The sequence below is a fragment of the Brachyhypopomus gauderio genome, chromosome 8 (assembly GCF_052324685.1).
Source record: "Brachyhypopomus gauderio isolate BG-103 chromosome 8, BGAUD_0.2, whole genome shotgun sequence".
Lineage (NCBI taxonomy): Eukaryota > Metazoa > Chordata > Actinopteri > Gymnotiformes > Hypopomidae > Brachyhypopomus > Brachyhypopomus gauderio.
Genome location: NC_135218.1, coordinates 16,626,751 through 17,115,978, shown reverse-complemented (window position 1 = coordinate 17,115,978; position 489,228 = coordinate 16,626,751). Strand labels below are relative to the sequence as shown.

General features: G+C 43.5%; 19 protein-coding genes and 2 long non-coding RNA genes across 86 annotated transcripts in view; 13 read left to right on the top strand and 8 right to left on the bottom strand.

Moving 5' to 3' along the window:
• The first annotated feature begins 2,458 nt into the window (after window positions 1-2,458).
• pde6d (phosphodiesterase 6D, cGMP-specific, rod, delta) lies at window positions 2,459-7,511 on the top strand. Of its 2 annotated transcripts, none has more exons than XM_077015034.1 (5): window positions 2,459-2,703; window positions 5,140-5,228; window positions 6,128-6,253; window positions 6,481-6,586; window positions 6,767-7,511. In XM_077015034.1, exons 1-5 carry the CDS (start codon window positions 2,654-2,656, stop codon window positions 6,846-6,848), a joined length of 453 nt encoding a protein of 150 aa, XP_076871149.1. In that variant the 5' UTR covers window positions 2,459-2,653; the 3' UTR covers window positions 6,849-7,511. The 2 variants fall into 2 exon arrangements, with proteins under 2 accessions (XP_076871149.1, XP_076871150.1); XM_077015035.1 differs by lacking the exon at window positions 2,459-2,703 and adding an exon at window positions 2,725-3,644.
• Window positions 7,512-7,723: 212 nt separating this feature from the next.
• phb2b (prohibitin 2b) lies at window positions 7,724-12,921 on the top strand. Its single transcript, XM_077015033.1, has 10 exons — window positions 7,724-7,870; window positions 8,750-8,879; window positions 9,351-9,435; window positions 9,539-9,618; window positions 10,158-10,342; window positions 10,642-10,771; window positions 10,862-10,965; window positions 11,054-11,131; window positions 11,336-11,412; window positions 12,467-12,921. Exons 1-10 carry the CDS (start codon window positions 7,850-7,852, stop codon window positions 12,486-12,488), a joined length of 912 nt encoding a protein of 303 aa, XP_076871148.1. The 5' UTR covers window positions 7,724-7,849; the 3' UTR covers window positions 12,489-12,921.
• A 17,166-nt stretch (window positions 12,922-30,087) lies between these two features.
• On the top strand, window positions 30,088-34,946 carry LOC143521741 (uncharacterized). Its single transcript, XR_013132823.1, has 4 exons — window positions 30,088-31,481; window positions 32,567-32,650; window positions 33,181-33,313; window positions 34,780-34,946. It is a non-coding gene; the product is annotated as an uncharacterized LOC143521741 (long non-coding RNA).
• A 742-nt stretch (window positions 34,947-35,688) lies between these two features.
• Window positions 35,689-41,808, bottom strand: LOC143521740 (uncharacterized). Of its 3 annotated transcripts, XR_013132821.1 has the most exons (4): window positions 40,208-41,808; window positions 38,217-38,867; window positions 37,458-37,493; window positions 35,698-37,288 (listed from the first exon to the last, which is right to left on the bottom strand). It is a non-coding gene; the product is annotated as an uncharacterized LOC143521740 (long non-coding RNA). The 3 variants fall into 3 exon arrangements; XR_013132822.1 differs by having other exon boundaries at window positions 35,689-37,288; window positions 37,458-38,867; window positions 41,309-41,808; XR_013132820.1 differs by having other exon boundaries at window positions 35,690-37,288; window positions 37,458-38,867.
• A 1,505-nt stretch (window positions 41,809-43,313) lies between these two features.
• On the top strand, window positions 43,314-46,920 carry ptmaa (prothymosin alpha a). Its single transcript, XM_077015008.1, has 5 exons — window positions 43,314-43,477; window positions 45,696-45,767; window positions 45,944-46,028; window positions 46,161-46,234; window positions 46,319-46,920. The coding sequence occupies exons 1-5, from the start codon at window positions 43,433-43,435 to the stop codon at window positions 46,355-46,357; spliced, it is 315 nt and encodes a 104-aa protein (XP_076871123.1). The 5' UTR covers window positions 43,314-43,432; the 3' UTR covers window positions 46,358-46,920.
• An 11,121-nt stretch (window positions 46,921-58,041) lies between these two features.
• Window positions 58,042-150,456, top strand: dlg1a (discs large MAGUK scaffold protein 1a). 22 transcript variants are annotated; one of them, XM_077015012.1, is made up of 27 exons: window positions 58,042-58,431; window positions 58,740-58,766; window positions 58,917-59,048; window positions 64,824-64,993; window positions 91,269-91,436; window positions 94,491-94,598; window positions 113,787-113,885; window positions 114,407-114,460; window positions 117,168-117,218; window positions 117,834-117,958; window positions 118,182-118,351; window positions 118,593-118,729; window positions 118,890-119,034; window positions 120,698-120,824; window positions 123,360-123,516; window positions 123,640-123,742; window positions 130,835-130,949; window positions 134,589-134,765; window positions 139,911-139,977; window positions 142,245-142,341; window positions 145,212-145,253; window positions 146,079-146,129; window positions 146,227-146,328; window positions 146,473-146,645; window positions 146,779-146,888; window positions 147,084-147,175; window positions 148,735-150,456. In XM_077015012.1, the coding sequence occupies exons 2-27, from the start codon at window positions 58,748-58,750 to the stop codon at window positions 148,839-148,841; spliced, it is 2,898 nt and encodes a 965-aa protein (XP_076871127.1). In that variant the 5' UTR covers window positions 58,042-58,431; window positions 58,740-58,747; the 3' UTR covers window positions 148,842-150,456. The 22 variants fall into 22 exon arrangements, with proteins under 22 accessions (XP_076871127.1, XP_076871125.1, XP_076871126.1 ...); XM_077015010.1 differs by having other exon boundaries at window positions 58,721-58,766; XM_077015011.1 differs by having other exon boundaries at window positions 58,593-58,766.
• A 153-nt stretch (window positions 150,457-150,609) lies between these two features.
• meltf (melanotransferrin) lies at window positions 150,610-158,236 on the top strand. Of its 2 annotated transcripts, none has more exons than XM_077015032.1 (17): window positions 150,610-151,627; window positions 151,801-151,899; window positions 152,096-152,247; window positions 152,409-152,508; window positions 152,757-152,942; window positions 153,104-153,254; window positions 153,368-153,435; window positions 153,532-153,716; window positions 153,927-154,092; window positions 154,483-154,634; window positions 154,749-154,845; window positions 154,975-155,169; window positions 155,332-155,485; window positions 155,610-155,677; window positions 155,775-155,962; window positions 156,068-156,263; window positions 156,467-158,236. In XM_077015032.1, exons 2-17 carry the CDS (start codon window positions 151,851-151,853, stop codon window positions 156,532-156,534), a joined length of 2,175 nt encoding a protein of 724 aa, XP_076871147.1. In that variant the 5' UTR covers window positions 150,610-151,627; window positions 151,801-151,850; the 3' UTR covers window positions 156,535-158,236. The 2 variants fall into 2 exon arrangements, with proteins under 2 accessions (XP_076871147.1, XP_076871146.1); XM_077015031.1 differs by having other exon boundaries at window positions 150,610-151,631.
• Window positions 158,237-159,378: 1,142 nt separating this feature from the next.
• On the top strand, window positions 159,379-165,001 carry lrrc40 (leucine rich repeat containing 40). 3 transcript variants are annotated; one of them, XM_077015005.1, is made up of 15 exons: window positions 159,379-159,626; window positions 159,921-160,102; window positions 160,215-160,288; window positions 160,369-160,498; window positions 160,884-161,004; window positions 161,084-161,226; window positions 161,576-161,748; window positions 162,037-162,127; window positions 162,233-162,278; window positions 162,384-162,492; window positions 162,844-162,951; window positions 163,066-163,176; window positions 163,291-163,368; window positions 163,718-163,903; window positions 164,747-165,001. In XM_077015005.1, the coding sequence occupies exons 1-15, from the start codon at window positions 159,482-159,484 to the stop codon at window positions 164,850-164,852; spliced, it is 1,803 nt and encodes a 600-aa protein (XP_076871120.1). In that variant the 5' UTR covers window positions 159,379-159,481; the 3' UTR covers window positions 164,853-165,001. The 3 variants fall into 3 exon arrangements, with proteins under 3 accessions (XP_076871120.1, XP_076871122.1, XP_076871121.1); XM_077015007.1 differs by lacking the exon at window positions 164,747-165,001 and adding an exon at window positions 163,521-163,568 and having other exon boundaries at window positions 159,380-159,626; window positions 163,718-163,856; XM_077015006.1 differs by lacking the exon at window positions 164,747-165,001 and adding an exon at window positions 163,518-163,568 and having other exon boundaries at window positions 159,380-159,626; window positions 163,718-163,856.
• Window positions 165,002-165,325: 324 nt separating this feature from the next.
• lrrc7 (leucine rich repeat containing 7) lies at window positions 165,326-252,444 on the bottom strand. Of its 4 annotated transcripts, XM_077015004.1 has the most exons (29): window positions 252,169-252,444; window positions 250,898-250,998; window positions 236,478-236,757; window positions 200,494-200,696; window positions 198,892-199,009; window positions 198,605-198,683; window positions 198,041-198,130; window positions 197,428-197,484; window positions 192,634-192,697; window positions 188,734-188,808; window positions 187,988-188,132; window positions 187,784-187,856; window positions 186,910-186,927; window positions 184,812-184,941; window positions 183,018-183,133; window positions 181,941-182,010; window positions 181,626-181,725; window positions 181,365-181,513; window positions 180,909-181,097; window positions 180,565-180,690; window positions 178,209-178,295; window positions 176,335-176,446; window positions 175,665-175,845; window positions 172,870-174,583; window positions 172,341-172,490; window positions 171,470-171,595; window positions 170,012-170,251; window positions 169,821-169,913; window positions 165,326-168,866 (listed from the first exon to the last, which is right to left on the bottom strand). In XM_077015004.1, exons 4-29 carry the CDS (start codon window positions 200,680-200,682, stop codon window positions 168,675-168,677), a joined length of 4,683 nt encoding a protein of 1,560 aa, XP_076871119.1. In that variant the 5' UTR covers window positions 200,683-200,696; window positions 236,478-236,757; window positions 250,898-250,998; window positions 252,169-252,444; the 3' UTR covers window positions 165,326-168,674. The 4 variants fall into 4 exon arrangements, with proteins under 4 accessions (XP_076871119.1, XP_076871118.1, XP_076871116.1 ...); XM_077015003.1 differs by lacking the exon at window positions 250,898-250,998; XM_077015002.1 differs by lacking the exons at window positions 236,478-236,757; window positions 250,898-250,998; window positions 252,169-252,444 and adding an exon at window positions 211,742-211,784 and having other exon boundaries at window positions 165,328-167,647; window positions 168,792-168,866; window positions 181,383-181,513.
• A 5,932-nt stretch (window positions 252,445-258,376) lies between these two features.
• Window positions 258,377-289,976, top strand: shroom2a (shroom family member 2a). Of its 11 annotated transcripts, none has more exons than XM_077014991.1 (12): window positions 258,377-258,512; window positions 259,003-259,613; window positions 268,204-268,352; window positions 277,712-277,813; window positions 278,469-278,588; window positions 278,700-281,211; window positions 281,528-281,607; window positions 285,499-286,050; window positions 286,713-287,282; window positions 287,860-288,046; window positions 288,319-288,591; window positions 288,729-289,976. In XM_077014991.1, exons 2-12 carry the CDS (start codon window positions 259,401-259,403, stop codon window positions 288,999-289,001), a joined length of 5,031 nt encoding a protein of 1,676 aa, XP_076871106.1. In that variant the 5' UTR covers window positions 258,377-258,512; window positions 259,003-259,400; the 3' UTR covers window positions 289,002-289,976. The 11 variants fall into 11 exon arrangements, with proteins under 11 accessions (XP_076871106.1, XP_076871102.1, XP_076871108.1 ...); XM_077014987.1 differs by having other exon boundaries at window positions 278,466-278,588; XM_077014988.1 differs by lacking the exon at window positions 258,377-258,512 and adding an exon at window positions 258,558-258,757 and having other exon boundaries at window positions 278,466-278,588.
• Window positions 289,977-290,089: 113 nt separating this feature from the next.
• cldn34a (claudin 34a) lies at window positions 290,090-293,623 on the top strand. Of its 2 annotated transcripts, none has more exons than XM_077014999.1 (2): window positions 290,090-291,196; window positions 292,001-293,623. In XM_077014999.1, the coding sequence occupies exon 2, from the start codon at window positions 292,068-292,070 to the stop codon at window positions 292,812-292,814; it is 747 nt and encodes a 248-aa protein (XP_076871114.1). In that variant the 5' UTR covers window positions 290,090-291,196; window positions 292,001-292,067; the 3' UTR covers window positions 292,815-293,623. The 2 variants fall into 2 exon arrangements, with proteins under 2 accessions (XP_076871114.1, XP_076871115.1); XM_077015000.1 differs by having other exon boundaries at window positions 290,090-291,382.
• Window positions 293,624-297,594: 3,971 nt separating this feature from the next.
• cldn33b (claudin 33b) lies at window positions 297,595-298,914 on the bottom strand. Its single transcript, XM_077013637.1, has one exon. The coding sequence runs from the start codon at window positions 298,659-298,661 to the stop codon at window positions 297,993-297,995; it is 669 nt and encodes a 222-aa protein (XP_076869752.1). The 5' UTR covers window positions 298,662-298,914; the 3' UTR covers window positions 297,595-297,992.
• A 4,395-nt stretch (window positions 298,915-303,309) lies between these two features.
• On the top strand, window positions 303,310-338,239 carry wwc3 (WWC family member 3). Of its 4 annotated transcripts, none has more exons than XM_077014985.1 (23): window positions 303,310-303,809; window positions 319,214-319,323; window positions 319,692-319,895; window positions 320,696-320,772; window positions 321,578-321,657; window positions 327,319-327,448; window positions 327,834-327,980; window positions 328,091-328,164; window positions 329,481-329,729; window positions 330,224-330,313; window positions 331,724-332,241; window positions 332,344-332,464; window positions 332,684-332,767; window positions 332,862-332,948; window positions 333,857-334,052; window positions 334,224-334,427; window positions 334,530-334,630; window positions 335,314-335,455; window positions 335,611-335,760; window positions 335,876-335,968; window positions 336,140-336,370; window positions 336,994-337,121; window positions 337,356-338,239. In XM_077014985.1, the coding sequence occupies exons 1-23, from the start codon at window positions 303,667-303,669 to the stop codon at window positions 337,420-337,422; spliced, it is 3,426 nt and encodes a 1,141-aa protein (XP_076871100.1). In that variant the 5' UTR covers window positions 303,310-303,666; the 3' UTR covers window positions 337,423-338,239. The 4 variants fall into 4 exon arrangements, with proteins under 4 accessions (XP_076871100.1, XP_076871098.1, XP_076871099.1 ...); XM_077014983.1 differs by having other exon boundaries at window positions 303,312-303,809; window positions 336,137-336,370; XM_077014984.1 differs by having other exon boundaries at window positions 303,313-303,809; window positions 332,687-332,767; window positions 336,137-336,370.
• An 11,290-nt stretch (window positions 338,240-349,529) lies between these two features.
• Window positions 349,530-356,739, bottom strand: lurap1 (leucine rich adaptor protein 1). The gene is made up of 2 exons (XM_077014982.1): window positions 355,852-356,739; window positions 349,530-350,421 (listed from the first exon to the last, which is right to left on the bottom strand). Exons 1-2 carry the CDS (start codon window positions 356,053-356,055, stop codon window positions 349,699-349,701), a joined length of 927 nt encoding a protein of 308 aa, XP_076871097.1. The 5' UTR covers window positions 356,056-356,739; the 3' UTR covers window positions 349,530-349,698.
• A 5,230-nt stretch (window positions 356,740-361,969) lies between these two features.
• LOC143521729 (caspase-8-like) lies at window positions 361,970-363,937 on the top strand. Of its 2 annotated transcripts, none has more exons than XM_077014980.1 (4): window positions 361,970-362,023; window positions 362,699-362,804; window positions 363,066-363,540; window positions 363,620-363,937. In XM_077014980.1, the coding sequence occupies exons 1-4, from the start codon at window positions 361,985-361,987 to the stop codon at window positions 363,774-363,776; spliced, it is 777 nt and encodes a 258-aa protein (XP_076871095.1). In that variant the 5' UTR covers window positions 361,970-361,984; the 3' UTR covers window positions 363,777-363,937. The 2 variants fall into 2 exon arrangements, with proteins under 2 accessions (XP_076871095.1, XP_076871096.1); XM_077014981.1 differs by lacking the exon at window positions 361,970-362,023 and adding an exon at window positions 362,126-362,437.
• Window positions 363,938-365,235: 1,298 nt separating this feature from the next.
• On the top strand, window positions 365,236-369,908 carry ttc22 (tetratricopeptide repeat domain 22). Its single transcript, XM_077014974.1, has 7 exons — window positions 365,236-366,128; window positions 366,230-366,285; window positions 366,465-366,580; window positions 366,891-367,009; window positions 367,500-367,661; window positions 368,341-368,493; window positions 368,673-369,908. Exons 1-7 carry the CDS (start codon window positions 365,565-365,567, stop codon window positions 369,198-369,200), a joined length of 1,698 nt encoding a protein of 565 aa, XP_076871089.1. The 5' UTR covers window positions 365,236-365,564; the 3' UTR covers window positions 369,201-369,908.
• Window positions 369,909-370,064: 156 nt separating this feature from the next.
• On the bottom strand, window positions 370,065-373,151 carry ttc4 (tetratricopeptide repeat domain 4). The gene is made up of 10 exons (XM_077014979.1): window positions 372,924-373,151; window positions 372,725-372,842; window positions 372,463-372,624; window positions 372,041-372,118; window positions 371,756-371,880; window positions 371,374-371,460; window positions 371,051-371,295; window positions 370,868-370,952; window positions 370,646-370,728; window positions 370,065-370,540 (listed from the first exon to the last, which is right to left on the bottom strand). Exons 1-10 carry the CDS (start codon window positions 373,032-373,034, stop codon window positions 370,438-370,440), a joined length of 1,197 nt encoding a protein of 398 aa, XP_076871094.1. The 5' UTR covers window positions 373,035-373,151; the 3' UTR covers window positions 370,065-370,437.
• Window positions 373,152-373,292: 141 nt separating this feature from the next.
• On the bottom strand, window positions 373,293-377,408 carry pars2 (prolyl-tRNA synthetase 2, mitochondrial). Of its 3 annotated transcripts, none has more exons than XM_077014978.1 (3): window positions 377,102-377,408; window positions 375,721-376,298; window positions 373,293-374,406 (listed from the first exon to the last, which is right to left on the bottom strand). In XM_077014978.1, the coding sequence occupies exons 2-3, from the start codon at window positions 376,270-376,272 to the stop codon at window positions 373,525-373,527; spliced, it is 1,434 nt and encodes a 477-aa protein (XP_076871093.1). In that variant the 5' UTR covers window positions 376,273-376,298; window positions 377,102-377,408; the 3' UTR covers window positions 373,293-373,524. The 3 variants fall into 3 exon arrangements, with proteins under 3 accessions (XP_076871093.1, XP_076871092.1, XP_076871090.1); XM_077014977.1 differs by lacking the exon at window positions 377,102-377,408 and adding an exon at window positions 376,613-376,785; XM_077014975.1 differs by lacking the exon at window positions 377,102-377,408 and adding an exon at window positions 376,462-376,784 and having other exon boundaries at window positions 373,294-374,406.
• Window positions 376,821-382,625, top strand: dnai4 (dynein axonemal intermediate chain 4). Of its 2 annotated transcripts, XM_077014972.1 has the most exons (17): window positions 376,821-376,957; window positions 377,107-377,272; window positions 377,363-377,544; window positions 377,693-377,805; window positions 378,014-378,170; window positions 378,436-378,575; window positions 378,829-379,008; window positions 379,157-379,342; window positions 379,577-379,731; window positions 379,883-379,969; window positions 380,098-380,249; window positions 380,846-381,003; window positions 381,282-381,400; window positions 381,504-381,602; window positions 381,835-382,061; window positions 382,138-382,291; window positions 382,368-382,625. In XM_077014972.1, the coding sequence occupies exons 1-17, from the start codon at window positions 376,908-376,910 to the stop codon at window positions 382,416-382,418; spliced, it is 2,376 nt and encodes a 791-aa protein (XP_076871087.1). In that variant the 5' UTR covers window positions 376,821-376,907; the 3' UTR covers window positions 382,419-382,625. The 2 variants fall into 2 exon arrangements, with proteins under 2 accessions (XP_076871087.1, XP_076871088.1); XM_077014973.1 differs by lacking the exons at window positions 382,138-382,291; window positions 382,368-382,625 and having other exon boundaries at window positions 381,875-382,037.
• A 4,008-nt stretch (window positions 382,626-386,633) lies between these two features.
• On the bottom strand, window positions 386,634-437,752 carry sgip1a (SH3GL interacting endocytic adaptor 1a). Of its 13 annotated transcripts, none has more exons than XM_077014958.1 (25): window positions 437,595-437,745; window positions 425,194-425,644; window positions 406,215-406,278; window positions 405,437-405,461; window positions 404,948-405,010; window positions 404,699-404,753; window positions 404,293-404,474; window positions 400,314-400,325; window positions 399,769-399,793; window positions 399,509-399,593; window positions 399,063-399,148; window positions 398,285-398,371; window positions 397,266-397,340; window positions 396,277-397,017; window positions 395,683-395,801; window positions 395,209-395,362; window positions 394,148-394,207; window positions 392,344-392,403; window positions 391,341-391,452; window positions 390,945-391,100; window positions 390,285-390,417; window positions 389,772-389,974; window positions 389,481-389,545; window positions 389,181-389,345; window positions 386,634-389,090 (listed from the first exon to the last, which is right to left on the bottom strand). In XM_077014958.1, the coding sequence occupies exons 2-25, from the start codon at window positions 425,201-425,203 to the stop codon at window positions 389,068-389,070; spliced, it is 2,760 nt and encodes a 919-aa protein (XP_076871073.1). In that variant the 5' UTR covers window positions 425,204-425,644; window positions 437,595-437,745; the 3' UTR covers window positions 386,634-389,067. The 13 variants fall into 13 exon arrangements, with proteins under 13 accessions (XP_076871073.1, XP_076871078.1, XP_076871075.1 ...); XM_077014963.1 differs by having other exon boundaries at window positions 395,236-395,362; XM_077014960.1 differs by having other exon boundaries at window positions 425,194-425,238.
• A 6,499-nt stretch (window positions 437,753-444,251) lies between these two features.
• pde4ba (phosphodiesterase 4B, cAMP-specific a) overlaps window positions 444,252-489,228 on the bottom strand; it is a 122,698-nt gene continuing 77,721 nt past the window's right edge. For 4 of the 6 annotated variants that reach the window (XM_077014952.1, XM_077014953.1, XM_077014955.1 and 1 more), the window contains 14 exons: window positions 479,010-479,204; window positions 478,072-478,108; window positions 477,863-477,933; window positions 476,184-476,233; window positions 458,041-458,153; window positions 451,000-451,093; window positions 448,941-449,116; window positions 448,732-448,830; window positions 448,461-448,625; window positions 448,249-448,348; window positions 447,980-448,134; window positions 447,733-447,855; window positions 447,221-447,403; window positions 444,252-447,060 (listed from right to left, as the gene is read on the bottom strand). In XM_077014952.1, the coding sequence (XP_076871067.1) occupies window positions 446,695-447,060; window positions 447,221-447,403; window positions 447,733-447,855; window positions 447,980-448,134; window positions 448,249-448,348; window positions 448,461-448,625; window positions 448,732-448,830; window positions 448,941-449,116; window positions 451,000-451,093; window positions 458,041-458,153; window positions 476,184-476,233; window positions 477,863-477,933; window positions 478,072-478,108; window positions 479,010-479,204 (1,927 nt within the window). In that variant the 3' untranslated portion in view covers window positions 444,252-446,694. Of the gene's footprint in view, window positions 447,061-447,220; window positions 447,404-447,732; window positions 447,856-447,979; window positions 448,135-448,248; window positions 448,349-448,460; window positions 448,626-448,731; window positions 448,831-448,940; window positions 449,117-450,999; window positions 451,094-451,803; window positions 452,248-458,040; window positions 458,154-476,183; window positions 476,234-477,862; window positions 477,934-478,071; window positions 478,109-479,009; window positions 479,205-482,104; window positions 482,194-489,228 lie in introns of those variants that run through there. The other 2 variants (XM_077014957.1, XM_077014956.1) reach the window with 2 other exon arrangements.

The following is a 489,228-nucleotide window of genomic DNA, read 5'->3' as shown; positions in this document are numbered from 1 at the left end:
AATTTTCGTAACTACTTACTTTCAGTTCCTTAATTAATGTATTAGCTAAGCAACAAGTAATAGAGAATTATCATCATAGTTTTCATTAATTACTCTTCACTTCACTGTTAGTTCACATATAAGTAATGAATATGTTGTCTTTATCTATTTTTGTAACTACTCACTTAATCAGTCCTTCATTAATGCTTATGTACTTGTCACTCCAGCGTGTCTTTGTGTGCATGTGCGCTGGTTTGGGTATTATTGTTGAGATATGTAAGTGTGTGTCCTGTACATGTCCTTCATCAGTTGTTGTTCGACCTTTGTCATGAGTGTTGTGTTGTTCATTTTCATCACTGCTTTAAACGCTGCTCCCATCTCGGTATCCTGCCTGCTCGCAACGTCACAGTAAGTAACTTCAGAATAAGTAATCACGTATTTACTTAACAGTGGTGAGTATCCTGCAACGTTCTTAGCGCTAAGTAACCTCGTATGAAACGTACGAGGTTACGAAGTACTTAGCGCTAAGAACGTTTCGGGAAACCCACCCCAGTACGGTTTCCTTAACACTAAGTACTCCTCATTGTAATGACCTGTAATTACAATGAGGAAGTGTTATAGTGTGCAGTGTATAATAGTAAAGTGTAGCCTGTATGTAAGGATGCGTTTAAAGCAGTGACGAAAACTAACAACACAACACTCATGACAATGTCAACAATAATACATAACGTGTGCAACGAGACTAGAGATAGGTGAGAGAACTTACAAAGGCGATTGTCTAGACATCGCTAGACATTTAAACAGGGGCGTACCCAAACCAGCGCACATGCACACAAAGACTACTTATTAATGAAGGACTGATTAAGTGAGTAGTTACAAAAATAGATGAAGACAACTTATTAATTACTTATATGTGAACTAACAGTGAAGTGAAGAGTAATTAATGAAAAATATGATGATAATTCTCTATTACTTGTTGCTTAGCTAATACAATAATTAAGGAATCGAAAGTAAGTAGTTACGAAAATTGATGAAGACTACTTATTAATTACTTACATGTGACCTAACATAGTAGTTTATTATAGTGAAGAGTAATTAAGGTAAAACTATGACGACAATTCTCCATTATCTATTGCTTAGTTAATAAGTACTTAAACATTAATTAAGGAACCGTATTGTAAAGTGTTACCATTATTTTAGTAATTATACAGTTTTTCTAAGTTCTAAAATACATGAAAAAATCACTTTCAGTGTCGCTTGTGATATTATTGCAGTAATTATATTTGTTGTTATAGTCTTAAATATTTTAAATACATTTACTAAAGATAATCTAATACTGGAATACTGAACACTCAAGACCATGACATTTCCAACTATAATGTTAAACACTTTACATATTCATACATTCAATTTGACACCCTGGAGTCTTAATGTACGTTTTAAAGCCTGGTTGTTCAGTGATCATTTTGTAACCTCACAGCATATCTGCTCTCAGATATGGAAACTATGGAACTACTGAAGATTTGGTGTACCTTCAATGTTAAAACTGACTAATACAATGTGACGATATTTGTCCATGATGGACATTTCAGAGCCTAATAAAGTAGTTTCTGCTTATCTTGTACTATTGCTCCCTCTTGTGGACAGGCTGTGTTTTTACAACTCTATTGTTCTAATAGAACAGTCAGGTTACTGTCAGGTAAAATGCTTGTAGGAGCGCCATATAAATGTATATGATGAAATACTAAAACAATATGCAATTAAATGAAGGCAAAGAAAGTAATAAAAAGCTACCGTTGTGTACCAGTTTTCGATTGCCTTTGAATATAAACCATGAATAGGTGACTTTTCTGCAAAGCTTAAGGAGTGTCTGAACCAGTTTAGCTGTTATTTTATTCAAGAGCACAAAAGTAGCTACTTGATTTTTCTCAGATATAAATGATAAAAATAACTGAACTCTGATCAGTCATATACAGATTTTTAATACCTTCAGTTTTTTCTTGAGTTTTGTTCAAATAAATTTATAAAGTTATTGTAAAATTATAAAGTGAACTAGAAATTGTTCATTGCCTGTGCAACGAACGAGACTGACAACTGGATCAGGTCAGAGGATGCAGTGCTGGGTTTAGAGCATTACAATTAATAATACCATTAGTAATGCGGTTCCATTTAGTAGGCATGATTGCTTGATCTTAATTTGACTACAGACTTTTAGATACTTTTTTATCTACAAATAAGTAGATTTGTTTTAGTCTAGAAACAAAATGAAAAACATTGGGGGAAAGTGTTTTGTCCCAACTAATCTTCCGTAGTTTGCATCAAGCGGACCTTTCCAGTTGCCACCGGTGACGCGTCCCTTGTCAACTAAGCCCCGCCCTTGTAGTCCTGCCTCTCCACTGTTATTGGTTCATTCTTATCTGGCCTCCAGAGGATAGCAAGGTGTTCGGTCGAATTAGCTGTCAATCAACGACGAAAATCTATTTACAGTATCTTGAAAAGGAGGCTCAAGTGTATCTCTCCAGATTAGCGAATCGTTGTTGTTAAAGTGCGCTATCCAAGTAGCCAGGCAGTCCGCGTTTAATTCTTTGTGGGAGAAAATCGTCAAAGTCTGAACATTTTAGTCGTATTTTGGGGGTGCACTTTTCATCCACTGACGCAAAGTACTTTGGAAACGATGTCTTCGGTCGAAGACAGGGCGAAGGAGATCCTGAGAGGTTTTAAACTGTATCCTTCAAATACCCTGAAACACAGGCTAGCGGCGCTAGCCACACCGACCGCGCTAGACACACAGGGAGCCCGACGCTCGGCTCATTAAAGCGGGCACGACTGCAGCCAGCGTTCGGTCAGAATGGATGAATTAATTTTTATGTACTTAGTTGGGCCCCGTAACGTTAGCTGAACGTTAGGTGTAGACGTACAGCTAGCTACATGGGCTAACTAAGCCAGCTAAGCTAGCTACGCCGTTAATTAGGCAGCACCGACCGTGGAGATATAACGGCTTCACGGCTCTGTCGTTCATGTAGTGGTGGCTGCACACTAACGTTATTTACGATATTTTGTTCCTTTTGTGCGATATACACACAACTTTCTGTGTGTCTATTGTGTGTATGTTGCAAAAAGATGTGTGATTACTTATGGATTATTTAGCAAGTCGTGTTGCAACGTATGAAGCTGCTGGATGCTTGTAGGGACCTGGTTCAGGGAGTGTTGGTCATGTGAAATCACCTCACACCAACTTTTTGCCTGCCTGCTGCTTTGACCTACTTGACCTAATTTCACTGTCGTGAAAGGTTTATGCACTGATTAAGAACATGTTCATCTGCACTGACGGTCCTGGTGTAGTTTTGTCACTTTTTGTCATTTCCTTGTGTATGTACTATATTTATTTGACCTCATTTCAGAAGATGAATGTGTATCTTAAGAGGCTGGTAGCCTAATTCTTAAGTCCTTAAATTACAGGCACAGGGCTTTTGTTGCCTTATACTCCTCTCATCCCTGAGTCCCAACTCTCATCCCAACTCTGAACATTTTACTTATCTTTTTATACTATGAGTTTTTTATCCAAATATATGCAGCATACCATTCAATAATAAAATAAGCTTGAATTCAGGTTCAGGTATCAACCAGTCTAGGAAGAATGATTGCCAGTTAATAATAAAGAATATGTAAGTATTTTTATTATAATTGACATATTTTCTAATAAATTTACACAGTTTGTGAACATTATAACAAATCTATCCTTTGTTAGTTTATCATCTTTTTTTGTGTACATTTGCTGTCTTGCAGTCCTTTTTAAAGCTAACAATCTAAATGTGTCAGTTATTACAGTAATGCTGTAGAAAAACATGTGGTTCACAATTACTAAATGATGTCTGTCTGTGTGGCATATCATGATCCTATTGTATTGTGCATCTGTGAATCTCCACCCATGAGTCCCAGGAGTGGATGCGGTATACAAAGTAACGTCCCCTTAGAGTGGCACCAAAGCACACGTACTCAAATGAGAATTATAATTACGCAAACAAATCTTTAGTGTTCACTCGTTTACACATGTTTCATCATGTAGAGTGCTTGTTGGGTCTATTTGATTTGCATTAAATGCTTTTTGGCATTGTGCTGTGATGGTACTAGATGAGTGTACTAAGCTTAGAAATGTTTGGAAAGAGCTGAATGCTCAACAGTCTGTAGAACCAGCAGCTGTTGTAAGCTGAACATTTGAATGGTGTCTTCGAGTGTTGTCTCAGGTTTAATGTTGCACTGATGTCTTGTTTTTCCCCCACATCATTTAGAGAAGACTGTAAATGGTGTCTACTTGAAACAGTGGGTACCTTTTTTTTTTTTTTTTTTAATATATGCCTCCTCCATCTGTGTGGGGAAGCCTTGAGACTAATTAGGGTGACCCTGTTATTGTTTGTGAGTAAAAGGGTCTCTCCCCTGTGACTCACTGCATAACCAGTGTGCTCAGTAAGTGTGATCTCCAACACCTGTCTCCATTATTCTACTGCTATGGCCAACTAGATCAGCAACAATGAGTTCTTCAGTGTTTTGTGCTATAACTTGATTTTAAATGAAATCTTGTTAAGTATGATTGGTAATTGAGACATAGTTTGAGGGTCTTTTTTGATGTCATTGTGCACATTTTTGTCTGACACCTAGTTCTTGTTAATTAATTAAAATGCGTTTAGAGGACTTTGGATGCATCATGTAAAGACTCATCTAGTCCCTAGATATAGATCCATTAATGGTTGGTTACCAAGGTGAGGGTTTGTGTTGTAGACTGCTGATTACACTTTTCGCCCGCTGTCCCAGCTGGTCTGAAGATGAAGAGGTCAGATGTCACTCACTTGAAGCACCGTAGATTGCCACAAGCCGTTGTTCAGGAGTCTTTAACTTCAATAAAGCTTTAAATAGTGTAGAACCATGCTGTTGCCTGGGCTGGTATAATTGTACGAATAACTAGATTAGAGATAGAAGTGAATAATTTAAATTAGAGGGATAGGATTGTCCTGCTAATAAAAGCTCTGAAAGGGCACTTGTAACCCAATACCTTATGTTTTCAAATCTAAACTTCAACAGAGAATATTGAGTTGGCTAATATTTGCTTTGAATATGGAGGACCTTTCCCTTGTTTAGACTTCATATGCCTTAACGTGTCTTCAGAAACTGGATGAACCTGAGGGATGCAGAGACAGGGAAGGTTCTCTGGCAGGGTACTGAAGATCTGTCTGTCCCTGGTGTAGAACATGAAGGTATGAAAGTTCTTTGCACTTAAAAATATGTTAACTTGCCTGAAACCTGCTTCGATTCTGTTCTAGGACTTGGAGTTCATGGGAGGGTTAGAGGGTTATCTGAGGGTGAATGGAGAGATGCTTCAGCTGCAGACTGAGTGGCTTTTCCATGCTGCTGATCTACCAGTGTATTGTTCTTTATTAGATTTTTCACTTATGTATGCCCTACATTAGTATATCTACTACTGTTTTTGCCTCTGAATTTAATTACAGGACCATAATGGTTCTGTCCATTGTAATTTGGTGTATTAAAAGGCAGAGTAGATCCATGTGGTACATTTAACAAGTACTGGCGAAGCAGGTCTACATTTAGATATTATAGCCAATCAGTTAGCATGCAGAGTTTATATTAGCATTTTAAGTTATCTGGTTGGGATATTATTTGGGATGGGACCTGTAAAATGGATCATGTAGGAGATGGGTGATGAGTTCAGATGCAAGGTAGATGTTACGTTAATATTGTGAGTGGTGAGGCTTGTGCATGTGCTATAAGCATTACAGTGCATTTGTACCTCTCACTTCTTATTTTATTCTTAATCTGGTCTTTGTTTGACTTTACCCACAATTTTGGAAACCATTTATTTTATTTCAGCAGTCAATCTTTAATCTTTTCTAATCTCTTTAATTTTTCATATTTCTTAAAATGAACTTTCCTTCATTCCAACATTATATTTTAATAAATTGTATATAAGACTTTCTGAGGTGATTGATCTCAGGATGTAATAATAAGTTTTATTATTCTTCTGTATCTTATGTGAAGCAATTTGAATTACCTCTATGTATAACAAGTGCTAAACAAATAAACTTCCTTTGCCTTTAATAAGTGTATGAAATATTTTTGATCTTTTTGGCACTTGTAGCTCGGGTTCCCAAGAAGATCCTAAAATGTAAAGCAGTCTCCAGAGAGCTCAACTTTTCCTCATCGGAAAAACTGGAAAAGTTCCGTCTGGAGCAAAAGGTTCTCTTCAAAGGCCAGTGTCTAGAAGGTTGGGCGGAACTTTTATTACTACTGTACCTTCTGATGTTCAATCTTGTGTTTGACCTATAAGCCAGTGTGACGAAGCTGTCATTTCTGAAGTGTTTGTTATTTAAACATAAGGTTAGTGTTAGTGTTTTGTGATTGCATAGCTTTTATATTTATGCTAATATGTACTGAATTTGTTATTGTTTGAAGCATATGGTCTTACATGTCCCTTCCTTGGTCCCTTATCAGAGTGGTTCTTTGAATTTGGCTTTGTGATACCCAATTCTACAAACACATGGCAGTCTTTGATAGAGGCAGCACCAGAATCACAGATGATGCCTGCCAATGTGTTAACGTAAGATTTATAAATTGATGAATATACTGATCAATACTGTTTTATATACTGATGAATATTAATATTTTTAGAAGTATATTTCCTGTTTTAAACTGTTTTATAGCATTTCATTACGCATCTGTTTCCAAGGACTTTACAACCTTAATAAACCATCTGTTTTCTCCCTCCTCCCCTTTGTAGTGGAAATGTGGTTATAGAGACAAAGTTCTATGATGACGATCTTCATGTCAGCACCTCCCGAGTACGGCTATTCTATGTCTGAGGTGGGGAAACGTCCCCTTTAAATAAAGTCATCCAGAAGGACGCACACATTCCTGTGAGCTTTTACGGCCAGAGGAGACTCTGCATAATACTGTTGTCATGGTGCTATGACAATGGTACGAGAGGGAACAATTTGAGCAAACCAAATTTCAGGTCAAATGTTGACACCAGTTATAATGGCATATAAAGACTTGTATATAACAGCAGTGATGCTCATTGCTACCCGTCCATGTACATTTTCATTTGTAACTTTTATCTAGATTTATCCTGCATTGTATACTGCTTCCTTGTCTTCTGTTTCTAAACATTTTCTTCCAGGCTTTGAAGTTAGCTGAACTTGTGTTTTTTATTATTATTATTATTATTATTATTTAGGAAGAACTGTAAAATAGACAGTGTTTAAATACATTATGTATTTATGGATTAAAATAATGATATCCTAGAGCCATGCCCCCTTTTCTTGTGTGTGTGTGCTGTTTCCCAGTCATTCTGTAAAGGGAGCACTAAAAAAACAAGTTTCTTTCTCTGTTCTTTATTGATCTGATCTTAAGCAAGGTCCTGTTCTCAACACTGCTCTAATTCAGTGCTGTCGCCTTGATTTCTATGCAGAACTAACTGGAATTTGTCCTTCCAGCTGGAGAAAATAAAAGTATTTGAAATGCGAGCTAGTTATTTACTTGTAGTGACATTACTAATGTGTAGCTTCGCCTGCTGGGTTGGTCATGTGACCTTCAGGTATCTGGCACATGGGTTTGTCTTAATGTAGTTTAAATGAGAGTTTAAATACTAATTTGAAGGTGAGCAAAATGAAGGAAAACGAAATGTTTTAACATGATTACACTTTATACCAGATATCGATATTGATGTAAAACAAGTGTTAAGGTCAGTGGAATGGCTGGGAAAACAATGACCGCAACATAATGGCAAAGAAACTACAAATCCCAAATCTCCGGTGCTAGAACGGAAGTTGACCGTGACGACCTTGGGTGTTCGTCGGTAAGCATGGCGAATAAAGATCCAAACGTGAGTACCGTCAGTATTACACATTCTGCTATTGCGTCTACCTAGAAAATACGTTGAAGTTCATATATGGCATGTTCATGTAACGGGGTCACAACGTGCTTTAATCTATAAGCATCAACACCTGCGCAGCGCACCCCGGTTAAAGTGTAGCAGATACACATCTAGCTTGGGTAGCAAGTTAAGCTACACCGGGAAATTGTTATTTAAGAGCAAAAATTCTGCATTTCAGATGGTGCTTATCGACACTATAATTTATAGTTAGAGATGCACAACACTGGTAAGGTCAAGCCTGCTTTTGAAACCTACAGAACTCTGGCTAGCTAGCTACGCTAACCAGCTACGTATCTTGCTGTCTGAAGATACCAGACAAATGTAAAAAAAAAAACTGCATCACACAAAAATATTCATGGGGAGACCATTATTTTGAATGCAGTTTGTATAACGGAGTATATACATATATATATTTATCTCCGTTGGAGCAACCATATCTAGCGTCCCTTAGCTATGTAATTGAGAATTTGCTGGCGTTAGGTCAAATGCATGTTGTAGTTTTTGTAGCATAATTCTAATAGATTATGAATTGGATATTTTTTCAGTGCTTCTGAGTGCCTTAGACATTCTCGTATGTTAGTGTTGGATTTAATCAAATAGCTAATTATATTATTTTACTAAAGTAGCTATCTTAGTACAATAATCTGTCCACGGGCATTCAAATTCGTTATAGAATACAGCAGGTGGCGCTGTTTCCTCACTGTGTTTAGAGACCTTTCCGAGGTAGATTGACCCCACGATAACAACTGTTACAGCTGGCACAAACGAAAGGTCTCAGAGTTAATCCATGTAAAGTGGAATGCAGTAATTATACTATTTCATTTGCAGGGGTTCCTTCAGCACCTGAGGGACATTGTTAACCGCCTGTCCTCTGGCTCCAGAGGAGTAGGGATTGGGCTTAAGTTACTTATTGGTGCCGGTGCTCTTGCCTATGGAGTCAAAGAGGCCACATACACGGGTATTTCTGTCTCTGGACTTTCTGTACATCCATTATTTAGATTTTCAGAACCCTACTCATTTTATTGTTTTGTGATGTTTTGACTGTTCAAATGTAAGACAAAGCAATGCGAGTCTGTATCGTAGAACAGGCTGTAATGATTTTGTGGTTTGAAATGCAGATCGTATATCCTTTTTTGCCTCATACTTCAATGAAGTTTTGTGGGCAGACGTAGTTGCATCATCTTGCAAAATCTGTATAGCAGTATTGGCGTGAGCATGAATGATTCTGTTCTGGATCAGTGTTCTGTTGGGTTTCGGTTCAAAGTTAGGTCAGCTCCAGGGATTTTGAAAATGCCTTGGGCATGACAAATTAATGAGACATGGTGTGCGTGTTACGTTTTCAAACTTGTATGTGTATTTGAGTCATGCATGGTGTTAATTCAACAAAACGTGATTATTGTGGGGAACATTAACCGTGCTGTTTCTGCAGTGGAAGGGGGTCAGCGAGCAATCGTCTTTAACAGAATTGGTGGAATGCAGATGGACACGGTGTTGGCTGAGGGGCTTCACTTTAGGTAAAGCTTTTAAATAGTGTTAATATACATTTAGGCTTCACTTTATGAATGTTTTATTAATCTTACTGCTCCCATGTCAGTAATCAAATCTTTATGTTTTAAGGATACCATGGTTTCAGTACCCCATTATATACGATATCAGAGCAAAACCACGGAAGATTTCCTCTTTGACTGGAAGTAAAGGTAAATGTTCTTTATTGTGAAGACATTGCTGATATAACTTTGAGTTGGTCTGATTAGGGTTACTTCAAGTACCATCTTCCAAGCGTGCTTACAAATATTGCTGCTTTTATAATGAACTCTAATGTTCAACATGCATATTCATTATATTTCATATGTGAACCTAAATGGTGTGAAACACATCAGGCGTGGCCTACCATATAATATGCACATATTAATCTCTGATGAAGATTACTATACGTTGCTACTTGAGATAATTGATGAAACTTCTTAAGTCTCCATAGTATACCAAATGATTGTCTCTTATTTTTGCTCTAAGCATTTTTCCTATCATCTGATAATTGAAAAAGTTCCCACACTGACTTGCCCTCTCTAGTGTGTTGTGCTCTGAGGCAGTCTGTTGAATTAATAACCCGAATACTCCCACTGCTAAATTTATAGTCATCATTCCAAATATAGCTAAGTCAGGACCGTACCTGCAGGATTCCAAGAATAAGTCCTTATAATGTTCTAATGTTGACACTCTGTTGTTTGTGGACCAGACCTTCAGATGGTGAACATCGCACTACGGGTTTTGTCACGTCCCATGGCATCCAACCTTCCATTCATGTACCAGCAGCTGGGGACGGACTACGATGAGCGTGTGCTGCCCTCCATCGTTAACGAGGTTCTGAAGAGTGTGGTGGCCAAGTTCAACGCCTCGCAGCTCATCACGCAACGAGCCCAGGTACACGCCCACTGAGCCCAGGTACACGCCCAACGGCCCATCTGCCTGTTGTGTAGTCGCCGGTGCTTTCATCTGGAAAAACTCACATTTGTGCCAGGAAAAATTTGGCTGTGTGTAGAGAACTGTATGTAGATTTTGATTTGAATTCATCTGCAGTGGTGCTTGATACTGTTTTTTAGCCGTTTGATGCTGTTTTTCTAACAAAATTGTACAGATGAGCCATCTGAGTTGCTATATTGTGTTGATTGTCTCCATAGAAGACTCTTACTTTGTATGTCTGTGTGTGTGCGTGATGCCAGGTTTCTTTATTGATCCGCCGGGACCTCTTTGAGCGAGCTAAGGACTTCAACATTATCCTTGATGATGTGGCTATTACAGAGCTGAGCTTCAGTAAAGAGTACACAGCAGCTGTGGAGGCCAAACAAGTTGGTACGTTATAGACTGATATCTACAGCTGCCTTGAATAGTTCTCTGATCAGGATTTTGTACGGCCTACATATTGACAGCCATGTTCTCCAGCCCAGCAGGAGGCGCAGAGAGCTCAGTTCTTTGTGGAGAAAGCCAAACAAGACCAAAAACAGAAGATCATCCAAGCAGAAGGAGAGGCCCAAGCAGCTAAAATGGTATGAATGACACATATACCATTTTATATACATATAAACCATGGAACATGTATTAATAATGTGCCATGGTACTATTTCTGTTTTACAGTTAGGCGAGGCAGTTACGAAGAATCCTGGTTATCTGAAACTTCGCAGGATCCGGGCAGCTCAGAACATTGCCAAAACGGTACCTCACGAATCTTCAGTGATCATTTTGGCTGGCATCCGTACTCGTGTTTCTTGAAGTTTCGTGTTTTATTTAGTTTTAAGCTTGTTTTGTCTCCCCCTCCTTCTTATACAAACTTTAGGATTTCCTTCTCTGTAAATGTTATTTGCACTGTTTGGCCAAGGCTTTGTGATCGTGTCATTTGAATGTCCTTTTCTGTTGCAGGTTGCCACCTCCCAGAACAGAGTGTATCTGAATGCAGATAGTCTAGTCCTGAACCTCCAAGATGAGTCTTTTAACAGGTATGTTTTCAGTTCTGGTTTGGTGTTATTTACCAAGTGAAATAACCCCATCTCAAACAAGTACGGGTATTGGGTAGTAATCGACATTGTCTTTTTGATATTTGATATGGCATTTTCATTTTGCTTGTAATACATAATGCAGATGTTCCTGGGATCTGCTACAGCCTTTCTCCCATTTTGGGGGTCACATCCTGTAGTGCTGTGATTACCACGGGAACCAGCGTTGCCTTCTCCTTGCACATCTTCTCTCGCTCTTCTCTCTGACTTGGGGAATGATGCATCACAACAGCACTATTCTGTCCATCACCATGTCCGGTTGCTTAGTCATTATCATTTTGTTGGTCTGTATCTGGACGTCCCACAGGATCTTGGCGTGGCCATTCACCTCCAGCCACCTCCAGGAGTATATCCTACTTTGACCTATAACCTCAAGCCAGTACTCGGCACAGATGTTTCTGTAAACTATGCCAACCACTTGGTTATGGTGTTCCATGTGTCTAATGATCTTGTGTTCAGAGCTTGTCCTTGATGCCATGATGGTGCCTCTGTGCTGTCTTTGAGTTCAGCCTTTTCTAGCCATTGATCAGCCAATTCCACTATTTCCCAGTAGTTCATACCAGGTGTTTATTCTCTCATGATAGTTTCTGCTCCAGCTCATTCCCGTCCTCCCTGGTATCTGCTGTCTGAAGTTCTCATTAAGCACTCCATCACTTGGGGCCATGTTCCTGATGTACTCCTGGATCCTGGTAGCTTGATCCAGGATATTGGCTCCAACGCTCAGTAGTCCTCGAACCCTCCCCCCACCTCCCTTTACGCTTAGTGTGCAGTCAGAGTGCTGGATTTGGGATCAAACCCTCCAAGCATTGTGAGGAGTCTCCCTGTCTTGATGTCAGAGGCTTCCATCTCCTCCTTTGGTCAGTTTATTATGCCAGTGGGGTATCTGATGACTGGTAGAACGTGTGTTTGTGTGTGTGTGTACGCAAGCTTTAATTGTGGTATGCCTTGTGGACATTTAGAAGGTGGCATTAATGTTTGTGTTCTATTTTTCCATCAGATTGTCACTGGGGAAAAAGTAATTTTCTCAGAGAGGACTTTCAACCCGGAGCTGTCTGTAAGAATTGGAACAATTTTTAAGGTGCCAAGGAAGTCTCTGAATGGAAGTGGAAGTGACTCTAATTCTTCACATATGTTTGTCAGTCTAAATCTATATGATTTTTTGTTGTCATGACCACTGTTAAGGCTCATGTTAGTTATGTAATCTGTTGCTGTACATGAACACACAGTGTATGTGACAGAAATCACAATTTAGTTTGCCTGCTAATTTTCTGTTGTGAAAAATTACATCTTTAGTGCTGTAATTCATAAGATGAAGGCTGGACAAAAATGTAAAAAATAAAAGACCGTCCGTTCTCTGACGAATAGTGAGTGTCTGCTGAATATCGGAGATCTGGTGGCATATTTGACATAATTGTGAAGGGACAGCAGAATAAAAGTCTTTTTTTAATTTCACCCACTTCTCAAAGGTGTGCCTTTCTAACTATTAAGTCTTCATCAGAGGCTTGACATGATCCAATGCTGGAACTTTATGTATATGTTGGCAATGGAGGATGGAAACAGGCGGCATCAATGCACCAAGGCATCAAGGCAGGTTAATCAATAAAACCTAAAATATACTATTAACCTCCTGTGATGTTCAAATTGAAGGGGAACCTGATGTTTGAATCTTTTTGAAGTCTGAGCTGTATGTCTGGGTGAAGCTTTGCCTTCCCTTGGGACAGCAAGTCCTGGCCGAGAACCTGCTGGTCTGCTGGCCTGAACATGTAGCGGCACTGGGAAAAGCATGTGAGGTGTATGCAGATCCTGATTGGTGAAACTGACATTGCCATGACTACACACACAAAAAAAACATTGGCAAAAGCAAAATAAGATGGCTTTAAAAAATATTAAAGGAATTAGTTTCTTCTAGTTTCCCCTTCTCTTAATGGTTGTCTTTAGAACATCTATAGGTTCTCAAGGTTCACATATTCCACCTCCTCCTGTTTAGCTGCTGGAGTTGTTACAACGCTGCTACATACATGTGTCCTTTCCCTTAACTGCAGGAACCAAAGATATCTCATCTTAAACCAGCACTAACTGTGTATGTCTCGTGTTTAGCCTGCAACATCTGTATGTATTGCTTGACTTACACCATAAAAATACTATATTTGTATCTAACCTTTTAAACAGCTAAGAATCTATATCCTACTTAAACCTGCTACATTTCAGTGTCTCTCTCCTCTCAAGCATTCTAAATTTGAGTGTACATCTCATTATGTTTCCTTGAACCCTCACCTGTTGGCTCCCTTTCAGTCACAATTAAGCTGTTAACTCACTGAGCGGATTTTGGCTCGTTTGTGTTCAGAGCATCAGTGATTGTGTATTATGTTTGTGTTCAGAGCATCAGTGGTTATGTATTACATTTGGGTTCAGAGTATCAGTGGTTGTGTATTATGTTTGTGTTCAGAGCATCAGTGGTTATGTATTACGTTTGGGTTCAGAGCATCAGTGGTTGTGTTATGTTTGGGTTCAGAGCATCAGTAGTTGTGTATTGTGTTTGTCTTAAGAGTATCCTACTCTTTTTCCTGTTGTTTTAGGATCTCCCTAAGGCTTCTATACACACCACAGATCATTTTAGTATATTTATAAATATACCATATACCACCTTCAAGGGGTGGAATGAGAACACGTTAAAAATAATGTATTCCTGTTTTTGTTTCCCTGCCGTGTTCTGTGAGCGTAACAGTTACGCACGAGTCAACATTTTATTTGTTGGCAGAGTGCATTTGGACATGATTCCCACAACAGAAGTAAACATACCTAAGGTAAGCAGATAAAAGCAGCAAAGTTGCTAACTGTCTGCACTTTTTAATGGATCATAAAGGGTTCCATTAAGGCTCTATAACTGATCTGTATTGTCTCCATTATAATTGTCATGCTAAGCGTGTTGCGCGTGTAATGATGGAGACGCAACTGAACATCACTTGTGCGAGCCGAGCCTTGCCTTTCGTGCCACTAGGTGGCGCCAAACACTAGTCGTATCAGTGTCGGACGTCACTTGAAACACAATTGTAGGCGGGGTTTCAGATTTATGGACTGTAGCAAATTCAAGTGCTGTTCGCGAGCTGGATCCAAAGCCGCGCCGCACGCTTGTGTTCAACGTGAAAGGACAGCATGTGTTTGCTGCCTCGGGTTTCTAAGGCATGTATTCATGCGTGATGGGCTCCTCACAATGCATGTGCAATGAAAAGCTCTTCTGAGGCAAGGAGGCTACAGAGCCCGTGTTCAGGAGCAGGCACACTCAAGTCCTTGGCCTTAAAATAAGTACGCAGAGTTGCAGTTCTAATGTATCATAGGTGTCGTTTGATGTTTACGAGAGGGTTAATTGTCGCTGTTTGAACACTGAATTACAATAATGAAGACAAAAACTGAATTACTGTTATGACTGTTGTCCTTCACCTGAACACACGAGGGGAATGAGGTGGTTGTTGGCCGTGTTAAGGTGCCAGTCCTGGCGGTGTCCTCCCGCTCACGAGCTCACTATAAAAATAAAAATAAAAAACACCCAAGGCGAGCTCAGCTGGTGTGTTTCCATGGAAACTCTGACCTCATGCTGCGACAGGCAATCTGGGTTAGTTGTCATGGCAATCCATTGTGACATCAGATCTGAGCTCTAGTTGCTATAGCAACACACCTACCGGTTCAGGAGCTATTTCTGTGTGACGCTTTTAGCCAACAGGCAGAAAAGCTACAATGTCAAATGTGTATTTGTGGCTGTGGCTTTGATTGTTACTGCCCTTTACTAAGCTAGCTCGTGTAGTTTCTGTTTTCCTATGTCGTATTTTACAATAGCCTTGTGCCATTACAGTTTGGACCTCCCGAGTACAGCAGCTCACTTTGAGAGGCTATTATCTTTGAACATGTTTAATGTTTGTAAGCTTGGCTGTTCAGTTTCAGTTATTGCTGATGGTTTAACCTGACACTGGTTAACCTGACAATAACTGCTAGATGGAGCCACTGGAAGCCTTCCATTAATGTTAGCCTTTTCCTTTCCGTCTTTTCACTCTGCTTTTTATTTCTATTTACAATTTTCCCATGTCGTAAAACAGATGGCTTTGACATCAGCTGTGTTTATCACTGTGTGTGATTTTCTGTGTGTGTGTGCGTGCCTGCGTGCAAGAGAAAAACAAGTCAATTTCAGCAGCAGAGTGTATTCTGAAGTGTCCCTTTATGCCCTTCTTGTGTCCTCGGAGTTCTCCAAGGAGACTGAACACTGCATGCAGTTCATCTAAAGCTGGCATGGTGTGAGCCATAGGATGGTCAAAGGCACAGCCTTTAATATAGTCCTAGTTTACCGACTGACTAACCACCACAGAAATTCAGATTACTGTCATTTATGCAGTAATTTCCTTTACCTGGTTTTCTTTGTAAGCAAAGATAGTTAATAGAAAGCCTGAAGACCATAAACCCAGGGACAAGGTTTAATGGTGTGTGTGTGTGTGTGTGTGTCTAGGGGGAGAGGGCGAGAGAAAGAGAGACAGACAGACAGACCACATCGCTCGGTGACAAGATCACGTGTATAGTATGTGCCAGCATGGTTTCTCTGGCTCATTAAAGGTGTGTGTGTGTGTGTGTGTGTGTGTGTGTGTGTGTGTGTGTGTGTGTGTGTGTGTGTGTGTGTGTGTGTGTGTGTGTGTCAGAGGGCTGGATGATGGGGCCTGCATGGTGGAGGGGCATAGTGCAGGCCCCTCCCCTCTCTCCTCCCTAGCACAGTGATAAAGGAGGCCCCTGCATTTCCTCCTTCCTGCTTGTCCTCCCTCCCTCCTCCGTCATCCTGCACATTTCTCTTCCACTTTCTCCCCCTTTATCGTCACCCTCTCATCCTCTTCTTCCTCTCTCCTTCCCTGTTTGCCTCCTTCCTCATTTACCCTGTGTGTGTGTGTGTGTGTGTGTGTTTGTGTGTGTGTGTGTGTGTGTGTGTGTGTGTGTGTGTGTCACCATCAAAAACCACATTGGGACATGCAGAAGCTGGATGTGTAAACAGGCCTAGCCTGATTCAGTAGTTATCCTGGCCTCGGTAACACATAGTGCAGTGATCTGGTGCATCCGTCTTTCTTTGCCCTTTCTCACTCAGAGTAGCTGCTAAAACAGTTGCTCTGTGTCAGGGTTTGCATGCTGTAATTTGTGCATGTGTGAGTGTATGTGTGTGTAGAAATGTGTCAGCATGCAGTTTTGAGTGGTCTTCATCATTCTTTTAGGTAAATGAATTAACCTCCCTGACCCCTGCACGCCTCTCTCTGGTCATTAAATGGGATTGGGGAATTGTGTTCTAGTTCGGAGTGCATTGCTTGTGGCATACTCACAACAGACCTCACACACATTGCTTGTTTTCAGCTGGATTTTTGTCTGTCTACTTAATAGTACATAGAAAGGCTGTTGTGCAGATCCCTGCAGTAATTTCTGAACAGAAAAGACACTGATTGTGTTGTTCCTAATCAGAATACACTGTATGATGAATGAATGCTAGGAATTTTAAGGACCAGAATATTCTAACACCTTTTTGATTGCCCTGAGATGTTGAGGAGAGACTGATTTCCCTCCTGCAAATCCTTGTTTTTCTCATTTTGCTGCCTTTTCCTATACATGAGCTAATGCAATGTGAAGTGTTTTATGGGATTGGATGATTCACCAGAAAGAACCATGCAAGAAAAAATTTGAAGATAGTGGGAAAACGGAATTGAATAAGCTATGTATAAAACGAAGGCATGTATACACTATAATTTTATTAAGCCCCATATCTCCTAAAAAGCTCAAGTGTGCTTTGAGAATCTCACCTTCACACAGCAGCTGTTTGTGTGCGTATGTGTAGGAGAGCTTTCTGTTGCATGGTCTGGCTTCCTAGGGCTAGGATGAGGAAATGAGTCTTGAGTAATGTCAGCCCATGTGCTCTTCACTGGAAGTCCCTCACACTTTGACAACCACAGTCTAAGCCTGTGGGCCCTGCAGGAAGTGTTCAGTCTGACCTGTCTGCTGATGCCTGATCCAAACAGATAGGTGATGATGGTGATCCAGGCTCCTGTGCTCTCAGACTACTTATGTGTGTGACGTTCTGGCTCATTCGTGGACAAGCGCAACATTATGCACCAGCTCTACGCTCGCATCATAGTGAAGAGCTTACGTTGTCTCCACATCCCAGTCTCGACCTCTGGCTGTTAAATGATAGCCCGGCAACCGAGCCGCAGCATGGATGGGGGTGACTAAGTCGTGGGCTGCTTGCGGAGTCTCTGCTAAGGAACGGCTGAGGCTGGGTTCACCACAGCTCCGTCTCCCCAGAGACACGCCTGGCCGAGTGGTCATTAATCATGCTGTCTGTAGGCGGTGTCTTACTCGCTCACTACTGACCCGCCTATATACACTGCTATCAGCTCTCTCACACTCTCTCACAATTTTACACACACACACACACACACACACACACACACACACACACACACACACACACACACACACACACACACACACACACACACACACACACACACACACACACTGTCTGTCTGCCTGCCTCTCTCTCTTTAGCTTTCTCTCTCTCTCTCTCTCTCTCTCTCTAGCTTTGTTTATCACTGTCTGTCTAACTATCATTTTCTCTTCCTGTTTATGACCTCTATCAGTACTGATGCCTTTACCTTTCCAAATGACTTCATGTCAGTTGCCAAGTTATCGGTACACTTCTGTCACATGTTTGTATGTTAAGCTTACCATAATCTGCATGTGTTATAAGCCCCATATGGTGAGCTTATACATCACTGGAAAACTGTATGTTTCTGTAACACATGTCTATGTACCATGTTTCCACATTTCATGTTTCATCTCCAGATCTTAATGAACTCAAAACTAAATAAATCTCTTATTTAACAGTACAGCTTTAATCAGTACAAAACAAATCATGGTTGCTTTTATTCTGCTGATAAAATGTCTATTCTCAGAGAGCTATTTTCTTCTCTATTAGGGCTAAGACTTTTGCTGTACTGATTTTTAAAAGAAGAGAATGGGAATATCAACTTGAGAACTGGACCAGGTATGTGTGTCTTCACCCTCATGTTTACAAACCATGACCAGGTATGTGTGTATTCACCCTCATGTTTACAAACCATGACCAGGTATGTGTGTATTCACTTTCACGTTTACAAACCGTGACCAGGTATGTGTGTATTCACTTTCACGTTTACAAACCATGAACAGGTATGTGTGTATTCACTTTCACGTTTACAAACCATGACCAGGTGTGTGTGTGTATTCGCTCTCATGTTTACAATCCAAAACCCTTGCACAGGATATGCCGTGAGGGTGAACATTAACTAGTACCCATCTTTCCCCTGTGTGTCTTCTTTTAACCACGATGGTTAGTCATGTAGAGTTCATGTTGTGACGAGGTAACTGAAGCGGACTTCAGGGTTCAAATGTTTCAGTGTCTCTCACTTGGCTGGTTGGAACAGGCCTTCATGAGAAACAGCCATAGAATCTGGTGAATGTTCAACTATGGACAGCTACCAATGTTCCTACAAAAGCACCATCATCACTTTCTTTGTCTGGGCTGAGTGTGTGTGTTATATGTCATTTGTCTCCAGAATGCTCAGTGAAGGTACCCGTCATATTAGGAGCCGAACTAACTCCATAACCTCATCTTTGAGTTGAGATGTGAATTACTGGAGGTGAAAAGGATGTAATTCATGGTATTTGTTTCTAGCATTAACTCTTATACTGAACATTAGATTCATATAACACCTTCTTCAATACACTGACTTGCTTTATAACACATTCAAGACACACCAAAAGAATAAAAAGATACATATGCAGTTAACATATTCATGCCCATGAATCACACATCACACATGAAGGTTAAGGGGGTGATCTGTACCGGAGTGCCATGCCTTCGGTCTGGTGGCCAGAACACGTTTAGTACACCCAAGGCTAGGGTTCAAGACGGCGTGTGGTTGGACCTCTCATCCTTTGCTCCACCCCTTTCTCTGGTGTACACCACTCACATCGCAGAAAGCTAGAAATAGGAAAGGTGCACAGTGCATCTTTTGTGTCATCAAACATGAATATGTATTCCTCCCCCCCCCTTCCCCCCTTTCCCCGTAGACTCCTGTCTATCAAACATCCACATTTCCCAGGATTCTCTTTCAAGTCTCTCTTTGTCTCATTATCTGGTATCCTCATTTATATGATGTTGTGTCTGTGTTGCCAGGGCCAGCAGAAGCGTTGAAAAACATATTATCATCCTGTCAAACCGTACAGGAGCTTTGAACATGCCGAGTGCTTTCACCGGTGTCAGTGTGAGTAAGAGAAAGTGAACTGTAGAGTTTAATTTGAAATGGATACCAGTTTGCCCTCATACCTTGGTACTGAGTCACTGTGCAAATAGAGGGGTAGATTTTAGCTTAAGCAGAATATTCATCATCAACTCCAGCTTCAGGTGTGTAGAGAGTATTTTTTCCCTCAGCACTAGGTTAAACTGCTTTGTGGGGCTGTTCAGAGGTCTGGAAAAAGTCAAACAGCAAATACAGAATCTGTAGTCAGAACCAAAGCCCTTAGAAAGCTAATAGGGCAATATGAGTTACATATTGTAATATGCATTTCCAGTGTTATAATACTGACATTCTACTGTAATAAAAAAATATATAGTTAGCAAAATATGCACAACACAACAATTCCCTTTCTTGTTTTTAAAATCTCTTGAAGGGTGTTTAGTCGCCTGGGGTTTAATCATAGCTTGTAATGATAATGATAGCTGTTGAGCCTCTGGCCATATGTATAAAATGAAGCTGAAAGAAGTGTCTTGTTGATTAACTACTGTTCATCTGAATAGGGTTTGTTGTGTTGAAATGACTGGTTGGTGTGCTCTGTTGTCTAACATAGTATGGTGCATACAAAAGCATGTTTTCAATTTCAGTGCTGTTTTTGGAGGCACTTAAGCCTTTGGTGTGTTACATGACCATTCATGAGATCCTGACTGGTACAGCTGTTTAAAAACAAACTTGATTTCAGAGGACACACTGAAATCACTGATCAAAAGGTTTAATTTAGTGGATTCTATTTGTCGATGTTTATACTCATCATTGAAGGTAGCTCTTCAAAGCCTGAGAGAAGGCTACCCTTGCTCTGTGTCCAGCTGCTCTGAAGGGCTCTAATCCTGATTTAATACTGTGTTTACAAAAAGGAAGAACATGTTGTAATTTTTTAGCTCAAAATGACGGGTTTTGACATTTAATGATGGCAGCTGTTAAATGACTTGTTCTTGTGGGTCCACACTTATCTGATTGAGGACAAGACAGTTAATATTTAACAACAATAAGTGGGCGAGGGACTGTTATGGTGGTATATTTTTTATGTCAGCTATATCTCTAAAATGTTACATTTGTAAAATTTTAAGGCACCGATAGTTTAACTCACTGAAAACTGGATATCAAATTACTTTCTTTTTTATCTCTAGTTGTTGGGGAGACGGAAGTTGGTGGTGAGGGTTGTTCTCCAGTTGAACGTAATTTGACACCTGTTATCCTTCTCAGAAGTGCATTGCTTCCACCACCACAAAACGAAGTGGTGTGTGCTGTTAGAAGCTGTTTGTTGGTCTAATATTAGTTGCAACTACCTCTACAGTTCAGTTGTGGGCCAGTGCACCCCTCTGAACAAACATATATAAAGAGACAAGGAAATATGTAGAGTCATTACAGAACGCAGGTCAAGCCGGATTGGTGCTGTTCTTGATGGCATTAAAATGAGAAGGGCTGAGATGGATGATACACAGCTGTTTCTATCTCTGCAAATGTACATTGTAGATTGAGAGAGACATTACTTAGGAGAGATTGATTAGCTTTGTGCCAATACTCTGTGTCCTTGTGAAGGGTTTCCTGTGTGGCTCTTAGATATATGTGTCACGCTACGGTCCCCGAACCCTTCCTTTGGGGCGTGTGTTAACGTTGTCTGCGTCTATTCGTCTGCGTCTGTGTACCTCCGTGGGTGCGGGTGCGTCTTGTCATTATCCGTCTCACCTGTGGCTCGTCTCGTCATCACGTGGGGTTGATGTGGTCTGTCTATTTAATGTGCGTTCGCGCAGTGTCTTGTGCTCGTCGTTGTCTAATGTTTGAGTCTACACGTTACGTGTGTAAGTGTCTGTTTAGCGTGCGCTATTGCGCAATAACCTGTATGCATTAAAACGTGTCGTTGTGCCTGTGAAGCTGGATTTGTGTCTCGTCCTTCGCCTCGCACCCAACGTCACAGAACGACGAGCCGTCAGAGACACAACAAGCCATGCCAGGCTACACCACCCGGCCAAAGAAGGGCAAGAAGCCCAGCAAGCGCCGCCATGCCTCTGCTCCTGCCCAACACCGCGCCGCCACCGTTACTCCCGAACTTATGGAGCAGGACCCTTTATGCAGCATCATGCTGCTCCGGGCTCGGGAGGCCAGCACTGGGGAACTGGCGGAGTATTTCCGCCAGACCGCGGTGCGGATGTGGAGGGAGCGACACCCCTCTCCCACCAGAGACCTCTCGCCCCTGAGGGTCGGCTCCCTCGAACTCTGCTCCACAGAGAAGACCCCTGAGAGCGAGTTCGAGGGGGAGGAATCGGAGGGCGAGGAGGAAGAGGAGGATCAGGCTCCCTCGGTTTGTTCCGCCTCCACCGTGGACTACGGCGAGGAGGAGGATTACCCTCCCTCCGTGTGCTACGCCCCCACAGTGGATTATGGTGGGGGAGAGGGGAACGAGGAGGACTACCCACCGTCCGAGTGCTCCGCTCCTGCCGTGGGCTACGGCGAGGAGGAGGAGGAGGACGACGACGACGATTACCCTCCGTTCGAATGCAACGCACCGGCCGTGGGCTACGGTGAGGAAGAGGAGGAGGAAGACTATGATTACCCTCCGTCAGAACGCTCCTTCCCCGCTGTGGGCTACGATGAGGAGGTGGAGGAGTTCGAGTCGGAGGAGGAAGGCAGTCCGCCTCCCTCTGAGTGTTCCGCTGGGACTGTGAAGGGGAGGTGGACACCAGAGATGGTCCCATCCTCCGATCGTTACGGTGGAGAGAGGATGGACTGCTCCCGGGGTGGCAGCCCGGAGCAGTCCATGGAGTGGGACCAAGGAGAAGAGGAGGAGGAGATGGAGACCGCAGGGGATCTCCCAGGCGGTCCGCTCGGGGCGTCTACCGGCCGCGCTGCACCCGGCGCCTACGCCGGTCGCGCTGCACCCGGCACGTCCGCCGGTCGCGCTGCACCCGGCACGTCCGCCGGTCGCGCTGCACCCGGCACGTCCGCCGGTCGCGCTGCACCCCGCGGAGGGTCTGCTGCGAGGACCGGAGGAGGACCGTCCGCTGCAGCACCGGCAGCTCCCGATCTCTCTCCCCTTATCGCTCTACTCCTGGCGCGTAGTCTGGCGCCTGTTTCATGTTTGTGTATGCCAGTGTTCGTAAGTCTTCCCATTTGTGTGCCTAACCCGTTTTTCCCTTTCGTGCCACTATGTGTAAGTGTACCTGTGTGTGTGTTTGTGAATGTCCCGTTAAATGTGTCTAACGTGTTTTCCCCCGTCTTCCCAGGGAGGGTGTTCTAGACTGTGCGTGGCGGACTCTCCGCCGAGGGCGGTCATCCCCCAGACGCAGGACTGGGCGCTTCAGATCCGCCCATCGACGTGGGTTCGGGGCACTCAGTCCTGTTGGCACCCCGGGACGGGTAGTGCCCTTGGTGGGGGCGTCTGTCACGCTACGGTCCCCGAACCCTTCCTTTGGGGCGTGTGTTAACGTTGTCTGCGTCTATTCGTCTGCGTCTGTGTACCTCCGTGGGTGCGGGTGCGTCTTGTCATTATCCGTCTCACCTGTGGCTCGTCTCGTCATCACGTGGGGTTGATGTGGTCTGTCTATTTAATGTGCGTTCGCGCAGTGTCTTGTGCTCGTCGTTGTCTAATGTTTGAGTCTACACGTTACGTGTGTAAGTGTCTGTTTAGCGTGCGCTATTGCGCAATAACCTGTATGCATTAAAACGTGTCGTTGTGCCTGTGAAGCTGGATTTGTGTCTCGTCCTTCGCCTCGCACCCAACGTCACAATATGTTCCAGGATCTCCAATTTATTTGTCTGTGTAGGTCATAAACTTTGGTGTACCTCAAAAGTCCTCGACCCAGTAAGATACAAAAAATATATGTTTATAGTACTTTTTATTCATACTTGTGTCAAGTGTTTTGTCCACATTAGTCAAATTAATCTTATGGTGTCGGTAGGAGTTCCAATACAGGGTGTAAGATTTATGTTCCTATAGAGTGTGCAGATATGGGAAAATATAACTAGTGTTGGGTTAATGCCTCTGTTTCTGATATTTTGTTTTATTTTCATTTCAGCTGGTTTATTGGATTATCACTTACTGTGTCAGTAAGACAGGTATGACCATATGAGATCTTACCTGATTGATATGAGATCCAAATGAGACCTTACCTGATTGATATGAGATCTAAACGAGATCATGCCTGATCCATTTTAAGATCTTACCTGATCCACAGGAGATTGCACCCAATTCTAGAGCAGAATATTTTGGCTGTGCAGCCACCACCTGTGGGCATCTCTATCCTTGACATTTATCCTGTCTGCCTTCCCATCTATGATCCTATACATTTTACATCATATTAGAATCATTAGATTTTTTTAGGTGGGCTGGAGATGCTTCTCCTAAATGAGAAAGTGAAACCAAGATTAACAGACGAGTGGACTTCTTCCTGTTTTTTACGTACGCTCCCTCAAAAGGACGTAAAAACATGGGGCACGGCCACTTACTGTAGCGCAGTGCAGTGAAGTGAGATGGAAATGAAAGCATTACAGTTACAGGCCTTTTGAGGATGTGAGAGAGCTTTCCACAGCCAACAGCCCACTTCCTCTGCATGTTCCATTTGCAGGCAGTCTCATCAATGTGATGAATCTACTCGCCCCGTGTAGCAAAGATTAAATAGCAGCGGTTATGACAGCCAGTAAGTCTGCCATGCTTCAACCCCCCTCTGAGTACTCCTAGAGAACTGAATATTCATACTAAATTTGCCCAGTTTTGTGCATTTAAATAGCAAATTTAGGAATGCTGTAAAAATAAAATGCCAAATGTTGTGTGTGTGTGTGTGTATGTTAGGCTTTTCTGCTTTTGTCCCCTTTTTTGCATGTAAACAATCTTCACGTCTGAAAAAGTTGTTTTCAGGCCAAGTTTGGGTTCAGTTAGGCTTAGCTGCTGGATTAATTCAGTGACTACTGTTGTGTCTCCACCACATAACACTGGATATGATACGAGTCAGATCTACTCAGGTTCTGAGCAGCAGTTTCCACCTGCAAGTCTCCCCCACCTGAATAAGGTCAGAATAAGATAATAAAATGATCATTTGTGCAAGATAATGAAAAAGCATCTTTAGGTTGAAGTTTGGTCATGCAAAAAGAAAATGATCAAAATTACTAATCTGAAATGAATGAGGGAGAATTTCAGATGGTGGTGTCTGGAAATAACCATAAGGCAAAATCCCTGAGAAAAACATGTCATGATTCAGACTGAACAACTACCACAGTATTAAAAGTTCATAGTTGTGTTTATTATTCCTAACGGTTCCGACTGCTTACTGAGCAAGAATACATGTCATATAAGGGAAACAGGTACTTTTCAGTAAATAAATTAAATAGGTGTGGTTTATGTTTACTTTTAAAATATGTAAACAGTGCCAGCTCTATGCCAGTGTGCTTCATACAGCCCCAATACTAGACATGTGTTGTGGGCACAACAAATGTCCCCTTTACACAAAGTGGTGTTCTTCCTGGTCTCTCCCATAAACATAACTATGCTCAAAATATCAAAATATATTTACAGTTTCAATATTTTCATTTGCACTTTGTGATTTATAATGCACAACACGAAACGTGTTTCTAATCCTTCCTGTTAAATTATTAATTTTTGATCTATTACGATAATAGCACAATGGTTTAGCTCGCTGTTTATCTCTAACCTGCTGATAATAAAATGCTAATGGACAGTGCTGCCAAATTACTCATAAAAATATGTTTACCAACGGAAAGACAATAGCTGGTATTACTTGTTTTACTTGGGAAATGTTACAGTAATTTCTCAGGAACACTGTGTACAATACAGTATATTCCTTTGAGAAAGTATGCCAACCTCAGGCAGTATTAGTCAACTCAGCAAAAAGAGGCAGAGGTGACTGGACCACTAGTGCATTTCATTCTACAACACCTCTCATGGTCCCTGACCTTGTGTTTTTGATTTGTAACACCTGAGGGCTCTGTAAAATATATACTGTCATTTGGGCCATCTCCTCCTATTGCAGTCCAGATTCACAGTTTTTTTTTCCCCGCTCTGTTTATAATTCAATTGCTTCGACACCAAGGGGCTTTTGTCAACAAAGGTCTATTAAGAATGAGACATTTTGTAGCTGAGTGAGATCATGTGCACCTGTAACAGTTAAACTTTTATATCCACACCCAAAACGTCCAGTGAACTCCCTCATAGTCGTCCCTGACACCGCAGACGCTTGAGCCCTTCCAGGCTGGGAGAAGGAAACAGGCAGCGTCGTCACTACACAGCAGCCATAGCTCCTGGGTCATGTTTGTGCAGCATATTTAACTTCACACCTCTTTCCCTCCCTCGTAAATTCCTGGCGATGAGGAGCTGTAATTGGGCCATGGTAGGACAGCTCCACTGGCCCTCCTCCTCCTCTTCCTCCTCCTCTCACACGCAGCCATCTGACTGGCAGTCCTCTGCTTCCTGAAACTGCTTCTTGCACTTTCCTCCTTTCCTCTACCAAGTCCATGTATGGTAAGAGACTGACACAGGAGAAAAGGAGGAGGTGCAGCTGAGAACAGTCAAGGCCCCAGTGGTAAAATTAACTCGAGCACAACTATTTACTGAGGAGCAGCATATTAAATACAGGAGAGAAATATGAACATTTGAAGAAAATAATAATACTCTTGTTTAAGTTGTATAATGTACTAATAAATCTATTATATTGCCCCATATGACTTGAGCTAACTCGTAGCATGTGCAGTGTCCTCTTGAGGATCCCATTAAATAACTAGTAAGTAAAATGTAGACCATGTAGCCTATGTGTATTGTCATGCGAGTCTAATAATGTAAATCAGAGAACCTTTCTCCAGGTTTTGGCAATGTTTGTGTTGCTTTCCTCTACAAAACTCCAAGATGACAGGACTGAGAGAGTTAATATTTTTGGTATGGGTTAGTTCAACTCCTACTTGGCATGTCTTGGCTGGTATGAGACTCCAGCGAGAATTCTCTGAAAACCCACCACCATGTCAGAAGGCCTAGTGCTCTACAGCTTGTTTCTGTGCTTAGACATGATCATCAGCGTTTAAGAAAAAACTACATTTGTGAACATGCACACACGAACCTCTAATTTTCACAGGAAAATTAGCATTAGTATTCCTTCATTGGGGAAACCTGCTTGATTAGACGTGTGTTATCCACGTTCTTTTACTGCGTTACATTAACGATGGGTTAACGCTGCCATTTTGTAATCTTTACTGGAATTTACTGATAATTACGAGGATAGAGTTAGGCCATTAACACCAGTGAAAACATTGGGATCGCTCTGTATCCATTTGAATTAAAACCCACAAATCTAAAGAACACAGCAGTTAAAAGAAAATGCAGACATCATAAACCACATTTCACTGATATCTATGACTTTTAAACTCCAGTTCCGATGTTACTTGTAGATTGTATGAGGCCTGTACTGGCGTCTTGTCTGCTGTCGTTGCTGTCTAATAACCGCATTAGTGTACTTTGGGGGTTTATTTTATGAGCCGAGTAAACTGAAACACGACACCAAGGTGAAATTTAAAAAATAAAAAACGGAGCCGCAAGAAGTCAGCGGGAACTGCATAAATGAGCACGCCATTATTCCGCGGCCGTCCGGATCCATGTCTGGAGTTTGCTCCATCTCTTCGTTTTCCCCTGGCAACCGGCACTTGCGCAGTGTCAGGTTTCTCCGTCCTTGCCTCCTACACAGTCCGCCATTTCGCATTATCCCCGGACGACAGTTTTCGCTCACTGTGTCATGGTGGAACAACAATATGATGGTGTCAGTCTTCTGCGTGTAGCTGCACTGCCGGGCAGTTCACGAAGCCAAAAGGCGGCCTTAGTGAATGTTTTTTAGAGTACAAAACTGTATTGATGGGTGGGATTATTAACTTTATTACAAATAATCTTGTTTAATGTTTGGTCAGTTTTCTTTAATTATGACTGATTTCATTGGAAGCATACATTTACACGGAGCTTTTTAAACATTAAGCCCACCTCTCCCATTTTCGTGCCATTGGTCCGCTTCTGTCTTCAATGTGCGCAGGTGTCTTGCAGTTGTGCGCCGGCTAAGACCGGTGCTCTGTAAGGACATGTGTTTAACAGACTTTTACGGTATCCTTTCAAGTTATAATAAATACAAGACGTGTATATGATGGGTATAATTCAGTGAAATTCTGCAATAGCCCAATTAAACCCGAGAATGATTGGGTATCTGCCTATTCTTGCAGTGTGCTTTACCTTAGGGTATCATCAGAAATAGGTTACTCCTCACTGCAGTCTACTGCTGCAGTAAGAAACACCATTCCTCTAACAAAACAATTAGGTTATGGGCGGCAACCTTGAAGTCATCTTGATGAAATCTCATTAATCCTCCATTAACAGCAACAATGCATATGCAACAAAACTGCATGTTTCCTGTTACAACGTTTGTAAAGGGGAACAATGTAAGCTCATCCTCATTAACGATATACTAATCACACATTATCGCCATGAAGCACATTGAAACCTTCCTATAAAGTCACTGAAAATGCTGGAAGTTGTTAAGTGGGTAAGTATTAACAGCAAAGATACATTAAATCTTTGTGATGATCCCTGTATCCCTGTAGTATTCTACTTCAGTGGTATCTTTGACTCTAACCTACTGTGCTGGCTAAGATATATTATATGGATTTATGACCAAGCAAGTCACTTTGTAAGTCACTCTGAATAAGAATGTGTGCTAAATCCTGTAAGTGTAAATGAAATCACATGTTCTTTCTGGGGTTTTGCAGGCACAGTGTTAGAAAGGCCTTTCTACCCTTCTCATTTTGTCTCAACAGGCAGGATTTAGAAATACTTGAAAAAGTACATGACTTGTTATTTATAAGCACTATCAAAAGCGAGGTAGAGATTAATTTACTACATAAAATCTAAAAGTGATTCACAGGTGTGGGTGCCTCATTATAGGAATTTCTTAGTATAAACGTGACCGTTGCTAAGTGTTTCAGAGTAGCTAGTCTGGGTGTGGTGACATGTTGCTCTAAAAAGTGATTGCATAATGAGAGCTAAAATATCTAATGCTGGAGGAGGTTCAGATGGAGGTTCTGGCCAGAGAACAATATCTTATGCAGTTTTACTAATGCTCCACTAGATGGCAGCAACCTACAACAAGCAATCTCTGTTGTAGCATCGTGTACCTCATCAGTCATTACCGTGACCTTACACGGTCATTTCAGAAGTACAGACTAATTTTATTTTTGCAGACTAGCTCATTGCAACAATCATTGCAAGCCTTTTTTGTTCAGGATTTTAAGTCTACATCCATAAGCATCATATTTATAACAGAACCCAGGAAATACCTTGTACCCTAGTTTGAGGTCTTTACTATTACACCATATGACAAAAATGCTGGTTTCTGTCTTGATGTTCAAAACATGCTAGGTGCACTATATAAGCACTCTCTCTCTCTCTCTCTCTCTCTCTCTCTCTCTCTCTCTCTCTCTCTCTCTCTCTCTCTCTCTCTCTCTCTCTCTCTCTCTCTGTCTCGATGTTCAAAACATGCTAGGTGCACTATATAAGCACCTAAGAGTAAAGCTGCATTTTAGTTACATTTTTAATGCCATTTCATATGTTTGAATGAATAATCAAAATGAGGCCATGAAAATTGCACAGCCCTGTGTAGCCAGTTAATAATGTATGACGTTAAGGGTTCCATACATTAATAAAAAAATCCATATAACATCACATACATTAGATGTTCTCTTCTCTTTTTATTATTTTTTTATATTTTTTACAACATGGGTCTTAAAATGTGCTATCAGCTGGTCTGTTTTACCCATGAAACTCTTCTGAAAAGGTACAGAACAGTAAAGGTTTTATTTTGTTTGCAAATATTCATATAAGCAGTTTGCATGTGTAAAGAATGAACCGCTTTACCAAGTTGTAATGACAGTAGTTTTTAGATGCTTGAGTACCTTAAAATATAGAGCTGTCAGCAGCCAGCCAGCAGATTGGCATGGGTACCCCCCTCCTGGAGTCTTTCTTTGCTCTAACACACTTGATATGACTGATAAAGCCTGATCATTAGTTCACTTGAGTGCATTAGAGCAGGAAACACATTAAAGTCTTTAGTGCAGCAGTCCTCCAGGACTGGAATCACCCAGCCCTCTCTTCCAGAAACATGTTCGACAGGGCATTCTGTCACTAAAGCAATCATGGATTCAGCTCAGTGTCATCAAAATGTTACACGTGAAGCCAGATACCAGTCCTGCCCACGTGTCTGTCCTTGAGTTAAAGCTAACATGTTTCCTCAGTGTTATTCACTAAAAATATCTAAACTAGTAATAGGCCAACTGCCTGATGTGCACTGTTCAATCTGCTCCCTGCACTAGCCCACTGAGATGAGTCCTTGTCAGCATGCTGACAGTGTAGTAATGAGCATTACTTATCCTGCCAGTAGAGGACGTTATAGCTCTGATGATAGGAGGATCTGCTCTTGGCTGCTGTCCTGGTGTCCTCTTTGACCTCCGTGTCCCTGAGTATAGTCCTCTCATCAGTACCTCACTACTGACAGTGTACATGCCCTTTTCCCTGAAGTACCACACACTGTATCAGACATCAAACACAACAGGACACTATAAATGGAGCTCAGGTATTGTATGGCCTCAGGTTCTTATGTTGTAGGTAAAGGTCATTGAACTGGCCTAGCTTTGGATACTTCTATCGATGTCATTTCCTGCCCTGTGTGTGTGAGGTGAGCAGATCAGAGCAGGGCTGTCTGTGCCTACGTGCTCTGAAATGGACAGTTATGTCTGTGATGGACAGTGTATCCAATCATCTCAGAGTCAGAATCAGTCCACAGCTTACAGAGAGAGGGACAGAGAGAGAGAGAATTTCAGTCTGCTGTCAAAATTCACCTCTGTTTACGCATACGGTATCACTGTTCTTATGCTGTGTATCTTCTGTGAAATCTGAAATCAGTTCTGTTTCTCAGCACTAGGAGATCCTGCAGAGACTTGGTTACTTATTCAAGCCTGAGGGGCCAGTCTCTCCTTTTTGCATGTTCTTGTAGGCAGACGAGGCGTTATTTACTCTCAGCAGCTGTTATTGTTCCCTTATCCTCATGTATGCCAGCATGTCTCGGATTGTCTGAAGTGCAGACATACACGTTAGGACAAGACACGGCCAGGCTGAAAACATTCCTAACATTAGCAGTGGCTCATGGCGTGCTCTCAGGACATACCTCCAGAGAACGCCTTAGACACACTTGTAACTCACCAGGGTGTGTTCTTAGTCTGTTTTGCTACTATACCTGTTTTCTACTTTCTAAATTATTTTAAGCATATATACACATTAGACACCAGCTGCAATGCTCTTTAAATGTTATGATCATAAAGCATGTAGTACTTGAACACTGTAGTGTTTAGTCAAAATAATACAGTAAGACATATTGATTAAAACAGTAGTTTTCCCTTAATTGAATGTCGCTGAATCTATGGAGTGTTATAAGCTCACTAGGCTCTGAAGCAGAAAAGGACAGCCTCAGCACGGCATGCCAACTTGCTGTTTATTTTATTCTTTTTATAAACCTGCCAAGGTTAAAGTCCTCATTGCGTCTGTGTGCTGTTTGAGGGAAGGCTGCAGTCATTATATCACAGCTGTTCCGGGGGGACCTGGTGTGTAGTGAAAGGCAAACCTCTCTCTTTAACTAAGAGGTATGAACATTTCCATTCAAGCAAAATGCTGAGCTGGTGAGCCTGCATCATCGTTTGTTTACGTTTAGCTGATGAGTTGTTGAGGCGTAAGAGATTCATTGCTTCCACTATGGCTAATTTTAGTATCATTACCACCCAATGCTGTGCTTATTACTTACAAGCACTGTTAACACTACTTTAACCTCTCATTTTAGTCACTGAGTGTTTACACTAAGATCTAATGGAGCACTATCATAACTACATATTTCATATTTTGTATGTGCACAATGCACAAACCTTTCAGTGTTGGCTCATCTTACATTTCAAACTGGCTGGTAATAGTCTAGTTGGACGGAGTGGACAGTACATATCAGGTTCTGATATGGAAAATGTTCCATTATAATACATTAGCTAAGCGCTCAATTCTATTTTTTTCCTGAGCAGATCATAGAAGTAACTCTGAGTACATTATAGAATCTTTCAGGCTCCTTGTGTATCAGTATGAATGAACAATCAACATGGCTTCTTCACCTTGACTGGTCGACTCATGGTAACGTTTGAGTCTCCATAGTCTCCTGATACGTTAATTATGTGATGCAGTGGCTGATTGACTCACTGAAGAAGGTTCATGTCAGTCAAATATGGATCACTGACTTGAGCAGCTTGCAAATTAATTGAAAAAACAGCACTGGGCACTGATCACACTCCACAGCTAGTCTAAAACAGGTAGTCTAAATGCAGGGATCAAATAATTATTTTCACTGTTGCTGAAGTGCTCTGTCCACAAATCACAAATGACATTTGCATGTATAGTCTCTAAAATTAAGTTTGAATTAAACTCACTCAATCAACCACAACTGAAGAGTGCTGAAAATAAAACTGGGTATTAGTTCTACATTCTACATAGTTCTACAAATTCTACATATTTGATCTGCTATTCTAGAGTAACTGTAAGCCAGCACAGGGTAGGGCCTTCAACCATCTGTCTTTCATGAATCTGAAGAGGAGAATCACCAGGATCCACGTTTATGAAGCACATGTTTTAATCTACAGCTGTGTGGCATCTAGATAAATATAATGAATCTTCAATGTTTTGCTCTCTGAAGCATAAAGGTGACCCACAGAGCTCAGAGCAGCAGATGTTTGAACAACCCAGCGCTTTCTAAGAACCTACTGAAGATCACTAAAGGGCAAGTGGCAGATATACTTATGCAGCTGTAGATACACACACACACACACACACAGCTTTTCTGCTGCACTTTCTCAAACCTACGTCGAAATACCTTGTACCTTTAATTTGACATCAATATGAATTAATATGCATGCTTAAGACAGACTTATTATGCTTCCTGTTATTATACTTTATACTATTTAAAGTATAATATATTTAGGCCCTTATCATCTGTATATTTATACTTTTTTGGAGGTGGCAAAATGTATCTATACATCATTGCATGCAAACAATGGAAAACGTCTCTGCCTGCAAACTGCCTTTTATAGAATGAGTGAAAATAGACTCTTACATGGTGTTTTCATGGCCCTGCACAGTGTGTTTTCATTTGTGTTGATAGAAGAGCAAAAATATATTTAGCTTCCCTCTGTCTTTTCTTTCTCTCACCCTCTGTCTCTCCCTCACCCTCTCTCTCTCTCTCTCTCTCTCTCTCTCTCTCTCTCTCTCTCGCTCTCTCTCTCTCGCTCTCTCTCTCTCGCTCTCTCGTAGTTCTTGGGTCAGATCCACAAAGAGCAACTCAGTTTCCCTTCAGCTGAGCCAACACTGTGGCAAAGGAACAATGTTCCAGTCATGTAGCAGTGAAGAGGAAGTAGGACAAACAAAGCACCTTTATCTGTGCCCGGTGAGAGCCACGCCCACCGACACGGCGGCCTGCCGCTCGCCGCCCTGCCGCTCGCCGCCCTGGCTTACATCAGCCCTGCGTGATGCTGGACCTCGAGGCATGACCTCGAGGTGGAGGGAAGGGCTTTCAGAACCACACCACTCCTCATCACCTGAATTCATTTCCAGCAGGTTCACTGGGCTCCCACGGCTCTGACTCTGAGTGACGCATGCATGAATAACAAAAATTGTGGCATGTCACATTTGGTCTAGTCTTTATCCGGATGACCTTTGAATATTAGACAAGTGCATGTTTTCTTCTCTGGTGGTTACATAAATATTAAATAAATGTTACATGCATAAACTAAGGACATTGTCCATTTACATTGCACATCACTACTTCATTACAAGAAACAATATGTACCATATTTTTGTCAATTGTGATTTTAACCCCAATCAAAATGTGTCCTCCGCATTTACCCATCTGTGCAGTTAGAACACACACACAAACACACACACACCAGTGATTACTAGGGGGCTGTGGTGCACACGTGCCCAGAGCAGTGGGCAGCCGTAGCCCGGCATGTTGGGGGGGGGGGGGGGGGGGGGGGGGGGGGCAGTTGGGGTTAGGTGTCTGCTCAAGGGCACCTCAGTCATGACCTCAGGCCTGAGAATCGAACCCACAACCCTCCGGTCACAAGACTGGTAACCACCAGACCAGACAATATGCCTTTGCCCACTTATTATATTGTCTACTATATTGGACGTTTGTGAGTGTTTAGTCAGACTATAGCTCTTGTATGGCTGGTATAGTGTTTGCCATTCAAAAACCAACAGTGTTCCTGCAATCCAAAACTTACTTTTGAAGGACTAGTGGAAATTGTAGATAGATTGATTATACACTGACTATACACTGATTATACACTGACTACACACCGGCTATATACTGACGTTACTTTGAGTATACAGTGGCTTTACACTACTATACACTGGAAACACAATGGCTTAACACTGACTATACACTGACTGTACTCTGTAACTATACCCTGGCTATACACTGACTGTGCTCTCAGTATACACTGACTACACACTGTAACTGTAGACCTGCAAGCTGTTCCAACTACATATAGTAGCCTCACCTGCACTTTACAGTACAGTACACAGCACAGTATACTTTACAGTAGTTCCCTATATGCAGTACATCCAAAAGACACTACTGAGTTGTAACTGCTCCAGATATTTACAAGGCAACTGCTGCTTAAATAAGAAATCCTGTTAATTACACTACATGTTCATCCGACAAATATCTGCTGCATTTATACTATTATATGTAATCTTGGGATATTCATGATTATGGTGTAACCAGGAACACCCAGTACAATAACAGCATAAACACAAGCCATTGGGTGTGAGACTTAGTTGGGTCATATTTGGTGGCCATTATACAATTTACCTTCAATCCCTGTTAACTGCTGTGATTTGCTCCAGCTCTGCGGTGAGACGGCGAGTGAACCACGACCTCCCACCCACGTGTCTGAACATGCCGCTCAGAGGCACGCAGCACGGCCTAGCTGAGATGTCACATGACTACTGGCATCGACACTGAGGATGAGGGGCTCACATGAGTGGTCTTCATCACTGCTTCTGCCCTGTCCTTTGCGGGGAGCGGGGGGGGGGGGGGGGGCGGCTGTTGGTTGGTGAGCTCACTTTTAAATGTAGCCCTGGGCTTTGCTGGGGAGCAGGAGTGTCTGATGTGGACAAGCAGTAATCTGACCCATGGTTCTCCAGCCAAGTCAGGGGGAGCCACAGCCCTGAACTCCACCTATTAGGGCAGATCTTAGAACAGATTTTCAGCATAATAAACTGTTTGCAGTGGGTGAGCGGATTACATGAACACATTTTAGAAAGAACTGAAGAAGGGGTGTTTTGTCTTTGAACTTTTATGAAAAGCCTGATGCCATATGCTAGACATGGATTTTCCATCTTTTCTAACTGGTGGGGCAAATCAATCGTCTATATTAAACCAGATTCAAACTGGTTTACCCACCCAACTGACCATTGGCAGTAAAAAAATATATCCCAACACAGTTCCCAATAGCCAAAAATAGCATTAGGAAAACCGCTGCTCCACACAAACACTATTGTGATGCAAGTGTTGATGTTGGTTGCCATGGCAGCAGCCAGCATCATTTCCCTCCTGAATAGCAGTTCTGCCCCTGTACCATCACACCCCTGTGCTTCATTACACCAGCATTAGTGCTTGAAATGGGATAGCATGATGTAATATTTGCTGGTAATGTCTCACATAAACCAAATGTTCACTCTGACAAGCTACTGTGTTAGATTGCTGTAACCACCAGAGAATAAATAGGTCAGTAATTGATTTGTAATATTAAAACTACATCCATTATCAGGCCTTTATGGACTGTAAGTGTATATTGCTTTGCAATGGACTTCAAAGCCTTGTGACTGTTATTTGACTATTTTGCCTGCTGGTGGGTCAGGCTGACAGGCCCCTGAGACCTGCAGCTTGTTTCCATCACGCTCAGAGTTTCCCTGAGCGTGAAGAGCGTTTAGGAGTGCCAGGGCGTGGTGGTGAGGGATGGGTTGCCATGTCCTGTCAGTTTGCTGCATCTAGAGGGAGGGAATGGTTATTGAGGATTTTTTTTCTTGCTATAATCACACCTGGACTGAAAAGAGCGGCTTTGTTTATTGTGAAAATTGCTTTATGAACATAATGTACATGATATAAATGAAATGGAATTCCTCCTTCATGCATGGCTGAGCATGCAGAGTAATGTGTGGGAACACACACAGAACTCTCTTCTCTCACTAGTGTCACTTAGCTTGGCCGTGGGGTGAGCTGAAGGGAAGGGTGTCCATAAGCTCCCCGGCCGAGGAGTGAGAGAGAACACACGGCCACACGAGGCCTGCATCCTCACCATCACCATGACATCACTACTGCTGAGTTACCAAGGAGACGTGAGACAGTTGGACCCACATAGGCATAAAATTGTCCCTTACGGGGAGACACGGGGAGACAGCTGAAATGTGACTGGCACTAAAATGACAAACATTTCTATTTGATTATACAATACAATCAGGCCTTTATTTTTTACAGCAATCATTTAGGTTGACTTTCCCCATATCATGATAACACAAACACTCCCATAATGGTATAGAGAGGGAATCAGTGTGTTGGTGGTACCCTCAGAGAAAACAACATATGTAATGTTAACATAAAACATTTTCTAGTTTATTATACACCACAAATAAAGGAATTAATTTAATACGTTAACAGCAGAACATTGGTATGAATTGAAACTGTGTGTCTGACACTGTGAGTATTGTACTCGCTGTAATGAGCATTTATCCATCACATTCATTAAAACAGTACGCTGATTCATCTACTCTTGTATGCCTTGACTGCTACTGTTTCACATGTGAAGTTATGTGGGGAGGCAGTGACGTGCCTGTAGACTTGTGAATTTTCTTGCATCCATCCATGCAAAAAACCAGGAAGAGCCCTTTGGTTATGGAAGATAAAAAGGCCAAATGTTTTAGTCACTAGCCATAATTACAGCGCAATTGTCTGCAATTTCCATCTCAGATTGCCACTTAGTGAAAAATGCCCCCTTTTTTGTCAGTTGCTTTTGATCGGGATGCATATACAAATGCAACCTGACAGTGATTTGGAACTGTTGTCAGCATCTTTTCCACTGGCTGAGCCAAAATCTCAACGCAGTGAAGCTACTAACGGATCATGCTCAATGCTCCACTTATGACTTACTCCAAAGGGGGCATGTTGGGAAGGCCCTATCAGCCCTAGACTCAATAACACAAAACAAAACCAGCACTACCCTTCAAAGAGTACCACATGCATGCAGATGTATCTTTCTAATAAATGTCGATGGGGAGCCACACAGTGTCAGGTCCTGGGTGTGTGCTTGCAAACCGCTTATGTCAAGATATTTCCAATGCCTTCCGCCATGTGGAGCTGGATTAAAGCATAAAAGGCATTGTGAAAAACTTACATACAGACTTACATACATTACATCTTTTTCTCTTTCTCCCTATCCCTCCTTTTTCTATTTGTCTGATTTTCTCTCACATTGTGTGTGTGTGTGGGTGTGTGTGTGCTTGCATTTTGGATTGTTGCCATCTACCTCTGGAAGTCTTGATAGGACCAGCCGAAAACGGACCTAGGAAGCAAAGAGCCACAGCCATTAGAGACTTGAGAAAGAACAGTATGGAGAGAAATTAGAGTGTATAAACCATGTGCATGTATACTGGGTGATGTAGCTGAAGGTATGTATTAAGAAGAGAGAATTATATAGATTTTATAGATAGTTTTATAGAAGTTTTATTAATGTCACTCATAAAAAGGAAGTTCCAGAATAGGCTTATTCTTGGTCAAATTAAAGTGAACTGCACTGTACTGCTCTGGCTTGAGTCACATCATTTTAAATAGTGAAACCAATCATCTCCATATGCGACATTCCATCAGTCATCTCCGGTGTATGCAACAATTCCCTCAGTCCTCTCCACACAAGCTTTGTGTATGTGTAGCATGCTGCCAATCACACGTGCTTATGAGACCAAAAATATTGTGTATGAGGAGGAAGTTAAATATAATACTTCCTCCTATAATAAGTAGTTATTGGGCACCAATATTACATATCCGCATAACAGAATGATAGTTGTTGGAAATGTGAACTTTAAAACAGAGATGCCCAATTCAAACTACTGCTACATGGAAATATCATATAGAGGAATAAATAAAATAAAATAAAATGTAAGAAAAATTTTACATGATGATAACATAATGTGCAAATTTATAGCAACTCATTCATACATTTCTCTTACTAATCTACTTAGATCCAATGCCAATGACAACCAAACAACTGTAATGAGAATTGACTTACCCAATTATACCAGAACAGTCAGAAAGGGCAGGGATCTCTATGCAGTTGTAATGATATAGTCCTACCACACTTCATGACAGCTTGCTGTGAACAGTCCTCTTACCTGTCACCCCTGAATGTGAGCTTGATACTGCGAGGGCAGCAGCTTTGTACGGCACCTAAAATGCTCAGTGCTCATCAGCGCCATCTAGGTACATACTCAGGAAAATCTGGTTGGTTCTTATATTGCTTAGGAGGAGGCGAGAACATTAAAATCTGCTGTTTATTTGCCAAATTGGCTTATTTTGAGAAATCAGAGAGGGATACAAAGGTGATGCATACATTTTCTATTATACTTATTTGAATGTACTGTGTGTTTACTTTGACAAAAGACTGTGATCATGGGAGCCATTGGGTAATGTAAATTCTGCCATTTCTGGTCATATCATATGTGCCAATGTTGTTTGAGAAACACCGATTTGAAAATCAACATGATGCAGTTGCTAGGCTGACAAGGGTAAAGCCTGTGAACCAATGACCTGTGGCCATTCTTCTTCCCCTGTAACACTTTGCGCAGGAAGTATGCACATCTCAGTCATCGGCTTCAATTCTGTTCTTTCAGTTTCACCTTTGAGCACACTGGGGAACCTTGGGTCTGTCTCCCGATCCAGCCTGCAACATAAGAGGTAAATAACAAGTAAATACGCAAATATGAAGTTAAGCAAAACTGAGAGGTTTCACAGCAGCTGACAGTACCCCTGCTCTATACACACTTGGTGAGTGCCTGGGGCAAGCTTCTAGCCTGCTCAATTATAAGTAAAGCACACACAACCTTGCCTCAGGACCAAGGGGTCATAGGGTCAAGCCCCTGCAATCTTTGTCACAATTGATTTTCTCCCATTGAACGTCACGCTTGGGAAATGTGTGTCTAACATCTCCCCACATCATGGATCACCCTGAGGAGAGGGTGGGGTGAAGTGTGACTCCTTCCTGTGTACCTTTTCCCTAACACCACTCCTCCACTCTAGAGTACCAGCTTGGTGGGGGGAGGGGGAGGTAACAAACGGGTGTGGGGGGGGGGGGAAAGCTCTCATGCAGTAATAATGGACATGCATCATGCGCCAGGCTATTCCTGGACTGATGTGTATTGTCAGCGTTTGTTTCTCTGAGGGAGGGGGAGCAGGAGACAGTGGTCACCCAGGCCCAGGGTGAAGAGGATGGCCTCTCTGCTGCTCTGCTGCCTCTGGGAAAGCTGTGGGTGCAGCTGCAGGAAAACAGAGGGCTATATTTAAATAAAAATGAAAAATGAGATGGGGGGGGGGGTGGAGTTTTGGCATTGCTACTACTACAGTGGAAGAGAAGGGGGGATAGGAGAAGAAAAGAGGGCCTGCTCTGCCTTGCCTGAAAAGGGCAGGGTTAAGGTTGTCTGAGGGAAACTAAGAATGCTTAATACAGAGACCAAAGAAATGTAAGATCAAAACCTTCATAACACTGGCATTTAACGCTGGCTCTCTGGGACCTGAAACACTAAAAATAACCACACTGCAAAATCTTCTATGCACTGCTTCTAAATATAATATTACTAAGTGGATTGGGTTTTTTTGTTTCTGTTTCTAAACCAGAAACAGATTTACATGTGGTGACTAAGATGTGTGATATAGGTTTAATACTTTGTACAAGACATTTTAAGAGCAACTTAAGTATCAGCTGTAGATTTACAGGATATATAGTATGGATATATATGAATGCCATAACATGGGTTGTTTTACCAAAATGTTTATTCAGTTTCACTATGCCTAAGCAGACAGCTTGTGCGCTGTTCGATATGTACATAAGTGCTTTATTGACATGGTGCATAATCTAAAAAATTGTACTGCATTGTCATTTCAAAATGTCATTAAAAAACATGTTACTATCAGTCTCCCATGAGTACCACATTTCACCAGACAAACAATAATAAATTATTATCTCACTAAATGTTTTCAAATAGTATATGTAGACTGGTTACTCACCCAGGCAGTCATTGTTCAGATACTGTATTTGATGTGAATAGCTAGTATTTTTATAAACACAGGGTCCCCTAGATCCCTCCCCTGAGGGCCTTTCAGAGTGCTCAGTGGTAATGAGATTGTCTTTGAGGTAGAGGGGGGGTGGGTTACTAAGTCGTAGCTTAGGAGAAGGGGGGCAACTGAACTGTGGGGGCCTACGTCTAGTTATGATCATGTGACATACAATACCAGACAGCAGCAAGACAGGGGGATTTCCAGTGAGGCTATTATTGTAGTTGACAAGAAAATAGTACTTATCGTAGGAATCAGAGATCCCAGATACTGCCCTCTCATGGCTTGTCTACAGACTAGCCTCTTTTTTTTTGGAGGGGGGGGGGGGGGGGGGTGTTAAACGGTTTCAGTTTAACAGTATAACTTAATTTGTTTCTCTTAGTCTTACCTTTCATATTATCTATTATAGATCAATTAATAAAGTAATGCTTCCGATTTTCAGTTTTGCCCAAGTCATAAGCAGGAGATGAAAAAGGTTTTAACTGTAAAATGTGCACACATATTTCCTTATTACGTTAACATCTAAAATTAATGTGCTAACCTGAGATAATGTTCCAATCTTAGAACAAAAACACATTGGTACATGGAGATAACTTTATAGTATTTAATAAAAGATATGCAGGACCTTTAGGTTGGCATTTGAGAACACTGCCTCTTCTAACTTATTCTCTTTCTCGGTGTTGTTATTCCGAAAATGCTAATATTTCTCCACCAGGGGGAGAACTAAATCAGGCAAGTGTGCATATAACAATCATATGAAATTACTCCGTCAACATGATGTCGACATAATAGTACGTCTCCTATTTAATGTATTAACTGATTCAATTATATTAACTAATGCAATTAAAACAATGACTATAAAAGTAAAAACAATTTCATAATCTAAACTCACTCTCACGCGCACGCACGTACACACACGTACTTACATATACATTAGCTACCCAGCTATGGGGACTAGTTTGACATGGATATACATCATTACCAGTTACATAAATAAATTTTATACTGCACTTTATAGACATCTGCATACTGAACGTACAAAGCCCCACGTACCGGACGAGCTTTAACTTAACATTTCTTTAAAATGAAAACATCCATATAGGTACTCAAATAAAGTGTTCCCTTCCACAGTAAAGTCGTTCAAACCATCGGAAGTAAACCTTGTAAAATGAGCTCTGTAGACAACCCAAGCCGTTTCATACATAAGATTCGATAATTTATGGTCAGTTTTGTAGACTACCGAATTTCAACGTGACACCTATACTGTATACGGGGTGGTCCCCGTAACAAGATCAATCTCTTCCTCACTGTTGTAACTGTTGATCCGTATTAAACGCAGCCTACTAAATTAATATTAAATGTTACTAGCCTCTGTATTCATGTATCCAACTCAGAATACACAGACCCCACGAATAGGCTATTTAGGAGTATCGTTAAAAAACTTCAGTCAACGAACGTAACACGTAATACTATTATGATACTCTATTCTTTACAGTGCAAACGTGGTTCCGAATGAACAAATCCCGCTCAATAGGAAACGCTTTCTTGGTCCGCCATACCAACTACAGATCACACACATTCCAGAGAGCGACACCCATCCCAGGTTTTCCAAGAGCCTTCGTCGAGGTGTTTCATTTGATGGACGTCCGTGAAATCCAATCAGCTCTCGCAAAGCGTCAAGACTGCGTTCGTTCCTCTCCATCATCCAATTGGGAGACTTCAAGACGCCATACGGCATTTTTATTTGGCCATCTTGGTGAGGAACTTTTTTCCCCTTTTCAAATTTTATTGTCAATATATTTCGTGAATTTCTCCTATACATTTGACATCAAAAGATGATGTCCACATAACTCCAAAAATGCACTCAAACTACTTTGTTTGAGCGACATATTCTATCTCTTTTATCAAAATTCATAGAGTCGTCCATATTGGTTGTTGCACCAATTATTCAAAATCAAGGAAAAAAAACTTCAATAAGCTTAATCTTCTGAGTGGTTATTCATTATTCAAACATTTTGATACAAAACCAATAAAACTGGTTATAGGTTAATTTTTCGACGTGTTCGTTCTCCTTTTTACAGTATTTTTCATTACTGTCTTGCACGTTTCAGGGTTAAATCTGACCTTTACAATGACTTAGGATCAGCTTCGTCCCACCCATATCTAATATTAGCCAAGGAAAGAAAAGCGACAAAACCGTTCTGAGATCGGAGGAAAATGGCATTTTCTACAAAGCATTCACTATGCACTAGCGTTTTCTCGCAAGGCCAATATTTTTTGGTGAGACGCTTTGGTAAAGGGGAGGGGCCCGAAACTGTCGCTCAAATTCGAGAAGGTTTACCCAGAGGAGTTTTTACTAAGTACCGCAATGTTCTCCTTTGATCTTTGAATACGTGACCTTATTTATTAGACAGCAAGTTTATCTCACCTTGTAAGATAGGATTGTTTATGTAAGACCTCAGGAAACGGACGTATAGTCTCCGAGTTTTGATTACGTTCTCATTACAAGAGAACATTCCCTAAAAAGTTCCATGTAATCACATTTTCATATATAGGTTTAGCTACTCTCTATACCCTACATATAACAACACGTGCAAATCAGATGTAATAACACCGAAATGTGACCCGCAGATGTTATAGGCTGCTGAACCTATGAGTAAAAGAAAGGTATAATTAAAGACCAGCTTTAACTGTTTTGTCAGCTGGTTATTAATAAGAATAAGACGGGACATCTTGATAGTCCAGAGTATTACCTTATCAAAAACGTGTAGTCTAGATCTAGACAGCCTAGTTTTTTTTTTGTTTGTTTGTTTGTTTGGTGGGGGTCTCACATTAGTCGTCAATCAGGAGACTAGTCAAAATAGTGCAGCGACAGTTACTAGTCACATAAATGACTCAGAAAGGTTGGTTTGCAAGCGGTTTCCCTCAGTGTAGAAATACTGTCCATTGTTCGAGACTGGCGAATTAGACATAGACTACAGATTTTTCGCTATATCGACCAATCATTTAAAACTGCCCGCCTTTAGACTCCGCCCATTCCTCTATATTAAGGACTCCGCCGTCGAGTGAGTTTGCCACAGGCACTAACTAACCCTTTATCTTTATTATAAGCCTTTTGGACCCCTCTTCACATTATTTTGTTCCGTGACCGCATCACATTTTTACGTTTAGGCAGAAATGGCTGACACAAAAGTCGATACCAGCTCGGAAATCTCCGCAAAGGTAGGGAATTTATTATCTAGTGTAAAAACTCGAAAAACGCGGTTTATGGAATTTTGAAAGAATGGACCACATATTCTTATGGAATAAGGATTTCTGTGTGGAAATTGTACAATTGTCGTATGGGAACAGCGTTCGTTGGGCTGCATCTTTTTTGTCGTTGACGTGGACGCATAATGTTTCTGTGAAGACTTTTCTGGATGGAAAAATGTAACATGCACTCTAAAGTTGGGTTTGCTTCAGAAACATTAGTAGCCAGAGCTTGCATTGTCCTGAGCGTAACAGTCTGCGCGGGTTCTTTGTTAGAAACGTTTCGGTTCCCTTTTGAAAAAAGTACATTGAGCTGCAGACATAATATCTTAACATCTCCAACTTCTTTTTGAACAAGTTATTGGGTTTTTTTTTTTCACCAGTGTAATCGCTGATAGGAGAGCCTATTGCATTTAGGAGACGCGGCGATTTGTCAATCCACAAGCCATTGCCTCCCTTATTCCGATATGACAAGTTCGCTTCTGCGCTGGAGGAACCTTGATGTCTCCTTCTACACGCTTCTTGATGAATGATGCCACAGACTAGACTGTGGTCCGTTGGTCAGATTATTCCGTTTGTATCATGTGCCAGTAATTCCGTGATTATTTAGATTCATTTCAGAGATTGAGATATATTAGATATTTGTCGTAGTTCTTTATTTCTGTCAAATATGGTAATCTGGTTCTAATGAGGCACGTCGGCTGTTTGGCGGGGATTTTATCTCGAAGCGGCATAAATGACGCATTTATTGTGGAAGTTGTGGCAAGTTCAGATAATGGTGAACCCATTTTGATAGCGAGTAAAGGAGCGACCTATTACTGTTATTGATGAGTACCTTGTCTTATTTTGGCTGCCGGGTACACTGTCGGGTCGTTTTCAGATGTTAAATCAGGGACACGGCGATTACGATTTCGTTTTTCCGCGTTTGTTCGTCTGCAGGTGCAAATGGGGAGCCTCTCGACACCTCGCACTGACGAAGTTATCCCGCAAAATTTGGCTAGGCAACCAGTGTAGCCTAAACGGTTCACTCCGCAACGCTGTTTGCGGGTTATGTGAGTTTACAATAATATGTAATAAATGGCCAACGCAGAATGCGAGCACGGAACAGAAGTTACATTGCATCAGTGTGAGCGTCTTTTCCAGCCTTCCCCTGCTGTATAAAAGTTTTCTCTGGTAACAAAAAGCGAAAATCTAATAACTGGGGACAGAACACCATCTATGACCATTTGTCCTTTGTTAGGCTATTGCAAAGCACCGCTCTATAGCCTACCTTGACGAGGATATATCCCGTTAATCAAGTAAAAAATGTGTAGATTATTTCTGTTTCAACTGTCGCTAACCGGCCATGCTGTTCGTCAATTTTATAGCCTATCCACGGCGGACCATCTTTTTCCTTTTTTTAGAGCGAACGCAGGGAATATATCCTAGCCGGGATTATTCATCTGAGTCAGTGACGCTTAGTGTTGGTCTGAGACTACAAAGCACTGACATGTAATGTAATGGTGTAAGGAGACGTTGCTGGCGTGCTGTACTAATAAACGGCTTAAAGACTAAGGGTTACGACCTAAATGCATTAATTCAAGCGATTTGCCGCACTAGAACATACTCTGGGGTACGACATAGGCCTGTTCTGAAGGTTAAAACTGTTTTTTATTTTGGTGGCAAAAATAATGTGATTTTTACAACCGTCTGAACAAATTAAGTTCAAGGACGTAAGTAGCGCCACAATAACTGTTTAAAATAGATTTGTTAAAATAATCTCCATATGGTAAAGAAGAAAAACCTCTACGTGCATGTCGCTATTGTTCCATCTCGGGTTAATCTATCGAGCCTCTTTCTGGTGGTGTTCGTTCCAGCGTTCTTATTGGCTGCGTTAAAATAATCTGTGTATGCAGGCTGGGAGTTGTAGTTTTTCCACGGGCGTGTCTTCGACGAAACCTATGGTGTAGATTATTTACTGAACTACACAGCTCTTTGGCGCTAACACCACCGACGTATCAGATTACAACACTTCAGTAAGGTATTTTAAACAAGGCGGAGATGGAAAAGGTCAACGTCCAATGAGCTTTAAGAATTGAAGTTGAGCCTTTTTGTGTGAAACAAAAAGTAGTGTAAGACCTACTATGGGGTTTCTAACAAACATTTGAGCCCCCATAAGACAAAAGTTCAATAAATCTATTTTATTTCCCAGGACCTTAAAGAAAAGAAGGTGGTTGAGGACGAAGCAGAAAATGGGAAAACTGCTCCAGCCAATGGAAATGCAGTAAGATTTCGTTTTTTGTCTTGTTTTTATTGGATATTCACCAGACCATGAGATCAGAACTTCAAATGCAACCCCTCGTAAACTTGCGCTATCAGTACACATTAAATGAGTTGGGCTCATCTTTCAGAATGTTGTCAAAAAGTACATTATGAAATTATAATACTAATATTTTTCAGGATAATGAGGAAAATGGAGATCCAGAAAATGAAGTAGAAGAAGAAGAGGATGATGTTGGTGAGGAAGAGGATGAAGAAGACGAAGGTAACTCGCCCTGTCAATAAATTAACAAAATCAAAGTGCCTCTGCTGTGGTTACTCTGTAAGAGCTTCATTGTGAGTTAAGCAACACAGTAAGACAATAACCTTGCCTGACTTAAAACTCACACCATTGCAGGTGATGAAGATGATGAGGAAGATGACGCTGAGGGGGGCACAGGGAAACGAGCAGCTGAAGATGACGACGAGGAAGTAAGTGCCCTTTTGTCAGGAACATTTTTACACCAAGTTCATATTGCAGATTTTGTGCTGTGAGGTCTAATCCTTTGTTTTTAGGAGGACGTTGAAACCAAGAAGCAGAAGACAGATGATTAAGAGGGCAGTCTGCTGAACGTCCTGTCAACCCTCCTCTCCTAAACTCATCCACTGGGGGAAGATAATGTGGTCATCATCAAGTAGAGTTCGGCATCTGTGTACACACACATAACTGCAAATTTTGTAGAAACAACCAAGACTTCAAAGCTCTACCTTCTTACAAAATACTTTAAAAGGAGAATTTGTTTGTATTTTTATTTACATTTTATATTTTTGTACATATTGTTAGGAGGTCAGCCATTTTTGACAGTGATCTCTGGTTACCAAACGGTGCTTTGAAGTTGAAGCCTCTCTATGAAATAGATTTTACTTGTGGTTTGACCATGTCATGTTATCTCAACTGAAATTGTAAAAAAAAAAAAAAAAAAGCCGTTTAAATCAAAGCATTCCAGTACTTTGTGTATGTACATCAGTTGTACCATACGTAGTTGGTTTGTATGAGACGGCAAGGCTTAAGGAAAGAATTCTTTTCTTACTTGTCTATTAAATTGCTATCTATTGTGGCCTGTTTGATGTATGTGTGAAATTGTTGTGCGACAATAAACCGAAATTTTATTTTGTGAGTTCCTAATTTTTTTTTTCCAATTTTTTCTTTAACTTTTAGATGAGCTTTTAATGTTGGAGGTGTAGAGAATATACTCATGAACAAACATCATTTTCAGATATGCAGTTCACATATTTCAGTATGTCAGAGGGAAATGTACATCAATGTAAATTATTCATGCCTTAAGACCTCAAGATCCAGTATAAATTATATTGCATTAAATAAATCTGACTGTGTGAATTATTCCATTTTAATGTACACTTTATTTCCTTAGAAAATATGGACTCCGTTGTTTGGTCAATTATACAGATATATATATATATATATATATATATATGTTGTCTTGCCCTTACTCTTGATAATAGTAATATCCTGGGTTATGCCTGAAGGGGGCGCTATACTTCTCTTGTGATTCCCAGTCTTGTCTATGAGCAATGTCCTAATAACACTTCATACACTTTCATTTTCCCCATTAAATACTATTAAGTATTTCAACATACAAAGTTCTTATTTTGGATCCGCTGTCATGTATACCAAAAGATATTCTGAGAGCTTGTTGAATATAATTACTGAAAAATAGTGATTGTTTAAAAGTAATAAGCAATTCAAGTTATAAAATATGTATGACTTCCACAATATCCATCTTTGCTTCAAGATTGCACTAAAGATATACCAGCACAAGCAAATACATAAAAATGCTACTACAAATACTGGCAGGAAATATTTGAAGATCCAAAAAGGTATATTTGATATCAGTACTGTCTGTTTTCAGTTTTCCAAATTATACTTGTAATATTGTTACTAAATAATACACTCGGCATGCATTTATTCTGAATTGTGAAAGAGATCAGCACCTCATCACCTTTTCAGTTTCACACACTGCTCATTGACCGAGGACATCAGGACCCTTTCTTCTGTTCAACCCTCTCTACTTATTCCACTGACATTCCCCACACACAGCCCCACTAGAAAGATGGCTTGATTTGTAATTCTTTTCTTAAAAAATGCTGGTAATGTAGAGAGAGACAAAAGCTGGCAGTAAAAACCCAGGTGTAAGTAGTAGCTTGTATTACTGTGCTGTGGTGTAGCCATAGTCTCTGAATGTGCTTGAAGATGTTATTGAATGTTCACCATTGTAGATAAGTTCCAGTTACCTTCAAGAGTTCAGAGGAAGTCTTCTCACCCACGTATTTCTTGATATGTGATAGTCAGATTTGCAAGTGTTACTAATCATGTAACAGCTAGACTATAAATGTTGGCATTCCCTGAGAAATTAAGTCAATACTGGGAGTGCTGTGATTTCATAATAAACAAACCTGTCTGATTCTGAGTTGACATCCAGCAAACATTCTAAGTCTTAATGACTTTATTTTGCATTTCTTTTGTTTGTTGCATGACTGCAAGATATTTTTTCCTAATCAGAGGTGTCAAAAGCAATTATGTAGCTGGAAAACTGAGCTTGGTACAGAGGGTATGTGTTTACAAAGCTTAGAGCTTGATTAACAGTTAAACCTCAGTAATCTTACTTAAGGGCTCTTAAAATCTAGTTATTATTACTACTGCAGTCATAATACCAAAGCAGTGATTTTGCACTATATCTTATTGTTATTTAAATTAACTGGAGGTTGGATACAGTGATAGTCAAACACATTTTCTTAAAATATTAAACCATCAATGCACAAATATGTTTAAGTGATTGCATTTGTGTGTGTTGTTGGTTGTGTGTGTGTGTGTGTGTGTGTGTGTGTGTGTATATGTGCATGTGTGTCACATTGATTTTGCATGCCGTGCAGTGCTGAGACAGCTCTGTAGGGCAAGGAAATCAATAGTGCTCAGATTGACTGAATAAATTTGGCCATTTGTACTCAGTGGGTAAGAGCTGACCTCTAACCAGGCAGATGTCACAAAGCTGCAGGAATGTGAACTAAATGGGTTAATGGTGGAAAACATGAAAGATCTTGGTAAATCCAAATAAATCTTGGATATAAGCTTTCTGCTTAAGATTTATAAAAGAAATTAATTCATATTAATTGTAAACAGCACTTCATAAGATTTAGGACAGTCTATGTCCATCATATCTAGGTCTTTTTTTAGCTGCAGGAATTGCAATTACTTGTGTTACAGGTATTTCTGAAATTACTTAGGGCTAAAAAATATATATGCAACAAATATATTAATAAAAAAACGTTTTAATATTTTTGTCACAATGTGCAGAAAGAAATAATTGCATCAGTGGATAATTAGAAAATATATTCATATATTATACATTTATTATAATATAACAGCCTTTCAGAACATTGTGCACATTTTTCCAAAAGATAAAATGTATCAAATATATATCAGATAATATTATGTATTCATGGTCACCAACACCAGCTGTAGTACAGAGAAACACATCACTACCTAAAATGTGTCCTTGGTCACTAATAAACACATTGGTCAGTGGCTGCTGGATTGTTTCTCTTCAGTTCAGGTGTGATTTCATGTGAAGCACTGAAGTGTTTGCAGTGGCACGTAATACATTCAGAGGAAGCTATCGGTCTTATCTGATGCTTTGTGTTATGATTGGCTATGGGCTGACATCTTGAACTAGTCATCAAAGTGTTAGACTGTTCCATCTACCTCAATGTGCCTGTTGCCATGAACTTTATTCATGGAGGTAACAATATTTTAAGAAAATAAAAGGACAATTATATATATTTTTTTGATGGACAGAAAACAGACAGAAATTATACTGATGCATTTTTAATAATGAACTCTTTATTTTTTATTCTCAGATACACTTGAAACTATTTTTGGACTACAATCATGTAGTACAATACTGCAGAAAATATAAATGATATGTAAACATGTCAATGACAATGGCAGAAATCAAATGGCAATGCATTATATTAAAATTGCAAACACTTTTAATGTGTCACCATAAATAATTTTTATGTAAAGTTAGAAAGAACAACAGTCTAGAATGGGCTTGTGGATCTGCTGAACCACAAACTCAGGATGCTATTATGGAACGTTTTAAATGAAACTCACAATTCCACTACAGTAATAATATTTAGACAGAACTCACATCATTTCCTCCTGGGTTTAAAGGTATCGTAGTTTCCAAGGTCTCTGTGCTTGAGCAGTAAAGGACAGTCTGAAGTCTGTATGTCCAGTAGAGCTCAGGTCTGGAATGTGCTCAGTCACTGCACAAAACATGTCTTACGTCCTACACTTCTGCTCACACAGTTTGACATTTTTAATCCAAACGCCAGGCACTTGTGCATCGAGTGAACCATTTTTTAATAGTAGTCTTGCACCAGTTTGCACATGTTACAAGCGCAATACATTTTAGCCACTCCTTTTTACTGTTACTCAAGGAGCCAAATATATTTGGTATTGAAAAAATGTCAGTTATATAAGTGAAAGCCCTTCCCTGTTTCTCCAAGTGTACAGCACTGCTTTTAGGAATGTGGTCTGCTAGCTCTGGTGCAGTAGACTGAGACTGTGCTGAGGATTGGCTCTCTGTCCTTTGCCAAGTTACACAATCCTCCCCTCTTGAGGGCGTAGGTGAGACCTCCTTCTCTAGCACTTTTGCCACCTGGTGGTAAGTCAAGGAACCTGCGCCAAACTCACACTGAGCATTATGTCCACAGTACAAAGGAGGCTTTTATAGCATTAGATGTAGGTGAAGTTTGCAATCTAAAATACCTTGCTGATATCTGGAATTTTTTCTATTTACTTAGATCAGTACAAAAGGATCATGGCGCCCTTTTATGCTCGAGAATATTGGTGCCAATAAAGGCTGATGCTTTTTCTTATTTACATTCAGCTATATGTCCGCATAAGCTGATCATTTAAAAAATACACTGTGTGTGCAAACATGTGAAATATATGACATCGCAAATATTGTAAAAAAGATGCATATGGTGTGTAAACATGATTTATATTAATATATATTTCAATTCCAATATGATGATTTATTAAAGAGCTTTTAAGTGATAATTTCTCTAAATATACTTTTTACTAAGCCAAAAAAAAAAAAACATTCATTTAGATTTTTTGAGAAACACTATAGAGACAATAGAACCAGTTCTTGGTGTAAAGTCATACTGTCTTAGACACACAAAAAACCCAAAGGCTTACCATCATGTGTACACTGACATCATCAATACAGAACCTACAGGTCTACAGATCTCCATCACTATCTGGGTTTCATACTGCACACTGTCAGCAACATACTGATCCTGTTTCCACAAATCTAGTCAGTAAAGTATAAACCCTTTTGGGCACAAGCTAACAGACATCTACAAATAACATGTTTAATAAAATAATAAAAGGCATCTATCCATCCATCCATTTGCAACTGCTTATCTGGGTCCGGGGTGCAGGGGCAGTAACCTAAGCAACGAGGCCCAGGTAATAAAGGATATTCTGATACAGTCAGTGTCTGTCTGTGACTGGTTCGTGTTCATCTTATTTAAGGTAACTATGCTTTTAATTCACTTTTATTTCAAAAATTGTTTAAACATATTGGACAGTTTAAAAATACATAAATGTACAATAGTTTTCAGAAGTCACAATTTTTTGCAGTTTGAAGTTACGTAATCAGAAAACCACTTTGATTCTCTCCTCTTCAGTCTCTTCTGGCTGCATTTGATATTTCTCCAGCGCACTCGCCATTGTGTGTTTCCACAGGCTTCACTTGTGAGAGCTGTTCCCACGTGCAGTCAGACTGTTTAGACAGTATAGAGACATTGGTACATGGGGATAGAATATGTTATAGGTAAAAGCAGAGAATAAGAAGCAAACAAACAAAAAGACTCAGCTGTCTGACCTGTAGGGGGCGCTAGGCCTGCATCCCAGCAGAAAAATCACACCAGGAGTGTCTACAGATACTGGCTACAGAATGGAGTGACCATCAGTCATCTCCACTACATGGATGGCATCAAGCTGTATGGCAGAAGTGAATGAGACATCGACCAGCTAAGCCGTCTCACCGGGATTTACAGCAATGACATCTGAATGTCATTCAGACTGGATACGTGTGGTCGGATGATTACAGGGAGGGGGAAGGTAGTTTGGACTGAGGGGATTATTGTACCAGAAGGAAACATAACAGATGTTGAGGGCAGCCACTTCTTAATCTCACAGGCTGGAGGGAATTATGAAGAGGCCACAAGGAAAGCAGCTACAGCCAAATACCTACAGAGAGTGATGTAGGTCCTGGGAATACAGCGGAATGGGAGGAACAACACCTACACTCTACCATCAGGTTACCCGGGACCTGCTGGCATAATACGCTGGCCAAAGGAGGAGATAGAAACCACCGACATCAAGACAAGGAAACTGCTCACAATGCACAGAGGGTTTGATCCCAAGTACCAATGGCTGGAAAAGAAGCAGTGGACAGAAGCACTAATCATGGGAAGAACAATAGAGGCTGGGATCTACCACACAGGCAGGATCCAGATGGAGGCTGTGCAAAGATGCCCCAGAGTTGGTCTACCATATAATAGTGGGATACAAGATGCTAGCAAGAAGAGCTTTTAAGGAACACCATAACCAAGGGGTTGCCATAATGTACAGAAATATCTGTGCCAAGTACACTCTGGAAATCCCAAAATGGTGGTGGAGAACGATCGAGTTAGGATTCTGTGGGACTTCCCGATAGAGACTGACAACATGGTAATGGCTAAGGAACCAGACATAACAGTAACAATCACCAGAAGAGGGCATAGTGACAGATGTAGCAGTCCCAAGTGATACCAACGTCAGAACAACATTTATTCCTGTAGTCTTAGGTTATCAAGTCAAGTCAACAATTCAGAGTTAATCCAGAGTTGTTGTTTATGCTACCAACAGAGGGCAGTGAGTCAGGATAATGATCCATCTAGCTCCATGGATGTTGGACAGGTTGCACCCTTCATTAGAAGGAAATCAATAAGACTGGTCTCAATTTCTGTACTGGCAAATATGTTCTACAAATAGCAACTCAACTGTTTCAATTCAGATGATTACTATAACAGTGAGCACCTGTAATTACAAGACAACCTTGGCTGTCACTTTTTTTAACCCTTTGCTGTAAATTCTTACTCATTAGCTCTTACTCATGAATTTTTCTCAGTTGTAGTATTAATGGTGAGAAGGATCGGTCCACATTTTCCTTTCAAGGAGCTTATGTAGTATGTATACTTCACCACTGAGGGTCAGTGTTCACTAAGCAGATGATTGGTTAACCAGAAATGATAACAATGAGAGTCATGCTAGTTTCATCACATCATTATTAGATGAGCCTGTGCTTGACAATAAGCAAGCGTTGCCCCTCCAGAAAATGTGCTATACAGTCTTAGTTGACCTTCCACAAATTAAACTTTACACAAGTCCTAAATGAAACGAGGTCTCATGTGTCCAGTTTCCTCTTTTAATTAAATACCCCTGAGGTCATTTGCTAAGTGTAAAAGTGGCAGACATCCAAAGGAAAGATCAAATCAGATCCATGGCAGTGACAAAGAAAGATGTTCTCTACAGAAAACACCAAAACGTCTCCAATATTACAAAATGATAAACATAAATAAACACGTACTCACTACTGTTCTGATTGCCTCTCTCTGCTTAGGCCGTGTGCCAAGGCTCTGCACTATAGTTGGGGATTACTGCAGTTTCATCAGCTCTGAATATAAGAATATCTTTACATATATATATAGAATATCTATATATACTAAATTATAGTCTGACTGTCTCTAAGCATACTGTAGTTACTCACCTGGAAACTTATGACATTCATAGAAAAGAAAGTCAAGCGGGAATTGAATAAAAAGAGATGATCTAATAATATAACACTTAAAAATGACATAAAGACTAGTTGAATGAGGACAAAAGGGCCTTTACCTTTAGAGAATATAGAAATGCAGTTACATAAATTATTTGCTTAAGATTTTGGACAATTCTTCCAGAAGAAGAATTTTTTTATCAAGAAGGAAGACCTGTCTCTCCTTCACCCTCTTCAACCAGACCTTCTAAAAAACCAAAAAGATAAAAGGGGACATCAATGATGGTAATAACATGTGCCACTAGAATAAGCACTGGTGTCCTGTGTGCTACTCTAAGGTTAGTGGCAGTGTTGACTAGCTAGCACAGGCAGCATGAGGCTTTCACATGATCAAAGGTCGACAGCAGAGTCTGCCAGGCTGAGGAAACCTTGCAAGCACCTGAGTAGGGATGAGAACTGGGTATTGTTATTCTCTATTTATATTTCACTCTGTACTTGTAAATATCTGAAATAAAAGAGCAGTGTAATCAAAATTGGTGCATTAAAGATATCAGTCCAACAATGTGAATGAACCTAATCTTTTGGGATATGAAACACGGATTACTTACAAGGTGAGATGTTCAGTTAGATCAGTGAGGAAAGCCAGACTCCATAAGTGTGTATTAGCATTGGAGGATTTCTTTTACAGTTCTAGAGTGCTTAAATGCTCAGAATAACTACACAAAATTGAAATTCGTCCAGTTTCATTCCTGTCATTTGAAGTCAAGGCATGCTTCTGAACATGACAGAGGATTCTATGGTTTTCTGTGATTCTATGGTTTGAATAATACTTATAATACGTCATTATATCCCATTGCTTATCTGAATGCAATTGATGGGTCTTTTCTCCCTTGACAAACATCTCAGTGTCTCAATGTTGCCCCCTGAAGGCCCTCCCTGGTGACAGCTGCTATTGTGCAGTACTGCTTCAAAGAAGCACAAAGGCTATAGGAATATATTCAATAAGTCCATACTGTCTATCAGTGATCTGTGACAGGCCTAATTAACACCCGTCAATTAATGGCTGCAAAAAAATCAAATTCTTTATTATCAGTAATACAAAGGATTAGCATCACTGACTATATGACAGTTGTGCATTTTGACATGGACATTTTATCCTCTGCTTAATTTCATTATATTAACATCATGCACATCATTAAAATAACCACTGTTTGGTCATCTGCATGTTTTATATGTGCAGACGTATTTATGTTATACAACATACATAGTCATTTTGGATCACTAATTAGTGCTTTGAGTGATTGCCAAGAGATGTGTGATCCAACCATAACATCGTTCTGCTCATGTCACCACCTCTATATTCAAATCGCTTTTCTTGCCTCAGGATGTGCCAGGTCTGCAGGACGCACAGTGTAGTTATTACTCACACTTCAAGATGCTGAATAAGCACTCGTGTGTTGTAGCGCAGTAGATTGGTTTCCCCTCAGATCTGTTTTCATTGCAGATTGCATGACAGGTGCTGCTTTTTTCAAATCACTCTTTGAGTCAATGCCATTACTCTAAACAGTGCATGGTGTTCACAGATATTGCATTCGAGTTTTTTTTCCCACAGACGTATTTCCCTCTGAAATGTGCTTTCAGAAAACATTTATGGAAATGCCAGTCAGGCAAGGGCTTTATCCTGCACAACCAAACATACCATGCCACTGATATGAAACATCAGTTAAAACAACAAAAGTATGCCTTGTATAAATCTGACACAAATGTGGTGCACATGCAGACTGCTGAATTATGTCAGGGAGGCGTCAGACTGTTTACTCTGAACAGACGTAGATTTTGTTGGTCGGTGACCTACAAATCCACCCACATCTCTCCCACAGTGGGCTCTAATGAGTGGAATGCTAAAAGAACTTCTGTGCTAGATATGAAATGCTGCATTTTTTATGACATGCCACTGTTATGATAATAGAATACATTGTTCTCTATGATAAAGTACATTCGCATAATTTGGATGCAATTCATTTAAACATGGAATTCCATGGAAGACATGCTTAACCTGGGGTGTTCAACATGCGGCCCACGCCAGACACCGCCTGGCAATAATCTCAATCCGGCCGCCAAAGAAAATATCCCAATGACACCATTCAATGGGACAATTTATTGAAAATGTGAAACAGTGCCACCTAGTGATTGCTTTCAAACATTTGATTTGTTCTCCCATCTACTGTTTTCTGTAGATGGGACATAAACCCGAAACACACCTGCTATAAACATGTTCATCCACATTATTTCAGAGATAGCATGTCTGTCTTAAGCAAATTCAAATATTACGTAATTGGTTACTTGACTAAGTAACCCCCGCCCCCTCAAAAAATGTGAAAGTGTTGAACATAAAATATTTCAACTAAGAAATAAAGAGCCCACCCTACTGTATCTCAGCATAAATGAGAGGCTTTCAGAGTAAACACCCTTTCATTTGACTCTAATTCCAAAGGTCAGAGCCTCTTTGCAAATGAGCAACAATTTCTAGCACTGTCTGATCCAGATGTCTAGACTGAGAACAGAATGTTTTTTTATAGTGAAACAATTTTTTTCAAAACATACACTATCCTGAAGGAAATAAATAATTTAAACCCCTGGTTCAAACCTGAGCATACAAATGTGGCAAAGAGTGAGAACTCTACTTACTACTTTACTGCTTGATATTTCTTGAAACAAAAACAGACTCGACACTCCCATGTATTCTTTAAAGCAATACTACTTAAATTAAAACATACATTTCCCAAGTCTATGTTTACACGATACCAATAGTTTATGAACTTTTTTTCTGATTTAAGACATAGCCATGATGCAGAAACTCACCTCCACCAGGCACAGTTAGTAATGCAAGAACAAAAAAACGTGACAAAGATAGAGCAATTTGATTAAACAAAAGTTGGGTGACAGTTCTCTAAGGCACAAACTAGATTTAAACTAATGGTCATACTTCTGCAAGTATTCATAGTTGCATTACAAGTTATGACTCCACCACTTTATATGAGGTCTTAAGGGACCTGCATTGACTAAATACATTCATGAATTTGCTTTACTTTTATTGACCTTTCTGAGTATCGTCCAAGTGTTTCAGTTTCCCAGGACCTTTAATAAGGGTCCATTATAAAGTTTTAGACTGAATTATGGTCTGAGAGGCTCTTAGGATAGGTTAAACAAACACGATAGGATAGCATTACTACAGAAATTGGACCAGGAACAAATTTTCCCTTGAAGTGTTCTAGTTTGCTAGCACGATCACCTCTGTCATTAGTCCTCTTTGCCTTTGCTGCAAATGGAAAGCCTGTTGAACAACTGCTTTGTCTTTTAGGTGCTGCAGGAAAAAGAGACCACTGTGCTCTGAGCTGAGGCCAGCTTCACTCCACCCAGTTCTGGCATGACAGTGGAATCATGTGACAGGCATTCATCCTATCACAAGATTATTACAACTGACAATGACATTTCAGAGACCAGCATCACCAACAGGGCCAAACAGGACTGACATTGTTCCTGACAGTGTTAACTTATGTCAAACTGTCATACTTTTAAATAAAGTCATTTAACTTGGAACGGTCATTTATTAAGAATATATTATACTTTGTAAAGTGGCTTTAGTGCTAGATCAATAAAATGAAATGACAGAAAATACACAGCAGCCTCAAAAAATAACTTCTCATTTTAAACCAATCTCCTATTCAAAGCTAGCCAGTATCTGTCCTTCACAAGTAGCACATCGCCCATAGTATTGGATGGGTCAAAACTGCAATGATCTTCAGATGGTCCGTTCTTGCCTCTATCGTTTATTATTTTAATAAGATGCAGAAAAACAAGCTTGATTGGTAGAAGGAATGCACAGGCAAAACAGGCTCGGTCGCTTATGATTTAACATACTCGGTCAAATGTACTTTGTATAAATCTGGGTTTTGCAGGGTGCCATTGTACTGTAGCAAGACTCCTAAGTTTAACTATTGAACTGTGTAGCTTCATCAGACTAGCCTACAGGCAAAAGTTAAAAAAAATTTAAGTTAAACTATAGCCCATTGCTGTTTTACTGGGAAATATCCGATAAATGAAAATTGATCAAATTCAAAGAGATTTATTTATACCCTCGATCAAAGCAAAAATAAACAAATCATTTGACAAAGTCAGAATCTATCCTGTCTCGTCTCTGCTCTACGCAGTACAAAAAGTGTATGACATGCGATTTAACCTTCCCTATGAAAATCATCACTAAACAGCAGATTTCTTCTGTGTTATACAAATATATAAAATGTACCGAGGAGCCTCTCGCGGACTGCCTACGTGTACATAGCTCCACATGCAAAGAATGAACAAAAACACGAGTCAGACCACACCTGGCTTCGCCGAGTCTTAACCCGAACCGTCCTGCACCTACATGGAGGCTCTATTGAACGGACGGGGAAGGCGGCGGATCATGTGATTTGTTTCCCGATCAAGGTCGCCATTTTGGAGGAAAGTTAGGATTTTCGGAAACACTGGTAGAAAGTAGAGGGGGCAGGATCAAAGAAGTTTTGTTTGGGAACGTATACGGATCAAGGAAGCGGCATAACACTGGATTCTGGCATATGGGACCCACCCAGAGTGCACCGTGTTGATTGCCTGCAACTTTGCATACCATTCGGAGAAGACTGGTTTATTACTGCTGCCTGTGCTGCTTCTGCAAGAATAGTTTGGGCATATTCTTTCCCATATTGTCTCTGTCGTTGTGCACGCTGGCTGTAACAGGTCTGTCCCATTCATTCATCTCCGCGAGCTAAAGTCAAAAGTTTTTGTTCAGGGTTGATTACGGAGTTGTGACAGGAGGTCGCCCTGCTTAATAGAATTGGTAGCAGAGTTGCAAGGATTTTTTTAGTTTAACCTTTACCCTCTTATTGCATCTTGACCAGTTTGCTCCATTCAGGGAGCATCGTGCCAGTTGCCGCGCATACAACGTATTAATCTGGTGAACGGAGGATAAAAACGAATAATAATACTTTCAAATGATTCAAACAACTCCCTACCATCTTTTTGCCAGTGTATGATTTAATCCCCAGGATTCATCATGCCAGTAAGGAAGAAAGGTGAGATTACAATTGTAGTTTACAACTTTAGATTTTATGTTGTATTCAACCGCTTTGCATTTTCATATGCAAAAACAATTATTTATATATATATATTATATATATAATCGTCGTTTATTTTGCTTCCATTAACTTAAATAAACTTTTCAGACACTCAGAGAGCGCTGCGGCTCCTGGAGGAATACAGGGCTAAATTGAGCCAGACTGATGATCCTCACCTCCGACACTCCGTTGAGAGAGTTATCGGCGTGTTTCAGAGCTCCCTCTTTCAAGCCCTAATAGGTAAGAGTCTGCAAGTGGAGCAAATCTAATGGTGTTCTGATTGTTTTTGGCATCGTGCGCTGAGCAGCACGTTTCGGCTGTGTGAGATGGTGGAACAGGTTTTGACCTTACCAGGACGTGACCCACACAGTCAGCAGGCTGCTCCAACAACGTCATGCAGCGCTCCACACCTGCGGAAGGTATTTGCATTCAGCGATTCAGACGTGGAGCTCTTACCGAGTCTGGGGCTGTGATTGGAGCTCGGAAATCACAACCGCACAGCTCCTTAATTCGTCCAGGTGGTAATGCATCATTTTTTTTTAGCTGAAATAGAGAATGATGAAATTTGTCTTGAGGCCGGGCAACCTAAGCAAAGTGGAAATTCATTTACATAGTTTAATGTGTTCGTGGTAATAGCTTTATACTGTTGAATTCAACAGGTCAAGGTTGAATCAAGATCAAGGTTTCAAGCCCGTTTCTGACTGTTTTACGCCATAACTGGTGTTAAATAGAAGGAAGCTTACTGCGAATAAAACTCACCCTCATGAACAATTGGTCATTTTTTGGTCATACTATATAAGCCGATACTATATCAGGAAGGAATTATTTAATTATTTCTTAATTTACGAAGGACACTTTTTGCATGTTTAGTCTGTTTGCGCCGGGGGAGGGGGGGTGGTTGTAGATTTTATATCTAATTATAGTGTACAGCAGTACAGCATCCACACCTCTGGAATGCATCCTATGGTTGTCATTTAAGTTTACTGTAGGCTATATCTGATTAGGTTGACCCTGGTTCTTGGTCTGTCGTCGATTGGCTTGTGTGAGATGCTTTATCTGAGCCCTGATTGGAGCACAGTCACTGTAGTCTGTACACGAGGGCTGCACAGTGCCTTGCTTGTTAATTGCTATTGCCATATTAACCTCTGCCTTGAATTCATCTAGATGTGTTGAACCAGGCACACATAGGGCGAGGTTGGAAAAATGAGGTGGCCGTCCAAAAAAAAAAAAAGATTAATGTGCATTTGGTCAAATTCTCCCAAGTTAACAAAAAGGGAAAACGCTGGTTGTACCAGCCAGTGTGGGAAGGCTGTATGGGAATAAGCAGTCTACCAAATGGCTAGTTTTTGGCTAGTCATCTGTTCTTCATCCCATTCATGTAGCACTGATGAAAGTGTTTCACCCTAAACCTGCAGAGATGTGTGTGTGATAGCCCCCCCACCCCTAATCCAGATTAATCCGTCTCTCGACATGATCACTTGCAGGGTAATCTTCTATGTAGTGATTTCCTGATCCTCAGCCCACCACACAGGAGTCAGTAACTATTTATGAATAAAATTGTTATGGAGGCCTGAGAGCTTATGGGAACTTCTATTGATACATCAGTACTGGTAATGTAATGAACCACAAATTGTCTCTCCAGGGCAACTGCTTACACTGACCTTGTTATTAATCATATATTTATTATGTGCTTGTACTGTATTAGACTGCAGAGGGGGCATGAATGTACTGTAGCTTTAATCCTGATATTATATGTGCCACTAAATACACATGAGCCCTCCTCTTTAGGGAATGAAAGAGTGTTTCATACTATGGTCTACTGTGGACTATACCTAGGATCCAACCTAAGACTGGGGTGTGTGTGTGTGCAGTACTGTGCAAAAGGTTTAGACAGGTGTGGAAAAATGCTGAAAAATAAGAATGATTTAAAAATAGAGGTGGTGGTTTATTTTTGCCAATTAGCAAAATGCTAAGTGAATTAAACAAGGGAAATATAAATTAAATCAATATTTTCTGTGACCACCCTAAGCCTTCAAAACAGCATAATGTCTTCTGGAAGCACTTGCACAAAGTCAGGGATTTTGTAAAATTATAGTCTTGTGTGTGATTAACCAATTATAACAAACAGTTGATAATGATCATCGTGTTCATATGTAGTCTGAAACACAGTCTTTAACTGAAGCAGTAACTGCCACATCAGAGGCATTAAACTGGGACTCAAAGGTGAGGTTGTGGAAGCTTCATGTCACAAGTCATAGTTGTACTACATCCGTGAGTCTCTTCCAGGCAAAGACTTTAAGCAGACTGGTAGTGTACAAGATCTTTTGAAGAAGCACCAGTAGCGTTGAGGACTGTAGACGCCACGGTCAGCCAAGGGCAGCAGATGAAATCAGAACATGTGCAGCAGTACATCAGCTCAGAGCTGGCAGTAACCAGTGGGACTCGGTTACACTCCTCTACTGTTCAGGGAAGTCAGGTCAGAAGTACTCTTCATGGAAGAATTGCAGACAAAAAGCCAATACTTCAACGTAGTAAAAAAGCTAAGTGACTCAACTGACCATGCAAGACAACACAGGAAATAAGGGGCAGGAAAAGGGAAGCGGGTACTTGGAGGTGAGTCAGAATTTGAAATGTTCGGCTGGAACGGGAGGCGGTTTGTTGCAGTAATGAGTGTCTACAGGCAGCAGTGAAGCATGATGGAGGCTTCTTGCAAGTTTCAGCCAGTGGAGTTATTGGGCATTTTGTCAGGACGAATGGTGTCCTCTGTGCAGGGAAATACAGGCAGTTACTTATCCCTCATGAAATGCCATCAGGGAAGTGTCTGACTAGTTCCAAATTTACTCTGCAGAAAGACAACAACTCCAAACATACAGCCAATGTCATTAAGAACTCCTGTCACAAATCTTCAGCGTAAAGAGGAACAAGGAGTTCTGGGGGTGGTGATGAGACCCCCACACACAGCCCTGTTCTCAACATCACTGAATGTGTATGGGATTGCATGAAGGGACAAGCAAGTGGAGCAAGACTGCGCCACAGAAGATCTGTGATTAGTTCTCCAAGATGTTTAGAACAACCTATATGTCAAAACGAAATCATAGTCAACCTAAAAGTGTTGATGCTGTTTTGAATTGATCAATCAATTTATTTGATTCAGATTTCTCTTTTGTTCATTCACTTTGTATTTTGTTAATTGACACTTCTATTTTTGAAGACTTTCTTACTTTGCAGCATTGCGCACCCTTACCTGTGTATGTATTTACACGTTTTCCTGGTGTTAAAGACTATAAGAGTATCTGATAGGCATCAGTAGAACAATGCTGATTTCGGCATTGAGGTTCTTCTCTGGCTCCACTGAAGCTTGGTCAGAGACATGTTTAAATAAGATATTTTGTCGATTTGTAAAAACGTGACATGCATAGAAACCGTAGATATTAACAACCCAAAGAATTGGGTGTTTTTATGTACACGTGTTACATTGTTATGCTAATTCTACAGTTCGATTTCTTTTCTATGTGCACGGCACAGTTGCTGCATCATCTTGGGGCTCACAGGGGGTTTTTCCCAGCACCCCCAGGACTGAGGTGCCCCATTCCAGACACGAACTTGAGCAGATTGTGCCATTAATCATAGTCTTGGGTGGTTAGTTATGAGTAGAAATAAGTGATGCTGACATTTCATCCTAAATGAACATGGAAAGGAAAAACTAGCCAGAGTATTTCACTGGCAACAAAAATCTATCAGGTCAGTGCATTTCTACCAAACACTAGTGGATACGGCTCTGTTCACTTCCTTGATGATTCTATCGTTTCTTGTGACATTTTGAACAGTACACAGGTGCACCAGAATCTCCTCACTGGTTGTGTGTGAGTGATCTTGAAGTCCTTGGTCTCTTCATGGGGCTGCATTAGTATCTGAGACAACATAACAGGATGTCTTTCCTTGATAAGTAGACACAAGGTGTGTGCATTTGTATGTGTATATATCTGTGGGGTTGTGGGTATTTGTGTGTATGTGTGTGGATGTTTGTGTGTGAGGGGGTGGATGTGTGTGTGTCCTGGATGTGGAGTTAGTAAGCGGAGCTGTCTGGGGTTTTGAAGGCATAATGGCAGGTTGACGGGTACATGTACAGGCACATCAGGTGGACTTTACAGAGTTCTCCATTAAGCAAGAAAATAACTGGGCTTCAGGATTTGGCTGAAGCAGTGACACAAACAAAGATATTATACTTGCAAAAACATTTTAATATCATGTTTTATCTGAAACCTGCCTGAATATATTTGTGTTTTCTTTCATTCTTTCACAACACTAATACTTACTCTATTTGTGTATTGAGGTGTAAGGTTAGATTTTCAGTCAGCTGTACAACTGTACAGCAGGCTGCAGAATCACAGAGTCCCCACCTATGCTGATTACCATAGTACTGTTAACCCTGGCTACATGTCAGGGTCTTTCCTTACTCGGTTCTAGTGAGTATTTGACCTCAAGGGTGCCTTCCCGTCTGACAGGGTAATGGCAGCTGACAGACCGTAACCTTATCTGCGCATTCTAATCTCAGCTCTGTGAAGAAGATCTCCCTCCTGCTGTGTTTTCAGGAGTTTGTCGTTGTTATGCTTTCAGCAGGGTTTAATGACTCTCTCCAGACCTGGCCTAGCTACTCTCTGTAAGCTTATTTCATGCTTAAGAGCATTCACTCCAGAATCATTTAATGTTATGTTAGAAGCGTTTATAGCAAGACAGAATGAAATAGCCTTGAAAATGTGGTCATGTGAGTTTGATGTGAATGGTTCTCAATGGCTGTGATCGTATAGATTTAGTAAGACCTAGAAACAACAATTTTAAAAGCTGTACAATTCCTTTATTTTTATGAACACTAAATAACATGTTAAGTAACATTTTACTCCTTTAATAGATGTGTGTTTTTGAATTTGAATGGTAAATGTGCCTAAAATATTATATGTTTGGTCATCACAGGCCTGTGATTATTATTTTACTCCAGAATAAGGATGGTGTTCAGATTAGGGTTGTCTTGATTCCTGAATTTTGAGTTCGATACCAGCGTAGTAATCTTGATACCAAAATGATACTTTGGCATATAAAATTCCCACAAAATATTAAAAAAATTATATATATATACACATTTCAACACATTGCAGCAGTTTTACTGGTATGTCTGTAATTTAACATGTTTCTGACTGTGTCTAATAACAGAACCTTAGAAGCGATTGATCAGCACTCTCCATTAAAGAGATTGAAATTATATGCTTCATCTGAAGTACATTAGAAGTTTGTCTTTGCAACTTGTAGGCAGCTGAATTGCGTTTTCTGTCTTAAGTCTTGTGTGTAATATGTGATTCAGCATTACAGGATGAGAGTGCACCCCTGTGGTTCTTATAAATAGCAGTAGTTTCAAAGATCCTGCTCTTAGTGATTAATTTTCTGACAGTTTATATGGGGGCAATTGCTTACACAGGAGTGCAGGTTTGTGTGTAACTAAATAAAGTGGACATGAAAGCCCAGGATGTGGTCCTGCTGTGCTCTACATGAGCCTACAGCTCCTCAGTCGTCAGAAAAACCAGTTCCCATGTTGGTGGCAGGATTCTCTTGAGTTGCCAGTGGATAAAACTCTGAAGCCAACGGAGAATGAAAGATGACCCTCCAGTTTGTTGAGGCAGCAGTGGACCTTTAGCGGTCGGTTTCCAGGCTGTAAGCCTCATCGTGGCCATCCTCGTGGTCTTTAGTGAGGGCATTTTCTAACAGCTTGTCATGCGGGAGCCTGTTGTCCCCCAGATCCGGACAGAGCCTTTACTGAAGTGGCCTCTATCAGACAGAACAAAAGCCGAACATGAACAAAGCAGCGGTTGACACAGATGAGCACTAGGGGGCACTTTCTCAAATTGTTCTAATGAAGGGGGTTTTCACATGTTCAAGTTTTTTTTTTTGTCATATCGTAATCTTTAGACCAGTTTCATTGTGTTTTTGATACATACCCCTTTTGATCTGATCTTGTTCTTTCAGATATCCAGGAATTCTATGAAGTGACCTTACAGGACAAGCAGTCCGAGTGTACAGAACTGACAAACCAATCCGAGTCTTCTCCTGATGATAACCAATCAGATGCTCCCAGCGCTCCCGGTCCCACAGCTGTAGCAGATACTGGAGTCAGCATCCTTCCTCCTTCTAGTGAGGTAAGATTAAGAAACAGCAAGTGCTTCATTGTTGTTTTGTGTAAATTCACTCCTGTATGTTCTGTCTTGCTGCAGTTATGTTCACTGGTGAGATTTCTGAAAGCGCTGGTTGTTACTGTACTTTATGGCTTAATTGCTGTTGTGTCATTACTGCGTTACACACAAACAGTTGTCACTAACACACCAAAGCTGATTGAATAAAAAAGACAAAGAGTGTAATTGCGGACATTGCTTGGAGTGTGTACTGTCTGCTCTGATGTAAGGAGCGGCACTTAAGACCTCCCTAACAGAGCAACTTGTTAAGATATTATAAATTCTCATTTTCATTTTGAGCGTATAACTCTGCAGATACAGCTTATAGATGTTTCACTCAGTTGCAATGAGGTTGCAGTGCTTTTGAAACGCCCCCAATTAATTACCATTGTGTCTGTGGTGTCCTTGGTCATCTGTAGGTGCAGAGTGTGCTCTGAGGGTTGTGTATCCGCCTCCTTGCCACAGCAGGTCCAATGCCATTAAGCCCAGCTTTGGGGAACGTCTCCCACACATTCCTCTATTCAAATGAGCATGTGACAGCAGGGTGTGAAGTTGATTTCCTGGCAATGTGACTGTCTCTACAAAGCAATCCAATTATTGTATTTATAGAAAATGCAGCAGTGCATTAATTCTTAGCAGGACACCGCGCATATTGCAATTAATGGCCTGTTTCCAGCCATGCTTCTCTTATACCACCCTGCAGGGGGGTGTCCAAGCAATGACTGTGTCTTAGCAAAACACCAACAGATTTGACTTTGTCAACAGCATATGTTAGAAAAACAAAACCTTAGACAATGGTAAAAAGAGAGAGAAAAATGTTGATGTGTATGAGAGGGGTTGAGTTTGTTGCACAATCTGCTTTGTGGAGTGTGCATCTAACATGCAAACACACCAGTGCTCTCACTGCCCCTTGTGTGTGTAAACCTGTGAAGAATAAACTCCCTGAGTAGCTCTCTAGTCACCATGTAGCCCCCTTTTCTACAGTCAAGTTGTATGGAGCGTAAATGTAGTTTAGTGGGAGGGCAGGGTCATTGAGCCACTGGTTGGGAAGTGGTAGTTGAGCCACTGGTTGAATGGTTTCTATGAAACTGTACATGAGTTTTAGCCCAGACTCCAGACTTTTTCCTTCCTGATCTAGAATCTTGAAAGCAGCTCAGGACAGCAGTATGCAGAAAATTATCTATTTAAAAAAAGGCATAGGGGTGGGGTGGGAGGTTGGCAGTTGGATTACATATCCATAATTCAACTTGTATCATTATAATTATATAAATGTAGCTCACAGAATCCATCAATGTAGCTCACAGTAATATTATCTGCAAAGATTCAGAATTCTTAATAAACTGAAGATAGGATGACCCGTGTTCGATGAAAGGAGTCCATTGATGGGTACAGCGTACATGTCACAGTCAATAAGTACACACTCTTTTACACTCTTAACAGAGGGAGGCTTGTCTCCTTTCCTGGACATGAAGGTATTCTTTCTTGCTGCATAAGTCAGAATGCTAGATTATCTTATCATTTTAATTAGTTTTTATGTGGCATGCCCAGGATGAGATGTGTTTTAGATCTAGATCAGTTCTCAGAATTGACCCAATTATGCATACTTTCGAGGCCCAGTACTGTTGTATTTTACGGCCTTGTCATATACAATGGGTATAACCCCCTATTATTACTTTGGACACTGACGGCTATCTCAGGTCTGACTTATTTTTAACATAGAATGTAGTATACTTAATGCAATATTCTAAACTGAATAACTTGAGATCTGTTATAAACTGATATTTTTTCTAGCTTGATCCCAAATCCATTCCTACATGGAAACATGATCTGTTTTCTAGCTTAGAAACTAAGCACCAAGCCTTAAGAGTGATTTGGGCTGACATACAGGCTTCTAATTGCTTAGTCAAGAATAAATAACACTTTGTAAAGGATAGGTTATTTTATTATTGTGAAAATAACAAATATCTACCAACATCGTTCAGATAGATTTGTATCCAACAAGAAAGTGACATCATCTGCATAAAATCTACATTTTTTGCTGTTTGTTTCCTATTATTACCCCTTTATTAAAGTGTTTACATATTAAAGCTTATGCTCGGGTGCAGTGGTGATTGAAAACACAGTGGTGATAGACTATCCCTGTCTGGCACCTGTTTCTAGAGGAAAGTATTTTGATCTATGGCCATTAGTGATTCCCGTGGCTACAGGAGAGACATGAAGTATATGAATCCAGCCTGTAAACCCATCACCGAACTCATATTTCTGTAGTACATAAAGTAAACAAGACCATTCCAACCAGTCAGAGGCCTTTCCATCACCCACATCTTCAGACTGGAGTAACCGGTGTTTCTTACTGTGAGATGTTGTTGATATTGAAATATCTTTCGATGTTGTGACAGGATCTTCACTTAATAAAGGGTTTTTATAAAAGATAGAAGTGTGTCTAATCTTGTAGCCAGTGTTTTAGGCAGCCGTTTCAGTTCATGGATTCTAACAGTGCTATATGTCACAATCTTAAGATTTTTAAAAATTTATCTATCTGTGAGAGATCATCTGCCTTTTTGAGAGACACTGGCAATGCACATGAGTAGTTTAGCATTTCTAAAAGGATGTGAAGAGCTATGAATTCTTCTTTCTTCATCTGTGGCATTCCTAAATCTCTCTGGAACTGTTCAAAAAGATAGATTGGCAAAAAAAGAGTGAATCACACTTGTAGCCTCCTGTGATTGATGGGATTTATACAAATTAAGATACTGTGACTGTGTTGTTCACTGGCATTATCAGAGGACATATTGCCATGTGGTTTTGACTGAAGTATTACAGCGTGTGCTAGTTTTAACCAGCCGAGGAAGCTATTTGTTTGGTTTATCAACATGTTCATATAGTTTTTGTTTTGACAGCAGCATGTTAATTTTTGAATACAGTGTAAACAGGTTTTTTATTAAGAATGAAATATTTTATATGCTTTAGATTCTTCTACGAGGAAATATGTATGTATGTACCACCCCCACCCCATCCCACTCCACCAATGATAACGTATTTCTGATCGCCCTAGTTTCTTGTTAAGTTCGAGCTATATATGAAAGCACCCAAGACCCAGCGCAGGCTGCACGTGGCACCCTGTATTGTGTAGCGAGGGTGCAGCAGGGACTAAAATGACATTGTCGCGCGCGCTCCGTTCTGGCGCTAGTGTTAACCCTGCACGCGCATCAGGACATGGCGAACTTGGAGTACGGACCTCGTCCGTCTCAGCATCACCATGGACACCAACACCGACCGTGAAAACGTGATCATGCAGACTTTGTGCTATATAGCATGTCTCTACGTGTAGTATTTTTATTAATTTTTTTAATCATCTCAGAAGTTTATATCGCGCGTAGTGTGTCAACACCGCGGTACTTGTATTTAACGGAAGGGATAAAATGACTCGCAGGTGATGCTGAATTTGTGGCTCAGTTCTGAAGAATGGACTGTTTATGCATCGTCACCACTAAGGTAAGGTAAGATCGGAACCGCGGGGGCGAAGTTTTCCTTCCTCTCTTCTATCCTCATCTCTTTTATATGACTTTTAAAAAAGCTGTACGATTAAAAAAATGAATGTTACCGAAATCTACTTTATTGGACTTATGTAATGTGCTTGCAAAATCGTTGTTTCAAGCTAGTTTGAAGTTGGTGTGAGATGCACATTCCTGGGCAACAAGATACCAAATCAGATACCAAATAATTAGTAACAAATTTATACTAGGTAAACATAAAGGCATAAACACGTTGCATTGTGGCAGTGTATATGAGTGTTTTGGAAAACAAGGGAGTTGGACCGCTCTCCTGCTCCCATCCTGATGTATTTGGGTTGATGGCACATTTCTTCAGAAATGGCAGCACCACTGTCTGGTCAGGGAGACAGACGGTCAGGGAGACAGACGGGCAGGGAGGAAGGATGCACTTCAGAAAGAACAGCTGTGGTGCACAAACAAAACGTGAACTGCTGTTGGTAAAATTCTCATCATTATTAGTGAGTTCAGTTACTTTTTTAGCAGGGTGGGGGCTGGGGGGTATACTTTTAACATTACAGGACTGACCCTTTATTTGAGCAGGTGCCAAATAAATTATCTACTGTTCGAGATAAGTGCTTTACTACTTAAATTCTTCATATATTTATCCTTCTTGGAAATGACAGCAGACTATCACTATAATAGACTATCATACAATTAGTTATTTGTTCAGAGTAATACTTGTAAAACACAACTAACCCTAATGCTAACCCTAACCCAGTTATTGGTTCCATCCTTTACATGAATATGTAGAAGGTGTGTAATCCAGTGACATTAAACATGCTGGTGAGACTTCTCCAAAATCCCGCTGAAGTGTTCTGAATTGTAGGGGACGTCATTGAGAGGGAGGGTGGCCTGAATAGATTGACCTGGAGAGTGGACAAACGTGAGTTGCTTGAATCTGCTTGTTGCTCGTACCCAAAATATGCAAAACCCCTGATTTTTATATAATATGCACAATGCTTTAATGGCTGTCTGCTCCTTGGTGAATGAGTCATTCTTGCACACAAGGGCAAAAGAGCAGTGTGTCACGGGGGCGTGGGCACGGTCCAGGTGGACCCAGCTGATTCACTCCCTCCAGCTGCTCCCACCAGACTCCTTACCCTCCTGTCACTACACGCTGTGACGTGTTTCTTCAGCTTCATTGCCTGATGCTTTTCTTCTGCCCTGTCCTGTGTTGTTTTACCATTTAAAATGTCTGTGTTACCACCTCCGATGATTAAGGACATCTAGATGATCCATCATTTGCTTGGTTAATCCCAGCGATTCAGAAAGGCAGAGCAGTACGGGTCTCACGCGTACTGGCTACCCCAGCAGGAAGTACGCATTTTTCTTTCTTCTCACTGTTTTATAGACGTGTACATTGTCTGCTGTGGTACTTAACACAACCCCCTGCATTACTTTATCCAGGGCTTTGTCCTTTACATGGGTATCTCTGTGAAATATAACATGCAGGCTTATTTAAAATGCTGAATAACCTTTACATACACTTTGACAAAGAGCTTTTAGTAAGGATGGAACTGTGTTCATTAAAACATGATGAGGTGGTGAGAGAATGAATTGAATATTGGGGTGTGGTGGGTTGTTAAGATGTCCATCCAGGTTCCCAGTTGCCACCCAGTAGCCTAACAGGTGGCTGACATATCCCAGCATTCTCTTTGTTGCACGTTTTAATTGTTGTTTACTGCAGTATGCAGTATATTAATAATCTGGGTGACCTTTTTATTCTAATGTTTATTATGTATGATTATGGTTGTGGTCAGTCCCCTGGTTTGAGTGTAAATAGGGATCTGCATTCATGCTCTTGTACAATGTAGCTGTATGTGCTATTATGGACAGAGGGGTTGTCTTTTACATACAGTGTATGTGTGATGTTTGTGAACAACGGGGTTGTCTTTTTGTGGTCAGAAAATGTTAAATGATGCGCCTTATTGAATTTTATTCACACATCTTTACGCACTATTTATTAACTAACATCTTTCTACTACAGGTTTCTACTGACCTCTAGAAGATTTTCCTAACCTCATCTTCCATTGCTCTGAAGAGAGTAGTTTCCAACAAAACCTACCTTTTAAGCTCTAAGTGGGTTAACATTTATCCTTTAATTTTCTTTGGAAACAGACCTATTTTGGAGAGGCAGAAAGAGACTTTTTCCAGTTTTTGCCTTAATTGCTTTCATTTGTTAGAGACTTGGTCATTGTGTGAAGTCCTTCTACAGCAGGTGTGATGCCAGGCTTGATGAATGTGGTGTGGAACAGAACGTATTGTGCTCTTAAAACATACTTGACCTGAAAAGCTGTTGTACATTAGGGCTGAAGATCAGTTTCCTACTCCCATAGTACCTAGTGTCAGTATAACCTTTACATTACAGAGCCCAGTGCTTTACCTACACCTGTAAACTAGGATGCCTAGATCCTCATTTTTCAAAGGGCTTGTTGTGGTGCTGCAGTCATGCACTTGTGCCTTAAACGTATAGCGGTTATATGGTGATGCATTAATGTGTGATTGTGAAAACAGCAAAACACACTTCAGAAGCTTAAGCATTTACAGGCAAACTTACCTGAACCTAGAGGAGTGAAACAAAAGTGTTTGGATGAAGTGGATTGGAACGGGAGGGCGCTCTGGTGAAGCGAAGTGGAACGGGAGGGTGCTTTGATGAAGCGGAGTGGAACGGGAGGGCGCTTTGATGAAGCGGAGTGGAACGGGAGGGCGCTTAGATGAAGCGGAGTGGAACGGGAGGGCGCTTTGATGAAGCGGAGTGGAACAGGAGGTGCGCTTTGATGAAGCGGAGTGGAACGGGAGGTGCGCTTTGATGAAGCGGAGTGGAACAGGAGGTGCGCTTTGATGAAGCGGAGTGGAACGGGAGGTGCGCTTTGATGAAGCGGAGTGGAACGGGAGGGTGCTTTGATGAAGCGGAGTGGAACGGGAGGGCGCTTTGATGAAGCGGAGTGGAACGGGAGGGCGCTTTGATGAAGCGGAGTGGAACGGGAGGGCGCTTAGATGAAGCGGAGTGGAACGGGAGGGTGCCTCGATGAAGCGGAGTGGAACGGGAGGGCGCTCTGGTGAAGCGGAGTGGAACGGGAGGGTGCCTCGATGAAGCGGAGTGGAACGGGAGGGCGCTCTGGTGAAGCGGAGTGGAACGGGAGGGCGCCTCGATGAAGCGGAGTGGAACGGGAGGGCGCCTCGATGAAGCGGAGTAGAACGGGAGGGCGCCTCGATGAAGCGGAGTAGAACGGGAGGGCGCCTTGATGAAGCGGAGTGGAACGGGAGGGCACTCTGGTGAAGCGGAGGGGAACGGGAGGGTGCTTTGATGAAACGGAGTGGAACGGGAGGCCGCTTCAGTGAAGCGGAGTGGAACGGGAGGGCGCTCTGATGCAGCGGAGAGGAATGGGAGGGCGCTTTGGTGAAGCGAAGTGGAAGGAGTGGGCTGGCCCTTTGGCGAGGAAAACTCTTGACAAGGATCCGTCATGTCTCTCGGAAGATGGCACACAGGTCGTTTCCTGCTGAATCTGGGTATTCTCGAGAGCCAGTGCTCGGTTCAGGTCTGTTCCCAGGACGCACCACCCATCTCTGTCCTCTGAGCTTAACCGAGGGTGCTGGTAGTGGAATGTGGAGCATCAGGTGACGTTCTTTGTACCTCGGCGGAACGGAGCACAGATTCTGGTAGCTGCTGGAATCTTCATTATACTGTTTGTTGAATGATGTTATGTTATCTCTGTTAGAATGTGTGTGTGTGTGTGTGTGTGTGTGAGCTGTGAAGATTAAAGCACGTGTGAATCGGCAGGGTCTTTGCCAGTGTGCTGATCTCAGACTCCCTCTTCATAATGAGTCACAGGCTTCCTGTGTTCTTCTGTACACATATGTAGCCCTACACACACGCAAGCACGCACACACACACACACACACACACACACACACACACACACTAAATTTCTTCACTTGAAAACATGCACAGTGTGTTGACATGGGTGGGAAAGGACCAAGGTGAAGGGTGGGAGGCGTGTAGGGAGGAAGGGGTGTAGGGGCCGAAGCGTGTAGGGAGGGGGTGGTGTAGGGAGGGAGGGGTGTAGGGGCCGAGGCGTGTAGGGAGGGAGGGGTGTAGGGAGGAAGGGGTGTAGGGGCCGAGGGGTGTAGGGGCCGAGGAGTGTAGGGAGGAAGGGGTGTAGGGGCCGAGGGGTGTAGGGGCCGAGGGGTGTAGGGAGGGGGTGGTGTAGGGAGGGAGGGGTGTAGGGGCCGACGGGTGTAGGGAGGGAAGGGTGTAGAGGCTGAGGGGTGTAGGGGCCGAAGTGTGTAGGGAGGGAGGGGTGTAGGGGCCGAGGCGTGTAGGGAGGGAGGGGTGTAGGGGCCGAGGGGTGTAGGGAGGAAGGGGTGTAGGGGCCGAGGGGAGTAGGGGCCGAGGGGTGTAGGGAGGGAGGGAGGGAGGGAGGGTTGTAGGGGTCGAGGGGTGTAGGGAGGGAAGGGTGTAGAGGCTGAGAGGTGTAGGGGCCGAAGTGTGTAGGGAGGGGGTGGTGTAGGGAGGGAGGGGTGTAGGGGCCGAGGCGTGTAGGGAGGGAGGGGTGTAGGGGTCGAGGGGTGTAGGGAGGGAGGCGTGTAGGGGCCGAGGCGTGTAGGGGGCTCCACGTGCCTCCTGCTCTCCTCTTCTTTCTCTCTTTATCCTTTGTGAGTAATAGTGGCCACACAAAAAGTTTAAATGATGTAGGAGCCAGAAATGAGCGTTTCTGTCTTCCTTATCCAGGACTGCGGGGAGCGGTAAGTTGATGCTTATGCTTAGTACCACACAAGACCTGTGCTCTCCTAGTTCATTTATGCTTAGTACCACACAAGGCCTGTGGTGTCCTAGTTCAGTGTTCAGCTGCACAAAAGGTTCTAACAATCCAGTTAGTCTGAACATGTATGAAATGAAAGTGAATTGCACTTATCATTAGACCCCCAGCTCTAGACGCATGTCAAATTATATATGACATTTACCTTAAAAAAAAAACGTTGTGTTTTTGAATGGCCATCACACATCAGCATTGCTTTATGGGTAGCCTTGCTGTTTTTAGAGGATGTTGCATTATCATGATCATCTGGCCGAGGCTTCTCTGGTTCATCTAACGAGACTAACGAGATGCCCACCTGAGCTTGATTACCTGAGCTTGATTACCTGGCAGGACAGGTGTTGGGCCAACAGGCGTGTGATCGTGATGTTGCTGGTGGCCACTGCTCTCCGTCTATTTTCAGTCAGACGACTGTGCCTGGCACAGTGCTTGTCTGGAACATGAAGCCTGAAAGTCAACCACGGCGTAGAGGACCATGTGCTTGGCACCGTGACTCCTTTGCCAATAGCAATCAGCCTCATACGTTTCTCAGTGGGCGATGCTGTTCCACAGAAGCAGCTGTCGTTTAATTTCCGCACCTCCCCTCCCCCTTCCTCCGCTGAGCCGTGCACAGAAGGGGCTCTCCAGCGTCCGAGGGAGCGGGGCGCTGGTGTCTGCTGCTCTCTTAGTGCCTCTTGTCAGGGTGGAATCAGAGGGTCGTCTCCTCTGCTCTGGCGCAGGATAATGTAGAGTCCTGTAGTCCTGTAGTGACTCCTGTAGTGTAGTGTTTACAGGCATAGCGGCTTCAGTCACGAGTCACAGTGAATCCTAACGTGAGGCTTATTTAGGACTGGTGTTCCAAACAAAGTGACAAGTCTCACTGTTGTTTCCAGTGCTTCGAAGTAGATACACATGAAATATTGCATGATTTTACAGAATGTTAGCAGACTTTGAAAACTCCAAACTGATTTTGGGATATATATCTAAAACAAACAACTGTAAGAAAAGGATTAAAATATCCAAATTTCACTAGGTCTGCGATTTTTTAATTTTTTTATTTTTTCTCACATCTCACATCCATGTATTGGCCAACAGCTTCTGCTGCCTGGGTGTAACCCTGGTGTCACTAGCACATTTCTCAGCAGCACAGAGCAGGACATAAATGTCTTGTTCTGCACTAATAGGATATGTCCAAGTGAGCCTCAGACCTGGGTCTCCAGGAGGAGGAGAAGAGAGGAGAGAACTTCACCCATCTGCTGCCTACAGGTTTACACACTGTCAGACAGCAGCAGATGATCTGGACTTGGTGGTGTATTTAAACCACATGGCTGCTTGCCTTGTCAGGGTTCATGTCAGGGCCAGTAGCTCAAGGTGGTTGTCCAGTGCATGCTGGGACAACATTCCGCTCTGGTCAGGCCCGTGTGCCGTGTCGTGTCCCCCCCCCACCAAAGCTCTGTTTTCAATGGCTTTCAGAAGTGTAGCCAGTGCAAACTGAGTGGGGCCAGTTGTCAACATTTCTCTTGTGCATGGACCCAGATGCCAGAAGTTCCCCTCCTTCCTCATGTTGTCATCCGATATAGTCGAGTGAGTGCAGGTCCAGCCGAGGCAGAAAGTATAGTCCGGTCTTAGCTTTGGGTTCTGGGCAGACGCAGTGCTTGTACAGTGATAAAGCTAAAAAAAATAAATAAAATCCTCTTGTGGCAAATGCATGTGGTGTCTTAGGAGGTGTGTTCAAAACTGGCTGCACAGTGACTAAAAAGCACTTTCAGCAGCAAATGTCTAAGCAACCTGCAATTTAGTCACAGCCCAGCATTATTCTGGGGCTGCAATTTGCCAAGTGTTAACATATTTTTAACAGGGATGTTGCATTATTTATTTTTTTGTGTAGATTCTTATAAAACGAATTACAGTGGAAAGAACAAGTCATCATCCCACATCCTTGGTAACCAAATCCTAGCAACGATCAACAGATGTAGCAAATCTGTTGTGTAGGAAACATTCTTTCATCCAGTCCTGGCAGAAATATTTAAGTAAAAATATCCTAAATGTTACAGCACTCATAATAATTTATATATTTTGTAAAGGTCAGTTTGACATTTGTAATAAGTGAACCTCAGTCCATTCTTTCTGTGTTGCATTCTTTCTGTCTATCAGTCCTGTTTGCATTCATGCATGTCACATTTTTATTTGTGCAGATGAAATCTTCTGTCTCTTTTAGATGTTTATATCTATCTGCAGACTGAGTGATCTTTTACTATGCAGTGGATCAATCTGGATTGATAAGATTGATGCACCACTATTACGTGGTAGTATAGGAATTTAGAATAAGACCATGCATAAATGGTACCGAGGTTTGTCCCAATGTAACTTGCATCACGTTTGTTTCATCTGAATGCTTGCTAAGCTCTTACCTTTTGTCAAGAAGTTCCAGCTCTCAGGACTTGTGCAGTGATATCTGGCTTTGTTATCAGTTGCACTGGGCACTTGAGGGGAGCTGGTAGAACGGGTTGTGTGTGGACTGTGTGTGAGGCAGCATGTGAGCTAGAACCTTGTGGTTATTTAAGCTTTAACCAACACAGCTACTGATTCACTCTTGGTTCTCTCAAGAGTGACTTTTTCCAGTTTAAACAGGGGAAAATGGAGAGTTTTTATAAATACGTATCTTGCTCAGCATGTAAGTGCCCTGGTTGGAAGACGTCTTCAGTAGGACATTTCTATTGCCCTGATGAGGACACATTGTCTTATTTGGCGCCTCAATTGATTTCTGATGCACCTGATGTTTCAGGTGTTGGTAGATGGTGGTTCTCTATCTGGTTAGGACCTAAAGTTCAAAGGGTGTGTCATCGCCTCTATGGGTCAATTGGTTGGAGCTATTTGATTGATTGTTCTTCAGAAGGACTGCCAAAAGACTATTGTGTCTTGAGCCTTCAATGGACTCTTAATAGTTAAAAGTATTAACTCTGTATATACACAAAATATGTCACATGTCTTGGCAGTTTTGGCACACCTGGTGCTGATGGTGTACCAACCTCTTCAACCTTAAATGACCTTCTGAGCAGGGTCACAAAGTGTCGTTAAGTAAATGAGAGATTTTGTTATGAGAAATGGCCCCCTGGCCCTAAGGGACGGTCTGAATATGTCCAGCTGTGGTGACTCATGCAGAATGAGTGCAGTTCCGAACCCTCTTTATTACAGGGTTCTCCACTCTAATAGACTTGATTCTAGAGTCAGTGCTGCTGGACTGTGTGTGTGTGTGTGTGTGTGTGTGTGTGTGTGTGTGTGTGTGTGTGAGCACACACTCAGGGGCTCCCTGATGAGAGTTAGTGCCACAGACGGGCTGCATGGCGTCAGCATCTCACTCTCTCTGCGTGTGTCTGAGTGGGTGGCAGAGAGGAGGATGGAGGTGATGTGATGACTTATGAACATTTGATTGACTAATGCCTCATTCTCAAGTGCCACATACCAGCCAGGAGTTCATACGTCATCACCTGTACCACACACCAAGCTTCAGTCTTCATTACACATTGCTTACAATTGCCTTCCTGGTGGTCACTTTTATTAATCTTATAGAATGCAAAACTCATAAGAAATATGTATTTTGCCCCACAGCCTGAATCCAGTTTTTTCCTGAATATCTCCTTAACGTTTGGTTCGGGCTCCTTTGAGTTTGCCCTTCAACATCCTCTTTTTGCTTTATGCTCTTTTCTGCACCATTACTCTCTTTTCAAAGCAGAACCTCAAAAATGTAATTTAATACTGCCATCTGCTGTATTGAGTGGAACTAGGAGGTAATTTGACTGTTACCTGTGACGGAGAATGGAGACTTCTGTTCAGCTTAAGGTCTTTGTTTGGTAGACCTCAGGACATGCCCTGCAGAACTGCTTATTAATGGGGGCGTGTTCTCTCCTGCATCTCTTTGGTATGAAACAGACTAGCTGCATCCGTTTTGAAGCTTCTGACAGTGTAGTACTAATAGTCATTGGTGCATATTTAATATCTGATATTAAAGGAGCCAGTATCAATTAAGTAAAATACATTTTCCCCAACTTATAGTTCAGTTTGTGTTCAGATGTGAATCTCTGAAGTTTTAGTGTGTTTTTTTATTTTGACCACTGGGGGGAGTTCCTCCTCTCTCCTCAGCAAGCTCCTCTAGGACCCTTGCTATGCATTGTGGGAAAAGTGGGTGGCCTCTGTTAAACTCTGCTGGTGGTGCTGTCGCCATGGGTAACGGGGCTATCCCGGAGAAGGTGCCTATGATGAAGCGCACGAGTTCATCCGTGCGGAGAGGCGGAGTCTGTGCGGGGAGACACACACACACACACACACACACCGCTGTACGGCCAAGGCAAGAGTGTTTCCTGCTTTGAAATAGGCTGGGCGATCTTCAGGGTACACTGTAGGTCACAGTGAGGAAGGCTTCGTTTTGACAGCTCTTAACCCTTAGTACAGGCATACTGAAGTGCAGATTTTGTCCATTGGGTTTAAGGCATAATACTTTAAGCCATTAAGGCTGAATGTTGTGGACAAAAAAATGTATTACATTTGTATTATTGATGTAACTCTTTTTTTGCATTCCTTTTTGTGAAGTATGACTTATTTAACAAATGATGTGCTATTTAAATACCTGTGAGCACCTATCAACAATGTTGAAAGTTACGCAGAATGCCTGCAGTACACTGTACACCTTTGCTGTACTTTCTTCCCACATACTGCAGCCATCTACAGTACCTTCAGAGCACTGCAAATAAACAATATTGCTATTCTGATGCGTTGCTCTGCGGCAGCCTTTGTATCATTGAGTGAGTGAGGGTTTGAGTGCCTGTCCACCAGGTCACCGAGAGGCTCCGAGCATCAATGCCCTCTAAACGTTTACAGGAAGTAAAATGTTTTAGATCGTTTTCAAACAAATCTTCCCCATAGAGTTTCATGCTGCTCTGAAGTCTTGTTTTGGTGAGCAGATGGTCTACCCTTGAGGAAAATAACCAGACCACTGAATTGGTACTAATGACCGTCAATGTTTCACTGTACATTTTAAAATGATTCTGCCATTTCCTGAGTGACATAAATAATTGTTTCATTGAGGAAAAAATGTGACATTATGACTCGGTACATATATATACCTTACTACTTCCTCTCTCTCTGGGTTTGTTTGATGCGAATATTTTTGAGCAAGTAAATATGGACATTTTCTGCACGTCGCTTCCTGTCCTAGCTGTCTATTTAAAGGCGATAGGATGGTTGTGTAACTTGTGCATGCTTTCTAGCCCCCCCCCCATCCCTGGCTGCCAGCCAGCCCATGCAAGGTGTTTTCTGATTGGATGCAACCAAAGCAGTAAGGTAGAGGGTAACAGCTTTGCTCTGTGGATCAGACCGCATTCTCTTGGGTAGGCCTACACATTATGATTGGTATAACTAACTGAATGCAAAGGCACAAACATTTCTAATTATGGTACATAGTGTTTAAATAAAACATGGGCAAAATGCAGTAAGAATGTTTACATTTCACTTTCCCTGGCCTGGTAAAAGAAAAAAGCTTGTGTGCTACCCTGTCATGCCCTGTCATGGAGTCGTTTTATCTGGGAATCATAATGCCCAGTCAGACTGCACACTACTGTTCTGTGTGTTGTGGAAGGCAGAGTAGGATTCAGTACACATTCACGCATGCTAACTCCTACTGGAATATATTTTCATAACTCATCATGCAAACATAATGAATGGTTAAGGTCAGGTGTACGTTCAATGAATAGTACTTCATTTCTCCAAAATCTTGTGATGTGGTTTTTCATTGTTATCAATTCTTCATGATATGTGGTTGCAGTGATTCATAGAGTAGGTGCTTTGGGGGTCGGTTTTGTCTTCATGGCGCCCATAACGGAGTGTGTGATGTCGAGAGGGGCCACTGAGTATATCCAGACCTTTTATGTTAAGTTTATTAGAAACTGTGGTGTTCCAAGGTGCGTACAGAGATGAGCTGAGTGACGTAAGCTACAGGAGGTTATGTACATTCTGGATCCTCCAGGTTTAATTCTCAGCCTGGCTGATCTTAAACACCACAATGAATGGCATCATGTTGGCCTTGCATTACCTGCAGAGCCTGAGCTGAAGCTTTTCTGTTACATTCATAAAGCTGCCTGTCCTTGTCAAATGTTCCTCTTTGCGGACCTGCCTTGTGAATGTGTAGAACTTCAGAGGAACATCTTGTGCTATCAGGAAAAATCCAATTATGAAACGAGCAGAATCGAGTGGAGAACAAGGTGCGTTGGGACGAGAGTGTCTGCTGGCGGGGAGGGCGCTCGTGCTCTTCCTCGCGCTCTTCCTCCCGCTCGCCACACGTAGCAGAACCGCAGATGCCATCACCAACGTTCAGCAATTTACCATCTAGATAGATTAGGCGCCGAGTCCCTCAGCCGCTCAGGAGATGGTGCGATTAGCATCGGGCCACACCTGCACGGGGACGCTTACCGAGTCGCACGCTCCGAAACGAATCGCTGAGCACACAGCTGCGCAGGACTGCGGCTTTGCCTTTAAAGCAGCAAGGTGAGGGTTACCGCTGCTGTTTCCCAAAGTACCTTGTGTCCTCCCTTCAAACTTGTGTGGAATTAGCACAGCATGGTGCTATGTGCAGCTGTTACACACACACGTAACATACTCACATAATTTAAATGGTACAACAAATGAAGAAGAGTGTCTGCTGTTGGAGGAGATTGGGTATTACAATGGAGCTCAAACCAGCTTTGTGTTCCTCTTCTGTGGCAGAGAAACCTATGTGGAAATTTGCCAAAGATGGGACTCGTCTAACATTTCAAGATTTGTTTGACGGCTCTGTGACTAAGGTGGTTGTGCGTAGTATGGCCACTCTCTCACTGCTGGGATGTGTACTATTAGAAGTTAAGCTTCAGTTGTAAAAGCACATTAAATGCATTACATCTTCCAGGCCTGTGTGTGTAAAGGGAAGCCAAAGTTCTGTTTGCTCTTGTGAGATCCTTTAGCCGCAGTTGTGTATTAGACTTGCTTTGTTGGTGGCTGGGTGCTGTGAGCAGGTGAGGTAGGAGAAGCCAAAGTGTCCCGTAGGAAAGTCGTCTTGGTTGCTTTCAGCACCTGATGTCAGAAGACAAACAGCACAGTGCACATACACAAACCTCCACTCTACATCTGTGTGGTAGACTGGCGCTTGCTTGCTTTTTGCTGTGATGGGCTTATATATGACCATAACCTAAAGGTTATCTTCAACAGTACACCGAAAGAGCTCCCTGCTGCATGCACTGCTGACAGTAGTTCATTACAAGGTCTTCTAGATCAGGTATGTCCCTGGATAAATTATTCTTCCTGCCTCCCTGAGATGTCTGTGGACGATATGGATGAGTGGTTCACGGTGAATGTCTGACCTGCTTAAACTGCTGACGCTACGCAAAAGCACACGCTGGAAACGTGCCTGCTTCGTCTCGCTCCGTCCACTTCAGTCCTCAATCTGTTGCAGAGCTTCTGGTGAATTTCCTGACTTTGCAGATTCGTGAAAGGCACAGAATCGAACTGTCATTCCTGTATATTTATGAGACGACGCCGTCACCGTTCGCTTTTGGCTCTCGGAGGTTTTACGTGCTGCTTCTGCTGCGTCTGACGCAGCGCTCCCTCGGCGGGGCGGTTCATCTGTCTGTCTGAGGTCATGTCAAAGCGCTGGAAACCCCAGTCAGATTCAGCATCCTCCTCCCTGCACATGTGTGTGTGACTGAAGCTATAACTCCTGTCCCCTCCCTGTTCCTCGCCTCAGAATGCTCCAGGGTTGCCCCGTGTGTTCCCACGCAGTGTTCCCGCTCCTGATAACATTACACTTCTCTCCATTGGACTGTGTGTAATGAGCCCCCCCCCTCCCCCTCCCCACTGCAGTGGCTCGCCCCTCCCCCCTCCTCCACTCACTTCTCCTCTACCCTCTCTCTCCCTCCCTCTCTCTCTCTCTCTCTCCTCTTTTTTCATTTTGGTCTCTCTCCCTCTCTGCCTCTTTATCTTGCTGTGCCTTGTTTGTGTAGTCTCTTGGCTAGGCGAGTGCCCTAGCATTCACTCTGTCTCTGTCTCTGTCTCTCTGTCTCTCTCTCTCTCTCTCTCTCTCTCTCTCTCTCTCTCTCTCTCTCTCTCTCTCTCCCTCCCTCTTCCTCCTCCTCCTCCTCTCCGGCGACACTAAGCCATGTCCAAAGCAGCTCTTAGGCAGGTGAAAGGGCGGTAGCACTGAGCTGACGGATCGCGTGCATGCTCTGCTGGAGTGGAGGTTCCCCGACTTGAGACCATCGCTGTCCACCGCTGCCCTCTAACCCCACCCACTCACAAGCCCTCCCCCTCCCACCCACCCCACCCCCACCCCACCCTCCGGTCCGTCGTCATCCCACCCAGTGCAGGACGCCTCGCGGGCAGCATGGCGGCTGTGGAGCTGCCCGCCGAGTTCATCTCTCTGGGAGCACACTGACCCGAGGCCAGCTGCAGACCAGGGGACGGGGCATTAAGTCGCCAGGCTCCCGTCACTCAGCTGGACGAACGCTGCGTGCCGGTGCCCCTGTTACCACCCCCCACCCCTCCCCCTCCCCCCAGCAACGTGGCCGGCACCGTGCACGGAGCAGCTTAGCGATGAGGGTGCATGTCAAGACCAAGCGGCAAGCAGTGTTGGAGGACGAACTTGTCCCGGATCTCCATCGCTGATGGATCGAAGAGTTAAGGCACAGAGAGCATGTCTCCCAGGATCAGAAACTTGGATTGCATTACCCCAATGTTGTGCCACTGTAAAGTAGCATGCACCAACAGCACCATCTCGCTCATGTTTGGATGCAAGGTAGGAAAAAGACCAGCATCCTTTCTTCCCCTGTCAGACATGCGTTTGTGACTAGTTCTGTTCTGTCAGTCAGACATGACAGTTGTGTCTTGGTAAGGATCATAATGTCGATTGAAAGAATAATCCTTTCAGTGGATACGAGATATGCATATGATTCAGATTAGCTGTGAATATCAGTAGTGTTTATTATTTAGTGCAGTTACAAGCACAAGCTCTGCTGCTCAGCACTTCCCCTGCAGGTTTGCGTGATCCTTCTGGCAAAATGTGAAGTGTCTGATTGCTGATGCTGACGGATGTGTGAGCTTGTGACCCCCAGCACATTCCAGCAGCTCGTCCGGAGAGGCTGGACATCACTGGGCACCTTTGGGAAGCCCAGCCAACACTCCTGGTTTCATTTTCACCTAGGAGTCTTAACAGTGTACGGGTCTTCCTAAAGATGCAGGGCCTCTTTGCTGGAGTTTTCCAGGCTTACTGAAAAGAGAAAAAAAGGAATGGCATGTTCCTTTAGTTACATAACTGTCTGGTCCCTCGGCGACCCAGTTACTCCTAGTGCACGTGATATGCCTTTGCAGAAAATTCACTCATCCCAATCGGGGTCCTCATTCCCGTTGGGATCCTCAGGCATCGGGGGCCTTGTGTTCTTCTCTAGCATCTGGGAATTAAAGCAACACCCTGACTGTGTCGTCAAACTCGTGCTCTTTGCACGTATGGGGGCTAAAGGATTTTCCTGTTACCATGGACGCACCCGTCTGCACTTTTGAGTGTTATGAAACTGGCGGTTCAGTGTCTGCCCTACTTTTTTCTTCTTTGTTTTTTATAGACCGTTATGCTTCTAAATGATTGAAACGCCAAAAAGTCACATTTTAAATACTCTCTGGACACCCAGAACAGAAATGCCCCTTCATCTTAAATTATAGCCTGTGAAAGAAAATGGCGCCCTAAGTGTTTGCCGGCATCATATTAATGTATCGGTAACACTCTGTCCCGAGTAAATTGGTTTGTGATGTGATGTAAGCACATTGACTAACAGATAAAATCAATGTTGCACCGTGTTCATTTGTGCAGTAATATCTCAGTGATTGCCGTTTAAGTCAGAATCATATTTCAAAATTGTATTTTAAATGGAATAAACGTTTCTTGCTGCAGAAGACGTAGCTGTGTCTGTGATAGTGGAACAGCTTCACTGAGCTGCAGAAGACATTGTAGCTGTGTCTGTGATAGTGGAACAGCTTCATTGAGCTGCAGAAGACATTGTAGCTGTGTCTGTGATAATGGAACAGCTTAATTGAGCTGCAGGAGACGTTGTAGCTGTGTCTGTGATACTGGAACAGCTTCATTGAGCTGCAGGAGACGTTGTAGCTGTGTCTGTGATAATGGAACAGCTTAATTGAGCTGCAGGAGACATTGTAGCTGTGTCTGTGATAATGGAACAGCTTAATTGAGCTGCAGGAGACGTTGTAGCTGTGTCTGTGATAGTGGAACAGCTTCATTGAGCTGCAGGAGACGTTGTAGCTGTGTCTGTGATAATGGAACAGCTTAATTGAGTTGCAGGAGACATTGTAGCTGTGTCTGTGATGGTGGAACAGCTTCACTGAGTAGCGGTTGATCGGGGCTTCTTGAGTATAACAACTTAAAATAGCTCATAGTCAACGTTTGTAACCTTCCTGGTCTCTGAGCAGAGTATAACGCAGTGTATAAGTAAGAGTGTATCGCAGTGAATGAAGACGGTGTGAGGGTGAGCACCTGAAGGCTCTCTAAATAATATGGCACGCCAGGAGCCGAGGCTGCTTGCCTGTCCTGCTAAGCGACAGTAGAAGTTGATCTCTCTCCTGACGCCCGAGTCTGTAAAGTCTAATGGGTTCCTGAGGTTCTGCGAGCTGCACATTCAGCACGACACGTTCTCTCATAATCCAGCTGGGCCTGTTCCCTTTTCTGTCTTTCAGCAGGACACTGTTGTTTGCAGGGTGACACACCACAGTATCATACACAGATCTTTGATGGTTTTACGTCCATTCAGAACATTCTTCCTGGTCCTGCAAAAACGAAGCTAAGCAAATTAACATAACAGAAAGCTCGATTTGCATATACTAGCAGAACCTGTGAACCTAAAGTATAGAGGATTTATTAGGATTTTGAAGGCCTTCATACCTGCTCAATTGGATGGCACTGATGTCCAGTGAGAAGCTACAAATTAGTTTGAGTACTAAAAGCTGTCAGCAAAGTGCAGTGATGACAAATGACAGGGAAAAATAATTTGAATAATGTTTGGGCTGATGAGCAGTGAATTGTAACCCCCTCCTCCATTTTAGACATTTCATGGACTTATTGTCAGTGTTTGTGCTGTAATTACTTTAAAGGTCTTGAGAATATCTGAAATATTCTGCTTTTATTATTTGGCTTTATTCAGGCCCCCCTGAATAAACGCATGATTCACCAGACAACTATATTCATAAATATCACACTGGCACAGTCAGTCAGATTTTAGATTTTAGATTTTAAGTGGTTATGATTGGTAGGATTTGTAATGGATATCATTGGTAGGATTTCAAGCGATGTGATTTGTGTTGTTCCATGATGTGTTTAAGCCCTTACCACCAGCCCAGTATTTTAACCATACCTGCCCCTTTCTACCACCACACGCTACATTTCCAGTGTACACTATGTATCGGCTGTTTGTGGTCCCCAGGGCACGGTGCAGTAGACGTGCAGTAAACACTCACCTCGCCAACGCACCCGTGTTGTCTGCTCTAGGTTTTAGCGTAGACACAGGTGTGCTGCTTGGTAGACCTGCTTTCTGCGGTGTACTGTTTTCCACTGTCATTTGACTATTTCCTTTTAGTCCCTGTTAGGAAGCACTCCACTATGTCCTCGTGAGTATTAGCTATGCTTTCGTTCGGCTGTTCGCTGCTTGCCTGTGGAGCTGTTTATTGCTTCAGCTAAGCCAGCCCTGTCTTTTCACCACCTCCAAAACCCCACCTCACGTGTGGCATCAGCATCATGTGGTCATGGCGTGGCCATGTTTCTGATGTTGACGGGATAAACATATTTCCAGTTTGTTTTCTCAGACTGAAACAAATTGCGAAAAGCATTTAATGACGCACCTGTTTCAGGCACATTTCACCTTATGCTGACTGTGAAAGGGTGAATGGGTAGCCTTTCTGTGCTCACGTTGTTCTGTTCGGGGGATACATCCAATCAGACTCACAACATTTCACTCTGTTAAATTCTACCGTGGTTGCATAACTGCCGATGGATTACACTTGTTAAGATTCTGTTGATGTCAAGTTTAGAGTTGTGTAGAGGGATAATCAAAGGCTGAGAAATGAGTAGAAATTGAATTCTTTTACTAGGCATGATTCTGCATTGGTATATACCTCGAGGCACACAAACTAGGAGTGAATGCGCAAACACTGTCTCTCAGGTTATCTGGCTAGATTATCTGCATATGGTGTAACTCAATGTAGTCAATATATTGATGAACATTTTAAACAACGAAAACCACAAGCAGCAATTCAAGTTTTAATAGTAATTGCTGAAAAGATTGTTGATATGTTAAAGTTAAGATATTAGACTAGAAAAGTTGATGATGAGTTTGCTTTTCTTCTGGAACATTCCAACTTAAGAAGGTCATAAAGAGAAACACGTCCGTACAAACGAACTTTCCTGTTAAGTGATTTCTTACATTTCCAGAAAACATCTGTGGTACTGCTGCATAGTATATAAAAATAATACATTATTATTGTAGCACTGCATGTTGCAATTATAATTTGCAGATCAATATCTTTAATGAACCTTTAATGTGATATATTAGGTAGCTCTGCATTATTGTGAGGAAAATCTGGCTAATTGCTGCATCATGTGAGTGCGGGAATCCATCGAACCATCACCGAGCACTGATGTGGAGTTTCTACGATTGACAAGTTTGTTTCTTGCACAAAACGCACAAATCTGATATGTTGGAGGGCAGATTTGCATATTGCAATCTTTTTCAAATTAGATTTTGTGAACGGCAGTGTTGCGATAATAGAAAAACAGTCCATATATTATTCAGCCCTAGTTCTTGTGATGTTGCCTATATCATCATCACTGCTATGGTAATATACTATTTTGTCTAGTCATTTTATATCAAGAAAGTAATCTCCATTGGATATCCTGATTATTTACCATCGCTGAAATTATGCATCATGGCACTTCATTCCAATTTCTTACATTACATTAGAAACACTTTTCTGAGTGTTAAGGATGGTCTACCCTTTAATTTTGTTAAGAGTAGGTTAAATCTTTCTTTAATGGAGGCAAAGTGTTCTCACTTCTTTTCTGAATTACACCAGCCACATTACATAAAGTGTTTTAGAATTGATCCACCGAAGTCTCTGCCGCCTCCAGTGTTGGTCAGCTGATGGGAGATTCCCATGGAGATGTGGAAGCCAGCCACAAACAACGCCATGCGGGTAGAGGGTGTCGGATCACGGGTGAAAGACGAAGCTTTCGTCAGATGATCACTACACGATGCTCTGTCTTTACGGAGGCCTTGAGATCCCCCTGAGAGCTACTGCTGGCACTAGAGTGTGGAGGGGTGGTCCTGGTGTTGTGCTGGAGATGCAGCACTGCGTGCAGCTGTCTGTTGCCCTTTTGCTGTGCACAAAGGTGAAATTGCCCCCACCCTCCCTCATAGTGGATTTAACAACATGTCCTTTGGGGGTTTAATTTTAGGTTTTCTTCAGGGGCAGGAGGGAGGCGGGGAGGCCATATTTCCTGGATCGACAAGAGGTGGAAACTATTTTAAATCTGCACACTGATGGCACTTGGACTATTAAGATGTCAGTCTCAGGATTCCTCCCTGTCTGAGGCCGGTCACAAAGCTGCTTTAATAATCCTTCTTCTCTCTTTGGTCTCACTGTGTGTTCTGTTGACCGGACAAAGGTCAACATCAGAGGCAGACATGCCATTACACGTGGGACTGTCACTTAATTTTGGTTGTGGTGTGTGTGGGTGTGGGTGTGTGTGTGTGTTATAAAAAATATATACATAAGTACAGCATCTCAAGGTTGAGTTGTCCTTTGTCATCTCATTAGATGACACTAATGGCTAGATGACTGCGCGGTATACCTCCCCCGTACAAAGTTCAGTTACAGTGATCTCATCTTACTCAGTCATGCTTCTGTCCTAATTATGCCGATTATGGGTTTATTATGCAGACCATGCAGTTCTTGGATTTTGTTGTGCTATATGTGGATAGAGGCTATAGTTTTGGCTTTTCACTCCACCTGACAAAGGAGTGCTTTTCAAGGTGGGTTGTATCTGATTGACTGTAGTGGGACTGGTAGTTTGCTCTCAGCCTTGGTAAGCAGACAAGACCTCACAGCTTTATAGAAACTACAGCTGCAAACACAGCAAACCTCAGGGAGAAGACAGGGAGAAATGGGCTCTGGCCGAGCAGGGGACCTGCCACCATACATCTTATGAATTCATGTGGAAGCTTTCATACTGGTTTAGGGTCACAGCGCCGCACATCACCATTAGGAGAGGAAGTGTGTTCCGTGAGCCGGGAGTTGAAAGTACCATGGGTGGTCGGTTGCACTCCAGTTGGATCGAGAGGCTCAGGGTGAGAAGACTGACCCACCTCTGCAGCTCATTATCGGAGCAAGCTGGCCTCACAGGGGGAGTGTCTGGGGCTTTGGGCTGGACGCACCTGTACACCCAGCAGTGTAATGACCTCACCAGCAGGGCCTGGTTATCGCCAGTTTGCTCGCTGTACCAGATCTGTGGTGCTGCCATTTGTACGCACCTACGAGTTGTACCACCGCTGAATCGCCTGAGACATTCACAGGAGTGGACAGTCTCCGTCATTCAGTGGCGTGCACACATAGACATCAGGTGGTGCTAAAGCACCACCAACTCTGCCCTTTATCAACGAAAGTGCCCTTTTGAAACTTCGGGGGTTTTTTATTTATTTATTTTATTTATTTATTTTTTTTTATTATTATTATTATCATTTTACTGAGGTCGGTTTGAAATGATCTTTTGAAAACCTGAGCGATTAAAAACAATGCCCTGAAATGAGCCACCACCTCACACACACCCGACCTCTCTCTTCCTTTAACACCAGATGCGCTGCAGCAGCAGTTCAGTTCAGTGAGTGGATGGAAGCGTCTTCAGCACAGCACGCACGGTCACAGATAGACTTCTTCTCCCGTGCCCCACCAGCCAGGTCACATACACATCAAGTCAAATCGTACCGTTTGCCCTCTAATCCCAACATGAAATAATTTTCTTGTGCTGTGAAATGTCTCATACAGCACCAAACTACTCAGCATTTTTAGCCGACTGGTCACCTGATAAACTAGTCGCTCTAGCCCAAATCAATGATAGATAACGTGAGGACGACCACATACAAATAATTAAGGTAGAGTTTGCAAATCTATGTGTTAAGCTGAACGTCTTCTGTTGTATAGGTTTTGCTAGGCAACATAAATTAACACATTCATTTGTGAAAGAAGAAACGGGAAGTTCCCCATTACCTGTGAAAAATGTTGTCATGTAATGACAACACTCAGTAGCCTATAACTCCTCCTACTTTTTGGTCTTTTTATTGTCTTAATTGTAGGCCTACATTGATTTACTAATTGCAAAATATATGCAACAAGGCCTGCAGACAGTGGAGGGTAAGCAGAAGTTAACTGAAGGACTTAACAATGACTGTATATAGTTAATATTGGATATGGATTTTATCAGTTGGCTGCGTGACTTTTCTCCATTGAAAACTCACGTTTAGAGAATGTTACAAATAAAATGTCAAATTTCATACAACATGTGCTTGTAATTTTTTTATAATTAAGTGTTCCACGTGCGCTAAAAAGTGCCCTCCCATCACCCCCCCCCCCCCCCCCCCCCCCCCCGCCCGAGCACTTGCCCCCCTAAATGTCTGTGCACGCCACTGCCGTCATTAGAACTGCACCTGGGGTGGAGAACGTCCCCGCTGTCCACGTACTGATCGTTTTAGTGTAGTGCTTTGCAACACCGTGCTGAGGAAACTGAAAGTGTGCGTCTTTGAAATAAATACCACATCTATACTGCGTAGATGCATTTCAGCATTCAGATACACAGTGAATGATTCACAAGCCCAAAGCACTGCAGAACTGTAGATGCTGAATGTGATGCTGTTAAATATCATTTACATCATGATGGGAGATGATGTGAGATGGCACACAGGTAACAAAATGTCAATTGGAGCTCCTAGTGGGGAAAAAATAAGACCATGCAAACACTTTCAGGAGAGGAAATTTGCATTTAGCTGCAAGCTTAACCTATATCAACCTATATCAAGTTTTGATAATGTTCCACTTGCAATTTGGTAGACCGGCTTGCAGCAAGGCTGGGTTGATGATGGGCCTTGCTTTGGGCACATGCTTCGGGCCCTGGGGAGACGCGGGCAGCAGAGCCGGAGGGGGTGGCATGCCCAGGGAGCTGCGAGCAGTGGCATGAGACGCTCCAGCATGGCACGGAAATGAATCTGCTCTGCATGTGGGTCTGGAGTGACTGCAAGCTACTGTCAGCCTCGTGCGTGGACGGCTCTTTTCCGACTTGGACCTAGCTAACTTTATAGGTCTGGCCCACTTTGCTCCTGTGTTCTGGAGGAGCCACATTCCCTTCCGTGGCCTTGATATGATGGGAATACCTCCGCAGCACATTTTAGAAGTTTTGGGGTTGCCCTGTTCACGTAGAGGTGGGGAGAGATGGATGTGTATGGATATACGAAGACGCTGAATAATATAGGTCACCTCCTAGACTCTTGAGACTCCGTGCTACATGGGGCTGGGTTCATTACTGCAGTGTTTCCCATCTTAGCAGTCCCGCACGGTCATCAGTCAGGGAGTTTCTCCGGGGCCGCTGCCTTTGAACGGCCTCCTTTGGGAGGACCAAGCCTTCCCAGCATGCCTTGGCTCTGATTTATGCCACCAAGATACCAGGGTAGCACTGCAAAAATAGGTCTGGGGAGAAGATTCAAAATATGTTCAGAGTTTCTGAGTCTGGGAGGGTTGAAAAATGTGGGGTGTATTTCTGAACAGATTAATGTGGACATTCTCTTCAGTGACTCCAGCTGACAGCTGGTGAATGATTATTTTTTGGATGTATGGTAATACATATTGTTTAGAGGATGAGAAAAAAAAAGGAACAAATATGTTAGCCTATTTTTGGTGCTTTCTGGTCGTAATTTGTTGTCGGCATCCTAATGAGCTCATGGGCCTGCGGGCTGGAGCGAGTGTTGGTTGTATGTTATAGAGCGTTTAGTGGCGTGCTGTGTATACACCTGGGCTCCGTGAACAGACGAGATCAGGTCAGGATGGAGACGCAGCACGGAGGAGAGCGTTCTGTTTGATCTCTTGACATTCATCAGTGTGTTTTGCAAAGCTCACTCTGTGAGACTTTGATATTGCTCATTGCCTTCCTGTGAGATGAATATTAGTGTTGTGTAGTGTTTGTAACTCTCAGGTGTGTGTTAGACAGCTGGTTCCTTTTTTTCTAAATATTATTTCATTTTGAATGCATTCATAGAGCACTTTTAATAACTGATTTATGTCTGAAAGATGAACTAATGGAATGCTTGCTAAAGTTTTTTTTGGGGTCATACAACTCTTATACTCTTACATTTTTTAGTTAACATAGTTTGCTTGTTTTGTAGGGTTGGCCCAGAAACCACCATCGACATGCTGCTGACAGACTGATTAAATAGCCAATTAGCTAACCTGCTGAGAGGCAAAATGAAAGCTGTAAATGACACCTGGCAATCTGCAAACACAAATATGATTGTTGAAACGATGAGAAACGCGATTAACTTTTAATTGCAAAGCCATTTATCAGTCAGGCTAATTGGTGCAATAGTCCATCCACCATGTATTTCACTGTTATCGTGGTCCAGTGAACAGAATTATGGGAATGTCTTTCTCGAGAAGGGCACAGATGGTACTGTCTTCAAAATTGGCTGAGAGGGTGGTGGTCTCAGGCTACTGCGTGCTCATACTACACCGTGCGTCTTCTTGAACAAAGGCACAATATTTCCTTCTTTCCCCTTTCAGAAATACAGATACCAGGATGAGGACCCCACATCGCCCGCGGAGATCACCTCCGCCCGCCTCCCCGCGGACCTGCAGCCGCCCGAGCTGGTGCAGGTTGCAGAGAAGAACATCTCCCAGATCGAGAACGTGCACGGCTTCGTCTCCCATTCCCACATCTCGCCCATGAAGGTACGGCCCCTGCACGGCCTCCTCTGACTCGGGTCCGTTTCCTGCTGGCATGCCGTCTGGTTCAGTGTGTCATCCCAAACATGCGTACACAGTGAACACGTGTAGACGATGTGTGACTTTGTGGTGCAGTGCCCACGCATGTTCCTGCAGTTGCTTTTCACATCTGTAGACTGTATTATGAAGAGCATGTCAACCATCGCTCTCCTATGCTAAATTCTCATTATAATATGGACTCTTTTTGTCAAGGTTACATGTGGCATGACGCCAATGATTTGGCCCATGACAAAGGTATTGCCACACACGCAAGAGACCATACTACCTCCGAAACGTAGCTCACTCAGATACTACCAGAAAAGGCTGATCTGTAGGAGGAGTGCTTCAGCATATACTGTGGTCTTATTCTCATCCACCTCACAGATTGGACTCCAGCCAAGTGGACTGTGGCTATTCTGTGTGTAGCGGCGAGATGCATGTCTGTGATTGTGCTCACGTTAACACCCACATGCTGTGGGAATGCCTGATTACTGAAGTCCACAGTGAGATATATTATAGGAGAGGGTTTCAGCTGCTTGCAGGAGTGTCCCGCCGGACAGTGTCCCGCCGGATGAGGTGGACAGTTCCACGCTGGACAGTGTCCTACAGGGCAGTTCCGAGGTGGACAGTTCTGTGCTGTACAGATCACTGTAGTCTCCTTCATTCCTGCAAAGCTGTGCTCGTCACACCTGGGCTGAGCAGCACAGAGCAGCACCGATGCCTTCTTGCCCCCTCGTCCTCACACACTCACACGCTCATACACTCGCTCACACACTCGCTCCCTCACACACTCACACACTCGCTCCCTCACACACTCACTCACACGCTCCCTCTCTCACACGCTCCCTCTCTCACATGCTCCCTCGATCACACACTCACTCACACGCTCGCTCCCTCACACACTCACTCACACGCTCGCTCCCTCACACGCTCACTCACACGCTCGCTCCCTCGCACACTCACTTACATGCTCGCTCCCTCACACACTCACTCACACGCTCCCTCTCTCACACGCTCCCTCTCTCACATGCTCCCTCGATCACACACTCACTCACACGCTCGCTCCCTCACACACTCACTCACACGCTCGCTCCCTCGCACACTCACTCACACGCTCGCTCCCTCACACACTCACTTACATGCTCGCTCCCTCACACACTCACTCACACGCTCGCTCCCTCGCACACTCACTCACACGCTCGCTCCCTCACACACTCACTTACATGCTCGCTCCCTCACACGCTCACTCACTCACTCACTCACTCACTCACTCACTCACTCACTCACACATTTCTTCACTCATTCACACTCCTTCACTTGCTCACAAACTCACCTGCTTGTGTGGTGAGTGGTGGTGACCCAGCCTGCGCTATAGCTGGGTGGGTCTCCCTGCCTGCTGGCCCCAGCCACGCCTCCCTGTCTCTCCATTTCCCTTCTAATTCTTAGACAAGAGAACATGAGACTATAATGCATATTCCATATGCCATCATTCCTTTTCCTCTTTGGTTCTATGGTGGGAAAAGCTGTAGTGTTTAATATAGTTTAATATAGTGCTGCAGAGTGATTTGTTGCAAAGTCAAGCTGAAGAGGACATGATGGGTCTGACTTTTCCCTTAGAAAAGATTCTAGATGTCTGACCCCACCTTGTGGCTGATAGTAGTGAAACAACTTCTCACAAATACCATGCAACATAATGCATGTTTGAATTGGTTTTACATTAATCATATGTGTTTCAGTGTGTGCTGCCTAATCTAAAAACCAGTGTGAGATGTTGCATTTACTTTTGTGTAAAAGTGCTTTTCAGCTGCTGTTTTCGCTTCATCATTACCCTGCCATTTAATGCGTTGCATTAAGTGGGTTTAGCGGCGATGATCATTTAGCCAGTGGTCTGCTGTGTGCGCTGTTAAGCCTCAGCCTGAATGGAGATTGCACAGTCGTGCATGTTGTAGTCTACTGTACACAATGCACCACAACCCCCTCCACTCCCCTCGGCAAGCGGCTATTTAAAGAACACACTCTGTTTGCAGGCCAGTTACCAGATGGGCCCATTCAGGGTGTAATCTTTCAATTCTGCAACACAACCAGCATTATATTATCTTCTGGAGCAAAAGTACTTTTATATTGTGACAATGTAGATGTATTTAAACAGGCATGATTTGGAATGTAATTTCTAAGCGTTGTGAGCGTCTAAGTCCTAGCGGTTCGCCCCTGGCCGGGTTTCTGCGTCCACTCTCAGCATGCATTTGGCTGGAGTCCTCAGGACAGATGGAGATGACATCTTGTGCCGCTCCGGGCTGCCCGACTGAGCTCACCCGTGACTGGCCTGTGTACCTGCAGAGGCTTGAGAATGGCACGGTTGACATTCAGACCCACACAACTCCACTCAGACCCATTTAGACCCACACAACTCCGTTCAGCCCCACTCAACCCAAACATACTTTCACTCAGACCCCACTCAGGCACTCTGGATCCACACCTATTTTAGCTCAGCAAGATCACTGAGCCACCCACAGGGTCACCTTTCAAGCTCGCTTTGTAAACTAAACCAGATGTTGAAAAGTAACATCTAGCATGGTTGTCATCTTCAGCGTCGGATAAGAATATGCACACCCTGGACCCAGTGTGTCATAGCCGTGTAGTTTGGCATCAACCAATCATTGTCCTCCTCTTTCCTCCATGCGTTATGTTTTGTGGCCCTGTGGCTCACCCATCCTGTGGATTGAAGGCTGTGCTTCATATGTTTTCCATTCCATTCGTAATCTCCCCGCATATTTAATATTTCCGTCCCGCTCTGATGGCTTCATGGTGATCATCCTGTGCTCCAGCCATCCGTGAGCGTGCAGCTCGGTCTAGACTGTGCTGCAGCTATGGAGGTTTTGTCAGGCATCCTTCACAAAGCCGTCCCCTTTCAGGACGCCTGATAACTGTGTGTTCCTGTCGACCGCCGTGGCCACCGTCTCGGGTCCTGTGTGTTTCTCAGTCTGCTTGTGCTGTCCGTCACCCTGCGTGGTCCCTCTGTAGGTAGAGTCTCTGGAGTGCGTTTTTGATGGCACGCCTGCGGTAGGAGGAGAGGACCTGCCGGCCCCTGCCTTGTCCACGCTGTTTTCACGCGGCGATTCCCTCCTACAGGTAACCGTGCAGGGCTCCGCTCTACATCTATGGCCTCATTTGCATCTGTCTTCTCATTGGAGGGGTCCGTGTGGCACCCGCTTTAGATCCCAGAGGATCTCTGTACTCTTGTGGAGTGATGGATCACCTGCTCCTGAAAAGCAAAAGGGAAGAAAGCGTGTTACTTAGCACAAGATATGTGTGGTGCAATATTCTCTTCAGCCACTAGATGGCAAAGCTGTCGCAGGGCATGCTGACTATGAGTAGAGCTCCTTCTGTCTTGTGCAGTTGGGTGCGATGGTTCTGTTGGGTTCAGACGCTCCTGTGCTGGTGTACTCGTGCCCTTGGTTTACTCGTTTAATTCATAATGTACCACTTTGGGCTTTAATTCCTAGTCACCTAGGTCTGTTTCCAGGTAAGCCATGCCAACAAAGCCAAAGACATGGATTGCTAAAATAACCTGCTTTGTGGATCCATATTTTAACTGGATTTGCTACAAAGAAAACATTCGAAATTTGAGCTGTGGAACTGGACTTGCATGACAAAATTACCAAGCTGCATTTGCACACACAAGTGCGATTGTGGTATGCCTTCGGATATATTAATTCACACTGGTGAACATTGGTGTAGCATCATCAGAGGCTAATTCTGAATTATTTAATCAAAATTATTGAAATTTTTGTACTGTGAGAATACTGTGATTCATTTAAGCACTTGGGATTGATGAGGATTTTATATCGTGCGATAAGAAAGTGATTTGTTAGGTGGCTCATTTGCATTTTGCACCCACTGCAGTATCAGCAGTGCAGTGGTCAACATCGCGATAATGATTAATAAACGATATATTGTGCTGCTCTGAGTGACCACTCACTTGCACATGGTCTCAGTTTATCGTGCTTTGGCGTTTTCAGGGTCGGTGCTGAATTCCCTTTCACACTGAATGTGTTTTGACAGACTGGGGTTTTTTTGGGTTTGTTCTGGTGTTTATGTAACAGTACACTTTCTCAGTGGCTTGGGTCTCAGGCTGTTAGTTTTAAAGCCAGACGTCTCGTCACCCCCTGTTAAATCAAGGAGAGTCACTTTGCTTAGAGGTGAGGATTTATTTTATTTAACATGCTGGTATCATCAAGGCAAATTACATTCACTCACTTACCCAATGTTCTGGCTAGCTCTCCACATTATTAGGATATTAATTATGATCGGGCTTCTTAATCACAAGTCTGAGTGTTCCCTCAGAATATAGAGCAGCTTTCCTACCACCGTTAGAACATCAAGGCTACTTGCAACACAGACCTTCTATCGTTAGTCATTTCTGTGAAGTTTAGGTTGATTTCATATGTTTTTAGGGTTTGTCCGGCCACCCCATGTCTCATATTACAGTACACTTTTGGTTTTATTTTTAACCAAATATCACCAAGGTCAATGTTATTATGCAGGCATTCCATCATTAGTTCATTAGCTGAAAAATGAAATTGACAGTAGGCTACATGAAGATAATCAAATATGCAAGGAACATTTTCTGCTGTTTTTTTTTAGTTTGACAGTCTCTTTCATGCGGTGCGATCTTTTCTGCTCGTCATAAGTGATACAGGCGTATGTTTGGAGATGATGTGACAAGGGTACTAAGTGCATTAGCTCTGTTCAGCCACACTAAGTAATGGGACCTAAGAAGAGCCATTTCTGCTGCCCCCTGCCCTAAATTCAACAAGATAATCTCCTGTGCTGGGTTCGGTACAGTCCTGTGTCAACATATGACACTGCAATAGGTTCTGATGCATGGTGCTGTTGTCTTTCTGGAGTGTGTGCTTAGACACTTACACTTCTCTCCAAGTGTGTGCTGTTTTCATCTACTCTCTCTTCTCGGTCCTGGTGAAGTGGTCCGGCAGCGATTGGTTGTGCTCTCTCAGAGGTGAGCGGCCCATTTCATGGGCCTGAGGCCTCAGGCCTTCTGCTCAGACATTACAGCAACACACTCTTCCCTTAGCAGAGATGCCAGAACCTCTGTCTCTGGTTGAGATGCTGGTTACCAGTGCTAAGCGTCTCTCGGCACCTTCAGAGGAGTGATGTTCACCTTCCAGCACTGTGGCCTCACATGCTCACGACGAAAGGGCATGTGGTCAAACCTGAGCAAACTGGTTCCATTAGCATAAAATGAGCTGATTCATGGTGGTGGCTTCATTAGTGTTGCAGACCGTTTACTACACGGTAGCCTCTATTACTCTACATGCCTTCAAGTATTTTCTGGGGCATTTTATGTCTAACAGTAACACCTCCACTGAATCAAATGAAACGGTATACTTTAGACTTGGACATTTTTCCAGTGGCATTGTAGCTACAAGAGTAACTCTTTGCTCTTACTCTCAAACACAAACCAGCAAAACAAAGGTAACGATGCACTTCCAATTGTATATGAGGTGTGTGTGACTGTCAGGTACTTTATTACCGCTGAAATGTGACGTAATAAGTCATGACGTCTTATGGGTGCTGATTTCCGGTCTTGCTGTGAGCTTTTGACAGCATAATGGCAGTCATGTGACCCTGCGAGCTGCGTGGCCACAGACTGACCGTGCTGCCCTAACTCGTCGTGCCTCTGCTCCCTGCCCCATCCATCATGTCCTCTGCTGGTGTGTCCCTCTCTCCTGGTTATTTTGCCAGCAGAAAGCAGGAGCAGAGGACTGTAATGGGGGGGTGTCCTCCCAGAGGGGAGCAAGATGATGGTGTGATCCAGAGTCCCCAGCACTTCCGTGCAGGAGTCCCACTTCTCCTACAAGCCCTCTCACTGGATCCGGTCAAGGGTGGACGTTGGGTGAAAGGCTCACTCCAACCACCCTCTCCCTGGATGCTGAACGCTCTCTGCTTACCACACCACAGCTCACAGCTCCTTGAGGCGGAAAGCCCAGAGGGAGGCTCGTCCGGGACTCTCGTCCCCATCCTGAATGCTACTCTTGCGTACCAGTGCTGCTGGCTGATGTGCTCTCCTCCGTTTGGTACGCCAAGAAAATGGCCCGGTGCCTGCTGAGGGCGTCCTGGAGGAGTGGGAGGACCCGGGAGCTGCAGCTGCTGGTGGGTAGCCGGCGCTGGAATCGGGAGGCAGCTCGCAGGAAGGCATGCTGGCAAGCACCGCCTGCTCTATGTCAGCTAGCTTTGAGCTCTGCATGTAAATCAGCTCATCGGATGTGAGAGAGGGCACATATTCCGCTTACGCCCTCTACAGTGCTGAGGAACGTGGAACAACTTCTGGGCTGCTTCTTAGATTTGTGTGTGTGTGTGTGTGTGTGGGGGGGGGGGATTTCTTGCTCATTATCAGCACCTACCTGTTCCTCTGTGGTGTTGGTCATGGTTTAGAGACTGCTGCATTGTTTAGATTGGTTGTGGGGCTCTGACACATGTTTACAGAGGCTGGGGTATGACAAATTCCCCCTCAAAGCTCAAAAATGAATGTTATAGCCATGATGTGTCAGATGATGATGTGTATCTGATGTGTATCTGCAAACCCAGATAAACAGACTTTTCTGTTTAGTCTTGAACTCCTTTTTTGTTTGATTGTGACGTGCAGCTTGTAACTAGCCTTAGGTTGACGGTGCGCTTCTGTTGCTCTTGTGGAATGCAAATGCCCTTTAATTAATACATCCTTGCTTCATGTCACCCAGTTCTTCTCAGTGTCAAAGCACAATCATCAGTATTGTAGAACAAAGCATTTTGGACCCTTCCTCAAGCTCTTGTGGCTAGTTGTTTTATTGCTGTGCATGCTCAAGATGGATAAAACACGACGGTTGAAACTGGCTTCGTTCTTAGTTACTCCTTTCAGCAATTATTTACCTATTTTTGATAGAATGTATTGCAAAGTTTCTTTTGTTGATTATGGAGCTGGTGAAACCACAAAGTAATCCTGTGTGGTGAGAAATACGGCCTCTGCCCAGTCCTTCGTAACGTAGCGCCAAGCCCGGAAAGACGGGCAGTCAGAAATCTGTCTGTGAAATAAACGCCCATATCTCTCCTTGTTTACCTGCAGAATTCATTTGGTCCAGGGGGCTGAGAGCTTAAGCCCGTAGCAGGGCCTTGCTGAAGCACTCTGTCCTTGTATTGCGCTATCGATCGATGGCTTCAGGAGAGGGAGATGAAGAGAAGTTCGGGCACCACGAGGCGGTAAACGGAGGAGGCGGCCGCTGGCCCACAAGGCCTTTTGTAAGTGGGCCTTTTAGTCTTTCCGCTGCTGGTGTGTGTGTGTGTGCGGAGGAAAGAGATTAAAGTAAGATTGGCTGTGGTATTCGACAGGAATGATCCAGTGTAGTGGTGTTCTGATAACAGAGTGGAGCACGTCTCACTGGTCGGGTTAGTTCAGATTACTGGTGAAAAATTGTGATCGGTAGTGAGGATGTCTGCCTTCTCCCTGTGCTTATTTGGTTTGCTAGAGGAAAATGAGTGGCTTGTGTTTGTAACATGATTTCCAAAGTGGAAAGGCTTCTTAAAAGGTGCACATACCCCATGTGCAGGAGTGAATGCATAAACACATAAAAAGATGTGTGGTTCATATATAGGCATTATAAAAAGAAGCATGTTTGCGTATCAATATTTTTGGAATTTTTTGTTGGACGCAGTAAACAGCTGCTATGTAACCTACCACTCTTAAAGGAAAATGGTCAACACTCCACCACATTTAGATTATATCAAAGCTGCTTTTATATGAGGGGAAAAGCCCCTCTTCTTATTGGAGAGCAATGACCTATAGACATAAACTGACAGACAGCAACTGAACCATTTAAAAATCTACATTTGAGCTGGCATAGGACATTTACCAAAACCATTGCAGGCATCTAGACGGCGAGTTGTCTGCTGTAGCTTGCTTGTCTGGTCAGTGTTTTTCCTGCAAACCATTAATAGACACTTGGTCACGGTCATTTCCATTTCTTAATGCTGCTAGAGGTTCCATGCTAAGCTAGTATTGGGTGTTCCTCTCAGACGCTAGCCAGCACTTAGCTACCATAACTATTTGAGGGCTGCAAAAAGAAGCAAGCCAAGCAACGCAGTGAGATGGTTAGTCGAGACTGTGTTAAAGCTTTATGGTTGTAACTTAAGCTGACGACAGATTGGAGGATTGGCATTCTGCATTAAAGGTGAGCACAGAGAAACATCATCTGTGCTCCTTGGAGAACCAGACCAAAAGCATTATGCTTATATCTACTTAAATCAGTATAATGCAGTTTAGTGCAACATGCTCAGGTAGTGCTAGTACCTAATAATAATAGTTGTTGGTATAGCACTGTGTTTAGCAACTCTGCTTCATATTATACCGATAAGACTCCTAACCCTACATTCACTTACCACTGTAACTTGACTTAAATTGCAAATCACTCTGGAAAAGAGCATCTGTCTGCCAAATGCAGCATATATAAGTTCTTAATTTTATAGGGCAATTTATGGAAATGCAATTGTATAATAGGAAAAAACTACTTTTAATCCCATGTTAAATAAGCAGTGATGTGCTCATATCGTGTGAAGAGTCTTGAGACTTTGGAGTGGTTATTCAACACCTGCCCGTGTGTGTTTACAGCATCTAGGTCACGTGGGAACAGGGAACAGCACCAAATCAGTGACCCAGGCCACTGGATCTGCACCAGCATGTTCATGAAATATTAATGCCTGGGGTTTTGGTTGTGTTTTGTTTTAATTGGTGCTGAATTATTGAGACATCCCAAAATGTATTGGGACCAATTTGAAATGGGAAGTTATCATGTAGAGAGATTAATGTAGACTGCTTTAGCATCTGAATGTGGATATTGGGCATGACCTCCTGGTTGGTTTCACTAACAGGGCAGCCATAGTGATGCATACTGCCACCTACAACTGGGCAATGTGGTTGAAAGTTCCTGTCATGATGATCAGATGATCAGTGTATGCTGGATTTAGAGTTGAACATAAATTTTGTAACATACAACTCCCCTTTAATATGATGTATAATTAATTCTGATTTAGGAATTATACTTGACCATATTGCATACCACAGAAATCTCTTCGTGTACAAGGTTCTTGACTGCTTTTAGCATATCACCCAACATTAGCTTAGCATGTCAAACATGCTTCACATATTAGCACCTATGATTTCCTTTAAAGCTTTGATTTTAGGGTTTTTTCTAAAGAACCATATACCGACACCAATATTTATTGTATATCAAATCCAAAATAATAGGCTCTGTAACCATATAGCAAACCCAGATAATTTATGTGCTCTATTTCAAACTAAGCTAACCGCTACCTGGTGCAACGGTTTGTGCTGCTTTGTTTCTTGAGCACAATTCAGTGGCGGGCAAGGCGGTGCACATGCTCCGTGGGGCTGCCCGCTTTATTTGATGTGAAAGCTGTTGCCATGGTTTTGGTCCTGGGGGAACAGAAGCACAAGCTGTGACAATGTCTGTTACCTCATTTGACACCTGTGGCACCTCGGATAGTTTCTGCTGCTGCACGGGCTTCTCAGGCGGGCTGAGGAGCAGAGGCTCGCCCCGCTGCACGCTTGCAGGCGTTGTGTGCACGTTAACATGGGCATGTGGTTATTTTTGAATTTGCTTTCCCTTTTTTTTTTTTCTTTCCTTTCCCTGCCCGCGAAGACACAGCCTGTTGTCTCCCCCTCACTGAATCATGCGTGCGCGGTAGATGGAGAGAGAGAGAGAGAGAGTCCGCAGTGTGAACACGGATCCGGATCACGAGGAGCGGCCGGGCAGCATGGGCTCATGTGCTGAGCGAGGAGCGCTCATCCTGCTTTTGGATTTTGCCCCCCTGGCTGGATCTTCCTCGCCCGTGGTCCTGACATCCCTTTGTCTCTCGCTCGGGATTCGTGAGTATGTTCATTAGCACCGGAGTTTTGGTGAATGTGCATTGTTCACACCTTTTTTAAACAAGGACGCTGTTTGCTTCAACTGCCAGGAGAGGGGGGGGGAATCTGTGGCTTTCCAGTGACGAGACTGGGTGGTTCTGCTGAGCTGCTGTGCAACTGTCCACCTACTCCCAGAGGAGCCATGTCTAGGAGGAGAGACCATATCCCTAGTCTTCTTTATTCTACATAGCACCGCCCTGAATGCAACCATTCATATTTAATGTGCCCAGCAAGGCTTTCTGTTGCTATTAAGAATGTGCTGTGATTGATAACCTGTTCATGGCCAGTCCAGTAGCCCTAGTCCATTTAGATTAAGAATCCCTAGGGGAGTCTATGGGCTTTCGCCTGCAACACTTGCCTGATAATTGAACCCATTTCCTGCCTCTCCAAGCTCTTAGAGTTCCCCTCATGCAGAGAGAGCTCCCCGTCCCAGCATTGATCCTCACTCAGGTCTCCAGTAGTCTGGAGCCGGACCCCAGGCTGGCGTGGACGTCTCGCGGGCAGCGCAGGCTCCTCCGTCCTTCTTTTTTCCCACTCTGCCTCTGGTTAGCATGAGGCTGCTGTTCGCTTGACCCCTCGCTAGTCCAGCCGTGCCAGGTTTGCTGACTGCAGGCGGATGGGCTTTGGACTCGTGTTCTCCGGCTCGCTTTTGTGTTGTGCATCTGTGAAACTCAGGAGAGGATGCTGTAACTTTACCCAGGTGGGGCCCCCCCTCCTCCTCTTCCTCCTCCTCCTCCTCCGTTGCCTCTCTGTCACCTCGCACCGCGTTTCCACACCGGCCCGTCTCTGCCCCGTAGCCGTCGGAGTGCCGCTCCAGCCCTGAAGGACGCCGGGCGGCCACCATGAACTACATCTTTGGCAACAGCACGCTGTACCCGCGGGGCGGCCGGGCCAACGCGGCCGCGGGTCACGGGGCCCCCGGGCCCAAGCAGAGGCAGTGGGCCAAACGCAGCTCCAGCGAGGACCTGCCCGCCTCCTCCTCACGCTGGCAACAGCTGCTCACCTTCTTTACACGCCGCAATGCCTTCAGCGACTGCATCACAGCGGGAGCCGGCCAGGTAAACTCCACCATGCCTCCCGCCTGCCGCGGGCTGCCCGTACGCCCAAAGTGTGTAGGTTCTCCGTATTGTTACCACTTCAGGTTCAGAGCACTTTCTTGATGAAAGTTTGCTTTAGAGTAGATTTGACTTTTATATGCATTTATATGACTTCGATTTACATTCTTTCCTTTTAAACTCTGCAGTACTGTCACAGTTACCATACATTTAGCAATCCGACATGCAATAAGGTATGTGCCCTGTGATGACTGTCAACGTTGTCATATTGCTGACAGATGTTCTTGTCAGATCTGTGACATCGTTCTGCTAGTGCGTGAGCCTTGCTTTGTTTGGATTTGATCATGTCTGCTGGTTTTGGTAATCTGATACATTTATCTGAGTAATCTGATACTTTAAGTTGGTTTCTAACTGTCTGACTTTATATACATAACTCTGCTTCTGTGAACTAAGTTGTTTCCCATTGCCCGGGTTTGCAGAAGTTTTGTTACCATTGCCATCAGCCACATTTACTTTCTCTCCTCATAACCGTTTGTCATTATGCCATTTATCTCCGTGTCATCCGTGACTCCACTCCAACGGGTGTGTTGAAAGTGCTGTTCATGTCTTCACTGGGAATCAATAACTGGGAAGTGTTGTATAGGCGCTCAGGCAGTCAGCTGTATGAAACACGCAGCAACATCATCCTGACAGGGTGACGCCCCATACCTGCGGCAGTGGGCCGGCTGGGAGGTGCCAGACACTCCTCCCCCATGACCTTGTTGAGCGATGGGTGGACAGGAAAGGGCAGTGAACAGGTCAGATCCTGGAGGGCCATGCTTGGTCTCTCATTGTGCCCATTAGCGTCTGACGCCGGCTAATAGGGTCAGGCCCTGAAACGCAAGCCAGAAGAATGGAGGTTGCAACAAAGGGGTTTCTATCCTGCCTTTCTCCTGCCACCCCCGACTCTGTTACCACGGCGCTGTGGCTTCATCTCTTTTTCATGAACACTTTTCAAGCAGCAGAAGTGGCAAGTGGCACCAAGGACATTCAGTGTCGCTCTGATGCGCACGAGAAGGAGCTCCAACCGGTGGTGCTGGGGTTCAAGTCCTGGTCTTTCTTTGTGCTGCTGATGACTTATGCCGTGTAGTGTTCTGAAATTAGTATCTATTCTTTATTAAGTCTGTTAATAGTCTGCGGATTGGTGGGGTGATGGTTCATGTCTGGCTCAGGTGGTGAGGTGGTGGTGTAGGCCTGTATAGATAGAGGTGTGTCATGCAATGCAACTGAATTAAACCATTTACATGAACAACAACTCTGTGTATTTCAGATGAGAATAAGATCCTAACTGCTTGGTCAACTGGTGGGCAGTGCGCAGGTACTGCTAATCTATCTAATCTATAGGAGTAGCAAACTTGCTCTTTCTGAAGTGTTCAGACTTCTTCTAAATCTACAGTAAAGGACATCTTTTGACATCTTCCATTGCATTTAACAAATAATATAAGCCTATAATTTAACGTTATGTCAGTACATGATTTGAAATTCTTCGTTCTTGGCATCCGTGACAGTCGCTAGTCATGCTAAGAATTTAAAACGGAGCGCATGTCTTTCTGCTGTTGTGGGTGGTGCTCTTCCTCTTGCCTGGTTGTTTGAAGGTGGAGGCATTCAGCAGTGCGTTCTCTCCTCTAATGTGACTCCATCTGTGTGTGGAGCCTATGGCCCGTTTGCAGCGAGATCTCGTTATTCGAAGAATGCACTTTCTGACTTCAGGCTTGAGACGGGAATTATTTATGAGCTTTGGAGATAAAGCGTGTCTTTAAATGCAAACGAAATGTTTCCTCAAATATTCTAGGAGGAACGAATGAGACACAGGAGGGAGAAGGATTTCTGGGTCAAAAACCTGACTGATGTGACATATCTTGCTGCAGTTCATGAATGGAAGACTGTTTGTTCATTGCCTGGTTAATATTCTAAATGAAGGTGCAGGCTATTGTGTTGATGCTCTACTGGTGTAGAGGTCTGTACTGGTGCAGGTTATTGTGTTGTTTTTCTTAACACCCCGGTAATACGCTAATACGTCTTATTACTCTTCCCAGATTACTGGCGCTCTCTAATATTTCAGTTAAAGCTTGAGCTCGACCCCATAAATTAGTAATCTGATGTTCTAGCTTGATGTAATCTGTGAATTTATATTGATGATCTTTCATAAACTTCCTTAGCAGCCTGTTGCGTTCTCCGTCCTCATGCTAGATGCTCTGGAGGCTCTGGACCACATTAGCAGCCCCTGTTCTATGTGCTCATGCAGATCTATTTCTGGCAGAGGCATGGCCGCAGTGCCACTACTCAGCTCTTCCAACCAAGCCCTCCCCAAAGAGCTGGTGTGCAGCTTCAAGATGCTGCTCTGTGTGTGTGTGCGTGTGCGTGTGCGCGTGTGCGTGTGTGTGCGTGTGTGTGTGTGTGCGTGTGTGGTGAATGCTGTACTAAGACAGGGATGTGCAAGCGGGTTTTCCATTGGCTCCATCCATAGTGAAGTCTTTTGTTTTTCTTCTTATCTTTTGAAAAAGGCGTTTCATGTCTGAATGCAGGGATGTTTCCTTAAAGCCCAGGTTGTGATTTCACTGCTTGCTAATAAAGCGGTGCTGCAGTTCGGCTGTTGGGCAGGACTCTCGTCCTGAGGACGCACATAACCTTCTGTGTTGTGCAGAAGGCAGGACTTGCTGCGGCTTCGGCTGTTGCCATGGTGTTTCCATGGCGATGGGCAAGCAGGGAAATGTCACGTGGTGCGACTAGTTATTTATTTTTTTTCTCCTTATCTGTTAAATGTAGCGTTGTGAGTAGCACAGTGCACTCCACACCCTTGCTGTTGGCTGAGCGGATCACATGGGTCATTGTCCGGCCCACCATCTCCGCCGCAGCCAATCGGCTGTTGCCTATAACCCAGCTCATTAACCTCATCGGTTCAAGACACAAGAGAGATGTGCTTGCAGGGTTGTGGTGGATTAGAATGATCAGAAAGCTTCTGCTGATACGGGCGTAGTGGTTCGGTAATGCTCTGTCCCCATCTCGGCTGGCTGGGGGCGTCGGAGGAGAGGGCTGTGTAGGCTGGAGCTTCACTCTGCTATGAATCACAGCAGCAGGCGCAAGCACGGCCCCTGCAGACAACACGCGCGCGCGCGTCTCTCCCCACACACATCTCAGCACCAACACTCTGGAGCAACTACCGTTCTCGCTTTAAGAACTGCACGCCCACTCACGGCTGGTTTGCGAGTTGGTATGAGGTGTACGTTGCTAGTACTGAGTTAGAGTCGTTTCAGATACACAGATTACCATCTGTTGGTGGGAAAGATTGTATTCCCCGATGCTGAACTCATAATTCCACAGAGAATCGTGAAGTGAGATTGGGGAGAAATACAACCAGGCTATTTAGATACAGACCATCATAGACTAATTGTTAGGGAAACCGATGCTGTATCTTCTGACACTTCGTCATATATTTGAGAAAATGGTGCTGATGCAGTTTCACAGTGCAATGGAATAACTGACACCATGAAGTTCAGAACATGACAAATGGTGCTAAAATCCCAGTGTATTCTTTGTTTCTAAATCCTACTAGCATTGCTTCTTTCCTCACATATTCCCCTGGAACTGCTTGACGTATCAGCAAAACAATTTGCTTTAGCAACCCAAAGTTAACTGACCCCACTGTCGGTTGCACTGATCAGTTCCTCATCACATTCTGGTGAAACTGAGCAAGTTTGCAGTTCCAAGTGAGACGCCGTAGGCCGCAGGGTACGGTTACCATCTCTTATTGTCTGGACTGTATTAGAGTCCCATGAATGCCATTGTCTCAAAGCTTTTGAGATAAACTGGAAACGCTTCAGTTCCTTTAAATGGTGATTATAACAAGATCCAATTGATTTTCCAGTGTGTTGTAGTGGCTCAACACCATTGATTTGTTATACGAGATTATAAAGCAGTAAAACATCGGATAACGATCTTTAAAGATGGTTTGCCTACATTTTACATTAAAACATTACGTTCCCTATGAATCTAATAAGTACACCGCATGTTTAGAGGTTCCGTCTCTCTCTTGTACTGGTTATTGTAAGGCCTGCTGGTTCCCATTTGGTCTTTCTATGATCTGCATGTGTGACTGAAGGGGGGCAGGGACAAAGGGGCAAACGGCCTGTGGTTGTATGTGGTTGGTCAGGGTTTTGTGCTGGCTTTCATGTCTTCGGTCGTTAGGTGCACGTGTAAATTAGAGAGCACAATTTCCACGTGTTGGAAATTGGCAGTGCTAATTAATTGGCTAATTCAGGGAGAAATTTTAGACAGTAATTTAAGCCGTTAACCTGACTGTAGCCTCTGGCCAAACTTCACTATACCAACAGGAAGGTCAATTGGTCTTTCAAATCCAAGAAAAGTATTAGGTTTATTTTGCATTTGTTGAAACTTGATGTTTGGTGCATGGCTGTATTTGCTATATTTATTTGTTTTTCAAATTGGTTTCTTTCTAATATTTGAATAAAGTTTATTTACAGCTAAATAAAATGCTACAAGAAATTATGCAGTGCCTTTCTTCTTTTCTGCACCTGGTTATGCATGTGGAGCCCCCTGCTGTACAATAGAGGTATTTTTTCTATCCCTCCGTTGGCCTGGAAAATAATCTGTTGCAAATCAGTGCTAGTAACAAGCAGCAGAAAAGGAGTCCTGAGTGGAGAACATGATGCTGTTTTATTTTGGCTGAGACATCATAAACTGGTCTGTTGTTTGATTATTTATGGAATTATGGGTTGATGAAGATGATATGGGTTGTAGGTCTTCGTGCTTTTCAATTCCTGGTCCTGTTGCTGTATAATAACGACTTGCATCCTTCTGTAAGTGTCAAGAGTTTGGTGGTAGTCTGAAGGACAGTTTGTGTTCACCAAGAGAGCGGAGTGTGAAGTGGCACAACTGTGTTAAAGGCTGCAGTCATGGCAAATCTCCCAGTTCATATCCACACGGCAGTCCTAAGCACATAGAAACACATTGTTTTACCTGGACAAGGTGGGAGCCAGAATGTCGTTCCATATTCTCAAGAGAAAGGACTGGATGCAGATCCTTAACTTGCATAAATCCTGAAAATCTGAAATTCTGCTGCATTTGCTGAATGCCACCTACTGCAGTTCGGACTGTAGAATAACTGAACCGTGGGCACCAGCCCCCTCATCCCTGCAGGGCTTGCTGGATATGTTGCCATGGATTTTGAGAAGGCACCGTGTGGTGGAGGTCAACGTCTAGCCTCAGACCACTGCCTTCCAGACCAGCTGTGGTTGATATCAGGTGGGAGGGGTCCACGTGCTCGCTGCCTTTAGTAGCATTTGTGAGCAGGGCTCTGCGACACACACCGCGATTTCCTGCTGCCACCCAGCACTTCAAGACCCCCTGCTAATGCCGCGGGAGAGAAACACAAAAGCAGCCCTGAGTGTGAAGTGGAGCGATGCAGACCCCCTCCGTAGGCGCTGGGGGTGGAGCCGTAGTGCCCCGCATGACCACCGGACGCCCAGGCTGAAATCAAGAGTGGAGCATCGATTATTCATGCCTGTAAAGGAGGGGGAAAAAAGAAAAGGAAAAAAAAAAGGAGAGACTGCGAGCTGTCATGTGCGATGCCCATCGGAGCTCATTTATTGGTGAGCAAGCGCAGGGGGGATGAGAGCGAGTGAGGCGGAGGGAGAGAGAGAGCGAACGAGTGAGAGAGAGAGGAAGAGACAGACACAGTCCGAGAGGCTTGGCAGAAGAGTGGGAGCTGGAAGCGGAGGACCGGACCGGTTTTACTGCCACAGTGCAGCCGTTCTCCTGGAGGACTAGCACCGCTCGCAAGGCTCTTCCTGCTCGCACCCCCCCCAACCCCCCCATTCCCCGTACCGGTGTGAACCAGCTGCCTTCCTTTAGCTCCCCTGGCCTTCGAGAATGAGCGCCAACTACCCCAACCACGAGTACCGCTACATGGTTCCCGAGGACCGTGCGACGGCCGCGCTCGGATTGGCCGGCTACGCTCAGCCTGGGACCCAGCCGCGCGTGCAGTCCGTGCACGCCACCCTGGGGCGACCGCAGAGGCTCTCCCTGCACCTCCAGCTTGAGCAACCTCCACACCTCCAACAGCTTCAGCACCACCTGCAACAGCAGCAACTGTACTACCACCACCAGCCTCAGCTGCAGCAGTACCACCACCATCTCCCACAGAACCTCCCACCTCATCCGCCCAAGCCTGCCCCACTGGAACATCCTCGACAGGCTCCGATGGGCACCCACGATGCTTCCAGCTCCCGCACGCTTCCTGCTTCGGTCAGGAACAGAGGCAGAATCCAAAGCCAACGAGACAGAAAGAGCCCCACGAGAAACAAGTCTAAAACCAGATCGCCTGCCAGCGACTGGTGGCATGAGACCTCATGGGGCACTCTTTCACTCGAGAAGGTATGTGTCTGCACTGTTGATGGGCTTGGATTTCTTAGCATTGTTTAAAAAAGATTTTCATCACTGGAGTGATGTCTTCCGATTTACGGAAACAAGTCTTTAGGTTTATCTGTAATGCACTTCTGTGGCAAGATTAGTCCAACAGTGTGTTTGTGTGTGTCTTGTGTGTCTTTGATTGTGTATGATTAAGTAATCATGTTAAAGTGCAATGCTTTAAACAGGCAATTTTCAGTGTAGTTCATATTTGAATATTCAGTATTTGTCCATATACTGTGCTGTTAATTTTGAATGGGTGTGAGAACTTCATTAATAAACATTAGTAGCCAGTGTATTGAATTAGAGATTACATGCTTCCATTTACCTATAAAGGAAGGGTGTTTGGCCCAAATATAAACATGATTTAGGGTCAGGTTTTCCTTTATTCTCTCTTGTAACAAATACATTGCTTCAATTCACAAGGAAACTCTTATCAACAATACATAACATTTTTTATTAGTGAGTAATTGAACTGTTCATCTGTTAATAGAGCCGGCTACTTCATTATAGCGAGTAATTAAACCGGAGTGGTTTTGATGGAAGTTGTTTTTCCTTTCAGACACTGGTTAGAGCCAGTGGCTGGAACAGGAGCAGGGCCTCTAATCAATGCCAATCACTGGTGCTAATTTTACCACTGGACACACAGGCCATGTACGTACTGAACATTGGTGTTATAAAAACAATCTTCTGTACTTTACAGTGATCAGATTGGCCACTCTCACAGGCCGTCCATCGAGATATAGGGTGGATTGGTGACTTTTGGCCGATGAGGGCTAACATCTTAATAATGCAGTAACGCATTACAGTGGTGTTATATGGCATGATCTATGGTTCTTTCAGACCTGGTGTTTGTCCCAAACACGGAGCAGTGTTTAGGTCGGTGTTTGTGTAGTTTGGGCTGCAGAGTGCGGCTGTGCTGTAGGTGGACTTTGTGGCTCAGCCAGGCGGGCCCCGTGTGCCTGAGCACCAGACTGCTGTGGTTGGGGAGTGGAGGTGTCTCCTCTGGTTGCTCCTCTCCACCCAGTGGGAGGTGCTGTGCATGTGTCATCCTCTCGTGCTCCACCACGACCACAGGGCACCCTTAGAACACACCGAGCTACACGGATAATGAGCATCATGAGAGGCATCGGTTCTGTTTCTACGGAAACCCAGCTGAGATCAGAGCCTCGCTACAAACAAACAGCCATTTTAGAAAACAAAAATGAGCTACCAAATTAACATCAGAAAACATCAGACAGATATTCGTATTATCTCACCCTGATGTGAGCTTATAATGCTTCCCTAATGTTTGTAAATTGAGGATATCATAAATCTTCGTAGTGAGGCTGGCTAATATTACATCATCAAAATGGTTATGCTTTCACTTCTGTGTAAGTAGGATTGGTGTAAAGCAGTGGTTCTCAAACTTTTTCTATCATTCCCCACCTCAGAAGAAGGGGAAATTCCATGCCCCACCTGTCCCATATTACCCAATATGGGGGGTGGTGATCGTGATTTGTTGACCGGGGGGGCCGGTACAAATTCATTAAAAGGCCGAATCTAGCCCTGGTTCACACTGTTCCGCAGACATTTTAAACATCTGCGGCTTATGCAAAACGAACAGGCATTAAAACGACAGGCTTAAAAAGGTTCATTTCTTCCAATTGCTTGCGCCCCACACTTTGAGAAACGCTGGTGTAAAGAGACATCAGTACCTTCCCACCTGTATATATTTGTAAGTGTAATTTCACCCACACATACACACACCAGCACACGGATTGTGTGACATGCTTTGCTCTTAGCAAAATCATCTGTATGGACTTTAAGTCCAAATTGCTCTCTCTGGTATTGTCTGGTCAGAGCAAACAAACCGTTACGTCCGTACTGTCTTCTGAAGTAAGCGTCCAGTATAGGAAGTCTGTTAAATTCAGCCAATTGTCGTTTCACTTTATTGCTCTGCCTTTGTGCTTGAATTCACTCCGCATTTTCACAGCTACAGGCAGTACACCACAGAATACATCAAACCTTATCCTGAACGGTTATGCTGGACTAGGTATTTGGACCACAATAAATAGGCAAAATATTTAGCCAACATGCTACTGGCCAAATTAAGAATATTCCTTAGGGCTATTATGGTGTGAGGTGCATATTATGATAAAATACATATTTAATATATTATAATGGAAGTAACCATTACCATTTAGGATTGTATAGTTGTAAATATTGAATATATCATATATGAACGATTGGTTTAAGGACTGTTTGTACATTTGTGTTCCATGGATGAGAGAAACTATGAATCAGAGGGACATAAATTAAGAACAGGGTGTGTGTATCAGCTTCTGTTTACGCTGGCTGGCGAGGACCACAGAGTTACACCACTGCTCCAGAATCAGTGTAGTCTGTCAGGTTATGAGCTGATCCTGTTACTTCATTGGACCAGGGAACTTGATCTGTGTGGTGAACGCTTTGATACCTTTGAGTTACTTTTCCTTTCACATAGCAGTTTCAACTAAAGGAATGGACCTCTGAATTAGAGCCTGTAATCAATGTTAATGACTGATCCTAATTTTAAAGGTTCTGATCATCAGACCTCTGGTAGTCTGTGGAATTCATTGTGGATGGAATTCAAGTTAAAAAAATTCTGAATGTTATGTATATAGGAACTCTCTTTGTACATTGTCACTTGTACAAATGCGGAATTGATCAACACTATTAGTAGAAACAGACATATTGGGTGTACAGTTTGTTTAAAATAACAAAAACACCTTTTTTGGTATGGAGGTATGGAGCTTATGCTTCTGAACATAAAAGTATGTTTGTCGTCTCCTCTGTGGAACATGTCAGTGAAGCAGGACACCGGTGTGAAGCATGCCACTGAAAGCAGGACCCCAGTGTGAAACATGCCACTGAAAGCAGGACCCCGGTATGAAACATGCCACTGAAAGCAGGACCCCAGTGTGAAACATGCCACTGAAAGCAGGACCCCGGTGTGAAACATGCCACTGAAGCAGGACACTGGTGTGAAGCATGCCACTGAAAGCAGGACCCCAGTGTGAAACATGCCACTGAAGCAGGACTCCGGTGTGAAACATGCCACTGAAGCAGGACCCCAGTGTGAAACATGCCACTGAAGCAGGACCCCAGTGTGAAACATGCCACTGAAGCAGGACCCCAGTGTGAAACATGCCACTGAAGCAGGACCCCAGTGTGAAACATGCCACTGAAGCAGGACTCCGGTGTGAAACATGCCACTGAAGCAGGACCCCAGTGTGAAACATGCCACTGAAGCAGGACCCCAGTGTGAAACATGCCACTGAAGCAGGACCCCAGTGTGAAACATGCCACTGAAGCAGGACTCCGGTGTGAAACATGCCACTGAAGCAGTCGTGTTGTTTTTCCACTCCCAAAAAGCCTAACATGAGCAAAACCCGACTGTGTTATTCAACACTTGTTTGTCCTGTTATTATGACCCCTCGCAATGGTAGGACTGTATGCAAGAAGGCCTGGTGGTTCCCTTATGTTTTTTAAAATGATGTTTTTCTTTGCCACAGTAAGATACTTTGAAGACATCAAAGGCCTCACTTTGACTTATTTAGCAGGAAAGCAATGCTGCATTTTGAAACTCTAATATCCTGCTAGTACAATATTCTGTATTTCAGCACTGCCTTATGCCCAACATGATACTACATCACATCTGTAATTAGATCAGCTATCTGGCCATACAGTTATTCCAACTTGTAAGACCTTATAAAGAACTGAATATAACTCGCATCTAACTCGCCTGGACTCATTTGAATGTTGTGGGTATATTTTTTGCCCCACACTTGAGCATGTACAAGGGAAAGAAAGTTAGTATTGAAGATATTATAATCCATTTGCTAGCTTTCAAGCTAACGAGTAAATAACAGTTTTATGCTAATACATTCTCAGTGAATATATTAAAATTCATAATTGTCACATCCTTCCTGTCTTTCTGTCTGGCCTTGCCTGAATACACCTGACTCTCTTCTCACTATTCTCACGTGTACCTCTGAGCGAGACTGGTGCTTCCTGAGTGTGTGTGTTATCAGTCTTCAGCTTCTTCAGCGGGTTAGTGTTCCTTTTTTGGCTTTTGTCATTGCTGCCTTCCGAGAATCAATCAGCCACTTTCGGCAACATTGAGAACCGTCGTGTGATTTGTGGCACTCGACTCTCCATTTCAGCAGCTTGACGTGATGCCTTGACACGCGACACACTTCACACTCACCTGAGACACGCTCCCTGATAGCAACCCCGCTCAGTCTACGACCAGCATGGTCCTAGCATTTCATGTTGGGAAATGATCTGCAGTGAAATCAATTTTGTTTTGTGCTTTGTGCAGATTTATTTGAATGTTTCTTACCTGCCTTTCTCTCTGTGTGTCTGTTATATAAGAAATCTGTTTAGCTTGATAATGGCTTGACGGTGGTACAGTAGAAATGCACCACTGGTGAATTTCACCACAACTTAATTGAAGTTTCTGTTCAAGTGTCGATTGAATAACAAAATTGATTCCCTATTTGGGCTGACTTAATTTGCTTGATAGTAATTTAGTCTTAAACATTTCTCATTGCCCTTTCACAGGTTTGTGTCTGTCCTTTTGTGCTGATAAATGTCTTTCCATGACCATTCGGATTTTTCTTTACTTTTAATCGTGGTTTGAGTCTTATTTAACCAAACACCCCTCCCCTCCCCCTCTCTGCTAGCTGTGTTTTATCCTAAAGGTTTGATTGCTGGGATTCTGTAGCTGCTCTCATGATCGCCAATGCAGCTGAGTGTCATCAGGCCTGAACTTTGACCTCCACTGTTATTGTTTAGCAGGCAGATGCTGTTACGCCCCCTGCTCCCATAATCCCTGTGATCCCCATCTCGCCAGTCCCAGCTGAGACCACTGTCATCCCTGCACCCACCTCACAGGTCTTTCTTTTTTTTTTCTCCTCTCTCTCTTTCTTTCACTCTCCTCCTATCCTCATGCATTCTCTCCTCCCACTTTCGTGATTCTCTTCTCGACTCGAGAGATTATGGAGAGGCTGTGGCGTTACCGACGTGCACCAGCTCCTCCACAGACGCTGTGTTAGTCAAGCGAGCCACAGCTTGTTCGCAGAGCCGTTTAGCTTGGGCTGGCTTGTGCATTTACGCTTCGGGATTGCACTTTACCCAGAATGCTGTGCTGCTCATGAACACATTCTGTGCTGTTAATCTCTTGCTTATGCCAGTGTGAGACACTAGCCACATGCCTAGAGTACGTGGTCATCTTTTGCGTTTGCTTCTGCTTGTGTAGATGCTGCTTACTGTCTTTTTGTTCTTTTCTTCAAGCCATGAGATGCTTGTTTCATTACATTATGGTGAAGGAAGTGAGTGGTGTGTGCAGAGAGCATGTATGCTTGTGCATTCTTACGTCACTTCCGTCTGCTAACTAAAACGTGTGTCTTTTCCAGGCAAGCCCCGCCCCGGTGTTGGTGAACACGGACAGCCTGGACAACCCTCCCTATGTGAGTCCATGCAGGAATACGGCTTCTCTGCTGCGGCCCAGTGTTGTGTGGCTGTGTTGATGTATCTCTGTGGCAGCAGCGGGGAGCCAGTGAGATGCGGGTGTGAATAAGGAGGTTCTTTATTCTCTAAACGAGCACAGCAGTGAGCTTGGCCAGAAACCTCCATCAAACAGACACAAGGGCATGCTGGTGGCAGAAAAGGCCGGTGGCACAGTGACACGGGGGCTTGACTCGGTTGTCTTCTGGAGCGCTGTACTAGAGGAGAGTACCTGCACGCTTTAAATGCGGCAGATAACATACAAGGCACAGGTGCTTGTGTTTAGTAATCAGATGATTGGGAGGGGGCAGGTGGTGTGTGTTTGTGTGTGTGTGTGGGCATGCATCTCCTGCTGAGTGCCCTGCATGCAGTGATAACTTTAATATCCTCTAGCCTCATCTAAGGGTGGTTTAGGGAAGACTGTTGATTATACAGGATATTTGCTCACATGAGCTATACATGGCTGTAGAGTTCATATTCATTAAGGTTTTTTAGGCTATTTTAGATTTAGGTAATTTCTATCTATCAGGTACTTCTTCCCTGTCACACAACAGCTGCCAACCACCGAGTGCAAGGAAGCATGTTTTTTGAGCTGTAGCTCATGTAGTGTCAGAAGGCAGTGTGATACACTCAGATAGCACTGACCACCAGTGATTGGCCAATGTCAGCGTAATTGACAGGCGAGAGAGCGCGCGTGTGCCCCTCCTCCCTTCCAGAGAGCTCAGCCAGTTTGGATCTATTAGGTTCCCAGTCACAGATGGCTGTGGCATCATCGGGGATTGAACTCCCAATATCTATATGAGAGGGTGAAGACTTTTCTGTTTCGCCAGCTCGGAGGTGTTTCTTTCTTGGTGCTCATCTTCCCGTCTCACTCTGCCTCCTAATCCCCGTCCTCCTCCGAGCCAGACGACCTGCTGCGTTCACTGCTGTCACCCGTCGTCAAAAGAGCCGCTCCATCGTCTGAGGCATCCACAGTTAACCGTATTGAGTGACACTGCTGTCGGTGCCTTTTAACACAGAAAGGTTTTCTTGATTTTCCGATTAATTTAAAGTAAACTTCATTGATTCGATGGACGGTCTTCTTGCCATGACCTTTTGAGGAATTTCCTGAGGATACCACCCTTCCTTCTTGCCAACCGTCAAAGGGCAATTAGGCAACTTCCATTATGTAAATTTGTGACAGAGACACATTGAGCAGGATCACAACAAATTAGTCTTTCTCTCTAAATATAACACTTGTATAATTTCTGTATGAATATTCTATACATATAATTATTCTGAATCCCGAAGTACAAATACACCGAACAGTGTGTGTAATACTTTAGACATGCGGAAGTGTGTTTAAAACGCCACTAACCAGTTCCTGGTTCTGAGGACCTTCACTGCTCCCTGTAGCAAGCCTGTGGGACGTGCTTTAAGGCCAAGCTGTGGTATCGATAGCTGCTAACGTGTGAGCTCCTTGTCGTCCTCTCTGATATTCCCGCCACACCCCGGTGCGCCGGCTGGTGTTGTGGATGACTGCTGCTTCCCGCAGTGCCAGCACCTCACCTCCCGATCTGGGATCCGAGCTGCGTGTTCTCAGATCTTCACAACATGACATGTCATCATACTTGGGGGAGAGTGAGTGTATTGCTAGAGCCATCCTCGATCTGCCATCTTGGCATAACCTCCGTGTTCTGATGCTTTGGCGAAGCACCCTCCTGTTCCTATAGCGTGAAATATTATTCCTCCGTGTACTCTGGCCCTAGAGTGCTGAACTTTATGTACTTTTGCTAGTGTGATGCTAAAAGCACTAGGTTTTGAGAACAGTATTTTTTGCAGAATTATATTTGGATGGTTGTGCTAATAGGATCTTGGTTGTAGTGATGCGATGGATATTAAAGCTAGTATTACACACTGACCTTTCTCTGCCCTTTCACTGTGTTGCAGGTGTTTTCTGAGGTGTAGAAAGAAATAAGGCACTGCTGAGATATATGGGATAATGTAAAAATAACATGGAGTTTAGCTTCAGCCAGCCTGTTTATTCAGCAGTGTTTTAAAAGGGCTCAGCTCGTAGTACGTTATTTATTTCAAATGTTGGGCAGCTTTGTCCATGTCACATAGACCCAAGAAACCCCAGCCATAACATTAAGGAAATGCTTTACCCTATCTCTTCTGGTAATATATTGCCAGGTGGCTTGTAATGTACTGTGAGGAGCTTCCTCTTTGCTAGCATGAGGATATCCTCAATAGCTCTGAAGAGAAGCCCCACTGGGAGAGGCTCGTTGAGGCATTGTGTCGTCGCAGGCAGACCTGCGAGTCATGCTTCTGTGAGGAAGATGTAGAGTTGAGTTCTCCTGGGTTGGGACGAGGTCTGCATCTCTCTGGAGCCCTGGTTGGGGGGGGGGGGGGGGGGGGGGTGTTAGAATGATGTGGTATGAAGATAATTAATTTTCTCACCAAGATAAATGACAGCTGTGTGTGGCCATCAGCATGATGGGACTAAAGTTGAAATTTATGTGTGCCAACGACATACTGAATAAGCCTCCCTGTGACCTTTTCTAGTATACAGCTCTACCAGCTGCTTGTCCATTTCTGTCCATAGAAGCGGTAGAGGAGGAAATATTGCCATGTGGCTGTAAAGGTTATTCAGGTATTTCCACATAAACTCTACATATTTGTGTTTTGCAGGTGAATGGAACAGAAGCTGATTATGAATATGAAGAAATTGCACTAGAACGAGTGAGTTTGCTCCCATCAGTGTCTGTTTTATTGTAATGCTTTACTGCTGGTATGCTCGACCCTTAAGAACAATAAGTATAAATATTTTCATTATGTGTAGCATACAATGTTCAAAATCATCTGTTCACAGGATAGCGAGTATAGCAAAACCAGTTTGATCCCCATCTGTGTTCTCTAGTGCTGTCTGGGGCTGCTTTTGTAAAGGTCTCTGACACCACACACACACGAGGTTGAATGCTAACGCTCCAATGCTGGGCTAGCGCTAGCATTCCTTTAGCTTTCAAGAACATATTCAGCTGCACTTTTCCATGTGTGACATATTTAATTCCTATTCAAAGTCACAGTAGCAATTATTAGCACATTATTAGCACAATGCTGTCAGCTTACCATTGCAGCAAATGATCAGTTAAACAGCAGGAAGGCTGGCAGGCCGGCAGGCCAGGTGACCTTGTGCAACCGCAGAGGGTTTTACATCAGCAGTGCATCCCAGTCAGGCTAATGTTTGAACTGGAACATTGATCTGCCTGTGTAATCTGTACTGTTTGGGCTCTGTGCCTTCTGATCATGTTCATGTGCTGTCTCTCTGTCTAAACCACAACACGCACACACACCCAGGGAAATTCCGGTCTGGGTTTCAGCATCGCAGGTGGTACGGACAACCCACACATTGGTGAAGACCCAAGCATCTTCATCACGAAGATCATTCCAGGCGGGGCAGCTGCTCAAGATGGCAGACTCAGGTGGAGCACCGTATTGAATATTCCTGTCTAAAGCTTTTTGCCCTGCCCACCCTACTTCTCCAGTCTCAGCTGCACCACACCCCCCATGCCGCCTCCTCTCCACTCCCTGCTCTGTGCTCCACCCACACCCCCTCCACTTCCAGGGAATACTCATATGCAGTAGTTTGAGCCCGTGAGGGGTGTGACCAAACGTGCAAACGTGACCCGTCTGGGTTGTGTGCAGAGTGAATGACTGCATTCTACGCGTGAACGACGTGAGCGCTCGAGACGTCACTCACAGTAAGGCGGTGGAGGCGCTGAAAGAGGCCGGCTGCGTCGTCAGATTGTACATTCGACGGAAAAAGACCAGCGGCGAGAAGGTAGTCGACATGAAGCTCGTCAAAGGTCCGAAAGGTAAGGCCTGCCTTTGCTTTCACTAGAATTAATGGAGTGGGCCTCCAGGATAAATGAGGAAAGTTATAGTTTTATTATAATATTATGACAATAAATTAACTATGCTAATTCATTGTGCATATAATTAAAATGATATAGTCATAATGTAACTATTGAAGGTCGTCTTTTGGCAGCAGTCACCCTGTAATAACACAACTGTTCTGAACATTTCTCTAAGGCTTGTCTGTCACTTGCTCCTCAGGGCTGGGTTTCAGTATTGCTGGAGGGGTGGAGAACCAGCACATTCCTGGCGACAACAGCATCTACGTCACCAAGATCATTGAAGGAGGCGCTGCCCACAAAGATGGAAGGCTCCAGATAGGGGATAAACTTATCGCTGTAAGTGTGCTAAGATACCCACAGTCCCCATGCAGTCCTACATCATTTTTTTTATATCACATTTTGTGTGTGTGTGTGTGTGTGTGTGTGTGTGTGTGTGTGTGTGTGTGTGTGTGTGTGTGTGTGTGTGTGTGTGTGTGTGTGTGTGTGTTGACTGCAGGTGAACTCTGCTTGCCTTGAAGAGGTGACTCATGAAGACGCCGTGGCTGCTTTGAAGAACACGACTGATGTGGTCTACCTGAAAGTGGCGAAGCCCACCAGCGTCTTCATGAGTGACAGCTACGCTCCCCCCGACATCACCAACTGTGAGGGCGCTCACACACACCTTCCTACTCCTGAGACCGCGTGTGCAGATCAGACTGCGCTTCCTCCTCCATCACATTGCAGTGGGCTGTTGATATAAAACCAAACTGCCAAAAGATAAAATCACCCCAGCAAACAGAGCTGCAGTGTGCGGCTTGTCCTGCCGTCAGATGGCCGAGCTGCTAGCGGAGGTGTGAATTCTCCCGATTGATCACTCCCAGACTGCCGCCTTATCGGTGAAACAACAGAGTGATGAAGTGATGCAGCAAGCTTCCCACCACACAAGTCACACATGACTCATCTCCAAAGCTACTGATACTCGAGTACACTCTCGTCACTTAGCCACTCACGCACACACTCGCTGCTGCCGTGCCATCATGCCACAGTCCTTTAAAGACTCCTGTTATCTTTGAAGACGATGCTGTGGGCTGCTCAGGACATTTACTGCGTTTTATCCTGTATAATTAAGGCCTCATCTCTCACCTTAACCATAGTTTGCCTCTTATTGTGAGGAGAAATAATCCCACCCAGTATTAATAAAGTGCAAAAATGAAATGTCATAACCCCCCCCAACAGTTTCATGAACTCATCCAAGAGGCTAATCCCATCTGAATGAGTGGGATACAGAACTTTGTTCTGTGGGGGAGGCTGCAGCTCTGGAATATCCCAGAATTGATTGGCATTGTCCCAAAAGTGCTGAGTGAAGCAGAACCAGGAGGTCCAGAGTATTACCAAGGGCCCACACAGGGACCCAAGGAAGCTGCCATTAATGCTTAAAGGCCTGAAGGGTAGAATAAAATTTAATCTGCAAAAACGCCACACACCCAACCTCCAACTACCACCATCTTTAAACTGTTAATCCACCATAACTAAATAGGGAGTTCGCTTGTGTTGTCTGAGGTTTGGACTCTACCGCTCGGCTGTGCTCTTCTTCCTCGCTGTCTTACTCAATGCTCTAAAGAGGGCGTTCATTCCTCTCGAGAGCGAGCAGCACTTTTTTTTTTTTTTTTTCTCGGAAAGCTGTTTTTACGAGAGCTGTGCTATTTGTTTAAGTGAGCCCTGTCACATGATACTACTCCCTCACACCCATCGGCCAGGCTCGCAGGGTTAGTGCAACGCCTCCACAGGGGTGGAACCCTTTTACTGCTGGGACTTAGCGTAATGGGTTCTCCAAGGCACGGTGTGCACCCTGGTCCTGTGCATGGGGGATGTCATGGTTTTGCAGAGGGAACATGGTGATAAATGAGCATACCCTTTGGATGAAGGTCATTTTCTTTTAAGCAGATTACTTTTCCACTCATGCCACACTATAAAACATGTCTTATTAACATTCACTTGTTGCTCACATAGTGGGGAAGAGGAATTCGTCGCCATAGTATTTGTCCTTTGTTTTACTGCATCTGAACACTGACTAAATATATTCCAACATGTGAACATCTGTGTGATGTATTACAAATGTACATTGTGTGGTATTTAGAAGGGGGCACATGTGTAGAATGTGTATCTGAGTAAATAGGTGAATACCCCATATGTTTCTAGACGCATGTCATCTACGGTTCTCTGAGAGATATGAGGGTCTAACTGTGTGACCTCTGTAAATACTGTTAGTAAGTGGATTTCATGCTAAGCTAAAGAGATCATTGGTTGCTTTGTCTCGTCTTTCAGCGTACTCTCAGAACATGGAGAATCATATCAGCAGCCCGAATTATCTGAGCCAGTCCGTGACCCCTACCACGCCATGCCGCTATGCCACGCACTCCAAAGGCATGCTGGGAGACGAGGAGTTCACAAGGTGCCCGTCTTTTCTCTTCATAGGAGCTGAGCTACTCCCCTTTTGTTCTGAAGCCTTTAGTATTAGTATTAACAGCATTAACTTATGCCTGTCCCCTTTGTGCCTTATCTGTGGTTTCATTAAAATGACTCAAGTTGGAGGTGTCTCATAAAACCACCCTCTCTCCCTAACGCTTCAGCTGTGACAGGCGCTGCCTAACTCCCCCCCCCCATCCCCCATCCCCCACGTTCTCTGTCCATCCATATCTTATTCTCTATCTCTCTTTAACTGCTTGTCCTTTGCCAGGACTACTTAAGCAGCTTTTGTAAAGCTGATGTAAATGACCTGTGATTGTAACGAAGCTGAATCGAGTTACGTATTCACAGCTTCTGACTGATTTGGCTTCTTGGCTGTAGCTTTTCATTTGCACGCTGAAGCTTGTTTCTTTCTCATAGCCTCTGATGGATGGATGGTGAATTATGGGGATATTATTGGTGAATTATAGGGAGTGTTCACAGTGCATATTTGTTTTACACTTTTTATTTTTAAAGACATAGATAATGAGGAAGTATATAATAAGAAAGTCATTAAGAATTGATGAGCTTTTGAGCCAGGTAGCTTTAATTACAAACATGCGAGTCTCTATTCCAAAGTGTCTCAAGGTTACAAAGTGAGATCTTTCCAATCATTTGGATCTAGACAGGACAGTTTATTTTACAATGCAGTTGTCCCTGTATTTCTGTCACCTCTCAGGTGGGCTGTTCTATGCTTTGCCACCTTTTGGTCTCATTAGATTGTCAAAGGACAGCAAAACGTCTGAGACCACCCAGGAACAGAAAAGTTGATTAGGAATTCCAATATTCCAATAGATAACCGCAGACGTTACTGAAGCCTGAAACCTGAATGCATATTGAGTTTCCAACATGCCCCCATTTGTGGCTATAGATAAACATCTATCTCTTTTTTTTATTAGAAGATATATGTTTCTTAGATGCCTGACTTCCTTCACAAACAGATCATTTTCAATCACCTCAGAGGTGTGTGGTTATGTAGTCAGTGCAGCAGGAAGAGCACTTCCTGCATATACACCTCCAACAGATGACCAAGACACAGATAACAACCTGGATTACCTGACCCAAGAGTGCACAGTCCAGGATGTTGTAGCCAAAGCTTTGATCAAGTACGAGAGGTCAAAGGTGTGGGAGTTGCCCCTGGAGGCAGTCAGACTTGCCCCTGCTGTTAGCTGATACTGCTCTGTCATGTACTGGACTTGTACACTATATTACAAACACGTATGCACAAATGTAGCATATTGCACTTGGTTAATATAGTCCAAAATATTCCTTTTTGTAGTATCTCTTCTCCTGCAGAGTGGAATTCTTATATGGCACTAAGCAGAAAAGCTGGCACTGACTAGGTGAAGGGTTCACGTTACATTATGGACTTGAGGGCTTTTCTGTGCCTTCAGCACCAGACATGGAGTTGAACGCTCCACAAAGCACACGACACATGTTTTTCAGCTGACAGAAACCTGAGTCATCAGTCTAGATTGTAGTCTCTTGACATTAGATCCTTCTTGTTACCGTATTTGTACTGGTTTGTTTGTGTGACTGTGTGTCGGGGAGTTTGCTTGCTTGCTTCCTTGTTTACCTGTTTGTTGCCAGTCTGCTGGGCTGTATCGAGTGGCGTCCCAAGGGAGGAGCCAGGGTAGGACAGCGGTCTAGACAGGCTGAGCTGCTGTCTGCCCCAGGGTTAAGGGGTGCCCGCCGTTATGTGTGCTACCATACTTATTCCACTATATTACACAGAGTGTGGTGCCTTCTGGAAGAGTGTTATCATCAAATACATCACAGCCATTACAAAACACCACCTTGCTGAGCTGAGCTGACCCCTGAGATGCTCTAGGAATATCCTAACCTAACTTTGAAAATCTGATTATCTCTAAACATCTCTAAAGTGGTTATGAAGCCTGAACTTAAACACTTTTCACTGAGTATATGGTAAGCTGAGATCAGTTTAGCTGTGACAAAATGTTCCACAGGAACATGTTGTTGTACCGCCATCTAGAGGCAATACAAAGGCAGTATCACATCCTTAATTCTTTTTCTTATACCGCTGTAAATGTCTGTGGCACTCAACTCAAATATATCTTTTATTTAGATGCATTCTTTATATATATATATATATATATATATATATATATATATATATATATATATATATATATATATATATATATATATATATATATATAATATAACACTATTGGCAGAAGTCAGATAGATGTCCACCAGAGGGAGACATATCCTCCCATCTGACTGTATCCTTTCCAAATACAGCTTCAAGAAGCCGTAACACAATAGCACCTTTTACTGCAACCAATGAATAAATCAACAAGCTCTATACATTTCTGCTGACTACTTAGCACACTCTACTTTCAAAAAGCTTGCACTACACTTTAAAGTGTGCCCTGCTTTCAAAGTTCAGAGGTCTTCTCTTCCTCGCTGCTGCCGTCCCTGAGGGTCTGAAGGTCCTGTCTGTTGTGGGGCTTTGCAGGGAACCTCGGAGGGTGGTTCTGCAGCGCGGCTCCACTGGCCTGGGCTTCAACATCGTGGGCGGGGAGGACGGAGAGGGCATCTTCATCTCCTTCATTCTGGCCGGAGGCCCCGCCGACCTGTGTGGGGAGCTGAAGAAGGGCGATCGCATCGTCTCGGTAAGAGTCGCGCTCCAGTCGGCCTGACCCGGGAGAGCCGGGCTGCGCCGCACGCTGCTGTCCTGGGTACGGTCAGTTTTAAAAACGTGTGTGTGTGTGTGTGTGTCCGTGCTTGTGCTGCAGGTGAACGGCGTAGACCTGCGTAGCGCCACACACGAGCAAGCGGCCGCCGCGCTGAAGAACGCAGGCCAGACGGTCACCATCGTGGTTCAGTACAGACCAGAGGGTGAGTCCCGTCTGTCTCGCTGCGGGTCTGAGCTGGTCAGGGCCGCCCTCACACTCTTCTCTGTGACCGGACCCTTCCTGCTTCCTGCCAGCGTATCATCAGCGCCATTACTCGCACGACTCGCATTACTCTTACCATTTAAGAGGATTTCCATCATTATTGCTTCAGAGTCTGCTGTCTAAGATGTCTGAGGTTTACCAGTAAGGAGAGAGCATTTATCAAATCCCAGTCCCTCCCACAGCTGGGTTCTCCTCCTGCTTGTTCCATGTCTCAGTAGAAGATAAGAAGGCGTAGTAGAGCTTCTAAACACACTGCTGCACGCTGCTCAGGCTTTGAACAGTAGAAAGCTGTTTCATGCCTGAGGACTTGTGATAATGGAAAGTTAGGGTGAGATGGGCTTGGCCCTTGGCCACTCTGCTGTTCAGCCAGGGATTTATGGTGAGCATTAGCTGGAGCCACCTGCCTAGTGCCCAGGAGACGGACCTTGTGACCTGTACTGTGCGGCTGTGGAACGGCATGCTGGATGGTTGAATTGTGGCCGTGTGGTCAGTGAGGCCCTGGCGCCTGAGTGCCGTGTGGCCTGGCTGTCGTGACTTGGATCAGCGCTGGACCCCTGGGAGGCGCTGTAGCTCAGCAGTAATGGAGGGCATGAGGTCCAGCCTGGCCCGTGTGACAGTGAGAGTGTCACGGGCCACCGTGCTCCTGCAGAGATTTTGGCTGGACACGGTCAGTATGAGTCTAATTAAAGTCCCCAACCAGGCCTGTGCACATGGTTCTTTCACACCTGCAGTTCTGGTTTGTGTGTGTGCTTGTGTGTGTGTGTGTGTGTGTGCACATTGGGGGCGAGTTTGTTCTTTCACACCTCCAACAGGCGTGAGCATGCGCGCATGTGCACAAGCGCGCGTGTGTGTGTATGTGTGTGTGTTTGTTTTGGGGGTGGCCGTATGCGAGTTGGACATGGCAGGCTGAAAGCTGCTGTCTTAGCATGGCTCCTGTGCCTGGCTTCCTGAGCCGCTCACGCGTGCCTCCTCGTGCTCACGCGTGCCTCCTCGTGCTCACGCGTGCCTCCTCGTGCTCACGCTCTGCCTGTCAGGCCGGTCCGTCTCCCCCCCCCCCCCCCCCCCCCCCCTCTGCCTGTCCAAGCCACCTAGTGGTCAGGGTAGGGACAGATCCCCCCCCCCAGCGCTCTGCTCTTCATCCCAGTTTACACAGGCCCCTGGGGGGGGCATGTAATCGCTGCTGTTTTATCATCAGTATGGCAGTGTGAGGCACTGAGGAGGAGGAGGAGGAGGAGGAGGAGGAGGGAGCCTCGTACACGTACGTCTTCGTTTTCTTCGAACGTCTGTATTTTCTGCTCCTCCACTGCTGGCTTAGTTCTGCTGTATGATAGATGAGTGCAGTTTTCCTTCTCTTCAGGGTTTTTCATGGTGAAGTCTTGTTTTCGTTTGTTGCCTCTGTTGATTGTCTTCCGTACAGTGTTCAGTCTTCAGGCTCTTCAGTTCAGTCATAATTGCACGTTTCCCGTCATTTTCAGCTAATGGTGCGCGGAGCATTTTAAATTGCTCGACACGCTTGCTGCCCAGATGGTTTGCGTTGGCATATTTGTTTGTTACTGCTACTGATATCTGTTGTTTCATCCAGAATTGAAAAATCTATTTTATAACTGATGAATTGGCTTGACGCCTTTGTGCGTTGCTGAGGTGTTATTTGCATCCAAATTCTTTTTATTGAAAACACTTCAGGTTAGTTTTTTCCTTTGGTGAATGGCGTCTCGTGTGCGCGGCATTACTCTGACCTCTCGTTTACCCCCGTCTTTTGTGACACCCGTGGACCCTTACCAAGCGGCTGGAGGCATGCTGGATAGTGCTCATTGAACCTCTCCAGGTCGATCATTCAGGTGTGACTGGTGGAACTGGAGAGGATGCACTCAGGTGTGGGCCAGTCCATCACTGTCATGAACGTCCACCACTATCATGAATTCCCTCTGCTGCTGTTAGCTGGGCTTGGACCCTGGACCTCTGCACCCCTGGGTCTCTAGATGCCTGTGTCCCTGGATGCCTGGACCCCTAGACCCCTGTGTCCCTGGATGCCTGGACCCCTGGGCCCCTAGTCCCCTGTGTCCCTGGATGCCTGGACCCCTAGACCCCTGTGTCCCTGGATGCCTGGACCCCTGGGCCCCTAGACCCCTGTGTCCCTGGATGCCTGGGCCCCTAGACCCCTGTGTCCCTGGATGCCTGGACCCCTGGGCCCCTAGACCCCTGTGTCCCTGGATGCCTGGACCCCTGGGCCCCTAGTCCCCTGTGTCCCTGGATGCCTGGACCCCTAGACCCCTGTGTCCCTGGATGCCTGGACCCCTGGGCCCCTAGACCCCTGTGTCCCTGGATGCCTGGACCCCTAGACCCCTGTGTCCCTGGATGCCTGGACCCCTGGGCCCCTAGACCCCTGTGTCCCTGGATGCCTGGACCCCTAGACCCCTGTGTCCCTGGATGCCTGGACCCCTGGGCCCCTAGACCCCTGTGTCCCTGGATGCCTGGGCCCCTAGTCCCCTGTGTCCCTGGATGCCTGGACCCCTAGACCCCTGTGTCCCTGGATGCCTGGACCCCTAGACCCCTGTGTCCCTGGATGCCTGGACCCCTGGACCCCTAGACCCCTGTGTCCCTGGATGCCTGGACCCCTGGGCCCCTAGACCCCTGTGTCCCTGGATGCCTGGACCCCTAGACCCCTGTGTCCCTGGATGCCTGGGCCCCTAGACCCCTGTGTCCCTGGATGCCTGGACCCCTAGACCCCTGTGTCCCTGGATGCCTGGACCCCTGGGACGCCTGTGTTCCTGGATGCCTGAATGCCTGGATGCCTGACTAATGGAGCAGGAATGAGTGCAGATCATCCCGTCCCCACTGCCTCAGAGATTAGCAGTCAGGAATGAATCCAGAACTCACTGCAGAAATGATTCAACATCGCTCAAAGAGAGGAGAAGGAAATAGTTAAGATAAAAAATCCTTTCAAAACGGTTTCATTATTTTTATTTGTTTGTTTGTTTCTTTGTTTGTTGATTACTTGGATCCCAACACCTGAAAGACTTCTAGCCTTGTTGGTCATGTTGGTCTTGAGAAGAGTGCATGCTGTTAAGGGAAATCCCAGCCCCATAGCCACTGTGCTTTGATCGCTTACGCCAAATGACATGAGTGATCTCTGACATCACACTAATGTCCATGTGATGTGATTGGCTGTGGGAAGGATCTGTTTGTTTCTCTCCAGTGGCCCTCAGCAGTCTCTTGTGTGTAGAGCCATACAAACTGTGCCGGTTCACTTGGCATGGGACTTGAATGAGGGATTTTGGGATTGTCTTTGTGTACACACTGATATACCCGTTTTGACTGAAATACCCGTTTTGAAAGAGCAGATTGCCTCAGATGTGTATTTTCTCGGGCTAAAGCACTTTTTATACTTCCAGAGAGTTGGGGTCTGTCAGCATAGGGCTTTATATCTCATGGGTGCAGGCATTGAGATTTGGGGACGATTTCTCCTGGCAGCATTCCTGTCAGGTAAGCTATGTAAAAATATGTGATCAGGACATGCTGCGGTACATGTGGGGGGGGGGGGGGGGGGGGGGGGGGATTCGATCACACTGTCACATTGGGTGTAAATTCCTTCCTGACGCTGTATGAAGATGAATAAAGCATTAGTCAGTTGATTTAGTGCAGTGTAGCAGTGCTTTAGCATAGCATTACTTTGGCATGGTGACTGTGGTGAGGTGTTGAAGGAGATTACCCACGCAAAGTCCCGCTGCCCTCTCCTTCAGAATCGCGCGTCTTCCTAAGAACACGGCTGATGGGGTTTGATGTCATGAGGCACATCCTTCCGTGGTCTCAAAGTTGGTGCATACTGCAAAGTGCTGCTGAACAGAACTGGGCAATTGAAGCCATTTGTGTGGTTAAAAAAAAAAAAAAGATTTTGAAAGAATTCCAGTCATCTTATATTTGCTCCAGTTATCTCCCTAGTGCACACAGAGTTCCCAGTATGAGCTACACCTACTGGGAGCTGTAGGCCACCAGTCCCTTTTCCATCAATTCTGTGTTCTCAGAATTTAATGGATTTGATGGTAACTTGGCTTGCTGCTGACGAGTTGTGCTGTCTATGTTTGTACTGTCTAAAAATGGTCCTGCATTCATACAAAAGCAGATGTGTGTTCATATATAAATGCATAATTTGTATATTAACTTGATGCAGTCATTGCAGAAACAGTATTTGTGAGTGCATTTACAGTATAAAATAATCTATTTTAATACCTAGCCCTCATTCCTGATAAAGGCTCAGAAAGGTTGACCCAATGATCAGGCAACTGACTTCAGACTTCAGAGAAGCCAGGCATGATGGATCTCAGTGTATGGTGGACCGACTGTAACGTGTGTCAGCCTGTTACATAGAGCTATAGTGCCTGCTCTACCTGCTCTGGAACAAAGAAGATCTTTCATTGTAAGAATTTTTATTATTGTATGTCCTCGTCTAAGACATGCAGAGCCAGTGTCCCCTCTCTGGGCTGCATGCTGAGAGGAGGCCGTCTACTGTCCCCTTGAGTGTGTGTGTGTGTGTGTGTGTGTGTGTGTGTGTGTGTGTGTGTGTGTGTGTGTGTGTGTGTGTGTGTGTGTGTGTGTGTGTGTGTGTGTGTGCGCGTGCGCGTGTGTGTGTGAGCTGTCAGATTTGGTTAGCACTACCAAAGGGAGGAGACGATCCTTCTTGCATTTCTGACCACAGGTTCCTGTTACAGCAGCAACCAAACTGTTATGAACATAACGACGCACATGGTGCTTGTTGATTGTTAAATTGATTGAAGTGGAGTCTGACCATTTCATTTGGGTTGATGGATATTTCTTCTTCTCTGGTGGCTCTGGTGGGGCATGTGTCAGGGGCCTTGGCTGTCCTTGCTAAAGCGTTAGCTGCCTGTTCTTCTGCTTGGGGACAACAGCTCTGTAGTGCTTTCAGCTGGGCATCGCTGGGTTTGTTTAGAGAGTTCTGCTCTCTGCCTCTCTCTTCTCCTGTGCTTCTGGCCAGCTCAGGAAGTGAGGGGATGAGAGGGGAGGAGTCCAGTTATGTCTGCACCTCCTCTGGTCTTTTGGGGCTTTTTTTCCCCACCAAATCCCATAAAAGTGTGTGCAAGATTAATTTGTGATCCCTCTGTGCCATTTATCATCGTTAGTTCGAATCATTTTATGTTGCAGTTTACATTGTTTCCCAATCCATACTGCAATCTCTGAACATTTTTTTCTGATCGGACAGGTCTTTGTTCGCACTGTGTCCATATCTCTAGAGAGGTTCCGCATGGCGTGTAGTCTGTAGTTTGCCTTTGTGACATTCAGTGGTTAGTAGCAAACTGGTCAAGTGCAGTCATGTTACACCCTCATTAGTGTATGGTAGAAGGGCTCTGGTGCTGTTTGTTAGCTTGAAGCTGCTACTGCTTCCCAGTGCATGGAAAGGTCCTTTCTCACAAATGCACTGAAGATGACGACTTCTCAAAGTTTGCTTTGCGCTTTAAGACGCTGAGTCATTCGCTTGATATTTAGGTGTGTGTGTGCGTTCCCTTTGAGCTCCCTGAATGCTCTTGCCAAACTGATGAGGAGGATTATAGACATTTCCAGCCCCCTTGTTTGTGAGTTTAGTTTATCTGCTTCTACAGACCTTCTACAGATCGGGTTCTACTGCTTGTCTGTCAGTTGCATAGTTTCTCTTATTATCTTATTAAATATTTCATGCTGCTTTTTTAGTATCTGCACCGTTATGTCACAAAAACCAATTTAAACAAAGAGACCGCTCTTGGATACATGTTTACGCACACACGTGCACACACACACACACACACACACACACACATGTATGCACAAATGCACACACACACAGGTGGGAGGGGGATGAGTGCTGTGTAGTTCATTAGCATCTGTTGTGGTGCCACGTTGGAGGCTCCTAGAGGGGAGCTTTACACAGGAGTGTCTAGGCATGCGCTCTCCTCTCTCTCTCTCTCTCTCTCTCTCTCTCTCTCTCTCTCTCTCTCTCTCTCTCTCTCTCTCTCTCTCTCTCTCTCTCTCTCTCTCTCTCTCTCTCTCTCTCGCTTGCTCGCATGCATGAACACACCCTCCCTCCAGCACAGAGCTGAGTGGGGAGTGAGTAGGGAGCTGTCCTTCAGCACCGCGAACGTTTCCCTCTCACGTGGCGAGAGCAGCCGCACAAACACAGAGAGCGCAGCCTCCACAACTCACCTCCTCCCCGTTCGTTCGCCCGGCTCTGTGTACGAGGGACCGTGTAAGTATTTACCACTAGCTGGATTAAATGGGACTTACTGGATGGCTGTGGAGGGTAATCCGGTTCTGCTTTAAGTTTGCTTTCTGCTGTGTTCTGTATTGTATTTGAACTGTGTTTACTGGGTTGCCTGGACAGGATTTTCATGTATTTGTTTGGTGGGATGATGGAGCAGTGCCTAATCAGGCTTGCGTTCTTTATTCTGAGGAGCTTTTACAGCTCGGTAGGACAGTTTGTGGGTGCTCTCTGCGCTCGGTGTGGAGGAGTTTTTCTGTAAAGTATCTCCAGAGGAAATACAGTACTTTTAATATTCAGTATGTATCTACAGCAGACAGAGTGCAGAAAGAGCATTAGCAAAAAAATAAAAAATAACCCAGAAGTTGAATAATTCATTGAGACCATTTTCAGTGTTGCTGTCCAGAGACTGTTGTTTTGTTTTGTTTAGTTTTGTTGCCTGGGAATCCTGGAAAGGCTAAATGCAGTAGACTGTGCCCAATCTATTATAAATGACTCCTGAAACATGTCAGCAAATATCTATCCCCCTGTGTGTGTGTGTGTGTGTGTGTGTGTGTGTGTGTGTGTGTGTGTGTGTGTGTGAGTGCGCGCACATTTGTGTCGGTCAGCTCAATGAGGAGTAAAGTGGACACTTAAGCTTCAACAGGGATCTGAATCACCTTTGACCCCTCTCCCCCTCTCCCCACTACCTGCAGCCTCCTGGTAGCTGAGCCCTGCTTTGCGTGTTAATCGATGCTGACCTCATCACGGCAGGACAGTGATCTCACACCAGTTGTTTCCTCTCTGCAGATTACAGTCGCTTTGAGGCCAAAATCCATGATCTCCGGGAGCAGATGATGAGTGGTAGTCTCAGTTCAGGCTCCGGCTCGTTGCGTACAAGCCAGAAGAGGACTCTCTATGTCAGGTGAGACTTCCCTCCGATGTCTGCTAATTACGGTTGGCCTTTTGTGATTTCTTCCTGAAGCCCAGACATGTAAATGGCACCCAGTCCCTGTTCTGTCTTCACCTGCACTACAGTGCTGGTCACTTTTTAGCAGCTCCACAACTGGGCAGGGAACCTTCATGGGTTTGGAACATTATTTTTGTTTTCTCTCTCTCTCAGTATTGAGAATGCGATTGCTTGTGATTGGTTGTGAATGTGATTGGTTGTGAATGTGATTGGTTGTGATTGGTTGTGATTGGTGATTGGTTTTGATTAGTGATTGGTTGTGAATGTGATGGGTGATTGGTTGTGAATGTGATGGGTGATTGGTTGTGAATGTGATTGGTTATGAATGCGATTGGTTATGAATGTGATGGGTGATCGGTTGTGAATGTGGTGGGTGATTGGTTGTGAATGCGATTGGTTGTGAATGTGATTGGTGATTGGTTGTGAATGTGATTGGTGATTGGTTGTGAATGTGATTGGTGATTGGTTGTGAATGTGATTGGTTGTAAATGTGATGGGTGATCGGTTGTGAATGTAATGGGTGATTGGTTGTGAATGCGATTGGTTGTGAATGTGATTGGTGATTGGTTGTGAATGTGATGGGTGATCGGTTGTGAATGTGATTGGTTGTGAATGTGATTGGTGATTGGTTGTGAATGTGATTGGTTGTAAATGTGATGGGTGATCGGTTGTGAATGTAATGGGTGATTGGTTGTGAATGCGATTGGTTGTGAATGTGATTGGTGATTGGTTGTGAATGTGATTGGTGATTGGTTGTGAATGTGATTGGTTGTAAATGTGATGGGTGATCGGTTGTGAATGTAATGGGTGATTGGTTGTGAATGTGATTGGTGATTGGTTCTGAATGTGATGGGTGATCGGTTGTGAATGTGATTGGTTGTGAATGTGATTGGTGATTGGTTGTGAATGTGATTGGTTGTAAATGTGATGGGTGATCGGTTGTGAATGTAATGGGTGATTGGTTGTGAATGCGATTGGTTGTGAATGTGATGGGTGATTGGTTGTGAATGTGATTGGTTGTGAATGTGATTGGTTGTGAATGTGATTGGTTGTGAATGTGATGGGTGATTGGTTGTGAATGTGATGGATGATTGGTTGTGAATGTGATGGGTGATTGGTTGTGAATGTGATGGGTGATTGGTTGTGAATGCGATTGGTTGTGAATGTGATGGGTGATTGGTTGTGAATGTGATTGGTTGTAAATGTGATGGGTGATCGGTTGTGAATGTAATGGGTGATTGGTTGTGAATGTGATTGGTTGTGAATGTGATGGGTGATCGGTTGTGAATGTGATTGGTTGTGAATGTGATGGATGATTGGTTGTGAATGTGATTGGTTGTAAATGTGATGGGTGATCGGTTGTGAATGGAATGGGTGATTGGTTGTGAATGCGATTGGTTGTGAATGTGATGGGTGATTGGCTTTGAGCAGGTGCAGGTCCAGACCAGTGACTGCTGTGGCTGCTGGCCCCACCGGGCGAGTTGTTCAGGGAAGGTTTATGTACAGGTCTCAGAGAAGACCTGAGCCAGCCCCACTCTACATCTCTCTACACACAGGGTGTAATTCTTCCTTCTGCATGTAGGCTGGTCTATTCTCTAGTATCTGGCTATCATTTCTTGCGAGGTGTTCAGGGCTCTGTGTTATGAGTCATGTTTCAGGGCTCTTTATTGAGAGGGAAGAAGAAAGGATGATCTATATGTTTCTCTCTCTACCTCTTTTCTACCGACTCTGTGTGTGTGTGTGTGTGTGTGTGTGTGTGTGTGTGTGTGTGTGTGTGTGTGTGTGTGTGTGTGTGTGTGTGTGTGTGTGTGTGTCCCCTAATGTTCCCTGACTGGACTTTGAAGTTAGGGTTTGTAACAGGCTTCGTGTTGTGTAGAGCGTATGTGACCCAGTGGGGGTCTCTGAAACACCTGACCTCTGTGTAGAGGGGACAGCCTGTGCCACTGTGTTTGGAGGCACTCATTTGTTTGGCATTAAAACCTTCTCCTTTGCAGAGCAAAGGAATCTTTTAATTGAAGTATCATATCATAATGAAATCACATATTGAATAGTACACAGTAAACTACAAGAGTAGTTTACATAATTGTTTTAACAGTAAATATAAAATCTTGGTCAAACCCTTTGTAACAGCTTTGGTTTCCTAAAGAGCGGGAAATGGAAGACATATGGCCTCATTGGTCCTAGTGTAAGGATACAGTAAGGAATGACGCTGATTTGGCTCTGGTACATGTGTGTGCTCAGAACTGAAGAGCTGTGCTTATTTGTTGCCAGATTCGTATTTGTTCAGCGAGGATGTGTAATGTGCGTTGCCAGTTCACTGGACGCTCTTCCCAAAATATCCTGCCTACAAGCTGGAGCACACCAGCTCCCCCTGGGTTCTCTTGTCTTGTTTTTTTTTTCACATTGGATTACATCAATAGTGGATATTGCAGAGAGATCGGACTTATCAACAGTCTCTGTACAAATGGTTTCTAGTACTCTGATTTACAGGGATGTCAGCACGTAGGGCACTGGTCTTCCTCCACAGAGAGAGCTGCATCCACGCTGCCAAACCGTGACTCCCTGCAGCAGTCCTTAAATGGAGGATCCAGTGTGAGGTCTTCCAAAACTATATTTGTCCAGTGAAGGGAAAAGGAAGCTCTTTAAATAACCCATGTGTTCACCCTACTACACAGATATTGACGGATTGTTTCAGGAAAAATAGAGCAATGGCATGACTGTGTAGGATTTGTCATGATGACGACTGCAGTGTGTGCTTGTTCCCGAGTTAATATTGTTTGGGTTGGTTCCTGATTAATTCATAGTAGATATTTGAATACTTTGATGAATAACTAAATAATAAGTTCAGAGGTTAATGAAGGGGCTAGCGTGTCTGTTATGTCACAGGAGTGCTGCACTGGTGAGAGCTCCGGGCAAACTATTGAGCTTTTTGGGGTTTTATTATTTTAATTTGATATGTTTATAAGCAATTCAGTGTTCAACTGTCTCTGACGATATATGAACGTGACAAATAAAACTGAGACATGCTGAATTCTGTGCCGCTACCTGTCAAAAGCAAGCGAAGTATTCTGCTTGGTCCCAGTCTTCTCATCTGGAAGCTCATGGCTTAAGTGTAGCGCTGTGTTATTGAGGAGAGCAGGAATGGGCCCTCCAGAGCAGTTTGGGAGGTTAGTCATTTCAGCTGCATTTCCCTTGCTGAAAATCACACGTGTGTGCACACGCAAGCGTCGAAGCAGTGGCCTACTTTGCATTCCAGCAAACCTTGACGGACATATTAGAGTGAGAAACATTTGGGAGAGCAAACATTTGCAAAATTACTCTACTCATCATGCGGTAAATGCTGTTTTGATATGATTTGTTACTATAGGTAGTGCGGTTTGTTAGGCTACTGCTGTGAAATAATCCTCTTACACCCACAGTATATGGCTGTTAATCAGTAGCATATTTATGATTTGAATAAAGTCTGCAGTCTTCCTAGTGTATTATAAACCGGTAGTACAGACCAGCTGACTCGGGTGTACTGCCCTCGGACTGACCGCACTCTGTCTCTCTGAATCTAAGTGTGGTTGACCACGATGGACTCCTGTGTTCCAGAGCGCTGTTCGACTATGACAGGACGAAGGATTCTGGCCTGCCCAGCCAAGGGCTGAATTTCGGCTTCGGCGACATCCTGCATGTTCTCAATGCCTCCGATGACGAGTGGTGGCAGGCGCGACAGGTGACCCAGGACAGCGAGGCGGAGGAGGTCGGCGTCATCCCCAGCAAGAGGAGGTACCACGGCCCCGCCCACACACACACGGCACCGCCCGCACACACACGCGGCACCGCCCGCACACACACGCGACACCGCCCGCACACACACGCGACACCGCCCACACACACACGCGACACCGCCCACACACACACGGCACCGCCCACGCACACACGGCACCGCCCGCACACACACGCGGCACCGCCCGCACACACACGCGGCACCGCCCGCACACACACGCGACACCGCCCGCACACACGGCACCGCCCACGCACACACGGCACCGCCCACGCACACACGGCACCGCCCACGCACACACGCGGCACCGCCCACGCACACACACGCGGCACCGCCCACGCACACACGGCACCGCCCGCACACACGGCACCGCCCGCACACACACGGCACCGCCCACGCACACACACGCGGCACCGCCCACGCACACACGGCACCGCCCACGCACACACGGCACCGCCCGCGCACACACGGCACCGCCCGCGCACACACGGCACCGCCCACGCACACACGGCACCGCCCGCACACACACGCGGCACCGCCCACGCACACGCGGCACCGCCCACGCACACACGGCACCGCCCGCACACACACGCGGCACCGCCCGCACACACACGCGGCACCGCCCGCACACACACGCGACACCGCCCGCACACACACGCGACACCGCCCGCCCGCACACGCGACACCGCCCACACACACACGGCACCGCCCACGCACACACGGCACCGCCCGCACACACACGCGGCACCGCCCGCACACACACGCGGCACCGCCCGCACACACACGCGACACCGCCCGCACACACGGCACCGCCCACGCACACACGGCACCGCCCACGCACACACGGCACCGCCCACGCACACACGCGGCACCGCCCACGCATACACACGCGGCACCGCCCACGCACACACGGCACCGCCCGCACACACGGCACCGCCCGCACACACACGGCACCGCCCACGCACACACACACGGCACCGCCCACGCACACACGGCATCGCCCACGCACACACGGCACCGCCCGCACACACACGGCACCGCCCACGCACACACGGCACCGCCCGCACACACACGCGGCACCGCCCACGCACACACGGCACCGCCCGCACACACACGCGGCACCGCCCGCACACACACGGCACCACTCGCGCACACACACGGCACCACTCGCGCACACACACGCGGCACCGCCCACGCACACACGGCACCGCCCGCACACACGGCACCGCCCGCGCACACACGGCACCGCCCACGCACACACGGCACCGCCCGCACACACGGCACCGCCCGCACACACACGGCACCGCCCACGCACGGCACCGCCCACGCACACACACGCGGCACCGCCCGCACACACGGCACCGCCCGCACACACACGGCACCGCCCACGCACGGCACCGCCCACGCACACACACGCGGCACCGCCCATGCACACACGGCACCGCCCGCACACACACACGGCACCGCCCGCACACACACGCGGCACCGCCCGCACACACACGCGGCACCGCCCGCACACACGCGGCACCGCCCGCACACACACGCGACACCGCCCGCACACACACGCCACCACTCGCGCACACACACGCGGCACCGCCCGCACACACACGCGGCACCGCCCGCACACACACGCCACCACTCGCGCACACACACGCGGCACCGCCCGCACACACACGCGGCACCGCCCGCACACACACGCGGCACCGCCCGCACACACACGGCACCACTCGCGCACACACACGCGGCACCGCCCACGCACACACGGCACCGCCCGCGCACACACGGCACCGCCCGCGCACACACGGCACCGCCCACGCACACACGGCACCGCCCACGCACGGCACCGCCCACGCACACACACGCGGCACCGCCCGCACACACGGCACCGCCCGCACACACACGGCACCGCCCACGCACGGCACCGCCCACGCACACACACGCGGCACCGCCCATGCACACACGGCACCGCCCACGCACACACGGCACCGCCCGCACACACACGCGGCACCGCCCGCACACACACGCGGCACCGCCCGCACACACGCGGCACCGCCCGCACACACGCGGCACCGCCCGCACACACACGCGACACCGCCCGCACACACACGCCACCACTCGCGCACACACACGCGGCACCGCCCGCACACACACGCGGCACCGCCCGCACACACACGCCACCACTCGCGCACACACACGCGGCACCGCCCGCACACACACGCGACACCGCCCGCACACACGCGGCACCGCCCACGCACACACGCGACACCGTCTGCACACACACTGCATCGCCCGCACACACATACGGCGCTGCCCACACACACACAGCGCCGCAGTATAATGTGACTGATGTGTTGTGTCGCTCCATTTTAAGCGGAGTCTCCAGACGTCCTGGCTTGGAAGGCTGGCAGTATAATGACCTGCTTGTTAAATATACTGCACCCGGCAGTATAATGGGAACACCCGGAAATGCATTGGTGTGTCCATACTGAGAGAGGGATCTGCTGCCTTTTGGATGCAGAGTAGCTTCTGAGCCATTAGACTCGCGTGTTCTAAGGGAATAACTGGAGATGAGAAATTGCCTCATCTGTTTAGATGAGGCTCAGCGGTATTGTTGAACTGAGGGCAGAGAAGCCATGTGGGGTTCACACAGAGAGAAAATGGAACATCAGTGAGATTACTGATCTGTTTCTAAAGTCAGAGATGTGCACGTGATAACTACGCATCTCGAAGGCTTTGCAGGCCTTTTCTACATCCGTAGCAGGCGATGGCGTCTCTTTCCCCACTGTGAACTGGGACTTGGGCTGCGTCAGCTGTTTGGAGGGGGAAGATGTAATCAAAGCCGTTGATGCCTTGAGCTCCTGTTGTATGGCGAGTGGCAGCTGATGACTGTGATCAGCCAAGTACAGCTCAAAGCCGTGACTGACACAGCCATAACTGACACAGGTGTGACTGACACAGCCATAACTGACACATACAGGTGTGACTGACACAGCCATGACTGACACATACAGGTGTGACTGACACAGCGGCAACTGACACATACAACCGTGACTGATACAGCTGCAACTGACACATACAACCGCAACTGACACAGCCGCAACTGACACATATAGCTGTGACTGACACAGCCGCAACTGACACATACAACTTTGACTGACACACAGCCGCAACTGACACAGCCGCAACTGACACATACAGCCACGACTGACACACACAGCCGCAACTGACACATACAACTGTGACTGACACACAGCCGCAACTGACACATACAGTCACGACTGACACACACAGCCGCAACTGACACACACAGCCACAACTGACACATACACCTTTGACTGACACATACACCTGTGACTGACACTGCCACAACTGACACATACAGCCGCAACTGACACATACAGCCACGACTGACACACACAGCCGCAACTGACACATACAGCCACGACTGACACATACAACTGTGACTGACACACAGCCGCAACTGACACACACAGCCGCAACTGACACACACAGCCACAACTGACACACACAGCCGCAACTGACACATACACCTTTGACTGACACATACACCTGTGACTGACACATACACCTGTGACTGACACTGCCACAACTGACACATACAGCCGCAACTGACACACTCATGACTGACGTTTACAGCTGGGACTGATGTGTTGTGTCGCTCCATTTTAAGCGGAGTCTCCAGACGTCCTGGCTTGAAAGGCTGGCAGTATAATGACCTGCTTGTTAAATATGTAATTGGGAGCAGAACTGTGAGCCATGTTTCTCTCTTCCCCCTCTAGCAAAAGTTGCTTTTAATAAACAGAGATTTGTGGATCTTTTCAGTTGCCAGTGATGATTCAGTCATGTCACTTGACTGAACATCAGTGAAGGCAAACACTAGTATACACATGTACACACACACGCACACGCATGTTGGACCTGCAAGCCGTGGACAAGTGGCATTTAGGTGGAGCAATGAAGGAGGTGATGGAGTTAGGGAGGTATGGTCCAGTAATCTAAAAACTGTTTACTCTCCCTACTTTATTACAGAGAGATTTGCCAGAGAGTCTTTAGACATTATTGCATCATAAACTCTCTCAGCCTTTTTATATTTAAAATGTTCATCATCACACCACCCATGTCTCCCTGCTCCACTGGGCCTGACGAGGAGTGTCTAATAACCCCAGTTCTCTTGGCACATACACCCACACTGAACACTGAGCTCATGTTAGCTACACACTGAACACTGAGCTCATGTTAGCTACACACTGAACACTGAGCTACAATATGTGTTTTTGTTTTTTTCTAAGCAAAGAGTGCCTGTTCTTTTGTTCCCTCAGAAATTCTTCATTTAAGTCTCGGCACAGTCTGTATACAAGCAAAATTAAACGGAGCTTCCTTGTGAGCCAGTAAAACTCTACACTCTAATTAAAGCATCTTTCTCCAGCATGTGTGATCAGGTGAAACTCGAGGCTTTGCTCTCCCAACACTCTGCCGTCTCCCTTGAGACGGTGCGGATTGAGAAGCGATAATTGACTTCTCACCCATCTCATCAGGGAAGCCTGTGAAAATAGTGCTGTCTACACGCATGTGCAGACCCTCGAAAAAGTGAAACCAGTCGAGGTTGCACGAGTCATTTTTTTGTATCAGATGTGAGATAATGTCAGAATCTTTAATCACATGCCTGATATTTTCATATTTTAACAGAACTTTTTAGTTGAACAGAGCCTTTTTTATTCTGTTATTTTGTACTGTCATGTGAAGGATATTTGAGTAACTTGATATTTACTAGCAATTGATTATTCAATTTTAAAATAATGTTGGATTAAGGACGACGTCCGTAATTTTATAACAGAGTGAGAGTAGTGCAATAAAGAAAGCTGGGTGGTTACAGTGGGGTTCGCACCCCCCTGGGGAACACTAGGGTTTTTCTTTGAAAATATCTTTAGTTGTAACTGCTTTGGGATCGGTTAGTCCACGCCATTGTTCTGACTGAGGCTGAGCACCTTCTCCTGGGAGGGTCTGTTTCAGCACGGCTGATCCTGATCCAGGGTCCTGGTGCTCCACATGAACCTGGTGTCCCTTTCGTTTGGACACCGTTACCCACAAGGCACCTGTAACCCTTTTTGCCCTTCCTTGTCCGTCAGGGTGGAGAGAAAAGAGAGGGCCAGATTAAAGACGGTCAAATTCAACTCCAAATCCAGAGACAAAGGGGTAAGTGTGCGCTCCATGGTTACATGTCCCCTTACATTCAGGAGATGTTTACTAATGTGTAGAGCAAACTGAATATTGACAATATAATGCAATCTGCACTCAAGTCATATTAGAATGACTATTTGCCCTAAACAGATTATTTGGGCTGTTATGTTCAGGCCATTAACAGATTAGAAAATAAACTAATCAGCAGGCCCTGTGCTGGAGCACTGATGGCAATATATTTAGTGTGTTAACATCACGTTCACACCTGAAATTTTGGAACTACATGAAGCGTCTCTCATGTTAATATATTCAAACACTAAAGCTGCTTTGGCACCAGAGTGTTGACGGCTGATTTACTTTGTGCCACAGAGAGCGTGCATGCTGAAGAGAGTGAGGATACGTTTGCTAAGAGTCTTATATTTCAAAGCTTTCGAAAGACAAAGTTTTTGACATTCTGGTTTATGCACGTTCATTACGTTCTAGCCATATATGCAGAGTTTACTATATCGTACTAATCCCTTCTGCTGACATAGCTGTTTGTGAGAAGCAGGTTAACTGTGTGTTTCAGGGCTGTAGTATTCCTTATCGTAACATTTAGTCCAGAGCCTTTTTCAGCTGTATATCATAAATACAGCACCAAGGGAAAAGGGGTAAACTATTCAGGAGAGAGAACAAAATAAACCAAAATGGGTCCACTTGCCATTGAAGTCAGACTGCTCTCTTCCTGGATGTGGACTCCTCCCCTTTACCCATCTCGTGTGTATTAACCTGGATGTGGACTCCTCCCCTTTACCCATCTCGTGTGTATTAACCTGGATGTGAACTCCTCCCCTTTACCCATCTCGTGTGTATTAACCTGGATGTGAACTCCTCCCCTTTACCCATCTCGTGTGTATTAACCTGGATGTGAACTCCTCCCCTTTACCCATCTCGTGTGTATTAACCTGGATGTGAACTCCTCCCCTTTACCCATCTCGTGTGTATTAACCTGGATGTGAACTCCTCCCCTTTACCCATCTCGTGTGTATTAACCTGGATGTGAACTCCTCCCCTTTACCCATCTCGTGTGTATTAACCTGGATGTGAACTCCTCCCCTTTACCCATCTCGTGTGTATTAACCTGGATGTGGACTCCTCCCCTTTACCCATCTCGTGTGTATTAACCTGGATGTGGACTCCTCCCCTTTACCCATCTCGTGTGTATTAACCTGGATGTGGACTCCTCCCCTTTACCCATCTCGTGTGTATTAACCTGGATGTGGACTCCTCCCCTTTACCCATCTCGTGTGTATTAACCTGGATGTGGACTCCTCCCCTTTACCCATCTCGTGTGTATTAACCTGGATGTGAACTCCTTCCCTTTACCCATCTCGTGTGTATTAACCTGGATGTGGACTCCTCCCCTTTACCCATCTCGTGTGTATTAACCTGGATGTGAACTCCTCCCCTTTACCCATTTCGTGTGTATTAACCTGGATGTGAACTCCTCCCATCTTGTGTGTATTAACCTGGATGTGGACTCCTCCCCTTTACCCATCTCGTGTGTATTAACCTGGATGTGGACTCCTCCCTTTTACCCATCTCGTGTGTATTAACCTGGATGTGGACTCCTCCCCTTTACCCATCTCGTGTGTAATTAACCTGGATGTGGACTCCTCCCTTTTACCCATCTCGTGTGTATTAACCTGGATGTGGACTCCTCCCCTTTACCCATCTCGTGTGTATTAACCTGGATGTGGACTCCTCCCCTTTACCCATCTCGTGTGTATTAACCTGGATGTGAACTCCTCCCCTTTACCCATCTCGTGTGTATTAACCTGGATGTGGACTCCTCCCCTTTACCCATCTCGTGTGTATTAACCTGCTTTCTAACTGCTGCACACAGCTTTCTGTCCTGTTTTATCTGCTTTCATCCCTCATATATGGTTTTGGGTCAAAACCATCTATCACTTTAATGTACGAGTTACTTAATCAACATCTCTGTAATTTATCTTCTACTGACTCTGCTGCCATACAAGTGCATCATGCTGGATCTACTGGTTTGATTGGATCCTACTGATTTGATGTGATTCTTTGTGTTCCTCAGACTATTTAAGAAGCACATTACTGATTGGCAGCAGAGTTGTGTGTGTGGGTTTGGTTGGTTAGTTAGGTTTCGTTTGTTCACACCCGTATTAGACACCACCTTTCCATTTCTCTTGTGTTCTCCGTCCCTCCCTCCATCCCTCCCTCCATCCCTCCCTTCATCCCTCCCTCTGTCCCCTCTCCCTCTCCCTCCGCAGTCACTCAGTGATAAGCCTAAAAAGAACCTCTTTTCACGAAAATTCCCTTTCTACAAGAACAAGGATCAGAGTGAACAGGAAACGAGTGATGTGGACCGTAAGTATGGCAGTGGATACTGGCCGAACTGGGTGAACTGGGCGTACTGGGCGAATGGAACAAGGCACTGGACAGTGCTGGCCAGGGCAGCCTCTCCGATTGGCTCAGCCTGAATCCACTGGACAAAACCCCTCACAATGCAATGACCCTGAAACAAGTGCGAGACCAATGAACTTGTGTAACTGCTGCCATGATTTTAGGAGCCTCTATAGCCAGAGCCAGGATGATGTGTTTATTCTGGAGACATAATACAGTATTGGGGAAATGGCCTGCATTTCTGACTATTTGATAAAAGCCCTGTACTTTAAAGGTCTGTTGCATTATGGGTGGGTATGTTGCCGGTCGGTGAGGCCACATACATTATTCCAGTACCATAACCGTTGTTTTTGTGGTTTTCTCTCGTTTGCGTGCTCTCTGACGACTGCTCCACAGGACCTGAGTGACGACAAAGGCTTGAGTAAGTCCTCCTAGGCCCCGGCGCTTCTCCTAGGCTCCTGCGCACCTCCTCCAAGGCTCTCCCAACTTCTCCTTCCGCCCTTAGCTTAGATTTCCCTTTTCCTTTTTCTCCCCTTTGCTCATTGCTAGATGTAAGGTGTTAAGGGGGAAAGGAGGGCTGATCTAGCATTCCCCCGAAATGGGCAAAGATCTTTCTTTTCTCCAGTGGCTGGGTCAATGTTGGATATGGGCTTTACTTGCAATTCCTGTAAACTGTGTGACTAATGACATGACTATCGGTTAACCACTAAGCAGTAGATGGGCTGAACCAAAAATGTGCGTTCTACAATGTGGACTTTAATAAGCCTGTTAAGATCTGTGGTCCAGCAACAGGGTTAAAATACGGAGATTATTTTTTTCCTTTTTTTCCCCCCAACACAATTACTATTAATCTCTTGGAAGAACTTTAAAGAAATGCCTCTGGGATTTTCATATGATGCCTGGTATTTCAACACATTACATTGGGCAGCAAAACAAGAAGTACTAAAGTTAGCCAAACTATTAATTCATAAATTAATTCATTAATTGCTCATCTGCACCACACCTCACAGTTTCAGTAGTTGTAACCAAAAGCTCAATATCACATAAAATGTCTGTGAAACTAGCCCAACCTACTTTATACCTGCCCTCTGGTTAGTTACACGGTCTGTGTAAATGGTTAGGGAGCAGAACTGATCTACCGGTCCCGTGGCCCAGGAGCAGGCTGGCTGAAGGAACTCCAGTCTGCCATGACTGCCGTGCTGTAGTCAGCACTTACGGGGCATTGCTGACACTTCAGAACCCCAGGCACACGTCCGGGAGAGTACTTATAAGCAGAGGTGTCAATTCCAGGTTCAGAAAGTAAAAGTCCTCACCAGGATTTAGCTCAGGCTTCCTGGATTGTGTTTATTCCACTAATTTTACCTGGATTGCACTAATTAAGAAAATCTAGCAAGCTTGAGCAAAATCCTGGTGAGGACATTTACATTCTGAACCTGGAATTGACACCTCTGCTTATAAGACTAACGTCCGGGAGAGTCCTTAGAGACTAACGTCCAGGAGTGTCCTTAATAGACTAACATCCGTGAGAGTCTTTACGAGACTAACGTCCGGGAGTGTCCTTATGAGACTAATGTCTGGGAGTCTTTACGAGACTAACGTCCAGAAAAGTCCTTAGTAGACTAAAGTCTGGGAGAGTCTTTACTATACTAACATCCAGGAGAGTCCTTTCGAGACTAACATCCATGAGATTTCTTACGAGACTAACGTCTGGGAGAGTCCTTATGAGACTTACGTCTGGGAGTCTTTACGAGACTAACGTCCGGAAAAGTCCTTAGTAGACTAAAGTCTGGGAGAGTCTTTACTATACTAACATCCGGGAGAGTCCTTACGAGACTAACATCCGGCAGAGTCCTTACGAGACTAACATCCGGGAGAGTCCTTACGAGACTAACGTCTGGGAGAGCCTTTATGAGACTAATGTCTGGGAGAGTCCTTACGAGACTAACGTCTGGGAGAACCTTTACGAGACTAACGTCTGGGAGAACCTTTAAGAGACTAACGTCTGGGAGAACCTTTACGAGACTAACATCTGGGAGAACCTTTACGAGACTAATGTCTGGGAGAACCTTTACGAGACTAATGTCTGGGAGAGTCTTTACGAGACTAATCTCCGGGAGAGTCCTTATGAGACTAACGTCTGGGAGAGTCTTTACAAGACTAACATAGATGGTTCCGCTGCTCTCATCTTTACATGATGTATGTGCTTCTGCAGCTCTGACCTCCACTTGCCATTTAAAGGCTTCTGAGGAAGGCAGGTTTAAGGACAGGGACACGGTCCATGGTCCAACAAAATCCAGCAAACAGCAAAGAAATATCTCTGACATCCAATGACAAATCGAATGTGTTGTTCTGTAAAACACCCTTTATTATGCTTTTTGTGTTATGAATGTGCGTGTCATGTTTGTAGTCGCACTGATCCATCTCTGTGGTAGAGCTGTGCCTCTCTGTCCATGAATGTGCAGTGTTTTGTGCCTCTGTTCAGACCCCCCAAAGGACTTAGAATGGGGCTGCTGTCAAAAGGCATACAATTAATAATGTCTTATGTCTGGGTGAGACCTGTTTTTTTCCCACAGCAGGGCATTTGCAAAGCATATTTCACCCTTCCATAATGCATCCAGCTTTCAGTATGCTCACACGATTTTTGGTGATGTGAACATTCACACCCAAATATCTCAAGTGGAAAGTCCTTCACATGTCCCGTAGGTCTCAACACTGCCATCTGCTGGTGACTGACATGACTGTGTTGTGTGTTATGACATACCTGCCCTCTGTCTTCTGGGGTGGCTGTGCAGCGTTATGTTGGTGGTGCTTATGTTCCCCTTTTTTGATTTCAGAGCATGTAACCTCTAATGCCAGTGATAGTGAAAGTAGCTACCGTAAGTGTATCCCCTTTCATTTCTTCTCCTCTTTCCATGTCTGTGTTTTTGTGGGTCCTGTCACCGTCAGCTTTAGGTTCATTTGCTCTGTTTTGTTCCCACCGGCTCCCTTGAGCAAAAGCTCTCTCTCTCTCTCTCTCTCTCTCTCTCTCTCTCTCTCTCTCCTCTCTCTCTCTCTCTCTCTCTCTCTCTCTCTCTCTCTCTCTCTCTCTCTCTCTCTCTCTCTCTCTCTCTCTCTCTCTCTCTCTCTCTCTCTCTCCCTCCCTCCCTCCCTCCCTCCCTCCCTCCCTCTCACAGTGAGACCTTTGATACTAGGTCCATTGGTTATTGGTTGTTCTGTTTGGCACAGTTTTACTGTGATACACTGCAGAAATTTCACATGTTGAAAGAGACTGTTATAAATGACTTTGTTCAGTTCGCCAGGTTGTTTGCACGTTAAGGCTGGTTTTATGATTTCTCTACAGCATTACCTAATCAGCAGAGTGATAAGTGTGCATACACCTGAACATTTAGTCCAACATGACACTTACGTAAAGTAAAATAACATAAAGGAAGAGATCTTTCCTTGTAATGCTTTTTGTGCTTTATTGTTAGAATATATGAAATTGTAGATTTTTTTACATGCAGCTGTTATATCCCTATATATATATATTACATCTTGTCATCTTGTAGACAATTTGGCTTTCAGAGCAAACACACTACTATACTGAGACTACTGGCTCAGTTACTTCTCCTTTGATGTGTGATGGTTGATTCAGATCTTACCTAGGTGTATCCACTGACTTGCCTGTGTACCAAATGGTCCTGTCCTCTCTGCTCTGTCAGGTGGCCAGGAAGAGTACGTTCTGTCCTATGAGGCAGTCACCCAGCAGGAAGGTAGGTCATTCGTGTATGGCATGTTTGAACAAGGGTTTGGGTACCTGCGTGGGTTTTATTGCAAAGAGCCCTAAGTTGTGGTCCTGTGTTTGCCCAGTGAGTTATACTCGCCCTGTGATCATTCTTGGCCCGATGAAGGACAGGATCAATGATGACCTGATATCAGAGTTTCCGGATAAGTTTGGGTCATGCGTCCCCCGTGAGTGTCATGTTACTGGGACCTCATTAACTCTCCAACACTACATATAAAAGTTGGAGCTCAGATTTGAATTGTAATGCATTATATTCAAAATCTGCTAGGATTTGAATTTTTTGTCTTAATCTTAATCCCAATCTCTCTCAGACACAACTAGACAAAAGCGAGATTATGAAGTAGATGGCAGAGATTACCATTTTGTCAACTCCCGGGATCAAATGGAGAAAGATATCCAGGACCACAAGTTCATAGAGGCGGGCCAGTACAACAACCATCTCTACGGGACGAGCGTACAGTCAGTTCGAGAAGTTGCGGAAAAGGTGCGCCTCAAAACCTCTTAGCTGCACAGACTGCAGTGAGACGTGGTTGCACATGCAGCTCTGTTGCTTTTCCTTGAAGCTCTGCGTTGGGCTGCAGGATGGACGTGGTGCTCAGTTTTCCCTTCGTTCTCAGGGCAAGCACTGCATCCTGGACGTGTCCGGCAACGCCATCAAACGGCTCCAGCTAGCACAGCTCTTCCCTATTGCCATATTTGTCAAACCAAAATCCATGGAAAATATTTTGTAAGTCAACATTGTGTTCACTGTAGTCTTCTGATGCAATTTTTAAACAGTGGTTAATTTACTGTAAAGTGAATTTCTTTCCCTAAATGTGTATCACACTATATCATTAAGAGTAATGTATTACTGGGATTGTAATACCTATCAAGTGTCATGTTGTGTCAACCTATTCATGTTGTTTCTACTGTTCTTTACCAGAGAGATGAATAAGAGACTATCGGAGGAACAGGCCAAGAAGACCTTTGACAGAGCCGTGAGGCTAGAACAGGAGTTTACAGAGCACTTCACCTGTGAGTGTAAAGATCCAGAATTACTACAGGTTCAGAGCATAACATAAATGGAAGGTCACAGTGGATTCCGTGACTATTCATTCAAAATATAAAAATTAGATTATAAAATTAGATTCAGTTATACTTCATTCATACACAAATTTTATTTTCAAATTCTAGGGGTCACAAGGTTGTAAGGTAGGGACTGAGACTTCCTGCAGAAAAATAGCAAATCTTGGTACAAGGGGAAAAAAACTACTAAAACAAACTACTGCACTCGGGGTGTGTTCAGACCCGACAACTTAGGTTTGATGACCCCTGGTGTGATTGCTCTGTTGGTGTGGTTCGTTAGAGCAAGTGAGAACACTGACCTTCAAATCCTATTGTGCACCAAATAAGTGAAGTGAGACCCCCTGAGGATGGAATTCTCATTCCCGCTTCCAAACGAACTCTGAAGCATTTTGTTTGAAGTATTAACACAGCAGTATTAACTCAGAAGTTGCTATTCCACTGCATTAGTACAGGTTCAACTTCTTACTCTTGGCACCAGTACGTTTTGCATTGCGGATGTAATACAACAGGAGTAAAATATCTGCAGTAAAGTAAACCATGACCTCACTGAACCTTCCTCGCTCGGTGAAATATAATCTTGAACAAAAAGGTTCTGGCAATGATTTGGCAAATACACAAAGCACACTTGCACTAGCTGATGCTTTCAGTGTTTTGCTCTCACCTTTTCAGTATATTTTATTAACGTGAAACCATGGATAGAAGTCATGAAAAAAATAATCTTACCAGGTACATTCCACAGTTTTTCCCAAGGGAAAACCTAATAAAGGCAAGTTGGGTTGAGAGTCGAGAGTTGAACTGAACAGTGGCTGAAAAGCCACAAAGGGACCAAACACAGGACTTGGTGTCAAAATGTGGAGGAATTCCTGCTACTGTTTTGACTGCTTTGTGCATTTTAATGGCTCTCTGGTTTCAGCTAGTACATTGTTTCATATGATTGTAAATACATCAGGACTGAACTGCAATGATGCTTCACTTTCTGATTTGGTCCAGACTAAAGAAACCAAGCTACAAATATAAATAAAATATGACCTACGATTCTCTGACATTTTCAGAAACAGCTGGAGAATATTTTTTTACATTAGCTCATATTTAAAGTCTTCAGAGAAACGTTGATGATGCTAGAGGACCCAGTTTATCGCGATAATGTTGCGCTCTGGGCAATAAAACGCTACAATTAAAAGTCTTCTAGGAGCATAGATGTATTACTATTTCAATGAAGTACATGTCTTAACAGTATTAAATGGAAAAATATGTGCAAATCTTTTTTTATATATTACTGAATAACTATAAATTCAATCGTTTATGAAATACATTTATTAATTAACGTTAAGCCTCAAATTCCTTCAATAAAAATGTGAATTTGGACTGATGGTCACCTTATGACCAATTAAATAGACAACAGATTACTTGATTAGTTAAAAATGAAATAACCTATAAATAAAGCCCCTTTAAGGGTTAATTCAAGGGTCACTTGATTTACTTACTGTCTCCATGTTTCTAACTCCTAGCCATTGTACAAGGGGATACATTGGAAGAGATCTACAACCAGGTTAAACACATCATTGAGGAGCAGTCTGGACCATACATCTGGGTGCCTGCCAAAGACAAACTGTGAGATGGGGCAGTTCAAGAAACCTGTTTTTTTTCTTGCATTTGTTCTGGTTTTGTTTGCTTTTCTTTCTTTTTTTTTGTTTTTGGGTTTTATTCTACCAACCAGGCCTGCTGTGAGTTGGTATTCTGACCCTAGTGCAGGACAGACGCTAGCATCACAAGACGTGTGTGGAACTGGCCAGTGACCACCACTTTCAGCTAGCATGGTCCCATGAAGACTCTCGTCTGGAGCTCCACATTTCTGACTTCCAGGGGGAAGGGCTATGCCTAACCAGCACCTCATTGGAGAGATTATATAGTACAGATTCCTTAATGTTTAAGGGGGGTAACTTTTGGAAGGAACAATAAGGATTTTATTGCATATACATCTGGGTTTCTTTTTCTTTGTTTTTCGTATTAACGGAAGCATTCGTGTGTATGTTTACCTGGAGAGTACACGGAGCAACTCTTTGCACGTTTTAGCATTAAAGCATGTATTGGACAGTTCTTTTCTAGTTAACATATGTTGTACTTGAGTTTTTCTTAGACATGTATTTGCGCTGCATTAACCATAGCCACAAAAATTGCTTTTCTCACATATACTACCCAAAATCTTATAAGAGAATTAACTTATGCAACTACCCCCGTGTTCCACAACTGCACAAAAAGAGTGTTTTTCTGACGTCCTAGCACAAACCACGATGCTGTCTCAAGAGTCCAAGGATGTTTGGACACGGCTGTTTTGCTGAAGTGAATAAGTTAGAAACAAGGTACGAAGTGGAATGGAAATAGGTTCCGGCTTTCTATAGAAAAGCCAGATAAGTGTATTTTAGGACAGGAGACTGCAAATATGAAAGAATGAACTGTACACTGAGATTTTAACAAATATTTAATCCTCAGTATACTGCCTATTTTCTTATAATAAAACTCTATATTGAGCTTTATGTAAACTATACAACTATGGAAATAATTTCTTTATATTGTTAAACATATATTAAAATATATGAATCTATATAAATACAAATGAAAATATATTTTCCTTTACTTTCACCACAACCTCCCAACTTTGATTTCTTCCTTTTCTTTTTTGCATAATGTAACTAATATGAATTTCACGGCCCTCATCAAACACACGCCAGGGCACAGTGACGGGCCGTCATCTGTGCTCACAGCCGTTTGATCAGAGCACCTACCGGCAGCCTGTTCTGCTTTGCTCTCTTCCACATGAATTTAGTCGTGTGTTTCATGTGATGTGCATGGTTTTAAAAGCAATAGTATTTATAATATGTACTAAATAAGTACAAGGGAAGTAAAGGGTGAATTTGTGTTTCAGCTGGAGTTGTGAAAGTGTGAGCCATGGAAAGTCAGGGTCGAGTGGACGTGGTGGTTATGCTAATAGCTGATGAGAGGCTCGCTGTGGCACTCTCAAACATGAGCCTTTAATTCTCCACTGGAGGGCGCTCTCACAAAATCCACCTCTTATTCTCATTCTCGGAGATGATTGTTTTCTAAGAGACTGCCTCTCTACCATTTGACGCTTTCTAACTCGTTTTTGACTGGACTTTGTAAATAACCTGCCAACCTGATTCATTCCACTTGTCAAAAGAGGAGAACTGCTAATAAAAACAAATCTCACGCTGTTTCTATGAACGCATCGTTCTTTATGTTCTGACTGGCACAGGCTATGTCCTTGGCGCATGATTTGCTGACAGACATCATCTAGTCATTTTTAACACTAAACATTAAAATATGCAGTAGTACATAAATAAAGCATGCTCATAAGGAATACTGCATAATGACAAAAGCTCAATTTGCCCAGTTAAACTTGTAGGTGCAGTTAGACTTCTGACTCTTTTCTCAGCTGGTTCGCAGGAAAGAGTGCAGGAATCTGGGTGAGTGGTCCCCCTGACCTCCTCACACTCATCATGTACAAATCCCAGCAACATTACTGTGCCTGATAACCTTGTAGTTACTCCCACAACTGTACCACTACAGCGTCAGTCTTGGGGCAGAGTTGACTGTTGTTAGACACCGATTATCTGCTTTAGTTACCTTTAGTTTAGATACTGATTAGTCCTGTAGTTGTAAACGCACCTTTGATTAAGTATGGCTACTGGAGGGGCTGGTACATAACTGGACACTCAATACACCTATAAGACAACTGGATAGGTGGACGACTTGGTGACCAGTGAGTGTAGGTACAACAGGTGTTTCAGAGGTGTGTCCTGTTTCACAGTTGTATATTTAAAAATAATAATAATGCTGCTTTTGTAAAAATACAGGTGGGAACTGTCCTGGGCATTTATACCAAGCACACGTCCTTCCTGCTATAAATCCATGTGCAATATGTTTGTTTTGTGTACTGAGAACTCCCTGCATGTTTGTAAAAAGGAACTTTTCTACAGTTCACTCACATGACCACATCATATTTGTGTAAACTACATAAATTTAGTTCACCCTGCTGTCAGCTGCAGTTCTTAACCATCTACAGGCATACTTAAAAAAAGTTTAGGTGTAGTGCAAAAGTTGAATAAAATTATAATACCAATTGTATATTGCACATAGATAGATAGATTTTTAAATCAAATGCGTGGGGATTGCAGAGCTGTCTACTGTTTTAGTATCAGGTTGACACGTGGTGACTTCAGGTAGACTTCTTCATTTGTCCGTCCTCGCGGTGGAGACACTCTACACCTGGAGATTCTTCTACACCATCCCTTCTTGTTCACCTCAAGGTGGAGTTTGCTGTGCCGAATGAAAGCCTCTTCTGTGTAACTCCTGGGCCCCCGCCCGCTCCTCGGACGCGTCAGCGTAGGTGTGAGCTAAATGAGGTTACTGTATACCTTTAGGAATTTGCAGAATTGGGTAGAAGTATTTGTATAACTAAAAATCTCGACAACGCTTAAAAAAAACTATCATTACATTAACTATTCACTTCTGGTTTGGGCGAATTACCTTGTACTTTGTACTTTGATACTGGGTAGAAAGGTGACGGTTACGAGAGTGAATACATCTCACCTTCCCGCTGTGAACCATGGTGCCGTTGGTCTTAGTGGGCGCGCTGCTTGTCCTAACATCGAGAGGTAAGGGACACACAAAGACAAGTCTATGGACTAAGGAGCATAATGTTACATACTTCAATTATTCTATTTTCACTCGCCCGTGTTTAGTAAAAAAATAAATGAACGAATGAAACCGTATTTAATGCAGCAATGTAATCATAATTGTTGGTTTGCGGTTGTCCATAAACTGATGTAAAAATCCGAACATTTTATATAGCGTCTGGACAAAGTACCGTAAAATGGTGCGCAATCTCACAAGAGATGACCAAGTGTAAGGCCATGGCAGAGGCTTTTTCCAACGCAGCGATTCGTCCAACACTTAGATGCGTCTCTGCTACTTCTCTGACGGAATGCGCTCAAAAACTAATGGTATGTAAAGAAACCAGTTCATTAAACAATAATCTTTTAAAAGCATATGAATTAATGCTTCAATAATTAATGATTGAATTGATTTTGATTGTGCTTAGCTATCGTACTCTTAAATGGATTTTTATTTTAAAATGCTATTCATAGTCTACCCTGTGTATTAGAACAAGGAAGCTGATGCATTTGCCGCCGATGCCAAAGACATCTATGAGATTGGAAAACAAGCTACGTTCAAAATAGCTGCTGCAGAGACTAATTTTGATGGTATGACCCTTCCATCTTTACAGTTTTACATCAGCGTTCTGGCTGATGCATTGGCCTACTCCATCTGTAGTCTACATTTATAAGGCTGCCAGTAAGGATTAACTGAGGAAAAGTTTTGTTGAGATCTTAAGATTTTTCCATTGCATGACTGCTTGCTGCAAACCATATAAAGGTTATATGGTTGCCTTTAAATAGTTTGTGTATATTTAGATACAAGTTCACGTGGCGTTGAACTCCTTGCTTTGTAGGGGAAGGAACGACCTATTATGCAGTTGCCGTGGTGAAGAGGACAAATTCTGCTATTAATATTAACAGCCTGAAGGGAAAGAAGTCCTGCCACACGGGCCTGGATCGCACAGCTGGCTGGAACATGCCCGTGGGGTACTTGGTGGACAGTGGAAGGATGTCTGTCCTGGGCTGCAGCATAACACAAGGTGGACCCAGCTAGTGCCACATCCCCCCAGTGTCATTTGATGTTCTGTGTTATGACTATATGTTGGTTAGCAAAGGGTCCTCATCAGCTAGAAAATATCAAAGGGACATGGGGGAAAGTGGACGGGGGAGGAACCGTGCGTTTGTTTGTGCGGGTGTCTAGGTGTCGCAGACTTCTTCAGTGCAAGCTGTGTTCCGGGAGCGATGGGAGAGGCCCAGTCTCTCTGCCAGCTCTGTGGAGGTGATGAGTCTGGAGGCCATAAGTGTGAGATGAGCAGTCAGGAGAAATACTACTCATATAATGGAGCCTTCAGGTGTTCCTCTTTGGTCCACGGTCTGCACATTCCAAAAAATGAAAAAAGAAAGTGTTTGATGTACATAGTATATGTGCAATCATCTGAATATTGGATGTATTTATTCTCCACAGGTGCCTGGTTGAGGATACAGGAGATGTAGCTTTTGTTAAACACACCACAGTTGGTGACAACACTGATGGTAAGCATTGTGCTGTAGGGAAACTCTTCAATAACGCAACCTGATTGGAAGAACATCTCGTACTCATATTGACCTGACGGGAAAATGGAATTGCAGGTAAAGGGGAGTCCTGGGCCCAGGGCCTCCTCTCTAAGGACTATCAGCTGCTGTGTCCGGATGGGACCCGCAGTGCTGTCTCAAATTACACACACTGCCATGTGGCTAGGGTTCCATCAAGAGGTATTGTGGTCCGTAATGACATCAACAGCTCTGTGGTGTACTTCATGCTTAAAGAGGGACTGGTAAGAACTTCCGACACTGTGCTTTCTCACACGTAATGCATGCACATAAGGCCACATGGTACACGTGGTATAGCCCTATATAGCCCTCTAATCTAGTGTAGTTGCGTTTCCCCTTGGCTGCCACTGATAATGATTAACTTATGACAAATAACTGCATAGTCAAATAAACATTTATATACATTAAATGAGCTGTTTTATCTTTCCCCACAGCAAAAGTCTCACTTTCCAATTTTCTCCTCAATGGCTTTTAATGGTACCAACCTACTGTTTAGTGACAGTTCAGCAGGATTTGTCCTTGCTCAAAATGAAGACTACATCAGGTGGATGGGTTGGAAATACTATAACATTTTAAAAACTATGGACTGCTCACCCACAGGTTAAACCCCCTCCTTTTAATTGTATTAAAATCAACCTGCAGTAAAACAGGCAAATTATGCTATAAATGGTGAATCTATTTGGACACAGAAAATGGTATTTGATATGTAACAGTACAGATTATTCCTAATTACTTTATTCATGTATGCATTTTAGCATTTATATGAACACTTTTAAAAAGTAATTCCAGTGTGTTTAGTTATTATAATTTTTATTTATGCATTCATGTAGAAAGTATAAACAAATCTGTTCTGTACCCTCCTGTGTGTGTTGTGTGTGTGTGTGTGTGTGTGTGTGTGTGTGTGTGTGTGTGTGTGTGTGTGTGTGTGTTGTGTGTGCGTGCACGCGCGCATCCACATGTATCTGTGTGTGTGCATGCGTGTATTTGTAGATGTTCCTGAGTTTCTCCGCTGGTGTGTGCTGTCTTATGGCGAACAAAGTAAATGCGTAAACATGGCTGAGGCCTTTAAAAGTAAAGAACTCATTCCCTCCATTCAGTGTGTTCATGGAACATCTGTGGAGGACTGCATGCAGAAAATCCAGGTGGGCCATTCAAGAACATTAGTTTAGATGTTGTCAAACGTCCTCTGTGGAAAACATTACACCTTGTTTGACTCAGGTATGCCTATGCAATTGGCCTATAATGCATTTTTGCAGAATAAGGAAGCTGATGTCATCACCCTTGATGGAGGCTACATCTACAAAGCAGGGAAGGAATTTGGCATGATACCTGCTGCTGGAGAAAGTTACACAGGTTAGTCCCAGATTCAAGATGTCTCTATATTATATTCAAAAAGTATTACATTGCTGCATGATTTTGGGAGACTGTATCTAATGTGATTCTACAAAAGCACCTAACAGACCAGACTGTGTCTTGTTTTAGAGGATGGCGATGGCAGCGTCTATTATGCCGTGGCCGTGGTGAAGAAGGGCACTGAAGGTCTCAAGAGATTTGATGATCTTAGGGGGCGAACCTCCTGCCACACCGGTTACGGCAGGACTGCCGGCTGGAACATTCCTATCAGCCTGCTCATTGAGAAAGGTCTCATCAGGCCACAACAGTGTCAAATAACCCAAGGTTGGTGAACACTGCCCTTCATTGTACCAGAACTGCTGCATTTCATTTCAAGGTCTCTGTTACTACTACTTGTGTATTTTTCTTGTGCTATTTATCAAACATATCGACTGCTACTGACAACACTTTTAGATAGCAAATAATTGTCTCGTTTTTTCACACTAGCTGCTGGAGACTTCTTCAAAGCCAGCTGTGTACCTGGTGCCAATGAACCTGGTTTTCCCAGCAATCTTTGTGCTCAGTGTGCTGGAGATTCCAGTGGCCAAAATAAGTGTGTTAAAGGCCAGGACCTGTTCGATGGTTACAACGGAGCTTTCCGGTATTTGTTTACCTGAATGATCATTTATGTTGTACAGTATTATTTGTGGAGTTCTGGGCATTAGGATATTGTTAATTGTTTGGCTAGAAGTATCTTAGAAAGATCTCACACCTTCTACTTTCAGGTGTTTGGTTGAAGGGGCTGGTGAGGTTGCCTTTGTGAAACATTCCACAGTATTCCAGAATACAGATGGTGAATCACACTCAGCAATTCCTTTAGTTGATCTAATGGCAGGAATAAATGAAAAAATAACAAAGTCGTCAACAATTTAAAGTGTTTTAATTTTCAGGAAATGGCACAGATTCTTGGTCCATTAGTTTGAATTCAAGAGACTTCCAGCTGCTGTGTTCTCAAGATAATCGTGCTGAAGTCACTCAGTACAAACAGTGCAACCTTGCCCGTGTCCCCTCCCATGCCGTGATGGTACGGCCCGACACCAGACCTCACATCATCTTCGGACTGTTAGACAAAGCTCAGGTGGGCATTATTTACCCTTAAAATATAATAATTTAAGAATATGATAACGAAGGTGGACATTTTGCTTTAGTATGCCACTTATATCTTTGATTTTCCTCTCTTCAGATGTCCTTCGGAGTCAACTCTGACTCTGACTTCAAGATGTTTGATTCCAGCAAGTATGAAGGATCAGACCTAATTTTCAAAGACTCTACAGTGGGATTTATTGGTGTGGGGGAGAAAAAGACCTATGAGGACTGGCTCGGCCAACGTTACACAGACGCCCTGATCGCCATGGAGTGTACTCTCCCCTCCTCTGCAGGTATCATGTATCATCTCTAAATGTGACAGATAATTTCTCCCACTGACAGCATCCTTCCATTATTTCAGCAGTGGGGGTTTTGCACGTGTGCATGTGTGTGGGTTAAGTAGTGATTCGGAAGGATTCTGAGTCAGAGGGAGTGATTCTCTCCCTTCTTCTCTCACTATGTATGTATGGTGGGTGTTTGGTCTCTCTTGTTACAGGCTTGTGTTCGACTTCACTACTGCTGGTGGGGAGTTTGGCTGCACTTGCATCTGTTCTGGCTGTGTAGCAGGTCTGCCAGCCAGGCACGGCTCTCAGACATTTCTGAAGTGGAAAATTGATTTTCTCATGCTACAAATCACATATACATCAGAATTTAGCAAATCATTATCCTCAGGATAACTCATCTCAACTTGTTTGAAGATTATTAGATTAGCCTTGCACAGTCATTGCTTAAATACACAGAATCTCATTTTATTATGTTTCATCTAGCATTTGAAGCAGAGTGATTTCTTAAGGGCTTTTGTTGGTTTATTTTTTAAGCCAAATGTTTTTTTCTGATGAATTGGGGTTGGTTTATTTGATAGTAATAATATGTCGGTGCCAAGCACATAAATTACTAAAATGGTGAGAGACAAACCTACTGAACTGAAAGTGCTTCAGTTAAAGAGGACTCATTTTTAGGGTTGAGGTTTCACATAAATCACACTTATAGCCTTTCATACATACTCAAAACATTTTATCTTCATGCCATAGAGAGATTTTTAATTTTTTGGGTTTAAGTGCATTTTGTCTGTTTTTGCTAAGATAGTTGCAAAGTGATTATTATTTAATTAATGTGATGTTAATTGTCCATTTTCACTGTAGCTGCAGCACCATTGTTTTTTAAGAGTACAAATACTTGTTAATAATTATTGCAGTGATCTGATTAGTGAGGGCAACCGCCATATCAGCACATATGCATTACCTGTTAAAGGGTTCAGTGTTTTTGTGAGTTCCTTATTGAAGAAATATTGCAAGGAATATTTATTTTCTAATACATCCGAGCTCACCAATTTCACTGAGTGTAAGTCAATGAGTAGGGCATGCACTGGTGTTTCACGCACTGGTGTTGAGTAGTCTGTTTTCCAAAGATGGTGAAATAGCAAGAATATTTTACCTCTAGTCATTTCAGGGTCATGTTTTCAGAGCAACAACAACATATTTTGTCCACTTTTGTCTTTTTCAACAACATCTCTGTCCACTTAGCAGGAATTTGCAACCTACTGTACCAACTGTAGTATCAGACCCAATTTAATTTCCATTCGATTTCAACTTTTGTACATGCATTGACTTAATGTTGCTTTCACTTCTGTTTCAGATCACCATAATGTATGCATTTCACTCATTTGATTTCTGTTTCAATGTGGCTCCAGATTTATTTGTATATGATGTCCAGATACCATTTCAGTGTATATGTACTGACACATTGATGTGTTTTACTGTGCTTTATTGTTATACAGCAATTTCTTTAATGAAATTATTGAGATGTAACTAATATTTAGTTGCCAGGCCAGTGTGTCTGCTGAAGTATTATTACATATGGTCCCGGTGAGGGTTCATTGCTATTTTTTTCAATAAATGCACCTCTTTATAACCAGGATTCCAATATCACATTGTGTTTTTAAGTTTCAGCCTGCCCAATGTGTTTAAACTTTGTTTCAACTTGAGACCAGGACTAAAGTAAATAGAAATAAAACACCAATATCTGTGTAATACACTGCACACAACATATACATTTCTTAAATTTTGAAAATGCAGAAACTGGAAACATCTGTCTAATACCTGAGCTGTTGCTGTAGGAGGTCTTATCAGTCCCCGGTTACACAACACTGCTTATCTAATAATCTTTTTGCTGTACAAAAGGCCCAATGGAGATGTAAGATTAAGGGGAAAAGTGACGTTGTGGTTTATATTCAGGGCCAGAGTGGGACACTTTTTCAGCCCGGGAGTTTCATGACCAAATCCGGCCCAAAATTATTTTCCCCTCCCAATCGGCCCAAACTAGAGATTGACATGAGCCGGCCCATCGGGAATCCTCCTGAATCTCCCGATTAGCCACTCCGGCTCTGTTTATATTTATTATTTATATATGATTTATTCAAACTATTATGGCTCCTCTGTTAAGTGATTTGTAACTGGTTGGGAGTATTAACGCTGAACAGTAGGCCGCATAGTGAATGTCTGTTCAGGTTGTGCATGAATGACAATGTAACAGTGACATTGCCTGTTTTTACTGAAACCCCCAGTCGTTTTGAAAATCACCCTGGCCTTAAGTGGTGCTCTGGCCAACACATCAAGTTCAATTAAGTGTAAAAGTCAAACTAGCGCCTCTAACGTCACTTCGGGTAAATGCCTTCCTCAACGCAGGCTGAAGTAGCACTTCTTCAGAACACATCAATGTTCAGAGTCGTTCTAAACATGTCTGATGAAGTGTAAAAGAGATCAGAGTATCTGTTAAAACAATTTTCAACAATATGGATACACTATAGATTTTGGATATTAAAGGATTTTATCCTGCACTGGTCTGTGAATGTGCAATAAATATCAAAGGTTATGTACAAACACCTTTCTGATCTACTCATTTCAACTGACTGTAAAAACTGTTTTTTCAAAAAAAAAATCCTTATTCTTTGGCATATAACTTTTAAAAACTGTAATGCAAATAGTTACTTTCCCTGGTAACGAGATGCTTTTATTATAGAGTAATTCAGTTACTAACTCAGTTACTTTTTTTGAACAAGTAGTGAGTAACTATAACTAATTACTTTCTTAAAGTAACGTTCCCAACACTGGAAACCACTCATACAAAACAGTTTGATTTTAGGTCTAAGGAGATAGAATCAAATGATTGCCTTTTTCCAAATCCAATACAGCAACACCATCTGCTGGGCTTTCTGGACACTCGACAATTAAGTGCTCTAATTATGTTTATTAAGCATAAGAGCAAGCAAACGGTACGTAAGGAAGGAAGCACAAGTTTTCTATATTTATTGTTGTTATTTGTAAGTTGTTCTTAATTTCTGGGTTTTTTTACAGTTACGCCGTTAGACTTTTATTGTAAAGAAACCCACGTGCATATTAACGTTATTGTTGTTGCAACCTTCACATACTATTTTATCTCAACCGTCTTAATGCTGTTAAAGTCTACAGGTGTCTAGGTTTTAACCCTATAAATCGAAGCCTTCGCCACTTTCATGTCTCGTTTCAAAAGAGGAGCAAAAGTAGACTCAAGAGCAGGGTTTAGGCAGGAGAAAGAGGAATGTCCTGTGCCGTACGGATTGCTAAAGTCCGCCAGAAAGAGCGGGCAGCTCAATCTGTCTGGGCGCGGTCTGACTGAAGGTACACAAACCAGAGACCCGCCGTGTTTCATAGCTTCTCACCTGCGCCTGCAACCTTTACATTTTCAGCCAGATCATGTACGCTAACACGTTTAATTGAACAAATGTAGTGGAAATTAGCATTAGTGGAGTAACGTTAGCTTACCTAGCTCGCTAGTTCTACAGTGGACGGACCGTGTTTGACGAGCTTTAGTGTCTGTAGTGTTGGTTATATTGTCAACACTGTAGATCAGCTATAAAATGAGTCAGTAACACCAACACATATAATCCCGTGTGTCTCATCGTGTCTAACTAGTTCCAGAGAGCGTATGGAGGCTGAACATAGACACACCAAAGGAAGGCCAGCAAGACGTGTCCTTCACAGGAACAGACAGGTGGTGGGAGCAGACAGACTTGACCAAGCTTCTGCTCTCCTCCAACAAGCTCCAGACCCTCTCTGAAGATGTTAAACTTCTACCTGCATTGGTGGTTTTAGATGTAAGCTGCTCCAGAATCTGTTTTCAGGGGACATGTTCAAGTGACTTCGTTGTTAAATAAGCAAATAATAAATAAATAAAATAAAGAGCATTGTGTCAACTGCCACTTCCAGATTCATGACAACCAACTCCGAACACTACCAGCATCAATTGGTGACCTGCAACAACTGGAGAGGCTCATCCTGAGGTAGATTCATCAAGTTGAGTTTCTGTCCCATCTACACAATCTTAAATGTTACTTTGTAACTGTCATTTATTTTTTCCCAGTCATAATAAGCTGACAGAATTGCCTCAGGAGATTTGGAAGCTGACAAACCTACGATGTCTCCATCTGCAGCAAAATCTGCTCGAACAACTGCCAGAAGATTTGGGGCAACTTTGTCACTTGGAGGACCTTGTGAGTATTTTAATAAAACGCCCTCCTGAACTTTGAATCTTCACTTCAAATAGGCTCAATAATGCAGATTTGTGAAATAATTTGTAGCTTGTCTCATATAGACTGTTACAAGCCTGCTTGTGTCACAAAGCTTTGCGCTTATATAAAGCACAGATAAACATACATACAGAAACTGAGTTCAAGTTAATATAGGCAGAATGTATTCAAAATATACTTGCAAAATATTATTTTGAGTTAGGATATTTGCTGCCATTTTGGGTTTCATTATAATGGCATAACCCAAGTTATTCAAGTGTCTTTATTGTTGCTTTAGAAATACATCATAACTTTCATTACTCATGGATTGATGTATCCATTTAATGTACAATATTTTTTTAATTCACAGGATCTCTCCAACAACAAATTAACAGCTATACCAGACAGCCTGGCAAACCTCAACCTCGTGAAACTCGATCTGTCCGTCAACAGTTTGAAGAGCCTACCGCCCGCAATCAGCCAGATGAAGAGTATGTGTCAGCACAGCTGTGCCCAGTTTCTCTAATACTGTTTGGGAAAAAATATTTGCTAAACCCTTTCCTCCTATAGACTTGAGAATGCTGGACTGCTCTCGCAATCACTTGGAGACAGTGCCACGTGTCCTGGCCCAGATGGCTTCTCTCGAGCAGCTGTACTTGAGGCACAACAAGCTCCGCTTCCTCCCGGAGCTGCCTTCCTGCAAGACGCTCAAGGTGTTTATGGATCAGCAGCATGAAACGTTTTTTTTTTTTTTTATTAGGCTGAGTCATGGGTAATGGTAGGCAGTCAGCACATTTAACATGGGTTCAATTTTCCTTCAGAGAAATGTTGCCAATATTAAGGCAATCTTTCTTCTTGTGCTTTACGGCACCAAAGGCCTTGAGACATACACAATATTTTCTTTAAAGCTTTTTGTGGAAAATACATGGTCTGACAAATTTACATGGTCTGACATGTTAACAATACGGATTCCATGTATAGATTGGCAGTAAACCAGCTTAAGTAATCAAGCTTGAATTATAACAGAAAACACTGAAATTGTTTGGGTTTTTGTCTTGTTAGGAGTTACATTGTGGTAATAATCAGATTGAGGTCTTGGAGGTGGAACATCTTAAACACTTAAGTTCTCTGAGTGTCCTGGAGCTCAGAGATAACAAGGTGAAGATTCTTCCTGGAGAAATAACCCTACTGCAAGCCCTGGAGCGACTGGATCTTACTAACAATGACCTCACCAGGTGCTGGGCGTGTGCTTTCTCATGTTTAACTTTGACAGCCCTTCAGTGTTTTCCATCCTCATTCAAATGTGTTTAGCAGCAAAACAGTAATGTTGTTTTGTCTAAGAATCTGTCACCTTACACAATCTGTAGTGTCGCCATACTTTTCTGTGTAGTGTGTTTTCGGAGCATCCCAGTCAAATGGAGTTAGAATGCTGATTAATGCCAATCCAGTAGTGGATGGTGACTTTGATACTATCTTTCTTCGATTGAGCCGCAAAACTATTTTCTGCCCCTTGTGTGAAACAGTGTGCCATGTGGTCTTGGCACCCTGCCTAAGCTGAAGTCTCTGGCTCTGGAGGGCAACCCTCTGAGGACGATTCGCCGAGAACTACTCACTGTGAGTGCTCAGGATATTTAAGCACTGGTAGAACTCAGCATTCTTTGACCTTTATACAGTGGTTCTTTTTGTAAAATACTAATATACTCTTTCACCATATCACAGAAAGGCACAAGTGAGCTCTTAAAGTTTCTTCAAAGTCGGATACAAGGTATACAAGGACTTTACGGTTCCTGTACATTTCACATTATAGACACAAAGAATAATGGATGAATGCACTGCTGTCAGTTTCATTTTCTCACGTGTAATGTTACAGAGCAGCCGGATGGTGAGCCCACAGAGCAGCCCAACACAGCGATGACTCTCCCTAGCCAGGCCAAGATTAACATGCATGCTGTCAAAACTCTGAAGACGTTAGACTACAGGTATATGTCTCACTGCCTCAAAGTGTTTACAGAATATACCATTTATCTTGAATATAAATACATAGAAAACATTCTGCACTTTGACAACTATAGCTACAGTTACAGATGCACTTATATAATGCTACTTTGCTACTATAGCTGCAAGCATAAGGGTCGACTTGTAAGGCCTTTCATAGACAAAAAGTAGGATTTATATTTTAGTCAGGTGATGGCCAAAGAGATAATATTCAATTCTTTTTTTTTTTTCTTAAGCATTTTTTTTACGTAATTCTGTCATGTTGTGTAGTATATGCAGTCAAGGCTTTTGTAATGGGCCATGGGGCTTTTGTTTTATCCACTTCCTTTTCATAGTGAGAAACAAGAGGCTTGTATACCCGATGAGGTGTTTGATGCAGTCAGTGACAGCGTTGTTGCCAGTGTGAACTTCAGCAAGAATCAGCTGTCTGCTGTCCCACTCAGGTATGGATCCTGGGGGGGGGTGTTTGTGGCCCACGAGTTATTTTGGTATATTCCACAAAATATTAGCAACAATAGTTGCAAACTTTTAATAATCCGGTTATCTAATTTGTCCAGGATTGTGGAGCTGAAAGACACTCTATCAGATATCAACCTTGGATTTAATAAGCTGTCTGTGATTCCATTAGAGTTTTCCAAACTTCAACAGCTAGTACATGTAGACTTCAGGTAAATACTATGATCATGTCTGCCTGCAATCTCTGAAACAGGATATAATGCTAACAGAACAGCAATCAATAGAGAGGAGAATGCACTAATGTCCAATAAATTGGAATTCCCCAGAAATAATCTGTTAACATCACTGCCAATGGAAATGAAAGCTCTTGGCAAGTTACGGAGTGTCATCTTGTCTTTCAATAGGTAAGTCTGAAAATCACTGAGCCCACTCTTGCATTAATGTGGTGTTAAATACCCCTCCACTAAACTGGTGATTTCCTAGTTTCAAACGGAACCACTTGATATCAATAGGTAACGCCACAATTTCATCTACTTTTGTGATTCCATGCTAGCAGAACTAAAGACCTTTTTATCAAGAGTAAGAAATAAAACCACTATTGCAGGTCAGCATTTCAACATAGAATCAAATTCATCCTTATTTTTTTATATTCATTCCATTATATTTATTGCACTTCTTTGCAAGTTTTTTATTTTATTTATAAGATTGTTATAAATTCTAACATGATTTATTGCTATTTATAATCTTCATTAGACTAAAGTCTTTCCCGGAGGTGCTATACTGCATCTTTACCCTGGAGACAATTTTAATCAGTAACAACCAAATAGGAGGCATTGATCCAGTCCGTCTTCAGAGGCTGGATAAACTTTCCACTCTGGACCTACAGAACAATGACATTATGCAGGTGCCTCCAGAACTGGGAAACTGCACCAGCCTGAGGTACGCACAGCAAACACTGAAGGCATACAACTCCACAATGCATGGTGTGATATAGCAAAGTCTTGGGTTTCAGTAGATGTTTGGTCTTATTAATAAAAAAACAAAAACAGCTGAATGTGTTGTAGGTACATATGCAGGGGGCACTGTCGCTCCCTTTAGTGGCCTGCAGGCTTGTTGACTTGCAGGTGGCTGTAAAACATTGACACATTGCTAAAATGCAATGCATTATGGGGACTGACATGGCCCAGTTTCCTTCCAGTGAATCACAACTGCAGAGGTGTGGTGAGAGGGGCCTTTTTTTCGCCAGTCACATGTAAGCTGCACAACTACAGCGGTGCTTCATATCCAGACATCATTGAGGAACATGAGATGGCTCATGGATGTATGGAAAGGGTGTTATTTTATCTACAGTGTAGCATGCAGTGTAAGCAAAGGTTTTGCCTCCTTTTTCTCACACCCTTCCTAGACCATACTGGAGTGATATTGAGAGAGCGTTTTTAGCTTTTCCCCTGGACTAAAGTCACAATAGGTTATTTGAAATTGAGTAGGCCGCTGTTGACGAAAGCACATTTGTGGCCCTGATGATAATTAACTGACTGTGGCATCTCGCCGTCTGGAGCCGTGCTGGAAATGCCACTTGTTCATGAGTGGGTCATTTCCAAATGTACTAAAGAAACACAAGCAGCCCTTGTAATGTTGAGTGTCTATTGCTCAACAACACCAGATGATCGCTAATGGCATGTAATGAGCTTTTCATGCTACTGAAGCATAACGGAGCATGCTAGTTTCTTCAAGTCTTGTAGTCTTGCACGATATGGATCTTTGTTTCTTACCCCTTGGCAGGGATCTGATGCTTGATGGAAACCCTTTCCGCAATCCCAGAGCTGCAGTTGTAGCTAAAGGAACAGATGCTCTTCTGGAATATCTACGAAGTCGTATTCCTACATGAATTTAGCCCTTTTAGAGGCTTAGCTACCACTGCCACAAAACGAAGACACCATGAAACTACTTCTGCAGAAGACTGGTATCCCTTTTTTCTGCATACCTGGCCTCGTGGCCTTAATTGGTATATTTATAATAAAAAAAATTGCACTGATCCAGCTGATCAGTTGTTCTCTCATTCATTACCGACTTTGTACTTGTTGACCAAGCAGACAATAAATGAGGTGACAGGATTGGTGCTGCCTTTCATTTTCAGTCTGGAAGAAGCTACAGCATAAAGACCAAATGCATGAGTGACCAGGCGCTGCGTGTTTTTGCGCTGCGTGTATAATTTGAAGATTACATTTATTTGCAGTCAAGTGCCAACTTTTGTTCACTTTCAGGTTGTGGATTTGAGACTCCAACCTCCTGGTTGGTAATCCACATTTTAGTTGTATGCTAATAGCGCTTAAAAAGGATCAAGAAATTACAAGTAGTAACAATAGTGACTTTTATTTGTACAATAAAGACTTTCATACATTATTCAAAACACCTCTTAGATACTGAAAAAATCTGTACTCCCAAAGCCGAAAATGGCTCCGTTATTTGCTGCACAGGGTTGAAATTTTTTAGGTTTTGTTTTTTATTATTAAAATGTATCTTAAATATGTACAGATAGTATCTGCAAAATGCATTCTAGACACAGAATATATATTTCATCAATTACATTGTTTTAATTCAGAAAAAATAGGAAGGAGTAAACTTGCGTGTGCAAATAAACTGTATGATAAATTGTCACTAAATCTGATTAACTAAACAGAATAATTGTATTATTTTATATATAATTACTTTTTGCACAAAAATGAAACTGCATTCAAGTCCAGTAATTCTTCATACTGCAGAAAGCTTTAAATACATTCACAATCTATAGGAATAAATTATTTAAATGTTTTCATTCACAATTATGTACATCAATACTGCAATTAGACTGAATAGTACCATATATTAGCTTTTATATTCAATAGGATTTTAAACACATACAAAAATGACCATTTGTATATCCATATACATATATGTTTGACACAAATTCACAATTACTGTAGAAATAATTTTAAGTTGGATTCTAGAGTGTTTGCTCATGTTCTAAATACTCTTCAATATGTTTTTGTATCTTTTATAAAATCACAATTTGAGCAAAGCTAAGTATGTCAATATATTAGAAATAATTACTGAAAACATTTAGTAAAAATAATCATTATCAAATGCTCTGTCACAATAGAGTATTTTATCAATTAATTGTCATCCAAACGTAAGATTCTTATATAAGTACATTGAATTTTGAAGGAATATGTGTTTGGGGGTTGGGGGCCTCTTAGCATTTAGTTTGACTCAAAACCGTCCCTTTTTGATGCTACATTTGTGTACAATATTTTAGACATGCCCAGGGCATAGAGGCAATGTATCTGTTGTGGTATACTATGATACCGATCATCACAATGTTGGGGTTTTATTATTTCTAGATGGAGCTTCCACTGAAATTTAAGAAACAAAAACACAAACATAAAAACTTCAAGTGAAGGAAGCAACTGAAAGTTCAATAAAAACCACAATGTCCCCTAATATCCTTCCTAATAAGACCATTTCAAAATGTGAAAACATGCACTGAACATTAAAGCTTTTTGTGGATATTGATTATGTAATGATGAAAAATCCTTTCAATATCAATTAGTGATTAAAGACCTTAAAGCAGCAGAACATCAAAAAAGCCTTGAAATAAGTGGTATGCATGTAAATCACTTTGTGTAACATAATATCTTCAGAGTACAGACGAAAAGTCTTGTAAATGAATTGGTTTATGCAAAAAAAAGTTTCTTTCCTACAGGTGGATATCTACTGCGTGAGGTTAAAATAATATTAGTACTAACATCAACAACAACAATAAAAATGTGAAAATGCTCATGTTTTCAACATGGCATATGAACTGAAAGGGCTTCCAACCTGTTTAAAATGAAAGCTAGGAAATCTCTGCAATACTCTCATCTGCACTGGCCAACAGAGGGCGTCAGAGAAGAGTCAGACAGCAAGAACAATATTGCATTTGGATCCTTCTCTACCATCTGATTTGTGCAAAACTCATCTAAGAGCCACACACAGTCTAATACCACCCCCAATGTGGTAGTAGGTGACTACTTAATAAAATATCTCAGAACTTCATTAACGTGAAGGGTTAGTGCGATAAAGTAGCATGTATCTTTCTAAATGTTACAAAAAAAAAAAACTCAGAAAACTTTCATTCACATTCTTCTCTCTAATCACTTTTGACTAGTAAATGTTTATATTTACACAAGGCATTTACAGAGTTGAGGCAGTGATGAATAAATGTTCTTAAAAGCCGATGTGCTTTCATGCTCCAAGATTGAAATGAAAAGCTGCTTGGAAAAATAGGTACAAAATAATAGGCGATATAAATAAGCAGAAAAACGCACCCACCTACAGCCACAGGCTGAGAGATAGAAAGGAATTTCAACCACATCAGTGTAAGATTTCAACATGTATACGTGAAAGCCATATGTAACATTATTAGATATGTTATCTATTGTACATTTGGCACTATTACTTGCCATTGGTCCTGCAATTGGCAACTTTTTCCTAGATAAAAACATGATGTACAAGTTCGTGTTCCTTTTGAGCAAGAAGTCAGCGTTATAAAAATATTTACATTGTGCTCTCCCTTATAATGACCAAGTCCACAGCTTTCGGGAAACTCTTCAGAAGAGACACTGCCGTTTCGTGTTCGATGTGTACAAAACTATGTCCGTTTGCCTGCAATGCAAGAATGAAGCAGAGGATAAACAGAGTGGCGTGAGGAAAGCAAGCCAGGACAGGGGGCAACCGGGCGGCACTGGAGGGCTGGGATCGGGCCTAGCTCAGAGAGGGCGAGAGACACGCACTGTCAGGGAAGGAGAGAGAGAGCCCGAGAGAATGCGCACACAGGCAGAAGAGGTCATGCTGCAAAGGAGAGAAGGTGGAGAGAAGGTGGAGAGAAGCTGGTCTTTGGAGAGATCTGTTCCTCAGCTAACTTGGATCTGTGGAGAGAGAGAGAGTATAGAGGCACCTGCTTTTGGCAGGCTACGATATGGTGGGAGAAGGTCCTAGTGGCACACACTGATAGCGACACTGATAACCAAAGACGACCCAATAACGTCAGGGACATTTGGAGCCCCGTGCTGTTATTTAGGCAGACAAAGCCCAATTTGCTGATGTAAGTTAGCAAAGTCAGGCATTTGTTTGGTAATGATATATGACAAATGTGAGACATTAAAACTCATACTTAGTATTACCTGACCACATCTGTCTATGCAATGAATAGTTAATAATAATTCATCTTATGTACCTTTTACCTATTTTATCTCTGTCCTGGGGCAGCTGAATCCCATGGGATTCAAAGCTCTGGAAATAAGTTGGCCAAAGTAAAATGACTTCAGGTGGCCCCTGAATAATACTAACATACTAAAAAAGTTCCATCTCTGTTCATTGGAATTTTAGACTAGCAAAAGACCAGATTCAGTCTCTCACAAGCAGAGTTAGAAAGACAGGAAAAGTTCAAGAACTAGTGTTTCGTTTTTTACCATTTATACTGTATAATAATTTCTCATGCCATTAAAGCACTATATTTAAAAAAATCCAATATGACCATTTAAAATAACAAAGGTACTTAGACTAGGAAAGGTAACGCAACCACACTAAAATACCACTGCTAAAATAATGGCCCAGATGCAGGCTGTCCACTGAGATCTGACAGGTCAGTAAGGCGTGTCAAAGTTGGACAGACATAAAAAAAAGACCATGCTCACATGGTTCGCACGCACACACAATGACACATGCAAAGCCTTCGGCTGGCGGTGCGGTGGAGGACGCTCTGTCGCACACTCGCTGGACAACACGTGGTGATGGAGAGGAGTGTTACCTTCAGAATTTTGTCCCCTGGTCGAAGGACATTGGAGGTCGGTCCATCAGGCTGTACCCTAGTAACAAAGATACCCTATAAGTCAAAAGTGATATGAGGTTAGGAATCACACGGTGGTGATGGTTTAGAATCTTTGCCTTTCAATCAATTTCAATCTTTCATTAATTTTTTTTTTTTTTTCATGTTTTAAATCTGATGGCATTACACAAATTAATAAGGCCTTTAGGCATAAAAAATGTTGATATATTTATCTTTAATGTCTATATGGATATGTGATAATCTTGCAAGAGTTGAAAAACATGCTTTAGAATTATTGACTACTATGTTAGTATGTACAAGGCAGAGATTATAAATCATACAGTTAAGTACCAGATGTGTGACCCAACAGACCCAGCATCATGTCAGACCACATTACTGGTACCATATACTGGGAGTCCACCAAACTCTACATCTCGTCACTCCTTCAGGCACCACAAGGATCCAGCTTCTCAGGACATCCCAGAATTCTCCATACAACCCAGGCGATTAACTTAGAACTAAAGTGTAATAGGTCGTGGGCAAAAACTAAGTTCCATTAACTAAGTAATAGTACAATATTTACATATAGAATATATTATTTACATACAGCTAACAGGTTCAAAACCAAAATATCAGAAAATGATTAAGACTGTAATAAATAAAACAACTGATGTTATCAAACTACTGCAGTCATGTATTAGGAATGTGTAGCAAAAAAAAAAAAACAATAACACAGATTTTAACTGTGTATGGGAGATGCAGTTTTATGCTAAATATCACTGACTGTTGTCAAGCCATGAAAAGGTTAACAGAGCCAGCTGGTGGGCAATGGTGTGCATTGCAGTAGCTCATGTTTCCATGGAAACTCAGTCAAGAGCTACAATCCCCCATACAAAAGTGTAATCTCAGTGTTAGTTGTATCAGCATCGAATATGAAGTATAAAACATGGATGGAAGACAACTGTGGTAAAATGAATGATTTCTGGACATTGAACTGCGGTGACGTCTTACCATGTCGGAGGGCTTGAAGGGATTTCCCTGCCCACCGATTCCCCCTGAGATACTGAAACCCAATCCTGGATTTTTCTCAATCCGAACACAGAACTACAAGGAAGACAGCATGTTGTGAAACGCTGGAACGCCACTAAAAGCATGATGCCATGTATCCAAATTACATGGGGGGGGGGGGGGGGGGGGTGCACCTGCTCCTGAAAGCCGTCCATGCTCTTCTGACCCTTGGTCTGGATGAAGCACCGTGCGCTCTGCGGCCGGGGGCTGGTGGTGTTGGTGATGGGTACGGGCAGGGGCGACTGGTACTGCTGGATGGACACCTTGTTCATGGCTCCCTCGTACGGCTGGTCCCGGACAACTCGGTGGGCGGGGACGCCCGAGCTGGAGCTCACCATCATGCCCTGTGATTGGTGCGGGTGCGATATGGTGGCCTGTGGAGGAGCAGCAGGTGGTGTGGGTTGGGTGCAAGAGGCTTCGGCGGTGTGGATTGGTTGACGAGGTGTAAGTGGGCGTGGCATATGTCAGACACCGCCATCGCCCTGTCCCTATACAGTAATGGCCCTGCAGACACACCTGAGTCCTGACTGATGGCATTTAGACATACGCAGACAGATTCCGGTTGCTAAGGAGACCAAGGAAGAATGCAGCAGAGTCGAAATGGATTACAGCAACAGCTAGTAATTAACCCTGACGTTGCAAACATTAACATGGCAATCATGGCTGGACTAGGAGGCATGAACAAGAAAAGGCAGGATTAGTTGAACAGGAAACGCCAAACGAAAACAAGTCTATTACTGTCCCCAAGACAGACATGTGGGAATGAAAGCAAGAATAAAAACAATAGCATAAAAAAATGGAAGATGGGTCGTGTCATGTCTGCTTCTAAACAGCAGTGTATATAAACAGCGTATTTCTAGGATGAGACTTGTGTGTCTTGCCAAGTTGCTTACTGCATTCACCTGCACATCAACACACAAACCTGCAGTGGAGCCTCCACTCACACCACTGCAGTAAAAGAACATTGTAAGCAGGTCAGACCTCATTTTAAGCCTTTTTTAAAACAAAAAACCCACAAACAGTCAGTATAGGTTAACACAGTTTCCATAATTCAATCACATAGAGCTAATTTAGTACTATTATCTTTTATTCATTATGGCACAGCACAGAAGCAAATGACTGGAGCCTTTTAAATACATTTTAAAGTTCACTCTGTCTGCGTATGTTATATCCTGGCTGCCATTTATTTGTTAGTAATTCTGCTTCTTTATTACCAGTCAGGAATGAGGCGTTTAGTCACCGTGCCTCAGCTCAGCTCCCCATTCCCAGAACCCTTCTATCTCTAAATCAACTTTATCAGCTGGGACACAGCAGGAATGTGAACAGACTGGGGTACCTTTAAGGCTGTCAGCATCTCTGCTGTGAGACTACTGTAACAAACAGTATACTATTAGAAATATATAATCGTGTACTGTTAAGTGTAACCGATAAATGTAGTCAAATAAATAAATACACAGTGTACCCTGTATCCAATTTGAAATAAATATTGGCAAAACATAGTCAGAAAAAAACGAATAAATGAATGAACACAAGAATTATGATCAATTTTACACTGCTATACAATGCATGTTTCCAGACGCTGAGGCGTGTACCTTCTTGATGATGTTCGCGTTCTCTGGAGGTACGTCTCTCCGTCCCAGTGAATAGGGAGTCCACTGGGGATTTGGAGAGACCATCTCTTGACCGTTATCTAAAATATTGCTCTGTTGTGAAGGGGTCTGTAAAGAGAGGGGTCAGTAAAACGGCTTGCCAGTCAGCATGCAAGTGTGTCCTTTTTGAAATTCAGTGTTTGCATGACTAGACTTTGATATTATAACTGTCATTATAGACATAACCATTGTTTCTAAAAACTATAACCATTTTTTTTACTTCATTTCATTTTCCCAATTAGGCCAAAGCAGGTGGTTTTTTTTATTTATGTTTGAATACATGTGGTTTTCTGCTATCCAAAGTAAAGGTTTGCCTTTGACAATGACATTTTGAGCACTTGTATGACCCACTAGCCAGTTAGCTATGAACCAACTTGGCCATTCTTCATCCCTTGCTAGCACACTTGAGGCCCCTCAGAGAGTGGCAACACATTAGGGCCAAGGCCCACGAAGCAAACACCAAGCCTGCAGACATGCGACACAGACAGCTGCACATGTTCACACAGCACTGAGAGACAGAGCCTAGCGTCGGGAACATAACGCGTGAAGACTTCGATCTGTGTTCAACAGTGATATATGAGGAATGGCCTACCTGTCACCATTTCAACGGTGACCTAGTCCCAATTATTTGATCAAAATTGTCTTAACAAAAGGTTACTGGAGATATCGCTAATAAATGATGTTCCTGTGGTTTATGTATTTTTTTAAGCAGAAGCTGTCTTAAATTATATTCTCAAAAGTGTGTCTATCACACAGTGTAATTGGCTCATGGCGCACTGAAACTGGAGTTCATGGTACTTTTTTATATACTCACATTTGGTAGAGGTAGCCACTGAGTTGTTTGGTTTTCATGCTTTGTGTTATTGTAAAAGTTTATTGTCATGCTTCTGCTGGCATGCGGTGCAGCATAGCCTCCAGAGTAGAGCATGCCGAAGTTTACTGTGTTGTGCTTAAGGACGGCGCTCTGATTGGAGGGAAACAACCACATGACGTGAGTGAATGGGTGGAGCCACACAGAACATCAGAGGATGTGGCTGTTTTGCGGGGTTGGGGTTGGGGTAGGGGGTGGGTTGGGGATGGGGTTGGGGGCATGGGGAGGGAGTACATTGGACTGCACCACATACACTGCGCTGCTGCAACAGAGTGAAGCTTGACTTACAGAACAACAACAAAACAGTACATCGTTACTGCAGACACAGCAAAACACAGTGGTTACATTCATATAGTAATAACAGTAACAACACTGACTAAGATTAGCGGACAACAAAGTACACTAGTAGATTGAACGTACATAGGAATATCATGTGAAAAGTGCAGTGATTTGTTATTGCTAATTTACTCACCCTATCTAGCCTTTTTGCCTCTATGTGCCTTAGGAGCTGTTGTCTCCAGTCCACTGGCATTTTGGAGCTTGGGTCCTCTGGTTTCTGGGGGACGGGTCTTAACTTCATATCAGTGTCAGGGCTCTTCTCAGTGCATGTACTAAGATTATAATCTGAAGGCAATTTCTCGAGCAGGGCAGCCATGGTGGGTCGGGCAGACACAGGTCGAGCCTGTGATGCCCCATATGTCTCTGTGCTGTAGCTCCGGGCAGATAGGGGGCGACGTTGTGTCAGACTCTTGGTGGGATAACCCATAATGGGTTTTTTACTTTCTTGATAAGATGAGTATTCGTCTTCATACCTACCATTTCTCTTGTGGAACTGGGCGTCGGCCATTGTGGAGAGACTGTTCTGGTGTTCCAGCATGCCTTTGATCTGTTGGGGTCTGTTGTAGAGGTCTGCCATTTGGTGTTCCTGGGCTTCGGCAACCCTCCGGAACAGTGCCATTTCCGTAGAACTCACCAGAGAGTCTGCACGGCGCAGGAAACCCGGGCGGGACCGCTGGGGCTGGGCGGAAAACTGTGAAGGGACCGCATCATCAGTCATTGATGTCTGAGAGTAGGAAAACATTTGCTCCATTGGTTGATAGCCACGGTAGCCTCGAGGGCTCACAAGCTCCTTTGGCAGTGTCTTTCCCGGTTGGTTCACATATTCGGGGGTGTTGGGGAAAGGTGGGGGGACTCTCCGTTCTGGTTTCACAACATCCATGGCTCCTTGAGGGTTGAAGCTTTGGTCAAACTGGTAAACTTTCTTCGGTATAGCAGGCTTCTGCTGCTGACAATTTTTGTTCATGCCGAAGCCATCAAGATCATCATCCAGCATGGGTGCAGACATGCTTCTGGACATGCTCTGCTCCAGATGTCCAGGGAGGTCTGCTCTGTCCACACTACCCTGATTCTCTATACTAGAGCCATAGCTGTCCATGGGAATGCTGTACACCTTGTAGGACCCTATATCAATTTCATCTATGCTCTGGGATTTCTTAAATTTGGACTTGACCTCTTTCATCATTGGTGAAAGTCTCTCTGAGCTCTTGCTCATTACCATAGTGGTGCCCTTATTTGGTTCTTTAAGACCCTGAACATGTGTGTAGATGTTGGGCTGACCTTGCCCTGTCCCTGAGTCTCTGGAGTCCCGGTATCCCCAGGCTCCTGTGGAGGGAAAAGTGCCAGGTAGTTCACCTATCTCCTGCTCAAAGTCTTTGCGGTCAGGGTTGGGGCTGTTTGCTGGGGTGAGTTCAAGTTTGGAGGGGAAAGCAGTGCGATCCTCGAAAGGGCTAGGAGTCCTCGTCCAGTTCTGCCAGGGGTTAGGGGGAGGGGGAGGAGGCACTTCAGTGTCAGGAGTGTTGCGGAAAGGGTGCTGAGTCTGATCCAGCTCTAACGGCACTCCCATAATGCGGTCCTGTCTCATAAGAGGACGTCGCCCATGTGTGGTTGAGGCACTACGGGGTTTTGTGCCTAGCATGGGGTTCCCACTACTGCCGCTGGGGGTATCAAGAGGAGCCTCTTCCGCTACAAACCCTGTGTTGTCATAGTGAGGGGCGTCATTCCAGCTGTCAAAGGTGTCACTGAGTGGCCTTCTCTCACCTCGCTGCTGCAGGGTGCTAGAAGGGGGTGTCTCTCTCTGACTGAGCAGGGGCTTGGTCTCAATGGGCTTTGGGAATGACTGTGCCAGCCTGAACAGGAAAGAAGCAGAAAGAAAAAAGTAGAGAAATATAACTGCAGCAAGGACTCAAACCGAAATAGAGCCAAGCTGTGTGAGATTTTCATAGGCGAGTATAATCCAGTTAATCTCAATGTTAATACGATGCTGTTTTTCTTGCTGCCCAGGGTACAGAGAGCACCCAAGAGGCAGAACAAATTTTATTTTTACATGATAATGACGAAAGGTGAAATGTTTTATCTTGTCCTTTTTGCTCCTTGCCTTTCGTATACATACCTGTGGTCAATTTTTTCTACCAGGCTCCATGGGATATCATACTGCATTTCGTTGCAGGATTAGGGCAAAAAAAAACATCTAGTTGCATCTTAATGAGGATATCAACAGTGAGGTTTTACTGCTGACATAGGCACTGTGTGAAAGCTTTGGTAATAGGAGTTCTGCACAGCAATTTTTAGACATGCATGTTTAAGAGAGATAAAAGCCACCTTGAATACTCTTCTGGCTACTACACTGCGGTGTTGTGCATTAGGTGTCCACTTGATGTTAACCAGTGTTAATACTGCATGACATTTGCACATCTTTCACCTAATACAGGAAATCAATTACAAACCATATGAAGTGAAGGGAAAAGGTTATATGTTTCTTAAAGGCAGAGTATACAAGATATCAAGTCACATGATGTTTGGGTTAGATGTAGCTGATATCTGTAATTCAAAGAGCACTGTCTGCAAATGCCTCTCATTGATGGTCTTGAATTTGTTATTTGTCAAAAATACAAAGTCAAAAAATTTGTTTAGAAATGTGTAGTAACTGTCAGCTGTTTCCTCGTGTTTTGTTAAGTGTGTTTTTGTGCTTGTGTAATATAAAACAGCTCAATGTTGTGACTTACACTTTTACTGATGAACTCCTAAATAAGCTATTACCTTGACTTTGACCACGTTTGAGTTTGTCTTTTCTGTAGAGACATTTTCAATGGTTCGGCATCACCTTTAGGCCACCAATAGCTGAGCATCCTTAAGCAGGTCTGTCTGTGAAATGCACAGATGTGGTACGGGTCGATATAAATGGACAGCAGTGAAATTTGTCTTGCCAACCTGTTAGTCCAGTGAGTCTGTGCTGGACCCTCCTTGGCAGCGTTCTGCAGGGAGCTGACGTTGCCAGGGGGGTTGGAGGACCCTGAGGATCCCTGCGAGGGTGAGTAGTCAGAGTAGGTGGCGGAGGAGCCACTGTTGTTCAAACAGTGCATTTTGTCTGGGTCTGAGTCATCAGTGGATTCTAAAGGGCCCAAAACAGCAAGAGGAACCGTCTATCAGTGTTATGCACTCATGGCAGCACTTTCTCCTGCTTTGGATTTAATGTGTTTACTGTACTAGGTGCAAGAGGAGTATGCAAAGAATAACGGCCTCTGTTCTCAATAGGAATGACAACAGTGAACCTATAAACCACTTCACCATGGCCAAAACCACAATTACTCAGTTTCACCCACCATTTAATTATGCTAAACCACTCCCCAGGGCCATTATGTAATACATGGGCACTGCAGAATTGATTTTTGCTGTGTCAAAGGGGGACATGCATATTTTGCAGCAAAAAAGCATTAAGGCCTCTAATAACAGAATCAGTGAATATAGAGTGTTAGAAGAAGCCCTGAGGTGAGTGGCAGAATTAAAATGCTGCAATTCAAGATTCAGTAGACTACCTTAGTAATTTAAAGACAGAAAACCCCAATTGCTCCTGTAGGTGTCGATGCGATCTCGATTGTACCTTTTTTGTCCTTCCCCAGTAGCACCACCTTTGGCTTGTACATGGGGGGTTCCACCAGAGTCGGCCTCATATCAGATATCCGGATGTCATTAGGAGAGCCTCCCATGGAATCCTGGGGAAATACACAAACACCTTAAAACTATTCCCAAACATCTGGCCACATAAAATGTCTGATGCAGAACTGGGTGTTTAGGGTTATAGAAGGAGTTACTATAAAAGTAACGTTACTTGATAACATTTCATAACATCTCAGGTCTGCTCAGATTGTGCCTACACATTTTCTCATCTGCAATTATTATTATCCAATAATTCAGAAAACATGTATAAAAGAGAAAAATGAAAGTTACTTGAAGTACTTCTCAAAACATTCAGTCTAAATATGATAATTAAGAGACAAAAGTCTTTCCATCAACAAAGTTAGTTGTATGTTTAGTTACAAAGTTGCTGGTTAATAACACAGCTCTGACTGAGAGGCCCCATACATTTGCACATCAAAGAGGGAGCATAATGTTTCCTTTTTAGAGTGATTTTTTTTACTGCAGCTGTCCTGGCGATGTGCACTGCAGTCTGAGACTTTGTAGTCATTTAACTGATATAAACACGGGTATATATAATACATCAAAATCATTAATTTAACTACTTACACCTTATGTGAACTGTATGCATCAGCCCTGTTTCCAAAGTAAAACTCACATTTTTACTTCCTGATGCACACATACACTAGCTCACTAGAAAACATTTTGATCCATGGAAGCAAATAATTAATTAATTAAACTATTAGGACCATCTTTGTCTTTATCTGTTTTTATTGATATGGCATTCATTTCTCAAATGGCATATTTGTCAACCAAAGTGAGGGTTTATTGATTAATTTCAGCGACCATTGACCTTCGGTCAGTAAATGTGTCCTTTAAAAACCCTTTTTAAAGAGATCCTTGATGAATATTAATACATCACTTATAACAACTTGAAAATCATGACATGATAAGAGATCTTCTCGAAGAGTCTGGTTAACAGTAGGGTGGCAGACAGCTCCCCAGTCAAAATATCTATTGAGGATAATTTATCATTGCCTTTTTAATAACTATCACACCTCTCACACTGAAGATTTGAAAACAAACTTGACTTCTCTCCCGCCTCAAACCTGACATCACTGATTGTCTAAGTCTCACTCTTTGTGTGCTTAATACACAGACTCCTCCACTCTGTGTTGTTTGTCTCATGCACTGAGGTCAAACCCCTGGTAGATCTGCAGGTCTGCCCATGTCTCATGTCCCTCTGCGAGCTTTGCGTCCGGCCTCCCAGAGCGCCTGCAACACCAGCGGCTGTGCAGCCAGAGCAGGGCGGAGCTCCCACCGCAGGGTCGCCCCACCCGCTCCACACACAGCTCCCCGCACCCCTGTCGTCCTGTGCTCATTTTGGACCTTTGCTTACCATCTCTCTGTCACAACACCCCTGTCTGTCCACGTCCACCTCTCTCCCTCCCAGCAGGCCAGAACTATGGCAGTGCTTTAAAATATCTCCTCAGAGACTGGGTGTTAATGAACACAGGGATATTAGCTGGCTGCTGACAACTCAGCCGTGAACCAAACGCCGTAAGGAAGTATATGTTGCTCACAACATCACAATGGCTGCTGAAAGGGGAGCCAATTCAGTTCACCTCTGATACAATATGAACGACTAAAAGCTTTGTACACAATTTCATATTAATGCACGTATTTCTACAGAAATTCAGATGTGTTTTTCCTACATCCTTCCCATAAAGGGGGTGACCGAGGTCAGTTTCTGTCAGTTCCATCTCATTTGCTTTGCAGGCAATTGAAATGAGTCAGCCCTTTAGTGATTGTCCACTGTCTGGTTTCTCAGCCACTTACTATGAGGCAGAAACAGGAAGAGGAAGTAACGGCCAGGCTCGTATTCTCTGGCTGTTGCGGCTTGGGAACGACGCGATGTAAAGAAATCTAAGCAAAACAAACAAACATACATACATACAAACAAACAAAATGGAGGATTTCATGGTCTAGAAAGAAAAGAATGCGTAAGAGGCATGGGATTATGGCATCAGTACTCCCAAGGTCCCATTGATGTTTAGCATTGTGCAGTTACACAGACTCTCGGAGACTGTGGGCGGTAGCAGTGTTGAGGCCATACCAAGCTGTAATGGACACGGTACACCACACAACTGTGAACTACTCTACACACACAGCTAGTGCAAAAAGCATAGAAAAAGCCTAGCATAAATGAATGGGAATGAGCTGCTGTCTTCTCACACTTCCCCGTTATGATGATGAGGCTTGTACAAGAGTTTCCACATGTACCGGAACGCTTTCAAAGTTGAGACGAATCAAAGCAGAGAATGACATCAATCGCCTTTTTATTAGCTGACCAATGAGAAGAAAAGGCTTTCCAGATAGAAGGTTTCCAGATAGAAAGGTTTCATTAGTAAGCAGGTATTAGGAGCTTCATAAATGGCCTGTCGCATCATAGGTATTAATGCATGCATCCTCTGCTTCGGCATAATTAAATGTTGAGGAAAATATCTGCTACTTAGAGCCAACTAGGCAGCTAGCTTATTTAATCACAGAGCCAAGCAGGACTTGGTGGTTCACTGTTATAGCTAATGTGCATATTTTATGAGCTGCTTTAGTCGTATCAACATGAAAAGAATTCAAGGCTGTTTCTCCTCTGAAAATATCCTATGTGTGAACACAGACTTAGCTCGCCGAAGCCCCTGTAAACCACAACTGCTCTGATGTGGAATTAATCTATACAAACCCTTTTAGACCAAACTTTGATTTCTAAAGCCTGTTTTATATACTAGACGCCAAGCAGTTGCTCCTCAGGAGGAATGAGAAGCTTTGCCTACTCCGTTGTGAGTTCTACATATGAGGGGTTTCAATTCTCCGGTTCCCCAAGTTAATGCAAACAAAGCAATGAAAGGTTGTTTTACAAGTTTTGATTATTGGTTCTACTAACCAGAGCTTAAACCCAAAGAAGCGACGTGCTTCAAAAAACAATGCAGAAGAAACTCAGATTGATCGTTTGATTTGACTATTTCATCAGTTTAAATTGTAGCTCATTCATAATACAGCAGTTTCCTCCTCTGCACATTTGGAACACTCTCTGAAGCAGCACTATAAAGCCGTCTTCAACACACTCAAGGACACCACCAATCATCTAACCATGCAAACCAACTGCTCAGTTTGCTGGCACCCGTCCCTTAGATCCCCAATGAGAAAACTGTCACCCACAATGCAGCGCCAAAGCCGAATCCCAGCAAGAGGACTCCAATCCCAGCTGCACTTTTAATGGGTACCACTCAGTAGCCTCCGAGTTGAATGCACTTGACATTTCACACTGACCTTTCCCTCTGTCAGTGATCTCAGCTGTGGGCTGAGCAATACTCTGGGCAGAATCAAAGAGTCAAATCTGCAGATATGACTTCTTCAGCTGGAAGGTGAACACTACAGCTCCACAGGAACTGACTTGAAGGGTCCTATATATTTTTCTCTTGCAGTTTACCTTAAAAATAACTCATCTACAAATAATGCTCTCCAACTAACCCCACTTTAGGAAACACACTAAATGATAAACCAATTTCTAAGCAATAAATGTCCAAGAATGATCTGATTCTGTTACCCTGAATCTTCAGGCCAACTCTGTTCTGCTGTCTTCGGCAGATGGGTAGAACTAATGAGTTTATTATTTTCCTGTGTTCTAAACAAGGCAGCAGGACTGGCCTGGCCACTGGGGGAGGCTGGCCTTTAACGAGATGAAACACTCCCACTGATGTGTGCTTCAGTGATCCCTCCAGCCCTCATTCCAGTGTACTATCATTCCGGTATACTATCATTCCACTGTACTATAATTCAGGTGTACTATCATTCCGGTGTACTATCATTCCAGTTTACAGTCATTCAGGTGTACTATCATTCCGGTATACTATCATTCCAGTGTACTATCATTCCACTGTACTATCATTCAGGTGTACTATCATTCCGGTGTACTATCATTCCAGTGTACTATCATTCCAGTTTACTATCATTCCACTGTACTATCATTCCGGTGTACTATCATTCCGGTGTACTATCTTGATTAACAGCTCCACACATTGTTGTGTTTTGCCATAGATGTTCTGCAGGCTTTACAGGACAGTAACCAAATGGACACGTTAATTGTACAAAAAGCCACAGAAACGTAAAACATAAAAACCCAGAACACCAGCTGTACCTCCGAGCTCTCTGTTAGGTCCTCCTTGTCCTTCCTCTTCGGGATGTCAATGGCAGAGTTCAACATGACACTCTGCTCTGGCATTGGAGGCTTGGAGAAGTCTTTAACCACCTCTCTGTCAGTTACCTAGTCAACACATACACCACCACATGCCATTTATTTAACTATTAACATTTGAAGATCTGAGCTGGACGCATACTGTGGTGGGCTGGATAGAAGATACTGTGACTGGGTGTACACTGTAGTGGGCTGGATAGATACTGTGGCTGGGTGTCTGTTGTGGCTGGGTGTACACTGTAGTGGGCTGGATAGATACTGTGGCTGGGTGTATGTGGATATGTTACCTCCTTGGGTGCAATGGGCCACGGAGGCTCATATTTGTCTTTGCTGTGCATCTCCATGTTGGCGCCTGAGGAGCATTTCTCTGTGCTGAGAGGGTGAGTGGTTTTGCCCACCATGTTCTGCACTGACTTTACCATGTTCTTTAGGTCCTCTGGGTATGGGGTGGGATATCGCTTCAGATTAATTTCAACCTATAAAAAAGGGAGGGGGGAGGGACAAGGTGGGGAGGGGGGGCAGGCAGGTTTACATTTGAAATATTTTAAGAAAGTGCTGAACAGCTGGGAGCTGAGATGATGCACTGCTCTGGTTATGGGCAAAGATACCGTATTATTCTGCTGAAGCAAGTTAGTTCTAAAAAAAATATAGTGCTCATTGTCAAACAATATTTGATGTTCAAGGACTGAAACTCTGTGTGTCTGTGTGTGTGTGAAAGAGTTTGCACGTGAGCACTAACACACATAAGAGGCTTGGGGGACCTTGACTTTTGCAGCATTCTCCTCCTCATCCTCCTCCTTCTTCTCCTCAAAGTCGAAGGCCACAGTCATCCTCTGCTGCCTCTGTTCCTCCCAGAGGGCCAGGTTGAAGCTGTCGCTGTCTGACTGGTAATCTACAGCATACACACACCACAGGCAGGGTAAGCCTACTTAGAAAGGAAGCAACTACTTCGCGGACATACGTGAACGTGTCAGGCGGGTGGAAAGAGCTCGACTGGTCTTCACCCTCGTCGTGTCGCGGCTGCTGTGGGAACATGTAGTTGGTGAGAACCCTCTGCTTGGTCTCAGGGTGAGCCTCCGTCTGGAGGGGGATGAGGGCCTTGGACTGTAGCAAAGAGATGAAGAAAGGGCATCAGACCGACAAGACAGCCACAACAGTATTAGGACAGAACTCGCATCGGCCAACTCGCCACATAAACACTGTAATATACATTACAATTCCACATGCAGTTCAACGTGCAGTTATTATGACCCATCTCACATATGTATGTACACACATTTGTGTGAAAAAGATAAACAAGTGTGCTTAAAAATTGTCACCTGATTGTCAGATAACCAAAGTGCAGCAAGATCTTTTAGTTTGGTGAAAGTGTAGGGAAGATTCTTCAGCCTAACAGAGTAGAAGTACAGGCCAGAAGAACACAACAGAGGTGAGAAGATAACCATGACACCACAACACAGGTCATCATTAGAAATATAGAAAACAGCTTTGGAATCCATTAATCCAGAGTAGTGAAGAGGTGTGCCGACTGGGGAACCGGGGGTACTCCTGGGGCTGGGGGACTGGGGGTAGTCCTGGGGCTGGGGGACTGGGGATAGTCCTGGGGCTGGGGGACTGGGGGTAGTCCTGGGGCTGGGGGACTGGGGGTTGTCCTGGGGCTGGGGGACTGGGGGTAGTCCTGGGGCTGGGGGACTGGGGGTACTCCTGGGGCTGGGGGACTGGGGATAGTCCTGGGGCTGGGGGACTGGGGGTAGTCCTGGGGCTGGGGGACTGGGGGTACTCCTGGGGCTGGGGGACTGGGGGTAGTCCTGGGGTTGGGGGACTGGGGGTAGTCCTGGGGCTGGGGGACTGGGGGTACTCCTGGGGTTGGGGGACTGGGGGCACTCCTGGGGCTGGGGGACTAGGGGTAGTCCTGGGGCTGGGGGGGACTGGAGGTACTCCTGTCTGTTAAGGCAGGCCCTAACTCAGGGCCTTTAAGTGATGTCTGTATTTGAAGACCTTGGGTCAAAGTTGAACATGGCCAGAATACCTAAATAGGTCACCCAGCTCCTCACAAAGAGATCACTGTATTAGCCTGCAGGCAGACACCTCTTCACTTCACTCTGCCCTATCTTGAAGTGCCATTAGGAAAATCACTAATAAAATCTACCATGTGTGATGCACATAAAACATTGTATAAACAGCCAAAAATTTTCGTTACATTTTATTTCAAGTATGGGCATGTATGGACAGTATATTAAGTATTTTATTTCATTTTGTTCTTGGGCTTGGATTTTCCTAATGGCATTCTGCTGTGTGGAAAATTACCACTATGGACAGTAAATGTCACAACACAGCGCATGAAACTAATACAACTTGAAGAAAATGGTAAGGAACAGTGGCACATCAGGAATTACCTATTGTCACTCAGATTGAGAACACGTAACTTTGTCATCTGTCCAATTTCATCAGGCAGAAACTCAAGTTTGTTGGAGCGCAGGGACATAACAGTGACATTCTTGCAGTTTCCAATCTGCAGCATAAGAGATATGATACCTCAGAAAATATGCAATTTGGTCAAAGCATCTCATCTCCACTTTCTCTATTCCCTGTGCCTCTTTGCTCTCTCTCTCTCGCTCTCTCTCTCTCTCTCTCTCTCTCTCTTGCTCTCTCTCTCCTATTCCCATTCTCACTCCTTTTCTCCTTGTTTCATTTCTCTCTCTGCATGTCTTCTTTCGCATTCATATGCCCTTTCTCACGCCAGGAATGGCACTGTAATCTGTCAGTACCTCCAGGCTAGAGGGGGTTAGTGCAGGGCAGAGGGGAAGAATCATCACGGTGCTTCTGCAGGATTTCGCCGTGTTGCAATCCAGCTCAGTGCCTAATACTGGTGCACTGCCGAATTGTAGGGGGAGAGTAGAAACCATGGCAACCGGGAATACATCCAACAGAATGGAGACAGAAGCTTCTCAACAGCTCCGGCGCTCTGACTGAAGAGCTGGCAGAGGTCTGAAAGGTGTGGACGATCTGGGGACGAGCCAGTCACAGGCTCGGGCAGTGTGCCTCGAGATAACACACAGACACTCCAGCGTGTCTCAGGAGCACCGTGACTGCTTCCTGTTATGTCAGGTGCAACCTTTTCATAAACATGATCTTAAAATATTTACATTTATGTCAGCATTTATAAGATGCTCTTATCCAGAGTGACTTACAAAAGTGCTTTGTCATCCACACAGAGCATGTATCCAAGACAGTACAGTAGGTTAGAGTTCAAGATACAGAACTAGAATACTGTTGAAATACAGAAATCAATGCTGATGCCTAGAAGTGCAAAATAAACACAAGCTCTATATCAGACAATGATAACCACAATAATAAACAAGACCAGACAATAAATGCTAGAGTTTCAGTTACTCGACATAGGTGCAGGATCAATGGTAATTTATATTCTTCTCATTATTATTAATATTCCACAAATAGATAAGCCTTCAGTCAGCATTTGAAAACTGCAAGAGATTCTGCTGTCAGGACAGCCAGTGGAAGTTTGTTACACCATCTGGGAGTCAGACCAGAGAATGGTCTCAATGCATGTCTTCATGAGCCTCAAAGCCAAGCTGTGCTAAAAGTTCAAAGTACTCGAGGTACAGATCGGGCTTTGACATTTGCCATCATGAAGGGAGGGTCTGGTCCATTTAAAGCCCAGTTAAAATGCAATGAACAGTGGTTCTATCAAGATGTTTAAACCCTAACTAATTAGGACTGTTAATGACATGGTGTCTTTTCATCTCGATTCAGGTAATAGTACTCTGTTCATGTGTAGTCTGTAAAAATAAATGAGAGTGAAAGTGCAGGCAGAGGGTTATTACCGTACATCTATGGCCTTTACAGGAGGAGTCTTTAAATATTGTGTTATCATTGCTATGGCATGGTTCTTTGAACAACAAAGACTGGCCGAACATAAATAAACCACTTATATATATATATATATAAGACTCTCCTTTTTCTTTTTATATATATATAAAACTCTTTCATGTTTAGGATTTTAAGATGCTTTCATTTTAAGGGCCAGGACTGATCACTCTTGTGATAAAGGTTCAGTAGCAGGGATTCTGTGTCTGAGAGGACTATGCAGGAAAAAGCTTTGATCTTCCTCCTGTGCACCTCTCAGAGCAAGCGGAACACCCCACCACCCCCCCACCCCTGACGCTCACCTCTCTGGGTAACTCAGTCAGGAAGTTCTCATCAGCGGCGAAGGTTCGGAGACTGGTCAGGTAGCCAATGGTCGGGGGCAGGGACTCCAGTTCATTACAGCTACAGTCAAACTCCTCTAAAAGTGATAAACTAGAAAATAAAGTTAGAGAAAATTGTTGAGGTGATCATAATCATTTCACCTATTTAAAGAGCAAGCATGTTACTTTAGTGTAATGTTAAATCATGTACCTATGTAGACAATAATTCTATCATACTGAATTAGGGCAGTGTTTTGTAATTTTTAGAACCTGATATGACAAAAGGTCAGTATCTTAGTATTGACTGCACTAAATGTTATATATTACATTTTATATAAAACTAATATACATTTTATTGTTTTTTAATGCAAAATGGTTTTAAATTGTTACATGTTCCTAATTCAACACCCTTCAACTTTTCAAGGGTTTCCAGTGTTTCTTCAGGTTTAACTTAGTAAAAGACTTATAAAAGACATATTTCAACAGACAGATGATATTAACACAAAGAAAATCAGGTGAGAACACAATATATTAAAGCTTGATACAATCAAGTAGTGCACAACTTTATCCATGAAATCATCCGATAAAGAGGCAGTAAAGTGATAATGGACAATATGGAGGATATTTGAAGTAATGGCAACCATTGATAATGTCTACTTAACAAATATTGGAGAGTATCTAAAGACCTGGATACAGCTGGTTGAGTTTGCCCTGGAGCGATGGATTGATATTGGCTTTGAGAGAGAAATCTCAATGAATCTCAATGAATGTCAATGATCTCTCAAGCCTGAAAAGAATGAAAAGGCAAAGATGCAGATTTATACTGAGCAAATAGGTTCTGCGTTTTGACACCCAAATTTGTGGAGTTCTTGGAGCTGCTAATAAATCTAATTAAATAAAATTAAAACTAATTTAATTTAAGTCTAATTTTAAAATCTGGTAATTCAGAGTAGTATATACACTTTGCATTGAATTTAACTTTTATTTACCTAACATGTCACACCTTTCCAGTGGATCCAGGCCATAAGACACATTTGTTAAATGGTGATTTTTTTTATGAGGTAGTCTGTCTACAATTAGTCTTTGATGCTATTACAGACAAAAACAGACTTATGTAGAACACGTCTATATTTAATACACACGATAGAAAAACACAACATATAAAGGTAAACCTTCAGCAATACATTGACACAACCTAACTCTAAGATGTCTTGAAAAGGTCAACCTGTAATATTCATTTCAGACTTATGATTTGTTATACCTTTTCTCTTTATTGCTCTCATATTCCTATTGTCATAAATTTGCAAATGTAAAAAAAATCTTCTCAACCACAAAACCTACTCTGCTTCACAGCCCAAAAGAGTGCCACTTCCTATCTCCCTTCAGTACGCTGTACTCACTCTTTGCATTTAGCCACAGAAACATCCTCCAGACGTATCTGAGCTGCCCCGTGTGTTGCTCTACACACTCTGCCTGTTGTCTCACTGGCCCATTCTATGACTTTCATGAAGCTAAATCTTTGGCTTTGTTAATTGGCTTCTCTTTAAAAGCACATTGCTTTTATAGGCCTATTTTGTTTTCCAACCAAACCTAAAATTTATCACTGAAATTTATTTTATTACATTCTGCTCCACTGCACAGCATACTGAGCCAAATGCTATGTATTCTTAAATTGTTTTGCCTTTACACCATAGCAATACATTTTTAAAAACCTAATTAATAAACTAAACACATAATTTGCATTTGCCTTCGCTAATAACATTCTAAAATCGTTAACAAAATGTCAAGATCAACAAAATGAAAGAAAAATTAAGCAGATCTCTCTCTTTATTCTCTTTTACTCCTATTCCACACTAGTGATTTTTTTTTCCTCCCAAAGGTCAATGTGTGTTTATCATGTTAACTAGAGTCATTAGCACGGCATTTGTATAGAACCTTGTCCCAGCTGGCCTTCCATATGCAAAGCTTCCACTGAGACTCTTTCAGTCGCACATACAAGAGATGTAGAAGTGTGTCCCTGCCTAAACACACATGCTGTGGTGGACGTGTGGGGAATACAGACGCTCACTGGTCTACTTACCCTAATTTGGCGCGGGGACTGAGATGCCCATTTTAGATGCATGTTTGATAAACACAACACACAGAGCCGACCAATGACAAACCAAGAAGAAAGGTGCATGGAGAACAATATCCCGGGAATGTGGCAGTGGAGGCGGTTCAGATGAATGTGAAGATCCCACAGAGGGAGGGACTTCTGACACAACACGTCCAGAGGCAGACGGTGCACAGATCCAAACCCTGAATTTCCCATCTGGCTTTTGCTTACAACCCATAGCTCCAAAATATAAGAGACCGAGGTGAAACATTTCCTCTTTGCAACACTTTTGGTCTTGTTTAGTTAGCTCCGAATTAAAAGAATATTCATGCTTTTAACTTATTGCCATAAATTCTTAAAGGTATGAACGCACCTTTGGTCGAGGTTAACAACTTTCATCTGTAATTTAGCTTTATTGGAAGGGTGTTAAATATTTCTTTGATTTAAATCCCACATCTGTTCAGGTTCAGAGAGCACTATTCCCATCATGAGTGTGAAGATTGATAGGGGAGAAGATCTCATGTAGTGGATTTGATGGTCAGTGGAGCTACAGAATCATTGAATGGTTCTGTGAAAAATTCACTCAGAACTAATGTTAATCACTGTTACTTTTAAATCCTAGAAAAGCCATACAGCATAAATAAAGAGAAACAGGCCATGTATGGCTAGAGGAGTACAGGCCTGTGTCTAATAAAACAAGCCGGTTTCACAACTGCATGACCGGAAAACAGCAGCAGAGGGGAGTTCAGGGATGATAGTCTGAAGGGTGTCTACAATAACGGTGCACACGTCTGCTTTCTGCCTTCATTCACTTCGTTTTAAAGCCCTGAACGAGTCTGTTTACTAAGCAGCTACTCACCTTCCAATCGTGTTAGGCAGTGAGGTTAGCTGGTTGTCATCAACTTTTAACGTTGTCAATTTTTTCAACATTCCTACAAAAGAGCAGAATCATTCATAAAAAAAACAACAACATGTCAACACAGACAGAAATTTGGAGTCCCGCAGAGACACTTTGTCTGATGATCCTGTAGTTTGATTGCAGCTGTGAGTCAGTGAGCATCACCTATTGTCTCGGGTAGCTGCTGCAGCATGTTGGACGAGAGCAGGAGGTCCTCGAGGGACTCGCACCCCGAGATGTCGGCATCGAGACTCTCGATCCTGTTCTTGGCCAGGTCCAAGTACCTCAGCTGCCTCAGTTTCCCTATAGACTTCAGCAGGAGACCAAGAAGGTGCTGAATGCTCTGGGGTAGTGGTAGTGACTGTGGCTGCAGTGGTAGTGACTGTGGTTGTAGTGATAGTGACTGTGGTTGTAGTGGTAGTGGCTGTGGCTATGGTGGCAGTGACTTAGTTGTAGTGGTAGTGACTGTGGCTGCAGTGGTAGTGACTGTGGTTGTGGTAGTGACTGTGGTTGTAGTGGTAGTGACTGTGGTTGTGGTAGTGACTGTGGTTGTAGTGGTAGTGGCTGTGGTGGCAGTGACTTGGTTGTAGTGGTAGTGACTGTGGCTGCAGTGGTAGCCATGGCCTGGTGGTTAGGGAACTGGTCTTGTGACCGAAGGGTCCCGGGTTCGATTCCCAGACCTGAGGCCATGACTGAGGTGCCCCTGAGCAAGGCCCTTAACCCTCAATTGCTCACTTGTATAAAAAAATGAGATAAAAATGTAAGTCGCTCTGGATAAGGGCATCTGCCAAATGCCATAAATGTAAATGTAAATGGCAGTGACTGTGGTGGCAGTGACTATGACTGCAGTGGCAGTGACTGTGGCTGTAGTGGCAGTGACTAAGTATGGTGGTGCGGTGCAGTGTGTTTACCCCTGGTATTGTCTGTAATGAATTGTTGTCCAACCACATCTCCTTCAGGTTATGGATCTGCTCTAGCACTTCTGGCTAAAATACCAAAGACATTTGGATGTAATATAAGCATAAGTATACATCTGTTTATCTTTGCTATACACTGTACGCTCTAAACTCTATATAAATACATTAAAAAACAATAATATAGCTTTTTGAATAATTATTAGAACTTCCAAACAGTGTGGTTCGCCATCTGTAGCTATCCTGCAGGCAAAATTCAGTCAGCTGCCTTGCCCCAGGGAAGAGTCTTGATGATAATGGACATTCCCTCTCCCACATGCCATGTCATTAGTGAAGTGGTCTCCTCATGCCATGTGGAGCACTGTGTGATACCTTCCTTCTCTCAGACCAAAAAACCTTCACATCATACAAATCAACATTCATATGTATCTCTGAAGGCTAAAGTCCTTCAGTGTATAATTGGTTTTATATTGTAAAGATCTTTCACAATGTTCCAATGTGGGTTATTTGAAGAGACTTGTTTTTGTTTGCTGATATGAATTTTTTAATTGAACAGATTGGATTAATGAACATACTCCAAAAACAGCAACACAGATGCTCAGCAGAGTACAACAAGCCAGCACAGCAAATCATCTCAACACATTTCTGGAGCTCTGTTCATTCTCCATTATTTTTCAGCACCGAGATGTTTTATTTGATGTGTAATTTTTATTTGTTCACTTCTATTGAGACGGACAATTGTGAAACAAACATAATTAGTCTGTGGTCCCAAACAACTTAAAATAAGTGCCAGAAAGATGCTCTTTATGGGGAATAGAACACACATCTTGAATCCTCATTTCATGTGAAATATTTTCCATATTTAACTCACCATTTTGTTTTTTACTAAATTCAACTATATATTTGTACACTCACTGGCCACTTTATTAGGTACACCTGTCCAACTGCTCATTAACGCAAATGTCTTATCAGCCAATCACATGGCAGCAACTCAAAGCATTTAGGCATGTAGACATGGCCAAGACGATCAGCTGCAGTTCAAACCGAGCATCAGAATGGGAAAGAAAGATGATTTAAGTGACTTTGAATGTGGCATGGTTGTTGTTGCCAGACGGGCTGGTCTCAGCATTTCAGAAACTGCTGATCTACTGGGATTTTCATGCACAACCATCTCTAGGATTTACAGGGAATGGTCCAAAAAAGAGAAAATATCCAGTGAGCAGCAGTTCTGTGGGTGCAAATGCCTTGTTGACATGGACGTAGTTTTGATTTCATAAGTGGGGGGGGACACAACCTGGGGTGGCGAATGAAAATTGTTGAGCGGGGGGGGGGGGGGGGGGGGGGGTGAGCTTGGAGCTGCATGATCCTAGTGCTAGATTTGTCGCTATTTGGATATTGGTTTTTTAACCGTTAAAAAGTGGGGGGGACATGACTTCGTCGCTACTTAAATATTTGGTTTTAACTGTAAAAACTGGGGGGGACCAAAACCGGCTTTTGAAAAAGTGGGGGGGACATGTCCCCCCCGTCCCCCCCCAAAACTACGTCCGTGCTTGTTGAGGTCAGAGGACCAGAGGTCAGAGGAGAACGGCTAGACTGGTTCAAGCTTATAGAACGGCAACAGTAACTCAAATAACCAGTCATTACAACCGAGGGATGCAGAAGAACATCTCTGAACTCACAACACGTGGAACTTGAGGCGGAGTAGCAGAAGACCACACCAGGTGCCACTCCTGTCAGCTAAGAACAGGAAACTGAGGCTACACTTTGGACAGGCTCACCTGCGTTCAGAGATGCTCCTCTGCATGCCTCGATTGTAAAGACTGATTATTTGAGTTACTGTATATAGATTACAGCTTTTAAAAAATCATCACAATAGGCTTAATCAAACATTACTATGCTTCTGAATCGCAAAAGTCAGTATTAATTTAGCACTGATTACTTGTGACTGCTAGCTATTATGTCTATTGTCTATTATGATTTCCTTTAAAAAAGCATTTGTTTATTCCTTTGATTTTCATAATTGAATAACGTTTTTAAAATAAGGGATTGTAAATCAGGTTAAAATGTTTCCAAATCAGGAGGAACCCTCCTCCGTGTGTAATGGATGCCCGTGTTATCTCCTGAAGGGCGATGCTGCTCCCCACCTCTCTCTCCCTCCGAACTTCGGCATCTGTGCCCCCAGAATTCCCACAGCAAGGGCCTCAATTAAGGAACTTTCTGCAGTGCAGCCCTGCAAATGCAGTCAACATCTGCTCTGATCACAGCATGCCTCTGGCGCTGCTGCCCGCGTGGAGTGCTCAGCAGGCCCAGACTCACCAGCGCCCGGCTGCACGTGGGAGGCTTGTTAGAAGGACACGTGAACCCGCCAAGCAGCCCACAAATTTTCCAAGAACAAAAGAATCGAGCAGCTTACATGGGCTGTGAGGCTGCGGCTCTGAGATTTAGTGTGTATACATATACTACTAATGAATGTATGTTTAACTGACCAGATCATCTCAAGGAGCGTATCTCCTATTCTAAAGCTCTAACCCTGTATCCAATGGCAATGTTCTAAATGTATCACCATATCACCGCACCTCAATTCTAGACTGCCCTTTCTGAGCATCTGAGGGCTCCACAGACCCTGAATTTAGAAAATTACTGAATTTAGAATTATTATTTTTATTGTAATTATTATTATTATAATTATTATTGTTTATACACTGCCTTGTTGCTTTCTGTCTGCTTCTGGTTATTAGTTCCTAGGAGTAGTGAAACGGATGAGTTAATAATGACACATTCGCCAGATATGATTAAAAAGACTTGAATCGCTCTTCCTGAAATGGGACACACAGATCGAAAGTCCAGACAGTAGAAGCGTAATGTGGTGATGGGTGCTCTCTTGTTCCTCAAGGACTTCAAACAGTAAAGCATGCTTATTGCAATGCCAAACCATCTGTTCCCTTTGGGGGCACTGAAGCGATCCTGTCATTGTTTCTTCACCCAAGGACAAAGTACCCCTGGATATTGCAAACCTGTATATGATTCTAATAAAAAGTTAATAAATCCAAAAAAAAAAAAAAAACCCATTCTACTAAAGACGTTGGAGACATGTTTGGCTTATTTGCTCAGGATTGAGTTACAATGTGAGCTGACCGAGTACCATACAGTCCACCAGCTTCTCCTATAGAGGCATTAAAATTAGAAATTGTTTTTAAAGGCATCTTAAATATTAGCCTTTACTCCAATAACTCAACACATTTTTCTGGACTACATTTCATTATTTTAAGTTTTGAAACACCAAATCCCATATTATCTAATCCTGAACAGTGTACAATGTATATGTCCTAATCAGTAATCCATATTTTCTGTGCTGTCACTGTCCCTCAACTATTTGAGATCACTGATGAATGCTGGTAATTACAACAGGTGGTGCCAGGTTCAACTCACATATGGGGGAAGTCATTATCTTAAGAAAACCCATACAACTCCTTACTCGCTGCCTTTCCCCTTCATGCATTAGTCATTTGCCAGCCTGTGTGCTGGGTCATTGATCTGAACCCCGACTAAATGACGGAGATGCTGGGTAGGCAGTGTGTGAGGGCACGGAGGCTGAGTCAGGGGGAGCACTGGGTGGTTCCTGTGCCATTGTTTACTTCTAGCTGGAGCGAGCCGATTAAAAGCAGCTCGGTGGCAAAAGCGTCCTGTCGTTTCAAATGTGACGCGTTTGAACCGGTTCATAAATAATACACTGGAGCATGACGCATCCAATACAGCACGGCACCGGGGAATTAATGAGAGACTCCGGATGAGCAGTGCTCTCCCCCGCCCATAGAACCTTTCTGGGTCAAACCCTGCTGGGTGAGATGACAGCTGTCCAAGTCATGGCTGTCTTCAAAGAGAGATCTCTTTTCTTACCAGTTCAGTGAATTCGTTGCTTCCCAAATCTAATCTCTCCAGCTGCGACAGCCTGTGAATTGACCTGCAGCGGGAGAAGAGAGGACAGTACACAGAGATGAGGGCAAAGACTAGTCACCATTTGCAGAGAGTGCAGTCTGATGCCAGTCATATCAGTGCATCTGCAATGGCAGACATACTCACATCCCTGCCTGGTGCTGGAGGAGTGAAAATATAGTCAAATTCTATTGAAGGCTCCACTTTACCTCCTGCTATCTACTTTATAGAGAAATCGTTGGTCAAGTCCTGCCTCCTAACATTAACCCCAACTTCTCACACTTCTATTACAGATGGTATCTAATACTGCTCTAATCATTCAGGTACTCTGTTCATTAAGTACTTACACGTGCATCATTGCAACCACTTTGCATTCTACCTCCACAACCACATAATCAAAGAACGTGTGAATAAACTACAAACAAGATGGCTGTGCAGACAGCATGGAGGGATGAAAAGGTTGCGCGCACAGCTGTCGGTTTAAGTTACCATACACTTTTAAATTGCTTGTATTTATGTGGTAACACTTAGAAAATGTAATCTGATGTTGATAGTCATGATGAAAAAAAGACTAAGTGTAACAGACAACACAGTGTTTTACATTGCCACAGCTTTACTGAATACATAGTTAATAAAGGTCACTGTATGGAAAAAGAATGTGAACCTCCAGGAAAGTGACTGACTGGAGGCATTCCAATCAATTGGAGTATTGGTTTGACCTTACCTGGCTTATAAACACAACCCTGCCTTTCCTTGTTATACTGATGATACACAGCTGTACCTATCAGCCAAACCAGTGAACAAATAAATAACTTACAGGATCAAAGGGTGTTTAAACTACATAAGGAACTGGCTGCTAAGAAATTTCCTTTTACTGAACTCAGATAAAAGTAGAAGGTAAGAACTGGGTCAAATGCCTGCCAGACTGGAACTGTCATACTTTATGTTCAATCTTGATGGCTTTTTGCTTGTTCCTACTGTAGGTATATTAAGAAAACCCGTTGGTGCATCATTTGACGCTGATCTCCCATTTGTTACATTACTTGAATAGTCTGGTTTTATCTAAGAAATATACAGATGCTAAATACTGCAGCAAAAACAGTTCATGCATGTATTACCTCTAAGTTAGACTACTGCAGTGCCTTGCTGTCTGAGGTGTGTAAACAAGGTCAAGATACTCCACAAAACAGCAGCTGGAGTCTTTACTAGAACCAAAAAATACAGTCATACTGTTCTACTGAAACTGCTCTGGGTGCAAATTAGGTTTTGTGTTGACTGCATAATATTATGTACTTTATATTAACCTATAAAGTTCAATATGACCATACATTTAACTTCCTAATTGACCTTATTGTTTATTATGAAGCACTGTGAACGCTGCACTCACATTGTGAATGCTCCTTAGTAATGCCTATAGAATTCTGCTAGAATGCTTATTTCTCTCTGCTGAGCTGCACATCTGTGTCTGTGGTCCTGATGGTATGCTGGTGCAGCAGCCTCTTCGGCACACACAGATGTTATGATGCAGGATGCAGACTGCAGACTGCATGTTACAGAATCCACAAACGAGAGATCAAGGATTCCATGGCGACAGCTAAAGTCATTCTGTACAATGAATAATTGTGTTATTTCATTGTGAGTTTGCCATAGGATGCACAAAAAATAAAGGGGTAATTAGTAGGAATTTCTCCTATAAATCATTACTGCCTATTTCTTAGTTTTCTTATGAACACCTTGATGCTCCACACCAATACAGCAACAATGGTTTCTGGGCTGACAATTCAAAATTTGAGCTTCTAGATGTATGCAGCATTACATTTGGAGACAAAAGATGAAACACTGGATACTACCTAACATCTACCTAACATCAAAGCATCATCCCAACTGTGAAGGAGATGGAGGGAATAATGATGTGGGTTTGCTCTACTGCCGCAGGGCCCAAATTGCTTGCAAACATTGAGAAACCAATTACTTCCAAGCTGTATGAGATAATTTTACAGCAGAATGTCAGGAAATCTGTCTATGATCTAAACCTCAAACTTGTTAGGTTTTGGAGTATGACAGTAATCCAAAACACAGCAGTAAATCAACAATGGAGTGACTCAGAATGGCCAGGTCAGAGTCTAGACAGCCATTCCACTGAAATGTTGCATTACAGATGCAGACCATTCAAGCAAGAAATGCCAAACTTGTATATAAACAATAAAATTATTTGAAAGGACAAGGAACAAGAAGCTGTTGTGCAGCCCTGATCAGTAGCATGTTGTGAGGAAACCGGATGCTGAGCAGAGAGCATCTTTTCAACGTGTATCTACTAGCTTTTATTACTGACTCTACGGTGTCAATGAGATGAACATCAGAAGTCAGACAATGACTGACAAAGAACATAGACAACACGCACACTTAAATACTGTTGATAACAATATGCGGACGTAACAACGATAACAAGACAAGAGACAGGTGATACTAATAACACAGACAAACATACACATGCATGTAAGCACATGTAGACAAGAATGAACGTATGCATGAACACCAACAAGCCCAAGGGAGGAGTCAGGGCTGGACTGGGACAGAACTCCCCACCGAGGGGCCCTTTCTTCAGCAGTCTAACCCTAGACCTGCAACAAATGGTGGGACTAGAGGACAGAACTGCGGCAACAAGGACACTGCCAGGAGCAGCCTCCCCCAGGGAGAGTCCACCAATGGACCAGCCTACTACAGCCTCCCCCAGGGAGAGTCCACCAATGGACCAGCCTACTACAGCCTCCCCCAGGGAGAGTCCACCAATGGACCAGCCTACTACAGCCTCCCCCAGGGAGAGTCCACCAATGGACCAGCCTACTACAGCCTCCCCCAGGGAGAGTCCACCAATGGACCAGCCTACTACAGCCTCCCCCAGGGAGAGTCCACCAATGGACCAGCCTACTACAGCCTCCCCCAGGGAGAGTCCACCAATGGACCAGCCTACTACAGCCTTCCCTAGGGAGAGTCCACCAAAGAGCTTGTACCAATCCTGGTACCCTCTCACGCACTGAGAGTAACTTGTCTACCGGATGGTGAACCCCACCCCTGCCAGAACTTGAGTGCCCCAGGGATATCTGGGTTACTGAGGAGTAGAACCCTTCGCTGGCTGGCTGGTCTCCCCTCTGACCATAGGAACAGAGAAGTCCCGCTGGAAACCAGACAGCCGGTCCTCCTCGCCAAATCATACCGCCTTGCCCAAAGCGTTAACTCTCATGTTGCAGGGGTTAGCAGGAGGGAGGAGATGGCACCTCTTACCCTTTCTGCCATGCTGACCCCTGGGCATCCCGGTTGGTCCATCGTTCTGTAACGGTGCGAGGAAACAGGATTCCGAGCAGAGGGAGCGACTTTCCAACATGTAACTTTTATTAATGACACCACGAGACATACAGGACTGAAGTCAGACAAAAGAACGTAGACTACACGCACACTTAAATCCACGAATTTAACATAGAACAATAATGAGACAAGAAACAGGTGATACAAATAACACAGACGAAAACACTTTCATGTAGAGACACATGAACGTATTCATGAACATCAATGAGCCCATGGGAGGAGTTGGGGCAGTCCATGACAACAGGAAGCAGCACTGGTTACTGAATGTAAGGGTTCTCATACCTTATCCATCAGTGACCTTGATTACACAATCTGGCACTGTAAAATGTTGAATTTTATGTTTTATTTATCATTACATCAACATACCATTTCAAGCAGAAATTTGAATTTAATTTGTGTGTTTAAAACTTTTTATAGCAAAGAGTTGTACTATAAAAAGAGTTGTTATCCAGGCCATTTGAAACAGGTAGCATGTATAATCCACTGTGTGCAATGTGTTTTCCCGCTGTAATGAACCATAATATGGAACACATTATAGCATCTGGTGCTTTTGACTAATTCTGCACACCTGTACTCTCATTTTCATCGATAAAAGGCAGAATGAACCCTATGAACCTTTGTGTCATAACTCCGGGGGAAAAAAAGCATTTGGTCGAAATTAGATGCTTGTGAGGTGAGGGCAGATATAGACAGTCTGCACTGCATGGGGCTTTAAAGGGCAAACATTCCTTTCTTTCATTTTGGCCTCAATTGTTCCTTGTACTGACAGATAAAGCACACTGATGTCTCCCCCTCCATTAAAAAGCAAGTAGGGGGAGCGTGGTGTGGGATAATCAGAAAGGTCAGGTTTATGTGTGCTCCTCATTGCTGGATGATTGGTCCTGTGCTATACATCCTCGTGTAATAAATCAGTACACGCTCATCTCACTGTTGCTTTAGAAGCTGATCATCTGTAACACAAGTGCAATGGCTGAGCAGGACTGTGAAGACTGGATGGCTGACTAAAGTGAGTGAAATGTCATGGACCAGTTATGTAAATGTAAAACTGTTTGAACCACATTACAGTTAACAGTACCTCTGTCTCATGCCTCTACGTCCTGCCTCTACCTGCCTGATGCCTCTAAAAAACTTAATTCGACAATGTACCATTACTCATATTTGTTACCGCTTCAAACCATTACCCAGATCTGTCACTGCTTCAAAGGCAATATTATAATTCCATTCAATCAGACCCTCCTATGACCATAGGCACAAAGGAATGGGACCAAATCTTTAATACTCTCATACAGTTTATGTAACTATTGTAATGTTAGCAGAGCAAAAAGGCGTATTTGCATACTAACTCATAAAACACTCATCACACCCATCTCAGGAGCCCACACTCAGGTCACTCACTTTGGCATGGTTTTCAGATGGTTCTCTCGAAGTTCCAAGATGCGTAATTTGGACAATCTGAAAGGCAGTGTGTCATAATCAATTCACCACAGCCATAATCCAGAGAGACTTTCTTTCATAGCCATAATCCAGACAGCTTTCAGGTATGATAAAACCTAAAGCTAAGATCCTAACAGTTTTTGAACAGCTTTTGAATTTACTAAAATAACAGGTTTTACTCCCCTTCTCTCTAGAGTGAACTAGCATTTCATTACCAAAGATGAGATGCCCTGTCTCTGTGCATCAGAGCAAGAAGCTCTAGAAGTCAGCATTTGTCTCTGTTATTGTGCTCAATACATAAAGAACAGACAGCTCACATCTAAAAAACTCAGTGTGCTCACACTCAGTGTAAAAGTGAAAGGAAGCTTGTTAAACAGCACTGTTGTAAAAATAGGATGCAACTTGACAAAAAAGTTTAAGTTCACTGAACTTCAAACAGTAAGTGAACTAAACTCATAATTCGAGGTTCAATGAACACAACATTTTAAGGCAGTCAGGTTACAAAAAAAAATTTTTTAAGTAAAGACAGCAATATTTTTTTAACAGTGCAGAAATCTTTGGATTCAGCCCTTACCTCCCAAAGTTGGCGGGCAGGTACTCGAGGAAGGCATCGTTTAAGAAGAGCTGGGTTAGGTTGAGAAGCTGGGTGAACCCTTCTGGGAGTCTGAATGAAAGAATAGGAGGTCATTGCTTCCTAAAGTCCAGGGCTAGATCACTCAATAAGCATTAAGTACCTTAGAGTCACAGAGAGGTTGGGGGACCGTGCTCTAACCCTATTACCCTCCCCCCACCTGCTGCCCTGTGCTAGTCGCAGAGCCAAGATGGCTCCTCGAAAGATTACAGTCTGACGGTACAGGAACGGAGAGAGAGAGAGTGCCATGCATCATGAATGCATTCTGCTTTTAATCTCCTGCTGAAAATTAAGTTAGTGTAAGTCAAGGTTTAAGTGCATTTCTGTTGTGATAAGCATTTTGAAGTCAGATGATTTTAGCTGTAAAAAAAAAAGGCAAGCAAAAAGGCAAATATTTTAAACCCTTCTGCAATGGCTTGTGTTGTGCATTCATGAAATAGCAGGATCAGACAAGGTGTACAAAATCAGAAATCTGTCCTGTATATTAGCTGTGGTTCATGTACTTACTTGGTTATAGGATTTACACTGGCCTCTACAACTGATAAACATTTACAGCACTTGATATTGTCAGGAAACTCTTGAATGCCTGAAGGAATGAGGAAAGAATTTATAAATCAGCTTGCATCCTACAGTACAAATAATCAAAATACCATTTATACGGCACTGGCATAAGATGTGTTAACGATTCTAAACTAGAAATACATTTTTGCCCTAAGACAATGCATTTAAGTTTACTACTGAGCAACTTGCATTATCAACAGAAGAACCTGTAGACCACAAAGTGCAAAACGTACCATTTTTACTTATATCTAACTCCTTCAGATTTACAAGGCTAGCGATAGTGGTTGGCAAGTTGGAGAGGTCATTATCAGGAATGCTCAGCTTCCGGAGGGCCTGACAGTTGAAAAGTTGCTGAAACAGACATTCAGATATATAGACATAGATGAGAGAGAAAGAGAGAGAGAGAGAGAGAGAGAGAGAAGAGAGAAAAAGAAGTGTACTGATCAATACAGCATAGAGGTGTATGTTAGGTGTGCTGATCATTTAAAATATATCCACCTTAAACCATGAATGTATTGAAATTGTAGGATAACAGTACATAAGTATCGAATAACATCTAATGATCTAAACATCATCAGTATGGGTATTACAACTTTATCACTTGGACACAAGCAGATGCACAGAACAGCTATCCTGGCATACCACAGTAAAAAAAGAAAAAAATCATATCACTGTTATGACTCTCCCATCACAAATAAACATTATCTTAAACTGGTATTTAGAAGACCTCAAAATTTAAAGAGAAAGGACCAACACAACTATCCATTATTAGGCTCAAATAATGGTCTAAGAGCCGAGGAAAATTGGCGAAGGTTAGGTTTAATGGGCAGAAGAAGAAAAAAGTATCTAAAAAACTCAATTCAATAGCCTCTAAAGATCATACACCAGGAGCCCTTGCGCCCACCGTGAATGACTCTTATGTAACTCACAATGATCCATACGGACATAAAACCCCCAGAAACCCTTTTTCTTTTCAAAGTCTTGTTTTCCAAGTTTTCCAACCTTGGAGTATTTTCCAAGGTTTCGTTTACATTTATTTTTTAAATTAAATTTTTAGCATTTAGCAGACATGATAAATGCACTATGAATTTAGTGAATTTATTAGGTAAAAAAAATAACTCTGTACTTAAGATAAACAGATAAACATGTACAATTTAAATGTAACAGCGAATTATAATGTTTCAGTACTTTGCTTAAAATGTATCCATTGGGAGCTGTCCAGGGTGCTGATGTACGATACATCCAATGCTAACAACCTTAGTGCACAGTGTAACTTATATTTTACTTGTTCATGGCTATGAGCTAAAGATATGCACCTAAAGGAAATGTCCGCAATTCTCCCATACAGCCCCAAAAAGCCTTTTTATTAGTGGGCTCACTGCAATGCTAGAAGTTACAATTTAGTAAATGACTAATGTCAGCCACTAGAGATGAATAGGTCACTGTTGCAATTTTCTGAGCATAAATAACGTCATCATGTAATAGGCTGAATGAGGATAAATACACCCAGGGCAGGGACTGTTCTGAGGTTGCATGGGATGGATGGACCAAGCTACACTGACACAGCTGTTGCTGCAAAAACATGGAGATTGCATTTATGATATGACAACATTACCATAATTGCTGTGGCAAAAAAACAGAACAAGACTCTCTAGCCCAGAATCATGCATGTCTGCTCTGTAGCACGCATGGGTGATAGAGGTTCTATAAAGGTTCCACTATCATGTACCCCCCAAATGCCTATTGTTCTCCAAAATGTACAGAATGTTTGAGTTTGAACTGAAGAGCAGTTCCCCGAATGCATGAAGAATCTTAAACGAAGAAATGCCTTGTACCTTAGGCAGTTCCTCAATCTGGTTGGCATCCAGGTAGAGCTCCTCTAGGGTGCGTTCAAAGCTGAAGATCTCCTTGGGGACCTGCTGCAGGCTACAGTGCGAGTAATCCAGCACCGAGATGACCTCCTCTTCCCCACGGAAGCATCGGCAAGGCACCAGGCGGCCAATCAGCTTCCTCTTGGTCGTCATCTCCAGACACTGCACTGTAGGCCAGAGTCATGGGACAGCTTAGCAACATACACACACCGCCATCAGTCTAGCCTCTCATATACTCCCCCCCCATCTCACACACACATACACACACACACACACACACACAAGAACTCGGCCACCAGGCTAGCCTCCTGCTTATACACACTGCTGACATTTTAACCCATGTATACATAAAAACACACAACCACAGCAACCAGTCTAGCTTCATACATGCATATACTGCTATTGCTATGTACACACACACACACACACACACACACACACACATACTCAAATGCATGGCCATCAGACTAAGCTCATACATACACTTATTGTTACTACTACTAATATATATACTGTATATATATATATATATATATATATATATATATATATATATATATATATATATATATATATATATATATATATATATATATATACACACACACACACACACACACACACACACACACGGCTACCAATCTTTCATTAACATTCATTAACATTAACATGTCATTAACATTCTCGCAAACGCAGTTACATAATTATAATTAACGTCCAGCCCCTCCCTCCTCCCTGGTCCTGCCCAATTTCTCCCTCTGTCTGTCACGCCCCTGTCTTTAGTGCCCGCACCTGAGTCTCGTTACCTCCCCTGTTTCAGTGTATATAATCCCCGTGGTGTTTCACTCCCGTGTCGGTCATTGTTTGTCTGAGTCCTGCCTTGCTTTGTCCTGCTCTGCCTCGTTCGCCCCATCTTTCCTTACTGCATTTTGTTCTTGTTCTATGTCTGTTTAGATTTTGTTCAGTATCTCCCTGCATCTGTTTGTATGCAAGTTCTCCTTGTTTCAGTGTTCGCCTGTTGTTACTAGTTCCCTCATGTCTGTCCTTGTTCTAAGTTACGTTTCTAGTCTTCGTGGTTGCTACAGGTTGTTCTCTGTTTAGCACAGGTTTGTGTATGTATGTTAGATTCCCCTGTCGTCTATAGTCATTAGTTGTTTATTCTTGGTTGCCCATTTCGTTAGTCGTTCATGGTTTTATGTTTGTCCAGCTAGCACCTTTAGTCGTTGCTCCTTTCATGTTATTTATCTTCACGTGATGTTCGTAAGGTCCTTTGGATTAGTATGTTCGTATGTGTATTCTCGTTTCTTGGTTGTCTTGTTTGCCCCGTTATCTGTATCTCCCCTTTAGTATTTGACTTAGTCCCGTTCTGCCTTTTTATGTGGTATTGTCGTGTTTGTTTACTGGTATTAAAATAAATATTCTAATCTCTGCGATTGCGCCACCCCTGCTGTCCCGAAACGTTACATAATGTTGTCTTTCTTCATGATGACCTGAGAAAAAAAAGAAAAAAAAAAGAAAAAACAAAGGAAAAGAAACATAATGGGGAAACATGGCAATACCGCAGCTTTCAGAACACATAACACTGAGTCTGAATGTTTCAAATGGATAACCAGTATGTGAATGAGACTACACACACAGACTGTACTGGAATATGTTCTATGCATGTTCCCTTGTATTATTTTGTGAACACTTCTTAATAACGGAATTGTAGGGGCACAAAAGCTTTCTGAATGTCCCACATCGCACTCCATAAGACATGAGGGTCAGCAAAAGCCAGTCAAGCTGAACAAATGGTAGCTTTCATAACCATCTGTGACAAAGTTAAACACAATTAACAGACTAGACTTGCAGTGTCAAGTTCCCACCACAAAACGGCAACTCAAACTGCCAGGGCTCTGTAGTCACTTAAAAAAAAATTAAATAAACGACTAAAAAACAGAAATCTTGATTACTCCAATTTTTACAATGATAATCAATTATGCTTCAGGAGACAGCATTGTAATTCCAATCAAGTGAATAAAAAAGCCATGTTATATAAATATTCACCTTCCCTACAGTTCAACAAAAGGCAATACATCATTTTATCTTAAGAGTCTATAATAAAGAGAAGGAATTCATAAACCTTGGAAATTTATCTGAAAGGTTGTTCTCTGATGGCTCATAAGACAATTCTAATGTCCATTGACTCAGATTGTAAATTTCTCTGCCAGTCGAGACACTCAATCGCTGTGTCTTCAGGGACATGTTGGTTCACAGAAATCCCACCTCAGATGAGAGGAGCTACAGCTCCCAACCACACCAACGTAATCAATCATGGATGGTCATCTGGGCAGTGGGCATACGTGATGACCAAGAAGGTCCTAGAAGCCAAACAAAGGGCTATGATAAATTGATACAGCGCCGACTACTATTTAATTCAATCTACAGCACGGATGAATGTTAATAATAATAATAATAATAATAATAATCTTTATTTGTATAGCACCTTTCATACATACATGTAACTCAAAGTGCTTTACAGTATAAATAAAAGAAACATTAAAAGGAGATAAGACAAAGACAAAAAGACAAAAAGAAAATGTTAAAAGAAATTAAAGATAAAAATATTAAGATAACATAAAAAGTAAAAAGTGAAGTAAGATAATAAAAAGTAAAGTAAATAAGATAAAACTATTAAGACAGAGTTTCTTAACTAAAAGCGGATCTAAACAGGAATGTTTTGAGACTGCTCTTAAAACTATGCAAGGATGAAATGCCTCTGAGCTCTTCAGGAAGAGAATTCCAGAGCTTTGGGCCATAGTGGCTAAAAGCACATATATGTTCATATATGAATATATTATTTACGTGAATATGTATATACATATATGAATATGCTGTACTGACAAGCATGAGCGAGAATCAAGGGGAGCACTGTGCTGATTTCCAGGGAAGGAGGGTAGCTGCAACAGACCGCACTGCAGAAGGAGTCGGGGAATAGCTGCATGACTGCAAAGTGAGTTCTTGCTGATACAGACTGCTTTTGCCTTTTGCAAATGCAAATGTGAGACTACAATAATCAAAGCTTCTCCTTCTACTTCAACTCAAACAAAGCCCTTTGAACAAAAGAAAGCACAATTAGCACCGTGGCCGGATAACAGAAGAGCAACACACAACTCATCTGAGATTTCAGATGAAAGTGACAAGCACTGCCAAACTATATCTGGACATATTAAACTATACAAGACGTCACTAAAAGTCAAAAGAACAAATGGAATGTGAAGTTCATTACTTTTTAACATTTTAAACTGATCTGGTACGTCACACTAAGACATAATTAGCAAAAAAAAACTGCTATTTGATGTGAATATGCTATGGGATACTTTAGCAACAGTTATTTCAACTTTGATCTGTGTTATACCTTCCTACACAATGTCTGATTTAGAGAACCATCAGAAAAGTCCATAAAGTGTTTTTCTGCAAGGTAAGAATGACTCATATGGAAATGTCTCTGCTGGTCAGGATGTGCAACGCCACACTGCCTTCTGGAAGATATCGCCTTACTTTACAGGGTCACTGAATAAACCCCCTGCATACGTCTGTAGCCTTCATCTTCTTCAGAGTCTGTACGCAGACATCCTTACACTCAGAAATGTGTCAGCAACCAAACTAAATAGACACAACATGTCAGGCAGGAAAGACATAAAAATGCAAAACCACTTTTAAATAAATCAGGTTTCATTCTGCACACCAAGCATCATTTTATTACATATTTAAAGACACATGCAAGATCACCCATGATCAGACAAAGTCATCCTATCATGAAAGCAAACAAAAAGAACTAAGATAAGATGAGAAAAATGGATTTATCTGTTCCTCTTCAGTGTTCTGTTGCTAGATGTACTGATATAACTCCAGGGAGTGACACTGAAGAACACTGCAGGGGTCCCAGAGCCAGGACAAGAGTGTTCATTCAAACACAGGTACCATATATCATACAACTCAGGAATCATTAACCCATTACAAAAAAAGAGCAAATACATATAGCATATGTATACTACTACTAATAACAATACCTGGTATAAACCACTTTAAAAACGTTTGAAAAAAAAATTGATTGATACATATATAACTAGAAATCAAATCTTGACCCTGCAAGAATCAAGCTCAAAGTATAAGGTTTTATTATGTTTTACAGTGTAGTCTCTTACTCTCTATTAGATAGTGAGTCTTGTTAATTCGTAGTATTGAAGCTGGCAACTCTTATTTTAGCCTTTCCTTGAATCAATAATGTATCCTCCTATTTCAAAATAACTCTTCAACAATTAAACTGAACAACAGAGGATTCTAATATAATTAACTAATTGTTCAAAATTGATCTTAAAATAGCACTGAAACATCTCGCTGATCAACTACAGCATTGCAACAAGACACGACAACAATTCCCTATTCAAACAGAAACAAACTAACCAAAACGATGATTCGAAAAGTGTGTGAGGCTAAAGGGCACAAGGTTACTGGAGGCCCAAGAGCACCAGCTAGCATCCTGCCTTCCGCCTCGGAGAAGGTTCTGGAACTTCAGGACAACACACTTCCTATAAGATGCCTCAGGAATTAAACAGCAGTTCAGTGTTTTTATCTGTATGCTGCAGATCAGGTTTATTTTACTTTCCATCAATCTTGTTTTCTGCCTTAACACAACAAAAACATGCAACGTTCTTACCTAAATATCCCCAGATGAAAGATGATGATGGAGCATTCCTTTCTAACCCCTTATCCCTACGCAATCCTGTTAACCTATAATGATAAATATCAAGCAACATCACATCACCAATTATCTCAGAATACTGTGTATCTCAGAAGTGTAGCTGATTAGATGCACGTCTCTACACGTCTCGTGTGTTAATAGAGCCTTGGGATTGCTTCTTAAAGTGTCACATTTTTAGCTTACACTGCCCGAGACTGATTCTTGATTTTCTTGTTTCCTGACTGATTGATTAGGCCTTCTCTTTCATTTCTATAATAGGCTAGAGAGTGGTTGCATGACACTTTCTGTTGTTAACTCACTGCCCTAGATACCAATATTCGTCTAATTGTTATGTATATTATTCATCAAGAGAAAACGTTTTGTTGATTGCTATGTTAGACCAATAAATCGCAGTAATTATTTAACTGTTTCATCTGTTTTCCCAATCCAATTAGGTACACGCATGTCACAACTTAGTCGATGATTTCATTTTATTAATTTATCCTCCATTGTAGATTGGAGTGTTTGGTGAGAACTGCATATATTTATAACCAAGCATCTGAGTAGCCGTAGACATCCTGACAACAGAAGCAGTCAGTCTACTTCACTAAACCAGCTAGGCCCTATCAAACACTTTGCAGTGTGACTGTGGCATGCTGGGTAGGTATTCATCCCCTTCAATTACAGCCATATGTGGTCGTTAGTACAATGCACACCTATGCAATGCAATGTTCTGTTTTATAAGAGTGATATTCTGCCCACATTATCTTATGCTATATTTGTGGCCTAGGGTCTGTCCTGGAGATCTGGCCTTAAACGCTGGAGGTTTTGGCCTCCCTCTGAACTGCTCATTAAAACCTATAGCCTGCATAATTGAGTTCGAGATAATTCAACACAACCGAGACAGGACTCTTCTACAAAAGCGGTGAAAATTCGGGTCTTTCAACCACGCACACAACACACATGCGGCACTTATTTTTCTATTCACGAAACTGGCAGCGTCACACGAACACACCGCGCAACGATCGCTACACGCTGCATCTCCGCCTGACGTGTCCAGTCCCGTAAGAGGAGACTGCAGTAGAATGAACGGCGGAGCGCGAGCTCAGTGCAGCGACCAGCCAGCTCTGCTCAGGGTGCTATGGAAACTCTATGACGCAAGAGCTGCTTCTGCAAAGGCGAGAGGACACATTCACAACTTCCCAGCTCCACTCCAGAGAAATGGCACCATTTTTTATATTTATTTATTTGCTTTTGAAAAGATCTGCATAGGGACATCTCTGTTAATTCATGACACTTAAGAGGGAGGATGATTCAAATGTGTGAAAGAAAGACTGTGTTATTGGGATCTATAAGAAACTGAACAGTTGTGCGATTAAACATTAGAAACATTAGAAACGTTAGTTTTTGTAATAAAGCTTCCATCCTCCGGGCCCCAGTAGGAAAGTTCATTGTGTCATTTTTTAACAAAGACGTTTTATTTGCTTACTGGCATGTTTAAATGTGCTCTCAAAGGAAATAAGCAGCATCAGATTGTACATGCTCATTAAAAATGCATGTGTGTGTTCGCCTGCTGAATTCCACAGGGCCACAAGCGGCCAACCTGACATGTATTACTCGTAATAGCTGAAATGGTTACCTAGGTAACCGCTTCTTGAGAAAGAAACATTTTTTTATGACAGAATTTTTTTCTTTAATTCCTGTTATGTTCATTCAAATTGCATTATGTTTTTATTTTACAGCTTCATTAATATTTTCTGCATTGTTATATATAACTAACAATTAAATCTAAATAAAACTGCAAAAATGTTTTCTATTGAAATGGATTCTTAATGGCCTTTTCCAAAAACAAATACCAAGAGACTGATGTTGACATTTCTAAATATAAAAACGCATGTAAACATGGCTGAACAAAAATCTGTGTTCTTATACAAAAATTTGTGTTATGTTTATATTTAGTAAAATCACCAAGAAAAGTATTCAAAACAAAAAATGGAACAGACACAGAAGTTTGATTAATGTCACTTAAAATATTAAGCCAACAAAGCTCACAATAGCTATGATGATCACAGGTACTACGGAAATGCAGTTACATAATGCTCAATTTAGCTTAAAATATTTTGGAAAAGGAACATACTTTGAAGAAATATCAGGCAAGCAACTCATCACACAAACACACACATATTTGAATACACATATTTGAACACACATATTTGTCTGCCTGGTCATTCAAGTTCTTTTGATTGGCCACTTATACTATGACCACCAGGGAAGTAAGAATGATACTACAAACATTTACTTTTTTATCACTTTTCTGTAGACATACAACTAAGAAAGAAAGAATTGTAGATGCTGGAGAGCTGAGTGGCTGCGCACACAGCTCTGCGCTGATAAAATCTGGTCAGATCTGATACGTTTCTCAGCCTGCTGTTCTTGTATAGGTGAGTTTTTGTGAGTATCAGCTGTTGTAAGTTAAGTCGGTCAGTGGGCGTGCTATCACAGGTCAACAGGGGTCCAAGGAGACCCTTTCTGACAGACCAGAGGGTTCTCTTATTTGAACATGTGCCAGGAGAGGATTACTGAAAAGATGTGTGCCAAGATAGGGCAGCTGACTTCACAAGTTCTTTACACATGCATGTCAAATGTGTTTTTATACATCGGAGTGTGGGCAATGTATTATATTTTCAGCTCAATTGGTTTAAAATGTAAATAAATAAATAGATTTGTTAAAAAATTACTTGTTACACTCCATTATTTTAAATGAGAATGCATGCATAACCAAGATTTTAACAATCTTTCAGCAAAGTTACCGGTAATTATCTATCAGAACATATCACAAATTTTCACAAGTGATCACTATCAATCTCATTAGAGAGAAAAAGAGGAAGAAAGATGCAAAACTGTGCTTCTACTGCTGATGAAGGGCCTCTGTGTAAAACATCCTGGCTCTCTGTGTATTTCACCAACTTCACTTTATTTTGTGGTACTGTTGGAATGTTTCAGTGTCATTTGAACTGGAGTACTGAACTAGAGTACTGATTGGAGTACTGCTGAAGAGGTGGTACTGTTGGAATGTTTTGATGTTATTTTAACTGGAGTACTGAACTGGAGTACTGCTGAAGAGGTAGTACTGTTGGAATGTTTCAATGTTATTTTAACTGGAGTACTGAACTGGAGTACTGCTGAAGCGGTGGCACACATGTTAGTTGAGGGCACAAACAGAGGACATGCAGTAACCGCCTTCAATGTTCAGTTACGACCAAAACACTAAAGTAATCGCATGACAACAAACAAAATATATTTAAACGTTATTCTTCTTTGTCTTCACAATATAAAATTGAAGGAACAGCCCAATTGTCATGTTATTACATTAGTGGTATATCTGGAAATCTAAGTGATCTCGCAGTTTGACTGAAATTATGCCCTGTGGAAGTCTGTGAAAGGTCTTTTTTTTGCACCAATAAAACATTTTAATTGACGCTAAACCCTAAAAAAATTTGACATTTAGCACCAAATTACTACTACGACATCTGGACTGTAGGAGTGGGCCACTGGGAAGGAGGAAAGGGCACGGGAAGGACTCCCACAATGCTGTGCGCCTCTCCAGTTAGTTTGTCTTTTTCATATACACAAAAGAAAATCTCAGTCCTTTACCAAATTTCCCTCCCTCTCAACAAATCATTATCAAAAGCACAGACACAGACACACACACACACACACACACACACACACACACACACACACACACACATTTGAATATACACATGCACATGTTTCTTAAGAGAAATTTTAAAAAGCCTTAAAATATATATCTCACATTTTAATTTTTTATTAAAATGTGTTTATGTTTTAATAAAAACATGTTTATGTTTTTTATTATATGTGCTATTTTTTCCAAGACTAAACAAAATTATATCTCGTTTTAGCTGTGCTTACACTACACCATGAGAAATTGACCTACAATATATAATTTCTTATTTCTATAGAAAAAATTCTATAGTAATATATAATTCTATATTCCTATAAAGTTATGTATCTCTACATGGCTCCAGAAACAAGAAACTGACTCTGCTTTGTTCTTCAGATTCATATATAAATATGCAACATTGGAAATCATTTTGTTTAACCTCCCATGTGTAAAGCTTATCTTCATCAAGTTCAACTTGATCAATCTGAAGTGTGTGTTTATAGAGGTTTTAAGAGCATGTAATCTGAAGTGTGTGTTTACAGAGGTTTTAAGGGCATGTAATCTGAAGTGTGTGTTTACAGAGGTTTTAAGAGCATGTAAGTAACAGAAGCTTCATTCGTGTACTGTAATGTCAGATGGTATATCACGACACCAAGCAATTCTCTTGAATTCTGCGGTTGCCATAAACTTACTGGCCAGTTGGTTGTGTAAGAGTGATTTGTAGCTTTTGGAGACCTAGTCATTTGTTGGCTGTTTTGCTATAGTTGTTAAGATGGTAGGTGATAAGAGTGGACTAGTGTTTATAAACCTCCATAGCTGCAAGTACTTAAAATGTGATCGTAGTATAATAAATCTCTTAATTACTGCAAATGACATTAGCACATTATCATTGTAAATATCAGCCCTCTTCACAGACTTCTGTTTAAATGTAATGTTAAATATGTCTATTAAACACTTTATGTGTTTGGTTTGGTTCAGTTAGTCCTGTCTTTTGTTCATTTAATTACCTGTTAGAAACGCTCTGCCCTCATCGTGGTGTGTTTCTCTGTTGATAACTCACCCTGTGTTCCTGTTTAGTTTAGCCACTTTTCGGTTTGTTTGCTTTATAAAGACTTCACACTGCAATAAAAGGGCTGTTTCCATAGCTGGACATGACATTCTCTGCTTCTTTTTCTGTGTTGCTCCTTTATCTTAGAAATACCTACTACACTATATACTTCTACAAAACACACTGCATATGTTCACATTGAAAGCTCAACCTTCACCCTTTCAGCACTGGTTACTTGGAAACAAAAAGCCAAGAGAAGTCAAATTCAGTAGTGGTGTCATCACAGCAGAGCAGCCTGGATCTTTGAGGACTAGTCCAGTCCTGAATTACAGCTATTGAGGATCCACGGACACAGATTGCAATGCATGCGAATGTTCACCTAGGGTTCAAAACGGTCATGTTAAATGATGGGAAATGATGGATTTGAAAATACGATCACCCTGGCCACCTGAAAAATGTAAATGCCTAATTGACCACAGAGGAACCCTTTTCCTACTCTCAACATCACACTCGAGCTCTGTGTGATAGCATGTCGGTGTGTGTGGGAGGACACTGCAAAGAACATCTTGTTCAGCTGTGAGCTGCTCATTCACTACAGAGTATGACGAAGAAAATGAAATGACCAAAGTGGGCTGGTTTTACATGAGGCATAGTCAGTTTTACGTGGGGCATAGTCAGTTTTACAAGGAGCATACTCAGTTTTGCAAGGGTCATAGTAATTTTACAGTATGGTTCATAGTCAGTTTTACACCATGGGGCATAGTCAGTTTTACAGTACGGTGCATAGTCAGTTTTACAGCATGGGGCATAGTCAGTTTTACAGTACGGTGCATAGTCAGTTTTACAGCACGGTGCATATTCAGTTTTACAGTATGGGGCAAAGTCAGTTTTACAGCACGGGGCATAGTCAGTTTTACAGTATGGGGCATAGTCAGTTTTACAGTACGGTGCATAGTCAGTTTTACAGTATGGGGCATAGTCAGTTTTACAGTACGGTGCATAGTCAGTTTTACAGCATGGGGCATAGTCAGTTTTACAGTACGGTGCATAGTCAGTTTTACAGCATGGTGCATAGTCAGTTTTACAGTATGGGGCATAGTCAGTTTTCAGCATGAGGCAAAGTCAGTTTTACAGCACGGGGCATAGTCAGTTTTACAGTACGTTGCATAGTCAGTTTTACAGCATGTGGCATAGTCAGTTTTACAGTACGGTGCATAGTCAGTTTTACAGTATGGGGCATAGTCAGTTTTCAGCATGAGGCAAAGTCAGTTTTACAGCACGGTGCATAGTCAGTTTTACAGCACGGGGCATAGTCAGTTTTACAGCACGGTGCATAGTCAGTTTTACAGCACGGGGCATAGTCAGTTTTACAGTATGGGGCATAGTCAGTTTTAGGGGGCACAATGTCAGTGAGCCCTAAAGTGAAATCATAGTAGCACTCCAGCAAACTAATGATATTAAGGACATGTTACTAAAACCACCCTGTAATTTTAGAACATTTTGTCTTTCCAGGGGGCTTCCAGTGTCAGTGGTGCCTCTGGATGTTAATGTGAAAGTGTGAGATGCTGCTCACACCTTTTTTTTTGGCAAGCAGCAAGCTGATTCAAAGTACGAAATGTGTAAACTCAACATATACAGGCTTGTTATGTTCTTCCACATCATGCCAAATTCCTTCACTATCCATTCAGATCTTTGGTTTGAATCTGATCCAACAGCAAAGTGGTGCAGAAAGAAAGAGTACAGAGAAACCTACCCGAGAGATGACAAACAGAGACCCATAGAAACATTCAGCGTCCTGTCAAGAGGAAGAGTGCACGGGCTTCACTGTAGAATTACCTAACTGTCCTTACAAAATGGGTCATTGTTTTGACTTGTCTGCCATGCTAACCATGTGACCTGCTTCCTCCTGATTTCCCTGTGTTCCATTCCTCATTCTCCTGAAAGGCCATGACTGCTCAAATCCAGCTTGACTTTTACCTCCCAGCATGTGGGATACATGCCAAAAGCTTGTCATCAAAAGAGGTGGACATACACCAAATCAAATCTAGCCTGCTAACAACAGAAACGTGTTAGCGTGAGCTAGGCAGCTGAAGCTTCTAGATTAACCAGGTTGAGTTTTATGCTCCGGCTCTGGATTTCAAAGCTTAAAATATCTATTGAATTATCCTGAGATACTTTATGTTTGCTTTCTTCAGTATCCTGTAAAGTATTATTGACACTAAACACTTCCAGAAAACCGCAGCATTACCTATTACTTTCCACAGCAATGGCACTATGAGGATCAGCAATGTGTGTGACCTTATTCTGAGACCAATTTCTCTTAGTTACATAAACTGGCTGAGTTCTTACAATGTGAGTAGCTATGTCAGGGAATCAGAAAAAAAGCATATATATATTATTAAATAACTAAACATTTTACCAATGTGTCAATCTTCAATTGCAAGTAGGAAACGACAAACCTAATACAGTGTGGGCTTAAGTCATAGCAATTATACTTATAAAAACCATAAAACAAACTTATACGAAAGTCTCCTACAGCATTTAAGAGACCAGTGAAATAATGTTTCACTTATTCAGTGCACAGATATTGGTCAGTGAAATGCACAATCCCAATTGCAGTAATCATTTTAGGAGTAATAATTACTGTAAACCTGATTTACACTCAGCAAATGTTCACTCAATCTAACAACCTCATACCTGCATCATAAGAGGTGATGTTAAATACTCCCAGATTGAAAAAAATAGCTAAACCACCAGATTACTACACAACCCCATCACTGAACACAGTCTGTTCAACATTCTTATTACGAAATCAGAGATAAACAGAGAGAATAATTGCATGTGTTTGGAGTCAGACAGTGGTAAAAGCTGGTGTCAACTGCCAAGAGACTCTGCAGAAAACTCTCTGTGTTCAAAGTTTAGGCACAGGGCCATAGAGATGGATATTGCGGGTCACCTTGACGGAACAGAGGCCTAGCTACCTGTGTGGTGCTCATGGCCCGGGGACACATGTACTAATGGAGACAGATTCAGGACACAAAGCAGAAGAGAGAGTCCTTTTTTTAGATAAGATGCAAGGGAAATAGAACAGGTAACAGTTAGAATCCTACAACTTTGAGCATTACCTCTCCGCCATGTCTGGTATTCAACACAGACACAGTCAGCAATGTCATCAACTGGATTAACACAAGAACATTTTTGTTTTCTTGTTTTTGGTTTGTTTGTTTCATTGACTTATTTACTTGAAGGTTTGTTGTTATTTTATTTGCTCTTGTTGCATTTGATTATTTAAAAGCAATGGAAAACAAAAGCGACTACAAACAAGCCCAGCAGGAGAATGGCACAGTGAACCTGGGAAACTCGTTAGACATTCTGAGATTTGTCACCTTGTACAGCGTCACCTTGTCACCTGTCGTTGGCACTGTATGTGTTAGAAGTCAGTGCTTGCACAGGGGGGCATCTGTTCACTTTAGCTTGTTACTGTGAACTCTCGGGTTACAGAACTAGGGTCATCAGGAGCAATGTTAGGAATCAGCACATGCACCGAGTCACATTGTGGCAGGCCATGTGTGCTCTGTGAAGACCAAAACACAGTTCTCTCCACACGGACACCGACCTGGTTCCTGTGTCTTACCAAACATCTATATCTGGCTCAGGAATAGAACTACACAGTAGCTAACTAACCAGAGATGAATGAAGAAACTGCACATAATCTCATTCAGGTGGTATTAATCACGTTCATGCTGGACAGCAGTGGTCCTGAAATGGTCCAGGCAGAGGCTGAAAAAACACACAGCATCCACAGTTAAGGCTTACATGCCATCAGCCCAGCACCCTAAACCTGCTCCTACCTACAACACTCTCACCCAATATTATACACCACCATGTCTGAGGATGTCAGCAACACTGGAGCTTATGTTTAAGGCAATAGACTTGCACTGGAATTAATTTCTTCATTTATGTGCTATTCATGAAATTCCAAAACAAAACAGACTCCGAAATACCCCTGTAAAAAGTAATTAAATAGTGAGTGGTTTACAGCAGTGCTTTTCCTATGCATATTTAATGGGCTGCATGAACCAGCAGCTGGGTGTTCAAATATTGCAAGAGACTATAGAGCAGGAATGAATCACTAAAGAGATAATGGGAGGGTGAAAACATGACAATGGATCTGCTGGAACACGTCTAAAATGCAACGTCTCGCACCATTTGTAGGAACAAGAGTTCAGTTTTTGTGTGACCAGTGACTTACAAAATGTCTTGCACAAAGAAGATGGGTTTTCAGCTCATTTAACATTCTCATCTTTTGTATTAGGCCAGCAACATATCTGCATAATCTGCCTAAGGTTGAGTTCTAGCAACAGACGCTGAGGATGATTAAGATGGAACTTAATAACGTCATCATATGATGTTTACAGTACTCTGGTACTCTGGAACTGGTAGTTTACTGAAAACTGGTAGTATTCAGTAAATGGTTACCAATGTAGTAAACCATATCTACATAAACTATGGCAGTGTCAATCAGGCTAAATAAACAGTGCTTATTTAACTTAAAAGTTATTGTCATGACAACGATAATATATAAAGCTGCAGATGAAGTCCTATCTCCTCCGTTATGTTTCTTAGCTCCAAAAAGCATGAAACACTGAGCACATTGGCCCTGTGCACCCTGAAGCTCGATTAAAACAGCTGACACTGGTTAGCAATTAAATTTGCTCTGATTCGGACTTCACTGGTAACGCAGTGATCCGAAACACTCAAGCCCTAGGAAGGGATTACAGAGGCCCAGCCTCGGCTCTGAAAGAACCATTTGAAGGGGCTTATGCAAGTAAAAGTAATCCTTTTTGACCCAGTGCACTAAACTGACTGGCATAGAATGGCATGTGGTCCACACAGTTTCATGTGTTAAGCATAAGAAAATAAAGATTTTATAATCTTTGTTGTGCTAAGGTTTATATGTGGGTCACCTATAGATACCATACAAAAATACTATAGCAGGGTTGTCTGAGCAATACCTCCTAAGAGCAGATACACACAATTTCTTTAAGCAGTGTCATAACGCATGGAATAACTCCAAGGATACAGCTGCCATTGCAAGGGAAACAAGTAAATGAAATAACTCATCTTCATAACTCATCCATATAACTAAACTCATCTTTATTACCAACTTGTGTTCATAACTCCACCTTCATATCTCAACTCATCTAACTCATCTTCATAACTCAACTCATTATAACTCAACTCTTCTTTATAACTCAACTCATCTTCACAACAGCTCAGCTCTTCTTCATAACTCAACTCATCATAACTCAGCTCTTCTTTATAACTCAACTCATCTTCATAACTCAGCTCATCTTCATAATTAAACTCTTATTTTACTTAGACACTCTATACTCCACACAGCATCAAATAGCCTAAAATCAAATGTCTGGATCAGAATCAGATAGACCGGCTGCATTCACAGCTCAGTCAGTCTCCCCCGAGACAGCTGAGCCCAGCAAGGGCTTCACACGGGTGGCTGTCCACTCTACACCACCACACCAACACACAATCTATTCCAGCTAAACAGCAAATACACATCCATCAATTCACATCACAATTTTAGAGGCATTCATTTTGAGTCTCGTAAAGGAAATTTCTTACACACATTTTAATGAGTGTGTGCCACATTAACAGACTGGTAAGACCTTTTGTACTGTATCATCTCCATACCTGTAGTACAGTGCTTGTAACTGTGGGGATGATTTATTTATATGTAACTTAGGTCTTCATTAGTTTAAAATAAATTAAATTGATACTTCATGTGAGATGTCAGCTTTCGTTAGCTTTTTACACTGCTGTTTGATGTAGCTACTGTTGCTATTGACCAGAAGGCTAATCTACAGTGTCTAATATTTTTTTATTTTTATCCTGAAACTCACAAGGAAGATTTTAAAGCCTCGAAAGCTGTCCCTTGTAAGACTGTTTCTCTATAATGGGCCTACTGACACGCTAGCAGGTTGAAAACAAGATAAGGTAATTCAATTAATTAAAATGTTGCAGAATTCCTTGACAGTGTGTGTACTGCTGGTGTAGATATGGAATCAGAAGAAAGGAGAGGAGAAAGAACAGGATGAGTAGAGGAGAGAGAGCAGAGTAGGGGAGGAGGAGAGAAAGGGAGAGAGAAGAGAGGAGTGCACAGAGGAGAGGAGTGTAGGGAGAAGAGGAGAGAAGCATTAGGACCAGAGAAAGATTATAGATAAATGACAGAAGCTTCCTCAACACTACTGCAGAGGGCCGCTGCGTCAGTCACACACACACACACACACACACACACACACACACACACACACACACACACACACACACACCACATCTCTATGGTATTTCTCTACACCTTTTAATCATAATTATGGAAAAGCATGGCATGTGTGGATTTACATCAACCACAGATAAATAATTCATAAAGCGACACCATTACCCTGGACATGAGCATGCCGCCTCCCCACGCTGCAGAGCTAAGGTTAAGGTGCACATTAAATGAGCCTGTACCTCATTAGCGACAGCTCAGACAAGGACCTATCACATCATGTATTATTTCTTAGCAACACTTAACTTTGACCTACTTCTGTTTGCTTTATCAAGAGAGGAAATGCGGGATTAAGAGGCTACCTCAGACGCTTGACTTTGTAGAAATAAATTGTGTAAGTCAGCACTGTTTCAAGTTCAAAACAGAGAGGGCATATAAAGACATGCTAAAGACAGTTCATTACTGCCAAAAAAAATAAGACCTCCATAAGACCTCTGCTCTAGAATGGTACGAACGGTATGAATGGTATGTTCTGTGAATCACTGATCTACAGCAGTGGTGTGTGCAAACCACAGCCCTTCCATGGGGATCCACCCCCTCCCCGGCAAAAAAAAAAAAAAATTGAGAAGTCTTAAGTTTGGAACAGCTCAGCAGTCCTGAAAAAACAACTAGAGTTAACAAAACAGAAATGCCATGTCTAGCATGTACTCTGTAGGGTAGGGGTAAGTCAGACGTACCTCATAGCTGTCTTACTACATACAGAACTGTTTCCATTCTAACTAAGGTCTACCGATGAAGTTGGTCGACCTCACTGAATTATTATTATTGTGAGATTTTCACTGTACGGTAGCCCTAGAAAAGGCTTTTCAGTTAGGCACACAACGTCTGTCTTATGTGTCTTCATCCTTCAAGGTTCAGTGGCTAAGGTTACATGTCCATAGACAATGACATTTTATTAATAATGCCACAGACCCTTCTTCAGTTCACTGAGAAGGCCTAGCTGCTATAGGCCAGCCCCATTATAAACCTAATTGGTCAGATTTCATATCATTCTGCTAATACACATACATTACAGAACCCTTCAAAATATCAGCTGAAGGGGCAAGGAGGCACGTACACAGCTGTGAGCCCCTGCAGTTACACTAATGAGCACTGCTGATTACATCCACTCTCAGACTAAAATGTGCCCTATAGTAAATACAAAATATGCAATGTCGCCCACATGAACAGGTTGATATTTTTTTATTTTGCTTTATTTATGAAATAAATTCTTCTACTTTTTGTTTTTTAAAGGGTCTGATTGTACACCACCGGCAATCAGTGATATCTCAGATCATTAGACCCCATACATACAACAGGAGACAGGAAAGCACACTGAGATAAGTGAATGTTCCGCATTTAAAGAAAACCAAATGCAACAAAATGACACATCTCCAAAATGTGCATCACATCATATAGATGTGTCTAAAATGAAAGCAACAAGGAGACTATATGAAACATGACCCAGATACAGCACAGGGACCAGATACAGCACAGGGACCAGATACAGCACAGAGACTGCTAAACCAGCACAGGGACAAGATCACCATACTGGAATATAAAGACAGACTTCAATCATGTTGTGTTTTGCCAAAATCAGTATGTTATGCAATGAGATGTTATATAACATATTAAAATATGCATAACCTCCTTTCTGAAATGTACAGGTGTATGGTTTTGGCCCATGTCAGTGGGGTGTCAGTGTTCCACTGACGGCCAGCACAGAGGGGCTCCACTCCCTGTTGTACTGCTTTTCCATATAATGAGGGCACAAAAGAAGAAGTTTTTCACAAAAGAAAAACCTACTGGTGATAAATCTTGAAAACATATTTGGATACAGTATGCAAAAATACATTAGAAACAAACAGCTATGTTCGGCACAACATTGTACTGTAATGTACAAGTATCATTTGTAAATGACACATGTAATATACATTGTGTAAATTACATGTGTAAAGTAAATTATACATGTAATTTATAAATTGCTATTTAGAATTTACAAGTGTAGACAATGGGGCAGTGTAATTTGATTACACTCTGTAATTTACAAGTGATTTTACATAAATATATGCAGTCCATGGATGCACTTGCACACTGACTCTACTCCTGCCACAATCACAGTGTTGGCAGATGGCTTATCATACTCCAAATCTAACCAAGGCCAACAGGCCTTCATTTCATGCATCTGAAAATGCAGGGGTTCCCCTATTCTCCAAGGACATGAATTTATCCAACATGAATATAGAGGTAGGTGTCTTAGACTGTAACTGCAGACTCAGCACTCCCACAAATCCCAGGCCTCTGATAAGAAGCAGAACTTATGGGCATGTGCAACCACCATTGCACATCGCTGAGTTCGACCATAAAAACGGCTTTGAGGTGACATGCCCCATAAAACAAGTCTTTATTATTTGTATTTGAAAAGTTCAGTGCCTTAATAATTTGCTTCAGCCTCTTTAGATCCTCATGATGATTCCTAACATGTTTCAGATGTTAGAAATCACCTGTAATCCAAAAGGAACATTGTGGGATGACCTGTCCTGTGGGATGGATTTGTTTCTGAAGCAGACACAGAATGCATGGAATACCATGGAAGCCTTCATTTTGTCTATGTGATAACAAATTGGCTAATGTGTCATTAAAGCTGTCCAACAGATTCTTTATCCTGAGGATGATATCAAGGCGCAGCCATAATATGAAGAAATTGAGTCTCACACATTTTTTCAAAAGCTATGCTAAATACATTATTAGAAAGCTCTTTCTGATCAGTAAGTGTGCAAGCACTGGCTCATACTTCAAAGGTTTTTGGTTAATGAGAGCCGTTTTGACAGACAAAACATTACTAAACATTCATTCTCTCAGCATCCTTTAAAATACAACGAAACTGAACTTGTAAAGTAAAATCCCTTTTTTGTAACTGTGGAACAAATGCTGACACACATGTTCACACAAATCCAGACACATTCTTAAAATGTCAGTTATACAATCTAATGACCAAATCACATTCACACTTGATGAATATCAAATGACAAACAGTTCTGTCCATTGCCTTCACGTTGCATTTAAAGTAACTGATGAATCAAAAACAGCTGGGGTGGCACCACACATCTCCCTATTATGTACGACCCAGGAAGGCTGTTCTTAACAGGTACCCCCCAAACCTGGAGGCATGAATGTGGTCGATGGTGTCCATCCCTGCTTCTCTATTCCCCTAAGTCAAGCTTTGCAAGATGAATATATACAAAATTGTAAATATTAAAATCAGAACATCATGAAATATAATTATCAAAACTCTGTGTTTTGATCCTCTAGAACACATGTGCAGAATATAAAACACAAAGAGACAATTTTGGTATTCTTAGTTCTTTCCAAATCGATATATAAGCTGCATAAAGTGGTTATTAAGTGTAGAATCATTACTGGCAGCAGGCGTCAGTAGTTTAGCATTTTCGCTAACTGCTGCGTTTCGTCCAGCGCAAACGTACTGCACTCGAGCTCCTTGCGTCATCAGTCTTAGGGCTGGTAGTGGACACTGTTAGTGTCACATGTGAACTGGGAGCAGACCTGACCTTGTGCCCTGGGGGAAAGAGAAGACTGACACTGCACCACACAGGCACTTCACCGCCAAACCATCTGCAAAAAACACAAGCTTTTCTGCTGTGAAAATCTACTTGACAAGTACGTTAGTGAGAGAGGAAATCAAGTAAGAGAGGACGAATCCCGAGGGGATACAGGTCCTCCACGTATCCATATTTCCCTGCTATGTAGGAAGAGCATAAGAACGAAAGAGGAGCAAGCCTGGACCTATTAGCACATTTCTATGGGCAAGGTAATGGACATCTATGGAAACCAACAAGCTTTACTGTGAATGTCCCTAAAGAAAACAGAGCAGTCTGGATTTGAAAAAGACCCAGTGTACTTTCTAATGGGTGCACAGGGCTGAAGGCTGCCAACCATTTCAAACTCAGAGCTACATGAAGCAAAGAGCTTCCTTCCCATGTACAAATTCCAACAGACGGTATTATACTTTAGAGAATTATATGATTCTGTTTTAACAGACTACATATTATTCTGTGTGTGTGGTATGTTGGGTAGTGACACTGGATTCCAGCTTATCAGATGCAATGTTCTTGGGAATTTTGAAATGTGAGAAACAGGCACAGTGGGAATCTTTTGTGTAAACACACAAACCCTCAGGTGTCTCAAGCCACACACTGCTAGGTGGATCTTCCATGCTTCACTGGCTGGGCACATCTCCAACATCAGCTAGGTCTTTCCATCAGTTTGCAAGTCCTACACCACTTTATAGCACAAAAGCACTGGAGTTCTGATATATACTGCAAAGAGGTCAAGCATGTAAAAGCAAGCATGTTGAAAAATCTACAATTGTCAAATGAGGAAACAAAGAGCGAATGGTTCTTTCAGTGCCTGAACACGTAGATGCATTTCTTTACTTGTTCGTTCTGCTTCTGCCACTGATAGACCATATGCATTCAGTACATTCCCATATACCTGAACGCAAATCATCGGCGTATAATAGTTTCGGACAGTGCTTCGTAATTCGCATTTGCCATTTCTGTCTGGTGTGTACCTGGCAAATTATTGGTGTACAATCAGTAATAATCCACTGTGACATGATTTCTGTCAAATGAGCAATCACAAATATAATGATGCAGAATCTGTTATGAACCGCATTCTGCAATCTGAAGCATAACACATTGCTCAATAGGTGCCAGTGCCTTTCAAAGGATCTGCATACAACTAGTTGTGCAAGAACTGTGTGTAAATTGTGGAACAAGCCGCTTTTTAAAGAAAGTAGCAAATATATTGAAGATGTCACAAGAGCCTTCGTTACCAAGTCGATACCCAAATTCTGAAAAGGATACGGTTTTTGTTCCCTGTGATACAGAAGGTTTCACATATCTCCCAAACCACACAAGGGCAGCATAATAAGCCTACATGCTAATAAGCCAAGAACATAAAACAACACCACCAACAACACAAACATGAGAAATGGCATCGGCAAAAGTAATGTGTGAATAGTTTCATATGGAAATATTTTGAGTTTGAGTCAGACGACCAGGGTGAATTAAAGGACAATGTGAAAACAAGTTATGCAAAATTCATCACTAATGGGAGAAACACCACAAATTTAGCTAAGCACCTGGAAGACAGACATCTAGAGCTGAAGGCGAGTTTTGACAAAATGTTCATAACCTGAAATGTTATTATTGTCTGTGAAGTGCAACAGCTGCATCTTTTGTTGTTTTGCTCGGCACACAACGTTCACAAACGGCTAATGTTAGCTTGCTTAGGCTAATGTTAGCTTGCAGTGATGTAGAAGTAAAAAGTTCATATTTTAAAAGCTACATACACAGACTTTACTCTGCACCCTTGCTCATAATATTAATAGGTTATTAGCAGACTGTGTTACATCAACTCTGTGGTTTTCTTTGAGCTATCTCAATATTTGCCCTTTGGTAGAACCAAAGTATATGGTAAGCAAATCACAATTTTTTGCTGGAAAAAACTTTTTAAATATATTAATTATGTTATTTTTCTTTTTTATCAAGGTTTTGAAATTGGTATAGGGAATTGTAGAATTTCAGTGGTATTGTGACATCCCTAAAACATACATCAAAGTATATCTAAATGAATTTTATTTTGTGATTATCAATAAAACGCTTTTTCAGTATTAAACTTATGGCAGTTTGTAAATTGATTTGGGTTGGATTTAGATGCTGGGTCACTAACAGCTAGATGCATTTATAAACAGTTGGCAAAACAGCCATGCTTTTAAGAGTTAAATGGGCTAAAATTTCCTTTAATCAAAAATCACAGAAGATTGACTGCACTCAGCATTTATTAAGCCTGAAACGAAGCAGAAACATAAAACCAACTGCAGTGTTAGCAGATCGTCAGCGTTGCTACACTGTCGGGCCTTTCTGACGTAGCAGAAAGCAGCATATCTGAAAAAAGAATCTCCTCACCAAAGAGGAGAAAAATCATAGTTTTTTTTTTTCTTTTTCTTAGGAAAAGAGCGAGAGGAGTTGGCAGGAGGACAGTGTATATCGGTACCCTTGGTGACAGACTGTTCCCCACTCTCCTGTCCTAGAGTAACTTGGCCCGCATCCAGCCTCAGCCTCCCCTGCCAAACTAGCAGAAGGAAGGCCATTTATCTCTGGACAGCCACAAGCCCCATCATACAAACATCAGTCCACTGGCCCTGCCACTCAGCCTTTGTATAGCCGTCAAACCTCCTCTTGTCCCTATTGCTCAGGCAGGGAGGGCTCTGCCACACCTAATCTACTTACACCTGTTCAGCGGGTTATCTGTTGCACACACACTTTCTAAGGATATGGTTCAAATGCACATACAAAAAGTGTAATAGTGCTGCCACGCACAAGCCCAGGGAGACTGAATTCACCATGGATGCCTTTCCTGGGAGCAGATATCTGTTCAATGCATCTCCCTGCCAAAGTGCATCTCCATGCTAGAGTGCATCTCAATGTGAAGCAACACACCTCCATGACCAGTCCTGCACAAATATCAATAAGCTATGCAAAAGGAAAAAAGTAACAAACAATGAAAAACAACTTATTCACAAACAAACAAAAAAAAGGATGCATATCAAAATGTGATATGATATGCAAAATATGTATTATTGCCATTTAGAAATAGTGTTCTGTACATATACATATTACAAGATATTCCACAATAAATATTTTGGTAAGCCTTCAGAGACGTTTATAGATATGTTTCAAAAACATGTTCCATGACAATAGTAAATATAAACATGAACCATGATAGTAATGCATAAACACAAATATTAACCTGTTTGAATAAAAGTTAGAGTAAATACTGAGGAATTAATAAATCTAATGACTGGATGGATAGATGGATGGTTGGATGGATGGATGGATGGATGGATGGATGGTGGATGGAGAAAAAGAACAGCCAGTTTGATATTTTGAAGGGGATCTATGGGTAAATGGATACAGCACTGTAATGATTTATACCATGAAGAAAGTATTAGTTCTCACAGTGCCCCAATATTAGGGCAGGTGTACAACAAAGAGATGAGGTGAGCACTTCATGACTGTTTAAAAGAAAAATATTGTTTCCATGGTGACTCTGGCTAAAACATGTTTAAATAAATGAGTTAGCTAAAAATGAAAACATGAGGTACCTACAGAACAGTTGTCTGTTTTTACCAATTATGCTTTATCATTTATGAACAGTAGCCTGTACTAGTAATGACCAAATACAATGTCATGTGACAATTGCATTGTGTCTTGTTACCACTATGCTGATTCCTGAATTTCGATATCGGGCGCTCACACTAAAATCTACGAATTTCATTCCACTATCCCAACTGAAATGCCACTTACAAAGGCCAAATCGAGCAGCAAATATAATCAGGCAAGGCGACTATTAGCCTAACTCCAAACCTGTTAAGCGGCCTCCCGAGTCTTTTAATGGGTTAGATTCAATTAGCAGATACAGTATAAGGACAGCTGAACATTTGCCTTTGCGCATTGTACAGGCCGACTGAACACAGCATGCGGTGTGACAAAACTTCAATTACTCACATTGAAGCGTCGAGTCCATTGGACTGATTCAACAAACTGCTTTTTTATTCCAATTGTAATCCAAGACCGTGCTGCTAGTCCTGAGATAGTAGACGGAGGAGTGGTCGAAATCCACGGAGCATCACATTATAGTGCGCGGTGTGTCCTCGGCTCGCAGCGACGGAGCTTCCCAGCGGCATGAACGCTCGTCTTTTGTAACAGCAAGGGATGCATCCACATTATTATACAGATCAATAAACGATTCCGTTTCCCCCTATACACTTCATATTATGCGTTTTAGTTTACGAAAAGCCTACTCAACCATGCCTTCTCGTTCTTTTTGTGTGTGAAAAAATAAGTTTATATAAAATTTACAAGTCGTAGCTCTTCACACAGCATGTTTTCTTTGGAGAGAGAGAGAGAGAGAGTGAGAGAGAGAGAGAGAGAGAGAGAGAGAGAGAGAGAGATGGACGTCTTTATCAGCTTGCGCTCATGTCTTCCCCCCTCTTTCTCGACCCGGTCTGAGCCATATCTAAGCGATTGTTATCAACGGCCATCACAGTATCCAGCGTCGTGAAGCAGCAGCGTAGCGCAAGTCTGTTTCTCCACCATCCCCTAGTCGCATCGCGCCGTCCTCACCTCACTATGCGGAGGAAGAGGGGGAGTCCGGGGAGAGGAGTGGTTTCATTTATGCCCGAGAGAGAGAGAGAGAGAGAGAGAGAGAGAGAGCAGGAACGTGGGACAGTCCCTGATGCTATTCTGCTCATGAACTACATACGCCCCCGCTTGTATGTCCTCTCGTTAAATGTTGTTCTTAGTCACTCAGTCTATGGAGACCACCGACAGGTGCGACGCTGATGACGCGTCGTGTCGTGATGAAGCACAGTGTGAAATTAATATAAAGGCCTTTCAATGTACTGTTCTGCGAAGAAATTTGCGTCACGTAGGAGCCCCAATAATTAAAATGCATACGTAGATTGCCTCCACTAATTCAGTAACCACTCCATATATTGGCTCAAGCGTCCTCAAATTAGGCAGTCTGACATCACCACTGTAAACCCCCCCCCCCCCCCCCCCCCCCACTCCACCCCTCGACACAGAACTTCGGAACTGTAACCCAGGCAGCGTTTCCATGCCAAACTGTGCCGAAGCAAAGCGCGGGAACACTGTCCTTGCAGTTCAGCAAGAAAAGTCATTCTGAGCGATGCAGACCAAACGAGCGCCAGAACCTCAGTGAGGTGCGGCAGGTGGTACTGTGGTCCTGGCCCGTGTCAACACAGCTACACTCCTGTTCATTCAAGAGGCAACTTCATTAGGAGAAAACTATCCGTCATTGCACACAACTTTACCAGGTCAGTTGCAACATGTCACTTATGACAGAAACTCAGACGAATAGCCCTTTCTACACATAAATAATCATTAGATTGGAGCATTTAGGACTTTAAGCTGTAGATGCTGATAGACCCAATCACCAGATAAAGTATGGCCACATATTTTATGGTTAAAATCAGGATATTCTTAATTTGTGCAATTACTTTGTTTTTATTATTTTTTAATTTTTTGCCAAGCTAGTAGATATGTCTCCCTTCTAAGATCCTGTAGGAGTAGACAGTTAGATGACTCCTGTAACAGTACAGTTTGATTTCTGTGTTGTGCAACAGTACAAGCAGGATATCATATAGCCAGTGGGACACTACATAGTAGTTACGACAGCAGGAGCTATTTCAGACTAATCTGTTCACATTTCATTTCACCAGGCACAACTACAGCAACACATATCCGATCTGCACCATGTCCGTCTATTCCCACAAGAGCACTCAACCTCTGGCAACTGTGTTAAAGATCAGCACTATCCCAGCATGCCTAGGGGCACTTAATGCTATCGGGACGCTGGTATAGTGCCTCTAAAATGCACATTATAGATGTTAGAACATTTGGAGATGCTAATGCAAGAATGTAGCTGGATCTTGACAGTGAGATCATCTTAACTGAACTGATCTCTTTAACGTAATATCATAAACAAGTGCGCAAATAAAACACTGTATCCTTGGGCTAATGTATCTTATCAGTATGAGCAAACAGACTTACAGGGCTCTTGTGAATTGCGTCAATGCTCAGAATCTCTAAGATATATTTGCATTTATCATTTCAAGTCCTCTGTTTTAATGCAAGATAGCTTTTTTAGATAGACTAGGACTGGTCATGCCCTATACTGAACTCCATTGACTTAAACTACTGTGGAAAAATAATCTGAATATATTTGGTTTTGTTATTTTAAGTTCTGATCATGTACTTAATAGTTCTGAACATTATATCATAATGTTTAAAACATTAGGAATAAAACAATTTTATCATCCATTTATATACATCCAAAATGTTTTCCCTGTGAAACTATACATTAGCTCCTCCACTCCTGGTTGGTCTACACTGAATTCGGCTCCACTGTGGTACCTCCTGTTCATCGTTATCTGTAATTACCCATATTACCCCTTACACACACACACACACACACACACACACACACACACATGCACGCACACACTTTTATGAGGCCATGTCAATGTAACAAGCCTTATTGAGCTTTATTCTAGTTCCAAGTTACTCATAGTTGCTAGATCCCACATTTTGACCTTGTCTATCTGCTCTTCTGCTCTCTATTATGGACGTGTCCTGTCTGCGTATATTCTCAAATGTACCACCTGCTGTCACAGTGTGTCCTGAAAGAAAAAAAAAAGTGATGCACTCTAAAAACAATATGAACACACAGATGTTCTAGGCCACGCAATAACAGCACAAACACACACACACACAACACCAACTTTTTTATTGATCTGTAATTATGAAGTAATTTTCTGTGAATTAGAAGAGATGGAGAGAGAGAGATGGAGGTCACCTTTATTTCATGAGAACTATTGAGACCTTGATGATTCTCGTGAAGATGAGAACGACCCCCACACAGATTTGCTCTGCAGTTATTCAAGCTTCTCCAAGGACACAACATGGTGAACCACTTAGACATGACTAACCAAGCCAAAACATCATAGATAGACATTTTTTGTTTTTGGGTTATTATAATTTAACTGCTTCTTCTACGACCATCATCTTACCGACCAAAAGTATTTTCACCTACAAATTACATTCTGACACAAGTTTTGATGTTGTAATGTAGTTAACCTGATGAGAAATATATAAACGCTAAAGAACATTAGTTTTCATATGGTTTGAGACTGGGGAGCTAGATTTAAGCTGGGTTATATATTAGACTTCAATATATGGATAGACTTGAAAAGATCTCCAGCTGCACTGAGAACAGACATAGTCTACACTGAGAACAGACTGTCTACACTGAGATTGTTCTCTTCTGAAGCTAAATGTAGCAGAAATACTCAAATATGCTCTTTGTTAACAGTCACTAACAGGCTCCTTCTCACCCTGCTGTCCTGTCACGTAGTTGAACACTGTGGTAACATTACAATACTCTTTGTCACTGAAGGGATCAGTCGAGATGGAGCACATAAACAATGCTTTTCACTTCAAAGGGCCTTATGGTCTGTCAGCAACATCAGACAAGAGTTATTCCCATGATTTTACTAACAGGGGTTTTTTTCTGATGTAATTTGTTGAGGACATGCAGTTAAAAATGAAAAATTTCCTTTATAAAATGTTTTGAAATATGTTGCAAACACTAAATGAGATGCACTAAATTATTATTCGCATTCAACATTGTGGCTTTTTCTGTTTCTATAGTGGTGCTGCACTTACTTATGTTATATGGTAAAAATGTGCAAATGTGTTTGCACAATTTCATAATGTACACACAAATTGAATGTGGTAAGGAACTATCCACGAACCAAGGTTATTTACACATATTCTGCGCATCTCATTCTCAAAAAAATAATCTAAAAATGTCTGAACTGGTATCTTTACTTCCAAAGAGACTCACACATGCACATAATACATAGTTTACAATGCAATTAATCCTACCTAATTAATGACGTCTTGAGCAGAAATTAGAGCACCACAACACAATATTCATGCTTAGCTTTCGTGTGGGCTCTTTGTTACCATGGTAACCTCGTGCTCTTCCCCCTTTTCTTTCTTGCTAAGAGTGTCAGAGATAAAGTGTCCAAAGAGGAAGTCGAATGCCGGATTAGACGTGTGTACCTCATCCTTCAGGTAAACCAAATGACGAATGTTAGAGAGATACCCAGCATGCACCGTTGTTCATGGTCAACAGGACTTCTTGCCACATAAAACCCATTTTCCAACAAGATAAATAGGTTGGAAGATAGCAGAGTGGACCACTTACTACAGGTGTGGAGTTATTCCTCAAGTAACATGCTGTAGAAGGACTGCACAAACAGCCAGTCAAAAAAAGTTGTATTTTGGGGGGTATTTTTGTATCTCATAGCTGTGTCAAAAGCAGTATAACTGCTGAAAATGTTACGGGATTAGATATACACTGCTCAAAACAAAATGAAAAGAACATTTAAACATCACAGTATAACACCAAGTCAGTTAAACCTCAAGTATGTCAATCTGTCCAGTTAGAAAACATAAACGAATGTGAAACAATTTCACCTACTTGGTTGCAAATGAAAGTGACGTTCGTCTCTACACTACTGTAGATTTGCATTTAGCTATCGACTTTCCACTACCTGCATCATGAGGTTGTACCTGCGGTTGTACATTCAGGTTGCACAGGTAGTCCAGGACAGCACATGCAAATGTGCCATTGCAAGAAAGTTAGCTATGTCTCAAGAGCATGGAAGAGAAGGCCGTAAAAAGTCACCAATCCAGCGGCAGGGCGAGTACTTGCCCCTTTGTGTGAAGAGGGACAGGGGAAGAACTGCTAGAGCCCTATAGAATGATCTCCACTGGGCTACTGTGCATGTTACTGGTATTCCACCGGGCTACTGGTGTGCATGTTTCTAACTAGACTGTCAGAAACTCCATGATGACAGCATGAGGGCCCAGCATCCTCTAGAGGGACCCATGCTCACAGACTGGTATCCATGTAGCCAGAGAACACCAGAATTGGTGAGTTTGTCACTGACGCCCTGTTCCCATCACAGATGAGTGGAGATACATGCTGAGTACAAGTGACAATTGTGAAAGTGTCTGCGGACACCGTGGTGAATGTCATTCAGCATGACCAGTTTGGTGGTGTCCGCAATGGTCTGGAGAGGCACATCCTTGGAGGGTCACTCAAACTCCATATGATGGTCAGTGATACCCTGGCTGCTGTTAAATACTGGGATTAGATCCTCAGAGCCTCAGTCAGACATTACACTGGTGCAGTGGGCCGTGGATTCCTCCTGGTGGAGGACGATGCCTGGCCTCATGTGGGCAAGTACGTGGGAAGGTCCTGGATGAAGAAGGCATTGATGTGAATGACCCTCACATTCCCCAGACTTGAATCTAATTTACAACCTGGAGGAAGTTGGATATCAGTGAATCTGACACCACCAAGTAGTACCACAGACTGTCTGGGTGCTGGTCGATGCCCTGATCCAGGTCTGGGAGGAGATCTCCCAAGACACCATCCACAGTCTCGTCAGGAGCATGCCCAGACGATGTCAGGAGTGTGGTGAGGCATGTGGAGGCCATATACACTACTGAGTCACATTGCAAGTTAGTGTTTTGAAATTAATTCAGACGGGATCAGCCTGTGATTTTACATTTTTTACTTTGATTTTCAGTGTGATGTTAAAATCCAAGCCTGATGTTCAAGGTTTCTGCTGACCAATGTTATGTCATTAGGTTTTAAATGAAAAAAATTCCGTATAGTATGACAAGGCTATCGTGGTTTCCTGTTCATTGTGTTGTTTTACTTTAATTTTGTTGGTTGTGCCTTCCTTATTTCTAGCCTCCACGTCCTACATCCTACATCCAGCTGTTCCTGGTTCCTGGTCATTAGTCTGCGTATGTAAACCCCGTGTTTCGGCTCCCCATGGCCCGTCACTGTTATAATCCAGTTGGTTGTTATTCCTCTGGTGTCCATGTGTTTTTCGTTTGTTAAATCGTGTGTTACCCTGCACTGGTTGTTATCATGTACTAGCCTATTTCGTTGTTTAGCTCCTTGTGTATGTTACGTACTAGTCGTTCATCTGCCCTGTGACCATTTCATGAAAGTAATTCCCCTCAGCATTTGTGTTCACCTTCTCTCCACAGCCCGGCATTACAGCTTAACTGTTTTGAGTTTGTTAATGAGGTCTGCAGTCGTTTTAAATTCCTTTTAGTACTGCAGTTTGATTGGTTGCCACCACATGCAGAGAGAGCCTTGCACTCTTCCGCCTCAATTTCCAATGAAAAGTTTCTGTTTGATATGGCCAACTGATATAATCCAACAAAGATGAAATGTACATTAATAGTTTTTTAATAAATAATATCGCATTGTTGGGCACAAACTTCATATTTTTTGTAATAGATATTTTGTAATATACGTTAAAAGCACTATATTAGCTTATGCAGACCCACACTGGGATTCTACAAGAGGCAAAATTAATTTGAAAAGAAATGTTTAGCATGTCACTGCATATCTTGGCTTATCGCAACTGTCTGAAGCAGGCTTGTTAATCACTTGACTGTCTGCCAGGGCAATTCTATTTGGCAAAGCCATGCTCAGAGTATTCCAGCGCTCTCTCTGGGGCGCTCTGCAATGTCACTATCTCGGTGCTCTTTTGCTATTGTTTAATGATTAGATGAATGTTTTTTCCTTTCAGATAACAACGTTGCCCTCTTAAAGAGCAAGTGTGCAAGCTGAACCACCCTCTGATTAGTTCAGCCATTAAGAAGGAATGGATCAATATTATAAACCATCAGCAGCCAACGCAAGAACTTCTACCTTTTATAGAAATAAATATTGGAAATTGATATTTAAGTCCATTAATTTGTTAATATGTAACAAATTGGTGCTCTTGGTCACTATTAAGTGAACTATAGTGTATTGAACATAGTAACCAGTAATTATTTAGTAGCCACTGATACAATAAATTGGCATATATTGGAATATTCATGGCCCTTATTGCCTTATATATATAATCTATTGCCTTTGATGAAATAAAATAGTAAAGTCCTTATCTCTAGCACCGTATCCACGGTTTATAACCATCAGTGTGCTATTCCAAGGTTTAATAAACCATTTAAGATACTCTTGGAAACAACTGTCACACTATACTTACCAGGACAGTCTCTGTCCTGGATTTAGCTTATAAGTAACAAGTAGATGCTTCTTTTTTCATAACATCCTTGTTAAATATATCAAATTCAACACTTACTTATACTAACTATATGTACACTTTGTATTTTCGGTAACCTCAGGTTTAGGGTAAACAGTGTACTATTGGAATATTATATGTCAGTGATCTTAAATGTCAGCAAATTAAAACACAACAACCAAAAAATAATAATATAATAATACACATTTGGTTTTAAGTCAGTATTTATAACTAAAATCCTGCTGCAGCAACATTATAGCCTCAATTCCAACCCCCCAAATATAACAGCAGTCAAACATAATCGTTATGAATGTATTTTTCATTCATTATAATGCAATTTATTGTGTTTTCAGTAGGATTAATCTGGTGGTACAGGTGATTTATACATTTCCTGAAAGTTGGGCAGGAAACTTGCAGGGATACCCCCTCATTGTGAAAGAGACCCATGGGGGCCATGCTGCTATAATTAAGGCTGGGCGTCTGCTGTGGAGGGCTATATCTCACAGCAGCGTAGCCAGACGCAGCCAAGCTGAGCGTGGCAACAGGACAGTGAGGCCTCTCTTCTAGACAAGGTGTTGATGTGTGAGTACCACACAGGCCAAATCCAAATGACATAAAGCGAAAGGACCCAAATGTATGACTCAAAACTGAAGTGTGACTGTTGTTATTTTTTCATAAATATTCCACCCGTCTAACTGAGATTGAGGCAACTGAGGCAAGGTGCCTGTATATTTGTACAAAAACACCACGTTACATGAAGCACCTTTTAGCAATCTTGCTTAATCTGTGATCAACAAGACTATAAATTGTGACGAGCAACCTCACAGGTTCTTATAGTTACTAGTGGGCAGAAACGTTAGTTAGTTAGTTAGAAACGTTAGTTAGAAACGTGAGACCCAATTTGGGTAGCGGGAGCAGCCATGGAGACCTGGAGCGGTTTGTGCAGCCTGTAATGGATTGACTAAGCATGATGGATTCAGATGGCCTATTTCTCACTTGCTGTTGAGATGTCAGTAAACACAGCCATCAAGAGCTCCGTAGTGCACGGTGATTTAGTACACGTTTATTGTGGAATCAAGAGAAGTGAATCAACTTGATTGTATGCACCACATAGGGTATGCACCACATAGGGTGGAATAAGTCAGTACGTTTTATCACGTGTGCTAAGATGCTCTCCATTTAATCAAATTCCACTGTATTGTCCAATGTACTGAACAGTATATGAATCTATTTAACAAATACAGCATGCCCATTTATCATAATTGCTTATAAACAGTCACTAGACCAATCAGTTGCCAAGATGCCCTAAAGGTAATCCTAACAGAGTAAAGTCACCCCAGCATCAGGAGGAACTACAGGGCATGGTTTGGTCTGTATTTACAATGCAATGATGTGAGCTTAACTGCATTTTGAGTTTTGCAATGTGACCTGTAAGCTCTTCCAAATTTGTCTTTGTGGATTATACCTTCAGCACGTTATGAATTACACCTACAGATTTTCAATCTTCATTGGGAAAAGGGAGGAGGTGGGGGGGGGGGGGGGGGGGGGGGGGGGGGGGGGGGGGGATCAGCAGGCCATATGTTACCCACATAAGCTGACATGGTCTACATCATCCAGCAGAGAGAACCATGAAAGTTGCTAAAGATGGTCCGATCAGCCGTGGCCCAGAGACTGAGTGGGTGTCCGAGTGAGTATCCCGGACAGACTGGGGCTGCACCACCTACCACATCCACTCTTCAGGGACCCCAGACACTCTCTCTCCTCTCAGCTCTACTGCAGCCCAGCTCTGCTCCATCTGTCGCCGTTGCCATGGCAACAAGTCTCATTCATCTGCATAGAACCACAGAGGGGAGATCTTCTGCTCTGATCTGTCGGCATGAGTCAACGCCGTCTCCGTCTTGGCTAACTGGAAGAGTCGTTTAAAAAATTGTGACCGGCCATAATTAGCTTATCAGCTATATGGAAACCACTGCAAATTGTGATTCACGTTCATGGCCATAATGTCATGAACACTGTATGTCCAACTCTGATTGTCAGCCATTTAAACCGCAGAACTGGGTACAGTAACATCTGACAACTCTTAGGCACTATCAAGTTAACGGAGCATTATGGGTAATATATATATATATATATATATATATATATATATATATATATATATATATATATATATATATATATATATATATTCATATGGAGGGAGAAGATATGATGAGGAAGCTAACATCATGTAACATCATGATTTATGACAGACTGAAATCTTCGGTAAGTTTTCATATGTCGGGTACAGTTAGTAACATGCTTATATAGTCCTTTGCTGGCATTTTTTCAAATGTCACAACATTCAGAGCTGATAGAATCTAGTAGATGTCACAGCAGGAATTTGATCTCAAAGGTAGACTATTCCCTTAGGCTCTCTTCAGTTGCAGGAAACTGAAACCGTGACTCAGCCAGGCTGCATCCTTGGAGACCGCAGGGTAAGGTCAGGGGTCAAAGGCCATGTGGAGCTGCCATGAAGAGACCGCGATGAAGACAGTCCACACATCAGTCTTACGAGACTAGTGCAACTTGTCCAACCCATTCTGTAACAGACAAATCCTCCATAGATGGAGGCGATGCTGCTGATTGTAGCTGATTGTAGTTGATTGTAGCCTTCCTTCCACATATCTGCTTCATCTGTCGTACAACCCTCTCCACGAGATAAACAATAAAGCTTATCTCCTGCCTCTTCAAACTATGATATAGGAAATGTTCTATAATCTTTTCTCTTACAGCCACCAAGAAGCATAGCGTAATCTCCATAATAGAAAGAGTGGGTGAAGTGAGTGTAAAATGTTGATAAGTCCCCAGTCTGTCATTGCAATGCTTTCAGTCATTAAAGTGGACACTGAGATTTAATCATGCCTGTGGCTGATTAGTGAGCACATGTTAGGGGACTACAGCAAGGTGCTTCCTGGGGAGGCTGAACTACTGATGGATGTAGATTAGTGTCAGCTTACATTTTCTATACTAGAGCCTCTATTAACTTTGGTGAATTCACATTGCGGTATTTACCTGTTTTTGCATTAATTAGTGATCTAAGAATTATGCATATAATTATGTATCTAACATTTTTCATTTATATCACAGTGGTGTTTAGTTACATAAAGCTGAAGGACATACACAGATATCTATAGATTTATAGATCTATAGAAATTCTGAACAACTCTCAGCTGTGTTGAGCTGAGGTCTGTCATGGCACCTAAAGCTCGTCCAGTGGCTCGTCCGGAAGGAAGAGGCCACCACTCTGCCTTCTTCATGACTCTGTGGTTATTAGATTCACTAGAAAACAACAGCTGGCTCATGTCTGAAACATGCTCCCCTTTTCCAAATGGGAAGGCTGATTCCACGGCTACGGCTCTGTGTCTCCAGTGGCATTGTTGCCTAGAAATCAAGGCTATAGATAGCTCACAGCTCACAGCACTGAAGCAGCTGCCCGAGACCTTAAAGCACCAGGAATCAGTGCGAATGGTAGGCCGTGGCATCCAAACGATGCCACAATGAGACAGCATCAGTCCCACAATGTTGTCATGTACCATACAATTGCACATATGTCATTATATATTTTCGATGTGGCTTCTTGGGACTTTGGTTCCATATTCATCATAATGTGTGACACATCTTAATGTCAATATAGCCTAATCTGATTGACATCTGTCCAGGATTCTCAATTAGGCTGTCACCATGGAAACAAAGTGTTGCCTAATTATGCATGCAGAATTATCAGCATGCAATCAATAATCTAGACTGAGAGGAGAGACCTGATCGAGTGAGAATGAAACCAAACCAATAGCCTCCTTTTAATTTTAATAAAACCAAGCCACTTCACAGTCACTACACAAATTCACACTTGCTTCAATCAGGCAAATTAACCTCTAGTATAAAAAATGACTCCACTTGCAAATCCGTCAAAGAATTCAAGTGTCAAAATGCGCAATATGACAAACGCAGTCGCTCTAAGCCAAACTCTTCAAGCAGCCTTTAGGACAACAATTACCGCAAACAGGACGTCTGCTGGTGAGCACTTCACGCTCGGCTCCCTTCCTGTGTGTGTGTGTGTGTGTGTGTGTGTGTGTGTGTGAGAGAGAGGGCAGCGCAAACTCACTGTCCTCACCCTCCTCCCTCGTCCCCGAGGGCCACAGGGAAGGTGCTAATGAGAACACCTGGTCAAAGAACTGAGAGCGAGAACTGTTCCTGAGACCGTCCATTACGTTGCCTGCTCAGCTTCATCACACGGGCCTATTCCAGGAACTCCACTGTACACAATAGACACGCCTTCTACGCCAAGCTGATGATAAAACCCTGTATTCACGACAAGTTAAACTAACACCCTGTCAAGGTAGCAGCTCAGAGACAAACTCATTCTTAATTTTCTATGCAACACTAATATTTATACACAAAAGGGTTACAGTTGAAAATGTAATATACATTAAGATAATTTATAATCGGCATGCTCTAATTAGTACTGTGATTTTACCCAGGTAGGATGGGTTATATTCATAATTTTGATTCATATAGGCAGGATGTGCCTGTTTTGTTTTTTTTTTTTTGGAATAATGCGCCTCACTCCAGAGAACCTGAAGAGGTACCTCACAACATTTGTCGTTCTCTAAATTGTCTCCACTCTTGTTATTTCACACCCAAGGCAAAATGTAAAAGTAGTGAAAGTGGTGAAACCGCCTAATGGCATCTTAGACTCCCCACAAATCCAGACCTCTCCCTTTGGAGACCAACAAATTGAGACACTGGCTGGCAGCCACAAAGAATGACATTTAAGAGGAGGTCTCTGGAAAAAAATCTTCCCTGTGCTAGAATTTACATTTCACATCTGCTGCAAAATTTCATCCTGCATGAGACCTTGCTGCAATGTCTCTCTGTACATCACAATTGTTGCATGATTACATAAAACGCTTCCACATGTTTGGTCTAAAAGGGAGGCCAGAAGTTCAATGACAGCATTGTCTGAATCATATCTACATCACAGTCCACTTCATATGAGCACTCAACCATTGAATAGATTTCAATCAAGCGATCAAATTATACACTCAGCTGCACTGTATCAGTGTTGGGTTGAGATATAGGCACAGCTATGGGCAAAAATGGAAGTTCTCTCTAGGGTGACACCCTAAGACACTATACGGCAAAAATCAATAAACTTGATTTGTCTAATCTATGTCTTTGCTTCTTAAATGAAATGTTAGGAATGCAATGATAAATTATTAAACTACCCAAACAGCACTTATAATATTGACTTTACATAACGATACCAACGGGCTCTTTGATCCTAATAGCAGACCCATAACAATTACTTTCACAATTTACTTGACTCACCAATGAAGAAATGGGACAGCCTGTAGAATGTTTCGAAGCCTGCACTCCGATACAGAGACCAGCGCACACAGAGCCTCTGTCGAGTTTTACTGGTATGTGAGGAGAACTGTCCAGTTCCTCGCTGTGCATTCACTCTGGTTGACCTGCCACATCTTCAGCCTCTTATCCAAATCCTGCCAGCCACTACGCTCTGATGAGATGTCCAGTTAGATCATCCATGACCCTGCCCTCAGTCCTGACCCTGGGACCAACAGAGGTCTCCTCTGGAATCCCCGCCAGCCTGGAAAATTAAGGTTAACACAGCAGGTTATTCCTCTTGAAAGAGGTCAGAAGACAGAAGGAAACAGTCTGGCAATACAATAATACAATACAATAATACTCCCCTCCACCCCACCTCCCAATACACCAACACAGACTTACGAATGCACTAACATGTACTATGTGTTAGAGATTGATTGCTTTCCTATCAAGCTATATAGGCAGAATTATAAGAGCAGTGTGTAATAATAAGACGTTTAATACAGTACAGTACTTCAAAGCGAGACAATATATGCATATATTTTAGAATGCACAAATTATACTGTAATTAATAATGTATAAAATGCATACAAGGTTCACAAAATCTAAAAATCAAAAAAATCTGACATAAAATCCAAATGAAGCAGTAACTGAAGATTGTCATTACACACTGGATAATGGAGACGCCATAAGACATGAGCAATTTTGCAAATGTGTTCATGCTGACACTTATAAACTTAATGAATACAAGATAACTACAGCTCTCCAGTGAGGAGGATCTGAGTCCTCAGCTGTGCTTGGTGATTCACTGTTGTTCATCCCATTGTTGACATTGCTAATTTTCCACATATCTTCAGGATGCCACAATTTAAAAACTTGGCCCTAGTGCAGTGCCTGAGGCCTTGTGTGTGATGCTAGTCCAATACAGGAATCTCAGGACAGGACACTATGCTGCCCCTTCAATAATCCATGCGTTCGTCAAAGGTTCTGACCATGTGATGCCATGAGTCATAGCAGTGCAATAGAATTTTGGGAAATTGCTTTTAACCTCAGCATGAATATAAAAGGGGTTATGTGTGTGATGTCAGCGCCACTCCAAGATGCAGCTATTTGTAGATATGTCCTTAAAAACCCAGTCCCAGGATCTAAACCAGCTGCTATTTGCATTTCCATTCAGAAGTAGTGGAACAAATCTGTTGAAAATTTGAGTGATAAAATGACGCTTATGAAAAAAAGCATCTTCTTTTGTATATAATTTTAAAGACATTAGTCTTCATTACTGGTCTGTCTTTAAGAAACGTTTTCCTGAGAGAGCCGAAGCAGTTTCCAGGGCAGGCCCCAGCAGGCTTACTCTACCTGAGGTTCTGATCATCAGGTACCGGTGCAAGTGACTGGACATCCACGCACTCCCAAGGTACACGGGGGGTTCGGGCCAAACACATCTGGACAGAAAATGGCTAAAGCCCGACTTCTGAGAGAGGAGTGTAACTGGGGCTAGAAGTCTGAGCTTGATGTCATGTGTTGTTTAGGTTTTCCGGATGTGGAAGGGATGAGGATGCATGCGCTGTCTGGGTGGAGCATGTGGACTGAAGCTTAATAGCAACTCCATCACTATAGATGGAATTTTACCTACAGAGGCCATTTTACCTGCATGTTAGCAAACTCAGGGGAAGAACCACAGAGCATGTTTATGAAACAGCACTTTTGTGTGCAGTCTGGAAAACTGAATTTTTAGCAATTTATGATAGAGGCTACATCTAATACTGCGGATGAAATCATTTCTGTTTTAACATAACTGAGTAATTTTCATTTAAAACTGAAAATTACTCAGCCCTGTTTGACAGAGGACTGGGAATTCACGCTGAAACAAAAGCCCTGTGGTCAAAGTCAAACAACATCAGAGTTAAAGAAGCAGCAAAGCAACACGGACAGGGCGGCCCCTCGAGCGAGCCACTCTGGGTTCATTCAGAGCTCAGAGGCGTCTTCTTGCCCTCGGTCCAGGCCTGGCACAAACGAAACAGATAAATGACTTAAGCACCAAGAGGGAAAAGTGGAACAACTGTCCCCCAGGTGCTCCATTTCTGGGATGTACCATTAGCGCCGTTTCCGCAGAGATACATCAAACGCTAAAATGCTAAGGCGTACATGTTTGCTGTGGAGAGTGGGGAGATGACGCGTGGTCGCCCCAGTCGGTTGGCCATGGCCCACGTCAGAACAGTGAGAGTGAATGATGTTGCCACCCAGGGACGGGAATGGGGGGGCTCCCTGAGTCACTAAAGTGCTCCTTCAGGCACTAAGTGAAGGCGGTATGGCCTCGCACAGAGCTGATTTCATCTGGGCACCTGCCTGCAGCAGTTCTCTACCTACCAAACAAAAAAGATATGATGGGGGTTTTGAGGTTTGTGTTTGAGACAGAGAGGTCCTTTGTGTTCAGAAAAATTTATGTAATATCAGAAAGAAGTACATTGGCACTTTTTTATCGCGTATGTAACTGCAGACACTTTGTGTGGGTGTGCTCACCCGTGTCTTTTGGTAATTAACAGGGTATATGAGGTACAAAGATCTACAATGTTTTCTTCTTTTTAATTTTCTTTCAGTAAGTGTCTATAACGCTTTTGGCAAAATTACTTCGAAATGTTCAGTGCTAGAATCACAAATAAACAAATCTGATGCTTAAATCCATGCATAACCTAGAAACATTAAGCTTATCCTGTACCAAAACGTGAACCATTATGAAAGATGTCTTTAAAATTCCATGCCACCATAATATGTCCTTCATGTTCACATAGTTAGATATTTGGACAGGTGTAAGCAACTAAACAGTCTTGCACAGTGGGATCAAACTTCAAGATACACATAATCTTGATTTTACCTGTGCAGTCATTACATGCGTGACCAAAGCTGCCAAGGCCCTCACGTGACAAACCTCACGTGAAAAACTTATCCTGATGTTATGAATCTCCTTCAAATAGGAGATAGTCTGGCGTGAGGGAAAGTAATATTAGATAGTCTCTTGGTGAAACCCAGGGGGTGTCCAAGCATCCCAGACTGCCTTTCACTGGCCTACTTTGATATTTCTGGTGTCCCTGCATTTTCCTACTGCAATGGTTTTGCGGTACACTCATCAAATGAGCCCTTGGAAGAAATATTTTAAACCACAACAGAGGCAAATCCTATGATGGAGAAGAACATGATCCATCATGTAAATGACTGCTTGCCCTGCTCAGATCACTTAAGCAAGTCTTTTTAACATGTAAAGCACAATCTGATTTACAACATGATCTATGTCAGGTAGCCAGCCATGCAAAAGTAGAATGCAACATAAATACACTTATATTGAATACAGAACAAATTTAGACAGTAAATTCTATTAACTGGACTTGGTGTTTATATACAGTGCATTTAGGGTATATTATATAACCCTTTCAAATCAGCAAACAACATATATAGTTTTATAAAGCTATTTGTCAGAAGTTTAGAGTATTGTGAAGGATTTGCAGGGACGCAAACTCTCTTGCACATAGAGAGCAATTATAAGGTACAAAACGTAACAGCAATATGTAAAACCAAAAATGTTCTTGGTTCCAACAAAACGGCAGAAAAGTCCTGGCTATTGTGAATGATGTAGGCTAGCCTTAATTCTAATACTAAAATATATATATATAAATTGATGTTGTGAACAAACAAGCGGATCTGTCTCATGGATAACACATTTGAGTTAGCTCTAAGCTAATAAAACACATTTGAGTTAAGCTAATGAAAATACATTTGGGCACAATATGTATCCCAAACCAAATGTGACAGTCCTCAACATGCTCATGTACATTATCAAGGCACTTTTTGATCTGCCAAAATCTTGACCTTTATCAGCTACATCGATCATAACAGGAAGGCTTTGATTCGCTTAACTGAATCCATGCATACTCCTTTAACTGGTGCTACCACTGACCTGAAACCAGTCTGTAATCATACCTTTAACTGTTCCTGTACACTGGGAGGAGAAGCAAGGCTCTAAGTAAAAGCTTACAATATTCTTTTTTCTCTCTTTTTTTCCAAGAAACAAATGGCTCTTTTGTCAGTGAGGGTAAACAGTTAAAATGTCATGTACATGAGGTGACAGGTAAGGGAGTGCAAAAAAAGAAGGGAGCGATCATGCCAGTCTCGGGGGAAATGGAGGATTTAATGAAGAAAGTGCAATGCAAAACCTGTGACCAAATCCAAATAAAAGATACAATAACCAGCAGTCAACTGGTACAAAGACAAGACATATATAGACAGACAAACAACCCTCAGGTGTCGGGTTCTCTAATGGGCCACGCCCACCTGTTGATGAAGGTGGCCAGCTGGGGGCCACCGTCCTGTAACACATGATCGCTAGCACGAAAGCTTAGAATAACTTACAGCCAGGATGATGACACAAAGTTGTCACTAGCAACAAAGACATTCAGAAAATAATGCTCCTGCTTAGCAACATACCAGCCAATCAAATATCAGGAAGGTCATGCAGTAAATTGGTCTCTTTGTCCTCTAAGTACATTGAAGTTGCTTACAGCAAGACATGGCCTTCAGTTATATGAGACGCTATATGTATTAGTGGAGTTGTATACCAGCTTCTGAATAAGAGAACAACAAGGTAACGTCTAATTGCCTCAGCAGGTGCATAATGGCAAATTATCTCTATAAGATAATTGTTTATATAATGACTTTCATGTGACTTTATCCAAATCAGTCATTATGCAGGTTTCATTGTTTCAGAAGTGACATACATGATAAAGAAGTGTCATGCAGTAGGCAATAGTAGTAACTTGAAAACTGGCCGCTGCTAAATTCAGAGGGAAAAATGTACCACACTGAATCTCACACTGAAATATGCCAAATTATGATCCTAGTCAGACGCAATAGTAACCCCCAAGCTAAAGTCACACTGTGTAACTGGTTGGCTAACATAATGCTGGAACCACAGCAGTTTCCAACCTTAGCACTGACCCTGCCAAAGACAACACACTACTCCACTTTTAATGGTCCAGGCTTTCACCTTGTGGCTGACTCTCCTGCTCAGGACAGTGGAGAGAAGGGGGGGGGGGGGGGGGGACTGGCACTTCTCTGGACAGTAGAGAAGTGGAGAGAAGAGAGGGGGTGGAGGTGTGGGTGGTGCAGACAGGCCCTTCTCCGGACAGTGTAGAAAAGGGGGTGGGGGTGGGGGTGATGGTGGGGGGGGGCGAACTGGCATGAGTGATGTTTGCAGGAACTGATTAAGCACGTGGGGTCAGGAGGAAGAGACCTGATTAAGCACGTGGGGTCAGGAGGAAGAGACCTGATTAAGCACCCGGGGTCAGGGGGAAGAGACCTGATCAAGCACGCGGGGTCAGGAGGAAGAGACCTGATCAAGCACGCGGGGTCAGGGGGAAGGCTCCTCCTCTGTGCCGCAGCGCTCTTGGGGAGGGGAACGGAGAGAGGGGGGTTTATTTGTGACTTCACACAGAGGCACTGCCTGAGTGGGCTGATAAGCAGTCATGCTACACCGGGTTGCCATGGAAACTGCAGGGGAACGAAGGAAAAAGTGCAAGACAGCGGCTGTGAATTAAGTTCTGTCATTTTATCACCTACTGTGGAGTACGGAGTGGAAAGCATGCAAATTGTGAGGAGACACTAAAGCAGTGACTTTAGGTTTTAATGCTTACTGTTTAAAGCTTGTGACATTTGTCAAGTAACTTGCTGTGTAAGTACCACTTTTCAGGCACTACGAAGAATCTTTTTTTATTGGTCTCTAAGGTGCCTGTTTCCTTCCCAACTTTACGTTCCTCCACTCAAAGACAATAAGACGCAGAAGCCGTGGCCAGAGAGCACGTGTGCCCGTATCCAAGGCAGGGAAGAAGGAAAGCGCTGCTATGGCATGGCCGCTCCGGCCAGGCCGCTCCGTCTGGACACACACATCATAATGCAGGTGGTGTGTATAAACAGCACTGCTGAGTTCAAAACGCACCCATGGCTCCATCTGCTGAGCAGAGACGTGCAGAGGTGAGCGCTGTGCTGCTACACCGCTCCAACCACCAACACTGCCCTTCAGCTGGGGATACTCCATCCGGACTATCCACCTACAGTCCCACACCAGTGCGGTCTCTTTCTGAGGGATATGCTTTTCAGTCATTTAATGACTCCATTAATGTGGTAAATCCTGAGGTGGATACACCAAGGACGTTTTCTATAGCCCTGATAGCACACAGGCCTGCTGGAGGCAGAGGAGGTCCTCATTAATCCACACAGCAACCCGCACTCATCAGGTTGATTAGCTCAGCTCGGCCTCCATCTCCAATTAAATATGAGGAGATTTATGACGATTAGACACGGCATGTATAGAAAATGGAAAATTGTTTTTTTTTTCCCATATGAGGAAAGATGCTCTTTACAGCTTCACGATTTTCACAAATTCTTACATGACATTTATGAGACCAGATCCAGTGATCTGAAGCAGAATGTTCATTGTGCTAAAAGATACATGACATTATTGTCAGAATTATTATGTAATTGCCTAGTAACATGAATAATTCAGAGAGAACAATTACCAATATGCAGGTTTAAGGCCCTGATTTGTCCAACCTCTGTATTCTGATTAGAATGTTTGAATACACATTAAGATCCTCCCTGTAGAACAAAGAAGAGCAATCAAAATGAATAAACCTCCAAAGTAATTGGAAGTACCTATTTCACTGTGAGAGACAATGCTTCAGATTCACTGAGTAAATGGAGAGGAATACATCACAGTGCATCTCAAGGGCTGGATCAAACAAGCCCTGACAGCATGGGACTGCACTGCACATCCTGTTACAGACCACCTGCCCTCTCCCATGCTCTTAAAACATTTTAACTAAGAAATATTCTCAGGTTTGACTTGATTGTAAGGACCTGTGTCTCCATAGTGCAAATATGTCAGTTAGTTATTTTAATTATTCTATGCTCAGATCATACAATATGTAAAGAAAAACAGCGAACTTTGATTTAAAAAATCAAATTAATTAATTATTGCATCATCACAGATACTAAACAAACTACCTCACAGAGAGACTAACGGAGCGGAGTGGTTGGCTTTTGGATAAATCCCGTTCTTACATAACTACATTTCAGTTTTAGAGAGAGCCATACTAAGTCTGATGCATCAAACTTTTTATAACTTCTACAACTGAAAAGGACATGAACAAAAACAAGATTTAAACAAGTGGAGCAAAGATCCGAAAAACAACTGAAACTAAAAAACTAAATTTTAAACAAAAAATATTTTGAAAGCATTTTTTAAAAATGTGACATTATGCTACTTTAAATAGTTACACACAATAAAAACAATATACAAAACGTATGCATAAAAGAGACGTACACAGCCAGATTGAATGTCATGTTGGCTAGACCCGCAGGCCGACACTGGGATGCTGGGACAATAAACGAAAACAAACCACAAGGAGGTTTCTCATGTCCACGTCCAGGCTTTTGTTTTCACACAGACGACACCCAGCCGCCTGGCCGCATCATTTAGATAGCCTCATTAGCATATGTAATGTCGTGCACAAAAAAAAAAAACAGACGAATATTCATATAAACAGATGGTATTTGCTGGTCAAACATTGGTCGTTAGGTGGAGATTTAATGAGAGAGAAGAATCGAGGCATAATTACCCTCCTCGGTTTACAGCGTCAAGAATGGCTTTACTGACAGCTCAGGAGAGATACTGAGTGCAGGTTAAGAAAGCTTGTTTGACAGGTCCTGAGTAGATGATTTACATATGGATTAGCATTAGCATTAGCAATGCAACATTAAGCCAGTAAGTTTCCTTTTTCAGTGGCTCAAGTCATTTTAACACTAGATTGAGGAGTGTTGTTCAAACACACATTGTACTTCTCTTACCTTATAGAGGTAATTTACTACAACATACTCATGAAGACAGTAATACATTAGCCTTATTCTAAATTGCTACGATCAATGTCTGATAGCTGATGCACTCTAAGTGAATGTTTCTGAAAGAGCATTTAATCTAAAATCCATAATAGGAAATATGAGCACTAACATGGAGCAAAAATATCAAATGATGCAATCATGGTTTTATAAAGGTAAAAATTTGCATGCCATGGCACTGTGGTAAACGTCAGCATTTGGTATTTCTTTACACCACAGCAATAGATTTGTAAATTATTTTAAATTAATGTTCTGATATTCAAAGGGTCCATGAATATTCAAGTGATCTATGAATATTTGAGCACTGTGTAAACTGTGCAAGGTCGGCGCCTGTTTGTCTGATGAGTGAATATAGAATCTTTAGTAATGAGTTAATTTCAGCAGGTACGTCAAGAAAGACATGCACTTCAGACTACCATTCTGAAGGGACAGTGGAAGGAGATACAGAGAGATATCAGGAATCACAACGCATTCCAGTCACATGTCTCCACTCTCTTCTCGTCTACGTGCCTCTCCTCCCACGACCAGCCTGGCTCCTGAGTGTTTTAATCAGGAACTGTGAATTAGAATATGGAGGGTTGTTTTGCCCATGGTCCCCTCAAACTGGATGGAAATCCACTGCAACGGGACACAGTTGGCACAACAACATGCAATTAGCTGAAACCAATACTGAGATGCAATTAGTACTATAGTCCTGAGATGATATATGCCTGTAACAAGCAGGCATGCATTGTATATTGAGGTGGTGTTCAAATCCAGACCTTGAATCCAAACCCAGTCCTGGATTTTGTAATCCCTTGGATCTGATTAAATGACTCATGTGGGTTGGCCACTTTGTCATCACACCTGATTCCTAGAGAAAGGGAGAGTGGAAAACCTGTAGGACCTGGAACTGAAGGACTATTAGTTGAATACCTCTGGTATATACTGTATCATCCTTCATTTCTAAGGAGAATTAATATAGAATTTGTGGTATAAGGGTGGGATTTTCCTTTCAGCTCTAAATTACAGTGCTTCAGCTTCTTCAGAAAATATCTTCTTGTGACAAGGGCTCGCTGCATCTCATGTCCAGAACGGAGAGACGACTTTAATACTGCCAAGGTTTTTGCCTACATTATTCAGTAATAAACCATTCCAAGTCTGACATCTGTGCTCTGTTTGGGTATATGAGTGAGTGAGGGAGTTAGTGAGGGAAGGAGTGAGGAAGTGAGTGAGGGGGTCGGTGAGTGAGGGAGGGAGGGAGTGAATCAGTGAGTGAGGGAATTGGTGAGGGAGTGAGTGAGTGCGTGGGTGAGTGAGCGAGTGAGTGAGATAGTGAGGAAGTGAGTGAGTGAGGGAGTTAGTGAGGGAGTGTGGATGAGTGAGTGGGTGGGAGTGAAAGCAACACTGCAGCTTCAGTTCAGCAGCAGGCTTCACTCCACTAAGGGCTCCTGCATCCATGCGGCAGGGCTCTGCTCTCGCTGCAGTGGAGCACAAATGGAAGTCCCTGCACTTGCGTGGGCAGGGCACGCTCTTCCACTGCACACGCCCACACGCTGCTCCAACCAAAGCTCATCTGTAGGCTGAAAAGCCAAAATGTTGCAAAGAAAGAAACGTTGCAGTGAAAAAAATAATCCATTGGATTTTCTCGGTTGATCTATGTACATCCGTTCCACAGGATTTTTTTTGCCTTAACAATGCTGTTCAAAATGTGTTGTTTCGACTTTGCATTTCAGTCCTCTTCTGAATTTAAACCTTAATTTATTTATTTGAATGCATGTGATCTGCTTTGGTATATTTGACAGAAGCTCATTAGCTTTGTTCAGTGTGGGAATACAGAGAGAGAAGGAGAGAGAGGAAGAGAGAACAACAGAGGCATAGAAAGAGAAGGAAGGTAGAGAGAGAGACAGAGAAAGAGAATGCAAAAGAGGGCAATGTTGCATATTCATAGCTCAACACAATTCTGCTATGATGATCATGGTACAGGCTGGGGGGTCTCCCTTCTGGAGCTTTCAAATGGAGTCAGTAACCAAACCAGGCCAAATTGAAAATATAAATAAATAAATAAAATACACGCAGTATACACACTCTCGCCAACGTTGACAAATCAAAGGGTGAAAGCGTGGGTGTTTGAGCTTTCTCTGGCTTTCTACAGCAGACACACTGCAGTACACTTCAGGCCCTTTTCACAGCCGACAGGAAACAGAGCGTCCTACATAAGGAACAGGAAGTGTCTATGGAAGCCGGACATGGTTGCTGAAGGGCTCACCTGGGTACAGGAGTGCAGTGCAGCACCTTGCCTTGTTGCTGAGCTGCAGGTTTGAATTTCTCAGCCAGTCTGGCAGGCAGGCGCAGTGTGTTAGGTTGTGCCAAACCCACAGTTGTAGGTGATAATCATAATAACTAATAATGTGCTAAAGCTTCAGCTCTGTGCTGTGTGTGAGTACAAGTGTGTGTGTGCGTGTGTGTGTGTGTGTGTGTGTGTGTGTCTGTGTGTGTGGGCTGGCCTCTTTGCAAAGAGAAGATGCTGTACCATGGAAACCTGTGCAGATATTCATGGCTAATTATGCAGCGACCCGCTGACAGATATGAGTGTGAAGAAGCACCATGGAATTAAACTGCCAGTTCCAGTGGCCTCCATTTTCTACTCCACTACAGAAACAGAAAGAGGGAGAGAGGGAGAGAGGGAGAGAAAAGCACTCTCACATCTATACAAATGGTATGACGTCACTAGACTGCTGCACATCCTCAATTTAAATGCCTGTAAACTAAAGCTTAGAACTTAAAGTAATAGGAAAGATAAACAAAATGTAAGCATTCATTTGCCATTTGCCAAATGACATGGTAGCATATATTCTGAAACAAATTACACTGGTTAGCTCAAAGATAAATAATTTCTATCCCCGTCTACAGCTACTAAGACAGTGATAAATTACATTATTCCCAAAGACATTTGACTAAAAAAAGGCCCAGACGTTGCACAAAAATGTAGCAGCAACAGTCTGTGCACTTAACCTGAATCTGCAGGCACACATCACTGTTGTGAGTAAGCAAGACTTAAAGGCCCATGTTAATTCAGAACCAAAGCCCGTTGCTACAGCAGGAGGACGAGGAGCATACACTGATTCATTTACAATATCAGTTTAAGTAACAAATTACAACACACACAGAAATGGAAAGAGTTCACATCAGGACTTAGCATTATGATCTGGAGTTATTTTTATTTAATAAAAAAGGTAAATGATATAAAACAAAGACTGTAGAAAAGGTAGTGTACAGGTTTGTGGTAAATATTGTAATTGTCACTGTAACTGCAGTTTAAATTGTGATTATGCTCTACAACTTATGCAGCAGGTGCATCTTCCTGATTCATGTACTAAACAGCAACCCAATTTATTTTGGCATGAAAATAATTTGATCAACTGTTTCACTTGCTTCTTGCACACATGTAAAGAGAGCTTTATGCATATGATATTTAAATTCTTCATACATGAAAACATGACACAGTTAAAAATATATATTTTGTAATTCCTGCCAGATTAATGGGACATCTGTGGCAAACATGGGTAGAATTCCCCTTTTTTACATCAGATTTGTATGACCATTTTATCATAACAACTTTCGATATGTTATAAGATTCTACGAATATCTTACCCTAAACCTCAACTTTAAATCTAGTCCTGAAATTTGCAACCCCTGATGTAACTGAATGTCACCTCACCTCCAGGCCTGTGATATGACATGGCCCTCAAGGGCCATGGTCTGTTACATCTAGGAAGTCTAGTCTGATTCACAAAGAGCTGATATGGGTTTTAATTCCAAATCAATCCTGATCTTTTCTTTGCTCCAGCTGATTCTACATATGGAATAGCCATCTCCTGATTGGTTGGACTTGCAGCTATACCAGCTCCTTACAAACAAGACCGCACACTCCACATACATTAAATACCTTCAACAACTAAACTGAGGACCAGATTACATACATTGAGGACCGGATTAAATATCTTCAATAACTAAACTGAGAACCAGACTCAACATCCAGAGCTGAGTACCTCTATTCCACAGGCATGACATCTCTTGCAAAATTATTACCCTAAAGAATGCATAAATGTTGTTATGATAATATTAAAATGAGAAATAGTTTTGCTTATGAACAGTATACTAACTTGCAAAAGAAACGATTTAGTTACTCAATTAATTTGCACGTTGAACACACAAGTAATCCGTATGTGTGCACACTACTGAGTACATTCCTTCTCTATCACTGTGAATTCGGTAAACAACTCTTCCTGATCTTTCATGGCATATCCACGTTATGATTAAAAAAAGCTGAGGATTTTCCAAGGGACAAGTGTATGTAGGTCAGGGTGACCTAGTTGACAGAAGACCTACTTTAATCTGATTGGCTTTATCAAGGCAATCCACTCCCCTGCTCAGTAGTTCAGTTCAACCAGGTCTGTTTGGGTTTTCTTTACCCCGAGGTTCTGTGAAGAATCCATCACCATTCCAACGTGTTGAGATAAACCACTTCCACAATACTCTATTTAACAATACCCAAACAGCCACAAATCTAAAACCAGTTAGCAGGAGCCGATATCAATTTGTTGAAGAATGCAGGAAAGATAATCCATACTCCAAAGATGAAGCATTACTTACTAATGATAAAAAAGCAACCAAAAACAGCCACTGTAATCTATTTCATGTATCCCTTATGCCATTTTCCACCCTTCTGTTGAAACTCCATAGGCCTAGATAATATAGCCCTTTCTTTTTGGCCAGGCCTAGATAATATAGCCCTTTCTTCTTGGCCAGGCCTAGATAGTATAGCCCTTTCTTCTTGGCTAGATTCCCAGTCAGAACAGTCTCAAATGAATTTCAAGAGGAAAATAACTCAAGGTTTTTGTGACATTGTGAGTGACCCAGTCCACCCCACCACACCAAGGTTTCCACCTGGAAGCAAACCCTTCCCCAAAGCCTCAGTGGTCCTGTCAGTCATTATTTTGACAAGCACATAATCATCTCATAAATGCACTAATTTAGAGAACATCTGAATGTCTTCAATACAATTTTTTATCATAAATCTACTACAAAAGAGCCTGAAAGCTACACTGTCATGAGGCTTTTTCCTAAAATATCTGGCCTGTCCTTTCACTGTACCATAAATTAATGTATATTAATTACTACTCATTTAGAATCTGGGCTCTTCTGTATGAAAGATACATACAGAATGATTAGTAATTATGATAAAAATATATATATACACATTTACAATGAGTACAATGATATGTTATAACCATAGAGTATACCATCACCCAGAATGTTCACAGTTGCAGAATATGGCACACATGTAAAGAGTTGCCTTTGACAAAGAAGAGGTTAAGGAAACCATAAAGGAAAACCACCATAAAGGTGGTTTTCGCTTTAACCATGTAACTGTTACAACTGTGGAAGCTAAACCACAGACCAAACACCATGAGACGCAGATAATCCGACAGTGCAGGACCTATTTCAGCACTCGTTTACTCTAGAATTGCTCTTTCAGTTGTACATTGTCATTACTATGAAAACAATCAGCTAATTCACCTTCTCTCTATATCCAAATATTTTTGTGATGCTAAATATTGAATGTGTAGTAGAAGTACTCCCTATTACCCATTTCCTGATCAAAGTTGTCTAAACCTTTGATACTACCATTATGAAATTATAAAGAGTTTTGTAGTATCCATAGCATCCCAGTGGTTGGGATGTCATTTTTATAAAAAATATTTTAAAATGTAACAGTCGTGTTTATGCATTCAAGTATCCTTCCTGTCTGTTGCTGGAAAAATTATAGATTTAAAGTTACAGTAAGTATTTTATACATAAAGAGTTTTATGAAAAATGACAATGCGACTTTTCAACTTATCAAGATTTAGTGAATGATATAAACATTACATATTGCTAACCAAACAGAACTGAACATATAAAGGGTTAAGCAATAATTAGCCAGTTAGGATCTCTCACTCTGTGAGACAAAAGTCAAATACATTAATGTATTCCAACCAAGCCAAATAAACGTCTGTCTCAAATTAACTGAATGATTCAGCAAGGTACAAAATGTACCTAACTTCATTCAAAAATGAAATCTATGCAATGAGTTTAATTCAGAAAAACATTGCATGCAAAACCCAGACTGGGTTAGAATAATATTTACAGGAAGTCTGTCCAGGAAACAGTAAGTTTGCGATGAATGTGATAGGGTTAAAGTTAAAGAATGTGAATGTGATATGGTTAAAGTTAAAGACAAGAGAGTGTCTATCAAAAAACATTAGCAAGCTTTACATTTTATCTCCTCCACATTTATACTGATTAATGCTACTAGAAATTCCATACAATGTATTTATTCAGTTAGCATACTGATTTACTGATTGCTGCTTTTGTATTTAAATGTGATGGATCATCACCATTATAAGTACTGAGACCAAATTCACTGTATAACTTACCGAAAAAGATGTACTATGAATGCTCCATATTCAGCCAACTCTTATAGCAACGAAATCCAATCAGTATGCCAAGTCACTGCGTGGTCATTTGCCTGCAATTACTGAAATGAAACATAAGTACCTCCATATTTACAACAATTTAAACATTCACTCCTTTATTTAATTCTCAGATTGCCTTCTCTGTATTATCTTATCACACCTTCACTACATTTGGCCAAAAAAGAGCTTATTCCTAGTAACGTTCAGTCCTGAGTGCTTTATGCTACAATAAATAAATTAATTAATTAAAAGGACCACAGATCTCAGGCCCACATGAAATCAACACTGCGCTGTCCACCCACTCAGAGTTTATTTGAGCTTGGACTGGAAAGCTACAGTCCTGGGTCCCACCAAAATCCTCTTGCTGTAAATACTAACTTTGCTATACGAAATAACACATATCTTGTATATCCTTTTTAGATACAAATAAAGTTGCACTGTGCTCGTAGTCCTATTTATTCATTAATTCATTCATTTATGTAAGATACGATCTTTATCTATGTCTGAAACCAGTGCCTGACCTGCTGCAACATTTTATGAAGCATTACGATTCTCCCAGAAGATGGTTTTCAAGGATGGAGATTCTCGACTGTTACATGCACACCAAAAAGCCCAGTCATGAATGAACGAACACCTACGGGTTTATCAACTCTTGCAGTACTGTTTCATGCCCAGCTGGTGTTACATAAACATCGTAGGTTTTAAGTCAGTTTCACTGTCTTCATACTTATTATTAATTCTTAATATTTCGTCTTTGCAGCTGACATGCAGTTGTGCCTAAAACCTCACATAATATAACATCTTATAAGTGACGCCTGGGAGTTCGTTCGCCGTTGTTTTTAAATACAAATATATCCTATATTGAATAAAAGTTTTCCATGTACTGCAAAAAGCGCTTAGGAAACCTAAGGACCTTATTGAAACCCGAACGCAGGCGATGCGCCGTCGTGACTCTGAGATAAGGTGAAATATCCGCATTTCATGGTGTATGTTGAGAGCAGTACTCAAACCACAGGTGAATTGAGCATCGTGAATAGCGGCCAACTCTTTGGACCAGCAGAAAAATCACCTGCAACGTGCGCAACGTTATACTGACACACAACAGGCGTAGCCTAGTTTCGTCTGTAACCAACACAATGCAGATGTATGAACATGGACGTGCTGCTACGACGAGACAAGACAACTAAACCGCGACGAAAACACTAGCGCCCCAAACTAAAAAGTCTACTTACCGCATGGAGCAGTCGGCTCATTTTGAAGCCAAAGGCACAAGGTCACAAAAACGTTTTTTCGAAGGCAGATCGGCGTCGCCTCCTCGAAAATCCACTGGAAGCAACAAGAGATCACGTTTTCAGTGAAAAACGACAAGATTCTCACTCACATATATCATAGTGCTCCGTGGTAATTCGCATATATTGCTGGTTCTATCTCCTCCGTGTGTGCGTCGGTTCTGTTCGGTTTAATGGCTGCACTAGCGCATGATACGGTGATCCTCACACTCCTCCAACGTCAATCAAACAAGTTCACCGGTACTGTAGGCTCCGTGGGAGCGCCAGGGGGGTCGAGTTTGTCTCTAACCATACCTCCTCCTTTATGATTTTCATACCATAAAATATCTAAGTACGAAAGCATTTCATTATTGCCTATTTCATCACCTGTAAAATAATACTAAATCACTACTGTAAAAAACATTTGCTGTCAAAGTGATTACATGAATTCTACGTGCAGCCATCATAAATTATTGAATTTTAGGGACCGTGTAACATATACAAAGTGGGTCGCCCAGGGAATTAAGTACAGAGAGCACAAGGAATCTCATTTTTGTCCACAATTGCATCAAATCTTGAGACGGTCATGTATAGCCCATTATTGTAACTGCCAATGACTTGTATTTAGTAACCTACAAATACCTTCAAACTCCTCTGCAACTGCAGGGGTAGCCTATATTTTATTCAGGGCTTTACCCATTAGTGAACCACACAAGGCTTGGTAGTTTGTTTTCACTGCAGCTACCAAAATGTTCTTTTTCAGCATTACAGAGTAGACTATGGCTACTTGCTGATGGAATATGTTTCTATGGTAACAGTTTAATGGTTGTCTCTGAGTCATAATTTTTTCTAAAAACCCAGACACTTGCTTACCAGTCACTGCATTTATCTTAGCATGTTTAAGTGAGTGTCTCTTGTGTATGTTCTGTTTGTCTATAGGATCCAGCACTCTAACGTCCAAACATCCTGATGGTAATTGTAAGCAAACACCAGATTAATAAAGGATTCTACTGCTTTTCAGTCCTTCTAACACACACACACACACACACACACACACACACACACACACACACACACACACACACACACACACACACACACACACACACACACACACACACACACACACACACACACACACAAGTGAACAATAGGGGACATTGTTCCAGCATTTAAGACTATTGTGAGCTAAATTATAATACCTTTGCTATTTTTGTAACATTTTTCATTTGCAAAGTCACAGGGTGAAATTATTGTTAGACTCTACCCACAAATTTGAACCTAAAAGCACTTTACCTTTTTTAAATCTATGATGTCAATTGAATATCTTTCAGCATAGATTTTTAACCTTTTTATTTGACATTTTTTTAAGTTCACCAAGTGGTTCAGTAACAAATTTAATAAGTCATTACAATAATAATATGATAATATAATCTATACTGAATCTATACTAATCTATACTGCTAGTACTTTAGCAGCACTCAGAGAACAGTGGGTTTCACCTGCTCCTCTCAACATCTCTTGTTTGTGGCATGCATATTATGTATATTGTAAAAGGTTCCAAACAAACAAAGTAAACAAAAAAATTGACAAAAACTGTATTTGAATTAAATCACAAAACCACACAAGCAAGTAAACATAAGTAATTCCTCTGTAATATTTCACCCCAAATACTGTCAGATACTTACTTATTAGACAGACACCCCCCAACCCTGCACCTACACTAACTGGTGATTTTATTAGCTACACTTGTCTTAGAGTCATAAAATTACAGGGTGCAGCCTCTCTTTGTTTGCAATACTCTTCATCTGTCCTTCATCTTCTACCACCCTTTATTATGAAGCATTTCACACTGTTTTTAGGAATTTCCTGTTATTTTATGTCTGACGTTATGTGCTTTGACAAAGCGAGCTCTAACTCAGAATGTCCTGTTCTGTATTCTGTATCCAGAGTATTTTGAATAGTGCTGAAGTGAGAGGCAGAAGTGACGAGCGGACGGCCTGGTGTCCTCAGAGATGCCCCCAGCCTCCTTCCCTCAGCTTGAGGCTCCTCCATGCAAACTTTGTCCATTGGCCCAGGGCTAAAACTGCAGCTCCCCATGCTGATGTTTAGTGTACAACTGAAGTGGATGCGTCTGTGCATGGGAGAGCAAGCGGCTGTCTAGACAGCCCAAAATACCCTCAACACAGCAGCGACACAGACGTCACATTGGTGGTGGCGTACTAGTGGGTGTTGGGCTGGTTTGAGTATATCAGGCACTGCGGTGTTGGTGGAGGTTTTACTCATGTCACTGTGTCAGCAGTGTGGAGTGGTCTGTATCTCAACAATACCCAGCAGGCAGTGGTCCTACCCAGCAGGCAGTGGTCCTACCCAGCAGGTAGTGGTCCTTCCCAGCAGGTAGTGGTCATACCCAGCAGGTAGTGGTCCTTCCCAGCAGGTAGTGGTCATACCCAGCAGGCAGTCCTACACTATGGCAAGAAATGTCCTGAAGAAGAGTCGGAAAATGGGACGTAGGCATAGCTTTATATAGCGAGCTCTCGTAGCTCTGACGGTACACCTGCAAACTGTTCCTATCACCAGAGGCGGTCTTTGCATAGAGGCGTGGCTAGGCAACTGCCTTGGGCCCCTCCCACTGCAGCCCACTGTATGGGCCCCCTGATTAGCTGACATATTTCTCGCATATTAATATTGATGGGCCCCATAGCAAAATTCGCCTTGAGCCCCCAAATTTCTAAGTCCGCAACTGCCTATCACATACATGTTTCTAATGACGTGGATGAGGAATGGTGAGGTAATGATAATGTTAGCTGAGAACTGAACTGTCAGTTAGAATTTTTTTATCCTAAAAGTAAGTACATAAGTTCAGGTATGTGCGTAGTTGTCATGTGAGACATGTTATTTATTAGAATGAACAAATAGAATGTATCACGGAAGTTCAGTGGTCTGTCCATCAATAAAATATTGAGCAGATCAATGGATAGAATTCAATACCAAGTCCCCATTCATCTGAGTCAATATATGAGAATGTCTGTATACTGGAATCACAATAACTCCTCCCATAATTACTTTGTCCATCTTCCCAAGGCTTTATCTCTCTTTATGCAGTGAGTAGCCTGTGTAGTGCAAAGCAATTGTTCAGAGACTTAAGAGGTTTCTGCTTTATTTTACTGTTGCTAAGCAACAGACTGATTTCTGGGAAGTGCAGAGGGGAAGGGACGAATATAAAAGTCTTAAGAGCTGTTCATGTTCATTTCATATCAAGTTCTTGACTGTAAGTGATCCTGAGATTTATATTGATCGTTTTATTTTTATGCATTTTTAACCATAGAAATTATGCAAGATGTTTGCACTCTTATCTTGTACATACTGGAACAGTCTAAAGATGAAGCATTGAAATGTATGAAATTTGTCATTGCCACTGTCACTGTTGATTAAAAAAATTATCCAAACTTTGTTTCAAATGTATTTCTCAGCTGCAAATGATGAAAACATGTGCACATTATTTACTGTGAAAATAAGGAAAATGCAATTAGATTCAAGCATTCAAACATCTAATACTGAAGAGTGGCCTAAAAGGTAGTTTACTGATTTTTCATTTTTTTCATTGAGTTGGTGTCACTGTACGGCGGGCCCCCTACTGGTCGCCCCCGTATACAGCGGCAGCTGTCCTGTAACTGTTGCATTGTGTTCGTCCCTCGGGTGGGCGGAGCCCGTGATCCGTCTCACCTGAGGGTCGTTTGTTTGCCTATATATGTCTTGTCTTTGTACCAGTTGACAGCTGGTTATTATATCCTTAATTTGGATCAGTTCACGGGTTTTTGGTTTGCGCACTTTCTCTATTAAACCATCCATTTTCCCTGAGACTTGGCGTGATCGCTTCCATTTAGTTTCGCTCACCCTGCCCGTCACAGTTGGTAGCTACATACATTTCATTTTAGAGTATTCATAGATTCTTTACATATTTTATGATTAGTTCTATATTTATAATTTTTTTAATTAAAAGAAAAAAATTTGATTCAAAATATAATCTATCAGAATATAATCTGTTTACAAAAGTCAGATTTGTTTTAATATATTTAAGCACAAAGTGCTGGATCAGTAAACAATAGTTAATCTCACATATACCTAAAGATCCCATGGTAGGTTTGTAAAGGTTTGATTTATTTTCCCTTTCGTTTGTCAAATGATATATACATTTAACACACATATATTTAACATTTCTAGTATGTCATACTCTAAATTATGCTGATTTAAATTGTTCTGTGAGTACATAATTGTCAATGCCCTCCATTCAGATGCTGAAGATTTAACATCTGTTTTATTTGATGTCATGTCATCCCATCTCACAAAATTCACCATCTCCTCCCTCTCAGCTAACACTCAACTCTTAGACACTATGCATCCCAAAAAGTGATACTTTTTATGTAAAAAGCACACATCCATATGTTTGAAAACAAAATGTGTCAATATATCAAAACCACAAGTTAGATGTTTGAAGGTTACTTTCTGAGAGGGTCAGAGAGAGGAACATATAAGTAAGTTTACTTTGCAATATATCTGGCAGATCAATAAACTCTCCTCTAAAGTTTGTAGCTTGCTGAATATGGCAAGTTCAGCATCTTACTCTCTCCTAACACCTGTAAGCCAGCTTTGTACCTATCGATTACAATGAAATTATGGATCCTTCTACGAGTGTGCAGCTATTTCCCCCAGACTCACTTCTCTGTTTAATGTTAATGACAGTATGAAGTAACCATTAGTCTGGGAAGAAAGGAAAAGAGCTATCACCTAATGGGATTCATTAGTTTGATATCGTCAGAAAATAAAGTATAAATATCATAAATATAATAAGTGGGTGTATTTTATGTTGACCTGATCATTCATGTACCTGTACTGCATACCGTACAGCAGGAAACAGTATATTCAAACGTTTACTGCGCAAATGTTAAAACATTCAATTATCAGTATATGTCCTTCACTTCAATATGAGGTTTCAGGTATGATGTGTATATGCTTATAAAAGATTCCTCATAATTATTACATACGAAAAGCACATGTATAGTGGACACACTAAAACTAAAAATCACTGATCTAGTAGTAGCCTACATAACATAAACCTTAGTACAGCACTTACTGCAGACTGCTCAGGCCAAAGTACTCCACTGGGACCCTGACAGGCCATGGCTGTTGTATTAAAAGGGAGTGACAGCTTAACTAGCAGCTGCCCTGCCATCCACAAACACTCTCCAGGGCATGGCTGGCACACTGCATTGTGGGTATCTTATTACAGTACAGTTATTATTTTTTTTTAAAGATGTCCAACACCCAGTAGGACATGTTTTAACAAAGTCACAGTGAGCAAAACTCCTTCCAGAGCATCACACAGGCCTTTGCATACAGAGCAGTAAACCTTCTCTAAGCACTTTTGTTATAGTATACTGAACAAAATCTTGCATAGAGTTGAATAGTTATGTTAACATGCAAATTATAGATTGGTCTAATAACTATTCTTGGGTAATACATAAATTAATAAATATTTTTACAATTTGAAGCTGCCAAATATGCACAATGAAAACACTCTTAAACGTCCATCCATGAATCCAAGACAGCACATAAGGTTTGAGAAGATATGATGAGTTATATATGTATCATATAGAAGTAATTTTTGTGATGTTAATGTATGGTACTGAACATGCATTTTGAGTTGATCATTCGAGTTGATTTGGACCATGCGGGTATATAATAACCGAGCAACCAAGTTAAGCTGGGCGTACACTGTGCAATTTTTGGCCCATTTTCAGCCGATTTTTCACTCGTGCGACTATGTTTGCGATCGGGCCAAGTTTCGGCTCAATCGCGTGTCGTGCATCGTATAGTTTACACAGGTGAACGAGGAGCGATTCACACCTCACGACCAACTCCCGATCAGAAATCGCAGCGTCGCAAGATTATCAAACATGTTTGAAATTCAAATCGCTCCTCGTGAGATCGCATGAGAGCGTCGGGTCGTATAGTGTGAGTATATGAATCGTGAGCTGTGAACTTTTAAACCCTGCGATTTAGTCGTACAGTTTGAGCTGGAGCTGAGTACACGATTTAAAATATCGTACAGTGTACGCCCAGCTTTATTTGACAGCCGTCAATCTGTAATATCTTTCATCGTGCAGAAGGGGGCAGCACAGCCCCTCACTTGACTCCGGAGTTCTCTCGCGCAGGTAGACGTCCCACCCGCCGCCGCTCGCCTCAGGTTGCCTCTCGCGCGAGGAATCCGGTCTTGGCAACAAGTATTTCGGCTTCAAACCGTCGAGGTAATTTTTTTATTTATCAGCGAACAGGGTGAACGATTTCTTTTGTATGATATGTTGTAATAACATCGTTGCTGGACACACGTATGTGAAAAACCAAATTAATAAACCGTGTAAGGACACTAGGTAGGCTAACTTTCGTAGGGATAGTGAATTAAGTAGAGTAACGTTAGCCTAACGTTAGCTTCGGAACCAACAGGGAACGGACCGGCTGTGTGTGAATTTTACCTCACGGATTTAACCTTCAGGTCCGATACCAGTTCACTTTATTCTGATATATTAGTCAAGTGCTGTCACGGCCATTGGGATTGGGAAACCTTGTATATTTTACGTTCTCGTTGCTTTTTTGTTTTTAAACCAATTGGCTAATTCTACCTTTACAAGCTAGTTGTGCTAGCTAGGTAGCCGGTGAGTTGACTAAATGTCTGCTAACTAGTAATCAAGTGATGTTAACAGGACTAATTGTGTTCTGTTTTGTTTGTTTTTTTTATAGCTCGTCTCTTATGTGGCTAGTTATTCAGGATCGGATGGCAAGCGCAGCCTGGAGAAGATAAAAGGATTAGCCAGCTCCTGCCTCGCTTGCTTTAAAGTGAACGAAGAGGGAGGCGAGAGGACGGAGCCGTCCAGCAAGTAGCCGCCGAGCTTTCACCCAGACACACCGTGTGCTCTGGCAGCCCCACAACATGTTTCTCTTTAATTCTCTCATTAAAGAGCATTAGTTAAGATCACTCGAGTATCAACAGGTGTTACTACAGTAGTGACTATATGTAGGTTGGCTGGCAGCGGATTTCAATCTTGGGGGAAATTCTAGATAGTTCACTTTTTATTCCCCAGGGACAATTTGCCCGTTTTAAGTAATACCAGGCAGCTGGTTAGCTAGCTGTGTACGAAATGGACGCTGTCGATCACCATTACTTGGACTCGAGATTCATTGATCAAGACCAAAGATTGGTTTATGAGGCGGACAGGAGCTTGGGTCAGAATGGCAGTGCTGGTTCTGCCGAAGGATGGAAGCTGCTTCTCGTGTCTCTGTCTGGAGGCGCGCCGTGGGGCTTCACCCTGCGAGGAGGTCTGGAGCACGGAGAACCGCTCATCATCACCAAGGTAAAGCAGGAATGCCGAACCAGTGTGAACCTATTCATAACCCTAATCTTAACCAGCAACTAGCACTGTAGACCCAAGATTGTCACAGTTTGATCGCGCATAAAGTTTGGGTTTCATCTCACAACATGATTCTCGGCCTCAAAAGTATTTCAACCATAAGTCTCATATAAGTATCACGGAAAGTTGGTTCGCTACATCCAGGAAGTACCATTCAAATTATAAACGCAGAGAAATGGGTTGTCATCCTCCTTTACCCGTCACCAAATCTCCCCTAAACTACCTCTATTACACAGCTCTACTGAGATAATTTAACTAAAACAGTTGTTTCTTTCATTCCCTAGTCATAGATTAGTGATGTTTAGTCATAGATTAGTGATGTTTTTGACTACTTTGGCTGGTCATGGAGATTTCTGGGTGAAATGGTCGTGATGACCTGTAGTACTGAGGCAGGATGTTCATGGTTTCAGGAAAAGGGATCTGCAGTTCAAAATTGTTACACAAAGCCTCTTAACAGCTTGCTCTTTTGATAACAATTCAGGCCCTGAAAAACATTCCTGCAAGTTGTTTTGTGTTTAAACTATAGGCGAAAAGGAAGGGTAAATGTTTTCTGCAGTTCTTTGTCATTTGATTTGTGGTCTGAAAATAAACTGTCCAAAAATGGCACATTTATATGTATTAGCTGATCCCAATATAAAAGTTGCTCTGGTTCCTTTAGATGTTTTTTTCTAATATGTTGGGAAGTAGCTTGTTACGCTGTGCTGCTACTTGCTATATTGATATCTGTATTTGAAGATGGAAAGCATTTCTAGAGTACACTTATTCATTGATTGGTTTACAGTACAATAGCCCCATCGTTTTCAAGCCCAATACAAAAGCTTTTGGAATATATTTGCTTTTCTTATTGGAATGTTAAGATGAAATTGGCAAATGCCATTTGAACATCTTCCATACCTTTAATATATGTGTAATGGTTAATTTATGCTGCTTGCTACTTTTTGGCATTTTGTTAATTTTCTTTCAAGAAGTAAAGCAGCTTTTCGCTTTAAGTACATAAAGACTCACTGCAGAGTTTCTATGGTAATTAGATTTTTATTATTTTTTTTACTATAGACGTGGTAGGGATTGTTAATATTTTAAACAATTTGGAATACTTATTTAATCCTGTAAAAGGGTGCCCAGTTCCAGTCCCAGAGATCTAATGCCCTACATAGTTTAGTTCCCATCCTAATCTCACACACCTGGCTTTAATATTAAGACACTCCTCAAGGACTTGATTAACTGGATCAGGTGCGTTAGATTAGTGTTGGAACTAAAATAAAGCTACATTTATATCACTACATAATTGTAACTTATTTATTTAACTACAGAAACATTTTTGTAACTTCTCTATTGCATTCTGCTAGAAATTCATTCATTATGTCTTTAAAATCACCCATTTTTATGAGGTGTCTTTTGAAACCTAATATGAAATGGATGATTTGCAAAAGCATCTTTCGGATGTTCATTCTGCCATCCTGAATAAAAAACTGACTCTCAGATTACAGTCTGAGACTAGGTTTGTTCTCTGTCTGGAAATCGGGCCCAGAGTCTTATGGTTTACCCTGAAATGGAAACATTGCTTCAGACTTAATACGTTCTTTTGTATTACTGAAGCTCCCCTCTGTTTAACTGGTGAATGATCAACTCAGAAAGACCTTGATGCTATATTTGGTATTGGGTGGTGGGGTTGCATACTCCAATGTCTGCTACATTGAATGAAGTATTCACTATATACTTTGATTACCTTCACTTCCAGTTTATTCCAAAGTCCAGCTGTTTGGCAAATGTGCACAGACTGTGAAACCGTGTGTGAACTCACCATAGACGTGACCTGCAGAATTAGAATTCCTTAAGGAGCTTGGAATCTTTGTTGTTGATCCTTTTCTTGCAGACTTTTCGAATCACTGGCACCATTAGAAGGTTGGTTTGGAGTTTGCTTGGATAAGTGGATATTCTGTTTAGTTCTTTTAATCAACAGGGAGATGAACTTGGCCCTTTTCATTACCCCCTGCAGCCTGTGTCATGCCTCAGCAGTTGGTGAGACCAGTTATTTTTGTACTCCAATATTAAGGTGTTTACTTTTTCCAGGCGTGCTTTTATATATTATATATTTTATATTGTTCTTTGCTGTAAGTGAAACAAATTCTTGGTGTTGTGCAAATGTTTACTTGTAATGTTTGTCCCGTTTGTTAATTTTAGATCATTTTGAATATTTCACATGACACAAATCATGCTGAACCACACTGTCCAGGTGCTACACGTGCTCTGTAGTTTAGTCTGTGACCACAGAAAACCAATGTTGCTTAATCTCAGAATTTGAATTCAGTAGCTAATGTTTTAATAACCCCTCAGTAAAACAATTAAAATGCTTTAATTTGTAACATATTTCTTAAGATGATTCAGTCATTGTTCTGCTTATCATCTCTTGGGTGAGCTCAGACGCTGGGCTTTTTGTTCCCAAAGCGCTCCAGTGATTTTTGGCAAAGCAAGTTCTCCTGCCTTATCGGTGACATTTCGCAAGGCCGGTGTCAGTGACGTTTGCATGGTGTCATGGTCATCTCATGTTTACTTTTATCTTCTCTGTTGTTTACTTTAACAGCCAGACATGTACAGTACCACTGTATCCATTTACTTCAGATATACAGAGTAGGATTTAACTTTTGAATTAATTTATAAGCTATTCAGAGTAAGTGTGCTTAGTATGTCATTTGTATTAGTTAGGGAAAGCATGATTTCTGTGAAGGGCTTTTTTCTATTCACACATAGAAAAAGAACATACAGGCAGCTGAAGATATTCAGTAACCACTTATGTTTTCCAAAAATAATGAGACTTTTGTTTCTATTATAGAAAGACAGAACTGAATGAACAGAAAGACAAGTTAACATGCTCAATAACACCATCGCAAAACAAAAAACATCTCTGCAGAAAACACACTTCAGTAGCTCCTCTTGATGCTTAGGCTACTTCAATGGAAACAAAGATAAAACGTATCTTTGTTTGTCTCCCTGAATGTTCCTGAGTAGCAGAGATGACATCAGTCCTACACTACTGGTTATGTGAACATTTAGGTATTTTGGAACTCTGTAAAAGCTGAAATATGCCAGTATTGAAGGAGAAAAGTGCAGCAGCATTTGATGTGCAGTATTTTCTGAAGCTGGTGCTTATCTGTGCCTCTCTTGATGTCAGGCCAGCCGGTGCTTGTCCGTCTGGCCTTGGAGAACGCCATCTTCTCTATCCTCATTGTGCTGTTTTGTGGTTGTTGTGTGTTTTCTCCATGGCTCTTGAAGTGGACTGGCAGTGCCAGGAACGGGGATGGAATGCTAGACCTTTGCTCCATTCTCTGAATGTACTGAATTATGTCTGACTGCCTGGAGCCTGGTGGAATGACACAATCTCGCATCTGGGATAAATTTAGCTTGAATTAGACAAAGCTGGGCAAGTTTAAAACCTTCTTTTGGAGTTCTGCCTTTGACTTTTACATGATGGATGTACGCAGCCCGTAATGCACTTCATCCACCAGGGAACATACTGGGGTCCTTATGAACTAGGAAGGGAACCCTTATTTTTTTTGGGAAGTATGGTTTTCAAAATATGCAAGGCTCAGTTATTCTGGATAATACTCCTTTTGAAAGTATGACTGGGAGTTAGTCATTCTTATGGCACTTATTCATACCTAATTGTATAAAAAAGAGGGGGGCTGGTGTTGGTGTCAATCACACACTTCTGTTATTGGTCATGATTTTTTAAACAGCATATGCAGCTACGCATTAGATGATTATACTGGAAAAGAAGTTTTAGTTAGTTCACTCTGTAAGGCTTGTTTATCGTTATTTTTTTTGATAAAGTTAATATAAAATACTTGGATATTGAACCATGTGGACATTTATTTAAATTGAAAATATGTATATAGAGCAAAATAAGAAAACTGAAGTTTATAAACATTCTTGGCATTCTTTTCATACTACTGGGTTTGCCAAAAGTCTTCATTGTCGTTGTTTTAAAGACCCAGTTCTATAAACTCAAAAACCCTGTTTTACACTGCTAGCACTGCTGAATATCAACTTGTGTAAGGTCCTTACAACTCTTGTTTTCCAACATGAACACATTACTTTGTAGAATGGTGCATTTCTTACAGGGCACACATTTTAGAAGTGCTATACCTATTGTCAGACAATGTTCGTGTTGAAACATGTCCAATGCATGCTAAATAAACAAGCATGTCTCAGAGTGTGGCAGGATTTTATATTTATATATAAAAGTTTAACATGCACATCTCGCGTGTGAAATCAAGGAAAATATTACACATGCAGCATCTGGCTGGTCAGGTCAAATAGGACTCAATGATATGAGAGGGAAACTATTTTTATGACAAATATTGCGTCTGAGTTTTGATTTGTGATGGGTTGTTTTGTCAAGCTTCAGTTCAATATTTATTGTGCTTTAATATTGGCAGTTCCTTCTGTAATTCCACAGAATATAAGCTTCCTGAGCCATCAGAGTGGAGAGCATCAGAGCCTGTATGCTTCTTTTTCCTTCATATCAAAATATAATACCAAGATGTGGCCATCCCAGTGGTGCCTTCATGAATGGGGTGAATGAAGCTAAATATTTTAAAAAAATGAAAAGTTTCTTTCTGAAAAGTAGATGCATATATTGTAGTAAAATTAGCAAAAAAAAAACAGTATAGGCTAGAATTTCTGCTAATTCAGTTTCAGCTGACTGACCAATCAGCACTGAGTAGCAAAGTCAGATTGCCCAAAACCTGTTTGTGGCCAATTGGTGAGGAGTAATTTTTAGCAGTTTAGTTAAAAGTAATCATTTTAGACTCTACATGTAAACATGAGTGTGCCCATGAATGTTAGAAGAAGATGTAAACATGAGTGTGCCCATGAATGTTAGAAGAAGACATTACAGAGTGGCAGGTCTTCTCTCTTTAAATTCTCTGGGGAGCAAAACTTCTTGGTCACACTATTCCTGGTCACGGTTTTCTATTTTTGATTTTCACATAAAACCAAAGGTATGAAAAGCGTAACATTTTTTGGTATCAGATTCATTAACAATGTTTTTTTATTGTCCAGTTGTGGATTATCAATTAAATATGTAAAGAACAAATGACACACAGATTTATTTTTGATTGTTGTGTTATTTGTATATATAAATCTATACACTTCTGTTCATTGTGTGATTTTTGAAAAAGCTCTGGCATCCAACAGCCCAACTCACTTCACTGGTGATATTTTTAAGCCACAGCGCCATATTGGTATGCCAAATAATGTGTCTGTGATGGTTGCCATATTAAAAGTTCAGTTTTTGTTTACAGTATATCACTTGTCAAACATCCTGTTTTAGAAACTGCATAATCCACCAGACAAAGCGGGACTTTATTTATTTAGCAACGTTATTTAGCTCAAAATGTGAGCTGCTTTTGTGGTTATCACTGCTGTTAGCTAGCTAGATACAATGTCTGAACAACTGATGGAAACTTGCTAAGACAAGGCTTGTACAAACTAATAGCTCTAGTATGAATTTAGTATTACCTTTTCAAACATAAAACTTTAATGTTATCCGTCTTGTCTAGTGTTTCTCTGGTAGTACCTTCTAGGTAATCAAAATTGACAAAAACATAAAAACAGCACATCCATAATACATAGCCGTAAATGTCTTAATTTAACTAAAAGCTATAGACCTGCATCCTTTATAAAAGGGTCATTTAAATTGAAGGCAAGGACAGCATGGTGTTCACCTTATATGAGGCACTGTAATGATACATCTGCATTGGCCATACAAGTGTGGCTGAACAAACACTTTTAGTGGCCTCACCTTGTGCTAGACAATTAAACGTTGCATCATCTATCCAGTTCTTTATTAGAGATGACTTATTTAAGCCCTGGCTTACATGCTCTGCATATTTATCTGAAATTGCAGCCCTTGCAACTTGTTAATTGCATTGTTTCTAATTGCAATTTAATTCCAACCAATTAATTTTTTATGTTACTGGGGTGACTTCTCTTTCTTCACGTGAAGAAAGTCATGTAGACTTTGCATGGCCTTGTGTTTCACTCTGTTAAATTCTTAGCACAATTGTCATGATTGAACAGGAATGTGTTTTAAAACCGCTATGTGCTTTTACATTGGAATAACTTATCCAAATCCTTTTCCTATATAGGAATTCCCCTTTGTTGGCCCCTGCTATTAGATACTATGTGTGTTTTTTTTTTTTCTTCTGTAAATTTTCTCTCATTGTCACTGTTAATTCTAGATATGACAATGGGCATCCTAGTCTTGTACTCTGCACGTGAAGGTGATGCCTGCATTAAGCATTCATGGATGTGGTTTGACTACTTTTTTCTTTAACCGTCCTAAATAATTTGAGAGGAGATAGCCTTGTATTATGCTCATATGAATGTATAGGACACGTGGGTTATATTTAAAGCCCTTTTCAAGAGATGTTCTGGGATAACTTTATTTCTTATAACGAATAGAAAATGAATGCGTCGAGTCCACTTGATATTCATTTCAGTGCTACTCTTATTAGCAGGTCTTATTTGCCAGCAAGGTCATGTATGATGTTACGGCTGCCACAAAATTAGTTCCAAGATCTCTAAATGTGCCTTTGTGGCAGTTCAATGTTGATGGACCACTTTCAAATAATCCAGCCATATTGATGAACTTAACACTCAGAATCCTGGAATGAATGAAACGTTGATGGAGTGGCTCGTATCATGCTGCTTCCTCACTAATGGCCTCTTGCTCTCCTCTGTAGCCTGACTTCAGCAGCTGGGGGATGTCTCTGCTCTGATGGCTGTGCTTAGCTGACTCCAATGCAATTCTATTGTTCTCGGTCATTCATTTTGTCAGTTTGCTGTGGAATGCCAGAGGGGGGCATATCCATTTCTCTGCCTGGTTTAGATTAGCATTTGAGGTTATTTTAAGTTCTGCTTGTTCAGGCATTCTGAGGCATTTTCCTTGTTTTATTTTCTCCAAGGGGACTCTGGGTTCCTGAATCCTGCACATTCTGTAATAATAAACAGAGCAAAGCCAGCTTCTACAGAGTTCAGAGCTACAATAACCACAGTTGTGCATTCTTTAGCAAGCACATATTTTGGGTTTGATGATTTAAGATGTTCTGTTGTTCAGGAAGCCACAGGAGGTTTGTTGCCAGGAAGCTTTTGGATTTGGCTTGCAGCATCAAAGAATGCTGCAGTCCCTTAAGAGAAGCACATTAAAACAGCCTATCACAGTACATGATCAGCATTAGCTATTTGTCAAATATTTAATTCAGAATATCAGTAGTTCACCATCATTTCGTAAAACCAATTTTTATTTTGTGGTTTTGTGAAAAATGCAAATAGAGTACTGTGTGATGGTGGTGGGGTTTCTTTAGTTCGTTTTGTTTTACTGGGACAGGAAAAGATTCACATTGCATCTGACTAAAGGAAAGTGTAGAAAAATGTAAATTTTTAGAAATGCCCTGGTGAGTTTTGATGTGGATAAGAACGCTATGTTGACAAAAGAGCTTTACATTGATTAAATAATATATATGATGAAGTGTTCTGTATTTTGGTATGTCCTCTATTTGTGCCGTTAATAACAGGCTAAAATGCTTCTTCTTTTTTTTTTTTTTATAAGGCAAATCGGAAAGTTTTTCATTCTGGTAAGGTTTGCATTTTGTAAACTAGTTTGTCAGTTTATTGTATAGTGCCTTATGATGTTCCTCGAAAGGAATGCAGCCTAAAACTTGGCTGATCTCTGCAGACGCATCCCAAGCAAATAGAACTTTATTTTATCCTTACTGCCTCAGAGGACTTTGCTATGATGAAACCAGTAATTTTGCACTAGAATTTTACCATTCTGCGTGCTAAAGGTTCAAGGTTTATGCACTAGACTTTAATGACTCAGCATCTAATCATGAACTCAAATGGTGCATAGCTCTTTATTTAGCATCTAACATTACGCATCATTTCAGGAATTTACTGGGGCCAATCTCACCCACCTACCCCCATCAAATCTACCCTTTAGGAGTGAATCATTATTAAAAGGCACAGGATGAACCTCATGCTGCCCATGCTGGTGATGGGGCCCCCCGGCGTACTGGTTTAAGGAGCAGAACATCTTTGATGTTTGATCATTTACACAAGAAACATCATGCGTGACTGCCAGAGTGGAGCACCATTTTAGCCTAAGGGGGCCATTCATACAGTGAATTCCTATTACACCAACAGACTAATTTGACCTTTTGTTTTCATACGTGCTGCAGAGATGGGCGAGTTGGCGCAGCACCTGCTCAGGTGCTGCCCTTCTGTTGTGTTTCTCAGGGAGGCGATGCTGGGTAAACAATGGCTAGGGTGAATTCTGAAGGATCTCCTTAGCAATGTTTGGTACCTCCTGCTAGAGAGACGCATGTTTACTGTTAACTATAAACTCTCTACACACGAGCGTGTTGTTTTTGCTGTTGTTTTTTCCCTTTCTTTCCTTTCCCCCAGCAGTGTGCATGTGCGTGGTGTTCTGTATGGGGATGACCGTGTCTTACACCCCCTCTCTGTGTTGCAGGTGGAAGAAGGCAGCAAGGCAGCTGCTGTTAAACTTCAGGCAGGAGACCAGCTCGTAACCATCAATGAGGTTCCCCTCAGCGGCTACCGGCAGGAGGCCATCTGTCTGGTCAAGGGCTCCCACAAGACGCTCACTCTGGAGGTGAAAAGGTAAGGTACTGGCACACACATACGGGTGCAGGTGAACCTGCCCCAGGGCATCCAGGCACACCTGTTTCCCACACGCCATGTGCTCGAGTCTCCATGGCTACTTTTTTCAATGCAACCATAGTAACACGCACAAGGACAGTACAGGTACTGATGTGATTTGAGGACCTGTCGAGTAGGTCTGAGATATATATATATATATACTTACATCCTCAAGCTCACACGTGTATGTATATATAATATTATCTATCTCCGGTTTCACACCATAACATGTTCAACATAACTGTGTTGCTAGGGGAGAGCTGTGACTAATATTAAATGTACACCAACAATAGTGTTACACAGGTCATTTTACATGTGTTTGAAGTGGTTAGATTGTCTCATACAACATGGACAACACTGCTGTTCAGAATGAGCTTCGCTATGTGCATTTAGTAACATTACAGTTTGTAAAAAGTATGCAGACAGTTTAGCGGCCCTGTTCAGTGGTGTATGTGTGAGTAATTGTCCTGCTTTGCCTTTGAATGTGCTTGTAAGTCAGCTCTGCTGCCAGCTAACAACAGCGAGGAGAATTAGTGTCTGATAATGAAGACATTCTCTGCTGACTCAGTGAAGTATCTGACTACACATTTGACCTTGCTGTGGCTCAGCCCTGTGTGAGAAGCCGATACATTTCATTTCTCAACTAATCAAGCAGCTCCGAGATTCCCAGTTGTCCTAGTTCGAAAGCTCCCTGTTTCAGTGTGGCCTGTTTTACATGCATCGGGTAGCGTCTATTTCCCATTACTCCGGATGAACTATTGCTCAGTGAAAGTATGTATGTCATGAAAAAATCTGAAATCTGCAATGGTTTGTGCATTTCCTTCAAGTGTTTGTGTACAACTGGGGTGAAAAAAGATACTTATTAATGTACACTGTTGAATGAAGTCTTCTGATATCAGTTCCTGTTTTTACATGACTCCAAACCGGAAGTGTCCCTCAATTTTGAAATTGTTTGCATGTGTGAAAGTGGATGCTGAGTATCCGTTCAGTGAATTAGTCACTCCACAGGTAGTGCCTGGACAGGCCAGTTGGGCCAGATTGTTGCCTGATTGTATGACCGTCTTGTGTAAGCAGTACACATGACCGTAACATTCAGGGTGGCTGTGTTTCATTTGAAAGGGCCCCTATTTCTTTCACTTTAATGAAATATAAAAAAATTATATATATATATATATATATATATATATATATATATATATATATATATATATATATATATATATATATATATATATATAATGTTACAAAAATTGCAAAAATATTATAATTTAGCTCACAATAGTCTTAAATGCTGGAACAATGGTCGTTGTGTGTGTTAGTGTGTATACAAAGGAGCTCTTTGAAAATTTGAGTACTAGAGTGTTTTGCTACCTCTATGAGGGGGTGGCAGGGTGTGGTCTTAATTCCAAATGTCGGTTATTGATTGCATAACTCCATCTTTTGAAATCTTTAAAGGGTACCTAGGTGTCATAATTGCAACACCAAGCTTGATCCATGTTTTGTTGTTTTTAATAGGCAGGCATCTGGACATAAATGTTATCAGTTTCCACAGAGCCTGGCTTATCTTTGACCAATGAGGAAAAAGGAAGGCTTCACCATTTGCCCATGTTTGAGGGCGTTGCCTGTGTTTTGCATATGCTGACCTCATTTGAAGCTATGAAGTCATACAAAAGGGAGGGAGCAGTCGGTCTTGTTCCCTGTGCTCTGCAAACATTGCAGGTGTGATGTGTAAGTGCAAAGCTATGCTGATTTAGCAAGAGTCCACAGGCTTGTCTCCAGGTGAGATGGTGCAGTTTTGCTTGTGCTCTTGTGAGGTTATTCGATACATTTCATGTTATTCATTTTTATTGGCTCATTTATCAGTATAAATAATATCTCTGTATTGATTCTGTTTTTATGCGCTTCCTATGTATTTGTTATGCTCTGATTAAAGTGACATTAGGAGTCAATATGGATCATTCATCCACACATTGCACTGCGGTGCCATAAGGAGTGTGATGGTGAATCTAATGCTGTACTACAATACGCAGGAGACACCCACCTGCTTCTTCTGTATTTGGTTTTCATATAGGGGACATGAACTACCATTAAACACAGTGCAAGAAACACCAAGTAGGTTGTCGTGTCCACAGTGCTTTGAAGCACGTCCTTGGAAAAATCCATAACGTTAGCCATGTTGCCAAGTTTATACTATTGCATATAAAGTACACGCTAGCCACTTGGCAGAGCACAGCACAAAAGATCCGTCTCCATTCCAGTCCAGTGAGTGCACAGCACATTGACCCAGTGAAACAAAAGTGGCGTGTGGATCACGCCATTGTTGCCGTGGGCAACCCTAGCGCCCTGCAGAGTGCGCTGATACGTGTTCCCAGGGCCTTATGGAGCTTGCGAGGACGTGCACAGCTGTCTGGTGGCGGTCAGTGCCGTGTCTCACCGTAGAAAGACCTGCTAGTCACCAGATCACAGATTCCAGGAGCTTTGCCTTATGCATGAAATGTTGGAACACACTTCTGATATTTTCAGGCCGGCACCACGATTAATTGTTTCAAATGAAGGAAGATTCAAGGTACCTTATTAAGACCATGTGCTGAAATGGCAGTCAGAAATGGGAATGGTTTTAAATGTCATGGCATCTGTGGAGCGGCCCCCTACTTCAAATCCCTGTAGGACTGAAAATGAAATGGATGACGGATAATAGCCCCAAAATGCATTTTTTGTGTGTTTTTAAGGTCCCAAAAAACACAGTGACGTAAAATGTAACAAAACTTAATGGGTTTTTTCATTGACAATGTTACAAAACCATGACGCCATTGCCATGATTTTATTACTCTACAATTGCAAATAGCAATTGTGATCTTCAGTTTGAATGGCTCTCTCACAGCAGTGGAGTGAGAGCACTGATACAGAAAATGAATGCATTTGTTCTTCAGAGTTATTAGCGCCATCTAGTGGAGGAAACCTCAAATACCTTGATATTTGAACATGCTCATGAAACTAAATCAAGTATTGGAGCCCATAGCCCACAAAACCGTCTAAATCCAGTGTTTTTGTTTAGCTAGCATGCCAAGCTGAAGTATGGAGACTTGTTAAAGTGGAGATGAGATGTCAGTCCAGTGTCAGTGCTGTCTCCTGTACTTGCATTTGTTAGTATTTGTCAGAGTAACCATAGTAATCTCTGCTCATAGAAGCAATCTCAGCACAAACGATCTATTCACGTTACAAGAAATGGTCACCATTCAACCTAGTAGTGTATGTAACCATACACTTAAAATATTCTGTCGGTGGGTTTTCGGGAGTTGAAGCAGTATAGTAGCACACAACATGAACTACATGGGAGTTGAAACTGGGCCTCTCAAATGTGCAGTTTTTCCAGCAGCTGGGAAAAGTTTTCCATCTTTTCCCGAGATGCCCCATGGTATAGGGGGAATCTTAGACTTTAATCAGGTCAGTGCAAAAAATATCAGTTTGAATTTATTCCATTTTAGCACATAACCCTTTAACTCTAAAACAAATTCAATTTATTGTAAAAATAAATAAATGTTGTGTCCTGTTGGTTAGTTATTAGTCCTTGTGTACTCGTCCTAGCCTTTATTTTACCATCTAAAGCCCTATAGCTTGCAGTGAAGCTGCACATGACTGCTCTGAGTCCATGCCTGTGTCCAGTAGAATTTGGTTGCTGGGTGCTCTTGCTGCCCTGAGCAATGTTGGAACATGGTTCAGAATCCTGTTAAATCTAGCAAAGCTCCTTGGTCTCATAAGCTGAGAGTGCTAACCAGAAGATGTCTGTGACTTACATGGCCTGCTTTGGTGGCTTGTGCAATGTTGGTGCTGTGTTGCTCCTGATTTTGGATCATTTCAGTAAATTATTTCAGTTTGTTCTCTAATGTTAGAAAGCACTATCCTATATAACATTTAAGGGCAAGTTTAACATCCACTCCATCTATCTCTAAATTAATTATGATTTCCATCACTAAGATGAGTCAACACCTGCAAGTCACACGCATTTTATTAGCACTGACGGAAAAGCTGTTTCCACAAGGCTGGTTAATCAAACGTAGATAATTGCAGGGAGTGTAATATAAATAGGGATAATTACAGTGTTACCTACCTGACTCACTCGGGTTCTCTAGCAGCTTGTTTAGACATTACGAGCAATAATGACTGTTTGAAAACTTTTTAAAATTAATTGCTAACAGCAGTTTTGACCAAAAAGCAATTTGCTATTGACATTTGTTTACTGACTTCCTTCATCTTGGGTGTATTTTAGCATTTAGTAATATGAGAACAATAGTGTGCTTTTTGGTTCATTCTTAGTTCATACTTAGAATCCACTTAACCTCCATATATGGTTCAGAGATCCCTGTGGTGTTCTGTTCTCCCTCTGTGATGGCTGGTATGTGTACAGTACATGGGGAAGATGAGTGATGAGACATTTGTCTGCCTGGCTCACTACATTTCAGGGGCTTAAGGGCCTAGCTCTGACATGTCAGCCTCATGATAAGCCTACTCCATGCTACGCAGAACGTTTCATAAGACTAGCAGGCCACAGAATGGGGTCATGGTAAGTGAAGCTCTTGGCATTCCAAAGTGGGTCTGAGTGAGTTCAGAAGGTACTGCCTGCTACTTTGTTCTTTTAGAAATATATTTGATGACGTGCTGAATTTTATCCTTCTCTGTCTGTGCCAGGTAATTGTTGCCTGATCTTTTGGACCTTTTGTGGGTTTTTTTTTTTTTGGTTTTTTCCCCCGGGATTGTTTGTGAAACAACAATGACTGGATGGTGTGTATGAGTGGTGATGTGAAAAGCTCTGTCATGAAGGGAAAAAAAAATCTATAAAAACGAGACTTTTCAGACTCCTGGGGCAACCAACTGTGCAGCTGCTGGCTAGCCGGCTGGTATGTCATGCAGCCCAGGAATGTGCTGGTCATTACGGGAGGCTTGCACTTGGCCTCTCTGGGCCCTTAAGCCAGGGGCTGATTGTGGAGGGTGCTGAAAAAAACCTTTGTGTTGCCGTTCCAAACCCAGGCAAATGGCCGAGTCCCGCGCAGCCTGTGCACTTCGCTGCTGTAGCACATGCTGCCTTTGCAACATCTTTGCACTACATCAGCATTCTCTTTAGTTTTGGTACAATGTCCTACCATTGATGAACATTCACTCTTTCCTGCTTATTTGACAAAGTCAATTAAATGTGTGCCAGTTATCCTAATCTGATGACTGCCCTTTGCTAATCACCTCAGAGATGTTTTTGTCCATTTAAAGCGGTTGTGATCAGGTCCTCCATGTGAATATGTTGAGTCCACGGTTACAATTGTTTTCTCAGTGTGACTTGGCACATGTGATCATTCCAGGATGCATTGAACGTCAGGTGTGTACGCCCTCAGGATGAATCTTGGCAGTGTTGGAGATCCGACTGGAAATTTAACATGTTAAAGTTGCCTGGCTCCAACTTGAAAATCAACATATTAAAGTTGTTATTGATGCACTCTGCGTTGAGATCCAGTTGCAGTTGTGATTACTAAAGTAAGATTGATCAAACTTGCCTGAGGTCTCATCATTTACGCAACACTGAAACGTAGGATTTATTTCACATGACCTGTCTGGAATGTATGAGTTGGAACTCTCTCACAATGTGTCATTGCGCATTAAGATTTATGTATTAATTTCTTCATAGTCTGCCCTACCCATCAATTGCAGACCAAACAGTTTCGATGTGATCATCATGCCTGTCACCAGGCCATTTGTTTTAATGGTAGAATGGGTTTTAATCAAGCCCTAAGCTTTGTAGGTCGCAGCTTACTACGACCATTGTATACCCGCTGTATATAAGTATATACTTATACCCATCACCTCATACTCTCATACTCGTCACCTGTTTTACTGGCCATATACAACCTGTCATGGTTTAGAAGGAACTACAGGTTGACTGTTTGAGGCTCTGACCTGGTTTTACACCAGATGGCCTATGTCAGAGCTTCAGACATCCACTCTTAACAGAACAAGTCTCTCAGTCCAGTTGGGGAGGTTGAGGTCAGGGGTCATGTTTGGTGAAGTCCGCTGCTGAGAGAGAGGTGTCCCACACAAGAATGAAGAGGGCAACTTTGGTGTCAAGCAGACTTTTTTTTGTGTGTGTGTAGGGGGCGTCGTCCCCCACCTATGTAGAACTATAGAAAACCCGGATGTGAAAGGTACCCCCCCCCCTTTTTTTTCCTTGAAAATCCTGCCATGTTGTCTGATCTGTAAAAATGTATGAAGACTGTCGCCGATGTCACTTCGTTCCACAAGTGCACTTGCGCCCTGCGAAGATCAACATGTTGCCATAGTAAATGGAAGACATCTAGGCTGCTGCACAGGGGGGGATGGAGTTCAACCCTCTCAGCTTCTTCTCATTAACATGCCCTCCTTGGACCAATGGGGACTCGGAGGCTGCAGCATTACTTAAAGGGGACTGGCCATCGCAGTAGCCCCCTCCCCAGATCTTTGCAGGGGCAGAACCTGGTGAAGATCTGCCTAGGCTGACACACGTGCATAAAGTTTGAAATGTGTATATATTTCATCTTTGTGTCTTGAAAAGGGCTTCGTTAAGGCTACCCTTTCTTTGTTTTTGGATACAGCAGATGTTTGAAAAATGCTCTCACTCTGATCAGGGACTGGTCATCTATGGAGGAGCTTTTGTCGGGCCCAGCCTTTGATGTGCGTGAGGAATGCAGTGACTGAGGAGTCCACTGGAGCAAACCCGGACTCCAAACCTCAGAGCTGCTTGTCTGGCAACCTGATTAGGAATTTTTGCTTTTGTGTCTTTGTTGCCTTGAGGGTCTGCTTGGTGAGTTCAGAGACTTACTTGGCTACCGTTGTTTGTTCCTGCTTCTTTTGTGCCAAGATATTATGCCTTTTATGTATAGTAACTTCTTTGTCTTGCATTTGTTTGAGCATATTTATTAAATGATGCCATAATTATCTTGCATTGTGAATCATTGTGCTCTCTGCAATTCCTTAGATTAACAAGTGATTAACTGTTAAAACTAGCAACCTATTCCATATATATTTTGATTGAACAGCTGTGAGCAAGCGTCAGTATTTCATTGCCCTAAATAGTTTGATAATCTGTGGAGATTCTCTTGTAAGCCCATTGGTAGATGCAGGATTCTTTTATGCCTTCACTGCCACCACCACCCCCACTCCCCACAGCCTGAACTGGCCCTGGCTGAAGGCTTTGCATGAAGAAGTTGGATTGGCTGTTGCCTCTTAACCAGTGATTTGTTTGTTTTTGAATCAGCCTTGCAGTGAAAAACTGTGGAATGGGACTTTTCCCTTGCTAGCCCCCCACCTCGGCTTCCATACTGCATGGGCTCCACTGATCCAAGCCACTGGCATATCTGTGCCGGACCAGCTGTAGCCCTGACAATACGTCCAATAAAGGGACGAGCATTAGCATGTGAATGCCTAGTGCCATGTGTGGCTACCACAAAGACACTTGAGGCATTTATCCTGCAAAAGAGAACAGCAGGGAAACGGCCATGTTAAGGCCTCACGTCCCTTAATTTGTCGTTTAGGCTGTTGGATGATCTTTCTAACCTGCGGCAAGGAAAAACTTTGTCTTAGTCAATTTTGTTTAAGTTTAATTTACAAAGCATTTTGTGGCTTTTACTCTTGGCGTTCTAAGAACATTACTGGAGCGGACAGAAGGCGCAGCGTTGGATATCTAATGTGAGAGAGGACTGGGCTTGTGACACACTAGAACTTGAAAGTCACTGGTCAAGTGTAAGTGGAATGTTTAATGATTGTTTAATGTTAAACTTCTGGGAACCTTCAGAGTGTGTTCACAGTGTTTGGCCTTGGCTTAAATGTTTTACCAGTGTTTTATTTGTTTATTTTTATTTTTTATAAGCTTGTTGAGTCAGAACCTTAAAAAAAAAAAAAAAAAACACAACATCAAACACCTATGATTTCATTGACCACTATTTCTTTTCTGATACGTATTCCTTAGCTGTTTTCTCCCAGGGAAATTTCTATAAGCTAGTAAAATTGGCCTTGTTCATTTTAATGAAGGTGCAATGTAAATAATATTGTGGTTTTATAACTGCTTAATTAGTGCAAGCCCACCTCAAAACACAGGAATTTGTGTGCAAGGGAATGTGACCTCAAATTTAAGTGCACCTGTAAGAAACCCTGTGCACTTCTATATGTGATAGCATTACAAACAGTCAAACTAAACTGCTGAAAATGCTTTAGCATATTCATATATTACACATGCAAGTGCTTGTGCAAGTACACAAATTGTTTAAACATTTGAATTATCTGTGTCAACTGTCCCCATTTTAAACATTTTTTTTTTTTACTATATTCTAGTAGTCCCTTTATATGATTTATGGGCAGGTGACATAAAAATATATTTTTCCTTCACTCTGGTGTAGGAAATTCTGCTGCAGCACATTTCTTGCTTGCCTAAATGCTGTGATGATGATGATGATGATGATGATTATTATGCTTGCTCAGGTTAATCTAGTCGATGAATCACTATAGTACACTTTGTGAGGCTGTTCTTTGTTTTTAACGGCCATTAAACATCGTAAAAGAACAATTGAAATGGTTTCATTTCAGAAACCTTGGTAAAGTTTCCATTGCAGCTGTTGGATTTTGAATCCCTCTCTGATATTAGCAGTTATTTTTAAATTCCTTACTTGAATCCTTGTCTTCCTATTACACACAGATGCATGCCATTTCTTACATGGATTTTTTTTTTTTCCATCACTCCACCACAAGATGTCTCCCTGTGCCCATCATTGTTTGTTGGATCTTATTGGTGTACAATGTGTGAGAATTCACAGAGCTCAGATCTGTGTCTGGACTGATCCTCAGCTTGGGAGGATTTAGAGGGTGACTGGTTTGGTGCTGGGGACACCCCCGAGCCCATAGCTCCTTCAGGGCCATATGGCTGAAGCCCTTGGCCAGTGCTCAGTCTTTTGGCCAAATGTGTTGCATTTTTTTTTCCTTCTTCATTTGCTCTAATTATACTACATGTTGATTAGTCATTACTTTTGTACTGGTCTATATTAAAGATGACTGTATGTGTTTTGCTCATGCAATGGCTAGGATCTCAAAACCCCCCCTCCTACCACTTTTAATGTGTGTCTGTGTACCAATTGTATGTAGCATTAGGTCAGTGCTGATGGGCTCATTGCTGAGAGGCCATGTGCCATTTCACTTCTGGAGGCGTTCTTGTCTGTGTTACCAAACGGAGTAACACAAGAGTCCCTGAGTCTCGATTTATACTGAGGACAGAGATTCAGTCTGTGTGTTCCCCTCCTTCTAACCCCCTTCAGGAGGATGAAAATGGTGGATATTGTAGCACAGAAAATGCCATCAGAGAGTGACGTTCATGTGGCCCGGAGCTTTCTAACGAAGATTTTGCGAAGTTCAATGAGGTATGGTATTGATGTAACCACTAGCCAACCAAGCCTTCTGTACCATCACATCCCATCCAGTCAGATGTCCACCACGAATCCATTTCCTCTCTTATTCTGCCCTGTTCATATCCCAGCCCACTTTCTTCTTGTGTGTGCCATCCTTCATGTCTTCATTTTTATTCTTCAGGTTTTGCAATTGCCTTCAGTGTTACTAAAATGTATATAGTTTCTTAGGTGGTTGAAATGAGATGTTTGCAGTGTTGATGTATTTCAATTTGTGGGTGCTTCAGTATGCGTTGATACTCCTGTTGACTTCTTTGTCAAGAGTATGTTTGAGTAACATGACTTTTCTTAATATATGACATTGATGTTGATGATCTTTTAGCATGATTTGGTGCAATTAATAGCTTATCTGTGTGTGTTTTTGGGCAATAGTTGACTTGGAAATAAATAGAGGCTTTGTCTTTCCTCTGTCTAAAATAAGAAACAGGGTTACCACAATTACATGTCCTCTTGTACAGTCCTTGCTGTGATCATGAAAGTAGAGTTCATTCCGACTGCAGTTGCACACAGGCATTTTCCCATGATGCTCTGTTCTCTAATCCCTTTGCCACTCTGACCTCCCTCCCTCCCTCCTTCCTTCCATTTCTTCCTTGTTCTTACCATTCAGGAGAAGTGAACCCATGAGCAGACCTCACTCCTGGCACTCCACCAAATTCAACGAGAACCAATCAGAAACTGCCAAAGCACCACACACACCCTCACCAGTCTGGCAAACAAGATATGATGCAAGGTAAACATTATTTAACCATATCATCACTCATAGGAGAAATTGTTTATCTAATATAATATGTAACCTGTTTTGTGCAGTGGTGCAGTCTGAAACATGTATCTGTTTCCTCAGTTCATTCTCCTCTGACCTCAGTACTAGCTGGCACCAGACAAACCTGCGTCGAGTCTCAGACCAGTTTAGTTCCTTGGGCAGTATGGACAGTTTAGAGCACAGTCCCCACCCATATCCATCTGGCCGCCTCTCTCCAAGCAAGTCTAATGCCAACAGCATTGAACATTTAGGAGGTGGAAAAAGAGACTCTGCCTATAGCTCCTTTTCAACCAGCTCAGGAACCCCAGATTATACACTGTCCAAAAGCAACACTGCCTCCACAGAGAATATGTTGTATAAAGTCAACCAGTGGGACTCAGGAAACAGGCCTAGCAACAGCAGGAATAGTCAAAACCTAAGTGATGGTGTGAGACAGGAAGACAGAGTTGGATACTTGCAGCTGCCTTCAGGGTCAGGTGGCCGGGAAAGCCCACGGACAGAGGAGCAGTCAGGCAACCGGCACCCTGCCTCTGGAAGGGCTAGCATTGGACCCATTTGGCATATTCCTGACATGAAGAAAACCAAAGCCCCCTCACCTCCACCACCACCACCCCCCACACGTAGTGATAGTTTTGCTGCTACCAAGGTTCACGAAAAGGTTCTTGTTTCCAGCTACACTGAGGGACCTGGGAATCATGTCCACTTAAAGTTCCAGGGTAAAGGACTAGACCAAGGCAGCAAGTCGGGCCTGGATTCTTGTCAAACCTATAATCCTCCACCCAATAGTGAAACACTTAATCCAAACATAGCAACTGAGAGCTATAACCATCCAACTCAAAATCTTAACCCAAACAAGGCATACTCATTATCTAGCACTGATGTCAGAGTTGGCGTGCCATCATATACCCAGTTGCCCTACCACCCTCATCAGTTCAGTGATGAGAGCACTTTCCATGCACCTTACACCACGATCCCATCTGCACCCAAGTCTCAGAATGTCAATAGTTGCTATAGCAGCATGCAGGAGTTACCCACAAATAGCCAGGCCCAGCGTCCTAGCCAGAACCAAATCAAAAAGCCCGTTGCATCAATGTCCAGTACTGCCATTGACCAAAACCCAGACACCCACAACTCAAGCCGTTACTACTGCGTCACATCTCGGCAGCATCCTCAGGGGATGCCCCAGGCCTCTTTAGTGAGGGTAGAGGACTGGAAAGCCAATTCTGCCATAGATAATACTCACAGTAGAGTTGAAAGTTCTCAAGGACCACCTAAAGACAAGTATAGCACACCTCAAGTTCCACAGCACCTTGCAAATAAAGACAACCATGAATATTACAGGCAAGCTGATGGACAGCACCGGACTTGCACTTCAGTAAGTAGCCCTTGCCAGTTACTTGATGATGCAGTAACTAATGTTTTGGACGTCCGATCAAACCACAAGTCCAATGCTACAACAAACTTGGACCCCCATTTCCTCAGTTATACTCATCTTAATCAGTCTGAACCAGGAAAAATTGCTGGACCTCTCGGATCAAAAGAATCATCTCAAGAACATTTGGCTTCTAAAAGTGAGTCAAAGTCAAGTCCCCCGAAAACTCCTATGCTGCATTCTCTGACCCAAGAGAGTGGTAGGGTGGGTAACGGCCAAGGTGAGATGGGTAGTGGAAGTGAGTCGTTGGAATCTCTCGATCCCCAGGTTGCAAGGCCTTCACGGCATCATGACCGCTTTGCCACTACTTTGCGAAATGAGATCCAGATGAGGAGAGCTCACCTTCAGAAGAGCCGGAGTACAGCTGCCTTGGGTGGGTCACCTGAGGGAGAAGAAGAGCCTTCCGTGTGGAAGTCTGCAGAAAATTCTTCTCCCTCGCATGGCTCCTATTCAAGCACCTATAAAGACCACCTGAAGGAGGCCCAAGCCCGAGTCCTGAAGGCTACTTCTTTCAAGCGAAGGGACTTGGAGCCAGTGCTGCTTGAGCACCCGGGACCTGAAGATCTGTCCATTGCTCGGAGAGATACACCACCTCTGCCGAGTGTTTCTGAGGGCCCACCCAGTAAACCTGCTTTAGGGGTAAACCAGGTGACCCGCATATGCGGCCGAAAGCGGATTCCAGCGGAGAAGAGAGTGAGGTCCTTCTCTGAGCCTGAAAAAATGAATGAGGTAGGTGTTGATGAAGAGCTACCTCCTGCAGACAGTTCTGTGTCTTTAGTTGGCAGGCTTAAGTTCTTTGAGGCTATAGGAAAACCAGCGTACCCCAAGCCAAAGCCAAAACACACATCTGATGATCCTGGCTTGGCTAAGCCTGGAGAAAAGCCACAGTCTGTGGAAAGCGAAGCCACCAGGTGGGACACCAGCGCTAAAGCAGCAATGACTGAGAGCAGCAAGGATGGCCCCGAGTCCTTGAGGAGACTGGGCACTTTTGCAGAATATGAAGCCACATGGAACACACAGAGGAAAACAGCAGAACCAAGGCCATCGGGCAGGTATCACTCTGCTGACAACATCCTCGATCCAGGAGTGGAGGAGCGGAGTAAACCCCCCTGTTTCCATGAACGCTCGCGATCCTCTCCTTCTGAGGACTTCTATGGCCAGGTGAGTAGTCAATAGAACAATCTATGCTTTATACTAGCATTTTTCAGTGTTGTGCTTTTTAAAAAAGTAATTTGCTGTTGGCCTGGTTTAGACAGTATTGCTGAAATGAGTAATGGGAGAATAAGGGCAGATCCTTAGTCAAACATTATTCCATGTCTACAGAAAAAAAGTCACACCCTCATTGAAATAAAGAAGCAAGTGCCAAGCACCTCGTGTATTGAAGTTAATCTAGTGTCATAACAGAGGAAACCGCTCACGTGTTGATACATGCCTTAGGTTGTGGAATGTTAAATGTTGCATGTGCCATTCTTCTCAGAACATCCCAGTGCAAGAAAGAAGGTCAGCTGAGTACACTCCACTTGGGAATAAACACTCTGATCATAACTCCAGCCCAAGGTGAGTCGTGTAGTCTTGTAATAAGCTTGTTATAACACCAAAATGACACATGTTTAAATCTAAGTATTGTTACTTATTTTATTTATTTTTATCAATTGAATAAATGTGTCAGAATGTATTATTCATCCATATACTGAACTGTCTATTTTATTTTATTTTTACCAGTTACAACAGTAGCCTGTGAGTGATTTTAGAAAAAATAATGTAGAATAGCATTGGTTTCATTTTTTAAGTAACTTGTGTTTTGATGCAGTTTTACGTACAGCGTACACACTCTAGTCCCCAAGAGGACGAGTTCACAACAAAGCTAGCCACGCCCCTTCTTGGGATGTAAATGATGGTCATGGTAATAAGTCTGACTTGCATTGTGCTAGTGTCTTGGTGAAACTGAGACAGCACTAAGAACTCTGCTGTTAGAGTATTTGTATTCAGGCCTAGCCGGGTCAGAGAAGAACAGTGGCCCCTTTTGTAGACACCACAGACCCTGCTACAGTATGGCTGTGACCCAGATGTGGGGGCATGGCTGTCCTCCGTGGATGGGATTTGTGTGGTGAGGAGACTCTGATGTGTGAGGATTTGAATCTGACCCAACAATTGGTAGTATCAGTAAATTCCCAAAATGCTACAGGAACCTGATTTCACTGGACCAAAAGAGAATAGAAAGCAGTATTGAGAATTTTCGCCCCTGTGTATGATCTATCACCATGCAAGATAACATTTAATCCCTCAATACTGTTGTTTTGTGTAAGAAAAGTCCAGCGTTACCATCAAGAACATTTTGAGACAATATGTCTGTATGGATTGTCTTGAATTCCATACATAATTTTTCATATCCTCTTATGACCAGTGAAGAGCACAAACACCTGCTACTGACCATTTGTTTCATGCCAGAGTGGATCTACATTTATTTATTTATTTATTTTTTTTTATAATGCATTTTGAAGTATCTGCCACCATACAGATCCACAGAAGGCTTGTGTTGTGGTACTGTACTCTGTTGCTTAAATAACCTAGCAAGCAACTCGGCCAGTACAAGCTGGTATCAACCTCGAGCTTCACTCTGAGATCTAGAGTCTTAATGGTCATACATGTATTGACGTTGAACCCTTAAGATATTTTATGTGCGCTCCCAGCTTCCTCTAAATGTCTTCAGAAGCAGTGTGGCTCTCCTGTGCCTGGTTTGGACTCATCCAAATGTTTGGAGGTTATGTTGGTGCCTGTCAGCTTTAGCTGAAGAGTGAGCCATTTGGCAGAGGTTTTTCGTGGAAAGTGATGGGCGTTCTGTTCTATAAATTAAATGTCTTGTGACCCAGCCATGTTCTTAGACACTTTGCGTGTGTTCGTAAGATATATAGATTCAGCCCCTGGTTCAGCTATGGGCATAGTAAAAAAACATTTACTGAGGCAAAGACAGCTGAAGTGTTGTTGTGTGTAGCAGCACAAATCACTGCTCCTGTTTGCTCATCAGATGTTGATCTTGCAGGCCTCCTTTATTTTCCCGGTTTCATTCTGCATCATGTGTTGAATTTGCAGGCCTTTCTTCATCCTGTGTCTGTCTCCTGTGGGGAAAAGTAAGGGGAGGCTCACTTTAATTAGCATGTTGCCCACCACTGCCTGCATCCATCATCTAAAGCTTGTTCAATTGCACCCTGTAAAATGATCATGTCTTCCCCTGCCTGTAATTAAGGCTCTGTGAAGAGCATGTTTACTGTTGAGTCTGTCCACACGTAACTTTGAAGCTCGCAGTAGGTTGTTTTAAATTAACCCCTTAAATTCAACTGTCTCTACCTGCCAGTCAGATAATACATAAAGCTGCACAGATGTTGTATCATTTTAATAAAAGAAAATATTTTGCATTTTCCTACCTTGCATACATGTGAAAACACACCACAGCCTTGCTTGTTTGTTTGGTGAAACATAAATGACTTTGTAGTTCATTAAATTAATCTCACTTAGTTGTTGTATATAGCTAGAGAAACCCTTATTGACTTAAGTTGCGTGACAAAAGCTAGTGTTTAGTTAGGTCGACACAAGGCATGTCAGTTGATCTGCAGGGAACCCCACCCAGGTGAGTTTACAGATACAGTCCTCCAGGAAGCACCTGTCACTGTCGACACCCACATGAGTGCCGATTCCACCGCATTGTGAGATTACCTGATCAGTCATACAGAGTTCCCTTTTGTGACATGGCTTGAGTCTAAAACTCAAGCGTTTGTGTTGCTGCATTGGAGTTGGAGGCTAAAGCGGAGGCTCAATATTAGCAGTAAGTTGAACTCCTTCACTTTCAGGGGGACATTGGCTTGTTTGACAAGAGAGAGTTGTGTTAATTTCAGTAAAAATGTGACCGAAGAGATTAAACTTTAGGTTCATAATTGAATCATAATTTACTCTTATTAACTTTTTAATAACCCAAATTAGTGCACTGGAATGTGCTCGCAAACAAAGACCTTGTTACATGGACGTAGTTTTGATTTCATAAGTGGGGGGGACACAACCTGGGGTGGCGTGGCGAACTGTTGAGCGCGGGGGGGGGGGGGGGGGGGGGGGGGCTGCATGATCCTAGTGCTAGATTTGTCGCTATTTGGATATTGGTTTTTTAACCGTTAAAAAGTGGGGGGGACATGACTTCGTCGCTACTTAAATATTTGGTTTTAACTGTAAAAACTGGGGGGGACCAAAACCGGCTTTTGAAAAAGTGGGGGGGACATGTCCCCCCCGTCCCCCCCCAAAACTACGTCCGTGCCTTGTTAGATGATGAAAGATGAGAATGACTTTGTGACCAGGGTGGTTGGTTAGTTGAGTCACTAGTGCTCCTGTGGTCGCAGTGATGAGTGATTACACAGTTTTGCATGCTATTGCAATTGACTCTCCTGCTCATGGTGTGTGTTTTGGGGGGGGGGGGGGTGTTTAATGCATGTCAAAAAAGTGCTCTTCTTGCAGCATGTCATGTGCTATGCTGTGCTGAACCCCCACGAGCCGTGCTGTGCCGTAACACTCACATGCCGTGCTGTGCCGTAACACTCACATGCCGTGCTGTGCCGTAACACTCACATGCCGTGCTGTGCCGTAACACTCACATGCCGTGCTGTGCCGTAACACTCACATGCCGTGCTGTGCCGTAACACTCACATACTGTGCCATACTCTTGCATGCTCTACTTGCTGCTCTGGGTTTGGGCTCATTTCTGGACCTTCTGCATGCCTCGACTCTCTTTGGCTCTTGGCCTCATGAAATGGTCTTTTTCCTTTTCTCTGCATATTCCCTTTTGCCCTTCAGGCAAAATCTCTCTTCTCTTCTGTCTACGGAGTACAGCCACAGGTTCTTTGCGCCTAACAGGTATTTAAGCTATCTTGGGGGGGGGATGATTTTAAACAATTTCACTTAATTTGTGAATATATTTTTTGCTGTACATGTGCCGTGCTTGGACTCTCTCTGCCAACTCTGATTGTATGGGAGCCTGCCATTCCTCCATAAATTAGTTCCACAAGGTTTCATCCCTGTTTACAGCCACTACATTTAAATCAAAGATCATTGACAGAAAAGGGTAAATAAATAAATAAATAAATACAGCAAGTCAATTGAGATTAAGGGAGGGAAAAACCCTTGGCCGTGGCCTGCAGGGAAATTCATTACACGGAGCATGACAGGCTTGTGGGAACAGAAATATGCAGAGTATGACGGCCAGCCTGGGAGTTACCATGGAGAGATGGTGAAATGTGGGAGAAACGTCTGCTCTCCTATCCATTTACACATAAGACAGTGAGGCTTTGTGCACTAGAACAGACAAACGCGTTCGCAGTTTCAGCCTTTGAAGTGTGTTTCTAGTAGAATGCAGAGCCTGTTTGCATAATTGACTATATATTGAGCACAGAACATTTTTTTCCCCCTCAGGATAAGTCAAGGAGGATCCAGCGATTTGGTATCTAAGCAGAATCAAGAACCACCATCAAATTTGATTGGAGGGGTCCTGGAAAGAAATCTCTCTGCTAACGCTGCTGGCCCTCCTGTCCGTTTCCCCGACCACAGCATCCTCACTGAACCCTCCTCCTCCACCAAAACCAAGAGTCCAACATCTCAGAGACCTCCTCTGCGCCACCCGGACAAGTACAGATGTCCTGAGGCCACCCCTCCTCTCTGTGGCACTGAGGGCGGTGCTCAAGCCTCCCGCTCTCCAGTCAGAGACGTCAGCTCGGCCCCTGTCCCCGCCCAAAGTTTCCGGAAGGAGCCAAAAACTAGCAAAGGTCCAAAAACAGAGGAGGAGCACAGACCAGAGGCCCCGCCTCTTCCTCCTCCCTCCCCTCCCGGACCGCTAACCCAGCGAGGCTCCAGCCTGACCCAGCCCACCATGGAGGGGCACCGCTCCCCCTCACCACAGTTCGCTCCCCAGAGACTGACTGACAAGCCCCCTGTGTCCGTCTCCCTGCAGGATGAAGCCCCTGGAAGGTAAGCCAGAAAACCTCGCCACTCACACCTCTTTGTTGGAGCTGAATGTGGAGCTGGAGCTGGTGGAGTTTTTCCACTGGCAACCACAGCTGGGCTTCTCTTTCTGCTAGAAAATGCTCACTGGAAACTGTCCTGCTCTTGAGCCCAGTAATTTTAAGACTCCACTGTTCTCCTTATTGTATTCAGTCCCATATAATTCATATGCGTCTGTATGAAACATTGCAACTGGAAACATAAGTACAAAATGGAGATATGCAAGGCTTTAGAAAAGAAGACTAGGACATGTAGGCTAAGGATCTGTGTCTTTGTCTCCTCCACTAGTTTGTTTCTGGGCAACAGCAATATATATATATATTTTTGATGTACAGTTTCTAGAGAACTTTTTATGGGAAGGAGTCCAAAGGGTGGGGGTCATGTCATATGACTGAATCTACCACTGCCCATGTGCAGGCTCATTGTACATGTGCATTTGAAATGATCTGCAGTGGTTTCTTTGTGTATACCAGTATATTTTCTCAAATCTGAGAATTTTAATTTACAACAAGTGAACATGGGCTTTTCAGCTTCCGTCTGAAAGTAGCATTATTATTATTTAGTCATGTCTTCCAGGGCAGTTTTTGTATTACATTCCATAAATCTAAGGTGTGCGTGTGCTCTCTTAGGATGGATATGGTGATCGACGACAACACCACAGTGAAGAAAGTGCCCATCAAGATTGTTCACTCTGAAAGTAACACGGAGAAAGAAAGTCGGCAGTACCTCCCCACCAGCAGTGAGGCTCTGGCCAGCCCCCTGGGGGCCTCGGTCCCATCTCTCTCTAGCTTGGGAAGCCCTGAGCAGTCCTCTCTGTTCTGCACATACACACGGAAGAGGGAGCCAGAGTCAGAGGAGCTCACCCCAGCCATGGGCCCTCAGAAGCAACAGGAGCTTCCCACCAGTGTTGTTGGACCCCAGGGGGTGCAGGACCAGCAGATAAGCCCCTGCAACGGAATCCCCTCGGGCAGCGTGAGTGCCCCGTCACAATCTGAGGAGGACGAGAAGAGAGAGACACTGGCCAGGGACATCATTGACAAAGACAAGTCCCTGGCTGACATTTTGGACCAGAGTAAGATGAAGACCACCATGGACCTGATGGAGGGGATTTTCCCTCTGGGAGAAGAGCTAATGGAGGAGGCTCACCAGCACAGGAGGGTTGTGCCCAAACAAGCTTCACCCCGCAGCTCGGACCAGAGGTTAGTTCCCCTTCATTTAGTGAACAGTTGAAGTTTAAGACCTCCTCCACAATTATTATACATGTGTGAAGTGTTCAATGTCAGAAATACATGGAACTAATGGTTAAAAAACTGTAGCCCCCTGGTGTTTGATCATATACAATACATGCACGCAGTAAATTTAGGGACGAGCAGCATTACCTTGGCTACCACTCTGTTGCTGTTTCCGTTAAAGACCATGCCTACTGGGGGGGGGGGGTGGGGGGGGGGGGGTGGGTAATGCATTTGTTGGTGTATCTTTATCTGTAGTCAACACATGCTTAAAACATTTTAGACAAATCTAAATGAATTAATTAAATGATAAAATTATTAGGCAACTAAATGACATTGCCCTTAGGCAGGCTAATTATATTATTATTGCAGGTATACTGTTACTCACGACTCCGCCCCCATCATGTCTAGAAGCAATAATAATAATATTAATAAAAAGAAAATGGTACATAAATATACCAGATACATTTCGCATTGGGAAGAAAACATTGATGGATTATTGCTGTGGTGGCTGCATGTGGTGCTAAAGTTCCTCCCTGGTTCCCAGGCGGGAGGAGTCTGGCGCTGCGGAATTGGCGGCCGCCACCCTCCTGACCAGCTCTGCCTACTACAGCACGTCTGCACCCAAGGCCGAGCTGCTCATCAAGATGAAGGACTTGCAGGAGCAGAGTTTGGAGGTGGACTCTGAGGAGGAGCTCGGGGAGGACAACGACAGCGACCTCGCCAACAAGAAGGTACTGCCTGCCCTCCCCATCGCCACGCCGCTTCCCTTGCTGGTGAAACATTGCGTTTAGTGAGACGTTGTGAGTTTCACAGTGATGTTATGCTGACTTAAAGTAGTCCTGAGGACAGAGAAGCACAGGTGTGTGTAATGGCCATTGGGCTGTGTTACACCTCGGGGACTACCCCTCGCCTCTCACGCTTGTTTGGAAGTGGTCACCTCTGCCCTTCCCTCGTGCGGGTGCTGTGATGCAGCCCACATGACCATCCCTGCTTCCTTCTGCAGCACGAGCTGATCGCCAGTTTGACCAAGAAGCTGCAGGTCCTGCAGGAGGCGCGCGAGAGCCTGCGGCAGGACGTCCAGGACAACGACGCCCTGGGCGAGGACGTGGAGACCACCGTGCAGGCCGTCTGCAAGCCCAACGAGCTGGAGAAGTTCCGCATGTTTGTGGGCGACCTGGACAAGGTGGTGAGTCTACTGCTGTCCCTGTCGGGGCGGTTGGCCCGCGTGGAGAACGCCCTCAACAGCCTGGAGGAGGAAGCCCCACTCGAGGAGAGGGTAAGGCCCGAGGACTACAGGCACTCAGAGTTAAACACTCAAACCAGAATGTACTGTACAGCTATGACAATGCTGTTTATTTATTTATTTTCCCTCCATCGTCTGTGTCCTGATCGTTCACTCTCGCCCCTCCGCAGCGCACATTAACGGAGAAGCGCACGCTCCTGATCCGCCAGCACGAGGACGCCAAGGAGCTGAAGGAGAACCTGGACCGGCGCGAGCGACTGGTCTACGCGATCCTGGCCGCGTGCCTCCCCGCCGAGAGCCTGGCGGACTACGAGCACTTTGTCAAGATGAAGTCGGCGCTCACCATCGAGCAGCGCAAACTGGAGGACAAGATCAAGCTTGGCGAGGAGCAGCTGAAGTGCCTGATGGACAGCCTGCCCCTGGACCAGAGGCCCTGCGTCTGAGGCCCTGCGTCTGAGGCCCTGCTGAAACGGTCCCGCCACGGCGCTCACGCTCTTCAGCGAGTCTTCGTCGTGTTCGGAAACTTCCTCACGTGCAGCTCTGCCAGATGCCGTCTGGTCAAACGCTCCGCCATGGCTGAGGTGTGGATCGTGCTGGACGCTCTCAGAGCCCTCTTCACCCACGTTTCTGAATGCTATATGGACTTGGCCGTCTCACTTAGGTGGTTGTTTTTAAAACACTTGGGCCGTTTTCTCAATTCAATTTATAAAATGTCCAGGAAAAAAAAAACCATTTTCTCAAAGCGCTTACAGTGACTTGCTCTTAAGTTAAAACCATGGTTTTGATTGTATGGTGTACTATCTTGAACTTTTCACATTAGGGTAGTTCACTCCAGATTAGCCACACCTAAGACTCTTACTGTAATTTTGCTGTTTAACCACTAGTGGGCAATGGATGATTATTATTTTCCTATGATTCATGTTTGCCTTGACTCATAGCACAAACCACTTTCCTCTCATCTTTTGCATTAGTAAAAACATAGAGGACTTTAACATGACGTATTCATAAAATTTCTCTGAGTTTCACTCTTTCAGTATCCAATGCCAGTAAAACTTGCTTCAGGAAGTTCTGACTTCCACACATTATTTTTTATGATGCATTTTTTTAGTTGGCATCAGTACCCTGTACTTGCCATGTTGAAAATAATTTTGTTGTTTTTAGTAATTTATTGTAGGCTTTTGAATCTGTAAATATATCTAGAATACTCTTGTATTTACCCTTCCACTTGATTGTAGCCAAGTAAACATTCTTTTGGCCTCCATGTTTTGTTTTTTTTATAATATAAATTTGCCTCCACACTATGAGGTGCATCATGGGAGTAAGATCCACCTTGGCCTTCTGTATGGTATATTTCTACTTAACAGTACAATGTCATCTCGGTGAAGATTGAAATGTTTATAAAATACTGACTGACTTAATGCTGTATTTCTGTGTGGTCATACTCGCACACTATTACATCTTTTAAGTTAACCCTATAATTACAGTGTACAATTCAATAGATTGCTATTTAAATGCATCAAGATATCCATACATAAAATCACCATCCACTTTACTGCTAGCATGACTTTAATAATGAACACATGGTCGGTGTACATGTAGGCTATGACCCATCTGTTACCCTGCATCATGAGTTGACCTTGTCCTCCATCAGTTGTCTGTTTCTGAACTACAGAGCTGCTGCTGGTGGTTAGGTTTTCTTTGGGTGGCAGATCACACTCCACCCCTAATGTCATATGTACAAACACCGCTGCACCTGTTCAACCCCAGCAGAAGACCCTCAGCCATGCAGAGGTTATGCTGTGCTGAGAAGGGTTCACCACCCAAGCAATATCTGGTCAGCAAAAAGACAAAGAGTTTTGCTTGCAAACAGATGGACTGCAATCTGCAATTGAATACACAAAACACCCCTATAAGGGAGTTGCACTGTATGGAGTGCTCACTTAGTTTAGATATGGATTTTCTAATTAAGAGGTTGTTGACTATGTTGTGAGCATTACTGATATTCAGTAATTCTTACTCCACATGGTCATTGCTCTGCTCTTTGCTGTTGAGACCTCTGACGGTCAGTGAGCTTTATTAATGACCAGTGTCCCCCTGTAGTGTGTGGAGCAATGGTCTCCTTTCATGCTATGTTGGTATATTGTTTGGATAAGACTCCAGTATCTGTAGCTCACTAAAGATACCAGTGACATGCAATTGAAGAACAAGTACTCATTAAGGGATTTGGGACTGGTGATGTTATTTGTCGTTGCTCTCACGATGTTGAATTATGTGAGGAGTCTGATGCAGTCAGAGCAGTATGTAAACCTAAACATTTTAGTTTTGTTAGTTCAACGTCCATGAAGGGAAACACCTTAAAAAGTGTAGGGAAGTGGTTTTGTGTTTGTAAATGTATGATTACACGGAGTAACTCCATGACTGTAACCCAGCCTGGCCTAAGTTGATATGGTTGATCAATCATTAACAGCACTGCTAGCCATCTCTTTCACAACAGATAGGTCTTCCATTCGCTTTGGGTGGCATTAGGTTCGTTTCAGCATTTCTTGTGGTATATTCTGCAGGTTGAAGTGCATTATGAATCTGCAAGTTTTGTTTGTTTAAGTTGTGCCCTCCTCACCTGGCCTGGACACTCACTGAGGTAAAAATCCCTTTAAATATCAGAATATTGGTCAATATTGACTTTGGCATAGTCTTATTTGGGTTAACAGTAGGATGTGTTGCAGCAGCACAGAGAATACCATTTTTGCATCGGATTTTCAAATTAGTGCAATCCAGGTCAAATTAGTGGAATCAACACAATCCAGGAAGCCTGAGCAAAATCCCGGTGAGGACTTTTACTTTCTGATCCTGGAATTGACACCTCTACTTCTCAGTTCGTCAAGAACAGAATCTTGCTGATAAAGTCTTGCAAAGCATATCACCTGGTAAAATGCAAATATGTCTGGTTGGCAAGAGTAATTTTATGGAAAGGAAAAACTGAGTAGTATTTTTGTAATCAGTAATGACATTTCAACTTACCGTAGGTGCATTCTTTAGCCCTTTAACTGCAGGGAGGAGAGAGTTCTCTCCCTCCCTGTATCTGTCAGGAATATCTTTGGTTTCTGTAAGTTCTTCCAGAAAATGTCTGAAAAGCAACAGTCTCTTAGAGTTGTAGTTTCTCTTCTGTAGTTATTTTTTCATTGTTTACCTGATAGGTGTGTGGAAATAGTTTAAGTAAGTAAAAAGTAACATGTAACATCTACCTCTGTGCCTCCTAGTCTGTTGTACTTGAACGTATTCTATATATTCTGTATGCATATATGAATTCTATTTGACACATTTTATATCCACAAATATCAAAAATTATATTATGATTTTAGGTTTTCTTTAACTCTGAACCTCGAACATTGACTGTGGCAACTGGATACATTAACAACTGTTGCTTCGATGTTAATTTCATTAGGTATCCCAGTGCCACAAGCTGTGTGCTCAGATTGCACCTATGTGATCGGACTCCAGTACATGCGTTCATGGCGTACCTTGCCCACACTGGGCACTGGCAGTTTCTGGGCCTGGTGCTGGCGGTGCTGGGCTTGATTCTAATGACCGCTGCCTGTGGAATGGACGATTGGAGGGTGTGGTACGTGGACGACGTGTCCATCATCTCCTCCGGCATGGCCTGGGTCGGCGTCTGGAGGGCCTGTTTCTACACGCACGTACTTAACACATCTGAATTCTGCCAAAGCATCAGCATCACGGACCCTTTCATTCCTCCGGAGATCGCTGCAGCTCAGGTGCTGTGCATGACGGCCATTGTTACGGGAGTCGTCGGAAACCTGGTTGCCGGACACGCCATGCGGAAGGTCTACTTCAATGTCCATGCAAGTCACGTCAGACAGACATTCTGGATAGCCGCCATCTTGTTCTTCCTCACTGCAGCCTGTTCACTGGTTCCTATGATCTGGAACATGAGTGCAGTGATGCTTAACTGTACTATAGATTTCCCTGCAGAGTTTCATATGCCACCTGCTCCATTTAAACAGGAAGTGGGCTTGGGCATTGTCGTAGGGGCTTGTTCGTCTCTGTTGCTTATTATTAGCGCGCTGTTCTTCCTGTGCTACAAGCAACCAGATCAACCCCAGAAATCCAAAGCTCAGCCTGTAAGTACAGAGAAGGAGGATGCTGGCATCATAAACCATAGGACTGCGGGCTGTCACCATGGTATCGCGGACAGTGGGGAGTACGGGAAGATTAACCCAGCCTTTGAGACCAATTGAGCTGAAATTAGTCTCAGTTTTCCTTCTTTTTGGTCACAGATAATTTGATTTGGTTTCAAATACCCTTTCATTAGAGAGGAAACATCTTCCCATGACAGAACTAACAGACGGGCGTCCTACATGTAGCTTTTCTGGTGTTGGAGGTGACCATTAGGATTTTATTCCACTGACATAAAATGATAGCATGGTGAGTTTATTGAAGAGATCATAATCTCTGATTCTTCCACTGCCAGTGTACCTAAAAGGGTATAAACTTATAACTTGTATTTTTATAAAAGTTAGTTTTACAGTAATCTTAAAGTCTAGGTCCAGCTTGCTCCTACAAATTTGTTAGCCATTTAATGAATGAATGATAAGTACAATCCACACTCCATGTTCATCAGAAGCTCCATAGTTATAGTGTTGTTATAGTAGATTACTCTGATGAAAATAATGTATGTGCCTCATGTGACAAGTTATTTTTCAAAAGGTTTTTAAAGTTCTAAGACTTTATACATTGTAATCAGATAATTTCAAGATTAAAGATAGCTGTCAGTCACTGTGTTTGCAACCTGCTGTCTATGAAATAATAGTCAATGTATACCACAAAACCCTAACGTCAGACTTTGGTGGATGATGTGGATGTGGATGTTGCCTTCACAGGATGTCGTTACCTTGGGTGTACATTTATTTAGACTAGCAGAACAGTCCCGTCTATATGAATGACCGAGTCTTATTGCAAACACAATGAGGGTTAACTGAGGAGGAAACATTTGACTAATTGAGTACAATTTTGTGTATTCCGTTTTACATTTTACATTCTGACCTGCAAAAAGCACAGAGCAGTTTAACACAATAAACTGTATTTTAAAAACTGAAATTACAATGTGTTAATATTTTATGTTGTGCCTTAATTCTGTCAGTACTTGTAATATCTTACATTTGCTGCTCACATAGTCTATTCTATAATACATCTGGCATTAAACAGAACTGTTTAAGGGTTAAAAAGAAAGAAATTGAGGCTATTACTCAATACCAACCACCTTAATGTACCAACAAGGATATCTGCACTACCTAAACACGTGTAGACTTACAGTATATACACTAGAGCAGTGTTGCGGTATTGTCCTAGTACCACTGCGAAAAGCCATCATGGCACTAAAAAGAAGGTAAATCACAACCATGTTATGCAAAGCCATTCAAGGAAGCTCAGAAGGTGCAGTCGTCCGCTATAACCACTGCGGTGAGAGCAACAGACATCGGTGCACATAGAGCCATGGCAGAAGCTGTGAAGCCAAAGAGCTGCAATGTACTGCAGCAGACACAACCTCTCACAGAACACACACTCTCCAGGAGAGCACGGGGCAGATGGTCTCGTCCACAGCAGCTCTCCAGACTGATTGGCGTGATGCTACGTGTGCACGACCTTGGGCATAACATCTTGATTTACCAACCTTTCACTCCTCATAATTAGATCAGCAAGGGACCTGCATGGGGAACGGCCTCATTAGGATTGCCAAGCACACACACTCACACACACACAGTGAGAGTGAGTGAGAGACAACAAACAAACCAAACGTACATGCAACATGGATGTTCCTCCCTTATCTGTGACCACGAGGGTTATTGTGATAACGTGCAGGCAATTTGGGCCCTCGCAGTGTTTATCTCTCCACTGTATATGTTGGCCACCAGACGTCACTCCCATGTGCATAGGCTCTTTCATGATGATTGGGACAGCACTGCCTTGTTTACTTTTATGTTATGTTTGGCAGTGACAGGCATGGCGGGACTGTTGTCTGGTCTAGGGTCGGTCGTGTCTCATTTTTCTGGTCTGGGTTAGGACAAGGCTCCCCAGCAGCTGAACGTTGAACTGGTGGCCTGTGTGACTCCTGCTAGGAGTGGAATGAACTTTGGCATTAGGCCCCAGCACGACACCTCCCCTTATTACTGTATCTTACAAGCCTAACGTGGGACTCGGGTTTGTTGCTTGCTGACATTTAATCTTGTTAATATTTAGTTCTGACAAATCCTACTGCGAATTACATGATTTTCTGTTGTTATAAAGCCATATAATCCCACTGATTATATGATAAAGGGAAATTATTTCTTGCCTATTTAAGCTGATTTTTTTTTCCACGTTTGCAATGGTATGCTCGGATCTATTTTGAAGCTGTGTGAGACGGATTGTGTCAAGCTGCAACCAGTGAGCTTGTGAAAACAGATCTATGAACGTGAATTATACAAATATGAATGTACAAATGTAATGTACAACAATTTGTTGGTGCTGTTTGTTTATAGTTTTTCAATTTTATTGGTTTCAATCACTTTAGCCTTTATTTATGCAGTCATTCCAACACCCACATACCACACAGACGTTTAATGAATGGAATCCCAGGTTATTTCTGTAGACAGCGTGTTAATATTCTGGGACAGAAGCATGTAGGCCAAGGCTGGTGGATGAAGGCCTGTATTGTCCTCATCCGGAACGACCCACTGTGAGTTAATCCAGGGAGCCGACTGATCAGAAGCCTGAACTTGCTCTGAGGACTCACTAACAACACAGCCCCTTCACTCCACTGGGTGGGGTGTGTTCCCACAGGACATTACACAGTTTCATTGCATGTTACATTATTTAATGGAGTTACAGACTTCCCATGATCAAATGCCTTTATATAACCTAAAATAAAGACTGTAAGAAGTGATTGAACACAGGATTCTCTTTAAATGTTGATGTGGTGTGCTCATGTTGCATAACTGGTCCTTGTGCATGTTGATATGTTGGTGTAATAATTTACAAGCATTTAACTCACATGGTTTTTTAACATCATATAGTTTGTGATAAGAAAGAAGTATGACTAAGGGTGAAGACTGACATCAGCATGTTTCAACATGCCCATATCGTCCCAGGGAGAAAATTACTGATAAAACACTGGTCTCAGGATTTTGCAAGTAAAACCAATTTCAGTGGAGGAATATTTAAGATGTCATTTATGCTATCGCTTTTGTTGTCGTTCCAATCAAGATTGAGCATCATGTTCAGACAAAGGCTTTTGCAGCCCCCCGTTCATAGATTATCTTTCCCAGTCCCTAACACATCTCATGCAGGTAAACAGGGACTACAGGGCTCCTCCTACCTCCGGTTCAGGTGTGGTAGCAAGCTGGAGCAAAACACAGACCAGTTAGGCTGCAGGTAAACCGGGACTGTGGGGGTCCTGCGTGCCTCTACTTATGCGCGCCGCTCAAACATAACTCACTGAAGTCTGCTGTGAATAAAATTTTACTCTTACACTGTGTGAACGGGTTTTAAATTCATAAAACCTACCATGTGACAATGCCAGTGTGTTCATTATATAAATAATTATACAATAAAGGCCTCATTAACACATCCTTTGCCTACTGTGACTTTTCCATTAGTTCATTCACCACCCGCTTTTACTTGTTTGTTTACAGTCTGATGCATTAGGATGTTGCTGCTAATGATGTGATGAAATACCATTTCCCCCTTTCCAGAAGATGCAAGGTGTTCTCCTCCCAGCCGCTGCTGGGAAGAAAACGGCAATCAGCCGCAAAGTCTAAACATCGCTCGTTTTCACGATAACTTAGCAGCTCTGTGTTCAGATCATTATCCAACGCAGGAAGTCATAAAGGCACACTCCCATTTATCTGGCGACATTGAGTCTGAGAAAAACTCGTCTCAGCTAGGCTTTTCCCCCCGATAACCAAAGACTCGCTCAAATAATAACTGCAAAAATAAATAACTAAACTATTGTCCGCATGGTAGCCCCCTTTGTAGGATGATACAGCTCAAACTTGCATGACAGATGGCTGTCGCGACCATATATACCTAAATACTGTTCAGTAATGTGTAAAATATAGAAGCGGTGTGCGCGTACGTATTCACTAAGTGACGGGTTAATCAGAGACGTCTTTATCGGCTTCTCATTGGGCCAGACGCCGCCGTGAGGCTCCTCCCCCAAGCAGCGCTCCTCCCCCAGCAGCGCGTTGGAGGAGGGACTAATGCTTACGTAAGTGCCGTGATCCACCTTCACTTCACCCCAGCTGAAGACGAAACAGCTGGGCGTTTTAAATGCGATTCCAGTAATATGTCTATGGTTTATGGTTAAAAATTCTTCTTGGCTCAGCCTTCCAAAAACAATTAAGGAAGTCATTGTATTGTAGGTTATTCTGTCAGACTCATTAATATAACGCAGTATAATTTTAGCCTTTTAAAAGCTTATTGACGAAGTAATGCGCGTCGGACTGACCTTTCCTTGTTATAAGTCACTCTTATCAGCGTGAGCGTTCCTTGCTGAGACATTCCCTCTCTCTGTACCTCTTCCAGAGTTATAAGGATTGCTCTCCCCCGCTGTTCTCTTGGCCGAGTTAAATCAAAGTAATTATGGTGCATGGGTGCAGCAGGCAGTTTCTGTTTGGCTTTCTTCCTTAAGACAGAGCGTTTATTTGGGTCTTCATTAAGTCCAGCTTAATCCCAAACTGACGGGAGAGGCTGTCTGATGCAATCATACTCAAACAGCTGCTTTGCTTTTCCTAAAACCCCTGTCTACAGCTGTTTAATGTATTGCTGGAACTTACAAGTTTACCAAGCATCAAGTGCATGACCTCAGGCAAAATGTGGATTAGTTCGATGTGTGTGTGCGTGCGTGAGTGCGTGTGTGTGTGTGTGTGTGTGTGTGTGTGTGTGTGTGTGTGTGTGTGTGTGTGTGTGTGTGCATGGCATGCACTGATTATGTCAAGAATTATGACCATGCTGTTGACAAATTATATAATGCACACATCGTTATCAAACTCTCTTTTTTATGTAAAAAATAATTAGCATCTGCAAATAATGCATTAATTCATAGATATACAGAAAAAATGTGGTCAGGTGAAAATGCAAATATCAAATATTGGCAAATGCAGAACAGTTTATAGTAGTGAATAAAATGTTCTTGAAAGCACAATGAAAGTGAACAGCAAACTACTAGTACATACTAATAAGTTTAAGCAAATGATTACCTGTTAGACTGCAGTGACAAAAGAAAAGAAAGAGCAGTGTGAATTTAGCCATTTTCCAGAGAGTTCTGAATGAGGAAAAAATCATATATTCAAATAATTTTATAATATTAACATTTTATTTATATCCTGACAGAAGTAATCCAGTTGTTGAAGAATTCCACAGAGGTCCTCTCTCAGATGTTAAACATACTCTACAAGCTTACTGGAAGAGCTCTTCACAGTGGCGAGCTCACCCTGGTCATGGTGGTACACCAGTCGTGGCTCATACCCTGTAGAACCGAGGCAGGAGGCGAAAAACAATAATGCAGCCAGAATGTGGAGGAACCCGGCAGCCCAGCCGATGAAGAGTGCGTCGCCGAACTCCCACCGAGGCACAATGTGGGGCGTCGATTCGTCGAAGAACCTCACCACGGTTTCGTGAGCGATGTACGACACGGGGATCAGTCCCATCACCCCTGCCAACATGCAGATAACACCTGCCGTGATCTTCACCCCGCGCTTCACCCGCCTCCCCTGGTGTCCTGTGCAGCACTTGACCTGCTTGAGGCCCGGGACGACCACCAGGAGGCCCAAGAGGCCCATGGCATCCGACACGCACATGAAGGCGCGAGACAGCAGGATGTTGAACGGGAGGCCCAGCAGGGTCTCGTAAGCCCGGCACTCGGTGCCCGCCACCTCCTGCACCACGCACGTCTCCCAGAGACCAAGCTCGTAGCTCTCGATCACCAGTAGCTCGGTGGACGTGCTCAGCCATTGAGGCATGAGCGTGGTGGCCAGGGAGCAGAACCATGCCACCATCTCCACCAACAGTCCCAGCAACTCCAGAGCACTGGCACAGGGGTTAGACATTCCCCGACTGCCTCTGCTTCAACCCTGGTGTCCAACTGGAACCTCAAGAGTCTCCTTTTGAGGAGAAAGAGAAAGAGAGAGAGAGAGAGAGAAGCAAGAAAGCCCTGACACCGAGCTAGCACCTCAAATTAAGAACGACTATTCCAGTTACTTCACAATCCGACAGTCTCCACTCAAAGAGGCACGCATCATCTCCACTTGAGAGCTAGTACATGAGGAGGAGGAGGGAGAGCGAGCAGGAGAGAGGGTACTCGGACATTAGCCCCACCCTCTAGATTCAATCCCTGAGAGTGAGGGAGAGAGGAAACACACCGCCCTAGACAAGAGATCATGAGGGACACCAAGAAAGCATAAACAGGATACAATTAAAAATGCTGATCTTTGTGGGGTTTAGGAGAAAGTGAGCAAAATGCCCTGTTGTTGCCAGTAAGGAGGGCAAGAGATAAGCTGTGACTGCCCGACAGACTGTTCTGTATACCGGAAAGCTTGGTGAATGTGATAGCATGAAATAAGAAATAATTTAGAAGGAATAAACGCTGGAGCTAGATGCCTCAAAGGGAATTAGATAAATGACAAATGTTTAAAAATATAACTCTCTGTGTTGTAGCTTTAAAGGCAGGAAATGTAAATCCATAATTTAGGATTTTAGAGCCTAAAAGGGAAGTATGTAGATAGATATCCACAGCTGGTAATATTTTGGCCTTGGTAATGGGGCATTGAAGTTATGACGTCATACAGTTACAACAACAGCAGGGCTGGCAGCATAGGTGAGGAAGCAGGATACACATGCAAAGATATTTTATTTAAGTCTATATCCAAGGATGGAGAAAACAGGGCAGTGGGAAAAATACAAGAGAAAGACAGGGGAACCAGAGACAGACAGGGATTGGACCGGATGCTGGGCTAGGGGCTGAGCAGGGCACTGGACAGGAAATTGGACAAACGATTGAACAGGAGACTGGTCACCTCACAACGGACTGGACAGGACACTGGGCAAAAGACTGAACAATGGATTCGAGGAACACATATGTGGGGACTGGAATAGTCACATTAACTTTGACCAGAACTGAGGGTGGTACAGGGACAAACCGTGTGGCTGAGACAGGGATGGAGAAAGTGGCGGGTCAGACAGGGGGGTGGGCAGCAGTTTAGCAGCCATGTCCTGGAGGCTACGTAAGCAGACCAAACCATAGGTAAAGGAGACCTCCTGAGTGTGGAACTCGATGAGGATGCCCTGGATGATGCAGGGCACAGTACAGCAGTGCTCACGGAGAAGGCGGATGAAGTGGCATCGTCATGGACAAGATCAGAGACACAAGAAGAAGGACAGGCAGAGTTAGCCCTTAACATACATGCCTAGGCCAGAGGACAACTGGCTGGCTAAGGTCACATGCTCTGCAGGTTGGGCAGAGACCTCAGAGGACATGGAAGGCCAAATAGCAAGAGACCCAGAAAAATGAGTTTGCCTACTTCCTAAACCCCTCGGTCACAGATTACATCTGCCTGTTGAAAAACTCTGGTAACATTTCGCAAAAATTGAATCTTCACCACATCTGGAGAAGTGGAGCAGGTTAAATACTGGAGGTACTTTGCATGATGAAACCTTGGACAGAACCTTCCCCAGTAATACTCAAGTGCCTAACAGAAGGCAAAAACAACGGTCTGAAGGGCAGAGCCCTTATAAAGGGTTGCTCTTCTACCGGAGAAAAGCCCAAATTGCCGCATCCTTGGTTGGGCCATCATTCGGGAACAATGGGGTTGGTGACATAGGTGAGGAAGCAGGATGCATGTGCAGGAGTCTTCTAAATAAGTCCATATCCGAGGATGAGGAAAACAGGGCTGTAAAACAACACAAAAGGAATGCAAAGCGAAGGCTGAAAACAAATAAAGAACCACACATTAAGGAAAAAAGAAAAACAAGAATGAAATCTCAGCTTACAGAAACCTGTAGAAAACAAAACAAAACAAACAGAGCACAATAAGGTAGAACAAATTAAGAATACTACATATACTATATTCCCATTTGTCCACAATCTCTCCAGATACTCTGGGGACAAACGGGAACATATAGGGGAACAAGTCACAGCTGAACCAGGTAAATTATGGGATAGAAAAGAAACAAGTTACAGGTGCAGGATGAAAAGGGTGGAGACAAGGCAGGGCACAGAACCAAAACAAAAACAAAATGGCTAAAATGACAGACTAGGTAGAGACAGACAACATGGAGGGGAGAGACAGACAGACTGCCGTGAGGTAGCCTACATAAGGTTTCCAGTTTCATTTGTGCAAGAGAAGTACTCTTGTATATAATATAAACAGGGGCACAGATGGCACTGGGGACGGGGGGGACATGTCCCCTCCAGATTTATATTGACCCCATCCGAAATCTAGCATCTACAAGCATAAACGTATATATTGTACAGCTTGGTCCCCCTCACTTCAGAATTTCCATCTGCACCGATGAATATAAATGTATATATAATATAATATAATATAATATAATATAATATAATAAAAATTATGTAAACCACCTGTTCCCTGAGCAGCTGACTGAGGTTGGAAGAACCAGGTCAGACATTTCACGCACAAAAAGACGACCAGGGGCAGTACAAACGACCATAGGGCAGTACATATGAGGAGGTTCTGTAGAACTGCGGGCTTTCGCTTCATCACTCAGTAGAGAATCTATTCGCAGTTTGCATCTGCTAGATATATATATATAAAAAAAACTATCCACAATGGAGTTAGCAAAACTGAAAACTTTTTTCTTATAATGCTAGGATATTATCTTAAATAATGGTAGAATAAGATAATATAAAAGTTATATTGTCAGTTGCATTATCAAGACGAGAACTGCTAAGATGACCCTGACGACAAACGTTGACTGCAGAGCTAATGATACGGGGTTAAACAGAAATATGAGGTAAAGTAATAAAAAATAACCAATGTGCACGTGCCTTCAAATACATGCACCTAATACATAAACTGTGTTAAAATCTTATGAAAGATAAGTTTAATTAATGAAGAATATAATTTGCTTATGTGTATTATAAAAATTAACCTGCAGCATGAGATGCCTGATTCTCATCACTCCCCTTTAATTAAATCTATGTTCCGTAGGACACTGATATTATTGTTTTGTGAACGTTTTAGTACAACTTTTAAAAGGTTGCCTCATCCTATCTAAAATAAACTTCCAGAACATTCTAAGTCACTATTATAAAAGAAAGGCATGTTTATGTTAGCTCTGGACGTTCACGCCGTGGGCTGCTTCGGCATGTGCGGGGGGAAGCGCACGGCTAGCAGAAACTGGGCTCGGTTTATTCAATGTAAATTCACAAAATAAACATGCGGAAAGATATGATTTATAGTTAGCTCCAGAGACCAAGCGATTAGACGTCACTATTTAACGGTTAACCACTAAAAATGTGTTCCTGAGGTAAACAACAAAAATATTAAAAGTAAGAAAGAGCAATCAATAAATCATGCGTTTAGCATGCAGATGTATGATTAAACTTGTAAAACTTAAAATTGCATTAAAAGACAGCTACCTCTCCTGTTCACAGAAACGATAAAACCAAAGGGCCAGTCAGAAAAAGCTAACGAAAGAGCTGGACGCCGAACGGCTAAAACACATTTTTATGACTGATTCAGAGAGAATAGTACAAGTGAAAGAAAAATAGCCTTTGCTTTCTTTGTGCTTGGGAGGCAGCACACACACACACAAACACACACACACACCCCTCCCCGCTCCGGCCCTGTGTCAATATATTCTTGACATTACAGACACTTGTGGCGTCGATATGTATGTCCTAGGTGCTGCCAGACGGGGGCACTAGAAAGGTACCAGGAATTCCCCATGTCACAGTCTGGGACAGACCCAGATACCTACCTGCTACTCACACGGCCCTAGGCTGCTCTTTAAATAGGAGATTGGAAGTAAAATACTCTAAAGTTATCTAAATGCAGTAAAACTGCCTTTATGTTTGTTTGTTTTTTTTACATTGATTTGTATTCCATCGTTGAATCTTTTTTTTTGACGTTTTGCATAAGGTCCTTTAAAATTTCTCTTAAAATTAATAATTAGCATTGGCACTTAAAATTTATCCAATTCGTCAATCCCAAATCTGATGTAGTCCATTTATTTACTGAACACATTATTATTATTATTATTTTCTTTAAATAATAAGATTTGTTTAATTATCCGTGTAGTCACGAGATGGCGCTCTTTCCATAAAAAATGTCGTGTAGCTCTGCGTGCTGCAAAATACTCAGAAGGCTATAATCTTAGGCGCTATCAAAGGCAACCTATATTGTGGTATGTCTTTTAATGTTCTATAGGTTCTATAGTTCTATAAAATGAACTATTTTTGTTTATCATCCTTTAGTTATCACGATTAACATCCTTAAAACATAAAATCAGTTGTTTAGGGTAACGTATCCATAAGTTATACGGTAACGGTAAATATTCCACAATGAAAAAAAAAATCCAAAATTAAATTTTGTAAATTTTCCAAAATTAGGTACCATATATATCGGTGGGAAAATGTGACAATTTAAACTTCCGTCACAGAAGTGCCACAATCAGAAGCGTTTCTTTATTGGCTGGGAGAGTTCTTTTTAATGATACGTCCGCGTTAGTGGGCACTCTTTATGCAAATGTGCTTTATGACGATACGTCCGCGTTAGTGGGCACTCTTTATGCAAATGTGCTTTGCCCGAATATGGAAACTATGGAATGAAATATGGTAGAAGAGGCAAACATGGTGGATCGACGCTGAGAGTCATGAGAACGCCGCAAAACTTTTCGGAAGGTGGATGCGGGACAGCCTGCGTCGATTTTGACGTCGTTCGCTTCAGAGTTGTTACGGATCCGTTTCTGAGAGTCGATGGGATTCATGCGTTTGTGATGCAGTAGAAAACTTTTGTTTGATTTTTTTTGTGTGTGTGGAGTAAAGGAAGAAGGGGGTCGGGCGCAGCGAATACCCCCTACCACCCCAGCGCTATGCCGTGGGTGAGCAGGACGCGCAGGGGAAGCTCGGAGCTGCCGCTGCCCGCGGGCTGGGAGGAAGCGAGGGATTACGATGGCAGAGTGTTCTACATCGACCACAATACTCGGCAGACGTCGTGGATTGACCCGAGAGACAGGTAACTCGACAACGGCTGTGTCCTCGCCGTTGGGCGACGTTTGATTTGCCCTTTTAGTTGCAAAAGCCATCAGCTGCATCTACGGTCTTTGCTAGAGGACGGCGGGAGGGGGCTGAGTTTTTAAATGATGAACAAGACGCCAGCTGGCGAATAAAGTAGCATTTAGGTTTGCTCCTCTATTTCCCAACTGCTTGTACAGGGAGAAAAGTGAATAATGTCTGTGTCTACATTAACAGACGGGGCGTGTTACTATTCCTTTAGGGATATATAGCCAACAAGCTACCGTGTCGTCGCCTTCCTCTGTACCCTGATTGTTCCAGATAGTTAGCTACCCAGCCAACAAACTCCTGTAAAAATCAGTCGTGTTCGCATAAATCACATTTATATGAACAAGGAGCAAAAGGAGCAACTCTTAAACGCGCGAATATGATACGTTAGGCTTATAATATTAATAATAATGTGATTTATTAAACATATTGTCAGCCCAGTTCCGCCAGTCAGTGCTGTTGGTGTTGCTCTGAAGCGCTTCAGCGTGGACAGCAGGACAGTGATCGCCTGAGGACAGCGCTGTCATCACAGGACCCCCTTCACATGAACTTTCTGTAAACAGTCCCAGCAGTCAAACCATTTACTGTATTCAGACTTTGACATTGTTAGCTTTCAGGGGTCGAGGATGTCACAACGTTCCTGCTTTTTGTCACCAACAGAAACACGAGAAACATTAATAAAACATTTGATATATAGAACGGCGATATAAGCAATTCGTTTTTTCAGTGTCAGTGTCAACATCATGTAGGTATCCTCATCATCAGCAGGTATTTGACAGACATAAAACTAATTACATCCAGCACCATCTTAATATCTGCTAGGTTCATTGCTACAATGCTCAGTACCGTTCTTAAGGAAAATTTTCTCTGTAGCATGTAAGACATGAAGAGTGATGTTCCTAGACACAGATAAAGCCGTGGTTTAGGCTCACCAACACTAAAAAACAAAACAAAAGTGCTGTGAATCAGTATGTGGAAAACCCGTCCGTGGTGAGGAATCCAACATCATACTCATTACCAAAAATTGATTTACAGATTCAACCCAGTTTAATTAAAGGTGTAGTTTATAACGTATTGCTCTAATGCTTTAACACCCATCTTGAAAGTGTCACTACCTGGAGGGATTACTTAACTTCACACATACAAAACATGGGGCCCACCTTTTTACTCCAGAGTCTGGACTGCTGAACACTCCTCCAAATTACTTTTTAAATGGCAGAATTTTTAGCATCATGATTGCAGCATCCCCTAGGGACTTTCAAGAACTTATTCATCATTTTCTGGAAAACAGATTAATGAATTCCCTGGACTATATCTTCTTATGATGGGATGTCATTGTCATTGAATTTTTTGCTGTTTGAAAAAAAAAACGGCCACATAATGTAAACAGAGTCCAAATGAAAGCGAGAATTGAACTGCAGTTCCCAGAGTTCCATGTGCAAATATGTGAGGAATGCTAGTTGGGCCACTGGGGAAGTTGTGTGCGGGGCCTTTGTGAGCTCTGTGTTTTCACCAGAAGAGGAACAGGCTAAGGCCAGGCTTTCAAACGTGAGCTCGCTCAAAGCCCTTAACGGAGGGCAATTGGTAACACGGTGATAACACAATAGTGGTAATACTATTCTTCTCAGTGATGACGCTATAATGGTAACTCTGTTTGTCTTGGTGATAACCCTATAGAGGTACCACTGTTAATCTCTGTGATAATGCTATAGTGGTAACACTATTCATCTCTGTTGTTACAATGGCTATCACTTTCCTAAACAATTCATAGGTGGCAGGGAGCCTCAGAAAGATCCATGACTGTGTAATGCCTGCCAGTTTTTGAGTCACACTTGGTGGACACTGCAACCTGCATTGCCAGTATTTACAGGAATTATGAACTTCATTGCTCAATTTGTATTCCGTCATAATTGTAAGTCACTTTGGATAAAGGTGTCGGCTAAATGCTCTAAACATGAAATACAAACGTTCATATCATAACAAGCACTCAGCTGTGGAGATTGATGACTTTGTGGTTACCTTGTGTCATATCCTAGTAGCTCTTTTATTTTCAGTCCATTGCCTTTACCAGTATATCAGGACGTGTTCCTCCCAACAGAGACTTGGTTGCCAGTGAGCCAGTCACATCAGTGGAGAACTGAACTGCTGAAAATATTTCAGTAAAAAAGAAATCAGAATTCAGAAAAAGCTTTCAGTAGGTAAGAAGGCTGAGCATTTGTTTTTCACAATGCTCAATAGCACAGTGCTTTTTAGTAAGTTGTCAGGTTTTTGCAATAAAATCAGCAAATACTCTCTTCCTATGTCTTTTGAATTGATATGCAATGCTATTTATTCTGAACTTTAAGGTGCCTTCAATGATGGGGTCTATTTTAAATATACCAAGAAGAGGTTGCAGCAAACTTTAAATCACAGTTTCTAGTTCCTGATCAATGTACAAATGAAAAAAAATAGTGAAAAATAATTTAATCAAACAAAACTGGTGCAAAAGAGACCAGGTGTTGGTGATCTGTAGTAGCCGCTGTCCTGGCCGATCCCAGGGCTCCGTGTGCGGTTGGGCAGACCCATCACCTGCCCTCCCCATTATCCCCCATCTGCTCACAAATAAGCAGAACTGATCCATCTGCCGATGACTCTGACTGACTGGACCGATTCATCTGCCCATGACTCTGATTGGCTTAACTGATTCAACTGCAGATGACTGAGTGGTTGCACCATTTGGAAGCTTAATCAGTAAACTGAAAAAAATTCCAGAGGAAAATGCAAAACAGCTATCTGGGCTAGCAACAAACATGGGGTGTGTTTAATGGAACATGTATTATTTCTTAGACTTTCTCATTTTGACCAGTGGCTTTCTGTATGCACACTAGTACAAGTGCCTTTAATGATTTACTATGGTGTTAATATCACCTTTCAAAATGATTTATGGTTAAACTGTAGATTTTACTATCTGTATAATTACTGTGTATCATTTCTGTATTATTTTATCATAGATATTCATTCATAGATTAACACATTTGATGTGGTGTTAATAATGTTGATGAACCGGTATTGAAGTTCAAATGAGAACGAGCATGTCTTCATTCTTTCCTGCAGTAGGGTCTTGTGATTGTGGTCCTCTGCAGTGGAGGAAGCTTCTGTGTGTGGCCATGGCAATCATGACTAAGTTGCCAGGCTGCTACGTTGAACCACACGGAGAGCACAGGTCTGAACGACTTTGTTTGTTTGTAAACATTGGATCGTGAAATCCTCATGATCTTGGTTCGTAACATGGAAGGTCAGATACAGACGTTAAATGATGTGGGACATCGGCGTAAATCAGTGGGTGAAATCAGAAATTCCAGATTGCCGCTTCACTTCTGGCTCAAGTTTCTTCTTATGTTACTACTTGGTCCTTTTTTTGTTTGTTTATTTGGAGTGGAGATAGATAAACATGAACCTGAAGACACTGAAGAGTCACATGATGACTTTGTAATGTGACACCGATTAGCGCCGGAGAAATCACACATTTTTTCGTCAGTGTCCTGAAAGCATTAAAGGGAGTAAGGTTTCAGCTCTGGAAGGGCTTTGCCCTCTAGGCCTGGTGCTAACCAATCAGCAGTCAGCCTCTGCAGCTCTGATGTCTGCCATGGTCCTCCACTCCCTGAGATTACGCTCACAGGCATGGATGTGTCATGTCTGGTGGTCACTGTAAATAGTTCCCCCGATGTGTCATGTTTTCGTTGAGTTGTCTAGTTTTGTAAGCAGACTCTGAAAGGGGAGAGGAGCTGTGACTACAGTTTTTCATAACACTAGTCATCGTGTGTATCGCGTGGCCAGTAGACTCAGTGAGAAACAATGTCCACTTCATATCTGTGATAACACGGTTCTTGATAGTTTGCAGTGTTCTTAATATTTAGTGAAATTAAAGTGGCCAGTTCACACCTGAATTCCTAGCCATACCCTTTAACTAGTTAAATGTTGGAGCGGCCTTATGAATGGCTCTCCACGATTCATTGATTTAGGTTCATTTTTAATGCGCTGTACACGAGGTCAGCTGTGTTGCTGGCTGATCTCTCGGTCCACTCGCTTGGTGGCTGTACAAAAACACTTGGTAACGGTTGCTTGGCATAGGCTATGATTTCTTTTTATTTTTTCCGGGGGGGGGGGGTAGGCAAGGTGACAACTTGTAGTGAAAACTGTGATTGCTTTGTGAATTCACTACACGATCTCCTGGGAAAGACATGGAGTTGCTTTGTGAAATACGGCTGTCCTCCAACAACCTGGCCCTCGTCTTTCTCTGTCTGTGTCTCTCTTTCTGTCTGTCTGTCTGTCTCTGTCTGTGCCTCACAGACGAATACAGATCTTCCCACACACATGACTGCACGATTAAGATAAACAATAAGAGATTCTGATGGTTAGTTGCTTGGTTTAAACTCATATGTCAGAGAATGGATATTTTTCTGCATCACATTACTGAACTAAATTCTCCATAGCCTGTTGTGATTGGAAAAGGACAACCCCAGCGCTTCCTTTTCAGCGTTTCCTTTGCGTGCCACTCGATGCCATGCAGGTATGTTGTGGGGAGGAGGCGAGGGGTTGGTTTGTGCTTCCACCGTGTGCCTCTGGCGCCCTCCACAGGTGTCCTTCTCCGTCCCCTTGCCGCCGCTGCCGAGTTTCTGTGGGGAGGCTTTTGTGCCTGTGGAATGAGAGCAATGTCAGGAACGCCTGCCCCAACGCCTGAGGGACAGTGCCTGCCGACGGCCCCAGACGGAGCTGCCCGACGGAGGCGGAGGTTCCCACGTGCCCCCCCTCCCGGTTCCCCCAGGGCTCGGCAGGCTTGCTTTACTCTTAATTAGCTCTGTTCTGCAACGGCTGTGGTGTAGCCTGCTGCTGAGGAGACCTTTTGAACGTGGTCACCACAGCACTCCAAATTCAGCTATTCTGGATAGTCGAGGCCATGTTGGCAGATCTCAAAGCTTAATCACATGAGCTCAAGCTCCTCTCTGATGTTTGTGTGTTTGGATCAAGCCCCTCTCTGATGTTTTTATCTCTGGATGCTGTCATGCGTTTTTGGGTGGGGGTCGTTGGGGTTTGTGTGAATTTTTTTTTTCTTTCTTGTTAAAGGGCTTGGTAACCAAGTCATTGTTTCATGTGTTGTCCTTTGTTTGTGTGTTTGTGTATGGGTGTGTGTTCCTTCTATTTTAGTTTTATCTCATGAATATATTATGTTGAACAAAAGGTTTAGTTTTGATAAACTTATTCAACATGTCTTAAAAATAAATGACTTGGATTCTGCCTGATTGTGTGTAGTTACTGTCGGTCACAGACTTTCACCATTTGAGCTAGGCCCTAGACCCCATTTGAGCTAGGCCCTAGACATTGCTGCTTAGAACTTCACTGTGTAGTTGCTGTGACTGTGTGGCTCTAAGTTTGAAGACAAATAGGCCATGTCTGCAACACTTCATACAGTTAAAATAGAGTCAGGGAAGGTTGAGTAGAAGGATTTCTTTCTTTTGTTCAGGGTGTATGTGTGTGTGTGCACACATGCAAGGTTATTTGTTTATTTTTTTTGGTATGCCAAGGTTGGTCGGTCAGAAGAAAGATTGACCTCTGTGAAACCACAGCAGTATCCTGGCCAGAGGCCCTGTCCCCTCTAGCGCCCTGTGCTCCCCAGCGCTCGGCCCTGTGCTCCCCAGCGCTCTTCCCTGTGCTCCCCAGCGCTCGGCCCTGTGCTCCCCAGCGCTCGGCCCTGTGCTCCCCAGCGCTCGGCCCTGTGCTCCCCAGCGCTCGGCCCTGTGCTCCCCAGCGCTCGGCCCTGTGCTCCCCTGCGCTCGGCCCTGTGCTCCCCTGCGCTCGGCCCTGTGCTCCCCTGCGCTCGGCCCTGTGCTCCCCTGCGCTCGGCCCTGTGCTCCCCTGCGCTCGGCCCTGTGCTCCCCAGCGCTCGGCCCTGTGCTCCCCAGCGCTCGGCCCTGTGCTCCCCAGCGCTCGGCCCTGTGCTCCCCTGCGCTCGGCCCTGTGCTGAGCCCAACACCTCCCATCCTGGTTGCGCTCGCTAGGCATGCTCACTTGCATGCATGTCACGCCGATCACGCCAGGAATGCTAGCCGAGCAGGATCTGCCGAACTCGTCATGGATGCTTACGCTGGAATCTTCTCAACTGGGGGGAAAGTGATCGTGTTGGGGGGAATCACATAAAACCATTCAGATCTTCAGATCGCCGTGCGGACTTGTTTCAGGTGCGGCCTACAGGTGGTTCGAACAAAACGGGAGCAACCGTGTCCTCTCAACGGCGCTCATCCTCTCATCATCCCCTCTTGCCTTCCACCAAGCCGAGGCATCTCCCTGCCTGCCGTCGGTGATGGCCTTACGTGGGAGGTGCCCTCTTATGCGATCGCAGACGGTGGCTAAATGCGTCTGGAGACAGCGATTCTCCAGTTGAAGAGTGCCGGGCTACTTATAGTAGCCCTATTTCCGTAAGATTCTGGACATAATGGGAGAGGGGCGTGTCCGCCCTGTGCCGCCGTGCGCCCAGCTGCCCCCGGACTGCTTGTGCGCTTTCCCCGAAACGGAGCTGCTGCATCTCTGCTGCAGGAATACATAAACGACATTCCTCTCAGAGAAGGAACATGGCTTCTGTTGAGCTGGGTGGGGAGTTTTCAGACGCTCATGGTCGCCTCTACTGTGGATGGACTGGGGCTTCTGCAGACGGGCTGTAGTTAGCAGGAGATAGTTTGGTTATTTGTGGTTCATGTTGGAGTTAAAAATGGGGGCTCGCTGTGTTTTCTGCATCTGCTCCATGGCCATGTATGATGCGGTCTAATCTTGGGAGTCTGCATTTGTTGTTTTTCGTCTCGTTCCTAACATTTCGTCTCCTTCCTGAGGCAGATTTTTTGAGCCTGGGATATGAGATGCTTAAATTTGAGCATGACAGAAATGTCCTGTCCTCCTTCAGAACACTTGCTGCATCAGTAATGAATGAGGCTGAAACAGATGGGTGATGTTTGAGCATTTCAGAATTGAAAGCAATACTATTAATTCACTTGAAAGCACTGACATCGACATGGCTAGATTTGTTCGGAACATGTATGCAGAGTTAGTGTGAGGTTTTTGTTTTTCAAAAAACGTTGGGTGTTTGGTTTATTGACTATGTTTTAGAAATAAAATTTGACTACACACACCACAACATAGGTGTGACCCAGAAAGCCCCGCTGGGTTGGGGTCGATTAGTGCGTTCCCACTGATCTGGCTGGGCTGAGCCCCCCCTGGGCTGGGCCCCACCCTTTGATCTGCTACCTAGGGACGTGAACGGCGTGTCTCGCACAAGGACGGCAGGAAGTGCACGTTGCTCATATGAACGTTTCCTCTGTATTGAGACAAAACTGTTGATCAGCAGAACTAGGGTCAGACCAGTGCAAATGTGGTACGAGGCTTCGGTTAGACAGATGGACAATAAACAAACATGCCAATGAAACACATGAGATTAAAGGCATTCAAGTGGAATATCTGTAGTAATTTGTGGCGTGTTCGCTTGATGAACTGTGTGTGATGTGTACGGTTGGAACTCTGCAATCATTCACTTAGTTGCTAATGAGTTAGTAACAGAACTTTAACAGCAAAATTACATCAGTGGCAAAAACGTGCAACGTTAAACGCCACGGAAACTGGGCCACCCTTCACCATGACGACAAGTTGTCTAAATGCAGCAGTAGATTCAGTAAACCAATAAAAGTTTCCTCATAAAGTTCTACAGGGCCGATCAAACCGCATGAAAAGCATCGCCTACAGCAACAGCTTTTGAATTTATTAGCGTCTTAGAAAACATGTGGCTGGCAAATCCAGTCTAGCTACTGGACTTCGCATGTCGAGGATATGCACATGGAGCTTGGACCGCCAGGCGTTAAAGACGACGGCCTTCCTCGCCGGCTATAATTACGTTTATTTGGGAATATTTTTAGGGAAGCACATTCTGGACCAGGCATGCAGAGTCTCTCGTTTGGAGCGTCTTCATTTGTGGCCGGAATGCCGGTCTCTTCCTTTGTTATTGAAGATGGCGCGATCGTCAGGGCTGCTGTCCAGACTGGACGTTCGGACTGTGCTCCGATTACACATGCCTTTCCCACCAGAGGCAAGAGTGTCGCTCTGGATGGAAATATCCACTGGGAAACAGCAATAAGAGAATGCAAGAGATTAGAATAGAGTGAGCAAATGTCCCAGGGTCAATGTGATGGGCTTTAAAATTTTTAATTTGGGCCTTCACACTAAAGTTTTTCACACTCCCTGGAGAAAACATCCTGTGAATGTCTCTCTCTCTCGCCCCCTCCTATATCTCCACCTCTCTCTCTCTCTCTCTCGCCCCCTCCTATATCTCCCTTTCTCACTTCTCCTCCTCCTGCCTCAAGAGATTAATTAATAGATTGATTAATTTTTCTCAGTCACCCAGTACTAAACAGAGAGCTTGTTCGCAAAGTTGTAAAAGAGTGAAACATTTACCCATCCGCAGATCTGTTCTTAAATTACTTCTTTTGTCTAACCGGGCCTACATGCTATATTGACTTTAATCCACGAGTTGTTGAAATAAACAAAAAGTGCTGTTTGTTTAAAACATACTTGCATCCTCTTCCTTTCCTACTGGAAGAATCTTTGAGAAATTCCCGTGTCTTTAAAATAACTCCTGAACTCATCCCTCTTCTTCTGTCTGGTGCTTGAGGGTCTAGGGAGTCAGCACGCGGAAGGTTCTGGGCCTTCGCCTTTGGCCAGCGCTGGTTTCCTCTCGGGAAGAAAGGCGTGGTATGGGAAGATTATCTCTCTCTGAGCACACAAGGTCTCTCAGGACCTGAAGGAAAACATTGGCGAAATTCACGAGTGGTCGCTGTGCTTATTCACGCGTGCGCTCTGGTCCCGGCCCCCGCGTAAGGCATGGGCTGGAGTTATGGGAAGGGCACGGACCAATCACATATCCGGATCGTAATGAAAATGTCGGCTTTTGCTCGGTTGTGCGGTCTTCAGTCCCTCAGTTTGAACTGCCTCCACGACTAGGAGGCGTCGACACATTTCATTGCTTACGTTGACCCCGGATCCTAGTGTTGATCAGGTTAGAAATCTGGCCAAGATGGCATTCTTCACAGCGGCCGTGTCTACTCCGAGTTGGGCTTCTGCCGTCCAGCGTGCTGTTGTTTTTGAAAGCTCTGCAGAAAGAGGAAACTGCTGCGTGGTTCCTGGTGAGAAAGCGGGGTGGTCCCATTTCCTGTCAGAGGTCCGCGTCTCCCATCATGCCTCAGTACAGAGTTTATGTCAGAAGCTGAACCGCCTGTGCCGTGGAAGTCCGCTCTTTCTGGGAGTGGTTTTTGAGCATAGCTGATGGAACAGGGCCCGGTTCCTCTAGTGCATCATGTAGTTTAGTGTCTGTCTTGTATTATGTTGTGCTTTTTATTATGCTGTAGATGAGTGAGTTCCCTTATTCTCTTATTTAATCCAGGGCATCTCTCTCTCTCTCCCCCTCTCTCTCTCTCTCTCTCTCTCTCTCTCTCTCTCTCTCTCTCTCTCTCTCTCTCTCTCTCTCTCTCTCTCCTCTCTCTCTCTCTCTCTCTCTCTCTCTCTCTCTCTCTCTCTCTCTCTCTCTCTCTCTCTCTCTCTCTCTCTCTCTCTCTCTCTCTCTCTCTCTCTCTCTCCTCTCTCTGAAAGTGTTCAACCTGGCTTAGTTGGTTTGGTTCTGTCTGCATGCACACACTCATCAGGCTAGAACTGGTTTGCCCTTTTAGCTGCAGCAGTGTGGAACAGTGCTAGTTATTGTGGAGTGTGTGCCCTGGGCCCAGTGGTACGAGTGCTCACTGGCTGTCCAGCGCCGTGTCTGCGCTGTGGCTTTGGTGATGCATATTAGTAACCCAGGAGCTTTGAACAAAGGCCTCTGGTTAAGCAGCAGTTTGAGCGTGCCGTGCGTTGCCTGGAGCTACAAGGCAACGCGACATCTACCGAGACTGAGCTAACTGACTGCTGGGTCCCGTGGGTGCTGTGTGATGGCCAGCGCTCCAGATGGACGTGATACGGGAGGTGTTGGGCTCTCAACGGTCCCACACTCCCACCACTGGGACCCCGTCTGCATCCTCTTCCTCCTCAGTGGTGTCTGGAGCTTCTTCATTTATGGAGCCTCTGTGTACATGCACCTCTTCCTCACTCTAAGGTCTTCCTCACCTTCATGCACACCTGCCTTATCTAGTTTTTAAGTAGAACTGGTTGAGTGTGAGAACTGAGGACCTAAACAAACTTTGTGTTTACGGTCTGGCTGTGGAAGACTTGAAAGTCTTTTTACCACATCTGATTTACTCTTGGATGCCTTTCAGTAGCATAACCAGCAGTGAGTGTAACGTTTTTGTGCTGAAATGCTCATCTACTGGGGAACTTAAGCAGGTGTAGCTCAAAGAAACCCAACCAGGATACGTGAGATTCCTACAGCCCTCCTCAGGAAGCATCCTGTTTAGAGTAAGGAAAAAGCTTCACACATACAAAAATAAAGAAAACTGGTGGGTCTTTTGGAGATCTGTTACCCTCTAAAATTAGACGCATTTTCTTGCTCGTCTGGACACCCCCCCCCCCCCCCCCAGGGAGCAAGAGCCCTCAGACATGTGCCAGTGTGTAGGATAAATGACTTCTGTATGATCTGGTGCTGTGAAACATCCTGGCTTTTTCCCCATCTATATTTTTTATTAGTTATTAGTCTTAGATTTGTTGTTAATATATAATTATTAGTTGTGCTTGTGGTATGGGTGAGAGTGGGAAGAGTACAGAGAAGTTAAAAAGTGGATTGCTTTTTTGTTTCTATGCATGTTTGAAACTATTAGAATAGAAACAGCCTTTAGCATTTTTTGTAAATATTGTATGTAAATAAAGTATTACTAAGATTTTAAACCTTTAATAGCTTACGTTTTTGAGCTGAATGATTTGCATATCTTATCGTAGTTACCTTAATGACTTCACAGTTCTTGTATTCGGGTTGCAGAAACTGATTATGGCTGGATGTAACACTGTTTGCCTGTTCCAAGTTTTAATCTCCAAAAATCTATCGGTGTTGATCTTAAATTCCATGGTTCTCATTTCTGAGAGTTCATTCGCTGCTCATATAGTCCAGCTATGTTTTGTTTGAGGAAAAAACCTTGATCCATACTATCAGTAAAACACACCAAAACATGATTTAATCTTTAATTTTAAAAGGCTGAGAAGTGAAATGTATAGACAGGTTAGAACATATTCTATTATTGATTCTATGAAGAATTTTATTATTCCATCAATTGTTGTATTCTATCAATAATTATGGACAATGCCTAATTTTAAAGATCCATATTAGCATCTTAGTCACTTTTTTAGCACTTCTTTAGAAAATACTCTGAAGTTCCCATATGTCTTGTTTGAAGAGGACTGACTTGCTCACAGTTGCAACTGTCTGCATTGTATTGGTGCTGCATGTAGAACTGAGTGCTGAAATGGAACAACCATCACAGTATAGTGCAGTCTGGCATCACTGAAGTAGGGTTGTGTGTGAAATCAACACAATCCTTCCTCTGCTCGAGTCACAGAACCAGAAAGAGGACATAGACTGGAGTGATGATGGCCTTTGTTTAATTTCTGATTGGCCGTGGGTGTTAAATCCCACCTGCCGCCTTCACGCAGAAATGGTGCAGTCCATTTCCAACATGGCTCTGTTAGTCAAAACTGGTCACTCTTTGTCCAAAGAATGTTAAGAGATTTTCTACAGTGTGGAAATATTTTAAATTGGAAAGCAGAACCAGTCCAACAGCCACGTGTGATGTCTGCAAAGGGAGCATGTGGTGTGGCGGTCGCAACAGAGCTGCGTTCGCTCCTACCAATTTGATACGGCAGCTAAAATATGAACACTCGGCAGAATACAGTGTGCTTAGGTTACCACAGCAAAGGCAACGTACTAGAGGTAAAGTTTAAAAGAAGAAAGACATTTGTTTTTGAGACAACGACATTGCCAAAAAATTTGAGAGGGTAATTGAATTGAATCGCTTTGGATCGCCCGCCCAATGCTGTGGTACCATATACGGGCTTTCTGCGTCCTTTGGAGCTCTTGCAGTGACTGTGCCGTTCCTGACACTGCGGTTCAGACAGGGCTCTCCTGGGGCTTCACAGCGAGGTTCGTGACCACCTACGAGGCCTTTTATCAGATGTGATGACTACTGGTTTTCTTTTTTCCCCCCATTTTATTAGAGCTATCGCGTTTCCTCACGGCACACTGGGCTGACTGCACTTTTGATTTAAAGTGTGTGGTTTTGCGTGCTCATCAGTTCTGTATGTCCCCTACAGCAGAGCATGTTGAACAGAGCAGGAGACGCTGGGTACTTTGGAGAGAGATGAGCAGCGGCTCCACGTTGTTCTGGGGGGCAGGGCAAGTAATCTGGGGAGGGCAATGAATGATTTGGGGGTGCAAAGCGTGGGCTGCATTGTGCAGATCTTCATCCTTCACGAAGGGCGGCTTTCCCAGTACAGAGTCACGGACACGCTGTATGCAGTCTGTATGGTGATTGAAGCATCCACCACAGGCTCGGGCCCATCTTGAAGATATTCAGGTTGATATGAAAATGGTGGAAAGTGGGAGCTCTAGACTCAATATCAGACGATGCGCGATAATAAATGACTTGGATCAAGACATACCTATTTGAAAGTTGCCGAAGCATCTCACTACTGCAGTGGGTCCAGCAGGGGGTGCTGTGGCCGTGAAGGCCAGTACACTCCTGCTAGCTTCACATGGAGGTAATACACCAGGCCAGCCAGCCAAACGTTCTCACCGTGAGAACAGAGTTCTTCAAAACATGGTGGGACTAGAGCAGAGGGACTTGTTTCGAATTGGTATGAGCAGAGTCTCACATCTGAGTGCTGAACTCTGCAACATAGTGCAGTGTATCCACTGTAAACCGGACCTGGCCCACCATAACAGTACTTTGTCAGTACTGTTAAAAAATATATATTTGTGTGTGTGTGTGTTGCTCATTTGTACCATATACTTTTTTGTTATGTATTCTTTATTCTCCCAGTTTCACCACAGAAAGGTTGATTAAATTGCCTTAGTTCTGAATCCAATAAGCCAAACGTTTAAAGGTTTGAGTTTGAATCATCAGGTCATATTGCAGAACACACTTTTGATATGGTTGCTTAAAAACTCAAAAGTATGATTTATCAAATTACTTAATTGTTAAAAAAAAAAAAAAGTAAAAAAAAAAAAAACCCTCTATCTGAGAACACACCCTTGGGCCTGTGTGCTCTACAGGAGGCTGCCTGTTCATATAGTACACTTAGTACACTTGTCTTGTACCTTAGAACACTTGTCCTGTTCGCTCTCTCCTAGAGTGTGTTTCTCACTCTACTCACTTGGTCTTCAGGTTCTCACACACTCACTCGGATTGCATTAAAATGTCAAGGATTGCACCATGATGATGACGTCATTGTGATTTTACAAGTCATTGCTAAGGAAATGTGAATCTTGGTGAAGTAACAACACTTTGGGAATGAATAACTGTTGGAATTAGCATACCTTCTCGTGCATCACGGCCTTGGCCAATCTTGTGTAGTTTTGCGTTCTTGGGCGTTATGTTTCATCTCTGTTGTTGGTAACTTTCCTTACTTGTGGCTGGTCCCATTGGTCTGATGGACTATGGAAATAGTTGCTAATGTACATTTCAGGCCTGTAAAGGAATGTAGCCAGAACCCATACAACACTAGACAGATTATTGGACTCGTCCAGGTTCAGCACCATCGTGACTATTGTGGATTACAACTATTACTTCAATGTGAGGCATTGACTGTATTTTGCCAGCTAGAGCCTTTTACAGTAATTCGGCTACAGTGAGCAAAATCGAGATTTTAAATTGGTAATGTTAATGAGTCTAAGTGAATGTCAGGGGTTTTTTTTCTTATGAAGATAAAGATCATACATGTAGCTTCCCAGTCAGATTGATGCTGTCTTGCTGATGTTGGTATTAGCAGGTGTCTTTTTCCAACTGTTTTATGTTATTGCCATCTTCAAGACGGAGCCCCACAAATGTCTTGCCAATAAGGCTGCGTGACGTCTGCGTTCCCACGGAGTCTGGACGGAGCGATGGTGGGACCGTGAGATGGAGACAGACGGCTGGCCGAACAGATGAGAGGAATCCCCGTCCCATTGTGTGGAAGCGAGATGAGGATTGGGTGGGGGGGAATTCACTTCCTGTAAGAACCAATAAATATCCCTCTGCTCTTGGAGCATGAGAGAGGTTATTCCCAGATTCTCAGGGAAGGGACTGAAGATCTGTGATGGAGTGTTGCTTTACTCCTCAGCCAAGCCAAACTGGAATATGGGGTGTGTCCTCGGGGTTTCTCTGGGGAGGTGAAGGGTTGCCTTTTCTATGCTGGTAACACCAGCGTGTGGTGGAGCCATTCCAATGCCGCTGAAACCCTGTTTTATAGATACACACAACAGCGATTTATACTCGCAGCGTATGAGCAAAACCTGTCTAGCTATCTGAGGAGGTAAAACATTAGTCTCCTATCCTGTGTCAGTTTATCAGTGTAGTATTTCTTAGTATATTTGTTACATCTAGGGAAACGAGCAGCATTCTTGTTTTGTTTCGCAAGACTGTGAAAGGTAACTGCAAACGTGCAGGATTCCTCGTTGGTTGGCGTGGTTGCTGCTCTGGTGTGTTTTTTCTGCTCTTACCTTGAGCTATTAGCCCTGAGCTCAGGGCACGTGTGAAACAAGAGGCCCTTGGTGTACAGGGGCCCCAGGCTGCTGCGGGCCCTACTACTGCAAACCTACCCTGCTTCCACAGGAATGTGTGTATGGGCCGTCTTTTCCTGCCGAGTGTGTGCAACACCCATGTTTGACCTGCGGGTGAGCAGCCCGGGAGCCGCCGACCCACTGAACTTGAATTCATTAGAGACGTCGAGGGATTGTCCACATTTTTCAGATGCCAGCAGATCCCCCCACCACCGCTGCTCGCTCGGCTGAAACTGTTCACTCTTCTTCACTGTTCACTCTTCTTCACTGTTCTCTCGGCGCTGACGCTCACAGCCGTTTTGTTAAAGGGGAACACTTCAGCAAACAGACATTGCGTTTTGTTTCCAGGGAGGAATCTCTCCAGGTCGGCTAGAATGAAACCTCAGCTAGCGTGTTGTGCAGACACACCTGGTGTCTTAAATGAGCTTATTGTGAGGAACAGCTTAATGGTATGTGCTCTTCTCATATTCATTAATTCATTCATTCACTCCCTCTCTCTCTCTCCCTCTCTCTCCCTCCCTCTCTCTCCCTCCCTCTCTCTCCCTCCCTCTCTCTCCCTCCCTCTCTCTCCCTCTCCCTCCCTCTCTCTCCCTCTCTCTCCCTCTCCCCTACAGAATCACCAAGCCCCTGACCTTTGCAGACTGTGTGGGCGATGAGCTTCCTCTGGGCTGGGAGATTGTGTATGACCAGCAAGTGGGCGTCTACTACATTGACCACATCAACAGTACGTACCACCCTGCACTCACTCTCACCTGCACCTAATCTCTCTCACCCAGGCCCACACCCAGGGCCTCTGCCCTCGTCACACTGCTTTCCTGTTTTGTTAAGGAATAGAACAGTAAAGGCCCTTGATCAGGACATGGTGTAATACATCACTTTTCCTGTAGAGGCAGTGTTGATGCAGTTGATGAATTTCCAGGTGGCTAATTTGCCCGAGGGAAGGGGTTCCTAGGAGAAGGGAGTGTGTTTCCGTTTGGGGAATGCTGTTCTAGCAACCAGCAAGTTGAGTCCACAGAAATTTTTACTGGCCTCAGATGTTCGTGTAGCACCGGTGGGCTGACGATGTCCTGCTGCTCCGTGCCCCCTCCCCAGAGACCACCCAGATCGAGAACCCGCGCACGCAGTGGCGTCAGGAGCAGGAGCGCATGTTGAAGGAGTACCTGGTGGTGGCGCAGGAGGCCCTCAACGCCAAGAAGGAGACGTACATGATCAAGCAGCAGAGGCTCCAGCTGGCCCAGGAGGAGATGCAGCTCTTCAACCAGCTGAGCCAGGACGACAGTCGCTCTGTCATCAGCTGTGAGAGCACGCTCACACACACGCTCACACACACACACATGCTCACACACTCGCTCACACACACACACGCGCTCACGCACACACGCGCTCACGCACACACGCGCTCACACACACACACACGCGCTCACACACGCGCTCACACACACACGCACGCTCACACACGCACGCTCACACACGCACACACACACACACACACACACGTGCAGTGTGCCAGGGATTTTTGGAGGTGTTTTGGTTACTGGTTGGGACTCGTGCTGTTCCTGACCTCTGACCTCACCTCCTCCCTTCTTCACTCTTTCTCCTCCTCACCCTCCATCACTGGGCTCTCGCTCTCACACTCTCTCAAACACACGCACACACACACACACACACACACACACAAAATGTCTCTCTCTCTCACTCACACTCTCTCCCAACCCCACTTCATGAAATGTGTGTGCTACGTACTCCGGGCTCATGAGAAGCTACCTGGTCCACTCCACCATCTTCCCCTCGTCCTCCACAAACATGGGTCTCTCGCCCCTTGGTGAATTTTTTCATGTTGCCTGAACTTAAAAATGAGACATCCAGTAATAACAATGATTTTCAGTCTTTGGGGTGAGAACTAACTGGGTAATCTCAATGCATACTCCTGTGGTCAAACTGGGTTTGGTGGACATTATGCTTCATTTGGATAGTGTTACATATATATATATATACACACACACACACACACACACAAAATATATATATATATATACACACAATGTATAATAATATTATGCACAGACAATATCATGATATATTTTCTCTTCTTGTAGCACACTCTGGCTCTTCTTCAAATGCAAAATATGACCCTGACCAAATCAAAGCGGAAATTGCCGGTAGGCGTGAGCGGGTAAGTCATTATCCTCCAAAACAATAGAGTAGGTCCTGTTCAGGGTGGGAAGACTAGAGCCCCGTGTGTGTGTGTGTGTGTGTGTCCGCCAAGACGTACCCGAGAAACCTGCGTTTGGGTTTCGCTGGGTTCAGAGGGTTTCACTGGGCTCCTGCTGACCTTCTGGGCAGCACGTGATTGATGTTTCATTCACAGTCCACTTCATCAGTCATTCCAGTGCCTCTCTGCTCATGTGTGAAGTGAGATGTTACATGGTCACTGGCCATCAATGTTTTAATTCATAAGGGTTTTGGTTTTTTTCCAGTAGACGTTTATGTAGTAGACCTCAGTCAGCAATGTGAGGTGGTGGGGGGAGCTAGGGCAGAGCTGGAATGTGAGTGTAGAGAGGGTATGTCCTTTTCCTCTTCCTGTGGAGGGCTTAAGGGTGGGCGTCTGCTGCTCAGGTTTTATGCACTTTAAACTTATTAATCACATATATTTTTTTATTAAACTTAAATTTTTTATGTAATGTTGGTGTTTTTAATGGGATGTATCTTCTTGATTTGTGTCTTTTTGGCACCTTCCTGAGTTGTTGGATCTCTGGCTGTAATAACCTCATATATTTACAACAATTTATACTTTGAATTGCTGCTTTGTGTGAAAGGTACTATACAAACAAGCTTGCCCTACAGCACTGTGAGCATGAGTGTTTTTTTTTTTTTTTGCACATTTAAAGTCATTTTTTCATTTATAAACGAGTATCATTGTTGGCAGCGGTGCGTGCGTCTCGTACTCTGACGGTTCTGTATATCTCTTGTGTCTGCAGCTCTCTAGGCTCAAGCAGGAACTGGCCCAGATGCGACAAGAGCTTCAGTACAAGGAAATGGGAGTGGAGACGCTGCAGGAGTAGGTTCCCCCCGCACACGTATACACGCTTACGAACCAGTCCAGGATCCACCAGGGTTCCCCCCGCACACGTATACACGCTTACGAACCAGTCCAGGATCCACCAGGGTTCCCCCCGCACACGTATACACGCTTACGAACCAGTCCAGGATCCACCAGGGTTCCCCCCGCACACGTATACACGCTTACGAACCAGTCCAGGATCCACCAGGGTTCCCCCCGCACACGTGCACACGCTTACGAACCAGTCCAGGATCCACCAGGGTTCCCCCCGCACACGTGCACACGCTTACGAACCAGTCCAGGATCCACCAGGGTTCCCCCCGCACACGTATACACGCTTACGAACCAGTCCAGGATCCACCAGGGTTCCCCCCGCACACATATACACGCTTACGAACCAGTCCAGGATCCACCAGGGTTCCCCCCGCACACGTATACACGCTTACGAACCAGTCCAGGATCCACCAGGGTTCCCCCCGCACACGTATACACGCTTACGAACCAGTCCAGGATCCACCAGGGTTCCCCCCGCACACGTATACACGCTTACGAACCAGTCCAGGATCCACCAGGGTTCCCCCCGCACACGTATACACGCTTACGAACCAGTCCAGGATCCACCAGGGTTCCCCCCGCACACGTATACACGCTTACGAACCAGTCCAGGATCCACCAGGGTTCCCCCCGCACACGTATACATGCTTACGAACCAGTCCAGGATCCACCAGGGTTCCCCCCGCACACGTGCACACGCTTACGAACCAGTCCAGGATCCACCAGGGTTCCCCCCGCACACGTATACACGCTTACGAACCAGTCCAGGATCCACCAGGGTTCCCCCCGCACACGTATACACGCTTACGAACCAGTCCAGGATCCACCAGGGTTCCCCCCGCACACGTATACACGCTTACGAACCAGTCCAGGATCCACCAGGGTTCCCCCCGCACACGTATACACGCTTACGAACCAGTCCAGGATCCACCAGGGTTCCCCCCGCACACGTATACACGCTTACGAACCAGTCCAGGATCCACCAGGGTTCCCCCCGCACACGTGCACACGCTTACGAACCAGTCCAGGATCCACCAGGGTTCCCCCCGCACACGTATACACGCTTACGAACCAGTCCAGGATCCACCAGGGTTCCCCCCGCACACGTGCACACGCTTGCGAACCAGTCCAGGATCCACCAGGGTTCCCCCCGCACACGTGCACACGCTTGCGAACCAGTCCAGGATCCACCAGGGTTCCCCCCGCACACGTGCACACGCTTACGAACCAGTCCAGGATCCACCAGGGTTCCCCCCGCACACGTGCACATGTTTACGAACCAGTCCAGGATCCACCAGGGTTCCCCCCGCACACGTATATACGCTTACGAACCAGTCCAGGATCCACCAGGGTTCCCCCCGCACACGTATACACGCTTACGAACCAGTCCAGGATCCACCAGGGTTCCCCCCGCACACGTATACACGCTTACGAACCAGTCCAGGATCCACCAGGGTTCCCCCCGCACACGTATACACGCTTACGAACCAGTCCAGGATCCACCAGGGTTCCCCCCGCACACGTATACACGCTTACGAACCAGTCCAGGATCCACCAGGGTTCCCCCCGCACACGTATACACGCTTACGAACCAGTCCAGGATCCACCAGGGTTCCCCCCGCACACGTATACACGCTTACGAACCAGTCCAGGATCCACCAGGGTTCCCCCCGCACACGTGCACACGCTTACGAACCAGTCCAGGATCCACCAGGGTTCCCCCCGCACACGTATACACGCTTACGAACCAGTCCAGGATCCACCAGGGTTCCCCCCGCACACGTATACACGCTTACGAACCAGTCCAGGATCCACCAGGGTTCCCCCCGCACACGTATACACGCTTACGAACCAGTCCAGGATCCACCAGGGTTCCCCCCGCACACGTATACACGCTTACGAACCAGTCCAGGATCCACCAGGGTTCCCCCCGCACACGTATACACGCTTACGAACCAGTCCAGGATCCACCAGGGTTCCCCCCGCACACGTGCACACGCTTACGAACCAGTCCAGGATCCACCAGGGTTCCCCCCGCACACGTATACACGCTTACGAACCAGTCCAGGATCCACCAGGGTTCCCCCCGCACACGTATACACGCTTACGAACCAGTCCAGGATCCACCAGGGTTCCCCCCGCACACGTATACACGCTTACGAACCAGTCCAGGATCCACCAGGGTTCCCCCCGCACACGTATACACGCTTACGAACCAGTCCAGGATCCACCAGGGTTCCCCCCGCACACGTGCACACGCTTGCGAACCAGTCCAGGATCCACCAGGGTTCCCCCCGCACACGTGCACACGCTTGCGAACCAGTCCAGGATCCACCAGGGTTCCCCCCGCACACGTATACACGCTTACGAACCAGTCCAGGATCCACCAGGGTTCCCCCCGCACACGTGCACACGCTTGCGAACCAGTCCAGGATCCACCAGGGTTCCCCCCGCACACGTGCACACGCTTGCGAACCAGTCCAGGATCCACCAGGGTTCCCCCCGCACACGTGCACACGCTTACGAACCAGTCCAGGATCCACCAGGGTTCCCCCCCGCACACGTGCACACGTTTACGAACCAGTCCAGGATCCACCAGGGTTCCCCCCGCACACGTATACACGCTTACGAACCAGTCCAGGATCCACCAGGGTTCCCCCCGCACACGTATACACGCTTACGAACCAGTCCAGGATCCACCAGGGTTCCCCCCGCACACGTGCACACGCTTACGAACCAGTCCAGGATCCACCAGGGTTCCCCCCGCACACGTGCACACGCTTACGAACCAGTCCAGGATCCACCAGGGTTCCCCCCGCACACGTATACACGCTTACGAACCAGTCCAGGATCCACCAGGGTTCCCCCCGCACACGTGCACACGCTTACGAACCAGTCCAGGATCCACCAGGGTTCCTGGACTTCTATGTAGATACTCCCATTCATCAGGTTAGGACTAAGCACGGCTAAAATCAGCCCAGTTTATGTACTGAATTCTGATTGGTGAGCGATTATGGCAGCAGCAGAAGGTGAAATCTCAGCATCCAGACCTCATTCACTCTCCCAGTCCTGCCGTCACACTCACGCTACCGTTCACACCAGCCCAGATCTTCATCTAGCTTACCCGTACAGCTCCAGCTCTAGTGTTAGGGTTAGCGTTAGCATTAGGGTTCAAGTAATCAAGTGTTCTTAAGTCAAGTGAAGGAGCAAACCAAACACAGTAGTGCATTGGAGAGGAGCTTTAAAATGGGGAGAAGATTGGACTGAAGCCTCAGGTCTGCTTGGGTGTGGCTCTTGTGAACATGACATTCACATTCACATGACCCTGCTAGAATAAACCAGTGGTAATAGTTTTATATGTATTGTATTGAGTGAGTGTATCTGTTTGGTATTATGAATTTGAGACGTGCGTGTGTGTGAGAGTGAATAAAAGTGTTCTGGAATAGGAGACTCCACCACAGGAAGAGGATGCACCAGCCAGGGAACTCGGGGAGGGTGGGTGGTGGGGGGTGGGGAGGGGTAAAAAGGGCAAAAAGTGCTTGAATGCAGTTTGAAAATCCAGAGCTATCTCGCAACAGATTCCACTCTTCTTCCTGCGTCCCAGTGAGAGTGCTTATCTCGGAGAACCCAGCTCGAGGGCCTCCCAAACAGCTCCACCATGGGGGAGACAGGCGCCCTGCCCAGGCATTATTTAGCTGCCCTGCCCCCCCCCCACCCAACAAACACACACACTCCATTTCTTTTGCTTTCAGAAAGCAACAAGGAAATACCCATGTTAGTATTTCCCTTACAGAGAAGACAGAGGGTGTGAGAGAGGGTAAGGGTGAGCAAGAGAGCGTGAACAAGAGTGAGTGGGTGTGATTGAGAGAGTGAACAAGAGTGAGTGTTCTACCCTCTACCCCTCTACCCTCCCTCTTCTACCCCTCAGCCGTGCCTTTTTGAGCCCCTCTAACAGCACAGACAGGCTGGGTGCCTCTTAAAGAGCGTTCCTGCTCTCATAAGTCAAGGCTGTAATGAGTGAACGGCCATAGACAGGTAATGGTATGACGGTAAGGAAACGGTGGTGACTCACTGACGTTAATACACTGTGAGGGTACTTTTTAGACCTCTGCCTTGCTTGGTGTATTTATGGTGAGCTTTCCAGAAGCTCGCAAATTTCAAACCCTCCTCTGCAGACATCCGAGAGCACGTGTAGAACGCCATTTCTGCACCTGCAGGCCTCAGTCTGATGTAGCTTCCGTTTCGTTTCTCCCATCACAGTATCAGCACGTTTGATTTTATTTTTATTCAATTCCAAGTTTATGAAAAAGTCAAGAGTTCAAAGGAGAAGCAACAAAATGATAAGAGAAAGATAAAAGAAAACAAATGAGTGCCATCGTAACCAGGGCAGCGTCTATTGTCTTTTGTCTACTGTAAGACGCATCGATCAATTAGTCACTAAGACTCCACCTGCTTGTACTCAAGATCAAAATCACCTTCTACATGTTTTGAGCGAACAAACGAATGACCAGGTGAATAACCAGACGGAGAGTCAGACGGAGTAATTATGTCTCGTACATCCTGGAGCTCCGTCCTGCTGCTGTAGCAGGTCCTGCCACCTCACAATTACTCCTCCTCTCCTCTCCTCACACAAGTACGGCATTGTTTCCCCCTCAGACCTACAGCCTGTGTGTGTGTGTGTGTGTGTGTGTAGTCCGGCACGGAGAATGGTCCACGCCTCTGCCTCCACACCACAACCCCACCCCTCCACACCGTCACACCCTGAACACCGCACCCCCACCTCCTCGTGCCACGCCATCCTGGACACTCCACCCCCACCTCCATGCTGCTCTACACGCCGCTACACCCCACCCTCACATTTAGCACGGCTACGTTGGGCTGGACACTGTCCTGGGCTGGACGACTCTCGCATATAAATTAAGTCATTCAAATAATAAAAAATATTTGATGATGAATCCTGACTGTGGAAGACAACGCCGTTCTAGAGTCCCGGCCCTCGGCCTCCCTGAGAATGGCACTGCCTTCCTCTAAGCGACAATAAAACTGTAACACGGGAGTGTGTTTGGGTCATGGTGGTAGGTCTGCATGTGTGGGTGTGTGAATGAGTCACACCCTGTAATGCTGTGAGCAGACTGATGCACCGCAACACACTCCGCTGGGCCAGAGTCCTGCGTCTCGAGGGTCACACGGGTCTCCTTTCAGACTGGGTTGTTGTGGGATACCAGACCTGCATCCTTACGGGGGGGGATTCAGCTCCTCTGCTGTTATGTCACAGTAATGCACAGGTGAAGTAACACAGAGTTAAATGAGAACTAGTGTAATTCCCGTTGAACTGTGTAATTGGGTGTGTGTGAAACGAGGTGGTTAGGATTTTTGTGTGAACTATATTTAGGTGTCTGTGCAAAAATGTTTAGACATAGCAGTTTAAGGTAACGCTTGGGCTGATGGAGAGATATGAGAGTCTTTACTGCTGACGGTGACTGTGTGTGGATCTGTGTGGCTTGGGTGGGACTACAGGAGACATAAAAACGTAATCTGTATTTATTTATTTTTACTGTGTGTGTGTGTGCGTGTGCTTGTGTGTGCGTGCGTTTCCTGCACCAGAATTGACCGAAAGATGTCCAGCAGTCACACCAACTACAAGCTGGACGAGGCACAGGCCATATTTAATGAACTGCGCAGCATCAAGAAGGCCATCAGCTCAGGCGAGAAGGAGAGGCAGGACCTCCTCCAGGTCAGCGCTTCCTCCATCACCACCGCCAACGTTGTGGCCACACCTCCTCTTAGTCACCTGACCCAGGAGAGGGCAGGGCCTGCCGCATGAGCTTTACACATTTTTGCCTTAGCCCGTTAGCCTGTTAGCCGTGCTTAAAGGCCTGGCTCTTCACCCACACACACTTTCTGGCTTGTTCACTGTTTATTGTTTCAAGTTTGTGAGCTGGAGTAACTTCAACCTCATAAGGTGCTGAATACTGCCACCTAGAGGAAAACATTTTAGTTGACATTTGTTCATTTTGTTCCGTTTGTCTCTGACTGGCCTTTGGTCAGTAATAATCATTCAAACCAATCTTCAAAATTTTACACATTTTGCTTGTTTTCTCTGCTTGTATAACTTACAGAGCCTGGGAAAGCTGACCGGATGTTTCCACAACCTGTCCATCAGCGACTCGATAAACGAGGTGGCCAACAGTGCAGGAACCCTGGGTGACCCGTCCAGCTTGCAGCAGTACATAGACACCGGCTGCCAAACAGATCTGATCGGAGAGGTTGTGATTTTTTTCATGTTTAAGTATCAGAAAGAATGTGAACCCCAGGTGTCTTCATCCTCTCCTGACCATCAGTCTGCACAGTTCATGTGTGAACTTTTCTATTTCAGTTCGGTTACCAGGACTCGTCGCCATTAGTTGACAAAGTCAAGCTCAGCTGGCAGTATGAAGAGGCCAAGAAGAAGTACGTGTCATTTTCCACATGGTCCCATGATCGCTGTATTGCTGAATTAACATTTTGTTCTTTTTACATTTTTGGCTCGTTATTTTGATTACAAGGGAATTCAAAAGATGCAAATGGTATTCAGGGCATGCTGGGTAATTCAGGGCGTGCTGAGATTGAGCTCCTGTGTGCTGGGGCTCTAAAGACCGTATGTCTAAACCCTCTAATAGGAGAGTGCAGATGTAAGTGCTTGGAGATCCTGTGGGTCATATGCTCAGTGTGATGACTGGGTGATGATCTGTACTGCCACACTGATTGATGATTAAAGGATCATTCACACTCTGATCAGTGATTAACGTATGGCTCTCACACTGAACAGTAATTGAAGTATTGCTCACACTCTGGACATGATTGTGTAGGCAGCTAGCACTGCTCCATTTAGGCCCTGTATTTCACACTGTCACCTGCAGTATGTTTTCTGGTCTTTCCTGGTTGCCTCATCTGGTTAATCTTAACCAGAAGCCAGTTTCTCACACACTGATCCCCCTCTGTGTTTAAACAGTGTGCTGGTAACTTTAGTGATGTATGTAACAGTGTATACTTTTTTTTTTTTTACACACACAAGATGCATGTTGCCATAGTGATGGTGAGCTATGAGTGAGGGAAGCAGAGGAGGAGAAGAGAAAAGAAGAAAAGGTGGGGGGAGGGAGGGGGGGGGGGACCTGTGGAAACTTGCATGCTCTCAGACTGAGTCATGCCGTCAGATATCCAAAACACACACCACACACACACACACACACACACACACACACACACACACTCTGTGAAACAAGCCCAGTGCCTGTAGTGACTCACTCTTGGTTTACATGCAGCTATTACACACATGTTCCATACATGATCCTACCGTGCGTGGCCCTCAGAAGCTGAGCTCTGAGACGGACCGCGTTTCAGCACCGTTTCACAGCCGGGTCAGCACTGGAGCAATGCTACTAGTGTCCTCCAGAATGACAGGAGCATGTATTAGAACTCCCTGTGTCCTCTGAACCTCTCTCGCTCTCTCTCTCTCGTTCTCTCTCTCGCTCTCCCACACACTCTCTCTCTCTCTCTCTCTCTCTCTCTCTCTCTCTCTCTCTCTCTCTCTCTCTCTCTCTCTCTCTCTCTCTCTCTCTCTCTCTCTCTCTCTCTCTCTCTCTTCACTCCCTCTCTCTCTCTCTCTCCTTCACTCCCTCTCTCTCTCTCTCTCCTTCACTCCCTCCCCCTCTCTCTTTCTCCCCCCCCCCCTCTCTCTCTCTCTCTCTCTCTCTCTCCCTCTCCTTCACTCCCTGCCTGTCTTTCAGAGTGTCCAGTATCCAGCACCAGCTGGCCCAGTTGGACAGTGAAAGCTGGTCGGGGCGAGCCGAGGCGGACCGGGATCGCGACTGTCTGCAGCTCCTGAGGGAGAAGGAGGCGCTCTTGCAGGAGCTGTCGCTCCTCGGCCAGCAGCAGCGCCCCCCGGAGGTCATCCTGCAGCTGCAGGAGGAGCGGCACAGGCTGGAGGAGGAGGTGCAGGAGGCCCAGAGCGCTCAGAGTCACGGCGCCACCCAGAGGTCAGCAGACGCCACTACCACCCTCCCTGACCCCTGACCCCCTCCAGTCCTGCTTCGGTCTGTAGTAGACCCTTACGAGTTCCACTGGTAGAGGTGGAGGGAGGGTGGAGGGGGTTATCAGCAAGCTGGCATAAAATAGCGATGGCAGTGAAGAGCTGATGGTGCATTCTTGAGCATAATGACGGCAGTTTCAGAGGCAGCCAGCTGTGGGGCTTTAGTGAAGATGTTTGGGGCAATGAAGGCGACCTCATGCTCTCAGCCGGGGCCTCTAAGGGTTAGTTGGGTCCTCTGAGGGTTAGAAGAGGGTTCCCCTTCAGGAAGGTCCCGTTATGATAGTGATTTGGTGCATTTGTTCTCTTAGTATCCTTTAGTCCTTTAATTTTTTTCTGTATAAATGGCATTTCTGAAGAGAAAGAATAACTGTGTGTGTGTGTGTGTGTGTGTGTGTGTGTGTGTGTGTGTGTGTGTGTGTGTGTGTGTGTGTGTGTGTGTAGGATACTGCAGCAGGAGAAGAGGAATGTGCTATTGAGGCAGCTGGAGGAAGCCACCCGCATCACCACCTATCTCCACTCTCAGCTGAAGAGGTACCACACACACGCCTCTACACACCCCACCACACACACGCCCCTACACACCCCACCACACACAAGCCCCCTACACGCCCCACCACGCACACGCCCCCTACACGCCCCACCACGCACAAGCCCCCTACACGCCCCACCACGCACACGCCCCCTACACGCCCCACCACGCACACGCCCCCTACACGCCCCACCACGCACACGCCCCCTACACGCACCACCACGCACACGCCCCCTACACGCCCCACCACGCACAAGCCCCCTACACGCCCCACCACGCACAAGCCCCCTACACGCCCCACCACGCACACGCCCCACCACGCACACGCCCCTACACGCCCCACCACACACAAGCCCCCTACACGCACCACCACGCACACGCCCCCTACACGCACCACCACGCACACGCCCCCTACACGCACCACCACGCACGCGCCCCCTACACGCACCACCACGCACGCGCCCCCTACACGCACCACCACGCACAAGCCCCCTACACGCCCCACCACGCACAAGCCCCCTACACGCCCCACCACGCACACGCCCCACCACGCACACGCCCCACCACGCACACGCCCCACCACGCACACGCCCCACCACGCACACGCCCCACCACGCACACGCCCCCTACACGCCCCCACCACGCACACGCCCCCACCACGCACACGCCCCCACCACGCACACGCCCCCTACACGCACATGCCCCCACCACGCCCCCTACACGCACACGCCCCCTACACGCACACGCCCCCTACACGCACACGCCCCCTACACGCCCCTACACGCACGCGCCCCCTACACGCACCACCACGCACGCGCCCCCTACACGCACCACCACGCACAAGCCCCCTACACGCCCCACCACGCACAAGCCCCCTACACGCCCCACCACGCACACGCCCCACCACGCACACGCCCCACCACGCACACGCCCCCTACACGCCCCACCACGCACACGCCCCCTACACGCCCCACCACGCACACGCCCCCTACACGCCCCACCACGCACACGCCCCACCACGCACAAGCCCCCTACACGCCCCCACCACGCACACGCCCCCACCACGCCCCCTACACGCACACGCCCCCTACACGCCCATGCCCCCTACACGCCCCCTACACGCCCACGCCCCCTACACGCCCCCTACACGCACACGCCCCCTACACGCCCCGCCACGCCCCCTACACGCACACGCCCCCTACACGCACACGCCCCCTACACGCCCCGCCACGCACACGCCCCCCCTACACGCACACACCCCGCCACACACACGCCCCCTACACGCACACGCCCCGCCATGCACACGCCCCCTACACACCCCACCACACACGTCCCCGAACACGCGCTCCTCAAACGTCCTAATCCTGGTGTGATGCGGCGTGATCTCTGATCTTCCCCCTGTGCCTCTGCAGTCTCTCGGCCAGCACGCTGACGGTATCCAGCAGCAGTAGCCGTGGATCTCTGGCCTCCAGCCGCGGCTCGCTGACCTCCAGCAGAGGCTCGCTCAGCTCAGTCAGCTTCAGCGACATCTACGGCCCGCCCCAGTACGAGCGCCCCGACGCCCCTGCCGAGCCGCTACAGCCGGAGCCCTCCCACCGCCCGGGGGCCAAACGCGGGCCAGACGCTCCCCACTCGCTGGCCTCCCTCTCCTCGCGCTCCTCCCTCTCCTCTCTGTCCCCGCCCAGCTCGCCCATGGACACGCCCTACCACGTGGGCCCCCCGGACTGCCCCCTCGCCCAGATGACTGAGGAGTACATGGAGCTGGCCGGGCGCGGCCTGGTGCTGGAGGGTCTCCGCGGGCCGGCCGCGGCCCTGCAGCACTCCGCTCTGGCCGGGGAGGGCGACGTGGCGGGCTCGTGCTCCACGGCGCCCCTTCTGGAGGGCAAAAGCCACAGAGACGGCGGCGTCCAAGGGGCTTATAGTGCAGCAGGTGAGACGGCTTACTGAATTTTATTTTTCTGAGACCCTCTCTTCAAATTTGATGATAAGTTTGTGTGTGTGTGTGTGTGTGTGTGTGTGTGTCGACGTGCAGGGGTGACTTTGCGCTCTAACGGCGTGAACCGAAGCAGCCGCAGAGCCCGGCGTGTCTCCGCTGGTGTGTGTGACGACGTGCTAGCGACCGACAGTGGTGTGTTCGAGGCCTGGAGCAGGAGGTTAGAGCATATCCACACACACACACACGTTTTATATTGGAAAATGTGAATATTATGTGTTCATTAGTATGCAGTGCTGGTTTATGGTGGATCTGTTTCAGGGGGTGGGAGGTGGTGATGGTGATGGTGATGGTGGTGGTGGTGGTGGTGGTGGTGGTGATGGTGGTGCTGGTGGTGGTAACTCAGGGTATATTAAACTTGCTGAACTTTTCCACCCAGCAGGACAGAAGAGGCAGAAGAAGTCATGTTCTCCCGAGATGCCGTCAGTGTTCCAGAAACCCCTCAGATTCAGTTGGGACTCCTGTAAGCCTGTGGTCCCCCCCCGTCTCTCTCCCTGTCTGATCAGCAGTTCTCTCTCTCTGGGCTGTGTGGGTGCTCATCACACTTTTGTCTGCAGGTACGACTCAAGCTCCATATCTCTGCTGCTGCATGTTCTTCAGATGAGGAATCTGAACAAGGCCGTCGTGAGAGATGGCCACAAAGTGTGAGTCCGCAAAGTACAGTGATCACTTTTACATTTGTGCATTCACGTTATAATGCTCACATTTGCATTCATTTACAACCTGCACGTTTCTCGATATGCCAGAGCGTGAATCCAGTTCTCATCTGTTGTTCCGGGTTTTTAGCCTTCCTCTAAAACATTACCTCATCATGACCACATCACCCTGGCCGAGGTGGAATAACATTAGTCAGTAATACGAGATCTTGTTTTTATGATGTGGATAAATGAACTGGAAACTCGTTCTGATGAATAGCAAGTTAAATATTAGCTAATGGTGTTTTATTGTTAATAATTATGCATTTAGTTTTATTCCTGTAGATTTACTTTGTACAGATTGACATGATGATTGTGTCAAACTAGTACTATGAAGGCTCTGTTATTGATAACTTATTAAGTACAACACACTCCAGCTTGAATTTAAGAAGCAAATGTCTAACCGTGTGGCACATGTTGAGAGAGCTTGGCACAGTTTTAAGGAGCATGTATGGAGGCATTTATTCATTCAAATTAATGTGGAAATCTGGGATGAAACCACCATTTATTCATTCTGATTAATGTGGAAAGCTGGGATTAAACCATCATTTATTCATTCAGATTAATTGGGAAAGCTGGGATTAAACCATCTTTTATTCATTCAAATGAATGGGGAAAGCTGGGATTAAATCATCTTTTATTCAGTGAGATTAATGGGGAAAGCTGGGATTAAACCATCATTTATTCATTCAAATTAATGGCTATTAAACATTTTTGACTAATAGCTGCTTATTAGAAAATGCTGTGATAGTGTTACTGATAAACTTAAACCCTGTCACTGCTTGAATGTCCTGTTTCAATGTCGGTGTTTACCGTGTGTGTGTGTGTGTGTGTGTGTGTGTGTGTGTGTGTATCAGCTTTGTGAAGGTGCACGTGCTCCCTGTAGACCCTGCCCGACCGTGCACATACTACTGCTGTAAGGCCCAGGAACTGCGATCGGCAATCAGCTTCAATGAAGGCTTCCAGATCACGCTGCCTGCAGGGGGCGCCATCTCCCACGCCCTGTACCTGCAGCTCTGCACCCTGGGCCCGCTCGGCCAGGAGGAACTTCTGGTGAGATCACACTACAAACCCACATGTTCTTGGTGAGACTGAGGCCACCAGACCCCAATGTGATGTGTGTGTGTGAGCAGGGAAATCTGTGTGCTGCGACGTGCTTGGGTGACGGAAATAATGTTGGGTCTGTTTTGTGTGTGTGTGTGTGTGTCTGGCTGCACATGTCAGGGATCGACCCAGGTGGCCCTGGCTGACTGTGCAGGCAGTGTTGACATGTCGTTCCAGTGGTATCGAGTGCAGATGCTGCTGCCCCCTGGTGGTGGAACAGAGAACCACCGGCCTGAGCCCAGCAGCCTGTGCCAGCCCAGCCACAGTGTTGACGAGGAGGATGAGGAGGATGAAGAGGATGGCAGAACCCAGGCAAGGCCACAGGTGGCTGACCTCTAGCTGCCCTCATCCGCATCACCTAGTGGTTTTGTTCAGCTTCTATCACCCAGTGTGCTGAGATGTGGTCCTTTCTGCCTCTCTCTGTAGGTGTGTGTGAGGGCTCAGAGGGGCGAGATGAAGAGAGGGTTGGATCTGAGTGAGGAGGAATTGGAAAGGAAAGAGGAGCAGGGGGAGGTGGCGTCTGAGAGGTACGCACACCCCTTCTGCTCGTGTGACCTATGTGACCTGGACCTCACAAATACTCTGAACTCTTATTGCGTGTGACGAGGTGCATTGTCAGGTATTGTGAGGCAGGCAGAGTCGTCCTGGTGCAACTCTTCATGTGGGAACAACATTCACTCTGTCTGTAGCCGTGTGTGTGTTCCTCTTCCTGTAGCCGTGTGTGTGGTGTGTGTACCCTCTGTCTGTAGCCATGTGTGTGGTGTGTGTTCCCTCTGTCTGTAGCCGTGTGTGTGTTCCTCTTCCTGTAGCCGTGTGTGTGGTGTGTGTACCCTCTGTCTGTAGCCATGTGTGTGTTCCCTCTGTCTGTAGCCGTGTGTGTGGTGTGTGTTCCCTCTGTCTGTAGCCATGTGTGTTCTGTCTTCTTGTAGCCGTGTGTGTGGTGCGTGTCCCTCTTCCTGTAGCCGTGTGTGTGTGTGCGCATGTGCGTGTGGTGTGTGTGTGTGTCCCTCTTCTTGTAGCCATGTGTGTGTGGTGTGTGTGTCTCTTCTTGTAGCCATGTGTGTGTGGTGTGTGTGTGTCCCTCTTCCTGTAGCCGTGTGTGTGTCCCTCTTCCTGTAGCCGTGTGTGTGTCCCTCTTCCTGTAGCCGTGTGTGTGTGGTGTGTGTGTGTCCCTCTTCTTGTAGCCATGTGTGTGGTGTGTGTGTTGCAGGAGCTGGCAGGCAGAGTCTGTGGACAGTGGCTGCAGTAATAGCACAGCGTTTGTTATACCCTGTACTGAGGGCCTCTGTGCTGAGGGCATCTGTACTGCCACAGGGGGGCGCTGTGTCCCTGATAGGTCCCTTGTTATAAAGGTAAGTGTCTTGCATATCTGTGTCTGGAGAACTTTCCTATACTATGATGGTAAAAATAAAACAAACAACTAAGGCGGAAAGACGTTTAGATGAAGAGGGACTGATTCCGTTGGTACATCACTGCTGGAGTTTTGCGTTTTTGTGAACGCTTTCAGGTTGACAAGGCAACCAACACAGAGCTGATGCGCATGCAGCATAAAGAGAGGGCGGGGCGATGGGGCCACGCCCCCCCGTTCCTGCGTAGCAGCACGTTGGCACGCTCGCACACATTCTCACCGGGAGCCCGCAGCCAGTACGTTTGCAGGGTGAGTGTGTCCCCGTTTTACTCCCCACACACACACACACACACACACGCACACGCATACACACACACCTACTAAGGCTGCCTCTGCTGTGCTTGATATCTTCTGTCACCTTCAGTTGTACCGCAGTGACAGTGACAGCTCCACTTTGCCAAAGAAGTCGCCCTTCATCAGAAACACTCTGGAGAGAAGAACCCTCAGATACAAACAGGTGTGCAAAACCCCCAGCAAAACACAATGATTCCGCTTGTATGGGCTAGTAATGTAGTAACTGTCTGATCATCCTAATTTCGTGTGTGTGTGTGTGTGTGTGTGTGTGTGTGTGTGTGTGTGTGTGTGTGTGTGCGTGTGCGTGTGTGTGTGCATGCTCCTCACACAGCAGCCTCACCGCTCCTCCCTGGCCGAGCAGCCTACGCGCACCTCCCTCGACCTGGAGCTGGACCTCCAGGCGTGCCGGACACGGCAGAGGCAGCTGAGCGAGGAGCTGATGGCCCTGCGTGAGCTCAAGCTGCGACTTGAGGAGCCAGGCCAGGGGCCCCGGGGCCCGCCAGAGCAGCACTGGGCCCTGAGAGACGAGCGCTTTCGGGGACTCCTGAGAGAGGCCCAGAGACAGGTAAACCCTGGGAGGGACCCAGAGACGGGTAGACCCTGGGAGGGGCCCGGAGACGGGTAGAGCCTGGGAGTGGCCCGGAGACGGGTAGAGCCTGGGAGGGGCCCGGAGACGGGTAGAGCCTGGGAGGGGCCCGGAGACGGGTAGAGCCTGGGAGGGGCCCGGAGACGGGTAGAGCCTGGGAGGGGCCCGGAGACGGGTAGAGCCTGGGAGGGGCCCGGAGACGGGTAGAGCCTGGGAGGGGCCCGGAGACGGGTAGAGCCTGGGAGGGGCCCGGAGACGGGTAGAGCCTGGGAGGGGCCCGGAGACGGGTAGAGCCTGGGAGGGGCCCGGAGACGGGTAGAGCCTGGGAGGGGCCCGGAGACGGGTAGAGCCTGGGAGGGGCCCGGAGACGGGTAGAGCCTGGGAGGGGCCCGGAGACGGGTAGAGCCTGGGAGGGGCCCGGAGACGGGTAGAGCCTGGGAGAGGTGCAGTGTTGTCCCTCTATTTTCCTGACTAAACAAAATCTTTTTTGGAGATAATTAACATAGGTACGTGGGTGTGTATCTTTTTGGCTTGAACTTTTTGCTATTCTTCTTGTTTATTAATGCATGTCACCTCCATTTCCCCCCCCACCCCTCGGTCAGGCCAAGCAGAGCAGGCAGGAGCAGAGGCAGGAGGAGGCTGCGGAGAGGAGACTCAGGAAGGCCTCGAAGGAGGTGCTGCAGATGAGGGGACAGACCCCCAAGGAGCCTCTCCCCGTGCAGACCTTCAGGTGGGCCACCAGCACAACCACTTCCCCACTGCCGTGTCAGCATCTCCCAGCACCTGGCTCTGATCTCCACACTGGGCTTAATGGTTTGAGTTATGGCAGAAGTTTCCAGAAGGTTCCCGCTGTCTTTATTACTCGCCCGCCGTGTTCTGTAGCTTGTGTCCGTATTCTGTGTTTTGGAGCCATTTTAGTCTCTCGTTGATATAGAAAGTAACAGCTGAGTCCTGTGCCCAACAGAGAGAAGATGGCGTTCTTCACTAGACCAAGGTTCAACATCCCACCTCTGCCAGCCGATGACGTGTGACTCTCCTCCTGGACACCAGAACAGATATGAAGTGCTGGTCTTTTTTTGTTTGTTTGTTTTATTTTATTTTTTTGTATCCAAGTCCATGAAGTAATTAGAAGAACCATATAGTTATTTCAGCACAAAGAATAAAATATTAACATGCAAGTTTCAACAGAAAGCTGTGGAAAGCTGTACAAAAGGTGTGTGTGAGTGAGTGTGAGAGAGTTTGCGTGTGTGCGTGCGAGTGTGTGTGGGTTTACTAATGCGCGCACACACCATTTTGTGTAATTAAATATTAACATATTGGCTGATTTTCTCTGAATGTTAAGAAGGGCAAACAGCTGTTTTATAAGAACAAATGATCCTTTTACAGTGTACTTGTGAATCGTCAGCGTGTGTGCTTACCTAAGGCTGGAAAACGGGAACAAAGTCAGTTTAGACAAATTCACTGTACTGTAACTTATTTTATAGTACTTTTCCTTGAAGGAAATAAAACTGCTTCCTGCTTTTTGACGTATTTTATAAAACTTCAAACAAACAGCACTTACTGAAAGTGTTTGATGTACAGTAGAATGGAAATTTGGCTGATTTTGTTTCTGTTACCTGATTCTTTAATGTTATTTACGCAAAATGTCACTTTTTGATCCACTTTTATTACAATTGTCATTGTCGTTTGTGCTATTGTTATATTAAAATTATTAATATTATTACTTGTACTTTTCAATATATAGATGAATATATGAAACACTGTTCAGATTTTTTTTATGGCGTCTGTAGGAATATCTGCAGTGTTACCTCTTTTGTAAAGATAAAACCATTAAACTGTAAAAGTGCAGCTTTGTCATAATTTGTCATAATTCAGTCCAATGCTTTACCATACATACTCCAGTATAAACGAACACCTTTGAACATTGAGTATTTATATTGACTGTTTCATCACTTTAATGTTTTACTGGGGCCTCTTGAACCTGTAGTTCTGGTTGGTGAACACTAGAGGGAGTATATTATCAGTGTTGTAAAAGTCCTAGGGCTGGAAATGGAGAATGCTGCTCCCTGTCTGTGGCCCAGGAAGTGAAATGTATTTAAGTCCAGATTTCGTGCCCCAATTAAGCCTACGTCTAGACTAATAATCATGTCTGACTCACCACTAGCACTTCAGCCTAAGACTGCCTCCATGTCTGAGAAATGAGTCCTGAAAAATCACAGTTCAGCATTGAAATCACAATTTTTAGTTATGGATAAATTTATAGTTGGAGCAAAGCAACATTAATCTACATAGACTGAGGAAATGGAAAGATTTCTCTTTTTTATGAGTAAAAACGAATCATAGCATTGATTCCAGTAAACCAGCTCGTTTTTCAGCATTTAGCAGAAAGTAAGACGGGTGCTGAACAACATGGGGTCATTTGCACATTCCAGCACCCGAAGGTTTTAAGCAAATTTATGGTGCCATTCTAGTATCAACAAGCGAGACAGCAACGTCGGGATGATTTCTGGTTTTAAAAAATGGGGAGGAAAATGTCTGCTGTAGTCGTTAATAATCTTAAAAGACACTAAAGCAGAAGCCATAAAAGACCCTCATTAGGGACTTTTCCGTGGAGAACGCTGGCAGCATTTCAAGAAAAAAGCCACATATTAAAAGCAATTACCAAATTGCACAGGGCGTTTTCCCAGACTTTAGCACCCTTCACCACTCTTCAACGTCAGATTAGCAATCTCAGATTTCTACACTTTCAAACGGCAGAGAATTACTGCCGTGTAAAGGGACTCGGGCCGCCATGAATGTGCAATTACCTGGAGGCTGATGACAAGAATGTACACACACATGAATGTTTTTTCCGCGCAGTGCTGGGCCTGCAGTCTCCGTGTTTGCGGCAGGAAGCGGGTTTTAAACTCGGCGGGGTATCTGCTAGTGTGTGTGATCAGACCCCCTGCCTGTCTGCGCTGAGTGCGGGTGGTGCTTCACCCCGTGGATACGTTGAGAGATTAACTGGCTGTTGTCGGGATTCAGTGCGAGCTGATCTACGCAGCTATTGATTCTTCCATCCTTATAGCCTGCTGGTCCTCTTAATCTTTCACCCATCTCGTTCTGGTAGACCTTCATCTTTGTTCCATTGCTTCTCTTGCGTTTATTTTCATCTTTAAATTCAGTCCAACAACCCATTTTTGCACGTCTTTCTATCTTTTTCTATTCCCTTCATCTCTATATATTAATTATTGTTTTTGTTATGTCCTTACTGTCGTTTGCCTCTTTGATCAAAGTTTTCTCATTTATTGTAGAATCCATAGTATACATACTGTAATTCTATTATATATGGCTTTTAGTAATCCAGATGGTAAGATTTCCATGTAAATTAGACTGATCTGCCATATCTATTTAAATGCATTTTCTCTGAACATTCTTTGCCCCTGATGAATCCTCACCCTGAGATCTGAGTCTTATGATATAACTAATAACAGTTATGTTTTTGTTCTGATCCTGTAATCACGTCAGATTATTTTCTCTGCTTAAATTAAAGTAGTTTTAATATGAGTTCTGATCAGAATATTGTGATAAAACATTAAAACTCATGGATGTCAGATTAAGGAAAAAATGTACTGTCTGTCTTTTTATTGACTCCCATGAAAATTCCAGAAAAATTTCATTGAATTTATTCTACCACTATGATTTTATGTCCACAAAAAATAAATTACGGTTTGATAGCCCTGGTTGGCTGAGTGTTCACAGGGAAAAGAAGATATTGCCAGAGATTAAAGATGAATTTGAGTCTGTCCTTTCCTAATCAGATTCATTAAATTGACTTAAAAGAGATTCTTCATCTTTGATCATGTTTTGTTTTTTTATTTATTACAAAACTAATAGAAGGTTATCAGCAGCTTATGGTGAAATGTTTCATGGTTTGTTCAAATCAATGTGGGATGAATCAAAAACACAGTCTCAGGAGAATGCAGTGAGAATGAAAGGTGGACAAAACTAAACACTACACTGCATCAGGAGGCCGTTTTGTTGGTTTTTCATTTAAAAGCATTTGGGTTTCCTGTTTCTAAAAATCCTTTTTTTTGTTGTTGTTATTGCTTGTTTTCTTTTTGAGTCCCACAGGTTCTGTCAGCACCATGCCAGCACGTGGGAATAAAGTGGCCACCAGGCACTGTAATACAATAGTTCAATGTGAGCTGGTAATTGTAGTCACAATAAATGAAGTAACTGTATATGTCCCCTGGCCCTCTGGCATGTTCTATTGAGTCATGTTAGTAATATACCCATAGCTGAAATACTTTATTATAGTGGGGTGTGTGCGGAGGGGGGGTGTTTCCAAGGACGCTCTGGCCACTTGCCTTGTTTCCTATCATGTACTGTATGCCTATGATTTACTACAGGAAAAATCGACTGGCGTTCCATAAGAAAGAAGTTCCACAGCGTTGATTCTGCGTATCCCCTGGAATCTTGAGCCACAGAGGTGATTTTCTCTTCTGATGTTGAGTTTAGCTTTTAAAGACAGAATTGCTTGCAGCGGTTCTGTGTATGCACTAACTTGCACTAGCACAGTAGAAGAATCTTAGCCTTTCATATAAGACAGACATGAGGCAAATGTGTGTGAGCGTTCTCTTCATCCCAGGAGATAACGACCCTTCACCTGGGAAGAATTAGCATCCAGTGACGTTGGTGTTATACCCAAGGGGCACAAACTTTCCACTAAATAAACTGAGCTATTTTCAAAGTGTCATTTGTAAACCCAGAGGTATGCTTAAAATGTAGGAGTCTGCAAAAAAAAAAACCCAGGCAGTTGCAGTTATGCTTTAGAGACTGGCCTTGAGCCTTCAGGAGAAGAAACATGCCCTCCACTTCCCGCCATGACTGCTGGGCCATGGGCACCAGGCACCAGCAGAAACAAGAGAGACCAGCATCTCTAACTCTGTCTTTTAAAACTTTACACTATTGCCTCCTTAAAGCTAATAAACAGACATGGTCAACTCACAGAAACAGCTCCGTTTATGTTTCACATTTGTGTCATTTTGAGGAAAATGTAATGACACTAGCATGTGCATGCACGTAGTGTATTGTTGCTTTTAAAAGGGGTCGGTTAATGCACTGTAACATGCTGTTAAAGTATGACTCGCTATTTCAGGGCAAATATCTCCTGACTTGTTTTCAACTGTCAATGCACAGAGACGTTCTCCTGACCTGTCTCTTCCCAATTCCATTGATCCAATTCCATCCATCTAGGATAGAAGCTGTCTTCTCTTCCCACACAAACACCTCTCCAGTAGCCACCCCACCTCCCAGGAAATAGCTCTCCTGTACCACAACAATCATAAACATAAATGCTGGCATCTGATTTCATTTATCTTGCAGTGTCAAGCTGGAGTCATCTGGAAATGATTGAGTCATGGCTATCCAGAGCAGGAGCAAAACACCATGATGAGGGGGAACAGTAGAAGGGGTTTGAGGAGAGGAGCTTTTGGTCATGCAGATAAAAACAATCTAGAAGATTATGTCTCAAGATGTATCGGTGCCTGGAATATGTACTGTAGGTATTAGGTTTCATTTACACAAGAAATAAGTGCAGTCCTTAAAAATATCCCTACAGAAGGAATTAAATGTTCTGTTACATGACCTGCAAGCCTTCAAGCTTACATCATTGCATTCTCGTTATTTAGGTATTCACTAGACATGGCTCCTCTTCTGGGAGCTAAGACTGGGTTGCCTCTGCTGGTGTTTGGGCATTAGGATGAAAATGTGGGGCTGTGTGGATGCAAATGCTGCATTGCCGAGCTTCAGCCTCTGACCTTTCTGGGTGTCAGCACTGGGAGCCATGCATCTGGGTCAAAGGTCAGATTGTGCCCGGAAAAAATGACCAGATTCCCATGGAAGTCTGTGTTCAGAGCTTTGCAGTGAGTGCAGCTACAGAGCACGTAGGGAGTGTGTGTGCTCTGGGAGGAAAGGATGCACTCCCACATAAGAATGATAAAATGCCCTTTAATCTCTCTTTTCACTTTGGAAACCACAATGAGTCACAAGCAGAGACTTGCAGCACACGTCACACAGTGAAGAGTGATTTCATAATGTCTCCCTCGCACCTTCTCTCTGGGAACTCTGAGTCCTATTCCCACACACATACCTGTAAACATACACAAAACATTCCCGCTTTGCCTGTCTCTCTGGCTATGGGCCGCTGAGATCACTTTTAGAGAAGGCGAGGTTACTTCGCCTCCTAACCTCGTATTCATCACTCTGGAAATCCTAACTGGTCTCCTCACGTGTTTGTGGCTGTAAGTACACATGTATCTCACATGTTCCTTGTCAGAATGCTGACCTATATACCCCTGTGGCATCGAACACACATGCGCATGCAGACGTAACAGCTTCTTTTGAGTTTCTTAACATTATTACAGCTGCAGTACATCAATGCAAGCAACGACTACAAAGATCAGCATTGACCACTACACTTACATATATCATATTTGTCTTGCCTTGGTTTTTGACAACAGAACTACATCACCCAACCAAACTGATGAACAACCTGGTCTCTGTCAACTCTACAAAGATGAACATCCCATAATTCCAGTGTCCCACTAATTTGCATCTCCTCTTTATATATTTCCATTCAATTTCAGGTGAAGATCATGACACCTGTTCAGGAAAGTTGGGGCTTTGACCCTGAGCATGACTGATCAGGCCTGGGTCTGCCACATATGGGTGCATGTGTGTTCAGTGAAGCACTCGGTTGGTTGTTGGTGGTACCGACACAAGGCTTGCTTGTCCCTGGCTAATTAAATGTACGAGGTCCAGAACTGGGACCATTCAGGCCAGCCACTCAATTGAATGAGCTGTTAGTCATGCTAATTGGAGCTGCTTCAGTTCTGAATCCAAATGTGTACAACAACGATCTGTTGTTTAGTTTTATTTGGGGCTTGTATAGTTGTATCTCAGAGACCACAATAAAAAACATGATAAAATTCCAGAATAAAAGTAAGAATTATAGTTAAGAAATCCAATAAACCAAGTTGAATTGAACAAAAATGAATTGGCTTAAACTACAGAAAAAAAAACTTAAAAGCGTTCCCATAATGTTTTGGGAAATACATGCATATGTATTCTGTAATATAAAACAGATTTCTCAGTGGTTGTGTATATTGCTGTTATCAATTTAAGGTCCCTGAACAAGTCCCCGTGGCCCTTATGTCCCGTGTCAATCTAATTACATCGCTGCGTGGGAAGCATGTGGCCCGTTCCTGGCCCTTTGTCCCAGAGAAGCGGGCATGCCCAGAAGAACACACTCTAGTCTGGCAAGCCACCCCAACTTCCAGCTCGTAACCTGGAGACACTATTCATTTGTTTACTAAGCTATAAGGAAACTGGGTTCCCAGTATCTCGACCTTAAATCCCAGCCTTAAATGCACACACATACACAAGAGATGATGGACTGAGACAAAAAGAGACCCTGTGGTGGAAAGTCAAGTAGAGATGGCAGTGAATGATTCTATTAGCACTGATTAGATAGGCTGATCGATTTCATATGTGTATAAATATTAAATCAGAGGTTAATTAAACAATGAAAGGTTTATTTAGCTCTGAACCAGCTGAAGCCACCACAAGCTAACTCAAGTTGTCACATTCAAGATTCTTCTCAGGAGATGGCCATTTTATGGATAATGTCTTGATATTGACAATAACAGTCATATAGGTTTGTGGTAGGAAACCAAAACTATGATTGCAGAAATGGAGATTTATGAAAACAGCATTTCTCAGAATCAAAACATGTTTCTACCATTGTGGCTCTGAACTTAGACCGACATGTAATTTTGTTGAGGGAGTTTGACATCAAGCCATGATAAAAAGAGAAGGTCTCAAATAGCCATTGTCATAGTTTTGCTCTTCTGTGAGGATCTGTGAGAAATCCCCACGCCTATGTGGAGCTTATGACAGACATTGCATTTCCATTTTTAGAGCGTGCTCATATTGTACATAGGTATTAGTACAACAGTCTGAAATAGCAGTGGTGGAGGGTCACACGGGCACATTTTCTGTATATCTATAAAGAATGTCAGATTTCATAGTTTAACTTTAGCAAAACATCTCAATTATGAGATAGCAGAGTTAACCTGGAAACTGAGACAATCAGATATGAATCAAACTCATGAATCTTTCATCAGTTTTCAGCAGTTATGGTCCTAAATATATAGGCTGTAGAACACACAGACTGTATCATCCACAGCAAACATTTGATCAAAGTAGCCACTATCTCGTTAGAGTAAGTTGGTAGGGCTGAAGCATTTATATTGTGTAATGTGTGTTTCATGTGTCTGTTTACAAGAGTTCTTTCATAGGGAGGCACTACAGCTGCATAAACATGTCCGTCTGGGTGTGGTTGCGCTGTGAGGAGGGGAAAGCAGGAAATTTTTTGGGGTCGGGGAAAGGGATCACAGAGTGGAGATTAGACTAAATTCATGGATTTTTCCTATATAAGACAGCTTATGCGTGCGGAGTGATGGGGGTAACCCAGAGTGACAAGCAGAGGAAAAAAGCCGTAGCAGAACTATAACCACCAGAACATTTTTTTGGAATGAGTCTCTCCAGGGTTGGTCCTGGAAATAAAGCCTCTAATATGAGCATATAAAGTCAGCGGTACTGAATGGTGTGAATGAGGAATAATCTTAGTTTGGTCAGTAGTACCAAATAATCATAAAAACAAAAAGTAGGGAAACAATCCTTTGTAATCAAACAAGAAAACAACAACATTTGCGTTCAGATGATGAGTCTGTCCATAGCTGTTAACCCTTGGCGGAGTGCAGACAGTCCACGTGTCATGACTGGACACGCGTGCCAGATGTGAGGTGGGACGTCTTTGACATGAGAGCTCACCTGCCCAGCTGGGCCTGGTTGAGATGCTTCCATTCACACACACACACACACACACACACACACACACACACACACACACACACACACACACACACACACACACACACACACACGCACGCACTCACACACGCATACACACACACACACACACACACACACACACACACACACACACACACACACACACACACACACACACACACGCACTCACACACGCATACACACACATTCTGGGGGAATGCCATTTGTATGAATTAGGTTAGATAAAGCCAAGCCAGAAATGATAATGTCTGCCTAGCCACTTCATCTAGCATTGGCTTTCATTTAAGAATCTAGAACTGTTGAGAATATGTCCTTATAATAGACAGCAATTTGTAGGTCAAATATTTAGTAATGTTTATTCTGTTCAGGCAAAACTGGAAAATCTAAAATAACCAATAAGATAAAGGTATAACTTTTTAAAAGCAAAACTAATCATTTGAAAGAAAGGAAATAAATCCATGGCAATTAAATTGCAATAAAAATAAATTTTTGAATCATTTGTAAGGATTGCCTCTGTAATGTTAGTGTAGGAAAATCAAAGAATCTCACTGGAACAGAATAAACACAGTGGTCTTTAATCTTGATGTGCTACACTGGGATATTTCCCCTCTGTTTTAAAAGGAATGTTTGATAGGATGCCAAAGGTCCTATCTGAAAACTTTGGAGGGTGGACAGGATCTATTTTAGACTTCAGAGCTTTCAGGGTTCATTGGTTATTCTCCTCAAATAACATGATCATACAAACACATAATTTATGAAATATATTTAATCACATTATAAGCATGAGTTGATCATCATTCAGAGTGAAAATTCTTCCAAACAGAGTTCACATACAACCAAAAACAAACATACAAATAAGTACAAGTTAAAAAAAAACCCCACAATTTTGCCAGAATTCATCTGTATTGTTATCGGGTGTATAACATTTCAGATCCTCAGTCCTTTTGTGATTTGATGCACAGATCATGAACTCTGCATTTTATTAAAACAGATCTGATACAGGCATTTCTTACTTTTCTAGAAAGAGAGCAAGATGTGGCAGGGGGAATGAGGAGAAGGACTTTTAACAGCTCATTTTTCGGCAACAGGTTCTCTGTTTCACTAGTATCCAGGTGCTGGTGAACAGGGAGAGGATGAAGCCCCCGATGCAGCAGGTGTGGGGTTGGCCGTCAGCTCAGTTCCTGCTCTGCCTTCTGTCCTCCTCAGGGCAAAACAACTGTTACTGACCGACAACAGCTCTACAACAGCCTTCCAGAGAAGCCAGGCCCTCCTCTCCATCACCCCGCAGAATGTGACCTGCCTCCTAATGTCAGCAAAGACCAGCCCACTCAACTAGAGCGTGGGAAAAACCATGCACAAGATGTAAAGTTGGTGTAGGCTGTTTAGGATGGATAGATCAAGACTGTGTGTGTGTGTGTGTGTGTGTGTGTGTGTGTGTGTGTGTGTGTGTGTGTGTGTGTGTGTGTGTGTGTGTGTGTGTGTGTGTGTGTGTGTGTGTGTGTTGTGTGAGAGAGAGAAAGAAAGTTTCTGAAGATAGTTTCTGTTTGGGGTAGTATTGGCATTTTTTTAAGAATAGGTTGTAAACACAAATGAAACTGAATGAGATTTTAAACTAATTATTATTACAACTAGTGAGCTCAATATAATATAACAGGGCATAATAAATAATACAAGTCACAAATAAATATGTAAAACAGTGCTTTACAATTTGCAATATAAACCCAGATGGGTGGGCAAATGTGAATGGCAAACCTTCAGCTTAAAGGAACTACTGCTGGCATTAGTACTGCTCACACCTGCCAATATTTCTTATGCAGCAAAAGGATATAATAAAAGTCTCAAAATAGGCTAGTTGAACGCAGTTCTTGTTACACATCATCAGATAGCCAAGGAAAAAGCGCATCACGGCATGCAAATGTGTTTGAGCAGCCATACTAAACGTGTATAACAGAGGGTGAGGGAAAGATTTTCTCCAAACCACTGTCAACAGTGAATAAAAAAGACATTGTACCAAAAACCAATGAAGAAACCATCTTGTCTTTTTTTATATGATGCTCGGTTCATACATATAATTAGTTCAGTGTAGGTTGGTATCAGCTTTTCTGCTGGAAAAGTAAGCAAAAGGGCAAAGGGTGGGTGCCATGCTGGAGAACAGAGACAGCAGGCCAGGCAGTGGGAGTGTGGGGTGTCTGGAGTTAGTGCTAGCCAACACGCTCACTAAAGGAAAATCTCTCATTTGGAACCCATTAACAGCCCGGGAGACCTACTGGGCCAGAGGCAGGAATGAGTCCACCAGTAGAAAGCTTTTAAAAATGGGAATGTCAACACAACCCTCATTGTCAGCTTTAGAGTGGAGGGCACAGACCACTACCTACACGAAGTTATGGAGAATGATGCGCTTTTAACCTGTTTTGATTGTCTTTGGCTGTAAAGTCTTCTGCCACATTCTAAAAAGGATGGCAAAATGGTAAAGAAATGGAGGGGTGGTGAGTGGGGTGGGGGTGATTGATGAGGGCAAAATCTCATGCTTGTGCTGTCTGCATCATCACTTTGTGCTCTCTTTAACCTATTTTTTTTGCTATATTTTTGGCACTTGTCCTCTACTTTGCCATCATCACTCAATCCACCCTCTCTTTCTCTTTCTCTTCTCATTCACATCATCATCTATCTGTCCCCTCTTACACGCCCTGGGACTGTCTGTGTTTCCTGACAGCAGGACCCCCCCGCAGACACCCCCCTCTCCTCCTCCCCCGTAGTCATGGAAACTATTCCTAGAAGCACTGACATTATTAGGCCTCTGTGTGGGAGTGAAGGAGGGGGAGACCAGCTCTGAGTACGGTGGGAACATTACTCTTGTTTGTTTGTCTTTCATACGCCTCATGCTGCTGGCATAGTGTAGAGAACAACGTTTCCCAAAGTATATCTACATGGACCAAGTGTCACAATTTATTACATAATGCTCTGAATGTTAAACACTACTTGTGGATTCACTGAGCTCCTTCCAAGTATTAAAATAGTACAACATCGCAGTTGACTTGGTATTAGCAAAAACAGGCAGGATAGAGCCTTATCCAGTGACATCATGATGGACGTGTGATGTATACAGACTACGTGATGTATACTGTTCTGAACTTCAATTACCTAACAAGTACATTCTTCTTAATAGTTAATACATGCAGTGTGCACAGCAGATGATATGTCACCCTTCGAATACACAAGCCCAGACATCAGTGCCATAACGGCCTACCCCTGCATTGTACTGGGTGTCTAACATCACAACCATAAAGGTTGTGTCCTGCAACACCTCAGAACCCTGCACTACTTATTGCACACTTGCAATCAAACGGGTTCAATTGCTCTGCATGGGAAGGCCACAAATTACTACAGTTACATCATTTATCTGAATTAGCAAATTAAATATATATTTCAACAGGCTGGTTATATTGTGCAAGCAGCTCGCAATTATAAGTAAGCAATTATACAAGCATAAACAAAAACGCTCTAATTCTATGACTAATGTTCAGACAGACATATGTTCAGACCCATATGTTCATCACTCATATCCAGAGCCAATTATCATTTGGACTTGGAACCGATGGCTCCTCATAGGACTGGATTATGAACTACTAATGCAACAAGCTTTAACGTTAGTTTTTGTCTTTGCATATTCCAAACTCGAAGCTGTGAGTGAGGTCACAGGCTAACCACACAATAGCTGCTGTACCAACGCATGTTTCATACCTGTGTCATATTTATGCAACCTTAAAATTGTGAGCACAAGTAGAAAAATAATGTCCTGACCCCTAGATTTGTTAAAGCTATAAACTTTGGTCCTTTCTAAAATACATAAGAAATTCTTCCTTGCTCGACACGTGGTTTTATACCATTCCAGCCTTACTTAATCTTACACAAAATTAACATAATTTATCATAATTAGAAATAACCATAGATGAAAAGCTTTCGTACTGATATTCCTTTAAAGTTCTTGCTTATACACATTAAGGGAAGAGAAAATATGAATATGAACACTTTGATATTAAACAAAGAAAATGTAACAGTTTATCACTTCAGTCACTTTAAAGAAAGGAAATTAAAATGAATTACTGACAAAATGAGATTCCACAATAACTATGCATACTGTTGAACTAATCATATAAACACCTGCACTTATTCGTTTTAGTTGATTAAATTAAACCATTTCATTTAAAGTTTGGACCCATGGGGCTCTTTGACATCAAACATTTTAATCTTTTTTTTTTTTACCTCTAATCTCATCAGTTAGTTTGGGAGGGCTGATCTAGGCGACTATGTCTCAGGAGCTGTGTCCCCTGTGTTGGTTGAGGGCACCTAAAGTCCATCTAAGACCATCTAAGATGTCTTCTAAATCCTCACAAAAAAGTCACATCGTCCTGTGACTGCACCCAGCGCCAGTGTGCATCATACTCCAAGTGTACTTTGCCATTCAGTTTGCAGCTTTCCAACTCTACCTTGCCGTTCTTGCAGGGTTTGCCTTTAGGGCTGGCACTCTTCCCCAGCCTGTCAGGTGCATGGGTTTTAGGGGAGTCCTTCTCAGAAACCTGGTTCTGCACTGCAGCCTCTAGGACGCCGTTACTCTTGCAGGATCCTGACTCGTGGTGGATCTCAGGCGAGGGCTTCCCAGCCATGGGAGCTGTTGCGGTCCGACCCGGGCCCTCCTCTTTATGGGGCTCGCCTTTCACCTGGCACACCCTGGCTTCGGACGCAACACCGCCCGTCTTCGCTCCGGCTCCATCCCCAGTCCGGGCGGAGGTGTCCGTGTCCGGTGGGGAGGCGTGACGCACGGCGGACTCGGCCCCGCCCGAGGAGCAGTGCTCGTCCAGGTCGTCGGCCAGCGTGTCCAGGTAGCTGCCGATGGAGATGTTGTCCAGCCTGTCGGGCTGGTCCTGCAGGCTGTTCCAGCTGCCCCTCCAGGACGTGTCGGCCTCCCCCAGGCTGTACTGGCTGCCCGTCAGGCTGCTGCAGTGGCTGGTGAGGGGGCCACGTTCCTCCAGGAGCCACTTCACCGCCTCGATGCCCTCGTGCAACGCCAGCAGCTGCTGCAGGATCCTCACGTCCACCGCACGTAGGTGAGCCTGACGGCGACACACACACACACACACACACACACACACACACACACACACACACACATATGGTCACATTGGGACATCAGTCCTTAAGAACTGACAAAAAGGTCATATCATCCTGCATTTGAACCCAGTGATACATCTCTACATGTATCTGGAGTTCACAGAAGACAGGATAATGAAAAAAACTGCTAGAATCACTTTCCAGATCTACAGTACATCAGTTGAAATGAGGCTGGTGGGGCCAGCGTGGGTATGCCTGCCTGACCCCAGTGTTGTGGAGTCATGCCAGAGGACCATTATGGTAAGTGCTGTTGAGATTTATGGAGCCCTTGGACAACCCAATGCTCTGGGGTAAACCCCTCACCAGTTCCCTGCCCGCAACACAATACACAGCTTTTCCTAGACTAACACAACCTGAAAGCAAACTGTAAACATTATACCTGGAGCTTGTTTCTCTAATCTTATTTCAAACCCCGTCTTACATATGGATAAAAACAAAGTGGAAAAAAAAACAAACAAAAATATGTGAAACTGCTTCATACATCTATATGAATATGTTGTGAAGTTCTTGTGTAATAGACTAAAGTGTCTCTGAACAGACAGAATCTAAATGGACACGGAGCACTTGTAATACATAATCTCATAACCATAAACACACACTCTTTATCCCACTCTCGCAGAACCCTGGGGATTAAATCAATGAGGGGTCCAAATGGAGACCATTGATTTCCTAACTGCTCTTCCAACCACTTTGTAAATCAATGTAGTAATCTCCATTCATGGCTTAACTGTCAAAACAGTTCCTCACAAAATGTATAAAATAGTGCACAAATGCACTAATATATGTAATTCCTGTTCATTACTAACTGGATCTATTTATAGGTGAATTTTGATGTGATGACTGCTGTGATAACATCCAAATCGAACATATGTTTGTATAATATGACATGCGTCAGGCAGCGATCTGGTCCCTCAGTGCACCACTCTCCAGATTATGGAGTTTTGCAGGTGCACCCTGTCTCCTGCGGACTCTCCTCCAACACCCAGCATGCATCAGGGCCTTTGCCTCCCGCTGGCCACCAGGCTGTCGTAGCCCATCTGTGTTCTCAGGTTCGCAGTTGCAGTCGCAGGAGAGCTGTCACAGAACTCCTGCATCCATTCAGGATACAGCCAGCTAGGTGCTTAAATGAGGGGAAACCTAATTCCCGCACTCTTAAACACAGAATATGTTTTGAGGCATAATGTAGCAATCTGTTCATATTTTCTGATATGAGCACTGAATCTTTCTTGTAATTCAGCATTTACAACTCTCGCCACCTCGATGATAACCAGTCTAAAACTCAGAAGAGCAGCAGGACTGGTCGCAGATTATAAAATTCCAGCAACAAATAAGTACTGAAAAGGAAGGAAGTGGAAACCCAGATAAGGCGGAAAAATTGGCTGGATATGGTTTGCAAAACTGCATTATTTACTGGTGACGTCAGTCTCACTAATTACTGTACAAAAGAGAGAAAGCGAGCTATAAAGAGTACAAGAGGAGGGACAGAGAGAGAGAGAGAGAGAGAGAGAGATTGAAAGAGAGGGAGAGCTGTCAAAATAAAACCACAGAAAACAGAAAGGGTATGTTATAGTAAACGGAAGACAATGGTCAGGACATGGGGGAGATGGAATAAAGGATGTGAAACGCATAGCCTGTGAAACCCAGATACCCTAATCAAGACTGAATGTGATAAATTTACAGTTAAAGCTCGAGATAAAGTCATGCTTCACATATGCAAGCTTACATACTCACAGCTTTACACAGAGAGAGAGAGAGAGAGAAAGAGAGAGAGGGGGAGAGAGAGAGAGAGAGAGATAGAGAGCGAGAGAGAGAGAGAGGGAGAGAGACAGAGGGAGAGAGACAGAGAGATGGCAGAGTGGGGGTATATGAGATGGGTTCACGTGGCTGTATTCAGCTCTGAGGGTTTGGGCAGGACTCTGTCTGGCCCTACGCCCCAGGCACAGGCAAACGGAGCCGCTCGTAAATGCAGCTTTTTCCCATCTCAGCTCTAGTGCAGCTGAACTATCCTTCAATACTCTGCCTTACTCACACTCTCTACAAGCAGACCAGCATGCACGATCCCATCCATCAGTAATGCTGGGTTCTATCTATATCTCTCAACAAAGGTCACAGAAAGGTTACACTGTGTGCTCCTTCCTCACACAGCTTATGAGCCCACAGCTTCTGATATCTAGATTAGGAAAGTATTGAATAAATATTTTATAAATACTGGAGCTCATTAGCTGACTTCTTGTAAACGTCTCTCCTTATCTACTGTGCTGTGTGCTTTCCATCCATGCTGTCCCTCTGTAGGAGACCGCTACACTGGGTCTGGAGTGGACAAGGCTCTTTATTTCACACATCCCATTTCCCCACCACACTTCCAGTCATAATCCCTGGAATTCTCATTTTCCCTGCTGATGCATTCTGCTCTGTTACGTATCACACCACAAATACAGGGTAGGACTCACTCACTCTGTCACTCACTGTGTGTGTGTGTGTGTGTGTGTGTGTGTGTGTGTGTGTGTGTGTGTGTGTGTGTGTGTGTGTGTGTGTGTGTGTGTGTGTGTGTTTTGTGGTAACCAATGTCTTCCTACATGTTCTCTGTTTTATATTATGTTTAGTGTCAGGAACTCAAAGTTTTTATGCCATCTATGCAATAATTTGTAACACATGTGGAAAGCAAAGTCTGATGAAAACAATTTTGCCCATATGTGGCAAAGAACAAACCTAAACCTTCCCATAATGCTGAGCTGCAGCCCAGTGACCCAACACAAAGTAGCAGGCAGCCCCATGTCAAACTGCACACACCTGAGTGCACGACTAGACATAAATACCCGGGGCCATCTCTGTGTCTATACGTGCCTATATATCCCTAGACGTGCACCTGCACAAACACCATATGGTGTGAAACACTGAGATCGAAGTCTAATCTCCCTGACGCTTCAGCTCAGCCTGAGCAATGTGCCGTCCTTCAGCGTCTCCTGCGTCTCCTGCTCCTGCGTCTGCTGCGTCTCCTGCATCATGCCCTTACACTCCCCCTCTCTCCGTGCTTCGTCTTTCAGCTCTGTCCCTCCCTTCCTCCCTCCCTCTCTCCATCAAAGCCAGCCTAATAGTTGTCTCTTCTGTCCGTCAGCACATCAGCCCAGCAGAGAGAGAGAGAGAGAGAGAGAGAGAGAGACTGCATGTAAATGAACAAATACACAAAGTCATTGAGGACTTGCTTCTGCGTGTTATGCAGCACACAGGTGTTCAAAACAGTCACCTTGTGTTGTTTATGTCCCGTAGCAGATGCTGCAGGTTTTAATGTCCCTATGCACTGAAGGACAAAGCAAGCCCTCACTGTCTCTGATCGAACTTCTGATCGAACAGAGACCTGCTCCAACACCACATCTACTCTGACGTAATTAGCCTTCGTGCACCTCTTCTGCGAGCGTTGATATGCGGCTTAATCTCTGCCTGCCTGCGTGTGGGGGGAGAGGGGTGTGTTTTGAGCGAGGAGGACTGGTTACACACTGCCAGACAAGAGCCGGGTGACACGGCCAAACAGCCCGAGGTCAGAGGTGCTGAGATCTGGCAGCGTCTCAGTACCGCCGTGGACTATCAGGAGGGAGGTGAGAAACAGTATTAGATTTAGAATATTAGAATTCAGTGTTAGGCATGTGGCACACAAGCTGTGCTGTCTCATACATTTGTCATGTGTAGAGGCCCAACAGTGATGTCCCACCTTAATGTCTGTGTACTAAAACACTGGCAGCCTGTCAGGTGCAAATAAAAAGGCAGTAAGTCCTGCTTTGTGACGTTTCTGTGATTTACTAAGAGAAGATGACAGGGCCATGTATCGACATACGGGAGGGTTGGTTCCACTGCAGTGATGTGACATGTCCAGTACTGTGAAACTGCAGGGGTGAGAGAGGTGGGGGCTTGTGGGAGAGCTCGTGTGCCTTTTATAGGGTGTGAGGTATTATCATATGAACAGTATAGTGCATGACAGTGACAAACGTCTTGATTTGGCTCATTATTTTGAGCTTTAAAAACGTACATACAGCAAGCATGTCCCTTTCTCTATAGTGGGATAATAGTAACTGGAAATTTTTATATTGTCATAAAATTAAATGTAATTTTTTATTTAGGGTTCTTACTTTTCAGTCGCTGAATGTCATTCATTTCGGACCTGTACCAGATGGTGGCAATCATCTCTGCTGATGCTCCACACTTTCATTTTTACTTCCTGTTTGTGTGAGGGGCTTCATACATTTACTTATGCCTTCAGAAATTGAGATACACGCTCACTGAGGTTCAGGTAAGGGTGACTGACTTGTCCTGTTTCTAAAAAAAATGGATTTAGCAGTATGTTTTTCATCATTTCATCAAGTGCTATAAATTGAGTTTTAAGAGACACATGATCACACCAGTGCCACTACCTGCCCTCCGTGCTCCTACCACCACAGGCTGCAGACACGTTTGAAGGCTCCACAACAGAAGCAGGATCTCCTGTATCTCCAAACCTTTCATTTATTTCTCCACCTTTCCATCTTAATCTCATCTGTCCACAAAATAAACGTCAGTCCCTGAATTCTACAGGTTTGTATGCATGTTTTAGCAAGCTAATACATTACCTTTCTGCACTTGGCATTGACTGCATCCTATGACAGCCCTCTGGGGCCAGATATGTCTACTCCCTTTATTGTGTCTTCTGTTTCGTCTGCCAGATCTTTTGCTATGGATAAGCTCATGAGTGCTTATTGCAAGGTATGTGATTTAGTTTAATGGCTCTGCTCTTCTCTTTTAATGTACCAGTTCATTTAGATCCATGGATTGTTTCTCCTGTGTCTGGTTGAACTGCTTCGACTGCAATCCAACAGCAATGTTACTTTTTTTGTCTTGACACTTCTTGGGTCCTGCAGAGTTCCAGATAGCTACATCTAGAATCAAGTCTAGGCCTTTTGTCAGCTCTCTGGTGCATTAACTAATGACCCAATCACACACACCTGTCCAAACACTTTCGTGTGTGTGTGTGTGTGTGTGTAGTAGTATTTTTTTGCTATTGCCCAATTACTGTGCCCTATATTATATTTTTGTAAGATGTCTCTGTAAGCAAAAATATAATCTTTGGTTTGTACAATAAATGCCCATATGTCCATTCTATGCATGATAATAAATAAGTATCAGTGGAAAGGTTCTTGTGTTGCATGGCAACCTGGCAAGATCGTGAGGTTGCAATGGCTGAATATCTCAGCTATCGTTCAAGCGTTTTGACCATATAAAACCGACACAGCAGTTTAATCGTCTGAAGTAGCCAAACCTTGCAGAGTCTCCTTAATTATTAATAGCGACATACTGCTGGCCCACAGTAACCCGACGAGATAGTAAGCTTGTAATAAAAGTCTTACCATATCGACTTTGAGTTTCCTTATCTTTTCATCAAGACCTTTCCTTTCAGAGTCACAGCTCTCTTGACAGCTTAACTTGCGGTCTCCACGGGATGCTGCTTCCTCTCGCATCCATTTGAGCAGTCCCTCTGGCGTTTTCCTCCCGACTTTAACCTCCAGATCTTTTAAATCTGCGACGGATTCACAGCCGGCAACTTCGTCCATGATAAAGGCCTGCTGTTGTTACAAAAATATGAGCAACTTTCTGCGAAACGTCCACGTATCTTACGACGTCTAAGTGACTATGCTGATATGACAGATTGCAGCAAATATTTTAAGTAATTAAACAACGCATGGCTTCGACAGTCCTCTCAGTGCGGTTACGATGCATGGATCGCACTCAACTGCAATAAGCTACCTCTTCATAAAAATGCGTCACATAAGGTGACAGGACATACTGACAAAGAAACCAAGCCTATTAAATTATACGTAGATTTTAGACGATTCTGTTTTCCGAAATGACTATCATGCTCTGTTGCGCACTATAGACCCGGAGAATGTCTCTAGTTGGGCATCACACGACTGTCAGGGCTGTTCTCAGCTACTGGCGTCAGTTCTTCTCCAGGCTGCCTCGGTCCTGTCTGGGTTCTGCCAAATCACAAATTCCTCAGTCCAAGATTATTTCAGTCCCACGGGTGCTGGACGGTCTTCCCCCATTTTCGTTATAACAAACGCCCAGACGCAAATTCCACCTGCATAACAGCGAGCACAGAATAAAACACCCCGGAGTCTACAAGTTGTCTGCCGTAAGTATTGTAGTAGGAACGGACCAGCCAATTACTATAATATCGCAACATTCATTTATAAACTATGAGCGCATACACATACGCATGTCAGATTTTGATATGGGTACACGAGTAGGATTGGGCACAAATTGGCCACGCCATTTTCTCAACACCAACACTGGGCAATCAAACGTGCGTGTGTCCAACAGGGTACTTGCATAATAACATCATATTCATAGTGAATATGGTAAAACCATAATCACTGTTCTTTTTCAAGTGGAGTCTAAATATATGAACCACAGTTTCTCATTCCTTCAAAAGCACATTACATTCCACCCTGCTGCTTCTGCACGATGCCTTCCCAGTATAACTAACGTAGCGTTATAAAAGACGGGACGTTATAAAAGACGGGAGATTCAAACTTTCGTTAGTGGCAGGGAAAAAAGCGAAGTAGAGGAAAAAACTTTGGAGTCTTTGGGGACTACCGCAAGCTTGGACGCTTAATGTTGGAAACTCGCACGTGCCGCCGGTCGCTGTGGAGTTCTATGGAGCCGCGAGCGTTGGAAGATGATATAACTGTGGGTTACACAGTGAGGATCTCCTTATTGGGAAAGGCATCATGAAGGAACATAGGCGCATAGAACGGACCATTTACCGTAGACATAGACATTAAAAAGACATTAAAAAAACACATTAAGTGTTTTTGTACTGGTGTAAGCAGATACGAGGTTTATGGTCACCACCAGATGCGCTTGTATTGCTGAAGTGCCGCAGTCTTTCACCTTGTATAAATCATTTTGTGCTTTAATCAGAGATTCTAAATACATGTTGAAGAGTGATCTTGATCAAATGCATTTCCAAAAACGTTTCAAAATGTATTATTTCTGTCTGGTAGGCCTATATGTTAGTTGGTTTCAACCAAATAATAACTATTCCGAAAACTGACTACTAATTACTAATTAATTTATTTATCTTCATTTCGAGCAGTAGATTTCATATTTGTAATACAAAAATGACATGTGACAATCTTTTGACAAGGAACTTGTTTGACATCTGGTGGCCAATGGAAGAAATTGAAAACTGTTTCCATATGTCTCCTGTTCGAAGCATCAGTGCACTGAACTGCAGCGTACTTTGGTTAAATCGTTTTCCATTTAAGGTAATTGTAAAATTATTATTTAAAACGATATATCCTACTGTAATACTCTGTTACTCCATTACTCCATTACTGGTATATCCTCCCCACACACATTGGCAATGCACATGCATGTAAAAAATGACCAAATGGCAATCAACCAATATACATCCACAACCAAACACTATAACTATAAAACTATATATATATAATACATATAAATATATAACTATTAACTGAAATGTATTTGAAATCAACATGACCCAGCTGGGCCTCAGTGCCTTCCCTAGAGCACACTTAAATCATTAAGGATTATCTGCATGCATATCATATCAAACTGACTTGAGTACTGAGGCACACTGTATTCTTCTTAAGAACATGTTATATCCAAAAGGGAATTTGAGCAAAATATACACAAAGTTATTACTTAATAGGCTTGGCTATAGAAAAAATATTTAATCCAATAGATCTTTACTTTTGTTGTTGTTTACTTTTTTGGTTCTTTAGACCTTCAAGTGAAATAAAGCTACTTCAGTGCAAAAAATGTACAGATAAACAAATGTGCAAAAAAAAAAAATTCAATTGAGGCACTAAAGGCCCAAAAGATCAAAAGAAATTGTAATGGCAATATGATTCAGATCATAGAAGTAAATCGCATGCTGAGATTAGCTTTGTGTGTATGTGTGTGTTTGTGTGTTTTTTCATGTAAGCAGTAAACATGACTTCTTGAGGCTTTTTTGTTTGGCTTGAGCCAAGGAATGCAACAGAAGTAGAATTTTGTTTCTAGGCCCTACAGTGTGGGATATATAGACAAAATTATTCAGATCATAGAATCAATTCACATGCTGAAATTAGCTTAGTGTGTGTGGATGAAAAAAAGCTAAATATCAGTGTGTTGGAAATGGCTAGAGAAGTATGTATATGAAGCATAGAGGTAGTCCTGTGTGAGTTTGTGTGGGAAAAAAATAAGCTAAATATCTGTATATTAGTAACTGAGTAATGGTAGGAATGGCTAGAGTTAGTGTTTATGTGAAACCTATAGGGAGGCCTGTGTTTTTATGAGTTTGTTTGTAATCTAGGCCATGATAAATATGCAATTTTCCCTAGATGAATAGCTTAAATGTTAAAGGAGAACTCAGATAAAGGAGAGTTTGTCAGAGACTGTGATCAAATAACTGCTGGATGATCTGAAAGATGAGAACATGTTAGATGGTGAAGAAGTGGAATCAATCCTACAGGAGAATCCACAATAAGCTGATTGAGCACATTGTTTGATTGATATCGTTACAATGAAAGGCCCTACAGCCAGCTGCCTGATAGAAAAACTACAAAAACGCAACAAAAATGTTTCGCTAAAGTGGAACTACACAAACTGTACCACCTGGAGGTAAGGTACAATGGGCAAACAATGGTCTAAATGTAAAGAATGTCTTATGTATGCACTATATATATATATATATATATATATATATATATATATATATATATATATATATATATATATGTGTGTGTGTGTGTGTGTATGTGTGTGTGTGTGTGTGTGCACTGTAAAAATAATTAATACTGTAAATTCTCATGCCTTAATATCTGAGTAATCAATGGCCAAGAAGGAATCTCAGCTGCAGCACTCTGTGTTTGCTTGTGTATTTTTATTAGTTATACTTATGTAGATTATTCATCATACGTCAAGGACAATTTACAATCACCACTCTTCTTTTACATCCCATCAACACACACACAGATGCAACATGCACACACTGATCGAACACACACACACACACACACACACACACACACACACACACACACACACACACACACTGATCCAACACACAAGCACTGAAATGTCACCCAGACAGGTGCAGAAACACACAAATGTGCTGCTGTCTAAAACTGAACTGACAGACCACATACATGCTTATCAGAAATGGCACAATAACCCTCTCCCACAATGGGCAGAAATTACTTGGGAATTTCAAGATATTAAATGTATCATATACATCTTATCTGTGCATGCAAAGTGCTTCTGAAATTGTTGGAGGAGGAGAGAGTAGCCAAATTATTCAAAAAAGGTCGATGTTAAAATCATAACATTCATTCCATGAAGATCTAAAAGTTCTTGGTTGTTATACATAAGAACAACCTCTGACAGAATCGTTCTGTTTCTCTGTGAAGTTTGTGGTCTTGATTACAATTTTTAATATTTCTGCGTATCTTGCTGAAGTTTATTGCAGTAACTCATCCGGAAATCTTTTAATATAGCATAATGTATATATGTATTTTCTGAATTTTTTTATAACTGTTTTCTTAGATGAACTGATCACCAAGGTAATGAAGAATACTAAATATATGTTTCACTCATACATTTACATAACAGATAAGAACACCCTACTCTGGAATAAGACTCTCAATGTCTTTCTGTTCAACCTGATGCCATATTGTGACGGGCAGGTTGAGCGAAATAAAATGGAAGCGATCACTCCAAGTCTCAGGGAAAGGGATAGTTTAATTGAGAAAGTGCGCAAACCAAAACCCGTGAACTGATCCAAATAAAGGATATAATAACTAGCGGTCAACTGGTACAAAGACAAGACCGATATAGGCAAACAAACTACCCTCAGGTGAGACGGATCACGGGCTCCGCCCACCTGAGGGACGAACATAACGCAACAATTGACAGGACAGCTGCCGCTGTACACGGGGGCGACCAGTAGGGGGCCCGCCGTACCGTGACACATATAAAGCAGTTAAGTTTACAGCAATACATAATTCTCACTTCACATATTTATGGTTCCCAAATTCCACATCATAGTTAGCACCACTAAATTATCCATAAACAAACCAGCAACAAAGTAATTAATACATAATACAATAAAGAAGGCAGACTCCACTATCACTTGAAGAGAATAACAGGTCCCAGTTAATTGTAGATCAGTATTGGTGTACAACTGATACACTCTCCAGGGGAGGTCGCACAGGTGATGCTCCCCGTACAATAACCTACAGAAAATGTTCAACACACATACAAAGAACTCATATTTTTATGCATGTTCAGGAATTATAATGTAATTGCCCACCTTACTTGACATGCAGTGTTAAGAATCTCCAAATAGATAAGACAGATACAATAAGACACGCAAACTCTTAATATGAAGCAGAGTGACAGGCGCAATGCGCTTTGAATAAAGTGAAGCAGCACCAGAGTGTCTCTCTCACTCGCAGAAGTGATCCTATGATGAGAGTCCACGATTGTGAGTGTGAGTGACGGAGGGTGTGTGTTTGAGGGAGTGGGGAGTGACGGAGGGTGTGTGTGTGAAAGAGTGGGAGTGACGGAGGGTGTGTGTGTGATTGAGTGGGAGTGATGGAGGGTGTGTGTTTGAGGGAGTGGAAATGACAGGGCGTGTGTGTGTGAGGGAGTGGAAGTGACAGAGGGTGTGTGTGTGAGGAAGTAGGAGTGACGGTGTGGGGGAGTGGGACTTTCACGCTGGGACCGGCTCACCATAACAATGTCGTTATATCCCATTGGAAGATTTTGACTGTTTTTTAAATATTATTCAAATCAGATGTCCTCAGCTCACAGCACCAGACACCTACAAGATAAAGTTAAACTCTGCAACATTCTGACCTTGTTAGAGACAATACATTATACACAGAGACCTAAAACAACTAAGAAGGAGGCTGTCAACTCATTTAAATGATCTTAGCCAATGCTGATAGAATTACCTCCCAATGTCTGTATCCCAGGGCTGCTAAGGAAAATGTTCCTCCCACAGTTAAAATGCATGGAGATTAGTTAAATGTGGCTTTTCTCCAAATAAATTCTCTCGGAGTGTGTTTCCTGAATGTCTGCAGGTGGATGGTACTCTGTCCTGGGTCTGTCCTCTCTCCTTTTCCTACACCTGATTCAGTCCCCCAGGGGGCTGTGACCACTGGTTGAGAGTATGCTGTGTGCAATTCTTGCCCGTGTGTGATATATATATACACACGTTTGTGTGCGTGTGTGTGCGTGTGTGTGTGGTGGGCCGTTATTGGCGTTAACAGCGTTCAATAATGTGATACTCTTATCGGGCGATATAAAAATATATAAATTGAGCATTCATTCATCTTAAGAATGTACATAATGCTCTACTGTCACGATTAGCCCCTCCACCTGTCAATCATGCATGTTTTGTTGTCTCGTGATTTGTAAACCTCCCCCTCGTTAGCGTTTCAAGTGTTTCACGTTTAGTAGCCTATGGTCTATTTATATCCCAAGTTTGGTCGGTCGTTGTTGGTAAGTTGTCCCTGGTCTCCTTATGGTATGTTATCCCCTCTTTTGAGGTCCCTGCTCCCGTATATGTTCATGTTTTCAGTTTAAATACCTAGTCGTTTTTACGTTCTCCCTAGTCGTTCGTTCAGGTTGTGTATATATTCCTTCTGCTGTCGTATCGTGGGTGTTCGCTATTAAACTTTATTCCCCATGTTGGTCCCGTTTTCCTGTCCTCATTCATGTTAGACTCGTTAGTTATTGTGTTTCTTTGCTAGACTCTGGAGTCTCGTTTCCCCGTTGTGTTTGTCCTGTTGGTTTACTGTCACGATTAGCCCCTCCTCCACCTGTCAATCATGCATGTTTTGTTAGCCATGTGCCTTTCTGTCCCGCCTCATGATTTGTAACCTGCTCCCTCGTTAGCGTTCATGTGTTTCATGTGTTAGTATGGTCTATTTATATCCTAAGTTTGGTCTTGTAAGTTGCTGTTCATTGTCGCTTGTTGTACGTTGGGTTTCTTACAGTCCTGTTCGTGTTTAGCGCTTCCGTGTCGTATTACGGGTTGTCTGTTCTGTATTGAGTATGTCGCTACGTGTTGGTTGTTTCTGTGCTGGTCTCCAGGACCAGAGCAGGTCTCCCAACACAAATAGTCCAACACTGCAAACATGTTGATGTAGCCTATGGTTTTTTTTCCCCCTATAGGAGGAATACGCAATGAGTAGTGAACCACGTGGTTTGTGTGTGATCATCAATAATGAACACTTTGCAAATCCTAGAAACAACCGACCAGGTTCCAGAAAGGATGCTGGTCTGAACTTCTATATTCTCATTTTTGAAACCCATTTTACATTGATGCGCATCTTCCTACATGTTGTGTATACGATGAATCTGGAATGACTATGCTCATTTGCATCAATATTGGCATAATATATTTGCATTAGTGATAAATATTGCATGTACAGAACTTCAGGTGATGTCCAATATGGGCAACAGGGTTATTGACCAGAAACACTAATGGATCTATAATCTGCTTTCTCACAATAGCCCAAATCTGTTTTTTCTCTTTCAGTTGCCCTAGAGGAAGTGTTTGGGATCTTGGATTTTAAAGTAGAGATGCATAATGACCTGAGCGCACAGCGCATGAAGGAACTCATGCTGGAATACAGCAAGCAACAACATCATGGACACTGCTGGGTCTGCTGTGTGCTTAGTCATGGAATAAGTGAAGGTGTTTTAGGATGTGATGGGTATCTGTGTCCTACAGAGGACATCTTCTCTCCATTTAATGGGGAAAATTGTCCCTCTCTACTTGGCAAGCCCAAGGTTTTCTTTATCCAGGCATGCAGAGGACCAAAAACACAGAAAAAATGTCTGCTCGAAAATGACGATCTCACTTCTGACACAGAGTCTTATTCCATCCCTAAAGACTCTGACTTCCTGTTCGCCATGTCCACAGTAGACGGCTATAAAGCATTTCGATCTCCTGAAGAAGGCTCATGGTTCATTCAGTCACTCTGTAGACATTTAAAAGAAGGAAGTAAATGGTGAGTTTGTCCATGTTCTGTCTGTTTTCAGAGTACATTTGTTTCAGACTCATAATGCATGTCACTCATGTTCTCCTAGGGGTGATGACATCCTTACAGTCCTGACCAGAGTAAATGACGAGGTCAGTAGGAGCGAAGGAATGGTGATGGACAAAAAGACTCGAATGTTGTATGATGCAAAGGCAACTCCAATTTCCTCTTTCACCCTGAGAAAGAAGCTAATTTTCAGAAAATGACAGCCGTCTTTAAACACCTCCAACAGTCACCATGACCTATTTTGTTCTACATTAATGAGACTGTTAAGATTGTTTTAATCTCGTATTACTGTGATTTACATTATCATGCATATGTATATATTTACCCCAGATACCAACAATAAATATAAAATCCGCACTTACCTTCTGTGCTGAACCATGGTGCTAGAGTGGGGGTGCCAATTACATGGATCGAGAAGGAAGTGTAGGTAGATTGCATGACATTAAAAAGTAGTGGATGAATGACAGGCTATCATACATCTGCACTGACGGTTGTATATTGACATACATGGTAGCCAATCTGACGTCTAGGGTTTGACCCCCCCGTCAACGATTGACACACGCCACTAAAAAAGTAATAGGTAGATCTTTCTGACTTGGTCATCTTAAGTAACTCGCAAGCTGAAAACTTGTGGGCACCCCTGTGCTAGAGGAACATTGTCTTCTGTTGTGTACGTCTGTATAGCTGAATTGACAAGCATTTTCAGTTTTGACTCGGATCTGAGCAGAATTTTCTGGCACATGGGTGCATAGTTACATAAATGTTGTGCAATTGCAGTAAATGACACATGCACACTTTTAATCAGGACAGATGTTCTTTTAAAATGTAAGGACCTTAATTCAATATAAATCAATTAATGAAATATTTAAAAATGTCAACTATTCATTCATGAAAATTCATATTTTCAACAAATTTCTGTGAGGGTTCTAGAGGGTGCATGGAAGTTTGCTCAACCAGTCCATATGTGCATTGTGAACTTGGAGAAGGCATTCGACTCCGTCTCCCAGGAATCCCTCTGATGGACACTCTGGGTATATAGGGAACTGCTATGGGCTATCCAGTCCCTGTAAAAATGGAGCAGGAGCTTGGTTTGGATGGCCAGCACTAAGTCAGAATGTTTTCCAGTTGAGGTTGGACTCCATCAGGGCTGGATATATAAACAAAACAGACTTAACAGGTGGGGGCGGGGCTAGATGACACATCCTGTTTAGTTGGGTGAGCCATGTGCTTTCTGCAGAGCACACTCCTCATGTTTGAGCTTTCAGTTTTCTCCCCAGCATTGCTCTTATTCTCTTGTAGCACAGTGGTAGCACAGTTGTTTGTGCCATGTGTCGTGTCCCAGGTGTGAATGCCTGTTCACCCAGCTTAGTTGAGGTTACCCTCAGTTTTTTTTCCTCCTTCTTTACTACCCTCCCTTGTTCCCCCTTATCAATATTTGGGTCCTGCTCAGAGGGTTTCTTCCTAGTCAGAGAAACACGGGTGTAGCCTGCTGGGGTTTGGACCCCTGTTCATCTTTACCTTCCTGTGCCAGGTGTGGGGGTGGGGCAGGTATGAGGATTGGAGCAGCATGAGTGAAAAACAACATTTAAAAAACATACGGTGTAGGTGAGTGCACTGCCCAATGTATGTCTTCTAAATCTATTCTTAACAGAAGACTAAACGTGTGTGAACCCTAATTAAAAAAACCCACTGACTGTGTGTCATCAAATGTGAGCAAACGGTTCCCACACCTTTTCGCCAGACACACCCAACTGCCCCAAACCATTTCCAAATCCTCCAATCAATAACCAGCTAGCAGTGACCTGCACAGTAAACAAGAAAGCACTTGTCAAGCCACGTCATTCTTCAATCATTCTTCATTCCTTCCCTGCCTACTTTTCCTCCTCCACCTCAAACCTGTATTACCTGTCCTGCTTAAAACACGACAACATTTCTGTCCCTGTCCTAGTGACAGTGTGCGTGTCTGTACGAGAGAGAGACTGACGACCATGGAGGACACCAGCAAAGAGGAGGACATTGAGTCTCTCATTGAAGGATTGACATACATCCCTGGCCACTTTCACCTGCCGCTCCATCTGAACGGTGAAGTGGACGGGCCGGTCACTCTCCGCCGCCGTGACACCCAGCTTAAGCGGGAAAGCTTGCGGGCCGAGCTGGAGGCCGAGGCCGGGGGGCTGCAGTACGCCGTACGCAACATGCTGGGCTTCCTGGCCTACCACCTGGACGAGCTGGAGGCGGCCGAAGAGGCCTTCCGCGGCGTCTGCCAGGAGGCGCCCTGGAACCTCAACGCCTGGGCCGACCTGGCCCACGTGTACGAGCGGCTCGGCCGCGAACGGGAGCAAGGGGAGTGTCTGGAGCGGGTGGCCTCGCTCGTCAATCCAGAGACGGATGAGGGCCAGGCGGACTGCAGGCTCAGGACCGCTCAGTGCCTGGCGGAGCAGGCTTTCGCCTATCCCCATGATGTGGAGATCGAGCAAGACGAGGAGCTCCAGGAGAGACTGATCGCAGCACTGACACTCTATAAACGTGCACTCTGTCTTGGCGGTGACCTGGTGAGACTTTCTCATTCTGATAAAAGAATAAGCCATTTTGAATCTCTGGAGTAAAACACTAATGCTAAATACTGTACATTTTCTGTTGCTAATTATTGTAGGTACCTACAGAAGAAAAGTTGAGCTGGTATTTCAAAATGGCAACAATTTATATAAGGTTGTATAATTCCCATTCATAATGTGAATGTGTAACCAAGAGTTCACTATACTTTGACTTTGGTTAAATTGTACTTTGGCTACTTTGTTTATATAAGACAAAACTTCTGCAAGCAGCTGTTTAAGCACCTTCCAAACAATAAATAAATACTTAATCACAAAATCTATTTGCTTTTATAGACTAACTGACATTGTCAACGATTCTATGGATATGGACACTGCCAGACTCACCTACTTCAACCAAGCTCTCAAATTGCTAACAGAGACTCTGAATTCTGACAGGACACACCTCAAAGGTAGCACTCTGGGTCACTGTGGGACATCACATTAATGAACTAGCGTTTACTTTGATCTATGTAGTTTTACAGTTGATCTTATACAGTTTATATGTACATTGATATCTTGTGGTTATATTTTATGGAATGTTATTGAATAGTCTGGTTTAATTACGATTAAATACAGGAGACTAACACACAGTTAAACTAGTGCTCGTGTGTCCGGTTTTAAATGTCAATATTGCATCGGCTCTATCTCTGCCCTCTTTCAGGGCTTATAAATGATCCCAAAAGCCTGTCACTGTGCTGACAAACCTGCCTGTGTTGCTAGCTCTTTCTTGGTGTTATATTGGCCTCATGCTGGAGAGGACAGAGGAATTCCCTACTGTACCGATGTCAGTTCACGACTGTGGCCTTTCTGGCTCTGACCCGCTGTCATGTTATGGATCGGTACTGTATACTCATTTACATATCAGATGATAATGCTGCACGGTGTATGAACTCTTGCTAAATAGCTGGTTCAACGTTTGTGTCTAGACTTTATTGTACTTTTGATGGAGTATATACTCCCTGTCATTACATAAAACAATGTGCAATTGTGATGTAAATACACAATGTTTTCCAATGCAACTTCCTTCATTTAGTTGCAGTCATCGTACATCAATACAAATGTCTGTATTAACTGTTTAAAACTCTACTAGAAGCCAGGATATAACTATGAGATGTGTTAAGAGGCTAATAGTGCCTTTAGCTCCCCACCAGTTATTCCTTAACCATAAATTCCATCCAAACAGGGTTTGCCTTGGACAAACATGTCCTCAAGTGTCTTAGAGTACTTTCCCTCTTTCATGTTAACATCCAAAATGGCTTGTGCATGGAAAAAAGGAGCTGCTGTTGACTTTAAGCAATTCAAACTGTGTGTCCCTGGTTGTTTTTACAGGGCATTAAACTTGCCACCGATGACGCCTTTACACTGAATCAGCTGGCCAATGTATTTTTTCGGTCGGGGAAACATGAGATGGCTACGGGTATATGCAATATGGCCCTGACCACCCTGCCTGATCCAGAACTTAACTGGCAAGCCTACTGCATCCGGGCTAAAGTAAGTCTAATCCTCAAACCCCAGGCTAAAGTAAATCTAATCCTCACATCCTGAGCTAAAGTAAGTCTAAACCTCATACCCTGGGCTAAAGTAAGTCTAAACCTCACACCCCTGCCAGTCCAAGAGATATGGGTGAGCAACTTTATCCAGAGCGTCTTTATATGTATCAGATTATCCTTTTTTCCTCCCCATTTCAGAGGACTATAATTAATCAGATTAATTAACCAGATCTCAATGATCATGAGCATGTAGAACTAGCAGCAGGACCAGATCTCAATGAGCATACTGCTGATGGCACTTTAGATCCAACCAAGAGCCTGAAAACGAGAGATGTTTCAACTTGCAATTAAATAAATTGAACTAAAATAACACTGAAGTTTACAGGGCCAAAATGTGGAGTTTTCTTAACTGATTAATTAACCATCACTCCCATTATTATACTGATGTATAGTACATGTATATTCATCTAATATACAGTCGATTAATTAAATCTGTCATACTGCACCTCAATGGTTTATTATAAAATCCAGTGTTCTTGAGTACAAGGCAAAAAAGATTATACTGGACCAGTAACTTTTATTTGCCTAATTTGCCATTATGTTTTATTCTGTAAATTTCAAGTATGTAATAAATGTGCTAGTCTTTCATATGGAGACTGATGTTGTACAAACCCTCCCAGCTTAAGGTCACAGGTTATGTGAAGGCCTTGGACAGGGCAAAGCAAGGCTTGGATGGGAGTCCAGACCGGCAAGACCTGAGAGAGGCCCGTGCTGACCTCGAGCAAGTTCTGAGTGTTCGGCCTTGTCTAAGGACACACCTGGAGATGGGTCAGGTGAGGCACGAATGCTGATTCACACAATTCCTTTTCCCACAATTCCACAGACACTAGCCTGCCTCCATGTTTAAGAGCACGGCAGTTTTTGAGAAGAACAAGGCAAGACAGACGTGTGTAGATGTTCTACATCTGGTTACATCATACGCTGCCTCATAGTTTTCTACCTTCCTCATCAGGTTTTTTACTACATGGGTGTAGACGCTCTGCAGGAGAGCCTCATGGTGGATGAGATGGCGGTCAACCAGGCTCTGGTCAGCCTGGCCCATGCCCTGCAGTGCCCGTTAGGCCCCGCCCTCCCGGAGCTCCAGCTCCTGCGTGGCCGCTGCCTGCAGCTCAAAGGGGAGGAGCAGAACGCCATCGACTGCTTCAGACGGGCCCTGCAGCTGGAGCGTCCCGGGAGCCAGGAGACGGCGGCCCTGCCCTTGCTTCTCCGGGCCCTGCTGGACAGCTGCCTGAGGAGCTCGGCCGACACGGGCCGCTCCGTGGAGCAGCTGGAGGAGTGCGTGGGGCAGGCGGAGGAGAGGCTGGGCGCCGGCGCCGTCCAGGCGGAGATAAGGAGGCTGTGCCGGGAGCGTACCGAGGAGGTGGCCGAGCTGTCCAGGGAGCTGGTGAAGAAGGGCAGGCTGGGGATGGTGAGGAGGCTCCTGCAGACCCTGCAGCCTCCAGGGAAACACCTTGCGCTGGGCAGGTCTCTCTCTGTGTGAGGAGACGTGGAGGAGCTGGAAGCCACATACTGCTTCCTTCAACTGTGTGGTTGTAATGCAGATAAGCTAAGGAGAAGTGTAAGGAGAAATGAACTGTGTTGGATAAGAGTGACTGTACCCAAGGATACTGATTTTCATCATCTTTGAGAGTGATGTACAATGTACAGTACAAAACAATTGTTACTAATAGTGTTGCAATACAGAGGCCAACTGAAGTTCTATTATCAAAAAGAATTCCTGACATTACAAACACTGATATCTTTACTTTCCTCCAGTTATGCAATTATGAACAACAAAAACTATATGTAATAACTCAGTGTGTGCATTACAATACGTGCACACTCTTGAATAAAGTCCCTGGATGTTTGTGCAAATAACCAGGGAGGAAGACAGATATTCAGCATGTGTAATGGGGCGGATGTATATCATCACTGATGTATATTTAGAAAAGACAGTGGAACTCCAGAGCGTACCACGTGCGGCCCACATTCCTGGATAAAATCTGCATTTCTCTCGTTTTAATAAACCAAAAGTGAACGGTTTGATTTACGTGACTTCAAGTTTGGTGTCATAACTGAATGGAACCGTGTTGTACTGTCATTTGAAACAGGATTCTGGACTAGAGCAGAAATAAACCCAGGTAATAAACCCAGGTAAAACAGCATGTACTTTGGGGCTAAACAGAATTAGAATTAGAAACTTAACCTCTTTCAGACAGTATTCTGACAATCCCTCCTGTGAAGAGCACAGGTCAGATACCAGGTTCTGCAGGTCATAGGACCCTCATCACTGGACCACAGAGCCAGCCCACTGTCATAGCAGTCTCTGTTACCACAGGATACAAAATGTGGAGCAAAGCATCAATATCTTGTGAAAGGACTTTATTTGAAAACTGTTTATTATTTGATCCATGTCAGTGTTATGATTCGAGTCAGGTGAACCGATTTTGTGTTTTATAAAACGACACAGCTTTGCAACCTGGAAGCTCCCACAGAACTACTGTGAATAAAATATGGTGTTTGAACTCCAGTAAACGGTCATGGTGTCTTCCTGTAAACATGCCTTGTCTGATGCCTTGTCAAAGTCTCTTAGGAAGGGCCATTTTACCCAGTGCTGCTGTGAAGGTGTTTCCACCACACTGTTTCAACACAGTGGCTTCAAAAGCAGATCTACACGTAGCAAACTCCATTATGACTGGAGCTGAGACGATGGTTAGTACACTCACTTCTTCAGTGCTTCACTTTGGTCTATGAACTTTCTTGCTGGATAAAAACTGCTTACAAAATGGAGACCCTTTTACCATCACAATGAAGCTGGGTGTTCCTGCCTTCACAGAGCAACTAAAAGAAGAAAACACAGCAATAAGACAAGCACTTGCTATACTGCATTAAACACAGCTATCCAATCTGTGAGCGTGTAAGGGAGAAAGACTTCAGTGTGAATACCATGGGAGTTGAAGGACCTTCAGGAGTGATGTTCCCACATCCACTTCATAAAGATGCTCTGTCTCCTGGTCTTCAAAGAACACCTATAACGATACGCCAAAGATGACCGTGTAGATGAGTCAAGAATGTAAAGGAAATAAGTCTTGAAGTATTGGAAAGTTGATGTGCCCTGCATGTTCACACTGGAAACATTTTTAGGCTTAGCAAGATCTCTAGACTCACCTGAAGATGTTGTGGGTGATATTTTCTTTCTGTGTCCCAGGGAGGCAATTCTTCTCCAAACATGACTGCCAAATGATCTATGAAGCTGAACAGCAGGAAATAGAAATATTGCAATATTTCATATTATAACCTCCACACACATCAGACGCACCAAATCCGACCATGCTGTGTTCAGGTACACACGTCGAGTTTTCACAGAACGCTGAGATCAAGTCAGTCTGGCTATGCTCAGGGTACAGGAACAGTACTGGCCAGTGGAGGGCGCCCTGCTCATCCAGGTACACTTGCGCTCCTGTGGCCTCCTGGGAGCTGAGCCCGTCCAGACGCAGCTCTGCCATGGCGGTTGTGGATCCATCATCATCCCCATCCTCCTCACTTTCGGATCCCCGACGCTGAGGTGGTTGCTGCAGGAGCCGAACACCTCGGTCCTGGGGCAAATAACACGTGGAGCAGTTTGAACATTTGGAATACATATTGAATAATGTAATAGCTCGCTTTACTCTTACCTTAATAGCAGCTAGTAAGGCTTCCCTCTCATTCTGATTCTTCTTCTCTTTAGCTTTAGATTTTCTTGCATCTCTCTCTGCTGCCCTCTAAAGCACACGGACAACACATGAATAGGCATCTTACTGAACAAGAGTTCCAGTATGAAAACATTGTGTAAAATGAAGATATATTAATAAAACTCAAAGTGGTTTGTGTGTGACACACATTAATTTGATAAATCATTTATCACAGAATAAAGCAAAGCTGGTAATATGAATGGTGAGTGCTAATTTGTATATGCAGCTATGATCTGGATTAAGGTTATGTATGCTGGTCTTAGTCTTCTGTTTGTGTGCTGTGATCTGGTTTATGGTTCTATGTGCTGGTCTTAGCTGTGTCTACCCTCTGTTTGTCTGCTGTGGTTCGGAGCTCCAGCAGTTTCTTGTCAGTGGGCAGAACCTTCAGGCCCTCATCACACCACTGTAACGCATCTTCATAATTACGCATCTCCATACAACACTGGGCCCCTTCACACACACACACACACACACACAAACACACATGCAGCTTACAGACTGGTGACTGACATATCTTGCACAAATCTGTAATCATTCCTAAAATGGGTAGTGTATTTCATGTTAATGCACTTTTTCACAATCCAAAACAGCATAATATGGAGTCATTTACCCCTGATGATGGCTTTTAAATGGGCAGGTTTCACTTTCCTTGCACAGGTGGCATCATTCAAAGCAGAGCGCATATTTCCTACCAAAAGAGGAAACATCCAAACTATAACAAATTCATCTAACAAGTACAATACACAAGCTACACTGGATCTACTTGTGCACTTATTACAGTGTTTGACACTCAATTTTATTAACATTGTGGCTGAGCAGTCATAAAAGCATTTGACTGCCAGTTGTACCATGTATCATTATGTATGTTACAAATTAAGCCTAGATCTGACTTTTATTTGGACACCAAGATTATGATGCGTTTTGAGTGCTTAAATTTAATGCCTCACATGACTTATCCAAAGAAATGTTAAGTGTTTAAACTGGGTTAGATCGGATCTTTAAGTGTTTAAATTGGATGGGTGAAATTAATACCTAGATGGAAATGGGCAGCGGCTCGATTAGTAAGAAGAATGACATTGAGGTCCGAGTCAGGGCAGTTCATTTTCAGCCCTGCTGTGTAGGACACGATTGCTTTCTTGTAGTTCTTTTCCTTAAAGTAATCATTGCCCTCATCCTTTAGACTCTTGGCTTGCTCTGTGGGAATACAGGTGGCATTAGTACGACGCAGTACTAAACAAGTGACCGCAGTGCTCTTAACTGAATCATCCATCAACAGCAGGTACACTAGTGATACCCTCCGGAGGCCTTTCATCGTCGTGTATAATGGACTGTAGACAGGCAAGGTCGGGGTGCTTCATTGGGTCTATGTCCTCGGGAGCTGTCTTCATGAACATGGGCACCTTATCAAATTCCTGTAACAAAAGAGAACCGCACTTTAACGGGAGGACTAACTAGATCCATCTTTAAGAAACAACAGACCTGGCTGTTCTTACCTCTTCCCAGTTGCTTTCGTTAAATGCATTTTTGTATTTATGCGTCTTAAATTTCTCCATAAATTCGTCCATGCCATCGTCGCTATCCTCTCCTGGAGCCAGTGATGCCATTGTTTTACTTTTTATACAGCAACCGCTGTTTGTTGTATTATAACTCCTTAGGTAGATAGCTAACCGCCTAAAGTGGCATAACGGAATACGTTTGGTAAACACACGTGCACGTTATACTTCCGGACTGTAGCGTCACACGAACGCGCCGCAGCTGCTTACTGCCACCATCTGGCCGGGAGCCGATTATGATGGGTGTATGATGGATACATTGGGTGTTATTAAATAGTATTATTTAATGTACATTTTTATTTAACATGTTTATAGAGTAAAGAACTTCCATAACTTGCATAATTTTAATTCCTCAAACAGAAAACAACAATAATAAACCAAAGAGATTATTATTAAAAGAAGTCTATTTGAAAGATGGGTACAGATAACATAAATCAATACATGACAGACAAATAATTATGTTCACAAACTATCCATGGTAGTTTTGACCAGTACACATATAACTGCAGTTCATTATACAGAAGACGCCAATTCGGTTACGCTAAATTGTCTCCACTCCACTCAAAAGGTCCAGCAGGCCGTCTCGGCTTAGGAACACGGCCTCCCCACGTTGCTGACACACCACCTCAAACACGGGCTCCTCCTCCATGACCTTCTGTCCCACCACCACCACATAGGGGTAGCCCAGCCGGACAGCGTCCTTCAACCGCTTGCCAATGGTCAACTGGGTCCTGTCATCCAGGACCACCTCCCCTTTCAGATGAGGTAAGTGGTTCCCTAGGTGCTGGGCCAGCTCCTCGGCCACGGGGATCCCCTCACTGGCTTTGCTGCCTTTTTTAGGGGGTAGGATACAAACTTGGTAAGGAGCGAGGAGTCCAGGCCACCGGACGGAGTCCTCAGAGGAGAGCACTTCAACGGAGGCGGCGAGGATGCGTGTGACCCCGAGGCCGAAGCAGCCCATCTGTGTCAGCGTGGGCTTGTTCTCAGCGTTGGTAAATGTGGCATTGAATACCTGCGAATACTTTGTGCCGAGGTAGAAGGTGTGTCCCACCTCAATGCCTTTGGACTCAGTCAGGGGTTCTGTGAGACACCGGGGGCAGTCGGTTCTCCCGGCTTCCACAGTTTCCACATTGGCAGAGAAACCACAGTTCCCACACATGAGCAAACGGTCTTCTCCAACCTCGGCTGGCAGGTGAAACTCGTGCGAGAGCGATCCACCGATGGTGCCCGTGTCGGCCTGCACCTGCATCCACCTCAGGCCCAGTCTATGGAGCAGACGCCCATACGCACCGCACACAGACCGATAGGTGTGAAGGGCCGCCTCCTCGCTAACATCAAACGAGTACATGTCCTTCATGTAGAACTCCCGGCCTCGTAGCAGCCCGAACTTCGGCTTCTGCTCATCGCGAAACTTTCGGGTGACCTGCAGATCACACGTCGGAGAATGAAGCGAGAAACCGTTTCTTCAAAACTATTTCATATGAACTGAGCGGGGAGTAGGGTTGCAACGGTATGAGATTTTCACGGTATGATAACCGTCTCAGAAAATACCGCGGTATCACGGTTATCACGGTATCACAGTTAGTTTGTATATTATTAAAAGATACACTGACCCTTAAAGAAATTACAACAAGTTATTTTTGTTCAATTAACTATTTATTGTAGAAACCTGGAACTATTGTATACAAAATGTGTCCTTTAAAAAAATAAGCTGTACACATGTTTATATAAATACTGCAAAATTAGAGAAACCTAAATCATGGATTTCAGTACAATTATTTAAGTTTAAATTATTTAATATCTGATAAACTCAGCCTGGGTCAGTGTCTGATCAACAACTGTTGTAAACGTCCGTTGTACTGCCAAGTTAGAATATAACCAGATACTGCAGAAAGAGAGGATTTATTTCTGACATGACCCTCACAATAGAGATTTATATTTTAAGGCTTTCACACCGAGTCTGGTTTTAACATATCAAAAACAGGTACGTTAGAATTTGAACGCATGTAAATTAATAGCGTCTTTCACATCCAGTGAAAGCAAGGACCATAAAAAGCTAGGTTTATACTTTCACTAGTGACCGTAGCACGCGACTCCGCACAGTTCTTTTGTCTTACGTTAACAAATACGAGCCTCTTGTAATTCCAGGACGAAACATGAGAGAACGTGAAGACGTTAAGATTGCGTTTTGGAAATAAACAACCATTAAATAATGTGATGAAAAAGCGAATTATTTCGAGTATATGTATAAATATTTAACTTAATTAAGTTTAAGGTGCTGGGAAATATTGAAACGGACCTTTAAAGTGACGTACAAGTGTTTTAATTCCACCTTTTAAACGTGTATGAATCCTGCAAACATGACTGTTCATTGCGCTGAGGCGCAGCGCGCGCAAAGTTACAAAATTCGAGAGGTGCACGACCTCGCGAATCGACAGCGCGCGAGACCCTCGCGCACCTGCGGAGCCACCGCGATTACGTCATTTTCGCCACTGATTTTAGTTTAGCTTTTTGTGTTAATGTGTTAAGTCTGATGCACTTTCTGCCATTCTCACTGCTGTGTGCTGAGTAGCTGAACCGGAGCGGAGTTGCGCATGCGCGGGTCAGTTTCTCCGCTGGCTTGCTTTTTACCGGTAATAAGCAAACGCACACGGTATGATAACCGTGCATTTTAATACCGTGGTATACCGTGAAACCGGTTACCGCTGCAACCCTAGCGGGGAGGCGTTCTGAATACCTGATAGAGGAGCAGAGGCAGCTGCCTGTAGGACAGTGTGCTCTGCAGGGCGAGCAGCTCTGTGACGGCCTCTTCGTGCGTGGGCCCCAGGCAGTACTCGGCATTGTGACGGTCACGCAGCCGGAACATCTCCTTGCCCATCAGCGTCCAGCGGCCGCTGCGTCTCCACAGCTCAGCCCCACACAGCGCCGGCATGTCCACCTTCTGCCCGCCGATGCCCTGCATCTCCTGGTCGATGAGCCTCACCAGTTTCTCCATGGAGCGCAGGGCGGAGGGCAGGTAGTGGAAGCAACCGGGGCTGGACAGCTGGAGCAGGCCCGCCTGCAGCATCAGCCTCTGGCTGCGGCACGTCAGGTCCCCGACCTCCTGACCTTCACGGAGATTCGAGGGCTGGAAGATGCGCGACACCAGTGGCACTGGAGTGACAGGACGGGGGGGAGATGAGGGGGCGGGCTGGGACACACAGTGATGGCTCCTTCTACACGCTTTGCTCAGTGATCTGGGCAGTATGGCGTGGAGTTTGTGGATATGGAGATGCATCAGACCCTCCATTTTGGGCAGCTCTGCCCCGGAAAACTCTTAAAAGGAGAGAGGGAGGGAGAGCACAGCCAGTTTAATATTCAACAGCTCACTCACCTTCCACACAACTCTGTCATAAGAGCAGTAACCAACAAGTTAACATATGTAAAGTACATTTATATACATATAAGAAATTTTCATTACGGAAAAAAGTTTTGTTACCCTTATGATACTAATACAGTTCAGTAAGCGAGATGATAAGAGTCAGTGATATTCCACACGTACATATGACAGCCAGCTAAGCTGGAGATAGCTAAGCTAGCGTGCTAGAAAGGGAAAGTAAAGGAAGTAAGTCCACAACGTGTCCTCTTACTAGCTATAAAAACAACTTCGGTTTTATCTGCTCAGGCTACTCTCCGTGCAGGCAGTCTTAAACCTCTGAAAATAATTCACAGCTAGGTAAAAAAGAAATATGCAAAGCTGCACAAGCTAGGGACACATTTCTTCTGAGCACGTTTGACTGTGTGCGGCGCTATGGGGGTGAATGTCGCCTCCTGCAGGTCCGGAGGAGAACCTGTTACCATAGTTACAGCAACCAACGTTCTTTCGGGCGGTTTGGACGTGTGGCCGAAATAATTACAGCAGTTTCATCTTCAGTAGTGTGAAAAATGTCGATAAAAACATCCAAGCAAATAAAGCCTACTTTAAAAGTGACGACGTAAGTTATTTTAACGATAGAATAACATTACATCGTTTTAGTTCTTTGCATTGTAGCTGACTAGCTAACTTAAACACCTTTAAATAACCTTTTTTTGAAGGTTAGGTAGTGAATGTGGTGTGCAGGTCAAATGTTCTCCCTTACATCAGGTCAAGGACGCCGAATCAGTCGACATCTGGACTGCTTCGCGTAAACCAAAGTGTAACAAATACGAGGAGTGTGAACGCCTCTATACGCCGAACGAGCTTCACTTTCTCAGGGGATGGTAAAGTTATTGACAGAGGTTCTGTTCAAACCCACAAACAAACGGTGCAGGTAGTGAACCCATGAACCCAGACTACACTGTACATGGTACTTGTGCAGCCACCGTTAACCAGGCTCACAGGGTTCTGTTTTCTACTTAAGGTCTTCGATCAATCAGGAAAGGATGTCACACCTCAGCCTCTGTACCAGCCCGAACCTGGAGCTTTGCAAACCAAACAAAGTAAAATCTTCACAACCCATGAGTCTTCTGGGAGTACCCTCTCTGACTTCCTGTCCACGGCATACCAAACCACCAATGCAAGCTTTACACCACCATTTACAAGGTATTTTACATTATTTTTTGTAAGCACTTAACAAAAAATCAACCTGCTAGGCATTATTCTGCACACGAGCTCAGATCATTTTTGCCATTGTTGGGTATGCTTATGAAAAGCAGTTCCAGTGAAAGTCAGCATTATTTTTTCATTGCAGGTCTGTATTTGGGAGCAGCTCAGTATCCAGATCGAGTCAGTCTACAATGGAATCCATGAATGATGAAATTGAAGATCCATCTACAAAAAGGGACATATCCCTTAGTCTGTCAGGTTTGCCCCTTTATCTCCCTATAAATATCCAAAAATAAACTTACAAAACTCAGACAAATTTAATCTCTTACTTTAGTCTGAGAGTCAGGACATAGGAGAACGTCCCCTAAACATAGTAAAGCTTATGCCATATAGTCACTGTAAATGCATTTGAATCTACTGGCTCTGTATTTGAAACCTTCTTGGGTCATGCATTTGTTTCACGAAGATGTCCAGGTGCGGCGAGAGGAGATAAAGGAGCAGATAAAGGAGCACATGTTAGACTGCATGGTGGATTGTTACCTCACGGAGACAGAGACCGTCTGGCTGCTGGACATGCCTGCAGTGTCTGTGTCTGTGGACTCCGAGGAGGCTGAAATGGTCAAGTAAGACCTGACATCATCATTCACTGTATTTCTCTGTACAAGTAGAGATTAAAAATGTAGAATAAATGTTCAGTACTATGATGAACAGTTTTATGTATGATGATATTGCATTAGTTGCTTTGCAAGAAGTCTTGCTATCGCTGTGGAACCACTCGGCTGTCCTACTTGGGATTTTTATAGAAATACCCCATCTACCATCTGCTTTTCACAGGAACGCCTTCATTGTCATGTCTCATTTGTCTGTCATTTGCTACCTCGCCTGCAGGGAGAGGAACATGGCCTATCAGGAGCTTTGCAAAAACAGGCATGGCAATGATAGATACATGGAGCGCTCCATGCAGACGTTTAACGGGGCGCCCAAAGCTAAAGAGGTCCAGAGCGATAGCATCTCTATGGTGGAGAAAGGCAAGTAACTTAATGAACTGAATTTTTTTAAAGTCCTTTAACTGCAACTAACTGTATGTTTCCATTTTATACCAGATATATCACATTAATTTAATGTAGTAAGAATGTTTTGCTTATATATTTCCTACACTGTTTGTGTCATTTGTGTGCAATTAAAACTTTTCTTAAGAAGCTCATGTGAAGTTTAGGTTTTGTGGTGATCATCAGTAAACTTTCCACTGACAATTATCATTACACTGAAAACCTCCTGCAGCTACCATGGCCACCAACTGGGACTTGTATGACTCATTTGTGAGTGGCGTAGGGACAGATGGGGCAGATAACGCTGCAGATGGAGTGAGCTCCACCATCCTGGACACCTCCACCCTTCATCACATCCATTCATCTAGAGCTCTTGACAGAACCATGTCTGGAACCAGTGGCTCCAGCACAGGTCATTACTGGAGATCTTTTTTTGTTTTGTTTTGTTATTGTTGTTACAGATATTCACTGATTCAGTGCTGAACCTGATTAATTTAACTGCTGGAGATTATTTCCAATACACAGATAAATTCTCATTTTCATCCACCCTCTGAAAACAGCTAGTACTTCCAGCTCCCGAATAGACATGGAGGCCTTTGTGGTTCAGGTAGAGAGTGAATCTGACCCAGATGAAGTCCTGCACTCCGAGAAGTTCCTGCAGGATCTGCTGGTAATGGAGAGGACTGTTCTGGAGAATATCTACCAGCCCAAACTCGCTGCATACAGACAGCTGCCAATATTGCCAGGTAAAGCATGACTTGATTCTTTTTTTTAACTATACACGCTGAAGTGTGACTTAATAAAAGAATATTCAGTATTTTTCAAACAAATTATTTATTTACCATCAATTACAATGTAATCTTTGTTTATCTTTAGGGTCCCCAAAGACTAGTGTCTTTGATCTTTGTTTAGTGTGCGTCACAGCTGCACTCTCTGTTATTGAATTGTCTTAACCTGAGCTTGTGGTGTTGTCTGTGCAGACCCAGACAGAACGCAGACGGCTGGTGGAGGAGATGAGGGAGAAGGCCAGGACGACGTCTCTCTCAACCCAGCCCTGGAGCGCCTCTGGGCCTTCAACTGTGAGCTTACCATGGGCCACAATGTCAGCACCATGGCCTGGAACAAGAAGAATCCAGTAACTACACCCTACACCCCAGCTATCCAGCTATACCTACATCCATGTCTTCTCATTATTATTATGAGCTACATAATAGTCAATTTCTCCCCAGTGCTTTCCCTCCTAAAATGTGAAGTTGCAGTGTAACTCCTCCTGTGTTCTGCTGTAGGACCTTCTGGCTGTGGGATACGGCCAGTTTGACTTCAAAGATCAGAAATCTGGGCTAGTCTGCTGCTGGTCTTTGAAGAACCCTACTGTATGATTCACACTCATTAATCTTCATCAGTCATAAATAGAGTTAAAGATGTACACCAGTGTATTAAATCAATTTCTTCACAGCTGGTACATTAACAAATTAACTGTGTATGTGTGTGTGTGTTGCAGTGGCCTGAGAAGGTCTTCTACTGCGAGAGTGGTGTGACTGCACTAGATTTTTCATCTTGCAGTCCTAGTCAGTTGGCAGTGGGCATGCATGACGGCAGTATTGCCATCTACAATGTGCAGAGCACAGAGGAAACACCAGTCATTGACAGCAGGTGGCGCTATAAGCATAGATGTATTATTTTTACCTCTCACTTGGCGTGATCAGATCGTGATAAAATCAATGTAATTTGCTAAAAAGATTTTGGCCACTCACGATTCTCATATGAAATGGAGAAATGCCTTGATATGAGAAACAAACGGTTAACATAAGAACGTATGGTTTAGTGTGCTACTTAGCACTAAAATAGATTTATGGATTTATGATGGGAAGACCACAAACTAACAAAATGAGTGAAGTGTAAGAGGTTTCCAGAGACAGTGGATAAACATGTCACAGAGTGTTTCCTACACTTCTACACAGATGTAAATGTCACATGACTAACATGAGTTTTAATCAACATGATGAAACATTTCCAACCAATGACATTCTTGTATCCACTGTTTCCCATGACCTCTAATGCTTCCAGAGGCTGAAGACACGAGAGAGTGTTCACAGTGTCACACAGTAAACACTAACATATCATGGGGTATACCAGTTTAAAAATACTGACCATTATGGTTCCTTGTTAGTCTAGGAACGTAAACAGACCAGTCTTTTAAAGAATGCCTTAATGATACAGGGCTGACCCTGGCCCTCCGTCTCTTACAGTGATTGTGCTCACAAACACACGGGTCCCGTGTGGCAGCTGAGCTGGGTGAACAGCGAGCACGGTCCTGCAGCTCAGGACAAAAGCGAGATGCTAATCTCCGTGTCTGCCGATGGGAGGATCAGCAAGTGGTTTCTTCGTAAAGGCCTCCACAGCATCGGTAAGCGGCAAACGTAAACAGTAAATGTAAACAGTAAGCGTAAACAGTACATTATAAACATGCATGGAAGCTTCTCCAGAATAGTCTTCCAGGGGCCATAGGATGAGGCACTGAATCAGCAGGCTCCCCGTGAAACGTGAACGTTTACGTGACAACGGCTCCGCCGGGCTGCTAGGGCTTCCTGAGTCACATGTGCGACTGGGCAAAACCCAGTTTTGGTTCTTGTCATTCCTTAACAAATAAAATGGTTTGGTTTCATCTGGATGTGTGCGATGTAGATCTGATGAAGCTGAAGAGGACAAGCGGCGTGAGGAAGCACCTGGGAGAGAAGGAGAGGAAGAGTGATGCTCTGATCTCCCGCCACGCACCTGGCCTGTGCTTCCATTTTCACCAGAATGTTAGCATCTCTGCACTGGATCACACTCTTAACACCATCTTACTATTTAGTCATGGAGCCTCTGCTTGTGTTTGTATTGTTGTCATATATTTCTGTGTATCAGGATTCAAATATCTATTTGGTTGGGACAGAAGAGGGTCTGATTCACAAGTGCTCCTGCTCAAACAATGAGCAATTCCTCGAGACCTACACGGCACACAGAGTAGGTTCACACTGTACGCAGAGGTACACCTGTGAGAGGTCAGGACATCCTAGCATTGCATCATGTCCACATGATGTCTGTCTTCAGGAATTTGTTTCTGTTTCCAGGTCTCTATGTCTGTATTTGTCAAATTATCAAAAAAAACCCTTTACCATGATATACCAACTTGTTGCAGCAACCTTTTAAAAGCCTCTTATTGATTAGGAAAACACATTTCTTTTCATCTGCATAGGGTCCCGTGTATAAGATCACATGGTCACCCTTGTGTCCAGATGTGTTTCTGAGCTGCTCCGCTGACTGGACCGTTCAGCTTTGGAAGCAGGATATCTTCACACCTGTTCTGGGCTTCACCTCAACCCACAAGGCCGTGCATGACATAATGTGGTCACCCAGGTGGGCCACCGTGTTTGGTGCAGTCAATGAGGGCAGGCTGGAGATCTGGGACCTGGGAGCCAGCATGTAAGAACCTGGACCTTTCTCTCCAGCTTCATCTCCCCCGGGCTCCTCTTCACTCCTGTCGCTCTTTCCTTCACAGTCTGGATCCAACCATTGTGAGCGTGGCCCGTCCAGGGGTGAAGCCCACCTCTCTTCTGTTTGCCGCCAACACAGACTGTGTCCTGGTTGGCGACAGTGGGGGCCAGGTCAGCGTCTACAAGCTGAAGAATCTCAGAGTGGGAGAAGGCAGAGAGGTGAAGCACCACACGCATCCCCACAACTGTCACGAGGTTCACCGGTGCTCATACATGTCCTTTCCTTTCACGACAGGTGGATACACTGCACAACATTATCAGGTCCTCATTGGCCAGTCAGCTCTGAGGAGGGCGGGGTCGTGTCCCGTGGACCTGCTGGCCGCTAGGATGGACCTGCTCCACTCCATCATCACTGTGACACTAATCTCCATTATTCGTCAGACTCAGTGACTCCAGCTCAGAATAACAATGAGATTTACAGCAGACTGGTCATGTCTAGAAGGGCATTCAGCTTTCTCATAAAAGGGAAATAAACGTATTTTCCAAACAGTTACACCTGCCAAAAACTGTCCTCACTGACAGTAGGTCACAGCTGACAGTATGTCTGAACCACCAGGCCTGTACATTTTAAACAGCCACTTACCCTTCCTGAAGTTTTCATGTCCCATTTTTTGAACAACTAGAAACACTTGTTTTTGATTGATCTTCAATCTTTCCTATCTTCCTTATTTTATACATTTTATACAACTTTCTAACAACTAGTTTATTATACAGTTCAAGATTTCAATATTCACAAGTTTAGCATGAATCAAATGGAGAAAATGCAAGTCCACAGTCTTGCGCCAACATAGAAAGAAAGAGTAGAAAACATTTGGACAAATGTCAAACTGTCAAAACAGCTTCCAAATGTAACAGATGAAAGATCTCTCGGGAGTTTGAAGAGGCTGACAGCTGTGCAGAGAGTTAATGCGAACTCTATGAGACCCTGTGATAGATTACAACCCACCCAGTGTCATCAACACCTCATCAGACCTTAGCAAATGGCTGTCATTATGGGAAGAGTTGTAATCCATGACCTGTTTGAGAGATCCATAATCTGGCGCCTCCAGTGCAAAACAAACAGTTTAGTGCTGCAGGGTCTAGTCAGGGCAGCGGTGAGCAAATACAGTTAAGAGTTTTACAAGAATGTCAGTGATTGGAAGAAATGGAGCTCAGATGTACCTTTGTTATACATGCTCACTGTCCAGTTTACTAAAACACCTGCCAAACACCTGTGCTCACCAAACACCTATTCTTATAGGTGCATTTCATACATATACAATTACATACTGTATGCCATATAGGGCCATGTACAATTTGTCAACCACACTACTCACTGGCCACTGGTTCATCATTGGCCAGTTTTTGGCCTGTTAGTGGGATGGTAGTGGTTGTGGCAACAACCACAGCAATGAAACTGACCTTGTTTGGAATGGTGGTGGGTGTGGCTCGCTCACTACAGCGGTGATATTGGCATGGTATTGGCGTGACTCTCCCGCAATGGTGGTAATACTGCTGTGATAGTGGGTGTGGCTTCCTCTCCATGATGTTGATACTGGCATGGTAGTGGGTATGGCTCTGGTATAAGAATATTAGGTACAATGATCACCTTGACATTTTCAAACTGAAAGACTGCAGTGTTGAAAGAGGTCAGAAGTATCTAGCCAACAGATATCCTATGATGAAGAGAAGTGGATATTTAAGAACAATTGCACATGGTAACAGATGGGCTATTACCCTGTACTCGTACAAGGTGTTTCCATTAAATGAAACATGTGGGTACAGTGTGTACTCACAGACCTTAAATATTCACCTCTCTGTGGACTTGCGCTGTTGAAGGACACTAGCTGTGCATTAACAGTAGTAAAGTAAATGTCTGAAAAGCATTATGATTTTTTAAACATGTCCAAACGGTTTGAATCATGCATGTACTTTAGGTATTATATTTCTTTTTTTAAGCACTGGCAGTGAGGTTTGACACATTCTTAGTTTGGGGACATATTAACCACCCCAAGAGAGATGCTGTGATCTTTCACAGCAGGTTATATGGTGATGCTGGTTATTTGCACTCTTTATTTGTGGACCAAATGGATTTAGGGAGCATAATTTGTCGGCCAAATCAGCAAATATCGTCTGTCTGTTTTGGGGGAGAGCTGTGCTGGTCGAGCTATGACTTGATTAGCATTGCATTATAGTGAATATCACTGCAATCGGACCATTAACCTGGAACAGTCAGGAGATATGGCCCTGTCCCAAAAGGATGTCATTTGATTCCATATTGAGGCAGTAAAGCACTTAACTACCTGTCAAGAATGTCCTTTAAAACACACACACACACACGCATCCTGTCATTATCGATAACTGACAATGTAAATCTGCTTGGCTGTAAGGATCACTGTGCTGAGGGTGGGGTTTAAAGTGGAAGTGAATGAGGCAGATGGGTCCATAAGGATGGAGAATCTCTCTATATAAGGAACGCATGCTGTGTTGAACTTTGGTCATCGGCTTCCAGCCCTGAAGACGGTGCTAAAGGGACCGAGTCAAGCGAACGTGCGCTCAGCCACACGGGAAAGTCAGCGATCCAGTATGCGAGCCCCAAGGTCTCCGCTGCTTCTGTGGTCTTACGTGCTGCTGGTGGCTGCCTGCGGTGTGTGGGAGGCGCAGGCGGAGGTCAGGGCGGTGAAGCTCTGTGGTCGCGAGTTCATTCGGGCCGTGGTCTACACCTGCGGAGGCTCCAGGTGGAGGAGGCTGCTCACTCCACAAAATTTACAAGGTGCGTCATTCCACTCTGCACTCCGTGAGAACTTCACCTGTAGTACCCTTTTACAGCCCTTTTAGCTGTACTTACTATATTTACTATAGTTACCATAGGGCTATTTTTAAATAGTTAATTTGTTCCAAATAATCCTAGTTAAAATAATCAAAATATAACTACAAAATAAGTATATATGATTTCTGACATTCCCCTTTTCCTGTGTAAACTGACATCGTAGTATATCTAGGGAGTTAAAGGGAGTCTGCACACTTCAGGCATATTTTTCTAGGGAGTCTGCACACTTCAGGCATATTTTTCTATGTCTTTTTCTATGCCCATCAGCAATCCTGCCCCCTGCCTCTGTGTGCTGACTAAACCAGAAAATCATCAGTGACAGCCTGTCCAGATTTCCCAGTGACGTGTGGTTTATTTGATCTTTGAGCATCTGCTCTAGATTGTGAATTCCCAGGGCTGATGACAGCCGTAATGTCCAGGCCTGGTGCAGTGGTCCCTCTAAAAGTGGACCTGTTCCATCCAGGAAAACACCACACCATGTTAATGTGCACTACTAATGGATACATCAAACTGGGTTGCTGGATTTCTGCTGTACTGTAATCATATGACATACAAAGACATCTCTGGTGTCTGATCATAAGAAATATAATAGAACATCAGATTTGACTCCAAGTCCACTGATTTGTTTCGTCTTACCGTTTTCCATCTTGTTACTTGTATGTGAGATTGTTGTATGAAATAAAATGAATGGGGCCATAAGTCAGTGCACCTGCCTGAAACTGGAGTCTCCTGTGCAATGCGACCAGATTAGTAGAACTAGTACTTCAACTTCAACTACTCTATGGTACTAAACACAATGTCAACCTAGTGTGTGAGCATCCCAGTGGAAAAGCAGGTATGCTACAGTGAGCTGTGTGTGTGTGTGTGTTTCACAGGGATTTCTAATGGAGAGCAGAGCAGTGCCGAGAGTCTGAATGAGCGAGCGGGATCGAACCTGTCCACACGAGATCTCAACCAAATATGTTGTCGGATGGGCTGTCTAAAGAGTGACCTGGCGTTGCTGTGCTGAGGGCCACATGGACTCACTGTTCCTCTTGCACGATCACTGGGGACTCAGGGATCCTCAAACTAATTTGTATTAGGCCTTTCTTTCTGCTCATGGTATAACAGTTGCAAATCAGTAATAGTGTAGTTGCTAAGGGCGTATAAACAAGCATTATATAGCAAAGGTTGCCTTGTTTGAACGTTTGTTTAAGAAAAAAATTGACCTATTTGATGCCAACAATTTTATGCATTAAAAGATTTTAATTTCAGGACTGTTCATGTTGTTGAAACTGCAAATCTGATTGAAATGTATAGCTTGCATGTTTTGTCTGATAAATACAGTTGCATATTCACAGGCCTGTGCGGTGTTATCTGCTTTATTTGTAAATGGTTGTTTGATTCCAGAATCGTTTCAAATGATCTATAACTTTTCAGGCTGTTATGCACATTAAGTTATGTAAGTCTTAATGTCATACATAAGAAGCCAAATTCCCAGATTCATTTTAAAGGCTGGACTAAAAATGATGTCCACTTGTAACTGGATCACCACTGGCAATGCAGTTTCAGTTCTAGGCCTAATCCCTGTGTAGGCCTAATCCCTGTCTGGATGCTGGTCCAAAAAGTGAGCAAAATTGATGACTTGCACATTCAGTGTGGCCAACCATTTTAAGTAAAGATTAAACATATGCGTAAATACAAGTTCATACATTCCGCTTACGTGTTTTATTGGTTTGGAAAGAGCAAAGTAACTCAGTTCAATGTTAACATCATTTGTACAAACACAGCTTGCACCTGTTGCTGGGAAGAATCTATAATGATCCATCAATACAGTCGCACATGCACACACTCACTCATGCACTTACACATGTACAATCACACACACACACACGATCACACATGATTTCTCTTACACTACCTGGCTAACCAGAGGTGTCAATTCCAGGTTCAGAAAGTAAAAGTCCTCACCAGGATTTTGCTCAAGCTTGCTAGATTTTCTAATTAGTGCAATCCAGGTAAAATTAGTGAAATCAACACAATCCAGGAAGCCTGAGCAAAATTCTGGTGAGGACTTTTACTTTCTGAACCTGGAATTGACACCTCTGTGGCTGACATACAAAGTTCCTTGCCTCATAACATATCCTGGGCAACACTTCACTTTGGACTATGAAGACAAACTGAACTGCTCCATAGAACTGCATTCATGGGATTTTCTTTTAATCAATGGACACTTACAATTTTTATATCTAATGAACTCAGTGCAGTTAGGAAACCAGTGGAGTAAACTGTACGACACAGCGTTAATATCCAGGGTACTGCTCTTCCACCATGGGAATACAACTCTGTACTTCAAAAAGTGACAGTGTTCTCTTTCAACCAGCACAATCTCTGCAACATATACTTTGAGTTATAGTTACTCAATGTTTTTGTTGTTGTCATTGAATATCAGAACATCTGGGAAGTTCAACAGTAGCACAGTGGTATTTTTTTCCACAAGAAACAATAGTTTTTCACTTTATTAGTAGTTTTTAACATTTAAAAAATATGCAGCTTATTCTCTCTTTGAGGACAGTTCTGGAGATACACACACAAATACAAAAAAAAAAAAAAAAAAACAAAACGAAAAGGACAAAAAAGGTAGAAGCAATTTGGTCATCCTCACCCCTCCCCAAAACTTGTCCTTGTAATCTCACAGAGACATTCACCATTTGCAAATTAAATCAGTAACCTTAAGCTTTGGGGCAATTTGGATAGGGGTTCATGCTAAAGACTGTAAATAAAATCCACTGAAGCAAAGAGGTGAGATTCAGATTGCACACATCGGGCTTAATGGTGAAATAGTTTAAACGTCCAAAAGTTGACAATCTATTTTTTACCTAATAGTGCAGATATACATAACACTGCTTTCATAAAGCATGATTTACCCAGGTAGATACTTTATACAGCCTTTTAAAATCCCTATCCATATACAGTTCAAATCTTCTGGTGCACTCGAGTTAAAAAAATTATATTTGAAATAAATTTAAAAATTATACCTCAGCATTATACTGTACACAGTTTACCCAACTACACAGATAACAAAAAAAATCAAATATTTATAACTTTAAGGGTCCTAACCTGTGATACCATTCAAAGTCTATACATATACAGAGTCACAGAGTTTTTGTATATTTTTTTTGTACAACAAATCATCATGAATAAATAAAAATAGAATGATGTATTCAGAAGTCTAACACTGCTGTCTTGGGAACAACAGAAAGGCTATTCAACAATACAAGGAAAAACACCAGACGCCCTTCAAGATATATATTATCCATTTAAAATTACTTTTTTCTCAAGGGAAAAACCTTTTTCATACAATTGCAAGCAGGACATATTTTAAGCTGTGGCTGCCTAAATCTCAGATGAAAAATAAATAAAAAAAATGTATCTAAAATATGACATTACCATAGTGTGTCCACAAAAACCTGATCTTTACATTTACACGTGGGCCATGTCGGACATTACAACTCATCTCTTATTACTCTAGATACCCCATTCAGTTACATTCCAAAAGCTCCACTTATTAACCTGAATGACATACAGTCACTGTGTAACACCACAATATACCGCCCCCTTGTGGCAAAGAGACACGAACAGCCCTCTTTCCTATCCAGTGCCTTTAGGTCTTAGATGAAACATTTCTTCATTAACAGAAAGAGTGTGACTGCTCATGGACTTAATCGATCCTACCTGACATCATCCAGAGCGTCCCGTTCTGGTTAAAATCATTGATTCGTTTTAACACTGATCTATATCACATGTAGCGAGATATTGTGTGTTCAGGCAGCCACAGCCAGTGGGTTGAACATCAAGTTGTTAGTCAGGTGAGAGGCTAACCTTAAGGGAAGCCCGTGCTGTCTAACAGCAATACAGTTCCGAAATGTTTACAGTTTACAAATACGAGAAGTACACCCTAAAACGGTCCACGATTTCTATACGTAACTTATACAATACTGCTGGAGTGTGGGTTCTGCCTGGGTCAGAATCTATACAGAGACTCTCTGCAGGGTCAGGCAGAGACCATTTTGTTCGTCGGTCTTATGTTCAGAGTAGTTTTCATTTAGTCCATAAGAGACACACTCTCTCACGTGGGTCTTTGATGTCAGTTGTCCGCCAAATATTTTCCTAAAAATTAAGCAAACAACAAATAATCATCCTATGACTTCCCGGTAGAATACACCAGCACCGTTTTACATCTGGGCCATTTTCACTCACCTGCAGCGAATCTCTTCTTGATGAGGGAGAATCGGTAGCCGGGGCAAGCCAGCTTGATGTCGCAGCCCGACAAGGTGCTGCCCTCACTGGTGAACTGCACAGCCAGAGCTGCGGGCTTACTGGGCCCCTCCGTCAGCTGGAAGCGTGCCAGCAAGGAACCCACCCCTGAAGGCCATCACAGAGCACGCCGGCCATACACACAGACAAGCACCCATGGGTAAGGGGTCTATCACAGAAGGATCTAATAAATTAAAGTAAGTGAAACTGGATTTAAGCACTTAAAAAGTTTGAGTTTTATACCTCCGTTTTCAGACTTTTGGGAGATATCCGGAATCTTCCACAGGATTCTCTGCTGCTCTGCGTTCCTTTATAGATCAAAAGAAGAAAACATCATCCGTCAGAATCAGGGCATCTCCACGCAGCTTCTGTTCCAGCTGCCGCCGTCAAACAGCTCAACGCTCAAGTCTCCAGCACCTTGCAATGCACCACATCCACATTAAATGCTACACTATACATATTAACTATATTAAGACCACAGTGCACTAGCTACCCTATGGGAACTTCAGCAAATTGCAGTTCTAGCTCCCTCACCAGGCAGCCGGTGGAAGTACAGCCTGAAGTTTGCTGACCCCTCCATCCACAGGGACAAGGAACTGGACATTATTGAGGGCTACTGGCGTGGTCATGGCACTGCCAGTGTATTTGTAGTCTATCCTCAGATCAGTGCTGGTGGGCTCACACCTCCAGTTCACGGCCAAATTGAGAGGAGCTGACTGTGGACCAGGAGCCGAAACCTAATGAATATGCACACGCGCACACACACATACACACACACGTCCAGATATATGGCATATTACAGATATATGCCATATATATATATATATATATATATATATATATATATATATATATATATATATATATATAAAATACACATCTACAACGCATATACATCTTTTAATCTATTTTTAATATATTGTCCATGCTGCTTTCCCCCATTTTACCTGATTAATAACCGAGTCTTCATTTGCCCATTCAACACACATCTTAACTACACATTATGAAAGTCCAACCATCATTATTTTCCAGTATGTCAGTTCTTACCTGATATTTCAGCATGTCTACATTGTAGTACGTGGCCTGAGGTTTCTGTTCAGACACCTTCTTTAAGTGAGCCATGAGGTTTGGCATGTTCACCCAGAATTCCTTGCAGCTGGGCTTGGACTGTGTGGTGTCACTAGAGGATTAATGAGAGGAGGTTGTTATGGGAGTGAGTCTTGCGCGAGGCTTAAGACTAAACCCATGGCCAAATCTAAAGCAGGTCAGATCAGCTTTGCTCAGGGTCGCTTCTGGTCCAGAGAGATGCTGGCAATGACGAGACAGTGGGAGTGATGAACTCACTGTTGACTTGGTTATGTGTGAGTCACCATCAGCTGACTCAGGGATCTGACACCAGACCAAGGGCAAAACAGCCTTCTCAGCTACAATTCTCTAGCTAGAAAACACAGCTAAAGGCTGGTCTGAATATAACTGGGATTTATTGGGAGATAAGACTGTTGTAGACAAAAGAAATATAGTAAATGATGCAAATAAAGCATTAAGCAAAAAGTAGGCCCACCATGACAAATGTTCCATGATTATGGCTTTGGGTAAAGTCAGTGTGGAATGTGAATGAAGTCTCCAATTGTTCACAAAGGGCGGGTAAAGTGCTGTGCTCTAGTCCTGTCTGAGCTGGGGTAGAGTGCCATTAGAAGGGTTATTTACCAGCACAGTAACTGGGGGTTAGGAAGGACGTGTTCCAGGCTGCTGCAGTTGGTTATGCTGAAGGTTAGCACTGCAGGCGATGGGTTATTGGCAAAGTGTCTGGTGATGCCAGCCGGGAAAGACAACACCATCTCCCCTGTGATCTTCACCACACACCTTTGAGATAGATACTGGGGTTAGACCAAATACCAGCAGCAGCTAACGGACTAAAGAAGGCCTTTGAAGAGTTGGAAATTCACAAAATTCTAATTTTCAAGTGTTCAAAATTAAACTTGTGGTCACAACATTAACAATGTATTGCATGATAAGCAAAGCAATATTGGTATTCTTTTGTATATAGGTATTCTTTTTAAACCAAGCACACACAAGTGAGCTGCTAGCTTCATTCAGACATACATGCTGGGGTCAGTGCCTTTGAAGTAAGCGTTGACCGTCTCAGTGAAGGCTGCAGCCACTGGGAGTGTGTCCTGGGCTCCCATTGTGAGGGGACTGGGACCTCGAGAGCAGCCTAGAACACACACACACACACACACACACACACACACACACACACGACTTACATTAAACAAGTTTTAATGAAGCCCCGAATGAGGAAACCAGCAATGCAGAAACCATTTCTGTCTAGAACGTGACCCTGGTTCATTCTAGATAAGTATCAGTAGAACATGGCAAGTAACACTGCAAGAAATTAAGTGGAAAAAAAAGGAAAACAAAATGACAGGAAATCAGACAGGTGATCAGACACACAGTACATTTACGACACCAGTGAACACAATGCATATTCTCTCCAGTGTTTTTCAACAGTCAGAACCAAAAGCCTCTAAAACCTACAACTGTCAAATATCCATTTAAAGCAAAAGAAATGAGAAAGCCTTGGGCTTCACTTTTCTGCCAAAAGATTCCTAACAGAGTGTCATCTTAACATAATTCCACGTGCAGCATCAAATAAGTAGCTTAAAAGCAGCAAACACAGTCCAAAAACTCAACAACAAAACACATGAAAAGTTGGTAAGGTGTGAAAAGAAAAGAATGAAACAGGAAGTTCAGACACATGCAGTTGATGCTGAGCTGCTGTGTCACAGACAAAAGAACCAAAATCAAACAATTAAAAGAGCCACAAAAAAAAAAAGACATAAAATCAGATTCGTGACAAGAAAACGAAGATGATGGTTCTGAAAGAAGACTGCCGCGCTCTGTGGACAGATGTGTGCCGTGATGCTGAAACCAGCAGGAGCAACAGGGAGCAAACACTGACTTTGGTGCGGAGAGACTTAGCATCGCTACGGGCGGAGGACCCAGCGGGGAGCAAGACCGAGAGAGATGTGGATGAGAAAAGGGGAGAGACAGATGAGACTTGAGTGTGCACACGCTACGTCTTCGGGTAGAAAGCCCGACTTACCTTCAAATGTTAAATAAAACTTGCCTCTGTCAAACCATACGAGGGAGGGCTGGTCTGTCTCTGTGTTGAGGGGGGGCGCAGAAGGGTGGGGAGGCGTGAGGAGGGAGGTGGGGAGAAGGGGAAACAAGGACAGTAGCGTGAATCACACACACGTCTATTAAATGTCACGGGGGAGGGGCGTGGCTAGGACATAGGTCAAAGGGTAACGTGGCAGGCAGCCTGTGCTTCTGGTGTGGAACTCTAGAATTCATAAACCCTTTATGCATTCTACATAGGGCATAATAAGGTAATTCAAACTTTAAGTATCCATAAAAAAGAAATTGTTCTTGGCAATGCTGGAGTGAGTCAAGGCTGTGGAACTGGCTATGACATGATGGACATAGTGTAAATAACCTAGAGCGCACTGTGTAGCATTTGGCAAGAGGGAGAGAACGGTTGGCCCTGTGGTGCATGCTGGGATGTGGCTATGGATGACTCTAAGGCAGGGAGCATAAAAGGCAGGCAGCAGGGAGCCCTGCAGGGCCATCAGAGATATCCAAACACAGGCCAGCCCAAATATACGGGCTGCTCGAGATTCTTAATCAGTTTAATGAACACACCAACATCTAGATCACATGATGTCGCAATATTCATATCTAAACTATATTATAAATACACCAGGGGTGAAGTCTGTATGAATTTCTGCAATCTTTCAAAAAAAAAAAATACAGCTGGTGACATTTATTGATTTAAAGATTTTACATAATATTTTGCTTAGTCATGTGATACACATTTCTGGACCTGACAGAATGGGAGCAGTCGCAGTATGGCGACAGCAGGGGGCAGTAATGAGTGAGAAGGATCTGTGCACTATGGGGGGCTTTTCCTTTCAATGTGAAGGTGTGACATCAGTCTGGTGAGAAAGACCTATAATGCCCATGAGATGTGTGAAGGGGATATTTTAAGCATTTGTCACTGTGTAGGAAACCTGTTAAATTGATAGTAGACACTGGGATTTTTTAAAAAGTGGTATTAAGTTTTAATGTCTGAGGCATGAAGATGCTTGATTTGCTTCTTATACAAAATGTAATCTACATGCTTAGAAGTCAGACAAGAATTTAGAACAGGTCAAATGTTGCACTTGAAGAAGAGGGAACGGAAAGAATACTGATCAGTGCTGCAGCCGTCTGGGCTTCTCTCCAGACCCGACTTCAAACACACAGAGGCTGTGTGTGTGTGTGTGTGTGTCTGATGGCCTGCGTCAGGTCCTAATGGAAGGACTGTGAGACAGATGCTCTTCAGACACTCTGCGTCCAGACACTTTAACGCATGGTGCCATCACGGCACAGGGAGGCTTTGTCATGGCAACAGGGTGATGGGCCGGGGTAGGGAGTATACGTAGTACCTTTGTAAGCAAATGGGCTGATTATGAAGCAATGGGGGTGGAGTTTGTGGGGGGAGGGGCATGTTGCACATTGCTTTTGGCTTCTGCGATGTGTGTGGTTATGGATGTGTAATGTAACATATGGATGTGAACACCTGATTCAATTTCCTCTGCCTGGTTGCAAAGAATGTGCAGAAAAGTGATACAGGAGATCGAATATACAGTAATGAACTGAAGATTGCTCAGAGATGAGGCTAATACCATGCATGTGTGATCAGTTGGCTTACTTGTTTATTTAGTGGACATACTAAAGAAACTCTAATGAGGTACTTATGCCTTCCAAAGCAAAGGCACTGTACATAACACAGGCTTTTCAAAGCTGCTGGTTTGAATCAGTGTCATCCATGTCATCCACCACATCAGGAAGGTCCCATACCGTACCTGATAGCAGATCATCTTGCCTCTCAAAGCTGGGCAGTTTTTCTACAAAAACGTCGTCATCTGACACCGGACAAAAACGGCAGCCCAAAAGACAGGACAAGAAAGACAACAAAACAAAAACAAACGTAAAAGCAATTCAAATTAAACAACAAAGGCTTCAAAGAAAAGAAAAAGCACAGTCAACAAACTCAAGACAAGGTCACGCTACAAAGACACACAGCAAATGATGAGTGGAAGAGAAAAAAAAAGAAAAAAAAGACAAAAAAATACAAATGGACTGAACGGCAAGAGCACCAGGTGCACTGAAAACCCTCAGGTGCTGATAACCCTCAAGGACTGAAATACCTCATGTACTGAAATCCCTCACGTACTGAAATACCCCAAGTAGAACTCTGAGTTTGCAAATATTTTACACAGAGACCTGTGGTAGCAAAAACCACACCAGTCTAACATGTAAATCTAAAATGGCAGATAAAGAAAACATTTATATTGCATTTTTTTTTATTTTAATAAGGGAATGTAACAAACACAAGGCTGGCAAACTCTTCAAGATGTCATTTTTGCAGACATGCACTGCAATACCGCAATATTACTTTGAAACTGGATAAGAAACCTCAGAAAATCTACTAATCTATACTGAGCTCTTTAATATGGAGAACAATTTTACATGTCTTTACACCTCCCTGAACATGAATAGCTTTCTATAAGTCCTCAACAATTTCAGTACAATCATGATACAATATGTGACAAAGCCAACCTTCCTAAAGCCTTCAAAAGTCCTTTAAAGGCATGGTAGGCGTAGAAAAGTTATGCTATTTGGTTTTGCCCTATGTTTAAATATTAAGACTACACATTCAGACAACATTGATATCTACAGAGACCGTTATATGGTCCCTACATGTAGCACAGTCAGAAACGTGGTCTGAGCCCCGACAGAACAAAACACTGCTCCAGAATCAAGACACGCGCCACAATGGGGCTTCTAAACCAAACCGGGCTTCTGCAAACACAGCCGAGAAAACACAGCACAGAAGGAAGAAGGGTGGGAAATGGAATCACACCTGACACAGACACGGAGAGCTCTTTACCGACGGTGGGTGTGGTGGCAGCACTGAGTGAGTTGGTGGAGGAGATGGAGGAGGTGCTCTCTGCCCGCGCCAGTGGTGCCATGGGTGGAGGGCTGGATGAGTGGACTGGGGGGCTGAAAGACCGATTCTGGGGGGAGGAGGGGGGGGGGGCAGGGAACCAGGAGGGGGGGGAGAGGGATACAGGTTAATGTAAATCAAACCAAACAGAGCAAAGGTCTTGATCAAGGGTTTGAAGCTAGTGCTTTCAAAATTGTGCCCTGTACTGACAACAAATGCAGTAACCTATAGCTTTAGGGAATGTACGTGTAAAGAAAGTCAGGAACACTAAAAAGACGTCTTGTATTTCATTCATAAAATGTAAACTATTGGAGGACTAGGCAGGTCTGGGGACGAACTGAGCAGCAGTGGTTGTGTCAGTGAGTGCAGAGTTTCTGAGTGGGCACATACCATGTCCCCTACACTCGATTTCCCTGCAGCCATTTTGGGACGGGAGGGTGGTCGTGGCGGGGGAGGGGGAGGGCTGCCAGAGGCCAATGGTGTTGCGGGACGTACAGGGGAGGAGGAGCCTGTGGATCAAGGGAATTTCATAAAAACAACATTCTGCAAGGAAGGAAATACATCATGCATCAAAGCCATTTGTGAGCCATTAGAGCTTAAACAAACTTGGCAGAAACACAAACATTTTGGAGTGCCATGACCTGGAATGACCCTGCAGTTCCTTTATTAAGGATCAGCTCAGAAAGAGGCTTGACTTCACATTTAGCATGCTCATTTAATCTTCCATTACGTAACAGATCATGGATCAACAGCTCATGTAATGGGGAAATAGCAACCATTTTTTAAAAATCCCTACATGTGTTTCCCACCATGTCATTATGTTCACGAATTTCCAAAATAAAAAGTCCTCAGTGACTTTAAAACAATAAAAAGACAACTTGCATTTAGAGATGTGTTTGTTATAATCTTGTCTTTAAGGTGGTGGATCATGGTTAAAGGACACTGCTGGTACCAAGGCCCCTAAATTGAATCCTTTGGACTCACCGCTGCCACTGCCTCCACTGCCGGCTCCAGGGATGGGCCCTGGGGATGATACCACTGCCCTGTATGTGGGGGGTGGAGGAGGTGGTGGTGTTGATCGTGGGCCTTGACCAGTTTCTTTGGGCGAAGAACTGCATTCAGCCAAGTCCTCTTTTGGACTGACCTCTTCAGCTGTCTTCTTGTTTTCCTGATTAAAGACCAATGGTGGGGGGATTGTACGCGTATGTGTCTCCAAAGCACTAGGTGGAGTAGTGACTGAGCCACACTCTGCCTCGCCGGTGGAGATGGGTGTTGCTGATTCAGCGTGAGGCATGATGGCCTCATCGGGTGGAGGCGGGGCCTCTTCATCTGGAGGTGGTGGAACTGTTGGGGGAGAAGTGGTTTCTTTGGATGGTAGAGAAGCTGTTGGAGGAGTGGGGATGGTTTCTCTTGGTGGTTCCGTTGTTGGAAGAGGAGGGGCCGGCTCTTCGTGGGGAGGTGGAGATTTAGGTAATGGTGGAGGTGGATCTTCTGGCGGTGGTGAGGATTTTGGTAATGGTGGAGGTGGATCTGCTGGAGGAGGAGCAGCTGTGAGGGGTTGTGGGGCAGGCTCGACTGGAGGGGGCAGTTTTTCAGGAGACTGGTCAGCAAAGCAGACCCATTTGTCTGCGGTAATGTCACCAGGTTTCAGGGAGTCCCCTGGGCCAAAGATGTTGTCCAGATCCACTATGGAGGGTCTGTCTGAACCATCCTCCTCTTTCCCATCTGCATTAACCATTGCGTAGGAAATACACAGAAGATACATTTTAGGGGCCACAATTTTAAGAGAGCAGGAGATACAGAGAAGACAAAGAGACGAGCAGACAAAACATCAGAAAACAAAGACAACCATAAATAGAACCATGCCAGAAAAATCGGAAAAATATGCGCTCATGACCTCATTTTAATGCACAAGACAGAGATGGACTGGGGGCCACATACGGTTTGGGGAAGCTCTGGGTGGAGGATCTTACCAGCCAAATCTGCAGGTGGAGAATTGCTCGGAGGGGAGGAAGTCGGCACATTCTTGGGTGGAAGTGGAGGTAGCGCTGTAATGACATCAGGGCAGCTAAGGCAAGCGTTCTCAATCGCCCCCTGGTGGTTGCATACTATGCCTTCACTTTGCTAACTCAGAAAAAACAGGACCGTTTCCATGCCCCAAGCACCATGCATAGGCAAGGTCTTATATTTAGTAGATGCAAGATCAAGCTGGGAAGGGCTGGACGTGGGATGGCTCATTCAGGGAGGAAGACAACACTTCACATTCTGTGGCCCACCAATTCAACATTTTAATCATAGTATAACTTTGGGTGTACGCATTTCATATGAACAACTTTGTGAGAAATGTGTAGAATCTCAATTATCAATCACAACCTCATTCTGAATGGTCCTCAAATTTTTTATCCCATTTTCTCTAGTTTTTAAAGTGTGGATAATACAGTCTTTTCATACAGTGTGAAACTCAAATAAGATATTTTTGGCCTGTGTAATTTCAACTCCTCATAGACAATTACACAGTCAGACAAAGTGTAAGAACCATACTTACACTTACACATTCATGAAATCAGCCCGTATATTATGTAACCAGCTATGACTATGCAAAGGTTAAACTGTTCATACTTGTATCATAGCTGTAGTACAAAATACTGTATAGGCTTGACCAGATACAATAATGACGATGGCTAATTTAAGAAAGGTATTAAAAAAACATGCTGAATTTTACATAGACTATAAAAGAGGCCACATCAAGTAAACTGTCATCAGACTGCCACAGGCTTAACTGGATGACTTCAGGGATGAGAGTTGCGTTGGTTTTCCTGGCTAATGATTTGTGAAATTAGTGGGTTAATGGAGTCTGGGGAAAGAGGAAAGTTAATGAGAAACACATTCTCGGATGACTTTTTTCACACAAACGACCACTTGGAGAATGGGGTACTGAGGGGAGTTCATGATCCTTGATGGAAGGTTGCTGGTGCCACAATCAGAGACTTACTTCCTGAAGGGAAAGGTCTTCCCAGAGAAGATTCTGGGTTTGGCTCACGCAAGGGTGCACCCCAAACCTCAGGTTCCTCTATCAGCACTAGTGTTTGGAAGATGGCACAACACACAGCCAGTGGAGAGCAGCGTCAGCCAAACTCAGACACGATGAAGTTGCCCTTCACAGTTTGTCACTTCTGCCAGTCTAACCCAAAGCATTCATAAGAATTTTCTCTCCAACCAGAACAAAGTGTCTCATGTCAAACACAAATTTGTGAGAAAAAGAATAAATCAGAAGAAGTGAAGACTTAATCAGACTAAAAATCTATCACGATGCACAATCTGTACCTCTATATCTGCATCTCTAATGGCAATATAAATTTTTATGGATTCTGTGCTAAACAACTGAGGTGTTGGATGATGCAAACACAGGAACAGGAATATAATAATAATAATAATAAACAATAGAAGGATATCAACCTGTATAGGACAGCTCTGAAAATAGTTGAATGAGTTACAGTCACTTCAGTAAAAACCCGCTTATGATTTTGCACTCTGTGAATTATTATAAGACACACATGTCCATGACATTAATGCAAGAATCTTAACCCCGCTGAACAGGGGGAGGTGAAGGGGGAGACTACTGTGGAGGAGCTTTGGAGGGTTTGCACCACAGTGGGGTAACATTACACACCCCCGTGCTCCATCAGACGCACCTTACATGAGTCTATTCTACCCCAGTCCTGTCAGAACACTCTGTTGCCGGCGTGAACGGGGCAGACTGAGCTATGTACCTTCAGTCTTCTGCTCATCAAAAGCTGTCTCCAGCGGCGGGCCGAACAAGGCGGCTGCATCCTCTGCCACTGGAGATTTCTTAGTGCTGAAATGAGAGGGAGCAGAGATGTTTGAGTCATACACATGCACCATCTCCATGGCCGAGACTCTGTCTTTCCACCTAGTTCTTCTTTATGACACACAGAGCAGTAACACAAGAAATCAACAAGGCTTTAATGTATTTTAATGCGATGAAAAATGCCATCCACCTGGACACACCTGCACCAAAGATTTCAGCACCAACAACTCCCTCTTGTGGAGAATTAAATTTTTACTCTAAATGTGAGTGAGTGAGCAAGCAGGTGAATGCGTGAGTGAGAGTGTGAGCAAGTTACAAAACAGGTGTATATGGTGCTTTGCGTCAAAAAAGACAATGTATAACCCATATACATAGTGTGTGTACCACCTGGATGGTGCAGGTGCAGGTGTGGGTGAGGGCACAGAGGCTTGAGTAGCTGGAATAGAACGTCTTGGTCTTGCGATTTCATCACCTAAAAACAACAAAATACAAGATACAACAAATCATTTAGATCAAGCATAACACACACACCTATATTTACAATCTGAAGCCAATACTGTTAATGTATTTTACTTCACAGATACTCTTGCACTTAAAGACCACATTGTAAAAATTAAGCCACTTAGATTTTTAGAATTTGTACTCACCAGGATTATTTCTTTTTGCCAGACCCTGAAATAAAACAATATTCAATGCTTCATAAATCATCATCATCATCATCATCAATCATTATTATTCGTGTTTCTTTTCATCATAAACAGCTGCCCAAACTGTGAAATGTTTGATGCAAACAGTCCTTTCTCTTAGAGTTTGGCCATAGTAGGTCCTCATTCAGTGAAAAGGCTACGCCGTATAGTGGAGGTAAGCGGTTTTATGAATTTTGCGTTCATAGGGCTGCCCTAGTCTTTACAGGGCAGCTGGAGCCCTGACGTTACAGCACAGCAGTGCATTGAACTTGATGTACAGTTCTGCTGTCACACGTGTGGACAAAGTCTCAAATCGTGACATCAGCTGTCGAAACATCATCAACTGCTGCATTTGCATCACAATATTCAATCATTAACGGAAAAAGATAAGCTGCAAAAGCATCACGCGACCTTTGCAACAAGACCTGATCGTGACGTTTTCTGGCTATTCTGAGACTACAGAGAACACAGAACAAAGAGGCAGGAGGATCAGACACTGTACTTACCGGACTGCGTCTCTGAGAGCAGCAAGAAGGGAGAGAGAAGAGACACCTGGTCAGAAAGTGACAAATCAGTGATGTGGACATTTATCAAACCCCTGATCTTACAGCCCAGTGCAGCGTTCCCCACAAAACTAATGGCAGTGTACTAAAATTCCCCAGACCACTTCCAAGAAACATCAGATCTGAATTATATAATAGATACAGTTTGGTTATATTCATAAATAATTTGTGTATTTTCACCCCAAATGGCACACCCATAAAGGTGAGGAGTATAAGTTTTCAGAAGAAGGTAGGTTCACATTCAGAGATCCCAGTGATACAAAGTTTGTTATAAAAGGATCATAATAAACATATATCATATTCTACATTACTACAATAGGCCTGTTCATTAGACCTCAAATCAATGCTTTAATGACATTAGTGTATTGAAGTTCTTAATTAATTATATTTTTGAATGCAATATACTGGTGAGAAAAATAATCTGTTGAATGAAGTTTTTGTAGTTTCTCCTACACTAGTCTCTTCTGTGTATTGTTAGGAATATGCAATAATCCCTTTAAAATGTAGCTAGAAGATTTTAATATTGCAATTTTCCAATATGAACTATGGAAGACCTTGCAAAGAAAACAGATTATATGAACTATTTCCAGTCAGGTAGTTGAAGATAGTTGAAGGAAAGGTGAGGGTGAAAGGTGACAGACCTTTATATCAAGCATAAGTAACACTACCTAAACCACAGGAAAAGAACACATCCACAGATGAGGACCTGTAACCTGTTTACCCATATTATTACCCATAAGTCTTTCACCCATATTCCCATGTCTGTGCATATGGCAATGCTAGGTTTTCAATGTCCAGCCGGAGGGAAATTCTAGGACTAGGATTAGGAATTCTAGGAGAACGAAGCTGTTTGCAACAATGTACCAGAGGCAATCCTATTGGGTAGAGGGTGTGGTCACTGTATGTGTGTCAGCCAATCTCAGCTCAGAGCTGCTGAGCAGGAAGAGAGGTCTGCAATTTAAAGCTTTAACAAGCTAGGCTGGGTTTCAGCCTGCCCACTCAGTACTTTCAGGAATAGCATTTTGTAGGAAGCAGAACAGGACCATGGGTTTGGATTTAGAAACGGAAATGACAGATTACAGATACAGCCACTCCATTCATGAAGATATACCATCAGAGTTTTAGACAGTAAAATTTGAAACTTGATTATAACAGTGTTATCTAGTTGCTCAATCTGAAACGTAGCATGCCACATGTCCCAACAGCGGCAGAAACACACCCATGCACAGAGAGTGTATACTAAAGAAGGGTTATGACAAATACTAATTCTATTACACTGATTATCCAAACTCAAAGTGCTTCACTTATACTAGTGTAGGAATGGGAGCATACAACACTCCCAAGCAGGGAGCTAAAGAGGGAGGTGAAGAGCTTACCAGACTACTCTTCTGTGGAGGCCAGCATTAGAGAGAGGAAAGGCAGACAGAGAGGGTGTTTGTACTATAAGCATTGACAAACATTGGCATGATCATGACGGTAGTTGACTGTTGGTGAATGGGCCTCTGAGTTTGGTTCAACTCAAACCCGATGGATTCAATCCCGCGTTTTACTGCTTCCTCGGATACTTTCCTTTCACAAACCACCAGAAACTGGGAGAGGGTTAATGTATCAACGTCCCCGAGTGCGGACGCACGCCCCAAGCGGGCAGCCGTTCCAGCGTGCATTCACGTGTACGGATAAATAACAAAAAGCGTTCTAGCTCCCACCCACCAACCCCAATGTTACAAAATGGAAGTGACTGCAAAATGTGAAGACTGCATGGGCCAATGACCATAAATAAAAGCCCCCAAAGAAGAGCAGGCCTTATCAATAAAACACAAACGTCTTCTGCAACCCGGCACCCGGCTTGCTCGAGTGCTATAATGGGAAAGCCCTGGCCATCGTGTCATGTTTCAGCTGAAAAGCAAGGCCAGTCCCTTGGTCTCGGGCTCAGTGTACTGGCACGGGAGCTCGTCTCAGTTGACTGTGGTAGTGGCGTGTGCTCGAGAGAACACAACAGCCCACACAAATCCCCAGTGTGCTCCCAACCAGGGCGTCAACGTTAGACGGAAGGAGGGAGCGAGGTCTGCATTGTTTAGTTCATCAGGCCCGTTAACCTTTGGTCCCTTTCGCAGTCTTCCCAATGGATTTTATGCGCAATCCATCACCATGGTTACAAGTGTAAGTGTAGGTTGCTATGATACAGATGAGCGTGTGAGTCGTGCTTCATTCAGGGAGCATGCGGAATGCCGAGAGTTCCAGAGCCGAGAAACTCAGCGTGGGGAATTTTCGGCCCTCACACAAAGTGCCACAATGTCTGTTTCTTTCTTTGTCCGTTTGTTTGCTTGTTTGTTTTGGTTTATTCTTTTATACATTGAACAGCACAAATATACACAAATACCAAAATGCTTGTATTTAAAGAACATTTTTTAGTGCACATGTTTACATTTTAATGAGAATAGAGGCCAAAACCTGAATGGTTATTCATATTCCTATATATATATATATATATATATATATATATATATATATATATATATATATATATATATATAGGAATATGAATAACCATTCAGGTTTTGGCCTCTATTCTCATTAAAATGTAAACATGTGCACTAAAAAAATGTATATATATATATATAAATAAAACAGAGAAATAATATATATTATGTATTATATTCATTATATATTATTATACAGCTAAGGGAAATTCTATTGGAAAAAATAGACTTTTATATAGCGAATGTGTTTATGTGTACGTGTGTGTGTGTGGGTGTACATGTGCATGTGTACGTGTGTGTGTGCACGTGCGTGTGTGTGTGTGTGTGTGTGTGTGAATAATTCAGTGTCCAGACATGCACATTTTGGACGCTGATCTGTGCGCTTCTTGCCCAGTTGTGTCGTGTGGCGTCAGAGGTGCCAGTTTCCAGACTGAATTATTGAGGGAGACTTCACTGACACTGCAGTCAGACAGCACACCTGAGAATCTACCTCAGTGCCTACTGGTACAGTCTCACTGCAGCACAGAGGACACTCTCCTAAAGTTCACCTCACCCGAGTCAGACAGACAGTGGAAAGACTGTCATCAGCCTTTTGAGGCTCTTCAGACAAGATAATAATTGGATACCTAATGAGAGCTTCCTGTTAGAACCTGTTGATGTAATGTGAGGTTGAAGTCACGTATCTAGGTTGTAGTCAAAGGCACATTTTAAAATGCACTATAGTTCTATATATGAACCTATACACCCGAGTTCATACAGGTGTGTTTCCATCTTTCTTTCTCCAAGATAGACACACATATACATATACTCCTGCTTTTACATGAAAGAATGTTGCTCAGTGCCTTCAGGATTACAACCAATCTACAATCCACACATTAGTAGCTCCCAATTTGGACTACAAAGCAGTCAAATCCAGTTTGTAAACCCAGTTTAGCCCTTGTGTGCCCCACGAATGAACGAGCACGTGCATCGATTAGGTAACTGGTTACAAAAACTGCTGTGTGCACCGGCCCGGTCTGAGCAACACCGGCAGCAGAGCAGAGCATTACTTCGGTTCGCACAGCCAACAGCAAGCAAGCACTGGCTTGTGTCTCCCAGCAGAATGTGCCTCTGTAACGGAGGTGATGTGGGAGGTGAGGAGTTTAAAAGCTCTGGCAACATTGTTCGAGTTTCGGTCGTTAAGCAGGGACCAGCGTAGAAAGCCGTTTCCTCCCAGCACATTACTCCCGTATGCCGTTAAGCCTAAGAGGCCGGGAAAACAGATTATGCCACGCCACAGAAAACACGCACAGGATATGCGGCATGGATGATCACGAACACATTGGCTGCGTTACAGACAAGAACAAAAACAACCGGAAAAATTAAAGACACAACAAAAGTTGTAGCTGGGAGGAATGGTCATAAGAAAAGTGATGCACATAGACGACATAGGCAGGACTCACCAGAGGTGAGGGAGACAGAGCTATGTTGCCTATGGAGGCTTTTAATTCATCTACCGAAGGAGCCACAAAATCCGAACTGTCGGCAGGCAGTGGTTTGATCTTGATCTTGAACTTTTTGCGGTGGTCTTCCTCTTCCTCTGATTCGCTGGAGGAGAAGAAGCGTCCCTTTTCCTTAGGGGATGGTGCGATGTTGTTAAGGAAAAACAAGGACCCAACACAACACCCATGAGGCCGAGTAGTGGATGCTAGCAAGAAGCTATTTTTTTGTTAGCTATATCCAGCATTTGTGGGTTGACAGTTCACAGACATTGTGTACCAATAAGTTTGACATCACCAACTAATAAGATTCAAATAGACAATTGGATTCCTTTCACATGATTGGTCATGCGGTGCGGTTTCAGGATATCATCATCTTCATCTGGCCTTATGCTATACCCTTCTTCATCCACCATAGGAGTGTTCTAAAACAGAGAGCACTCAAGGTATCAACAGCAGCATACAGCATTAATATATCATTAATACCATTGATCTCTTATTTATATGGTCAAAAAATGATCGCGCAGGAAAGTCAAAAACATTCTCACATTTCAGTGAGACAAAATAACTGGACACATTTTAGTCATGTCCATTAATGCAATCAAATCCAAGCACTTACATAACGGTCCCAGTCAATCTCGCCGTAGAAGCCATTAGGAGCCCCATTGGACTTCTTTTGAGGCTATAAGTAAATCAAAGCATTTACAGTGCATAATTCCTCCAATGGACATACAGTAGATGATCTAGGCCACCATGAAGGCACTTCAGGAGAATCTATAAGTTCAGAGTAGGTATGAAACCTAAAGGAATGCTAAAACTAGGTTTTCTACCACTTCATGTTTTTCAGGATTTGTTCTGTGTGTAGTATGGACTCTTTCTGCTTCTACAGTATTATTCCATGATACATGGAGTGAAAACAGAGTGATTATATCACTTCTCTGGCCTCATCACGGATTATACAAGTACTTAATGTGAACTCGGGCCCACTTACTGTAAATCCGACAGTGTAACAGCATTAAAGACTTTGGGTACAGAATACTTGATGAGATTGGAACATTTAACCTCCAGTGTTCAAATAAAAGTTGGAAAGAGTAGAAGAAGTACTTACCCCTGCGTCTCTGTCTGGTGACCCCCTGAGAAAAAGAGAAAGAACCAAACAGATATATAGAGAGAGTTGGAGAGAGATGGAGAGAGTGAGTCATTATGATGAGAGAATGAGAAAGAAACAAATACTCAGAGAGAGAATTTTTAACCACTTAACACATAAGTCTCAATTTCTCCAAGTTCAAGAGCTACAGCAATTTGCACTCCATCACCAGTTTGGTCGATTTCCAAGAGAAGCATACACATAGACACACAGTCTACAAAGAAACTAGTCGTTGTTCATTCTTCCAACTCACCGACACTGCCTTCTAGGGACTAGGGCCTGAGTAAGCTTGACACCACCAACTACTCTAATCATTTCACAATTAAAGACTTACAAGCAGCTTACAGTTAGGACGAGATCAGTGATCCAGCAGTGTCTGTCCACTGCACTACTGACTGTGTTGTCTCACAGGTGTGGACAGGAGAATTGTGGGGCACAGCAAACAGCGTTTCTGGTTTTAGGGGCCCAGCAGACCCACTGGAGAAGTTTAGCGTTCACTCTTGGCACTTCCGTTCTTTACCTGCAGTATGCTAGTTTATGACAATGGTTTCGTATCTTCTAAGGGACAGTTACTCACAGTTGAACAGTGGTATGCAAAATGCATAACTGGAACAAACCTACAAAAACTCTGGACTATGATCTCAGGAGTAAAATTAATTTAGTGCTCATAGATTCTGAGCTTTGTTAAGTTCTTGGACAATTGAACAGAACAGTAGTAAGAAAAACATGCAATACTGACGCAGAGTCGGTGTCCTTCTCTTTCTTCCGGATGCCGAAGGCCTTCCGGGTACGTTTTTTCAATCCTGGAGATAAAGAAGAGAGACATTCAGTACAAGGCTGAAACAACAGTCACAGACAAAACTGCACACAGTCACGCGCATGCATGTGACTGCCCCACACCGCACACAAGCCTCAGAGAGCACAGACCAGGCACGCAGGGCACTGTGGAAGAGAGAGGCACAGCTCCGAAAGGTCAGTGGAGACAAACCCAGGCCATCAGAGACATCACCAAAGGTGTTCATGTATTATTAAATGACACTACGCAGATGTCTTGTTCCATGCTACTGAGTGGTACAAAAGTACTGCATTTTAGAAATAATAGATGTTCCTTTATAACAATTATCTAACTAGGACAGTTCTACACCATTAAACTGCGTTCAGGAGGACTGGCTGACTAAATATAGCAACAATTCTCATTTGTACATATATGAGCAATCAGAAACTGTGTAGCCAAACAGAGGTATTACCTACTAGTGGGAGACAGGTTTGAACGCTTGAAGTATTGTGTGAAAAAGAAATGGCAAAGCAATCTTGTATCCTTGCGAACATAACTAAATTCTCAGCCAGGATAAGCTATACAGGGCAACATCATTGTGAGATAGGTGAGGTGCATGATCTTGTGTTAAATAAATGACATTCAAGGTGTTTGCTTTGACATGTATATTACCCAGTGACACTGCAAAATAACAGTGATAAATTGAAAGAAATCTACCAACAGTAGATTGAGGAATAGGCGTCTATCAAGGCAATCAAGCCACAATTACCCGAGTAACATCTGAGTAATAACAGACTGCAAATCAACACTAAAGACAACTACAGTTTCTGCACTAAATCTTAGATTATTTTTCCCTTGAAAGCAATCACCTAAGCCCTTTCCAGGAACTGATCTATGAAAACACCAGTTTGAGGTGGAAGTCTGTGTCCAGTGTGGAAGTAGTAATGCCTCCACAGGAAGGAGGACCTAGTTAATGAGCTTCACTAACCATTTCCCCACGCCCTCCTCAGACATGGAGAGCCATCTGGCACACAAAATAAAGCAAATCCCCATTTCAATCTCCATTTCTCTCTGCACGTCACACAGAGTCAACCACTTGAGGTTTGATGAATGTTCGCTCAAGGTTAGAAACATACTTTAAGGATTTTTTTTATTATGGCAAAACAATAACTCGACTCAGGGGGTTCTTGGAAATATTATAATGCAAAGGTCAGTCAATATAAGGAATGATGGTGAGTATGACTTTGAACACTCTCTCTCTCTGATCATTAGAATGATTTAATGCCATAACGCCTTTGGGAGAGTGAGAGAGAGCAGAGACCAGGAAATGAGAGAGAGGGGTTAATGTGTACAAGACAGTGTTGACAGAGAAGAGAGGAAATGAGAGATTATGGATCTGCCTCACACATAGCCACGCCCAACTCACACAGCTTGGTTGACCCCCACCACCAACTACGCCCACACACACACACACACACACACACACACACACACACACACACACACACACACACACAAATGCTCTCACATTGAATCACTGCCAACAATGTTAATCCTTCATGCTGTAAACACATGCCTTGCTTACATCTGATACATGAAGAAGAGAAGGAGTCTCATAGAGGCCCTAGAGGATTCATCACATCAGGAAAGTCAAACACACACCTCTCTTGATGCCCGCTGCCCGGCACCACCCAGGCCAAAAAACACACCCATGATGTCCTTTAATTCTTTCAATGCAGAACTATGAATACAGCACAAGTGCAGCTAAAGGTTTTGAAAATAATAAGTCACGGAGGAGTAACCATAAGGGCCAAGAGACGAGGGCCGAGGGCAGCCTGTCCACCATCAGGACGCGAGATGAAGCGCAGAAACACACAGACAAGGCCATTTGGAGGGCTCAGGAGATATGGAGGAAAACAGTGGGGGTTAAAAGCAACATGCTGTAAATTCTGTGGAATGCTGCATTGTAGCTGAACCATCTTACAGGGCCCTGTAGTTTTGGGAGGGCCCATCTCAGAGACTATCTGGGGCAGAGAGACCGACTCCGCGTCACAGCAAACACCACAAATGAAGGAAGATGGGAGGTTCGGTTTACAGCCCATCTGACACCGAAGCCTTTAGAAGAAGCTGAATACATATCAGCGTTAAGCAGCCTGGGCTCATGTCATCAAGGAGAGAACTGAAAGAGTTTTTGTCTTCTTCTTTTCTTTTTTAAAATCTCTATTACTAAAGTCTCTTGGTGCCCACACATGCTCAGCGCGACTGTTATGAAACACATTATTCACTGTTCTGTTTAGTGATGGTATCTTTGCCATAGCCCATGCAGGAGACAGATAAACATCATCCACTGAGACTCAGATACAGCCGCCCAGTCTCAAGGGCACGCTCGGCTTCTTCCACCGCATCAGCACGTACACCTCCTTCACCCCGGACTGCACAAGTTACACTAAATGTTCAAGAAAAATCATAGAGCTGCAAGACGTTCCAGTGTAAGAACATTCAGACCTTACACTAAGCCTACAGAGACTGCGTTCATCTCAGCCTCTTCCACGAAGAACCGATTCAGAGGAATATCTGACCCCGTTTGCTCCTTTATGGAGTTTATGTTTACTAGCAAAGATGAAGACTGAAATGTTCAACCTTCATTAGCTTTGTTTTAATGAAACTGGTTAATTTGGGAGCATCACAGATTACCTAAGAACATCTTAGTAAATCAGTAGGCTATAGTAATTAATATTATTAATATTATTTGTAGAAGCAGATTATAAAGTGTTATTAATGAATACAGATGGATTTTTAGGCTTGTTTTCTGCAAAAACAGTTACTGAGCAACTTTCTGCACTTCCTTCCACATGACGGACATGCTACACTCTTTATATCTCATCATTAGCCAAACAGTGATCCAAGCTGCAGCTGCAGACAGGAAATGAAAACGTGGAGCACGTGTCTCCCACCTCAGAGGTGTACAGCTCTGATAAAGCCATGGCTGACTCGCCCCATGTGACCCAACAGGTGCACTGTGGCTGATGACCTCTACAGCCACACGAGCCCACGCCCTGACGGGGGCGTGCTTCACTCGGCATCGTCCCGAAGCGGGTTCACGAGCAGGACGCAGCATAAAGTGGGTCGAAGGAAAAGTGGTACGGCTTTATCATCACAGTGGCGTGGTGAAACGCGGGACAAAAGAGGCCCGGACAATCCTTTAAGCATCAGGAAGACAAAAGTGTCCAGTGCACCAGAGCTGGGCCTAGTTACTGCATGTCTAAGTGATCTTGCAAGTCCATGAATCTCAAATGTGTACAAAATCTGTTTCCGCAAGCACTAAGATCCATTTTCTCCAAGTCTCATTCACAAGAACCTGAAAGTAATCTCCATGTACCCCATCTGTTCCACATCTGCACTATCAACTCCTCATAACACTCAGTCCTTTCTCTCCTCGTGCTCTTTTGGTTTGACAGGGAAGGATGGATGTGTTTCTCTCTAGCAGACACTCTCAAGGACTCAAGATTCACTTCGCTGAGTGTACACTGTCCATCAGTCAAAAGCCCTGGTAAACACTCTACTAAGTTGAACTCATAGGGACATTTAACATTGGAGTAAAGATGGAAAATTAAACAAGAGTTGGCCTGCTACCCTACTGTACATTTCCAACGTAATATTTCTTGCATCAAATGCCGTCAGCATCAAACGCTAAAGACAGAACAGTATTACACTTTGACACTGTAAGCTGCACTCATAAAACAATCAAAGAATGTCATGTTTATGTTTTTTTGTTTTGTTACTTATGCAGAGAATGGAGTGCGTAGCCCACTAATCCACTATCATATTTATATAATGGGATGGGAGCACTGAGGTCAAAGCATCATTTAAATTTTAAATCACTAATATTTAGTGATTTTTAAGTCACTAATATTTATACCAATGCATAGGCCATCAAAATCTAATCTCTACTTGAAAGAGCAAAGAGGAAAAGCAAAGAAAGTTCAAAATGAGCAAAAACGGTTCAGTGTGGTTGGTTGAATGCATCACCCCTGAAGTTAGCGTAGCAGAGATGCTAAGGCCGGGATTAATGCTTGACCATCAGCTGAGCGTGTGAGGGCTGTCAGTGTGACGGCGCTTGCAGACAACAGCAGGGACCTGCTGCTGGTAGCTCTCTCTACAGCTCTTCCTGGAGCTGATGAAACACCTCCCACATACCTCCCATTAATGACCTCATCCTAAAAGTGGAGCATATGCTGTGTGGAAACCCTTTACAGGTCGCACTGATATTGGAAATTGTTATGACACAATAATAATAATGAAATAATGCTGACAAATGAAGGAAGAGCCTGGGAAGAGCCTGGGAAGAGCCTGTTGAGAGACCTCTTTCTTGTGCAGTCAATTTTGCATCACTCTGTCCAAGCAAACTGCTGACCTGTATTGAAAAAAGGTCCTTTGGCAAAGGCATCTCTGAACAGTCTGAATGCTTGAGCCACCAGGCCAGTACGGTAGATATGGCATGACACCAGACACGTCAGCAGACCTCCTGGCTTACACTGAACAAATAGCTGAGGGAGGACAAAGAAAAAAAGAAAAAACAACAAAGTTTGAAGCGACTTAGTGGGGGATACCATTAGCCACAGGCTGGTTCTCTAGTAATCTGGGCACCTTACTGGTACTGGCAACAGGCTTTGCTGTGTTTTTCGCCGTGTGGCACTATTCCATTCAAGCCTCTTGTGCATCACTTCATAATGAAGTGATTCGAGGAACCATTCCATTCAAACCACTGGAGCATCAAATCACACTGGAAGTGACTCATGGTAGGTGGGAGTTTTTTTATCGTTTACCTTGGATTCAACTAACAGATTCAACCATATCTTTTCTGACAGAGCTATGACTTGCTCACAGTTCACCTATTATTCTTAACTTAACCACTAGTGCAATGAGATGCAGTAGCAGGTATTGGATACCCAAATCCTGATGCCAACGTATATTGGAGTCAAGCATATTACAAACGTCATGAGTACAGTGAAGTACAAAACACTATTGCTGTGTTTGAGCATGTTAATTGGTTTTAAACAAGACCACTATCTTTGTTATGGAACTACTGTGACAGTAACCAGTGTCACTACACAGACCACCTCGGTATATAATATATCCCAGATCTAACTTTGAAAATGCACTTTAAAAGATCCATTGAGTGTCTGTTGGTGTCTAGACCACTCCCATAAAGTTCTAAACTGAATCTTAATAGTTCTGCCTCCAACTCAGTTAAACATGCACACAATTTCCTTTCCTCTTATTCAGAATGAATGGAGTTTTTTTCAAGGATCCACATCTGGGGGGCAGCTATATTTGACAACTCTCCAGGAAAAGACCAAATACTTGCAAACGTCTAATTACCCGTCTAATGAAAATGCTAACTACAGCGCTGGTGCGTCCTCATTTCAGAGGAATGTGTGGTCTTTTAGATCTTATCATGACATTAGGTTTTATTTGTAGTTTACATTGCATGCTGTATTGAAAAAAAAATGGACCAATAAATAATGTTCTCTTCATTCTAGTAAATACAACAATTTTAGCCCAAATATTTATAACCTTATTGGTCAAGGTAGAAATAAATTGGAATGGGCATTGATTATATAAATAATTCAAAATACATGAACCTAGTTTCAGTGATTTCACTGGGTTATAATGAAATACAACACCCCAGTAAAAGAAGAGAAAAAGTGTTCCTTTGAATAACAAACTCTCAACTTACAAATGTCAACACCTTCAGCGACTGCTGGATATAGACCGTAAACCATTAAAGCAGATGGAACAGATTAACAGAGCTCTAAGGAATAAACATGTACAACAAGTTCTCAAAGAAAAACGACCTCTGACCAGAATACCCATCACTCAGAGTTTCCGGAAGAATTATTTTCAAAATCACGATTTGCTTTGCTATTTTCTACAGAGGATGTTTGCAACAGCCTTGCTCATGTAATCCAAATACATTACCAGAGGAAGGTGTGTGTGGGGTTACTGATGTCAGAGTGCATTCTACCATCCCCCAACATAGGCCACAAAGCATTATGCAATATGTTACTTCAAAGTTTTATGCAAACCCCCAAACCACACTTTTCAAATGTCAGCTAACTTTAGCAATGGCTGTCCAAACAGACACTTTTTTAACTTCAGATAAACACCATAAACACAATATGCTAAATAAAATGTTTTTTTTTTTAAATCAGAGGTTGTTTCTTGAATATCCCATACCAGGAACTTTAAACTGCTGAATGACATAAAAATGACATCAATGAACACTGCCATTCTAAGTGGTACAATAGTCTGAGACACGTCAGATATAATGTCATATATGAGATATAATGCCAGTGGAACATAAATAGTGCTATGTAATCAATGTAAGAACCGTTGCTATAATCATTCACCTGAGCTCCACAAGCCACAGGACCAGGAATAAAAAACAACCAATTCATTGCACTACAGCACAGTATGTAATGATGCCGCCTTGTACTGTAAAGGGCGTATACGTCATAGGGACACCTTTAGCTCATCTTTAATGTGCAGCTGTGATTCTATAAATAAAACAAACACACAGTCTTATTATGCCAAGTTCACAGGAGGCCCAGTGAGTTTAAAAGGGGGCGGGTTTAGAGCTCAGCTCAGCCAATCCTGTTGGCTCTGCCACATCACACAGATTACAAATTCTCTCAGTATCCAGACTGGGAATAGAGACAAGTGCATGCACACGTGCACGCACACACACACACACACACACACGCATGCACACGCACACACAAAATAAACAAATAAGCAATAAAGATGACAGTCATGCACTTAAAATGAAAAATAAAAAGCCTTTCTTGTTTTGGCTAATGGATTGTAATAAAATTAAAGTGTGGCAGTTGGGGGGGGGGGGGGGCACCTTAAATAACATCTGATTAAACTGGATTATTTCCTGTCTATATAATCTGACAGGCAATCCATTCTCTGACTGACACACTGAGTGGTGAGACTCAGAGCTGCACAATATATTGCTAATTAATTGCAGGGTTAGATTTTAATGGAATTAAAGAAAAGTCAGTAATACATAAAATACATAAAATGTAAAACAGTAAATATAAAACATACTAGCTGTAAGTAGTCCACAAAACATTTTTAAAAGGACATTTTCATGATTCAATTACTTTTACAAACCTCACAGCTAAAAATGAATATATAAAACAAATTAGAACTCTTGAGACTTTGCAGAACAAATTTAGGTGTGTTCAGCAATCTGATTTTAAGTATTCTGGCCAGCCCCAGTTAAGATTCACTTATCTTCTGGTCTCAGGGCAAGTAGTCAAGATAAAGATATTAATCGGCATATTAATAATGTACAATAATAATGTATAATAATAACAACAACAATAACAATTTTGGTTAAAAAAAAAAGCCAAATAAACTTCAGAGCTCCCTAATTTGTTTTAATATGGTAAGAACTATTGTAGTGGCAATATTGACAAAATAACTACACTAGCATATCGTTGTCTATACTGGACATCTCATTTATAACTGCTAGCATAAAAATATCCCTGAACACAGGGCAGTAATTCCCATGGCACTGTATACATTTTGTTGAGTTACAGCACAAGGTAATTCCTGGTAAAGGTTTCGGCCTTGTGTCTCTGACACACAGATGCAGTGCTCTCACACTGGCCAGAAATCCTTGACTTGCCTTCCACTGGAACAACCAATCAATCTAATGGCTTTGAGCTGCTGAGTGTCTGAAAACAGGAATCATACTGTAATATGCTAACACCTATAAAATGGTGACTGGTATTTGAGAAAAATGCTATTTTTATTCTGCGATATACAAATTCCTGAAATCACTAATTTGAAACTCGTATTCATATGAAACTCGTATTCATCTATATTGTAACACAGGTTTGTGTGCAAAGTTATCTAATTTGATGATCATTCTTGATGGTGAAACCGCACATAGTTTAATGAAAATATTCAACACGCCATGTTTTGGGAAATATCACAGAAGTGAATCTACAAAGACACCCCTCATTGGGATTGTGCAGTCACACGTGCAGCAATGCTGAACCAGCAGCGTCTCTCTCAGAGCCAAAGACAAAACACCAGCCAACGTTTCCTCAGCTACTCAATCACACCCAGGCTCGTGCTCCCCTCCCAGTGGACTGGCTGAATTAATCTCTGTGGAAAACAGCTATGGTCTGCAGGATAAGGTACAGTAGATGACGTGACGCACAGAAGGCTGTGTGAACACAAACGTGTGACGGCCTTAAAGCGGATGAGTCATGATGATGAAGAGATGATTATAGCATGTGAGTCCAGTGTGCACGGTCAGATTTCCCCCGCTGCTTTACTGCGTGTGCATGCGTCCCGCACTCTCACTCCTATTCTCTGCCTCTTGCTAGAAGTGGGACGCTCCAGGAATGTGTGTGGGATCTTTAGCTTGATCTCCACCTTTAATTTCAACCCTAACAGTGACGGTTCCCATCGTGCAGATTAGCTAGTAACAGTGACCTTGGGAATTATGTCTGAGGTTGGGTCTGGTGCTGGATTCAAATTTCTTTCTCTCAGGCAACCACAGATGAGGTAAATAATTCTACTAAATAATAATCTTAAAAATCATGAAGAAAATCACTACAAAATGTATGAAAAAAAATCTAGTTTTATAATAGAGTTTTATCTCTACGCTCCATTCACAATAAGTCCAGAGAGCCCAGTGCTAGCACAACAACAAACACTGGAAAGATTAATCTGTGCTCTCTACTGTTAGGAATACAGTGGGGAAAATAAGTATTTAGTCAGTTACCAATTGTGCAAGTTCTCCCACTTAAAAAGATGAGAGAGGCCGGTAATTGACATCATAGGTAGACCTCAACTATGAGACAAAATGTGAAAAAAAAATTGAGAAAATCATTTTGTCTGACTTTTAAAGAATTTATTTGCAAATAATGGTGGAAAATAAGCATTTGGTCAATAACAAAAGTTCATCTCAATACTTTGTTGTATATCCTCTGTTGGCAATGACAGAGGTCAAACATTTTCTGTAAGTCTTCACAAGGTTGGCACACACTGTTGCTGGTATGTTGGCCCATTCCTCCATGCAGATCTCTTCTAGAGCAGTGATGTTTTGGGGCTGTCGGCGGGCAACACGGACTTTTAACTCCCTCCAAAGGTTTTCGATGGGGTTGAGATCAGGAGACTGGCTAGGCCACTCCAGGACTTTGAAATGTTTCTTACGAAGCCACTCCTTTGTTGCCCTGGCAGTGTGCTTGGGATCATTGTCATGCTGAAAGACCCAGCCACGTTTCATCTTCATTGTCCTTGCTGATGGAAGGAGGTTTGGACCCAAAATCTCACAATACATGACCCCATTCATTCTTTCATGTACACGGACCAGTCGTCCTGGTCCCTTTGCAGAGAAACTGCCCCAAAGCATGATGTTGCCACCCCCATGCTTCACAGTTGGTATGGTGTTCTTTGGATGCAACTCAGCATTCACTGTCCTCCAAACACGACAAGTTGTGTTTTTACCAAATAGTTCTACTTTGGTTTCATCTGACCATATGACATTCTCCCAATACTCTTCTGGAACATCCAAATGCTTTCTAGCAAACTTCAGACGTGCCTGGATATGGACTGGCTTAAGCAGGGGGACACGTCTGGCACTGCAAGATCTGAGTCCATGGCGTCGTAGTGTGTTGCTGATGGTAGCCTTTGTAACGTTGGTCCCAGCTTTCTGCAGGTCATTCACTAGATCCCCCCTTGTGGTTCTGGGATTTTTCCTCACCGTTCTTGTGATCATTTTGACCCCACGGGCTGAGATCTTGCGTGGAGCCCCAGATCGAGGGAGATTAGTAGTGGTCTTGTAGGTCTTCCATTTTCTGATTATTGCTCCCACAGTAGATTTCTTCACACCAAGCTGCTTGCCTATTGCAGATTCAGTCTTCCCAGCCTGGTGCAGGTCTACAATTCGGTTTCTGGTGTCCTCCGACAGCTCTTTCGTCTTCACCATAGTGGAGTTTGGAGTGTGACTGTTTGAGGTTGTGGGCAGGTGTCTTTTATACTGTTGACGACTTCAAACAGGTGCCATTAATACAGGTAATGAGTGGGGGAAAGAGGAGCCTCTTAAAAAAGAAGTTACAGGTCTGTGACAGCCAGAAATCTTGCTTGTTTGTAGGTGACCAAATACTTATTTTCCACCATTATTTGCAAATAAATTCTTTAAAAGTCAGACAAAATGATTTTCTCAAATTTTTTTCACATTTTGTCTCTCATAGTTGAGGTCTACCTATGATGTCAATTACAGGCCTCTCATCTTTTTAAGTGGGAGAACTTGCACAATTGGTGACTGACTAAATACTTATTTTCCCCACTGTACTTAGCACTCTATACATACATTTATAATTACACACAGATATTTTCTATAACTAACTAAATAAATACATTCCTGAATGAAAGATTACACATAGTAAACTGATAGACAAGCCTCATCAATTTACCATAAATCATTTGTAGTGGCACAAACACACCTTGAGGTATGTGGACAGTTTTCTCATCACTTTCTCTCCGCTCGCTCAGGTCTCCCGGACCTCATACACCTACCATATGACTCCACGTCCACCTTTAAGGACAGCAGGTGTAATTTCCTGTTCCATACTGGCCCATTCCTGCTGTATGTGAGGACCTGTCCAGAGCTACGAGGAGTTAACACAGAATCTGCCAGAGTATCAAGTGTTCTAGCCAATGTTTCCAACCAGCTTCCGTGCTGAATATTTGCTGATTCTAACACCCAACTCTTTTTCTCACTTTCTTTTCTTGAATCTGCTGATTCTAGAAATCAATGGGGATCCTATTGTGTCCCAGTGGAATATAATCATGATAAGTCATCCTTGAGACGAGGTGCACAGGCACAGTGGATCACAGAACAACACTGTTCCCAGAACAGCTCCCCATGCAAATCCAGAGTTTTACCTGTACTCTCATTTTGTTCTGTCCAAGTTATCAAGGGTGTTACTGAGAATGAGCTTGTATAACACATCACACAGGAGCAAAACTACTGTTCGTGATTAGCCTTTAGCGGCTAACGCAAACAGTGGCTGTCAGGTCAAAGATAATCTCCATAATGTCTGTCATCCTTGAGATGACACAGCCCACTGAGAACATCCGCACTCATTCAGATGACACACACTGTGTTTCAAACACACACCCGCACTTTCACACGGACGGCCATGTGACCACGGCAATGGTGCACATGCATGATAATACAGCAGCAGAAATCAAAATTAATATCAGTCCTAACCAAGATAATAAGACAGTAATATGGGATATGTAATATGGTGATCCATATCGAAGTCTCTCTCTCTATCTGTCTCTCTCGCTCACACACGCACACACACACGTGAAAGAATAGGGATTATTTATATCATCCAAAGCTGTTTGAAATCTTCCATGGTTTCTGGTTGTGTAATAGCCATGGGTCCATTTCTTTTCGTTACTGACAACAGACTGATAAATCCATTCATACCTCCTTCCATATAATCGTCCATACGATGGCCCTGTGATTACCGGACAGACACTGTTAGCAAGCAGTCCTGTAAATACCACCTCAGTCAATTGAATTGGACAGATACTAAGAAACTACAAACAAGTCTGTTATGATGCTGATGTCTAAAAACAGTGACTTAAATATAAATAAAACACACACACGTGCACGCGCGCATATGTGTTGAAGATGACGAACTAAATCCTCTATGAATAAACCGGAAGGTTTATTCAGGGATAAGCTAATAAAACATAACCAAAGTAAATCAAGTCTCTCGTAGGACCATAATAAGTGTGTGTGTGTGTGTGTGTGTGTGTGTGTGTGTGTGTGTGTGTGTGTGTGTGTGTGAGCGCGCATGTGTTTGTGGGGAGGCAGATAAATAGAGTGATCATCTCCTTCTTCCTCCCCTGTTCACTGATATACTGTTCTTTTCTCCCTATTATCTATCTCTAACAAAGTGAAACACTATCAAAAAATATGCTCAGTTTAATCTTTCATTACAAGAAAATTGATTATTTTAGGGTCAATAAAGGCTCAATACAATACTTACAAAACAATTCTTACATCACACCTTCACCCAGATGTGTACTCAATACATGGAAATCTGTTCCCAGAGTATCAAATCATTGACTTATTTTTGCTTTCTACGGTTACTGCTACTTTCATTCACAATTCACAAACTCCTTTTGGTTAACTTGTCCCCATATCCGTCAACTTTGTTACAGTCAGTTCCTGTCCTATCTGCTTCTATCTGCCTTCTGGCCTTCCATCTCCCCTAGAACAATACTCTCTCTGGCCTTCCATCTCCCCTAGAACAATACTCTCTCTGGCCTTCCGTCTCCCCTAGAACAATACTCTCTCTGGCCTTCCATCTCCCCTAGAACAATACTCTCTCTAGCCTTCCATCTCCCCTAGAACAATACTCTCTCTGGCCTTCCGTCTTCCCTAGAACAATACTCTCTCTAGCCTTCCATCTTTCCTAGAACAATACTCTCTCTGGCCTTCCATCTACCCTAGAACAATACTCTCTCTGGCCTTCCGTCTACCCTAGAACAATACTCTGTCTGGCCTTCTGTTTACCCTAGAACTCTCTCTGACTCTCCTTCCACCATTGGGCAGCATGGTGGCTTGGTGGTTAGCACGTTTGCCTCTCAGCACTGGGGTCTTGGGTTCAAGTCCCTATCTGAGTGGAGTTTCCATGTTCTCCCCGTTTCTGCGTGGGTTTCCTCCGGGGTCTCCGGTTTCCTCCCACAGTCCAAAGACATGGAGGTTAGGTAAATTGGCAGTCCCAGACAAATTTTCCCTGAGTCTGTGTCTCTCCCTGAGTGTGTGTCTGTGTCTCTCTCTGTTCAATAAAAACAAGTTGTTGTCTGAGTGTGTGTGCATGAATGTGTGTGCGCTTGTGTGCCCAGTGGTGGATGGTGCTCTGCCACTAGGGTCTGTCCTCTCTCCCCTTCCTGCAGAGAGTACGCTGTGCTCAATTCGCTGCCGCTTCTCGCCGGTGTGTGATTGGTTGTCTGTAACGTAACTGTGTTAACAATTGTAAAGCGCCTTGGGTATCTAGATAAGGCGCTATATAAATTGAAACATTCATTCATAGAACAATACTCTCTCTGACCCTACGTCCACCATAGAACAATACTCTCTCTGGCCATCCGTCTACCCTAGAACAATACTCTCTCTGGCCCTCCGTCTCCCCTAGAACTATCTCTGACCCTCCTTCCACCATAGAACAATACTCTCGCTGGCCATCCGTCTACCCTAGAACAATACTCTCTCTGAACCTCCATCTTCCCTAGAACAATACTCTCTCTGGCTCTCCATCCACCCAAGAACAATACTCTCACTGACCCTCCGTCTCCCCTAGAGCAATACTCTCTCTGGCCCTCCGTCTTCTCTAGAACAATAATCTCTCTGGCCCTCTATCCACCATAGAACAATACTCTCTGTGGCCTTCTGTCTGCCTCATGGCATATATCTGGACTCATCTTTGAGTTCACCAAGCCAGCCCAGCTTTCTTGATGTCTATTTCTCATTCATTTAGTGTATTAATTGTTTGCTTAGTAATGAATGTGCACTTCTTCATCAGTTCATGTTTCATGCCTGTCTTTCTGTGTATATTAATGTTTCATGCCTGTGTTTCTCTGTATATTCATGTTCTATACCTGTGTTTCTCTGTATGTTCATGTATGCTGTCAGGTAAAGCTGCAGCAAACCTTTTAAACATTCAATAGAGTTTCACATGCAACATCAAAGCTGCTATTGTGGTCTACAACTGCATGACACCATGTAACAGTAGTGCAGGCAAACCAACTATAAAAGCCTTTTGAGAAAGACCACTGACAACTTCTGATCTTATTCCAGCCACTGTCCCTCCGTTCTGGAGCCAGTCTCACAGCTACACAACACAAGCTACACAGTGCCTACTGTTCCCCTGACGACACACACCTTCTAGAAATGATGGTATTACATCAACCATGATGCATCTTCCTTCAGCAAACATGTGCCATGCGAATGTGCCAGGTATCATCTGGACTATGCACAGGGCATATCTGGATGATGCCGGTCTCTCCCCTTGGGGACAGAGATTGACCGCTCTACAATTACTAATCTAAGAAACTAGTTAGATATTTGAATCATGCCGGTGCAGAGTGAATAAATGATTTCAGATAAAGCAATATTCCTATCCTGTTTCAAAAACCATTTATTACAGCCACAGCATATGAACAATAACCTCTTACACATATCTAGATTTGACCCACATGATGAGGCAAAGGGAGCCATGGAAAACCTGGGATGTAATATTTAATCTGGATCTGGACTCAGGTGCAGCAGCCTCACTCCCCATTTACAACTACCGTAGGCAGGATTTTCTTCATTTTCTTTCCCCATGCTAATTTGACTTTCCCGCAGATGAGCGATCGACTCACCACAGGCTCGAGGGCGGAGCTGGGTGGGGAACACGTCTCGGACAGTAACACAGGAAACACTATCTACCACAGACACTATTTCCAGCGAGCCCCCCTGGGCTCCGCAGCTATTTAGGTTCACAGCCTTCTCCCATCCAGACCTTACCAAGGCCACAGCCATTACAGCCAAAAATATGTACCAGCAGGCTTAGTGAGAATGGCCTATCGTATGAATGAAAACAGAGAAAGCAAACACTCCAAAGAGGCAGTTAAGAAAATGGTCACGATGCTTCATGCCATATGGGCTATTCAAATGTTTGCTTATTTCATATGTAGATATTTTGTTAATATTGCTAGGAAACAAGAAAATATTAGTTATGACAGTCACATGTGGAAACATGTTATTGGTCTTCAAATCCAGTTTTATCACAGGTGTTGGGAGTACTGGCATAAATTCAACACACCTTTTGACTAAAGAGGAGGATACAGTCTTGGAAATGCCATTGTTTTGTGTAGTGTATCACAAATTGAATGGAGAACTACTAGTTCTCCAAAAATATGCCACAATGTCATATAAATAGGGTCCATATGCAAGGCAAAAATCTGAAACTACACCGTTGTTACATTTGAATTAAAAAATATCCAGGTTCTGGTGGATCAGGAACCAAAGAAGTTGAAAAGCTGAAGTAGATGGCTTCTCCATTCCTGCCAGTTGTTGGCTCCTCTGATGTCCCATACTAATAAAAATGACAATCATCAATGAGCTTCAAATCTCTCAAATCTCTTCTTGCCTTCTTTGCGCAACACTACCCTGGTGAGTCCTGCTCCGATTCAGCCCGGCAGCAAGCAAAGAACGAAGGGAATCAAAACGTCAGATGCGAGCGAAAGACAGAGCAGGGCGAGGCAGGAGACTCCACCGGAACAACAGAGGAACTGTGAGAAGGTGGAGAAGGTGGCAGGGGGCGAGAGTACGGCCACGCGGCGTATAATGGAGACCTACTGCTTCACCACCTAACCAACGACCCGACAGAGCCTCCTGTTACGAAGCCCTGGGAGCCCGTGATATATTTGGATAGTATTTTGGCTACCGTTGTAAGTCACTTTGGATAAAAGTGCCTGCCATATGAATGAAGGTGCGCTGTGAAGGTACAGATGATGGCTCACAAGCAGGGGCAAGGATGGGTCATAGTTTTGCGAAGCCCGAGCACCTTTGCGGTCCGAGGTCCTCTGTGGACCCTGGACACTGGCCTCATCTGCCTGGTCAGTGATCCATCCCTGAGTAGGGGCAGACACAATCACGACAGTCTGCCCTCTCAACTACAACTACCAGGGCCTAAGGGATTGGGGGGGCGGGGGGGGGGGGGGGGGGGGGGGGGGGCCTTCATCTCAGGGAGTGAGCACCGAGAGTGAGGAGGAAGTGGCTGAGAGACGGACCTGGATGCAAAAGGGACACAACGTACTGCTGTTAGCCGGCTTCCTCCATATGATGCCCCTGACCTCATCTCACCTGCTGCATTGAAGAGCATCTTGCAGACACTAGATCCACAGTCTCCATTATCAGAGTGGGGCTGCTGCCAGACACTGACTGCAAAGGCCCGGATGGGATGGAAAGCTGCACCAGTAAAGCTTTGTCGCTGGCAAATCCGCCCAGACGTGGGGGCGGAGTTATCCAAGGTTCACTGTGGGGGACGTTACCAATCTTCTAAACCACTTCCAATTCGGGGTCACAAGGGGTCCAAAGACAGGTACCAAACACAGACAAGGTGCAAATCCAGCGCACGCGCGGCCACACACACACACACACACACACACACACACACACACACACACACACACACACACACACACAATTTAGAGGCACAAATTGACCTAATATACATGCCTTTGGAATGTGGGAGGGGCCTGGTGGACCCTGTGGAAACAGGCCCAGGGAGAACACACACACACACACACACACACACACACACACACACACACACACACACCCAGAAGCCCTGAGGCAGCAGTGCTACCCACTGTGCATCCGTGCTGCTCTGATGATGGGATGATGACTATTATTAGTAGTAGTTATAATAGTAGTAATAATAGTAGTAGCAATAATGGTATTATTATTAATAGTAGCATTAGTGTTATTAGTATTATAATATTTGTTAGTGTTAGTGTTTGTATTAGTATTATTTAGCTATTAACTTGATATGGATTTTCAAATGACGTACAAGGCAATGTGCGTTTTTGGCATATGAATACATGTTGGAACCATTTAAGCAGCATGTGAGGGATTCAAGTTTGTGCAGCAAACAGCATGGCCACAGGATCCCAGACCAGCCACCGTGGCCACAGGATCCCAGACCAGCCACCGTGGCCACAGGATCCCAGACCAGCCACCGTGGCCACAGGATCCCAGACCAGCCACCGTGGCCACAGGATCCCAGACCAGCCACCGTGGCCACAGGATCCCAGACCAGTCACCGTGGCCACAGGATCCCAGACCAGTCACCGTGGCCACAGGATCCCAGACCAGTCACCGTGGCCACAGGATCCCAGACCAGTCACCGTGGCCACAGGATCCCAGACCAGTCACCGTGGCCACAGGATCCCTGCAGGAGTTTCCATGACCACAGGATCTGTGTTATTCAGCATGCCAGCAGGACTGCATGGCATGTCCACAGTTCCCCTAGAAAGCTGTGACCATTAAGCATCTTTCCACTATGTTCTACTGGGAAACAACAGCTCTGCATCACATCACACACACAGTTATCAAGCTATGTGTCACGGAAACATTTAAAAAGCACCAGGCAATGCAGATCTTTGCCTTTTATTTTACACCTGCATGTAATTACTGCCAACCCTGCTAGGTCCATGCTAGCCATGCTAGCAGACATGCAGTTTACTACTGATGAGCTTTGTAATTTATGGCCCAAACACCTCAGCTGATACAAACACATACACATGCAAACCTACACACAGTTGCACACATGACACACACACACACACACCCACACCTGCATGTGACATCGGAATAGACAAAACTGAATGAATCCAATAGAAATGTTGAGGATGCTGAAGTCATGGTAGGAAACGCACTGTATGACACACGTGAAACACACACAGCTATAGGTGAAAGAACGGAGAGCTTGGACCTAATACAGCACAGGGGACCAAGTCATGCACAATTCTCATATATCTGACAATTATGGGTTTAAGCGTAGTTGATCATTAGCAGACTAGCTGTGTCATGTTTTGGTATTACTGACATCTAGGATGTCAAAAAGATCCTTTATCAAAGTAAAATGTTAGTCACTCTGAATTTTGTTTATAAAAACAAACAAATTATTGTTTTAAATTTGGTCCAATGGAAAGCCCACACAAGTCTCAAGAAACTATATTACACAGAAACTGTATGTACACACAAACAGTGAGATAGAGTAGCCCATTAAAGTAATAGAAGTATACCAGTGCATACATCTGCATAATAATAAAAAAGCATATACCTATTATGCCAATACTACTGAAATACTAAAGGTTAATCATATTACAAATTATTCTGTCAGTACTACAGAAACAATAATGGCAAGTTATATTACAAATTATTGTATCAATACTAATGAGATACCAAAGGTTAGACATATTACAAATTTTCTCACAAATTTTGTGACTAAAATGATAAGGTGCATTGATGCATAATAAATCTGAATATCTTGATTAAATCTTAACAACAAAAAGAAAGGTAAGCAGATCAAGAAATGTGATACTGATTAAATATGATGCAGCATCATAAGTGTATGATTTCACCAGACTATTACATAAAACCTCCATCATGTATGTGGAACAATCTAGCCTCCATTTCTCTCCTAAAAGCACAGCTGACAGCAATCTCTTCTTACACGCGCATGCACACACACACACACACACACGAACCCACCTTCTCTTAGAAAAAAAATTACCATGTCCAAGCATACAATTACAGAAAGACTGTTTTTATGACGTGTGTATGTGTGTATGCTTGTATGACGTGCGTGCTTGTGTATGAGAATCAGAGAGAGAGAGAGAGAGAGAGGGAGGGAGAGAGACTGAACTAAACTCCCTATACAAAGAGAATGACCTACCCAGCTGAACACATAAGCTGTAACTGTAAAATCCACATAATCCCGTATACCACATCGAGCCAAAGTGTGGGGAAGAAAGAACAGTGAGGGCAAAAAAACCCAGCAATGATTTTTGCCATTGTGTGCGTGAGTGTGCGTGTGTGTGCGTGTGCGCCTACATGCGTGCCCATGCCTAAGATAGCCTAGAGCCTCTGCTCTTTACTGAGAATGAGATGTGCAAGTCACCAGAATGCCAAGCCACTCGAAATAGCGGGTCAGCTTATGGTATTTACAGCCGCCACTCACACTCAGGCCGGCGCAGGTCGGCTGAGATGGGCGAGATGAGGACGGAAATAAAGACGCACAGCAGAGACAGAGAGAGAGAGACACTCAATCCTTACCTTCCATCATGATTGCAGATTTGCATTCCTCTGTCCCTGAGGAGCCTAGAAGGAGAACAGGAGGGGGAGAAGCCCCTGGTTAGCCGACGCAGCCCCGTCACACGCGCCCGTCACACGCGCCCAGTCACACGCGCCCGTCACACGCGCCCGCTGGCTCTGCTACGGGGCGCCTGCCTAATGTTCGCTCGAGCGTGCTTAGGCCATGGATGCTGCTGGTCACTGCGGCTTTCAGAGGATGCTCGGAGGGAGGAGGGAGAAAAAAGCAAAACCAGGGAGAGAGAAGGGGAAGAGAGAGAGAGAGAGAGAGAGAGGAGGGAGGGAGGGAGGGAGGGAGGGAGCTAAAGAGGGCGGGAACTGGAGAGGGAGGAAGGGAGGCTTGTTGATGTCAAAGCCCAGCTCAGCCAATCCCAGAGCCCTTGCTGCAGGTCACATGGCACACCACAGCTTCTCCCTGGGAATATACGCATGTACATAAACACACACACACACACACACACACACACACACACACACACACATTTTAACTATACCTCGTTATAGTGCAGCATACAGCTCCTGCCAGAAGAGAAGAGAACTAATGTCCAGTGTGCTGGTGCATAAAGGCAGGCAGGAGAAGACGTGTGTCCATGCAGCCACTGCTGCTCACAGGGGCCGGTCAGGACACACTCCTCCCGCTCCGCTGTAAGAGTGTCTTTCTCCCTTAGTTTTCCCTCTTTCTCTCTGGATCAAGCTCTACCACTAGTTTTTACAGTGTCCCTCCCTTTCTCTTTCATATCTGTCTCTCCTCCCTCCGTCCCTCCCACTCTATCTCTCTCTCCATCTGTCTCTCTCTTTCTTTCTGAATAATAATCAATTAATCTGACATCACATTGGAAACAGTAACCACTGACGTGAGTGAAGCCAGTGCAGAAACACATAAGGTGAGGAAGAGACAAAAGCAGTGTGTGTGTGTGTGTGTGTGTGTGTGTGTGTGTGTGTACCAGTGTGAGTGACAGACAGAAACACATGATTAATTGTACATGAGGAAGCGGATCCCATCCAAAAGACTAACCAAGACGACAACAATGTAGGGTGTGGTGGTGGTGTAGGTGGTGTAGGTGGTGACTGACTGACTCCCAGACTGACTCCAACCAGCCTCTAAAACCTATCAGCAAGACTTTGACTCAGGTGTTTATTTTACTGTGGAAAGTGTCCAAGCCAAGCTAGATAAATTATGAACATGGTGGTATGTAGGTATTTAAAAAAAATATTTAGATAGATTTTTTAAAATTATTTTTTATTTATTAGCCTTTACTGAAGTGGTCTTAAAGGGTCCTAAATTAATCACAGGTTTGCTTGTCTGTACATAAGATATTCTGTTTGTCTGATATTGATGTAGCTGTTAGGCAACCAATTCCATTCACAGGCAAGCCACAGGAAACATGAACAGAGACGTGTCCTGGTGTTAGATAGCGAGTGTGTGCCGAGGTCTGGCTCATACAGCTGAAGGACCTGCTATCTCTTCCACTTCCTGTTGTCTTCTTCTCTCCGTTCAGTGTCAGGCCCAGCTGAAGCCAGGAAGTGCTGTTCACCTACTGGTCCTCCTGTTCAGCAGTCATGCTCTGGTCCATGTGAGCATGTCACTTCTCCCTCCCTCCCTCCCTCCCTCCCTCCCTCCCTCTCTCCCTCTAGCGCCCTCTGTCTCGATGTCGTTCCCCAGCTGTAATGCTTTATTTTTTCCAGTGAGGTACGAGCCTGCTTGAACATGTGCTTAATTATGCATGCTCAGTAGTCACAGCAAAGGAGAGAGGGATATCAGCCCCGCCCCTAGACCCACCCCCCTCCCCCCCGGCTGGCGTGGCCACACCTCCCCCACCCACTCCGGGATACCAGATGCTGCATGCGCCGTTGTCTCCCCTCCCCCACTCGGATTCCCCTCCCTAACCTGTATCTGCTTCACTCATCCCAGTGTTTGGTCATATCTGGTGCATTTGAGGCTTGGTGAAGGATGTGTGTGATGTTTGTGTGTATTCAGCGAGAGATGGCGAGGGAGGTTAGTGTCCTAGTACTTACACAGGGAGTGGAAGGAAAAATGTGTGTCGAGTTTTTCCTACAATACAATACAACCTGCTGTCGAGATGGTATCTTGTTCTGACAGCCATTTTAAGTACTCTGCATAGTGAGGAATATTCACAATTATGCAGTTCACAAGATTGAATTTTTTGAAAATGATTTTTAAGCAAGCAAATGCTTCATATGCTGTAAAAATGAGTAAACAGCACTGGATAAATAAGCAACCATCAATGCCAGCCTGTCTGTATGAGCTGAGCGATGCCTTCAGAGAATAGGAGAAGTGATGAATTAAAGGCAGATATGTGGAGATTAGCTCAGATTAGGATGGGTAGGAAACACACACATTCACTGCTTCACCACATTAGACCACAATTCCATGAACTGCACAGGCGGGGCTGAGACCAGCAGCCACTCATCCACAACCACACATCACACACCCCTAAACACAAATACACACATGCACAGATGCATATCTATAACCACACACACACACACACACACACACACACGCAGAGGACAGGTAGCACAGAAGATGAGAGATTCTAGTACAATACTGCCATCTTCTGTTTAAATTCAGTACAAACCCAAACCCATGAAGGATTTCTATATTCCTTCATCAGCAAATATATATTTTTGAGGACTGTGTGCCCACAAGTGGATGGTGGATAAAAAAAAAGAGATGGAAGGATGAAGAAATTTAGGGTGCAGTGGAGGAGATGCACTAACAAATGCAGACGCGCACACACACACACACACACACACACGCAGACACACACACGGCTGCAGCACTTTATCCTAACCAGCAGTATATTTTGAACAGAAACTGTCAATAATGATCTCATTATTATTTTCCAGGATTACCTGCCTGCACTAGACCATGTTAGAAAAACCACTCAGATATACAGGAATACAGACTAGTCAGAAGCAGTGGCAGTGTGTCTCTTATTCTGTATTGGTACCCTGTTTCTCTCTTACATGCTGTGGGGTGTTTCAGCCCTGGTCCCAAAGCAGCCTGCCCTGCACTCTGTTCAAAGTCTTAGAAAAACTATATATTAACTGACCTGAAAACAGAGAGAATAGTAACATGCAATTGCAGGGACACTGGTCCAGAAAACACAACATACAGATGATGAGTACCCAGCCACCCTATCACTTCCTATTTTGGGCCCATCTGCATTCTCTCTTTTCTTTCAACCTTCTTTATTTCCTTATTTCCGACCCTTATAATAAAATGCCTTTGTTCAGGATCCATTACGGGTCAGCGTCATAGCACCGCAAAAACTGATACCGCTCAGCTATATTACAGTGCTATCAACACTGCCCCCTTGTGGATAAATGAACAAATACACCATCAATTATTAGTTGCTTGGTTTCGCTTTAATCTTTTTCAAGATAAATATATAAATAAATATTTAATACTTTAATACTCTTAAATATGTTGGGGTATATCTGCATGCAATATTTGCAAGTCACATGGATAAATTTACAAAGCATTTATCAACCCAGTATAGATTTTTAGATCTTACAGTAGCCTATAGCAAAATTATGGAAGCCCATTCCCGCCACCTAAAATAAAAAAAAAAGCAGCACATATATATTTTTTTCTCATTATTAAGTAAATTGCTATCTCATTATTTCGAGATACTAAGTCGTTATTTCGAGATACTATCTCGAAATAATGACTTAGTATCTCAAAATAATGACTTAGTATCTCGAAATAATGAGATATCAATTTACTTAATAATGAGAAAAATATATATATGTGCTGTTTTTTTTTTTTTATTTTAGGTGGTGGGAATGGGCTTCCATAAAAAAATAATAGTAATACTGCAATATACATTTTTAATTTGTAATATGCCATTGATAAAACAACATTACACATAAGCAACTGTTATGTTATATGAATTTAACAGTTGCAGCCATACAACTTGCAGTGTGTGAGGGCCTACAAACCTCTCCTGATTGGACAGGAAGACTGCTCAAATGTCTGCTCATCTGGCTGGAAAAGCTCAAATAAAAGCTCTTCAAACTGGTTTTAGATACACACCAAAAGGATGATGGTACAATAATTCAGAAAGTAGTGAACATATAATTTAGGGATATAAGACATGATTTGAGACATTATGAGACAGGGACAAGCCTACTGCATAGAACACAGGATCAGCTTGTGTGTCATGATTGATTGTTAGCTGTAGAGCTAACTCAGATAACAAAAGGTGTTGTAACCCAATAAGTGTCCTGCAACTCAGTTTGCCCCATGTTCAGATGATCAAGCTGTTACTATTGGAACCAGTTACTATTGCAAAATATAATTCCAAATATTGTTACTGATAATTCAATTCCTCATTGTGCAATTCCTCATTTATTTATTAATAAAAATGACTAATTTGTCTACAATTCTGAAAGCTGATTATGACTTGCTAAATCTTTAAGATTAAGAAACAAACATGGCAGTTTTAAATTGAATGAAACATTTTCAGGAACATCCACTGATTGTTTTTTCACATTCAGTGTAGACTCCCAGCTGTATGTCTGATATAATAGCATATATCACTAGCCCAATGTTTTAAAATAAATTAGGCCGACCTGGTAAAGATAGCAATCAATCATAGAAAATCATTCAACATTTGTGTGTATATTGCAGGGAAATATGATATTTTGCTCCCCAGGGATGTGGAGGCCCTGTCTGTATTTCTACTGTAATTAGCTACACTGAATGTCATCTGTTCAGATGCAACACCTCAAATATGAATATAATATATTTTTCTGGGGAGGTGGGGTGAGTGACAAATCAGAGGAGAAAGGGAGAGGGGGAACAGGTCCTCATCTCCAGTCTCCTCTCCCCCTCGCTGTTTAGTTATTTATCTTTCTCTGTAGGTTCTCTTTGAACCTCATTTCTCCTGCGCTTTCAGGTCTACGCTCTTGGCAAACGTGACTTCTGTAGCCGACAGATGGCAGACAAGCACCGAGTGGCCAGACCTTTTATGTGCAGCAGTGTGTGTGTGGTGTACAGGACCCCAGGGACCAGGCCTTGGGCTTGGTGTGCATCTGTCCGGCAGGAACCGTGGGCTGAACGGCTGATTATCTGGGGACTTTTAAATGTGTGATCACATCACAGTGCTGAAAGAAGGGAAGAAGCCCCTATAAGGGATTAGCAGCAGATCTGCACACATCCCCCATGTTCACCCTTCAGCTGGGGTTTACACCAGCAGAACCGACCAAGAGATGAGTACTGACACGCAGCTCTTATCCCACTGAAGCCAAATAAAATAAATTATACTTTTTATTTTATTCTGAAATATATATATTTTTTTCTGTTGAAATATTTTATACTTTCGTTTCTTTTTTGTTTATATATATATATATAATATATGTGTGTGTGTGTGTGTGTGTGTGTGTGTGAGTGAGTGAGTGTGTGTTTCAATAAACAAAGAATGTCTTGGATAGAATAAAGAATAAAACTGTTACTTCACAAAGTAGTAAGACTACACAAAGACCAAAAAAAAAAAAAACGTTTCTGACTGCAAAAGCATAGCAACATACTTCTGACCTCAAACCTTTTCAGAAAATCATTCTTGGCATATCTAAATCTTCCAGTGACATCAAGAAAGCAAGTCGTAATTGTCTTTAAACTCATTGTCTGACTCAACTCCATTTGGTCCAGGAGCGGTCAGGAAGGCAGCTGATGAGGGCATGTGAACGTGTGTGAGGGCTCGTGGCCGACCGGCGTGGGGCATCACTGGCCGAGCCGCACGTAGGCACGAGAGGGAGGCAGACGGGCAGGACGCTAATCTGTGCCATCGCACTGCACCGCCAGCAGAGGAATGTTGTTTTGGGTTTGAGGGCCTCTCCCGCAATCACCGCTGCTGATCGCCAACGGGCGTGAGCCTCTATTAGAGTGGCTGCGCCGGGCACGTTGGGACTTTCCACGGTGCCAGTCAAGTTCATCGGCCAGCGCTGCTTCGTAATGAAGCCTGTAACGAAGCATGACGTCAGCTGCCAAAGGTAAAGCTCTTCAGTGATGTGGGCCGAGCTACGATAATGGCAGCTACTGGAATAGGACGTCTGGAACTACCATGAAAGGACATTTCTGGGCCAGGGACAGCGCAAAGTCAGAATATCTACATCAAGGACCAACATAACAGGGCACACTTAGGCACCGTGTCCTAAAGACCGCTTCCTGTCACGTCCTAAAGAAAACATGAGCATTTCCCCCCACGTAGCTCAGAAGATGACGTCTGCTTGTGCTTTGCTTTCCAGTGAATGCTCCCGTGACTGGCTTTCTGTGCTACTTTTCAGGCATCCACAGGGAGCGCTTTACTGGGTTACGTCGGTTCAACTTTCAGCAGCCGGTAAAACCTGTAGATAGCATATTACAGTCACTCCTCACTCTACCTGTTGCTTTTAAATTGTTAAAATATATAGTGGTGTTATCTTAGGTCATCTTAGTGGTGTTATCTTGAGTCAGTTACTCAAACGACACCACTATGATCCAAACCATGATTTGAAATGATTGTAAAATGGATCTGCTTCCGGAGACAAGAGTGGGAGAAGAACGGAGCAAAGCTCACAACCAACGTCAGATGAGATGTTTTAAGATGACACAGAATTCTGTTCTGATGAGCAACTTTACACAGCTGTATTTAATGACCTGACTTTCAAAGTCTTTCTCTTTCACACTTCACATTTCACTTCGCACATACTTTTCAAATCAAGTTAGCATGTTTGTTAATTAAAATGTTTCTGCTTCATTATTATTATTATTATTATTATTATTATTATTATTATATTGTGGGGATCACTACAATCTTGGAGCTGTTTCAGCCCCATTTTAGGAGCTGTGTGTACTGAAATCCAGGTCATTCACAAACCAGTCCTTGCAACTGTCCAGTTACTTGTCCTAATAACAAATTTAGGTTAGTGAAAAGAAGAAAAAAAACAGGTCAAGTCCTGACCTGTGGAAGAAGACAAACGATGAGAGCAATAATAATAATTATACTGCCCAGATTTCACAAAGCCTGTAGACCAAATTCAATCGATTTATAAGGCAAATATATTTGATCAAATCCTGGTAAGGAACATGGTCCAAACTATTGATACACATTTCAGATAAAATTGGAATTATTTATGGAAAAACTGGTCAGCATTTCGTGTTATATATCCCATAGATATCACTAGTTAGAAACCCTCCATATATGTTGTACAGATAAACACTCAAGTTCACACAGTTGCAGGGAAGTGACAGATTCAGACTCATTAGACAATGAAAGCATCACACACCCTCATATTTTCCCCAGTTGGTAATTGGTGACATAGAGAAGCAACACATATGTTTCCTTGCGGGCTCAGATGCATTTTGACAACTTTGGCAGAGCAAAACAGAGAAACAGTTCTGTTAGCCCAGCAGAGCAAAGGTTACTTTACTTAAATTATGTTGTTCGTGTTAATTATGTAACTGTCTTGGTTTGTTTAATTGGGCTCCTTCTAGCACTGCGTGTGTCTACTTGAGTGTGTGTGGTCCTCCTTGAGTGTGCCTTCTTGAATGTGTGTGTCTCCTTAAGTGCGTGTGCCTTCTTGAATGTGTGTGTGTCCTTAAGTGCGTGTGCCTTCTTGAATGTGTGTGTGTCTCCTTGAGTGTGCCTTCTTGAATGTGTGTGTGTCTCCTTGAGTGTGCCTTCTTGAATGCATGCCTCTCCTCGAGTGCGGCCCTCCTCGAGTGTGTGTGCGGCCCTCCGAGTGCGTGCGTCTCCTCGAGTGTGTGCCTTCTGCTCAACTTACCACTATCTCACAGTTAGTTTTCGATTGCCTTCTTTTTGCTAGTTTGCCACGTGCAGTAGAGCTGTTATCTGAGCAGATGTTCCACTCTGGCTCTACTCTGTGCTCATGCCACAGTGCAGTGCTTTACATTTACACCTTTACAGAATGTTTCGATCTTTTCTCACAAGGAAGGTCATCATCTGCTTTCACTATCTCTCTTAAACTTCACTTAAACAGACCATGAAAATTCTCCTGACCTTCCCACAACCCCCTAATCCCCCGTTTCCTCTGGTCTAGCAGGTAATACAGGATTCCATAACACAGTCAGATATCAGTTGCATGTTTACCCCTTAGTCTGTCTCTGTGGGGAGAAATACCTGCAAGCAATGTCATGTTTTTACCCACTAAGGTGAGCGGCAGTGTGTCACTCAGACTTGCACTATTGCTCAACATATCTGAAAAGGTCTCTGCTTTCCCTCACTCCTCTCAACTATTCTACAAAGTCTACGCATTTCCAGAGATTCCACATATCGCCTTTCTGAAAAGAAACCACTACAGCGTCTCTTTACACACATACTGAATGTCCTGCACTACACTTATACAATGAAGCTGGGTTAGATATTACCACATCTTGTATTGTCTAGTACAAATAATGTTAGAAAAACTACTGTCGTTTGATTCAGGCCCCACAGCACCTCTGGAGGCACAACATAAGGCATGAGACTACTTTTGTTTGCCATATTTCTTACTATGTGTAAACATCTTAACTAGACTATATACTGGACTGGTATACTGGAGAGGCAAACAAACAAATTCAGGAAGAAAAACATTTTTTTTAAGTGTTGCATTTAAAAACAAGTACTGAGTGTACTAATAATCTTAGTTTGTGTCCATACATTTTTTTTCTGGCCAGGAGGCCAGTTAATGCTCAGAATGAGAGAGTGGAAAAGTTCCACTTGCTTCCCCTCTCTTAATTTAACCTCCCCATGGAATCGCTTACTTTAGCTCTTCTAATAGGCTAAAGTCATTATGGAGCATGTGTGTGCCTCTGAATGGGGACGTGTGTGTCTGTAAAAGTGAAAGACAGAAACAGACACAAACAATGTGCTATTCAAACTTCTGAGTAGGCCCAGCAGGGAATTCAGACCGAAATCAACATAATTAATAGATTTGGGAATGAGCAGCACCTCTCCTAACATAGTTCCACCACTCCCTTCTCCGGATTCCCCTCAGCCGAGTCTTGTGCATCAGAGCACTTCGATATGTATAAACTGCACACCTGTGGGATAGGGGCTGAAATGGCCACACGCAAAAAATAATAATGTATCCCCCATAAAATTCTTCAACCTTCACTAAACCATCTTTTGTATTTATGAATGGTAAAGAATTCGAGAAATGTCTCTAATTGTTTCTTTCCTGATGTTGCTGAGGAACACGCATCCCTCTGCACCTCCGTCCAGCGTGTCCTTACCTTTCTGTCCGATAACGGCACTGAAAGCAAATCTGTAGCAATTTGGGTTATGCGCATGCAATGACGAAAATATGCTCCAGAGCTGGCCGCGTGACGCACTTAAGCGGGCCTGTCTAACGGATGTGGCGCTGGTGCTCCTGCAGCAGCCCGACACGTTTGGCTGAGCCCTATTTCTGTACCCCGGAGGAGGACCGTTTCCACCACACGTCCTTCCGGTGGTCCCACAACGCTGAGGTCAACTGACTTTTCAGCTTCCTGGGTTTGTAGCTCATCTCTGACAGAGACAACATGAAAGATGGGAGTTTGTATGTAGGGCACTCCTACACACGAGAAATGAGCACCGACACAGGAAGTGATCCGGTCTGGTCTTCTGCTTCAGGCAACGACGCGAATCACCACAGCTACAGTGGGAGGCCAGATGAGCGGCTGGAAGCCACACGTCTGACCGCCACCACCGCCACGTGCACTCGCTTTCCAGAATACAGTGTGCAACGTGGGGTAATTTAACCCGACACAGAAATCCCAATGACCACAAGCTTTTTAAACCAGGGAGGATCGGGCAGGCAGTGGGGAGGATTTCATAGCTGCCCCATTTTAAAAGTCCAGTAAAACTCAGGCGTCCACTTACACAAGCATCTTTGGTAATGACTCATAAGTAATGAACCACTGGCTAGGCATGTTTCACAACAGTCCTTATCCTTCGGAAAAGGATAGGTAAACAACAACACCATGGTCTTTTCTTTTGTCATCTGGCCTAAACATATTAGATTTAGCTACCATCTGTACCTGCTCAGTCCAGCATCTGCTTTCACAAACGCGCATGGTAACACTGGACGGAGAGCTGGGAGGTGATTTATGTGAGGAGGGAGGGAGGGGCACTGGGTAGCAGTTGCGGTTGCTGGGCAGCAGACAGGCGGGTCCCGTGGACGGAGACACGGCGTGACGCACGGCTCTGGGCTCGGTTACGGCCCCTTCGTCACACAACAGCCATACGAGCCCACCGTGCCAGGTGGAAAGAAGAGTTCGCACATATGTCAAGTTCCAACTGCATGGCTCTGGATTAGATATCGCTTAGATAATCCAGATTACAGAAATCCTTTAATTGAATGTTACAGGCAAGTTCTCTTTTTTTTTCCACTTTCTGAACTTTTACAATATAGTGTGACTGACGCTATACACACGTGGAGAGGATCTGATAGTTTGAATGACTCTCTCTCTCTCTTTCTCAGAGACAGCTGTCTCTCCCTCTATCTCACCATTCTTCTTTTGACAACGTCTTGCTACTCTGCAATCCCTTTAATGTCAGCCATTGCAGGGCTGTGCAACAAATTTTAACCAGCTGCAAGATTCTCTCAAATGTGTGTGATTGTATGATTTAAAGCGAGTCACCATGGTGACCATGGTGCTGACATCAACAAGCCCCCACCAACACCACCACTAGCTGGAGGCCAAAATCCATCACAAACATGGACAAGGTATGCACACCATACTGCCAGTTTTACTCTATTACAGATGGGTCATGCTTCCCATAAAGGCAAGGCATTTCTTGCTTCGTTTTTATAAATGTAATAAATATGCCACTCGGATTATACAGCAATATAAAATCACAAATAAGCATGCAGTCTGTATATGCAGATGCAATATTTCTACACCGTATCCTGTTTCCAGTGAAAACAATTGCTCGTGTACCAAACCTTGTACTAAAATGGACAGAAAAACCACCTCCCTCACCTGATAGAATATACAAAACCATCATCTCAGAATAATTACAATTACGAGGCGCCACTTTGATCTTTATACTCCATAAACATAAACTCGGAATTTCGCACACGTCCGGAGACTGAAACTCATATAGCGCCTTTCAACATAACCAAGGTCACTTTACAAATAACCCAGGTAGAACACAAAGTATCAGTACACTCCCTACAACTATCGGGAGTTTGTTTCTCTCATCACCACCATCAAGCTTTCTGCACAATGTAGGGAAATACTGTCCAAGCTTGGTGTAACTAGACATGATCAATCAAAGCGTCCCAGTAGTTCTGAGCGGTGATTCTCCAGTTCAACACCCGCCACTTTCAAATGCTTTCCTTAAGAGTCTTACTTGTAGACAAAAATGCATTCGTTTAAAACTATTGTAGCTTAAAGAAGAAACAGTAGCAGCAGTAGTTACACATAACAGCATGAGGAATAATTGGGAACTACCGGTATCTTAACCCCACCTTCACGTGCAGTTCACACGAGGAAGCGTGCCGACATCGTACCAGGAAAAACGTTGCACAGCATTGAAACACATCACAGATTTCACAGTACTCGACTTGATTTCGCAAAACCAAGGTTCCTTTTTTTTAGTTTATCATTAATTTAAATAATAATAGGCTACTCACAGTAAGGCCAGTTTAGTAGCAGTATCTTTTTCACTGAGATTGGCGGGTATCACGAGGTAGGGCTAGAGCTTGTAGAAGTAGCCCAAACTGGTGTAGAAACGGTGGACTAATAAATCATGTGGATGGATGGATGGATAGATAGATATATCTTCCTTAGCAAGATGCATAATTAGAAGGCCTGCACCTACTATAAGTAATTGATAACCTGATATTAAACGTATATTTTCTAATAAATGTAGCTCTCAAAACCAGGTGGTTTTGGGAGGTTGGTTATCTGATTATGGAGTTGATTATAGAGGGAATAAATCGGAATATCTTCGTATCTAAAAAAAATCTTTTAAAAAAAGTAGACATCAAAAATGGTCAAAACGTCCTAAACTCTAAAAGGACTGCATGTGCAGTGCAAAATGGTGGCACTTTTTATGGAGCGAGGTATGGGCAATGTATTACTGTCATAGACCAGAGTGTAGATGCAAGGACCAAAAATCAATAATTAAATCAGTAAAATTTGCTTTGTGAACACTTTCACTGTAAACAGTGGAATCAAAAACCTCGATGTTCTGACCCATGAACAAATAATGAATTCTCTGAGATCGTAAGTCATCTGCATTACTGTCTTTGGCATTCAATGTTTTGACTGTGTGCTACTGCAAACAGATTCACCACATAAATCACAAAGGTGCTTGAAGAGCTTCTTTTAAACACAATCATCAAAAATTTTGACATTCACTTACCAATATCTGATTGAGGGTTATACCGAAAGATTTTTTAGCTTCAAGTTATGTCAGTACAGTAGTTCATTAATAACAGAGGGTCGAGAAAACGATAATGTCCACAGTTTTCCCTCTGTAGCAATACCTAAGCATGCATGTACACACTTGTCACTGCCTGCCTGTGTGTCATTAATTCACACCTTCTTTTTCTGTATCTCTTCTTGCGTCTTGGGCTTTTTTCAGTGTTAAGAGGAAATTTGTTTGTTAAGAGGAAGATGACATCTAGAACTGAACCCTTCTGATGTCTACATCCTCTTTTCTGTTAGACACGCTCCATATTATTTCAGCAAACCTAAATCAGGTCCAGTTTTGAGTTCTGAATGATTTTAAAGGCACTGCATGGTTTTTTCACCTTTATTCACGCTTAGCAGGATGTATATTTCCGCTGCCGTCCAGCATTTATTGGGAACAGCAGAATGCATAAAATAAGTCATACATTCTTTTTAAAAATTATTTTTTGGATACTGACCCTCAACTTTTATTTTGTAATTGCACTTTATTTGTTATTATTTATAATAATACTAGCTGTTTGTTGTGAATCATAATTTACCCTTTATTGCATATCCTGAACTATGAAATCCACTGACCCTTCCACACTGCATTCACTCTGCACAGCTCTACTGGAGTAATTGTGGGATTGATGGTACGTTCTTTCTCAATGATCAGGTTTTGGATTTAGTTGGGAGAATGTTCACTCTTTATATTGTTCCAGAAAATAAGACCAAATGAAAAATGGCTTGAAGTAGGGTTGAAGTGACACTGTAGTGCATTTCACTGTGATTCATTTGAAAATTTGACTCAGTTCTGCCCACAGGTACCGAAGACAATTTGCTTACCATATTGTGAAAGTCGCCGTCTTTCCTTTTATTTAAGAGTCATTGTTTCAATTGACACTTTATTCAACAGGAACCTATGAGATTATAAATAAACATCAGTGCAGGCTAAAGTTTGCTATTTTTATATTATTTATTAAATTAATGTCACTTTGTCTATAATCACAGAATCTGCTTCATCTCTATTTAAACACAGCAAGGCTTCCGCTGTTGACTGAGACCCTTAGCAGCATTTTACCTCTTCAGGTTCACACAAGAAAAGCCACATTGATCAGATTTCCAGCCTGCGCCATACTGACTAAGGTGGTTACAGTTGGGGCTGAGGCTGTCAATCAATCTCCTGGGGTCAACGGCCATAATACAAAATGGTAGATTGACAGAGGGGAAAAAAGAGTCTTTTAAAATGTTGTTTTAGGAGGAAAAATTTGAAGTTAACCAGAATATAAAACATTCATTGTGAAGTGCATTATATACAGACTGTAGTAACACAGAATGTGTATTGGCCAGTTGCTATCAATTGGTGCTGGTGTGTGTTCGTCACGTACAATGGTATTGCTGAGATTTCTGTATCACTTCATGTGCATACTGTATCACTTCTGGGTAAAACGTGGTACACAAGCCCCAAAAGAGCAGTAGTCCTGTGGTCACTCACCGCTAATGAGGGGATGGAGAATGATGTGTGCTACAGAACCCTCTTCTTATATACTAGATGTACCTACTAAGAAGGTGTTTCTAATAAAATGGCTGGTGTGTGTGTTGTTGCAGCTGATCAAAATGTTGATCTTATTGTATAATGTATATGTTTTTGTTTTCATATTCCTTCCAGGAGTTGCCAAGCTGTACTGTAGCATCCAGGAACAACTTGAACTCATGGAGTATTTGAAACTGTCTGGCTGTTGAACTATACCTGTTGAAATCTGCAAATCCAGATTACATTCTGTGTTGTACATCAGTATTCTCAACTGAGTTGTGTGGTGGTTATGTACAAAATCTCATCACACAGATCTGTTTATGTGTATTGCTTAACAATGGTAATTACAGTTAAAATTGTTTAGCAAACACCACAGCTAACATCTCATTTGTTGGATTTGTGCTCACAAACACACTTACATTATATTTCCGAAACCACTTAAACAAAACGGTAGCACATAAAACTATTTGGGTGGTATCACTTGAAACAGCCAGAACCCCATTTTAATAGGGTTGCTATGACAACCTAAGCTCAGCAGTGGTTCAACTTTAGACATAATACTGTGGCAAGTGTTACGTTGACTTGCCTCGTCAGTGAACCAGCTAGCAATGATTAAAATGCCATATGCAACGTTCTCTCTCTCTCTCACCTTTCACAGACACATACTAAATCACCTTTAACATCTCTTGATATGTATGTGTTGAGGCATGTTGGCTGATCAGCGTTCTAACATGACCACTCAAATGTACTTCTCTGCAGTTTCAAATCCTTTCACACCATATCCATTACATGAGGAGAGTGTTTTTTTTTCTGAGATCCTCTTATTAGCCTTGCTTCCTGTTATGGTTTCTCCCTCAAGGAGAGTTTTTCTTTGCCACTGTGACCCTTGGTTTGCTCACTAGGGGCCTGGACCCAGATTTCTCAAAAAGCTGATTTCTGTGAAATTGCTTCATAACGACATATGTTGTAAAAATCACTGTGCCAGTACATTATAACTGAATGCGGTTTATTTGTAAGCAATATCTGATCATTACTGTTTCATGTCAGGCTTCACAAAACTGTCCTGATCAAGAAAATTAAGAAATTTTTCATACACTTACTCGTGAATATGTGTGTGGTACCATCATCAGTAAAGTGTGTTTCTGTTTGAGGTGGATTAGGTTTACGGTAGTCAGGCTACCGGTTATGTAAGCAGACACAAGTGATATGTGACTGTTAAGTATTTCTAAACATTAATTTTATACAACCATATAATTTTATGTGAATTTATGTGAGTGCGTGTGTGGGGGGTCACACTGCTACCAGCGGAAGCAGCATCAGAGCCAGCTGGGACCACACGTCCACCCAAACGTTCTGAAATGTTTGTGAGGAGCGTGCTCCCTGGAGGAAAAGACCTCCTCCGTCACTCCATCCAGTCTGCACAACACGCTCCTCCCTAGAGGAGCACGGCATTGTGGATGTACGATAAACAAAGTGTTTGAGTTTTAAATCCCTTTATGAAGAGACATATTAAGGCAGTCCAGAGAAATAAATATGTATCACTGTGACTGGTCTGTAGACAGTAGACCTCGAGTGGCAGATTAGCATTACTATTAATATTTGTATTATTGCACTGGGTGCATTGGATCAATCAAAAATAATGGTTATGAGTTTAAGACTATAATATCAGCTTTAACTAAAGAGAATTTACATCTAAACGGTGTGAACACAAATTTACTATTTTAATGCATAATCAAAATTTTTATCTCATTCTAAAATTGATCGAGATGTGGAATTTGGAGACCAACCCTGCCATCTGTTCTTGAGGACAGAAGTGTGATAATCAGTAAAGCCGGTTATTATGAAACTAAAATATTAGAATAAATCCATGTACCACTCAAACATTAGATGTGCCAAAAAAAAGTGTTGTTTAAGAGCAGAAAGAAAATGTGTGGATGGAGACAGTGGGTGATCAACTCATTACAAATAGATCTCTAAGCAGGACGAAGACCTGGATGTGTTAAGACCATCATGAAGAGAAGACTCAACTACAAAGGATTTACCACAAGAAGCAAGAGACGGTTAATCCTCAAAATGATTGGCAGAGAATCAGGGAACACACAGAGAATCTATTGCTCACACTTCAAGCAGTTTCTGTCTGCAAAAGATTTGCAGCCGAGTCCTAAACAATTTTATGTTAATTTGTCCAGTCACACTGGGGGAATTTTTATGCATCGTTCCACCATTATATAAAAGGAGGGTGAATCCAATATAGACCACACTCTGTATTGTATTTGTATTCCATACAAATACGCTTGAATTAAAGCAGACCATCTAGACTTTAACCTCATGGTTACGCATGGTAATGCTGATTTTAAGGTAAGGACAATCCAAGAGCATACGTTTCTTTTGCCCTTCACCGCAGGTTACATGCAGAGCAGACTGATTTCTCCTGAGTGATGTCACAGACTGCAGAGCAAGTGTGCTTGAGAGAGAACAGGGCAGCCAATCATCAGCAGGCATTCTGTAAAAAAAATAAAATCCCACACTCCCCCCTCCCACACTGTAAGCAGCAGTGGAAAGCAGATTTCTGAGCATTCTGTGGTGCAGCACCTCCCTCGAGCTACCTGGAACAGAGGTGGAGGAAATGCAGAGGCAACGAGTGTGAGGTCATGAGCTCGGGGCCGAATAAAGCGCTCTCTGTGCACCCAGACCTGTTTGCATTCTCAGGCCTGCAGGGACTGATCAGTGACGGGATTGAGAACCAAATTTATGGCGCTTTAAACAAAAGGACTTCACAGACAAAGAGGACTCGTGTAGCCTGTCTTATCCGCTTCCCAGGAAAAGAGAACTTTCCTCAACTTCCGTAATCCACTTGGTGAAAGGTCATTTCACCACTTCTTGAAAACACACACAGGACCATTTAAGCTACAGGAGGAAACTTGTCCTCCGTTACCCTGTTTATAAACTATACATTAAGGTTTTGGAGCTTGATAAAACACAGCACACCTCACAAAACAACTGGCACATGCGTGTGCGTATGCATTGCTGCACTGGTCTGTGTAACTCAGCTCTGCACAGATTGCAGTGGACCGCTGGCGCTGCCTCGCCACACAGCTGCTCCCCTCTGCAATAGGACGCGGCACCAGTCTTTTCTCCTAATTGGCTACTGGTTAAAACTAGCCGGGGCTACCCATCATGGGACTGATTTGTAGCTTTCCTTCACACAGCTAATGCACTCTCATGGGCTGCTTTGAACTCCCCGCCGCTCTTCCTCACACCTCGTGTCGGGCATCCATTTCTCTCCAGCTGGTCCGACGCCATTGCTCTGTTTCTGCCTTCATGCAACTGCTGCAACCGGGAAAAAATACGTCGTAGTAATACCAGTGTGCAAAACGGTGCAGGCAAACTGTGCAAACAACATAATTCCGAGGTCTGAAGGCCATAAACACGTTTGTAGCGCACCCAGTATTTTCCCAGCAGATAAAAACAATAGACTGTGACGTTGCAGGTACAGGGCAAGACATGAGGGAATGTAACCGGGATGCAGGTGTAACGAAATGGCAAAAAAAAACCACAACAAACGGGGCTGCGAATTCGAACAAAGGCGGCGCGGCACGGAACGCTCTGCAGTCAGCAGCAAAGGCTTGCAAACAAAGCGCGGAACCTCTCCAGGTGCTAGTGAAATGAGGGACAGGTGCAGGTGATTACTAAAAACGTGTGTGATTTTGACGTGTGATTGGTGCTTCTTAGGTTGATTGAGGACAGGAGCGTGACACAGATAAGTGACAGCGAGCCAGTCACTGGAGCCACGAGCTCACTTACTTAGCTACTAAACATAGCGAGTTTCAGGCCCACTGGCAGAAAAGTAAAAAGGGCGTAACAAATGGTCGAGAATAAAAAGAGTTTGTCCTTAACTACTTATACCTAAGGACGAATTTCACAGCAGTAAAAAACAGCTAAAAAAGGGAATCCAATGATGTATAATATTGTCTTCCCAGTGACATGTAGGGCGTAATAGTAGGTACTCTTTCTGTACTCCACCCCTGAGCCGTTCGCTGAAGTGTAGACTTGAAAAACAGCTTTTCAATGTAGTCGATCTGTGAAGTTAGCTGGTTAAGGTAACATGTAAATAATGATGTTTTACAGATTCCATATCCTCCTCTTTAGAGAACTCAGAAGGCTGCTATAGGCCAACCCTCATATTAAAATTATTGGTCAGAAAACTTCATTGGTCAGATTTCCTGTCATTCTGCTAATACACGTACATTACAGAACCCTTCTAAGTATCAGCTGAAGGAGCAAGGAGGCACGTACACAGCTGTGAGCCCCTGCAGTTACACTAATGAGCACTGCTGATTACATCCACTCTCAGACTAAAATGTGCCCTATAGTAAATACTAAATATGCAATGTTGCCCACATGAACAGGCTATTTTTTAAAATCGTGTCCTTAAGTTATATGAAATGTGTATGTTTGTCAGCATTTTTGTCCTTTTTCAAGGAGCTTGAGATTTGAATGCAATTCAAATGACCAAAACTGGTGCGCTTTTAAATAATGTTTATATATATTTTGAAAGTGACATTCTGCTATTTGATTGCTGAAATACTACATAGCCATCGTTCATCTATAATGTGCTGTTATGAGAGGAAGGACATGCAGCATCCATTTTGTACCGGCAAATAACTTTAAACTGCCTCCCTCCCTCCCTCACATAAGGCTCCAGTGGAGTGTGACGGACAGGGCCTGAGTCACAGAGCTGGCCCTAGGGTGGTTCTGATCCGGGATCAGCTGTGGCTGGAGGGGATGTGCTTGTGCAGGAAGTGATGCATTGTGACTATTATACTGTGTTCAGCTCTGCACACGCCTGGACACTGAGCGTAAATGCAATTCGTCCTGCTTCAAATAATCTCAGGCACTCATAATCTCGAATGTTCTGCAGTGTTGTTTATGTTGTTGCTGAATTGTTATAGACTTTCAATTTATGAGATTATTGTTGTAAGGTCCTAATCTGAAAAAAAATGAGCCCCTATTAGAAATATTAATATTAATATTATTGAGTAATATTATATACAGCTCTAAAGCCTTAGAGAATGAAGGACACAACAGAATGTATATATTCATGCTCTGTTTTTAATCACTTCATAGAAAAGTAGTTTTAGATTTTATTGAACACAATATACAATATTATACCATACATTGTGTGAAACATATTCACCTGCACCAGTGTGGGATTACTAGACCAAACATCCATCCCTCATGCAGATATTACTGACTGACTAGTCCTTTTGGACACAAATTGGACCAAAAGATCTTAAACATAGATTAACAAAGTTATACTGACAATTTGAATTCCAAAACTGCTAACAAGGCCAGAAAAAGAGTTCACATTAGCACAAGTAATTACAGAAGATCACATTTTTGTAATTCATATCCATTTTACACTGGTGTTCAAATATAGCAACATTTGTGACCAATATGAGTATTTTGAGAGTCCAACGTTGTATAAAAATTTCTGAGCCATTCTTAGCAATCTGCATTCAAAATGCTATTAGAGGTTTCAACTGAAGTGCCACTCTGCGTACTGTCCTGTGGTATTGAGTTTCTTATGTTGCACCAAACAGTGACACACAAAGCTTCTAATATTTGACAGATGTCTACAGTATGTTCTTGTGTCTTATCTTCTTATCTACACAGCCCCATGTAACAAATGGATTGCGTGTTTCTTACGTTACTTTTCTGGGCAGTTGTAAATTGTGCGATATATTTACGTATAGCCTATAATATATATATATATATATATATATATATATATATATATATATATATATATATATATATATATATATATATATATATAACAAAAACAATATTATCAAATATAAGAGACTCATTCCAAGAGCCCACTACACAAAAAACACCACCAATGTTCGGTAATGCAAGTGCATATAAATTAAAAATAAATTTACAAAGAACCATCATTCCTTATGTACAGTCAAAGGTAATAAATACACTATTACAAACAGCAAAGGACTGTCTTAAACTAAACAAACCAAACACAGAAGTTGTAAAAGCATGGGCAGATGACGTGAAAGTATATCACAGACACACACACTCGCACACACGCAAGCACGCGCGCGCGCACACACACACACACACACACACACACACACACACACACACACACTCATTTTTTCATGCTACTTTGGCTATATACCATACCTAATAGACTTAGATCAGGTAAACTGCACAATAATGGATATTTAAGTGTATAAAACAAATGAAAAGTTTTTGAACATGATCTAATGCAATGGTAAATTAGACTCATGCTTTAAACGGTATTGGGGTTTAGAGATGTACAACTGATATATCTAAAACATGACAAGCAACATTCAGCAGTCTCTAGTAATAATTTCCCCTAGTGATAATTTCTTCTAGTGAGATTCACTTCATAATGTCTTCAAATCAAATCTTGAGAGTTGAATACCAAGGATATGTATTTAGTGAATACAAAGTCACAAGGGACTGACTATAAATTCAAGGTGGAGGATTTTCAAAACGTTTTGTTCATTAAAGTGGCGGAGATTACTTTCCAAACTCTGGGTTCAACGAATTTGCACTAGATAAAGTCCAGCAACATGTACTTGAATTGAATGTAGTTGAAGATTGTTTTGTGATAACTTGTGTTGGTAGCAAATTCATGGTGCCCTTACCAATTACACTTAGATTTGACTAATTTGAAGTCCTGGTTTTGTAATGGGTTTATGCTGTTACTACGGTTACTGTGAGTTGGGTATGACAACAGAATGTGCTTAAAGTAAAAAATAAAAATAAAAATAAAAAATCAGACAAACTTTTTTTTTCTAAAATGACAAAGTGCATCTTTCACTGGAAAATACATTTCTAAGTTTTCTGAACATATGTCAGACATTTGGATTATTTAGTTATATTGCCAAATATAAAGGAAGACACTGAGTTCTCTCTTCGGTTTATATAAAATGATTCTGCATGTAAGCTGTCTGGTTTGCCTTTAGAAAACAAAAACATTTTCATGTACAGGTATACTAAAGTGTGTTCAATAAATAAAAAATACTATTAAAAAGACAATAGTAAAAAAGGCACACAAAGTCTTTAGACAAATGGTACAGAAAAGTAAACAGTTTCTTTCTTTACAAATACTTGTTCATCAGTAGTTCGTTTGCTACCCCAACTTTTCTCGATAGCTTTAGAAAATAAGTCACTTGGTACAAAAAAAACTCTCCAATCCTCTCAGTAGTGTCAACTCCTCAACCTTTGGCCTTGCGAGACGAGCTGTAGGTCTGCAGCTGGCCCCTCCCCTTCACGAGTCACACATCTACCGTTCAGCTCCACAACGTCTGCAGCAGTTATTTCCTGAGAGCTTCAATCACCCTGGCTCCAAGCGCAAAGAAGGGCCAGGCGCCATCCTCCCGAGAGGGCCAGAACCACTCCCTCTCTGGGCTCTGGTACAAAGCTTTGAATGCAAGATTGCGAGGGGAAAAAAGAAGGTTACTACCCACTAAGGTGGGCGCACGAGGTCCTATGTGTCCACAGGCGAGGCATCTTGAGTAACGATCTGGATGTGTGTTGTTGCTGGCTCCCTCTGATCTTCCTCATGCGCCTCATCCTCCTCTTCCTCATCTCCCTGACTCTGTTCGTCCTTTTCTGTGCCTTCCGAGTCCTCTTCCTCCAGGGTGAGTTCGAATTGGAATTTGTCAGCCCCTGGACCCCCGCTGTGGCCTTCCTTGTCGGGCTGGTAGAAGGGGGGCGAGGGGCTCTGGGGAATCATGCTCTGGTACCAGTTCCGATTGTCCTCCAGAGTGTCCAGGATGTCCTGTGCATCAGGGTGCACCAAGTCAGCCCAGGTCTCCCACAACGGATGGACAATATAGTCAATAAAACCAACCTGGATGCAGAAGAGATTCCATTAGTTATGACATCCTACAGACATTGAAATGATCATAATCCAACATTTTTGATATCACATCTTTAAAACAGCTGTGATCAGAAACTTTGCATATTAGTACAGAGCAGTGCAAATCAGAATTGATATTGCAGACACTGACCTGTGATTTCTCCACTGAGGCTGTATGTTTATCACACATGGGACTGATCTCCATACCACGCTCTCTCTCGCGATCGCCCTGGTGGAAGAACTCGTCCATGATGCGGTCTGTCCACTGTCTGTACAGCTCCAGAGACTTGGTTGGGTTGCTCAGATCAGCGCAGTGCACCATATTCCGAAGAACCTACAATGAAAGCGAACCTCTGATGAATGGGTTTTGATTTATTGTATTCATAGCTTTCAGGCCAGTCTCCTACATAAATGCTAGTTATGTGGGTTACTGAATGTAATGTTGAAGGAAGTGAATGGTAATCTTTCATTTATCTTAATGGAGGACTAATTGGTGAGAGATTGCGCTGGAGAATGAGTAGCCGGACGACAATATGCATCCATAAGAGTGGAATGTGGAGAAATAGGTTTGACTTTTAGAATGACCCAGTCTTGTACCTGCCTTCCCTTGAACATGAATCAGTTCATTCAATTATGAAGGTCAAAAATCTTCGAAGCTCCTACCTGTATCCTGTCTGTGTAGTTATCCAGAAGCAGTACTCCTGAACTGGTGACTTTCTTCGTCTCCACCATAGTCTTCAGATCAGCCAGTAGGCTCATGTGCTTAGACATGTCTGTGGCAAGTACCTGGGGGCAGGAACGAAATCGAAACTCAGTCACCTTTGCACGAACATGAAGTGATAGTGTGGTGTAAATAAAGCCAGGGTGGAGGCTAAAAACAGCCTGAGGGTGGAGGCTGAGGGGGCCTTACCATGTCGATGACCATCTTCCTGAGCGACTGCCTCTGTTTCTTAGTGAGGTTCTGGAAGATGTCACAGTTTTCCTCCTGGAGGAGTTTAAAGCCCACAGCTAGGTGGTGGTTCTCCAGGACTGACTCATCGTTGTACATGAGGGCGAGCTCAGAGTCTGAGTAAGACAAAGAAGAAAGTTTAGTAATCCGAGCACGAATCAGACTGCAGCCTACAGCCAGAGACACTCAAACCCCTTCACATGACACAGCAGCGGTTTGTGCCCACTTACTCGTGTTGATGAGGAACTGATTGGAAACGCCTGGATGGTCCACGTCGTGGATGGCTGCAGCGAAAATGGCAGCCAAGATCTCCAGATCAGTGAAGACGGCCTGTGAGGGGGAAAAAATAAAACACCATGATTCATCTTTACAAAGCTAGCGAGTCAAAGACACGTGTTACATGTGAAGTCTGTAAAAAGACGAGAGATGAAGGGGCCCGTACATCCAGTGCAGGTGTTGAGAGGAGGATGTGTGTGGACTGGGCCACGTCCGCCGCGTGCAGACTGTTGTGGTAGGCCACGTCTGAGTGGTAGTGATCCTCCAGAGTCATCATGTATGTCACAAACATGTTGGCTGGGATCTTAAACGTCTTCAGCAAGTCTCGCTCCTATTGAGGACAGGTTGAAAATAGTTCAAGGCGTGACGTGACGTGTAAACGCGTGTCTGTGTTCGACAGAGGTCACGTGGAATTAAGTGGAGGTGAGAGGACTTACCTGGAATATGGCGTACATAATGCACGTCAGGGGGCGGTTGTGGGAATATTCGGACACAGTAAATATATTCAGGCCCCACTTATTCAGGTCTTCCAATTCCTGCAGAGGGAAAAAAATCGAAAAGTGTGGTAAGACTTCTGAAACTCAAGCATCCTCCTCGAAGCCGCCTTCTCAGGAGAGGTGTCTGACAGCTCATCTCCTGACTCTACCTTCGACAGCAGATCCTCCTTGTCGGTTTTGACACCGAAGCGTGCAATGCCGCTGTTCAGACTGGGCCCGTGAGACACCTTCTTCACGCCGCTGATCTGAGTCATCAGTTGCTGCCTCTTCTTCTTTTCCCGAGCCTTCGGTGTAGACGGAGGGATCTCCACCTCATTCTGTTTGTCTGTACAAAGAAACAGTCAGAACAACCATGTTAGAGCTTCTTGTTTTTTCGTAGGCGAAAATTCAGCTTCAACAGTGGAATGCAAAGTAGGCTTTAGTTTTCTTCTACTGCTACTGCAGTAGACACTGATGTGTCTTCCACTTCTTTGGCTAATAAGGCAAGTGTAAGAGACAGAACTGTGTCCAGATGGCATTCCAGAGCTCAGTCTCATCTTTGTGATCTCCAGAAAGAGCAGATACATAAACAGAGAGGCATTGTTAGAGAGGCGTTAGCTGTGTAACGCCTCTGGGTGAGTGACATCAGCAGCTGCCTCTGGCCTGAAGGGACCCAGGTGCACAGAAACAACTGAATGGCTGACAACATGTCTGTCTGTCAGAGAGGCATATTCTTTCTCAGGACAGAGCAGAACCCTGTTTGGACCTTGTTTGCTGAGACAGGAAACCCAGAGGAAATAGCCTCATTCCTACCCTATCACTGGTGAGGGCCGAATGTATGAAGATTACATTTCCCTCCGAAAGCTTTGTCCCCCAAGGACAGAGGCTTTGAGTGAACAACTTCCTTATTTCCGCCTTTCTCCAGCGGGACAAAGCCTGGGTGCAGGTCCCACGGGCTTCAACTAATTAGTCCAGTGACGATGTCTGTCTCCATCTTTCCGACTTTTTCCTAACTGAAAAAGCTAATATGGTCTCAAACGTGTCCCAGCTGAAACAAGTGATAATACGGTCTCAAAAGCGTCCTAGCTGAAATCGGCAGGGGACGAAGTGTGGGACGTCACTGATCCATTCATTATTCCATCACGATGGCTGATGCTGTAGCGCTGGCGAAAACAATGGCAGCATTACTCTCGCTGTTACTAGACGTCTCCTGCGTGCGCCAGGTCCTTCCCGATGTCCCACCCTCCCCTGAGCCGCCTTCCCATCCAAACCCAGATCGTCTGTTTAAATATGAACGAGTCCTGGGGCAAGCTGCACGCGCGTGCTCTGATAGCCAGGAACCGGGGACGGAGTTAGAGGGTGAGACGGAGACAAAGGGAAGAGGGGGTCCTCTGTTGGGCAGGCGTAATCCCGTTAGGCGTGCTACGCAAGTACTTTTAAATGTGTACATGGTGGAGGAGGGAACTGGGGAGGTGTGTCAGTGTCTCTCCGAGGAGACATGTGACCGCAGACAGCTCACAGCCCACAGCAAACGCTGAATGCAAAACTGCACCCTGATCAAGGACGCTAGTCTACAGTTGGTTAATGCGAAACAAGCACACAAATATTATGTGAAATGATAGAAAATGTGGCACAAGATTTTTGTTCTCTAATGCGCAACTGGATCAGAAAATTCTAAACCTGCTTGAACCGGGCGTGTGCAGTGTGATGGTGTCTCTCTCTGTAATGCTGGACTGAGTGAGTCACAGGCTCTAGTGCTTGGCTGTTCAGTTATGGGGGTTCCCACCACGAGCATCACTGTACAACAGGATCCCCTCTCTTAATCTCTCACTCCATCCTTACACCCTCCCTTCTCTCCACCCGCCCCTCTCTCTATCACACCCTCCATCGCTCTCACAGACCCCTCCCTTCTGTTTGCTGCATTAGGGATCTCTCTCTCTCTCTCTCTGCATCTCTCTCTCCGGTGATGGGCTGACTGAGAGAGCGTGCACCACATATGACGACTCAAGTAAAGCTTTCCATAAAGACCTCCTGCTGTCCAGAATCCATATTCTGACCTTTATGTTGCTTCTGTAACACCTCCCCCTTTTCCACCTCTACACAAACGCCGGGCTCTTTCGGCCCTCGTAGAACTGCCCCTGCTTTCAGCGTTTCACCTACAGTCGTTGTGCAACGTTAAGTGTACATGAGTGCGTATGGTTCGTGTGCACGGTAAGTGCGTATGGGTACCTAGGAAAGTGTTGGAGATATACTCTGACACCTGGTTGCCAGATCTGCTCATCTCGGAAAGGTGCGTCAGCTCCCTGTTCAACATCCTCTTGAACTGGAGGAGGGATAAAGAGAGGAGGGGCCGTTAGTATTAGGCAGATGTGTGCAGGAAGGGATCACCATCATGGCATTGCTGGAGGCTCGATTCATGTAGCTACTTCTCCGGATTCATTATTTCCATCCATGGAGCCTCCACTGGTGGGGAACTAAATGCCTGCGTGTTGCACAGTATGACCAAATTTAATCCGCATCACAAGCAAATGAATACAGCGTGGAAGCAGAAACAGAGAAAATGCGAAAAGGAATATCTCAGAAAATCACAAAGTAAACTTTTAGGTTAACATCTGCAAATAGCGAAAGTTATCAAATAAGTGTAGGAAAAGCCATGTGTCTGAAACATATCCTACAGACCCATAAACGCACAGTATCTGTCAGAAATAAATAAACAAATGAATAAATAAATAAATAAATCTAAAACAAGGCAGCCATATCTTGCGTCACATTGAAAAATCACCCAAGTTGTTTTAAAATGGACATGTTTTACTAACAAAAAATCAATTCCAATATTTATGATGCATTTCATCACATATCTGTTGGACCAAATTCATTTAAAACAAGATGTTCAACCAGAAGCCAAGACAAAATTCCAGCACAGGCAGCCCATACAGAGCAGCACAACACATCTCGCCTCAGCCTTCCAGACCAGACCAGCCAACCAACGCAACACATACCCAGAACCAGCGACCACAACGCCTCCATACACACCTTAATGTAACCCCAGGACACAGAGAGAAGGTAGTTTGCTTCAGGCATTTTGGATTCTGATGAATATCCGAAAAACATAAAACAAACAACAAAAAAAAAATTAAAATTCCACTCTAATCCTTAAGGAAGGTGAGCTCCCAGAGAGAGAGAGAGAGAGAGGCAGACGACGGATTCCTCGGGAAGCAAAACAATCCCTTCTTCTCTCCTCTGCTCTTCCGCTCGGCTGGCGTCAGCGGCTGGAGTGAGTGGTGGCGTGGTTGCGGTTCTTGACCGGGGTTCTCTGACTCGTGCTCTCCATGGTGGCGTTTGGCGAGGCGGGGGAGAGGGGAGGCGGGGGCGGGCGGCAGAGCGCCCGGTGGCGATCGCCTGTCCTGGGCAGGAGAGTCCGGACGTGCTGCGGTGCAGCACCCAGAGCTGGAGCCAAGGAGGAGGCTCTGCTAGAGCTGATGAATTATGGAGGAGGTGAGGCGAGGGAGGGAGGGAGGGAGGGATGGAGGGATGAGGAAAAAAACAGGGATGCTCATCTAGCTGGAGGGGGGGTTCCTCTGCTGGATTAGTACTGCACTGCTGCAGGGCTCTCTCTCTGCATCCCTCCCTCTCTCTGTGTCTCTCTCTCCCTCCCTCTCTCTCACTCTCTGTGTTTCTCTCTCCCTCCCTCTCTGTCTCTCTCTCTATCACTCTCAGTGTATCTCTATCAACCTCTTAGACTCTCCCTCTTTCTCTCGCTTTCTCCCTCTCAGTGTCTCTCTATCTCTATCTCTTGTGTCTCCCTGTTTCTGTCTCTCTCTCTCTCACTCTCTCTATTTCCCTGTCTCTCATTTTCATGCACTTCTCTGTGCATCTTTTCCTCCCCCACTTCACCCCCCCCCCAACCTCCTTCTGCTGAAAGCCCCAGCAACACGGCTGCCCCAGCACACACACACACACAAACACACACACACACACCATGTGATGGATAGACAGCAGAGTGGGGAGGAGGGGGGGGGGGGACCCCGCTCATCTACGCAGGGCAAGAAAGCAAAGGAGCAGGAGGAGGCGAGGTGGAGGTGGTCTCCTGGAGAACGCCCTCTCCTCCCTGCATCCCTCCCTCCCTCACCTACAGCTCTCCACTGCTCCAATTCACAGACCTTTCTCATCTGAAAGGGGGAGGACACAGCATTCAGTGGCCTGTGCGTGTGTCGCCTTGAGAAAACCCTGCTGGATCCTACCATAATCCTGTGGGGGGGGGGGGGGGGGGGGGGGGGGGGGTGTTGGGTAATGAGTGGGCTCAGAGCAGCTACTGGCTGCAACATACGAAACAGCCATGACAGCAGCCCCAGACGGACTCCTGTGCTATTTTTACCCAGCAGACGCAGCAGAGGCTGGTGGGAGGAACACGGTGAAAGAGAGAAAAGGGGAGAGACTGGGATAATTGCCTCTCCTTGTCTGCTTTGCGGTGACATCAGCTTCTCTCTCTCACACTCTCTCTCTCTCTCTCTCTCTCTCTCTCTCACTCTCTCTTCTCTTCATGCCACCTATCAGAACACAGCCAATTACATCCCAAACGCCATGGCAACAGTGTCACATGACCTGAGCTGCTGCAGAAGGTTCTTTTTTTCATGTGAGGCATCTCCCTCTTTCTGCCCCTCTCCAAACATGGCTGCCGAACCCATCACGAGGAGCTCACTGCACCTCGAGACCACACACACACACACACACACACACACACACACACACACACACACACCTCACTTGCATGATGCATACTGCCAGAATGAATGGGATGCCCTTGCTGCAGGTTTTAGGGTCAGGTCCACTGACAGGGACAGCCCAGTGACTGATGTCACACTCCTGCTGACCATCTTGACTGGGTCCGTTCCAAATCGATTGTTCGGAGGACAATAACTGCATTCCTAATACTATGCGTTCCCTTTTTTCAAGCCACCAGAGTTCAGACTCATTACTCAAGTGTTAGAATAATCTCTGAAATGTGCAAAGATGACATAATGCTTTGGATATGTAACAAAGCTATTTACCTGAAGCCTCAGATCTGAGAGACTACGTGTATGGAATTCTGAGGGTGAAAATATATTACATTTCCAGCTAAGGACTATGTGTTTGTTTGTGTGTGTGTGTGTGTGAAACAACAGCAAAGCTTCTCTGTGTCCTGTCACAGCAGGGAGAGAGAGACAATCTGTGGACACCACATCTCGTCCCCTCTGTGTCCTGTTACATCATAAACGCTTGTCAACCTCACCATTTGTCTCCGAGCAGCAGAGCACTGGAAAACTCAATCCAGGCATTCAGATGAGCCGGGGTATCTGTACCTCCCCAGTTTGAGTTTTACAGCAGTAAAAAACTACTTCAGCTAAACTTTAGATATTTTAATATTCTATTTATAATCTGCATTTTGAACAATATTCCTTTGAGCTGTTTTGAAATGTTTTATGTTCACTACCCTTTTCCCCCACTAGTGGGCAGCATAAACTTAAGCAGGTTGTAATTACTCGATTACTGTATGAGGACCATGAAATAATTGATAAGTTTGTTTTACTTCTTTGTATCTTTAGGCCAAAAAGTATATATGTGAAAGTATATATGTGAAATCCACATGAATCCACACAACTTTGTAGAAGTCAAACACCCAAATAAGAATCTGAAAATAACTTGGTGAGCTGTGTGAAGTTGTGACATGTATACTTCCCTGAGCGTTGCTAAATATGTGTCAGATTTTCACTCATGATAGTGTCATTCATGTTAGCTAGATCTGCAAGAGTGGTAAACCCATTATGTTCATCAGTATACACAAAGACAACATCAGCATTAGCTAATCTGATGACGCACGGTGAGGTGACAAACCAGTTCACGCACACGCTATGACACTGCAGCCTTCTTGAGAAAGACATGCAGTGTGCTAACGAACAGGTCTTAAGCTATGAGCTAAATAGCGTCTCACTTCCCCTAAATGACTCAAGCCCCCTTTCTTTCTCTCTTTCTTTCTCTCTCTCTTTCTCTCTCTCTGCAATTACATAACATTTTCTATGTAACGGAAAGGAAAAAGAAATGTCAGTTCCAATGCAGGAGTGAGATACATGCCTTTTCTCCCCTGTCCCCAGTATGAAGATGTAATAAAAACCTCAGAGCCTTAAATCTCAGAGACTCACACTGTTTTCTTTCACACATACCTCATATCTTTGCACAGGAAAGAATAGAGAGACACAAATAATAAAGCCAGTCACGTATGGGAAATCAAATTATAGCCTTGAAAAAAAGTTGAGGAAAATCCCCCCTTTATTCCAGTTACATTTCAAATTTAGTTACAACACGCCATATGCTGAAACACGCCATATGCTGAAAGCGTGACCCACGCGAGCTAGCGGCGGTAGTGGAAAGCGGCTCTACAACACGTGTCTTGTCCTACAGACGTGTCTCTGCCTGACTGCGGGGTCAAACAAGCCTAGCCAGCCTGGCACCTGCACGGGCCCCTGCCTCAGCGGGCGGACACACACTCAGGACCCGAGATACACACACCGTGTCTCTCCGCAGCTCAGAACACACTGCAGTGCAGACAAGTCCATCAGGAGAAGTAGAAAAGCGAAGAGCACAAGTAACAAAAGTCCACAACACCAATGATCACCACAAATCACTCTGACCACTGATCAGCACTGATCACCATGAATCACCCTGACCACTGATCACTACCGATCATTCTGACCACGGATCACTCTGACCACTGATCACTCTGACCACTGATCACTCTGACCACTGATCACTCTGACCACTGATCACTCTGACCACTGATCACTCTGCTGCTCACTAAGCAAAGCCTGCAGAGACATTTTCTAACAGAACACTTTAACAACTCTCCAGTTCACTCATGTAAAAAAGACACTGGTCAAAATGTAAACTGAACTCCCACTAGCAAATGATCGACTGTAGCACATCCTCACCTTTTTCCAGCAGTTAACTTTTCCAAACTTTCTGCGCTCTCTCCTCTTAAAGCAGCAAGCTCCCATTTTGAGGTAGCGAGTTAAGTCCTGCTGTGTGTGTGTGTGTGTGTGTGTGTGAATGTGTGCTGTACGGTCCAGCGTTGCTCGGTGTCGGCATTTGACAGACGCGGCAGTGTTAGTGACTCGAGTTTGAGCTGTGCACACTGACTGCCTTCCACTGTGTGAGTGTCACAATATACACGCACGCCCTCTGAGCCAAGGTCCTCCCCCTCTGCCCGGCAGCATGCACACACATCAGCAGCTCACAGGCGATTGCCACACAGTTTACAGTGTAAATAGTCTCTGCACAGGAACAAGAGCAAAGCTGCAGAGGAGATCTTAACTCTTCCTGCCATCACAGTAAACATAACACATGTTCATCAAACACACTGCCTATACTCCATTTGCATAGACGGTATGCACACGCACCTACATTACTCCTGATTCATGACAGACTACCCTATGCTACTAACACCTTGATCCTACTGCTTACAATTGCTCTGCATAACAGCAGTAGGGCAGGTTCATGACATGCAGATTCTGGTCACATGTACCCAACAGTGGTGCAACTCTACTCCACAGCCACCAACCCAACAACTAGTCCCTCACAACCTGGCTGACAGAACCATTGTCTTGTGACCGTTAGTGGGGCAGAGCGATTTTAGAAGACATTAAGATGAAAACTTTTTGCAGATATTTTCCCCATGGATGTAGTGCTTGTTCAGTGACCCTCTGTTTATTTTAATAGGTGACTGATATCAGTCCCTAACCACAGTGACCTCATCCGAGCTGATCCGATGTCATCCCAACTTGTACATTTTGCTTAAATAATTTTTTTTAATGCGATTGAACCAAAAACCCCATAATTTTAATTATTAGCTCCAACAGCATGCTACCGTACAAAGAAAATTGTGTGTATATGTCCCGATATAAAGTATCTAATTATCCCCTGCATTCACCTTAAGGGGTTGTGTGTATCCAAATGTGCGTTGGTTCATTGTACGAGTGTGTGTGAGAGAGTGTATGTATGTGTGTTTGTGCATTGGTCCCTATTGTCCTCAGTAGGGTCCCCTTGCTGTAGTGTAGGGCAGTTTGACGTCAGCAGAAGCAGAAACAAACAGAGAGCATGTGACCTTGCCTGCCACACGCCACTCACTCCTATTGTAGTCTGCACCCGGTTAAAAGCCAGGAAGGAGACAGGAAGCTTGAGTCACACACACACACACACACACACACACACACACACACACTCACAAGCACACACACCCACACAAACACATATGCACACACACACGCGCACACACACACATATGCACGCACACACACACACACACACACACACACACACACACACACACACACACACACACACACACACACACACACACACACACACCATCGCTAGACTGAGCAGCTGATCGGACGCCACCTATCCAAATACATGCCTAGCCAAAAAAATGAACTTCTCATGCTGCTATTCAGTATAAACTCATTTTAAATATTCATATATATTCATTTTATATTTAGCATTAAACTGTACATTGTACATTTGACCACCATACAAAATATATACAAAATATATATCCATATAACTGGAAGAGTTGCTCAAACTGGTAATGAAATAATGAAATCAGCTGCTGGCATACATATGCAGTAACATAGCATAGCAGTAACGTTGCTTGTGCGAAGTCTGAAAATCCTTTCAAGTGGCGTCAGACATGCTCTGACCTGCTCAACGAGGAAAACAGATATGCATAGAGCTCCGGCAGCTCGAGAACACCTCGGCAACCACTGACTGATCTGGGATCAGCCCTCCCTGCTGAGAACTGTCTGCTGTTTGCCGCTCAGCCCGTCTGGCTGTGATTCAGATCAACGATTTCCAAAAATTCTCAGCATTTTCCGATTTCTGCCAAGTGCCTCTACAAGTGAGATTTTTAATAGGTGTAAGAATGTGATGGCTTATGTTAGCACTGACATTCAGGAGATGTAGACCAGGGGTGTTTTATATTTAGCAGTCGGGTGTTCACGTGAACCCCTGTCTGCATGGGCCCCTCTAATGGTCCATTCACTACAGCCAGAATCCCAGACATATGAGCTTGACTGATTCTGAGCAAAAGCAAAGCAAACTTGTGCATGCCGTGTGAAAACAAGAAGACAAGTATTAGCTGCTCGGCGTTTTGATGAGTGTGGAACCGTACTCCACAGAGAGGGAGATGTCTCAGGCTTTAATCTATGTTAGTTTGAGGAGGTGTCAGGAGGTTCTGCTCACCTTGTTGGAGGCCATGTCACTGACGGAGCGGTACGTCTGGATGGTCTCCAGCTGGTCCAGACACCAGTCCAGCTCCTCCATGGTCTCCATGGCGAGCTTCTGGTAGGAGTCGTCTGGATGTAGGCACAGAGAGAGAGATGCACGCTCAAAAGCCTGCTGCATGGCCTCTCCAGAACTGCCTGCTAGACCATCCTTCATTCTGGGCTTACACAAACACACCTAGCGGCTTTTGCGTCCACGCACACACACACACACACACACACACACACACACACACACACACACACACACACACACACACACACACACACAGTTTTTTGCTCTTTCTGTCTTTCATTCGTTTGCCGAGTGATACTGCTTCCTCACTCTGCACCCCTACTCCTCTCTCTCTTCCTCTCTCACTCTCTTCTCCTCCCTCTCTCTCTTCTCCTCTCTCTCCTCCTCTCTCTCTTCCTCTCTCTCTCTCTCTTCTCCTCCCTCTCTCTCTTCACCTCTCTCTCCTCCTCTCTCTCTTCCTCTCTCTCTCTCTCTCTTCACCTCTCTCTCTTTGCTCCCACCCCACACTCTTTGGGGCTGGTTCTGTCTGTTGGTTCTATGTCTTCTGGTCTGCTGCATGTGTCTCCCACCACAGTGAGCTGTGACGTCAATCAAGATGTGAAGCCGTTTTGCATAGCCATGTGCACACAAACACACAAGCTATCTGCACATGAAGACATGGTCACATGCAAACATGCACTTCCTCATTTAGAAGAAAAAGAAACCTCAGGCCTGAAAACACACATGCCCCCCGCACAAATTTCTTTTTCTCACACACACCCTCACACACTTTTTAAACCACAACTTTGTCCTGTTCTGAAACATGGCTCACCACCGTAAGCCTGGGTTTGAACTATGTGCTGGACCGTGTGAAGCAACACTCCTGTTTACAAGCGTGGTTGGGGAGGGGGAGGGGGGGGGGGTGTTTGGGGACTGCCCCAGCAATGCAACAATGCAACAACACAGCAACGCAAACAATTGTCTGATCTGAGTGGTCAATCAGATCTCTGACACTGCTTCAGTGGTGCATGGGGAGAGGTGAGGCAGAACTGAACAGCTCTGCTGCACATGATGGTAGGTGTGTTATCACGTCATCACACAGGATGAACTACTCCTGATAACTAGGAAACATTATTGTAAGATCTGCAGATAAGCAGTGAAAAGTTAGTGAATGCAAGACAGTGATATTGGCATGAAAAAATAATCAGGGGTTTTCATTACTAATTATTTGATCACTCTTTTTTCATTTTCTCTGTGTCTTACAAAAAAACAACACCCCCAACCAAAACAAAAATAAATAAAGGTGTGTTAAAGGGCCACAGTTCTCTTAGGCCTGACTACAGTGTGCTCACTCGGAGTCAGACGACATGTATACATGGATCATCTAGCTGCTAGTGGGAGATGAAGAAATCAGACCCTTGGCTCTCTTGCACACAGCCAAAAGTGTAACCTCTTTGGGATGTTAAAGAGAGGGAGTAGATTTGAGAATAATACTGAAAGAATCACTGTAGTAGTTGATTTTCTTAAATGATCACCATGTCAATTTCTCATATGATCATGCAACTGTGAATGATAGGAACGTCAAGATCTCAGAAACATTGCTAAATGTCACTCTGACATTTACAGTAATAATGCATTACGTGGAATCATTTTGTGTGGGTGTGTGTTGTATGAGTATATATTAGAGTAACCCTATCAGGGCATTTCAGGTCAAAACCATGGGAGTATAATGAATACTGTGACCGTTTTGGTTTTGTGGCCTCAAAAAGCGTGTGAGTGTGTATGTATGTGTGTGTGTGTGTGTGTGAGAGAGAGAGAGAGAGAGAGAGAGAGAGAGAGAGAGAGAGAGAGAGAGAGAGAGAGAGAGAGAGAGAGAGAGAGAGAGAGAGAGAGAGAGAGAGAGAGAGAGAGCGTGTGTGTGATATTTTGGGCGTTTTCAGGTCATATCAGTTTGAAGCATAGCAGTTTAAGAATGACATGTACGACAGTTTCGGTAAAGAAGAGGCAGATGTAGTGTGTTTGTGGTAACAGCTGTGTGTTGCATATTTGTGTGAGTGTGCTTAGGCCAGAGACATGACATTTCAATGACGCTTGACTATGTTACTTAACAGCAAAAGGAAGAGCAAACAGCAGGACACAATCTTACATACGGATATAAAACACTGACAGTTCCATACAAAAGTCTTTAAATGAAAAGAATTTCTTCACTTTTTTCAAGACGTTTAAAAGGAAAGTGAACCAGTCACAGGATATGTGTCAACACTTAGTGTCAACACTTTTGATATTTTCAAAGTAGTTTTAATTTTTAGTTTTTTTTTTTTATATCTGTAAGAACTAAGATGTTTTCTTAACATTTATCATCCATTTCCTAATACCCTTGTTAGATTTTTTAAATAGTGATGTTTCTCAAGATATTCTCTTATGAGGATTTAGAAGATTTGATTTGATTTTACTTACACAATGACCATTTATTCATACATTTGTTGAAAGCACATGCTAAAATTGTTCCCAAAAACATTATGTATATATATATATAAAATTTAAAATTAAAGATCCTCAATGAGTCCGCATTGTGTTATATCGGATGTTTACTACCTTATATATGTCTGAGTGTGCATGGGCTGACGTAGTGGTGCTTTTTAAAAACAATTAAGTGATAAGTGCAGAATTTCAGTTTAGTTCATAAAAAGTTTCACACTGGGTGAGAGAGGCAGTAAAAATGACATCCATACTAAACCCGACAAGATCAGTGCTGTTTCAACAAGACACATGACAACTTTAGCTTCCAGAAACACTGAACCCTCACAAATCTGTGCACACTGATGCCACTGATGCTATTGTGGCATAGAACAAACTTTAAAAAATCTTTCTTCTCCAGACTTTTGAATGATGTGCACGGTGGTGTCACACAATATGTGTTTGTGGTCTCTGAGTTCTGCTTAAGCGTGGCCTTTCTGAGCAGCACGGCACCAGTTCTGCTCAAATGGTTTCCATCAGGAATCCGAAACCGCCTCTTGGCGTGTGAAGACCTAAACAAGAGCAGCATTGAATGAGCTGGAGGAGCTGGAGGAGCTGGAGGAGGTGGAGCGGGCGGAGCAGGCCACTCTCACAGCCACATGAAGGACGAACCTGCATGGACCTCACACATACTGTGGGCCGAGAGCTCAGTGGACCACACAAACCCAACGCGTTTTTTTACACACATATTTTTATGCATATTCTTCAGTGTTTTCAAAACACCAATGGATATGCATAAAGAAAACAGAGTGAAAAGCTGTTTCTCTCTTTTTTAGGATTTTTAAGACAATTTGGCTAAGCAGTCATGCTATCCAGTATGATTTTAGCATAACTTCATAGAGATATAATTCTCTCTAACAGTTAAACACTGGCTACTTGTGTGTGTGTGTGTGTGTGTGTGTGTGTGTGTGTGTGTGTGTGTGTGTGTGTGTGTGTGTGTGTTTTTGAGTGAGAGAAAGAAAGAGTAACTTTGCCAGACCCAACGGCCCGATGTCTGTCTATCCAACTGCCCCCACAACCCCCTCTCTCACCATCCGTCCCCTCACAGAGACGGTCCTGTCTCTCAGCAGTGGCATTCCGGAAAATATTCCACAGAATTTACGAGGCTGTGCTGCAAATCAAACCCTGGAGCAGGGAGAGGGCTGTCGCCGGCGTGCTATTGGTCATGGAGCCGCTCACTAGATGGGAATGCAATCATGCAGTTGTGGTGTGGCCACGTTGTAGTTTCCCCTTAAGCATTCCATCATCCCACCCCTCGGTTCCTTTGATCTCCCATCCAGCCCACCGCGTTGGGTCACCCGGCACTAGCCAGTTATGAACAGAAGGGCTGCAAGAAGAGTGCAGCTAACGCTAAGAGGTCTCACTACTGGATGAGTTGGTGTACCCCAGAAGGCTCCAGTGTTCACCTCTGTGTATTTCTGTGTTTAGTTCAAGCCGGAAGACCCTGAAGATGAACACGTGCATAACACCACCATGATTTAAGAGTTTTGTTGAATTACCTGGTTTGACCCTTGTGTCTAAATCAAGAGTGTTGATGGACTTTAAAGGTGCCACTGTCAAAAAAAACAAAAACAAACCAACCACCTTTCTAACCACTATAGTCCCTATAGTTAATAAAGATTCCTAAGCTACCATAGCCTGATTAACTGGCTGGCAGGGTTCCTCAATCTGGGCAGTAGAAAGGAGGCAGATGATTGGAGCAGGAAACAGGGGGCAGAAGACAGGGGGCAGAAGACAGGGGGCAGAAGACAGGGGGCAAGAGACAGGGGGCAGAAGACAGGGGGCAAGAGACAGGGGGCAGAAGACAGGGGGCAAGAGACAGGGGGCAGAAGACAGGGGGCAGGAGACAGGGGGCAGGAGCAGAAGGAATCTTTGTTATGCGTATGATGTCGCAACGGTTTGGCCTGGAATTTTGCCTTTTGGAAAGCCAGTTTTGGAAGCTGCATAATAACATCTCTTTCCTCACGTAATGGAAGCATCATCCAAAAAACACCTATATAACCAGATAGGAAGATCAAAGAATGAAAGACAGAAAGAGAAAGAGAGGGGTAGCCAGCTGGAGACATTGAACTAGCACTCTGAAACTAAAATCACACGTATGACCTACACCATATGCCACAACAAAACAAAGCCATCAGACCTGGTACACTCTTCCTCCACTCTCAGTTTTCTTTCCCCTCGATCATCAGGGAAACAGGATGGAAAGGATGTGTCTGGTGCATGTGAGAGAGAGAGACATAGAAAGAGAGAGAGAGAGGGAGAGAGGGAGTGGGGAGACTGGAAAGATTTACGATGAGCACTCTGAATGGCTTGGAGTCTGTCAGCATGTCTGGAGCATATCAGGTCACCCTGCGCTGATGTCCCATGAGTCTATGGGGGGGGGCGCGACACTCCCATACAACCAAACCATCAGGCAGTGAGTAAGTTACATTTCCTCCAAAACAGACCAGTTGATTTGAATCACCCTTTTTAGGTAAACCACCTCAGGCTGCCCTGGTGTGGGTTGAGCAGCCAGGCCTAGTGAGCTACACAGCCTCACCACCTCACGTTATATAACACCTTCTGACTGGTGTGTGCACAAGAACGTGAAAGTTAATACAAGTTCTGCTACTTCAGGAGTCCTGCAGTGTGGGAGGCCGGTCTCCCCCTCACTGTATCCACCCCTTCGGCTGGCGTGAAGAGCAGGGCACTCCTGTCTCGTCCCTTCTGAAGCTCAGCTGCAACGCAGCCATTAAAAACAGGTCTCTGTGCAACACCTCACACTCATAGATTCCATCAAAATAATTAAAGAATGAAGTTAGACCCATGACGAAAAATGGGGAAAATACGTACAATCTCGCATGAAAATAGGGTGAATCTGATTGGCCAGCCTGAAGGCCAATGCGCCTCCCCGTTTGGAAACATTACTGTGACCTATCCAGGACAGGACCGTGTGGAAAGACTGCTGACATATGTGTCCACAACACCTGAAGCACAACTTAAAGTGTTGACAAGCCAATGACTCAAACTTTTTAAACCTACTCTCTGCTCTCAGCTTTAGAAGCAAAGCCTGTCAATAACGCAGTGACACTAGCATGTATTGTTTTTTATTTGTTTTGTTTTGCTTACGTTTCCTGCTTTCTTCAGCCCCAAAGAGGAAGTGAAACCATGACTCTCACTCTCACAATCTGACAGGATAGTGGCCTTAGTGACAAAAACATTCCACAAACCAGATTTTTTTGGCTGTTTACACAAAGGGATTAGAATCAAATGTAAAAACAAATGGGCTGTACTTTTATTAATAATCTCTCTCTCTCTCTCTCTCTCTCTCTCTCTCTCTGTCTCTGTCTCTCTCTCTCTCTGGTTAAGCTTGTGTGAAACCTTGCAGGCCTTTTGGCAGGAGAGCTCAGTGGGGAAGAGCAGCTTGCCTTCTTTATGGCCGTGCTGACGTCAATGGCATTATTCAGATAGTTAGCAGGGTGCATGTTCTCAGTGCCAAAACCCGACGCAGACTTCCCTCTCGGAGCCAGGCAAACATCTGCTCGCCTCATACAGAAACTCATTCAGACTTGAATATCTCTATCTCACTGTGGAAGATCGTCTGCTCTTGCCTGGGACAAGGGGGTGTTGACTTCAGGTGGGCATATAGCATATGAGGCGGAATGTCAAGTGGTTTTCTCAGCCAGCAGTAAAAATTAAGGGGGCAGCGTTGTAGGAGAAGAGAAGCAAAATGCATTTCCATTTTGACTAGCTCCTGGTCATACATACACACAGCAGCATATCTGGAATAGCACTGCGACTTCACTGTTGCTCATTGTTCTGATTCAGAGCAGAAAAACCGTAACAGCTCAAGGTAGGGGACATCTTCTCTCATGAATTTCCCTTCTTTTGTTTACATTTAATCATGACCCACCCCCACACACACACCCCCCAGTCACAGGCAGGGATGTGGACGTCCTGATCCAGCTGGCTCCAGGGGCCGTGACTTGTTTGGGCCTCTGAAGACAGGGAGGACCCTTCCAAACGCAGAAACCTGAGCTCTCCCATTACGTCTGTGACTATTCAGGCAAGCAGTCAGCTGATAGGAGGCAGCAGATAAAAGTTTTATGAACAGGCTTTCATTTGGGGGGACAGAGATGTCGTCTTTTTACATTTTGGGATTTTTAAGTTGAATGCAACATGTTTGCTTGAGGAAAGATGCATCAGAGATTAGTGTACAAACAAACTTTACAGACGTGAGGCATTAAACTGTCCAACCATTATTGTGGACTGACACCAAAACTTTCTGAATATGTGAACTTTTGAATACGAGACACATTGTACAATATGAGTATAGTTACAATATCACTTCATAATCTATGGCCATGGTAAAAAGAGCAATTTGAAACATGATACTTAAACATCCATTCTAAACAACATAGTCAAGTGCCAAATTTGATTTTATTACACAGAGTAGCAAGATGACCACACACACACCACACACACACCACACACACACACACACACACACACACACCCCACACACACACACACACACACACACACACCCCACACACACACACACACACACACACACACACACACACACACACACACACACACACACACACACACACACACACAGGACAGACATGGATTTTATTTGAGGAGGAGATTGAAAATATATCAGGCTAACAGTGAGGGGGATGTGACATAGCATTGTAGATTCACTGCGTTCCTGCAGAAATGTGCTTGGAACAATTTCGATACTTTAATGTGCCACATGTGCCTGACTGTATCTCCACGTGAGGCCACTCATGCTCCCACCACCTCCAGGATAGCCTCCTGATATCCATGCCTGCTTCAGACCTATAAGGTTCATTTGATAATGATTTGACTATTTTCGTTTCTCACGCAGCGGTATCTTGGTAGAAAATAACTGCAATGTCCAAATTCAATAACGCAGCACTCAGCCTAGACATGAGAAAAGCCTGCTAGCATACCTTACGTCAATTTGGTGTACACAAAATCCTTTAGAACTTCCTCTTTGATCAAAACAGGCCAACCTCTGAGTCCTCCTACCACTGGCCCATCGTGACATTCACACAAACAGGCATGCCTCTCACTAGAGACCAGAAATGTCTGAAAATAATATTAGTGATGTCACACCATCTCCAGGGGTTTGGAGTACATAAACATGGCGGAACGCTCAGATCTTTGGATAGTTTGGCACCTAGGAGTGGACCGAGGGCTTTGGAAAGGGAGTGTGGCATTCCTCACCTCCACACACAGAGTCACCCCACACGCTACACATCAGGCAGTCAGACGACCTGCCAGGACAAGTAAATATCACACACAAACTTGCTCACATCACTCAAAGGCACCTAGTGGTTAGGTTCCAGAAGACAAACGCAGACACTGTCACGTAGACATACCCATGCCCCATTGCTCACTACTTACACAAACACACACACACACAAAAGCCTGAGAGATCTTGGCAAAGATGTCCCTAAGTAACGGCAGTTTGTGGCCAACCCACACACACACACACACACACACACACACACACACACACACACACACACACACACACACACACACACACACACACACACTTACATACACAAAAACACAAACACATCTACACACTTGACTGGGTAGTGGTGTGCTGAAACATGGCAAACCAGTCAGGGTCATTGCAAAGGCTTCCTTTCAGCTCACGTTTTCCCGCCCAGTGGGAAGAAAGACTCTGTCTGTTTGGGTGGGCTGTTGCTACCACTGTTGTTACAGCAACCATGTCTGAGGTGGATGATGAATGGAAAGGATTTGGCCTTTGGTACCATGCTGTTTTCAGACAGTGCCTTCAGCTAGCAAGCGTCTGTGCATCAGAGAGAGAGAGAGAGAGAGAGAGAGAGAGAGAGAGAGAGAGAGAGAGAGAGAGAGAGAGAGAGAGAGAGAGAGAGAGAGAGAGACTGACTGCAAAACAAAAAAACTTCTGAGAGAATGCTAAAAGAATGCTAACACAAAAAAATCCCTTTTTGCCATTGCTTCATCAAAGGTTTGATTCTTTGTACGGGCCATGCTAAGTGAGGACAAACGCCCCATTTGCGGTGAGCGGGCGGCTAACCCAATCACCCTGCTTAGCCAGGCATGCCAGTATGGGAGGTCAGCTGTGACTCTGCTTTAGGAGGCCGCATAGATGTGTTTGTGCATCCGTCTGCTTCTAACTCCACGGAGCCTGGAGACAGACTGAGAGCATTCAGCTGGGCTATCGGGGGACAGGGGCAGGAGGCGACAGCGATCCACAGCCCGGAGGAACACCTCCCAGCAGGCCTGCAGCCCACGCCACGGAGGAGGCACGAGGAGTGCTGCAGACAGGGCACGGGCACACGCCTGCTGGGGCACTGACTGTAAACGCACACGCTCCCTGACCAAACACGGCCACGCACACTTACACACCACACAGGCTCTCTCACCCGGCACTTCAAACAAAATGCTCCCCTGTACACACACCCCCTGGCCATTGTATTATCTACACCTGAAATCCAATAGCAGACTGTTGGTCAGAAACAAACCATTCATAAAGCACTAGAGAATAGCTTACACAGAGAGGGCATGGAAGCAGGTGGAATTTAGTCTATAACTACATTTATATGATTTACCTACAAGGTAGTTGTTTCTATTAAGAGTGCCCAGTGTGTGTATGCACAAAACACATTATGAACATGTGCACATATTGGAACCAGCTATTGTGCACATAGGTGCCACATACCTACACACTGTCACATCTGTGCCTGCAATTTACAAGAATGTCCAACAGTGACCACGTATGCATCTCATTTCACCTCAATAGCTCCCTTATGAAAGAGACTCTCACACGTGTTTCTCTGTGTCAGTAACTCCTGTACCGTGTACCTGTAGTCATATGAGCTTCTGACAGCTCCTGTGTTTTCACCATTGCCTCACTCTGTAAACAAGTCCTTTGTTTTCAGTGTTTTTGAATATAGACAGGTTTGACATCCAGAATCTGGTTTGTGCTACATTGTGAATAAACCCTGCTCATCGATCCAGCCAAAATACTGCTCCATCTTGTTACAGAATACTCTGCCATCCAACAGTCCAGGGTTGCAGGTTCTTCATGGTTCAGGGCTCTTATAAACAGCATCTGCAGCAGGTAAATGATGCTGCTGAGAAACTGGTTTCTGCAGCCAAAACCAGTAACCCCACTAACCTGACACGGGTTCAGCCAGTTCTCCCTCCACACCGCCCCATGACCTGTTCAGTCATCCCTGACAAGTATGTCAGCTCCCCTGGTCAATGCACAGGCTTCTTGTTACAGTGCTCAGCGTATTTCAGCCACTGGCTAAATGATGATGATGTCAAGATCACTAGTGATGACGCCAAGATCACTTGGTCCAGGTTGTCGGTCGATCTCAACCTCTGAGTAGCTCCTCCGTGACATGTTCAATCATTCTCCTCCTCTGGACAGGATCCAAGAGATCCTCTGCACTTGCGTTGGGAAGGTTTGGCCGCTAGCTATGACCTCACTTTCTGAACAACAGGAGTGTGCCCAAGATGACGGTGCACTCAAGACTGTGTGCTGTCAGACTTTGAACTAGGTCGTAATGGTCAAATTGGCTTGAAAGGATGACCAGTTCTTAATTCTTGCAGTTTGTTCAACTATTCCTCAAACTGGACAACCTGATTGATTTGCAAAAATGAATTTTCACATGCCTCGACCATTATGAGCCTTCTGCTAGTCTTCAATGCAGAAAGGCCAAAATGGCTGAAATCAAGCAAGGATCTCCACAGAAGAATGGTTAGAAAGGGTAACGCAAGCCAGTCGAGTCATTAGACCTCAGCAGCCCCACTGACTGATTAACTTGATAAGTATAAAGCTCTGATTGACCTCAGTGCTGTTGAAAAATGTAACAGGAATCTAGTAGAAACTCCTGTCTTTGCAGCAAAGGCAACCGGGGGTACTATTTCCCCAGAGTACTGAACAGTCACCTAATCTCTTGCACCTGCATCTCAGCTTACTTAATTAGTTCCTCTTTAAAAGAAAACTTGTATATACCTGCTCTGCAAAGTTACTCTTGTGCTGTGTACCAAGCCTAATCCCTCTCTGACTGTATCTCCGCTTGCACCATTGCCAGCTTGTTAGCGAATGATTCACTCTGTGTTTTTTGGTACCTCTGATTGATTTGGGCATTTTTCTAACCAGACTCTGGCTTCTGATCCATTTGCGTTTATGCTACACCTGGATCCAGGAGTATCTGATATCGGAGATCACGCACACACACACACACACACACACACACACACACACACACACACACACACACACACACACACACACACACACACACACACACACACACAAAACCCTTCCATTTTTCATATGAAAAGTTCATTTGTCTTGGCCCTAGATGGATATCCTGGGGCTTTATTGTATCCTGCTGCTGAAAAGTGATATCAGTGGGGAGGGACACAACCCAGCAGAGCCATACAGGTGTGTATATGTGTGTGCGCACACATGTAACAAACAGGAAGTGCTTACCCTATTTCCTGGATACAATCATAAAGAAATTCACTGTGAGCTTTCCTGTGACGGTGGGAGACCCAGTCGCATGCCAATACAAACATGGCTCTTTGTTTTGAACTCGTCACAGTCTTCATACTGTCATGTTAGTGAGATCTCCTGGACCGGAATCCACTTCCCTTCTGCAGAAGCACCTGCACAGTTAACCCTTATGGACAGCTGCACCTTTTAATGTAACATCAAACCCAATGATGTTAGCTGAGTGGACAAAACGCACTGACATTAGTCTACGATTTTTATTTCACCCACTTGTTTAGTTGCTGTGGAAACAAATGAACACTTCTCCTGCTACATAGAGCAGGTTGTGGGGGGGATTACCCAAATCTCCATGACAGGTTGGTGACGGCTTCCTAGCAAGGCCAGCGCTTCAAATCCTGCGGGACTGAGGTAGGACCCTCCGGGTCTTGACGCTGATGCTGACGCAGGCTCTTTTTCCCTGGGGTGGACCACCATGAAGCACATCATTGTGCCAGCAGCCTGGCCAGATCACACAGGCTGGAGGGATGGGGAGTTTAAAATGGGCTAGCACAGCTATTAGCACCCTGCACCTCCCGCCACAGACAGGACCGGCAGCTGGCTTGGTGGACCCAAAGCTGCTTTAAGATTCCACTCCATCCACCAGGCACAGTCTGCAGCGTGAAGCCTAGACCAACAAGCCTGACCCACAGTCAGGGCGAAAAGCAGATGAACATTGGCATTTCCTACACAAAGCTAACTGATCCCAGATCAGGGCCGGGGCCGGGGCCCTGCGCTCACATAAGCCCCGAGTTCCTAAGCTCTGGCCCAGAGTCGTGCTGTTGGGGGAGGAGCACAAGACAGACACGCCCAGCAGGTTCAGCACAGGACGCAGCCTGCATGCTGGTGACCTTCAACTTCTGCCTGGTGGCAAGTGACACAGGAAGGGCCTCTACGTTCACCTCACACAGGTGCACAGACACAACAAGCGCAAAGAAGACAGCAACAAACGTGTTTCTGCCTGTTTCAATCAATTATTCTCATGTCCATGACTGAAATCGTCTTACATAAATGAAGAATGCAGTCCAAATATAGCCCTACACTCTGTTTACCAAAAGAAACAGAAGAAGCACATCATGACAAATAAACTACAGGTATAAAGATTTCCCTGTGAGGAAAAGGGAAGCAGCATTTACTGGATGTAAGACTGATTGCTCAGCATGATTAACACACACACACACACACACACACACACACACACACACACACACACACACACACACACACACACACACACACAGCTCATGGTCATTTAACTGGAAGTGTCACTGTATCTGACCCACAGCCCATAAAAGGGAGCCGATGGCCAGACACCATCACCATGGAAACCTAAAACGTCTGCCCTTTAGAGACTGGTCTTTAGCATGATATCACTGCAGATTAAAATGCCGTTACGGTGATATGGAGCTTGTGCCAAGCACACCCTGACCAGCAGTTCCAGGCATTGCACTGGGGGCTACTGGGAAAGGCTTGAGTTCCTGAACACTTGAGTAAACAAAGGTTAGTTCTCAAACACTGTTGTGAGATTATGATGGATGGTGGAAGGATTGTTGGGATAATATGTGGTACAATAGAGGTTTGCCAACACATTTGAATGGTACATCACATAGTGTACAGTGTGCACTGTGTAACAAAGCCAGTTTACCGAACAGGGGAAGTAATATTAGGACAAATAATAGATATTTTCTTTGCCTGACGCCAGACAGGAAATCCAGCGTTTGCCAGTCAACTGGTGAGGCGTTTTAGAGTTTTAGAGTAGTTCTACGGATGGCGAAGACGGTTGACCTTCTCTGAGATGCAGATCAGCATATGAATCTGTGTAATGGTTTAGTCAGCATTTAGCAGGCAGATGACATGTAGAATGAGATCTGGACACTGGAGCTGCTCACGCTGGAGACTCACACTCTCATGCGCCTCAGCTCCTAATGAATTCCACTCAAAACGTTTCGCTTTTTTTCAGTCTGACAGTCATGTAAATGCTCCTCAGTTAGAGGTCACATTTAGGGACACTCTGGTTCCCTTCATATCGCTGTACGAATCCAGCAGTTCAAGCAGAGTGAAAAAAAACATACAGATGCAACTCGATTCCATAAAAGGAAACATTTCAGTGGCTGAACAATGTTTCTTCTTAATCAATGAGTGAGTAAGTCCCTGACCTCACGCTTGTGTGTATTTTTGTGCGTGTTTGTGTGTGTGTGTGTGTGTGTGTGTGTGTGTGTGTGTGTATATATATGCCCAGATGCACACACATTCACTTTGGTAATAGAGTCAAGGAGAGCACCTTTAGGGGCCTTGAAGGTAGACAGCCTGTAGCTAATCACACACACACACACACACACACACACACACACACACACACACACACACACACACACACACACACACACCTCATACACCTTAAAGAGTTGTAACAAAATTAAAATGTCATAAAATTATATTTTGTTTAATTTATTTCACATTTTAAATATAAATTTCCTTTTATGACTTTAATCACTCACATTACGTCAGTAATTATGTGATTGATCACAATAATTATGCCTTCAAAGCTGTTCAAACACTATTGCATAGCACATCATTTGACTGCATTCAAGCTACAGAGTATAGCAGCATACACAAGAAATGGCTTTGAATTCAACAGGTGTCCATTGTGTGTGTGTGTGTGTGTGGGTGTGTGTGTGTATGTGTGTGCGCGCGCGTGTGTGAGTGAGTGTGTGTGTGTGTGTGTGTATGTTGACACAGCAGGATACCGGACTAAGCACATTGTTCTGTAGCATGACTTAAACCTGAATACCAAATAAACACGCAGAAGGAAGATGATTTATGTAAGGAAGATTTCTGTAAGGTAGATTTCTATACGGAAGCCCAAAATTAAGTCCAACTGAAAGTACCACAGTGAATAGAAATGAACCTCTTAATTCCAGTAGTACTGACAGGACGGTGAGGTGACCTGTTTGGGATTCCTCTCTGTTTCCTCTTCACTGAGTGCCCCACAGGAGGAGAACTTCCTCCCGCCTGCACCACTGCTCACAGCAGCCATTATGCAATCCTGGGCACTGCTGGACAGTGCCTCAAAACTCCTGCTAGAGATTCCAACAGGAATAAATATATACAAGTACTGTAAATATGGCCGTGAGCGCCAGTCCCTTTGAGTCCCCTCATTGAGGAGAGAGGTTTCCTCCTACATGATCCACAACAGGGCTAATGTCACACATCATTAAGATCACTAGCTCATAAGCCATGTAAGCCATTGCACACCTGCCCCGCAAAAAGTGGAAAATTACTGGTAATTTTTCTAATCCAGTATTTTTGTCTTATGTTTATTTTGGTTATTACTTGTACTGTATATTGTATATAGTATTGTGTAGTATATTGGTGTTTGCTGCAAACATTTAAGAGCTAAGACATCTCTGTGGGTGAACTGATCCTGGAGTAATTTATCAGTTATTTAATATTAATGAGTTTAGGAGGCTAAATGAATCAGATCCAACCCCTGTAAGGATGTTATCTAAAGTCAACTTTTAAGAGGTATAAAAATCTTAAACTACCAAAATATCAAAGTTAATATTCTTTAGAATAGTTTTTTGTTTTTAGTGTCTTTCAAGCCAGTAAATACAAACACCTTTGCTAAGATGTCTATAAGTGCGTGTTGAGCTCCCAAGTTAAAACTGAGGTGCAGGTGGTTCCTAGTGTGTGGGTTTGGTGGAAGTCAGTACCGGACCTGTGACCGTGTACGGCAGCAGCAGGGAAAACACCCAAGTAACTCATATGGCCTCTAACCACTGGCTCAACCGTTCACATTCACACCACTATCACAGCAGATGCAAACAGGCACATGAACACACACTCACAAAACCAAGCATCCTATTTCAAACGCAACAATTTAAAAAATGGGAATTCATTCTCATTCCCTCTGCACATACATGTGAATTCATTCACAATCTTAAACTGATGGAATTTTTTCATTGTTGTTTGGGTAACTCTGCGTCTTTTCACAGTCAGGCACAGTCAGGCACAGTCAGGCACTGTCAGGCACTGTCAGGAAGAACAGGTTGATTTATCCACTGCAGTTGTCAGCTGGCTTATGAGGTGGAAACTCGCACTGCAGGGCCGGACCTACGACGTCAGCATCAGGGAAGGCACCTGTACACGTCCTCTGACCTCTGACCTCTCCCCACCAGCTCAATATTTCACACACAAAGTTGGGTTAATGAAGACTGCCAATGTTTCCCTTTTCAACATTCCAAAACTGGAATTTCTTTTGCCGTTCATTTGCAGGTTGGCTCATCCCAACACACACACACACACACACACATACACACACACACACACACACACACACACACACACGTTCACTCAAAAACACCTCCGGGGTTCCGGTGAATTGCAAGAGTAAGGGAAAAACAGGAAAAATCTGCACTCTCTTTCCTGCCTTCTGACCCTGTTTGTGTGACACACAGGAAGCAGTTTAGGAGCAGACAGGAGGTCAGGAGCTGCCACGCTCATTGTCTCTGTAGCTGCCATTACATCACTGGGCTGCAGCAGACGAGGGGGAAAGGTGTGTGTGGGGGTGGAGCTGCTGTCATCAGTCCAGAGCATGTGAGTGCATCTGAGGTGGACACAGGGGAGGATGTTTGGCTGGGGGGGGAGAGCGATCGTCTTTAGAAAATAAATAAAAGGGACAAGAGAAGTAAAGGAGGGATTAAGCCACTGGCTATTTCCCTCCTGACTCAGCTCTGTGAAATTTGTGTAACAGATTTGACAATGCACATCACACCCAGAAAGTACATGAAGTACTACTGGACAAGCAACCAGCATAGAGGTGGCTAAGGTCAGGCTCTGTGTGGAGTCTGTTTAGAATGCATTGTTTTAACTTGATTGAACTTGAATGTGTTGTTTTAAACACATTCAAATATTAAGTATTAATATTTGTGATAGTGCTTTACATTCCATATGTCCATTATTTTAGGAATGAAAAATTACAAAAACAAACAAAAAACATACACACTTATATTTTCAACCTTATGCATGCTGACAGAAATAAAGTAAATGAAATAAAAGTGTGAACAAATGAACAAGCCAACAAATGTGAAGGAGTGGTTTAATGAGCCCCTGGGATGACAACACCTTACTCATATTCATATACAGAGTTTCACACTGATAGACTGATCAGGCCTTGCTGTGGAAGTACTCACAGGAAGTGAATATCTCAGCACCCAAGCTCAGAGGAAGTCAACAAAAGCCACAAGTAAGCAGTCTGACGTCAATTAGATCCCGCTGCACCTGACAGGAACACCTACTGATTATACACCTCTCTCTCTCTCTCTCTCTCTCTCTCTCTCTCTCTCTCTCTCTCTCTCTCTCTCTCTCTCTACCTCCCTCCTCTGCCTGTGTTTTTCTGTCTATCTCTTAAAATTCTTATACATGTTTATAGGATATTATTTTTTAAATAGTGGCATCAGGGACTAATGTCCAAGGATATAGTGACACTATACGAGTTTATGCCCAAATCAAACATGTCTAGCTTAGTTTTCAATTACACTGATTAAGATTGAAACACAACAAATGCCACGAATCTCAGCTCTTCTGTGAAATGACCCAACATGTTTGTGATCAGGGTTTAGTGGGCCCTCGCTGGGTTTCACCTGCTCTCGTCTGAACCGCCGGAGAACGTGAAAGAGAAGCCCCACATTACTCAAGGGTTACTCCTCCCTTCCCCGCATTACGTCAGGGAATCAAGCACAGCCAAGGATTTCTCAACTGTTACAGCCTTTTCTCCATTTCAAAGAAATGCCCCGAGGTCGGCACCACGCCTCCACAGACACCCAGGTCCTCCCCTCGTGCCTTTCCAGGACGGCTTCAAGGCCAAAAAGGGGAATTCTGGGCAATTCTCCCATCCACTAACCCAAAGCTCTGGCTGGCCAGGCAGAAGGATCAGCTCTGTGTTATGGTATATGACGTGGCCGGTTTGGCAGGGTGTTCTGTGCATGTGCAGCTGTATGGCGTAAGTGTGTGTGTGTGTGTGTGTGTGTGTGTGTGTGTGTGTGTGTGTGTGTGTGTGTGTGTGTGTGTGTGCGTGTGTGTGTGTCAGTATTCACTATTCCCTGTAGTCTTCTAAAGGCCATTAGGCAGGGTACTAGGAAGTGAATGTGCACATGGGTAGTCATAATGGGCTCTGTGGGATCTTTTCCTAGACTTCCAAAGCCCACATACAAAACTAGACTCAACAAAATCTTATGTGGACAATATAGATTGGTGTGTGTACGTGTGTGTGGGTGTGTGCATACACATGAATGAGTTTGAGGGCAATGAGTGCTTGCCATTTCCTGTGGGCTTCCATAGCCCCTATACTAGACTCAACAATGGATAGTGTGGGGTGTGTGTGTGTGTGTGTGTGTGTGTGTGTGTGTGTGTGTGTGCACGCGCGCGCGTGCGTGTGTTGCCAGGGCAATCACATGAGGCCAGAGCAGAGATGAGTGATGATCGCGGATAGATGTTGGGGCGAGTGTGGGCAGTCACGTACTGTAGCCTAGCACAGGGCATGAGCGTGCTGGCCCCGGCCTGGCAGACCAGGGCATCTCAATGTTCAATACCTGATTGAGCTCATAATATTATTGCTAATTACCCGCTGAACTGATTTATTACAAAAGAAAAATGTGCAGTGTGCATGCTTGAAAGAGGCCAGATCCCAGCCCAGAGAATCATCTCAGAGCTTTGAGAGCAGTCATTATAGTGAATACTGACACACACACACACACACACACACACGCACACACACACACACACACAAACATAGATGATATTACAAACATAAACAAACATACAAACATATTAACCCCTGAGCTCGGAGAACACTTGATCATTCACGCTTCCACACACCCTTAAACAAAGAGCAGGCGCATGTGGTGTGGAAAGGTTGTTGCTTTTGTGCACATGCTCTAAATACTATAACCTGGTACATGAACAGGAGTGTGAGGTCCCAATCAGAGACGGACTCTAAGGAGACGTGAAGGCTTACCGGAGAGGCAGACTCTGGTGATGGACGGCTGTGTAGAGGCAGGCGATCTCCTATGTTGAGAGAAGGGAGAAGACACACCTTCACAGTGGGCTCTAGTACACCTGCTGCCTTTCTCAGGGTCAAAACCAGCCATCTTGAAAATGAACTGCACGTGTGTGCCATTGGGTGTGTGGGTGGAGTGAAACTTCATAATATTCTTCAAATTCATAATATTTGAAGAACTATATGATAATTATAATTGTAATATAGTTTCCATGTGAACATAACGTAGTAATAGTAATACACTATTTAATAAATGAACAACATTGGCGTACTAAAATATTTAGTTCGATGTAGCATTGTCTTCAGTGTCTTCTAGCAGTGGCGAGGTCACTGGAAACGCTAGTGCTTCCAGTGGGAAAGGGCTGAAATACTGCTATACCGAGCGTGTCAAGTCCTGGTTAGGCTCACAGTGTGACAGTACAGTACAGAGGGGCCCCTAACAGAGTGTCCGAAGCTGTCTGACGTGGCTCTCTGTAATTCAAGAGGGAAAATTAAGCCCTCTGCTCAGAACAAAAACGAAGGATTTACTTCCATTCCGTCTCAGCTGGAAAAATGTGTCATTGAGTGGAACAGAAAGACATCTGGAAAGTTAAGACCGAGTGTCTTTAAAAGTGGTGCAAAAATGGACTCAGTGAAACGTCTGGCTGTCTGGAGAATGACTGCACAGGTGGCAGGATCTCTTTGTTTTGTCAATACTGCCCCCTAGTGGTTCAGATCACCAAATTCATAAAACCTACCAGATTTTACCATGAACTTAATCGCTAATAGCAGCGTGGTAACGCATTTCCTCATTCATTTCATGGTATTTGACTGTTTACATGATATACGGTGCTATCTGTCCTCATTTGCATATGACGTTGGTAACTCATAATAGAACATTGTTCTACAAAAATGTGTGGCAGCACATTTCTCAGAAACAAGAGGATGTGGACTGGGTCACTTTCCCCTAACAGTGTTTGGTGACATTCATGTCACCATCAAATTCTGCACACCCATTTAGTTAAGTGACAAATACATTTAAAAGGCACATTTTTCTTTTGGTTTGGAGTGAGCATGACGATAAACTCTGTGATCACAATAGTAGACGTACACAAAGAGGAAGACTGGGCTGGTTTGAGCAGGATCTCAGAATTCAACCAACCTCTGCCGTAAGAGATGCAGACGTAGGTACAGAGGATGATGGCAGAAACAGAAACAGACTGCAGAGATGCACTGATGCTGCTCTTACACGATTTCAGAGAATTTCTGAAGTCATCAGCTCAGCGCAATCATGCAGATTCCGGAAAATTCCAAATACGTAATTCTTATGTAACTGGCTGTACCACATACCACCTGTTCTAGTAACTGGGCCTATGTATAAAAAAATGTGTGTGTGTGTGTGTGTGTGTGTGTGTGTGTGTGTGTATGGACTTATTTACATCCTGGGCATTGGTAAAGTGACACTGGTCCACTAATTACTGCCGTCATGTTACCGTCATGTTTTAGGAAGTGCGCCCAGTGACGGTTAGATGTCCAACAGTTGTTAGGTTTGTGGGGAATAACAATGATAAATGTGTATAATTTGTTTGTCAAATTCATCTTTGAATGTTACTGAATGCACTCTCACAGGCATTAGGAGGTAACGCACAGTGACTTACTTGTTTGATGTACACTGTACATTGGTCAACACAGTGAAATTGTTTCTCACACTTCGAAGACTCGCAAGAACCTGGAACAAATGAATAGTATTTAAGTTTTGTGTTTAATGCAAATGCTTGTAATTAAATATTTACTAAAGGAAATAGCATTCCATTACTGAGTAACCTCCCCAGTGATGTAACACTGACATAAGGAGAGTCATGTTTACCTGCGCAAATGGTGTGACGATCAGATCGTCTCCATGCCTGTAATTGAAACAGGATATGATGTTAGCCCGGCTCAGAGCAAACCCACATTACGAAACTGCGGTGATGCCACATCCCCCATCAGCCCCAGGGGCAGAGGAGTGACAGTGAAGCTATTGTCAGAGTCAGCACACGCTGCCAGGGACTTGTAACTGTGGATCCCAATGGCAACGGCTACGGGAGCCCAAAGAACAGGTTCTGGGGAACATTCCACAGCAGTGGCTAAAGAGACGTCAGAGGCAAATAAGCTGGTGTGCAGGCCATGAGAAATCAGGCCATGAGAGAGGCGTCCTCTTACCATTCAGCACAGCACCCACATTCTCCCACATGTTAGCATTTACTGGATATGTTCTATTTATAAAAGAATGACTGGTCCCCTGTTAAAGCCCTGATGACAGACACGGACATGTACGCCATTTCCCAAGACTTTAGCAGAGACTCCTACTTTGTATCTACATTCACGGACCACTTTTCTACCGAGTTGCTCAGCCGCCCTCTGACCCCCTGTGCGTTACGCTTGCTGTAAAAGGGCCAATTCTGATTGGTTGATTCTCAACACAGCGGTGGCACTGGAACAGTAGCCGTATCGTCCGTACAGCCTACAGCAGGAGAAGTTGCACTGGGGTGAGTTTGACCAGCACCACTGCAGTTTTTACATTTGACGCTAGGCTGAGTGTAGAACATCACACATCATCTAGCCAGATGACCAGAGGTCACGAACTCACCAGCGGCGGTGATGTGGTGATGTGGACGGCAGCTAACACGGACTGTGCAGCACAAGCATTGGGCTATATTTTCCAAGAGATTTCTAATAAATAAAATATTTCTAATGAAGTTGGTGGTGAGCATACATGGCCTAAAGACGTCACAGCGGAGGAAAGAAGGAAGGGGAGAGACTCACAGCTCCGAGGCCACAGACGAGTTGCGCGACATGGACTTGGGAGAGAGGTCGTAGTCGCTGTCGGAGCGGTAGAGGAAGGACTCGCGCCGCTGGTTGTGTGTGGGGAAGTTGGTGTGCAGGACCAGGCCGGAGCCGGGAGAGGCCTGAGGGTCCAGGGGGCTGCATCCTGCAGACGGGCCGTTCTCCACATCAAAACTGCAAATAACGACAAACGTCCACGTGAGAAGACAGAAAAGAGCACAGCATTTTACCTGCAGTACTGCTGCAAGTGTACACACACACACACACACACACACACACACACACACACACACACACACACACACACACACACTTAAATGTTTAACTTGTTTGAAACTTTTAAAAATTACTCAACTGATAATAAATGTTGCACATTTACAACACTTTCGGAGCGATAGTTCACATTTCTCCAAGACACAATATGCTCATATTAAATCCAAACATTTTCAAATGTACAACAGCAGAGACATGCTGCACAGATTTAGATAAAGTGAAGTGTATCGCTGTCATAGAAGCAGACTGTTTAAATAGATGTTTTTTTTGTTTTTTGTTTTTTTTTTAAAGGTAAAACATTTCGATAGGTGGCGCCAGAGAGCAGCATATAAATACACATTTTTCCTGAGCTTCTCATGTTTAGAAAGCACTGATCATGGACCATACTCATTAGCCATGCCCATGCACCATTGGGCTCTCCAGCCAAAAGCACCTGAGGGTCACACAGCCCGGCACCATCAAATGTAAAATGGACACAAATTAAGTGTTATATCGCAATCTATCGATCGCGGGTGGTTGGCGCCAGAGCGAACTAGTAACTCATTGAATCATAGATATGGATCAGATAAATAAACAAGAATTTTTTTTTCGGATGTGAGATATCGGAAGTGTGCCGTGAGAGCGTGTGAAAACGGTCAAATGCGTGTGTCTCATGCTCAATGCGTGAGCGTTGGCAACCCTGAAAACATACTCTCTGCAACCAGCTCCCGGCCAACATAACACAAAAAAGTGATTATTAAGACAGAGAGCAGATAAATGTGACTTACAGTCAGTGGGAAACTTGCATAATCACGTGCTGACCTTAGTCATATGCAGGTCATATGCACGCTTTGAGCGTGAGACTCACGCATATTTAGCGATTTCACACGCTCTCACGCCACACATGGAATTTCTCACGCTTGAATATTATTATTATTAATTTATTTTTTAAATAATCTAATCGCCGCACACCGCAGCATATTCAGCCAATCCATCGGTTGTATATTATAACAGGTTGAACCAATCAGAATATAGATCGCGCTGTTTCTTGGTAGACTTTAGCCAGCCCGCTCCCCAACCACACACACACACACACACACACACACACACACACACACAGCCGCTACACTAACCATCGCGACAGATTCCAATCCCCCCCGCCTGAAAAAAAGCTCACGCCCACCAAACTTGAGAGATCTGGTCATATGAAATAAATTTTAATGATTTTAAAGCGTATAATAACTTCAATTTTTAAAACTATAGTTTTTTATTTCACATCAGAATATTTTGACGGCACCCCCGATGAAGACGGCACCCCGGTTGAGAAACGCTGCACTAGAGCATTAGAGCTGAGCCCTAGAGCACTAGAGGTGAGCATTAGAGGTGAGCCCTAGAGCACTATAAATGAGCCCTAGAGCACTAGAGGTGAGCCCTACAGCACTAGAGGTGAGCACTAGAGCATTAGAGGTGAGCCCTAGAGCACTAGAGGTGAGCCCTAGATCACTATAAATGAGCACTAGAGGTGAGCCCTAGAGCACTAGAGGTGAGCCCTAGAGCACTAAAAATGAGCCCTAGAGCACTATAAATGAGCCCTAGAGCACTAGAGGTGAGCCCTAGAGCACTAGGGGTGAGCCATGCTCTCAGTATGACTGCGTGTTTAGCAGGAACATCAGTTCAGGTCCTCTAGCTCTGAAGCTACAGGGCTTTTACAGACACTGAACTAAAACCAGCCTTGTCAAACACTGGCATCCATCAGATCAGCACAGGACTTTCCCTGCCTTTACATTCTATAGGAAAAACGTTCTTTACCTTATAAAAACTGGCTCTTTAATATATAAAAATAGGCCTTTTACAGATTTTTTTACAGAGTGTTGTAAGGGGTTTTGGTGTATTCGAGAGCACTGCAGGTTCAATGACAATGCAGGTTCTTTGCTATTTTTTCGTCGCTATTTAAATATTTGTTTTTTAACCGTTAAAAGGTGGGGAGGACATGGTTTTAACCGTAAACACGGGGGGACATGTCCTCCCCACTTTTTCAAAAGTCGGTTTTGGTCCCCCCCCCCCCCCCCCCCCCCAATACGTCCGTGTTTGCTTATATTTGCTTTTATACTTATTGCTTACATACTTTAAATATTTGTTATTCATATTTGTCCAGATTAGATTCCTGTTACTCGTGGCTATAGAGGTGATGACAGAGTGGTTTCACTCATCTCTTATCCAGAATACATCATTGCTCTATACAGTAAATTCCACCAGATATAAGCTCTTTCAGTTTAACATTCTTCATTGATTTAAAACCTAATGATTCAAATATACAGCTCAGTTTCCCCTCAGCGTGTCGGGTGTCCTAAAGCTGAGCAATCTCTGAATTATCTAGGCTGGTTCAGCCCTACCAAACATGATTAGTGGATTAATGTTTTAAACTGGATTTCAGAAACATGAACACCAGGTGTAAGGGTTGGCCATGGCGCCATCCCACCACCGGCCACCAGAGGGAGTCAACGGGCTAATGAAGGCAAACGATCAACACCTGTTTGACAGCTCTATATAAGTAGCTCCATCCGGGAACCCAGTTGCTGAATTGTTTTTTCAGTGTTCTGACCTACAGCTCAGCCAGTAGGTGTATCTCAATTCAGGGGCTGCAGCCCACGAAGTGCGCATTTGTAGGCCGGTTACGTCACTGCGCCGCGACGAGGCTGTCCCAATTCGTGGACTCCTTCTTATGCGGCCGACGAATGTAGCCTTCAAAACCCCGAAAACGAAGGATGCATCTGAGTATCCTTCGCGTCCCACCATATCCCAGGATTCATTGCTCTATGAACAATAAACAGGCGGAGTCTAGTGTACGGGCCGAAGAATTCGTTTTTAAATGTCGGTATTTTTTTAATATGGACATTTATACTGCAATGAGATGCTAAATAACATGCCAGTTATTAATGATATTGCAGGTAAACCTGTGCTTTGAGTATTTACTAAAGAGTAACGTTTATAAAAATACATTGAATTTTGTTATGAAGTTATACTTCCCGCCAAATGTGAATACATGTTCAACGCATTTTCTTTTAGGCATTTGTGGGTGATGTGATATTTGTCGGACAGCGCGCTAACACGTATGTAACGTATGTAACGGGGCAGAGCGTGGTCATGCAAACATACGTCTTGCGACGACTAGACTGTCTCATTTAACAGCCGTGAGATGCAGCCTACCCGGCCTTCGAAGTGTTTGGCCACCGTGGCCTGCGGTCTACGCGGTCTACGTAGGCTGCAGCCCCTGAATTGAGATGCAGCCAGTATCTTTGGGTAGAGGTTGCGGGACTTTTTCTCAGGCTAAAGCAGCAGCAGGCTAAAGACGAAACCCCCAACCCATGCTTCAGAGGGCTGAATGAGACGACAATGTTTCCATTGCAATGTAGCAAATACATCACAAAAACTCTTTTTGGACAAATGGAACATTTGGATAAGTTAAATGGCATTTGCCATAATAATACTTACTTATAGGCTAATGCCCCTGCGACACGGACCCAGATAAGCAGATGTAAATGGATGGATGGATAGAAGGAATTATTTGATATCACTTTTGGTATTTTCTTTCTTTATGTTTTTTATTGCTGCCTCAAACATCACACTGTACATTGTATTAACATCTTTAAAAAAAAACGTATTTTGATACATTTGTAGAAAAGTATCAAAAAGTTTAGAAGCACTCATCTGAGACCAGAAGGTTCTGGGAAGTCTCAGAGTGCCCCGTGCTCGGGGAGGAAGCAGACACATTCTCCTCTTTCAAGCCCTCAGGAAGTGAAGGGGATATGACCACTTCAAATAAGACGGCAGTCATGGAAATATCAGCGCGTTTACGCCAACACACACTCAACACAGCTAGCCTTCCTTCCAGGAGTGTGTCTCATCTCGGAGACGTGTGGGGGGACGGAGACGCTCGGGATCCACGCCTGAGCTGATGGCACATTTTCCTACTCTAATGTCCCAGTGGGGAAAACAAGATCACATATTAAAAAAAAAACACAAATATCACAGGCAGATTATATGATGCAAATAGTTTACACCAATTGATTTAAAACCACTGTTGTGTTCACCAGCATGTACATATTTGTGCATATTTTTATACTACTTCTCCTATCTATTCTCTCCTCTCTCTGCTTCTCCTCAATACTCTTTAATCTACAAACTGAACACCTTCTACCACCACACACACACACACACACACAACACTTTGTCAGTTACTCAGCTTGACCCATGCCTAAAGCAAGAGTATTGACAGACTTCGAGTGCCACTGTAACACACAGACATGAAGACAGATAGACAGACAGACAGACACATACGCACACGCATACGCACACACACACACACACACACACACACACACACACACACACACACACACACACACACACACACACACTTTCCTTGGGAAAGAGTCTTGGGGCTTGGTAGTGTTTGTCTCTGCTCACCTCACTATGCTTCTGAATCAACATCCCACATCCTTCCTTCCTGGTAGCAACTGGCAGCTCAACCTTCTTTGCTTGAGCAGGAACTGTTTAATGGAAGCTGAGAGTTTAATGGGACTGTGCTACACTATTAAACACCTTCTCAGACAGACTGTGCTACACTATTAAACACCTTCTCAGACAGACTGTGCTACACTAATAAACACCTTCTCAGACAGACTGCTACACTATTAAACACCTTCTCAGACAGACTGTGCTACACTAATAAACACTTTCTCAGACGGACTGCGCTACACTAATAAACACTTTCTCAGACGGACTGTGCTATACTAATAAACATCTGTGGCACCTGAGCAGAACCCTTGTAGAGTCCTACTTCACAGCATCCAACAACCTCCAGTCCAGCCAGCTGCCCCTGCAAACCTACCCTTTTCATTCACATGTGATAATGATAATGATAATGATAACACACACACACACACACACACACAAGGTAGACATGATTTCCATGCTCTGTCCATGTCTGCGTGGGTTTTGTCCAGTGTCTCCGGTTGCACTATCCAAAATATATGGAGGTTATATAACCTTAACCTTATATAACCTTAAGCTATAGCTTAAGTGGCTGGTGCGATTGTGTGTGAATGTTTGTAGGCTCAGAGACAGATGGGGCTCTTTCCTGGGTGTCGTCCTTGTGTTCCACCCTAGCACCTGATGCCGCCCCCCCCCCACTGTGCTGTCCTGGAGGGCTTACACTGCATGACTGGCAGCTGCTATACTGGTGTGTGTTGTCTGGTGTCTGGTGTGTTATGTAGTTATCAGAAAAATCCAAAGGCCATGAAACCAGGTGGCGAACATTCATAAAGCTCTACACAGAGGTCCAAATGGGCCGAGGTGGCAGAGAACATCTCTGGGACCTGATGAAGGAACGGTGGGTTGTGGCCAAGGGTGTGGACCACCTCACCGGGCTGTGGTTCCACGGAACATCCTGTCCTCTGGGTCCCTTCACACCAGAGAGTTCAGGCCTGCAAAAGCAATCAGGAAATAACAGCGCGGACCCCTGACTTAGCCAAGTTTGAATGCAGGTGATTCCTGGGAGGACCAAGGCCTGCTGTAATGTTAAAGCTCTCTCACTTCACATCCTTGTGTGTCTTTATAGTATAAATCATCCATCCATTCATTTTCATCCATTTATCCGGGTCCGGGTCACGGGGGCAGTAGCCTAAGCAAAGGTTTCCCCAGCCACCTCTTCTAGGTCTTCTGGGGGAACACCGAGGCGTTCCCAGGACAGCTGAGAAATATAATCTCTCCAGCATGTCCTGGGTCTTCCACAGAGTCTCCTCCCAGTTGGACATCCAGACCAGATGCCCGAACCACCTCAACTGGCACCTCTCTACGTGGAGAGAAAACCCTGCAGAGAAAAAAGCTTGTATTCGCCATCTCATTCTTTACAGCCACTACCCAAAGCTTGTGACCATAGGTAAGAGTTGGAGCGTAGATTGACCAGTAAATTGAGAGCTTTGCCTTTTGACTCAGCTCTCTCTTCACCACACCGGTCCGGTAGAGTGTATACAACACTGCAGCCGCAGCACCGATCCGCATGTCAATCTCTCATTCCATCCTTCCCTCACTCGTGAAAAAGAACCCGAGATACTTGAATTCCTCCACTTGAGGCAAGGGCTCATATGGAAGTTATTCTGTGTCAATATTCAAATGAAAATGTAATACGTATTTGCATTTACATGTTCCACTCATACAAGCAACTTTGAGCTCAAAATTCAAATTCAAATGCAATAATTCCATTTACATTTGCAATGTGATAGACGTCTATTCATATTTCATTTACACATACATTTTGATGCTTTATTTGTGTCTTTATTGAAATGAAAAAAAAATCCCGATTTGAATTATCAAGTTCATGTGATCATGCAAAGGTTGTATCAAAATTATAATTAAAATTCTATTCGCTTAATATGCTTTGCATTTCGTGATAACACGTTTGAAACGTAATTTTCAACCTCACCACCACGCTAAAAAGATGTCAATATTCAAACGTTAATGGAGAAATAGCGCCACCCCTGTTTGCAATAACATTACGATACCAACAGCGCTAAAACTGTGTCAAAATGCATCTTGAAAGTGCAATCCGAGCAGATTGCATTTTCATTTCCATGGTCTTCCACTATAGTCAAATTATAGTCAAATTAGATTCCACGGTTTCACTTTATTCAGCCAATCAGGTTCCACAGCTTTCCACAGCGGGCAGCCAATCAGGACGGGACTACAGCGCAGCAGTACAGGCGAGTTTTTTTAGACATGGTCACAGAAGCGCTCATTAGATTAATTCAAAGGGTAGCAGACGAGTCCTTATGGTGAATTTACACTACATTAGTGTGAAAGTTTAATCGATCAAGTAACACCGATATATCAGCCTTATCAGACATATCAGCCTTATCTGGCGCTGATGTGACTGTTATTGCCAAATTGAGCGCTGTGGCAGAGCAACTGTGTGCCTCAAACTACGGCGGTACAACGGCCGACCTCCGTGAAGCGTCTCGTGTGATCAGAAACAGAAAACCATTTCTGCTCGTTAATGCTGGTTTATTTAAATAAACATTTGTGCTGTCGTATTTTTAAAGTTATAAAGCGGTAATGCCTCGATGAGTGATGTTATCCTGTTTAGTGTGGTTAATGCCACAGACGCGGCATAATTACCTGAACCCGCAGGTAATCCTCTACCAAGCTTTGATCTTTAACGTACTTGTAATCATGACGCGAGCAGAAATTTTAGAAGCGAGCAAAAAACTGAAACGCGCACTGAAAACAGGGAAGTGAGCGCACCTAACAGCGCTCGGTTTTCTTGATTTTGCGTGCTCAGTGTGTCTGACTTGCTTGATTGAATCTTATCTTTGCGCTCTCATATTAAAGATCGCAATCTCACTCCATACTACACATTGTGGGTTCATAGATTGTCCTTGTTTGAGTCGAGTGGTCCTTATGTTTTCATGCCTTGGTAAGTCCTTAATATAAGCTTCCGTTGTCTACGTTTCATGCCTTTCCCTAGTCTCAGACTATACCTTTGGGGTTCATAGATTGTGTTTAATCGAGTGCTCAGTGTACGTTTTTATTCTTTGGTCTGTCTTTCGTACGAGTTCTTTTCCTCTACGTTATAGTTTGCACCTTATGCCCGGTTCACACTACACGATTTTAGGCTGGTTTTTCAGTCGCCGACTGTTTTTTGTAGATCGCCGACAGAAACTGTGTTCGGAGGCAAATCGGCGATCACTCGTCGCTCGCTCAGTGTAGTGTGAACTGCTGAAAGACGCTCGCCGAGTGGTCGCAGACGACCGGCAGATATCTAGCATGTTTAATATCTAGCCCAGTCGGCGACTGAGAGTCGGCAGCAGCGTCTAGCTACAGCCAATGTGAACGCGGAGAGAGAACCGCGGCACCGCTGAAGATATCTCTGAGAATGTAAAAAACTTTCAAGAATGCTTTCAAAACAGTAACCCAGCAAACACACAAAATCCTCACCTTTCTTACAACTTTACTACAACACTGTTTAAGTTATTGTGACAGCACTGGAGAAATAGTGCGATTGATTATAACTATGTTCACTGCAACGGAGAGATGAAATAATTCTGGCAACTTGGGACTATGGGACTAAAATAATAATAATAACGAAAATGTGGAGTACATGTACATTGTTTTATTCTTTATGTGGTGTTGCTGGTTTTCACGAGAGTTTCGTTTTCGTGTTCTCGTGTTTTTGGACAGCAGCCAGATGAGTCGGCGATTCCCCAGTCGTGTAATTCGTGAGCCCGCGTCGCCGATCAGTCATGTAGTGTGAAAGCCACAACAACTGAAAGACTCGCGATTACAGCACAACCAGTGTAGTGCGAACGGCACAAAAACCTGACGACTGAAAAGTCGTGCAGTGTGAACCAGGCATTAGGGATCATAAATCAAGACCAAAAACTCGCCTGTACTGCAGAGCCAGAAACTATATGGCTCTGTGCTGAGCGTGCTTTAGTCCCGTCCTGATTGGCTCCCTGAGGTGGAAAGGGGAACCCGATTGGCTGAATAAAGTGGAGGGAGGTGGAATCTGATTGGAAGGCTGATGGGATCTAATTTGACTATAATTTGACTATAGTGGAAGACCATGGAAATGAAAATGAAATCTGCTCGGATTGCATTTTCAAGATGCATTTTGACACAGTTTTAGCGCTGTTGGTATCGTAATGTTATTGCAAACAGGGGGTGGCGCTATTTCTCCATTAAGGTTTGAATATTGACATCTTTTTAGCGTGGTGGTGAGGTTGAAAATTACGTTTCAAACGTGTTATCACGAAATGCAAAGCATATTAAGCGAATAGCATTTTAATTATAATTTTGATACAACCTTTGCATGATCACATGAACTTGATAATTCAAATCGGGAAATACATTTTCATTTCAATAAAGACACATATAAAGCATCAAAATGTATGTGTAAATGAAATGTGAATGGATGTCTATCACATTGCAAATGTAAATGGAGTTATTGCATTTGAATTAGAATTTTGAGCTCAAAGTTGCTTGTATGAGTGGAACAATTGCAAATGAAAATGGAGTTATTGCATTTGAATTTGAATTTTGAGCTCAAAGTTGCTTGTATGAGTAGAACATGTAAATGCAAATGCGCATTACATTTTCATTTTAATATTGAGACAGAAAAACTTCCATAGGCTCACTCCCGACCCAGAGAGCGCACCTTTGTCCAACTGAGACCAGTTATAGCTACAATCGAGCATCATCCACCTCTGTTAGTCTCATTGGCCTCTGTTTCAAGCCTTGGAAGAAAAACCAACCTATGTAGGTCATACACATTAATTTGTGTAGGTCAGTGATTTATGTGCTTAATGACTAAAATGGATGCCATTTGTTTCATTTTACATGCCAGTGAATTCATAACAGTGTAACTATGTGAATTCATCTTCAAATATTTGTTAATATAATTATTTCAATGCTCATGTCCAGTGAAATACATGGACTGTAGGCAGACAAGCCACACTTCAAAGAGTCAGCACACGCAACAGAGCAGGTGTGAACGCCAAGACACAGTCACACGTGCAACAACAAGACACAGTCACACGTGCTACAACAAGACACAGTCACTTCGCTGTGATTGTGGTCCAGACTTTCTACTCAAAGTACAAAGGTCATGTAATACAAGCATTATCCAGGGATTTCAATAGATAACGCAAGTGTGAAGCAAGACAGAGGCCTTTGCGTCCTGAGTCTAAATCCCACCACGATCCAGCCCAGGGATTGTCTGTCCACAATGGGACACTGTGGCTGCGGGTCGTCAGTCCAACCAGACCGTAGCAAACTTAAGATGGTGTTTCAGACGGACACCAGCTGACTGGGTGTCACCTCACCAGCAGCTCCAGTCCTTTACTGATAAGAAAGCCATGATGTGTCATTTTACAAGGTCACTTTATGA

What these genes read in the sequence shown, in the direction of transcription:
- lrrc40 (XM_077015005.1), top strand. Translation starts at nt 159,482, where the DNA reads ATGTCTCGTTTCAAAAGAGGAGCAAAAGTAGACTCAAGAGCAGGGTTT. An exon ending in TTCGCCGAGAACTACTCACT is followed by an intron (nt 162,128 to 162,232) that starts GTGAGTGCTCAG and finishes ACCATATCACAG; the next exon opens with AAAGGCACAAGTGAGCTCTT. An exon ending in CTGTCTGCTGTCCCACTCAG is followed by an intron (nt 162,952 to 163,065) that starts GTATGGATCCTG and finishes TAATTTGTCCAG; the next exon opens with GATTGTGGAGCTGAAAGACA.
- wwc3 (XM_077014983.1), top strand. Translation starts at nt 303,667, where the DNA reads ATGCCGTGGGTGAGCAGGACGCGCAGGGGAAGCTCGGAGCTGCCGCTG. An exon ending in TGGATTGACCCGAGAGACAG is followed by an intron (nt 303,810 to 319,213) that starts GTAACTCGACAA and finishes TCTCCCCTACAG; the next exon opens with AATCACCAAGCCCCTGACCT. An exon ending in GCAGCCAGTACGTTTGCAGG is followed by an intron (nt 335,761 to 335,875) that starts GTGAGTGTGTCC and finishes TGTCACCTTCAG; the next exon opens with TTGTACCGCAGTGACAGTGA.
- ptmaa (XM_077015008.1), top strand. Translation starts at nt 43,433, where the DNA reads ATGGCTGACACAAAAGTCGATACCAGCTCGGAAATCTCCGCAAAG. An exon ending in GCTCGGAAATCTCCGCAAAG is followed by an intron (nt 43,478 to 45,695) that starts GTAGGGAATTTA and finishes TTTATTTCCCAG; the next exon opens with GACCTTAAAGAAAAGAAGGT. An exon ending in CTCCAGCCAATGGAAATGCA is followed by an intron (nt 45,768 to 45,943) that starts GTAAGATTTCGT and finishes AATATTTTTCAG; the next exon opens with GATAATGAGGAAAATGGAGA.
- LOC143521729 (XM_077014980.1), top strand. Translation starts at nt 361,985, where the DNA reads ATGGTCTATTTATATCCCAAGTTTGGTCGGTCGTTGTTG. An exon ending in AGGTTCCAGAAAGGATGCTG is followed by an intron (nt 362,805 to 363,065) that starts GTCTGAACTTCT and finishes TTTCTCTTTCAG; the next exon opens with TTGCCCTAGAGGAAGTGTTT. An exon ending in TTAAAAGAAGGAAGTAAATG is followed by an intron (nt 363,541 to 363,619) that starts GTGAGTTTGTCC and finishes ATGTTCTCCTAG; the next exon opens with GGGTGATGACATCCTTACAG.
- cldn33b (XM_077013637.1), bottom strand. Translation starts at nt 298,661, where the DNA reads ATGTCTAACCCCTGTGCCAGTGCTCTGGAGTTGCTGGGACTGTTGGTG.
- shroom2a (XM_077014987.1), top strand. Translation starts at nt 259,401, where the DNA reads ATGGACGCTGTCGATCACCATTACTTGGACTCGAGATTCATTGATCAA. An exon ending in ATTTTGCGAAGTTCAATGAG is followed by an intron (nt 277,814 to 278,465) that starts GTATGGTATTGA and finishes CTTACCATTCAG; the next exon opens with GAGAAGTGAACCCATGAGCA. An exon ending in CTGAGGACTTCTATGGCCAG is followed by an intron (nt 281,212 to 281,527) that starts GTGAGTAGTCAA and finishes CATTCTTCTCAG; the next exon opens with AACATCCCAGTGCAAGAAAG.
- dnai4 (XM_077014972.1), top strand. Translation starts at nt 376,908, where the DNA reads ATGTCGATAAAAACATCCAAGCAAATAAAGCCTACTTTAAAAGTGACG. An exon ending in AACCAGTGGCTCCAGCACAG is followed by an intron (nt 379,009 to 379,156) that starts GTCATTACTGGA and finishes CTCTGAAAACAG; the next exon opens with CTAGTACTTCCAGCTCCCGA. An exon ending in TAAAGGCCTCCACAGCATCG is followed by an intron (nt 381,004 to 381,281) that starts GTAAGCGGCAAA and finishes TGTGCGATGTAG; the next exon opens with ATCTGATGAAGCTGAAGAGG.
- pars2 (XM_077014978.1), bottom strand. Translation starts at nt 376,272, where the DNA reads ATGGAGGGTCTGATGCATCTCCATATCCACAAACTCCACGCCATACTG. An exon ending in TGCCTCTGCTCCTCTATCAG is followed by an intron (nt 374,407 to 375,720) that starts GTATTCAGAACG and finishes TGTGATCTGCAG; the next exon opens with GTCACCCGAAAGTTTCGCGA.
- dlg1a (XM_077015012.1), top strand. An exon ending in AAGAGGACTCTCTATGTCAG is followed by an intron (nt 130,950 to 134,588) that starts GTGAGACTTCCC and finishes CCTGTGTTCCAG; the next exon opens with AGCGCTGTTCGACTATGACA. An exon ending in GTTTACAGAGCACTTCACCT is followed by an intron (nt 147,176 to 148,734) that starts GTGAGTGTAAAG and finishes TCTAACTCCTAG; the next exon opens with CCATTGTACAAGGGGATACA.
- phb2b (XM_077015033.1), top strand. Translation starts at nt 7,850, where the DNA reads ATGGCGAATAAAGATCCAAAC. An exon ending in CTCTTTGACTGGAAGTAAAG is followed by an intron (nt 9,619 to 10,157) that starts GTAAATGTTCTT and finishes TTTGTGGACCAG; the next exon opens with ACCTTCAGATGGTGAACATC. An exon ending in CAAGATGAGTCTTTTAACAG is followed by an intron (nt 11,413 to 12,466) that starts GTATGTTTTCAG and finishes TTTTTCCATCAG; the next exon opens with ATTGTCACTGGGGAAAAAGT.
- meltf (XM_077015032.1), top strand. Translation starts at nt 151,851, where the DNA reads ATGGTGCCGTTGGTCTTAGTGGGCGCGCTGCTTGTCCTAACATCGAGA. An exon ending in GGGCTGCAGCATAACACAAG is followed by an intron (nt 152,943 to 153,103) that starts GTGGACCCAGCT and finishes GCGGGTGTCTAG; the next exon opens with GTGTCGCAGACTTCTTCAGT. An exon ending in ACTGCATGCAGAAAATCCAG is followed by an intron (nt 154,635 to 154,748) that starts GTGGGCCATTCA and finishes GCATTTTTGCAG; the next exon opens with AATAAGGAAGCTGATGTCAT.
- ttc4 (XM_077014979.1), bottom strand. Translation starts at nt 373,034, where the DNA reads ATGGCATCACTGGCTCCAGGAGAGGATAGCGACGATGGCATGGACGAA. An exon ending in CCACAGCAGACAAACAGAGG is followed by an intron (nt 371,461 to 371,755) that starts GTAGACACAGCT and finishes CGTGTGCTTTAG; the next exon opens with AGGGCAGCAGAGAGAGATGC. An exon ending in CCTTACTAGCTGCTATTAAG is followed by an intron (nt 371,296 to 371,373) that starts GTAAGAGTAAAG and finishes TATTTGCCCCAG; the next exon opens with GACCGAGGTGTTCGGCTCCT.
- sgip1a (XM_077014958.1), bottom strand. An exon ending in AGATTGACTGGGACCGTTAT is followed by an intron (nt 404,754 to 404,947) that starts GTAAGTGCTTGG and finishes TCTCTGTTTTAG; the next exon opens with AACACTCCTATGGTGGATGA. An exon ending in AACCCCCAGTTACTGTGCTG is followed by an intron (nt 390,418 to 390,944) that starts GTAAATAACCCT and finishes TTAATCCTCTAG; the next exon opens with TGACACCACACAGTCCAAGC.
- lurap1 (XM_077014982.1), bottom strand. Translation starts at nt 356,055, where the DNA reads ATGGACGAAGTTGCCGGCTGTGAATCCGTCGCAGATTTAAAAGATCTG. An exon ending in GGAAACTCAAAGTCGATATG is followed by an intron (nt 350,422 to 355,851) that starts GTAAGACTTTTA and finishes TGTCGCCGTCAG; the next exon opens with GCTCACCTACGTGCGGTGGA.
- cldn34a (XM_077014999.1), top strand. Translation starts at nt 292,068, where the DNA reads ATGGCGTACCTTGCCCACACTGGGCACTGGCAGTTTCTGGGCCTGGTG.
- lrrc7 (XM_077015001.1), bottom strand. An exon ending in GCAGCTACCCGAGACAATAG is followed by an intron (nt 187,857 to 187,987) that starts GTGATGCTCACT and finishes GCTCTTTTGTAG; the next exon opens with GAATGTTGAAAAAATTGACA. An exon ending in TGGACGGCTTTCAGGAGCAG is followed by an intron (nt 169,914 to 170,011) that starts GTGCACCCCCCC and finishes TCTTCCTTGTAG; the next exon opens with TTCTGTGTTCGGATTGAGAA.
- ttc22 (XM_077014974.1), top strand. Translation starts at nt 365,565, where the DNA reads ATGGAGGACACCAGCAAAGAGGAGGACATTGAGTCTCTCATTGAAGGA. An exon ending in ATGGCAACAATTTATATAAG is followed by an intron (nt 366,286 to 366,464) that starts GTTGTATAATTC and finishes TTGCTTTTATAG; the next exon opens with ACTAACTGACATTGTCAACG. An exon ending in CACACCTGGAGATGGGTCAG is followed by an intron (nt 368,494 to 368,672) that starts GTGAGGCACGAA and finishes CTTCCTCATCAG; the next exon opens with GTTTTTTACTACATGGGTGT.
- pde6d (XM_077015034.1), top strand. Translation starts at nt 2,654, where the DNA reads ATGTCTTCGGTCGAAGACAGGGCGAAGGAGATCCTGAGAGGTTTTAAA. An exon ending in CCCTGGTGTAGAACATGAAG is followed by an intron (nt 5,229 to 6,127) that starts GTATGAAAGTTC and finishes TGGCACTTGTAG; the next exon opens with CTCGGGTTCCCAAGAAGATC. An exon ending in ATGCCTGCCAATGTGTTAAC is followed by an intron (nt 6,587 to 6,766) that starts GTAAGATTTATA and finishes TCCCCTTTGTAG; the next exon opens with TGGAAATGTGGTTATAGAGA.